General features: G+C 48.7%; 7 protein-coding genes and 1 non-coding gene across 19 annotated transcripts; 3 read left to right on the top strand and 5 right to left on the bottom strand.

Annotated features, from left to right (window-relative positions):
- On the top strand, positions 117,794-123,288 carry LOC106502442. 2 transcript variants are annotated; one of them, XM_018052676.1, is made up of 4 exons: positions 117,794-117,959; positions 118,188-118,307; positions 120,962-121,078; positions 122,568-123,288. In XM_018052676.1, the coding sequence occupies exons 1-4, from the start codon at positions 117,956-117,958 to the stop codon at positions 122,669-122,671; spliced, it is 345 nt and encodes a 114-aa protein (XP_017908165.1). In that variant the 5' UTR covers positions 117,794-117,955; the 3' UTR covers positions 122,672-123,288. The 2 variants fall into 2 exon arrangements, with proteins under 2 accessions (XP_017908165.1, XP_017908164.1); XM_018052675.1 differs by having other exon boundaries at positions 117,795-117,959; positions 118,185-118,307.
- Positions 134,526-162,907, bottom strand: TMEM268 (transmembrane protein 268). 5 transcript variants are annotated; one of them, XM_018052671.1, is made up of 11 exons: positions 162,800-162,907; positions 161,657-161,743; positions 159,658-159,843; positions 154,330-154,439; positions 152,015-152,122; positions 151,132-151,281; positions 147,547-147,657; positions 145,492-145,572; positions 144,426-144,611; positions 137,570-137,788; positions 134,526-137,461 (listed from the first exon to the last, which is right to left on the bottom strand). In XM_018052671.1, exons 3-10 carry the CDS (start codon positions 159,764-159,766, stop codon positions 137,609-137,611), a joined length of 1,035 nt encoding a protein of 344 aa, XP_017908160.1. In that variant the 5' UTR covers positions 159,767-159,843; positions 161,657-161,743; positions 162,800-162,907; the 3' UTR covers positions 134,526-137,461; positions 137,570-137,608. The 5 variants fall into 5 exon arrangements, with proteins under 5 accessions (XP_017908160.1, XP_017908162.1, XP_017908163.1 ...); XM_018052673.1 differs by having other exon boundaries at positions 134,526-137,042; XM_018052674.1 differs by having other exon boundaries at positions 134,526-136,932.
- Positions 171,663-180,754, bottom strand: ATP6V1G1 (ATPase H+ transporting V1 subunit G1). The gene is made up of 3 exons (XM_005684344.3): positions 180,539-180,754; positions 175,798-175,898; positions 171,663-172,469 (listed from the first exon to the last, which is right to left on the bottom strand). The coding sequence occupies exons 1-3, from the start codon at positions 180,618-180,620 to the stop codon at positions 172,296-172,298; spliced, it is 357 nt and encodes a 118-aa protein (XP_005684401.1). The 5' UTR covers positions 180,621-180,754; the 3' UTR covers positions 171,663-172,295.
- Positions 242,775-334,035, top strand: WHRN (whirlin). The gene is made up of 12 exons (XM_018052669.1): positions 242,775-244,263; positions 269,950-270,168; positions 277,895-278,020; positions 310,141-310,343; positions 311,438-311,474; positions 312,589-312,801; positions 313,822-314,031; positions 328,662-328,733; positions 329,939-330,476; positions 332,056-332,237; positions 332,765-332,887; positions 333,150-334,035. Exons 1-12 carry the CDS (start codon positions 243,646-243,648, stop codon positions 333,330-333,332), a joined length of 2,724 nt encoding a protein of 907 aa, XP_017908158.1. The 5' UTR covers positions 242,775-243,645; the 3' UTR covers positions 333,333-334,035.
- Positions 339,437-397,835, top strand: AKNA (AT-hook transcription factor). 3 transcript variants are annotated; one of them, XM_018052666.1, is made up of 24 exons: positions 339,438-339,490; positions 341,360-341,469; positions 345,281-345,540; positions 355,515-355,901; positions 359,287-360,353; positions 362,256-362,330; positions 368,464-368,620; positions 369,348-369,505; positions 372,022-372,081; positions 374,744-374,871; positions 375,328-375,535; positions 377,236-377,390; positions 377,490-377,669; positions 378,506-378,749; positions 380,189-380,295; positions 380,896-381,107; positions 382,586-382,748; positions 386,143-386,319; positions 386,949-387,064; positions 387,722-387,868; positions 390,357-390,452; positions 392,136-392,252; positions 392,515-392,707; positions 396,674-397,835. In XM_018052666.1, the coding sequence occupies exons 4-24, from the start codon at positions 355,628-355,630 to the stop codon at positions 396,933-396,935; spliced, it is 4,296 nt and encodes a 1,431-aa protein (XP_017908155.1). In that variant the 5' UTR covers positions 339,438-339,490; positions 341,360-341,469; positions 345,281-345,540; positions 355,515-355,627; the 3' UTR covers positions 396,936-397,835. The 3 variants fall into 3 exon arrangements, with proteins under 3 accessions (XP_017908156.1, XP_017908155.1, XP_017908154.1); XM_018052667.1 differs by lacking the exons at positions 341,360-341,469; positions 345,281-345,540 and having other exon boundaries at positions 339,437-339,490; XM_018052665.1 differs by lacking the exons at positions 339,438-339,490; positions 341,360-341,469; positions 345,281-345,540 and adding an exon at positions 349,365-349,512.
- Positions 399,990-403,382, bottom strand: AGP (alpha 1 acid glycoprotein). The gene is given in 6 exon segments (NM_001285630.1): positions 399,990-400,145; positions 401,282-401,385; positions 401,528-401,635; positions 402,404-402,474; positions 402,713-402,855; positions 403,242-403,382. Coding segments are annotated over 6 exon segments (609 nt in total). The 5' UTR covers positions 403,359-403,382; the 3' UTR covers positions 399,990-400,079.
- COL27A1 (collagen type XXVII alpha 1 chain) lies at positions 417,374-568,907 on the bottom strand. Of its 5 annotated transcripts, none has more exons than XM_018052662.1 (61): positions 568,837-568,907; positions 560,448-560,518; positions 553,899-555,616; positions 545,671-545,724; positions 541,494-541,547; positions 531,481-531,534; positions 529,920-529,973; positions 520,316-520,360; positions 519,622-519,675; positions 519,148-519,192; positions 515,925-515,978; positions 515,005-515,049; positions 506,203-506,256; positions 503,900-503,944; positions 494,632-494,685; positions 493,876-493,920; positions 490,558-490,611; positions 489,262-489,315; positions 488,379-488,432; positions 485,520-485,573; positions 485,317-485,370; positions 483,136-483,180; positions 481,720-481,773; positions 479,807-479,851; positions 474,466-474,519; positions 473,793-473,846; positions 473,503-473,556; positions 469,588-469,641; positions 464,142-464,195; positions 463,544-463,588; positions 463,416-463,460; positions 463,077-463,130; positions 461,928-461,981; positions 460,984-461,037; positions 459,524-459,577; positions 457,612-457,665; positions 453,530-453,637; positions 451,096-451,149; positions 450,876-450,983; positions 449,648-449,701; positions 448,650-448,703; positions 444,048-444,104; positions 443,826-443,879; positions 443,023-443,076; positions 442,685-442,738; positions 441,787-441,840; positions 441,597-441,704; positions 441,016-441,123; positions 439,788-439,895; positions 438,006-438,059; positions 437,455-437,517; positions 436,877-436,930; positions 436,699-436,734; positions 436,577-436,594; positions 436,335-436,370; positions 436,060-436,086; positions 432,771-432,836; positions 431,771-431,939; positions 430,369-430,478; positions 420,571-420,789; positions 417,374-419,374 (listed from the first exon to the last, which is right to left on the bottom strand). In XM_018052662.1, the coding sequence occupies exons 1-61, from the start codon at positions 568,890-568,892 to the stop codon at positions 419,228-419,230; spliced, it is 5,520 nt and encodes a 1,839-aa protein (XP_017908151.1). In that variant the 5' UTR covers positions 568,893-568,907; the 3' UTR covers positions 417,374-419,227. The 5 variants fall into 5 exon arrangements, 4 of the variants coding, with proteins under 4 accessions (XP_017908151.1, XP_017908150.1, XP_017908152.1 ...); XM_018052661.1 differs by lacking the exon at positions 568,837-568,907 and adding an exon at positions 567,069-567,585; XR_001918483.1 differs by lacking the exon at positions 568,837-568,907 and adding an exon at positions 567,069-567,585 and having other exon boundaries at positions 419,274-419,374; positions 436,585-436,594.
- On the bottom strand, positions 516,130-516,242 carry MIR455 (microRNA 455). Its single transcript, NR_129760.1, has one exon. It is a non-coding gene; the product is annotated as a microRNA 455 (primary transcript).

Genomic DNA, 575,952 nt, shown 5'->3' with positions numbered 1-575,952 from the left:
TACAGGAACCGCGATCAAAATGCATGAGGTCACTAGCATTTTGACCCTGGTTTAGATCTATTTGGCAGAACAAACTTGCTTAAGCTACTAAGCCTCTTGAACTGTTTGGCTAAGGTACAGTAGGACATGAAGCGGTGCACTGTCCCATTCTGAAAAGTGTCTGGTTCAGTTCAGTAACAGGGAGTGCCAGAGCCCTGGGCCCCATTTCAATCAAACCTACACCGCCCCAGGGGAAATGCCACCCCTGTGGTTGTTGGTAACCCCTCTGGATTGTAAAAGTTCAACTAGCTCACTGCATAGGGCATGTCTGTTGCCAAGTTTCTCTTGCCAGGTATCTTCCCAAGTCCTTTCCCAGTCGTATGTTCATGATTGTGACACTGGGGATTCATTCTTTAGGTCAGGACTGTTTAGGCGCCGCATCTTGCAAAACGCACGCGGAAGTCATTTTCCTCAAGAGTTCTCGCTCTCCCAGGACCCAGAGCCCCGGAAGGATTCTGACGTCTTTAGGAGAAATTTTTTAAAGGATGCACCACTATTCTGGATATTAAGAGCTATTACATCCTGTTGGCAGCTGGGCCTGGGAAGAATTCAGTGGACTATTAACCCCTGAATGCTTTTGCTCCAACAGTGAGAGAGTGAGGGTCAGAATAGTCACATCTATGCCCTGCCCCACTCTGACAACCATAGTTACAACTTTCCAAGCTCTGATACACATTTGCCCCCTGCCATCCCTTCTTCCATCATCCCACTTTAAGAAAAAAGTACCATACCAGCCCATTCGGAACATATTCAGGACCACACAATGAGCTAATGGCAGAACTAGAGCTGGGGTACTCACTTCCTGAGTCATAATCCTAGGCTCACCAGTTACCCTCTGCTCTTATTAAATAGTATTCCTCTTAATAAGTGGAGGAGAAATTAGAGGAAGACGTGAGAAATATCAAGTATCAATGGGGTGATGTAGAAAGGGGAAGAGATTTCTTTCTTATTTCTCTAGAAGAAAGAACTAAGGCTAAGAAGTTGAAGTTACAGGGTCACCATTTCTGCCTTGATATCCAAATGAACTTTCTATCCCTGAATAGAGTTCCCAGAGAGTGATTGTTCAGTCCCAGAACATATTCAAGTGAAGGACTCATCTTAAGGCTTTTGTAGAAACCATTCCTTCATTGAGGTGAGAAGAAGAATTGAGTCAAAGGATTTCTGAGGTCTTTTCCAAATCTTTGTGGCCATTTTTAAATTGATTTATGTGTGTTCTATTTGATTATTAATAACCTGGAAGGCCTTGCCAATGTTTCAGGGCTTCTAGCCTAGAAGTCAGAGAAGGTGATGGCACCCCACTCCACTACTCTTGCCTGGAAAATCCCATGGATGGAGGAGCCTGGTAGGCTGCAGTCCATGGGGTAATCAAGAGTCGGACACGACTGAGCGACTTCACTTTCACTTTTCACATTCATGCATTGGAGAAGGAAATGGCAACCCACTCCAGTGTTCTTGCCTGGAGAATCCCAGGGACGGGGGAGCCTGGTGGGCTGCCGTCTATGGGGTCACGCAGAGTCGGACACGACTGAAGTGATTTAGCAGCAGCAGCAGCAGCAGCAGCCTAGAAGTGGTTGCCATTTCCTTTCTCAGAGACTGTCCAACACAACTGACTCTGAGATTGTGACCAATAGAGCATGTCATGGAATTTTAGAGGACTGTAGAGTTTATTTGCTCCAAGTTATATCATTTTAAGGATGAAGGAACCCAGACTCAGAAAGGTGATGTGAATGGCCCGATGCCAGGCAGTAACAAGTAGCAGTGTGAGGCTAGAAGGCATATCTCCTGACACCCAGACTAGTAATCTTTCCATGTCATCCATGGCTCACTCACTTTCTTGCGCATCTGTTACATGACAGTGCTTACCTAGATGCTGAAGAGTCGAGACAACAAAGAATACGACAGGCGAGTCCCACTCTCGTGTCATATGAGTTCAGGTAGAGGGAGACCAACAATGTTGAGTAATTAAAGAAGCTGAACTTCATCAGATGACTTTATTTGTAAAGTCAGGAAATATGTAATCTCCCCCCTTTTGTTTCAGGGGTGAAAAGATTAAACAAATGTAGGTGTTTATTTGGTTTTAATGATAAGCCCCATGTGCTTTTATTGATTTTATGTTTTATGTTAAAACATCACAAACCCAAGGTAAACTGCATATTGTATGCTGTTGGATATGTTCTTAACTAATCCCATGTCTTCTGGCACTACTGTATGTATTCAATCACTGTGAATGATATGTTGTACATGTTAAAGTATTTAATGGATGTAACTTAATAAACTGGCATTGAAAGCCACAGAATTTTAATAATTAGACCAATTCTTTTGTCCATGTGTACATTTATTTTTCTTTCTAGATTAAGGTCCAAAGATAATCTCTTGAAGTTTTAAAATGCATCTAGTTCTCCATGTATTTGAATCCAAAATGGCAACTGATTTTTCACAGGTTATAACAAACCTTATGACAAATTGATTGTGAAGCCCAACAGATTGTACCACTCTGGTCAGATGGAGGAAAGGAACAGGAGCACAGAATATGATGAGTTCCTTTCATGAATTAGGGAATTCTGTAGTTAAGCGGCTTAAGCTCACACTAAACACCCCTAAAAAAGGAGAAAGAAGGGCCAGAGAAAGTCATATTAGTATTTGATAGAGCCAGAATTTGGACCCAGATCTTTGAAACCACACATTCTGTCACTCATGACAACAGCAATCAGCCAGAATTGAAGGGGTTAAACTCATTCATCTCTTTCCATTTCCAGAGCAGTATCTGGAGTCACCACTGATGCTCAGCCAATATTAGGTTGGACCATATTAAACTGCCATTTCTGTGGGTCAAAAAATGGTCACATTGAAATTTCATTTGTTTCCAGCTAGTGGTTATAGGTAAAATGAAACATGCATTGAGGGAGAAGACGATAAATTCTCCTCCAAAAACTCAGTCTCAAAAATTTCCCTCTCCCTGGTGGCTCAGATGGTCAAAGAATTTGCCTGCTTCATGGAAGACCTGGGTTCGATCCCTGGGTTGGGAAGATCCCCTGGAGGAGGGCATGGCAACCCACTCCAGTATTCTTGCCTGGAGAATCCCATGGACTCATGAGTCCATGAGGTCGCAAAGAGTTGGACACGACTGAGCAACTTTCACTTTCAACTGCTGGGAGTGATAAGAATAAACCATTTTTTATACTTGTGGAAAAAAATGAAATATTTGCCCTAAATGTATTAAAAGCCAAACATCCACAAAAGTCATAATACCAAAGTCTCCAGATGACAAATACTGGAGAACCAAATCCAGCTCCCCAAACATAATTTTTGTTCTCAGAAGGACTCTAATCCCTAGGAACTTCAGAACAAAGAGCAAAACTAACCAAGTGTTATATACTTTGACTGCCATCCCTGTTTACATTGCTTCTACCCACTCCCCCCATACACACCAAAATAATAATAACAATGATAATGACAATAATAATAATGCTTCAGGGTGGAATTGTAGAAAACACAGTGGATTAGAGTCAATGAACTTTGTTCCAGGCCCCGGTTTGTCAGCCGGCAAATTCTGCCACCTTGGGCAAACCATGTTATTTCTATGAATCTCAATGTCCTCCTGTGAGAATCATGAGTGAGCGCATGCTATGTCGCTTCAGTCGTGTCTGACTCTTTGCGATCCCATGTACTGTAACCCACCAGGCTCCTCTGTCCAGACAAGAGTACTGGAGTGGATTGCCATGCCCTCCTCCAGGGGATCTTCCCAACCCAGGGATCAAAGCCTGCAATGCACGGGGATTCTTTACTGTCTAAGCCACTAGGGAGGCCCGAGAATCGTGAATAGAGAAGGATCAAGTGAGCTAAAGCCCCTTCCATTTGTAATTTAGAAACAAGTCTCAATAATTCTATGCTCATAATGCTTGACTTTCAAGTGAGCTTCCCTTTTTCAGTGTATTGGGGGAGAGAAGAGGGTTTCTCCCAGAGAAAGCAAAATTCCCCATGTACCATATATTTCAAGTATGTTATACTTGGCAAATGGGGACTTTTCACTTGTCCAGGGAAGGAAATGGAAAGGTGGCTGGAACTGAGACATACACTCTAGGGTCAGTGAGTGGTGTGCCATCTTGACAGCACTCTTCCTGCCCCTCTGCTCCCCCCGCCGCCACCACCACCCACCCCCGGACTTTCCACTGGGTTTGGTAGCCCTTTCACCAGCTTGGGTTTCTAAGTTCACTTCCAGCCTAAGATTCTAGGTTCACAGCTAAACAAGCCAGAATTGTCATCATCCTCATAATACAGATGAGTAAAGTCAGGTCTTGCTTTTGAAGGGAAGTCCTACCCAGAGCCCTCTCCTCTCCAGGTTGTGCATTTACCCCAGGGGACCATGATGCACTATCATTAAAGCCTTTTCCAGGAAGTTCTGCCCCCAAGCAAAACTGCTTGACCAGCTCTATGTTTATCTCGTGCTTTTCAGGGCAAAAGATCTCAATTTTGACTATGCATTGGCAGAAGTGGGAGATGGGGCTAGATTAAAAAAAAAAAAAAAACCTGATGTGCAGGCAATATCACAGACTAATTACACCAGAATAATAGAAGGTGAGGTTTCCCAGGTGGTGCTAGCAGTAAAGAATCCACCTGCCAATGCAGGGGCCACAGGAGACATGGGTTCGATTCCTGGGTCTGGAAGATCCCCTAGAGGAGGAAATGGCAACCCATTCCAGTATTCTTGCTGGGATAATCCCATGAATAGAGGAGCCTGGAGGGCTACAGTCCATACAGTTGCAAAGAGTCGGACATGACTGAGCACACGCGCACACACACAACGGAAGACAATCAAACGTATTTTTTACTCCAAGGTAATTCCAACATGCAGCCAGAGTTGAAGCAGAAATTTCTTTTTATTGGAGTATAGTTGCTTTACAATGTTGTGTTGGTTTTTTTGCTATACAGAAAAGTGAATCAGTTATACATATACAAAACCCCCTCTTTTTTGGATTCCCTTCCCACTCAGGACACCACAGAGCACTGAGTAGAGTCCCCTGTGCCGCACAGTCGGTTCTCGTTAGTCATCTGTTTTATACGCAGTAGTGTATATATGTCCATCCCAATCTCCCAACTCATCCCACTCCCTTTTTCCCCCAGTTGGTATCTATATGCTTGTTCTTTACATCTGTGTCTCTATTTCTACTTTGCAATAGTGAACCAAAATTTTTGAAACACTGACATAGGAAGCAAAGAGCAGGGCCCTGAAGCTGGACGGACCTGTGTTGCACCACGCTCCAGCTATGAGACCTCAGACAGCTGAGTTAGTCTAGCTGAGCCTGGCTTTCCTCATTTGCAAAATGAGAAGGAGGGCAGTGCCTGTCTTAGGTGCCCTCATGAAGGTAATATGAGACTTTGCCCATCAAAGTGCATGGCCTCTTATCAGAGCTCAGTAAATGACAGCCGCCCTTCTGTCATAATACAGAAATTATGCTCTCTGTATTTCTTCTCTTCTGCATTTAAGGAAGAAAAACCAAGTTATAGAAATTATAATGAAATGGGGTAGAGTAAATGGTGAGCTACAGATTGGGTTATTCATTCTTTCAACTGACACTTAATAAGCACCCTCAATGTATCAGTCTCCTGTTGGGAGCTGTGAGTGAAATTGACATGGCTATTGAGTTCACCAACCTTCCAAGCTACTGAATTGAAATTATGAAGGGGGAACCATAAAGAAATAAAATAATGACAATACATCCTGATAAGTCATCACAGAAAGGAAACAAACAGGGTGTGAAGACAGAGAACCAAGAAGAGGGATCCAACCACAGAGGCTGATTCAGTGTGTTTGATTTAGTTGACATTTGGACTGATGACTATACAACACAATTACTGATTGATAGCAAGCATGACTCATCCAGCAAGTACTGCCAATTACTAGGACCTGCAGGGGCAAAGAATAAAATGACTGAGCACTGGCCAGCTGCCAGCTGTCCCTGAGCCAAAAGCAAATGGGTTGCACCTTGGACTCTTCTGGCATGGCTGGTCACAACCACCCCACCAATCCCTAGCACTCCATTCCATGCTTTCAGACGGGAAGCATTTCTCTTGCTCCATGGCATGGATCCAGAACCCTTCTTGGCCCTTCTTGCCATTAAAAAAAAAATATTTATCTACGTATTTGGCTGTGCTGGGTCTTCGCTGTGGCACATGGGATCTAGTTCCCTGAGCAGGGATGGAATCCAGGCCCCTAGTGTTGAGAGCGCAGAGTCTTCACCACTGGATCACCTGGGGAATTCCCAATTTTTTTTTTTAGGAATGATACCAACTGGAGTTTGCTTCCTGCACCAGGGACCTTTCCCTAGTGTCCTGGCACTAGGAAACACAATTTGAAACCATAAGAAAAAGTACTGGCATGTATTTCTCTCAAGAGTGCCATGAGGAGGAGAATCAGGTCCAGAGGACAATAACAATTTTCTAGAGAAGCAAACAGGCCTAGAGAGGAAACTGTCAGGCCCAATGGAGGCTGATCAACCTCAGTACACTGTTCCCAGCTCCTGTAGTGCCTCCCTAGAGGGTACGGCCCCTGGGCAAAAGGGCCAGAGATGTCCCACGCTGGAAGTCTACACAGCCAAATTAAACCCCTGTAAGTGCTTGTGGGTGTGATACAGACAGGAATACAGGAGTAAGGACCGATGCACTGGGACCTTCTCACGTCTCCAAGACCTCATCCGGTCTTTTCACCGTGAGCATCTTTGACATTGACATCTTTGCTGCAAGCATTTTTACCGTATAACTACTAACAGGTTGTAAGGCAATTTTGCCATAAAAGATAAAACAACAAAAAAGAGAGACTTTAAAAGGATATAATGACTTATTTACAAAACAGAAACAAACTCACAGACTTAAAGAACGTATGGTTACCAAGGGGAAGGGTCAGAGGTAGATTGGGAGTTAGGAATTGACACGAACACACTGCTGTATTTAAAAACAGATAGCCAACAAGGACTTACTGTATAGCAAAGGAAATGCTGCTCAGTACTCTGTAATAACCTAAATGGGAAAAGAACTTGAAAAAGAGCAGATGCATGTGTATGTATAACTGAATCACTCTGCTGTACACCTAAAACTCGGACAACACTGTTAATCAACAATGCTCCAATATAAAATTAAAAAAATTCAAATCTACAAAAGGACTTAATGGGGGGGGGGGTGCGAGGAATTAGGAGATTGAAGAGATTGACGCTTACACATTATGGGAGCATGCGACTCCCTGACAGGCCCCCTGCACTGGGAGCAGGGACTCAAGTCACTGGGCCAGCAGGGAAGACCCACATATACTCTATTGATACTTTGTATAAAATAGACAACTACTGAGAATCTGCTATACAGCACGGGGAGCTCTACTTAGTGCACTGTGGTGACCTGAATGGCAAGGAAGTCCAAAATGGAGAGGAGATGTATATATATACACACATATGTATATAGCTGATTTATTTTGCTGTATAGTACTTTGCCAACAAAGGTCCATCTAGTCAAGGCTATGGTTTTTCCAGTGGTCATTATGTATGTGACAGTTGGACTGTGAAGGAAGCTGAGGGCCGAAGAATTGATGCTTTTGAACTGTGGTGTTGGAGAAGACTCTTGAGAGTCCCTTGGACTGCAAGGAGATCCAACCAGTCCAACCTAAAGGAGATCAGCCCTGGGATTTCTTTGGAAGGAATGATGCTAAAGCTGAAACTCCAATACTTTGGCCACCTCATGGGAAGAGCTGACTCATTGGAAAAGACCCTGATGCTGGGAGGGACTGGGGACAGGAGGAGAAGGGGAGGACAGAGGATGAGATGGCTGGATGGCATCACCGACTCGATGGACGTGAGTCTGAGTGAACTCCGGGAGTTGGTGATGGACAGGGAGGCCTGGTGATTCATGGGGTCGCAAAGAGTCAGACACAGCTGAGACTGAACTGAACTGAACTGATAATAGAAACTAACCCAATATTGTAAAACATCTATATTCCAATAAAAAATTAATTTAAAAAAATTAAAAATTAAAATGTCAGAATGTGAAAATGAATGAATAAAAATCTTAAATGACATAAACATGAAAACATGAAAAATGAATACAAAATTAAAGACTTTATTGCAAACTATAAAATATTCAAATATGTTAAAAATTTCTGCAGACTCATGGCAATACTAGGCAAGGAACCAATTTTATTTTGTGGGTTATACCTAAACAGTTGTCTTCCAAGCCTTTGTTCGTGTATTATACATTTTTTGGCTTATTGACTCATCTCCTCATTCAGCGTCATATTTTTTCTTTTTGGCTAAAATTTCTTCCTTTGTTAAGAGAGATTTCCAAATACTGGGATGCATATTTGTAACTGAGCTCTGTATTGCCTGGTGAATGCCTATAGCTTATTCTTGGAGTATTGTCATATGTCTGTTGATAGACATTCCATGGGAAAGATGGGTTCAACACTGAGCCTTCAAACCCCTTGACCTGTTTCACTCCAATGTAGTGTGTTTCAAAACAAGAAACCAGTTCTTGGGGCAAACCTCCATGCTCTGTCAGCTTGATAAAGGCACCATTAACGAGGCTAACTCAGAAAAACACTCTTCATTCCAACCATTTGAAACCAACCTGTCAAACCAAACTGTCAGCCAGTTATTTGATCTTTCAGGGCAAAGCTGTCTTCCAATCAATTAGTTATGTAGCAAAAATATTTTTAGCAAAAATGCTGTGGCAAATATGTTTACAGCAAAGAACCTCCCAGCAAAAATACCCATAATCCCCAAAGACACTTCCCCTGTCCATATATTCATGAGCACTAGCACTTCAGAGGCACCACCATCTTCCACCAAGTGTCCAAAAGAAGAAGGAAGGAAGGAAAGAGCCGGGGAGGGAAAGGGTATCTACCATCAGTGAGAACCTCCCCTGAGGCAAGCATGACAGAGGTGATTTACCCTTGTTGATTCATTTAACGCTACCTAGAAGATAGGCATTCATATTCCCATTTTACACACGAAGAAACTGAGGCTTAGAGAGCTTAAGAAAACCGCCAATTGCTGCACATCTCATAAGCACTAGAACTCAGCTTTCAGAGCCCTTCTTTCTTCCAAGGTTTACATGTCTGACCTGATGCAATCTTCTAACCCAACTTCCTGCACAGTCACTCCCAGGAAATGGCTTAAACAGAAATTTGACAGTTCAGCATCAACTTGAAAGACTGTAGAGCAATCAATAGTCGTTCCAGAAGGACCAGGATAAACATTCAGATTACTCAGGAAGACAGAGAAGTAGCCTCTGATTGCATCAGAGAGATGCTCTAAGCAGTGCTCTGTGGCTTTGGTAAATGAAGAAGGAAGCTACAAAGATAGTGCTGAAAAACACTGGACATTTCCCTGTGCTTCCCCCATAGTCCCCCAAAGCGAATCCTGAAAGGTTAAAAGTGGTTTCATCACAAATGTGGCTGTCAGTTTCATAAAGCAGGGAAGAAAAAGTCATTCATGGGGAACTTAAGCCTTCTTTTTACAAAAATGAACCCTGGACCCCCCAATTCATAACCAGAGAGAGAAGAAAATGAACCCCCATACGATACAGCATAGAAAAGCAAGAGCAGGAGGCCAGAGACATGGGGTCCATACAGTAGGCCACCACAATCCCTTATCCAGGTCACTTAACAAAATTACTGTGCACTCCTTCAGCCAACACCAGCACCTGGCTCGAAACACTGCTCTAAGCTCTGAGAAAACAAAGGTTAGGAAGACAGTGGGCCCTCCACCTCTAGCCATGCAGAATCATGACTAAAAAGACCTCTTGTTGTAACAGCTGTAAAACTGGACCAAGTTTATAAAGCAACGACTTTTGGGGATTAGGCAACAGATAACATAGTTCTGTGATCTTGAGAGAAAGGAAATATGCGACATGAGCTCCCCGTTCATCTCAGCTTCCTGCCTGTGCAATTTTCAAATGGAGACAGGAAAGTGGTGCCCAAAGAGAAAGCAGCAGTCTTACAAGGAAAGGAAACAGACATCAGCTTTGGGGGCTGCTGAGGCAGCTAGAATTGGTGAGGAACGACACAAGAAAGAAGGAAGCTGTGCAGAGAAGCAGCAGAAATTTTTGCGTGAGTTCCTTTGGTTAAATATTAAACTGCAAATGCAGAAGCATCAGGAAACAGCTACAGGGAACTGACAAGCTGAATGGGGATTACAGAAGTCACATACTATTGGGATATCATGGAATTCTGACCAACTGGAGTGGACACAGATGACTGTAAGCCCAGGCATTCAGTTGAGATCCTAGAAAGACCACATTTAGGTAGACATTTGTCTCATCCTACCAAACCCTCTGCTTCCCTGGTGGCTCAGAGGTTAAAGCGTCTGCCTGGAATGCAGGAGACCCTAGTTCGATCCCTGGGTTGGGAAGATCCCCTGGAGAAGGAAATGGCAACCCACTCCAGTACTCTTGCCTGGAGAATCCCATGGAGGGAGGAGCCTGGTAGGCTACAGTCCATGGGGTCACAAAGAGTCGGACAGGACTGAGCAACTTCATTTTCACTTTCACCAAGCCCTTTGAACATGCCTTAACAGGATCAAAAGCTCCAAGAAAAAAACACACATGTGAACAACAACAACAACAAAAAAACTCAACATTTTTCAAAAGAAGACAACAAAAACCCTTGATTTCGGCGATTCGGCATCCGCAATACCCAGCACACAACAAAAATTACCAGCCATGGGAAAAAGGGAAAATGTGACCCACAGCCAGTAAGAAAAAGATCTCTGAAACATGCCAGAAATGGCAGAGCTGTTGGAATTAGGGGACAAGAACTTTTAAACAGATAGTATATACCTGGTCATAACTGTAAATGAAAAAATGGATATAACAAGTGAACATCTAGGAACTCTCAGTAAATGAAAGCTATAAAAAACAATCAAAAGAGAATTCTAGTAATGTAAAACACCACATCGTAAATTTTAAAATTTGGGGGGTGGGTTTAACAGTTTATGGACATTTCAGAGAAAAAAAGAACTGTTAACTTGAAGATAGGTCAATAGAAATTAATCAAATTAAGACATAAAGAGAAAAAATACTGAAAATATTAACTTGAGGGACAAAATCAGGTCCAATATATGTTTAATGAGAGTCCCAAAAAGAGAGAAGAAAACTAGTTGAAGCAGAAAATGTACATAAAGAAATAATAGCAAAAATTTTCCAAATTTGATGAAAAAGAACAACTCATGAACCCAAGAAACTCAAAACCACTGACAGGATACATTTTTTAAAAAGAAAGAAAGAACACCAAACAAAGGTTTATCACATTCAAATGAATGTAGAAAAGTCTTAAAGTAATCAGAGAAAAATACACATTACATTCAGGGAAACAATGAGAGGGATGACATCTAATTTCTCAACAGAAACAAGACAATGGAATAACATCTTTAAATTGCCAAAGGAAGAAAAGTACGTGTCAACACACAATTCTGTATTCAGTGAAGCTCTCCTTCAAAAATGAAGGCAAAATAGAGGTTAGATTGCAGCACGCCAAACAGGAGAGAACTGCAGTAGTCTAGGGCTGTCTACAAACGACGTGAATTACGGCTCTCAAGCCCTTGCATTAAAGTCTCAGGGAATGAAAGAGACGCTGATAGCTTTACTGACTCACCATCAGAAGGGCAATTTCTTCTAGTTGCTCACTCAGAAATAGCTTTTGACTACCAAAAATTTTTGAAAACTTTTCTATGGAAAAAGTTTCTCTCAGAACCTCAACAAAAGAGACAAAAAGGCACATTTCTCGGGGGACAGTGAATGAAGAGAGACCTCCAGCTTACAGCACGGAGAAACTCTGGATAGGGTTTTCAAGGAAACCATACAGTAAACACGATCAGAAAGCATTCTGTGAAGTATCTAGGATTCCCTTTGTAAAACACTCCAGAGAATCTCACTAGGGGAATTTTCCTATGACTGACAACATTATCAACAGAAAGGACCTGTGGGCTTGATACCATTGTAGGAGGCCAGTGCCCACAGTGTGGGAGACCTGGCTTTGATCCCTGGGTTGGGAAGATCCTCTGGAGGAGGCCATGGCAACCTACTCTAGTATTCTTGCCTGGAGAAGCCCCATGGCCAGAGGAGCCTGGTGGGCTATAGTCCATGGGGTCACGAAGATTTGGACACGACTGAAGCAACTAAGCACAGCAAGGCACAAGAATATTCCACAAAGAGTGTTAATTCTATTCCTCAGATGCATGAAAGCTTTGAAACATGTGAAAACATTGCAGCTTAAACTTGATCACCAAAAAGAAATTTTTTAAGCCACAATATATCTATACTTTTTCCTCTTTAATGGAGAATTCCATATACTGAATTTTAACCACATGTGATTTCTATTTTGGTAACCTTAAGAATTTGAATTTTTATCTAACCAAATAACTCCAATTGGTTGATAGTTATTTTAAAAAGAGATACATCGAGATCAGAGGGATATAATGGTTTGGAATTAAAGAAAACTTTAGCTTTAACAAAGCTTTGATGAAGACGGAGCCAAATGAGAAGAAGATTCAGAAAAGAGGAACTCCACATTTTCTTGACATTTGTAAACTTTTGGGTAGAGGACCAAAACATGAACACACACACACTACACACATACACTTATTTACACACACATACACTTATTTACACACACCTCTTCTTCTCCCTCATGGTTCAGTCAGTAAAGAATCCATCTGCAATGCAGGAAACCGGGGTTTGATCCCTCGATTGGGAAGATGCCCTGAAGAAGTGAATGTCTACACACTCCATTCTTGCCTGAAGAATCACATGGACGGAGGAGCCTGGTGGCTACAGTCTATAGGGTCACAAAGAGTCGAACACAACTGAGCGACTAACACTTTCACTTTCACACACACCTCTTGAGATGTGCACACAAATGTACCAGCATACAAGTCGGAACTAGAGAGGAAGAAAAGTATCTAATGAGCAATGTGAATGCTAATTGCAAATTAATAGTATTGGATATTTTAACAGCCAAGACTGTATCAAATGAGTAATTACATAATAGAACTATAAATTGCTTTTAATTTCCTTAAAACATTATCAATATTGTCATTATTTGGTGTACTACTCTTTCATTTCATCCTTATGAAAATAAAAATACTTAAAAGAGAATGATGAAGGCAAAATAAACCATCTAAAATATACAAAAATTAAGAGAATTTATCAGCAGTAGATCTGGACTGAAAGAAACACTAAAGGAATTTCTTAAGGTTCAAGGGAAATGGAACCACAGAAAACAAAGATCTATGCAAAGGAATGAAAACACCAGAAAAGGAAAATACAGGAAGGATTATAAAATAAGTTTTCCCATATTTGTTCTTCTTTTAAAGACAATTGGTCATTTAACATAAAGGTCATCAAGTGAAGACCAGCAGGCCAAATCTGGTAAAGCCCACAAAACAGAATGGCTTTTATATTTTTAGATGTTGCATGGTTGAAAATATATCAACAGAATAAAAACATTTCACAACGTGTGGCAAATTATCTGAAATTCAGATTTCAGCATCCATTAAAACACTGCATGGACTTGGGGCTGGTGTACGGTGATGACCCAGAGAGATGTTATGGGGAGGGAGGTGGGAGGGGGGGTTCATGTTTGGGAACGCATGTACACCCGTGGTGGATTCATGTCAATGTATGGCAAAACCAATACAGTATTTTAAAGTAAAATAAAGTAAAAATAAAAATTAAAAAATAAAAATAAAAAATAAAACACTGCATGGAACACAGCTCTGCTCATTTGCTTAGGGAGCATCCATGGCTCTGCTTTGCACAATAATGGCAGAGTGGACCAACAGAACAGTATTTATCACTCACATCGCCTCTCACATTCGTGTGGTAAACTGCAAACCTGTGATGCAGTTACAACTTAATAGCACTTCCAGTCTATCTGCAATGCAATTTTTTTAATATTAATAATGCAAATCTGTAATGTTAAAAAATAAAGAAAAGTGGACTTCCAATGTCTCACTTTAAGGCACAGTGGAGTGTGGATTATTTTTTTGTCAAATAGATGGCAATACAGTGTGCCTATTACACAATGGCACTATAACTGTATGGAAAGAAGACGATATATCTCAGCATTACTAGACTGACATTTGTCACGATATTCCCTATGCACAAGCTAGCAATACAAGAACTAGAAATTTAAAATAACAAATCTCCTCATAGAACAACCTCTTCACAGAAATGATGAATGGAAATGAAGCCACAATCTAAGTTCCAAGTGGCTCATTTGTTACACAAGCAGGGAAGATCATTCACCAGTAATGAGTTAATTAAATTATGTTTGCAGCAGCTAAAGAAACGTGTCCGGAGGAAATAAACTTGCTTAAGACTATTAACCTTTTGGCAAGAAGACTTGATTGAATTGTTGAGGACACTAGGAGCAACATCAATAGTCAATTAAAAAACAAGACAAATGATTTCAGCTATTCTCCTTGCTGCCTATGAGGTGACAGACGTTACAAATACTGCTCTGTTGTTGTCTATTCAAGAAGTCACTGCCAAGTTTGAAATGACTAAAGAACTGGCCTCTATGACTAGTTTTTGTGCAACAACTACCGGTAAGAATATTTTCAAAGAGATTGAGAAAACACTAGTTGGGATAATTTGAAGTGGAATCTGATAAGATGGGTTACAACTGATGGTGGTAAAAATGTGTGCAGAAAAGAAAATCTCTTACTCATACAAACTTACAAAGCTAATGAAAATGTGAGATGTTTGAGGTCAATGGTTTATTTATCAGTAGTTACTTGGCTATTTATCAGTAGTTACTTAAATCATCCAAGTATTATTAAACTACTAGTGTTACTGGTAGACTCCATTCACTTCCATATGAATGAAGTTTCATGTCAGTTTCATGAATTTTTGGTGAAAATAGAAGGGAATATTTTCACTTGCCCTACCACATAGTAGTTTGACGGCTTAGCAGTGGTAAACATTTATTGCAATTTCATGTCTGACTCTTTTTGACCCCATGGACTGCAGATCTCCAGGCTCCTCTGTCCATGGGGATTCTCCAGGCAAGAATACTGGAATGGGTTGCCATATCCTCCTCCAGGGAATCTTCTCAACCCAGTGACTGAACCAAGGTCTCCCAAATTGCAGGCAGTCTTTAGGATCTGAGCCACCAGTCCATGGGATCCCAAAAGAGTCAGACATGACTTAATGACTAAACAATAACAAACAAAACTACTGTTATCCAACATTTCAATGACTGGAAATTAGTTTTTGCTGAAGATTCAATCATGTTTCTTAGTGAATTCAACTTAAAATTACAAGACAGCATAGCTTGTATTTGTGGATCGTGTATTGCAACAAAGTCATCTGACAACAAGCAACAAAACCTGAGTCACAAATAATGTCAAGCTGCTTGGTGTACTACCCATGCATTCAAAACTTAAGAAGGAAAATCTCTATTTCACACAGATTTGCAGCTTACATATTTTTTCAGCTCAAAGTACAGTTCCAGCTGTGTTTCTCAAATCCCAACACAAGTGCAAACAAAATTTCCATTTTCAAAATCCATTAAAGTGGACAGTTGAGGAGATTCCCCCAAATGTCAACTGAAAGTAGTTAATAAGAAAGGCAATGCCATAGAACGTTCAAACTACCCTACAATTGTACTCATCTCACACGCTAGCAAAGTAGTGTTCAAAATTCTCCAATCCAGGCTTCAACAGTATGTGAACTGTGAATTTCCAGATGTTCAAGCTGGATTTAGAAAAAGCAGAGGAACCAGATCAAATTGCCAACATCCATTGGATCATCAAAAAAGCAAGATAGTTTCAGAAAAACATCTACTTCTGCTTTATTGACTATGCCAAAGCCCTTGACTGTGTGGATCACAACAAACTGTGGAAAATTCTTCAAGAGATGGGAATACCAGACCTCCTTCCCTGCCTCCTGAGAAATCTGTATGCAGGTCAAGAAGCAACAGCTAGAACTGGACATGGAACAACAAACTGGTTCCAAATTGGGAAAGGAGTACATCAAGGCTGTATATTATCACTCTGCTTATTTAACTTATATGCAGAGTACATCATGTGAAGTTCCTGGCTGGATGAAACACAAGCTGGAATCAAGACTGCCGGGAGAAATATCAATAACCTCAGATATGCAGATGACACCACCTTTATGGCAAAAAGCAAAGAACTAAAGAGCCTAATGATGAAAGTGAAAGAAGAGAGTGAAAAAGTTGGCTTAAAGCTCAACATTCAGAAAATTAAGGTCATGGCGTCTGGTCTCATCACTTCATGGCAAATAGATGGGGAAACAATGGAAACAGTGACACTTTATTTTGGGGGCATCCAAAATCACTGCAACTGGTAACTGTAGCCATGAAAGTAAAAGACACTTGTTCCTTGAAAGAAAAGCTTTGATCAACCTAGACAGCATATTACAAAGCAGAGACATTACTTTGCCAACAAAGGCCCATCTGGTCAAAGCTATGGTTTTTCCAGTAGTCACATATGGATGTGAGAGTTGGACTATAAAGAAAGATGACTGCCGAAGAATTGATGCTTTTGAACTGTGGAGCTGGAGAAGACTCTTGGGAGTCCCTTGGACTGCAAGCAGATCCAACCAGTCCATCCTAAGGGAAATCAGTCCTGAATATTCATTAGAAGGACTGATGCTGAAGCTGAAACTCCAGTACTTTGGCCATCTAATGTGAAGAACTGACTCATTGGAAAAGACCCTGATGTTGGGAAAGACTGAAGGCAGGAGGAGAAGGGGACGACAGAGGATGAAATGGTTGAATGGCATCATCAGCTCGATGGATATGAGTCTGAGTAAGCTCCAGGAGCTGGTGATGGACAGGGAAGCCTGGCGAGCTGCAGTCCATGGTGTCGCAGAGTCGGACATGACTGAGCAACTGAACTGAACTGAACTGAACTGAATCTGCATCGTACTGACATGCTAAAAGGGAAATATCAAGAGGAGAATCTAATAAAAATTTTAAATACCTTCCAAGTGATGAATATATTTACTTATAATCACGTGCCAGAAACCTGGTGTTAGTATTCCCTGTACCACCTATGAGATAAAACATTTTTCAGAATTAAAATAGATAAAATCTCTTTAGTGATCAGCACTCACAGATGAATATTTGCTGACAGAGAATACTGCCTTTGAACTTCAGTTAAGCAAAATGTTATCCCTCAAAGGAAAAGAATTCTATTCTTCTCATTAGTAGACCAGTATTACAAAAAACACTGTACTCAATATTTATAATTTTTTCAATTAAAAAATGTTTGAAATTTGTTTTCTTTCCTCTTACATGAGACCATAAATAATATCTGATTTTTCATGTTGGCCCACAGAGTCTAAAATATTTAGTATCTGGTCCTTTACCAAAAAAGAGCTTGCCAATTTCTGCTCTACACTGAAAACTAGTAAACAATGTTTAGAAAACTTGAATACCATAAAAAACAGAGAAATTTACCACTTCTTGGACCATAAAACTCAATATTGCTAACATGTCATTTCTCTCTGGGTTGATGGATAAATCTAATATAATCCCAATTAAAATCCCATGGGCTTTTTTATAGAAAGTGATAGATTGATTCTAATGCATACGGAATTACAAATGACTTAGAAAATTCAGTGCAATCCTGTGAAAGAAAATAGTTGGAGGATCTAGCCTGATTTCAAGACTTATGATAAAGTTAAGGTAATCAAGACAATGACACAAAGATAGATCAGTGGAATAGGGTCCAAAATATTCCTACATTTATACCTTCTATTGACTTTTATAAAGGGCCAAATATTCAAAGGGGAAAGGAAAGTGTTTTTGCAAATGATGCAGATGTGTATATGAAAAACAATAATACACACCAGCCACCATAAAAGTATTTGAAATGAGTCACAGACCTAAATATAAAAACTGAAAGTAAAGAAACATATCTTTCCAACCTTGAGGCAGGCAAGATCTATTAGACAGGACACAGGAAACACTAACCATAAAGAAAAAATATAAGTTAGACTTCAGAATATATGAAGAATTTCTACAACTCAATAAAAAAAAACCCAAAACGAAAATAGGCTAAATCGTGAACCATATATATCACCAAGGGTGTTATTTAAGTGACCAATAAGCACATGAAAAAAAGCTTGAGATCATTATCATTAGTATAAAACAAATAAAACCACAATGAGAAGCCAGAGCACACCCACTAGAATGGTTAAAATTAAAAACAGCGATAGTACCAAACAGTTTTTAACACTTAATAGCATCAAAACAAATGACCCACTTTAAAAACTTGGGCAGAAGACCTGAATAGACATCTCTCTAAAGAGGACATACATGTGGCCAATAGGTGCATGAAAAGATACTCAAATTCGCTAGCTATTAGAGAAAAGTCCAACTCTTTGCCACCCTATGGACTACACAATCCATGGAACTCTCCAGGCCAGAATACGGGAGTGAGTAAAGTGTTCCCTTCTCCAGGGGATCTTCCCAACCCAGGGATTGAACCCAGGTCTCCCACATTGCAGGCAGATTCTTTATCAGTTGAACCACCAGGGAAGCCCAAGAATACTGGAGTGGGTAGCCTATCCCTTCTCCAGTGGATCTTCTCAACCCAGGAATCAAACCGGGGTCTCCTGCATGGCAGGCAGATCCTTTCCCAGCTTAGCTACCAGGGAAGTCACAGCTATTAGAGAAATGCAAATCAAAATTACAATGAGATATCATCTCACACTGGTCAGAATGGCTATCATCAAAAAATCCACAAACAACAAATGCTGGAGAGAGTGTGGAGAGAAGGGAACCTTTCTTCACAGTTAGTGGGAATGTAATTGGTAGAGCCACTATGGAGAACAGGAGGAAGGTTCCTTAAAAAATTACAAATAGAGCTACCATATGACCCGGGAATCTCACTCCTGGGCACATAGCCAGAGGAAAATAGTGGCCTGAAAGGATCCATGCACCCCAATGTTCACTGCAGCACTGTTCAAGAGCCAAGACATAGAAACAACCTAAATGTCCACTGACGGAGGAGTGGATGAAGAAGATGTGGTGTATATATCGGAAAAGGCGACGGCACCCACTCCAGGGCTCTTGCCTGGAGAATCCCAGGGACGGAGGAGCCTGGTGGGCTGCCGTCCATGGGGTCACTAAGAGTCGGACATGACTTCACTTCCACTTTCACTTTTCACTTTCATGCATTGGAGAAGGAAATGGCAACCCACTCCAGTGTTCTTGCCTGGAGAATCAATGAAATACTACTCAGCCGCTAAAAAAAATGAAATAAGGCCATTTGCAGCAACATGGATGGACCCAGAGAGTGGCATACTGAGTGAAGTAAGTCAGACAGAGAAGGAGAAATAGCATATGACACCCCTTATATGTGGAATCTAAAAAGAAATGGTACAAATGATCTTACTTACAAAACAGAAAAAGACTCACAGACTTAGAAAACCAACTCATGGTTGCCAGGGTGGGCAGGGAGGTAGGGGGAGGGATAGTTAGTTAAGGGCTTTGGGAAAGTCACACACACATTGCTATAATTAAAATGGATAACCAACAAAACCTATTGTGTAGCACATGGAACTCTGCTCAGTGTTATGTGCCAGCCTGGATAGGAGGGGAGTTTGAGGGAGAATGGATGCATGTAAATGTATGGCTGAGTACCTTCACTGTTCACCTGAAACTATCACAACATTGTTAATCAGCTATTCCTCAATACAAAATGGTTTTGGCGTTAACAAAATGAAAAAAAAAAAAATCAGTGATAGTACCAAGTATTTTAGGGACTTTTCTGGAATGGTACTGATATATCTTGGTATGGATGTGGGTTACATAGCTGTATGTATTTGTTAGAACTCATGAAACGGCACACAAGTTCTGTGCATTTCACTGTATGTAAATTAGACTTCAATTTTTTTAAAAAAAGACCTTAACATTGTCCTAAACTGCTCAGCATCCTCCAAGTTCTCAGAGAATCTTATATATTACTATCACCTTTATATCAGAATTCTATTCCCTCGGGCTGAACACTATCTAACATTTTCACGCCCTTCTCGCATCTGTGCAAAATATGCAACAAGGAAAGTCAGAAATCTCTTGAGGGTGTCAGCTCACAAACGGCTTGAGTCAGCAGTTACGGGCCAGCTGGCAGTTCCGCTTTTTCCTCTTCTGGTACCATGAGCTCCTTTCTATCTTGTGCCATCTGCCATGTGGACTCAAGACTATCAAAGCAAGTTAATTTAAAGGTTTCCTACAAGAGTCAAGCAAGAATCCTGGAGAGACTGAGATAAGATGCCAGGTGTTTCTCTAGACAAAGGTACTATTTTGTGAAATCAGTATTAACCCCTCAGCTTCCGAAACAAAGTGACACCTCAGGAAGAATATTCATTATTGTTTCACTGTGTTGGCTCCCAGGCCTCCCTCAGTCTCATTCCAATTGCAGACACATAACACACACACACGTTAGTTCCCCATGCTTGCACACACATACAAACATATTTGCACACACAATTACACTTGCACATGTGTCACGTCAGTTCAGTTCAGTCGCTCAGTCGTGTCCGACTCTTTGCAACCCCATGAATCGCAGCACGCCAGGCCTCCCTGTCCATCACCAACTCCCAGAGTTCACCCAAACTTATGTCCATTGAGTCGGTGATGCCATCCAGCCATCTCATCCTCTGTCCTCCCCTTCTCCTCCTGCCCCCAATTCCTCTAAGCATCAGGGTCTTTTCCAATGAGTCAACTCTTCTCATGAGGTGGCCAAAGTACTGGAGTTTCAGCTTTAGCATCAGTCCTTCCAATGAACATCCAGGACTGATCTCCTTTAGGATGGACTGGTTGGATCTCCTTGCAGTCCAAGGGACTCTCAAGAGTCTTCTCCAACATCACAGTTCAAAAGCATCAATTCTTCAGTGCTCAGCTTTCTTCACAGTTCAACTCTCACATCCATACATGACCACTGGAAAGACCATAGCCTTGACTAGACGGATCTTTGTTGCCAAAGGTCTCTTCTTTTCAATATGTTATCTAGGTTGGATAAATTTCCTTCTAAGGAGTAAGCATCTTTTAATTTCATGGCTGCAGTCACCATCTGCAGTGATTTTGGAGCCCCCCAAAATAAAGTCTGACACTGTTTCCACTGTTTCCCCATTTATTTCCCATGAAGTGATGGGACCAGATGGTTCTGAATGTTGAGCTTTAAGCCAACTTTTTCACTCTCCTCTTTCACTTTCATCAAGAGGCTTTTTAGTTCCTCTTCACTTTCTGCCATAAGGGTGGTGTCATCTGCATATCTGAGGTGATTGATATTTCTCCCGGCAATCTTGATTCCAGCTTGTGTTTCTTCCAGTCCAGCGTTTCTCATGACATACTCTGCATAGAAGTTAAATAAGCAGGGTGACAATATACAGTCTTGACGTACTCCTTTTCCTATTTGGAACCAGTCTGTCGTTCCATGTCCAGTTCTAAGTGTTGCTTTCTGACCTGCATATAGGTTTCTTAAGAGGCAGGTTAGGTGGTCTGGTATTCCCATCTTTTTCAGAATTTTCCACAGTTTATTGTGATCCACAGAGTCAAAGGCTTTGGCATAATCAATAAAGCAGAAATAGATGTTTTTCTGGAACTCTCTTGCTTTTTCCATGATCCAGCAGATGTTGGCAATTTGATCTCTGGTTCCTCTGCCTTTTCTAAAACCAGCTTGGACATCAGGAAGTTCATGGTTCACGTATTGCTGAAGCCTGGCTTGGAGAATTTTGAGCATTACTTTACTACAGTGTGAGATGAGTGCAATTGTGTGGTAGTTTGAGCATTCTTTGGCATTGCCTTTTTTGGGATTGGAATGAAAACTGACCTTTTCCAGTCCTGTGGCCACTGCTGAGTTTTCCAAATTTGCTGGCATATTGAGTGTAGCACTTTCACAGCATCATCTTTTAGGATTTGAAATAGCTCAACTGGAATTCCATCACCTCCACTAGCTTTGTTCGTAGTGATGCTTCCTAAAGCCAACTTGACTTCACATTCCAGGATGTCTGGCTCTAGGTGAGTGATCACACCATCGTGATTATCTGGGCCGTGAAGATCTTTTCTGTAAAATTCTTCTGTGTATTCTTGCCACCTCTTCTTAGAAACTTCTGCTTCTGTTAGGTCCATACCATTTCTGTTCTTTATCAAGCCCATCTTTGCATGAAATGTTCCCTTGGTATCTCTAATTTTCTTGAAGAGATCTCTAGTCTTTCCCATTCTGTTGTTTTCCTCTATTTCTTTGCATTGATTGCTGAGGAAGGCTTTCTTAACTCTCCTTGCTATTCTTTGGAACTCTGCATTCAGTTGCTCATATCTTTCCTTTTCTCCTTTGCTTTTTGCTTCTCTTCATTTCACAGCTGTTTGTAAGGCTTCCCCAGACAGCCATTTTGCTTTTTTGCATTTCTTTTCCATGGGGATGGTCTTGATCCCTATCTCCTGTACAATGTCACAAACCTCAGTCCATAGTTCATCAGGCACATCTATCAGATCTAGTCCCTTAAATCTATTTCTCACTTCTACTGTATAATCATAAGGGATTTGATTTAGGTCATACCTGAATGGTCTAGTGGTTTTCCTCACTTTCTTCAATTTAAGTCTGAATTTGGCAATAAGGAGGTTCGTGATCTGAGCCACAGTCAGCTCCTGGTCTTGTTTTTGCTGACTGTATAGAGCTTCTCCATCTTCAGCTGCAAAGAATAGAATCAATCTGATTTTGGTGTTTACCATCTGGTGATGTCCATGTGTAGAGTCTTCTCTTGTGTTGTTGGAAGAGGGTGTTTGCTATGACCAGTGCATTTTCTTGGCAAAACTCTATTAGCCTTTGCCCTGCTTCAGTCCATACTCCAAGGCCAAATTTGCCTGTTACTCCAGGTGTTTCTTGACTTCCTACTTTTGCATTCCAGTCCCCTATAATGAAAAGGACATCTTTTTTGGGTATTAGTTCTAAAAGATCTTGTAGGGTCTTCATAGAACCGTTCAACTTCAGCTTCTTCAGTGTTACTGGTTGGGGCATAGGCTTGGATTACCGTGATATTGAATGGTTTGCCTTGGAAATGAACAGAGATCATTCTGTCGTTTTTGAGATTGCATCCAAGTACTGCATTTCAGACTCTTTTGTTGACCATGATGGCTACTCCATTTCTTCTAAGGGATTCCTTCCCACAGTAGCAGATATAATGGTCATCTGAGTTAAACTCACCCATTCCAGCACATGTGTACACACACACACACACACACACACACACACACACACACACACACACACACACAGACTTTGCTCTTCCTCATAGAAAAACTGTCCCCCACACCAGTGGCCTCACCAGTCTCTACATTTGGAGAGGGAGCAGAAAAGCCCCACCTTATGAATCTTGTTGAGGGTTCAAAGGATCCTACTGGGAGGTGCCAATCAAGGGAAGGAGTAGAACTGATTTGAAAGTTGGATCTCAGGATCACTATCCTAGGTTATATCAATTCTGATACAATAGCACTGAAGGTTAAAACGAAAGTGCACAGTCTTTCTTCCCAAAGTGCCCTTTGTACTCTGTCCCCAGAACATCTGGTCCCGCTGAGCCACTGCAAGCTCCCTCAAAAGCTCCTCAATAACTTCATGCCTTTGCACAAGGTGTTGCAAAGGTCTGGGAAGACTTTTCCCATCTTCAAACCTGTCTCCTCCCTCAGTCTCCTCTGGCTCACTCCTAACTCATTGTGTGGGACCCAGAGGAAATGTCTCATCTTCTAGGAAGCCTTTGCTGATTTCACAAGTGACAGCTGGGTCAGTCCTTCCCTCTTTGCTGCCTAGCACAGGGCTCAATACTCCTCCCATTGAAAAGGTTAAGAAAGTGGCCAAGAGTATTACAAAAGCTGAACATTTTATAGGATTTTGGGGTGAATACACTAATTCCCCTTAGCACTAATGAAGACAGCTCAGCCTTGGAAATGGAGTCTATGAGGTTTAGGACATGGAAATTCTAAAACCATACACCAATTAAAGATCCATTCAGATCAACTAAAAATAGAGAAAGAAGCTGTCTTCTATTTGATTATTGCTAAGGAATATATGAGATAGATAATGAATCCAATGGGGAAATCTCGGATCCTTCTATGGACAACAGTAGGGCTTCCCCAGCAGCTCAGTGGTAAAGAAATCACCTGCAGTGCAGGAGCCACACAAGACTTGGGCTCAATCCCTGGGTCAGAAAGATCCCCTAGAGGAGGAAATAGTAACCCACTCCAGTACCCTTGCCTGGAGAATCCCTTGGACAGAGGAGTCTGATGGGCTACAGTCCATAGCGTCACAGAGAGTTGGACATTACTGAAGTGACTCCGTATGCACACATGGACAAGAGTAAGGAACCATCCAGTCCTGTCTGATGGCCCATCTTTGCAACAATTCTCTTCTCACCTCAAAGCTCAGCCAAACATGTTCTGGCCACAAGACTTGGGACTTTATCTGCTTTCTTGCATGCCTCTTACAAGGTATAAATGTGATAAGGTACATAAAGTACTATCCCAGTACCTGAGATATAGCAGGTATTCAAACAAACAATGGTAGTGGTTTTAAGTTTCTGCTATCATTCCTGAATTTAACCATCCTGCTGCATTAATTGTAAGCGTCATTCCCATCCAAGCAGGAAGACATACCCTTAATAAACAATGATCTTAATTTCTCTATTGTAGGCACTTTCAGCAAAAGGGGAACCCAGCAGAGGAGCTGCCCAGCAGAAACATAAGGAAACACTCAATACTCCAGTCTTCAACAGTCTGATAAATCAGAATCCCTAAGATTGAGCCTGGATCAGTATTATTTCAAATCTTTCTATGTGATGAGATTCAGAATCTCTGACTAATTCTTCTGCAGGGGAATAAGTTGATGCAACAAGCAAATAACGAATGATCCCATTCTCATGCTTAAAATCTTCCAATGGCTATACTCACAGATATAGCTGACAAACTAGTGGCTATCTGTGGGGAGAAGGAAGGGGGAAGGGGAACATAGGGGTAGGTGATTAAGAGGTACAAACTATTAGGTATAAAGTAAGCTACAAAGATATATTGTGCCACACAGGAAATATAGTCACTATCTTATAATAACTGTAAGCGGAGTATAAATGGAGTATATAGAGAATCACTATATTGCAGACCGTAACTTACATAATATTGTACATCAACTATGTATTGAATGAACTTTGTTTGAATTTTAAAAAATCATATTTTTTTTATCAGCTGTGTCTCTCCATCCACACTAGCATGTAAGTTCCTTGAGAGTTGAGGCCCTGCCTATACTGTAAATGGTTACAGCCTAATGCATATAGAACACTGCCTGGCAAAGGTAAGTACTCAACAAACACTGGGTGAATGAACTGAATGTGGGCTTTCCCAGTGGCTCAGTGATAAAGAATCTGCCTAGAATGCAGAAGACACAGGTTCAATTCCTGCGTTGCTAAGATCCCCTGGAGGAGGGCATGGCAACTGACTCCAGTATTCTTGCTTGGAGAATCCAATGGCTTGAGGAGCCTGGTGGGCTATAGTCCATAGGTTAACAGAGTCGGACATGACTGAAGCACCTGAGCACGCACCATAAACTAAATGCGCTGGCCTCCTAAAAAGCACAGTCAAGTTAATCATCAAGTTCTTCCTGATGATATATTGCAAATTCCAGGAAAATTTCCCTCCTGAAATCCATTGGGGTATTTTAATAAGGGACTGGAAATCCTAATTACTCAGTTCATGCAATGCTTAGTGACTCTGCTTTCAACTTATTCGATTAGGAACCTTTTTTTCTCTTCACCCTGCTGATTTAATAACCTTACTTTCTGAGAATTTAGAATATAAAGGGGGAAAAAAGCACTTTGATAATTCTTTTTAGCCAAAACAGCTTGACTTAACCCTATGTATCCACATTTCTCATGGTTGTATTTATAGCGCAAGGTGATGAATTCCCTGCTCCTAGAGCTTGAAAGTAATAATTATATGCTGTGGGCCTCCGATCATCTCCAAGACATATTACATATGCATAGTGCATAATGCAGATTCAGCAGATTGCTGAAGCACAGCAATATGTGAGGCTGTGGTTTCAGCATATTAATAGCAGAGCCCCGTATTTAAATGAAATGTAAGATGCTCTGTAAACAAAGCAGTCAGTGGGCAAAATCCCAAGCTACCTTGGTTACTGCCCGCAAACACAAAATCAGCAAGTTTGATTGTGTGGGACTCTGCCAGTCATTCCACACCAAGTGAGCAGGTGTGATGCTGCTGGACCCTTGATGTGTGGGTCTCAGCCCACACTTCCTTTAAGAGCATGAGCTGAATGTAGCTCCTTCATTTAAAGGTATAGATAACGCACCGTCCATAGAATGTGTTCAGTAAGTGGACGACAGTGTTGCTCGACTAAAGGGACAGTAGTCCCTCTGGGGATAAAACTGGCTGTGCAGTACCTAATGAGAGTCACTTTCCAGAGCCGTGCCTTCTGAAGGGGTTTGCACAGGGTGACTTTAAAAATCTCACCCTCATTACAATGGGATTCTACCATACGACAGATAAAGCAGAGTTGCTCTGATTAAGTGACCTAGGAGAAATTCCAAGAGCCCCCCTTCCCTCAAGCAGCTCCCTCGGACTCTCTTTACCCCTCTAGAAACCAGCTCATCTCTCAAAGGCATGTAAGGAATGGTGCCTGGCCTGTGAGGCTGCCCAACACTGATGACTCAACAGGCCTGACCTGTGGTGAGAGCTCAATAAAGGTGTGCCAACCTGTTGAGGCAGGGCTGAGGGTGGATTTTGCAGGATATGTTGAGATAAAAAGAACAGGCATTTTTGATAGGTATACATATAGCTGATTCACTTTGTTGTACAGCAGAAACTAACACAACATTGTAAAGCAATTACACTCCAATAAAAAATTAAAAATAAATAAAATAAAAGAACAGGCATTTCCGTTGTAGGAATAATGGAAAAGTACAGAAACAGGGAGAAGACAGGGAGAAGAATCAGATATATAAGACAGAGAAGATGAGTTTACAGGGGAGAAAGAGTGGCACAGACCAGCAATGGTGGATAAGATTGGAGTGACAGGTGGCACTGAGCGCGGTTCCCCTTGATTTCAGGCTTTGTTGCGAGAGTTATGAGAGTCATGGATGATGTCAGGCAAGAATGATGCTTCTGGGAGATCCTCTTCTTCTAGAGTGCTCCTTGCCCTGGCAACTTACTGATGTTTTCCCGTTGTAACAGCATTTTATTTATCTCTGGCTCAAGGGGAGCAGAGACAAATGAGGACATGAAAAAGAACAGTTATTTTAGTGAATATTTATTGAGTATCTGCTATATGCTGGATATTAATGGAAGTACTAGAGACACCATAGTGAGCAGGTGGATAAAATCTGTGTTCTCTTGGAGATAATATTCTAGTGGAGATAAACAAAGTAACCTCTACAGGGAAAACTAAAATATGGTGATGGAATCAGGAGCAACAGGGTGGGCAGAAAGGAACCAACTAGGGTTGATCAAAGAAGAGACAGCTCCAGGCACAGAGCATAACTAGTGCAAAGGCTTTAAGTGGGATGAGCCTGAAGTGTTTCAAGGAACCAACAGAAAGACAAGTAATGGGTGGGGCATGGGCAGGGGGCAATACAGTGGGAGAAAAGGTCAAAGAGGAAGATAGGGACCAAGTCACGTAGTGCTCAGTATAAGGAGAAAGAGTTGGGCTTTGATCTATAAGCAGTTGGAATCCATTATAAGTAAGCAACGTAGTGATACAATCTGAGTTATATTTTCAAAGAGCAATCTGTCTGAAATTTAGAGACTAGGTTATCGAGATGCAAGAGTAGAAAAAAAAGAAAGACAATCAATTAGGAAATTCTCTGAATGATGTAAGACAAGAGAAAATGGGACCATAGTCTATACATGTAGATTCAAGAGGAGTAGTGGATTCTTTTGGATCACATTTTTCAAACAGGTTTCATATGACTGAACACTAGATTGGATGTAGGGGCTGAGGAAGAGAGAAGTCAAGGTTTAGCACCTAGCTTTCTGGGCTTTAATATCCGGGTGGCTGTTACCGCCTTTTACTAAAGTCAACAGACGGAGAGTTGACTCTCCGTGGGGAGAGATTCTCTATGGGGAGAGACCAGGGTTATACTTTGACGGTGTAAGTTTGAGGAAGTTTACTGACCAGCCAGGTAGAGTCAGCCGACAAGCAATGGGCAATATGAATCTACCGTCCCAGAGAGAAATCAACCTCTCTGTGTGTCTGAGAACCATCAGCACAGAGATATTTTTTAAGCCATGGGGCTTAAGGAGGTCACCTGGAGAGATGTGTATAGCTATAGATGGAGAAGAAGCCCAAGACCACTCTGAGACACACTAAGAGTTAGAGGACGAGTGAAAGAGAAGGTAAAGGAAACTCAGAGGTGTCAGCCAGTCAGGCAGGGGAAAATCCAGGAGAGTGAGAGGTCACGGAAGCCAAGAAGGGATACAGATCACACAAGGGAAGACCCAAGAAACGACCATGGATCGCACAGCATGAAGATCATCAGCACACCTGAAAAGCAATGCGTCCTTGTGGTGACGGGACTCTGTTTCAGCTACATGTCACCATGTAACAAATCATCAAGTACTTAGAATGTGGCTATTGTTCCTCATGATTCTGTGGTTTGGCAGGCAGTTCCTCTGTTCCACAGAGTATCAGGTGGTGAGCTGGGGTGATTACAGTCATCTGGAATCAGTCAGGCTGGAACATCCAGCATGAATGGAATTTAACGCTAACAGTCAGCTGGAAGCCCCACTTGGGCTATGGACCAAAGTGACTACGTGTGGCCTTTCCATGCCCTGGGCTTCTCACGGCATCTCAGTTCTGGGAAGGAGTGTCGCAAGAGGCATCAGCCCGTGAGACCCAACCAGGCAGAAACTGAAGGGATTCTGAACAGCTAGCTTCAGAAGTCCGGAAGCACTGCTTCTACCATGTCCTACTGATCAAAGTAAGCCCAGAATCAAGGGGAGGGGAAGCAGACTTCAGCTTTCAGTGAGAGGTTAGCAAGGAATCTGTGGCCATTGTTAATCTTCCACAGGACCATGACCTGATGGAAGTGAGTTGAGAGAATTTGAGGTAAGGAAGGGGTAAGAGAAACCCACAAACAAATCAAAACGGCACGCACTCAAGTTGACGAAATTGGCCAAAAATAAAAATAAAAGCAAGGCCTTCATTATGACGCTACTAGTAATTCTGATAAGCTTAACTTCCAATTTTACAAACCTATCAAACTAAGAAATATAAATCTAGGGATAAAACAGGGGCTTGCCAGATGGTGCTAGTGGTAAAGAACCTGCTTGCCAGAGCAGGAGATGTAAGAAACATAGGTTTGATCTCTGGGTTGGGAAGATCTCCTGGAGGAGGGCATGGCAACCCACTCCAGTCTTCTTGCCTGGAGAATCCCATGGACAGAGGAGCCTATAAGGCTACAGTCCACAGGGTCGCGAAGAGTCGGACACAACTGAAGCACATAACACACATGCATGCAGGGATGAAACAGCAAAAGTGCTAGAAGAAAACTGTGACAAAGTCATCATGAATATAAAGATGGGGACCTTCCTAGAAACTCTGATAACAGAAGGCCCAAAGTGAAAGACATTTTGATTAGATGAATATTTTAAATTTCTACTAGGATTTAAGAAATTGACCAAAAACTAAAAACTTACTAGTAAAATCACTATGTAACGAATTCTCACAAATCAAGAAAAAACCAAATGCCCAATAGATACAGGCAAAAGATTTACATAGGATATATAAAATGTGTGTGCTGCTGCTGCTGCTAAGTCGCTTCAGTCGTGTCCGACTCTGTGCGACCCCATAGACGGCAGCGCACCAGGCTCCCACGCCCCTGGGATTCTCCAGGCAAGAACACTGGAGTGGGTCGCCATTTCCTTCTCCAATGCATGAAAGTGAAAAGGGAAAGTGAAGTCGCTCAGTCGTGTCAGACTCTTCGCGACCCCATGGACTGCAGCCCACCAGGCTCCTCCATCCATGGGATTTTCCAGGCAAGAGTACTGGAGTGGGTGCCATCGCCTTCTTGTATATATATGGGCATGCGTATATATATATATACACACACACACACACACACAAAAGAAGAAAATAAAACAGTCAATAAACAGATTAATAAACAATTTCACTGGCAATCAAATAATGCAAAATAAAATGCTGGAATGGTATTTTCTGAAAATATCATCAATCAGTTCAGCTCAGCCGCTCAGTCATGTCCAACTCTTGGCAGCCCCACAGACTGCAGCACGCCAAGCTTCTCTGTTCATCACTACCTCTCAGAGCCTACTCAAACTCATATCCATTGCATTGGTGATGCCATTCAACCATCTCATCCTCTATTGTCCCATTCTCCTCTGCTTTCCATCTTTGCCAGCATCAGGGTCTTTTTAATGAGTGGCTTTTTCCCATCAGGTGGCCAAGTATTGTAGTTTCAGCTTCAGCATCAGTCCTTCCAATGAACATTCAGGACTGATTTCCTTTAGGATTGACTGGTTGGATCTCCTTCCAGTCCAAGGGACTCTCCAAGAGTCTAAGAATCTTCTCCAACTCCACAGTTCAAAAGCATCAATTCTTCAGTGCTCAGCTTTCTTTATAGTCCGGATCTCACACCCAGACAGGACTACTGGAAAAACCATAGCTTTGACTAGATGGACCTTTGTTGGTAAAGTAATGTCTCTGCTTTTTAACATGCTGGTTGTAATATGCTAGGTTGGTCATAGCTTTTCTTCCAAGGAGCAAGCATCTTTTAATTTCATGGCTGCAGTCACCATCTGCAGTGATTTTGTATCCAAAAAAATAAAAATCTGTCACTGTTTCCATTGTCTCCCCATCTATTTGCTGTCAAATGATGGGACAGGATGCCATGATCTTAGTTCTCTGAATGTTGAGTTTTAAAGCTAACTTTTTCACTCTCCTCTTTCACTTTCATCAAGAGGCTCTTTAGCTCTTCTTCATTTTCTGCCATAAGGGTGGTGTCATCTGTGTATCTGAGGTTATTGATATTTCTTCCTGCAATCTTGATTCCAGCTTGTGCTTCATCCAGCCTGGCATTTGGCATGATGTACTCTGCATATAAGTTAAATAAGCAGGGTGACAATATACAGCTTTGATGTACTCCTTTCCTGATTTGGAACCAGTCTATTGTTCCACGTCCAGTTCTAACTGTTGCTTCCTGACCTGCGTACAGATTTCTCAGGAGACGGGTCAGGTGGTCTGCTTTTACATGAATGCCAAATAGGCACAGTTCAGGGGGAACATCCACTTCTATACATTGCCAGAGAAAGTATGGAGGAAAATTTAGCAATACTTATCACAAATCCAGCTGCATGAGATGTACCGTTGCTCTACAAACACAGACTGTTCTTCCTTGTCATCAGAACTTTGCTAGACTTCTTCCATCTCTCTTGGTTTCCTTACTCCAGCACTCCTTGCAGGAAAATCCTGCAGGCTTTGGTGTGGTTGTTGGCAGATCATTTCACTTGCCCCATGATCTCTTCCGTTCCACATTATCGCACAGTATCCACTTTTCACCACTCCCGACAATTTGTTTTAAAAACAGAATGTTTTCATTACGTTTAAGTAGAGAATCATATGCAGAAATACAGCCAAGAAGTTTTTGTGTTTTATTTTTCACTTAAGTGGAGCCCAAACATCAAAGCAACTAACATAACCACATTGGCGCAAATGATTTTCAGTGCTTGATTTGGATACCCTGAGTATGTTGGCTATCTCCCATGTGGTATAGTGTTGATTGTTCTCAATTAATGTCTCGGTTTTATCCACTTAACTGGTCTACCCAACTGTGGAGCATCATTCAGGGAGAAATCTCCAGCATGAAACTTTGCAAACCACTTTTGACACATTCAGTCAGTCACAGAACCTTTTCCATACAGTATACAAATCTTTTTTTTTTTTTTTTTTTTTTTTTTCACATTTCAGTTGCGTTTTTACCTTTCTGGAAGTGATAAAGCATAAGATGAAAATGTTGCTCTTTTTCTTCCACATTCCATATTAAAGTGGCTACACAAAAATTCATCGGTTTTGTTAAGTTTTTTTAATTCACACTGATATGACAGCTGTCACAATACAATCGAACCAAATTGTTTCCAATGAAGTTGAAGACAACAGAGTGCTGCTAGAGCCATCATATGGAAAAACCGAACAAGCATTTTGGCCAAGCCAGTGTTTTTGACCCCATCTCATTAAAGCTCTCTTCCTTCTGCCCCAGCTCAGGTTGTGTCTGTGGTTTCAGCAGTGTGGGACAGAAGGAATTGGATACGGTACACACTCCATCCTTCTTCCTTTCCTGGTTGTCTTCCTCTGTCGGGGTGGGAAGGAGGGAGAAAGGAGTGGATGCTGTTCTCAGCCAGCTACTGGTGGAGAAAGCGGCTGCTCTTATCTTCATCGCTCATGCCTCTTTTCCCTTTCGTGAGCGAATCCATGGGGATCTTGAAAGGTGCAGGCGACCCTTCCTTTTGGTTGCTTGTTTCGCCGTCTGCCTCTGGAAGTGTTGGACTTTTCTCTCTCAGGGCCAGTTTTCAAATGCAGGCTCTCTTGTACAGGTGGTTTGTAGCTCTTGGTGGGGGCGGGCTGGTGCTCTGGGGACTGCCCTCTCCCCAGCCCCCTGGCTGGGAGGCCCCGTGGAGGCTGGACATCTTCCTCTTCCCTTGGAGGCCCCTCTCCCCTCAGTGGTCCCCTTAGAGGAATCAGCAGGAAGGCTTAAGCCACAGGCACCTTCAGAAGGTTCACTCCACCCAAGGGAGAATCCCCTATATCACAGTGGGAACACAGCTCACCCACACTTCCTCTCTCAGATCCACCAACTCTCACCTACCCCTTTCTCCACACCAGCCTGATCAGCCTTAGAGCACTAAGTTCCATACAGGTCCAGATGTTCCAAGATTACAGAAGTGAAATGAGCTGCCCTCTCAACTTTGAGATGAGGCAAAGGAACAGATGTTGGGGTTTCCCGGCGTTTTAGGAAGGAGAGGAAAGAGTCAAATGACCTCCCGCAAGGAAGGGTTAGAGGAACAAGAGCTGAGAGTACCCAGAAGCAGGACTTCCCTCCCATCATCTCCCGAGTCTCACGTCCCATCCCTGCACGTCTCACTGATGAAGGCCATCAGACTCCACCTGCACGTGGAGGCACACAGGAACTCCTTCACCGAGGACTAAACTTTCTCCAACAAGGTTTGCCTGGCAACTTCCAGCGGCATGAAAATATGCTGTTTCAGACCAACCTGCCTCATTCAGAAAAAGAAAACAGGTACCCGGCAATGTCAATATAGGGCGGTTAACACTGTACTTATTGTCCTTGTCTTGACTGGGGACTCTTTGAGAAAAGAGACTACATGTTGTTAAATGCATTTCAATTCACTCTAACAATTATCAGCTAAAAACTCTATGTACCCTAAATACACAGCTAGCCATGACCTCAAGGAGCTCATGCCCTAGTGTGGGAGAGAACAAGGAACCAGATGATTCAGGAAACGATGAAGGGAGCATCACAAGTAAGTTTCCCAGAAGGGACCACTAAACCGGTCCTCCCAGGCTGAATAAGAGTCAGCCTAGCAAACAGAGTTTCAAGTAGAGGAGGGAGCACAGCCAAAGGCCTGAGCTACCAAGCAGACTAACACATTGGGGAAACTGATGGGGGTTCAGTCTGACAAAGAGAAGAGCACTGGGGGTGACAGGCAGAGACCGAGGGGTGCAAGGAAAGCTGAGCCTGAAGACGCAGATGGAGCCAGGGATGAGAAGTATTTCGGGTCATGTCAATGACTGTGGACTTTCTCTAGGAGTCCTGAGGAGCCATGAATGGGCTTGAAACAGTGGAAGAACTTAATATGATTTCAAGCTTGGGAAGATTATGCTGGCTGCACTCAGGAGAAAGAATTGGTTAGGAGCAAGAGTGGAGTCAGGAAGATCTATTGGGAGGCTAGTGGCCTGGGCTAAAGTTTTATCAGAGAGACAGAGAGGAACATGAAGACCAGAGATATGAAGCAGGCTTTGTCAATTGAGAGAATGTAGTGATTGGAGGAGAACATGCAAGCATGATGTCCAGATTCTGGTTGAAGCAACTGATGCATAGGAGTGCTGCTTTTTTGACTACGCCAAAGCCTTTGACTATGTGGATCACAATAAACTGTGGAAAATTCTGAAGGAGATGGAAATACCAGACCACCTGACCTGCCTCTTGAGAAACCTATATGCAGGTCAGGAAGCAACAGTTAGAACTGGACAGTGGAACAACAGACTGTTTTCAAATAGGAAAAGGAGTACGTCAAAGCTGTATATTATCACCCTGCTTATTTAACTTCTATGCAGTGTACGTCATGGGAAACGCTGGGCTGGAAGAAGCACAAGCTGGAATCAAGATTGCCGGGAGAAATATCAATAACCTCAGATATGCAGATGACACCACCCTTATGGCAGAAAGTGAGAGGAACTAAAAAGCCTCTTGATGAAAGTGAAAGAGGAGAGTGAAAAAGTTGGCTTAAAGCTCAACATTCAGAAAACTAAGATCATGGCATCTGGTTCCATCACTTCATGGCAAACAGATGGGGAAACAGTGGAAATAGTGTCAGACTTTATTTTGGGGGACTTCAAAATCACGGCAGATGGTGATTACATCCATGAAATTAAAAGACGCTTACTCCTTGGAAGAAAAGTCATGACCAACCTAGATAGCATATTGAAAAGCAGAGATATTACTTTGCCAAAAAAGGTCCGTCTAGTCAAGGCTATGGTTTTTCCTGTGGTCATGTATGGATGTGAGAGTTGGACTGTGAAGAAGGCTGAGTGCCGAAGAATTGATGCTTTTGAACCATGGTGTTAGGGAAGACTCTTGAGAGTCCCTTGGAATGCAAGGAGATCCAACCAGTCCATCCTATAGGAGATCAGTCCTGGGTGTTCATTGGAAGGACTGATGCTGAAACTGAAACTCCAATACTTTGGCCACCTGATGAAAAGAGTTGACTCATTGGAAAAGACCCTGACGCTGTGAGGGCTTTGGGGGCAGCAGGAGAAGGGGACGACAGAGGATGAGATGGCTGGATGGCATCACTGACTCAATGGACATGAGTTTGAGTGAACTCTGGGAATTGGTGATGGACAGGGAGGCCTGGCGTGCTGTGATTCATGGGGTCACAAAGAGTCGGACACGACTGAGCGACTGAACTGAACTGAACTGAGTGTTACTCTCAAAGCTAGATGACCCCAGGGGTAAAACAGGTATGGCTCAGGGAATAACAAGGTGGTATATTTAATATTGTACATTATTTATATACCACTCAAAACAACCCTGTAAGATAGATAACACTCTTCCCATCTCATAAACGGAGACATTAACAAAAAGCCATAAAGTCAGGAAGAACTCCTCTTGGCTACAAGAGCCCCCAGGAACAAGGAATCCTCAACAGGCCAAATTGCCAAGACCAGCTGGAGGTTGATTATCATTCATATCACCCTGGAAGCTCGCACTTCTTGTTTAGGGGAACAAAGGAAGAAAATCCAAGAGAGATCACCCAGAGTCATTTCTGTCTATCTCAAATTCCCCACCAGACTGGGTTGGGGCCTGGACTTTCTTTAGCTCCACCACACCATTTGCCAGCCTTTTACCCACAGTTAAAACAGTCCCTGTACATAGGGAGGAAAATCAGGCAAAAGGTAGCACTTCCTCTTATGGGAGAATTGTCCCCACCTACTCCCTAGACTCACCTTGCACACCCATGGCTTCTTGGTCACTGCTGAAGTCTTAGTGTCATAGCAACATCCAGTCCCCTCGCTTCTTCTAGCAATCATGCCAAAAACAGCTAACATGCCATCACAACTGTTAAACCACTCTTCTCAGCCCAGAGCTGGGCTCAGGTCAATTCATGCTCTCTGACATCTGTAACTTCCAGAACTTTTGGAGTATGCAGGCCTCAACATTCTTCCTTTCTCAGCAAATGCAATCAACTGCCAGATCTGTATCAAACACCTACCATATGCTGGCCACCATGCCTGGAGCAATGGAAAGCTCAAGGATAAAGACGATTCATTAACAGCCAGGGCAGTTTTGTATACAGAACCCTAATTCAAGTCATAAATTCAAAAGAAGGGGAATCCAAACATTTTGAGCACCCACTATATGCCAGATACTATATGAGTGCTTTTCACATGGCATCTCACCAATCCTCACAGTAAGCCATAAAATAGAACTTATTTTCCATGTTGTACATACAGTGGGAGAAGAGACTCAGAGTGGCAAACACAGAGACCTTGAAGAAATTGATTTCTCTGCTTCCTGTTCATACATGTAGACTCCCTTTCCTGGACTCGCTTGCAGGTATGGTTGTAAGTATGAGTCCTAACTAGCAGAAGCCCTGGCCCACAAAAACCCTGTGTGAGTCTTCATTTTACCTCATCCGTATGTCTTGGCCAGAGGAATCCTGGAAGTCACAGGTTGAAGATGACATGTTAATAAATGATTTCTAGAATCACTGCATAGATAGAGTACTGTCTCATGGCACTTTGAGAAGTAAAATTCTACTATCAGAAGCCACGAAAGTTTAAGGTTTACCCATTATTGCAGCTAACCTTTGTTGATGGCTTAACACCACCAGAGTTTATTTCTGGTTCACACTACATGTCCAGTGTGGATCCCCAGGAGTTGGACATATATCACTTCTGGTCGTATTTCTTCAGTCAAAGAAAGTCAAATCACTACATTTAAACTCAAAGTTAGAGGAAATATAATTCTACCATATATCCAGAAAGCAAAGATCTGGAAATATCTGATAAACAATGCTCACAGCTACTTGAAAATAAAAGGTCTTGGATATCAAAACAGAGAAATATATGCTCATTTGGGAAATATTTTTATTAGAGGATTAAACATCTGAGTCTTTTAAGAAGCAGAAATTTTTATTTTTACCATATATGGGGCAGAAATATAGACCAAAACCCTGACGAGAGCTTTTGAAAAGGTAGTTTGTATATGGATATGTTTTGGGAATTTTAGGAATGTGGTGTCCCAGATGGTAAAGAATCTGCCTGCAATGCAGGAGATCTGGGTTTGATCCCTGGGTTGGGAAGATCCCCTGGAGAAGGGCATGGCAACCCACCCCAATACTCTTGCCTGGAGAATCCCATGGACAGAGGAGCCTGGTGGGCTACAGTCCATAGGGTCGCAGAGTTTGACATGACTAAGAGATGAAGCACAGCACATATACCCTTTTCATTTTTTTTACAAGAATTATATAATATTTAAGTCTTTGGTTCTGGACTCCAAAAAATTTACAATCTGTCCCCATGAAGTATGCCATATTGAAGAAGTCATCTGGCCCTATGTTAGCCTTTCTCATCTGTAAGAGGAAAATGATAGTAACAGGTATCTTATAAATTTTTGAGGTTAAATATGATTCTAGCACAAGATGCAGAGTTCCAAAGAACAGCAAGGAGAGATAAGAAAGCCTTCCTCAGCAATCAATGCAAAGAAATAAAGGAAAACAACAGAATGGGAAAGACTAGAGCTCTCCTTAAGAAAATTAGAGATACTAAGGGAACATTTCATGCAAAAATGGGCACAATAAAGGGCAGAGATGGTATGAACCTAACAGAAGCAGAAGGTATGAAGAAGAGGTGGCAAGAATACACAGAAGAACAGTACAAAAAAGAGCTTCATGACCCAGATAATCACGTTGGTGTGATCACTCACCTAGAGCCAGACATCCTGGAATGTGAAGTCAAGTGAGCCTTAGGAAGCATCACTACGAACAAAGCTAGTGGAGGTGATGGAATTCCAGTTGAGCTATTTCAAATCCTGAAAGATGATGCTGTGAAAGTTCTGCACTCAATATGCCAGCAAATTTGGAAAATTCAGCAGTGGGCACAGGACTGGAAAAGGTCAGTTTTCATTCCAATCCCAAAGAAGGGCAAAGGCAAAGAATGTTCAAACTACCACACAATTGCACTCATCTCACACACTAGCAGAATGATGCTCAAAATTCTCCAAGCCACGCTTCAGCAGTACGTGAACTGAGAACTTCCAGATGTTCAAGCTGGATTTAGAAAAGGCAGAGGAACCAGAGATCAAACTGCCAACAACCACTGGATCATGGAAAAAACAAGAGAACTGAAAAAAAAAAAACTGACCTCTGCTTTATTGATCACACTAAAGCCTCTGTGTAGAACACAACAAGCTGTGAAAAATTCTTCAGGAGATGGGAATACCAGATCAACCTACCTGCCTCCTGAGAGATCTGTATGCAGGTCAGGAAGCAACAGTTAGAACTGGACATGGAACAATGGACTGGTTCCAAGTTGGGAAAGGAGTAAGTCAAGGCTGTATATTGTCACCCTGCTAATTTAACTTATATGCAGAGTACATCATGCCAAATGCTGGGCTGGATGAAGCACAAGCTGGAATCAAGATTGTCGGGAGAAATATCAATAACCTCAGATACGTAGATGATACCACTCTTATGGCAGAAAGTGAAGAGGAACTAAAGACCCTCTGGATGAAAGTGAAAGAGAAGAGTGAAAAAAAAAAAGGCTTAAAACTCAACATTCAGAAAACTAAGATCGTAGCACCTGTCCAATCACTTCATGGCAAGTAGACGGGGAAACAATGGAAACAGTGACAGACTTTATTTTCTTGGACTCCAAAATCACTGCAGATGATGACTGCAGTTATGAAATTAAAAGACCCTGGCTCCTTGAAAGAAAAGCTATGACCAACCGAGACAGCATATTAAAAAGCAGAGACATTACTTTGCCGACAAAGGCCCATCTAGTCAAACCTATGGTTTTCCAGTAGTTATGTATGGATGTGAGAGTTGGACTATAAAGAAGGCTGAACACTGAAGAATTGATGCTTTTGAACTGTGGTGTTGGAGAAGACTCTTGAGAGTCCGTTGGACTGCAAGGAGATCCAACCAGTCAATCCTAAAGGAAATCAGTCCTGAATATTCATTGGAAGGACTGATGCTGAAGCTGAAACTCCAATAGTTTGGCCAGCTGATATGAAGAGCTGACTCACTGGAAAAGACCCTGATGCTGGGAAAGATTGAAGGCAGGAGGAGAAGGGGATGACAGAGGATGAGATGGTTGGATCACATCACTGACTCGATGGACATGAGTTTGAGCATGCCCGGGAGTTGGTGATGGACACGGAAGTCTGGTGTGCTGCAGTCCATGGGGTCGCAAAGAGTTGAACACCAACAAATGATTTAATACATGTAAAAGCCCTTAGTAAATTATTTTTAAAAATTATTAGTCACTGTTAAATACTCAAGCATTCACAAACATATATACATTCTTAATAGTGCTGTTTGTAATAGAAATTTTGAAAGTCTTTACTGCTCCATCAATGTAAAAATTATCACATGTGTGTGCAGAGAGCCAGAGCAGAAGAAAAAATACCAAACATTTATATTTTTTAAATAAAAAAAAATCATATACATTGATCTGGAAAGATATCCAAAATATACTGTGGAATTGTGTAAGTACAAAAGCAAGCTGCAAAACACAATGCATAGCTTGGTTTCAAGAGTTTGTATATATGTACAAATCGCAATCAGTATATCAAGTCATAATAAGTCCTATAAAATATATGTAAGATTATGTCATGGAGAGCAATTGGTTGGGAATGGGATGCTATTTTAAACTAGGTGATCAGAAAGGGTTTCTCTGATCTGAGCTGAGAATGATTAAAAAATTATTAATAAAAAGTAATCACACCCCAGCACCCAGATATTGGTATGTAATACTATTCTAGAATAAAACAACAACAACAACAAAAAAAAAAAACAGGACTCCTTGGAGGAATGACCAATTTTCCAATGGCAGAAAATAGGGAGGATGAACCTGCAGCATGATGTAGTGCCAAAAAGTAAGAAAATGCTCAAGAAACGAAAGAATGGAGGCATGTCCAAGGGATACAGTCAGTCAGTTCAGTCACTCAGTCGTGTCCAACTCTTTGTGACCCATGAACTGCAGCACACCAGGCCTGCTGTTGTCCATCACCAACTCCCCAAGTGCCTCCAAACCCATGTCCATTGAGTCAGTGATGCTATCCAACCATCTCATCCTCTGTCATTCCCCTTCTCCTCCTACCATCAATCTTTCCCAGCATCAGAGTCTTTTCAAATGAGTCGCATCAGGTGGCCAAAGTATTGGACTTTCAGCTTCAGCATCAGTCCTATCAATGAACACCCAGGACTGATCTCCTTTAGGATGGACTGGTTGGATCTCCTTGCAGTCCCAGGGACTCTCAAGAGTCTTCTCCAACACCACAGTTCAAAAGCATCAATTCTTCGGAACTCAGCTGACTAAAAGAGCTCCCAAGGTCAAAGCTGGAACATTTAGCTGCAAAATAGGAAAGTTAGTATTGGAGTCACCTCAAAATATAAGCTAATATATATGAGTCCATACTGATATGAATGAGTAAATAAACAAATGCAGGAAGATAGACAAATCTCCCATAGTAAGAAATTCCAGATGACCCACATGGATACTGTGCCCTCAAGGAAAGTGAAAGCGAAAAGTGAAAAGTGAAGTCGTGTCCAACTCTTTGCGACCCGGACAGCAGAGTATCAAAATGGGGGGAAATGCTTAACTTTATAGGAAGCAATCCAACAAGCATTATCTCAGCCAAGTGATCAAGCTTAGGGTCATCAGTGATAAGTCACACTGATAAAAGGTATCCTTGATATAATGAGAACAGCGTATCACCTCTACAGTTTTCCTCTCAAAATCTATAACTGCAGTCTAATTACAGAAAAACAGATAAATCCCAACTGAAGGAATAACTATGAAAAAAACCTGACCTCAGAACTATCTATGTCATCAAAACCGAGGAAAGTCAGAAACTGTCACAGGAGAGAGGAGCCTTAAAAAACAAAACCAAAAAGAAAAACCACGAAATGTAATGTGGTATCCTGAATGGGGTCCTTGAACAACAACAAAAAGTCCTTAGGGGAAAACAGAGGAATTCAAATTATAGAGGACTTTACTTAATATTGTTTCAATACTCTTTCATAGTTGCAATAAATGTACCATACTAAATCAGGAAAACTGTACTATCTTTGCAACTTCTCTGTTAATCTTAACAAAAGAGGTTATTTTTCAAATTGAATAGGAAAAGAGAGCAACTGTGATATATTCATGCAATTAAATACTATTCAACAATTAAAAGAAACAGATTAATAATAACTGTTATAACATAGCTGTATCTTAAGGATATTGTACTAAGTAAAGCAAGCAAAACACACCAAAATTACATACTGTATAATTCCATTTACAAGGGATTCTAGTATAGGCAAAAATAGCCTGTGGCAGTAGATGTGAAATCAGCGGTTATTTGGGGAATACCAGGCAGGCAAGAATTGACTAGGAGGAGACATGAGGAAATTTTCTGGGTTGATGGAAATGTTTGGTGTCTTGATGTATATTTATCAAAATGTCTTGAATGGGATACTTAAGGTCTGAATTTAAAATACATATTAAATATATACTATAAATAAGTTTTAAATATATATTGTAAATACATTATTTATATAATACATATTCTATAATACAGATTTTCTATATCTATCTATAATATAGATGTACAATAAAATATTTTAATTTATAAAATATTATACTATAAATTTAAAATATATAAAATATTTTAAATTTTAAAGTATACTAAATCAATTTTAAAATACATTACAATTTAAAATATATAAACATAAGTAAAATTTTAAAGTATATAAAACCAATTTTAACTATTAAATTGTGGAAGGCAGGAAAAAAGAAAGTGAGAGAGAGATGAAAAAAAAGGAGAGAGGTAAAAGATATTTTTGAAGCCTAGGACATTTGCATTATAAGAAAAATTAAAATTGTGTAAAAATTGTGTTTAATTCATTCATTTAGACAAAAATGTTTGTTTTTAACATTCCAGACACAAACATAACAAAAATGGGATCATATTGCTCATATTAGTTTGCAGTCATTTCCTAAATTAACCATATAGCTTCTAATTTTCCTTCAATAACACAGCACCTACTGGAATATAAACATTGTACAATACAATTTTATCATATAACCTTGTAGAGATATGTGGCAAAACCTGCTGGCTCCGTCGTTAGTGATATTTCAAGGGGCCCTTGGGCAGGAATAGTTTTAAAGAAATCAATGACTAGATAAATCCATGTCCACGTGGATACTTTCCTAAAACGGACTCGCTTGAGAATGCATCTTCAGTCAAGGCAAGGCTTTGGGCTTATCTTTTGGGTCCCCACTTTCCCTTTCAAAGTCACTCTTTTCTCTCTGTCAATAGAAAGACACAATTTTCATCCATCCTGAGTATGGTGATGATGATAATGGTGGTGGTGTTGATGATGCAGGTTGTCAAAAGAGAAAATTCTAAATGTTGGAGTCAACTTTGCAATAATCAATGGAGCTAATAAGTGCATAACAAACCCCTTTACAAGTCAAGTGGTTTCAAATTCTTGTTTTCAACAAAACTGAGAGTGAGTTGTCAACTGAGAGATGATTAAAAATAAGGTTTGATGGTAGACTGTAATTTTTCACATTCCCTCCAAAGAGTCCAGGGAATTGAGTAACATCGCTCTAAAATAATTCCCTCCATTTCCATTTATTTATGGAACAAGGCTTTTCAGTGCCTGAATCTATGAAAATAAAATCAGAAATACAATTGATGTTATGCTTATACTTCCTATCACTAATAGTCATACACAGATACAGAAATTAATTTTTTAAAAGCTTCATCCTTCTTGTTAAAAGATACATTTTTGTTTCATATTTGCCAAAATATATGCTATGCTTTTACTATTTTAATTAACTGTATAGCACCAATAGCTACAACGATAATTCAAAGAAACATTTTAATACTTAAATTAAAATTTCTATTTCTATATATGTTATTTATAGAGACACAATAAAGTAAAAAATCTTTAGAGGAAGTAGAACGAGAAAAGGAATGATAGAAAATCTCCAGCTGTTTAAAAACTTGTTTACTTTTTAGATGGAGGATGGTGGCTATCATTTTGCAATGGTATTTACATTCTGTTGGGCCTATCTTAATAGGTAACACAAGAGTTTTATTTTTTACAACAACATTTACAACAAGCCAGAAGTTTTATTCTTAATATTCCTATATGACTGTGATAAAAAATAAAAGCTAAAAATTTCAGGGACAATGTAGAACTGTACAAAGTAGTCTATAATTTTTCAAAATTCTTTTAAAGGATATGCGAGCAAAAATGTTTGAAGACCTTATGCCTGCCCAACACATATTCACTCATTCTTCCTTTTATTCCTTATACCAGAATTGCTGGCAATATGTCCAGCTGGAAATCCACCGTTCCAAGTCTCCTGGCAAATATGTATAGACAAGTGACTGAATGCCAGCTAATGACACACTAAACTTTGCCATTCCCTCTTTCCACATGAGGTGTGGATACAATGGCTGGAGCTCTAGCAGCCACTTTTGACCTTGCACTAAGAACTGCAGCATTGAAAGACAGAAGGAACCTGGGTTCCAGATGACCATCACTCCTCTTTACCAACACCAAACTCCCTACATCCAAGCTTCTTTTAGGGGAGAAAAATCCATACATGTCTAAGACACTATTATTTGGGGATTCCTGTTATAAACAGCCAAATACGGTCCTGCCTGGTAGAGGGGCTACAGCATGTTTCATATAATCAATCAATTATTAAACATTCAGATTTTTCAGATTTTTCTATTATAAACCATACTGTGATCCTTCTTAGATATATCTTCAGACACACACATAGTAATATTTCTAGCAGACAGTCTCAAAAAGTAAATTCTGGGTCAAAATGTCTTGATACACACTGCATTTTTTTCTTCACAAAGGTTAATTTACACCCACATCTTGTATGAGATGACAAGAACTCCGCATAACTTCATTATCATTGGATGGTCTTTTCTCTTAAATATTGCAATGTGATAGAGAAGAAAAAGTTTATGTGTACTGTTTGTTAATAAAGTTATGCTCTTTTCTAGTGGCATTTCTTAATGACATTCTTTCATTCTTTTTTTAAATTTAGAAACAGAGTTTAAACTATTTTGCTCCAAATTAAGTTGATGTTGGGTAACTAGAGGTAAGGCTGCCTTTGAGGTATCCATTTATACAAAGCTCCACGGCAACAGAGTAGTTGTCTGTCTTATACCGTGTTCTGTGCCTGACACATAGTAGGCACTCACTAAATAATCGCCGGATATACAAAAGCTGCCCTGTCACTCCGTGACTCTGAGCAGTTAATTTTCTGCTCTGGGCCTCAGTTTTCTGTTTAATAAACTAATGGGATTAGATTAGTTGGCGTCATGGTCTTTTCCAACAATTCTTTATTCGAAGAAAGTCACATCCAAGTAATGCCTACAGAGTGTCAAGTGGAAAATACTCCCTTCCTTCAGGGCTATTTATATTTGTTGGAAAGACCCAGAGGCACAAGGGGATAAAATAAATAGAAGCTAAGAATTTGCATTCTTTTTTGTTCCTCTTCCATGGTTCAGCTCAGTTCAGTTCAGTCGTTCAGTCGTGTCCGACTCTTTACAACCCCATGAATTACAGCAAACCAGGCCTCCCTGTCCATCACCAACTCCCAGAGTTCACTCAAACTCACGTCCATCGAGTCAGTGATGCCATCCAGCCATCTCATCCTCTGTCATCCCCTTCTCCTCCTGCCCCCAATCCCTTCCAGCATCAGAGTCTTTTCCAATGAGTCAACTCTTTGCATCAGGTGGCCAAAGTACTGGAGTTTCAGCTTCAGCATCATTCCTTCCAATGAACACCCAGGACTGATCTCCTTCAGAATGGACTGGTTGGATCTCCTTGCAATCCAAGGGACTCAAGAGTCTTCTCCAACACCACAGTTCAAAAGCATCAATTCTTCGGCGCTCAGCTTTCTTCACAGTCCAACTCTCACATCCATACATGACCACAGGAAAAACCATAGCCTTGACTAGACAGACTTTTGTTGGCAAAGTAACGTCTCTGCTTTTGAATATGCTATCTAGGTTGGTCATAACTTTCCTTCTACGGAGTAAGCGTCTTTTAATTTCATGGCTGCAATCACCATCTGCAGTGATTTTGGAGCCCCCAAAAATAAATTCCCTGGTGGCCCAGACAGTAAAGCGTCTGCCTACAATGCAGGATACCCGGGTTCAATCCCTGGGTCGGGAAGATCTCCTGGAGAAGGGAATGGTAACCCACTCCAGTATTCTTGCCTCCCCCCGCCAAAAAAAAGGGGGTTCAAAGAAATATTTATTAGGAGCAACCCCACGTCCAAGGAGCAGTGGATGCACAGGCACAGGAGGGCCAAGAGGAGCTACTCCACGATCAAGGTCAGGAGGGGCGGCGGTGAGGAGATACCCTAGTCCAAGGTAAGGAGCAGTGGCTGCACTTTGCTGGAGCAGCCATGAAGAGATACCCCACGTCCAAGGTAAGAGAAGCCCAAGTAGGATGGTAGGTGTTGTGAGAGGGCATCAGAGGGCAGACACACTGAAACCATACTCACAGAAAATTAGTCAATCTAATCACACAGACCACAGCCTTGTCTAACTCTTCCATGGTGGTAGAAAACAAAAGCATTACAAAGGCAGTAAGAAACATCAGGAATAGCCCTCTTCTCCTGAAATCCTCTCAGGACTGGGAGTAGACCCAAACTCCAGCCTAATCTCATTCTGCTGGAGTCCAGGCTTTAAGAAGCCTGGGTTTAATTGGGCAAGTACGAGTACATGAGAGGTAATGATCCAAGTCCCGCAGGACCAGTTGAGATAAGGTATATGCCCTGTACATAGAAGCAGCTCAGTCAGTGGTAATTCCCGCGGTGGTACCCAGTCCCAAACACCATAAGCGCCAAGCAGTGGTGGCAGTTGGTTTTTTCCTAGAAAAGCCCCCACAGTGGGACTGGTCAGGATTCTGGCTTCATACATTTCAGATTCCTGTTCTCGGCACTCCTGGAGAGTCTGAGAGTTTCCTAAAACCCTTTCAAAAATTCCTTTGCTACTTAAATGAGCCCGAGTAGATTCTGCCATCTACAACTTAGAACCAGGACCACGAGAGCTCCTGTTGGCTGCTAGTTTTAGTCTAAATCTCCAAAGTGAAAAGAGAAAGTGAGAGCCACTCAGTCGTGTCCGACTCTTTGTGACCCCATGGACTATTCAGTCCATGAAATTTTCTAGGTCAGAACACTGGAGTGGGTAGCCTTTCCCTTTTCCAGGGGATCTTCCGAACCCAGGGATCAAACCCGGGTCTCCCTCATTGCAGGCGGATCCTTTACCAGCGGAGCCGCCAGGGAAGCCCAAAATCTCCAAAGGAGAGCTTTATTGAAAAGAAGCTCTGGTCTACATGCTGTTCAGCTCCTATCCCAATTCTATCAAATACAGATTCAAACTCTGCCCTAGTCAATACCTGTGTAAATTGTCCTCTCATAAACCCGTTAGAAACAGAGGCAGTCTGTTGAAGCCCAGTGGAAGATGACCAAAGGAATGAGTGGGGATGAGGAGATGAGGTCCGAGGCCACCACTGGAAATCCACGTAGCCTGAGACCCATCGTTTCACTACTGTGAGCCTGGGTTCCCCAGCCTGCGAAATGGGAGGACAGCATCTGGCACAGGGAACTGATGTGAGATCAAAAGAGCAGTAGATATGAAGACCCCTTGTCAACTGTAGCTCTAAGGAACAACTTAAATAGTGTCCTTTCCCATCTATCTCCCACAAAAGGCAGGCAGGCACTGATCTTCGCGATCAGGTCTCTCAGACTGGGGGAGGGGGAGGCGGGGGTGGGAGGAGGGGCTGCAGGGCCAAAACATGGGTCATATCGCCCTCTGGTGGATTTAAATGGAAAGGGTATGGTTTTCAAATGGGCGACAAAGCTACAAAAACAGAACTCACCGAATCCTAAAATTCCAGAAGTGAAAGGGATCTTTGAGACCACTGAATCTAACAAGCCCATTTAAATATGGGACAATAATAAAATTCCGAGAGGAAAAATTACTTTCCTGAGGTCTTACCAAGAACAAAGCTCAGAGCCAGGGCCAGACCCCAGCCCCTAATGCACATTCAAAGCAAGAACATTCTCTCTGACAGAAACACAGAAACACTCAGTCGTCAGGGTCCGCATGACCTTGAACTCTCAGCACAGCTCAACGATGTTGTCAGCAAGTAGCACTTTAGTTGAACTCTGCCCAAGATTGGGTAATTTCCCCACCCAGTTTTATTGTCAAAAAGTTGTCACTTCTTTTTAAAACCTACCATGTCAATGTTTTGATTTCAATACAAACAGACCAAACTATAGCTATGGCAACTTCTTAGAAACTTAGAAAATATTCTCAAGCATGACTGGGTAATTCTAAGAGAAAAGAACAACAGAACGTCTAACTTCTCCAGGAACTACAGAAACCTTTTTTTTTTCCAGACCAATCTCTCCCACAGGTGGTTATCTATGAAGATAGAACAGTCCAAAGAAATTAAACACGAATTACCTTCACCTTAACACAACTGCCAGCCTAAGTCTGACTCATATAAGACCCGGCATTCTTCAGTTTAGTTCAGTTCAGTCACTCAGTCGTGTCCGACTCTTTGGGTCCCCATGAACCGCAGCACACCAGGCCTCCCTGTGTGTCACCAACTACCGGAGTTCACTCAAACCCATGTCCATCAAGTGGATGATACCATCCAGCCATCTCATCCTCTGTCGTCCCTTCTCCTCCTGCCCTCAATCTTTCCCAGCATCAGGGTCTTTTCCAGTCAGCTCTTCGCATTTGGTGGCCAAAGTATTGGACTTTCAGCTTCAGCATCAGTCCTTCCAATGAACACCCAGGACTGATCTCCTTTAGGATGGACTGGTTGGATCTCCTTGCAGTCCAAGGGACTCTCAAGAGTCTTCTCCAACATCACAGTTCAAAAGCATCAATTCTTCAGCACTCAGCTTTCTTTATAGTCCAACTCTCACATCCACACATGACCACTGGAAAAACCACAGTCAAGCCTTGACTAGACGGACCTTTGTTGACAAAGTAATGTCTCTGCTTTTTAATATGCTGTCTAGGTTGGTCGTAACTTTCCTTCCAAGAAGTAAGCGTCTTTTAATTTCATGGCTGCAATCACCATCTGCAGTGATTTTGGAGCCCAGAAAAATAAAGTCAGCCACTGTTTCCACTGTTTCCCCATCCATTTGCCATGTAATGATGGGACCGGATGCCATGATCTTAGTTTTCTGAAAGTTGAGCTCTAAAGCCAACTTTTTCACTCTTCTCTTTCACTTTCATCAAGAGGCCCTTTAGTTCTTCTTCACTTTCTGCCTTAACGTTGGTGTCATCTGCATATCTGACGTTATTGATATTTCTCCTGGCGTTCTAATGGTGCCCAATTAGCCATCTTAATAAATGCTAAAAAGATGCAGGTCGTGTTGGATCTTTGCCATGGAGAAGCATTCCATTGAAGGCAATTCTTAGAAGTCTCTCTCTTTGTTTTTTTAACCTCTAAATCCCTTTGGGATCTGAAGACTTTGTTGAGGACAGGGCTCAAATAAGCCCCCAGAGTTCTGTTCCCAGAGAGAGCAGGTGGGTCTTTGAATGACTCACCCACCCCTACCCTGCCCCCAGCAGTCTCATGGGTAGCAAGGGAGCTTGACCAGCAAGTCCTGTCAGTCTTTCAGGGTTAGGGAGAGAATCTAGTGGACTTCATCCCAGATCACACATTTTAATCCCCCACAATGCAATAGCCTGGGTATTCCTACCATGCCTAGACAGGGTCCTGAAGTTTAATCTGATTCAATCTTCTATTTTTACTCAGCAATAGCAATATCTGGTACTGAGTGTTTACAGTAATGCTGTTCTAAGAGGTTTACATGGCTTAACCCAGCTCCCACCAAAACTCTATACAGAAGGTGCTATTGATTATCCCCATTTTAGAGAAAGAAAAACTGCGACTCACAGAAGTTAACTCATCTGAGATCAAACAGCTAATAAGTGACAGTCAGAATTTGAAGCCAAATTCAAATCCACTTGATTTCATAGCCCATTCTTTTAAATCCAGCCCCACTTGGAAGATAATCTTTACCATCTCTTAGCTTACTCATAGCAGGGTGTGGACCTCAATCCAAAATTGAAGGTGAGAATCACAAAAGCTCTGTGTGAGTTTGAGCCCAGTCCTCCCAAAGGCGCCTCTAAACTGAATTTTCCAGCTCCTTTCCAGCATTTTCATCCTCACTCTGCTTCCTTCCAGCAGCACAGGTGTGTACCTGTGATCACAGTCAGATAGAAAGTGATACCACGTTGTAAGCACACTTAGTGTCTCCTCTTTCTGAAGGCAGTATGATATTTTTAGGAAAAATGGGAGTTTTGCAGTCAGACAGACCAGGATTTGAGACCCAACTCTGCCATCTCTACTACCTGCTTGTCCTTGGATATTTACAGTAATCTCCCCGTATCCATGGGGGGATGCCTGACACCACAGACAGAAACCTGTTTTCGGCTCAGGTCTTCCACCCACAAATTCAATGCCTTGTCAATCTTAACTAAGCACTCACCACACACTCTGGCTCTAACCCTTTGCAGTTTGAGGTGCAACAGCAAAACTAGCATGAGTCTCTGTTCCCTTCCTCTCAGTATCAGAGATGGGGGCTCTTCCCTTCCATGGATCTTAGCAGTGTCAGCATATGATTTCTTTTTTCCTTACTAAGCAAGGAACTTTCTCCTTTCACCTGTATGTAGCACCTCATCGCTTCTCTTTGGCAGATCCAAATGGCTGGCATTACTCCTCTTACACTTTGGGGCCATTATTAAGTAATATAAGGGTTCCTTGAAATAAGCATTATGACATCATTGACAGTCAATCTGATAGCCAAGAGGGCTACTAAGTGACTAATGGGTGGGAATGGAAAAGGTTGGACAAAAAGATGAATCACTTTCTGGGTGGATTTACCTCCTAGGTAGGTCAGGGCTGACAGCTCGAGTTTTTATCACATTACAGTTTAAAACTTATGAATTGTTTACTTCTGGAATTTTCCATTTAACATTCTTGGATCATGGTTGATCCATGGGTAATTGAAACGTCTGAAAGCAAAACTACAGATAAAGTGGGGACTACTGTATTCCCTCTGAGTCTCATTCTTCTCATCTTGGAAAATGTGAATAATAATATCAACATTATACTGCTGATTCGAGAATTAGTTCAAACCTATCTATAGTACCTAGCAGTGTCTGGCAGGTATATAGTAGGCTATATACAGTAATGCTGTTACCCAGTTGTTGTTCAGTTGCTCAGTTGTGTCCAACTTTCTGCAACCCCATGGACTGCAGCACGCCAGGCTTCCCTGTCCTTCACTAGCCCCCTGAATTTATTCAAATTCATGTCTATTGATTCGATCATGCCATCCAATCATTTCGTCTTTTGTTCCCCCCTTCTCTTCCTGCCCTCAATCTTTCCCAGCATCAGGGTCTTTTCCAATGAACTGGCTCTTCACATCAGGTAGCCAAAATTTTGGAGCTTCAGCATCAGTCTTTCCAGTGAATATTCAGGGTTAATTTTCTTTAGAATGGACTGGTTGGATCTCCTTGCACTCCAAGGGACTCTCAAGAGTCTTCTCCAACACCACAGTTCAAAAGCATCAATTCTTTGGCGCTCAGCCTTCTTTATGTTCCAACTCTCACACCCATACATGGCTACTGGAAAAACCACAGCTTTGACTATATGGACTTTTGTAGGCAAAGTGATGTCTCTGCTTTTTAATATGCTGTCTAGGTTGGTCATAGCTTTTCTTCCAAGGAGTGAGTGTCTTTTAATTTCTTGGCCTGCCCAATGTAGACACTTATTTTCTTCCTTTGCCAACCCCGGTAGCCATAGAGGTGGTGATGGACCTCAAGATAGGAGGGGACACACCCCAGGGGCAAGAGTCATTACACAATGAAATGTGCATGGGCTTTAGACTGATTCCCAATTCTTCCATTTTAGCCTTGATTTTGCTCAGTCTCATTTCCTTCGCTATAAACAGAGGCAATAAATCTTCATTATATATTATGTGTCCCTGGGATACTTACCATCCAGTCAGGAAACCAGGAAACAGACATAAAAACAAAAGGAAGATTGGAGCATCTCAAATAAAAATTTTAAAGGTGCTTCAATGACATAAGTTACTGAGCTAAATATTCTAAACTGCTTTTATCTATTTTAAGCAATGAGATATTTATCAGAAACACTAATAATACAGTAAAATATAAGCCCTCTGGATGTCCTAAAATTGGGGGGTTAGTTAAGATATCTAAATTACTTCAAACCAAAAAAATCCACTTTAATTTTAATCAAATAATGTAGGATTATTTTCAAGTATATTTTACATCACTACACATTCTTTACGGAGAAGGCAATGGCACCCCACTCCAGTACTCTTGCCTGGAAAATCCCATGGACAAAGGAGCCTGGTAGGCTGCAGTCCATGGGGTCGCGAAGAGTCAGGCACAACTGAAGCGACCTAGCAGCAGCAGCAGCACACATTCTTTAAGTTTTTCATATTGTAAAAGCATTCTACATACATACCTTTGCAATAAACATGGAGAGGCATGCACAAGAATGTTCAAAGTAACACTGTTTGTAACAGAAACTGTAAAGGATTCAAGTGTCTACCAAATGAGAAGGGTTAAATTTAACAGTTTTTATACAATAAAAATACTACATAGAAGAAAAAATGAAATTATAGCTATTAGCAACATGGATGAATCCTCAAAGCATAATATGGAATGAAAAATGGCCAACTCATGGAACAATATAGGGAACAATACATGTAAGCATAATGCCACCTTTATAAAACTCAAATCAAGCAACGCTAATGTTTAGGGATATATACAGAAGGAGTGAAACATATTTTTAAAAAAATTTTTTTTAGTTTTATAGTAGTGATTACTGCTGAGAGAAGGTTGACGGAATAGAATTAGGAATAAATGTATGGGTTAATCCAATATTTTTAAATTGGGTGGGGGTCACCCATTTGAATATGACACTTATTAATTTATAATTATAAATTACAATTCATAATTATATGTAACTAGGACTTCCCAGTGGCTCAGACAGTAAAGCATCTGGTTCCAGTGCAGGAGACCCGAGTTCAATCCCTGGGTCAGGAAGAAAACCCTGGAGAAGGAAATGGCAACCCACTCCAGTACTCTTGCCTGGAAAATCCCATGGATGGAGGAGCCTGGTAGGCTACAGTCCATGGGGTCGCAAAGAGTTGGACACGACTGAGCAACTTCACTTCATTCATATACAACTACATTTATATTTATAGATATATGCCTGTATATATAAAATTAGATATAATAACGTTATATAATAACACTTTTAAACCCATGGTATTCGATGTTGGACTAGGAATCTGATTCCTGTGCCCCTGATCCTGTATTGTTGACACTTTAGGAATTTTTTTTTCTTATGTCTATTCCATGAGTAGATTGTAAAACACAGTTACATCTTTAAAAAGATATCCACTGGCTAAGAGGAAGGCCATAAACTAAATTACAGGAAGAAAGCAATCCACAAAGGTGACTCTATCCATCCCTCAAAGGTCAAGTGACAGAGGGTGGAGAACCGAATGGCACTGGAGACCAGCGATGACAAATCAGTGCCCAGAAGGAGACTCTGAGTTAACACCTACGCCAGGGCTATCAAAACTAGTTTATCTCCACTGGCCACGACTGGACAGAATTGCATCCTCAAAGAGTTTAATGCACCCTCCTGTGCTATATGCAGATCAAAGAAAAGTCGTTGAATTCATTTGCCAAGCCTATAAGAAACTACTACAAATGCATCATAGACTGGGTAGCTTAAACGTAAATCTATTCTCTCACAATCCTGCAGACTAGGAGTCCAAGAGGAAGGTGCTGGCAGAGGTGTTTCTTCTGAGGCCTCACTGCATGGCTGAAGATTGGTATCTTTACCCTATTTCCATAGCCTTCCTCTGTATGTATGTGTTCTAATCTCCTCTTTTTATAAGGGAACCAGTCCTAATGGGATTAGGGTCCACTTCAATGACCTAAATTAGCTTTAATTACCTCTTTAAATATCCTATACACAAATATGGTCACATTCTGAAGTAGTGAGGATTAGGACTTAAATATACGAAGCTGGGGAGGACGCAATCCAGCCCGTAACAGTCACCAGAGGTTCTTTGGAAAACTGTTGCTGTTGTTCAGTCGCTAAGTCGCGTTCGACTCTCTACGACCCCTACACTGCAGCCCGCCAGACTTCCCTGTCTTTCACTATCTCCTGGAGTTTGTTCAAACTCATGTTGATGATGCCATCCAACCATTTCAACCTCTGTCGCCCCTTCTCCTGATGACGGGCTTCATTATATTTCAGATCAGGCCAGTGTTGTCCAGGAGTACTTTGCATAGTGATGAAAATGCTTTTTCTCTGTGCTGTCCAGAAAGGTAGATTTGTGTAGTTTGCTCCTGAACACTTGAAATGTGGTGAGTGTTACGGAGGAACTAAATATTCTATCTTGTTAACTTTCAGTTCAGTTCAGTTCAGTCGATCAGTCGTGTTCAACCCTTTGTGACCCCATGAATCGCGGCACACCAGGCCTCCCTGTCCATCACCATCTCCCGGAGTCCACCCAAACCCATGTCCATCGAGTCGGTGATGCCATCCAGCCATCTCATCCTCTGTCGTCCCCTTCTCCTCCTGTCCCCAGTCCCTCCCAGCATCAGAGTCTTTTCCAATGAGTCAACTCTTCGCATCAGGTGGCCAAAGTATTGGACTTTCAGCTTCAGCATCAGTCCTTCCAATGAACACCCAGGACTGATCTCCTTTAGGATGGACTGGTTGGATCTCCTTACAGTCCAAGGGACTCTCAAGAGTCTCCTCCAACACCACCGCTCAAAACCATCAATTCTTCAGTGCTCAGCTTTCTTCACAGTCCAACTCTCACATCCATACATGACAACTGGAAAAACCATAGCCTTGACTAGACGGACCTTTGTTGGCAAAGTAATGTCTCTGCTTTTGAATATGCTGTCTAGGTTGGTCATAACTTTCCTTCCAAGAAGTAAGCATCTTTTAATTTCATGGCTGCAATCACCATCTGCACTGTTAACTTTAATCAACATTAATTTTAATTTTATTTGTCATGTGTGGCTAGAGCTACCATTTTGTACCTTTTCAGAATTGGACCAAGCATGAGCGCAGGGGAGGCATACATCCGACAGGCTAGAAAAGATCAAAATATCAGATCATAGGGGCTTTTTAGAGACCATTTAGGCAACCCACCCACAGCCCAGAGACCTGTACCCCAGAGAGAAACAGCATTTGGTCCAGGGTCCTAGAGGAGCATGAGAATCCTTGTGGCAGATGTATCTGGTGTTCTCTCTTCTCTTCATTCAAACTCTCCTTTGACATCCTCAGAGCATTAGTTCCAGACGCTTGTTGTTTGTCCCCTTCCCAATATCTAGCAGCCCTCGGGGCATCCTGCAAAACACCAGCTCCTTCTCATCTGAAGATCTTTACACTTGCTACGGCTTCTACTTGAGGCTTAACCCCCCCAAATCTTTGTGCAATGACCTCCTTCTTGCCAACCAGGCCTCAAACCAAATGTCACCTTCCTTGAACACCCTGTCCAGATTAGCAGCCCCCTCAATCCTATTGCGGTTTTATTTCTATCATGATACTTCACTCCATATTATATCATCTTGTTTACTGATTTTTTTTTTGTTTATTGCCATTTCTTGCTCCCCACTCCCACCATACTCTTGGCTTCGTAAGATTAAGAACCCTGTCTGTCTTGCTCACTGCTTTTACCCCCAATTCTTAGACAAGGGATAGATTCTCAATAAATATCCCATGAAGGATGGACAATGGATGAACAGATGGATCTTTGTCCTCCTAAGAGAAGGCCCCTGCCATGCTTTAAGTCCTATGAAGCAATAAAGATCTCCATAACTATGCTGTCATCCTCTGCCCCCTAGAAATCCAGCCAACAGGATTGAGGAGACCATGTTGCACCCAGAACATCCAATAAGCCATTCACAGGGTAACAGATTATTTGTATAGAGCCCTGCCCTTTGCTCACTTGCACAGACTCATTCCAACTGACAGCATCTTCATGAAAGCTCCTCCTCTCTGGAGCACAGAGGGGGTGACCATGAATGGTTCAGAACCTAACAGTGTAGGGGGCACAGCTTGGTGCCAGGCCCAAGAACTATAAAACTGCTCTTTCCTACTGATAAAATATTTACACTCTGATAGTGTTCCCAAGGAAATAATCCCAAAGTGAGCAGGGCTTGGTGAAGAGAGACACTATACATGACAGTACACAGAATTAAAAACATCTCAAACACTCAGCAACAAGGAAACAGCCATGCAGTCCCTGTGGCACATCGTACAGGTGCACAATCCCTTACCCAAAGCCCTTACAGCCTGATATGTTTTGGAAATAAAATGGTTCCAATTTTAGAAAAGCTATAGATTGCTTCTACTCTATTGCATATCCCACCCAGCCAAGTACAGGGCAACCCACACTCAAACACACTAACACTGTAGCAAAACAGATGCATAGTCACCCTGAGTGGAATAAATGATGAATACAGAGAGCCTCAGATCAATTAAGGTGCAGTTAGGAAAAAGAATTTTCCCAGCAGAAGAATTTCTGGTTTATGGAGTATCGTAGATTTCTGAGAATACACAGAACTATACAAAAACAATCTTCATGACCCAGATAATCACGATAGTGTGATCACTCACCTAGAGCCAGACATCCAGGAATGTGAAGTCAAGTGGGCCTTAGGAAGCATCATTACAAACAAAGCTAGTGGAGGTGATGGAATTCCAGTGGAGCTATTTCAAATCCTGAAAGATGATGATGTGAAAGTGCTGCACTCAATATGCCAGCAGATTTGGAAAACTCAGCAGTGGCCACAGGACTGGAAAAGGTCAGTTTTCATTGCAATCCCAAAGAAAGGCATTGCCAAAGAATATTCAAACTACCACACAATTGCACTCATCTCACACACTAGCAAAGTAATGCTCAAAATTTTCCAAGCCAGGCTTCTACAGTATGTGAACCATGGACTTCCAGATGTTCAAGCTGGATTTAGAAAAGGCAGAGGAACCAGAGATCAAATTGCCAACATCCGCTGGATCATGGAAAAAGTAAGAGAGTTCCACAAAAACATCTACTTCTGCTTTGTTGATTATGTCAAAGCCTTTGACTGCGTGGATCACAACAAACTGTGGAAAATTCTGAAAGAGACGGGAATAACAGACCACCTGACCCGCCTCTTGAGAACTCTGTATGCAGGTCAAGAAGCAACGGTTAGAGCTGGACGTGGAACAACAGACTGGTTCCAAATCGGGAAAGGAGTATGTCAAGGCTGTATATTATCACCCTGCTTATTTAACTTCTATGCAGAGTACATCATGAGAAATGCTGGACTGAATGAAGCACAGCTGGAATCAAGATTGCAGGAAGAAATATCAATAACCTCAGATATGCAGATGACACCACCCTTATGGCAGAAGTGAAGAAGAACTAAAGAGCCTCTTGATGAAAGTGAAAAAGGAGAGTGAAAAAGTTAGCTTAAAACTCAAGATTGAGAAAACTAAGATCATGGCATCTAGTCCCATCACTTCATGGGAAATAGATGGGGAAACAGTGGAAACAGTGAGAGACTTTATTTTCGGGGATACAAAATCACTGCAGGTGGTGATTACAGCCATGAAATTAAAAGACGTTTGCTCCTTGGAAGAAAAGCTTTGATCAACCTAGACAGCATATTAAAAAGCAGAGACATTACTTTGCCAACAAAGGTCCATCTAGTCAAAGCTATGGTTTTCCAGTAGTCATGTATGGAAGTGAGAGTTGGATTATAAAGAAAGCTCAACACCAAAGAATTGATGCTTTTGAACTGTGGTGTTGGAGAAGACTCTTGAGAGTCCCTTCCTTGGGCTGCAAGGAGATCCACCCAGTCCATCCTAAAGGAAATCAGTCCTGAATATTCACTGGAAGGACTGATGTTGAAGCTGAAACTCCAATACTTTGGCCACCTGATGGGAAGAGCTGACTCACTGGAAAAGACCCTGAGGCTGGGAGGGATTGGGGGCAGAAGGAGAAGGGACAACAGAGAATGAGATGGTTGGATGGCGTCACTGACTCAATGGAAATGAGTTTGAGGAAATTCTGGGAGTTGGTGATGGACAGGGAAGCCTGGTGTGCTGCAGTCCATGGGGCCACAAAGAGTCTGACACAACTGAGAGACTGAACTGAACTGAACAGCAGTAGATGAAGAGTCCAGAGCACAGCAGAGGACGTGCACTACAAACCACGTGCCAAGAGTGTTAGCAGACCCCTGCTGAACATCAAAAAGATGTTCTCAACAGGGCCCATATTCTTTCTCAGAGGCTTTATCCCTCCTGAAGTAAGAACTCCAGGGCCTCCATTCATGAGGTCAGAAGCCCTGTTGGACATATCACTGACCTGTGATTTTTTTTCTGGTGCAGATGGAGCGGCCGGAAGCAAATGATGCTGAGAAAGTTGTTCTGATCTGGAATCTGGAAAACAGGAACATTCATCCTGGTTAGATTTGTCAAACCATCCTTTCAAAATGCATGGGCTTCCATGTATTTCTCTCAGCCTCCCCTTTTCTCAAGAAAGTGAAATTCCACAAGCTTATTTTCCCTGTTGCTGTAGTTTTCCTGTTTAACAAAATTTTAAGTGTACAACAGGTCTGTACAGCAGATCTCCAGAATTTATTCATCCTGTATAACTGAACTGCATACCACTGAATGCCATGTTTATTCCTTTCCCTGGCCCCTGGCAATCTCCTTTCTACTCTGTGCTTCAGTGATTGACTATTTTAGATACTTCATATAAGTGGAATCATGCAAAATGTAACCTTTGACTGACTAATTTCATTTAGTAAAGAATCCTCCACTCTCATTATTACATATGTCAGGATTTCTTTCTTTTTCAAGGATGAGTTATAGTCCTTTGTGTGTATATATCCCTCATTTCTTTCTTTTTTCATTCATAGATAAACACTAATTTTTTCCCATAGCCTGGTTAGTGAACAAAGCTGCAGTGAACATCAGAGTACAGATACTTCTTTGATGTCCTGATTTCAATTCATTTGGATATATAACAAGAAGTGTATTGGTAAATCATATGCTAGTTCTATTTTTAAAATTTTAAGGAACTTTCATACTGTTTCCCATAATGATTGCACCAGTATACATTCCCACCAACGCTGGACAAGAATTCCAACATTTCCATATTCTTGCCAACACTTATCCTTTGTTTTGGGCTTTCTTTTGATAAGTGTCTTCCTCACCGGTATGAAATGATATCTCATCGTGGTATTGATTTGCATTTCCCTAATGACTAGTGATTTTGAATATGTTTTCATACACCATTTGTTCATTTGTATGTCTTCTTTGGATAAATGTCTATTCAAGTCCTTTGTCCTTTTTTAAATTATGAGTATTTCTGGTCTTCTTGCTACTGAGTCAGAGGAGTTCTTGGGCTTCCCAGATGGTGCGGCTGGGAAAGAATCCACCTGCCAGTGCAGGAGATGTAAGAGACGTGGGTTTGGTCCCTGCGAAGGAAGATCCCCTGGAGTAGGAAATGGCAAACCAATCCAGTATTCTTGCCTGGAGGATCCCATGGACAGAGGAGCCTGGAGGGCTACAGTCTGTGGAGTCACAAAGAGTCAGATGCAACTAAAGCGACTTAGCATGCATGCAGAGGAGCTCCTTACATATTCTTGATATTGACCATTGTCAGATATAGGGTTTGCAAACACATTCTCTCGTTACCTAGGCTGCCTGTTTATTGCTTCCTCTGCAGAGGCTGTCTTGCCTGATACAATCCCTCTGTTTATTTTTGCTTCTGTGGCCTGTGCTTTTACTGTCACATTGAGGAAGGCATCGCCAAGACCAGAAATTGCCACGAAATCAAGAAACTTTTTCCTTATTTTCTGCTTTTAGGAGTGTCACAGTTTCAGATCTAAGACTTTGATTCATTTCGAGCTGATTTTTGTGCATGGTGTAAAATAAAGGTCTAATTTCCTCCTTTTGCATGCAGATATCCAGTTTTCCCAACAACATTTGTTGAAGAGCCTATCCTTTCTCCATTACGTATTCTTAGCACTCTTGTCAGTTAGTTCCATCGATCTATTTGTCTGTCTTTACACAAATCACTGACATACTGTGCTCATGGACCAGAAGACAACACTGTTAGTGTCCATTCTACCCAAAGCAAGGTATTTAAGGTCAGTATTCCTGCCAAGAAAATCCCAATGGCACATTTCACAGAAAAAGAAAAAACAATCCTAAAATTCATATGGTACCAAAAAAAAAAAAAAAAAAGACTCTGAATAGACAAAGCAACTGCCATTGGTAGGAAAAGTTATTTTAGAAACATACAATAGATAGTTGAGCTCAAGACTGACAAGTGAGGTGAAATCTCACCTTGAAATAGCTAAACAGGTTTTGGGATCTTAGACAAAACTTGTTGCCAAACTAGACCTCAGTTTCCTCATCTATGCAGTGAGCTTGTTGGATAATGTGACCTTGAAGGGAACTTCAGGAAAAGTCTGAGTAATGGAAACCCCAGTGGTATTATGTTTGCTGCTGGATATATGAGCTTAGCTAGGTTTTGTTGAAATTATAGTTAACTTTACTGCATAGGTGCTTCTGAAACAACAAGGATGATCACTTTATTTTATAGAGAAAAAGAACAGGACCCAGAGAGGTATTAAATCTTTTGGAGGAAAAACAAACTCCAACCATCTCTTGCCTTATCCCCAGAGATACTCTAAATTTGTTTGTTCAGCGACATAATTGGTAACATCTAAAATTAGCACCTTCGCTTCTTCCCTCTCCCTCTTCATCATCTCTGAGAGGTCCCACAGATTGGAGAATTGCTTGTAATGATGACGGAATAGCTCATTTAAAACATCACAAACTGAGAAAACAAGTGTACTGCCTTATCTTTGAATGGTTTGGGTGTGAAAGGAAAATTGTGTCTTCCACCAAAGAGGGGGAAAAAGCAATTATCTGAGATGAAAACCCTCAGCCCATCAGTATGCATCTGGAAGATGGAATTCATAGATCAGAGTCAAAGTTCCAGGTCTAGATGGAAAAAAATAATGTCCCTGCATCATTAATTTCAATAGAATCTAAAATAATGGAATGCAGCCAGGCAGAAATACAGTGAAATCTAATGTTCCCGTTCCCTAAGTCACCTGCTCTCAGAGTGCAGTGAGGCAAAAGACGCACTCGCATCGACAGCTGCCCAGAAACTGTTTTCAAAGCCTCTGGGCTTTTTTCTCTTTTGACCAAGATATATTTCAAACATTCAGAAAAATGCAGAGAACTACAAAATAATACTCAAATACTAACCCAACTTTCATAAAATTTGACATTTTGCCATATACACTTCCAGGGCATTTTAAGGCAATAAAATGTTACAGACACAATTGAGACCCTTCCCTCCCATCCTCCTTCAACCATCCCCAAGTTAATCACTGTCCCAATACTGGTATAGACAGTTCCATGCATATTTTTTGTACACACTACATGTGTGCTGTTTTGTATGTTTTGTCTTATTGTGATAAAACACTCACAGTAAAATTTACCGTTTTAATCATTTTTAAAGAGTAACCCCCAGTGCCACTTAGTATGACCCAGTGTTATACAACCATCACATTATCATATTTCAGGACATTTTCATCAGCCCATAAGGCACATTGTGGCTTTTAAGCAATCACTCTCTCCTCTTCCAGTCCCTAGCAAACATGAATCTCACTCATACCTCTACAGATTTGCCTATTCTGGACATTTCCTACAAATGGAATCATACAATGTACGATCTTTGGTCTTTTGAGTCTGGCTTCTCCCACTTAGCTTGATGTTTTCCATGGATCGGTACTTCATTCTTTTTATGGCCAAATAATATTCCATTTGTGGATATGCTGTAATTGTTTATCCACTCATCTACTGATGGGCATTTAGATTGCTTCTGCTTTTTGGCTATTACGAATAATGCTGCTCTGAATATTCATATGCTACTTATTGTGTGAACAACTGTTTTCAGTTCTCCTGGTAGACACCTAAGAGTGAAATTGCATATGGCAAGCCTATGTTTAACATTTTGACGAACCGCCTGTTTCCAAAACTCTACATGTTTTTACGTTGGTATCATCCCGCATCTACTTTTTTCATTCACTGTTACGTTTTGGAGAGTCTTCCAATTTAATATTTAGCTATGGTTCCTTTGCCAGTACTCTCTTGCTGGACATTTAGGCTGCTCCCAGTTACCCTACATAACACTGCCGTAAGGAAGTTTCAAAGGTTTCAGGCTATGGACCCACCTGCAGAGCAAAAGACCCTCACAGATGACTCATTGTATCTATTCTTAGTTGACAGCCCCCCAAGTCTTCCAAAGCCATGTTTCTGTGTTGTGAGCAGAGAATCAGGGTGAGCAAACTGAAGGGATGCATCAGAACATGCCCCCCAAATGACTGAAGCTCTCAGATCAGAGGGTGGTCAGCATATTATCAGTCCCAGTTATTGGCCGCCTTCCCTGGAAGCAGATTACCCTTCCCACTCATTGCCCTGTGGCCTGTAGTACATCCTTTGAGGAGGCTGGTACAGTTCCTGTCCCCTCCCCACCCCAGAAATCAGGCTTGGCCATGTGATTGGTGTGACCTGGGGGTGTGAGCAGTAATGATGTAAGTGACATAGGAGCAGGAGCTTTGGGAGCCATCCCCTGCCTCTTCCCCCGACCAGAACAATGGCATATCACAGATGAGGAAACTCACTTTCTTCATCTGCAAAATGGGGGTAAGGGCCCCACGATCTAGCAGAGGCAGCCACTTCTATGATTCTGCTTCTCTGTTGACGCACTCACATGGCCTCTGCCTATCACGCTTCCACAGGCAATTGTTTCCTGAAAAAGGGAGAACAGGAGCAGAGAGGAGAAACAGAAGCCCTCACCACCTGCTATGCAGGGAGCTTCCCAAACCCCATCAGTCCCATTTCTGTTATAGTTCAGGAAGCCAGCAAGGTGCATTCTGAGGACTCTCTGTCCTTCCCTGGGCCCCCAACCCTGCTCCTCTGCCAGACTCAGACTTCTGAGGAGACTGTAGTAGGGGTTCCCTGAAGCCTCCAGAGAAGGAGGCATGCTTTTGCCAGTCCCCTTGCCTGACAGAAAGGTCTTTCACTGAGTTGAAATCTGCTTCTTGGAAAATCCACCCTTGACCTTTACTTTTCCCCAGAGAACCCTTCACTTCTCTGGAAGAAAGCAAAGAACTTGGGATCACAAACTTGTATCTGCAACAGACCTCAAAAGCTTAAATGACCTAATTCTCTGTGCCATGTAACACGAAGATGATAATGCTGTTATCATTATTTTATTATTTCAGATCACGACTACTGGAAATTTACTATATACCAGACAACATTTTAAGCACTTGAAAGTAAAGTGAAACTTGCTCAGTTGTGTCTGACTCTTTGTGACCCCATGGGCTATATATAGTCCATGGGATTCTCCAGGCCAGAATACTGGAGTGAGTAGCCTTTCCCTTCTCCAGGGGATCTTCCCAACCTAGGGATCGAACCCAGGTCTCTCGCATTGCAGGAGGATTCTTTACCAGCTGAGCCACAAGGGAAAACCAGGAATACTAGAGTGGGTAGCCTATCCCCACCCAGGGATCGAACTGTGGTCTCCTGCATTGCAGTCAGATTCTTTACCAATTGAGCTATCAGGGAAGCCCTTAATTTAAGCACTTGATTAGAAATAATTCACTTAATCATCAAAAACAATACTATAAGATAGATGCTATTATCCCCCACTATACAGAGTAGGGGATTGAGGATCAGAGATGTTAAGTGACCAGCCCAAGGGCACACACCATGGATGTGACAGAAAGCAGGCAGGATACCAGTGTCCGTCTCTCCAAGTCATTAATGAGATTAACAAGGCTAATCTTTACCAACCAGCTTAACCTGGTGGCTCAGACAGTAAAGAGTCCACCTGCAATGTGGGAGACCTGGGTTCAGTCCCAGGTTGTAAAGATCCCCTGGAGAAGGAAATGGCAACCTACTCTAGTACTCTTGCCTGGAAAATCCCATGGTTGGAGGAGCCTGGCAGGCTACAGTCCATGGGGTTGCAAACAGTCAGACTTCACTTCACTTAATCAACCTTTACCAAGCCCCTATTGGGCTCAGCACTTGTGATATGCAGATTAATAGCCCCTCAGAGATATCCTGCCTTAATCCCTAGAACCTATGTGTATATATATCATCTTACCTGGCAAAAGGGACTTTGCAGATGTGCTTAAGTGAAGGACCTTGATATGGGAAGATTATCCTGGATGGTCTGGGTCTAAACTGTATCATCGGTCTAACCACACAGGCTCTTGAAGGCCAAGAATCTTTCCCAGATGAGGTCAGAAAGAGATGTGACCATGGAAGAAAAGGTTCTCAATAAATGGAATCTCCCCTCCCCCTTTATAATCTTTAGAGTTTTCTTTTTAATGCTTTGTCATCTCCACTGGCAGTCATTTCTTGGAAGCCTCACCAGCAGCCCAAGCTACAGAGATTCTAAAGTCATTGGTCTGGAGTGCAACCACGACACTGACATTTTTAAAACTGCTCCGGGATTCTAACTGGCAGCCAAGTTTGCAAACCCTAGGTCTGCAGCAGTATCATCCAAGACACAGACGGCTGACTTTCATTCCAATCCTGAATTCTCCGAAATCAGACACAGACAGGGCTTCCTCCAAAATACATTAATGAGCAAAAAGGCTTTGTGTGTGGCATTCTCTCTCTCCTCTCTCTCTCTCCCCCAAGTCTTGCACAGTACCTCTTAGAGTCAGCAATTCCCAAATTATTACAAGTAAGAAATTCATGGTGCCATGTTCCTATATGAACAAGAGCGTGCACTTTCACTGCTGCCTCTTCTACACGAGGCTCTTTACACTTGCCTTCCACAACTGTACCCCACTGCTGGCTCAAGGCACCCATGTTTCCATTTTCCAGACCAAAATACCTGGACTCAGAGCGACAAGCACAAGCATGCTGGAAGTCAGGTCTCAACCCCCAAACCTGACTTGTTCAGTCCACTGATGTCTCCTGAGCAAGTTCCTTACCTCTCTGAGACTCACTTTCTCTGTCAAACAGAGGCTGTTGGCAGTACCTCGAGGTTAGAAGGAAGCAAATGCCACCAAGAGCCTGCAAGTAAGTGGGACCAGCACTTGGCCCTGCTGCTCGACCCGAAGCCTAGCTCTTCACACGGGGGCTCTCCCCCCGATGGAGCCCAAGAGCAGCTCTACAGAGCAACAGAAAGAGGTGGACGGTGGTACTGGGTTGTCCTGCAGTCGGTTCCCAAACTTTACTGTGAGTCAGAATCCCCCAGAGGGCTTGTCAAAGCGTAGATTGCTGAGTCCACCCACAGGGTTTCTGATTCAACAGGTCCAGGGCGGAGCCAGAGAATCTGCATTTTTGACAACTGCTGGGTGATGGAACTGCTGGTTCTGTTCTGAAGGCCTTTTGAGGGTGTCGAGGAGGGAGTCAGTCAGCGCCTCTCACACACAAAATTCCTCCAACTCCTCCTTCAGCGCTCCTCTCTCTGCAGAGCTCTGTCCTTCGTGAACCTGTTCAGATCTCTGCCCTCTTTCCTACTCATTCTCATTTTGCTCAAATCCTAGAAGTGGAGAGTCACACTCCTGTCCCTTCGCCAGCCCCTCAAGTAGCGCAGCCTGGCCCGGGGGACTTCCGCCTTGCTCCTCTCCACTCCGCACGAGGAGCGGCACCAGCCAAGGGCGCTCCTTGTAACAGACAAGGGGCAAGCAGGGCCAGCCGTGTGGTTTTTATCGCTTTTGCCCTCACATATACCACCACTGCTAAGTCAGTTAAAAAGTGTGGTGCAAATATTGTGTCAGACACTCACTGTGGATCCAGCAGTGCACAGGAGGGCCTGCTTCTGTCCTTGATGAACTCACAGCACAGTGGGGCTGGGGAAGGTGCAGGGAGAGACCACTGCAAGGAAGGAGCAGTGGCAGGGGCCATTTCTATAATAGGATCTGTGGGAGCCCAGAAGCCAGAATCAAAGCAGGGTGGGCTTCTCAGGGGAGGTAGCATTTAAGCTGACACCCGAAGGATAAATAGGAGTTGATCAAAGAGGCAGGAGGAGAAGTTTCCAAGCAAAGAGAGATGCATGTACAAAGGCCCAGAAGCAAGAGAAAGAGACAGAATATTCATGTCACCAAATCCACCCATGAAGGAAGAGATGAGCCACCTGTGAGGATGAGAAGAATGTGTGTGTAAACAACTGGCTCTCCAAAGCACAAGGGAAGATGACCTGCCTTGTGCTGTCATCTGTCAACTGAGTCCTGTTTGGAAGACAGTAATACACAAAACAAGCTTCCCTGGTGGCTCAGTGGTAAAGAATCTGCCTATTAATGCAGGAGATTCTGGTTCAATCCCTGGGTTGGGAAGATCCCCTGGAGAAGGCAAACCACTCCAGCATTGTTGCCTGGGAAATCCCTTGGAGAGGGGAGCCTGGCAGTTGCAAAGAGTTGACATGACTTAGCAACTAAATAACAGTACACAAAATGGTATCCATCAATATGGACCACTGTCAATGAATGTGCGTCCTCTCCTCACCCCACCAGGAAGGGAAGCCTGTGGAGGCTTTAGACACACAGATATCCTGGTCCTCCCTGCAGCCCCAAGAGGGCCTTTGTGAGCACAACTTTCTATGCTTCCTGAATGAGGAGACCAAGGCTCCAGAAGGTCACACAATTTGTCCTGGGTCACACCCAGGCAAGTGAGGAGCTGAGGTTTGAATCTACACAGGCTGGCCCAAGTTGTTTTCACTTAGCCTCTATGCCTTACTGGCTCAAGAGAATAAAAAGCACAGGCACGATTTCTCCTTCTCACTTCAATTCCACCATCACCGAGAATGCTGACAAGCAAGGCCACAGGGAATGGAACACCGCCCCAGGCCCCCAGACCACACGGGGCTGCATCTGCACTGGGACCGATCCCTCGGCATCAGGTACATGTAAGTGCATCATTCTCCTGAGGTGGCTGGTGTCACTCTGAGTTCTGGTATGGGACAAAACTAGGTTCACATTCTACTTCCAGTCCCTACAAGCTGCATGCTCTCCTCTTCATAAACCTCCATGTCCCACCTATGAAGAGATACCACGCTCGCCCCAGGGGTATCTGCTGGGAGGAAGCAAGCAGGCTTATGTGCACCGAGCATGTGCCCAGCACAGAAGCAGAGCCCAGGCAAGGACACGGGGGAGGCTTTCATCCTCAGGGGTTGACTGACCCAGGGGTGTCTGAACTCACCGAGCTGAAGGCCGCCAGTCCCCACTATGGAGACATCACCAGGATAACCACCACTCTGTGGGCACCAGTCTGGTTATCAACTGGTCTCGCAAACAATTCCATGAGACCTGTTCCCATCTCATTCCTGCCTTATTCAGGCTCCTTATTTCAAATAATGCCGGTTAGAACATAGTAAGGTCAGGTGTTCATCAGAACTGCCATAACAAAGTACCAGAGACTGGTACTGGGTGAAACAGCAGAAACGTATTTCCTTACAGTTCCAGTAGCCGTAAAGCCAAGGTGAAGCTGTGGTAAGCTGGTTTTCCTGAGGCCTCTCTACTTGACTTACAGAGGGTCTTCTTCTCCATGTGTTCGTATTGTCTTCCCTCTGCATGCATTATTATGTAAATATGTGCAAATATTATGTGAATGTCATAATGTCCTCTTCTTTTAAAGATAGCAGTCATATGGAATTACAGCCCACCCTGATGACCTCATTTAAATTAATTATCTCTTAAAGACACTGTCTTTAAATACAGTCATAATCTGATGCACCAGGGCTTAGAACGTTAACACATGAGTTACATACGTGCATCTGGTACAGTGCTTAGCGTACAGGAAGCACTCAGTAAGTGGTGCCAAAGGTGAGGGCGATGACGGAGATGATGACACTCTCCTGACTGGGAACTGCTCCAACAGGATGACAAGCCATCAGTGCCCATTAGGAAGCCCCTCTGAGTTTGACTGGGACTGATCCTTCAGGATCAGGATCTGGGAAGACCTGGATTTGGGAAGCCATGCACCGAATGAATTTGCACATCCACTGACTTTGTATTCAGAGTCATGTGGCTTCACACCCTCATGATAACATTCACTAGCTGGAGACTCTGAGCAAACCCACTTAGTTGAGTCTCAACTTCTCTCACGCAACAAGGTAACAACTGCCAAGGGCCTGGCAGTGAGAGAGCCCCAGTGCATGCTCTTTCCTCCATCTGTGAGCAGGAAGACCAGTTTTGAGTGGCATTTGAGCTGTCTACCAGTGATGACTTTGGTCAAGCCACACCCAGGTGCTCAGATGCTTCAGCTCTTGCCTGGGAATGACCATCCCAATCCCAAGAGTTGTCATAAGGTGGGAATGAATCAAGGTAAATGAAAGTGCTTTGCTACCTGCAGAGCATCCTGTACAGGTGAGATGTCAGCCCCCTTTTGAGACACAAGTCTTCAAAGGTCTTTGTGAGAGGGTGCTCACACCCACACACCCGATTCCAAGAAAAACACAAGAGGTGGGGGCCGTGTGGTTTCATCCTTCATGACTCACAGAGGCCACTCCTGCTGGGTATTCAAATTCTGTGGCTAGAGGAGCTGTGCTTTTTGACTATTCACCCACACCCACTCCTCTCTTGTCCAGAGGGAGGGAGTGGAAGGCCAATGTGATTTGGAAATTTATCCCAAGGCTGTGAGATTCTTTGGGGAGGCAGGTGTTGGATGTAAATAAGGAAGTCAGGAGGGGGCATGAATTTTCTGGTCAGTAAAGGAGGAGACTGGTGCTGAAGCTGAAGCTCTTATACTCTGGCCACCTGATGCAAAGAGCTGACTCACTGGAAAAGACCCTGATGCTGGGAAAGATTGAAGGCAGGAGGAGAAGGGAATGACAGAGAATGAGACAGTTGGACGGCATCACCAACTCGATGGACATAAGTTTGAGCAAGCTCTGGGAGTTAGTAATGGACAGGGAAGCCTGGCGTACTACAGTCCATGGGGTCACAGAGAGTCAGACACGATTGAATGACTGAACTGAACTGAAAAGAGGAGAGGATGTTGACAGCAGGAAATCCAAGTAGAAAAATCCAGGAGATGGCAGGAGATACTAGGTTGGGGTCAGGAGATAAATAATAAAGAAAGATGTTACCTACAGCAAGGCTAGAATTGCAGATAGGAGAGGGGGGAGAAGAAGAAAGGAAACAGGAGGAAAGGAGGGGAAGGAGAGGGAGTAAAGGGCAAAGCCTCAGAGAATGCCAATATTTAGGATCTTAGGGAAAATAGGAGCTAAAGGATTAGACAGATAAAGCTGTCAGAGAGAAAGAAATCCACGCCAGGTTTGGGAGATGTCTTAGTCAGCACAGGTTGCCAGAACAAAAGACCATAGCCTGGGAGGCTTAAATGATAGAAGTTTATTTTCTCACAATTCTAGAATCTGGAAGTCTGGGATCAGGGTGCCAGCATGGTTGGGTTCTGCTGAGGACCTTCTCCCAGGCTTGAAGACAGACACCTTCTAGTTGTGTCCCCACAGAGTAAAGAAAGAGCGCTAGTTCTCTAGTATCTCTTCTTATAAGGGCACTAAACACATTGGAACAGGGCCCCACCCATGACTTCGTTTAACTTTAGGTACAGCCTTAAAGGTTCTATCTCCAGATGTAGTCACACTGGGTCTAGGGCTTCAGCATATGAATTTAGGAGGGAACCCCATTCAGTCTGGGCTTCCCAGGTAGCACTAGTAAAGAACCGCCTGCCAATGCAGGAGATGTAAGAGATGGGATTTTGATCCCTAGGTTGGGAAGATTCCCTGGAAGAGGAAATGACAACCTGATCCAGTATTCTTGCCTGGAGAATCCCAGGGACAGAGGAGCCTGGTGGGCTACAGTCCATAGGGTCACAAAGAGTCAGGGATGACTGAAGCAACTTAACATGTACCATTCAGTCTATTGTAAGAGAGCAGAGGGGACATGGAATAGGGAAGACAGCAGCCCAGCCAGGGGGGGTCCTGGCATCAAACCGGGCCTAGAAACCACACTACTAAGAGTCTTCACCTGGTAGCAAGAACCCTGTGTGCAGACCTGCCTGGGCCATACTGGAGGTGGACTGGACAAGCCCCTTTCCCTGTCTGGTCCCAGTTTCCCTGTGTTTACAGTACTGGAGGGGATGCTAGTCTCCTAGAAGGCTCTCAGTGCAAGGGGTGAATGCCCCTAGGGCTCAAAGAAGAGTCAGATACTCTTTAAACAGGCCCATTCAAGGTAAAAATAAGGGTTGGGGGATGATACAAAGGTCAGCGGCTTGAGACCCTCCCCTAAAAGCAAGGGACTCTTGACTCAGCCTACCTAGAAGCAACATTAGAAGTAGTTGCCTCCAGCAGACTTTGTGCTTGAAGAAAAGAAAGAGGGGGCTGCGTTTCTCCCACCCACCCAACTCCATCTCACTCTGAAACAAGAAGCGGAGTAGTGTTTAACTTCAGATTAAATTTGAGAACCATCATTTTTAAAAAGCTGACTCCTATTTATATGCATGTTTAGCTAAGAGACTGGCTGTTTCATGATGTGGCTCTGTGGGTCTCAGATTGTCATCCATCCAGCAGAGTCTGTCTTGGTGCCCACAACTATAGACTCAGGTTATGGAAGGGCTCCCTGCAATAGGAGAGAGAGGGTAGGAAGAGCTAAAGTTGGGAGAAGCATAAAGGGCAGGAGGAGCACAGAAGAGGGTTATATAATTGAGCCTGGATGTTGGCAGGGGAGAGGTCTGGGAGGCCTCATGGAGGACCTGATTTCTGAGCTGGGAACTGGAAGAGTTCTACAGGTGAAACAGGGGGCAGAGGGAGGGCAACATTCTAAGGAAAAAGCCTAGGAGTAAGATCAAAGAAAATACCTTTGAACCTGTTTCAAGTTCAGGAAGGAAAAAGGACAGGCCAACAGAGCCAGAACACGAAGAACCTAGAAGGCTGTGCTGAAGAGTGCACTCCTTCCTGAGGGCAATGGAGAGTCAGTAAGGAATCTAAGCAGGAGAGTGACAATCTGACTTGATTCGTTCTCTCTTTGTATTTTCTGAGGAAGTGGAATTGCACCTTGGATGCAGAAAATATGCTCATGGTATTCATCATCCACTTTCCCTCTTCTGTTTCCACCTTTGATTTGCTTTTTGTTGAGACAGTGGAATTTTACAGTTCAGTTTCCGCAAATCTGCAAGGCGCACATAAAATGAGGTTACAGCAGTTGTTTTATAGAACAGAATGAAGAGCAAAAATCACCTATCTCACTTTATAAAGCTACTATAACCCTGATACTGAAACCTGACAAGGATGGTGTCGTAAGATAAAGTATAAGACAAATTTCAGTATGGCCACAGAGTTTTTTAACTGTTATACAAAATGGTGTCAATTTTAACTCACCAAGCAATGTGTAAAATATATCATATTCAAGTATTACAAGAATATTCCTTCAGACAACCTGTTAATGTGCTATACTGGGAATGGACTGAAACGTGTTCCCCTAAAATGCATCATATAGTGAAGTCCTGACTCTCAGCATCTCATAATATGACTATATTTAAAGACAGAGTCTTCAAAGAGACAATTCAGTTAAAATGAGGTCATTAGGGTGGGCCCTAATCTAATAGGCTTCCCAGGTAGTTTGAACAGTAAAGAATCTGCCTCCAACGTGGGAAATCTGCATTTGAACTCTGGGTCAGGAAGATCCCCTGGAGGAGGAAGTGGCAACGCACTCATCAGTTCTTACCTGGAGAATCCCATGGACAGAGGAGCCTGGTGGGCTATAGTCTATGGGGTCACAAAAAGTTGGACATGCCTGAATGACCAACATTTTCACAATCCAATAGGACTGGTGTCTTTATACAATTTGGAGATCTGGACACAGATACAGAGGGAAGAGGCTATGAAGACACATGGATAAGAAGGCCATCTGTAAGCCAAAAAGAGAGGCCTCAGAAGAAACCAACCCTTAAACTGAAGAAAGCAGGGAAAACCACTAGACCATTCAGGTATGACCTAAATCAAATCCCTTACGATTACACAGTGGAAGTGACAAATAGATTCAAGGGATTAGATCTGATAGACAGAGTACCTGAAGAACTATGGACGAAAGTTCGTGACATTGTACATGAGGCGGTGATCAAAACCATCCCCAAGAAAAGAAATGCAAAAAGTCGAAATGGTTGTCCGAGGAAGCCTTACAAATAGCTGTGAAAAGAAGAGAAGTGAAAGGCAAAGGAGAAAAGGAAAGATATACCCATTTGAATGCAGAGTTCCAAAGATTAGCAAGGAGATATAAGAAAGCCTTCCTCAGTGATCAATGCAAAGAAACAGAGGGAAACAACAGAATGGGAAAGAATAGAGGTCTCTTCAAGAAAATTAGAGATACCAAGGGAATATTTCATGCAAAGATGGGCTTAATAAAGGTCAGAAAGCGGTATGGACCTAACAGAAGCAGGAAGTATTAAGAAGAGAAGTTAAGAATACACAGAAGAACTATGCAAAAAAGATCATGACACAGACAACCATGATGGTGTGATAATCAACCTAGAGTCAGACATCCTGGAATGCGAAGTCAAGTGGGCCTTCGGAAGCATCACTACGAACAAAGCTAGTGGAGGTGATAAAATTCCAGCTAAGCTATTTCAAGTACTGAAAGATGATGCTGTGAAAGTGCTGCACTCAATATGCCAACAGATTTGGAAAACTCAGCAGTGGCCACAGGACTGGAAATGGTCAGTTTTCATTGCAATCCCAAAGAAAGGCCATGCAAAGAATGTTCAAACTACTGAAAAACTGCAAGCATCTCACACACCAGCAAAGTAATGCTCAAAATTCTCTAAGCCAGGCTTCAACAGTATGTGAACCTGAACTTCCACATGTTCAAGCTGGATTTAGACAAGGCAGGGGGAACCAGAGATCAAATTGCCAACATCCGCAGGATCATGGAAAAAGCCATGGAGTTCCAGAAAAACATCTATTTCTGCTTTATTGACTATGCCAAAGCCTTTGACTGTGTGGATCACAATAAACTGTGGAAAATTCTGAAAGAGATGGGAATACCAGACCACCTGGCCTGCCTCTTGAGAAATCTGTATGCAAGTCAGGAAGCAATAGTTAGAACTGGACATGGAACAACGGACTGATTCCAAATTTGGAAAGGAGTACGTCAAGGTTAAATATTGTCACCCCGCATATCTAACTTATATGCAGAGTACATCATGCGAAATGCTGGGCTGGATGAAGCACAAGCTGGAATCAAGATATCTGGGAGAAATATCAATAACCTCAGATATGTAGATGACACCACCCTTATGGCAGAAAGCGAAGAAGAACTAAAGAGCCTCTTGATGAAAGTGAAAGAGGAGAGTGAAAATGTAGGTTTGAAACTCAACATTCAAAAAACAAGATCATGGCATTCAGTCCCATCACTTCATGGCAAATATATGGAGAAACAATGGAAACAGTGACAGACTTTATTTTCTTGGACTTCAAAATCACTGCAGATGGTGACTGCAGCCATGAAATTAAAAGATACTTGCTCCTTGGAAGAAAAGCTATGACAAACCGAGACAGCATATTAAAAAGCAGAGACATTACTTTGCCAACAAAGGTCCCTCTAGTCAAAGCTATGGTTTTTCCAGTAGTCATGTATGGACGTGAGGGTTAGACCATAAAGAAAGCTGAGTGCTGAAGAATTGATGCTTCTGAACTGTGGTGTTGGAGAAGGCTCTTGAGAGTTTCTTGGACTGAAAGCATATCAAACCAGTCAATCCTTAAAGAAATCAGTCCTGAATATCCATTGGAAGGACTGATCCTGAAGCTGAAAACTCCAATACTTGGGCTACCTGATGTGAATAATTGACTCACTGGAAAAGACCCTGATGCTGGGAAAGATTGAAGGCAGGAGGAGAAAGGGACAACAGAGAATGAGATGGTTGGATGGCATCACGGACTCGCGGACATGAGTTTGAGCAAGCTCCAGGAGTTGGTGATGGACAGGGAAGCCTGGCATGCTGCAGTCCATGGGGTCGCAAAGAGTCAGACATGACTGAGCAACTGAACTGAACTGAATTATACCTTTTTTAAAAATGTACAAATCATAAGTGTCATTCAAAGAATTTTCACCAAATAAACATATCTGTGTGAGCAGCACCATCCCAGAGGCCTCATGACCCCTTTAAAATCAATAGTCTTGTTACGGTCGAATTACACTGCCCCCGTACCCACCCCTGCAAAGGTGGCTCAGATGGTAAAGAATCTGCCTGCAATGTGGGAGACCTGGGTTCAATCCCTGGGTTGGGAAGATGGCTACCCACTCCAGTATTCTTACCTGAAGAATTCTATTGACAGAGGAGCCTGGCGGGCTACAGCCCATGGGATCACAAAGAGTCAGACACAACTGAGAGTCTAACATTTTCACTTTGCAAATTCATATGTTGAAGCCTTAATTTCCAATATTACTGTAGGGAATAGGACCTTTAAGAAGGTAATTAATGTTAAATGGGGTCAAAAAGTAGGGCCCTAGTCAAACAGGACTGGGGTCTCTGTAAGAAGAGGCAGAGGTGACTTCCCTGGTGGTCCCATTGTTAAGACTTTGAGCTTCCAATGCAGGGGGCACAGGTTTGATCCTTAGTCAGGGAAATAAAATCCCACATGTTGTGAGGTGCAGCCAAATAAAGAAGAAGAGCCAGAGATGCCAGGGAGGCATGACAATGAGAAAAAGACATGTAAGGATACAGCAAGAGGCAGCCACCTGCAAGCCAAGGAGAAAGGCCTCAGCAGAAACAAACCTGCCAATGCCTTGATCTTGGACTGCCAGCCTCCAGACCTGTAGGAAAATAAACTTCTGTGGTTTAGTCCACCCTGTCTGCGGTGTCTTATTATGGCAGCCTAAGAAGATTAATACAAACTTCTCTCCTAGTTTTATTACTTTTTTATTACCCACACTCGGTATATATCAAAGTCCTTAAAATAATTACCTACCAGGGCATGAGGAGGAAAGTAACAAAAAAGTGTCTGGCACAAAGTACATAATACTGAGCAAAACAAGACACAGAATGAAATTAACTAAACGTACAACACAGGTGCCAGAGCTCTGATCAAATCTATATGCACACGTGTTTTAATTTCATCTGAGTGGCACATGCAAAAACATTATTCAAAGCTGTGTGTCAGGCACGGTTCCAATTTATTTCATTTAATTCTTACAACTGTTTGAAATCTACCCTTGTTGCCATATATATACGCCATCTGTGGACTCTGATTAATGCGTAGGGCTTTATAGTGTGCCCACACTCTGTTTTACTTTCCTGTTCCCCCAGTGTACCCCAAGGACCTCCTGGTCACCTTGTTACCAAAAGCAATGCTGTGATGAACACATTTGAATATGTTCCCTGAGGGACCTGTGTAGAAACCTGGGATGCTCACTAGTAACAATGCTGAGTCCATCCGAGCTGATACATTATCTTGGCTAAATTCTGTCTGATGGCTCTCCAAAATCACTGCCTCGGTCTACACCCACACTAGTGGTGCGCAAGAGTCCCTAGATCCTCATATCCCTGTAAATGCTTGGCATTATCCAATTATTTGATCTTTTCCAGTGAGTGTAAAAGTTTACCATTGTATTAACTCTTATCTCCAATTATTAATGAATATACTCACAACCTTCTCTTGCTGTGGATTGCTTATTTGTACATATTGCCCAATATGCCAGCAAATCTATAAAACTCAGCAGTGGCCGCAGGACTAGAAAAGGTCAGTTTTCATTCCAATCCCAAAGAAATGCCAAAGAATGTTCAAATTACTATACGATCACACTCATTTCATAAGCTAGCAAGATTATGCTCAAAATCCTTCAAGCCAGGCTTAAGCAGTATGTGAATCAAGAACTCCCAGATGTGCAAGCTGGATTTAGAAAAGGCAAAGGAACCAGTGATCAAATTGGCAACATCCACTAGATCAAAGAAAAAGCGGGAATTCCAAAAAAACTATCTACTTCTGTTTCATTGACTACACTAAAGGCTATGACTGTGTGGATTATAACAAACTGTGGAAAATTCTTAAAGAGATGGGAGTACCAGACCACTTTATCTGCTTACTGAGAAACCTGTATGCAGGACAAGAAACAACAGTTAGTACTGGACATGAAACAATGAACTGGTTCAAAATTGGTAAAGAAGTACATCAAGGCTGTATATTGTCACTTATATGCCACTGTTTACTTAACATATATGCAGAGTACATCATGTGAAATGCTGGGCTGGATGAATCACAAGCTGGAATCAAGATTGCCAGGAGAAACAGCAAAAACTTCAGATATGCAGATGATACTACTTTAATGGAAGAAAGCTAAGAGGAACTAAAGAACCTCTGGATGAAGGTGAAAGAGAGTGAAAAGTTTGTCTTAAAATTCAACATTCAAAAAACTAACATCATGGCATTCGGTCCCATCACTTCATGTCAAATAGGTGAGGGGGGAATGGAAACTCTGACAGGTTTTATTTTCTTGGGCTCCAAAATCACTGTGGACAGTGACTGCAGCCATGAAATTAAAAGACGCTTGCTCCTTGGAAGAAAAGCTATGACAAACCTAGACAGCATATTCAAAAGCAGAGATAACACTTTACCAACAAAGGTCCATATAGTCAAAGCTATGGTTTTTCTAGTAGTCACATATGGATGTGAGAGTTGGACCATAGAGCTGAGTGCTGAAGAACTGATGCTTTTGAATTGTGGTGCTGGAGAAGACTCTTGAGAGTCCTTTGGACAGCAAGGAGATCAAACCAGTCAACCCTAAAGGATATCAACGCTGAATATTCATTGGAAAGATTAATGCTGAAGCTGAAGCTCCAATACTGTGACCACTTGATGTGAAGACTCACTTCACTGGAAAAGACCCTGATGCTGGGAAAGGTTGAGAGCAAGAGGATAAGGGGTGACAGAGGATAAGATGGTTAGGTGGCATCATTGACTCAATGGACATGAGTTTGAGCAAACTCAGGGAGATGGTGAAGGACAGAGAAGCCTGGCGTGCTGCAGTCCATGGGGTCACAGAGAGCTGGACACATCTTCGTGACTGAACAACAGCAGCAACATTTTGCCCAACTTTCCATTGGGCTCCCCATTTTTTCTTAAAATTTTATATAATGTCTTATATACTCCAGGTTTTAGATGCAGCATCTGTGTGTGACATCTGTCTATAGGAGTGTCTCAGTCCCAGCGCTGTTCGCATTTTGTCCTGAGAGTCCTTCACTGAGGCACTGGAGCACGCTTAGTAGCATCCCTGGCCTCTGTGCACTAGATGCCAGTAGTGCCTCCAGCTCTGTTGTGATATCAAAACCATCTCCAAGCATTGTCAGTGTCCTGGGATGGCGGGCAAAATCAACCCTAGCTGAGAACCACTGATCTATAAGTCATCTTCCCACTGGGTTATGACTATCTAATCCCATTGATTAAAAATCCAAAGTTTTGATTAAAAATAAATTAATTTTTCACATTAGACTTTGCATTTGGGGATCTTGTTTGAGAAGACTTCCTTATGCCTAGGTTTAAAGACATATTCCCTTACATTTTCTTCAATCTGTTTTATTGACATTTGAATCTTCAATTCATCTGGAGTCTACTTGTGTGCTCTGCGTAGGAATCCAGTTCTACCATGATATATATAATCAACCAGTTTTCAAAGGCATCTGCAAGTCTGTGAGATCTTCCCCATTGCTCTGTGGGCCGTATTTATCATGTATCAAGTTCCCATATACGTGCGCTTTGCTCCTGAGCTCTCCATCCTCTTCCATGGATCTACTGACTTTCCTTCTGTGGAAACCACATAGCTCTCTATTACTCTGACTTTTTAAAATACACTCCCAGAGATACTGCATTTTTTAAATTTTTTGACATGTACCACTGCTATATTTCCACTCCAGTGTTCTTGCCTGGAGAATCCCAGGGACAGGGGAGCCTGGTGGGCTGCCGTCTATGGGGTCACACAGAGTCGGACACGACTGAAGTGACTTAGCTTAGCAGCAACTGCTCTATTTATGTATGCATGTATTTTTGGCTGAGCTGGGTCTTTCCTTGTTGCATGCAGGCTTTCTCTAGTTGTGGGGGAGAAGGGGGACCCCGCCACTCTCTAGCTGGGCACGGGCTTCCCGCGGTGGTGGTTTCTCTTGTCGTGGAGCACCTGCTCTAGGCACACAGATTTCAGTAGTTGTGGCACAGGGATCTCAGTGGTTGTGGCGCACGGGCTTCATTGTTCCACAGCATGTGGAATCTTCCTGGACCAGGGATGGAACCCACGTCCCTTGCCCTGGCACGCAGATTCTTATCTGCTGTACCATCAGGGAAGTCCTACTACAACTTTTTTAAATATTTTAATATCTGGAAGACACGTCCCTCCTCTTTTTAAAAGTTGCCTTAGCTATTTGCAGACCTTTATATTTATTAATTTGAGAAAAAGTTTAAGTTTCTCAACATATATGGAATTTTAATTGCAACTGCATTTTTAAATGTTTAATTTGAAGTAGCTTCCATGTATACAATGTTATTTTATCACGAACCTGGAGTATCTCTCCATTTATTTAAAACTCTCTTTTATGCCCTTTAATTGAATTGAATTTTTTTCCATAGAGAACTCTTTTATTCCTTGATAAACTAATTCCTAGGAATCGCTTTTGTAGCTACTATGAGTGGCAGCATATTTTCTTGTATGTGTTTTATGGCTGGTGTTTGCTAGAGTGGAAACAAGCTGTCGGCTTTTAGTAGCTGGTCTTGTGTCTGACAGTCTTGCTGAATCCTCTTGTTAGTTTTATTCAGTTGGCTTTCTTTGTCAATGATCACAGCACTTGTGAATAATGAGCACTTTATCTTTTCCCTTCAATCTTCACACCTCTGTATTAGTTTGCTGGGGAATCTATAACAAAGTGCCATAGGCTGAAGAGCTTAAACAGCAGAAATTTATTTTCTCACAACTCCAGAGGCCAGCAGTCCAAAATCAGGCGTCAGGAGGGCTGGTTTCTCAGCTTGTCGACGGCCGTCTGCTCCCTGTTGTCACATGGTCTTATCTCTGTACCTGTGTCCCAGTTTCCTCTTTTTATAAGAACACCTGTCCTACTGGATTAGGGCCTGCTCTAATGGCCCCATTTTAACTTCATTATATTTTTAAAGACTTTTTCTCCAAATACAGTCACAATCCAAGGCCTGAATATAAATTTGGGGGGACACAACTTCTCATTTCTTATTCTTGGCATCAGCTGCAGGGAAAAACCAAGGTGCCCCCATAGTTCTCTGCATCACAGCCGAGTTGTACCAGGCAGGCACTGGGGGTCTGAGGCAATGAGTGGGAGAGAGGAAAGAGCAGAAGTCACATCTGTGTGGTGAGGCTTCGCATCCCCGTCTGCCTCTGGCTCATATTTCCTCCACATGCCAAGTCAGGATGTCCTCCCCGGAGCTTCTCACAGATTTAGACTAGTTCTTAAGTGCCTCCATGCTTCCCTCTCCTTCCACAGTGTCCCCAGAGTTCAGGTTGTGGTGGCAGGGGTTAGGATACAAGGGCCAGTGGGAGTGGTGTGAACCATCCAACCAGAAATCCCTGTGATCTGATCCGGCTTTAGAAAGATCTCTTTGGCTACTTTAAAAACTGAATTAGAAATGGGGAATCTCAGAGACTGAGAAACTAGATAAAGGGCTATTTCAATAAATGAGCTGTCAACTCCTAGACAGAAGTAGGGTGCTGGGAATGGAGATGGTATTGATAAGACTTGGTAATTCTTTACATGTAGGATAGAAGGCAAGAAAGAAGTCATGAATGAGTCCTAGGTTTCTGGCTTGGGCAACTGAATGGATGGTGGTAACTTACACTGTGTATCACAAGACAGTCTGGGGTCAGGGAAAGGACTCAAGGAGGACTCAAGGAGATTGACATGCCCACAGGACATTCAAACTGAGATGTTTAACACAGAGTTGGGGCTATAGGGCTCGTGGTCAGGAGAGAAATATGGACTGGATGGCCTTGGATGTCATTAGCCCATGAGCGGGAATTGAAGCCATTGGACTAAATGAGCAGGGGTGAACTTCCAGGGATGGTGTGAGGAGGGAAGAGAATAGAGGGTCAAAGACCTATCCTTGAGTATTACAAGTAAGGGCAGGTCTGAAGAAGAGATAGCAAGAGGCTGAAGAAAAAGCTGCCAGAGAAATATATGCTTTTGTCCCCCTTGGCAGTCAAGGAAAGAGCACGTGTTAAGAAATGTGGCCAGGTGAGAAATCAGGTCAGATGACCCCTAAAAGGTATTTAGGGGCATGAAAGTCATCAGTGACCTCTGCCCTCAATAGAGGAGGTTATCATTCTCATCATAGTGATAACAATAAAGGATCTTATTAACAATAATATCACTCTAGAACTATATGGCCTTTTTATACTTCTACAAGCAGTTTATATTCAACAACTTCCTTTTGTTTTAGGAAAACTGTGTCCCATAATATAATTTTTGAAGGAACTGGGGAAGATTTTCTAGAGAAGAAAAGACTAGGGATAGGGAAGGATGTTTGGACCACGAGCAGTCTTAGAATTCACAAAAGGCTGTCGAGAGCCTGCTCTGGGGAAGCCAGAACCAATTCACACATTTGCAAAGCCAGAGCTCTTCAACAACAGAATGTGCTGCTCCCAAGCTGGAGAGACCACAGCCCCCACCCTCACCGCACCCATTCCAGCCTCTCAAGCCCTCTCAAGTTTGTGGTCTTATTTTGCCCTCACAGCAGTTCTCTGCCAAGAGAAGTGAGTTTCCCTGTGCTTATAAATAGGGAGGCTGAGTTTCAGAGACGTTCAGTACAGTTCAGTTCAGTTGCTCAGTCGTGTCCGACTCTTTGCGACCCCATGAATCGCAGCACGCCAGGCCTCCCTGTCCATCACCAACTCCCGGAGTTCACTCAAACTCACATCCATCGAGTCAGTGATGCCATCCAGCCATCTCATCCTCTGTCGTTCCCTTCTCCTCCTGCCCCTAATCCCTCCCAACATCAGGGTCTTTTCCAATGAGCCAACTCTGCATGAGGTGGCCAAAGTATTGGAGTTTCAACTTTAGCATCAGTCCTTCCAAAGAACACCCAGGACTGATCTCCTTCAGAATGGACTGGTTGGATTTCCTTGCAGTCCAAGGGACTCTCAAGAGTCTTCTCCAACACCACAGTTCAAAAGCATCAATTCTTCATCGCTCAGCTTTCTTCACAGTCCAACTCTCACATCCACACATGACCACTGGAAAAACCACAGCCTTGACTAGATGGACCTTTGTTGGCAAAGTAATGTCTCTGCTTTTCAATATGCTATCTAGGTTAGCCATAACTTTCCTTCCAAGGAGTGTCTTTTAATTTCATGGCTGCAGTCACCATCTGCAGTGATTCTGGAGCCCCAAATAATAAAGTCTGACACTGTTTCTACTGTTTCCCCATCTATTTCCCATGAAGTGATGGAACCAGATGCCATGATCTTCATTTTCGGAATGTTGAGCTTTAAGCCAACTCTCCTCTTTCACTTTCATCAAGAGGCTTTTTAGTTCCTCTTCACTTTCTGCATAAGAGTGGTGCCATCTGCATATCTGAGGTTATTGATATTTCTCCCAGCAATCCTGATTCCAGCTTGTGCTTCTTCCATCCCAGCGTTTCTCATGATGTACTCTGCATGTAAGTTAAATAAGCAGGGTGACAATATACAGCCTTGATGTCTCCTTTTCCTATTTGGAATCAGTCTTTTGTTCCATGTCCAGTTCTACAGAGAGGTTAAGTGATATTAAAAAGATCACACAGCTAGAATGTGGATGGAGTGGGACCTACACCAGGTCCTCTCATTCCAAGAGCAGCATTCTGGCCATGCCAGACTTAAGTGGCCTCTCAACAGGGAAGCCCAGAGAAGAGTCAATGCCCTTGGGAAGGAGGAGGGCATGTCAGGGCTAGGGCCCCTACCAGATGAGGGTATTTCTAGCTGAGCAATCAGTGACTGTGATTTTCTGCATTGGATGGGATAATGCACTCTTGACAGATGAGAAACTAAAACACAGAGGCTAAGAGACTGATGTTTAAAACTGAAGATGTGTCTCCTGTTAATGCAGACCAACAAAAGGCTGTGGGCTCCCCATGGGGCGCAGGAAGTGCAGGAGATGGGTTTCCATCCTTGGGTCAGGAAGGTCCCCTGGAGGGAGAAATGGCAACCCACTCCGGTATTCTTGCCTGGGAAATCCCATAGATAGAGAAGCCTGGTAGGCTACAATCCATTGGATCACAAAGAGTCAGACACGACTGAGCACACACACATACATATGTACAAAAGGCTGTGCTTCTAGAGGCCTCAGCAGGAAAATTCCAACCTCAAAAGGTGACTATTGCCATGGTTACTGATCAGTTTATCTAGATCAGTGCTCTCAGTGAGGTCCTGGTGAGAGTCCTCGTCCCCATGGCTTGCTGCAGAAAACAGCCTTGTGCACAGAACTAGCAGTGGCCCAGGCTCACACTCCAGGTCTGGGCTCTTTGGTTCATACTCACCTGCTCAGCTCTTCTGCAGATGCTACCATATTGAGCATTAAGGACACCAAGGACTATGAGGAACAAGTTTTGAGCATTGACACCATCTAACTACCAAAAAGCAAGGGCAGATATAATGGTCATTTGAATTAAATTCACCCATTCCAGTCCATTTTATTTCACTGATTCCTAAAATGCTGATGTTCACTCTTGCCATCTCCTGTTTGACCACTTCTAATTTACCTTGATTCATGGACCTAACATTCCGGGTTCCTATGCAATATTGTTCTTTACAGCATCGGACTTTACTTCCATCACCAATCACATCCACAACTGGGCTGGCTTTGGCTCTGTCTCTTCATTCTGGAGTTGTTTCTTCACTCTTCTCCAGTAGCATATTGGGCACCTACCGACCTGTGGAGTTCATCTTTCAGTGTCGTATCTTTTTGCCTTTTCATACTGTTCACAGGGTTCTCAAGGCAAGAATACTGAAGTGGTTTGCCATTCCCTTCTCCAGTGGACCACGTCTTGTCAGAACTCTCCACCATGACCCATCCATCTTGGTGGCCCTAGACAGCACGGCTCATACTTTCACTGAGTTCGTGATGAGTGGACATGAGTTTGAGCAAGCTCCTGGAGTTGGTGCTGGACAGGGAAGCCTGGCATGCTGCAGTCCATGGGGTCACAGAGAGTTGGACACAACTGAGCGACTGAACTGAACTGAGGCAAAGGCAGCCAATGGACAGATTCAGCTCTTGAGAAGAGCTTATCCCTTAAGCTTAAGAAAGTCACTAAGATTCCTATCCATTTTGAGGGCTATCATAGGATCTCAAGGGGGTGATAGGGAACATTCTGTTAATTGTGGCAGGGAGAGCTCTGGTAATTAATTTGAAAGAAATTATAAAAACTCAGGTATCCATCAACAAGAGCATGAATAAAAAAGTTACAGTATGGCCACACAATGTAACACTGCTGCTGCTGCTAAGTCACTTCAGTCGTGTCCGACTCTGCGCGACCCCATAGACGGCAGCCCACCAGGCTCCCCCGTCCCTGGGATTCTCCAGGCAAGAGCATTGGCATGGGTTGCCATTTCCTTCTCCAATGCATGAAAGTGAAAAGTGAAAGTGAAGTCACTTAGTCGTATCCGACTCTTAGCGACCCCATGGACTGCAGCCTACCAGGCTCCTCTGTCCATAGGATTTTCCAGGCAAGAGTACTGGAGTGGGGTGCCATTGCCTTCTCCGACAGTGTAACACTATACAGCAGCAAAAACTGGATGAACAAGGGTATTCACCTGTAGGATGCTGGATGAAGAAAATACCTTGCAGAAAAAAGCACACGCACTATGATAAAATTCAGTGTAACTTGAAAGTCTGCAAAGCAATGCTACACATCACTTAGATACGCACACTGGTGCAGTAAAAGTATAGGAGAACTGATGGGGACTGAGAAAGACTTCATTCAGTTACCATTTGGGTGAAGAGATGGTGGGAATATGCAACAGGAAAGGTATACCCAGGTGGCGCTAGTGGTAAAGAATCCACCCACCAATGCAGGAGATACAAGAGAGGTGGGTTCAATCCCTGGGTTGGGAAGATCCCCTGGAGGAGGAAATTGGCAACCTGCTCCAGTATTCTTGCCTGGAGAATCCCATGGACAGAGAAGCCTAGTGGGCTTACAGTCCATGGGGTCCCAAAGAGTTGGATATGACCAAAGCAACTTAGCAAGGGTCTGCAAGGTATACCCAGGAGTTTCTACAGGATTGGAAATGTTTGTTTCTTAGGATAGGTAGAGTACACCCATCTTACAAGATTCTTTAGGGCTTTTTGCTTTTAAAATACATTTCCTAACAATTTCTTGTGACTGTGTTTATACTTAAAGCTGGTAACACAAATCATAACATTCATATGTTAATGAATCTGTCTCCTCTGCTGAGGCATGAGGTCACACCCTCTTGAAGCCAGAATCACTCAGCTAAGCTGCCCCCAAATTTTTGACCCACTAGGTTTGGGGGTAATTTTGTTACACACAAGTAGAAAACTATTATGAGGAATCACCGGGTATTCTCGAGCAAAGCAGTGACACTATGAAAGTGGTTATTTACCAGGCTATCGTGTAGCCTCCAAAGACCAAATAGCTAAATTTGCTATTTTGCAAAGCCCCAGGTGGTTAGCACAAACCCGGAAGAGCCTGCAGCCCAGAACTCGTGGGCGGGGTAGGCATCATGTTGGTACTTTCAGTACGGCCTCAGACCAATGTTAATCAACTCTGAACTTTTTCCAATCAAATCTACTTGCCTCAACAGTTCACCCCCTGAGGACAAAAAGTAGACCTTCAGACTTCTCTGCAAACCTCCGGAACTCAGCTAAACATACAGCAGGGGCAGCTGGTTTATGATGCTTCACAGGTGATGAGACAAAATATCCCCAACCTGGCCAGGAGATGCCGCGCAGCCCTATGGGACAGAGTGCTGAGAACGGAACCAGAGACTTCTGCCCTTGCAGCTCTCCTTGCAGCCTGGTAAGACACTATTCCAGGTTTCATGTCCTGTTCGCCATCCTAGACCCATGCTTCCAGTGAGCACAGAGGTGAGGGTGGGATAGTGATGGGCAAAAGGAAGGAAGCTCATGAAATAACTGTAAAGGGAAAAGCAAAAACATTTAGCTAAGCAAAGGGAACAATCTTTCTCTCTAGGCTGCAGTTCCCAAAGCTGATTCAAAAAGTAAACTCTGCAGCCAGGGCGTCTCCTTAAAACAAGCTCTTGCAATTGCCTAAGAATTGAGCTCTCAGTGAAAGGGAGAGGGCTGAGGTTGCTGACAGAAGTAGATATGGTCCCCTGGGCGGAAAATGTGTCATCATCCTGATGTGCTGTTAGGGGCTCAGCTTGTGACTTTGATTATGGCAGGAAGACTTTGTGCTGGGTTGGAAGTAGTCATCTCAAAGCTAAATTCCATTTCTTGGAGGTGGAGTAGAGAAAAATGATCAATTAGATTTGGGCAAAGTTCACATTACAAGAAGAAAAACATGATGTCCCCACAAAAACAGCAGCAAATGTAAAAAAAGTTTTGAGAGAGTTGTTTGGTTATAAGATTAAATAAAAGTTATTTAGCATAGATCAAAATTTTAAAAACAAAGGAGACAATTTTACATAGAAGCCAAAGGCCTCAGATTTGTCCCTTGGCAGCTTTCTAAGGGGGCTTCCCTGGTGGCTCAGATGGTAGAGTCCACCTGCAATGCCGGAGCCCTGGGTTCTGTCCCTGGGTTGGGAAGATATCCTGGAGGAGAGCATGGCAACCCACTCTAGTATTCTTGCCTGGAGAATCCCATGGACAGAGGAGCCTGGAGGGCTACAGTCCATGGGGTCACAAAGAGTCGGACACGACTGAGCGGCTAAGCACACACACAGCTTTCCAAGGATCTCTCTCACTTGCAGATGGAAAAGCTGCGGTCCAGATAAGGGAAGGCATGGAGCCAGGGTCACAAAAAGATTGTTGGCCAAGGTTAGAGCAGGACCCAGGAACCCAGGAAGTGGGCGACATTCATGAAATATTTGAGCCTTCCCAGTTCAGATGAGGAACAAACTTGAGCGTAAAGACCTGGGCATCTGTGAGCTACTAGTGCCATTAATCCTCCTGGGGACAGCCTCCCAGTCACTCAAATAGTTAGTAAGGGAACAAGGACTGGAAAACAGGAGCTCACTGACCCAGCAGAGCGCATACACAGGGGCAGCATCTGAGTCTCTGGGAATTGCCTTCTCTCGCTTAGGCCCATCATGGACTTCTCCAGAAGCTGGAACTGAAGACAAATGAGATTAGAAATATAGTAGACAGTGCTTCTTGAAAAAGAAGGGGTCCAGGACTGAATGAAAAGACAGACAAAGGCAGCAGGTAGACAGTCTTAATGCCAGAGAGACCTAGGTGTCAATCCCAGCTCAGCCCTTCTAGCCGTGTGATCTCAAATGAGTCACAGAACACCTCTCAGCCTGTTTCCTCCTCTGTAAAATGGGCATCATACACGCTTGCAGTGAACTCAAGATATCTAAGAGAGCCTTAATCAATGTTATGAACTCCTGAATCCTTAGCTAGACAAGAGACAGGTACAAAGTTCACCTGCCCAAGCTGACAAGACTTGCTGCTTTTAGACCAGTCTCTAAGCTGCCTTTGTACAGACTCGTTTCCTTCCAGGGAGGCCAGGACACACCTTGCTGGCTCACCACCAGACTTATGTTAAGGTCACTCGCCAGATGCACTCATGGGCTCTCCAAAGGGCCAGATAAAATCCCAGTGAGTTTTGGAGGTATCCTATAGTCTCCCTTCTGCCTCTTTTAAATCTTCTCTGGCCGTGCCAATGATGGCAGAGAAGACAGGTGGCAAGAGAGTGGTTCTGGAGTCAGGTGGAGCTGGATTCAAATCCTGCCTCTTCTTTTATTTGGCTGAGTAAACTTGAACAAATACTCACCTCTCTAAGTTTTGGTTTCCTCATTTGAAAAACTCCAATGATAATAAATATCTATTTTGTAGGATTGTCATGAATCAATGTAATGAATTTAATGAGGTAGTTAATTAGTTAATGATGAAATTAATAAAATAATGCAATGAATTTAATAAATGTAATAAATTTTAAAATACATATAATGTAAAAATATAATACTATGACATATATAGCAGAATACACTATAATTGTGATTGATTTAATAAATATTATAAATATCACAATCACATATCATTATAATCATCATATATCATGATAATGATATAATACTGTTATATATAGCATAATAATGTACTATAATATGCATAGTATATTATGGCATATTATAATCTATATAGTATAATAATATACTATAATATTATAGTATAAGATAAATAAATAAATTTAATAAATTAATGTGATAAATTTAATGAGGAAATGTAATTAAAGCATAATCAGCCAATATTTGGATAGCTCAGATGGTAAAGAATCCACCTACAATGCAGGAGACCCCAGATCAATTCCTAGGTGGGGAAGATCCCTTGGAGAAAGGATAGCTACCCAACCCAGTATCATTGGGCTTCCCTGGTGGCTCAGACAGTAAAGAATCCGCCTGTAATGTGGGAGCCCTGGGTTCGATCCCTGGGTTGGGAAGATCCCCTGGAGGAGGGCATGGCAACCCACTCCAGTATTCTTGCCTGGAGCATCCCGTGGGAAGAGGAGCCTGGCGGGCTACAGTCCATAGGGGACTGAGCAAGTAAGCACACGTGCACAGCCAGTATCGGCAGTGGTTGAACACACAGTGAAATCAGGGTAGGCTGCCTTGCCCAGAGGAGGTGGGCAGATATGGTAAGTCTTAGAAATTCTGCCTCTGCTGTGGAGTAGGTGTGTGATTCTAGGTAAGTCACTTAAGCTCCCTGCGCCTCTGCTTCCTCTCATGGACAACAGACATCATGCTTTCCAGAACTCAGAAGGTGTCTGTAAAATTCAACTGATTTATTGGAAATAAAAGTGGTTAGAAAACTCTGTAGCATGACTCCATAAAAGGATAATAATTATTCAGATATGACTGGATATCTGTAATTCTAAAATGTTTCCATCTCAAAATTATCCAGAATGCAAGCAGAAAAGAGAAGAATTAGTGGTAGGAGAGGTAAGATAAAAATCAAAGAATTTTGAAACTTCTAATGGCACAAAATTCATTCAAACATTGAAATTTCACCTTAACTGGTTTTCCATTGCTATTATTATTTTATTTGGGGATGAGATTTTTGGGTGTTTGTTTCCAGAGAACATTATTTTTCCTCTTTTCTTTAAAGTTACTAAAGAGTATAAATACTCCAACTGAGAGCTTTAATAAGGGCAATCATCCATGTGATCTGTCAGAAGCCAAAATAAAATTCTATGAGACAAAAAATAGGCCAGTCTAAAGCGATGTTGGCCATTCCCACGAATGGAACGAGGAATCCTCAGAGCTACTTAAAAGTGTCAATTCTAGAAGTTCCTGGTCTTTCCAGATATTGAAAAGTGGTTAAGAACAAGGAAATTGCTCACTCACACCTGGGACTGAATCCCAGTGCTGCAGCTTCAAAGGCACGTGACCCAGAGTCACCCTCTCCATAAACAGGGATAGTATAGTATCCCATGGCATTAGCAGTACATGTCCCAGAGGGTCGTTTTGAGGGTTAAATGGATAAACCATGTAAAGAGCTTACCCAAGTGCCTGGCACATAGTAAAGCTCCCCTTGAACCTTTGGGGCCTTGTACTTTCCCGCTTATAACCGTTTTTCCAGGTACCATCTCCTTTTGCCCTCTCAACAGCCCAAGGAGCTCTGTAGATTGGGATTCATTAGTGCCATCTTACTATTGAGAAACTGAGTCTCAGTGAAGTTAAGTGACTTGCACGCGATCTCCCTGGGGATGAACAGCAGTGAAGACTTGGGTTCCTTTGAAATCCTGCACTAACGTGTGGGTTTCCCAGACCTCAGAGAGAGAAAGGCTGAGGGTAGCAGTCCCTGTTACAAAGTCTGTACCAGAGTGGAATTCAAGACCTCAGGGCCTTGTGAGGCAATAAATGTGACTCAGTTCTCCCACCCTGACTCCTCCACCTCTGACCTTGCCCCCTGCATCCACACAGCTTGGTGCCAGAGCTGTCCAGCTGACCGCAGTTGGAGCTGCTGACATCTGTTACAGATGGGCAGGCCTGGCTGTGGCTAGAAAGCCAGAATGTTCTGCCCCACAGTTTCCAGTATCTGACGTGCACGCCTGCTGCTCACCTGCTGAGGGAAATCTCTCTTCATGCACCACGTCAGCAGGTTTCCCGTAAAGTCATCCTCTGGGGCTTCCAGCCCCAGCCCCTGATTAGTCATGCCCCTCCCATTTTCCTTTCTGATACGGAATGGAAAGACCCCAGAGATGACGGAAACCACTGTCATTAATTGAGCCCCACGAAATCTTGGACTTAACACATGTTGAATCACCTAGGCTACCAAGATCCTAGACATTCAGACCTTGAGTGCTGGAAAAATTCTCAGAGGCCATCTAATCCAGGGTAGGGTGAACTTTTCCTGTGAAGTGTCAAACAGCACATATGTTAGGCTTAGGAGGTCACATCCAATCTTTATTTTATAACAAGCTCCTGAGCTAAAAACAGTGTTTCCACTCTGAAATGGCAGAATTTGGCTTGAAGACCATGGTCCATGGATTGCTGACTCATCCAACCATCTAGTTTAAGTATATTTGTCCAAGGTTACTCAACCATCAGGACTGTCACTGATATTCAGATCTGATTTATGGGCCACTCTGCCTCCAAAATTAAGATTATTTTATTCAGGTTCTTAAAAAATCTCCATCTCTACTTCTTAACCAAAATGCTGGGCTAATTGTATTTTCAACATTCAATAATGAAGATGCTGTGGATGCGTGCAATAGAAGAACAAATGTTATTTAAAATCAAAACTAGCTGTGGTTGTTTCTGCCTTGCAAAGACAAGAGAAATTATTTCCATCGGCGTGAAGGTACATCTTTAGTCTGGCAGAGGTGGTAGGGAGAGGGAAAGGAATAGATGGACAATTTCAAAACCTTTTCCTGGTTCTCTTGCACTAGTGGGAAGGCAAGAGGCTGGGGGGAGGGAGGATAAAGAAGACTGCATTGCTTTGCAGCATTTTTTATTGTGCGAAGGGAGACCACCAGCCCCACCCCCACCCCACCACTAGGCCACGTGGCAAGTACTATCAGCCTAAACTGCTCTACTTAATAAAAGGAGGTGAATCAAATGGCCTAAGGGATGGTGCTCCTAATGATGAGTACATAGACGGGAAAAACAGGATAGCATGACAGTGTGATATACAAACCGACTGGTAAAACCAAGAATGCCCAATGTTAGTGCTAAGTGATTTGCATAAATAGGATCTAAGGTCCCTTCAAGTCCCTGGACTCTGCTAGAGTTGACTTTTATGAGCATCTGTATTGCTGTTTTTTGTGCAAATTGAAGAAGAGGTGCTAGGGAAAGTGGGGTAGACTTTGTGTACGTGGCAGCATACACAGAAGCAACCCAAGGACTTAGAACACATTAAGCAGAGACAGGATCTCAGAGGAGATGTAACCAGGAAAAAATAAGCCTGCCCAACATCCTCCCCCCTTCTTCTTGCTATCAGAAACTCCCTCTGGCAGCTGGGAAGCGCCCTGGACATTGTCAGGAAGACACTGACAGAAGTCTTGTGGGAATTCTGGAAAAGTTTTATTCTTGACAAAAAGGAAAAACGTGGTAGCACCATCATGTTCTGCCTTTCCCCTCTCCTAGACTGCAGGGAACATCCCACTGCTGTCCAATAGAACTTTCTGCATTGATGGAAATGTGCTGTACCTGTACTAGCCCAATGCAGTAGGCACTGACCACTTGAGATGTTGCTAGTATGACTGAGGAACTGCATTCTTTTTAAGTTTTATTAAATTTTAATTAATCTAAACTTAAATAGCCACACGTGGCTGGAGGCTACCTTATCAGACAGTTAAGACTAGAGAATCATAGGAGCTCTGACTCTGATGCTGAGCCATCTATCTCCAAGCTGCCCATTATTCTGGAGAAACTTCTAGTTTTTAAGTTACTGTAAATCGAGTTTTATGGTGCATGCATGCATGCTAAGATGCTTCAGTTGTGTCCAACTCTTTGCGACCCCATGGACTATAGCCCACCAGGCTCCTCTGACCCTGGGATTCTCTAGGCAAGAATACTGGAGTGGTTTGCCACGCCCTCCTCCAGGGGATCTTCCCAACACTAGGACGGAACCTGCACCTCTTCCAACTCCTGCATAGGCAGACGGGTTCTTTACCACTAACCACCTGACTAGGGCCAAAAGCATTCTAACTGATCCTCCCAGGGAGAGAAACTAGGACAGCCCCAGAGCCTCCACTGCCTAGGGGATAATATTCAAGCCATCAACCTTATCTTATTTGCATCTCAAAGAACAGTTAAGTAGCTAACAACAGGGTAGAGGAATAGCCCAAGCGGAAGCAAAGGGTGGACCAGAGTCCTCCCCTCCCTCACTCAGACGCCTCTTTGGTCAAAGACACAAAAGTCTAAGACAGCTAAGGCTCAGGAATGCTGGCAGCCTAGGGTCAAAATGAAGTATCAAGACAGTGGTCTGGGGCCTGCCATGTCCTGGCTTGGGTTTTTCCCTATCACACTCACCTTCAGCAAGTCACTTCCTCTCGCTGAAGTTCATGTCTTACATATATAAAGTGGGGAACAATCAAACTCTTCCAGCCTAGCTCAAGGAGCTATTCTAGGGCTCGGCTCAAAACGGATGGAAATAACATATAGTCAATAGGAAAGTGCTGGTAAGGAAATCTTGGAGAAAGTCATTCCTAGAAAGACTGGAGGCTTTAGAAGGTCCTGTCACCTGGTCTGAGAAGCACCTCACATCCAGATCTGGTCAGCTCTTCAGGCCCCGATTTCACCTCTAATGGCAGAGAGTTCCACCAACCTTGCTAAGGGCCTGATGCAGGGAGAGGGGTGGCCTGGAGCTTAGGGAGCCCAATTCTCATGAACAAACTTGGGGCAGGCACAAGACATGGATCCCTTGAGTGGCCAGCTCAATTGGTACCTGAAATGACTGCAGATCAGTACCCTCACAGCCTAACCTAGTCCTCATCTCTGCTCCAGGGGAAGTATTTCTATCACCCCCTAGTCATGACGGGTCAAATCCAAACACAGAAGTAGGTAGTAGGTTAGCAAGCCTTCTAGAGTAGCTTTGAAGTAGGGAGTCAGGAAGAATGGGTCCCTTTGCAGGAAATGCAAAAAGGAAAACTCAAGGGGCCAGAGTTTTATAGGAAATAGTTTGGACCAGAAAAACAGCCTCTAGCCTGGAAGTACAAAGGTTTATACACCTACACCTTCAACCCTTTACCCATCAACAATGCTAAACAGATTTGTGTTGCAGCTGCCATGTATTGTTAAAGGATAGTTTATTTAAAATTGGGTATAATCATGACCCTCATAGAAATATAAAATACATGTGTATCAGAGATTTTATTTAGGTCATTAATTAGCAAGGGAACCAGTAAGATGTTTAAAGAATCACATATACACAAACAATAAGAAGTTTTGAAATGAAACTACAAATAGATGCTCCAGTGGCTTATTCCACAGGGGTGTGCTAAAGCAGTTGGACTTCCACTGGAAAAAAAATCATTTGGGTATCTGTGACCATGAACCATTTGCATTGCTCTCAGTTATCTACAACTTACAGAGTTCTGCAGTAGCTTAGAGGCAATGAAACTCACAACAGCCCCATAGAAACACCTAGTTTTCCACTGGCGACATCCAGGAATCTTTTCAGTCCACTTCACAGCCATTCACCGTCTTCCCTACAACATCTGGGCAGGTACTTCTATTACCTTAAATACTAGATCCACACCTGTCTGTGGGACCACTCCTTGAAATGGATGCCAACAACCCGGGAAGTTATCCAGTCTGCTCTGGAGCTAAGGAGAACTGAGAGAAGTGCTGAGAGGGCATGGAATATAGCATTCTTGAGCTCAAAGAGGTCTAATGTCAAGGACTGTATTTTACAGAAGCATAAACGGAAACCTGGAGAGAAAAGGGCTTTTTCTAAAGACACAGAACAGAATGGAATAACAACTTATTCTTCTCCACAGCACACACTTTTTAAGGCAGAGAGGCTGAAAAAGGAGGTGCCAAGGGGCTACTTATTTCCCCATAGATATATGTTCTTTTCCTCCCTGAGTCACATCTGCAAAACAGGAGTAATAATACCTCCCTCCCTGTGCTGTGGGCTGTGAGGTTTACATAGGAAAAAATGCCTCATAGCCAGTGCTCCACGGAAACCGTTCTCCTCACTGTCCTGAGTGGTCCTGTGACTCCGGGACAGCCACAGGGTCACTCTGCTTTCACTCCCCCAGAGGGCGGCAACGAAACAAAGACCAATGCTTCTCCCCTGAAATCAGTCAGGAGCTTCTTTCTGGCCCAGATTCAATTAGAATGGAATGGTATCAGGCCACAGCCACGTTTCCAGTGCCGTGTTGGCCCCTTTATAACAAATTTTGAGGAAAATACAGCAAAGAGGAGGACGGTTCAAAAATAATTAAGTTGAGAATTCACCAGGAGGGCTCTGGGGCAGAGGCCAGAGGCTGGGGGTAGAGACGATCGGGCAGGAGTAGCAACAGGGGAGGCAGAGCCCCAGCGAACCGTGCCCTCAGCATAGAGAACCCGCAAACAGACACACTGAATTCGTTTCCCAGCAGGGCCGAGTCGGTGTGACCTTCAAACAGCCCGCAGGGCAGGGCTCTGCGCATCTCCTGGGTCCTGATATGACTGAGCATCCGTCACATAACCCTGCTGTGAGCAATTTGGTCTCAGTTCTCTGCCACATTCTCAATTTCGGGGCATCCCTGATTTCTCTCTGCAGAGAGACTCAGAAGAGGCCCAGGCTAGAAAGCGGTGGGGTTTTGTTTTGTTTTTTTCCAACATGCACACTCACTAGCATGGAACAAAGCCTTTCCCCTTCTCTGAAAGGAAAGTTTGCAAAAGCATCCAGGTCAGGCAGGAAGGGACCCTCAAAGCTTCTGGGACCCCATCCTCTGCCTTCTACCAGGTCAACTGAAAAAAGCCACTGCAGGGAGAATCCTGGCTCTTCCAGGACTGATCAAGTAGCCCCTTGGATGAAAGCCCTTCACGTTCCTCTAACACTTCGGAACTGACAGGTCACTTTCTTGTCCCAGTTATTGAAGAACATTTGACCCTACTTTACCAGATGAGAAAAATAGGATTGTGAAAGCCCAGATGAGTTGACTGGGGCCATGCAGCTGAGTCAGGACTAAAACCCACGACTTTCATCACAGGTATCAATGAGCAATGGGGAAACTGAGGTGAGAGCAGGGGAAACCATTTGCCTAAGGTCACACAAAAGGTCACCTGCAGGGCTGGGGCTAGAACCTGAGTCCCTCATAAATCAAAGCTCTTTTCATTCCACCTCTCTGCCTCTCTCTGTGGCAATCTCTCAGAACAAATGCTCTCTGGGGCATCATGGGCCTTTCCTTTTAGGGAAAGATGCCAAATCCTTTTCCTGCCAGGCAGACGTATAGGCAGTGAGCTCGTGGAGCTCTTTGTTACAAGACTGAGGGCGCCCATGAGCTCAGCAGGAGAGAGGACCTTTGTTTATCATGTCTGCATGAGTGCTGTAGGTAGACTGGTCACTTTCGATTTCCTATCTTTGTCTGAATTCTATTTTCACTGCCTTTTCTCCTACGTTGAGTAGCATTACTGTAGGCAGAATATGAAAGTGACAGAAACAGTCAAATCTAGAACCCTGAGAATGAAAATAAGACAAATGGACATAAACCTCATGAGAGCTGCCATCTTTACAAAAATTCAGATTTTTTTTTTTTTGAAAAGCCAAAGTTCATAGATCGAGTGTGGATTCAGTTGGAACTTGGTGCTACCAACCCAGGAGTACAGTGCGTAGAGATGCCATGTGGTGGGAAGCAGCTCACCTGAAAATCAGTACCTATACTTATCTACCTGCTTATCACTGTGGTTTTCAATGTGGAGCTCGTGTTTGAAACCACTGCTTGCTGTCTTATGGGAGAGACTGTAAAGGTTAGCATAATATGGGATCTCACTATAACCCATTTTAACTCCTCTGGGAAGTGAATGACTGTATCTTTCAACTGCTCCCCAGTGCCCCCCACTAAGTGTATTTAACATAAACCTCTGCAGTAGTCTGTCTATGCGCAGTCGCTCAGTTGTATCTGACTCTTCTGAACCCCAAGGACTGTACAGCATGCCACGCTCCTCTGCCCATGGAATTTTCCAGGCAAGAATACTATAGTAGACTGAATTACTATTCCCAGTTCTTTCCTGCCCTGTAATTATTATTCGGACTATATCTCCTTTTTGCCTTGTGAGTCGGCAATCTACTGAATTCTCTCTGAATAGAAGAGATAAAGTGTATATCCAAGCCCATCAACATTGGACTCAGCCATAAGACTTGTTTTAGCCAGTGGGACATGGGTGGAAGTGACAAAGTGCCAGTTCTGACAATGACTTTAAGAGGCATCACATGCTTCTGCTCACCTCTCCTGTACTCCTGCTATTTGCCATAATAAACGTTTTCCCCGAGTAGTTCCTCTCCCTTCAGTTCAGGCCTTAAAGTGCAGATACGTGAGGTTAAGTCTGACATGACCCTCATCCTAGAGCCAGGCTCTGCTGATCCAAGCTAAGCCCAGTAGAAACACATTTTCCTGACCAGAAAATCTGAGTAAGAAAGATACATGTTATCATAAATCACTGATATGAGGGTAAGTAGGTGGGATTAGTTGTTATGCAGCATTATCAAGCAAAAAAAAAAAAAAATTAATACAGACACAGAAACTTAGGCTATTCCATCCAAAGCAAAACCTCTAAGTTCAATCAGTATTTTCATATCATATAATAACAGGCAAACGGACAGCTTTTTTATTTATACATGCTGTAAATTGATAGTGTGACATCCAGTTTATACATCAGTGTCTTGGACCAGACGAACCCACTCTCAAAGCTAATCACTAGTCAGGAGGATTCAGGGGTTCGATTCAGGGCTAACAATCAGAGATATGAAGAAAGTATTCACACGAAAGAGGACCAAAAAAAAAAAAAATATGCAAAAGTCTGCTCAGTGCTGAGGCGTTAAAGACGATGGAGAGTTTGTGGAAGTATGTTTCCTTACTGCCACCCACCTTGTCCCAGGAGCATTTAAAACAGACGTTCTCAGATGTCAAGCAGGGGTCTGTGAAAGAGGCGAGGAAGTGCTCAAACCTCTTTTACAATAGCTGAGCCCTTTGTTTAAACACCAACTCACAGGTAGCCTCAGTTTATGAAATAGTTAAGAATGAAAGTGCTCTGTCTGAACCCTATGTAAGCAGTCAGGGTCATTTCTGCTCAGCTTTTCCTTAATTCCCTGGGGTGATCTCTACACAGATATCAATTTTGATGGCAGGGAAACAGATCAGAGAAGGGAAAATGACTCTACAGACTCCAATGAGAAAGCCATGGGATTTTAGGGTCTCTGAAGACTCACTCAAAACTCTAGGACCCTGGGTGCCTTCCAAGCCAATAGTCTGGAGGTGGTCATTTTCATCCTATTTGTAACAACACAAAATGTAAAAAAGTAGCTATGAATCTTGATACCAGAGGCTTGCTGAATTCTAGCCACTGTCAGCAAGGGAGGCGGTGACTGTTGCTGCTATCTAAAGAAGTAAGATTCCAGCTGCAAGGTTTTGACTCAAGGGATCAGCAAATAAATCTCAAGACCATCTCCTGTATTGCAGCCATCATTCTGCACACAGGCATCGTCATGCCACATGAATCAAAGTGGCAGGAGCAGAAGCCCTTCTAAGATCTATATGGCTTTTGACTGAGGGAAATGTGAGACGCCCCCGGGACCCCTTGCATCTCACAGCTGTCAGTGCCTGGTGCTGGTGCCTTCAATCTCCTGCTTATCCTGAATTCCTAACGAAGTGAAATCACACGCACCTTCTATATTTCAGCGCAAGCCAAGGAGGAAAGGGATAAAAAGGATTGAGACGGGCCCTGGATCTACTTAACAAACTTGTGGGGTTTAGGCTGAGTATGCTGAAGTAATGAGGAAATGAAATAGCTATTGTTTCTTGTTCTTCCAGGGCAACATTATATAACGTTGTTTGGACTCTTCTGAAAGCAGAGAAACATGTTTTGAATTTGTGCATCCGGGAGCCGGCAAGTCACCATTTAAAGGGACACAAGCTGTGTAGGGTGGAAGGACATGATCTTAGCGAATGTGAGAGAACCAACACGAAGACCCAGTTTCCTAGTGGCCCTCTGAAACTCACATAGGCAAATATCTTTCCCCTTCCAGGTCTCATGATGCCCTGGAATTTCAAGGTAGGGGAAGGATCAAAAAGAGGATGAGAAAGACCTGACTCAGGCCTCCAGAATTCAGCCCCTTACAAAGTGACCTTCTTTGCTGCTCTTGACACTGACCCTGAAAAGCCAGCAGGATCTGCAGTTGCCAAGGAATTGGAGCTAGTTTTCCTTTCATTTAAGCTGAATAAGCAAACAAAGCATTTATTTTGTGTTGAAGATGCAGGAAAATTGCCAGAATCACTTTCATTTCTAAAACAGAAGGAAAATGACCAAGTGAATTGCTCATCCTTCCACTGTCAAAACCGACTGAATTTTTTTTCCTCATCTTTGAGGAATACTCGGTTACATTTGCTACTAAATCTCTCACATCAACTGTTATGAAATTTAGAATTGTTATTGATTTCCACATTAGTAATGTTTAATTTTCATACCACCCAACACTTTATGATTTAATGTTTACCCTAGTCTCATTTTATGGCAATATAAATATTTAAGCATTTAAATATCTTAATATTTTGAATGTATTTGAAACAACAAATGAAAAAGGATCTTCAATATATGGGTTGGCCACAAAGAATGTTCAGGTTTTTCCAAAAATGTTACAGGAAAACCCGAACCAACCTTATGGCCAATTCAATATACAACAGAAAACTAAATTATCAAATTTATTAGCACTAGAGAATGTTCCTCTTCCTAAATAATATTATTTATAGGAACTCAAACAACCATGAAGACTGGGGAAAATGTATTCTTTGAAACTTCTTTTTTTTTTTAGCTTTTCATCTTTCTAACAAGAACTATAGTACTTAGAAGTTGCCCAAGAGAAGCTCATATTTATGGTGTTTTTCTCCTTGACTTGGCAGAGGCAGGACTGAAACTAAGGCCCCTTGCTTCCCAGTTCTCAGGCCACAACACAACAGTGTTCGTGTTATGAATTAGTTCTCTCTGAAAGTGCCTTGTCTCCAAAATAGACTCTTCCCAAGCACCGGGTGAAGCTTCTGAAGCCTTTCATAATTACTCAGAAGCAAAGATTTCCCAGCTCAGATGTAAGTCATAATATAAACACCCCTCAGCGTGGGTCTGTGCCAAAGGTCCAGACCCCGTGTGCCATGGGCAGTCCCCAAACCCAGAGCGGCTAACCCCCGAGACTTGAAAAACTGCCCCCTAGTGCCTCCCTTGCCCTTGTATTTTGGACTCAGTAAATAGAACGTCCTATCCCATCGGCCTTTTTTTCTCCCTCTCTCCACCTATCCCTCCATCCATCTAGTCATCCACCTGTAGTAGGCTGGATCCACTAAGGCCCTAGTTCTCGTTTCACTCTGTACCAGTGCTTTTGCCGTGGAACAGTCAAGCGTCTTCTCACTTTCTCTCCGGGTCCAGCCACGGGATTTGCTTTGGCCAATGGGACGTCAGTAGATATGACACAAGCAGAGGCGAGAAAAATTACCTGGATGTTCTACTCTTCATCTGCGGCCTCTTCGACTGGCACAGGCTAGCTAGCTAGGATATAACAGGCACGTGAAGCAGAGCCAAGTCACGCCAGTCGTCCCAGCCATGGCCACCCTAGATCATCCAGTAGCCAGCCAGTTCCGCCAGACGGGTGATCAGCTCCAGCCAAGTTCAGTAGAGGTGCCCAGGTGACCACCCCAGACACACGAGCAATACATAGACATTGTCATAAGATACCAAGGTTTTATGGTTGTTACTCAGCATTATTTTGGCAACAAATAACTGATGTAAGATCCAATAACATTTACCAGTGTCTTCTATGTCCTACACTGAATCCTGAATCACAAAGAAAATTCAGTCATGGTCCTCCCTCATAGGGATCCCATCTTCTGAAATAGATACACAGAATATCTCTTTCTTTGTGTAGGACAATCTTGCCTCACCATCCCCCTGAAGAACTCCCAAGACCTAACTTCTATCCTCTAACAACAAGAAAATTTATCTGGAGGCAAAATGAGGTAGTAGAGTATCAGTAAAGATTAGCTCCAGATGCAAATGAAATATTAGAAAACAATTCAGTCATATAAAAAGGCCAGGGATGGGCATTTCAGAGCTGGTATAGTGTTCAGTAAAGTTAGGCATCCAGGGTTCTGCTATCTAGATGTTCCCCCATGCTCAACACATGGCTTTCACCTCATCATCCAAGATAAGCTGCTCAAGCTCCAGCATCACTTCCACAGTACAACCAGTAAGGTGGAGGAAGAACAAAGTACTGTTTCCAGAAGACGTACAGGATTTGTTACTGGCCAGAACTTAGTTTCTTGACTACTTGACTAGTCTACTGCAAAGAAGACTGAAAAATAAATCTTTCTTCCAGAAAGTTATATGCTCAGCCACAAACTGGAGGTTCTGTTAACAAGGGGAAAGTAGCAGATGGAAATTGGAAAACAATTGGTAGTTTCTGCTACAAATTCAAACAGGTTTTGGATCAAACAGACCTAGTTTGATCCATAGTCCAGCCAGGAAGAGCTCAACTTATAAACTTGGGAAAATTCTTTCCTTCTTCAGGCCTTAGTGTTCCTGTCTATAGAATGAGGGCAAAGGAGAGAGTTGGTCTACATGGTCTCTTAACCTCTTTCTGCCTCTTCCCTTTCCTGAATCATAGACTGAAGGTTCTGAACAGCTTGGCCTGCCATCCTCAAGTTAGCCATCCATTTATAAATAGGTATATAAATATATTTAAATATATATAATTATATATATATTATATATATAAATATACCTATTTACAAACCTGGGTGACATTTCCTCTTGGGTCTGAAAGCATTTAGTGAGCAAAAGGACAAATGCCAAATATAAACCTGTGTTGGATAAAAAGGGAGATCTACCTGAGCGCTCTCATTGCTGCTTTCCAAGTTGCATAGAAGTGGCTTTCTCAGGAGCCTAGAAGCTTCTAAGTCTGACCTTAGCTATAACCCTCAGACACCTAGTAGTGGCCAGAGAACAAAGATCAATTTATACCACTCAACTCCTGCCCCATATCCAGGGCAAGGAAGCTATATGATCCAAAAGGATTTGAGACAGGAGCAGTCAGATATTCAAAAGCCAGCCAGGCAACATTTATGTGACTCTGTTTAGAGCGGGAAGAGAGAACAAACATATTTTAATTTACCGCCATCTAATGGTGATGGACAGGGAGGCCTGGCGTGCTGCAATTCATGGGGTCACACGACTGAGTGACTGAACTGAACTGATACGCACTTTATAAAGAGACAGTAAACCTTTGCTCAGAGTCTAATTTCTTCACATCTTTTAAAGCCTTACAATTCTGTGATGAAAGAAACTATCCACTTCCCTCTGGGTTAGGACAATATCATAAAGTTTTCAAATCTTAGAGTAAAAGCCTCTTCCATCTGACAGGTATAAGAACCTTCTTCCAAAATAAGCCTACTAATCTCTATATGCCTGGGGAGTTGGCAAACTGTCTTGAAATCGGTTGTAAGGCTAAGCGAAAAATCACCAAGGACAGAGTCTTAAGTTTATACCTTCCAAACTTTCTTTATAAGGAGCAACCTCTAATTTATCCAGGTGAAGAGACACCTGATGGAGTTCAGGTGGTCAGGTGTCAGAAATGGACGAGTTGCTCTATGTTGCACACGGATGTATTGTCACTTCCAATGGTGCAAATGTGCCCATCAGTAGACCAGAGAAAATACTGGAAGAAGGTATGTGGATACACCAGTAGACTGTCCAAATCCGCTGATTTAGAAAACCTGAATCTCTCTTTCTCAGTTCAATGTTTTTCTCCGTAAGACTTTGTTCTTTGCCTTGTAACATGCTTCTTTTCTATCCCCCTACCGCTTGACACTATACATTTTTTGATATCTCCTCTGTTTCTTTCAAGCATCAAGGCAACAATACACATAGTTTCTTGCGTGCATGCATGCTCAGTCGTGTCCAACTCTTTGCAACTCCATGAACTGCGGCCTTTCAGCTCCTCTGTCCATTGGATTTCCCAGGCAAGAATACTGGAGTGGGTTGCCAATTCCTCCTTCAGGGGATCTTTCTGACCTAGGGATCCAACCTATGTCTCCTGCAGCTCCTGCACTAGCAGATAGATTCTTCACCACTGAGCCACCTGCGAAGCCCCATATAGTTTCTTACTCAAATGCAATTAAAGTGTATTTATACACCATCCTCCATGTATAAATGGCACTCTGCTGGGATCTGTACTATAAAGAGACACAATAAACAACATTAATATTCAGAAGTTAAGGGGTTGGGAAAAAGTGAGGTCTCAAGCTTGCCTTTATCATTCAGTTAAGTTACTCCATCCTCATCTGGATCAGGTGCTTTGTGAGCACACTGGTGCTTTGTGAGCACAAAAGCTCAAGAAGATAGCACAGAGAAGTGGGTGGCCACATAAAGGCAGGCCGGTAAGACCCTGGGGAATGTACAGTATCCTTCCAAAATACACCACACAGCGCGGTTCAACAAGCACTTTTATCGAAGCTCATTCTTTTTGCCTTGGGCAAGGTGGGAATTGTGGGTCCCATTTCAGAGATGAGCAAATGAGACTCAAAGGTGAATGACTTGCCGTGAGTGGAAAGGCAGAAAGCTGAATCCACATAAGGGTAAGTAATCTTTCAGACCACGGACCTAGCAAATGACTTGGTACAACAGGAAAACACCCTTGAATGAATAGGGAAAGCCCACATTTTAACCCTGGATTAGACGCCATCCTATGCTGCCTATGGCTCCTTCTTTTCTAGACACTGTTTCAAAAGAGGAGGAAGGACAAAATTCAGCACTAAGAGGGAGTTCTCGAGAACTGGCCTACACTGTAGCACTATCCCGTGGACTGCGCTCAGGTAGGAGGGACATGTGTAGGAGTATGCATCGCCTCTTTGGAAGCCAGTCCTTTTCAGTCGCTGCCCAAGAAGTCCCAGAAGGAAGCCCTCAGGTTCTGCTCCACAGCAAATAGTGTCACTGTGAAGTTTCAGTGTAATAAAGAGATGATTCAGGCATTACTCAGAGAAACCGTAGCATTTCAAAGATGTACTCCTGGACCACAGCATGTACAGTGATGCGAGCTTCGTCTTCCTGCCACAGCCTTTGCATTTAGTGTCAGATCTGAGTAATAAGTGACACGTTAAATGACTGGTGACAATGTTTACCCTTCCTCCCTCCCCACCCCCACTGCACTCAGAAGTCAGCCAACATGACAAAATTTCAGTGCCAAAAACTTCACCGAGAACAGTGAAACTTTGAGCCTCTCCGTTTTCCCACAAGTCTCAAAGTGATACTGGAAATTTTTTTTCTTTGTCCCCAGTGTAATCGAAAAATATGTTTTTATTTAGAAGCAATACAAAAGTCAAGCCTATTTTTAGAATGTGAGATTACAGAGGAGGATTTTTCCAAAAGGTTCTGAAGTAACAATTATGTAAGAGCCACAAAAGGATTTTATTTGTGACCATCACCTTGGGGCTTTGAAGGAAGTCTAGCGGTTGAGATTCCTGGAAATTGAGAAGCCCAAATATTTTGAAAGAATAAGCCCAATTTTGGGCTCAAATAGTACGGGCAAGAGATGAGTTTACATCTAAAATGATGCGCTTCTACAAGCTGCTTAGAAAATAAACATAAATCCATTTCTTAATATTTATTATATAGGCCACAGACATCATGATGTACATCAAATCAGTATTTCCTAGACTCCATTTATTCACATATCATTGCTGGATCTGCCTATTATCCCTTTATATTTTTCCTTAAGCCATCTCAGTATTTTACACTAAAACAAATGTACCATAAGAGGATAAGTCAACATAAAAAGTTGAATAAAAACAAAATAATAAGCTGAGATTCTGGTATGATGCTGTCACCTGCAAAAACTCTGAGGGTGTCATTTTCTTTTTGTTATTAAAGGGAGATTGTCAACTTTCCGTAGGCATTACAGAGTGGGTAACATCTAGCTGAAACTCAAAATGAATCAAAGATCTACATGTAAGAGTTAAAACTATACAATTCTTAGAAGAAAATATGAGAGTAAATCCTTATGACCTTAGGTTAGGTAATTGATTAAATATGACATCAAAAACATAAAAAGAAGACATACAGATGGCTAACAAACACATGAAAAGATGCTCAACATCACTCATTATCAGAGAAATGCAAATCAAAACCACAATGAAGTACCATTTCACGCCAGTCAGAATGGCTGCTATAGAAAAGTCTACAAGCAATAAATGCTGGAGAGGGTGTAGAGAAAAGGGAACCCTCTTACACTGTTGGTGGGAATGCAAACCAGTACAGCCACTATGGAGAACAGTGTGGAGATTCCTTCAAAAACTGGAAATAGAACCACCGTATGACCCAGCAATCCCACTGCTGGGCATACACACCGAGGAAACCAGAATTGAAAGAGACACGTGTACCCCAATGTTCATCACAGCACTGTTTATAACAGCCAGGACATGGAAGCAACCTAGATGTCCATCAGCAGACGAATGGCTAAGAAAGTACATATACACAGTGGAGTACTCAGTTCAGTTCAGTCGCTCAGTCGTATCCAACTCTTTGAAACCCCATGAATCGCAGCATGCCAGGCCTAACTGTCCATCACCAACTCCCGGAGTTCACCCAGACTCACATCCATCAAGTCAGTGATACCATCCAGCCATCTCATCCTCTGTCGTCCTCTTCTCTTCCTGCCCCCAATCTCTCCCAGCATCAGAGTCTTTCCCAATGAGTCAACTCTTCACATGAGGTGGCCAAAGTACTGGAGTTTCAGCTTCAGCATCATTCCTTCCAAAGAAATCCCAGGGCTGATCTCCTTCAGAATGGACTGGTTGGATCTCCTTGCAGTCCAAGGGACTCTCAAGAGTCTTCTCCAACACCACAGTTCAAAAGCATCAATTCTTTTGTCGCTCAGCTTTCTTCACAGTCCAACACTCACATCCATACATGACTACTGGAAAAACCATAGCCTTGACTAGACGGACCTTTGTTGGCAAAGTAATATCTCTGCTTTTTAATATGCTGTCTAGGTGGGTCATAACCTATTACTCAGCCATTAAAACGAATACATTTGAATCAGTTCTAATGAGCTGGATGAAACTGGAGCCTATTATACAGAGTGAAGTAAGCCAGAAAGAAAAACACCAATACAGTATACTAACACATATATATGGAATTTAGAAAGATAGTAACGATAACTCTGTAAGAGAGAGAGCAAAAGAGACACAGATGTATAGAACAGTCTTTTGGACTCTGTGAGAGAGGGAGAGGGTGGGATGATTTGGGAGAATGGCATTGAAACATGTATAATATCATATATGAAATGAATCGCCAGCCCAGGTTCGATGCATGATACAGGATGCTCAGGGCTAGTGCACTGGGATGACGCAGAGGGATGGTACGGGGAGGGATGTGGGAGGGGGTTCAGGATGGGGAACATGTGTATACCCGTGGCGGATTCATGTTGATGTATGGCAAAACCAATACAATATGGTAAAATAATTAACCTTCAATTAAAATGAATAAATTTATATTTAAAAAACATAAGCAACAAAAGAAAAACTGGTTAAGTGAACTTTATCAAAATTTAAAACTTTTGTGCTTCAAAGGACACCATCGAGAATGTGAAAAGACAATCAAAAGAATGCAAGAAATATTTGCAAACCATATATCTGAGAATGGTCTAATATCCAGGAAATGTAAATAGCTCTTAAGATTCAACCATAAAAAGGCAATCCAATTTTTAAATGGGTAAAGGAGCTTAATAGACATATCTACAAACAAGATATACAAATGGCCAACACATACATGAAAAGATGCTCAATATCGTTAGTTATTAGGACACAAATCAAAACCACAATGAGATACTATTTATACTCACTAAGATGGTTAAAAAAAAAAGGACAATAACAAGTGTGTTCAGAATGTAAAGCAAATGAAATCTTCATACATTGCTAAGAGTAGCACCACTTTGGAAACAGTTTGGCTATTTCTGAAAGGTTAAAACTAATTTACTATATGACTCAGCAAATTCACTTCCAGGTACCCAAGAGAAAAGAAAACACATGTCCACACAAAAAATAACCTGCGTATATTCATGGCAATATTTTCCATAGAGCTAAAAACTGGAGACAACCAAAACGTCATCAATAGACGAGTAGATAAACAAATGTGGTATATCTTTACAATGGAATATTATTTGACAACACAAAGGAATGAGGAACTGATACATGTCACAACCCGGATGAACCTTAAAAAGATAAATCACATTATATGATTTAATTTATATGAAATCTCCAGAATAGGTAAATCTATAGAGGCAGAAAGCAGATTAGTGGTTACCAGGGGCTACAAAGTAGGAGGGATGGAGAGTGACTGCAAATGGGTATGGAGTTTCCTTTTGGGGTGATGCAAATATTGAAAATTAAACAATGTCACACAGTTCTCTGAACATACTGAAACTACTGACTTGTAATCACAGAAGTACAAATTTTGTAGCATGTGAATTATATCTCAATAAGCTATCACTTGGAAAACTGAATTTTAAAAATAATCCAATCATAAAGTGGGTAAAGAACATGAAGACATTTCACCAACGAGGATATGTGGGTGACCAAGAAGCATGTTAAAGATGTTCAACATTAGTAGCTATTAAGAAAATGAACATTAAAATCACAATGAGATACCAGGTCACACCTATTAGAATGGCTAAAATTAAAAAACAGTGAGTGGGGGGGAAAAAAAATACCTGGAGAAGAGGCGAGAAATATAAACTGACACAGTCTCTCTGGAAAACCATTTGGTCACCAGCAAAGCCCATTCACAATTCCCAAGAAATAAAAATAGAATCTGGGTAGCCACTTCCCTTTGACTTTTCACTTTCATGCACTGGAGAAGGAAATGGCAACCCACTCCAGTGTTCGTGCCTGGACAATCCAGGGACGGGGGAGCCTGGTGGGCTGCCGTCTGTGGGGTCGCACGGAGTCGGACACGACTGAAGCGACTTAGCAGCAGCAACAAAATAAAATCTAACCTTTTTTCCTTTTCCTTTGTGCTTCATGGAGCTTTCCTTTCTCACAAGCTACCACTGACAGAGGCCTCCACCTGGCACTTCACAGCAGAGCTCCTAGTGAGAAACCATCGCGGCACCCAACACTGCAGCTCGGCGCCGCGTGCAGAAGCACTGCACACGGCACTGCAATTCAAGATGGCGGCAGTGGGCCGTGCGCAGAGAGGCCGTGCGCAGAGAGGCCGTGCGCAGAGAGGCCGTGCGCAGAGAGGCCGTGCGCAGAGAGGCCGTGCGCAGAGAGGCCGTGCCTGGCACCGCGCTCTGGAGCCTGAGCAGTAAAGCTGTGCTGGACCCTCCCCCACAGATCAGCGATTCCCTACAAAGCAGCGCGTCCTGATGGCCTGTGAGGGCGGGGCGGGGCGGGGCACCCAGAGAGCCTGGACTCCCGAGCGGGAGCTGGCACCTCTGCTGTTGTTATTGCTGCTGTTGTTTATTTTTTGGCCACCATGGCATGCAGGATTTTACTTCCCTGATCGGGATGGGACCTGCACCCCCTGAAGTGGACGTGCAGGGATTCTTTGTTCAAGAATAAAACTTTCACAGACTTCCCTGGTGGCTCGGTGGCTAAAAGCCCACGCTTCTGCTGCAGGAGGCACCAGCACTCATTTGATCCCTGGTCAGGGAACTAAGATCCAACATACCATGCCTGAGGTGTGGTGGCAAGAGGGACCTTTCCTTTGCTTCTGAACTCAAGTCAGTCTCATTCTATTGGAGGCAAGAGGACCCTTGTTTGGGGACCAACTTGGGAAAGTTGGTAACAATTGGACACTTTTCTTGTAGAACTAAAAATGGATTTACCATACAATCCAGAAATTTTACTCTTGGGCTTTTACCCAACAGAAGTAAAAAACCTTATCTTCACCCAGAAACTAGTTTATGAATGTTGACAGTAGTTTCACTTGTAATGGCCAAGAACTAGAAGCCATTCAAATGTTTCTCAGTTGGTGACTGGCTAAACTGTGGCACATTCACACTGTGGATTATGAGTCAGCAATGAAAAGGAATAAACTATTGATACACGCTAAAACTTAGATGAATCTCAAGGAAATTATGCTGAGTGAAAAAAAAACTAACAAAGATACATGCATACTCTGTGTTTCCATTTGTGAAAACTCATGAAATGACATAATTCTAGAAATGGGGCACAGATCAGTTGTTTCCAGGAGTTAGAGATGGTGGAGAGGGAGCGTCGTGTCTATAAAGAGGAAGCACAAGGGAACTTGGTGGTTTTGGTAGTTACGTGAAGCTGTACGTGATAAAATTGCATGCAGGTGTACACATACGTACACGTATGAATATATACAAAACTGATGAACGTCAGCTGAGCTTAGTGGATTGCACCAATGTTAATTTCCCGGTTTTCATATCATTAGTAATACTAGATGTTAACATTAGGAAAGTCTGAGTAAAGGATTCATGGAAACTCTGCTCTTTTCTTTGCAACTTCCTGTGAATTTGTAATTATTTCAAAATAGTTAAGCTGCTCAGTCGTGTCCGACTCTTTGCGACCCCATGAATCGCAGCACGCCAGGCCTCCCTGTCCATCACCAACTCCCAGAGTTCACTCAGACTCACGTCCATCAAGTCAGTGATGCCATCCAGCCATCTCATCCTCTGTCATCCTCTTCTCCTCCTGCCCCCAATCCCTCCCAGAATCAGAGTCTTTTCAATGAGTCAACTCTTTGCATGAGGTGGCCAAAGTACTGGAGTTTCAGCTTTAGCATCATTCCTTCCAAAGAAATCCCAGGGCTGATTCTCCATCAGAATGGACTGGTTGGATCTCCTTGCAGTCCAAGGGACTCTCAAGAGTCTTCTCCAACACCACAGTTCAAAAGCATCAATTCTTCAGTGCTCAGCCTTCCTCACAGTCCAACTCTCACATAATAAAGTTGTTTTAAAACCTAAATTTATCCTTACCCAAAATATAGCCTTCCTGAATTCTGTAATTCTACATCCACAGCTGTGACACCATCAGCCCAGACTCAACCTTCACTCTCCATACCCAATAATAATAAAAACAGGCCACATTTATTGAATGCTTCTTCTCTACCAGGCACTACAGTTGGCTTTCCATATCCAAGGGTTTCACATCCACAGATTCAAGCAATCATAATAGAAAAAGAGGAAAAAAAATCTGAAAAGTTCCAAAAAGCGAAACTTGAATTTGGTTAGCAACTATTTACATGGCATTTACATTGTTTTAGGTATTACAAGTAATCTAGAAATGATTTAAAGTATACAGAAGGACATAGCTGCCTAGTCAAGGCTATGGTTTTTCCTGTGGTCATGTATGGATGTGAGAGTTGGACTGTGAAGAAGGCTGAGCACCGAAGAATTGATGCGTTTGAACTGTGGTGTTGGAGAAGACTCTTGAGGGTCCCTTGGACTGCAAGGAGATCCAACCAGTCCATTCTGAAGGAGATCAACCCTGGGATTTCTTTGGAAGGAATGATGCTAAAGCTGAAACTCCAGTACTTTGGCCACCTCATGCAAAGAGTTGACTCATTGAAAAGACTGATGCTGGGAGAGATTGGGGGCAGGAGGAGAAGGGGATGATCCAGGATGAGATGGCTGGATAGCATCACTGACTCGATGGACGTGAGTCTGAGTGAACTCCGGGAGATGGTGATGGACAGGGAGGCCTGGCGTGCTGCGATTCATGGGGTCGCAAAGAGTCGGACACGACTGAGCGACTGAACTGAACTGAACTGATACAGAAGGACGTGTTTAGATGGAGGAGCCTGGAAGGCTGCAGTCCATGGGGTCGCTGAAGGTCAGACATGACTGAGCGACTTCACTTTCACTTTTCATTTTCATGCATTGGAGAAGGAAACGGCAACCCACTCCACGGTTCTTGCCTGGAGAATCTCAGGGATGGGGGAGCCTGGTGGGCTGCCATCTATGGGGTCGCACAGAGTCGGACACGACTGAAGTGACTTAGCAGCAGCAGCAGCACACCATTTTATATAGGGACTTGAGCATCCTCAGATTTGGAACGCTTGCGTGTCCTGGAAACAATCCCCCCTCAGATTCAGAGGAACAACTATATACTTACAACATTCCATGCCTGGTCTAAGGTACTCCTCACATCAACACTCTTATAATTCCCATTTTCAAGGTAAAGGAACTGAGGATGAGGGGGTAGATGACCTTGGTCAAGGTCATACAGAAATTTACCATGGCAGGTTTCTTATGCAGGCAGCCCAACTCCAGAGCCCATACCCTCTGGAATCATCAGATTCAAAATCCACCCATTCATCTTAGGTCATTGCCTTAGTTCAAGAGTTCATTATTCTCTACCTGGACCAGGAAGTAGTACAGGAGCCTGCTGATTAGACTCCTACCTCAGATCCAAGAGGAAAGAAGCAACCATACCATATATTCTTGAATGATAAACCATCCCAAACAGAAGACAATCTCCCAATTTATCCGTGCAAAGGTTTTTTTTAAGTATTTTGGGCAACTCGAATATATAAACATTTAGTGCTATGGGTGAAAAAAACCACGCATTTATTTAACGTCGTATGGAAAAACCCAAATGAAATTTTTGCCCAACTCATTACAAGGATTCAATATAGGATGTGTGTGTACAATGGCATATAATATAAAGTCTATTAACTTGGAAATACTGCTATCCTCATTCTCCCATTTTCTGAAACGATTTCATTCAAATGCTTCTCACATATCTCTAACATTAGTATCCTTAAAATTTTCATAAAATTTTCATCTAACAGAGGTTTCCAGAGTATACTGTCTTCATTTCTAAGCTATTTTAAAAATAATCCTTTAACTCCATCAATAATACTGTCCTTGAAAAACTAAAAGATACATTTATACAAGCATCAACAAAAGTTAGGGTTTTTTTCAGATTTTATTTTATTTTTTTACTTTACAATATTGTATTGGTTTTGCCATACATCAACATGAATCTGCCACGGCTGTACACGTGTTCCCAATCCTTAACCCCCCCTCCTACCTCCCTCCCATACCATCTCTCTGGGTCATCCCAGTGCACCAGCCCCAAGCATCCTGTATCCTGCATCAAACCTAGACTGGCAATTCATTTCTTACATGATATTATACGTGTTTCAATGCCATTCTCCCAAATCATCCCAAAATTTGTTCAGTAGTTTCAGTGCTGGCTGCAACTTAAAAGTCATACTATATTATAAATCTCGAGGTTGGTAAGAGGCTACATTTTAATTGTTCTCAACAGGAAAAGGAAATAATTATGTGAAGTGATAAATGTGTTAGCTAACACTATCCTAGTAATCATATTGTGGTATATAAATATATAAAACCAACACTGTTGTACATCTCAAACTTGCTGCTGCTGCTGCTAAGTCACTTCAGTCATGTCCAACTCTGTGCGACCCCATAGATGGCAGCCCACCAGGCTCCCCGTCCCTGAGATTCTCCAGGCAAGAACACTGGAGTGGGTTGCCATTTCCTTCTCCAATGCATGAAAGTGAAAAGTGAAAATGAAGTCGCTCAGTCGTGTCCGACTCCCAGCGACCCCATGGACTGCAGCCCACCAGGCTCCTCCGTCCATGGGATTTTCCAGGCAAGAGTACTGGAGTGGGGTGCCATTGCCTTCTCCAACATCTCAAACTTATACAACCTTATATGTCAATTATATCTCAAATTTTAAAGGGTGGTGGGGAGAAGTTATCTGGGGAGTTTCCAAAATTCCCATTGCCCAGAAATAGTGATTTTATCGGCCTGTAAAGTGGGCACTGGGCGTGGCATTGTTCTTTTGGCCACTGTGCACAGCGGGTGAGATCTTAGTTCCCCGCTAGAGACTGAACCCACACCCCCTGCAATGAAAGCTCAGTGTCTTAACTACCTGATCACCAAGGAATTCCCAAGCTTGACATTTTTAAAACTTCTGCAGCCTTTGCAAGAATCAGCACTTACATGTATAATGAACAATCCCCACAATGTAATTTAGTAGTTCTCAAGTCTTGATTACATATGAGAATCACCTGGAAAGTTTTTTAAAAATACTTATGCCAGGGTCCACCCAGCTGCTCCATTCCCCCCACCCAACCAGGATTCTAATTTATCTGGAATTAAGCCCCAGAGTGCTTCTACATTTTAAAAATATCTCAGATGAATCTCACTTACAGCCAGAGTTGAGAACCCTCAACATTACGACTTAGGAGGATTTCTTTACAAATGAGGTTTAAAAGTCTGTTTCCCCCACCATCACATACTGTGGGTTAGAGCACCTCCCACTCCCACAGCAACCTCTAGCCACCCCTCCACCAGCACATCAAAAAATGGGCAGAATCTTTGCTCCTTTCTGTTCCTTTTGTTTCAGGTGGCTTCCAGAAGCATCAAAAGATAGCACTGAGTGAGAACATTTTAACCTAATTTGGCTTCCCCAAATAGAGCTTAGTTGTCCCAAATAAAGGAATTGAGAGTGCCCCCCAAAGGTGAGAGATTTTCTCAGGACTCAAATATAAAATATGCCTTTTCCTAGAAGATAGATTGGGAAGAGAATGCCATTTTATTTTTGCACCTATCATTAACAACAACCATTTCTTGAATGTTTACTATACCTAGGCACTGTGTTACATGTTTACCTGATCCCATTTAATCCTAAAACTATAATTTCCAATTAAATAATTATTATTATTATTATTGCCATTTTAAAACCGAGATGCACAGTGCATTCGCCTAAGGTTACCACCCGGCTGGGTGTGAGACAGAACCTGGACCCAGGCCTTCTGCATCCAGTTCTCTACTGCCCCCTTCTGCCCAGCCATCCTCAGGAAGCTTTCACAAGAGGCACCAAGACTTCCATCCCAAGTGCCCCAAAGGACAGCATGGCATTGTGGATGGAGGGAAGGACCACTAGAGAGAGGATCAGCAGACACCCTTCGCCCTCCCTGCACTGACCATCAGCCCAAACCCCTCTGTGCCCAACATTCCCTGGTTCCCAGGCTCTGTGACATCACAGACAGCTCCATCTCTGCTCTGCCAGCTGCAGGTGAGTGAGGCTCAAGAGTTAGATCTGAGAGCAGGACGGGTATTTTTTTCTCTATCTAAAGGGACATCATTTCCATCATGCCTGTTCACTTTGCTCCAGGAAGCAGAGGCCATCTCTCTTACCATAATCCCACTGCTTCTCTCTCTGGGTCCCAGACTGACCCCCCCTCCCCCATCCCAGGGCTCCTCCAGCTCCAGAAGTCTTCCTTATCACACAGAAGTGTGACCTCATCAATCTTTCCTGTTCTGGTCAAAGTGCTCCAGGGTCACTGGAGACCTGAAGTTCACAGCAGGGAGGGGCGAGGGTGGCAGGGTGGGTAACCTGAGGGCCCTTTTCTTTAGCTCCTGCTTCCACGTAGAGGAGGGCATTGGCAGTGCAAGAAACACCACCCAGCCCACCGAGCCAAATCAAGCCCACATTTTCATCAGCGTTTACACTTACTGAGCCTTTCCAATGTGCCAGACAGCTGTGCTAAGCACTTCCCATCACTATATAATCCTCAAAACCACATTCAAGGGTAGATACTATTATCATTCCCAGCTTACAGATATGAAAACAGAGGTTCAGGAGAGTTAAATTCTTTAAAATTTCCTAACTAATAAGTAGTGAGTCCTTAGGAATTATACCCCTAAATATGTGCTTGTAATTGCTACACTGCCCTCCCTAAGAGCCTCTCCGTTTCTGAAGAGGGTTCAAAAATTCAAAACTTTTAGTTACAAACACTTAGAGGAGAAAGTGGTTCTACCTGTCTCTTCAGTGAACTGCTGGGGAGTACAAACATGAGAATCTTCAGTGCTAGATTCAGATAAATTTATATTTGAAAATTTCTGCTGAGCTGCTACTACAGACAGATGCTCAAGACACTGGTTATGTATAAGCTGCTTTAGCAGAAGATATTTCCATTTTGTTCCATTCAATGTGTGGAACAAAATCTGAATTTAGTTACACAAGGGAGATCTACGCTTTTATGACAACATCTCTGAACAAAGCTAATGGCTGGTGTTTTAAGGGTTTGTGAAGCCGCTGAGTTTGTGGTCAGGTGGTACTTCAGAGGCAGCAGTCCCTGGGGATGGCAGACCATCAGCCATGAAGGTGTTAACTACTGTCTGTTACTTTCAGGAGAATGGTCATTGAGGTAAAAGTTCATTAACAGATTGAAGGGTTTAAACAGGTCCTGGTAATTATCTGTCACCAAGGTTACAGAGCAATTGGTCTTCACTCAAAAGTGTAGGAACGCCCCCTTTTGGCCCTCCCTAAACCAAAATTGCAGGAGATACTCTTGAGGATTGTACAGATCTTCACCACTGTTGCTGACTTTCCTTGAAGACACGGTTCCAGTTTTCCACTTACAGCGATCTGGTGTTCAGTCTGAGCATCAACCAGCCTGATGTCTTCTTGTTTCTATCCTTAAATTATCTGCAGAACCATATGTTGGGCCAGTTGCTGCATAGAAGTATTCAACTCTCTGGACAAGAGGCAATGGATGACTAAGACAATCCAAACCTGTGAGCTATGAATTTTCAACTGGTTGTTTGTGCCCCTAGGGTGTGAGCTGTTTTGTACTATGTCAGTGAACGTGAAGGAAAATGAGCACTTTGTGTTGTCCACAGCCTTTGGAGGGCTCACTGTCCTCAAAAGTCTAGGGTATAGATAACCCCATAAAGACGTTTTTTCCTTTCCAACACTGTGTAAGTCCACAGAGGTTACCGGGGAACTGGACACTTGGAAAGGTCCATGTAGGCATCAAAAAAAAAAAAATTAGTCACAGTTAGTATTGAAGACTCTGACGTTCCTACAAGAAATAAACCATGTCACCAGTCAAGCAGTATCATTGTCCACCTTCATCAACTTTCTTTGAAAGTTTAGAGGAAGAACAAGCAGGTGTTGAGTGCTAAAGCTCCTTAGAATGGCATCACTAGACAAGTCTGGACATTTGACCTTTGGCCATAATGGAACATGAGTTCTAATAGTCTTTCTGCTCAAAGTATATGCAAGTATCTTCATCCATAGGATCCATATTCTCTAAGAACAGAGGAAATTTTGGTCCTATTTTTATTTCAGAAACCAACTGTTTTATCTAGGAGGTCTTAAGTCATTTTGATTTCTAGTTAATATTTTAGGACTATTTGAAAATAACCTGGAGATCAAAGTTGACATTTCTCATTCCAATTTATTGTCTCTAAGTCCACATTTCAGGTCTAAGTCCTTTGCAAGAAGAGAAGAAAAGTCTCCCTTAAGCTGTTGGTTTACCCCAGAATATCCTGAAGTTTATTCCGTTTCCTGTTGATTCATCTTGCTTTCGTTTGCAATTCTCAATCTTTGTCCAATCTACCTTTCCCTTAAGAGAAAGGTTTTTATTTTTTTTTAATAGCTTCTGAAATAATTTTATGTGGTATATTTTCTGTTTCTACACTTCTCAAGCCCTTGATTCTTCTTGGAATTATGCATGTGTGCTAAGTTGCTTCAGTTGTGTCCAACTCTTTGTGACCTCATGAACTGTAGCCCACCAGGCTCCTCTGTCCATGGGAGTCTCCAGGCAAGAATACTGAAGTGGGTAGCCATTTCCTTCCTCAGGGGATTTTCCCAACCCATCAATCGAACCTGCATTTCTTACGTCTCCTGCAGTGGCAGGCGAGTTTTTTTTTACCACTAGTGGCACCTGGGGAGCCCCAGGAATTATGCATAGATGGGTTGTTTAAATCTTCTGATCTTTTCCATCCTGCTGCTTTTTAACATTTTCCCCCATGTTGCTGCTGCTGCTGCTAAGTCACTCAGTCGTGTCTGACTCTTAGCGACCCCATGGACTGCAGCCCACCAGGCTCCTCCGTCCCTGGGATTTTCCAGGCAAGAGTACTGGAGTGGGTCGCCAGTGCTTTCTCCCTCCCCCATGTTGAAGGTTAACAATTGAGTGAACTAATTGATACAAGTGTGATAATTCAGGGCAATAGTAACTGAATACAGAACCCTGAATTGGACTGCAACTTTCTGTTCTGAAATTTGGCATGATTCTAAATATTTCTCCTCAACTCAGCTCTCATCAGATTTTAAACTCAACCTCTATGGACCCACCTTCTTGTACAGGAGTTTTAGAGGAATATTGTGCAATGTTGACTGTTCATTTCTATAGAAATGCCCCATAAAGAAAGTTTATGTAGGCAGTTAGGGAAAGGAACAAGAAAAGTTTAAGTGGGTGATAAAGATAAACCTGGGCTCCCCTGATGGCTCAGACAGTAAAGAATCTGCCCAAACTGCAGAAGACCTGGGTTCGATCCCTGGGTCAGGAAGATCCCCTGGAGGAAGGCATGGCAACCCACTCGTCTTCTTGCCTGGAGAATTCCATGGACAGAGGAGCCTGGTAGGCAACGGTCCATGGGGTTGCAAAGAGTCGGACACTACTGAATGATTAACACGTGCATAAAGATAATGCTTTGTGGAGGAAGAGTGAGAGATGAAGTAAGTTTTAGGTTTGAGAAGGAATAAGATCTTTTTTATTTTTTCTGGGGTCAGAGTATATCAATCAAAGAAGCCTGCTATTGAATGTTTGAGTTTTTGTCTTCTCTCTTTTCTACTGTGCCTCTTGAATCTATTATTTTTGACACTGAAAGTTTGCCATTATGGACATTGTCATTTTAAGTCATCTAGCAAAATTTTTGTCATTAAGATAAACACATCAGAGTACACTGAATGAGAGTATATATACAAAGCAAGAGTTTTTCTGGAAAGGGCAGCAATTTCATATAGATGAGACCATGAGAAACAGGAAGGAATACACTGAGCTCTGCTTGCTCAGTCATGTCTGACTCTCTGCAACCCCACAGACTGTGGCCCGCCAGGCTCCTCTGTCCATGGGGATTTTCAAGGCAAGAATACTAGAGTCTATTGCCATGCCCTCCTCCAGGGGATCTTCCCAACCCAGGGATCGAACCCAGGTCTCTCCAATTGCAAGCGAATTCTTTGCCATCTAAGCCACCAGAGAAGCCCAAGAATATCGAAGTGGGTAGCCTATCCCTTTTTCAGGGGATCTTCCCAACCCAGGAATCAAACCAAGGTCTCCTGCATTGCAGGCAGATTCTTTTATCAGCTGAGCTACCAGGGAAGCCCAAAGAATACACTGCTGCTGCTAAGTCGCTTCAGTTGTGTCCAACTCTGTGCGACCCCATAGACTGAAGCCCATCAGGTTCCCATGTCCCTGAGATTCTCCAGGCAAGAACACTGGAGTGGGTTGCCATTGCCTTCTCCAATGCATGAAAGTGAAAAATGAAAGTGAAGTCCCTCAGTCGTGTCCAACTCTTCACGACCCCATGGACTGCAGCCCACCAGGCTCCTCCGCCCATGGGATTTTCCAGGCAAGCGTACTGGAGTGGGGTGCCATTGCCAGTTATACTTTGCATGGCGTCTTTAATTTCTTGGCCAAGGAGAACCTTAAAGAGTTCATATGACCTATGCCCTGGAAATCACTAACTCCAGAATACAGCCTGAGAAAAGTGACCACTCATAGACGCTTTAACTTCTGAGCCACCAGGGAAGCCCCTTTAACAAGACAGACATGTGCCTATGAAAGTTTGGAGACACCCAAGGCAAAACTTTAGCAATTCCCTTCCTACAAACTGACCACCAGTCTAACAGACCTCCAACCATTAGATCCCAGGGCTGCCTGGTGGGGCGGTGGGGGACAGGGAGGTGGGAGAGGGGGTGGCTGGCTAGACTTAAAGCCTTCATTACCTCCTATGAAGCACTGCCTTCTATACTCACATACATGAGGTAATCTAGAACAGAAAACACCCCCATGAAGCAAGAGTTTATACAAGCAGATGAAGAGAACTGAAACTACAGCAAGCAGCAGAAGAATCTGTGTTAAAGGCAAGTGCATTCGCTAAATGATGCATCTCCAAAATAAAAGAGCTGATTGCCTCATAATAACTTCCATTTCTTTATAAATCCTAAGAAAATAAATTCATTAAAGAGTCAGTGAAATATGTCACAGCTCAAATTATGAGAGAAAACTCGCTTGGCAATAGATCCAAAGGACTATCAGAGATTGAGGGTGCTGCTGCTGCTGCTAAGTCGCTTCAGTCATGTCCGACTCTGTGCAACCCCATAGACGGCAACCCACCAGGCTCCGCCATCCCTGAGATTCTCCAGGCAAGAACACCGGAGTCTACATGGGCCCAGAAAGTACCCTTCTTGGTCCTAGGATCCCACATAGTGGAGACATCTGTATGTGTTTCGTCTGCTGAGGGTATCTAGCCACAATATATAAAGGGTGCTATCAACATACTGAATAGCTTATGTGCAGGAAGTTAAAGATTTTTGTATTCATTATTAAGAAGTCAGTGGTGACTCATCTGGTAGAGAATCCGCCTGCACTGCAGGAGACCTGGCTTCGATCCCTGGATTAGGAAGATCCCCCGGGGAAGGGAAAGGCTACCCACTCCAGTATTCTGGCCTGGAGAATTCCTTGGACTGTATAGTCCATGGGGTTGCAAAGAGTCAGACCCAACTGAGCAACTTTCACTTTCACTTTCCTAATAGAAAGCAATTACCATAATTCAGGGTGGCTTGTTTGGTATCACAGTGGAGAAAGTGAGACAGAAATGCCTACGAATGAGACAGCTCATCTACTGAATTGAGTATTGTGAGGGACATCTAACCAATACCATGAGAAGAATTTTTTACAGGCGGATTTTACCACTGAAAGGTAAAGGAGAACAGGAAGCATTCAGAAACCTGGAAAAGTTGGTACATAATGAAAGAACTTTAAAACAAGGCCTTTTTCTGGACTGTCCAAACTAGGAAGATGCTTGAAGTGATCATGCAACCTAACTTCCTCTTATTACTGGCAAGGAGCCTGAGACAAAGAGAGAAGCAGGGACTTACTCAAAGCCACACAGCAGGTTGGTAAGAGTGTGCTTCATCACCACGTTCTCCTGCGACCCGGACCGACAGAATAGTTTCGTATCAATGAGCTACATGAAGGGAATGACCACTGACTAGGCACTTTGAGTACCCAGCGCCACAGAGGTCACTTTGTGTATGTTTAAACCTTGACATGTGCAAAGCAGGCACTGCAATTCCCATTTCCCACAGGATAAAAGTGAGGCTCTAGAAAGTTAAGGAACCCACACCTAGAAACAGAATAGAATACAGGTCTGCAAACACGTTTCTGTGCATATCTGCATGGCCCAGCATTTTGCTGCAGTGAGGTCCAACCTGGAGCATGAGCACTTTTCACCCACAGTCTTCTGTTTATTTAGGAAAAAGCCCTGCCCAAGGAACTGGGCTCAAAGATCAGCTGATTCAATAAGGCAGCCCTGCAAGCAAAGCTGAAAGAATAGAGGCTTCAACTCCTTTCCATGGGTAAGAAAATTTTGTATAAAATAGGGAAAATTACTTTAAGAGAACCACTATGCTCCCCACTGTAGCTCCATGGGGGAGCTACAGAAGATTTGGGAAAGGAGAGGGCTATTATACCTTGGGGGAGGCTGAGCCTATATGACCCCCCCATCACAGTGAATTTCCAACAGGGCATCTGGAATTCAGGCCCTGGAACCCAAGGGTCCCCATTCCTTTTCTTCATATTAGCAGCTCACCAAAACCTGGCCTCGAAGATCTTCTCTTTATGCTGCAAATGCTGTGAGAAACCCGATGCTGCAGATGACTCCAAGATCCCCAATCAAACCCAAGAGCTTCAGCTGTCAAAGCATGGTAGGTACCAGGCAAGAATGCCCTGCCCAGCCTCGGGAGACCTCATATTGCTCATCCCCCTCCTGCTGAGATGCCCTCAGATTTCCTTCAGCTTTTGAGTGAATAATGCCAACCTAAAATGAGGTGAAGACTGACCAGCTAAGTAACCAAACTGATAAACAATAGCGCTTAAAATCTTGATACTTACAGCGGGATGCTTGGACTAGCAACATCAGCATACCGGGGAGTTTGTTAGAACTGAATTTTTAGACCCTACTCCAGACCTGCCAAGTCAGAACCATTATTTTAATATGACCCCAGGGAAACCTGAATGTGTATCATAGTTTGAGAATCACTTGTCTAAAGACTATAAAGATAGTGCTTAAGAACCCTGCCTTAGGTATACCTATGACTGATTCATGTTGATGTTTGGCAGAAACCAACAGAATATTATAAAGCAATTATCCTTTAATTAAAAATAAATTTAATTTTTATAAAGTTTTTTATAACAGTTTTTTTTTAATAAACCAACAAAAAGAGCCCTGCCTTTGGGGCTGAGGCTAAATTCAATCAGCTCTGCTACAGAAATGGACAAGTCAATTACCCTCTCACTCTGAGCTTGTGTCCTTACCTGTAAAACAGGGATACTTATACTGTATTATTGCTTTTCAGAATCACTGGGAGGGTTAAAAGAGGGAATGTATAGAAGCAAAAAGCACAGGGCTTGCACAGAGTAGGAATTCAGCAAAAGTCAACAAATGGAGACTGTAAGTATAAGGTATTTGTCAGGAGAAGACAGACTCTGCTGCTACAACAAACATGCCTTTAAATCTCAATAGTTTACAAAACAAAAGTGTATTTCTTGCTCGTGCAAAGTCTGTTACATATTATTTTTCACCTTTAGCCAAGGGATATGGAACATATGGTTTCCAAGACTATCAGGTATAAGAGGGAAGAGAGAGAGAAGGCATCCTGCCCTTCAGTTTGTAATTATATCCTTCTTAATGATCCAGGACAAAAGATCATAGTGGAGAAGACTGGGGGTCAAAATCAGCAATTTCAGACCAAAAAAAATGCAGTATTGTCAAGATCAGGCAAAGCTAGGACTAACACACAGTTGAGTGGTGAGTGGTGGCATGGTCTTACTGGGAGACAAGGCAGTTCAATGGCAGGAAAAAAATTCTCATGGCATATTTTGCCAGAAATCCATACCTAGGAGCCTTCAAAACATTTCCCCTGGGAATACTGGATTGGCCAAAAACTTCATCCAAGGTTTTCCATGGATTTTATTCCATTGGATTTTGACGAACCAAATAATTTCATGATAAAAAAACAAGAATCTTAAAAGTGTCAGCTCCTTTTTCCAAGATGATAATAAATACTGAGCCCCTATTAGATGCAAGGCACTGTCTAGGCACAGGAACCCAGCTGTGCTCAGGTAAGTCCCTTACTGTTTCAGAACCTAAACAATAGTCATCTTATTTAACTCCCATAATAACTCTAAGAAGTGGATCTGATTATCCAGAATGAATGTGTTATTTTGCAGTTCTGAAAACAGAGGCAGAGAGAGGTGAAGCAATTTGTTCAAGGTAGGCAGCTAGAAAAGAACAGAGCTGTTTATTACAGAACACTGCTTGGTCTGTTGACAAGACTGTGTTACACTTCTAAGAATCTAGGAGTATATAAAAACAAAGTCTTATATACAATGTTCATCACAGTGGTGTTTATGGTAGAGACATTTGAAAATAGTCTAAACACCCAAAAATAGAATATTGGTTAAATAAATCCTGAATTATCCATAGAATATTATGCAACCATTCTTTTAAAGCTTAGTGATGTAAGAAAACAGCTTATGATACATAAAAGTAAAAGCATGCATAACATATAGGATGTGATGGACTATGTAAAAATTGTTGTTGCTCAGCCATTAAGTTGTGTCCAACTCTGCCACCCCACAAACTGCAGCACACCAGGCTTCCTGTCCTTCACCATCTCCTAGAGTTTGCTCAGACTCATGTCCATGTAGTCCGTGATGCCATCCAACCATCTCATCCCCTGTTGCCCTCCTCTCCTCCTGCCCTCAAGCTTTCCTAGCATCAGGGTCTTCTCCAATGAGTCAGCTCTTTGCATCAGGTGGCCAAAGTATTGGAGCGTCACCTTCAGCATCAGTCCTTCCAATGAATATTCAGGGCTTATGTCCTTTAGAATTGACTGGTTTGATCTCCTTGCGGTCCAAGGGACTCTCAAGAGTCTTCTCCAGGACCACAGTTCAAAAGCATCAGTTTTTCAGTGCTCAGCCTTCTTTATGGTCCAACTCCGTAAAAACATCCATAGGCAAACCCTGGAACTGTGATCATATCTGAATATAGTGGTGTTTGGGGCATTTTTTCCCTACTTCATATTCTTCAATATTTCCTAAGCTTTTGTATAATGTATATGAATTATACTTATAAATGGGGAAAAGTACTAACTTTATGCTTGTAAAGAAATACACATTTTGAATCCAGTACCTGCTTATAAGGGGGGAGAGCTTAGAAGACTAGAGATGCTGATTCAGGTACACCTCATTCCATAACCATCACCGCTGGTCCATGTGTGCGCTCATGGCAAAACACTTTGGCCTCCGTGACCTCCTCTGAGCACCCCACATGACCATGTGGAATTACCATTGCCAGGTGTGCAGAAGGATGAGCTCAACAGACAAAGCCTCAAGCACAGTGACGCAGCACCCTGCATGAGTCTGGGGAAAGCCACGCTCCCCTCAGAAAAGACAACTTCTTGTTTCAGCAGCAGTGAGTATGCTAAGTTCAAAACTGGGGCCCTAACGCTGACCAGGAACCTCTGGGGTAGGGAGCTTTGTCCTCATGTCCAAACCAGAGTCTGATACTGAGCTCAGTGGGATGACAGGAGCTGCAGGACTCCTCCCTTTAGGATGCTGTAGTCACATTCTAGAACACACTGGACAGAGCCCGGGGAAAGACCTGCCTGTATGATCCTCTGAGCTGGGAATTACATGAGGAGCAGGAGCCCCGAGAGGAAAGAATACATGTCCATACTTTCCTTCTAAGTCCCCATGGCATTGTCTTATATGTGTACAGTGTGTGAGTGTTCGCTTAATGTCTGCTTCAGCCTCCAGATGGTAAGTTCCAGGAGGGCAGGGCCTACATGAGTGTCATTCCTCCAAACTCAACCAGATACATGGCAGAGAAACACACCAAAAAATGCTTGTGCATTGAGAGTCTCCAGGTAGAGGAGGATGCCTCTGAGTCCTGGACTGTAGCCATATCCAGGAAGAAGAAACGTGGCTCCCTTGATGCACACAGACACTGTGCCCGGGAGACCTCACATAGCTCACAACCACCCCATCGGGCTGGCTGTTGAGAGGTAAAGGTCCTGCAGCCCAGTCACTTCAGAGGGATTTGCAACAGGGACTTCCCTGGCGGTCTAGTGGTTAAGACTCCGCATGTCCAATGCAGGGGGCACAGGTTTGATCCCTGGTCAGGAAACTAAGATCCCACATGCCACGCACATGCCACAGGGCACAGTCAAAACAACAATGAAAAGGCTACCAACCCCTTCTCAGAGTAATGGATTTATATGCATTTAATAAAATACATAGAATTATAAAGGACATCAATTACATATCAAGATTCCACATTTGAAACAAACAAAAAAATTCTCATAACAGCTAAACCCTCCTTGCAACCAAAATCTCAAAGTCCAATTTCTATAAAAAAAATCAGAGAGGTCCTGCTGTACTTGAATTGGGCATGAGTGTCTGGGTTCCCCACTAGCTCCCCTCCCCGAACAGGGCTCCATGGTGCATAGTTTAAAAACCCATCTCTGATTGTATAGAGGAGGCTTCAGTCCCGAGTGGGAAGGGGCTTTCCCAAAGCTCAGCAGCTACTGCTGCTGCTAAGTCGCTTCAGTCGTGTCCGACTCTGTCCGACCCCATAGACAGCAGCCCACCAGGTTCCGCCGTCCCTGGGATTCTCCAGGTAAGAACACTGGAGTGGGTAAGCTCAGCAGAGTGGTGGTAATGTCAGAACCAGGATGGGCCCAGTTCTATTTTCTAGGTCACTGCATTTCACAAGACAAACTGCTGTCACTGAATGCTCCGATAAGAGTACCAGCACGTCCCAGACGGGGGATGGGGGCGGCACATGACTCACAGACTATTCCAGAATCTGATACTGACCGGGGATAGTGGTGACCGAAACAGTCCATCCAGGCCCAAAGCAGGGGCTTCGCTCAGGGTTCTTCTTCCCTTCCTCCTTTCAGATGTAAATTTGCAAGCTTCCAAAAGAGGGTTTCACAAGAGAAGGCTCAGCCGCTACTCCCAGGATCGCTGGCCGTACCAACCATGCCTCATGGGGAGGCCCTGATCATTCTAGACGGCAGCCCCTTCGCAGGTCTTGGAGCCTGCGCAGCTGCGGAGAGTTTCCAGGAGTAAGAGGCCGGTGCACTGAGGCCATGAAGACTGATTCGGAAACTCCCTTCCAGGAGGAGAAGACGTCTGAGCCAACGCTGCGCCGCCAGCAAGAGTCACTTCAGACCCCAAAAAGCCACTTGGGAGGAGCTGCCTCCAATTAAAGTCTTTGGTGACGTCACAGGACTGTGTACCTCCTCTTTCCCCTCCCCCTTACCGGTACATTCAGTTTATAGAGGAGTTCATCCATGTTTGTTACATGTTGTGTGCCTTTATTTCTTACATCTAGATCCTTGTTCCGTTTCATAGTTTTCACTATATATATTAGGTATGGATCCATATCTTTTCGGACATTTATTTGAAAGACCATCTTTGGCCCAATCATTTGCGATAACTCCTTTATCCTCGTGTACAAAAATTCCATATGTATTTTGGTTTCTTTCTTAAATTTCTATTTTATTCCACTGTAAGTCAGTCTGGTACCACCTTGTCTTATTCCTCCATTTTTTAAAATTTATTTTTTAGTTGAAGGATAATTGCTTTACAGAATTGTGTTTCCTGTCAAACCTCAACATGAATCAGCCATTGGTAAACACATATCCCCTCCCTTTTGAACCTCCCTCCCATCTCCTTCCCCACATTCCTCCATTTTTTAAAAATATAAACATTAGTATCTATTTGTCAAGATCCATTAAAAAAATATTGATATTTTGGGGGCATTGTCTGGCAGTCCGGTGGTTAGGACTGTGCTTCCCAAGCAGGGGACACAAGTTTGATCTCCGGTTGGGGAACTAAGACCCCCACATGCTGTGCAGTGCAGCCAAAAAAAAAAGAAAAAAATTGATATTTTATTGTGACCGTACTAAATTTTAAAATTAACCTAGGAAAAAAATATAAATTAACATAGGGAGAACTGACACCTCTATAATTTTGACTCCTCCCATCCACATACAAATGGCTTTTCATTTGTTCAAACCTACTTTTGTGTTTCTCAGGGCTATTTTTCAATGTTCTTCATATAAATTTTGCAAATTTCTTGTTAAATTGGTTACTGCCGTGATAGCACAGAGGCCAAGACAGGAGGGGAAGCAGCAGCAGCATTGCCACCCCAGCAGAGAAGGAACTAAAATGGTACAACCCATTTGTAAAGCAATTTGAACCTTTAAAAATTCCACCTCTGATCACTTCATTTGCCAATTACTAGCGGCGTCACTTTAGCCAAGATACCTAATAAATTTTGTGCCTCAGTTTCTTCATCTGTAAAATGGGTACAGCAATGGCATCTACCTGTGGCACAGCAAACTATTAGCCAGTTCTTCACCTTTCTTAGCCAAGTCTTCTTGGGTGAAGTGTCCTTTCCTCCCCCTTGACTTTGAACTTCATCATATGACCTGCTTTAACCAATGGAAACCTAGTAGATGGGATACCAATAGAAGCTTAGAAATGTGTTTTCACAGTGGGGCTTGCTGTCTCGTGCCTCTAGAATCCCCCTGAGAAGAACATGCCCCAGCAACCTATTCCAAGGAAGGAGCTACATGAGGCAGAACTTCCCCAGCCAGCCTGATGAACATGGCAGACAACACTGCATCGTGAACCGAGGGAAGGACAACGGGAGAGAGGGTCAGTAAACCTCCTCCCCCTTCTTTAACTCTGTGGTCCAGTCAAACCCTTCTGTCCCCAACATTCCCTGGTTCTCAGGCTCTGTGACATCACAGACAGTCCCATCTCTGCTCTGCCAGCTTCAGGTGAGAGGGGCTCAAAGGTTGGACCTGAGAGCAGGAAGAGTACTTTTCTGTTTTAAAGGGACAACATTTCCGTCACTCCTAGGCACCTATCCACTTTGCTCCGGAAGCAGACGCCATTACTCTTCCCATGACCCCACTGTTTCTCTCTCTGGGTCCCAATCTCCCCACCTGTGTTGAATGACCCCTAAGGGCTCCTCCAGCTCTAGGAGCCTTCCTCTCTGACCTCACTGATCTTTCTCGTTCTGGTTGAAGTGCTATGGGGTCACGGGAGACCTGAAGTTCACAGCCCACTGAGGGCAAACCAAGGGCCCTTTTCTTTAGCTCCTGCTTCCATCTAGAGGCTGTCATTGGTAGTGAAAGGAACACCACACCCACCCCACCCCAGCCAGCATTTCCCCTGGGAAGAAGCCCATGCAGATAAACTCTAGGATGTGTGGGAATGCACCAAGGGCTCTGCAGAAGAATGAACAAGGAATTCCAGAGGAGGGGGGAGGGCCATTTAAAAGGGTAAATAATTCAGGTGACTTGGCCAGAAGACCTCACTAGAAAGATGACCTTTAAGCACAGCCTTGAAGGAGGGAGGGGTGAGCTTGTGGATCTCTAAGGAAGGGCGTTGCAGGCCAAAAGTGGAGCATGGAGCATGTGCAAACGCAGTCGTGGTGGGGTGCTGGGTGCAGCTGGATAAAGGAAGGATGGGAGGAGACCGCTGGGGTAGCAGTGAGACTGTGAATTTTTGAGTGAAGTCCCAGAGAAGGACTTCAGCCTTTCCTCTGCCTGACATGAGAAGCCAAGGAGCAGAGGGGTGACATGATCAGACTTACACTCTCAGCTGTGTTGACACGAATGGAGACTGGGCTGGAAGAGGCCAGGAGGCCATTGCAATAATCCAGGTGAGAGATGGAGCTGGCTGGGAGGGGTGGGGAGCCGGTGCTCATGGGTGAGGCCAGGAAATGAAGCCAGTGTGACGTTAGTGAAGACAGCCACCAAGATGGAAATTCCCAGAGTGGGGCTTTGGCCAGAGGGAAATTCCCAGAGGGAGCAAGGGCAGGAGATGACCAGGCATCTGGGAGGAAGAAAGGAGAAACTGGGACTGAGAAAAGGACTCTCAGCCTATGTCATCAGAGCCGGAGGGATCCTTGGAGAGAAAGTGCAGCCCAAGTGCCTCCTGTTACAGACGGGAGCCTGGACTCAGAGCTGCTGAGCAGGTGAGTGAGGGAAGCAAGAGCTGAAGGAGCAAGGCTGAGCTGTGTTTCCTATTCCAGAGGGACTGGAAAAAGAATGTGCACTGAGCCCGCATCTATACGCACCTGCCACCCCAGTGGTCACTGTGCCGAGTTACTCACTTACTCCTTTAAGGTGGGCACCACTCAACACTGGTATTTTCCAGGCAGGAAAGTGAGGCTCAAAGAGATTACAGAATCCACCCAAGAGCACAGACCTAGAAAGCAGAAGACAGATCTGACCCCTAAGCATGGGCTGGCCTGTGGGCGCTGCCACAAGTCCTGGCAGAGAAGGGACTGGCTTTCTCTGGCTGTAGTCTTCTATTCATTTAGGAAACAACCTAGTCCAGAGAACTGCGCCAGACTCTAAGATCTGATGATTTCAATAAGGCAACCCTAGGGTAAAGACTGGGCTTCCCAGGTGGCGCTAGTGGTAAAGAACTCGCCTGCCAATACAGGGGAAGCAGGAGCACAAGGGTTCCCTCCCTGGGTCAGGAAGATCCCCTGGAGGAGGGCATGGCAACCCACTCTAGTATTCTTGCCTGGAGAATCCCCATGGAGAGAGGAGCCTGGCGGGCTACAGGCCATGGGGTCTCAAAGAGTCGGACTCGACTGAAGCCGCTGAGCGCACACACACGTGGTAAAGACTGGCAGAGCAGAGGCAGTATTTCCCATGATTATGTGAATTTGGGGCAGAAGAGGGCCTGGATCTGCTGGAGCCACAGGAGGTTTGGGACAGAAGAGGGGCATGATATCTTGGGGGAAGCTAGTCCAGTATGACCCACTGCTTAAATAACAATGGGCTTCTGGGATTGAGGCCCAAAGCCAGACACCACAGTGCCCTTTCCTCTTCCCACCGCCCACCAAAGCATGGTGTCAAGGATCTTCTGTTGCTGCTGCCCCGATGAGGCGGCTTCCACCACAGGCAGCTGCCACAGTCAAAATGCCTGCCCACAGCGTCACCCACGGACCTTCGGTAGGTTCCACGCATGGGTGTTGTGGTACTTTGAAAAACACCGAATCATTTCTCTAGACTTCTGACTCCCCACCCAGCTTCTGCTCTGGGTCATTCCAGATTTCTTTCAAGCCTTTTGGGGGTATGGTAGGGGATTTTTTTTTTTACTCAAACATGTAACAGCACAGCTGAAAACTATGTCAGTTATTAAATAGACACTTACTCCTTGGAAGGAAAGTTATGACCAACCTAGACAGCATATTCAAAAGCAGAGACATTACTTTGCCAACAAAGGTCAGTCTAGTCAAGGTTATGGTTTTTCCAGCGGCCATGTATGGATGTGAGAGTTGGACTGTGAAGAAAGCTGAGCACTGAAGCATTGATGCTTTTGAACTGTGGTGTTGGAGAAGACTCTTGAGAGTCCCTTGGACTGCAAGGAGATCCAACCAGTCCATCCTAAAGAAGATCAGTCCTGGGTGTTCATTGGAAGGACTAATGTTAAGGCTGAAACTCCAGTACTTTGCCCACCTGATGAGAAGAGCTGACTCATTGGAAAAGACCCTGATGCTGGGAGGGAATGGGGGCAGGAGGAGAAGGGGACGACAGAGGATGAGATGGTTGGATGGTATCATCAACTCAATGGACATGGGTTTGGGTGGACTCCAGGAGCTGGTGATGGACAGGGAGGCCTGGCATGCTGCGGTTCATGGGGTTGCAAGGGTTTGGACACGACTGAGCGACTGAACTAAACTGAACTGATGACTGATTTAAGTCCTACACACCAGTCCGAGCTCACTCTCAGCTATTTACTGTGCATGTCTCTGAATCTCTCTCAGCTTCAGCATCTTCTCTGCAAAATGAGGATCATGACAATACACCACCTGCTTTTCAGGCTGTTAGGAAGATGAAATGAAGCAACATATATAAATGTCTAGACTACGGCCCCACCCAGGCACTCAATAGATGGTAACTGTGTATATGTCACAGTCAGGGCCAGACAGGCTGTGCTGAAGTGGCAAAGAAATTTTAAGATCTCAATTCCTTAACCCAGTTTGAGGTTATCTGTAGCTCAAGAAAGCAGAATATTTTTTTAAAATCACTAATAATATGCAAATATCCCAAGGAGGATATGACCAAGACCATTTATTCACACGTAACTCAAAGCCTTTACCCGGGATAAATATTTTCCTTCACTCTTTCAGATCTGAATGCAGACCCTCAAAGAAATAATATGTCAACGACATACCAACGTCATCATCAACGTCACTTCAACAATTTTGTGTTGAAGAAGTGTGTTCCTGGGAGACCCTGATTTGTATAGATGGCAGCCCCTCGCGTGCGTGTGAGGCTGCATGGTCACTAGAGTGTCTCCAGGAGGAAGAGGGTGGCAAACAGGGACCATGAAGACTGATTCAGAAACTCCTGGAGGAGGAGGCGATGTCTGAGCCATCCCTGTGCCACCAGCAAGAATCACCTCAGCTCCTGGAAAAACCACTAGGAGCCACCTCCAATTAAAGTCCTTAGTTGCATCGTAGGCCTGTGTTCTTCCTCTTTTTTTTTCCCCTCTCCCAGCCCTGCTTCTGAGATCTCCTTGAGTAGGGGACAATTAGAATCTGGCATCCCTGATTACAAAGTGAGGTTTGATAAATGTCCATCGACAGAGGAATGGATAAAGACGATGTGGTGCACATATATGCAAGGGAACATGACTCAGCCATTAAAAAGAACGAAACAATGCCATGTGCAGCAGCATGGATGGATCCAGAGACTGTCACACCGGGTGAAGTCAGACAGAGAAGGAGAAGTTGCATGTCATCCCTTAAATGTGGAATCTGAAGAGAAATTATACAAATGAACTTACTTACAAAACAGAGACTCACAGTCTCAGAGAACGAACTTATGGTTGCTGGGGCAGAGGAAGGATGAGGCTAAGGGATAGTTAGGGAGTTTGGGATGGACATGTACACATTGCTGTATTTTAAATGGATAACCATCAAAGACCTACTGTATATTATTTAAAAAAAAAAAAAACTAAGTAAAAAAGAAAACAACAAAGAAATGAGGCTTGATTCTAAAGCACTTTCAGTCACTCCTCACCCACCTGACGAAGGGCTTGGGAGAGGCTGGTCAGCGTAACGGGCAGCTCTAAAGAGACGTGGCAATAACTGTCTGGTGCTGGAAGGCACAATACTGCTCGCCTACACGGGACTTGATTTGGTGCTCCGGGCCCTGGTGAACAGCGGGGCAGGAAGTGCAAAGCTCTGTACGCAGCAGCCCCAGAGAGTGCAGTGCACAGCCCATGCACGTGTAGGGAGCTGTGCTGAAGCACAGGGCGTGCCAACAGGAGTCACACGCAAGAGACCCCAAGTGGCTCCAACTTTAGCCAGGGAGCCAGGCACGGAAGCACATCGCTTCACACAGCAGACAACGATTTGCAAACAATGACACTGGGGAATCTGGCAACCACCTTGGGGGTGTGGTGGAAGGCTTCCTGGTGCTTGAGTTTCCTGAAAGTCAAAAAGGAAAGAGGAGGGGGGAATGATATTCCAGAAGAGGGGAGCAAAATAGGCAAATTTGGGAAATAGAGACACAAGCTGATAGGAATATAAGGTAGTGAACTTCGTGTTTAGAAAGATGAAAGTGAAGATCTGAGCCAGGGCATGGGGGGAGGTGAGGGGAACAGAGCATTAAGAGAAAGTTAGACGCTGTCTGGAAGGTAATGGGGAGTCAAGACAGGTAATGTTTAGGCAATAGTTACATAGCCATATTTCTAGTTTTTGCAGTGTGAACATGGTGAGTTGCTAAGGCAACATTTACTCCTTGTGTCTGCCCCCAGCACAGAAGAATAAAGGAAGAGGATGTCTTACACCAGGATATCATAGGTTACAATTCATACCTACAACAGGTAGGTATCAAAAGGTCATCCTGGCTGCAATTTGAAGGATGTGCTATTTGAAAAGGAGTGTGAGCAATCCTGGTAATGTATAAATCTGGTATATTGCTTACTTTTCTAAGTACTTTATAAGTATCAACTCACTTAGCATAACAATCCAACAAGGACAGTACTGTTATTGCTCTGTTTTTACAAGTCAGGAAACTGAGATACAGTGCGTAAGTCTCTGAAAATTACACTAATAGTAAGTATCAGAGCTGAGATTTGAACCCAGGACTCCTGGTTCCAGATTCAGTACTCTTAACCAACCGGTTATGCTGCCCTTCACAATGATGGTAGAATGACAGTCAGTGGTTGCTTTTGGCTCCCAGCTGACTATTTGTTGCCTGCTCTTCAAACCTGGTACTGGGCCCTTTGAAATCTTTTCCCCTCGGCAGCTAGTGCAATGTCATGCTTTGTCGCTACAGGGTGCTATCTGTAGATAGTGGTAGACACGGGGCTCTCCTTCTGCTCTGGGGAGCTCCTCTTAAGAAGGCTCCTGTAGCAGCTTCTTGTGTATCTAGCTCTGGCAGTTCACATGGCTTCTCCCGCACCCAGATCCGGAAGCATGTGGTGGTGGTCAGTAGCACTTCGCAGCCAGCAGCTTCTCCCGTGCCTTCCCCCAGCAAATGGAGCAGTGCCTCCATCTCTCTGTGACAGCTAGAGATATCTAGCTATCTATCTAGCACCCTAGAGGGCATATTTCTAAAACATTCTGTCAACATGGCATCTCAGAGACTTCTCTGCATCCAGGGGGCCACAGCCATGTCATTTCCAAGATCCATACTTCAGCTGGGGATGGAGTGGGGACGGGAGGGGGTCTCTTCCTTGGGGGCTCTATCTAGCCCTTTGGTGGTGGCTATGCCTCAGATCTGCTATTTCTATATTCTTTATAGGAGATTACTTCTTATTAACGAATCCATTATTTCGACCTCCCTATTAAAGTTAGTAATTCTCTATATTAAATGCCTTATATTCAAATGACTGTGTGCTTTCTGTCTTCTGATTGGCCCCTGACTGATACATCCAAAAAGAGGCTGCCTAAGCAATCAGGACAGACAGTGACATAGGTATGCACTAGGTCAGCAGCTCTAGGATGGAGAAGAGAGTCCCAAGTTACAATATATATCTCAGGTAAAGCCATGCTCTAACTCAGAACTGTATAGGGAAGGAGATTCTGTACAATGAGGTTCTTGACTTCATTTGCAAGACACAGAACTGAGAAAAGGGTGGCAGTGAGGCCAAGTTGACCGCGCATGGGCGATCATGTCATCTTGGGCTATCTCAAGCTAGAGAAGCCTATGGGATATCTAAGTGGTCACATCCAGAAGAGCTTTAGAAATGCGTAGCAGGAAAAGGTAAAAGAACAATGGCGGGCAGGGAACCTCCAGAAAGCCCTAGGCTCCTCATGTCTTGGAACTGTTTCCTGCAACAGATACAGTGCGCGATCTGCACATAAAAGATGCTCCGTAAATGCCATCTCCTGCCTTGAGAAGCCACTTCACAGAACCTGTCAAATGGCTCCTGGCCTCAGGATGGTATCTTTCTCTAGAGGATTTTCAAATAATAAAAATAATAACGAAGCCACAGTTGGGCCTCACCTCTGAATATGGCAGACTCACTGGTATCAGACTAACCCTCCTGCTGAGAGTAGCTTAAAAGCCTATGATTTCTTTTTCCTTAAATCTGTCTGAATGTATCAGAGAGCTACCAAGGCAGTGAGGACTTGAGGGGCCAAGATCCTGGAGAGAAATGAAGTCCAGAGAGATGAAATGGACATCAAGGTCTTCTCACCTACTCCAGGCACTTGCCAATTCCTAAAAAGGGTCTAGAAGGCTGAAAAAGTGGGCGGAGCTTCCAGCGGAATCACAGCTTAGAGGCTGGGGGCTCACCCTGGAGGAAAAGGATTGGCTGTTAAAACCTTTTATAAAATAGGTTTCTAGTTAAAGTTCCTGAAGAGCGAGGACCTGAAAAACAATGCTAACCAGAAACAGACTAAATCTAACTAGGACTAAAACCCAGAGTCAAACTATTTCAACTTTACCTTTCTCAGAAGCAAAAATAAATCCTTTCTGAAGGAATATCCAGAGTCTTGTACATTTTTTCAATCCTTCATTTTTTTTAAGAGTCTAGCATTCAATGAAAAATTACTAGGCATACTAGAAGATCAGATCAACTGACCAAAAACAAAAGGAACATATTTACAGAAGAACCAGATATTGGAATGAGCAGATGTGGACTACTGAAGAAAAAAAAAATTAATTTTGAAAAAAAATATTGAAGAAAATAGATGATAGGATGGAAAATTATATCTGAGAACTGTAAACTATTTTAAAAATCAGTTAAAACCTATAGGACTGAATATTACAATAGCTGAAATTAAGAACTCAATTGAAAGGACTTCCCTGGTGGTCCAGTGGTTAAGACTCTTCATTTCCTGTGCAGGGGGCTGCAGGTTCAATCCCAGGTCTGGGAACTAAGATCCCCACATGCTGCATGATGTGGCCAAGAAAACAACAACAAAATCAAACAAACAAAAAGCAAAAGAGAGTAAAAGTAATGAGGCGAAGATAGGTCAGTAAAAAAAAATCATACTAAATCTCGAAGAACCAAAAGAACAGAAAGCACAAAGTCTTAGAGATACAGTGATAAGACTTTAACACACATATCCTTAGAGTCCCAGAAGGAGACAAGAAAAAAAAGGTAGAAGCTATGATGAAAAATACTATGTCCCAGATTTCAAGTTGTGCTCTGAACCCCAAGCAGGATAAATATAAAGAAATTTACATCTAGGCAGATCGAAATACAATTGCTGGAACCCAAAGCGGAGAGAAAACTGTAAGAACAGCACAGAGCTGACAAGTAGTGAAAGCCAACGACATCTTCCAAAGGTTGGGGGCAGAGGGAGCGGGGGGAGCTGTAGTACTCTGGAATTCCTGACTTCCCAAAAATTCCTTTCAAAAATGAAAACACAATAGAGACCTCTCAGCAAACCAAAACTCATTCTGTCACCAGAAGATCTGTACTGGAAGGAAAATACTAACGGTACTTTTAAATATAGTTAACACTATTCTACAGAACAATTCCAAAGGTAGTTTCTGGAGAAGGTGAGTGAACCTAGATTAATGTGTAGAAATGCAGGAAGGGACAAAGGGTAACAACAAAGTAACAAATGAAGAATAACAAGAAGTAAAGATATGGATAAACCTAATGAACACCGACTATATAAAACATTAACAATGATGTCTGTTGGGGTTTACCATACAGCAAGAATTGAAACTCATTATAGAGAGCATCACAGGCAGAAAAGGTGAGAGAGTTCTAAACTCTTTGGATTGTCCAGAAAGTGGCAGAAGGATTCTCTTATAACAGACTTGAGTGAGTCAAGAATGTATGTTGTAATTTAGGGTAACCACTAAGGGAAAAGAATGCATACCTCACAAGCTAATAATACACAAATCACAAAACCTTAATGCAAATGAAGGCAAAAGAGTACAGAAAAAAGGACACAGAAAGGGAGAACCAGTGGAAAGTAAATAGTAAGATGGACTATTTAAGCTCAAATCTATTTAACATATCAGGAAACACACTAGGCATATCATAGTAAATATTCTAGTTAAAAAACAAAGACTGAATATTTTTAATCCCATGTTTATAAGGGGCGTATCTTAAATATAGGGATAGAGAGAAATTGAGAGTAAAATTATGAAGAGATATACTATATAATCAGTAATCAAAAGAAAGCTAATGTATCAAAGTAGATTTTCAAGGCAAAAATCTAGTAGAGATAAGGAGGGACATTTCATAAAGATAAAAGGGTCAGATCAGGCAGTTTTAATGATTCTAAATGTGTATGCATGGAATAAGAACAAAATTTGTCAGAAGTGAATTAAAATACATGTTCACACAAAAACCTATACACAATCGCTCATAGCAGCATTATTCGTAATAGGCAAGAAGTAGGTTCATTACCCCAAATGATGAATGGATAGACAAAATGTGGTGTATAAAAGAATGGAATATTACTGAATCGTTAAAAAGGAGTAAAGTACTGATACATGCTACAATGTGGATGAATCTTGAAAATATTGTTTTGTGAAAAAACAGTCAGACCTAAAAAGCCACAAACTGTGTGATTCCCTTTATAGGAAACGTCCAGAACTGGAAAATCCATAGAGAGAAAAAGTAGATCAGTCATTGTCAAGTGCTGGGGAGAAGTCAAGGGGGTGACTGAATGGGTAGGGGGCTTTTTTTGGTGGGGAGAGAAGAGGTGATGAAAACATTCTAGAATTAATTAGTGGTAATGTTTGTGTAATTTTGTGAATATATGAAATACAACTGAATTTTATTCTTTAACATGGTGAATTTTATGGCATATTAATTACATCTCAATATTTTAAACTCTGGAATTAAAACAAGAAAACTTGTCAAAAGTAAAAGGAGAAAACATAAAATCTACAATCCTAGTTGGAAATTTTCCTCTCTTGATAGAACCAACCAACCAAATTCCGTAAGGATATAGATTTGAATAACGTTAGGGAAAATCTTACCAAATAGACACAGGTAGAAAACAGAATGTAGGAGCTAAAGAAAAGACAGCGTCGGATGACGGAGCCCTTACTACAGACCACACTGTGAACCAGCCTTGTGCTTTACACGCATCACCTCACTCATCTCCCTGTCATCACACACGCCCTTAACAGATGAGAAGGAACAGAGGGTGAGCATCTGGTCCAAAATCTCCCACCAGCTGTTCTTAAAACCCCGCCAGGCTTCTTCCGGTACTGAATTTCAGAGAGATCAGACTGGAATCTTTATTCACATAAGGACACCTCATGGTGCTGGGGTAACTGAGCTCTGATGCAGAATGAATAAACATGAACTGTTAAGGAACCACGTCATCCACATGAACATACCTGGGGCACCTACAGCAACAAGACATAGTGAGAGATAAAAAATAATCATGACAGCCACAATTTATTGAGATTTTACTCAAGTTTGCAACTCACAGTTGTAAGCACTTTACAGTATTTTTCCTATCATTTAATCTTCACAATCAGTTGCCAGGTAGGCACACTTATCCCCACTCTACCCTTGAGGACTGAGACCCAAGGATGGGAGGCACCTCCCCTTAAGTGTCAGTCCTTGGATTTGAATACATGCGGCTCTGGAATCCAAGGTATCCACTCCCACTTCACAACACAGCACCATCTTCACCGGCACCATACTTATCATTAACACAGAACCCCAAAACAGCCCACATGTTCTTTTATGGAATCTCATCTTCACAGCAACCTTGTTAAGGTCTAGGCAAGACAGAGATCACAGAACTTTCTAAAAGAAGAAATGAGACTTGAATGCAAAGAAACATATCTTGTGGGCATACCTGAATGGCCCATCTGCCCAGTGAGACCACCAGAAACTCTACAGAGAGGGAAAGGCAGGAAAGAACACATCAAGGGCCCTTTAAGGAGAAACTGCTGTTTTCTCAAATCACACACATTTTTATTCTCTGTTATTATATTTACCAGGGCTTTGTGGCTGGATGATAAACGTGGGCTTCTGCTGATCAGGCAGTGATCACTTTTATGAATAAATCTCATTAAGCAAAGCAGGCCACAGCATTGGCCAAAGAGAAATGCTTAAAGCAGCCATTTCTGAGAGCTGGTCTATGCTCATGCTTTCTCTTTTCTGGCCCAGAGAAAATGAACAGTCAGATTCATCTCTTACATGGTAAGTCAGCCCCATAATTACATTTCATGTTCACTAGAGTCATTTATAGAGTGAACTGACATTCAGAGAGGTTAACCTAGCCAAAGTCACACTGCTAAGCAGAAGTAGATCTGGGATGAGAATCCAGGTCTCCTGCAACCCCATCCAAATGATTATCAAGTCTGGGGCACCTTATCTGTGTGAAGCTATAAAACCTTTCTACATGTAGACAAGGGCATAACAGACAGAAAGGCCAAGGGCAGGAATGGAACAGAAAATGCTGGAACTTTCCGCATATTTGACTTTGAAAGGGCCAATTAAAAAAAAGGAAAAATCCAAGCTACCCTTTATACAGATGTGTAAACTGAGGACCAGCCAAAAATTACATAGCTAAAAGTGGCAGTTCAAGACCAGAACCCCAGTCTGTGCCAACCCTACTCATCATTCAACTGAGTACAGAGTGTTTTGCAAAAGCTACTATTGAGATGACAAGCACTTGACCCACAAGAATTTCTTTTCCTTAGCAGGTCTAGGTCATACACAAAAAGTATAAGTCTTTGTCCTTGAGGGGTTTATGGTCTAGCTAGAAAAACAGGCCTGTGCACAGGAAATCAGAATCAATAACAAAATGGCAGTAAAGGCAGCAGCTACATCAAGAACTCAAAGGAAATTCCCAGGGGCCCAGTGGTTAAGTCTGGAACTTTCACTGTAGAGGCCCAGGTTTAGTCCCTGGGCAGGGAACCATCCAGCATGCCATGTGACACAGCCTGAAGGCAAAATAATAATAGTAATTTTTTAAAGAGAGAGAGAGAGAGAATTTAAGGGAGGCAGAGTCAGGAATTCCCTGGAGACCCAGTGGTTAGGACCCAGTACTTTCACTGCCAAGGGCCTGGTTTCAAGCCCTGGTCAGGGACCTAAGATATGCAAGTCCTGTGGTGTGGCCAAAAAAACCAAGGTGAGCTGATTTGGATTAATAGATTAAAGAGGTAATTTTTAAAAATAAAAAAATAGAAGTGGCAGAGATGTTGGAAGGCTTCCTGAAGGAGGGGTAAGGGCAGCTAGGCTTTAAAACACGCAAGGAGGAGGGGCAATATGGGGGAGGGGACTAAGAGGTACAGACTCCCATGTATAAAATAAATAAGCTACAAAGATATACTGTACAACACAGGGAATACAGCCAATACTTTATAATAACTATAAATGGAGCATAGCCCTTAAAAATGAGGAATCACTACATTGTACACCTGAAACTTACATGGTACATCTTACAGCAACTATACCTCAATTTTAAACATCTTTTTTTAAAGAAAGCATGCATAGGAATCCAACAGACGCAAAAGAATAGCTACGTCAGTTCAGGAAACATTTTCAACCTATGAAGGATTTTTATGAGCGATGAAGCCAAAATTGCAGATGATGGCCAGGTCTTCGGCACGGGGGAGCCTTTAAATGCCAGGCTGGGGTCTTTAGATTTGGGCCCAGGGAACAATGGGTCTTCGTATTTTTTCAGAAGCAGAGCACCTGGAAGCCTCTGAGCTCTTCATGGAATTCCACGAGGGAGAGGTTTCGCTTCACTGCAGGACAGCGTTAGTGTGAGGGAACAGGACTGCCGTTCTCCTTCTGCAGTGAGACCACACCCACAGACACGTGTGCCTTGGAACAAAGTAAGTCCTCTGATCAGACAGGATCAGTCTCTTCCAAATCTTCTCATTAGGAGTTACATGCTGTTCGTCCCTTCCTTCTGTCTCCTGAAGGCCTGCGTGCTAGCAGACAAGCCCAAGTGACATAGTTTTTCACAAAATGTAGGGCAAGAACAACTTAAAAGTGGAGGACATTCTGAGAATTTACTTCTTTGCTTCAGATTGGGAAGGGGGCATCTTATAATTTAAGGGGCTCAAGGCAACGCCACCCAGAGCAGAGTCCTCCCTGAGTCTCCATCTGACACGAAGCGGGTGAGGACCGGAGCATCGCCTGAGAGCAAGCTTTGGGCCCACTTTCAGCCCCATCTGGTCATCTTCACATTTTCGGGGCTCACCAGACAATGAAAGGGATGGGCGAGGGGCCCCTTCCACTCATGCCAACGGTTCTAAGCAGCACAGAAAGTAGCTCAGAGTGGGACCATGGCTTCTGCAAAGGCCAGGGGTCAGCGTGGACTGTCAACAAGCCATTTTGGTGCAGGGTCCTGGAGTGAACACCAGATCCCCAGTGCTGACATGACTGACAGCCTCAAGGCACCCCAGAGCCTCGCTGTCAGCCACCCCGGGGCTCCAAGGCCTCCCTGTCCTCTCACCTTCAGTCCTGGAGGAAGAGGAGTACCTTCGTTCCAAGGTCACCTGGTCAGGAATGGGCAGCACCCCGTGCCCAGGATGTAGGCTTCTATGAGCTGGCAGGGGCATGGAATCCTTGGAGAGTCCATGTGTCGTGTCCCCAGTGCCTGGGGTAGCTGAGAGGTCACGAGGAGCCGGATGTAGTAGCCACCAAACACTGCCAGCAGCTGCTGGGCCATTTCCTGGAAGAGGCAAGGGGGCAGAGTGAGCGCCACAGAGAAGTGGCTAAAGACTGAGGAGAAGGCCAAGTGGTCCTTGGCTTTGACACTGGTCCAGCAGTGACACTCACTAAGAAGAACCTGGCCAGGCCCTCAGCCAGGGTTCTTGCAAGATGCCTGAATGGGTCCGAACTCCAGCTCTCAAGCTCTGTGGGGCTACTGCAGTCTCAATTTCCTCATCTCCAAGGTGGGTAACCTAACTGCTAATAGGCGATAATATGCACAGAAAAGCTTCCCTAGTGGCTCAGACGGTAAAGCATCTGCCTGCAATGTGGGAGACCTGGGTTCAATCCCTGGGTCGGGAAGATCCCCTGGAGAAGGAAATGGCAACCCATTCCATTACTCTTGCCTAGAAAATCCCATGGATGGAGGAGCCTGGCAGGCTATATAGTCCATGGGGTTGCAAAGAGTCGGACACGACTGAGCAGCTTCACTTTCACTTTCACGCACAAAAAAGCTAGGGAGCACTACAGAAATTACCATTAGCTTATAACAGCCAATTGCACACACACAGAGAGACACGCTGTCTCTTTCTCTCTCTTCTTCCAGTTTCAAGGGATTTTGTAAAGTACACGAGGTCAAGGCAATGCACCTGAAGAGAAGCACCAGTAAGCGGAGGCAGGGTTGGGAGAATATCCCTACGACGGCAGATTCTTCAATTTACACAGGGTAGTACCTGCTGTATTACTTCAAACTAGTACTCCTATATTAAAAGTGCTTATCAAGGCTACCAGATCACGCCTCTCTCCTCTATGCTGTGTGAGCCCCCTAGAGAAAATAAAGGATGCTCTGATCCAGGGAAAGTGGGGTTTAGGGCCTGACTCAGTTGGATATTTAGGGGCAAAAAAAAGCTGAGCCTAACAGCGTCAGGGGACCATCCCCGTCCCACTGGGAACCTGCCTTCACTTCCTGCCCTCATGCATGTGAAAGGAGCAGGTTTCTCTCCAAGAAACTACAATGCATCATTTCACCTTGGTCACGTATTTGTGCTGGTTTGCTGGCTGAGGCCAAAGGCCTGTTCAAGCAGAGGTGTGTGTACAAAGGATCTGACATAAGACAAACACAGTATGATTCCATTTAAAAGAGGCACATACAGCAACAAATTCAGGAAGGCCAGGTGGCTCCGTGCTAAAGAATCCACCTGCTGATGCAGGAGACCCAGGTTCAGTCCGAGTCAGGAAGATCCCCTGGAGCAGGAAATGACAGTCCACTCCAGTATTCTTGACTAGGAAATTCCATAGGCAGAGGAGCCTGGTGAGCTACTGTCCATGGGGTTGCAAAGCGTCAGATAAGACTGAGTGACCGAGCACGTGTGCGTGTGTGTGTCTGCTAGTTGCTCAGTCATGTCCGACCCTATGGACTGTAGCCCGTCAGGCTCCACTGTCCATGGAATTCTCCAGGCAAGAATACTGGAGTGGGTTGCCATGTCCTTCTCCAGGAGATCTTCCCCACCCAGGTACTGAACCCGGGTCTCCTGGTTGCAGACAGATTTTTTACCACTGAGCATGCACACAGAGCAATAAATTCATAGAGACAGAAAGTAGAATGGTGGCTCCCAGGGGCAGGGGAAGGTAAGAGAGTTGGTATTTTAATGGGTATGTGGTTTCAATGGTGAACAACGAAGATAAAAAGGTTTACGAGGAGGATGCTGTGATAGCTGCACAACAGTGTGAATGTAATTAGTTCTGTTCAGCTCAGCTCAGTTGTGCCCGACTCTGCGCGACCCCATGAATCGCAGCACGCCAGGCCTCCCTGTCCATCACCATCTCCAGGAGTTCATTCAGACTCACGTCCATTGAGTCCGTGATGCCATCCAGCCATCTCATCCTCGGTCGTCCCCTTCTCCTCCTGCCCCCAATCCCTCCCAGCATCAGAGTCTTTTCCAATGAGTCAACTCTTCACATGAGGTGTCCAAAGTACTGGAGTTTCAGCTTTAGCATCATTCCTTCCAAAGAAATTCCAGGGCTGATCTCCTTCAGAATGGACTGGTTGGATCTCCTTGCAGTCCAAGGGACTCTCAAGAGTCTTCTCCAACACCACAGTTCAAACGCATCAATTCTTCAGCGCTCAGCCTTCTTCACAGTCCAACTCTCACATCCATACATGACCACAGGAAAAACCATAGCCTTGACTAGACAGACCTTAGTCGGCAAAGTAATGTCTCTGCTTTTGAATATACTATCTAGGTTGGTCATAACTTTTCTTCCAAGGAGTAAGCGTCTTTTAATTTCATGGCTGCAGTCACCATCTGCAGTGATTTTGGAGCCCCCCAAAATAAAGACTGACACTGTTTCTACTGTTTCCCCATCTATTTCCCGTGAAATGATGGAACCAGATGCCATGATCTTCGTTTTCTGAATGTTGAGCTTTAAGCCAACCTTTTCACTCTCCTCTTTCACTTTCATCAAGAGGCTTTTGAGTTCCTCTTCACTTTCTGCCATAAGGGTGGTGTCATCTGCATATCTGAGGTGATTGATATTTCTCCCGGCAATCTTGATTCCAGCTTGTGTTTCTTCCAGTCCAGCGTTTCTCATGATGTACTCTGCATAGAAGTTAAATAAGCAGTGTAACAATATACAGCCTTGATGTACTCCTTTTCCTATTTGGAAACAGTCTGTTGTTCCATGTCCAGTTCTACCTGTTGCTTCCTGACCTGCATACAGATTTCTCAAGAGGCAGGTCAGGTGGTCTGGTATTTCCATTTCTTTCAGAATTTTCCACAGTTTATTGTGATCCACACAGTCAAAGGCTTTTGCATAGTCAATAAAGCAGAAATAGATGTTTTTCTGGAACTCTCTTGCTTTTTCCATGATCCAGAAGATGTTGGCAATTTGATCTCTGGTTCCTCTGCCTTTTCTAAAACCAGCTTGAACATCAGGGAGTTCACGGTTCACGTATTGCTGAAGTCTGGCTTAGAGAATTTTGAGCATTACTTTACTAGCATGTGAGATGAGTGCAATTGTGCGGTAGTTTGAGCATTCTTTGGCATTGCCTTTCTTTGGGATTGGAATGAAAACTGACCTTTTCCAGTCCTGTGGCCACTGCTGAGTTTTCCAAATTTGCTGGCATATTGAGTGCAGCACTTTCACAGCATCATCTCTTAGGATTTGAAATAACTCAACTGGAATTCCATCACCTCCACTAGCTTTGTTCGTAGTGATGCTTTCTAAGGCCCACTTGACTTCACATTCCAAGATGTCTGGCTCTAGATTAGTGATCACATCATCATGATTACCTGGGTCGTGAAGATCTTTTTTGTACAGTTCTTCCGTGTATTCTTGCCACCTCTTCTTAATATCTTCTGCTTCTGTTAGGTCCCTACCATTTCTGTCCTTTATCGAGCCCATCTTTGCATGAAATGTTCCCTTGGTATCTCTAATTTTCTTGAAGAGATCTCTAGTCTTTCCCATTCTGTTGTTTTCTTCTATTTCTTTGCATTGATCGCTGAAGAAGGCTTTCTTATCTCTTCTTGCTATTCTTTGGAACTCTGCATTCAGATACTTATATCTTTCCTTTTCTCCTTTGCTTTTCACCTCTCTTCTTTTCACAGCTATTTGTAAGGCTTCCCCAGACAGCCATTTTGCTTTTTTGCATTTCTTTTCCATGGGGATGGTCTTGATCCCTGTCTCCTGTACAATGTCACGAACCTCATGCCATAGTTCATCAGGCACTCTATCTATCAGATCTAGACCCTTAAATCTATTTCTCACTTCCACTGTATAATCATAAGGGATTTGATTTAGGTCATACCTGAATGGTCTAGTGGTTTTCCCTACTTTCTTCAATTTAAGTCTGAATTTGGCAATAAGGAGTTCATGATCTGAGCCACAGTCAGCTCCTGGTCTTGTTTTTGCTGACTGTATAGAGCTTCTCCATCTTTGGCTGCAAAGAATAGAATCAATCTGATTTCGGTGTTGACCATCTGGTGATGTCCATGTGTAGAGTCTTCTCTTGTGTTGTTGGAAGAGGGTGTTTGCTATGACCAGTGCATTTTCTTGGCAAAACTCTATTAGTCTTTGCCCTGCTTCATTCCGCATTCCAAGGCCAAATTTTCCTGTTACTCCAGGTGTTTCTTGACTTCCTACTTTTGCATTCCAGTCCCCTATAATGAAAAGGACATCTTTTTTGGGTGTTAGTTCTAAAAGATCTTGTAGGTCTTCATAAAACCGTTCAACTTCAGTTTCTTCAGCATTACTGGTTGGGGCACAGACTTGGATAACTGTGGTATTGAATGGTTTGCCTTGGAGATGAACAGAGATCATTCTGTCGTTTTTGAGATTGCATCCAAGTATGTACTTAAATGCCCTTGAATCATATACTTATAAAGAATTATGGTGGGAAATTTAATACTGGGTATATTTTATTGCGGTGGAAAAAAATTTAAGTAAAAAAAAAAGAATTGGAAAAACTGTGTTTACTGCATGCTCTTATTAACACATTTGGTCTCCAAAGTTCCATCCACCTGTCTGGGATTTCAGGGAAGATGCTCTAGCTCCTTACGTGCAGCACAGCTTAGGTGGTAGGACCCAATAGAACTTTGGAGCAGGAGGAAATGGAATTCAACAGAGATGCACATAAGATTTCAATATCCAACTGCAATTTAAGGGGATAGATTGATGACAGACTGGCTGATAAACAGATTTTAAAATGACCCAAATACTTATCAACATGCTCATGTTGAGGTAGGCTTACCATCTATCAACACCAACTACACATCCCATGGGACTACACAAAAAAACATACCAAGATACTTTTTAAATAGGGGGGTACCTAATAAGTATTTTTTATTTAAAATTTTATATTTATTTTCCTCTTTCAGAGATCTTTCACCTGCAGCCAGTCTGAAGGTAATGCAATAAGGTGTGGGCTACACCCAGGCTGTTTATGTCAGTACAGTTAAGGATCAAGAATAGGCTTTTGAATTAAAAGGGCCAAGTGGGAATATCAGCTCAGCCACCATGGGACAGACCGGGAACAAGTCACTTCACTTTGCTGAGCCATTTCCTCAGCAACAAAAGACAGAAAATCGAAACATCTCTCTGGTTGTGCTAGAGTGAGGACTTATTAAAGGAACTTATGGAAAGAAAGTCCAGTGTACAGTACTCAATAAATGCCATCAATATCACTATCATTATCATTATTCAAAAAACAGAAACTAGCTCTGTTGGATGTGTTTCCTTAGAGTTATCCTTTGTGCCAGAAAAATGCTGACAACATCAAATAGCCTACCACTTACTAATTCAGATTGAGCTTTGCACCCATTTACTTTAAAATTGATTAACATAAGCAAAGAAACTCAACAAGAAAATTTGCCTCCTGAAAATCATAGGCTGGTTTCCGCCCTGGATTCTGCCATATTCTCCCTTGTTATGTGACCTTGGGTAAGTCAGCTGACCCCTTGGAAGTTTATTTCACCCAACAGGAAAAAAAGGAAAATAACCCATATTTTAGAGGAAATGCTAAAGAATTTTATGCATGACAAAAATCTTTAAAAACGTAAGAGGTCATTATAACTATTTATCTGCCTTTCACACACACTGGGTTCCTTCTGAAATATGACAGTCTGGCCCAGGCTGAGACTTGGGCATTGATTGCATTTTCCCTCACTACATTGTAAGGGCAGCTACTTTAAAAACATGTGCACACGCACTGAGATTTGATATTCATGACAGGAAATTGTATTACTATTGGTTTGAATGAATTTGAAAAAAATCATTTAAAAGACCCATCATAGTTAATAGGCTATTTCACATAAACCCAGACATGCATGCACAAGAAAGAATGTGACCTTATATTTTCAGCTCTTTGAAGAGATTAATATATTTATCATTTTCTCTTATAATGGTCCTATTTGCAGGCTCCCCACTCCCCATCCATGCAAAAGGGAAAGTCTGGACTGGGCTAGACTTTTCATCTCCAAATCTATCGGCAAAAAACCAAAGGCAAGTGTTCTCCTGTATCACACCCTGCCGGAGATCACCCCTCGCTGCATGTTATCCAAACTGTCTGTCCTCATGATGAGAAGGGGGTTCCACAAGCTGCAAACCATATTAGCAGACTTCTGGTCTACCAGCTCTTAGCCATGCCAAACAAACAGCTTAGCTAGCAGGACCCAACAGAACTTTGGAGCAGGAGGAAATGGAATTCAACAGAGATGCACATAAGATTTCAATATCTAACTGCAATTTAAGGAGATAGATAAATTGATGATAGATTGGTTGATAAACAGATTTTAAAATGACCCAAATATTTATCAACATGCTCATGTTGAGGTAGGCTTACCATCCATCAACACACAACTACACATCCCATGGAACTATACAAAAAAATACCAAGATATTTTTTAAATGGAGAGGGGGTACCCAGTAGGTATTTTATATTTAAAAATTTATATTTATATTCCTCTAAGATATCTTTTAAACTGCTGCAGTGAGGAAAAAAAATATTAAAAAACTAGTAGGCTGGAAGAGGTGTATGGTCCTGACCAACTCAGTAAAGGCACGTCCCCAGGAATCTACAGTAGAACTTGAGAGCCAGGCACGGACTCTATGCAAACACTCGGTGAAGGAGGGCGGCCCTGACTGGCCCAGGTGCTTGTTACCTCCGGCTCAGCCTCAGGAACAAGCTGGCGAAGTTCAGTCTGCAGGAGCGGCTTCTCCGTGGAACCTGGACGGTCAGGCAGGAGAGGAGTTTCCTCCAGCAGGTTCTCCGGCCCCTCGTCGGCTGTGGGGCTCACCCCAGTCTCCATGACAACACACAGCTGGCTCAATCTGCTTCTCAGCAAGGACTGTGAAGGAAACAGAGAGGGGCTCTGTGGTGTCCTCAGCTGGGTGGATGTAGGAGGCCAGGTGGCTAGCTAAGCATCAGACCCACAGAGGATGGGTGGACTGTCTACAGATTCAGATGCCGACCTCAGGAGACCCTGGAGCTGAGCCACATTGGAGAGATCAGATAATTCCTGCAAAAATACAGTCAGAAGCACTTTTCCTTCCATGCTCTCATCTGTTCCTCAGAAAAGCCTGGGACATGGGAATCTTTACCCATATTTGCAGACGAGCAAACTTGAGCTCAAAGGCCTTCTCCTAAGCCACACAGGGATTAACTTCGCTGGGTCAGGGCTCAGCCACAATCCTGACTTCAAGACCAACTGTAGCACTTTCGGGGCCCAGGAAATGGGTCCCACGAAAGAAGCACAGAGCTCGAGGATGGGAGGGCTGGGCTCTGAATCCAGCATTTCCAGCTGGCTCTGGGCCTTCTCAGAGCCTCAGTTTCTGATTCTGTGTATGTGAAGCAAAATCTCCTTGTTCTTCCTCAAAACACTGAAGATTCTGAACAAGGGAAAGTCAACTAAATATACGATATTTTCCTCTGCCAGAATCTTTATCATTGTTGTTGTGATAAATGAAATCTATTGTTATTTATTACTATTATTATAATTAAAATAAATGTTTACTATAAGAAATGTGGCAAATGCAACTAGTTTAAAAGGAAGAGAAAAATGGCCATAACATCCTAGGCAAAAATAGCCATGATTCCACAGAGGTATTCTCCCTTCCAAGTAACTTTTTCCTTAGACATTTTTCCAACACCGAGATAATGCAATCTATACAGTTTAGCCTCCTGGTTTATTTTCTTCTTTTGGTTTTTGCTTAAGGTATCTTACTTACCTCTTGGCTCATCTTCATCTCTCGAATGTGATCGGACAAAAACTGCACACAGGTCTCCAGATCGAAATAGACAAACCAGAGCTGGGGAGAGAAGCAGTCGTGACTAGAGAGGACAGAGCCCGCCGGACCTCGAACTCTCCATCCCCAAGATGGGCCTCACCCCTGCCTCCTCCCCGCGGCCCGCCCTTCTGCAGATTACCAGATTCACCCTGGTCTCAGATGGGAGCCATTCTGCTGTCTCTCAGAGTTCCCCTACATGGCCGACCCCCTTTGGATAACTGGCAGACAAGTGGCTTTGTGTGCGAAATTCGGAAACTGTCAAACCCTGTCCCGAATGGCTGAAGTCCCATCTCTCTCAAGTCACTGAACATCCCAGGTAAACTCTGGACCATCCTGGACATCACATATCCACCTGGGATAAACACATGCATGTACCCCCTCTATCCTCAGTGGTTGGGATGCCCTTCTGTCTGGAATCTAACAATCAAACGAGTGAAACCCTTCAGAGCTCTCACCTCCACTGTCCGTGGCCAGGTCAGAGGTCATCAACCTGGGGGCTCTGGGGGCAGGAGCAGCTAAGAAGTCTGCCTGCCCCTCTCCATCACCTCCCCATCGCCATCACCTCCCCCTCGCCATCACTTCCCCCTCGCCATCACCTCCCCCTCGCCATCACCTCCCCTTCCACCTCGACCTCCACAGTCCCCCAGAAGCCGGGGTAAACTCAGCCAGGTGGAAATCCTCCATGTTCACACATCACAACCCGAGTTCTGCAAGAAACCACTGGCGCCTGGCCCACGCCCCTGGGCACAGACCCACTCCTCTGGATCCCGGGCCTCCCTCTTCCTGGTGAGACCCAAGGTCACATCTCTCCCACTACCTCACCCCCAAGGGAACACTTGGATTCCTTTTTTACTTTTTATCATGAACACAGAAGAAGAGCACAGGAAGTCATTAACTTCCAGTTACCCATCATCTTGGTTCAGTGATTATCTCTTCATGCTACTCTTATTTCATCTCCACCCCCACCCATTACTCACCCTGGACCCCTCCATACCCCACATCCCCCCTCAAAAAAAATCCAAGATATTATATCACCCTGTCTCAAGATGCTACTTTGCAACTGAAAGAACCTGGTTTTTTAAAAGATGTGTCCACTCCTTAGTCAGTCCAGCCAGCCAGCCATATATTCAACTAACACTTGCCAAGTCGCTCCTCTGTACCAAACGATAAAAGAGGATTTAGAGATAAATGAGGCTGAAAGGACCCCCAGATTCAAGAAGCTCCTGATCTACACTATCACACTTGACCTACCAGTATCAAGCTCACCCTTGGTGTCAAGCAAGATCCCTTTACATCCTACCCCAACTCGGGCGTGCTTCGTACACTCAGGATCTGCCTATGTCTGTTCTCTGCCATAGCCTCAGTACCTAGAACAGTGCCTGGCACATGCTGGGCTCTCGGTAAATATTTTGGGGATGTACAGGTCATGTGCCCAATGGGCTTCCTACCAAAGACACCTGTACCCCCACCCCGGGCTCCCACTGGGTGAGGTGCAGGTGTGACACTGACTGAGGAGATGCACCAACCCCACCGGCAGAGCCCAGCCGGGATCAGGAACCCTGAGCCTCATCCAGCCCGGCTGTGTCCCAGACGCACTGCGTGACCTCCTGGTCGCTTCAGATCTCACATTGCCCTGGAGCCAAGGAAACAACCAAGCCAGGGGCACACGGCCTTCAGGGTCTGACCTGCCTCTCCAGGGACCTCATCTGGACACTGAGGGCTGGAAACAGGGCAGGCCCCATCTCTCTGCTGAATAAATGGTGAAGGCGGAATGTAGCTTGGCTTCCTTCAAACTGTCCTTCCAGCCCTGCCTCGTGGAGGTTCTAGGCTGCTGCTGACCGCCCAGAGAGGAGTCTCCAGGAGGGGACACAGGAGCTGGGAGGAAGGAAGGGCTGCTGATGCCATCTCTGTTAGCAGACCCGGGCAGACACTGCACAGACCCGGGAAGCCCAGCCTCAAAGCTCCCACAGGAGGGGTCGCACGATGACGTGGTACCTGAATCACACTCTGGCAGCCTTCCACCGTGTCCGTCACCCCCAGCAGCACCCGGTGTCTCAGGAGGGCTCCATTGACAGCTGCCAGCCTGAGGTCTGTGTTGGTGTTGGCCTAGAAGACAAACGCCAGCCTCACGGCCTGAACTTCATGTTGTCGGGGCGCTCCTGGGCCTGGGTAATAACCACGCACTGTCCCAGCCTGAGACACCACGGGACAATCTTGGTCTTTAAGACACAGCCACTGTCTCCCCTATACAACAGACTGTGGGGTTGTTGGGACAATAAATTCAACAGTCTCCACAAGCCTGGGGTGAAGCCCAGCTCCGCTACTTCTGGGCAGTGTGGTCCTGGTCAACTGTGTCCCTTCTATGAATCTCGCTTTCTCCGGTTCTGAATAAGGGCAAAAAGTGTCCCCAGCCCTTAGGAAGGTGGTGAGATTGAATTGAGACTGTGTGTGTGAAGCACGTCACCCAGTGCCCAGGACACAGTCATACGCCACGGGTATCTGCAGGAGGAGGGGACTGAAGGCGCTCCTGCCTCTCCCAAGCAGGGGGAAGCCAAAGCAGTGTGTACAAATGCCACGGCTCTCAAGGACATTGTGTGATGCAGGTTGAACACAAACTGTAAGAGTGATGACACTCAGGGAGGGGGATCTGCACGGTCCTGAGTGACAAGGGATTTGGGAAGAAAGAAGTCCTTGAGCTGAGGCTCAAAGGAAGATGTAAGGAAGGCTGTGTGACCAGAGACCAGTTACTTAACCTCTCTGAGTTTTGGTTTCCCCACTAGTGAAGAGTTATGTAATACCAGGTAGGATGATGCACTCCCCTTGTGGCTCAGATGGTAAAGAATCAGCTTGCAACAGGGGAGACCCAGGTTCAATCCCTGGGTTGGGAAGATCCCCTGGAGAAGGGAATGGCAACTCATTCCAATATTCTTGCCTGGAGAATTCCATGGGCAGAGGAGCCTGGCGGGCTACAGTCCATTGTCTCACAAAGAGTTGGACACAACTGAGCAACTAACACACACACACACAAGTAGGATTACAAGCACGCTGCATGTTATTACATCATTTAGTTCTCCCGGCAATCCTATGAGGAGCTACAATTATCATCCCATTTTACAGATGAGAAAACTAAAGCCCCGAGAAGTTAAGCAATAAGTCACCCCAGGTTGTAGGGCTAGCAAATGGTAGGGGTATCCTGCCTCCTTGTCAGGCATAGATATCAGGCCCCAAATACAGGACACATAAAAAGTGCTCATTAAATGATGGACATATTAGAAAGTAAAGGATCCTGGAGGATCGAAAAACAGTGACGACAGAAGGGTCATTATGCATCTAGAGCCTCCATGCTGCACCTACGAGTGAAACACAGTTCTGTTCATCTCTCTGCCCTATGCCCAGCGTATCTGCTGGCCCTTGCTGAGCCTTCATAAATATCAGCTGAATAGGGAAGAAATGGAGGAAGGAGGCAGAAACCCACAACAGGCCTCCCCGAACTGCCTCCCTGAAGCACCTGCCAGGCGCCAGATATTTTTCTTGCCCCTGATAAAGCAGAACACTTAGCATTTTCCCGCTCCCCAAGAGAAGGTTCTTGTTGCAAAAGCAGCCAGTTCAATTTATTTTTTTATAGGCCAAACACAAGACCATAAAAGCATTAACGGAGCCCAACGGCAGCATTATTTTGTCAGCCTCATCTTGAAGCTCAACAAAGATCCTTTCAGAATGATTGAGCCATCAAGTTCCTATTCGTCCCTGTGAGCACAGGCGCTAAATGGAATTCATACCCCAAACCCTGACTACATTTCCTCACATCCCGCCCTCTCCTCCTGAGTCAGGCAAGAGTAGAGTGTTTACTAAAGGTCTCAAAGTCCACTTCTGTGTCAGGTGCTGGGGAGCTTCCTAAAGTAGCTAGGAGAACAGTGGAGGGGCTTCCCTGGTGATCCAGGGGTTCAGAACCCACCTGCCAATGCAGGGGACATGGGTTCAATCTCTGCTCCGGGAAGATCCCACATGCTGCAAGGCAACTAAACCTAGGATCACAACTACTGAGCCCACCCTCTAGAGCCCGTACTCTGCAACAAGAGAAGCCACCACAATGAGGACCTATGGGCTGCAACTAGAGAGCAGCCCCTGCTCGCTGCAGCTAGAGAAAGCCACGTGGAGCCATGAAGACCCAGCACAGCCAAACATAAACAAATAAATATTTTTTTAAAAAAGAAGAAAGAATGACGGTGGAGGTGTGGTAGGCAGAATAATGACCTCCCAAGGCTGCTTAAATCCTACCGCACAGAATCTGTGAATTTATGTTATATAACACAGAGGAATTAAGGTGGTAGATGGAATTAATGATGCTAATGAGTTAGCCTTAAAATAGGAAGACTGGCCCAGATGACCTAGACAGCCCAAAGACCCAGGGATCAAACCTGAGTCTCCTGCATTGCAGGCAAATTCTTTACCATCTGAGCCACCAGGGAAGCCCTAAAGTCATCACAAGGGGCCTTAAAAGTGGAAGAAGGAGGGAGAAGACTCAGAGTCAAGAATGTGAGAAGGACTCAGTCCACCACTGCTGGCCCTGAAGATGGAGGAAGGGGCCATGAGCCAAGAAACGCAGGAGGCCTCCAGAGCTAGAAAAGACAAGGAAACAGATTCCCCACTAGAGGTTCTAGAGAAGAGACAGCCCTGCCCTGTCAGAACTTTTAAACTACAGAACTGTAAAGCAAACCACTGTTTTAAGCCACTACATTTATGGTTATCTGGTACAGCCACAGAGCACCAGTGCACCTGGGTATTGGTCCAGAACAGGGCTTGGAATCTGAGCTCTTGGCTTTGAATTCCAGCTCTGCCATTTATTAGCAGCATGACCTTGGACTACTCCTCGGGCCTTTTGGAGCCTCAAGTACCTCACCTGTAACTTGAATGTAAAAGACTCTACCCAGAGATTTACTGGGGGGTTCTGTGAGCTAAGGTCTGTAAAGCATTTAACAGACGACCTACCCCATATGATGCACTCAACAGTAACAAAAGACTGATGCTGAAGAAGCAGAAGACAGTTAGCCAACCATACATTAAGCCAGGAGGTATCAATCTCCTTTGTGAATGAAGTCACAGGAATCAGAGGGTTCAAGCTTTGAACTCCCAACTCTGCCAGTCAGATTGGGATTGGCACAAGTTACCTAAACTCCCTGACCACCCACTCTTGGCCTCAGAGGTCGCTACTGAGATTAAATGACATGCAACTGTCAACTGAGGCTGGAGTCCACCCACGCACACGGCCATCGCAAGCACACAGGCAGGGGAGGTGCACGGCAGGGCTCAGTCGCCTCAAAGGGCCGTCCTTGCCACTCCCAGACTCTCTCAAAACACAGCCCACTTCCAAAAAACAACACTCAGGGATCAGAGGGAAAAACAGAAAGGACCTAATCACACGTGTGACTGGACTTCTTTGAGTCACTGGGCACATGGGCCAGGGCAAAGCTTCACAGCTGCGGAAATTCTCTGAAGCAGGTGGAAGAAGTCTGACTTGGGGTTCCCCTGCTGGTACAGCCCCTCTGGAGGGAGCATGGCTGGGGTCCCCGGAGGGCTCACCTTCCTCTGGTGTCTCTCAAAGATGAGCACGAGAGTCAGGGTGAGGCTTGTGGCAGCCAGGGTCACGAGCAGCACGCCTGCCCAGTGGTTCCCCAGGGCAAACATCTGGCTGGTGGAGTAGATGTTGGCCCACACCACCACGTAGAACACCTGTGAGAAGCCAGAGAAAGGGCATGGTCAGGGACACCTGTCCTTGGGCGCAGCAGCTCCACTCCCAGGGCTACCTTCTGGCCACTCCGGACACCCTCCTCGGATTTAGAGAGCTCACAGTGCCAGACAGAGACCAATGCGGGTGTGGGGGCCTGTGAGAACGAGCCCTTGTTCCTTGTTCATAAGCAGACGGAAGGGCAAGGGGTTAGAACAGGTATTCCAAATTCCTGCTTACTCTGATTTTAAATAAAACAGAAAAGGGCAGGGCTTGGGAGTGAGATGAATCTGAGTCAGAAGCCCATGTTGATCCTTTAAATGCTAAGTGGACGTGACATGTTATAGCACCTCTCTGAGCTTCAGTTTCTTTATCCATAAAATGGGGATAACAATACGTCCCTCATGTAGCTGTTATAAAGGTCAATAAAATAACCAAGTCCCAGAGAGCAGAAAGGTCTTCACAAGACCAAATGCTAAGACTGGGGCCTTGGGGGTGGGTCTGCAGATTCCTGGTCACCCAGCCTCTGTCCTTAGTAAACCTGCCGTCCACCCCTTACATGAGGAGCTGGTAACAACTCTCCCCCATAACCCCCCTGCTACACCAAACCCAAGGCCGTGGGTACTGCTCTCTCCCAGGCGGCCTGGCCACCAGCCCCTAAAGCTGTCACCAGCACCCACAGGCTGCAGGGCACGGCACTGAATTCAGCAGCATCTCAGGGGACCCCGCCCTCCTTACCACAGCGAAGGCCAGCCGCATGGGCCTCGAGTTGTAGATGATGTATCTCCTCACTTGGGGCTCTAAGAGGGCGCTCTCAGCCAGGCTCCTGTACTGGTCAGCTGGGACCTGTTTGGCCACCCAAGGGAAAGAGACTTGTCGCCCTCAGAGAACCACACCCCACTTCTTCCCACCAGCAAGCAATGCTGGGTCCAGTTCACGTGGCTATCATGTGGGAGGCGGGGGGAGTGCATCCTGGGCTGCCCGAGAAGGCAGAACAAGGCACACGGAGCCCCAAATGGCACCACAGGATCAGAGAAGGACGGGCCCTACTGGGGAGATGGGACAGCTCGAGACCCAGGGGGACGTCCAGGAGAGGGACCCCCATAACCCCAGGCTCAGCACCTCACAACAGCCCGAGGAGAGCCTAATGGTTAAGGGGCAGGCCCTGGAGTTGACCAGCCCTGGGTCCAAACCTTGGCCCTGCCCCTCATGCACTGCATGACCCAGAGCAAGTAAACCCACTTCTCTGAGCCTCACTTTCCTCCTCTGGAAAATGAGGGTAATAACTGTACACTTTATAGAGGTGGTGTGCATATTAAGATAATACATATAACACTTATATATATATCACACAGTGAGTGAAAGTCACTCAGTCATGTCCGACTCTGCGACCCCATGGATTTAGTTCATGGAACTCTCCAGGCCAGAATACTGGAGTGGGTAGCCTTTCCCTTCTCCAGGGGATCTTCCCAACCCAGGGATCAAACCCAGGACTCCCACATTGCAGGCGGACTCTTTACCAGCTGAGCCACAAGGGAAGCCCATATATTATACAGTAAATATATGTATAATATATATGTATACATATTATCTGGACATCCTTGGGAGTTTCTGTTCTCTTACTTGGGGCTTCCCTGGTGGCTCAGATGGTAAAGAATTTGCCTGCAATGCCGAAGACCTGGGTTCGATCTCTGGGTTGGGAAGATCCCCTGGAGGAGAGCATTGCAACCCACCCCAGTATCTTGCCTGGAAAATCCCCATGGACAGAGTAACCAGGTAGGCTTCAGTCGACGGGGTTGCAAAGAATCAGACACGACTGAGCGCCTAAGCACAGCACAGACCACACACAGAGTCGTTCTCTTACTTAGATGGATATCTGTATCTGACCATCTGCTTATACAAGCCCAGGGCCACTTCCAAAGTGAACACTTGATACACAAGCATTAGTATCAAACTACATCAACAACTATTAACACAGTCCAAGATACTGAAAACTCACATCTTTCTGCCCGAGCAAAACGCCCTAGAGCATAAAGGTCTTACGAGAACGGACTGCTTAAGAACACAGAATTTAATCATTAGAGACGATAGTTAGCAGCATGGTAGAACAATATGCAAACTGTTCACCAGTGAAGAAAACCCCATCTGAAGACAACTGTTTAAGGAAAATGTCCTTTTGTACAAAGGCTGAAAGGAAGCGTGGGAAGGAAAACCAGCTGTCACGCTGATGTGGGGTGAGTACTGTCAACTTGGAACATTTCCCCTTAATGGTGCTAAAAAAACCATAATACAATTCTGTGTTAAAGGAGTAAATTCTCAAGTCTTCAGGGTAAAATTAGCATTGTAGCTTCCTTATCCATAAATAATCCATCCCGGGCAGCGATGGTCAAGACCTCATCACTCTAAAGGATATGAGAAGAGTAAGAATCACACCTGTGGGAACTTACAAGCCACAATTTACTGAACACTTACTATGTGCCAGAGCCAGTGCATTGTGTCTTCTCATTTGCACAAAAACCCCAGTGTGTGACCCCAGGCATGGGGACCTAGTCACCTCTGTAGTAATCACTGAGCAGCTGTGATTAAGTGCCCAGCACGTGGCGGACACCGTCAAACACACATCTATTAAGCGAATTAATTGGCATATCAAGCACGGGGTAGGTGTTATAAAAAGATGTTGTGAATCACTGCTATGTTTAAAATGGATGACCAACAAGGACCTATTGTATCATACATGGAACTCTGCTCAATAACATGCGACAGCCTGGATGGGAGCGGAGTCTGGTGCGGGGGTGGGCGGGATAGATAAATGCTTGTGTCTGGCTGAGTCCCTTCACTGTTCACCTGAAACTATCACAACATTGTTAATTGACTATACCCCAATATAAGATAAAAAAATAAAAATAGAATTTAAAAAAAACAGTGAATGAACCAGTAAAAAAAAAAAAATGTTGTAAATAATGAGATGATAGAATAGATAAGACAGACAGATGGGTGGATTGATGGGTGGATGGGGGAAAAAGTAATAAGGATACAATACAGTCAGCACTCACCTGAATACCCCAGGTCTGCAGCTGCTCTTCAGCAGCTCCCAGGTCAAACGAGATGGGCGCACAGGTATTGTCGATCCGGAGCACCGTAAGGACCTGGCCACTGCGGAGCTCTGAAAGCACACAGACACTTCATCTGGCTAAGCAACAAGGACTAGGGGTGAACCCAGACCTTGACGGCATCACCTCCTCCAGCCTTGAGAACATTCGCATGGCAAGGAAGGACTTGCCATCCTCAAACCTTCCAATGAAGGCTGCAGGTAAAAGTAAGCGTCTAATAGGGCCCGAAATAGGAAGATTCCTAGGTTATCTGGGTGAAGTGGAAAGTGTTAGTTGCTCATTCATGTCCAACTTTTTGCAACCCCATAAGCTGTAGCCCACCAGGCTCCTCTGTCCATGAGATTCTCCCAGCAAGAATACTAGAGTGGGCAGCCATTCCCTTCTCCAGGGGAATTGTCCTAACCCAAGGATCAAACCCCAGGCTCCTGCAATGCAGGCAGATTCTTTACCTTCTGAGGCACCAGGGAAGCCCAGATAATCTGGGGAGGGGCCCACTGCAATCACAAGGATCATTAAAAGTGGAAGAGGGCGGCTGCAGAAGAGCCAGGAGGGCTGTGACTACGGAAGAAAAGTACAAAGAGATGGAACAACTCTGGCTTTAAAGCGGCAGAAGGCTTCAGGAGCCAAGGCATACGGGCAGCCTTTAGACGCTGGGAAAGGAAAGGAAACAGTCTCTCCTGGAGCTTCCTAACACAGCCCTGCTGATCTCATGATCTGAGCTCAGTGAGGCCAGTGTCAGACTCCTAACCTACATAACTGTAAGAGGATAACTGCATTTTCTAAGCCCCTGTTAGTGGTCACTGTTACAATAACCACAGAAAACCAACCCACTAACTTATTGGCAAGCCCTCCCCAGTGTATCAGCACTCGCTTGACATTTTAAAAGCATAAATTGCGTGAAAGTAGTACCTCAAAAAGCACATCAACTCAGGCTTATCACAACTTCTCACTCTTGCCCTGCAACGCTGCAGGGAAGCCAGACCAGGAGCCAGAGTGCGGCAGTCCCCTCAGGCCCCGGGAGGAATGGCAGCAGAAAGAAGCCACACCTACTTCCCTTCTGAGCAGGGAAACGCTGAAGGAAAGGACTGAACTCTTCTCTCACCATGAGGCCCCGGGAGCCACTGGTGAGCGGCCGGGGCAAAGCTGGAGCTAGCTGAGCCCTGAGATACTAGGATCCTAGAGTTTAGCGCTCGAGGATGGAAGCTGAATACTTCAGCACGTTTTCTGTAGCTGTCGCTCAGAAGAGGAGCAGGACTGAAGGGGTTAAACCACAAACATGTTATCCACTGGCACAGAGCCCAGCTCTGGGCAATACTGGAGTCTTAAATCTCCACCTTCCTGGGGATTCCTGCCCACCCCCTCAATCGCTCCTCCATCCCTCACCCAGTCCATCCCTGGGCCCTGCCAATTGGGCCCAACAAAATCTCTCCCAGCTCCATGCACCCCTCGGCATCTTGCCCACAACCCTCGCCCAGGCTCCTGTCCCTTCTCCCTGTACCCCTGTCTCCTAACTGGCTTCTCCAACTGCTCTTCCTCTCACAGTGCGTTCACACAGCAGCCAGGGCACAAATCAAATGGTGTGAATCCTCTGAGTAAAAGTATTCAATAGGGGCCTTCCCTGGTGGTCCAGTGAGTAAGCATCTGCCTGCCAATGCAGGGGTCTCGGGTTGGATCCCTGTGTGGAGCAAGCAAGCCCGTGCGCTGCGACTACTGAAGCCCACGTGCCCCAGGGCCCACACTCTGCAACAAGAGAAGACGCTGCAATGAGAAGCCCGCGCGCCGCAGCTAGAGTAGCCCCCATTCCCTCAACTAGGGAAAGCCCGCACACGGCAACAGACACCCAAGCTCAGCCAAAAATAAACAAACGAATAAATCTTTAAAAAAAATAGTAACTGTCAATAGCTTCCCAGTGCTCTGAAGAAAACCAACCTCGTGACCACACTCCCCCAGTCCTTAGAAGAACTAGCCTCCTGCCAAACTCAACTCGAAGGCTCAGCCTCATTCTGCATCCTGCCGCTGCAGCCTCCTTTGTTCCTTGGACAGGCAGTGTTCTCTCCCACCCCAGGGCCTTTGCATATGCCCTTCCCTCTCTCTCCCTAGAACACATCCCCCTGGCATCACTCCCTTAGATCCCAGTCATCATTTGTGTTCCAGTTCATTAAGCCCTTTCCCAGCGAGTCTTCTTTGATGCTCTAAACTCTCGCCAGGTCAAATCTGTCTGATAAACCTGCCCATCACTACCCTTCTCCTTTATGCTCACTGAAGATGAGTACATATGCACCCAGTTACTCAATCAGTCCACTGTCTCCATCTGAACAATATTACTCCCACATGGGTTTTACACATCACTGAATCCCCTTGAACTGGGTTCAGTGCCAGGTATACAGTAGGTACAAGATAAATGTATGAATGAAGTGGGGGAAGCACACGCTAGATGGTTTGGGGTTCAGTTTGTAAGTGAGCCTCTCACTAACAGAGAAACCTTGAAGAAGCAATCTACTTCCTGGCCATCCCCTTAGAAGATGATGATATCCACTGCAGAAGATTCTGCAAATAATTAAGACGATGAAAATGAAGCGTTTAGTGTAAAACGGGTGCTGAATAACTGGCTGCTATGGTTGTCATCATTTAAAAGTTTGTTGGAGCGCCTAAGTTACCATAAAGCCACACTGGTTTAGTTGTATCAGTTTTTATCTTCCCACACCTTGTTCCAGAAAGGATTTCGTAAAAATAAAATATGAAAAGGCAAAATTATAAAATTAGATTTTAAAATAAGTAAATGAGGGAAAACAGATAAAAAGAAGATGAGGGCTGAAATAAAAATGGAATAATAAAATAAAATATGAATAGTTTCCGGGGACTGAGCCCTTCTTATGCAGTAGCCACAGTCTCAGGGTCACAGTCTTGATTCCACTTAATCCTCTAAGAGCCCTGCGCTTAGTCACTGAGTCATAGCTGACTTTGCAACTCCATAGACTGTAGCCCACCAGGCTCCTCTGTCCAGGGGGATTCTTCAGGCAAGAATACTTGCCATGCCCTCCTCCAGGGGATCTTCCCAACCCAAGGATCAAACCTAGGTCTCTCATATTGCAGGCGGACTCTTTACCATCTGAGCCACCAGGGAAGCCCAAGAATACTGGAGTGGGTAGCCTATCCCTTCTCCAGGGGATCTTCCCAATCCAGGAATCGAACCAGGGTCTCCCGCAAGAGCCCTAGAAAGTGGAAAAAGATTACTATGGGAAAGGAAACAGGGCTTCTGAAAGGAGAACCAGCTTGGATGGTGCTACCAGGGGAAACGAAAGGAAGAAAGGGAAGTGAAAAGAAAGAGGAGCACAGGAAAGGCAGGCAGCTGTGCTGCAGGAGCCTCAGACCAGCCCTTCACCGCACAGCGCAGGGTGCAAAACCCACCCTGATCTGGATCTCGGGCTTGGAGACTGTGAACTGCTCCCCTAGCCTGGCTCTTTGCACTGTATGGACAGTGTTTGCCTGAGCAATGCAAAGACTTTTCTCAGTGATGGTATCTCTGTCTCCCTTTCAAGCCATGAATTCCTGGATTCTTGGCAATAATCTCTCTCATGTCTTTCTTAAAGTGAGAACTCTAAGTCCTCCACTTAAAAATCCTTGTTTTCACACTTAAGCTAAAAAAAGAATCTGAAAAGCTACCAAGAAACATGTGTGTGTACAAGTGTGTGTGTGTGCATGTGTATGTGTGTGTGTGCACATACAGAAAGCTATTTCCTATAAAGGGGCAAGAACTGGCTTGCCGAAAACCAGTGGGGCAATGTCTTCAAAGAGCTGAAGGCAAATTATTCCATTTTATTTCATTCTACTGGTATGCGTGTACGTGTGAATTGCTTTCCTAATAACAGCAGACATAAAAGGAACCCTTGTTTTTAAGTTTGAAATCACCTAAGAAACCAGCCACAATATAAAGTGCCATCTCCACTTGCCTATGCCCAGCCACTCATCCATTCATTCATTCATTCATTCATTCAAAATACTTATTGAGTTATGACCAACCTAGACAGCATATTAAAAAGCAGAGACATTACTTTGCCAACAAAGGTCTGTCTAGTCAAGGCTATGGTTTTTCCAGTGGTCATGTATGGATGTGAGAGTTGGACTGTAAAGAAAGCTGAGCACTGAAGAATTGATGCTTTTGAACTGTGGTGCTGGAGAAGACTCTTGAGAGTCCCTTGGATTGCAAGGAGATCCAACCAATCCATCCTAAAGGAGATCAGTCCTGGGTGTTCATTGGAGGGACTGATGTTGAAGCTGAAACTCCAATATTTTGGCCACCTGATGCGAACAGCTGACTCATTTGAAAAGACCCTGATGCTGGGAAAGATTGAGGGCAGGAGGAGAAGGGGAAAACAGAGGATGAGATGGCTGGATGGCATCACTGACACAGTAGACATGGGTCTGGGTAAACTCTGGGAGTTGGTGATGAACAGGGAGGCCTGGTGTGCTGCAGTTCATGGCATCGCAAAGAGTTGGACACGACTGAGTGACTAAACTGAACTGACTATGTGCCAAGCTGTGTGCTAGGTACTATAGACACAGGGATGAACAAAGCAATACAGAGCCCCTGCCCTCATGCAGCTTACATTTTACTTAGGAAGCTGGACATTCAACATGTTATTACATAGGGAATTAATTTAATTACAAACTGCTAAGTGCCATAGGGAGAAGCAGATATATCAGAGGGTCTGGCTTAGGCTGGGCCATCAGGGGAGGATTCCCCACGGAAGGGATATCTGAACTGAGCTCTGAAGGATGAAAGGAAATAAAGCAGGGGAAAGGAGACAGGGAAAGGGCATAACAGGTAAAAGGGACAGCAGGTGCAAAGGTCCTGGGGCAGAGCAGCATGGCCGGGGCAGCAGGAGCCTTTAAGGCAGGCCTTGCAAGCTGGTGAATGCTAGATCTTCATGCTTAGCCCAGTGGGAAACGCTGAAACAGAAATGGAAACAGAAAGGTTGTACGTTTTTAAAAACCTCTCTGAGACGCCACGAAGAGACAATGGAAGAGGCAAGGAGAAGTGCTAGGGAGCTATAGCATCCTAGCAGAGGGCAAGCTAAGGAATTCGGTGACAGACTAAGTAGCAATGACAGAAATGCCTGGAAACACATCCCCAAATGCCCACCCTTATCTCAGGCACTTTTGGGCCCTTCCACTCACCTCTCCTCAAGCATACTATCTGAGTCCAGCTCAGCATCCTAGGGGCAGGGGCAGGGGGGTAGAGGAGGAAGGAATTAAGGGTCATGACCCTACCTTGCCCCCAGCCAGGAGGGCTTCCGCCAGGCAAGGGACTCCAGCCAGCGGAGGAGGTGGGCAAGGGGCCAGCCGCCCTGCCAGGGTCCATCTGTGGTTCACACGCCATAGCAGCACCCCAAGACTCCTACTTCCCCTTCTCGGAGCCGCGGTTCATCCTGGAGCAGCCAGCTCAGCTTCGCCTGCCTTCAGAAAACAACATCACGAGAAAAAACTTCAGGCCTGGTCCTGGGCTGGCCAGCTTCCTCAGACTCCCAAGGCCAAAGCCAACACCAAGCTGAGGAAAGCCACCCAGAGTCTTTCCTCGGACTGTGGTCCCGTTGATCAAGCTAAGGAACGTTCTCAGAGGGAATGAATAGGAGGAGCCAGAACCCTCCAAGGCCTGGGCTGAGAACTTCCCTCTGGTCTTGGATTTTCTCCAGCGCAGACACATCCAGGAACCGCAGAGAACTCTCGAGCTGACCAGACCCCACTCTCAGGCATCTGGGATTTCCCTTCCTGACTGAGTAGAGGATAGGTCTGTTCATCACAGGGAGCCTTATTTATACAAAGCAACAAAATGTTATAAAAAGAAAAGAGCAAGGACTTCAGCACCAAAGGACCTAGAGGTGAACCTTCACTTGACCCGCACGTGCTCTGGGACATCCACTGTCAAGGTTCTTAGCTCCCCGAGCCTTGCTGACCTCACCTGCAAAATGGGTGCAGGGAGGTCAGCCCGGCATAGCTGCTGTGGGGCAACACAAAGAAATACAAGTGTGGCATCCAGTATCCTGCTCAGCATCAGGCCCATTTCCTCACAGCTTTTTCCCATTTCCCCGGAGACAGAACTGCAAGTCAAAGATGTGACGTGACCCACCCAAAGTGGGGTGGCTGGGAGCTGTGGGGACTGGAGATGAACCAGGCCATCCAGCTCCAGAATCCAAGCCCGTCATTCCCACATCTCTGAACCTCAAAACCCAGGTCTGGCTATGGCTGAGCCTCTTCCTTAAACTGCCTTAAAAAAGAGTGGGTGGAAGGAGACTGCATTTCACAAGTGTGATCTAGCAACACATTCGCGTTGGCATCTGAGCTGCCAAGCTGTGGGAGGGCAGGGACCATCTCCCCCAAGCCTGGCGCACAGTAGGCACTCCCAAACACTGCTGAATATCAGTCAATCATATCGCCCCTTACTTCCTTCCTCTTCCCTGGTACCCCCAAGAGGCATGAAAACAACAGCCCAAGGATGTCTACCGTGCACTTGGCGATAAATAAGGTTCTGCTCCATCTGATTGGGTCCTAGGCCTATGAAACAAAGAGAATCCTTGGATCTATGCTCCAGACCAGGAACCCAGGGACATCCTAGCTAGGAACCTGTTTCCCAGAAAGGCTATACTGGAGTCTCAGAAACATTTGTGGGGCCCAGGAGCCCCCTGTCCCTCCTCCAGGCAGAAGGGACCATCCACAAGCTGGAGCTGCCCAGACAGCCTTCCAGACAGCGTGGAAGGTTCATTAGCTGCAGAATCCCACAATTAGACAGTGTCTTTGGGAAGAAATCCCCATTACCCCAGTTGGCCCAATTAGCCTCCCATAAAGTCCCAACCAGGAGAAGTCACGCACCTGTAGGCTATTTAGTGTAATGGAGAAAAGCAACCTGCACAGTCCTGCCACTTCCCACGTGAATGACCTGGAGCAAGTGACTTGCACCGCCTCAGTTTCTTCACGTGTACATGGGAATAATGCAACCAGGTTGTTGTGAGGCTTAAAGAATTCAAACCTAAATCGCTTGAGAGCATCACAGGGCAAAACAGAACATACCAATCATTATTTTTACTCCATAGACACTCCCTAAGAATCTTCTAGTGCCAAGCCCTGTGCTTTCTAGACTATAAAGCCAGCAATAAAATCTCGAGTCCTTGTTCGGCCCTCTCTGATGGGTACCACCATCTGGTAGAAAAGACAAACTCAGAGAAAGAGAAACAGACAATGATCAGAGCAGGCAGGCAGAGGGAGCGAGCAGTACCTTGGATTGAAGGAAGACTTCTTCTGGAGGCTTCTCGGAGCACGGAAGGAAGCTCCTGCCTTGGCCAAGGTGGAGGGAGAGAAGGAACTGCCAAGTAGGGAGAGATACAAACCAGAGGGTAGGATGGGGGCCAATCAAGGCGGCCTCCACTCTCACCCTGTAGCCCCTCATCCAAACTGGAGGCTGCAGAGGGCAGGAGGGGTGTTGGCAAGACTGGCCAAGGGCAGGTGCTGACCCATCACCCATTAGCGTATTCTGAGCTGCCACCCCCCCTCCAGCCCTGCACTAGCCCTAAGGGGACAAGGAGGGGAAGGTCAGACACCAGGATGGAGGCAGGCAGGGAGTGAGCCCAGCCCTCAAGTTCCTCAAACTAACTGGCCATCCACTCCCCAGCTTCCTAACTCCCCTTGCTGATTCCATTTAACCAGACCTTTCAATTATCCATCTTTCTGAATTGGGTAGCAAACCTCTGCAAAAATCTCCGTTTCTGCAGACACTGAGTGCCCCGCATCCCCAGAAGAGCCCCATGAGCCTCCCTAAGTTGTGTGTGTGTGTGTGTGTGTGTGTGTGTGTGTGTGTGTGTGTGTCTGCTGGGGGACGGGGGAATCCTACAGTTTTCACAAGTCAAGTTTTGTTTTATTAAACTGGAAAGTCCCAACAAGGGGCCACGATGGAGGGTCTGTCACAGAAGTTTTGGGGTGGAAAAGCCTTCAGAGACAATGGCTCCAAGCTCTCCATTTTACACGTGAGAAAATTAAGACCCAGAAACGAAAGTGAACCATCCAAGGTCAAGGAGCCAGACTGGGGGTTGGAGCCACAGAGGAACCGAGCTCGCCCGGGCAGGGGATGTTCGGCCACCTCTGGCCTCTGGCCTTGGCCTGGGGCAGCTGAGTCTTGATTCAGGCTCTGCTGCCCCTGGGCCTTCCTCCACCCCCGAAATCAGCCCCTCGCCCCTCTCGCCCTCCCTCGGCCCCTCACACGCACAACGGGGGGAAATGGGGCCCAAACTCAGCCCTCGGCGCCCACACCAGGCCAGGACCGGGGCACCCAGGCGGCAGCGCGGCTGAAATCTGGACTCGCGGCCTCCCGCGCCCGCGCCCGCGCAGACACAGGGGCGCGCGCCCCGGGCCCGCGCACACTCACCCGTCCGCGCCACCGCCGCCGCCGGCCGCACCACCGGCCCCCGGGGACGCGGAAGGTCGTGGGCACCGCCGCCCCACCGCGCCGCAGCCTCCGGGCACCGCCGCCCGCGCCCCGCCTGCCGCCCGCGCCGCCCTCCCGAGTCCCGCCCCGGGCCGGGCCGGCCCCGCGCGGTCACCCCACCGGGAGGAGCCGCCCGCCGGGCTCGCCTCCGGGCCTAGAGGGAAGCCGGTTCGCGTCGGAGCCGAGCTGGGAGCTACCTTTCATCAGCCGGGCTCCCTCCCGGGACGCGGGGAAGCGCCTCCGCGCTCGCCGACCACGTGCGTTGCTTCTGGGGCTCTCGGGAAGGTGGGGTGGAGGGACCAGATCCCGGGCCGGGATGAGTTTCTGCCCAGCTCTGAGCCTCGCTCGGTCCCCGGATCCTGAGAGCAGCGGCTTGCCTCTGAGGTCCAGCCCGCGTCTGACAATCGTGGGACCCGATGGATGAAGCAATACTGAGAACCAGAAATTCCTCAGGGACTTGTTTTTTAATGAAAAATTACATGTGCATTGTATTAAGAGCATCGGTTTGGGGATCAGGCCTCCCTGAGCTCTCAGCCAAGTGTCTCCGATTTTTAGATCATCTTGAGTATAGAGTTTTCCCTCTCTGAGCCTTAGTTTTCTGTTAAAAACAAAAGCAAATTATACTGTTTCATGGAATTGTGTGAAACTTTAACGAGATAATCTGTGTGAAAAGTACATAACTGCAGGACCCATGACAGTGCCCACCACCCCCACCTCCATCACTCGGGATTTCAGGGAGTCTACAGTGAACAGCCGAAGAATTAATGCTTTTGATCTGTGGTGTTGGAGAAGACTTGAGAGTCCCTTGGACTGCAAGGAGATCCAACCAGTCTATCCTAAAGGAGATCAGTCCTGGGTGTTCTTTGGAAGGAATGATGCTAAAGCTGAAACTCCAGTACTTTGGCCACCTCATGTGAAGAGTTGACTCATTGGAAAAGACTCTGATGGTGGGAGGGATTGGGGGCAGGAGGAGAAGGGGACGACAGAGGATGAGATGGCTGGATGGCATCACCGACTCGATGGACATGAGTCTGAGTGAACTCCGGGAGTTGGTAATGGACAGGGAGGCCTAGCGTGCTGCAATTCATGGGGTCACAAAGAGTCAGACACGACTGAGCAACTGAACTGAACAATGAAAAATACCTCCTTCCCTGAGGTTTCTGTAGATAGCTTATGGACGGATGGGGTACACTGTGCGTTTATACAAGAGGGGATCTATTCTATTCTTGCTTTTTCTTTCAGCTGAGTTCCTTGGCATTCACCTCATTCCAGAACACTCCGCTCTGTCTGGTTTGTTTTTAAGGGGGTACATAAGACACTTCCATATTTTGTAGGTGTGTGTTAGTCACTCAGTCAGACTCTTTGTGACCCCATGTACTGTAGCCCACCAGGTTCTCTGTCTCTGAAATTCTCCAGACAAGAATACTGGAGTCGGTTGCCATTTCTTTCTCCAGAGAATCTTCCAGTCCCAGGGACTGAGCCAGCATCTCCTGTGCTGCAAGAGGTCTCCTGCATTGCAGGCAGATTTTCTACCAGCTGAGCCACCAGGGAAGCTCTGTTTTGTAGGAGTAGAGCTGTTTTTCCCTTGCCCCTCACCAGTGGTGGGCATGTAGGGGGTTCCCACTCTTCCTCACAGCCTTCCTCATGTGGTCATAGCCACCGTGCTATATACATGCCACAGCCTGCGTATCTACAAGTGGACTTGCTGAGTCAGTTGCAATTTTAATTTCAACAGATACTACGAAATTGCTAGGGGCTTCTCAGATCACCTCTCACATTCCCTGGAGAAAGAAATGGCACCCCACTCCAGTATTCTTGCCTGGAAAATCCCGTGGACAGAGGAGCCTGGTAGGCTATACTCCATGGGGTAGCAAAGAGTGGGACACGACTGAGTGACTTCAGTTTCTCAGATCTCAGGACCTAGTTGGCTTTAGGCTTTGCCGGAGGCAAAGGAGTGCCTGGGGACATGAGCAGTGACTGAGGAATGAAGCAGCCATGCTGCCCTCATTCACCAGGCAGGTGAGGATCCAGGAAGCAGGCTACTAAAAATGAAGTTCGTTGGTTTATTCATCAACGGATAGACATCAGGTGTGTGCTGAGTGGCACGCATTGTTCTGGGCACCACCGAGCAAGACATACAAGATCCAAGATGTTGATTTTGTGTAATTTCTTTAAGCACAATGTAGGGACATGAGAGCAAGAGTTACGGAATGCTGGAGCTTTCCTACCTGCTGATAAGATATTGAAAGGGAACCTTGGGTCGCCTGGTCACCGTCTAACTCACTCCTGCCACTCCAGCAAGGCCTGCCTTCTCCACGAAGCCAGATACCGTCCTCCTGCGCTTTCTGCCGGGCTGCCTTCACTCTGCAGTCTCACTGCTTGTTGTTCCAGCTTGAACTTCTATGTTGACCCATCATCTCCTTTGCTAGGGAGGCACAAAAGACGTGGCCCTTTGAAACTGCCTGACTAGGCTCCACCACTCACTGGCATGTGAACTTGCACGGGCCAGTTCCCCTCTCTGAGCTCCAATTCCCTCATTTATAAAAGAATATCTGCTAAATAGAGAGGTTTTAAGAATTAAATTAAATGGTGAGGTGCTTAGCAGGAAGTGCTCAGTAAAAGTGAACTGAATTTCTGGGCAGTTCTTTTGCATCTGCAAAACCATGGCACATGGCAAGGCCTGGCACTCCGGTGTGACGGAACAGGGCTCCGTGGAGAATGGAGAAAGATGAATGAAATCTGGTGCATGAATGCTTAATCATGTCCAACTCTTTGCAACCATGTGGACTATAGCCCGCCAGGCTCCTTTGTCCACAGGATTTTCCAGGCAAGAATACTGAGTGGGCTGCCATTTCCTCCTCCAGGGGATCTTCCTAACCCGGGGATCGAACCCATGACTCTTGTGTCTCCTGCATTGGCAGGCGGACCCTTTACCACTGAGCCACCTGGGAAGTCCAAAATCCAGTGAAATCCAGTGAAAGGTGACTAATAACCTCTGAAAACCCTAAGCCCCAAGAACACTGACCCATCTTTCAGTTCCTCCTACACCCGTGTTCTCTGTTTCGGTTCTCAATGGTTGCCATCTTTCTCCTTCTGGGAGAGATGCCTCAAACCTCATCCCCACTTCCTGGCCTGGTTACCTGACACATTCTCAGACCTCAGCCGAAAGGGCCCTTCTTCTAGGAGCCCTTTCCTGTCCTGAGCCCAGGCCAGTCCCCCGTTCTCGTAGTCACTCTTACTTAATCTGGCCACACCTAGCACACACTATGGTCATTGTTCAAGATCCCCTTTCCCAAAAAGAGAATCAACCTTTGGGGCACAGGGCTGTTTCTGCCGTGCTTAACAGCGGGCCCCCAGTAGGGTTACAGGTATCTGAACTGGTGAATGAATGGCTATGAATGAAATCATCAGGGCTTCAACTACAGATAAATCCAAATAACCACAAACCCCAGCCAAACCACCTTTACTCAGCACTTGCCCCACTCTGTTCCGTCATGTGGGTGAGAGTTACAGGCCCATGTCTGAAGGCCAGCTGCCAACTATCTGGCAGCTTTGGTGAAGCAAGAAGGAACTTCTTCTCAGCCTGGCAGAATTTCCGTGTGCGGCAGCAGACAGTACAGGAGAGCACCTCAGAGCCGTGGGAGAAGTAAAAAGGCAAAGACCAAAAATTAGATCTTGTTTTTGGGACTGGTCTGCCGGTTGTAGAGTCACTGACTTTCTCTTTTAGAAATGCACTGCTTGAAACATGGCCGTGGCCTGAACACACTGATCTATTTTATACAGCGATTCAGGCTGGACGTCAGACAGACTTGGGTTCAAGTCTTAGGTGTGGCCGCTCGTTAGAGCTCTCTGAAAAAAGTGTTTCCACAAGCAAGCCCCACAGGAAGTCCTATTGCTCCTGGCTCCACTTCATTGACTCTAGATCCTGGAGTCATGTCTCTCAGCTACAGGATATGCATGCGAGAGCTTGGGACCAAACACGCCAGCATCCCTGTCAGCAGTGTGCAGACAGTTAGACCAGTCATATGCTATCTGTCAGGAAACTGGGTCAAAACCAGAAGAGATACTTTGAATTTTCATCATAAGGCTGCCAGTCACCTACGGGGTCAGGGATCTGTCTCGACACCGTGGGTTAAAAGGCAAGTGCGCAGACAGGTACAAAGGGAACAAGGTGGGCCAGGGCCTGAAAAGGGAGGACTGGCATCTGGTTGGGAAGGGGAGGGGAGGGAAAGGCAACTGAAGGCGACCTGGCTTTTAACTAGAAATTTCAACTGTCCCATCTTCATAATTTTAAAAACCCTGTAAGACATGGTAGACAACCCAATCGTGATCTCAGAACCACCAGCCTAGTTTCTCTTCTATTCTTATCTTCAACAGCTGTCATCTGTTATTTAAAAAGAAAAAGGAATTGTCTGCCCCGACTCTCCAAGCCCATTCATCCCCATCTCCACAGACATGGCCTTGAATTCACACTTGACCCAGGAGCCAGTGTAATTTGACATTTCTTTAAGGCCAAAGAAGATAGATGTTGACATGATTCGGCAGCATTCTCTCCCTGAATTACTGACCAAATCTTTCAGTAAACAATGTGCTTCTCCTGCTCCTAAAGATCTGCCCACAAGATACCTCTTTTTATTGGGCTTCATCTTTCTGAGCTTCAGAGATAATGCCTTTTATTCCCCAGTTGAAGGTTTGTGGCAACTCTGTGTCGGGCAAGTCCGTTGGCACCACTGTTCCAATAGCATTTGCTCACTTCGTGTCTCTGTGTCACACTTTGCTGATTCTCATACGATTTCAAACTTTTTTGTTATTATATTTGTTACGGTGATCATCTCTGATGTTACTGTTGTTTTGGGGTGTTAAGAACCAGGCCCATATAAGATGGCAAAATTAATAAATGTGTGTCTTGATGGTTCCACTGAACAGGTGTTTCCTATTTCTGTCTCTTTCTTTGGACTTTTCTATTCCCCAAGACACAATATTGAAATTAGGCAGGTAAATAACCCTACAGTGGCCTCTTAAGTATTCACATGAAAGGAGGAGTTGCATGTCTATCATTTTAAGTCAAAACCCAGGAATGATTAAGATTAGTGAGGAAGATGTGTTGAAAGCCAAGAGAGCCCAAAAGGTAGGCCTCTTGTGCCAGTTTTCAAGTTGTGAATGCAAAGAAAAAGTTCTTAAAGAAAATGAAAAGTGCTATTTCAATGAACACATGAATTGATAAGAAAACAAAGCAGCCTTACTGCTAATTGGAGAATGTTGCTTTTTTTTTTTTTAATCAAAGCAGCCTTACTGCTAATTGGAGAATGTTGCTTTTTTTCTTTTTAATTGACTATGTGGCTTTCAGGATCTTAGTTCCCCGACCAGGGATCAAACTCAGGTCCCCCCTGCAGTGGAAGTGCAGAGTCCAAACCACTAAACCACCAGGGAATTCCCTGGAGAAAGTTGGGAGTGGTCTGGATAGAAGATCAGCCACATCCCCTTAAGCCAAAACCTAATCCAGAGCAAGGCCTTAACTCTATAATTCTGTGAAGGATGACAGAGGTGAGGAAGCTGCAGAAGAAAACTTTGAAGCTAGTGGAGATTGGTTCATGTGGTTTAAGGAAGGAAGCCATCTCCATGATATATGAATTGATGTAGAAGTTGTAGCCAATTATGTAGAAGATATGGCTAACGGGTGACGGTGGCTACACTAACCAGACACTCAGTGTGGACAGAACAGCCTTTTGCTGGAGGAAGATGCCACCTCGGACTTTCATAGCCAGAGAGGCCAGTGCCTGGCTTCAGATCTTCCAAAGGACGGCTTCTCTCTCATTAGGGGCTCATGCAGCTGGTGACCTGAAGTTGAAGCCAGTGTTCACTGACCATTCTAGAAATCCTAGGACCCCTAAGAACTGTGTTACATCTACTCAGCCTGTGCTCCGTAAGTGGACCGCAAAGTCTGGGCAACAGCACATTTGTTTACAACACGGTTTACTGAATATTTTAAACCCACTGTTCAGGCGTGCTACCCAAGAGGAAAAAGATGTCTTTCAAAATATTACCGCTCATTGATAATTCACATGGTCACTAGCTGGCATGGAGGAAGCTACTGTTAGTATTTGTAGCAGAGAGTGCACCAAATAACTACAGGTTGGTTATTTCTTAGCCTCCCTAGCAGGCTGGCTCCTGGGACTGACACGCATAAATGAGCTGAAAACAATTGTTCCATATTATTTCAGGACCAAAGCATAGAGCTGCCTGTTTGCCAACTTTTTCTTCCCTTGTCTCAGGGATCATGGAAACCATGTGCTAAAATGATAGAGCCACGAAGTGGAAGAAATCTCGATCACTGTGTCACCATATGGAGGACAGCTGCCTGGTCCCCCAACCTGTATCAGTTATAAAAAACAAATCTTTGTTGTATTAAGCCATGGAGACTTCAGAGAACATCCAATCCATACCATTAAGAGCTATTATTAGACTTATAATCTAGGATGAAAAGCAAATTTTAGAGAATTTTAGAAAATACTTGAGTGCCTCCAATGTCCCAGGAATCATGTGGTACATTCAGTAACTCTGCTGTCGTTGTTAAGTGGTTGTCAGCCGGGTGGTTTTGGCCCCCAGGGGACATCTGACAATGTCTGGAGGTATGTTTGGTCATTATACTGAATGGGTACTACAGGTCAAGGACACTGCTGAACACCCCAATAGTTAAGTGTACTAAAAGTAACTCTCCCACAGCCGAGATCTTCTGAGATAGTCGCTATTAACCACCAGCGTATAACCACCAGTCATACGCTCTGCGTATGGAAATACAGGCGTGTGTTTAGCTTTTCATGCTCAGTGAGAACCACACACTGTTCCGCATGTGTCTTGAGGTTCATTCTACATCAAAACCAACATATCTGCCTGTTTTTGAGGTTGAAAAACCTACTAGATGCTAATCTCTCAAGTCACACCTCCAAAGGGAAATTTATTTTTGGTCACACTTCACAGCTGGCACGCGGGACCTTAGTCCCCTGACCAGGAGTCAAAGCCACACCACCTGCATCAGAAGTGTGCGATCTTAACTGCTGGACCACCAAGGAAGTTCCCAAAGGGAAATTTTTGAAAATGTTACTCCTGGCCCCTCCCCCAGAGACCAGTTCCACTGCCTAGGAGGGGCCGCCGCACCATTTTTGCTGGGTACAGTCAAGGTTGACAACCAAGAGTGCCAGTCTCTTGGCCTCCAGACCCCTTGGGGCTCTCTCCACCCGGAACATGTCCAATCTCCCTCCTTCTGTCCCCTCACTCACAAGCATTTAAACCTGCCATCACCTTCCTCAAACCATCAGCCACTGGGCACCCCTTTCCTCTCTCCCTTTACAGTCAAGTATTTTTCTGCTCACTTTACATTCAGTTCTTCAGTCTCTTTAGGTTCCTGTCCCTCGGTTCACTCACCAAGCTCTGTTCGTGTCTGATCTTGTGAGCCTAAAATACATCCCTTTTGCTTGCTATGTTAGTGACATTCAGCTGGTTAACTGGAAGGTTAAAGAGTCAAAGCAGTCAGGTAAACACAACCCTACAGATTCAGAGTGAAGATACTGGTGGACACCAAGCTGAAGATACTGGGTCCTAACTAGTGAACACACGATGTTCTTCCTTGGTAGTTCTCCAGTTTGGGAAATCTGTATCTGCAGTTAGGTAGAGGCTTGGAGTTGCTCTCCTTAACCATACCAGGAGTAAAGCCCTAACAGATCCAGTACCGTTTGGGACACATTAGTTAGGGTGGAGACACTTTTCAGATGTCAAAGCAAAGCATCAAATAAGCAATCTGAGAATTCTGAGTTCAGAGGAGGTAAGTTGGAGATAAAAATTTGGGTCTTCAATACAGATATTAAAGCCATGATATGTAGATGGTCTCAACAAGGAAATGGATGTAGAGACATCCAAGAGCAAGACTTCAGGAAAAAGGGAGGAATCAGCAAGAGACTGGAAAGCAAGGCAGCACACTGCTGCAAAACGGAGGCAGAGAAAATGGCTCGAGAAGGACCGTGTCCCGTGACAATCGAGGTCAGGCAGGCAGAGGAGGGGGCCCAGTCTGGTCAGCACTGCTCACCTGACAAGCAGTCACTGGAATGCTTGAACACTGAAAAGTAGGAAAGCTCATGTAGAAAGTTCTTATGAGGAACTCTATAAAAAGGGACCAACGACTGGAGACGGAAGTGCCCAGAGAACCAACCATCCGGAGTAAACAAAAATAACACAGTTTTAAAAGGTCATCTAATTCTCCTGTAGTTTCAGGATGATGTTCTTTCAATTGTTTCCACCTACCAGAAATTATCTTGCCCATCAAAGACTATCAGCTTATAGTGGATTGGTGGTGGTGGTGTAGTCACTAAGTTGTGTCCGACTATTGTGACTGTAGCCCACCAAGCTCCTCTGTCCAGGGGATTCTCCAGGCAAGAATACTGGACTGGGTTGCCATTACCATCTCCATTACAGTGGGTTGGGGGCATTTAATTCTTGAGTGCTAGTGTGAAGTTACCTCAGGTTCCACACTAAGCATTTAGCCCACCTGTAAGGAAATATAAGGCTGCCCCAGGAAAGGGGGCTTTTAAGAAAAAGCAAACTTCAGACTTACTAGTTGATTGCTATTTTTCAAAACAGCTGCTGGATGAAATCACCAGTGATTTCCTTCCTGCTAAGGCGCATACCATGAATATTTTCTCAGTATGCACGCAACTGTGTGTGTGATACATGTACTAATCTAACTTCCTTAGTGAAATTCCGCAGAACATCTGGGTCAAAGCACATTTTGCATTATCAAAGAGGATGCAGCTGAGAGGAGGAAAACGCACGACAGTCTTTACTTTTAAATGATTAGCAGTACAGTATCAATACACAAGTAGTAACGTGTAACAAGTTGAATTCTACCATCTAGTAAGTGTGAATAAGAAACTAAGAGCAGCCCAACACTAGGACCCACTGTTCTAACCCTTAGTTGGAAAGGACTATTTTAAGGCTGGCTGCTGTTTCACATGGGTTACAAATAACTATTTACTACTTTTTCATAGATAAAGCCCCTGACCTTCAAGAAAGATTTTGGGAAAAAAATGTTTTAATCCCTTTCTTTCTTAAGAAAATTGGGTTTTAAAAAACTATCTAAGAAAGAAAAAGTCAGTGTTGATAATATGCTGCTTGAGTGAAAAGGCATAGAAAACAGACAACATATATCCATTAAATTTCTAAGAAATATGAGGTAAAAAGATACATATCTTTGGATAAGCTCCAAGCCTGTACAAAGAATCTACATTGGCGATTCTGCAAAAAGTGAAGGGACCTACTATATAATATACAGAAATAATTTAATGCCTTTTCATAAGATATAACTCAAGCCTTGCTAAATGAAGCCTCATGTTCCATGAAGGCATTCAAAACGCCAATCCACGGAATAGGCACTTTTCTTCTGCCTCTATCCATTTATGCGGTAGTTCTCATGGATTTCTGGACGGATGTCGCAGACAAAGGCCAAGAGGTTATCCAAGACTTCATCCCTGTTCTGCCGGAAGTAGGTCTGAAGGATGGTCATCTTCTCCTGTGTGTCCTTCTCTACTTCAGTGCTGCAGCTACCATGGGATCCCAGAGCCTGGATTCAGGGAATGACGACAGAGGGAACATCAGGATGAACATTTAATAAGCAGCTTTCTGACTTTTAATAAGCAGCTTTCTGACAACCCAGACAGCATACTAAAAAACAGAGATATTAATTTGCCAACAAAGGTCCATCTAGTCAAACCTATGGTTTTTCCAACAGTCACCTACAGACGGGAGAGTTGGACTATAAAGAAAGCTGAGCACCAAAGAATTGATGCTTTTGAACTGTGGTGTTGGAGAAGACTCTTGAGAGTCCCTTGGACTGCAAGGAGATCCAACCAGTCAATCCCAATGGAAAACAGTCCTGAATATTCGTTGGAAGGACTGATGCTGAAGCTGAAACTCCAATACTTTGGCCACTTGATGTGAAGAACTGACTCACTGGAAAAGACCCTGATGCTGGCAAAGACTGAAGGCGGGAGGGGAAGGGGACAACAGAGGATGAGACAGTTGGATGGCATCACCGACTCAATGGACGAGTTTGAGCAAGCTCTGGGAGTTGTTGACGGACAGAGAAGCCTGGCATGCTGCAGTTCATGGGGTCGTGAAGAGTCGGACACGACTGAGCGACTGAACTGACTGACTTCAGACTTTCGAAGAAACCCAGTTTCATCGTGAATATAAATAATCAGCAGCAGGAAATGTAACATTGTGACCAAAGAGCATGTGAGAAGTCAGCGTTCCCAGAAGTCAGCGTTCCCACGATTTCGATTTGTGGGAGCAGAAGCTGATACAGTCACTTGGGTGGCTGACTTTTCAACACTGAACAAAAGGTAAACAAACTGCACAGCATTTCCATTCCTGGGAAATTATCCCGGAGAGGGACACAGTCACATCTCTCTAGAGTCTAATGTGCAGCCTTAACCAGAGACTGGAATGAACCTGAAGACCCAACAACTGAGGCCTGGTGGTTAGTAGTATCTCCTAGTGCAGTTTTAAAAGGGAGAGATATGTGGTATTTAAAAAAACAAACAAACAAACAAACAAAAACCTCTTAAAAAGTAACACTCAGTTCAGTTCAGTCACTCAGTTGTGTCCAATTCTTTGCGACCCCATGAACCGCACCAAGTCAGGCCTCCCTGTCCATCACCAACTCCCGGAGTCCACCCAAATTCATGTCCATTGAGTCGGTGATGCCATCTCATCCTCTGTCGTCCCCTTCTCCTGCCCTCAATCTTTCCCAGCATCAGGGTCTTTTCCAGTGAGTCAGCTCTTCGCATCAGGTGGCCAAAGTACTGGAGTTTCAGCTTCAACATCAGTCCTTCCAATGAACACCCAGGACTGATCTCCTTTAGGATGGACTGGTTGGACCTCCCTGCAGTCCAAGGGACTCTCAAGAGTCTTCTGCAACACCACAGTTCAAAAGCATCAATTGTTCCAGTGCTCAGCTTTCTTTACAGTCCAACTCTCACATCCATACATTACTACTGGAAAAACCATAGCCTTGACTGGATGAACCTTTGTTGACAAAGTAATGTCTCTGCTTTTTAACACCAGGGAGATGCAATTTAGGAGGAATATACAGCTTTACTATGACTAGTTAATGTTTTAGCACTTCAGCAGTGGATTCACCAGTATTATGAACACATGCCATCTGTTCATTTAAATATAAACATTCTAGAAGAATACACAAGAAACTATTAACAGTGGTTATCTCTGAGGACTGCAGGTCTGGGTGAGAGGGGAACTATCCTCTCACTGTTGCTGTTTTATTGCTTGAAATGTTGGTGCACAGATGTCTTACCTCTTCAGTTTCTATTTATAATTTCACACAGAGTGATATATAAACTTTCATTTACTGTCTTCTCATTGTTAACTGTTGCAGCTACTTTATCGGAATGTGACCCATCAGGTTCTTAAGGCATCACTTTTTTTGTGCCTGACCCTTTCTAACACCTAAGCTGCTGTCACCTCATTACACATGTTAATAATTATATTCCTTCACTCAAAAAGGTTCAAGTGAACAGGCAGAGAGTCAAACCTAGGGCTCTTCATACTATCACTGTTCATACTGTAGGAATATCTTGGAGCATTTAATAATGCTTGGCTCAGCTGCTTACCCATATTTTAAAAGTCCATAATCCTTACTTGGGGTGGGGGGGAGCTGGAAAAATCCACTACCTCTATTCTATTCTAGAGTATGTCAACTATACGGCAAGCCCCAGAAGTCGCAAAAGTGAAGCAGTTACAATGGAATACTGCTAGAAAAACTCAGATCTCATGCATGAGACCATCTCTATAAGCAATGGCAGCATCAATGCAAAAATAGGACAAGATGGCCACCCCTATTTCTACACTGTCTTGTGGGCAGTCTGACAATTTACACCACCAATTCATGAGTAAGAGACCCAGACCCATTTTAAGTTTAAATAGCAGTCAGTGCCCAGTGCAAAGATGAACGAAACTTTGGCTACTTACTAAGAGAAAGGCATGACCCTTTAATCACTGGAGTTGGACCTGGGAGGGTGTGTACCTGGATCTAGCAGGCCACAATGTAGAACTTGAGAATGAAGCCCATATAGGCAGAGATGGAAGTAGCCCTGAAGGCATTATTTAAGCTCATAGATCAAAACGGAACTCAGTCTTTACCTGGGTTTCCAATCATGTAGGTTGACAAATCCCACTTTGATTAAACCAGCTTGAGCTGCTTTCTATTACCTGTATCCAGAAGTCCAAATGGAGGTTTTTTCCCCTCTATAAAGCCTCTTCCATCCTTTACCTTTTCCCGAATTTCCTCTGCTTCCTCTGTGCTTTCTGTGATCTGTTTTTGTACCATTATTATATACATCACGTGCATCGTGGTCTAGCCTCTACTGGTAAGTTACTATCTATACTAAACTAAAGCGGGGCTCCATGGAATTCATGTTTATGACCATTGCAGTCCTCTTCAGTTGTCTATTTGCGTGACTTGTGTTTTATTACTGAGTGTCCCTGACCACCAGACTGTAAGCTAAGGACCATGTCTATTTCTGTTCACAGCTGATCCTCTGCATCTGGCACACATTCACCGTTTAAAGATATTTAATATTATCTACATTTAATACATATTAAATCACATATATCTCCATAAAGTTATCTATATTTAATATCTAATTATATCTATTAAAATTTCATTATTTATCTAAGTGAAGACTAGAATTCAAATGTTAAAAACTTATCATCCTGAGGGATTCAGCCTAAGCATCCAATAACCCAGTTTTCAAATTTTTACCAGAATCAGAATCACTGAGCTATGCTGACTATTTTGGGAGCCTAAGGGGAAGGGGAGAGGAAGGAAGCCTCAGGAAACTAAGGCAATAATGAAAAGTCACTGGACCCACCGCAGCTTCCTTGGCCTTGAACTCCTTCTCCCTCTGCAGGCGGTACTGTTCGATTTCAGCCTGGGCTTCTTCTTTGGCCTGCTTCAGCCTCCGGTTCTTTCCTATTTTCAAAGGAAGTGGTTAAGAGACAAGCAGAAGAGGAAGCAGAGACTGAGATGGTAAATTCTAACCATAAACAGTGACAAAAGTTTGAAGATACAGTCTCAACAGACACGTGTAGGGAAGAGGGAGAAAGGGAATTGAGAGCTAACCAATAGTACAGGTTCCTACCTCCTGTACTTGACTAGACTGTACTTCACTGGGAAGTGACAAGATAAAAAGGACCACCTTCTATACTAACAGACTGTAAAAATTATGCAAAACACTTTGGAATGTGTCAGAATATTTTCTCAAGCTCAACTACTAAGAATCAACATAAAATGGGCGACATAAGCCATCTGGGGAATTCTCTCCCTGAGAGGTAAAACACTTAAGTATGCTGCTGATTATAATCGGAGCTCAGCTAGCTTACCGAGGTGGCTAATATGCTCCCAAAGGATGTCAACCTAAACTGTAACTAATTAAACAGATGATGTAATATTGGAAACTAATATCCATGCCTGTGCACAAGGAAATAAGGAAACTGGTTCTGACAAGGAATTCTTCTCAGATGTGGAGCACTGGACATAAGACTGTACAAGCATCTAAGTGAGGAAACACAGAAGCTCTGGTTTCTGGAAGAGCATAGTTTTTATGAAAATGGACCACCTCAAGATCAGTAAGTTTCTCTGTCCAAATTTCTCAGATACACAAATTGGGGGGTGGGGTGGGAGGTCCTAGGCAATCAATCTGAACACTTATTTAATTCAGAGTGAAAGACATTCTGCATCTTAAAAGCAAGCTGTTGGGAGGGCAGCCTAAGAGGGAGGGAATATATGTATACTTCTGGCTGACTCATGCTGTTGTACAGCAGAAACCAACACAACACTGTGAAACAATTATCCTCCAATTAAAATTTTAAAAATAATTAAAAAATAAAAGAAAACTTATAATTCATTGCATATCAACTGCCCAAATCCCACACAGTCCATGTAGATGAATGAAACTGAATTTAACCTTCCACCTCCTGATCTTGCCTGGGAAATCCCATGGACAGAGGGGCCTAGCAGGCTGCAGTCCGTGGGCTTGCAAAGAGTCAAACACCACTTGGAGACTAAACAACAATAGCAACAACTCCTGATTAACAACAGAATTTTGGACTGGTGATAACCCCAGGACATTAATACTAAAGGAGGCTAGTCTAAAACAACGAAACGGAGTATTTCCCTAGGTATGTATTTTCTCCAGTACTATTTACGGCCCACCACTTAGGGTCTGCTCCAGCAGACCTCTACCCCAGTACTCCACATGCCATCCTCCTCATCAGCTATACATTCAAGGCCAACAAAGCCAAGATTATTTCCCAAACCAACAAATTTTAACTTGGCCTGAATATTGCACAGTAGCCCCACATTTTCACAATACCACTTGCAATCACTCCCAGCTCCCATGGCTCCCCGAGTTGATTACTTAAGGCTAACCATTCTCTTGCTACTGTTGTTCAGGCACTCAGTTGCGTCTGACTCTTTGCAACTCCATGGACTGCAGCACACCAGTCCTTCACCATCTCCTGGAGTTTGCTCAAATTTGTGTTCATTGATTCAATGATGCCATCTACCATCTCATCCTCTGTCCTCTCCTTCTCCTCCTGCCTTCAAGCTTTCCTGGCATCAGGGTCTTTTCCAATGAGTCAGTTCTTCACATCAGGTGGCCCAAGTATTGGAGCTTCAGCATCAGTCTTTCCAATGAGTAACAGGGTTAATTTCCTCTACGATTGACTGGTTTGATCTTCATGCTGTCCAAGCAACTCTCAAGAGTCTTCTCCAGCACCACAGTTCAAAGGCATCAATTTTTCGGCATTCAGCCTTCTTTATGGTCCAACTCTCACATCCATACATGACTACTGGAAAAAACCACAGCTTTGACTACACAAAATAATCTCTGCTTTTTAATACACTGTCTAGGTTTGTCATTGCTTTTCTTCCAAGGAGCAAGTGTCTTTTAATTTCATGAAAGCAGTCACTGACCACAGTGATTCTGGAGCCCAGGAAAATAAAAGTCTGTCACTGTTTCCATCGTTTTCCCATCTATTTGCCACGAAGAGATGGATCTGGAATCCACGATCCTAGTTTTTTGAATGCTGAGTTTTAAGTGAGCTTTTTCACTCTCCTCTTTCACCTTCATCAAGAGGCTCTTTAATTCCTGTTCACTTTCTGCCATAAGGGTGGTGTCATCTGCATATCTGAGGTTATTGATATTTCTCCTGGCAATCTTGATTCCAGCGTGTGATTCATCCAGCCCAGCATTTCGCATGATGTACTCACATGTAATTTAAATAAGCAGGGTGACAATATACAGCCTCAATGTATCCCTTTCCCAATTTTGAACCAGTCTGTTGTCCCATGTCCAGTTCTAACTGTTGAAGATCCAGTTTTCCCTACAGCCAGTTCCTCCCATCAGGAAGCTTGCACAAGCCTCTTATCCTCATCCATCAGAGGGCAGACAGAATGAAAACCACAATCACAGAAAACCATTCTCTGCCTGTCAGCAAACATCTTCAAAATTCAATTCTGATTTGCTTCTCAGAAAACCAAAAAGTATTTGAGCAGGAAATAATTTCTTTTAAGTCCATTTGTTTGTTTGTTTTTGAGGGCCTTACATGTACAGGCCAGCATTGCTGTTTCACTCCAATGACACAATGATTTCATGAAAAATTGGGCTGGACCACTGTACTGCATCATGTACTGTCTCTTTCCAATTCCTAACTGGGCGTGTCAACCATGATTACAGATCAAGAAAGGCAATAACTTTTTCAAATTGTAGGTCTTAATAATTCTATTCCTAACTACTGCAAATCCTGAGATATATATTAGACATAAATTTAAATCCTTCAAAACAAATTCTTTCCATCATTATGTAACAGCTACCGGAGATATACAAGTCCCTGCACCAGGTCTGACAGGAAAAAGGAAGGTGTAAATCACAACCCCTACCTCCAAGGCACTCAATCATTTTTAACCATATGTCAAGTAACTGTTCCTGCACTTTCCCCAAATATTCTCACATTTCCCAACAGATACAACTTCTGTTGCTGATGATCCATCATAAGACACACTCTGAGAAGTCATTCCGGAAATACTCATCAAGAGTATGATGAGAATACTCCATGAGGAATACAGAACTTTCCAGTCACCAGAGCAAGAACAGAAAATTTCTTCATATCTCCAGCCCCCCTCAAAAAAAGCTATTTCAATAAAATACAAAGTGTCATATGACCCCTAATTGAGAAAGTACCAGAGCCAGGCTTGAGTACAAAGAGTGTAAATCTTATGATTGGAGGGGAAAAAAAAAAATCAAGAGAATACTGAAATTACCAGTTTTGGGTATTTTTACCCCAGCTATGTTGTGTCCCAGGGTATGGTCATATCATTTTTCTCTCGGTCCCAACTTTCCCATGGGTAAAATAGGAATAGAAACATCTATCTCGCCAGATGGGAAACTGAATAAATAAAGTTTAATTAAACACAGTTCCTGTTCTCCAGGAGCTTATCCTAGTAAGTGGGCCATATAAAGAAACAGGTTACTGCACTGTGAGGACAGAAACAGGCACTTGGGGAGGAGGTCTAACCTAGTCTGAGGGGTAAAGACCAAGTTAGGGCAAGTTTCCTGGAATAACTATTACCTAAATTTTAAGATCTGAAGGAAGACTATGTGTTTGAGAATAAGGGGAGTAAAGTAGGAAAACGCTTTTCCAGTCAGGAACCAACTGTGCAAAGGCTTGAAGGTGATATAAACCAACGTGTCTTTGAGCAATACCTAAGAGATTAGAGAAGACAGAGCCTGATTCAAAAGCACCTCCTACACCCTCTTAAGGAATTTAGGTTTTATTCTGCAGACACTAAAGGTCTGGTGACTACAGGAGGAAATCAGAGTGGCAACTGAGATATATGACTCTGACTACACTGAGAAGAATGAATTGGAGAGGAGGAAGTCTCCCACTCAACAATTAGATTCGATCCTCCTATTAAGTTCTTTAGTAACTTCTCATTTCTCAACTCTAGCCCTCCTCTCACCCGCAATTAATCTAACCAACAGCTGCTTCTTTCACTGGGGCTTTTAAAACTTCAATAAGAAACCACAAATGAACGTCCTACTGCGTTTGGCACGTATTAAGGAATTAACGAACTAGGCTGCTACGGGCATCTCAGAAAACTTGGCGTCCTGGACTAAGATGCTGGCTGCAGGGATGGAGACAAGTGAACAATAATGCCTTGCCGAGTGACTAAACATGGCGAATGAGGGAGGGTCTGAGACGTGGCGAAGAGGACCGTTTCCAGGCTGGGTAACAGGGTAAACGATGGAGACAATAACTTCCGTTTGGACAGTCCATTTTATTCGCCTCCCAGGCCCTAAGAAGGTCGTCCACCTATTACTGATTCCACACCCTATCTACTAGCCCACATCGCAGCTGTCAGGCGACCTACAAGACTTCCAGAGGCTCGGATCCGGAGAGCTGCGAGTCACACAAGCATCCCCGACTGTAACCATCCCCCTCCCCCGTCTGGTCCACAGTTTTTCGGTCCTAATTCACCTACCACCCCTCGCGGCCTAGCCGCAGTCCCTGGACTCGCGCCACGCTGGGCTGCCTCAATCCCAAACTCACGCTTGCGGGCCTCGGACACCTTCTCGGCGGCCCGTTTCTCCGCCTGGAGCAGCTGCTGGATGCCCTGCGACTGACTGGCCATGGCTATGGCGACGGCGCCAGCGGCGGCGACTCCGAGGCGGCAGACAGCGGCCTGCCTCAGCCAAATCGCCCCCTCGGGTCAGCTGATCCAGACGCGCACGATCTGCGCTTGCGCCTGTAGCCCCGCCCACCGTCACGTGACCTCCGTCACGCCGCGTCAGCTGACTTCGCTGCGGGCCTTGCGACTCGGGGCGGGGCAAGAGGCGGGGAGGAGGCGGGAGAGTGGAGGGGCTTGACTGGGCCTGCGCAGCATCTGTCTTCGCCGTCTTCCGGTCTCAAGAGCAAGCTTCGGCCTGGCAGTTGTCTGGTTCTGTCTTTGTGGTGGTTCTGTTACGTCGTTATTGCAGTAATCTCCCCCTTCCCTTTACAATAAACTTACATTGAGATCCAGAGAGGAAGGGCCAGGTCAAATCACTTTCTCTTATTCTGCACACTGCTCTACTCCGCCTTTCTGAAACTTTCCTTGGCCCTCAGAATGTATTAGGAAGCAGGTTAAACTTCTTACCCGGGATCTTGGGTTGGAATCTGATTTGGGATAGGGAGACTTGAGGGTCAAGTGTGCCACTAATCCGTGTGGTTTGAGGAGAGATGCGTTCCCTCTCTGAAGCTGAGTTCAGGAAAGGATTGGAGCGTTTTCTGTAAATATTTGATGAAGGCGTGCTGCAAACCTAGACCACGTTTGTACTGAGGCTACTGAGGAGAGCGAGACACAAGGTGCCTGGTGGAGTTTCCAGATGATGGACAAAAACAGAGTAGGTCAACTAAATAGAAAATTACAAAGTGTGGTAAAGTAATGAAGGAACAACATAGGTTGTTCTGAGAAGGAGTAAGGAGAGGGAGTTAATGAGGTGTCTGAAGATGCTTCCAAAGAAGTGACATTTAAAATGAGATCAGAAGAATGAGAAGCTAGCCAGGAAAGAAAAGTGGGGATGGTGCGGGTGGAGGGTGATTAAAGAAAAAGACCCACATATGTGGATTTGCAGGGAACAACAAAGACATCTCCCACCACAAATAGGGAGATAGGAAGCCAGGAGTTGAGTTTATGATATGACAGTGTCCTAAACGCTTGACAACTCCTTATGGTAAATTAGAAGTAGTGTTATTAGCCCCATTTTGTTATTGACCAACCTGCAGCTCAGGGAGGTTAAGTAAATCGCCCAAAGGCAAACCCCTGTTAACTGTCAGGTAGGGTGTTTGAGGGTTATCCCGGATGCCACTAACGGTAAAGAATCTGCCTGCCATTGCAGGAGCTGTAAGAGATGTGGGTTCGATTCTTGGGTGGAGAAGATCCCTTGCAGAAGGAAATGGTAACCCATTCCAGTATTCTTGCTGATAAAATCCCATGGAAAAAGTAATCTGGTGGGCTACAGTCTATGGGGTCTCAAAGACTCAGACATGACTGAGGACAAGGGTGTTTGAATCTACCAGGTCTACCAAGTGGAACATCTGACCCATTGTGCCCTTCTATGAGAATGTTATGGGCTGTAGGAAAGACCAGGTGATGCACCAAGAACGTAAGACTTATGTCAAAACTTTTAGATAAAAGCATCTCTCTACTTCAAAGGAGCTGAATTCCTACCTCATAACAGTTTCATGTGATAAATTTCAGTTCAGTCACTCAGTTGTGTTTGATTCTTTGAGACTCCATGGACTGCAGAACACCAGGCTTCCCTGTCCATCACCAACTCCCAGAGCCTACACAAACTCATGTCCATCAAGTCGATGATGCCATCAAACCATCTCATCCTCTGTCATCCCCTTCTCCTCCTGCCTTCAGTCTTTCCCAGCATCAGGGTCTTCTCCAATGAGTCAGTTCTTTGCATCAGGTGGCCAAAGTATTGGAGCTTCAGCTTCAGCATCAGTCCTTCCAATGAATATTCAGGACTGATGTCCTTTCAGTGCAGACGCTCAGTTGTATCCAACTCTTTGCAACCCAATGAATTGCAGCACGCCAGGCCTCCCTGTCCATCACCGACTCCCGGAGTTCAATCAGACTCACGTCCATTGAGTCAGTGATGCCATCCAGCCATCTCATCCTCTGTCGTCCCCTTCTCCTCCTGCCCCCAATCCCTCCCAGAATCAGAGTCTTTTCCAATCAGTCAACTCTTCGCATGAAGTGGCCAGAGTACTGGAGTTTCAGCTTTAGCATCATTCCTTCCAAAGAAATCCCAGGGCTGATCTTCAGAATGGACTGGTTGGATCTCCTTGCAGTCCAAGGGACTTTCAAGAGTCTTCTTCAACAGCACAGTTCAAAAGGATCAATTCTTCGGCGCTCAGCTTTCTTCACAGTCCAACTCTCACATCCATACATGACCACTGGAAAGGCCATAGCCTTGACTAGACAGACCTTTGTTCGCAAAGTAATGTCTCTGCTTTTCAATATGCTGTCTAGGTTGGTCATAGCTTTTCTTCCAAGGAGTAAGCGTCTTTTAATTTCATGGCTGCAGTCACCATCTCCAGTGATTTTGGAGCCCCGAAAAATAGAGTCTGACACTGTTTCCACTCTTTCCCCATCTATTTCCCATGAAGTGGTGGGACCAGATGCCATGATCTTCGTTTTCTGAATGTTGAGCTTTAAGCCAACTTTTTCACTCTCCTCTTTCACTTTCATCAAGAGGCTTTTTAGTTCCTCTTCACTTTCTGCCATAAGGGTGGTGTCATCTGCAGATCTGAGGTTATTGATATTTCTCCCAGCAATCTTGATTCCAGCTGTGTTTCTTCCAATCCAGTGTTTCTCATGATGTACTCTGCATAGAAGTTAAATAAGCAGGGTGACAATATACAGCCTTGATGTACTCCTTTTCCTATTTGGAACCAGTCTGTTGTTCCATGTCCAGTTCTAAGTGTTGCTTCCTGACCTGCATACAGATTTCGCAAGAGGCAGGTCAGGTGGTCTGGTATTCCCAACTCTTTCAGAATTTTCACAGTTCATTGTGGTCCACACAGGCAAAGGTGGACTGGTTTGATCTCCTTGCAGTCCAAGGAACTCTCAAGAGTCTTCTCCAACACCACAGTTCAAAAGCATCAGTTCTTCAGTGCTCAGCTTTCTTTATAGTCCAACTCTCACATCCATACATGACTACTGGAAAAAACATAGCTTTGACTAGGCATACCTTTGTTGGCAAAGTAATGTCTCTGCTTTTTAATATGCTGTCTAGGTTGGTCATAGCTTTTCTTCCAAGGAGCGAGCATCTTTTAATTTCATGACTGCAATCACCATCTGCAGTGATTTTGGAGCAGTGATAAGTTTAGAAGGGTAGAATTAAAAGAGCTGGAGTTATATATCAGTCAGTTCAGTCGCTCAGTCGTGTGTATATATATATATATATCTCCCAAACAATAATGCAGAAAGGTTCATGCACTCTAATGTTTATAGCAGCATTATTTACCATTGCCACATGTGGAAACAACCTAAATGCCCACCACCAGATAAATGGATAAAGAAGATGTCTTTTATGTATGCAAGGAAATACTACTCAGCCATAAAAAAGAATGAAATCTTGCTGTTGGCAGTAACTTGGGTGGACTTGGAAAGCATTGTGCTTTAGTGAAATAAATCATAGGGGAAAAGACAAATCTTGTATGGCATTGTATGTGGAATCTAGAATATACAACAAACTAGTAAAAATAACATAAGAGAAAGAAAAAGACTCTCAGATATATAGAAAAGACTGGGGGGCAAGGTAGGGGTAGGGAATGAAGAGGCACAAGCTACAATGTATAAAATAAATAATTATAAGGATATATTATACAACATAGGGAATATAGCTAATGCTTTATAATAACTATAAATCTAGTATAACCTTTAAAAATTGTTGAATCACTCTGTTGTATAACTGAAACATATAATATTATATATGAACTGTATCTCAATTAAAAATTAAAATAAATATAAATAAGAGATAATAGTAGCCCCAAAGTGGAAACGACTCCAGTGCCCATCATCTGATGAGTGGATAACAGAATATGTCATTTCTTGACAATGAGTATTGTTTGGTCATTAGAGGGAATGTGGTAATTGTACATGGTCTAGGATGAGTGGACCTTGGTAACCTCATGCTAAGTGATAGAAACGAGACACAAAATACCGCATATTGTAAGTTCCATTTATATGAAATGTTCAAATTAGTCAAATCTATTGAGATAGTGAGTAGTTTGTGGTGTGTTGCAGACACAGAAAATTTCCTCTAACCTTTCAAGTTCTTCTGAGAATTAAATTGACATGAGAGAAATTAACAGGAGAAAATCAAACAAAGCTTTATACACATAAAATAGAGAGATACAAAGAGACAGTAATTCACCAAAGTGTTTGAAATCTCACCGTAAACACTATCTTCAGCTGAAAACAATAGAGGATATTGCTGGTAGGGGTTTGGGGCTTTCAAGGAGGAAGGCAATTAACATAAGATGGAAGAGCAAATGTTTGGTGAATAAATGTTTGCTGGGCCATGCAGGGTCAATGGGACTTAGAGTGGACTCCAGTCTCTAAGAATCTCCCCATCACACTTAGCCCATATTCTTAGCAGACATCTCTGGGGATAGCTCTACTACCGTAAGAGGACTTCTGTCTAAATTCTTCAGGCAGTTAAGGGAAAGGTCAGCGTTTCCTCCTGTGTCTTTTTTGGGCCTTGACTATTTTCAGTTCAAAACAGTCTGCATGCTAAAGAGACATTTTGGGGTGGCAAGTTTTGCCTCCCTACATTACCACCCTTGAAGCCTCTTTTAAGAAGTTTCACAGTCCAGGACTTCACAGTCCAGTGGTTAAGGATCTGCGCTTCCACTGCAGGGAGCGCGGGTTCAGTCCCAGGTCTGGGAACTAAGACCCCACATGCCGTGTGGTGTGGCAAAAATAGAAAAGTTTCACAGTCCAGAAACTGAGTTGGTAGAGATGGTTCCATCTCACTAAGCCAGTTCCTATAGTCTTGACACTAGGTCAGTGCAGTTAAGTTCATTTCATGAGGCCGTGATGCAGGAGGGTAATCAAAGTTAGGTTTATAAAGTGTAAGCAATACATTTCTAGGGAGACAAAAGAAAAATAAAGATAAATGATTGAAGCAAATTATAAACCTATTGTCTTAGTCCTGAGAAATGCCAGTCAAGAAGACTTCTAGATGTCAGGGTCTAAGCATCTTTTGCAGTTTAAAATCTCTCTTATGACGTCATCAGCTGTTCTGGTAAACTGAGTGTCTCATGCAGTAACAGGCACGAAGGTCGTCTAAATATGAGCTGATGGATATGATTATAAGTTTATCACTTTTTGTTTGAAATATTTTTCTCCCTACCTAATCTCCTAGAATTTGGAAACTCTTGCTTGTTCCTTGGAAGAAAAGCTATGACCAACCTAGACAGCTTATTAAAAAGCAGAGACATTACTTTGCCAACAAAGGTCCATCTAGTCAAAGCTATGTTTTTTCCAGTAGTCATGTATGGATGTGAGAGTTGGACTATAAAGAAAGCTGAGCACTGAAGAACTGATGCTTTTGAACTGTAGTGTTGGAGAAAATTCTTGAGAGTCCCTTGGATTGCAAGGAGATCCAACCAGCCCATCCTAAAGGAGATCAGTCCTGAATATTCATTGGAAGGACTGATGCTGAAGCTGAAACTCCAATACTTTGGCCACCTGATGCGAAGAACTGACTCATTGGAAAAGACCCTGATGCTGGGAAAGGTTGAAGGCGGGAGGAGAAGGGGACAACAGAGGATGAGATGCTTTGATAGCATCATCGACTCGATGGATAAGAGTTTTAATAAACTCTGGGAGTTGTTGATGGACAGGAAAGCCTGGCATGCTGCAGTCCATGGGATCGCAAAGAGTCAAACACAACTGAATGACTGAACTGAACTGAGGGAATATTCTTATTTTCTGGTGATATTGTTACTTGCATAAATTCACTAAGAATCTGTTCTTAGAATACAATTACAAACATCGGTTATATTACCAGGGCTTTGCCTGGAATGTCATATTTGAGATAGACATGCATAGACTCATATATGATCAGACAGCTTAATGGAAAGAATCCCTTAATGTTCCTCTCAGCTTTTAATTGTCTTGTTAATAAACTTAATATTTTTTTGCTAGCATCTGTAAGACCCGTGAGAGAAAGCAAAGATATCAATCGGACTCCATCCAAGGCTTCCCAAACTGCTATTGTTGTTATGCTTAAAGTTAGCTGTTATATTGTATCAACCTTTCAATTTGATTTTTTTACAGGTACCAATGAGACAGCTTTTTATGGTGAGAGCTGTCTAAAAACCTTGCCAGTTTTTCAATTTAAAGGATCCATCTTCTGGGCATTGACAAGTCGTATCTTAAGAGCAACACAGTTAAGCTGCAAGAGGCATCTGCATAAGAGAAGGCAAAGGATGCTATCCTCACAAGGTCCAGAAAGGTCCAACAACAGTTTTAAAAGTGAAGACCTGTATTGCATCACTAATAAAGCAACAAAGGTTCAGATGACAGAGGCCCCTTAGGGGCTGGGGCCCCTTATGACAAACTTCCCTGAGAGATGGCACAGCTTGACAAAGGGACTGCTAGGAATCCCAGTCTATTTGACTGGCTGCCAAACACACACCAGTGTGTGTGCCTTCCAGATGGCAGAGACCAGAGAGAATCTTCCAACGGGTTTGCAAGCCAAGCTCTCAAAACACAGAGCAAGGCAAAAGGAAAACCTAATCAGACCAATGGGTTTCCTCCTTTTATAACAAAGAACACAAAAGACAGACACAAAGAGAAACAGGGATCATCTCTGAGAAGAAAAGAAGAAACAAGCCGAGAGCACCCCATCGAATTTCAAGAGTTGCTGAGTCCAAGGAACCCTACAAATATTTCTGCCTGATAACCTGATTTTAGAAAAGAGGAAAACTCTTGCCATTCTTGTTTCCAACAGATCCTAATGGCAGCGATCCAGGAGACTGACAGACTCGGTAAGGATTCTCACCTTCTGCTAGGTTTTGTCAGCTTTCCCAGGATCTCTTCACTGCAGCAGCTTTGGGGCGAATCGTGTCCAGTCGCTAAAGCTGCATCCCATCCTCACTGCCAACTGTTAAGGAGGAAGAAAATTTCCTCTCCCCTTCTAGATTCTTACGGCTGGTCTAAGAATGCAATTACCATGAGATAAATTAGCAGGAGAAAATCAAGCAAAACTTATAACATGTGTGCATGAAGAGACCCAGGAACACTAACTCACCAAAATAGCTGAAACTCTCACCTTGAATACCATCTTCAGCTGAAGCAAAAGACAATGTCGTGGGTAGAGGTTTGGGACTTCAAAGGGGGAGGAAGGCAATTGACACAGAGATAGAAAAGCAAACGTTTGGTAAAAAAAAAAAAAAAAGTGTTTGCTGGGCCATGAAGGGTCAGTGGGACACAGAGTGGACTCTGGTCTTTTAAGAATTTCTCCCGATACCTATCCCATATGCTTTGTAGGCCCTCTCTTTAGATTCTTCAAGCAGTTAGGAGGAAGGTCAAAATTTCTTCCTAAGTCTTTTAGGTCTTGATTATTTTCAGTTCAGAAGAATCTGCCTGCTAAAGAGACATTTTGGGGTGGCAAGTTTTGCTCCCCTACAGTGACTAACGGGGCTGGGAGAAGACAGAATTAAGAGTGCTGACTGCTGTGGGTTTTCTTTTGGGGATGATGGAAATGTTCTGAAATTAGGTGGGGTGGCGGTTGCACACTCTTGTGAATATACTTAAAACACCAAAGTGTTTATTTTAAAAGGGCAAATGGTACAGTATGTGAATTATGTCACAATAAAGTTGTTATGAAAAAAGATGGTAGATGTGAAAATTTATACAGTTTCTAGTCTATAGAAAGTGCCAGAAAAAACAGAAGCTGTTGTTTTTAGCTGGCTAGGGGTAATTGTTTGAATTACAAATCCGGTTCTCCACTTAACAAAAGCCTTCACATGGGGGTTTCTCAAACAGCCAGCTTCCTCAAAGCATCTAAATATCTACAAATTCCAGAATTTTTTTTTTCCCCTCACAGCATTTCAAAAGTTTATTGTGTAAAAAGAGAAACAGCAGACAATCTGTCTTCTGAAGTGTTCAGCCGGGTTTGGATTTTTCTGGTTATCTGAGTGGGTGTTTGTTGTCAGAACTTGGGTACCCTGAGGAGATGTCCCTCAGTAACGAGGAAATGAACAATTTCCCTCCAAAGGGAGGCTTCCAGTCTTGAGCCAGCAGGCCAAAGCAAAGATTAGCAAAGTCCTCTGAAGGGTACAGCGTGGGTCCCAGGCCTTGCTTCCCTGATGAGGGAATGTGATAGCCAGTCAAGGAGAAGAATGTGCCCGTTCTGAACTTGAGGAGGATTTACATCCTGCTTCTATGTGAAAGTTGTGTAAGTCTGAATTATGCCGAATTGGTTCACAATGCTTTTCAGGTCTACTCTATCCTTCTACTTCGCTGTACATTCATCCTATTAATTTCTGAGAGTCTGATATTGAAACTCCAACTAAAAATCTTAATTTAACTACATAAAACAAATTATTGTAAAATATAGTGGAACTATATGGACCTTTGTTCTATATTTCCCAAGTCTCCTGTAAATGTGTTGTCATACTTTCACAACTTAAAAAATAAAAACAAAAGTTTAAAAAGAAAAAAGAATGCGCCTGTTCTGAGTTGGGGCTGTTCAGACACAAGCCTGAAGCAAGGTGAAGGAATCATACCGAACTTTCCAGGCCCTGGGTCAACAATAACTAAGGGAAATAGGGTCCTTCAATGGTTGGTCTAAGGAAACTGACCAAGGTTCAAACTCCAGCCCTGTCATTTACTTGCTGGGTGACCATCAGTAAAATTATCAAACTTCTGTGAGCTCAGTTTGTTCATATGACATTAATAATAGTATAATAGGGTTATAATGAGGATTCAATTAGTTAATAAATATAATTAGTTTAGAAGGTACTCACTACTCATAAGAACGTAGCTATCTGTTCTGATAATACATGGAAACATGGAAGATACAGTTGTTTAATACTCTTTACATATTCTAGAAAAAGCTGGCTTAAAATTCAACATTCCAAAAAAACTGAGATCATGGCATCCAGAGCCATCACTTCATAGCAAATAGAAGGGGGAAAGTGAAAACAGTGACAGATTTTATTTTCTTGGGTTCCAAAATCACTGTAAATGATAACTGCAGTCACAAAATAAAATAAGCGTACTCCTTGGAAGAGAAGTTATGACAAACCTAGACAGCATATTAAAAAGCAGTGACATCACTTTACCAAGAAAGGTCCGTATAGTCAAAGCTATGGTTTTTCCAATAATCATGTAGAGATGTGAGAGTTGGACCATAAAGAAGGCTGAGTGCCAAATAATTGGTGCTTTTGAACTGTGGTGTTGGAAAAGACTCTTGAGAGTCCCTTGGACTACAAGGAGATCCAACCAGTCCATCCTAAAGGAAATCGTCCTGAATATTCATGGGAAGGACTGATGCTGAAGCTGAAACTCCAATACTTTGGCCACCTGATGCAAAGAACTGACTCATTGGAAAAGACCTTGATGCTAGGAAAGACTGAAGGCAGGAGGAGAAGGGGATGACAGAGGATGAGATGGTTGGATGGCATCATTAACTCAATGGACATGATTTGGAGCAAACTCAGGAAGATGATAAAGAGCAGGGAAGCCTGCCACGTTGCAGTCCATGGGTTCATAAAGAGTCAGACACGACTCAGTGACTGAACAACAGCAACATATTTAGAAGACATTCAAATGAAGGTAAGTAGTTTCAAACTGATTGTTAAACTTCTTGTAGTTGAGGATTTTTAACAAAGAAACCTGATCTGACTATCGAGGAGGTAAATAGCCTCCTTGAGGTGTCAGTGCTAGCCTGTGGTTGAAGGCAGGGGATGTTAAGAGCTTTGGAGGAAAAGGGCACAACTTGAGCCAGAAGAGCTCTACAGCAAGAGAGAGCATGGAATATTCCAGAAAGAGCAGCAAGGCTGGAGTGTCCGGGGTGGGGGTGTCGGGTAGCGGGTCTATAGTGAGGCCAGATAGGTGGGGCCTGGAGGCGTTAAGGGCTTGACCTTCATCTTAAAAGCTTTTCTTCCAAGGAGCAAGAGTCTTTTAATTTCATGGCTGCAGACACCATCTGCAGTGATTTGGATAAACACTTCCTAATCAGCTGGTTGAGACTTCTGATTGCAGAACAATTCCAACTCTACATCACACCACCTATGACTTACCTACTTCTTCCTATAAAAGTCTAAGGTAAAGCCACTCTGCCAAGGTGATCTTCCTGACCCAGAGATCGAACCTGTGTCACCTGTATTGCCAGGTGGATGCAAACTACTATATACAGAATGAATGAACAACAAGGTCCTACTGTACAGCATGGGCTTCCGTAGTGGCTCAGACAGTAAAGAATTCAACTGCAATGCAGGAGACCTGGGTTCAATCCCTGGGTCAGGAAGATCCCCTGGAGAAGGAAATGGCACCCCACTCCAGTATTCTTGCCTGGAGAATCCCATGGACAGAGGATACTGGCAGTCCATGGGGTCGCAAAGAGCCAGACACGAATGAGCAACTAACACACTGTAGAGCACAGAGAACTAGATTCAATATCCTGTGGTTAAACCATAATGGAAAGAATATAAAAATAGAATGCATATAGTATATAGCTGAGTCACTTGCTGTAACAGCAGAGATTGGCACAATAGTGTCAATTACGATAAAAATATATTATTGTCTCTGTTATCTTAGCCTCAGTTTTCCCTTCTGTAAAATGAAAACAACAGTGCTACCCTGCAGGAATTCGAGAGGAATGGGCTCATGCATGAAATGTTATGAAATCTGCTATTATTACAGATTATGTTGGAAAAACAGTTTGGTCTTCTCAAAGGAGTGGGAGGCATTGTCTATGAGAAGCATCTAAATGACACGCAGTGTCTGCCACCCTCTTTGTTCTCTTCTGAACCAGGTGTCCAGGGGCAGAGCCTTGCAGAAAGGTCACCATGCTTTTGCTTCTGTGTCCCTGCCACTCTGGTGTGGCAGAAGCTCTTGTTGTCCTTCCCAACTCCCTGGGGTCTTTTTTTTTTTTTTCTTAAATTTTTGGCCATACCCTATGGCTTGCGGGACCTTAGTTCCTCTACCAGGTATCAAAGTCACACCCCTGCATTGGAAGGTAAAAACTTAACCACTGGACTACCAGGGAAGTGCCCCTGTAGCCTTTTAATGGACTCCAGCACATTTCCAGCTGCCAGTATCTGCTTTTCTCAGCCTAAAGGCTTCCCCCACCCTCCAGAATTGAGGAAGGTTGTTCTTTCCAGGTACAGATCTAGCTGAAAATGACAGCGGCACTCCCCAAGGAGCAGCCCTCAACAGGTGACTCAGAGAGCTCGTGTATAAATACCTCTGTTCCCCCCGACTTCAGGTGAGGAAAACCTGAGGCGTATATTTTGTGCTGGGTTTTTCTCAGGGAATTAACTCTACTCTTTCCTGGTTTAATAACACGCCACCCTTTTCTTGGGTCACTTCTGTACTCTCCTACCACTCTGCCCTGCACCTTCGACATAAACTCTTGTGCTTAAGTGCATGCTTCAGGGTCTGTGTCCCAGAGAACCTGCACTCACCACCAGGCTCAACTGGTTAGACAAGGATTGAACCTTGATCTAAGACAGTCACCCTTGGAGGGCCAGAACTCCACTCTGCATAATTATGATTAAGTGAAGCAAGCTGATTCTTTTTCTCACGGAGCAGAGAAGAAAGAAACTAAAGTAGGAAAAAGGAGAACAGCAAAAATGGGCTGAATCCTGGCGCCCTCTCTGATGTGCTTCCTTGGGCATGTGTGAATGTCTGTGAGGTTTTGTTTGTTTATTTTTGGGTTTTTTTGCACCATGTGGCTTGCAGGATCTCAGTTCCCCGACCAGATATTGAACTGTAGTCCACGGCAGTGAAAGCCCAGAATCCTAACCAAAGGCCACCAGGAAACTTCCACCAGTGAGTGAACCTAAGCACAGTTTTAAAAAGTTCAATTTGCAGAGTCTTCAGGGCCAGATAGACTTGAGTTCAGACCAGGTCTGTGTGTTGTTGTTTAGCTGCCAAGTCGTGTCCAACTCTTTGTGACCCCGTGAATTGCAGCAGGCCAGGCTTCTCTGTCTCTCACCGTCTCCCAGAGTTTGCCCAAGTTCATGTCCAGTGAATCGGTGATGCCATCCAACCATCTGAGGTCTGTGTGGTCTTTAGCAAATATAGCTTGGGGCCTCTGAGTCTCCGTTTCCTCCATTCTAAATGGGAAAAGACAAGCCACCTCATAGGAATTTTAAGGATGAAATAAAGAAATATATGTTAGGCAACCTGGGACGTAGTTTGTGATCAGCAAACGTAGCTCCGTCCCATACCTGAGGTCGTCTACAGGTACTGGCATCAACAAATAGATGGTCACCATGGAGACCTAGACAAGCTCATAAATTTCCTCTAATGAAGCTGAGATATTTTCATTTTCCCTTGCTGTGCTAGTCTGTGTCTTGCATAGATTAAAAACTCCCAGAGGAGTCACATTTTAGAGTATGTGGTCTGACCATTTGTAATCCACATCATCTACGCTAATATGGGCAAAAATAAACAGGAAAAATCAAAAAGGTTCAATTCAATCTTCCCTGAGCCCTAAGGTGCCTCTCTATATTGGGCAGCTTAGGGACCAGCTTAGGGAACTGAAAGGGGAAGACTGAGAACAGCTGTTGGTTGATTTTGGGAGGTCAAGAGTAGCCTCCAGTCAGTTGGTGTAATTTCTCAAATTACAAGTAAGTAATTTGAGGTCTTACCAAGTAAGACCTCCTGCTTCACTGACTCTCACTCCACCTTCACTTTGGGTTTGTAATTCATTTTGATTCCTCCTGAGGACCTGATCTTACCAGGTCCTAAGCTAAGCATGAGAGTCTCAGATAACAATCTGGACCAGGATCTGCCCGGAGGAACTTAACCGTCAGCAACCTCCTTTTCCTTCTTTGTGAAATGAAGGCATTAGAGGAAGTGATTTTTAAAATCCCTTCTATGTTGAAATGGTATGCCTTTTCAGAATGTGAGGTTAACTCTAGGAGCAAACCCTGAGAAGAAAGGCTTTGCTTGGAGATAAAGATAAGGATGGGAGATGATTGAAATGTCATGAATTTTTGCAAATACTTCACAGTGTTACCAAAACATGAACCCAGCATCTTTCGTTCCATGGATCTAAAAGGATTATGATGTAACTGGGGACCTGCCATGTGGATAAGCTCTTGAGATTCAGGCTGTCTGGATCAGACATCTATAGTCACTTCTGCTTTAACACTTGTTTTGAAGATGGAATTTGTCAGAGAACCACTTGAGGATAATGCAAATTTTTATTTCATCCACAAGAAGCTTTAGGTGAAAGCAGAAAACTGCCACCTTCTGACCTAAATTCATAGTGAGAAATAAAAAACAAATTTGGACTGAAGCAAGGAGAGACTTCATTTGAACAGTTAATTGCAAGGAGAGGAAGGGGCAAGGCACAGCTGTAGTATGGAGAAACATCCACCATGAGGTCTGCAGTTTAGGCAAGACGTTTTCTTCAGTGTGTGTTAGTCACTCAGTTGTGTCCAACTCACTGTGACCCCTGGACTCCCGCCAGGCTCCTCTGTCCATGGGATTCTCCAGGCAAGAATACTAGAATGGGTTGCCATTTCCTTTTCCAGGGATCCAACCCAGGTCTCCTGCATTGCAGGCAGATTCTTTACCATCTGAGCCATCAGAGAAGCCCCTTTATGCAGCAAAGTAATCAAGGCCAGAAGGAACTGGCTGTGGAGAGAAGGATGAAACAGACAGAGTAACTTGGAGAATGTCAGCAGACTCTCAGGAGGTTGCTACGGAGGGCTGGATGCTGGTTCAGGTCCACGGTGGGCCAAGTTCAGGGGCCTCAGGGAAGGAGAGAGCCTTAAACCAAAGTTTGGCTGACAAGAATTCTGTTCTGATTGTTAAGTTGCTTGAATCATGTTCGACTCTTTGCAACCCTATGGAATGTAGCCCGCCAGGCTCCTCTGTCCATGGAATTCTCCAGGCAAGAATGCTGGAGTTGGTTGCCATTTCCTCCTCCAGGGGATCTTCCTGACCCAGAAATCTAACTTACTTCTCTTATGTCTCCTGCATTGGCAGGCGGGTTCTTTACCACTAGCACCACCTGGGAAGCCCTTTGTTCTGATTGGGACAAAACAATTCAGCTACTCCTTTACAAGGCCAGGAATGGGAATTTGGAGGGTCTGTGTATGGCTTTGTCTCGGGTTAATAAGGATGGTCATCCAGAACCTTATCTTATTTACGCAAGAAGAATGGCTTTAGACGTGTTTCCGGAACACAGAAAGGTAAGGGGGGTTCTTTAGCCATCGCTGTTTTCCAGGATGATAAGACTCCAGTTAAACTCAGCATTGTCACTAGACATATGCAAACGCGCACGCCCGCGCACACACACACAGACAGCCACGGCTTCCTCGGGTCTCTACATGCGTTACGAGGCACACCTACCCCCATCTGATTCATGACTATCTTATAGATTTCAGATAACCCTCTCCCACCACACCACACAACCCTCCCTGACTTCCACAAGCAAACTTCAGTTCTCTCAAGGAAAGATGCCACATTTATCGTGGTAGTTACGTGTTTCTTAGCTTCCCGGGTGGCTCAGGATGGAGGAGACTGGTGGGCTATAGTTCATGGGTTGCAAAGGGTCAGACATGACCTACTGCTGAACATACAGGTCTGTGTTTCTTAACCGTTTAATATGTTCAAGAATATGGCACCATCTTTATTAGGTTCCTACCTTAAAAAAAAAAAACGCGTCCCTGAAAATATTTTCCAGGGTTGTGCCCTTAGCCATTTCCCCCATTACAAGCCCTGTGGTTTCTAATTGCGTGGTTGACATAGCACAGTGATTCTCGGGAGCTCATAATATAATCATGTGATAGCAGAGCTGACTGTACTCTCTGTATTGCTGAGACAATGAGGAGCCTCTTTGGAGAGAAAGTACGTGAGCAATGGCCCAGCACCAGCCCAGGATCACCGGTCTCTGTGGCGTGTATTCTGCATGTCTGTGCTCCGTGTCTAGCACAGTGCGGCGTGTCCAGCACAGGGCTACCCAGCAGAGGCAGGAAGCAGGGCTTGGATCCAGAGCTTGCTCTGCCTGCCAAACACTCGTGGCTCTGTCTGCTCAGAGGGAGCTCCTGTACTTGCACAGGAAAGAGGAGGAGAGGAGTTTTAATTGCATTTGAAATTGGAGTGAGTTAATTAAATGAACAATATTGTGTCTTACACCCCAAAATGAGATTCTACTAATAATCTAAAAAGTCCTTCCAAAGTCTCCTAGAAAAAGACACTGTGTATTGAATACTCATAGCCCAAGGCCCTTGGCCAGGAGCTCTGATTGCCCCGGGCCCCACCCAGGCTGCTCTGAGGGCTCAAAGGATCCAACATGCCTGCACTTTCAGAGTCTGGTGTGCCATGCAGAGCTTTGACTCACAGTGAAGATACTGGGTTGGCTAAAATGTTCTTTTAGTTTTTGTCCATAGGCTGTTACAGAAAAGCCCAAATGAGCTTTTTGGCCAACCCAATAAAATGAAGAGTTCCAAAGAATAGCAAGAAGAGATAAGAAAGCCTTCCTTAGCAATCAATGCAAAGAAATAGAGGAAAACAACAGAATGGGAAAGACTAGAGATCTCTTCAAGAAAATTGGAGTTACCAAGGAAACATTTCATGCAAAGATGGGCTCAACAGAGGACAGAAATGGTATGGGCCTAACAGAAGCAGAAGATATTAAGAAGAGATGGCAAGAATACATAGAAGAACTGTACAAAAAAGATCTTCACAACCAAGATAATCACGATGGTGTGATCACTCACCTAGAGCCAGACATCTTGGAATGTGAAGTCAAGTGGGCCTTAGAAAGCATCACTACGAACAAAGCTAGTGGAGGTGATGGAATTCCAGTTGAGCTATTTCAAATCCTGAAAGATGATGCTGTGAAAGTGCTGCACTCAATATGCCAGCAAATTTGGAAAACTCAGCAGTGGCCACAGGACTGGAAAAGGTCAGTTTTCATTCCAATCCCAAAGAAAGGCAATGCCAAAGAATGCTCAATCTACCACACAATTGCACACATCTTACATGCTAGTAAAGTAATGCTCAAAATTCTCTAAGCCAGACTTCAGCAATATGTGAACCGTGAACTTCCAGATGTTCAAGCTGGTTTTAGAAAAGGCAGAGGAACCAGAGATTAAATTGCCAACATCTTCTGGATCATGGAAAAAGCAAGAGAGTTCCAGAAAAACATCTATTTCTGCTTTATTGACTATGCCAAAGCCTTTGACTGTGTGGATCACAATAAACTGTGGAAAATTCTGAAAGAGATGGGAATACCAGACCACCTGACCTGCCTCTTGAGAAACCTATATGCAGGTCAGGAAGCAACAGTTCGAACTGGACATGGAACAACAGACTGTTTCCAAATAGGAAATGGAGTATGTCAAGGCTGTATATTGTCACCCTGCTTATTTAACTTATATGCAGAGTACATCATAAGAAATGCTGGGCTGGAAGAAACACAAGCTGGAATCAAGATTGCCGGGAGAAATATCAATAACCTCAGATATGCAGATGCTGGTGCTCCTGCTGCTAAGTCACTTCAGTCGTGTCTGCCTCTGTGCGACCCCATAGACGGCAGCCCACTAGGCTCCTCTGTCCCTGGGATTCTCCAGGCAAGAATACTGGAGTGGGTTACCATTTCCTTCTCCAATGCATGAAAGTGAAAAGTGAAAGTGAAGTCGCTTAGCCTTGCTCGACTCTTAGCGACCCCATGGACTGTAGCCTATCTGACTCTTCTGTCCATGGGATTTTCCAGGCAAGAGTACTGGAGTGGGTTGCCATTGCCTTCTCCCTATGCAGATGACACCACCCTTATGGCAGAAAATGAAGAGGAACTAAAAAGCCTCTTCATGAAAGTGAGAGTGGAGAGTGAAAAAGTTGGCTTAAAGCTCAACATTCAGAAAACGAAGATCATGGCATCTGGTCCCATCATTTCACGGGAAATAGATGGGGAAAGAGTGGAAACAGTGTCAGACTTTATTTTTAGGGACTCCAAAATCACTGCAGATGGTGACTGCAGCCATGAAATTAAAAGACGCTTACTCCTTAGAAGGAAAGTTATGACCAACCTAGACAGCATATTGTAAAGCAGAGACATTACTTTGCCAACAAAGGTCTGTCTAGTCAAGACTATGGTTTTTCCTGTGGTCATGTATGGATGTGAGAGTTGGACTGTGAACAAAGCTGAGTGCCGAAGAATTGATGTTTTTGAACCATGGTGTTAGAGAAGACCCTTGAGAGTCCCTTGGTCTGCAAGAAGATCCAACCAGTCCATTCTTTTTAGAGATCAGTCCTGGGTGTTCTTTGGAAGGAATGATGCTAAAGCTGAAACTCCAGTACTTTGGTCACCTCATGCAAAGAGCTGACTCATTGGAAAAGACTCTGATGCTGGGAGGGATTGGGGGCAGGAGAAGGGGATGACAGAGGATGAGATGGCTGGATGGCATCACCGACTCGATGGACATGAGTTTGAGTGAACTCCGGGAGTTGGTGATGGACAGGGAGGCCTGGCGTGCTGTGATTCATGGTGTGGCAAAGAGTTGGACACGACTGAGCAACTGAACTGAACTGAACTGAATAAAATGAAAGGTTCTCACCAAAACGGTATAATGGGACCACTACTCAGTAGAAGCTTCCCCCTGATAGCTCAATGGATAAAGAATCCTCCTGCAAAGCAGGAGACACAGAAGACGTGGGTTTGATTCCTGAGTTGGGAAGATCCCCTGAAGGAGGAAAAGGCTACCCACTCCAGTGTTCTTGCCTGGAGAATTCGATGGATGGAGAAACATGGCAGACTACAGTCCAAAGGGTAGCAAAGAGTCGGAGATGACTGAGCAACTGAAGATCAAAACCAAAGCTCAATAGGAAAAGGGCAGGGGAAGAAGAGGTAGGTGCTAGCAGAAGCATCGACCGGAGAATGGAAGCTAGTTCTGTACTAAGGTAGCCACACATCCCAGTGTACCCAGGACAGTCTTGGTTAATGTGCCCCGTGCCCCCTTAATTTTCAAAAGGGACCTGCTCACCCTATTTATATTCTAAAAGTTGAGACTCCTTATAAATAGTTGGTTAAACAACCTGTGGTATAATAAAAATATGCATTTGGTCTCTGTTCCTGGTTCCTGACACCGTGATGCTAGGTTCTAAAACGCTTGGAATTTCCTAAGATATAGGAATGTCTTTTATTATTTGTAATGAGCTTATGAGTTTACGCTCATGAGGTTCCTCTTGGTGGGCCCTTAGATGACTTAGGATGGAGACTAGTTCTCAGAGGAACGAATCCTGTGACTACAGGATGGGAATTTTCAGTCTCACTTCATTTCAGGGGAAGAGAGAGGGGCTGCCGGTTGAGTTCAATCACCAATGGACAACGATTTATCAATCATGCCTATACAGTGAAACATCCATTAAAACCTGAAATAGGGGGGTTGGGGGATCTTCTCAGTTGGTGAACATATCTATGTGCTAAGAGAGTGGCTCATCCCATCTCCATGGGGAGAGAGGCAACTGCACTCTGGACTCTTCTCCTCTCTTATCCACCTTTTCATCTGGCACTAGTCATTTCAACCTCATCCAAAAAAAGAGAAAGGAGAAGCAATCCTTTTTGACTTGACCCAAAGCTGCCACCTGCTTCGAGTCTTCCTTAATCCGCTCTTTCACCTCCAACTAGAGTAGATCACTTCCTTCTCTGAGCCCTGGTGGTTGACCAGGTTCATACACCTACTGAAGACCCTGATTGTTCACTTGCATCAGGAATGTTTTCTGTTAAAACTCATCCAGTAGTACCTTAAATTAAGTACACACTTATTATCTCACTTCATAAGAAGACTCAGAGTCTGAGGATCCAGGTCTGAGGCCAGTCAGAGGTGCAATGAGATCCTTCAGGAGCCCAGTCTTTTCTTACCTTTTTGTTCCTCCTTCATAAACTGTTAGTTTTTTTTCTTCATTTTCACTCTTGTCATCTTGAAGTCACAAGATGGTCATAGCAATTAGGCAGAAATCCTCATACCAACCTCCCAAAGCAATTTTTAAAAATTCGATGTGTATTCTTTTAATGAAAATTAGTTGATTTACAATGTACAGAAATGTGGCTCAGTTTTATACACACACACACACACACACACACACACATCTCTTTGACCAGTACTGGGGCCAGGAATACTCACATAGAGGGATGGGGTTGCCAGGGCTGCCTAAGATAAGCCATGACTCTTCCTAGGGCTGGAAGAGGGATCTCTGCCCTTACAACATCCCAGGGGAAGGGATGGAGGGTGGAGAATGGAGAATAGCTTCTGGGCTTTGAAGCCAGCCAACTCTGACCATCTGTTTCCCCTTGACCATCACTTCCTCAGTGTCTCTGCATCTCCGATACCTGGGCCCTTCTTGCAAACACTGCAAGGGACAGCCCTCCTCTCCCCCAGTCCCAGGAATGCTCAAAGTCCCTCCAGGGAGCTGGAGAGCACTTGATTTGTGTTTTATGAATAAGTGACCAAAAAAAAGAAGAAAAGATTTGGTTTTATGAAGAGAAGGGAGGGAGAATTTGGAAGAAATGTGTTCCATAGACTTACTGAACATTAGAGTCTGTAGATAAGTAATTCTTTGCCAGAGTCCTTGACTGAGTGTCCGGGATTCCATGAATCCCTGAAACTCTAGGGAATGTTTGAATAAATATGTATATGAATCTTGGGTACGGAGTGTTCTGTGGTTTGTATTGCATCCTGAAAGTTCCTGAAACCCCCCAAAGGCTTAGAAGCTCCACCGCGAATGGCCTGAAACAACTCTTCAATTACCAGAGGGCAAACCAGAAGCTAGAGTCCTATGGTGAATTATAACCTAATCGATCAAGTGCCCAGGGCACTGGATTCCTAGGACTTATCCCTGGATGATCACCTTCTCCATCTGTTCTATTTTTAGGAAGCCAGAGCAAAGGTGTCATTATTCTACCTCCCAGCCAGCCTGGAATGTCTCCCCTGCTGACTCACTAACATCCTCCTCTGAACAATGGTCTGTGGGCTCCATCACTCATGCTTGCTGACACACTGGCCTGGAAAGAGCCACTTAGAAGTGGTTGTGTGGCTTTATGGAGTACTAGGGGTAGCAGCTTAAGAAAGGAGGAGGGATGGAGGTAGAGGGGCATATCCACCATACAGAGCCACCCCAGGCTGGAAGAGGAAAGGAAGGTTTACTTACAGATGCTGGTGAGATGCATGGTAAACTCCAAGCAGCTTCTGCAGAGCCCAAAGCGTGTTCTCAGGAGTGAGGAGCTGAGAGAAGCCCCTCTCCTCCCCTGCCTCAGTGGGCAGCTTCCTCTCACTTATGAGGATGGAGAAAAAGGCTGCTGAGTCTGCTCTGGAGGCTGAGTGTGCTAATCAGAGGATAGCATGTCTGTGTGCTCAGTTGCTCAGTGGTGTCCAGCTCTTTGCGACTCCATGGACTGTAAGCTGCCAGGTTCCTCTGTCCATGGGATTTTCCTGGCAAGAACACTGGAGTGGGTTGCCATTTCTTCCTCCAGGGCATCTTCCAGACCCAGGGATCGGACCCACATCTCCTTCATCTCCTGCACTGACAGGTGAATTCTTTAACCTCTGAAACACCTGGGAAGCCCAATCAGGGGATATCACCCCATCCATAATTCAGTGTGGGAAACCAGGCCCAGCAGAGCTTTCTATGCTCAGCTTCCCTGGTTTGTACCCTGGTTAATCCGTAGACTTGCTGTGTGATCTTGGGAAATTCAACTGGCCTTTCTGGTTCTTATTTGGAAGTTACAGGGTTGCACTATATCAATGGTCTCTACTATTGCTCCCAACAGCATTTGATCTCACTAAAGTTACTCTGGGAGGGTTCCCATGAGGGACCTTAAAGGCTGGAAGAAGAGGCACCCCAGAAAGGAAACAGATGGACCCTGGCCTCTGGACATCTCATACCTACGATTCTGCATCAAGGCTGCCCTTTAGAATCAGACACCCTGGTAAATATCAGGATAGCTCCCAGACCTACTGGCTCAGAATCTTGCAGGGAATGGGGACTGGAACAGGCAGTTTCAGAAAGCTCCCCAGGAATTTCTGAAGCAGCAGGTGCTGGAGATCCAAGATCTGAGCCAACCCATCATGTTGCTTAATATTTGTGTGTGTGTGTGTGTGTGTGTGTGTGTGTGTGTGTGTGTGTGCTTAGTCGCTCAGTTGTGTTGGACTCTTTGTGACCGTTTGGACTGCAGCCCATCAGACTCTTCAGTCCATGGTGTTTTTCGGGCAAGAATACTGGATTTCTTTATTATTGACTACACCAGTTCTTAGTTGCAGCATGTGGGATCTCCCATCTTTGTTCAGGCATGCAAATTCTTAGTTGTGGCATGTGGGATCCTAGTTTCCTGATCAGAGATCGAACCTGGGCCCTCTGCATTGGGACCATGGAGTCTTAGCCACTGGGCTACCAGGGAAGTCCCCCATTGCATTGCTAACTACTTCCTTCCCAGCTGCTGTACTGCCCATGTGGGAGACACCAATTTCAGGAGGCAGCCCCCATTTCAAAGGGAAAGAAAAAGCCTTCTGAAGCCAGGAATCTCTGAAAATAATAGGGTCCAGACCTCAGCGAATCTGAGGGCAGCGAATCTCAGGCAGCCAGCTGCTCAGCTGGGTGGGGCTGGGGGCATTCTGCTCACACACATCTGTTGCACTGCCAGTCTCCTCTGAGAAACATCACTTTCAGAGCCACGAGTCTACTAAGATCCTAAGTGGAAATGTCAGTATCATTCAGCTGGTGACAGACACAATACCAAGAACAGTGTACTTATCATCGCTGGAGAAAAACATTGAATGGGTTTTTGAATAACCACCAAATGGCTCACAGAGTGCATGGGAATTCATTATCAGACTTGGCCCCACTCCTCTCCGATGTGCCCTTGGCACCATTGGTTTCTGAAATTTGCATTCCTAGATGGAAGACGGGGATGTAGATAGCCGGTGGCTGAGATGGGGTAGGGAAGGGAAGCATTCAGACATGTGCCGGGTGGTGGTTGCCTAGGGAAAACACCGATAGTGGCTGGAATTCTTTAGTTACAATGACAGATTCTATGTGGTTTAAGAAAAAAAGGAAACTTATTACCATCTACGGAAGAGCCCAGAGTTATATCTGATTCAGTGTCATAAGGAACCTTTCTTTGGCTTCTGGTTCTGCTTTCATCTTATGGGGGCTTCAGTCCTGGCCAGATCTTCCCATTGTGGTAGCAGAGGTGGTCCCCAGTGGCTCCAGGCCACCAGCTTAGCCACAGCAGGGAAAGAATTCCTCTTTGTCTGAAAGCTGCAGCCAAAGTCTGAGGGTAGACTTTCATTGGCAGGGGTGTCATCTGGATTCCCAGAGCAGAGCAAAGCACAGCAGCCAGGCCTGGAGGCAAAAGGCAAGGTCAGCAACCCCCACCCCGCAAACCATGTGAACTGACAGGATGACAATGGCATTTAAGGGAAAACTAGGGTGCTGCTGTTGGAAGAAGGGGGACCAGATGCTGGGGAGGAACCCAGGAGCTCTTTCTGGTCGCCACGTGCACGCTTAATCCATTCAGTCCTGTCCGCACAGCAGAAATGAAAAGTGCTTGTCCTGCCTGTGTTGTACTCGCTTCTACCATAGGTTTTTCTAGGTGATTATTTCTTTACCTGCTCATATGCTTAAAGGGTACAGTTAAGATCCTTATCATCTGGACACTAGCATCTTAAAGCCTACTATATAGTAGGTGCTTAATAAATCTGAGTGGAATGATGTAACTAGCACAGAAGTGGGATTAGAGAATCCTGAGTTTGGGTCTTGATTTCTGTCCCTAACTTGTATGTTAAATGAGCAATGCCTTCTTCCCTCTGGGCCTCTTTCTAATATACTAGATGAGGGGTCTCCAAACTTTGTCCATTGAGGGCCAGACAGTAAATACTTTAGGCTTCTAGAGCCATGGGTCTCTGTCACAAATACTCAGCTCTGCAGCGGCAGCATGAAAGGAGACAGATAATCTGTGAACCAAGTGGGCATTGCTGTGTTTCAGTAACATTTTATACAAAAACAAGTGAGGCCACAAGGTAGCTAGAATAGTCAAATTCATAGAGTCAGAAACTACACTGATAGATGCCAGGGGCTGGGGTGGGGGGCGTGGACTGTGGGGGATGAGGAGTTAGTATTTAATGGGGACCGAGTTTCAGTTAAGGAAGATGAAGAATTCAGGAGATGGATGAAGGTGAGAGCTGCAGGACAATGTGAATGCATTTTGTACCACTGAACTGTACAGTTAACTACGGTTAAAACAGTGTGTCTTATATTATGTGATTTTTACCATAATAAAAAAAATTTTTTTTTTTAATGCACGATGGCCCAAATTTGGCAGTGTAGCCAGTGTTTGCCACTCCTCTAGTGGATGGCCATTCCCTTTATCTATTGCCGTGTGACAGGTCACTCTCAGAACTGTAGCAGCCTAAAACCACAGGAAGCAGTTATTTTGCTTGTGAATATGCAATTTAAGAGACCTGTCAAATTTGGCTTATCTCTGCTTCATCCAGGCAATGTCAGTGGGGGAAGCATAACTGAAATGGGATGATCTGCTTTCAAGATATTTCACTCACCTGGTGGGCAAGCTGGTGTTCACCATCAGCTGGGAACTCATCTGGGGCTGCCAGCAAGAGGCTTGATCCTTTTATCCCCCAGTTTTATTGACGTATAATTGACATAGAGCCTTGCATAAATTTAAGGTGTAGAGCATAATGGTTGACTGATAGATGTCCTATAGAGAAGGAAATGGCAACCCACTCCAGTATTCTTGCCTGGGAAATACCATGGACAGAGGAGCCTGGGGGACTACAGTCCATGGGGTCTCAAAGAGTCAGACATAGAGACTTAACAAAAAAACAACATAGATATCATGAAATGATTACTGCAATAAGATTAATTATTATAACATCTGTCATCTCATACAGATATCTTTTTTGAAAAAAGAAAAGAAGAGGAAAGAAAATGATGCGTCTTCATGTGGACTTTTGCACAGGGCTGCTTGTGCTTCCCCGCAGTATGGGAGGCAGCTGTGTTTTAAGAGCATGTATTCCAACAGATGAGAAGTGGAAACTGCCAGCGTCTCAAGGTCTGAGTCTAAAAATCGGGACAAGGCAACATCCACCCTCTGCTATTATTGGTCAAGCAGTCACAGAGCCCGCTCAGATCCAAGCAGAGGAGACAAAGTTTCCACCTCGCAATAGAAAATGTCAAAGAATTTGCAGCCACATACAGCCTATCGCAATGACCTCCAAGGGCTCTGCTAGTTCAGATGTCTCCTGGTTCAAAGACTCAACAGTCTGGCCTTGGATTCCAGGAGCAATTGTCTAATTCCTTAAACTGACCCTGTAAGAGAGCCTCAGGTAACCTGTACCTGAATCCCTCAGATCCCTCGACCTTTATAGTGTCCTACAATTTCTCCCTTTCTCCATGCCCACCACCACCGCATAGAGCAGCCTGAATGTCACAGTGGCCTCTGACCCAGTCTCTTGGCTCCCATTCTATCCACACATGCTTCCGAAGTCACCCTCCTAAACACCTCTCTGATGCTCCCTAGGCAAAACCATCAGTGACTGCCCGCTGCCAAGTTGGCTCCACTTTCTTTCTGACTTTGTTTTTGTTTTCTTTTTCTTTCTGACTTTGGAATACTTCTTTCAGGCTGAAAAGGAATGTCGTCTGTCTGAAATGTTTAATTATCTCTCCTATCTCTCTTACAATGAAATGTAACCAAGGCATTTAGGGCCAGCCTCCAAAAGCCCCTTGATGATTTTCCTAATTCTTAGACTCTCAGTTCAGTTCCGTTCAGTCGCTCAGTCGTGTCCGACTCTTTGTGACCCCATGGACTGCAGCACGCCAGGCCTCCCTGTCCATCACCAACTCCCAGAGTTTACTCAAAGTCAGGTCCATTGAGTCGGTGATGCCATCCAACCAGCTCATCCTCTGTCGTCCCCTTCTCTTCCCGCCTTCAATCTTTCCCAGCATCAGGGTCTTTTCAAATGACTCAGTTCTTAGCATCAGGTGGCTTAGACCCCAATTGTATGGCTTTTATTACCTGGTGGGAAGCTTAGATGTTCTCCTACCCGCTTTTCTTATCCCTGGACTATATACAGGGACCATAATTTTATTTTTTATTTTATTATTGGAGTTTTATTATTGCTTTACGATGTTGTGTTCATTTCTGCTGTGAACAAAGTGAATCAGCTGTGTGTATACATATACCCCTTCCCTCTTGACCTCCCTTCCTGCCCCCACATCCCACCCCTCTGGGTCATCGCAGAGCACGAAGCTGAGCTCCCTGTGGTATACAGCAGCTTCCCACTAGCTACTGACTTTGCACATGACAGTGTACATGGCAGTGCCACTCTCCCAGTTCATCCCAGCTGCCCTTTCCCACCCTGCGTGCACGTGTCAGTTCTCTATGTCCACGTCTCTGTTCCTGCCTTCAGGGGCCATAACTTATGGTCCCCCTATGGCTTGGTCTCTTGGCTTCCAAAAGAGTGCTTGGAAAGAGCCTGGTGAATGGAAACCAACAGAAATATGAACTTCTGCCGCCTCCTCACCCCTCTGTCTTGCTTCCACAGTATGAGCAATCCCAGGAACTAAGACTGCAACTTCCCTGGCTTAGGAGTCTTCCCCTTGGGTCTCTTGATTGTGATTCCAGGCTATTAGCAAAAGCAGCTAATCTTTCCAGGAAAGGCTTATGCATGTAAACAGGGTCCAACTTCAGCTTATCCCAGAGGAAATTGAGGAATTGCCCGCCGCATTAGAAATCAAGTTTCCTTCTTGACTTGGTTTGTTACCCCAGCTAACTGGATTTTTGCTTCTAGTCTGTGCCTTAACATTTATACATAACCCTGACCTGGTCCCTTCCCAGCCCAGAACGCTTCAGTGGCAATCACATTTAAGCTTCTCGTCCTGATGTCCAGGGAACTTCATAATCTGGCTCTTGCATACTTGTCCAGCTCCACTGCTGTCAAGTCTGTCTCCATAAACGAGCATTCCCGTATCCCATTGTGTCATGTCACTCTGAAGCACTTGAAATCTCTGAAAAGATCAGACCTCTTCAATGCCTTGGGCCCTTTGTCCGTGCTCTTTCCTCTTCCAGGAATGTCCTCTTCGCTGTATCTAATTGAGTCTCGGCTCTAATGTCACCACCTCCATGAAGCCTTCCCTCACTTCCTTCCTCCTCTCCCAACTGGGTTAGCATGCCCTTACACTGCTCCTGTGGACCTTAGTGCTTCTCTTGGCCACAGCAACCATTATACTGGGCTGATGGCACTTAAACAAAAATGTCTGTCCCCCTCTAGACTATGGTCTTTCAGAGGGCAGAGATTTGAGCTTTTTTTCTCTTATAATACCAATGCCTGACACAGAAAATGTTTATTGGATGGATAAATGGCTTGCTCATTACTTTGTAGACAATTTTGAAAAATAGAATAATAAATCTTAAAAGTCAAATAACACACTGGGGAAAAACAGTTGTTTTATATATGATAAATAGTTAATATATCTATATTACAAAGATCTTTTATGAACCAATAAGGAAAACTTAACCTCCAAAGAGCATGAGGCTAAAAACATGAACATAAAATAAACACAAATGGCCAATAAACATTTGGGGGAAAAAAGTCCAATAAAGCCTTACACATTAAGCACTATACCGTTTTCATGTTTCATATTGGTAAATGTGAAAAATGGCAATACTTGGTTTTAATGAGGTTGAAAGAAAAGGAAGACTCTCTTCCACTGCTGGCAGAATATTCCCAAGCTCTTTTTTTTTCTTTTTATGTGCCATGTGTTTAGTCATGTCTGACTCTTTGCAACCCCATGGACTGTAGCCTGCCATGCTCCTCTGTCCATGGAATTTTCCAGGCAAGAATATTAGAGTGGGTTAATAAAGTCTTCATTAAATTTGTTACAATATAGCTTCTGTTTTATGTTGTAGTTTTTTGGGCTTGGAGGCGTGTGGGGTCTTAGTTGCTTGCCCAGGGATCAAACCCATATCCCCTGCATTGGGAGGAGAAGTCTTCATCACTGAACAACCAGCGAAGTCCCTCCTGAGCTCGTATTTTGACAATATGTTCTAAAACTCTTCTAAATGTGCAGGCTCTGTAACCAACTATTCCAGTTCTAGAATTTTTATTCCAAGGAATTTAACAGTAATACACACACATCTTCACATAGAGCTCCCATTAGTTTCTCACGACTGTTTGATTGATCTCTCTACCTCTAAGAACAGACCAATACTACAGTCATGGGGCTGATAGTGTCTAACCACTAATTTAGGGACAAGAGCAGAAAAAATCCTCTAGTTGGGTAGTGGTTTGATTATTGGTTACTAGCCAGTGGGAAGCCTTTAGTAAGTTGCTGTAATAAGACTGATCAGGATTTATGCAGGGTCCACAAATTCATCACCTGCTGTTCTTGTTGAAAGACGTCCAATGATTACTTGAAAGATCAGTTTGGGAGGGGAATTCTGGGCTTGGCAACTGGAAAGGAAAGTATTTATTGAGCACCTTCTGTGTGCCAAGAAGTTACTTCTATGACCTCATTTTATCTCTTGATGGGTAGCCAGCATTATCTCTAGTTTACTCATGGAAAAAAAAAATACAGTGTAAGGAGGAAAATAACGATACGTACCAGGTATGCCCCACTCTAAAACCCATTGATTTTCCACTGGAGCATGGTAGATGAGCTCTTTATGACTTAGCACTCGAATGTGCCACTGGTTGTGTAAGCAAAGAAGACTAAACATACTCATTCTGGTTGTTCTTCATTAAACTGCATTGAGTGAAATATTGTACAACACCCACATTCAGTAGCCTCGGATCTTTTCTTGGGTACATAATAACAACCTATCATTCAAATGGAAGGAAAATAATCTGATTCTGAGCAGGGCAGAGTGGAACGGGCTCCTGAATGGATTCTCACTCAGGGCAATTTCCTTTCAGTGAGTACTCAATCAGGGTACCCAGACATGCTGGAATAATTGACTTGGAACAGAGTGCCCTGTCCTGGCAGCATGGAAGTTCCTCTGAAATGACCTTTTTTTTTTTACACATGCCATAAAATCAGCAGATAAAGGCTGATGCATTTGCATCACATCATAAGAAAAGAATGATTATCTTGATAATGCCTCTGTGCCTTCCCCAGAACCACATGTATTGGTGTCTCGGGCCTGGACTGGGCTCTATGAAACAGGTTGGGCAGCAGCAGGAAAGACCAAAAGCACATCAGACCACTTAGAAGTGACTCACTAGGTCTTGTTTGTTTTATTGTTGTTATTGTTTGGGGGAGATTGGTTCAGTTCTCAAACTTTAAAAAAATATATGTATTTTTAAAAATGTCTATTTACTTTATCTTTGATTGCACTGAGTCTTTGTTGCTGCACATGGACTTTTTCCTGGCTGTGGCTTCTCGTTGCAGTGGCTTCCCTTGCTGTGGAGCACAGGCTCTAGGGCGAAGGCTTCAGCAGTCGTGGCTCATGGGCTCAGTAATCTCAGCTCGCCGGCTCTGGAGCACTAGCTCAGTAGTTGTGGCACATGGCTTAGTTGCTCGGTAGCACATGGGATCTTTCCAAATCAGGGACTGAACCCATGTCCCCTGCATTGGCAGGCAGATTCTTATCCGCTGTACCACCAGGGAAGTCCTCCAGTTTTTTTTAGAAATTGGATTTGGTTTGTTAGAGGTTCAACAAACACATGCAATTCATTTGGTTTTTATTTGTTTAGATTTGTTTTTAAGTTCAAATACCTGCTTTGAAGGTAAGGTGAAATATAAAATTATACAGGGATATGAACACAGCAATATGGCCAAGGAGTATAACTTTGCTGCTAAGTCGCTTCAGTCGTGTCTGACTCCGTGCGACCCCACAGACAGCAGCCCACCAGGCTCCTCCATCCCTGGAATTTTCCCGGCAAGAACACTGGAGTGGGTTGCCATTTTCTTCTCCAAGTATAACTCTAACCATCCATAATAAAAATTAAATTGTACACTCATATCAGCTGCCTCATTTTATCCTCTTGTATTCTTGTCTATCATCATTCTACAGATGGGGATTTTATCGTAAAAAGTAGTTAACTGACTTGTGGTTTGTCCAATATCATATCCAGTGGTTCTCAGTCTTCTTGAGTGAGAAGATTCCTTTGAATACCAGAGTTTGGAGCAGGTCACTTGGCAGGACTTTAAGACATACTAAGATGAAGCGGTGGGGAGGATGTGGTCTTCCCAGGCGGTACTAATTTTAAAGAACACCCCTGCCAACGCAGGAGACATAAGAGACACGGGTTTGATCCCTGCATTGGGAAGATCCCCTGGAGGAGGGCATGGCAACCCACTCCAGTATTCTTGCTTGGCGAATCCCCATGGAGAGAGAAGCCTGGTGTGCTACGGTCCACAGTACTCGTCATCGCACGGAGTAGGACACGACTGCAGCGACTTAGCACGCACACACGCAAGATGAAGGGAGCAGTAATCGTGGTACAATGGCAGCCAGAGTCAGAGAACGTTTTAAAGCATCATTAAGGGAGGCAGGTACCATACTGTATGCTGAAAGGAATCATACCCACAGCTAGTCCCCTCACCAAGTAAACGTCTTTAGCGCTCTGACCCCACCCCTCATATATTCTAGTCCAACACAGTAGTCATTGTTTACACGTGACTACTGAGCATCTGAAATGTGGTCGTTCTGAACTGAGATGCACTGTCATTGTAAAATACACATATGATTTGACAATTTAGTATGAAAGAATGTAAAATATGTCAAAATTAATTTTTTCTATTGACTCCATGTTAAGATAACAATCTGGGTATATACATTGGGTAAAATGTATCATTAAAATTAATTTCATCTGTTTGTCTTAACGTCTTTTAATGTGGCCACTAGAAAAGATAAAATTATGTATGCAGTTAGCATTATCTTTCCATTGGACCAAGCTGCTCTGGAGACCAAGTTTCCTCACGTTCCAGAAAATGTACAGCACCACGTCAGAGCTGGCTTGATGTTGCTTCTTACTTTTTAACAGGACAGGGCAAGGAACATAGTTCCTGACAGTGATACCCGATTCAAGACAGATCCTGGTCAAGGGAAGTGGTCAGAATCTTTACCTGCCAAAGAGGTACGGCCATGAATCAATAGCATAGACCCAGGATATATCATCCCAACCTCTTTCCAGTTTGAAAATCATTCTTTACTTGATGAACTTCCCCCCGCTCCCTGATTTAGGGGAATTTGCATTGTTTCCAATTTTGCCCACAGAATGCAAGCTTAATTACACATTTTACATGACGACATTTGTAGTTCATAAAATTCAGATGTACATAAGATGTGTCCTTGGAGGGGTGAGGCTTGCCCTGCTCTGCCCTGCCTATCGTAACCACTCAACATTACATCCAACAGACAATACGCAATGGTATCTTTTCTTAGTTATTACAAATATTTTTAATGTAATGATTAAAGCTTCGCATTACACATGCAGAGACAGTCTGGTGTTGAGAAATGCTGAATTAGTCAGGAACAGGGAAGAGGATGGAAGACAGGCAGACATTTTTCTTTAACCCCTAATCTCATATATAAACAGTACTGGTGTTTTAAGTGTGAGCTTAGCACCCTTGTTATTCAGAGACCACCAGCTAAGGAGGGGACCTCAGAAGTTTTCGGGACTGGACCCACTCTGTGCAGGGGCTCCTTAGTGTAATTCTGGATAGGAGCCGTTCACTGGAAATCCCCACTTGGAACAGAAAGCTCTCTCCCATTCCAAGAGCTTCTCCGGTGACTTGGCAGGTAAAGAATCCGCCTTCCAATGCAGGAGACACAAGAGACACGGGTTTGGTCCTTGGATTGAGAAGATCCGCTTGAGAAGGAAACAGCAACCCACTCCAGCAGTCTTGCCTGGAAAATCTCCATGGACAGAGGAGCCTGGCGGGCAGTCCATGGGGCCACAAAGAGTCGGACACGACTGAGCGCACGAGCGGGCACAAACTGCAGGAACCAGGTGATTAGAGGTCTTCCTTTTACTGTTTTGTTTTGTTTCTTTTTGTTTTTAACACTGACTATATAAGTTGAAGCTTATACTGAAAAAAGTGGCCGGATGTTCACTCTGCCCTGACCTAAATAAGATCTAGGATTTAAAGCAAACTCCCTCCCATAACAAGGATGACTTTCAGGGCAAGCTTAGCTACTTACGTTTTTCTATGCCTTGTAACCAATTTTACCATCCGTTGCCTCATTTTAGGAAAAAAGAAAAGGGGAGTGAGAAAACAGAGCTTACTGAGCTGTTGTAAAGACACAAGAGAGGAGAAAGGATTCTCTTGATGCTAAGTGCTGCATACATGCTGGTCTATTTGTCTCGATTCAGAGTGCCTGTTTCTTTAAAACAGGCAGGGGCGGCTTTCCAAGTGCCCAGCAAGCTCTTGCTTTCACAAAGATGCATTGGCAATTACTCAGAGTCTGTTCTCTTCTAGGCATTTACAAATTGATTTGTTCCCATGTTTTCAGGTGGAGGAAGTAAGCAGCTGAGTAATGATCCACGGGTGAGGACTAGGAGTCCATGGGGGGGCTTTGTATCTGCAGGAAGAGGCATAGAGTGAGGAGGAGGCGACCCAGAGTCTCAGGAGAGCACAGAGGCTGTGTGTACGGTGTCTATAGACGTCAAACACCAGAAACAGAGGATGGGACCCAGAGAGCACTTGATTTGGACTAAAACAGACAGGGGGCTAACTTCCAGATCTGTCAGTTACCAGCTGTGTGACCCTGGAGAAGTCATATCACTTCTGAGTCTTACTCTCTCATCTATAAAATGGGAATAATATTATCTACCTTGAGGTATAAAGCAGTGTTTAAGTGTTTAGCATCTGGAGCCAGACTGCAATTCATCAGCCGTATGGCCTTTGTAAACCTGTTTTGTAAAATAGATTTATGAAGGCGTGATTGACATAAAATAAACTGCATATGTTCAAAGCATGCAATTTTACAAGTTTCAACACATGTGAACACGTGTGAAACCGTCACCACCACCAAGATAGTGAACATATCCTCCACCTCTGGACGTTCCCTCCTGCCCTACCCACCCTCCCAGTTGTCCTCATTCCCAGAAAACCACTGACCTGATTTCTGTCACAATAGATCGACGTGTATTTTCTCTGTTTCCTTTTGGATAGTTTCCACCGCTAATCTTTAAGTTCACTAATTCTGGGTCAGGTTTAATTGGTTTTTCTCCCTATTTTACTGCTTTTGCGTGTGTGCGTGCCAAGTCACTTCAGTCGTGTCCGACTCTTTGAGACCCTATCAAGAGACCCGACTCTTGAGACTGTAGCCCACCAGGCTCCACTGTCCATGGGATTCTCCAGGCAACAATACTGCAGTGGGTTGCCCTGCTCTCCTCCAGAGGATCCTCCCGACCCAGGGATCAAACTCCCGTTTCTTAGGTTTCCTGCATTTGCAGATAGGTTATTTACCACTACCTCCACCTGGGTAGCCCACCTAGTCACTTTTTATTGAATGCCAGACATTGTAAATTTTACCATGCTGTATACTGGACATTGTTTTATTAAACAAGCAAATTTGAATCGTGACCATTTTAATTTAATACGCTTGAAATCAGAAATGAAAAAATGCATAACTTTTAAACTTGGTACACATTTAGCCCATCCACTTAGCATTTTATCTGGCCAGGTCACAGTTACTTACTTCTAAAAAATATTTTGAGCTGTTTTTCTGAGATGTGGTTCAGTTACTTGGCAGCAGTTTCATGCTTTCGTGGCTTTACTCTGTATTTTATTAAGCATGACCAGAGAAATATTTAGTCTAGTGTTAATTTTCTTGGCTAATGAGGCAATCCCCCTTTTAGGCTTCTTGCTGATGCTTCACGTATTATGAGAGGTTTCCGCTCTGGCTGCTCCCAACGCCGTGTGCACACTCAGTAACATTCCCTCTAGTTCTTTCGGGTTACTCTTCCCTCGGGCTTGGGGATTTGCACACACACAGGCGTGTGTCAGTAAGTGGAATACTTGTGAGTGACCCTGTGCCAACAGCCAGAGCTCTCTCTTTGTTCAGCTCTCTTCCCTCTGGTACTCTGCCCTGCAAGCGCAAGCCACCTTGACTTTCTCAAACTCCCGGGTCTGCATCCTCAACTCAAGGAGCCTACTGGGCTTGACCCGACTCTCCCATCAGCACTGTAGACTGGGAACTTTCTCCAGGTAGAAAGCTGGAGGGTGGGTGAGACACTTCATTCGTTTCCCATCTCTCAGGGATCACTGTCCTTTGCTGAAAGTGAAAGTATTAGTTGCTCAGTTGTGTCTAACTCTGCGAGCCCATGGACTGTAGCCTGCCGTACTCCTCTGTCCATGGAATTTTCCAGGCAAGAACATTGGAGTGGAAAGCCATTCCCTTCTCCAGGGGGTCTTCCTGACCCAGGAATCAATCCAGAGCCTCCTGCACTGCAGGTGGATTCTTTACCGTCTGAGCCACCAGGGAGGCCCCTTTACTGAGAGTGTTGTTTGGTTTCTCAGTTATTCAAGGAGGAAAGTACATCTGATACCTGTTTCTCCAGTTTGGCCAGAAGCAGAAGCCAGGAAAATTTTTTAAAGCTCTCTAAGACTCCATTTCCTTACCTATAAAACGCAAATGAAAATAGTGGCGATGTCACAGAGCTTTGCAACATTTAATTGTTGCAACAATTAAATGCTTTAACACTTGAATCTAACACCTGGTAATTGCTCAATAAGTGGAAGTTAGCATTTTTGTTTTAATTGTTATTTCTGTCATACTATTATTGTTATTATTATCTATGGATGCGTTTCTGGGATCTGTAAACCTCCTGAATTTTCAGTTCCAAACACAGTCCCTGACACTTCCGAGGTATTAAATATTTGTAACTTTACTGCTCTATCCCAGACCTCTGCAGTAGATAGCTACTGAGCCTCCTACTTTGGAGCAGGCCAAGAATGACCTTTGAGATCTTTAACAGCCATCATTTCTATGCCTCAGAGATCTAATTGATATTCTCATGGAGCAAATTAGCATTTGCAGCAAACATATTTCACTCCAGATTTATTATGCCCCCTAAGTTAATGTAACAAGGGTATTCAGAAGAGCAAACCAGGGTTTAATTCATATGAGTCTGGAGGTCAGTCTCTGAGTTAGTGAGAGGAATTCAGGGCAGGAAAGAAAAAGCTTATTCTGATCCTTCCCAGGCTAGTCGTATGGGCAAATAAGATAGAGAACTCAGCTCTTTAAAAAAGGAGATGAGACTCTGTGCTCCTAATGCAGGGGGCCTGGGTTCAGTTCCTGATCAGAGAATTATATTCCACATTCTGCAATGAAGATGGAAGATCCCACATGCCACGACTAAGACCCAGCACAGCTAAATAAATATTTAAAACAAAGGAAAAAAAGAGAGAAACCTATTTGGGATATGCAGTGGAAATGAAGTAAATAGTGGCTCAGCTCCTCAATCTCCTTAATTTCCAGCTCCTAACCTTCAGACATCTTCCGTCAGTGTTGATGCGGGTGCTGTCAAATGCAATATTTATAACTCTTTATGGACCAGACATCTGCCTGCATCCTTCAGGAGGCCTGAGGAAAGCCAGTTTTGAGGCAAGACACAAATGTGTCACCTGAACAAGTAGGATGTATTCTATGACAGCCTCAGACAGCCCTCAGTTCAGTCTTCTGTAAGACTCTTCCCACCTGGTTCAGTCATCTGAATAGGGTCTGTTACCCACTGTCTCATCCTGCCCTAGTGGTACAGAGACTTATGCTTCAAGGGCTTATAATGCCCCACACAATTTCTTTAGAAGCAGGAGCCCTTGTCTTGCTTTATATTGTTTAAGAAAAGTCATTTTGTCATTAAGAACTAAAATTCTTATGCTCAAATCAGCAGTGACCACTAGTACAATGGTTTTGCATAATGGTATCTGCGGTTCGTTAATAAAAAGTCATTTTCCCTATTTTCATCTCTGAAAGCAAGATAATCAGAAACAGAATTTTCACAATTATCTGTGAAAAAGGGTTAAGTATGGTTCTGAGGGCTGTTTTAGGGTTGATGGGGTACAAAAGAATCCATGATATTCAGGGAGCATGTCTGTACTTAAACTTGGGCCATCACTGGGAACCTGCATTGATACGTTTACTCAACAGTTAGAAAGAAAAGGTCTAAGATAACCTCATAGTCTCAGATGGCTGTAGTTCAATAGGAATATAAAACAAGGATGAAAATTATTGAAACTCATTGTAGAAAATACTTCATGTTAAAAAGTTGGATGGCATAGTGGTTAAGATTTTGAACTTTAGAGTCAGACTTGTTTTGACCTTGACTGACTGTGTGTCTTTGGGCAAGTCATTTGATTATCTGAGCCATTTTATTCCTCATTTGTTTCCTGTTTTTTAAAATGGAGAGAGAGCAGTTGTGTGACTCAAACAAGGTAAGTAACGTACTTAGTACATCACTCCAAGTCAGCTATTACTATTCATTGTTGTTTTTTTTTTTCTTTCCAGTCCAGAGGAAAGGATCTTAGATGGTTCCCCATAAGCAGTAGCAGCTATTTGGTGGTTCCCTGGACCTGGGAGAGAGTAGAAGCTGTAGTATTCTACTTCTGCTCCCTGTTGGTGCAAGCTTTCAAAAAAACTCAAATATTTCTGCTCCCTGTTGGCCCAAGGTTTCAAAAAACCTCAAATATTTCTGCTCATCATTGGCCCAAGGGTTCAAAAAAAACTCAAATCATTTTAAAATATTTTAAGAATAATTTTATTTCCTTTATTTTTGGCTGCAGCAGGTCTTCGTTGCTGCACTGGGTCTTCGTCGCTACACGTGGGCTTTCATTGCACCGAGTGGGGGCTACTCTTTGCTCCAGTTTTTAGACTTCTCATCGTGGTGGCTTCTCTTGGTTGTGGAGCGCAGGCTCTAGGCACTCGGGCCTAGTTGCCCTGCGGCATGTGGACTCTTCCCAGGCCAGGGGTCGAACCTGTGTCCCCTGCATTGGCAGGCAGATTCTCATCCACTGAGCCACCAGGGAAGTCTTCCTCCACTGCTTTTCTTTAGTTTGTGTTCCTTGACAATCATATAAACCCCAGGAGTTTGAATTCCCACCCAAGATGCTAAGATTTTGCATTTCTGGACGATGCAGTTTGTCTCAGACAAAATATTCCCCTCTCTATGGTTGCAAACTTGTTTATAAGTGGCATCATCCTCTCAGGGATTGATGCCAAAAGCCTTGTTGACATCCTTGATAGTTCCTTTTCCTCCTTTCCTTTACCTGGCATCATCTGCCATTCTGCCCATCCCCTCCTTCTGATCTTGTACAGTCAAGTCTTATCTGCTGTTTCCTGAATTCAACACAGCCATGACCCCTTGCAGATCACTGTCAGCTTTCACCTGATGGGCTGCAGCAGAGCCGCTCCACATCCCCCCCTGCCCCCTGCTCCACCTCCATCCTGAGCCCCCTGCTTCTGCCTTGTCCACTGTCAACTCAATCTCTACTCTGCAGAGAGGATGATTGACATCCGGCTACAACCAGGTTCTGCCATGTTCTGGTCCAAGAGATGTAAGCAGAAGTCTATGGAGTGGCGTTTCTAGGGAAGCCGTGATTTTCTTGATTAAAAAGGGATGGCTTCAAGAGGTACACATCGCCTTTTTCTCTTCCCTGTTTTTGTCTGACACACAGATTGATGACTGGAGAAGGAGGAATCATCTTGATACCAGGGGGGTGAATGTTATAAATCAATTTAGTGAAGCAGGAAGCTATAAAAAGCCTGTTTTTCTTGATGACTTCCTGGAGCAGGAGTGGTAACCTAGGACTGTCAAACTCCAGACTTCCATTCCTACACAAGGAAGATAAATCTCTATTAGGTTAAGTAATTGAATCTTGGTTTCTGTTACTGAAGTTAGATTCAGTCTTAACTGATAGACTCTCCCATCAACTACAGAAGCAGTTGGTAAACTTCAGTAAGTGTCCAAACCAGTGGGGTTCTTGACACAAATTCACAGTGGGGACTTCGCCGCGATGGACTCTCTCCTAAGTAGATCTGCAGTGGGGCCTTGGGACCAGTATTATATAAAAGAACCCCAGAAGCTCCCAGGAGCTCCTATTATAGATATTCCATGTAAGAGAATTAGAGAAATAACAAATTCTAAAAATTACGATTGGTTAAGGTGAAAGGCGAAAGGTGAAGTCGCTCAGTCATGTCCGACTCTTTGCATCCCCGTGGACTGTAGCCTACCAGGCTCCTCCATCCATGGGATTCTCCAGGCAAGAATACTGGAGTGGGTTGCCATGTCCTTCTCCGTACGATTGGTTAAGGAAACACGCAAATTCTGAATTTATGAGGGATTTTGTGAGTTGGCCTCTGCCACTTCTCCAGTGCCATCTCTGGCCACTCACTACCTGTTGCTTACCATTCGGTGACTTGACTTGTGCTGTTTCCATTTCTATGAAGCTCTTCCCACCTTTCTGGACCTGGATCCTTCCCAGCCCCCAAGATGCAGCTCAGTTATGCTCTCACCCTGGAAACCCTTCCATGAACCCTCAGGCTGTGCTTGTTGTCAGTCATTGAGGAGCCCTTGAAAAGTTCTGGATGGAGATAAAGTTCTGGAAGACGGGGGCAGGGAAGGAGGAACAAAATGTATGTATGGGCAGATCTGCCCGCCCATCCGCTCCCACTTCTTTGGTTTGAACAGAGGTAGGAGGATGGGGAAGAAGATTTGGGAAGAATTTTTAAATTTTTTGGTTTTAGTTTCAGTTCTCTTTTTATGGGCTTCCCTGGTGGCTCAGATGGGAAAGAATCTGCCTGCAATGCAGGAGACCCGGGTTCAATCTCTGGGTTGGGAAGATCTCCTGGAGAAGGGAATGGCTACCCACTCCAGTACTCTTGCCTGGAGAATTCCATGGACAGAGGAGCCTGGCAGGCTATAGTCCATAGAGTCGCATAGAGTCGGACATGATTGAGCAACTAACCCTTTTACTTTCCTCCTTTTATAACAATTTCTAGAGTTTGGGATCTGAGGCCAGAGCTGAAAGTCCACCGCAGAACTTGACTAATTTTAGTGGGCTGTTTTCCCTTTTCACTTTTCATTTACATTTCAAGAGTTAGCACCAACACCAGGCGTAATAGAAACAATCAAACAGGCCCCATGGAAACCAGGAACATCTAATTAAATCTCTACATTTTCAGGTCTAGCTCTCAAGGGATGAAAATAACATTGTCTAGTTGGATATTTTATGGAGTTCATTCAGTCATTCAACCAAGCGTTTATTCATTTGTTCACTTCCCGGCTCTGCACTGGCAAGATTCTCTTGGTTACAAGTGAAAGAAACACAACTCAAGCTGTCTTCAGCCAGAGAAAAGGAATTCATTGGCTCACATACCTGGGAAGCCCAAGAGTTCACCTGGCTTCCCGCACTTATGTCCCCAAGTGTCTGTCTTCTTCCTCCTCTTTCTCTCCTTTCTTTTTCACCTTCTCCCACCTCTCATCTTCCCCTCCTTTAGCCAGGTCCTCTCCTTACAGCAAGTAAAAGAGGCTCCAGGAGCCGTAAGCAGACATCTTAGCAGCTTAGCAATCCGGGGAAGAGACTGTCTGTTGCTCACCCCAGCTGAAAAATCCCAAGGAAAACTCCGATGTGGTTCCTGTCACATGTGCTTGCCTAAAACCAATTTATGTAGCCGGAAGTTTGGAACAGTCTGATTAGTTTGGCCTGGGACACAGGGCCATGTTGGAGAGTAGGAGTGGTCAAGTTCAGCCCCATCTAACCTCGAGGAATGTGTACAGTATATTGAAGAGACATAGCAAACAGATCCTACCATTTAACCCTTCCATGCATCCATCCATCCATCTACCCTTCCATCCAGCTATCCATCATCTGTCCACTTTTCTATCTAACAAGCATTTAGTTAAGCTTTTTCTATGCTTGGCACTGTACAGGCACTCATGTATAGATCACCTATCATATAGCTAAAAGGCAGGATCAGGGCTTGGTCCGAACTAGGTACTGAATATGTGTTGGAGTGAATTAATAGACGACCCTCAGTCTTAAGTCTGGGTCAATAGAACAATGAGGATGTCCCTGACAAAAAGTGAGAGTGTGGATAGGAAAAGGGGTTCTAGAGTGAAGGGGCTGTGCTAGGCAGATGTCTTGAGTGTCTCATGTTGCCCCAGAGCTGTTGGTGCCACCACTGATCCCCTGGCAGCAAGATAGCCAGGTAAAGATGGGAATTATCTGCCGCTTAGCACTGCCAGCCTCACAGGCTGGGGACTCAGGCAATTATTCTGAGCCATCAGATGAATAAATATTTAGGAATGAGAGTCACCAGGGAGATGTGATGGGATTTAAACAGTGATGCTAGGCTGCTTTGGCGGGGCCTAGTAATGAGCAGGATGGAGAAATTGGGAGAACAAGAGGCCAGCATCCAGGACACTAATCAGCCAGTGACCGCATTCCTTGTTCCCTTCCTCTCCCTCAGGGGAATCTCCCAGGGAAAGGAAGGATACCCTAACCCGCTCTCTTTGGGGCTGTTATGTCCACAGCATTTGGATCATGTCACTGGGCCCTCTGTGCTTCCACCAGTGATGGGAAATGCCCTGATCTTTGCTGTAAAAATGTCCACCCCCCACCCCCATGCTTGCCACTCAGCTTTAAATAGACACTAGCTCCATGCAGTCCACACACTGAGTCAGGTAGGAGCTCAGAGGTGGTTGAAGGACAGGATTTTTATGAGCATTCTCAACTTATAGTGCATTCATTCATTTCCTCAACTGTTAATTCACTCATAAATGATCTCCTTCTTTCATTCATTCATTCATTCAACAAACATAGGCAAGCCATACGGTTAATTACCTGCCCAGATCCCTTCTTGCTGTTTCTGTGCCCATTCCCTCTCCTTAGCTGTGCGTTCTCTTCCAACAGCAAACATCTGTGGCTCTTTTGGGGAATTTGCATCCTGGAAACCCCCAGGGTGATTTTACCAATGACTGTGGAGTGCAGGATTCAGAAAGTCCCAGACTGCTGGCCTCTAATCAGGAAAAGTGAAAGCGGCTCAATCGCGACTATATGGATAGTCATGTCCACTATACAGTCCATGGAATTCTCCAGGTCAGAATACTGGAGTGGGTAGCCTTCCCCTTCTCCAGGGGATCTTCCCAACCCAGGGATCGAATCCAGATCTCCCACAGTGCAGGTGGATTCTTTACCAGCTGAGCCACAAGGGAAACCTCTAATCAGGAAAACAGGTGCAATTTACAGTCTAGGGTCCCCCAAAGGATCAGGCTGAAGCTGCCCTCTGAGGGATTTTGTCTGAAATTGCATTTGGGCCCAGAGGGCTGGGACTAGGGTGAAGCAAGTGAGGCAATGGGGTGCAAAATTTACGAGGACATTTATTCCCAGGTTCATGCACAAACCTCCGTGTGTTTTGCACCCTGGGGGCCTCACTCGGCTCCCCCAGCCCTGCAGCCTGCTTGCTGGCCTTCCTCCTCTTTCCTATCTCCTTCCCCTACTCTTTTACGGGGTTCTCCTGGCAGTTCTTCCAGAACTACCCATGTGCCCACAAATCTTCATCTCAAGGTCTGTTTATGGAAGATCTGATCGACGTCAACTGAGTAAGTGCCTCGTGTTGGAAACTGTCATGTGAACACAGAAAGGATTAAGACATATCCTCTACCTTTTAAGAGCTTACAGTCTGGTGGGACTACATAGGTCTGGGCCCTCTGTCTGCAAATAACCATGCTCCCTCTGGGTGTAGTTCGGGCAACAGAGCAGCTACCCAAGTGCTCAACTGACCCGCCCCAACTGCCTTGTTCCTCAAAACTGTCCAAGACTGCCACTTTGAGGAGAATCCACAACACATGGAAAATTAAGAGGAGTTTTAAAAATAATTGGCTTTGCAGACATTACTTTGCCGACAAAGGTATGTCTAGTCAATGCTACGATTTTCCCAGTAGTCACGTATGCATGTGAGAGTTGGACTATAAAGAAAGCTGAGCACCAAAGCATTGACGCTTTTGAACTGTGGTTTGGAGGAGACTCTTGAGAGTCCCTTGAACTGCAAGGAGATCCAACCTGTCCATCCTAAAGGAAATCAGTCCTGAATATTCATTGGAAGGACTGATGCTGAAGCTGAAACTCCAATACTTTGGCCACCTGATGTGAATAACTGACTCATTGGAAAAGACCCTGATGCTGGAAGTCTGAAGACAGGAGGAGAAGAGGGTGACAGAGAATGAGCTGGTTTGATGGCATCACCAACTTGATGGACATGAGTTTGAGCAAGCTCTGGGAGTTAGTGATGGACAGGGAGGCCTAGGGTGCTGCAGTTCATAGGGTCACGCAGAGATAGACTCGACTGAACAGCAGAACTGAACAGTTAATTGCGAAAGACATCCAGGGATTTGCATGCCGTAAAGACAAAGGGATTTGTTCTTAATTACCTTACAGTATTTGCATTTGAGGTTTAGTACAATCCCACCTGCAGGAAAGACATTTGTCCCTTGTCACCTTGGGGCCTCGCTGTAGGTGAGGTATGAGGCCAGGGTGCTCTGAAGCGTTCCGAAAAGAAATCATGGAGCCTATAAAGGGATTTTGCACTTGGAGTATGTCCCAGAGACCTGCTCCTGCAGCACACAGATGTGTTAAACAGATTCCCCCTAAATCCATGTCTACCTGGAACCTCAGAATGTGACTTTACATGGAAATAGTTCCTTTAAAAAAATGATTTATGGCTGCGCGGTTCTTCGTTGCTTTGTGTGGGCTTTCTTGAACTGCAGTGAGCAGTGGCTGCTCTTGGTTGCAATGTGCAAGCTCTTCGTTGCGGTGGCTTCTCTCATGGAGCAGGGGCTCCAGGCATGCAGGCTTCAGTAGTGGACATGTAGTCTGAGCAAGAAATACACACACACGTTTGTGCTGTGACCCAACAAGTTTCCTGAGGTTAGTGTTTTGGATGGGGCACAATCTAACTTATCTTGATTAATACAGAAGCCATTAAGTCTCATTGTCTTCCAGCTAGAACTATATCCAGAGGATTGTTGCACCGTGCTGGTGGTCAGAGAGCTGCACCCAGAGCAAGACACATCCCCTAGCTGCTTTACAAATACTCCAGAGTCTGGATAGATCTTTCTGTGTTTCACACTGGGTGAAAAAGAAAAACCTGTGATTTACATATTAATATTTTAATTGTATAAATAAAATAGTTTCATAGTTCTATAAAAACAGTTTTATAGATAGGAAAAAGACAAACCTCTTTGTAGAAAAACGACCTAAGGTATACATGAAAAAATGCTCAATTTTACCAGTAATTAAAAAACAGCAACCCAACACATAATTTTGTATGTGATGAAGGAGAAATAAATTAGATAAATTAGGATTAATATACATACACTACTATATATAAAATAGGTAACCAACAAGGACTTATTGTCTGGCACAGGGAACTATACTGAATATCTTAGAAAAGAGTCTGAGAGATTCATTTGTATGTGTGTACATGTATGTGTGTGTCTGTTTAATTGAATCCGTTTGCTGTACACTTGAAACAAATGCAGCATTGCAAATTCACTATACTTCAATAAAAAAAAAGAAATCATGTAAAATGAAAAACCAGAAGGTCTTAACCCCTAGTATTCAGAATGTGATCTTATTTGGAAATAAGGTCTTTGCAGTTGTAGGCAGTTAAGGTCACAATGGAGGAGGGAGGTTCCTAATCCAATATGATGGGTGTCCTTACAATAAGACGGCCATGTGAAGACAGAGACAGAGGGAGAAAGCCCTTTGATGAGGAGGGCAGAGACTGGAGTTAGGCAGTAAAGTCAAGGAACACCAGAGATTACCAGCAAATCAGCCGAAACTAGGAAAAGCAGGAAGGATTCCCCTGCAGTTTCCAGAAGGAGCATGGTCCTGCCAACACCTTGATTTTGGACATTAGCCTCCAGAACCAGAAGACAATAAGCTTCTGGTATTTTCAGTCACATGGTTTGTGGTAAGAACAACCCTAGGAAACTAAGAAAACCACTTTTCACTTTTCACACTGGAGGAGAGTAAGTTCCCCAGGGTTTAGTAGACTGTTCCCGAGGGGCGAGGAATAGGCACTCTTATGCACTGCTGATGGGAGACTGTGCTTGGACAGGTTTTTTGATGAATGAATTGGTAAAGTGTACCAATTTAACAGCCTTAAAATACACATATAACTTTTGATCCAGCAGGTATATTTCTACAAATTTATCTGGAGAACTAAGAAAATAAAAAGATGATTACAGCTACACTGATAATAGGGGAAGTTATAAAATAATCTATATGTACAAAATAAGTGATTTCTTAAATAAATCATAGTATATTCTATGCATTCATTAATATAAAATAATGCAATATAATATATTGCCCCAGAAAAGGATTTATAACATATTGTAGGAATGCTAGAGAAATTTAAATGATGAAGTACATATATAGGATGATACTGTTTTTTGTAGGGAAAGACATATATATTTACACATATACATGTGCAAAAAAAAATGTCTCCAGGGTTTAGTAAAGTACTTGGCAGTTAGTGGGCGTGCGTGCTAAGTCACCTCAGTTGTGTCTGACTCGGTATGACCCTATGGACTACAGCCTGCCAGCTTCCTCTGTCCACAGGATTCTCCAGGTGAGAATACTGGACTGGCTTACCCCTTCCTTCTCCAGGGGATCTTCCCAACCCAGGGATTGAACCCACATCTCTTACACGCCCTGCATTGGCAGGCGGGTTCTTTATCACTAGCGCCACCTGGGAAGCCCTTGGCCATTAGTAGATATCCAATAACCATTTACTGAATAAATTAATGAATCATGAATAAGAGTTATAAACTAAAAAAAAGAGTTATAAACTAAAATGTTGGCACTAGTTTTCTGTAGGTGGTGAAAATATGGGTGATCTTTTTTTTAAATGCGCTTTTATTGTTTTTAAATTATACCTATTTTCTCATTTTTACATAATAAGCATGTGTTACATCTATACTAAGAGAAAAAGAAAGAAAAAGAAACAAACCCTTGGGTGTCTATTTCCATTCTGCTATCAATTTATTTTTTAAAATCATAACTTCCCTCTTCCCTCACCCTGCCTCTGGCCCCAGCGAGAAGTGAGGGTTGGTTCGATGACCTCCACGCCCTTTCGGTGGTCGGGTGAAGGAGTCGGGTGAAGGAGTCGGGTGTGAAAGGCTCTGTAGAACAGGCAACAGGAATGCAACGGAACTGGGAACAGAAAGATCCCTCAGGAGCTCAGTGAAAGCACGTGGGTGAGGGAACTTCTGATTGTAAATCCTGCTGGGGCCTCAGAGACCACTACGAGGCACGTCAGAGCTGCCCAAACACTGTCAGCTTAACTGGGCCTGAAGTCACATGACACCTGAATCCTGGTTTGTAAAAAGCCAGCAGAGAAACCAAACAAACAAGAATAGCAAAAAGGAACTAAAAGTTTAACCAACAGAGGTTAGCTTCAGTTCAGTTCAGTTCAGTTCAGTCGCTCAGTCATGTCCGACTCTTTGCGACCCCATGAATCGCAGCACGCCAGGCCTCCCTGTCCATCACCAACTCCCGGAGTTCACTCAGACTCATGTGCCTCGAGTCGGTGATGCCATCCAGCCATCTCATCCTCTGTCATCACCTTCTCCTCCTGCCCCCAATCCCTCCCAGCATCAGAGTCTTTTCCAATGAGTCAACTCTTCGCATGAGGTGGCCAAAGTACTGGAGTTTCAGCTTGAGCATCATTCCTTCCAAAGAAATCCCAGGGCTGATCTCCTTCAGAATGGACTGGTTGGATCTCCTTGCAGTCCAAGGGACTCTCAAGAGTCTTCTCCAACACCACAGTTCAAAAGCGTCAATTCTTCGGCACTCAGCTTTCTTCACAGTCCAACTCTCACATCCATACGTGACCACAGGAAAAACCATAGCCTTGACTAGACCGACCTTAGTTGGCAAAGTAATGTCTCTGCTTTTGAATATGCTATCTAGGTTGGTCATAACTTTTCTTCCAAGGAGTAAGCATCTTTTAATTTCATGGCTGCAGTCACCATCTCCAGTGATTCTGGAGCCCAATAAAATAAAGTCTGACACTGTTTCCCCATCTATTTCCCATGAAGTGATGGGACCATATGCCATGATCTTCGTTTTCTGAATGTTGAGCTTAAGCCAACTTTTTCACTCTCCACTTTCACTTTCATCAAGAGGCTTTTTAGTTCCTCTTCACTTTCTGCCATAAGGGTGGTATCATCTGCATATCTGAGGTTATTGATATTTCTCCCGGCAATCTTGATTCCAGCTTGTGTTTCTTCCAGTCCAGTGTTTCTCATGATGTACTCTGCATAGAAGTTAAATAAGCAGGGTGACAATATACAGCCTTGACGTCCTCCTTTTCCTATTTGGAACCAGTCTGTTGTTCCATGTCCAGTTCTAACTGTTGCTTCCTGACCTGCATACAGATTTCTCAAGAGGCAGGTCAGGTGGTCTGGTATTCCCATCTCTTTTAGAAGAACCCAAAGACTGACTCCCGAGAGCTATAAATCTCTCTAAGGCTTACTGCAGCCACTATGGGGGAAAAAAAAAAAAAAACCTAGTAGTTCTTCAAATGGTTAAACATGGAGCTTCCATAACACCCAGGAGCTCTACTCCTAAAAGATAAAAGAAATGAAAATGTATATTCACACAAAACCCTGTACCTGAATGTTCCAAACAGCACCATTCATAATAGCCAAAAGGTGGAAACAATCCAAATGTACCTCAATGGATGCACGGATAAACAAAACGTAGTCTGTCCATACAATGGAAACTTGCTCTGTGATGACCTAGGGCAGTGGGATGGGGTGGGGGTGGGAGGGAGTTTCAAGAGAGGGGGATAGATGTATACTTAGGGCAGAAACCAACACAACCTTGTAAAGCAATTATCCTATAATTAAAAAATAAAGTAAATATATAAAATGAATAACCAACAAGGACCTACTGTATAATAGAACACAGGGAACTCTGCTCAATGTTATTTGGCAGCCTGGATAGGAGGGGTGTTTTGGGGAAAATGGATACAAGGATATATACGGCTGAGTCACTTTGCTGCCCTCCTGAAATTATCACGATATTGTTAATTGACTATACCCCACTATAAAACAAAAAGTTTTAAACAAAATTTTAAAAAGGAATGCAGTACTACTATATGCCGTCACATGGAGGAGCCCTGAAAACTTTGTGCTAAGTGAGAGAAGCCAGTCACAAAGTGCTACATATTGTTTGGTGGTATTTATATGAAATGTCTAGAATAAGCACATCTCTAGAGAAAGTAGATTGGTGGTTGCCTAGGGATCAGGGGGATAGTGGACCAGAAGGTCTGGGGACCAAAGGGTATGGAGTTTCTTTTTTAGGGTGGTTGGATATGTTCTAAAACTGATTGTGGTGATGTTTTCACAATTCTGGGACTATATTCTAAACTGTTGAATTGTTTAAATGGGTATATTGTATGGCACATGAATAATACTTTAATAAAGCTGTTGCTAAAGTAAGAAAGAAAAAGAATAAAACCTCTAAGGCTGCCTTTCCCCAAATTAGTTCAGTTCAGCTCAGTTGCTCAGTCATGTCCGATTTTTTGGGACCCCATGAGCTGCAGCATGCCAGGCCTCCCTGACCAACACCAACTCCCAGAGCCCACCCAAACTCATGTCCATTGAGTCAGTGATGCCATCCAACCATCTCATCCTCTGTTGTCCCCTTCTCCTCCTGCCCTCAATCTTTCCCAACATCAGGGTCTTTTCAAATGAGTCAGCTCTTCGCATCATGTAGCCAAAGTCCTGGAGTTTTGGCTTCAACATCAGTCCTTCCAATGAACACCCAGGACTGATCTCCTTTAGAATGAACTGGTTGGATCTCCTTGCAGTCCAACCAAGGGACTCTCAAGAGTCTTCCCCAAACTAGTTTATCAGTTTATCCTTTAGGCAAGTGTGATGGCAGCTCCCATTTCTTAAGGGCACCCCTATAACAGGCAAGCGTGTTGATCATGCATGGAGCTGGAGGGCAAGAGACATGTTGCCCAGTCACTCCTTTTGCCCCAGCCAACAGTCAGCAGGTATGTGAGCAAAGCCACCCTAGTTCTTCCAGCAGCCAATCCTGCTAATGACAGAGCCCAGCAGAGATCAGTTATGCTGAGCCAGACCAGAAGAACTGCCCAGCTGACCCACAGAGGTATGAGCTAAATAAATGCTGTCTAAGGGTAGTTTGTTATGCAGCAGAAACTGACACGCTTTTCATACAAAAGTTTGAGATCCTTCGGAGAATGTATCAAGCTGTGGAGCTGCTGGGTTACAGCTTGGGCATGTCTTCAAGCCTATTAGAAATTGCCAAGTAGTTTTCCACAGTAGTTGTGCCAATTTACACTCCCACCAGCCCTGTAGGTGGTACCTCTTGTACCATCCTCTTGTTAATACTCAGTAATGTCAGATATTTTGATTTTTGCCAATCTGATAGGTGTGAAATAATGTCTTATTGTTTTAATCTGCAATTTCCTGCTCACAAATGAGCTGTAACGTCTTCCCTGACATTTATTGGTTGGATGGGGTTTCTGCATTTTTCCACCTGCTATGGAAAAGATCCCCACTCATTCCTTAAGACACATGAAGTAAGGCTTCAATTCCGGAGTACCCTCTCCAACCAACTCTCTTCCACTCCCTTCTCCCTTAAGCTTCAGCTCAGGCACTCTCTCTAAGAAGCCTTTCCTGACTTCCAGCCCCTCCGTTGGATCAGGCCCTTCTGTGCCAGGCTCGGCTCCTTCTCTCTGAGCACCCACCTCACTGCAGTGTAACTACCTCTCCTCCTTCAGCAGAGGTCAGGGAACCAGGGAATCAGTGTTCTCTCCAGGACCTGCCCTCTCAGCTCAGCGCGGAGCCCTGGGTGGGCTCTGTCCCAAACAGCTCTCCATGGGGAGGACTCAAACAGGCAAATTTGAATGAACCTCACAAACCCTGAGACCATATCTTAACCTTTGTTTGTTGTCTTGATGGTTTAAAGAGGGGTTGCAAGTTCATCACCTCACTTTGACTTAGCAATACTAATATTGCTAAATAAATTAATTGTTATTATGTTTGTGGCATTTAATGAAGACTAGCTGTGTGAGGGGCACTGGGCTTAGCATATTACACTCATTATATGACTGAATTCTCAGAGACCACATAAAGAAGACAGGTACAATGTTTATCCCATTTTATAGGCCCAGAAAATGAGGCTCTCAGAGGTCGCTGAATCTGGATTTAATCCAAGGTCAGTCTGACTCTACAGCCTGTGTTTTGCTTAGTCATAGAGCCATATTGCATCATGAACCTGAGATCAAGACGCACAAAAAAGTTATCCCTGGAAACCTTCCATGAGTTTCCAAAGCTCACCGTTCATCATCCCCTCTCATCCCATTTAAGCTGAGGGAGGTGGGATTGATCATCCTTAGTTTACTCCCACTGTGAAAACTGAAGTGATTCAGTCACTTGCCCCTGGTTGCACGGTGAAGTGATGGGGAAGCTAGGACTCAAGATGGGCATCCCGGATCTGGATCTTCAGTGCTTGGGACCTGTCCACCACAACATCTTTGCAAAGGGTCCCAGTGAAGACCCAGATGAGGGTCCAGGCACCACAGCACTGGAATCACCCGGGAGCCTGTGAGAAGCTTAGAACGCCAGGTCCCATCTCGGATCTCCATCTGAGGTCTACATTGTAACAGGTGCCTGGGAGATTCCCGCGCGTGTGTGTGAGAAGCCCTGCCCAACCAGGCTGCTTGAATTTGAGTCCCTCCGCCACCCGTCTGAGGGAAGGACCCTGAGCAAGTCATCATACTCTTTCAACTTCGGAGGCCCATCCCTAAAACGGGGAGAGTCAAATACTGTAACACTTGAAACACGGCTACTTTAAACAATTGTGACTAACCACGGGCATCCGTCTCCCAGGCGTGCTGTAACAGACGACCGCAGTGACAGTGACAGACGAGTGGCTTAAGAGGACATCAATGTATTCTTTCCCAGGCTGGAGGCCAGAAGCCCCAGATCAAGCCGTTGACTGGGTGGGCTCCTGCTAAATGCTCTGAGAGAGGATCCATTCCATTCCGTCTCCCAGCTCTCGTGGCTGCTGGCGACCCGCGGTGTTCTTGGCTGCTGGCAGCTTACATTCAGCCTCTGCTTTAGTCCCCACTGGGCCTCCTTTTGTGTCCCTGTGTGTCAAGTCTCCCTCTTTTCTCTCTTATTAGGACACCAGTCATTGGATTTAGGGCTCACCTTCAGGTTGATCTCATCTCAGGATTTTTGGAGAAGGCAATGGCACCCCACTCCAGTACTCTTGCCTGGAAAATCTCATGGACAGAGGAGCCTGGTGGGCTACAGTCCATGGGGTCTCAAAGAGTCAGACACGACTGAATGACTTCCCTTTCACTTTTCACTTTCATGCATTGGAGAAGGAAATGGCAACCCACTCCAGTGTTCTTGCCTGGAGAATCCCAGGGACAGCAGAACCTGGTGGGCTGCCGTCTATGGGGTCGCACAGAGTCAGACACGACTGAAGCGACTTAGCAGCAACAGCAGGATCTTTAACTTTGTACGTTAGTCACTCAGTCATGTCTGACTCTCTGCAGCCCCAAGGACTGTAGCCCGCCAGGCACCTCTGTCCGTGGGATTTTCCAGGCAAGAGTATTGGAGTGGGTTGTCATCTCCTTCTCCAGGGAATCTTCCTGATCCAGGGCTTAAACTTGCGTCTTTTGTGTCTCCTGCTTTGGCAGGTGGATTCTTACACTGGAAAGTGAAAGTGAAGTCGCTTAGTTGTGTCCAACTCTTTGCAACCCCATGTATCAGGCTCCTTCGACCATGAGATTCTCCAGGCAAGAATGCTGGAGTGGGTTACCATTTCCTTCAAAGACCCTTATTCGTATTCTGAAGTTCTGGGTACACATAAATTTGTGGATGGGGGGGACACCATTCAACCCACCGCAACTTGTTATGTGTAGATGAATTGCCAAAATAGTCCCAGTTGTTCCCGTCCCTGGATCCGCGCCCCTTGTAACACAGACAGGCCTTGTGACTTGCTTTGCCACAGAATGTGGTAGACATGTGCTTCTGTTCTCTCCCTCTTGGACTGCTGTCTCCAACATAAGAGTCAGGTCAAGTTAGCTGACTGGAGGATGAGCAGTCCACATGGCGGAGAGAAGAGGCATCTTGGCTGAGGTCAGTACAGCCAGCCAGACCCTAGCTGACGGGCCAGCTGGCCAGGATGCGTATGCGAGCCTAGCCAAAAGCAGGCAAGCAGGCTGAGATCAGCAGAACCACTCAGCCAAGGCCCCATAAGTGTTTATTATTGCATGCCACTGAAACTCTGTGGCTGTTTGTTATGCAATATTATCGCGGCAATTGATAATAGTTACATGACATATAAATTTTACAAGTAAAACAGTATAACAGCAAGTTTCAGCCCAGTAGTTGTAATCTCAGTAGATGATTCAAACCTCCCTACTATGCAAATTTCAGGAGAACAAAGACTTTTTCTATTTTATTTTCCACCACATCCCCTCTTCTTAGAATAATGCGTGGTACTTAGCGTTTGTTACATGGATGGACAAAATCCAGGCTCTGTCTCTTGAAGGTTTAGATTCCTGGCCTCAGTTTTCTTGTCCTTAAACAGGGATAATGCAGAAAGATGGGAGAGCTGACTTGAGTTTTAAATGAAGAAAGCAACATAATGTACCGATACGGAGTAAGCTCCAAAGAGAAGGAAGTATTATTTGGAATGCAGGCGTGCATGTGTGTGCGCTCAGTTGCTCAGCTGTGTCTGACTCTTTGTGACTCCATGGACTGTGTCCCGCCAGGCTCCTCTGTCCATGGAATTCTCCAGGCAAGAATACTGGAGTGGGTTGCCATTTCCTACTCCAGGGGATGTTTCTGACCCAAGGATAGAACTCGAGTCTCCTTTGTCTCCTGCATTGGCAGGCAATGTCTTTACCACTGAGCCACCCAGGAAGCCCATTATTTGGAACAGGGAAGTCTTAATCTTTGGGGGTCACGGACCGCAGAATTAAGAGAAACAAAACATTAATACCCACACGCAGAAAAATATGTGCACAGTTCCAAGGATTTAACAGATGCACTGAAGCACCAGCCCGAGGTTAACAGCCCATAGTTTAGAAGTATTTATAAATTATTTGGCTTCCCTGGTGTCTCAGCTGGTAAAGAATCTGCCTGCAATGCGGAAGACCTGAGTTCCATCCCTGGGTTGGGAAGATCACCTGGAGAAGGGAAAGGCTACCCACTCCAGTATTCTGACCTGGAGAATTCCATGGACTGTATAGTCCATGGGGTCACAAAGAGTCAGACATGACTGAGTGACTTTCAGAAATTATCGGTTGTCTTTTTTATTATGTCCACTATCAGTTCAGTTCAGTCACTCAGTCATGTCTAACTCTTTGCGACGCCATGAACTGCAGCATGCCAGGTCTCCCTGTCCATCACCAACTCCTGGAGTCTACCCAAACCCATGTCCATCGAGTCGATGATGCCATCCAACCGTCTCATCCTCTGTCATCCCCTTCTCCTCCTGCCCTCAATCTTTCCCAGCATCAGGGTCTTTTCCAATGAGTCAGCTCTTTACATCAGGTGGCCAAAGTATTGCAGTTTCAGCTTCAACATCAGTCCTTCCAATGAACACCCAGGACTGATCTCCTTTAGGATGGACTGGTTGGATCTCCTTGCAGTCCAAGGGACTCTCAAGAGTCTTCTCCAACACCACACTTCAAAAGCATCAATTCTTCGGCACTCAGCTTTCTTCACAGTCCAACTCTCACATCCATATATGACTACTGGAAAAACCATAGCCTTGACTAGACGGACCTTTGTTGGCAAAGTACTGTCTCTGCTTTTTAATATGCTATCTAGGTTGGTCATAACTTTCCTTCCAAGGAGTACCTAATAAATACTCCATAAGGAGGTGCTGCTGAATGAGTTAGTTTTAAAAATTGATCAACTCTCCTGAAATTTTTTAGTCAATGACCATCTCAGCCCGTGAGAAGGTCTTCCAGGCCCATCACCTGTAAGGAATGAGGAATAACCTTGGCTTACTCTGACAAGCTAAAACAATAGCACAGAGCCTTCTCAATGAGACCAGCAGAGCCACCCCCAGCCACAGTCTCTCTAGGCTACTCTGCCCAACCTCCTTACAATTCAGTAAAAAACTCCTTCCCTCCAACTCCCAAATCAGGACAAAGTGATTCTGAGATGTAACTGCAATCTCCTGCTACACTGCCTTTTAATTAGGCATCAAAAAGCCCTGGAGATCATACTGCTCCCTTGTAATGGTGTGTTCCAGAAAATGACTGCCATCAAGTTAAATTAAAGAAAGGTTATTCAACTGATTCGTTAGGCATATCTCAGTGGTGGTGGGATAGCGTCAAGGACTGCCTGGCTGTTACCGTTATTTACAGAGTGAGGCATGAACACACATCCTTCTGAAAGATTATTGATGAGACTAATTCTCATGGAATAGTTAGGAGAGGCTGAGAAATCATGCCTGAAATTGGAAGATAAGGGTTTTCACCAATCAGAGGTAGAGGAAGAAGTAGCTAACATGAGTTAAGAATATACTCTTGTGTGCTGAAATGTGTACCCCCAAATTCATACACTGATGTCTTAACCCCAGGAGGTAACTAACGTAACTTCAGAACATGACTATATTTGGAGACAAGGTCATTGAAGAAGTGAATAAGTTAAGAGGGGATCTTTAGGGTAATCCTGAATCTAATATGCTTTGTGTCCTTGCAAGAAGAGGAAATCAACCTTGAATATTCATTGGAAGGACTGATGCTAAAGCTGAAGCTCCAATATTTTGGCCACCTGATGCGAAGTGCCGACTCACTGGAAAAGACGATGCTGATAAAGATTGAAGGCAAAAGGAGAAGAGGGTGGCAGAGGGTGAAACTGTTACGGTTAGATAGCATACCAACTCAATGGACACAAATCTGAGCAAACTCCGGGAGATAGCGAAGGACAGGGTAGCCTGGAGTGCTGCAGTTCATGAAGTCGCAAAGAATCTGACATGGCTTCGCAACTGAACAACAAGAAGAGGAAATCTGAATAGAGACACGCCGATAGACACAGAGGGACGACAATGTGAAGATACAGGGAGAAAATAGCTATCTACAAGCTACAGAGAGAGACCACAGAAGAAGCAACGCTGCTGACACCTTGATTTCAGACGTCTAACCTCTAAAATTGTAGGAAAAGAAAGTTCTGCTGTTTAAGCTGCTCAGCCTGTGGCATTCTGTTATGGCAGCCCCAGCAAACTAATACATGTGTCATACGGCAGATGAGTGCCTGACAAATATGATTACATTGAATCCTCATTGCATTCTTTACTACCTGCATTGAATGGACAAGGAAACAGACCAGAGAGGTTAGTCACTTGCTCAAGATCTTCTCAGCAGGCGAGTGGCAGAACCAGGATTTGAATCCAGCCCAGTCCGACTTTGCTGCCTGCCACCCACTGCTGCATAAAATTTTGAGATGGGGAGACAAGGCAGGCACTAGCCTGCATGAATTTTAAAAGTCCCTTCCAAGGTAAACAGTCTATGGTTTGGTGCGCAGACATATTTTTAGCCAGCTCCACTGTCTATCATACTCTTGAAAGAGTGCCACCTTCGCTGAGAATTCTTTATGAAATACAAGTGCTGCTATAAATCTTCGAGAGCTGTTGGAGAAGATATGGGATGCTCCTCTAGGAAGAATCAGAATCTGCACCTGCAAATTGATGGCTCTCTATTGCTTTCAGGATATTGTCAAAATCGCCGAACTTAGCCTTCCCTGTTTGTCATGATTCGCCTCTGCCCACCCTGTCTCCAGCCAAATCTCTGGCCACATGCTTGCTGAACCCAGCTATACAGAACTTCCTTGTCGTTTCCTGAACAATCTGCACTCTTTCCTATCTCCGTGTCTTTTCTCATGCTGTTCCTTCTTAGAGTGTCCTTCCCAGGATGCCTACCTGGTGACCCCTTACTCATTCTCCCAGTGTCGCCCGTCACATCTCCCCTCTTTCAGGAAGCCTTCTTGACTTCACCTGGAAGAATCAGGGCTTCTCCTCTGGGCACTTGCTACACTTTGCCTATTTTCTTTGTGACAGACACCTGCTAAGGTGACTCCCACAGTGAGTTACACCCTTTCACATTCCTCACCCCATCACTATGCTCGGAAACAGTGACTGGCTTCTAACCAACAATATACGGCGAAAGTGATAGGGAATCATTGCCTTGATTAGGTTACCTTTTACGACAAAGATAATGGTTTGGCAGTCCTAAGATCACCTGACACTGTAAAAGCCTCGATTTTAGTCTAGATTCTATCCTAGCCTTAGTGGACTAGAGACAGAGATTTCTCTGCTAGCTTTGCAGATGTCAGCTGCCCTAGTGGGCCACACGGCAAAGGAACTGTGACTGATATCTAGAATCAGAGCGCAATCCCCAGCCAACAGTTAGCAAAAAGGTGAGGCCTTTTCAGTTGCACGGTCACAAAAAATAAACTCTGTCATCAGCTGAGTGAGTTTGGAAGTGGCTCCTTCCCTAATCAAGCCTTCGAATGAGAACACAACCCTGACAACACCTTGGTTGCAGTCTTTCGAGATCCTGAGCAGAGGAACCAGCTAAACCAGACTCCTGATCCATGGAAACTGTGAGATAATAAATGTGCATTGTTTAAACTCCCAAGTTTGTTATAATTTGTTACATGTTGCTGATGCTAAGTCACTTCAGTCGTGTCTGACTCTGTGTGACGCCATAGACGGCAGCCCACCAGGCTCCTCTGTCCCTGAGATTCTCCAGGCAAGAACACTGGAGTGGGCTGCCATTTCCTTCTCCAGTGCATGCATGCATGCTAAGTCACTTCAGTCGAGCAATAGATAATAGCTAATACTCTATTATCACACATGGCCAGTGTTGTTCTTTATGTATTATTCGCAAGTAGATGGGAGCCATGAAAGCAAGGATTAGAGCTCAGCTCTTTCAGCCCTACACAGTGCTTGGCACATAGTAGGTACCTGATATATGTTTGTTGAATCAATGAATAAGTGTGATCTTTAAGGATCCACTTTATTTTTAAAACATCACTATAATTCTGGGATTTTGGAATTCCATGTACTGTTACCTTCATAGAAGGTCAATAAGAATATCAAATTTCCAAAAAAACAAAGAAGAATGCAGAGAGCAAGCATTCTTCTGTAACAGTTACAGATTCTCTGACACAATTTGCCAAGCAGTTGGGTGCACTGGGCCCTGTAAATGTAATAATGATGTCTGTCGAGTGTCTTTGAAGATGGTCAAAGTCAAAGGCAAAAATCACAGAACTTGCTGAAAGGCAGCTAAGACCATTAGCTGCTATTTGAAACCTGGAGGCAAGGTGACATTATGAGCCTCAAATCAGTCAGAGGAAGAGTCATCAGTCAGTCATGGAGACAGAATTCTAAACCTAAATCTGCTCAGATCCTCCAGAAAACTCTTCAAGTCTCCCCCTTGTCCTTGTCTTCCCCTCCCTTTCTCTTCTTCTGCCCTAGAAAGAAAAGCACAATTCTTAGAACTAGAAAAGCCTGCTGATCCCTGCCTACAAGCTCCTCATTGTGCAGATGGAAAGACTGAGGCACAGAGAGAACGGATTTGATCAACAAGGTACAGAGGGTCCTAAGAACAGTGTTCTGTTTCAGAATTCCCAGAAGACTGTGAAGTTAGAAACATAGGAAGCAAAAGGTTTCCTTGAGGAGCAGGGAGGAACTGAGGCAGTTAACCAGAAATTCAAAGCACCTAGCTTTTAAAAAACAAAAAGCTTTAGGAGATCAATATAGATAAGGCAAGCTAAGGAGTTACTTTCTGAAAGCAATTCTTATAGCAGCCCCAAACCGCCCTGGTCCCAGGCACCAAGCCATCTGCTTTACAAGCATTATCTCCACCAGCCTTCCAACTATTCCTTTTTTTCTTTTTAAGCTGTTTTTATGGCTCTTTCTTTATTTTTTAATAAATGAAGAAACTGAGGCTCCTAGAGGTGACGTGATTCCTCCAGGGTTGCATAAGCAGGAATAACTGAACTCAGTCTGTCTGCAGGACTGACCCTTCGCTGTAATGCCAACAGAAGGTACAGAGAAGGGGCTGCCAGCTGCGGAATCTGGTGGGGCCCTCATGCCAGGGCTCATCATGCTCCCCCTCCAGCCACCTAATAGTACATTTAGTGCACGAAACACAGCAGCTCTCGACTGTCTCCTCCAGGAGGGCAGGAACCATGGTGATCTTGTTCCTACTGGATCCCCCAGAACAGTTCCCTGGGAGAACAGAGGACGAGCTAAGAACAGTTGCTTGAATGATGAATGAATGGACAGAGTGAAGGCATGAACTGGATGCTCCAGTTAACACGAGATGTGTGCATAGCAAGGATGCTTTTGCTGGGGGCTCCTCCAGTCTGAACCAAGCTGATGTTTGGAGTGAGTGTCCCTGTGTTAACCAATATATAATCCTCTGATTAAAGAAGCTCTTCCAGACCTCATAGCAATCGGATTACACACAGCACTCCTGATGAGGTCACTTCCACCGTTCTGTCTCTTTCCAGCCGGCAGATCAGCTCCCTGCCGTTTATTATTGCCATCACAGTTCTCTGTTTCCCCAAAGCTGTGTGAGAAAAGTGAGTCTCAATTTCATCTGTCTTAATACATAGTACAGTGAGAGTAGGTAGTGGGCTAGCATGGTGGGTGGCTAACTGCACAGACCTTGGGGAAACCACTTCATAGCTCAGACACTCAGTTTTCCTCATCTGTTAAGTGGGGACAATAATATTATCCGTTTCACAGAATCCGTTGTGAGGATTGAAAGAAATGCTTGTAAAGGGCTTAACTCTCTGGAAGCACTCAGTAAACTTTCCTTTTAGTTACAAATGAGAAAGCCTGGGACAGACGGCTGTAGCTGCCACTGGGACTGTGGACAAGACAATGACCTTCTCTGACCTTAGTCATCCTATCTGTAACCAACGGCGGCAGAGGGAGAGAACTAAGGATGCATTCAACAGTAATTACTGAGCACCTCCCATGTGCTTGTCCTTTAGCTGAGCACTGCACACAGAGGTAAAGGAGTTTTGGTCCTATTCTTGAGAGCCTCCTGTGAGGTAAGAGCTTTAACCAAGATGTATGCCAAGCCTTGTGGGAGTGTCTATCATATGCCAGGCAGGGTGGAAAGTACTTTGCATACCTGAGTTCCATCGATATTCATTATAACACTGATGGCTGTGTCACTGACCCCATTTTACAGGAAAGGGCACCCAGGTGCAAAAGCCCTCCAATGACTTGCCCAAGGTCACACAGGTAACAAATATCAGAGATGAGCTTTGAACCTGGAGATCAGCTTTGTGCTCTAATGCCTTTCCAGCACAAGCATCACATGATTCTCTGTTACCATGAGACGGACTCTGGAGATTATATCCAGGCTAAGATAAAGACTTATATCTCTGTTCTTTTCCTGATGCTTTTGTTCTTTCTCTATTTCTCACCTCTCTCTTATCTCCTGGCACTTCCACCAACGTTGTCTGTATTATCTACCAGTCGCAGAGGTGAATGTGTCCCTTTTCTCTGCTGATTCCACACTCACTGCAGGGAAGAGACAGGCTGTGGTCTTGAAGCAGAACTCATAACTTGGGTTGCTACTCTCCTTTTTTTACGGATCCCAGAGCTGGGAGAGGCTCCCTAGGACACCCTGAACTGAATGGCTTTGAATATCCTCCTTCTGTGTCCAGGCTGAGAGCCCCGGGGGTCCCCCAAACCTCTCCATCTCCATCAGTCTGAATGATACTTTTTAAAAATATTTATTTCTTTATTTATGTTTGGCTGTATTGGGTCTTTGTTGCTTTGCACGGGCTTTCTCTAGATGCAGCAGGCAAGCAGGGGTTACTTTGCATCGTGGTGCCCAGAATTCTCATTGCATAGCTTCTCCTGTTGCAGAGCGCTGGCTCTAGAGTGCAGGCTCAGTAGTTGTGGCACAGAGGTTTAGTTGCTCCGGGGCGCGTGGAATCCTCCCGAACCAGAGATTGAACCCATGTCCCCTGCATTGGCAGGTGGATTCTTATCTGCTGCGCCACCAGGGAAGTCTTCTCAAGGATATCTTTTTATCAACTCCCCACTTATTCTCTCCACCACAAAACGTCAGCTTACCAACCAAGAATCATTATTACGTGCCTTATTTTTAACTTCTGACATTCCCAGCCCTACTTTCAAGAAGATGCGGTCTTTATGCCATTCCCATTGGGGGCCTTTTAGCATCTTTGAACCAGACAGGTGACAGGCTGCATGGCACAGTGATTGAGTAAGAACCCTAGAGCCAAATAGCCTGGGTTCAAATCCCAACTCTTTCATTAGCTACCTCTGTAACCTTGGGGATAGCTATGTCCCTATGTCTCAGTTTTCTGTCTGTTTTACAAGGATGATGGAGGTATGTTTTGTTTTTTACAGAATAATTGGGAGATTCAGTGAGTTACAATGTTTACAAGTGTTTAAAACAGTGTCTGGCACTCAATAAACATTTGCTCTATTTTTTATATGTCCCTTGGGAAATGCATCTCAAATGAAATTAATCTCTACTGACTTCTAAGGATATATTCCAGTAGATAAGAGGGAAGGGGGGGGGAGCGCCAAATGACTGTAAAATAGAAAAAGAATTTTAAAAATTGCTATTGAGAAGAGGAGAAACTGACAATGTCAGGCCTCCCTATGCACTGCGTCCTGTTTTCACTTACCGCACAGGATGTGGTATTTACAGCTGCCCTCAGGAGAGACAGGGAAGGGTTAGAAACTTCATTTTGCAATTGATCAGGGAAGCCATTTGCCATGGGTCACTCAACTAGCAAAGGGACATCATGAAGTGGAAATCACATTTTCTGCCCAATATTTAGGGTGCAATTGAATATGTTTTCTCTTGGTTAAAACAAACACATGAGAAATAAACAACCAAAAATTCAGTTCCACACAAACAACTTCTCAGTTGAAGACAGTTCAGCCTTCTTCCCTCTGCCTTTTCAACGACACCAGTGTGTCCGAGTTTCCAGGAACATCCCCAGGAGAAGGCCAGTGATTTGCCAGAGTTGGGGAATGACAGTGGACTATACAAAAAGGTGCTTTGGTGAAGACAGCCAAAGGACGCCTGCAGCGGATACCGGAAAATTTTATTTTCCTTCTGAAGAGGGCAGTATGCAACCAAGGCCAGGTCTGCTCAAGTACTCAGGATTTCCTTCCAGGTCTTCAAGGCCGGAGGCTGGGCAGCCCTCAGGAGCCCAGGCATCTTGGGTTTCCAAGAGCTTATTTTTGAACGACAAACACATCTTCAGACATGAAATAGGATTCTTGAGGTCTGAACACAGTTACACACTGCCTTGTATCCGAGAGTACACAGTGCAAACTGATACGAAGGAGGTTTTGCAAGATGGATGGAAGGAGACCCAGTGAGTTCTTTTTCCATGTCTTTGAACTTGTCTGCCCCCACCCCCAAATCAGCCTCTATGACGAAGCAACAGCCCAGCATCCCAGATGGGTTTCTGATGTTTGCAGAAGGTGTTGCTTTTCCTATTCAAACGTGTGTGCAACGGTAGTTTGTGCTGCCTAAAGCAAAATACCTTCTTGCAAATATCCTTTGCACTGAAATAAAATGTTGGGAATGGGGATCTTAGCTCCTGGGATGCATTTATCAAGCCAATCACAGTAATTATAATTAGAACACAAACTAAGTGAAAGCCTAGCATGAAATACATTTGCAGAGAACCTGAACTGCATACAATTAAGCCCTGCTTGGTGGCATTTTGAGGTTTGCCATTAATATATTTTAGGGATGAGCGACATTGATTTTTTAAAAAATATCTTTGGCTAGTTACATCAAAGCCTTCAGTGAGAAAGAAGAATGCACATCATGAACTGCTCTAACAGAGCTGTCAGATGGATGTCCAAGGTAGCTTAACTGGCTGTTTAAGACACCCTGTTCGGCTTCCCTGGTGGCTTGGTGGTAAAGAATCTGTCTGCCAGTGCAGGGGATATGGGTTCAATCCCTAGAGAAGATCCCACATGCCGCAGAGCAATTAAACCTGTGTGCCACAACTACTAAGTCAGAACTCTAGAACCCATGAGCGGAAACTACTGAAGACTGCACGCCGAGAGCCTGTGATCTGCAGCAAGAGAAACCACTGCACTGACAAGACTGCGCGCCGCAACTGGAGGGTACCCCTTGCCCTCCGCAGCCGAAGGAGGACTCGCGCAGCAGCAAAGACCCAGCGCAGCCAGACACAAAGAAACACAAAAATCTTTCAACAGACACCCTTGCACATACGGTCTCTGGGTGTTAATTTAATCGAGGCCTGTTCTAGGGAAATAAAGAAGAGAATTGGCAATTTGAAAGGAATAATGTATAAAGAAAGCTGAACGCCAAAGAATTGACACTTTTGAACTGTGGTGTTGGAGAAGACTCTTGAGAGTCCCTTGGACTGCAAGGAGATCCAACCAGTCCATCCTAAAAGAGATCAGTCCTGGGTGTTCATTGGAAGGACTGATGCTGAAACTCCAATACTTTGGACACCCGATGTGAACTGACTCATTGGAAAAGACCCTGATGCTGGGAAAGATTGAAGGCGAGAGGAGAAGGGGACAACAGAGGATGAGATTGTTGGGTGACATCACCAACTCGATGGACATGAGTTTGAGTAAGCTCTGGGCGTCGGTGATGGACAGGGAACCCTGGCATGCGGCAATCCATGGGGCTGCAAAGAGTCGGACATGACTGAGCGACTGAACTGAACTGAACTGAATATAGCTTCAGTTCCTAGCCTTGGTTTCGCAAATGCACTAAACCTACAGGGCTGAAAAATCCCTCCATGGTTCCCTGTGGTCCAGAAAAGAAAATCCGTTCCCTTCATTCAGGTGTCAGCTCTTTGACTGATTAAGTCCTGGCCATTTTCTCTTCCCCTAAACCTGGGCTCTCTCAGCCATTGCAACAACTTATCATTCTGATTTTTAACTTTATTTATTTATGTGGGCTTTCTCCCCTGCTAGACGATAACCTCCTTGAGGTAAAAGATTTCATCTTTTTAACTGGAGTCTCCAGCACTCAGCACAAGAGTCAGGACAGAATGAGTGCCCTTAGATTATATTTGAGGGAGGCGGTACCTTGGAGAATCTTCCCATTTGTCTTGGGATGGAAAGGAACAGAATAGTTTTTCCCCAAGACTCTTCAAACACATTTTTTAAAGTGTTTGAGATAATTGTAGATTCACACGCAGTTGTAAGGAATAATTCACAGACGTTGCATGTGCCCTTCCCCTAGTTTCCCCTAATGCTGACAAGATCACATCTCTGATCTTGACATTGATACAATCCACCAACCTTATTTGGAACTTTTAATATTTTGTATAAAACTTTAATATTTTGTATTTTAAACTTTTACACTTTTATATTTCATATGCCCATGTGTGTGTGTCGTGTCCACTTTATATTTGTGAAAACGTTTTTCCTACCTACTGAATATAGGGCAGGGGTCCAGTCTGATCTAGCCTTGCACTGGAGTTGGACCCCACAGATACCGAATATGCTTGAATAGACAGATCTCTTGCATACAGTAGGTGCTCAACAATCGTCCGTATAAACACATGAACTTGAATGTTAGTGCGTGCAAGAAGGGACCGCAAGGTTTTAAGGTAGAAAACTGAGCCTGAGGCATTAACATTTTAGGGGCAAGACGTTGGTTATTTTCCCCCCCTAGTTGTGAATTAGCTTACTGGCCAGTTGCTCCAAAGCGATCCCGATGAGCATGCCTCGATCGTGGAAGAGAACAGTTTTTGAGGTGCACTCCTCCCTCCTGGCCACCTGCTGGGGAAGTGGGGGTACCTCTCATCAACACTGGAGCTCCTCCCACCCCTAACCCCCACTTTCACCCCTTTCTTCCCTGGGGCTAGACTGTTTCACCCCGTCTCCAGGCAACCGCCAGGCGCGAGGCGGGACGTCATTTCCTGAAGTGCCCGCGCGGAGGTGGGGGGGGGTGGGTAGAGAGGGGGAGGGGCAAGGGGCGGGGCCTAGACTGGGCTGGCGACGGCGACAGCGACGGCTTCGGAACTCCCTGGAAGATCGGCCCCGGGCGGCTCAACAGTTCTCAAAGTCTGGGCTCGCGGCCGCGCGGCTCCGTCTGCGCGCGGGCGGTGCAGGGGCGCAGGGGTCCCCGGGCTGTTTGCATCCCGAGGCTGCCTTGGACATGCCTCGCACCCCCTGCCGGACGTCCGCGCGGCTCCACAGGCTGCGGTCCTGCAGACTCAGGGTCTAGAGCGCCCCCACCCCAATTTATGACTTCGGGGTCCCCCAGCCCGAGAGAAGCAGGCGTCGCGGCTGGGGGAGCCCCGGGTATGGTGTGACGGGGCGGTCGGCTTTGCTGCGCCCCTCCTCCCGGCTCTGGCCACTCGTGGTCTCTGTGCCCCTCAGAATGTAGCTGCTCTCTCCTCGTCCCCTCGGACTCCAGCCGCAGTCTCCGCGACCTCCGGGCTCCAGCCGCCAACTCCTTGTCCCTGGGGACCCCGCCGCCGTCTCCGCCCTGCCGGGACTCCAGCCGTTGTCTCCGCGTCCTCTGGACTCCAGTTTCGCGACCCCTTCGGTCTTCGCGCGCCCGGGAATCTAGCATTGGTCTCCGCGATCCTGCCCCAGGATTAAGGCACCGATTCCGTGCCCTCCAAACCTAGACTCCAGCCTTCTCCAGGTCTTCCCGGATCCAGCCCCTGTCTCGGCATCCCTCCGGCACCCCCCCCCCCCACCCCGCCATCCCCAGCTCCCAGACCCAGACTCCAGCCGCGATCTCCGCGCTCCCGGGATCCAGCTGTCGCGCCAGTGCCGGCGAGTGCGGCGGCTGTCCCACCGCGCGCCCCGATTCCGCCCGGGCCTCGGCGGGGAGATGAACGCGCAGCTGGACGGCCTGTCGGTGGGCTCGTCCTCCACCGGCTCGCTGGGCTCGGCGGCCGGGGCGGGCGGCGGCGGGGGCGCGGGGCTGCGACTGCTGTCTGCCAACGTGCGCCAGCTGCACCAGGCGCTGACCGCGCTGCTGAGCGAGGCGGAGCGGGAGCAGTTCACGCACTGCCTGAACGCCTACCACGCGCGCCGCAACGTCTTCGACCTGGTGCGCACCCTGCGCGTGCTGCTGGACAGCCCGGTCAAGCGGCGCCTGCTGCCGATGCTGCGGCTGGTCATCCCGCGCTCCGACCAGCTGCTCTTCGACCAGTATACGGCGGAGGGCCTCTACCTGCCCGCCACCACCCCCTACAGGCAACCCGTCTGGGGCGGCCCCGACGGCGCGGGGCCCGGGGAGGTGCGCCTGGTGAGCCTGCGGCGCGCCAAGGCCCACGAGGGCTTGGGCTTCAGCATCCGCGGGGGCTCGGAGCATGGCGTGGGCATCTATGTGTCGCTGGTGGAGCCGGGATCTCTGGCCGAGAAGGAGGGGCTGAGAGTCGGGGACCAGATTCTGCGTGTCAACGACAAATCCCTGGCCCGAGTGACCCACGCTGAAGCTGTCAAGGTAGGGCTCTGACTTGGGGTTGACTTCGGGGCAGAGTGGCGAAGCACCTCATATTAGTAGTAACTCCATGCTGTGTGTCCTTAGCCAAATCTCTTGACCTTTCTGGGCCCCGTTTTTCTTAAAAGTGTTTCCTTAAAACACGAACATCTAGGTTTTTTGAGCAAATAGATACCAGGCACTTGGGACATAGTGATGGGCGAAAAGACACGGACCCTGCCTTCATGGGGCATAAAGGCTAGTGTGCGGGAGACAGGCATTATCAAACGCTCCTGCAAAGGTGTGATTCCCACAAAGTGGGAAAAGGCTTCTTATGAGCATTAGAAGAGGGACTGTGTCTGCTTGGCATATGGTTAGTAATCAGTGGGCGAGCTCCCCTTCAGCTGTTGTTATTCTCATTATTCTGGAGGCTTTTGCTCCTGAAAGTTTTGTTCACTCCAGAGTAGTCCAAGGAGGCTGTGCTGATGACCCACAGAGGTCTGGCCTGACCTTGCTATTTATGGACCAGGCTGTGTATCCTGGGACAGGTCCCTCAGAACCTCTGGTTCTCCATTTGGACCATAAGTGTCCCTAACCTTGATGGGAAGGGGGTGTTTGCCTGAATGTCAAGAATAAATCTCCCACCCCCTTGAGAGTAGTTGTGCTTTTTGTGTCTGTTGAGAAAAATAACCTCATGACAACTAACTCTTAGGAATTTAACATGCCCTTTAAAGGAATGTATGCGTTTGCTAATCTCATGCCCAGGGCTATTGAAAATCAGTAAGAGATGGGACGGTATTTGGTTTATGTGTGGATTCAGCGATGCTTTGCAGGTGCATGCCTTGCGCGTGCGCACACACACACGCACACACACACGCCACCTCTGTGTCAAGAAGTGAAGAGTTTTGGGGAAAAGGAACAGTGACACAGTTTGCTTCTGCAAGGAAAATGCTTCCCAGGGGATTGGGCAGGCTTCTGACCCAGCTTCTCACCACCCATCCCTCACCCCAGCCTCTGGTCCCCTCCATGCAGGTGTTTGGACTCCAGCGGAGGGACCGCAGGCTGCTGGGAAGCACTCAGGCAGCAGAGGTCCCTGGGCTGTTTCCCGTGTCTGTTAGTGACCTGTGACCAAGTGCCTCTAGAGCTCATTTCCCGACTGTTCACCTGGGGCACAGCCATCCTCTGACCTTGGCTTCCCTCTGCTTCCTGACCTGTCTGCCCCTCAGGGAGGCCCCTGAGGATTTTAGAAACTTCCCTGCTGCTCCCAGAAAACAGGCTGACGAGTTCGCACTGCTTGGGGGTGCGGAGGATAAAGCTTCCTCTGGGTTTCCAGTCAAACATCCTCCTGTCTCCTCCTCACCCCTCAACAGTTCATCTCTTTCCATTATCTGACATTCCACGTATTTTAAAAAAAGAAATAGCCCGTTAGCCTTTGATCCTGAAAGGTCTGGAGTTCCCAGATGACAAATTTTTACTTGAAAGATATTTGATCCAAATGGTCATTTATAAACGTGGATTCAATTTTAGTGGCAATTTAAAAGGACTCGGGTAGCTTAATCGTCAGGAGGTGATAGACTTGGGAAAGGCCTCAGGAAACCTGGGCATTAAAAACACCAAGCGCCCCTTCAGTTCCCACCCCAGGCTCAGCCACGCCTCTGAGGCTGGAGACGCTCCAGAGTTTCCGTTCTGCCCTCCCCATCTGTCGATCGCGCCCTGCATCTTCTCCCCGAACCTCCCTCCACTACACCAAGGTGCTGCTGCCCCCGGGCACCAGGCCTTCGCTTGTGTGTTTATTCTTGTTGCCTCCAGAGTCAGACCTAAACTCACTGGGCACAGCTTTTGAAGCTCCAGAACTCTCCTTGCCGGAGGGAGGGCTTGATCGGAGCAGAACAGCCCTTGGACAGGTGGGAGCCAGTGGGAGCCAGGCAGTTCCTTGTCCCTGTCACTTTTCCTGCCCAGGCTGGGGGAACACCATCTTCTCGGGTGACCCGCTTCCTCCTGGCCAACGCCAGACGTGTGACCTGCCTGGAACACGCCCCTTTGGACCCTTCAGAAGCAACAGGCAAATGAGCAGCTCTGTGTCACCTTAACTCCAGGGACGAGAGGGGGACGGACTTTCCATGGGTGGAATTTAAAACGGAGGAGGCGGAACCTCATCTCCGAGGCCTCAGAGCCCTAGGCATGCAGGATGGGCGGGGGGTTTCAGGGACAGTTTAGAACACGTGCAGCTATTGACACATTTCTACAAAATTCAGGGTGCCGAGTCCCCTTGACTGAAAGTCCAAAGAGGCCCCAGCTTCTCCATTAGGTACAAACTGCCCTTAACCAGGATTTCTGCACTGCCAGCCTCTCTTTAAAAGCTATGGCGTAGGGATTTTTAACTTTGGGTTTTATTCAAATGGCATCAGTGTTTCTGCTTCTGTCCTTTTCCTGTTCCAGGATACCACGTTGCCTTTAGTAGGAGACATGTTTTCCTTTTTCCTCTTCAATTGTATTCATTTATTTCTTGCTTCCTCCCACAGTTTTATTGAAGTGTAACTAACTGGCAAGTAAAAACTGTATATATTTAAGGTGTGTTGCTGCATGCTAAGTTGCTTCTGTCGTGTCCGACTCTTTGCGACCCTATGGACTATAGCCTGCCCGGCTTCTCTGTCCATGGGATTCTCCAGGCAAGAATACTGAAGTGGGTTATTTAAGGTATACAATGGAATATGGGATATTTGACCTTTATATCGCAAAATGATGACCACAATTAAGCTAATTCACATATCCATCACTTTACATGTTATTTTATTTCTGTGGTAAGAACACTTAAGATGTAAACACTTAGAAAATCTTAAGAATACAGTTTAGAATTATTATTAATAAATATGGTCACCTTGCTGTGCATTAGATCCCTAGAAGCTACTCATAACTGGAAGTTTCTACCAATATCTCCCCTTTTCCACCAACCCTAAACCCTGGTAACCACCATCCTCCTCTCTGCTTTTGTGAGCTGAATGTTTTTATATTCCATTTATAATTGAAATCATACAATATTTTTCTGTGTCTGGCTTATTTTACTTAGTACAGTGTCCTCCAGGTTCATCTGTGTTGTCACAAATGGCAAGATTTCCTTTTTTAGTAGCTGAATAATATTCCATTGTATGTAAATATATGCCACTTTTACCTTCTCTGTTCCCTGTCAATAGACACTTGGCTATTGAGGCAATATGGCTTCAGTCTTAAAATCTTTATTTTTCTTCTCCAGGTAGAAAGGGGGAAAAGATCCTCTGAGCTTCTCAAAGGAGAGATTGCACGTGTGCAAGCGCGCACACACCTGTATGTGTGTGTGTGTGTGTCAAAAGAAAATTAAATTTTAGAAATCAGGTTACTTAATAGTTTATGAATCAGAGAGGGTCACCTCCTCTCAGTGAACAGAGGAGATTGAATATACAAAGGTTCTTCCACTTCTCTGTCTGACAAATCAAGTATCCATCGTTACAGCAAATTTAAGGAGGACTTTATCCTCTGTCTACTGAAGCTCCCAGCCCTCTCTTGAAGCCTATTTGCTAAATCAGCAGTGACAGGCGCAGATAAGGCAAGCCACTTACTATTTGCAATTATGTTGAAACGTTGGATTTTTGAAAAGTCTGTCTTGAACGAACAGGAGCCAAGCCAATACTAACAAAAAAGAAGACCTTTCAAAGATTTTCAGCCAAAAATGCTTGATAAATTGGCCAAGAAGTCCCCAGACCAAGGATGCTGTATTGGACTCTGGTGCACATTTGCTGTGTGACCTTGGGCCAGTCACAGACCCTCTCTGGGTCCCAGGTGGATGAGCCAGGGACTGCCCAAGTTCCCTTCCAGCTCAGACAATCTGTGATTTGCTTCATATGTACTACCCAGAAGGTATTTATATGTCTAATTCGGTGGGGGTTTCTGTGCTCTTTTGGAATTGCTTTTGTTTAAGGCAGAGTAAAGGAAGTTGGCTAAGGATTGGGAGACAAGAATCTTGGCACTCTTGGGTAGCCTGTTACGAAATCAAAAAACTGGTAGGTTACACACTGTGCTGATAGGAACTTGACCGCTCCCCTCAGCCCAGACACACTAGCCCTTGTGACTTTCCAGGGTACATGAGAAAGTGACAATAAGATTGTGGCACGCACAGCACCACCCTGGGAGTATTCAAGATCAAGTTCACTCGCCTGCTTGGCTTGCTTTCTGAGTCCCTGATTCATCGGGAAGTAGAAAGGGAGAGCTATCTATGTGTTACTGGGATGTGTGTATGAATGCCTGTATTTCATCTTGATAAAAATTAAACAGCTTCATTACAGTCTCTGAATTTCCACCCCCCACCACCGCTGGGTACATCCAAGGAGCATATTAGAATTTGAAATATTCCAGAAGTTTAAAGCAGGGGCTGGCCCTTTCATTTAATTTGAGTTATCACACCCTCCCTTCCTTTGCATAATAACCCAGGGAGAATCTGCCCATAATAATATGTTATTGTATTTGGTCCAGCACATTCTAAACGACACATTCGTCATTTTCACATTGTACACGGTTAGCTGAAGCCATGACAAATTATTACCGCTTCCAACTTGGTGTCTGAAACGCAGCTCCTCCTTCCCTATCTCATTCCTGTCTTTCAGTTTGGAAAACCCTGGCTGATGTGTTCATGGGGACACGCAGACTTCCCTTTGGCCCTGTATTCATTCTTGGGTCCTCTGAGTCGTGCCAGCCATAACATGTTGAAAGCTCGCTATTAATAAAACCTTTATTGAATAGATGTTTGCTTGCTGGATCCAGAGTGTGAGGCAGTACCTTGAGAGAGTCCATTTCTTTAATTTAACCTTGTGTATTTATTTGGCTCAAGTAGATCCTGAAGGTTTTAAAAAATGATTGTGCCTTTCAACTGGTTATTTACTGTTCAAATCAAAGAAATATTTTGCAAGGTAGAAGAGAACACCCTTTTTTTTTTTCAGAATTGTTATTTTTATAGTATACAATTCCTGCCTCCTGACTTAAGCCGGACAGGAAAGAGATATAGGAATCACTCCAGCGCTAGCTTCTTGTTTCTCTGTCACCCCACCCCCTCCCGACCAACGGCAATGTTTATTACCTGCCACAGATTCATCATGTGGATGGAACTGCAAAGATAAGTATGATCCTTTAACCCTCAACCAACTGGATTCTGTCCGTGTTGTTGCCTCCCACCTCCGCCTGCCTCCAGCCGCATGGCACACAGCCTGTATGCACCTGTCAAGTGCACGCAGCCCCTCGCCTGCCTGTCTGCTCGCGCTCACCGCACACATGCTCCCCCCGCCGTCCTTCAGAGGGCTTTGCACTGAAGCAGTCATCCATGGGGATTAGGCTCCAACTGGCTTTCCTGCAAGGTTCTTTGATGACCTGGAAGGACAGCGTCTGGTCTCCACCATTTAGGAACTCCAGACCAGAGGCTCTGCTGGGAAGAATGACATTTCATGGCTAGAGGTAGCTGGAGGCTGCAATACAGGTCTTTCAAAGCCAGTTCTTTTTCTCTGTTTCTTTAAAAACCCTCAACCAAGAATCTGATGTTAACGTAGAGCTCACAGCTCACGAGGACTTCTAATTGCGCTCCCCCAAGGTGGGGGTCACCTTTTGAAGATTCCTGGGCTGCAGACGTTGCCATTTTACTTTTCCAGCCGGGCGGATGGAAAGGGTGCAAGGAGCAGGAAACAGACTCTGCATTCCTCTCCCGTGCATTCCTGGCGTCACTGCAGGAGGCACCCCCACGGGGCCGGTGCACTTGTATTTTAGCCTTGAATCACCGGAACACTGTTGGGAAGAGAAGAGGCTTAGTGTGTGCCGCTGCTGTCTGCTTCACGCTTTCTCCCTCCCAGGGGAGGCAGGGAAGTCAGGAGGCTGGTGCTCAAGGAGGTAAAATTGACTAGCCTGGAGTCACCAATGGGATCAGGACTTCAGTGGCCCTTTTGCCTTACCTCCCTACCCTGGAACTCAGCCCTAGGGTTAAACAGCCATCCGTATAGAAGGCAGTGCCAGCCCCCTGCTGGAAGGCAGGCAAAAGGCACATTTTGTGCCTGACGTTCAGGGGTCTTTCAAAGGCTTCATTCGACCAAGTGGGGAGCCTGATGCTCACACAACCAGAGAAAGCAGCGTGTTTTAGTCCTGGCTTCAGGCACAGTCATTTGTCCACAGCTGCTCTGAACGGCGCTTACTGCACCCAGGCCACTGGCTGGTACTTGGAAATCAGAGATGAATGTATGCAGCCTGTGCCCCCAGGGAGTCATGAGGGAGACTTGGAACTACTCATGGACACAGGACACCAAGTGTTTTAAGAGCTGTGATACCGGCCTGCCTCTGCCTCCCTGTCACCCTCTCCAAAGGGATCTCCCGCTCCCACACTCCCCTGCATCCATCCTCATAACCGGCTTTACTTTCCTTCAGCACAGTTGTCACTACTAGAAGGACATTTTAGCTGTTTATCATCTGCCTTCCCCACTGTGAGTAAGCTCTGTGAGAAATGGGATCTGCATTGCTCACTCACATACCCCAATACCTCCACGGTGACTGGCGCACAGTAGGTGTTTTAATATGTAAATAAATATTCGCCGAATGAATGGAATGCTCTTACTACTAATGCCATGCTGGAGAGTTCAGGATGCCTTAGTTCTTGAGTGTAATAGCTTAAGGAAGTCTAGGGGTTGCAGCGTAGTGGGTGCTGAATAGAAAACTCAAGGAAAGCCATCGACTCTAGCGTGTCGTGTGCCAGGAAGTCGGCTGTGTGGCTGCGGGCAGGTCGTGTGACTCTCTGAACCTCAGCTTTGCAACTGTGAAATGGGCATAGCTACCACAAAAGAGCTGGACACACCTTAGCCACTAAACAACAGCAATCTCCCACCTGCCTCCTTCCCAGGGCTATAGGGATCAAATGACTGAACAAGTGTGAAAACATTGGTAAGTAGGAAACTGTTTCAGTGAAAAGTCTTAAAAAAAAGTGTAGTCTGACTGGGTGGGCAATACCTTTTCCCACCAAGTCTACCCTATGAGACCCCTTCGGTTATTTCATGTGTCACTGTGCTCTTAATTTTAAAATCACATTCCCCAAAGTGGGTTATTTCCCCAGCCTGACGGTGTGAGCTTCCAAAATAGAACCATTTATGCATTCTGAAGCAATCAATGAACCAATTTCGGGTGAGATGTATCTTCTGTATCTTCTGGTTTTTTGTTATTAAAAAAAAAGAGAGAGAAAGAAACACCATTCTGGCAGGTTTCAAGAAACCTCAGCATTTTACGTGAAGGGCAAGTTTCTCTTAATCACATGTGTGTTTCAAAGCTGCTTTATCTGAGAATGCATAATTTCTTTTTTTTTTTTCCCCTTCTTCTTTTCCAGTCCCAGCCCCTTTGCCTCCTTTCCCCTTTGAGAATTTGTGTTCCTGCTGCTAAATTGGCTGTGGCTTTGCTTCAGCTGGCAGCCAGTTTCATAGTTATTTTTTCTCTCTACCTGAGTTTTCATAATATCAGCATCCTCTCAAATGCAAAGCAAATACATCAGCCTCCCATAAACAGGTCCCAAGATGTCCTCTTTATAGGACTTAAAAGATGCAGGCTACAGGGAAGAAGAGAGTACCGTGACATCAAATGGTGTTTTCAAACACCCAGAAGTTGGGGCCTTAGAAGAGGTGATTCACAAATTAACAAGCCCCCATTGTTTAGTTGCTAATTTGTGTCTGACTTTTTTGTGACCCCATAGACTGTAGCCCCACCAGGCTCCTCTGTCTAAGGAATTCTCCAAGCAAGTATCCTGGAGTGAGTTGCCATTTCCTTCTCCAGGGGAGCTTCCGGGCCAGGGATGGAACCCACATCTTCTGCACTGGCGGACAGATTCTTTACCACTGAGCCAGCAGGGAAGCCCCTAGGCAATTCTTAACCACTCTGAAGTTTGGAAAGCCTGTCTTCTTTTGGATTCCATCCCTCCTCCCCTCCCCACCCCCACTTATCCACATAAAGATTTGATCAAAGACATGCATCCACCCTGTCCCCATCTTTAACCATTTCAGAGCACAATCCCAGATGCGCACGGTCAGCTGATAAATTGGAAAATCAAGGGAAAGGAGGTCTGTACCCAAGAGGCAGCTTTTGGAGATGGACCTGGGCTCATCTGAGAGTGTACTTGGCTGTGACCTTGGGCAGCTAACTCCCTTTGCCTCTCTGTGACTCAGACTCCCCCACCGGTGAGCTCGTTTCACTGTCCTCATGAACAGGTTACTGATGCTGTTGCACATCAGAAGTTTGCGAAATAAGGCCATGGAGGTCCCACTGCAAGAAGTGAAATGAAAAATGTTATTGGCTGAATTTGCTTGGCTTTGACAGTTTTTTGTTGTGCCTGTGTTTTTTTTTTTTTTTAAAAGCAAAAATATATTTGGCAGAAAATATTGGAACTTGAGGCTCTCATGTTCCATTATAACTGTTTGAATTGCAGGGTCATTTACTAAATGTAATCAATGTTCCCACGTAGACAGAGTTTCTTTAAAAATGTAATTGCTCCTATCTGGATGTCAGCATCTGCGTTTTCATGTTGCAGCAGTCATCAGGCCCAGGGGTTGAGTGGAATTGTATGTCTCGACTTCCCTTAAAAATGTGGGGAGGCAAGATAGATGCGTGGCCTAGAGGCCAGTGTGTGCAGCCCCCCTGGTCAGCTGCGTCCCCAACCTTGTTCCCCAGCATCCTTCCCTGATGGGCTCCCCAGGGGCCCTGATGAGGCGGTAGAGAAGATAGAGGTGTTTGCAGAACCCATTTAAGCAGTTAATACAGGTGAAAGTGGTAATTTGACAACATGGGCAGCCACTCTTAAAAGAAACAAACAAACAAAAAAAAACCCTCTGCAGTTTATTTGAACCACTTCTGAATGATGTTCTAGGCTTCACTAAGAGGTTTCTGATTAATAAGAGAATCCAGCTATCAGAAGCTTTGCTCAGAAGTCCCTGGGGATGGGTTTTCCTTCTTCCATTTCTGTCCTCCTGGCCCCAGATAGAGGGCATGGGGTCCTTTGGTGTGTCTGGACCCAGCATCATCTTTATCCTTTCCTTCTTCTCTCTTCTGCCTCCTTCCTCTTTCTTCTTGGGTTTCCCAGCCCTCTCCCAGATTTTTTCCCCCAACTCTCCTGATCCCTCTCCCCCTTCCAAGAATTCCTCCAAATCCTGAGATTTTTTAAGTCAACAGGGCATGTCAGAATGTTCAGGTCACCCACAAATTCCTTCCTCTTTCCCTCCAAATGTCTGTCTCTTCACCCATCTCCTACCTATGTCGTCTCTGAACAGGATCTCTTCCTCCCTTTCGTGTGTTTATTTTCACTTATTTTTTCAGCTCTTCTGTAGTATTAAGAGCAACTTGTATCTGCCCTGGAAGCTCTGACTTATCTCTCAGCCTCTGATGGCACCTCTCTGCTGTTGTTCATGTGCTCAGTCGTGTCCGACTCTTTGCGACCCCGCGGGCTGCAGCACGCCAGGCTTCCCTCTCCTTCACCATCTCCACGAGATTGCTCAGACTCATGTCCACCAAGTCGGTGATGCCATCCAACCATCTCACCCTGTCATCTCCTTCTCCTCCCGCCCTCAATCTTTCCCAGCCTCAAGGTCTTTTCCAATGAGTCGGCTCTTCGCATCAGGTGGCTTCAGCATCAGCCCTTCCAATGAATATTCAGGGTTGGTTTCCTTTAGGAGGGACTGATCTGATCGCCTTGCAGTCTCAGGAGTCTTCTCCAACACCGCAGTTCGAAACCTTCTCCATGATCCCTGTCGGGGATTGCGCCCTCCCGTGGCGAGTTACACCCTCCCGTCCTGACCTCTCTCCAGCAGGTCTCAGGCCGCTCCCCCCGACCCCTATCACCACTGCCAATGGCAGAGGCCTCCCTGCTGTCTGCCTGTCTGTCTCCCATCTTGCTCACCTACTCGCCAGTCCATTCCATGTCCAGGAGGCAGAGTGAACTTTAGAAACTTGGGTCTGATGCCACCGTGCTCTGCCTACGCCTCGCAGTGGAGCTGGGAACCTGTGGGGCAGAGGCTGAGCTCGTGACCCTGACATTCGGGCTGCTCATGATCTGATCCTTTTTTACCCACAGACAGTCCTTTTCCCCAGCTGTGCCAGAGTGTAGTCCACACTTGGTCAGACAAGCAGCAAGGCTCCGTTTCTCTCCACCCATGGTCCTACGGCCCCTGTGCCTCCCCATAGCAGACCTGCTGCCCACAGGCAGCTACTCCACCTACGGGAAACCTTCTCTTCTCCCCTCTGCTTCCTCCAGGTAGTGGCCTCCTTTTCTCTCATCATTACACAGAGTATGTATTTCCTAGCATTGCTCTGTGAACAATAATAACCTTTGTATATATAAAATTCATTGACCATCACGACAGCCTTATTAATACATACCACGTTTTTCACTTCCTTTTGCAAAACTGCCGCGAATTGTCACTTGCCTGTTGTCACCAAGATGGAAAGTGGCAGAGCCAGGATTTAAAGCCAGGTTTTGTCAACTTGAGGGACTGTGACCATCACCCCAACACCAGAGAGAGGGAGCATCCTACTGTGCTTGAATCTGGGCTCTGGAGTCAGACATTCTGGGTTCCAAGCTCAACTCGGCCACTTTGGACCTGTAGGGTCTTGAACAAACTTCTTAACCTTTCTGATTTTCAAACTTCTCTTCCATAAAATTGTGATGGAAAGAGTAGTCAAATGGCAGACAAGTTACTAAGCTTCTGTGTTCCTTCTCTGTTCAATTTCCTCCATATTGATGGCCTTACAGGTAATGTATTGAAGTACTGTGCATATCTTTTCATTCGAACACTGATTGATTACCCACTGTGTTAGGGTCTGTTTTCCTGCCAAAGGATCTACTTGGTATAAAATACGTAACACAAGATGCTTACAAGCTGGCAATACTGAGCACACTAATACCTATGGCCACATGGAGGGTCTTCTGTGTGGCTCCAGGAACTCTGCCGGGGCTTCGCATACTGACTTTTCACACAGCCCCCAGGGAGAGGAAACAAGAGTCTGGAATAGGAAGTGACTGGCCGCCTGCATACAGATGGGGGTTGGCAGGCCTAAGATTTGAACCCAGGTCTTTCTGCCTCCAAAGCATTGCTCACAGCCACTGCCCTCGACAGCTTCTATTAACAACTGAGAAGCGGGGTGCATGAGCCGTAGTGCTGGTCAGAGCTGGGTCAGTAAATGTGCATCTTTCCCCCAGTTTTTTCCACTCAGCAAGAAAAGCCACAAGGAGCCAGACAACCCCGGCCGTGGCCGCCCTACCCCTTCCCAGGAAGTCTCCATGCGCTTCCGTTTCTAGGCGGCAGATACGGAGGTGGCACGTCCACACTGCCACTGCTCCTTGTCCCCTCTCTTTTCCCTCTCACTATACCCTGGCCTTTGTCAGGATTTTATTTTGTGCCTTGTCTGGAAATTCCTTAAATAGATAACTGTGACCTCAACTCCACCCCCATTAAGATAAACCCGTAACTTATGAAATCATCTCACTGACTGGTGGAGGCTTGACTCTGTCTTGCTGTCTGCCCTCTGGACAGGATGAGGACAGAGTCTGCCGGGCCTTGTGTAGAAGACTGGGGGCTGTCAGCCCCATCGCAGACTGGGCAAATCAAAGGCCATTTTCTTTAGCTCATAGGAAACATGAGGAGCAGGGGAGTCTGTTTGAGCTTTTAAAATACCAACGTGTATGTGTGTGCACAAGTGTGTGTGTTTTAATGACTTAAGAGAGATAGGTTCCATTTAGAAAACTTAGAAACCCAGAAAAACACAAAGGAAGAAACCCCAAATCTTGATAATCCCCCCTTAAACCATCACTGTGGACAATTGATTCCTGTCTCTCCAGTCCCCTGTGTGTCTGTGTCTGTAAATTTGCCCTGGGAACCTCCTAGAAAACTGCCATTCTGAACATAGGCATGAAGCCTGCCTCTTTCACCAGACAATGTATCACAACTGTTTTTTCCCCCACTTTGATAAATATTTCTTCAAAATGATTTTTAATGCTTGCATAATATATCACAACAAAGAGAGACATGATTTATTTAACCGATTTCTTCTTGTTGGACTGTTTTTTTTTTTTAAGCATTATCTTTATTTCTGCTTTAAACATCCTTGTACATTAACATTGAAGCACATCTCTCATAATTCTCTGGACTGTCTTTCTAGAGGTGGCGTTGGCTCCAGGAATAGGCAGATTTTTCAGGCTTGGTAACTGTTGCCAGAGTGCTCCTGGGGAAGAGTTTGTTTTTTTACAGTCCCTGCTCCAACATTAGCCGTGGACTAATCTCATGATGCCTCATTTTTCCCCAGCCTTGCCAACACTGGATATCATATTCCTTTTCCATTTTTGCCAATCTGATAGACAAAATGTATCCTACTCTAATTTATATGATTTAAATAGTGAAGTTGCACCCCGTTGCATATTTAGTGTTTGAATAGCTGTATATACATATATAGGGGTTTCCAAAGTGGTTCAGTGGTAACGAATCTGCCTGCCAATGCAGGAGATGTGGGTTCCATCCTTGGGTCGGGAAGATCCCCTTGAGAAGGAAACAGCAACCCACTCCAGTATTCTTGCCTGAAAAATTTTGTGGACAGAGGAGCCTGGTGGGCTACAGTCTGTGGAGTCGCAAAGAGTCCAATGCGACTGAGCCACTGAACATGCACACACGTACATATAAGTGGCATATAGAATATACCATATATTAAATACATATATACATAGATAATTGCTGTTTGTTTAGTTGCTAAGTCTCGTTGAACTCTTTGTGACCCCATGGACTCTAGTCTGCCAGGCTCCTCTGTCCGTGGGATTTCCCAGGCAAGAATATTGGAGTAGTTTGCCATTTCCTCCTCCAAGGGAGTATTCCAGACCCAGAGATTGAACCTGCATCTCCTGTACTGGCAGGATTCTTGACCACTCCCCATCTCTGTATCCATTTGTACACTGAGAAAATGATATTGACAGAAACTAATTTTCCTGATGGATGGATGTGCCATGGACATTGATTCTGGACAACAAACAGTCCATTGCAAACCCATCGAGGTGCATCTCATGATTATATCTATGACTCCTAGAAACTTGTTAGTTCTTCCTTAAAGGAAAAAAAGAAAAGAATATAGAGACAAAATTTAAGAGAACATTTGTAAAGCAATTTACTTAAATTATAAGAGACTAAAAGCCAGGCTTAGTGGATAATTGAAGAATTGCATTAAAAAGGAATCAATATCTTTCTGGAATCTGCTCTGTCCTCATCTTATGAGATGTTTTGCACAGGGAGGGTCACTCTGTCACTATCTTCTTGTAGATTTCTCATGGCATTATCCCCAAGGACAGCACTTTTTTCCCTCTCTTTGATCCTCCATGTTTTTCCTTTTTGCCCAGCCTTGGCTCACTCAGACATTTAGGAGCAAAGACGCTGGAGAGCAGGGGCTTTGAAATGTCAGGTGCCCGTTCCAGCCTTTGGGATCCTGGCACTCTCAGCACTGGAGCAAAGATTTGCTTCTGTATCTTCACACTGGAGCCTTTGGAGAAGGTCAAACTTATAAAGAAAAGAGAAGGAGGGGGATGCACAGTTGATTTTGGAAAATCTACTTAGGTTCCAAGGCAAATCTAAACATCATTAAGAAAACTGCAAAGGGGGAAAGAAGATGGCAACTAGTGATCAGTTCTCTACCACCTCCCCTGGCCTGTATCTCTACGCAGTCACATTTTCCCAGTGGTTTAATTACCTTCCTCCTTTCATGTTTGCTTCCTACGTGTGTTGTCATGGTGCCTCCTGACCTTTATGTGGAGCTGCGTTTCTGGGAGGTAGTTTGGTTGGGCTCACACAGCTGCTCTGCAGTTCAGTTGATCTTCCCTGGGTGCAGCAGCTCAAGGTGGTGAAGTGGCCTCAAAGAGCCAGAACGGATGGGCCATGTCAGGGCTCATCTTGGTCTCGATCTAGGCCCCAGTGGGCATGCAGATGTTAGGTACATGACAATGAAGCTGCCCTTCTTGGAGACAGAGTGAATTCTTACCACACTGCCACCCGATTGATGTCGACATTCCGTAAGAATTTAGGCTGACGATGTTTGGACTTCTGCTTGTAAATGACGTGCATTCTTAGACCAAAGTCAGCAGCAGCAAAGGATTTCTGAGAAGTGGAGGGAGATAGAGAGGTAGAATGAGAAAGCCCAGTTACTGCCCAAGCATCTGTGAAAAGTGTCTCTGCTTCCAACTGCGTGTGGAGGAGATCTAATCGTCGAGATGGCCTTTAGCATTCATTAATCCGCTCGGCAGTTGTTTTACTGAGCACCTCCTATGTGACTGGTGTGATTGAACATCCTATTTATTTATTTTAAACTTTTTATTTTGTATTGGGGTATAGCCAGTTAACAACGTTGTGATGGTTTCAAGTGAACAGCGAAGGGACTCAGCCATACATATACATGTATCCATTCTCCTCCAAACTCCCTGTTTATTTATTTTTAAAAATCGAGAGAATCTATTATTTTCATGAAGGAATAATAGAAGATGAATTTCCAGGATTGAGATTGGGGATGCAAGAAGTAGAAGTGAACAAAGAAATGGTTAACACTTTCTTTTAACTCTTTGTATCCCATTTGTGTGCATGTGTGCACTCAGTCATGTCTGACTCTTTGAGACTCCATGGACTGTCGTCCGCCAGGCTCCTCTGTCCCGGGGATTTTCCAGGCAAGAATACTGGAGTGGGGTCCATTCCCTTCTCCAGGGGACCTTCCTGACCCAGGGATCGAAACTGCATCTCCTACATTGGCAGGAGGGTTCTTTACTGCTGAGCCACATGGGAAGCCATGTATCCCATTTACTTATTTGTTAATATATTTGTAATTAATATTATGTCCTATTTCAAAGATAACTGAGTGAATTAACTGGAAAGCATATCGTGAAAGAGGCAGAGAGATCAGAAACAATATTGGAAAGTGTACTGTGTGTGTGTATGTTAACACACATAGGCATGTGCAAGGTGTTGCCCTTATAGGATTGATATTACATATTCAAATGGAATTCAGAGCTTCCTAGTAACCAAAGCAAAAAGAGAAATTAATACATTCTTTCAGATTCTATAGAAAACTCACTGGTACCTCAGCAGAGGTAAAAATTCCTCATTGGCACTCAATTTCAAGAGGTCAATTTCAGGACGAAAGCAATTTTAGTTGCATTTTTCAGTGTGTCTCATTTTCCGTGGGATCACCCACAGTCTCCTATCTTTACATATTTACTGATACATCTTGTCACTGATACATTTGGTCACATCTATGACCTAACCAGAATCTGCTGTTTTCTCTGTTGTGAAAGATGTTGATAAAATAATCACTTATATGTAAGTTGAGTATGTTGAGGTAGGGCTTCCCCTGTGGCTCAGCATAAAGAATCTGCCTGCAGTACAGGAAAGGCAGGAGACTCGGGTTCAATCCCTGGGTCAGGAAGATCCCCTGGAGGAGGGCTTGGCACCCCACCCCAGTATTCTTGCCTGGAGAATCCCAGGGATGGGGGAGCCTGGTGGGCTGCCATCTGTGGGGTCGCACAGAGTCGGACACGACTGAAGTGACTTAGCAGCAGCAGCAGCAGTAGCAGCAGTGTTCGAACCCTGGGTCAGGAAGGTGCCCTGGAGAAGGAAATGGCAATTCACTCCAGTGTTCTTGCCTAGAGAATCCCATGGACGGAGGAGCCCAGCTACAGAATGTGAGGTCACAAAAGAGTTGGACACGACTTAGTGACTAAGCAGCCCCAGCAAAACAGGTGAGAACGGTGCAGCCTGGAGGGCTTAAGGAACTTGCCCGGAGTCCCGTAGCCAGGACGACGTGGTCCTCTGTCTGGGAATAGTTCTCTAGTGAGTACATCTATTACTTTAAAACTCTTGAGGGGTCTTCCCCCAAGCCACCTTTTAATTTTGGTGTTTTGCAATACAATACTTCATCTGTAGAAGAAATTGGAAGATAGAGCAAAGACTTGCATACACTAGGAGATTTCTGGATCCTGTGGAAGAAGGCATGTAGGAGGCTGGATCCCTGCACCAGAGTGAACTCTGCTTCGGGAAAAAATCACTGGAAAGCCCTCACTCAGTCCCATCCGCAGTGCCCATAGATGGCCGGGGGATGGGGATGGGTGGGGTGTGGCGGCGAATTCATGCCTCTTACAGACTCAGGTGTCATAGTGCTGCCCCCTGCAGGTAGTTAGAGGAACTACACAGAGAGGGAAAGGTTTGCATATGAAAAAACAGAGTCTCTGGGATTCCACTTTTCTTTGGTGTAGAAAATTGGATGCAAGTATAAATATGTTATCGCAGCATTGTTCGTGCTGGCAAAACTGAGAAGCAACATAAACTTCCAGCAATAGGGGAGCTGGAATTCAGTAGTGGTGCATCTCAGCCAGGGAATCCCGTGTATTATGGGAAGAGATGATCTTTTTAAGGAAAGATCCCCAAAATACGTTTTTTTAGCTGAAAAAAAGATGTCAAGGAGATGTTAAGCATGAGTCAACCTATTCAGACCTCAGACGACAATAGTTTTGTATGTGAACATCCACGTGTTTGTAAAATATACAGAACAAACCGAGAAGGACGGACACCAGAATGTAGCTGTGGTTGCCATGGATATTCGGGTTGCGACTTCTACTCTGGGTTCTCCATAGCAGTAACAACACCTAACCCTTCTGTACCTCTTACTTATCTTCCAGACACTAAACACTTTATGCATGTTAACGAATTTAATCCTCACCACTGCCCTGTGAGATAATACTACTATTATCCCATCTCATGCCTGGGAAACTGGGACACAGGCTGGCTAAGTAACTTGCCTGGGGTTGCCGTTGGTGAATAGCAGAGCCAGGAACGGAATCCCTGAAGTCTTGCTTCAGAGCTGTGGCTCGAAACCACTACCCCTTCTGCTTCTCTGAATTCCATGTGTGTCTGAGACACGTATGCTCACATGAGTGTGAACAAGCATGCGATGGTGATCCAGGGCACCTGGGCCCCAGGCCAGTGCACTGCTCGTTCTGTGGCCTCTTATAACAAATTCCTGGGGCTGCCTAGCGTCTTGAAAGCCCAGTGGATATCTTGAATGAGTGAGCAAATGAATGAAATGAATGAATGGGTAGTGAGTGGAGGAGAAGGAGCAGGGAGAGGGGATAGAGAAAACAGAATAACCAGTGTGCCTCAAGGAGCTTCTCCTGCAGTCTTAGAGACAGAATGTATGAAGGTGATTCAGAAGCTATAGTATAAATGGCAACAAAACCATACAAGTGTGCCAGCTGCTCTCGGAAAAGGGAGCTCAGTCACTGTCTAAGAGGGCTTCCTGGAGGTGGTGAGAAAGGGGCTGAGTGTCAAAGTCAGGGCTGATATGAGGAAGTATCGATCAAAAGAGAGGACGTTTCTGAAGAGGAGGAAAGTTAGGAGGGAGAGGCTCGAGTTGCTCCAGTGTTTGTGTCCACGCAGATGAGAGTTTTAGAGGTTGCTAGGGCTTCTGTTTAGAGAAGGAGCTGGCAGGCCCAGGAAAGGAATTCACATGCCTTTAGTACCAACTCTGTGCCGAGTACCAGATTGTTGTTCCTCAGTCGCTCAGTACTGTCCCACTCTTTGCAACCCAGTGGACTATAGCCTGCCAGGGTCCTCTGTCCAGGGGATTTCTCAGGCAAAAATAATGGAGTGGGTTGCCATTTCCTCCTCCAGGGGATCTTCCCAACCCAGGGATCGAACCCTTGTCTCCTGAATTGCCAGGCGGATTCTTTACTGCCGTGCCGCTATATGTACTGTATAGGTAGTTTATACTATCTTGATAATCTTAAAACAGTGGCATTTTGAATGCAGGCACAGGTACAGAGAGGTTAAGTCATTTGCTCTGTGTCACACAGTCAGTCAACAGCAGAGCCAGGATGGGAGCCCAGAGACTCTGAACCCAAAACGCAGCTAGGCAAGGTGGAATCAGGAAGAGCAGGCCAGCACGATCCTTCCTTCTCTTCCCCGTCAGTAACCTGGGTCTTAGACCAGCCCTCCCTCCTGAGTTTCTGTTCTGAGTGATCTGTTCCCCAGAAGAGAAGACCTTGCCCTGAAATAAGCTGGATGACTCACCATTATGTGTCCTCACTCAAGACTTTTCCAGAAGGCTTTCATACCTGTCTCTCCAGACAGTAGTCTAATGGTCTTGTGACCTTGTGCTTGCACTTTGGTGCATGGTTTTAAACACGGGAACATGTGTGCACCTGCTGTGTTAACACAACCCCTCCCCACCCCCCAGTCCCTTCATACTGTAACTACCTCCAGTCTATTTCTCAGTCTTCTGCTGAGCAGAGAATTCTGTCGCCTGGTCTGTGATTTTGGGGTGTTAGAGTCCGCTTTGAAGAGCTGAGTGAGGCAGATTTGCCTCCTGAGAGCATTAATCCAACTAGCCAGTTATTAAATATGAAGACATCCACATATAATTTACATCCCCTCAATCATAGCACGCTACCTGCGTCATCATCTGGTGATGGGTAATATCTCAGCCATGCCATCTGCCTGGGCAGATCGAGATTCCTCTGTGATGTGACCTGATGGCATGCTGGCAAACCCCCTGGTGGAGTTTCACCAGTAAACATGTGATAGCAAGCAGGGGAGCAGGGGGCTGTGATGACGGCTCTTGCTTACAGGGGACTCTCCCCAGATCTCATGGGATTTGTTTAGCCTTAGCTCAATGAATTCTTAGGTACGAGGCACTGTGCTAATGGGCTTCTTCTACCTAGAGAGTGGGGAAAGGAGATCTTCGTTTTCCAGGAGGAAAGCAGATGAACAGAGAAGGTTGGTCACTTGCGTGAAGTGGCACAGCTTATAAGCATTTGATTCAGGAAACTGGCTCATTCTGCAGGCTGCTGCAGCGGGAGGGGTGTGGTCGCCAGTCGCCAGCAGGCACTGGCACACTGCTTTTAGGCAGCTTTTGGATGTTGTCTACCACACATAGGCAGCTGCCCATGAAGAACAAAGACACATGGTTGCAGTCCCATTGGAGGCTGTCTCCCCAGCCGTCCGGTCCCTTTGAAGGTCCCCTGCTGCTGTGATAGTGCTGAGTTGGGGTGTATATCCTGCCACACCTGAGATGCTACATCTGCCCTTCTGGTGTTTTCTAAACCCTTTTGGTCCCTCCCAATTGATATGGAACCTCAGAGCCCCGAGGTTCAAGATCTGGTTCAAGGACCTGGTAGCAACCTCATTTCTCCTAAATATAGCAATGAACCAGAGGACATTCAAATTTAACTTGGGGCAGGGCCTTAGCAATCAGGGATTCCCTTCTGCTCACTGCTGCTGCTAAGTCACTTCGGTTGTGCCTGACTCTTTGCGATCGCATGGACTATAGCCCGCCCAGCCCTCTGTCCATGGGATTCTCCAGGTAAGAATACTGGAGTGGGTTGCCATGCCCTCCTCCAGGGGATCTCCTTACCCAGGGATGGAACCCGCGTCTCTTATGTCTCCTGCCTTGGCAGGTGGGTTCTTTACCACTAGCACCATCTAGGAACCCGCTCATTGCCAGCTGGCAAAACCGAGGCCAGCAAGAGAAGGGCACAGCCCTTGACCACCCAGCAGAACACAATGGAGATAGGCCTGAGTGTCTGTTTCACAACCAGAGTCCTTTCTAGTTTGCCTTGCTGTATAAGGCTGCTTGCTACTGAGGCTTGCCTGTGAGAGAAGCCACCAGTTCTGTGAAATGAATGGCCTGGGCACCTAAGCGGGAACGAGAACCACATTATCCTCCAGATGGCCTGAGCCTCAGGGGTCAAGGTGGCAATGGTGAGTGAGTGAGACAGGCAGGTGGAAGGGCTTTCAGGGCGAGAAAGCGCCAGCCAGCTCTCTTTAGGAATTAATCCTTCCATTCAGTCAGTTCATTTGCTCAGTTGTATCCCACCTCTTTGCGACCCCATGGACTGCAGCATGCCAGGCTTCCCTGTCCTTCACCAGCTCCCGGAGTTTGCTCAGACTCATGTCCATCAAGTCAGTGATGCCATCCAACCATCTCATCCCCTGTTGTCCCCTTCGCCTCCTGCCAGGGACACCTTTTAAAAATAAGCAAATTGTTGTTTCTAAAAAAAAAAGAGAGAGAGAGAGAGAGAGAGATAAGACAGCCAGGAAAAAGCAGAAACTGCACTCCTAGACCTTCCTCTCCTCCCCACCTTCCCTGCATGACACACACAGTTAAGTCAAGGCGCCATGGATGGAGCCCTCCTCACTGCATTCTAATGGCCCCGGCACCAGGACCGTGTTCCCAGAGCCTGTTTAGGTGTGGAAAGTGCTGTCTCAGGAATCCTGTTTTTCTGCAGTTTTGCCAGAAAAATAAGGCAGCAGTCTATGATGGTATTCAAGCTCTCCAAGACCCAGTGAAAGCCCGCATTTACCCCCTGCCCCTAAAGAGCCAATATCAGAGGTTCTGGAATGGTCCAGGCTGGAGTGGCCTTCAGATTTTCTGGTCCCACAGGCTGGTGATGGGGAGACTGAGGTGCACAGAGGAAGCCGCTTGCCCAGGGCTGGTTTCCTGTGTCCGGACTGTGCCTCTGTGTCCCTTCCCATCTCGAGTTGCCAGGGTCCCCTTCTACAGTGCGCTGGGGGCCGGTGGTGCATGGGAGACTCGGTGACCTGCCAGGACCTCTCCGGCGCCAGCCTTCCCTCTTGTTCTCATCAAAGGCATTAACCTCCTCTCCATTCTCAAGGTTGCTGCTCGCCTATTTATAGAACTGACCAAGAAAACGCCACTATTGCCAGTGATACAGAATACAAATTGTGCACTGGGCGTTGATTTTCATTCTTTCAGACACCTTCTTTTTTTTTTTTTTCCAACTCCTTGGATAATGCTTTTCTATACCTGGTTTGCCTTCTCAATGCGGAGTCACTACTGGGAGAGGGGAGTGGGCTCCGCCACATGCTGACGCCCCCACTGTGTGCAGAAGCCCACCCTCTAGGTGTTCCATTTTACCCACAGGATTCTGAGAGGTGGGCATTGTCCGTGTGCCCCCCACCGCCCCGCCCACCAACGTGTGCTGCTTTGAGAGCAGAAGCAGCCGGCCTCAGTGACCCTGGACTCACAAGTGTCAGAGGCGACTTAAATCCAGTTCTGTCCAAATCCACAAGGTCCCGTTCTTTCCACTTGCCTTCCCCTGTCCCAAATTCCAGCTCAGGCTTCCAGATCTGATGAGGAAGGTGGCTGCACGGTGATGCCTGTGGATGTTATGGTTCCTTCGGAGGCCAAAAATCTGCTTTCTCACCCAGCCAGGGCAAGCAGGTTTTTCTGAGGACCTACTCTGGGCCTGGGCTTCACTACTGGCTCCGCGGATAAAGAATCCACCTGCAACGCGGATGTTGCAGGAGATGCGAGTTCAATCCCTGGATCAGGAAGATCCCTTGAGGAGGACATGGCAACCCACTCCAATATTCTTGTCTGGAAAATCCCATGGACAGGGGAACCTGGGGGGCTACAGGTCAGAGTCACAAGGAGTCAGACACGGCTGAAGCGGCTTCACAGGCAGGCACACACTCTGGGCCCAGCAAAGCCTTGTCTCTCTTCAGGCCGCAGGTGCCCAGGTGCCCTGAAGATACGCTCACATTGCTCTCTCCAGGCCCGGCACACGGTAGGCTCTTGGCCAGCCCTTGTGGAATGAGTGAGGGCTCAGACTCACTGTCTGTCCCAGGGAGGAAGCAGAGAAGAGGCAAGCCCTTCGAAGCAATGTCAGAGCTGCAGCAGCGCCTTCATGGAGGAGGGAGCCAGGGGCAGGGCAGAGGGGTCAGGAAGACCCCTCAAAGGCCACAGCGGCTTCCGCGGATGCTGTGCGCTAAATTCCAGCGAAAGCTTGCTTGGTCTCAGACTTTCTCCATCCTGCGTCTTAAACTTCACAGAGATTTTATTTTCCCAATTGTTCTGTCAGGGGAGTCCCGGGGAATGGGAAAAGAACACTGTAAATCTTTCTTTGCTCATCTTCTCAGAAATCTTTTTTACAAGCAGGATTTTGGAGAGCTGCCATCTGCTCGTTATCCCTCTGCCCGGGGACTGGCATTTAACTGCGGGATCGAGGGGCCCTCCCAGCCCAACCTTCCTCCTCTGGAAGAGGTTCAGATGTCAGAGTGTCCAGGCCTGTGGTCCAGTGTCCTTGTCCGGAAACTCTACCCAAGCAGGGCTCTCCACTGCCTCTGAAAGCCCCGCCCTTGACCCCTTTAGTCCGTGGGAAGAACTGGGGGTCAGTACTACACAGCGCTCTGCAGGTTCAGAGAGTTAAGTGCTGCCCCCCTTTTATGCATATTGCTATTTTCTGATATTGAAAGCGCTACACCTTCCTTCTGGAACATTTGGAAGATATAGAAAAACAGGAAGAACAAAACAACCACCCATAATCCTGCCCCCCAGAGAGAAGGCCTGCTGGCATCTTGGCACATTATTACCCCTCGGTTTCAACTTCTTTCCCCTGTGTAATTTTTCTCTTAACATAACTGAGATCACACTGTGAGACAGGATTTATATCCTCTGACCCCACTTAACATTAAAATCTATCACATTAAGATGCTTTGTAATGATTGTAAAATCTATCACATTAAAATTCTTTGTAATGATTGTAAATGTGATTTTAATGGCAGTGTGAACTTACCCATGTGTAGGTACTATCACTGATATAAAATCCCCGGTTCTGGGGTGTGTTTGCTTGTTAATCCCAGTGCTGAATGACCACCTCCCAGAATAAAGGGCTTCATGTCAGTACAGGTGCATCATGGGAAAGCAGTATGGCTACTCCCAGGGGGCAGAGTTTGGGTTCACCTCTCCCTGTGGTCCTTCCATCCCCGGCCTAGAAAGTGTCAAGTCACGGTGGTATTTACACTCAACATTAGTTGCTGTGGGAAAGGAATCCCTTACTAGCTCTGTGGGCAGGTCATTTCTCCTCCTTTACATCTCACATGCTAGTAAAGTAATGCTCAAAATTCTCCAAGCCAGGCTTCAGCAATACGTGAATCGTGAACTCCCTGATGTTCAAGCTGGTTTTAGAAAAGGCAGAGGAACCAGAGATCAAATTGCCAACATCTGCTGGATCATCAAAAAAGCAAGAGACTTCCAGAAAAACATCTAGTTTTGCTTTATTGACTATGCCAAAGCCTTCAACTGTGTGGATCACAACAAACTGTGGAAAATTCTGAAAGAGATGGGAATACCAGACCACCTAACCTGCCTCCTGAGAAATCTGTATGCAGGTCAGAAAGCAACAGTTAGAACTGGACATGGAACAACAAACTGGTTCCAAATAGGAAAAGGAGTACATCAAGGCTGTATATTGTCACCCTGCTTATTTAACTTACATGCAGAGTACATCATGAGAAACACTGGACTGGAAGAAACACAAGCTGGAATCAAGATTGCCGGGAGAAATATCAATAATCTCAGATATGCTGATGACACCACCCTTATGGCAGAAAGTGAAGAGGAGCTAAAAAGCCTCTCGATGAAAGTGAAAGAGGAGAGCGAAAAAGTTGGCCTAAAGCTCAACATTCAGAAAATGAAGATCATGGCATCTGGTCCCATCACTTCATGGCAAATAGATGGGGAAACAGTGGAAACAGTGTCAGACTTTATTTTTTTGGGCTCCAAAATCACTGCAGATGGTGACTGCAGCCATGAAATTAAAAGATGCTTACTCCTTGGAAGAAAAGTTATGAGCAACCTAGATAGCATATTCAAAAGCAGAGACATTACTTTGCCGACTAAGGTCCATCTAGTCAAGGCTATGGTTTTTCCTGCGGTCATGTATGGATGTGAGAGTTGGACTGTGAAGAAGGCTGAGTGCAGAAGAATTGATGCTTTTGAACTATGGTGTTGGAGAAGACTCTTGAGAGTCCCTTGGACTGCAAGGAGATCCAACCGATCCATTCTGAAGGAGATCAACCCTGGGATTTCTTTGGAAGGAATGATGCTGAAGCTGAAGCTCCAGTACTTTGGCCACTTCATGCTAAGAGTTGACTCATTGGAAAAGACTCTGATGCTGGGAGGGATTGGGGGCAGGAGGAGAAGGGGACGACCGAGGATGAGATGGCTGGATGGCATCACAGGCTCGATGGATGTGAGTCTGAGTGAACTCCGGGAGTTGGTTATGGACAGGGAGGCCTGGCGTGCTGCGATTCATGGGGTTGCAAAGAGTCGGACATGACTGAGTGACTGAACTTACTTCAACTGAATCATGGAATCCCTCCTCACCAAGATTGGATTCCATAAGGATTTCAGGAGATAAAGCATATCAGGTACACAGCAGAATGTCTCATACATACAGGCCTTTTATCATTATTAAGCTACCATTATTGCTGTTGGTCAATCACTAAGTCATGTGTGACTCTTTGCAACTCCATGGACTGTAGCATGCCAGGCTTCCCTGTCCTTCACTTTCTCCCGGAGCTTGCTCAAACTCATGTCCGTTGTGTCGATGATGCCATCCAACCATCTCATCCCCTATTTCCCCTTCTCCTCTTGCCCTCAATCTTTCCCAGAATCAGGGTCTTTTCCAATGAGTCAGGTGGCCAAAGTATTGGAGCTTCAGCTTCAGCATCAGTCATAATGAACATTCAGGGTTGATTTCCTTTAGGGTTGACTGATTTGATCTCCTTGCTGTCCAAGGGACTCTCAAGAGTCTTCTTCAACACCACAGTTTGAAAGCATCAATTCTTCAGCGCTCAGCCTTCTTTATGGTTCAACTCTTACATCCATACATGACTACTGGAAAAACCATAACTCTGACTATATGCACCTTTGTTAGCAAAGTGATGTCTCTGCTTTTGAACACTCTGTCTAGGTTTGTCATAGCTTTTCTTCCAAGGAGCAAGTGTCTTTTAATTTTATGGCTGCAATTACCATCTGCAGTGATTTTGGAGCCCAAGAAAATAAAATCTGCCACTTTTTCCATTTTTTTCCCCTTCTCTTTGCCATGAAGTGATGGCCATTATTATCAGTACTTTTATCTCTTAACTCTCTATTGGGGTCGTCGAGGTCTTCCCCAGTTTCCGTAAGGGCTCGCGGGTTCAGCATATGGTTGTGCTAATGGCTAAGATTTGTTACAGCGAAAGGGTACCCAGCACAGCGAGCGTGGAGAACGGCACCCAGGGCTGAACGGCAGGAAGCCAGGCACGCGCTCCCGCACCCTCTCCCTACAGTCACGCGGGGTGGGCTTGATCCTGCCGGCACTGAGTCGCAACAACACGTGTGAAAGGTCTTCCAGGGATGCTCTTTAGAGACTCACACCAGGGGGCTTTGATGTGGGAGCTGGTCATGTAGGCACCTCTGCCTGTACCCACATTCCAGACCACTGCGTTGTTTGCACAAATAGTCCCGGCACGGTGAGCCTCCCATACCAAGTAAGGAATGGTGGGAACATTCAGATTCCATGTTCCCAGAGGTCAGCCCAGCAGGCCTTCGGAAGGACGCAGTTGTAGGCCTGCTCCTTTAACTCTTCAGCAAAGATTTGCTGAGAGGTCCTATTTCTTGTGTTTGGACCACTTCAAGGTGAGGGGTGGGGTGGGGAGGGACAGATGTCCTCATTTCCATAGGACAAAACTGAGGGCTGGGAAAGGGAAGAGATGTAGGGACTGGCTGCCTCCTCCGTGTGCAGGGTCCTAAGAGGAAGCAAGTTCTGAACAACCTCTCACGATCCCCTTTCCTGCTAACAGGTATCTCTCTCTCTCTCTCTAGGCTCTCAAGGGCTCCAAGAAGCTGGTGCTGTCGGTGTACTCAGCGGGGCGCATCCCCGGTGGCTACGTCACCAACCACATCTACACCTGGGTGGACCCCCAGGGCCGCAGCATCTCCCCACCTTCAGGCCTGCCCCCGCCCCACGGCAGCGCCCTGCGGCAGCATGAGGGTGACCGGAGGAGCACCCTGCGCCTCCTGCAAGGCGGGGATGAGAAAAAGGTGAGCCTTCTAGCCATGGCCTTGCAGGGCCTCCTGGAGATGGAGGGCTGGTGGGAATCGGGGTGGGGGAGCTGGCCACTGAGTTGCCATTCTCCTTGCCAAACCCAGAACAGGGAAACTTCTTAGAGCCTGGAAGAAAGGCCTTGGTTTTGTAGGGGCTCTGGTCTTCATCTCCCTCAATTCCCTTGTTGTTATTGTTCAGTTGCTCAGCTGTGTCCAACTCTTTGTGACTCCATGGACTGCAGCACGCCAGGTTTCCCCTGTCCTTCACCATCTCCCGAAGTTTGCTCAAATTCATGTCCACTGAGTCAGTGATGCCATCCACCATCTCATCCTCTGTTGTCCCCTTCTCCTCCTGCCTTCAGTCTTTCCCAGCATCAGGGTCTTTTCTAATGAGTCAGCTCTTCGCATCAAGTGGCCACAGTATTGGAGTTTCAGCTTCAGCATCAGTCCTTCCAATGTATATTCAGGGTTGATTTCCTTTAGGGTTGACTGGTTTGATCTCCTTGCAGTCCAAGGGACTCTCAAGAGTCCCACACCACAGTTGGAAAGCATCAGTTCTCCATGGCAGAGTAGAGGGGACCCTCTAGGCTTGGGGGGCTGCTCCGTTCTCCCTCTGCCGTCTTCTGTGATATTGCCCCCTATGGCTGAAGCCTAGTCTTCATGTAGCTCCGAGAGTGGACAGAAGAGGACGCTGGAAGTGGAAGAGAGGACACTCAGATGGTCTACACTAGCGATGGTTTAACTCCTCAGTGCCCCAGATCCAGGCGCGTGGCCACGTGCCACATGCAGCTGCCAGGACTCCAAGCCTCACAGGGCGCCTTTTGCAGTGTGGGTCTCGGGTTGTAAGGAATGGAAACTGGTCCTGGTCACCTTCCACAAAGTCAGAATTGGCTGGCAGTGTGTGGGCAGGCCGAGAACTGAAGCTGAGGCTCAGGATGCAGCCCCCAGGAAGAAAGGGGTCCCCGTGTTTTCCGTTCTCTGCATCCTTTCGCTGAAGATTCGTGTATTGGGGAGGGAGCACCTGATTGGCTGGCAGGAAGGTGCCTTTGATTGACAGAAACACCAGTACTGTGGCTGGTGGGGGATGGGTTGTAGCCCAAAGCACCATGGGATGCTATAACCCGAAGAAGAGGGCAAGGGCCTCAATGCCATCTACAGAACCTTCCTTCCCCAAGACCATGATTGTTTCTTTAATAAAATTGAGAAAGGACTGAGAGATGGTCCCCCGTGATTTTTAAGGTTAATTCGGGGTGCTGTTTGCATTGCACCCTTTCGTTGCCCCTGGGACCAAGGAAGTCCTTCCTGTAAGCAGCTCTCTGATGTTTGAAGACCTTGGCACAGCTTGGGGCTCTGAGCCAAGCGCCTTCCCTCTGGAGACTCTTTCTTAGCTCTCCTTTCCTGTCGATAAGACCATAACATTTATTTAATGTGTTTTGTGTTCTTTGCTCAAATATCAGTATGCTGGGTCCAGCAGAGGTGGCGGGGGTTTCCGCCAGCAGAGAGGCAGCGGGGTAGCCAGTTAGTGTGCACCACCAGCGCCTGCCTGGGCTTCTTCAAGGGGGCCAAGGCTGGTTGGCTGCAGAAAGGAGCTCGTGCCCGCCTCCCCGCCAGGCACTGTTGTTCTCTGTTGTCCATCACGAGAAAGCTTCACAGGCTGTGGCACTGAGTCATTTTCAAGGCCAGCCTTCCAGGGCTGGGCAGAGAACTTGTTGTATCTTTTTCTCAAGGCTTCGCTCTGGAGTGCATGATCTTAGGGCAGTAATTATGATCAGGGGAGAGCTCGCCATGTGCTGGCTTGTGCTTACAGCATCTTCCTGAATCCCTGTGGTTGCTCTATGGGGTAGGTATCGTTAGCAACATTTTGGAGATGCAGAATCCAAGACTCAGGTGCCTCGGCAACTAGGATCCATTGAGTGAGTCAGCCCATGCTTAGTGAGCACCTGTGGTATACCTGGTGCTGTCATGGGAGGTGGGAATGGAGAAATGGACAGGAGACAAGAAGCCCTGCCCTGGGGAAGCTACTGGTGAGTTTGGAGGTCATAGGAGGAATGAGACGATAGTCCAGAAATGGGCATATGTGAACAAGATAATTAAGATGGTGAGGCTTGATGGAAGGAAATAAAATCAGGAAGGGTGATGGAGAGAGATGGGGAGCGAGCCTCTGTTTCAGATGAGGTGGGCTGGGAGGGTCTCTCTGAGGAGGTGACTTCTGAGCTGAGACCGAGAGGAAGATGGAGCTGCTGTGTATCATTCTGAGCGCTGAAAATGCCAGGCGGCTAGGACAGCATGTGCAAAGGCCCTGAGGTGGGAGTAAATGTGGCATCTTCAAGGCTTAGAGAAAAGGACCCTGGCACTGGAATTGAATGGGTGGGAAGGTTGGGAGGATGTGAGGTGCCCTGTGCGTGTCTTGGAGTAACTTATATAGGAATGTAGAAGGCAGAAGGGCTTCCCAGGTGGCGCTAGAGGCCAGTGCAGGAGATGCAAGGGTCGTGGGTTTGATCCCTGTGTCAGGAAGATCCCCTGAAGGAGGAAATGGCAACCTACTCCAGTATTCTTATCGGGAGAAGAGGAGCCTGGCAGACTATAGTCCATAGGGTTGCAAAGAGTCGAACACAACTGAAGTGACTGAGCGTGCACGAACGCGTGTGTGCAGAAGGCAGAAGCTGAGACAGTCAGGCTCCAGTGGGAACACAGACAGTTCGGAAGGCAGGAAATGCCGTGACCCACACCGGAGAAGCTTCTGCATTGTCCCGTTCCTCTTCCTGCTGGTACAGTGTGGAGCCCCTGTCTTCCCGCTGAGGACAGGCATAGGGGAAATGTCTCCGGAGCCCTCACTTTTGGCTCCTTGGCCCGATTCTCTTCTCTCCAGCGGCCTGGTCCCATCCAGTATTCCAGATAGCCACCCCAGACTCTGGACTTCCCATGCCAAACTTCAAAAAGCCTAACCTCAACCCAAGTGGGGACACACCTCCTAGGCAAATAAGTTCTCAGGGCAACAGTGATAATGTCACTGGTAGTGACATTATCCTTGCAAGCCGCTCAACTGTCCACTGAAGCTAGTTCTGATTTTTCAGCCCTTGCTAGTAAGGCTCTTCTCTACACTGGAGTGTGAGAACCAGCCCAGAGGCTGCAGGAAGGAACAGAAGGGAAGAGCACAGGTAACTCCCGCGAGAATCAGGCCTGTCTGCTGTCAAATCACGGTCACATGCTCAGAGGTGAATGGGGGGGCAGAGTTGTTCATCATTCCAGCTTCCCATTCTGTGCTGACCCCTCGTCTCTATAGTACAGATGTAGTCTCTGTATGAAAACACCTAGGACAGATCTGTTGTGGGGGTTAGACGGGATCATGTTGGCATGACAGGAAGAGTAAGACACTGGATCCAGACTGCTTGGCTTCAAATCCTGACCCCACCACTTGCCAGCTGTGTGATCTTGGAGAAGTTACATAACCTCTCTGAGCCTTAACCTCCTCTTCTATAAAATGGAGACAATGGTAGGGCCTCCTCTCCCCACCACTGCTTCTGTGCTATGGTGCACTCACCGTGCCTGAATCAGGGCCTGGCACAGTGTACACGCTTCATTTCAGTTCAGTTCAGTCGTTCAGTCATACTCGACTCTTTGCGACCCCATGAACCGGAGCACGCCAGGCCTCCCTGTCCATCACCAACTCCCGGAGTCCACCCAAACTCATGATGCCATCCAACCACCTCATCCTCTGTTGCCCCCTTCTCCTCCTGCCCTCAATCTTTCCCAGCATCAGGGTCTTTTCAAATGAGTCAGCTCTTTGCATCAGGTAGCCAAAGTATTGGAGTTTCAGCTTCAACATCAGTCCTTCCAATGAACACCCAAGACTGATCTCCTTTAGGATGGACTGGTTGGATCTCCTTGCAGTCCAAGGGACTCTCAAGAGTCTTCTCCAACACCACAGTTCAAAAGCATCAATTCTTTGGTGCTCAGCTTTCTTTATAGTCCAACTCTCACATCCATACATGACCGCTGGAAAAACCATAGCCTTGACTAGTCAGAAGTATTAATTGCATGAGTGACTGTTTTAAAATGTAGGACTCAGATGTCCCCTACTGCCCACCCCTAACCAGGGTCACTGAGCCAGGGCCCCAATCTGGGCTAAGCAGGAAGATCCTCTGAAGCAGCAGCAGCTCTTCCCTCCCCCAAGCTCATGCCTTCAGCAACTGCAGAGACAAGGTGGGACCCGCCCCTTTGGTTCAGGCTGGGAACCATCTGGGTATGGAAGGAGAGGAGGGTTTGGAACTGGGTCTGAAGTCCGTATAAGGAAACAGTGCTCCTCCCGTGTTTCTCATTTACCATCACAGTCACAGTGCTCTGACACCAGATGTGTGCAGGTTTTTTGCACCAAGTAATTCTCTGAAACACCAGCTGGGTGTCTTATAATTTAACTCAATTCTGACACGCTCTTCCTGGAGACAGTGTCCAGTCACACAGGTTAAAGACTCAGTCGGACGGAACACCCCCCCCGCCCCCGCCACACTCCAGATGCCAGTGGCAAGTTTAGTTTGTCATCCGTGCATCTGACCAATTGGCATAACTCAGAGGCTTCCATGACCCTGTCTCAGCTTTGATTAATCTGCTAAAATGACTCATGGAACTCAGGTAGATAGTTTACTTACTGTTTACCAGTTTATCATAAAGGACATGATAAAGATGAACATCCAGACGGAAGGGATGCATAGGGCAGGGTATGTGGGAGGGTTTCAGAGCTTCCACGCCCCTTCTGGATGTACCACATTCCCCATACCTCCACCTGTTCATTGAGCCGGAAGCTCTCTGAACCCCATACAACTGGGATTTTTATGGAGCCTTCATCATATGGGCATGACCAGTTATTGACTCCATTTCCAGCGCTTCTTCCATCTCTGGAGAGTGGGGAAGATAGAGTTTCCAGCAGGTAGTTGAAGCAGATGGGGGTGGTATTGAAAATTCCAAGCTTCTGATCATGGCTGGGTCTTTCTGGTGACCAGACGCCTTCCAGGCCCCCGGTCAGAGTTGCCTTATGAGAACAAAAGATGCTCCTAGTGGTCTTATCACTTAGGAATCTACAAAGTTTCTGGAGCTTATTGCCAGAAAGGAGGACAAAGACAAAAAATATATATTTCGTAGTATAAATCACGGTATTACCCCTGGTTTCAGAACTCCCTGACTGTGTGACCTTGGATGAGTCACCTGACCTTGGGTGAGTCATTTAAGCTTCCCTAGCCATGATTTGGGGGTGATCACAGGAGCCACATGGGGCTGTTTCAAGAATCAATAAATCACGTGCACAGAGGATGGTGCCTGGGACACAGTAATTCATGGCAGCAACAACCATCATTTATCCATCACTGTCTACCTGCTAGGTATACCTTTCATATCTTTTTTTGGCTCCCAAATATTTATGGACGTCATCTCCCGGGGCTGTTCACATTGCTTCCTTGGGGTTCTAAGCAGGGAGCGGGGGCGGGAAGAAGGATGGCGGTGCCTGCCCCAGCTAGGCTGTGTGGCTCTCATTTCACTGATGGGGAAACCGAAGATCAGAAAAGCAATGGGCCTTGCCCCAGAGTTGCCCAGGAGTAAAGGGCAGAACCAGGATGTGAACTCAGTCCTCTGGGAGGCAATGCCGCGAGCTGGTTAAACGGCTGGGCTCTGCCAGCTGCCAGCTCTTTGACCTTGGCCAGGCCATTTCACCTCTCCAGCCTCAGTCTCCTTATCTGGAAACGGGATGATAAGAGAAACCGCAGAAGAGGAAAGAGAACTAAAGGAGGTAAGGTGTGTGAAGCGCTGAGTAGGGATTTAGGAAAGACGCAGCACATTCAGGAACCAACTGGCTTAGTGCGTTATCATTTTTATAGTCTTATTATTGGCCTGCATCGTCTCCTTTTCACTGTGCCAGGCTGCCGCTCACATAGTGAGCTCCCCTCCCCTTAGAGGAGTTCTGTTTCCTGCCAAGCGCGGGTGGGGTTGCCAGCAGGTGATTGAAGCAGACACCCTGCTGTGGGCAGGTCTGTTATTACAGTCCTGTGATGAAGACTCCGTCTTATTCCCATGTAAAGGATTTATGGGGAAGTGACTGGCAAGCCGCGGGGTTTGTTTTCATCTTTAGTATTCAAAGGGGGAATACAGCCATCCGTGTGCCCCTGGGTTCCTTTCTGCTCTCTCCCCCACAATCCTAGTGGTCAGTTTGGACTTGAGTCTGTCTTCTCCAGGACCTCCCCCTGACCAGTAGGGGACCGGCTATGTGACCTTGGGCAAGTTCCTTCCCCCCTGATCTCCAGAGCAGGGGATTGAAGAATGAAGGGAGGTAACAGATGTAAGGGACCCCTGATGGGTGCAGAGCCCCTGATAACTGTCATGTGAATGACTTTTCGGAAAGAGATAGCCAGTTGAAGCGCTTCCCGAACTGACTCCATGACATTCGCCCTCCGCCTCCTGTGAGGTCACACTGTGCTCTCTTTGGGTCCCTTACATGCCAATGGGTCTTAACTTATTTTGGGGTGTTTTCTGTCCTTTTGGGGGGTAGATTTTCAGCTGTTCTGCTTCTCCGGTGGCTCAAACAGTAAAGAATCTGCCTGCAATGCGGGAGACCTGGGTTCGATCCCTGGGTCAGGAAGATCCCCTAGAGAAGGGAATAGCAACCCCCTCCAGTATTCCTGCCTGGAGCATCCCATGGACAGCGGAGCCTGGCAGGGTACAGTCCATGGCGTTCCAAAGAGTCAGACATGACTGAGCAACTAGCACTTCCAACTGTTTGGCCACTTCTTTTTGTAAGTGGCCAAGCACACCAGTCTCCCTCTTGGATCCTGAGGCTTCTGCGACAGCCTCTTGCCAAACCCCCTCAGTCTCCCCCACCTCCCCCAGTGCTTCCTGCTCCAGCCACCATGCCTCCCTTCTCCGGTTCTTTGTGAAGGATGTCACTTCTCCAGGAAGCTCCCCTGCCATCCATCTCCAGGCAGGGCCATTGCTCCTTCTCTGCACCCACATGGCCCCCAGGTTGCCCCATCCGGCTCTGATCTGGTCTCTCTGCCCCTCAGGACTCGGCACCCTTGGGGCAGACCTGTGTCTGGGTCATCTCCACATCCCTGGCCTGGCACTGGGTCTGCACTTGGTGGGCACTCCCCGTGTTTGTGAAATGAAGGGCTGCTGAAGCGACACTGCCGTGGCCTGGAGGATGGGTGGCAGAGCAGGGTACCCCCAGGGAGGCAGGAGATCAGGCCCCTGGCAGGCGGGGCACCCTGGGGGTGGCCTGCCAGGTGGTGGGCCCCAGATCCTGGACTCAGCCTGGATCTTCAGATCAGAGGACAGGAGGTGGGGGAGCTCGGTGGAGGCCTTGGGCCTGACAGGCACTCCTTGACTGAAGGGTGTGAAGTCAAGGGCGGCCAGTGGGGGCCAAGAGAGGCCGTGGCCCCCGTGGTGTGAAGGAAACATGAAAACCTGGGGTGTGAATACCGGGGAGTCCCTAGAGGTCATTTCCTCAGGGCCTTCCCTTTACTTCACTTTGCCTGTGACCCAGGAAGGGAGGGGGGCTTCCCCGTGTCACTCAGTGAGTCGGGGGCAGAGCTGGGGCAGAAACCGGAATGTTCCAGGACACCTTGCAAGCCCGAGTAGGTGCGCCCTTCAGAGTACGGGAGGGGGCTCTTCAGGCCGCCGCCCCCGTGCCCAAAGTTCGCGGTGCCCTCCAGGCCCTCCGACGCTGTCTCCTCTCCCCCCGCAGGTGAACCTGGTGCTGGGGGACGGCCGGTCCCTGGGCCTCACCATCCGCGGGGGAGCGGAGTACGGCCTGGGCATTTACGTCACCGGCGTGGACCCGGGCTCCGAAGCAGAGAGCAGCGGGCTCAAGGTGAGAGACCCCTGACTCCAGGGAGAGGAGTGGGGCGCCGCGCTGCAGGCCTGGGAGAGAGGGAGGGAAGGTTCCTATGTGTGGAACTCTGGGCCGCTGATTGCAGTGTGACGTCCGGCAGAGCGGTCAGCATCCCGCCTCAAGGACCTGTCCCAGCCGGGAGCCCTCCCCTGGCTCCACGACTCTCCTTCACAGCTCACAGCTCAGGACACCTCACCCCCGTGCTCCCAGGCCCCGAGTTCTCCTAGTGATCCTCCCACAGGGCACCCTCCCACACACTGAGGGCAGCGGGCCAGCCTGAGCTCTTCGAGACTGCTGTTTTGCAAACACCGGTGACGGCCCTGACTTCAGGGTTTATTGTGGCACCTGGAGAGGGAAGAGGAGAGGCAGCTGTGGGCTGGGATGGGGTTGCATCGGGCAGCTTCAGGGCTGGCATTCAATCCAGGGCAACCAACAGTTAGCTCTCATCTTGAAGAGGGCCAGCTGCGTGCCCAGCATTCGTCCTTGATGTCACACATATCATCTCCCTGAACCATATCCTGCGCTGTGGGGTGGGATGTTCTTATCCATGTTGTCCAGTTGGGGAAACTGAGGCTGTAGAGGTTAAACAGACTTGTCCAAGGTCATGCAGCTGATGGCGTACAGAGCAGGGTTTGAGCCCAGCAGCCTTAGCTCCAAAGCCCACGGGCTTAACCGCTACACTGTATGCCCCGCTGGGGAGGGCCAGGAACTGCCCCTGGGCTTTGGGGGGTGGGGGGGTGGCGGGGGTGGGAGTGAGGAGGGGTGAGGGGGTGGGGGGGTGGTGAGGTGGAGACTGTGTTACACTGGACCCCAGACACAGATCCCTTAGATAAACAGCAGCATGCTTTGCAGCTAAATCCTGTGGCCAGGGGTGCTGTGGCGGCAGTGACCTTGAGTACGGGTGGCATTTGAGCCAAGTCCGGTGGACGAGATGCTGTGCGTGAAGGGGCTGCACTGCAGGGCTTTCTGGCTGAAGGAGCCATGTGGTTTGACCATGTGTGACCCGATGGGCGACTAGCCACGTGTGAGGCTGGGGAAGAAGGCAGGAGATGAGATTGTGTCTTCGTAACAAAGGGCCTGAGTGCTCCACTGACCCGGGGAAGCTGGTTCTCCATGTGGATAAGAAGGGTCACGGCGGGTCAGAGTGGGGGTCAGGAGATTGCCCCCACTCCCTCCACCGTGACGTGGCTCAAGGGGATTCTCTTAGGAAACAACACGATGAGACCAGCTCTGCGTCTGGAGTCCAGGCCCCAGCGTTGCTGCTTTTGTTGTCGTAGCCTGTGACCTTGGAGAATCCCTCCACCTCAATTTCCCTTCCCCTTCCCAGACAATGATAATATACAGCATCTCTTTCTCAGGAAAAAAAAGGAATGCACTCGATGGCATTAATGATAAAGGTTAAAATTATTGTGTGTCTGTGTTGTGGACTGAATGTGTTCCTCCCAAAATCATACCTTGAAACTCTAACTCCCAAAGTGATGATAGTAGAAGGTGAGGTCTTTGGAAGGTGATTAGGTTATAAAGGTGTAGCCCCATGGATGGATTTAGAGTAGCATTGACATATATGCTGCTGCTGCTAAGTCCCTTCAGTTGTGTCTGACTCTGTGCGACCCCATAGACGGCAGTCCACCAGGCTCCCCCGTCCCTGGGATTTTCCAGGCAAGAACACTGGAGTGGGTTGCCATTTCCTTTTCCAATGCAGGAAAGTGAAAAGTGAAAGTGAAGCCGCTCAGTCATGTCCGACTTTTAGCGACCCCCATGAACTGCAGCCTACCAGGCTTCTCCGTCTACGGGATTTTCCAGGCAAGAGTACTGGAGTGACGTGCCCTTGCCTTCTCCCATATATATGCTACCATACCTAAAAAGCAGAGACATTACTTTGCCGACAAAGGTCCATCTCATCAAAGCTATGGTTTTTTGAGTAGTCACGTATGGATGTGAGAGTTGGGCCATAAAGAAAGCTGAGCACAGAAGAATTGATGCTTTTGAACTGTGGTGTTGGAGAAGACTAAACTGAACCGATGTGTAAAACAGATAGCTAGTGGGAAGCTGCTGTATAGCACAGGAAACAGCTTGGTGCTTTGTGATGACCTAGAGGGGTGGGAAGCAGGTGCGTGGGAAGGAGGTTCAGAGGGAGGGATATATGTATACATATAGTTGATTCATGTTGTTGTACAACAAAACTAACACAACAGTAACAAAGCAGTTATTTGTTGCTGTTGTTCAGTAGCTAGCTAAGTCGTGTCTGACTCTTTGTGACCCCATGGACTGCAGCACGCCAGGCTTCCCTGTCCTTCACTATCTCCCGGAGCTTGCTCAAACTCATGCCCATTGAGTCAGTAATGCCCACCAACCATCTCATTCTCTGTCACCTCCTTCTCCTCCTGCCCTCAGTCTTTCCCAGCATCAGGGTCTTTTCCAATGAGTCAGCTCTTCACATCAGGTGGCCAAAGTATTGGAGCTTCAGCTTCAGCATCAGTCCTTCCAATGAATATTCAGGACTGATTTCCTTTAAAATTGACTGGTTTGATCTCCTTGCAGTCCAAGGGACTCTCAAGAGTCTTCTCTAGCACCACTGTTCGAAAGCATCAATTCTTCAGCACTCAGCCTTCTTTATGGTCCACTTCTCACATCCTTTACGTGACTACCATAGCTTTGATTAAACAGACTTTTGTCAACAAAGTGATGTCTTTGCTTCTGAATATGCCGTCTAGGTTTGTCATAGCTTTTCTTCCAAGGAGCAAGCATCTTTTAGTTTCATGGTTGCAGTTACCATCTCTGGGCCTTGGTTTCCCAGCCTGGGCCGTGAGCAGTTGAACAGTTGGGCAGGCAGATCTCTGGGACTATCTCTAGCCGGAGAGCACCAGCGGGTGCCCAGGCACAGGACCATGGTCTATTCTCCTTCACCTGCAGGCTCCGGTACCCACAGAGAGATGCCAAAGTAGGTGACCTGCTGGCAGATCCTTTGGCAGGCAGGAAGAAGTAGGCATTAGTGGAGGAAGTGGGGATCCCTGGCTGCCCCTCCTTCGCTTCCTTCCACGTGATCAGCGCATATATACTGAGGACTCCTGGATGCCAGACACTGTACTTGCCCTGTGGCTTCTGAGCTGGGAAAGATAGACACAGTCCCTGCCCTCCAAGAGCTTATTTTCTAGTGGGAAGACAAGGGGGAGGGGGAATAAGTTTCACGACTATGTATTTAATTGCAGTAAATACCAAGATGTGATAAATACCAAGATGGCAAAGCACATGGAACTCTGAGTGTCTGGGGGTAGATATCCAAGAAGACTTCCTGGAGAAAGAAACATTTTCGTGGAAATTTGAAAGGAAAAAGATGAATTATGTGAGGGAGAAAGGAGAATTTGGGGCAGAAAGGACACCTAACGCTGAGTCCCTGAAGCGGAAAGAGGTATTCTAGGATGCAAAGGAAGACGTGTTGGCTGAATGCAGAAAGCCAGGCGGGGAGAAGGTGCCAGACCATGCTGAGGAGGCAAATAGCCAGATCACACAGGTCATATAATGCACACAAGACTCTGCAGCCGTAAAAAGATGATGCTCGAGATCTTCAGTTATTACTATGGAAGGATGTCCGCGGTGTGTTATTTGATGGAAAACAGGCTGCCAAACCACGTGTCTATAGGATCTCATGCGTATTGTATACGTATGCAAAAACATACCCAGAGAACCATCTACAGCAGCACACACCAAGATGTCAATAGTGGTTATCCTGAGGTGATAAGATTATGGATGATTTTCATTTTATTCTTTACATCCTTATACAGTGTCGGAATGGAGCAAATGCTACTTTTATAATCATGGAAGCAGCAACAAGAAAATGATTTCCGTTTTGAAACAAGGCAGAAGAAAAATATCCCGTAGAAGTTTTTCAGTTACTTTAGTCTTCTTCTCAGTTGCAGGCAATCGGAAGTTTTATTTGCTCCTAAAATGCCTCCCTTCAGTGAAGGCCCTTCCATCCCCACTGTAGTAAAACATTTTATCAGTATATTCCCTGGCACTATTGGACTTCCCCTCCCAGGGCCCTCACATATGCTAACACCTGCCTACACTCACTCGAACATCCAGGACTGATTAATTCTGTTTTATTGCCAGTGCACTTTCCATGTAATTAAGCATATTGAAATGGAATAAAGGGGTTTGGCTGTGTGGGTGGTGGAGCCAAGAACAAACTTTATTTGTAAATAGGGCTCCTTGCCACCGTACAGAGCTTTCCTGGGGCAATAGCTCACCTGGGGCGATAGTGCCTGGCTTCCAGCCGCTCCCTTCATGCCTGAGGGGCCCTGTGAGTCCGGCGAACACTGCTGGGAGGAGAGCTCAGAGGAGGAGGCCCTGCACTTGCCAGCCTTCACCCAGGGAGTGGCCGCCTGGGACTTGGAACTGTCCCACCCTCCCAGCAGGGGTGATTCCTGCCTCGGCATTTACCTTAGGCCTCTCTTATGCCTTTACACCTGCCCCCAGCAAACCCCACCAGAGAAGGGACCATAAAACCTTGTTTGTTCCTTTAAGGACAGCCAGAGTTGACTGGCATTTAATAATAATAAAGCCATTTATTAACCAGTTATTATGAACCAGGCATTGTGCTAAACACTTTAGATACACGCTTATTTAATCCTCCCAGTAGCCCTTTGGTGGGCATTAATAGACGGCATTTAATAAGTGGACACTTCATAGATGCGTCGCTGAGGCTCAGAGAGGCGTAGTACCTTGCCTGGGCTCACACAGGGGTCCAGCCCTAGCCCTTCAGGCCCTCTAGAAGCCATGTGCTTTGTTCCACCACCTCCACAGGACCCTGCATTGGTCAACTATCAAAAGAATGCAGAAAGAGGAAACAAAGGCCATTTAGTCTTCTTATGAATCACTGAGCTTCTGAAGCCCTGGGTGCTTGTCCCTTATCCTGCCAGGCTCCATGGCCTTTACCCTTGAGGTCATCCCAGGGTGGAAGACCCATCTGGTTTCTGCCAACGGGAGCCAGGCTTCCATCCTGGCTGGGGTTTTGGGGGGGCAGAAACTCTGTTCCCATGAATGCTGCACTCTTGGGGTCACCACTGTGCTGCTTGTGGCCTTGGGGCTGGCCAGGGGGCACCTGCTGCTGATTGGGTGTCTCGGTGACGATGGGGACGGACCACTATTTGCAGCTCTGTCGCGTGTGCTGTGTGTCAGCTGGGTTGGGCTGACCTCTCTGTGGACTGGCTTTTACCAGGGTCTGTTCTGCTGACTTGTCCTCTCTGGCCTGAGCCTGGGATGGCATCCTTCATGGAGCACTCACCCAGGAGCTGGTGATCTCCACGTGTCAGCTCTGGCCCTCACTGCAGCCCTGTGAGATAGGAACTTAGAATCCTATCATAATTCGGGCTTATTTATAATAACTTCCCAGGTGGCTCATGGGTAAAGAACTCACCTGCCAATGCAGGAGACACAGGAGACCCGGGTTCGATCCCTGGGTCTGGAAGATCCCCTGGAGGAGGAAATGGCAACCCATTCCGGTGTTCTTGCTTGGAAAATTCCACAGACAGAGGAGGCTGGCAGGCTACAGTCCATGGGGTCACAGAGAGTCAGACGTGACTGAACGGCTGAGCACATAGACAGTAGTGACTGTCTCTCCTCTGAGATCCCAGCAGCGTGGAGCAGAGACTGCGTGTCCAGACAGTGCCTGGCACACGGTGGATGTCTTGAATGAAGGGGAGAGTGGCTACAGCTGAGGCAGGCCCCAAGCCAGGTCTTTTTGACTCCAAAGCTCCAGTCTTGACCACTGCTTCATGGTGCATCCTGGTCTGAACACAGCACAGCGCTGGACTTCTGTTGAGGAATGACTTCTGCAAAGAGGTGTTAGTAGTTTTTATAACCGCCTGGGATGGACCTGAGCAGTCAGACCCTTTCCTTTAGAGACACGTGCCTTCATGATGAAAAAGCTGAATAGCGCCATGGCCCATAGTGAGGTTTGCTCATCAAAGGTACTGATGGACATTCAGGACCACCTTCAGCTCTTCCCTGATGGAGGGTAGGTGGTGGCAGGAACCCATCTATATGCATAGATCTCAGCCTCCAAGCTTCCCATTTCCCACCTGGGGAGACTGAAGACCAGAGGGAGGGGAAGGACTGGCTGAGGATCATAGAGAAGGGGATTCAGGTGTCTGAGTCCCCAGCACAGAGCCCTGGACAGAGCCTCTTCATCATCAGGCAGCGTGACTTTGCCTGCTGACTCTGTCTCCGTGAGTCCCTGAAATAGTCCTGCTGGGAGAGAGTGAGCCTGGCATACTCTCCAAGGATGCATTCTGTGTATTCTCAGTGGGGAAAAAGGGTGTGGCTGCTACATAATACTTCTTTAGTAAAGATATTTCAAAAGTATTTTTACTTGTGATTATGACTGATTTTATAGCAGTCCTAATGAAGATGACAAAAATTACCTCTTAATATTTCTAACAATAAGAAAAAACCTTAGATAATAAGGGTGTGTTACAAGCAACTCTCTGCCTGTAAATTTTACAACTTAGATGAATGAACCAATCTCTTGAAAGATATAAATTGCTAACACTCAAGAAAGAAAAATAGATAACCTGAAAATTTTATATGTGTGTCAAAGAAATTGAATTTGTAGTTAAAAACCATCTGAAAAAGGAAAACTCAAGCCCAGATGCTTTCACTAATGATCTCTTGCAAATAGTTAAGGAAGAACTATTACGCAATCTCTCTCTGAAAATAAAAAGTGAGGGAATACTTCCCAACTCATTTTATGAAACCAGTATAACAGCAAGAACAAACACATTTCAGGAAAAGAAAACTACAGATCACTATTCTTCATGAACTTAGATATGAAAACCCCCAGCGAAATTTAACAACCCCAACAATCTATTAAAAATGTATATACCACGGCCAAATGAGTTTTATCCGAGGAACGCAAGGCTAGTTCGACATTTGAAAATCAATGTTACTGAGAAAAACCATATAATCAGAAAAGGCATTTAACAATATTCAGTATCCACCATGCCCCTGGAGGAGGGCATGGCAACCCACTCCAGTATTCTTGCCTGGAGAATCCCCATGGACAGAGGAGCCTGGCGGGCTACGGTCCATGAGACCACAAAGAGTCGGACACAACTGAGTGACTAAGCACAGCACAATATCCATTTATGATTTTTTTAAACTCTAATTAAATTAGGAGTCAAAAGGGACTTCCTTAACCTATTGAAGAGCATCTTCACAAAGCAATAGATAACATATTTAATGGTGAAAACTATATAGTTTCTTCTAAGATTGAAATAAGGCAAAAATATCATCCCTCACCACTCTTATTCAGTATCCTACTAGAAGCTGTAGTCAGTGCAATAAGTCTATAGAAAGAAAGAAAAGGCATACAAATCTGAAAAGAAGAAATAAAACTCTATTTACAGAGACTGCTCGTCTGCATAGAAAATTCCAAAGAATCTACAAAAAAACTCCGAGAAATAATGAGTTTAGCAAGATGGAGGGACACAAAGTTAGCATACACAATTCAGTTCAGTTCAGTTGCTTAGTCATGTCTGACTCTTTGTGACCCCATGAATCGCAGCACGCCAGGCCTCCCTGTCCATCACCAACTCCCGGAGTTCACTCAAACTCATGTTCATCGAGTCAGTGATGCCATCCAGCCATCTCATCCTCTGTTGTCCCCTTCTCCTCCTGCCCCCAATCCCTCCCAACATCAGAGTCTTTTCCAATGAGTCAACTCTCAGCATGAGGTGGCCAAAGTATTGGAGTTTCAGCTTCAACATCAGTCCTTCCAATGAACACCCAGGATTGATCTCCTTTAGGATGGACTGGTTGGACCTCCTCCTTGCAGTCCAAGGGACTCTCAAGAGTCTTCTCCAACACCACAAATCAGAAGCATCAATTCTTCAGCACTCAGCTTTCTTCACAGTCCAACTCTCACATCCATACACGACCACTGTAAAAACCATAGCCTTGACTAGATGGACCTTTGTTGGCAAAGTAATGTCTCTGCTTTTGAATATGCTATCTAGGTTGGTCATAACTTTCCTTCCAAGGAGTAAGCGTCTTTTAATTTCATGGCTGCAATCACCATCTGCAGTGATTTTGGAGCCCCCCAAAATAAAGTCTGACACTATTTCCACAAGTCATCTGCATTTCAATATGCTAACAATGAACAACTGAAATTTAGCATCAACTTAAAAAAACACAGTTTTGGGTACAAATAAATAATAAAATATGTACAGTTATTTGTATGCTGAAAACTCCGAAAAAAGACCTAAATAAATGGGTATATACTTTGTTCATGGATACAAAGACTCAGTATTATTACGATGCCAGGTCTCCCTAGTTTGATCTTGACTCAACGCAACCCCAATTCCAATCCCAGCAGGAATGTTTATAGATATTTACGCACTGACTGTAAATTTTGTACTGGAAAGGCAAAGAAACTAGAGGAGCTAAAATAATCCTGAAGCCGAAGAGCAGTTGGAGGACTTCGTACCCGATATCAAGACATACTGTGAAACTACAATAAGCAAGAAGGTGCGTGCTCGTGAAAGGACGGCCGTGTAGACCGGTGGACCGGAGCAGAGAGTTCAGAAATAAACCCCCCTCTGCATACTGAACCCATGACTGGCAAAAGTGAAAAGGTGATTCAGTGGAGAAAGGAAGGACGGTTCTTTCAACATGGTGCTGGAACAGCTGGACATTTACACGCCAACAAATGAGCCTCAACCTCAACCTCACACCTTCTATGAAAATGAACTCAAAATACATCATAGCCCTAGAGGTAAAATAAACCCTGCGCTGCTGCTACAGGAATACACAGGAGAAAATCTGTGGGGCCTCGCATTAGGCAAAGAGTTTTTAGATGAGACACCAAAAGCATGGCCCGTAAAAGAAAAAAAAATTGACAAAATGGGCTTTATGAAAGTTAAAAACGTTGCTCTGCCAAAGACACACTCTTAAGAGAATGAAAAGACACACCACAGACTTGGAGAAGTCAGTATTTTCTAATTACATTCCTGACAAAGGACTTGCATTGAGAATGTATAAAGAACTCTCAAAATGGGCAGAAGACCTGGGAAATGGTTTTGTATGGAAAACTGGTTGCATGTAGTGATGGACACATGAATCTGTGCACTTGTCAAAACCCACAGAACTGTACACAGAGTGATGTTGCTATATATAAAATTTTTAAAAACTCAACCTGGTTGTTGGAGGATAGATGGAGTGCAGACTGAGACCAATGAAGACAAATGAATCTAACTGTATTACAAACGATTCCTGTAGCCACCCTGAAAGGGGGTGGAGAAGGAGGAAGCTGACCGAAGTGATTTTGAGAAACATCGTTTCAACTGATACTATAAGGCAAAGACAAGAAGAACTGCCCTCAGACACTGTATTCCAGTTGGCAAATTTCTTTGCCTCGAAGGGGAATGGATTAGGAATTCTGAAACTACTTCATTTGTACAGGTTTAAAAAAAATTAGTACATTTTAGATAATGAGAGCCAGGTTGTTACTTTCAAAGAAAGTCACAAGGAAGGAAAGGGTCGCAAATAGAATAAACCCCGTGGTGCTGGACTTATTGGAGATGTCAATTCGGACTCATTCACAAAAAAAGAAAAAAAATCTGTGTATGTATATACACAGATAAATAGATGCAGAAACCAATACAGCTGTGTATGCATGCATGAGTTAATACATGTACGTATAATTCCTTACTCGATCCATTGATGGGGGACGTACCCAATAAAAATGGGTATAGCTAGTACTGAGATCTTAGTTTCTAAATACTATTCTCCAAATGAAACGAACCAAGGCTCTTTGTAGGAATCATTGATTCCAGGTCTAGGGTAGAGCACCCTGGGGTATCTTTTAGGACCGGAAAATAAAGATGTACTACCCAACCAATCAGTCAATCAGCCTACCATATGTGTACAGAGTCAGCCTGAAAGCACCCATGGCCAAAAGCGAAGTAAATATCCAGGGATCCATACTAACTTAATTACGTAAAGAACAGAATAAATCTAACAAGGCGGGAGAAGTGACAACTCCTGCTTAAAGACACATTGTCATGAAAAAGCATAGCAGGAATAAAGGAAGAGAAAATCACAGTTAGAGCATTCTATCACAGTGCTGTAGGCAAGGTGCACCAAAGGATGCTAAATAGCAGAAACAGGATGTTTTGCATGATTTCAAAGTACCTCTATCAATGTATTTTGTAATAATAAAGGGGGGAATTGTTAAGTTCACAGTGGAGATTCCTGGCAGATATCAAGTTGGCCAAGTGTAATAAGTATTGAGAAAAAAATCTTAACTTGTTTCTAATTGTAAATGTAACACTTGCTGGTTGTGAAGGAGTCCGATGATATGCAGGCAGACTCAGGTTTGCAGTGACCCTCCTTCCTCCCCTGCCCCTGCCAGCCCAGGATGTGACAACTGTCAGCAGCTGGCATGTCCTTCCAGACCCCTTTCTCCCTGACCTGTTGTGCACACAGTGACTTGGGGGCCCTTGTTCATTTTGTTCCTTTTATGATCCAACCACCAACTTTTTAGAAAAGTGCTTCCTTTCTCAGTTCAAAACCTTTCATCTCTGATTAATAAAATTTGGACTAAGTTGTTGCCACTTCAGAGTGTCATAGAAGGCCCTCCTCAAAAGTCGAAGCACAAAATGTAGCAAAAAAAAAAAAATGTGTCTTAGCCATCTTGTGATCATTTTTCACTACTGCGATTTAGTACCTATAGTGTTCTCCTGATGCGGCTAGAGAGAGACAAAATGAGGGAGAGATGACAGAATGCCTCCTGAGCGTGTCCATTTTCTCACCTTGACCGAAGTTTGGAGAGAGACTTGCCGGCTGAGTGGCAGGGAGGGTGGGCAGCCGTGTCCCTCCTCAGGCACCCCAGGGCCCTCGGAGTCTTTCCTGTGGTTAGAGCGCCGTGGGCATTCAGGAGGGCATCACATACTGGTGATCTGGGGGCCAGAATGAGGTGTGTGCGATGCAGAGCCTGGATCTGTGTCCCCTGTGTGCTCTGCATGGAACTCGTGTTGAATGGGGAGGGTGGGAGTGGGCTACAGAGGGCGGTGAAGACTCCTGGTGCCCCAAGTGATGAGCTGGCTGAGCATCGGTGACAGAAATGGTGACAGCGTGCATCCACTGAGTGATCATTCCAGGCTGGCACCCTGCTAAGTGCTTTTTTAGTTTCCACCTTAATGAATCCCTAAACAATTCTTGACATAGATGCTGTACCATTAATTGAAGATGAGCAAACTGAGGCTCAGAGAGGTCATTACTTGCTCAAGATCATACAGCAAGGAAGTGGTGAAACTGGGTGGGGATTGGCTCTAAGGCCTCCCCCGTTAACCACAAGATTCTAAACCCCTGAGCTTCTGTGATGGAGAAAAACAAGCAGCCTGACGATCCTTGGCGGCTGGGCCCTCAGTCTTCCCTGCTTCTGCTCGGTTCTCTACCATCAGCACAGTTGTGACACCTGCTGGGGGTTTCTGCACACTCTGCTTTTGAATTTGGAGCCTGGAGGATTCTCCTGGTGTTTCAGAATATGTTAAAGTAAAAGTGTGGTGAAAATAGCAGAAGGTACGGCAGTGTGAGGGTAGTAATGATAATGATAGGGGGAAATAACCATAGAAGGAAATAAGTTAGGGCAGAGGAGTCGTCTCCTATTTCTGATTGACAGTAATACTCATAGGAATCATGGGCATCCGGGGAATGCTCCCTCTGTGTCAACCAGGGTGCTCAGTGAAGGGTGCTCAGTGAAGGCTGCTCCTGCTCTGAGTCATTTCATTCTCCCAGCACCCTGTGAGGAGGGAGCAGAATCATCCTCATTTTGGGCACCCAAGACCCAAAGAGATTAAGCAATATGCCCAAGGTCACACAGCTAGGTAGGTGGAGGAGCTGGGGTTGAAGACCCAGGTGGCTCTGGAGCTTAGTCACAGAAATCCAGTTCTCATCACTTCCTCCCCTCACAACTCCTCCTCTGGCCAGCTCCAGTGGCTCTTACGAGACTTAAAAGTTCATCCCCTTGCAAAACGTTTCTCACACCTGGGCATCCTGAGCTTACTGCCCCCTGGAGGTGAGTCATTACTGTGTTTAGTTGCTCAGTTGTATCTGACTCTTTGCGACCCCATGGACTGCTGTCCGCCAGGCTCCTCTGTCCATTGGGTTTTCCAGGCAAGAATACTTGAGTGGGTTGCCATGCCCTCCTCCAGGGGATCTTCCCAACCCAGGGATTGAACCTAGGTCCCCTGCCTTGCAGGTGGATTCTTGACCAACTGAGCCTCCAGGGAAGCCCCGCATATATAAACCCAAAGCTGTATATGTGCTGTGAGTGCTCGTGTCCACATACTCCCAGTGATATTCCTGAAATCTGCATAATTGCCACAGCACGAAAGCCCTAGTAGTCACTGACCACTCCCAGCCCAGTCCTGTCTGGGAGCCGGGGCGGAGGGAGAGTGGGGAGGGGGGCGGCGAGAATCATCTCGTTCTGTCCTCATCTCAGCCCCACGCAGAGGTATTGCCTGTCATCATCCCCATTTTATGGATGAAGAGACTAAGGCTCAGTGAGTTTAAACAGCTTGCCCCAAAGTGTGTTCTTAGCTGGCAGAGAGTTGGCGCTTCAAATGCAGGGCTCTCCAAGGTCACATGTTCACCTCAGCTGCCAACTGGATGAATGTCTCCAATTGGTAACGTGGTCTTTAAAATTGTATGTTGAGAAAGGCTTTGTCCATATTTCTATGCCTCCACGTTCAGCGTTTTCTCCACTCCCAAGGGCAGCAGATAAGCTTTTGTGTGTGCCAGCGCCACTAATTTAGTGTGGTTGCAAAAGCGCTTGTGCTTGTGTGTTAGCAACTGGGCTGTGCCAGAGAGAGGACTTAGCTAAGGCTCTCGCAGTAGCATCTGCTGTGGGCGGAAGAGGGGCCCGGGGCCCGGATGATTGGGCATGTGCCACCCCCACGTGAGAGCACTGGCCCAGGTCAACTTTTAAGATGATCTAAATAAGAATTTATGACTAAAGCTGTCCTCCGGCAAGAAAGTATTATTTGGAGAAAGCTTATAACGATGGCTGCCGCTTCTCATACCCACTGTGCCAGGCCCTGTGAGCCATGGCAGGTGGTGTCACATGGTGGTTAAACGCACACATTTTGGAGTCAAAATTACCAGCTGTATCTGCACGGACTCAGTTTCCCCATCTGTAAAACTGGGAAAATAATACCTTCAGGAACTTGTGAGGATGTAGCCAGAGAATCTCTATAGAGACACTTAATACAGATAAATGTGCTGGCTTTTAAGAAAAGTCTGTCTGGTTTCAGTATAAGACTGTTTAATGTAAATAGCTTTGATTCTGTATATGGATGAGAAAATGAGAATCAGAAAGCGGAAGTGATTTGCCCCAGGTTGTATGTCCAGAAAGGGCCGGCCAAGGTCACGGGCCTGGCTCTCGATCTAATGCCCATCCATGGCGTTTCCACTGTGGGGCCTGTCTCCCGGGTGAAGGGGCAATCGGGTGTTGCCCTTCCAGGATGGCATAAGCTTAGGCAGTTCCTTCAGTTCCTCGCTGACCTGCCAGCCCTTGCCCGGCACGGAGCCTGCTTGCGAGGAATCATGGCAGAGCAGCCCCTGGTTGCTGGAGGTCTTGACAGTCCCCCGCTCTTTCAGCAAAGGGTGGGATCACACTTTCATGTCACTGCCGAGCTCCCCCTGAGAAGACTGGCTGTGGCTCCTTCCCAGAGCCCCTCGCTGGAGCAGGGCCTTCTGCGTCCCTGGGGGCTGCCCCTCCCTGGGGTGGAGTGGCCACCTCTCTCCCTGCCCAGGAGTCCATGAGCCATGAACTTCTGAACTGGCATCTTGCTTCCCTTCCAAGGACTGTGCGAGAGGAGCTGTGCTTTCCATAGATTCCAGGTTCTCTAAAAATAATTTTTTAAAAAATAATAATACCTGTGCCGCCACCACCTGTGCCCTGGGTCCTATATTGTCAGGACACAATGAGCTAGTGCTAGAAAGTCCAGTGCCCGGCACAGGAAAAGCCCTCCCCAAATGATAGCTCTGGTTGTGTGAGTGATCGTCAGTATCCACACCAGTGTGTGTGCTGGTGGACGAGACTGGTCCCTGACGGCATCTGAAACTCTCCGGTAGCTGGAACCTGCCCTGATGATGAACACCTTTCCGAGAAGCCAGAAGATGGTTTCTTTCCTGAGAATCCCAGCACAGGCTGGGCCCGGTTTAAGCGTCCCCCCACCCCACCCCTACTTGCCCCAACCCCTGCCGGCTGGACCACATTCTCAGGCCTTCCGTGGTTGTTCTCTTAGCCGAGTTTGTGAACTGGCCACTGAGTGGAGGTTCAGTGAATTGCAAGTGTTCAAGTTGCTTAGTCCTACTGCCTGACTTTTAAAAGGGGCCCCTGCCAGGGTAGTAATTGCTGCCAGGCAGGCTACTGCCAAAAAGAGTAACAGTTTCTACAGGGAGGCCACTTGGAGCAGGAGCCCAGCTGTCATTTACCCCGGTCACAGGAAAAGGTGATAGCATTCATTCAGGCTCCCACAGCCCTGTGAACCACGCTGTCCACAGGAGGGAGACGGTCAGCAAGGGCTGGCTTTCCTTCTCATCCTTCATCCCAAGTGGCCAAGGGAAGAGCCTGAGACGCTGGGTGGCCACTAACCAGCACAGGGGGTCAGCAGTTGCCCTCTGGCTCCACCTGTGGCCATGCCAAGCGAGGATGCATATTGAGGATGTGTGGGCTTCCCTGGTGACTCAGTGGTAAAGAATCTGCTGCCAAGCCAGGAGATGCAGGTTCGCTCCCTGGGTTGGGCAGATCCCCTGGAGAAGGAAACGGCAACCCACTCCAGTATTCTTGCCTGGGAAATCCTATGGACAGAGGAGCCTGGCAGGCTACGGTCCATGGGGTCACAAAGAGTCAGACATCACGACTTAGCAGCTAAACGACAGTCCAGGATGTGCATGGGTTGCTGGATCAAAGGTCAGCCTATTCTCCCTTTTTGCAGGGGAAACAGTGATCAATGAGCATTTCAGCAGCATTTCCCTGCTGTAGGATAGGACACACACTTTGAGAGAGGTCTGTAAACATGGCTGGGCAGTGCTTCTGGCACTTGACGGTGCATACGAATGGTCAGGGACCTTGTCAAGTGCAGATCACGATTCCGCAAGTGCTATTAATACCATTATTATGGCTGCGTAACAACTCCTGAACCGAGACGTATGTAATAGCCCCGGATTCTACTCTGCCTTGCTGTGGGTCCACTAAGTCAAGAAGTGGACCGGGCAAAGCAGGGCTGCTTGTCTCGGCTCCATGACCCTTCAGGCTGCAGCTGGAGCCGCTGGGAGGCTCATTTTGTCTCGTGTCTGGAGGCTGACATTGGCTGCTGACTGGGGCCATCTTCTCACAGAGCTAGCGCCAGGCTTCTTCTAAGCATGGCGGCTTAGAAGGGGCTTCTGAAGTCATGGGTCCCAGAGAGAGGCAGGTAGAGCTATATTCTTTTTATGACCCAGTCTCAGGAGGAAAGGGGGACAACAGAGGATGAGATGGTTGGGTGGCATTACTGACTCAATGGACATGAGTTTGAGCAAACTCTAGGAGATAGTGATGGACAGGGAAGCGTGGCATGCTGCAGTCCCTGGGGGTCACAAAGAGCCAGACACGACTTAACGATTGAACAACAACAGAAGGCAGGTTCAAGGGAGGGTGAATAGCTTACTTCCTGTTTTCATTTCCTAGGGCTGTGATAGCGAATGATTGTCAGCTTTAGTGGCTTCATCAGTGATAACTGAAAGTCGCTCAGTCGTGTCCGACTCTTTGTGTCCCCATGGACTACACAGTCCTTGGAATTCTCCAGGCCAGAATACTGGAGTGGGTAGCTTTTTCCTTCTCCAGGGGAATCTTCCCAGCCCAGGGTTCGAACCCAGGTCTCCCGCATTGCAGGCAGATTCTTTTCCAGCTGAGCCACAGGGAAGACCAAGAATACTGGAGTGGGTAGCGTATCCCTTCTCCAGCAGATCTTCCTGACCCAGGAACCGAATCGGGTTCTCCTGCATTGCAGGCGGATTCTTTACCAACTGAACTATGAGGGAAGCCCTGATCATTTAGTTGCTTAAAACAACTCAAATCAAGGTGTCGACAGGGTCATGCTTCTTCTGAAGGCTCTAGGGGCAAATCTCTCCTTGCCTGTGCCAGCTCCTGGCGTCCCTAGCATTCCCTGGCTTGTGGCAGCATTGCTCCAGTGTCTCCCTCCATCCTCACTTGGTCTTCTTCCCTACATGTCTCCATCTCTCTTCTCTTCTATGGATGCCAATGATCGGATTTAAGATTTGTAATAAGGGTTTTTGTCCTTGGTCCCAGATTTGAGGCTCAGAGAGGTTAAATGACTTGGCCAAGGTCACGCAGCCAGGAAGTGGTGGAGCCAGGACTTGAATCCAGACAGGGCTGGTTGAGAATCCTTGCAGTAACCACTGTACCACCCTGCCTGGGCTGGGACCTCTGAAGGGAGCCATCAGCCCAGGGGAGGAGGGTCAGTGTGGCTGCAGAGAGGAAGTCGCTCCCTAAGCTGGGCCTTCACTAGAGATTTGCTGCCCATGTGCGTGTGTGCCTGACCAGGAAGCAGGGACCAAAAGACAGGTGCTTTCGGCCCTGTGTAGTCTGGCTGGGGTGTTGGCTGTGGGCAGTTATACCAGGCATAGCAGCGAAGGAACAGAACTTCAGGGCGGGCCGAGCAGAAGCCAGAACACAGAGACTTGGGCTGGGGGCACAGGTCTGCAGAGGAGAACCTGGGGGCTGATCAAGAGGAGAGGCAGGGCGAGGGGGGCCTGGGGTGACAAAGGATGCCCTGGCTTTTCCCAGACCACACTGGTGGCTGACAGGCCTAGAGGGACACACAGTCCTTACACTGACTGCATTAACTCCAGAATCAAGGAGCTGTTTGCTGTCCAGGCAGACAGAGGGAGGCCAAAGCTTTCAGAGGCTGGCGAGTCCAGCGGCCTGGGTGGGACTGTGCACCAGGGCTGTTAACTCACACCGTTTGGGGGACTTTGTTTCTTTTCATTTTTTTCCAGCTATTAAAGTAATAGATTCAATCCATAATATACACTCAAAAGGACTCAGACATCCTACCTTCCAAAGACAACCTTTGTTAACATCGTTTTTTTTTTTACATATAATTCATGTATCATAAAAGTTGCCCTTTTAAAGTGCATAAATCAGTGAAGTATATTCATAAGATTGCACAACTGCCATCACCATCTAATTTCAAAACATGTCTTCACACTCCCCCCACTGGCCACATTCCTATACCCTTTAAACAGCCACTCCCCATTTCTGTCTCTATAGATTTGCCTGTTTGGGACACCTCATATCAGTGAATCGTAGACTATGAGGCCTTGGTGTCCGGCTCCTTTCACTCGGCACAATGTTGTAACATGTAGCAGTAAATTCCTCTTTATAGTGCAATATTCTGCTGTGTGGCTATACCATATTTTGTTTGTCCACTTGTGAGTTGATAGACGTGTGGGTCGTCTCCATCTGTTAGCACCTTGATGTAGCTTCTTTCATCCCCTCCTCTGTACACTTTTACACGATTGACATTATACAATATATACTATTTTGCATCCCACATTTTCACTTGTGTTTTTCCACGTAATTAAAAACTTCTCATAAGTGCAGTTTGTAAGAGCTGCATGATAATACTCCGTCTTCTGGCTGAATTATAATTTGCCTAACCATTCCCTTGAAGTCAGGCATTTAGTTGTTTCCAGTTGAAATAATGTTTTAAAAGGAGCATCAGTTGAGAAAAACCTCTGAGGATCCCTCCAGAAGAGCTTAAATCATCTCTCAGCCCATCAGTGCCAGCAAGCTGCTGAGCCCAGTGGAGGACAGGAATGACTTATCCTGAATTACTAAGAGACAAGGATTGGACTGGCTGGTATAAAAAACATTCTTCTCCAGGGTGGCACAGCAGATCTGCCAAAGGCCTAGGCCTGTTCTTCCCCAAGCCACCAAATGTCGAGGGAGATGTTAGCGTTATATCATGTCTCCCAGCAAATTTTTACATTTCTTTTTAGAATACTTTTTCGTTAGCCTCAACAATATAGTCTTCACATGCAATCCAGAAGGCACAGGAAATTCCTAAAGAGCTTGAAATTAAAATTGCTTGGAATTCACCACACAGAGGCAGCACCTGTGAACATTTTGGCATATTCCTTCCCAGTCTCTTTAACACACTGGAAGACTCGTGAGATGGGCAATTTCAAGATATCATCTAAAAACCTGAATTTGAAAGTAAAGCATGTTCACTGTAGAAAATGCCGGAAGATCCACACTAAGGGGAAAACTCAAGTGACATTTGTGGGTTTGTCCTCCCCGAGTGTTATGCTTACAGGTGGCGTGCTGTGGTTCTTTCTGGACAGCTGTGATTGCCGCCAGATTTGGGGCCACCCGTGTGGTAGGCAAAGGTCCATCTAGTCAAGGCTATAGTTTCTCCAGTGGTCATGTTTGGATGTGAGAGTTGGACTATAAAGAAGGCTGAGCATCGAAGAATTGATGCTTTTGAACTGTGGTGTTGGAGAAGACTCTTGAGAGTCCCTTGGACTGCAAGGAGATCAAATCAACCAATCCTAAAGGAAATCAGTTCTGAATATTCTTTGGAAGGACTGATGCTGAAGCTGAAGCTCCAATACTTTGGGTACCTGAGGCAAAGAGCCGACTCATTAGAAAAGACCCTGATGCTGAGAAAGATGGAAGGCAGGAGGAGAAGCGGGTGACAGAGGAAGAGATGGTTGGATGGTTTGACCGACATGAGTTTGAGCAAGCTCCAAGAAGTGGTGAAGGACAGGGAAGCCTGGCGTGCTGCAGTCCATGGAGTCACCAAGAGTCAGATACGACTGAGCGACTGAACAACGTATGGTAGGCAGGATAGTGAGTTCCAAAGAGGTCTACATCCTAATCCCCAGGACCTGTGAATATGTTAGGTTCCATAACAAAGGGGAGTTAAACTTACAGATGGAATTAAGGTTGCTAATCAGCTGACTTTGACATGGGGAGATTTCTAGATTATCCAGGGGGGGTTGGGGGGGCAGTGTAATCACAAGAGACCCTAAAAGTGGGGGAGAGAATCATGAGAGAACGAGAAAGATGGCTCTATGAGAAGGATTTGGACCGAAGATACTGGCATTTTGATTGATTTAATTTTACCTTTTGAGTAACAAAAACATCAAAACTTTACCAAAAAAGCATACTCAGAGTATTACCTCTCCCTCATATCCCTTCTGCCCACCCCCACCCCACCACTCCTTGCAAGACTAAATGAGCTAGTTTCTGACCTATTTCTGTTTCTTTTTTGAAGAATAAGCAAGGACATGTATACATTCTTTTGCCTTTCTTATAGAGAAGGCAGTGTGCAATAGATACTCTTTTTCACTTAATTTATAAAATTTTAGTATCCTGGGAATCACTACATGTCAGTGCGCAGAAGTCTTTGGCATTTTCTTGTACAGCTGCGTAGGACTCTGTTTCTGTGGCTGTGCTGTGCTTTAATCCACCCGCTGTCCTCTGAGCACTCAGGCTGCTTTCAGCATCTTCCAGTTGCAAACAATGATGCAGTGAGTGCCTGTGCGTATGTATTTTATCACTTTGGGAAGTGTATCTTCAGGGTAAATTTCTAGAAGTCAGATTTCTGTGTCAACAGGTAAATACATACATAGTTTGCTCAATATTGCAAAATCGCATTCACTGTAGAAGTGGACAGAAGCCTTGCTCCCTCCTGAGTTCCCAGCAGACATGTCCAAGCATGACCGACAGGCGCGGTCCAGTTGCTTATTGTTTCCAATCTGATAGGCGAGAAAGTGTATCTTGATGTAGCTTAACCTGTGATTTTCTTCTTATGAGTGAAACTGAACATCTTTTAGTAAGTTTATGGGCCATTTTATGTCTTTTTGTAACATAAAAATGGTTTTGTGGTCGTGTCTTTTATTATTCTTCTGTTGTCAAGATTTGGGATTTTTTTCCCCTAAACTTAAGAATTCTTTTTATATCAGGACTTGCTAGCCCTTTATCGGTGAAAAATATTACAAATGTTCTCTTTGATTGTCATTTTCTTTCAACACTGCTTACAGAGTATTTTTCCCCCTATGTCCAAGTTTTTGATTATCATTTAGTTTGGTTACCAATTCTTCCTTCTGTTGAATCTGAGTTCTCCTTAGAAAAATTCTTTTAATATAGAGCAGTTAGTTTATCCATTTTTTCTTTGAATACCTGTAAATACATTTTTTCTTTTTAAATCTCTGATCAATATGTTGGCCCTGAACCGAGTGTCCATCTGATTTATTCTTGTGTGCTGTGTATGACATGGATTCAATCTTACGTCTTTCCAAATGGCTACGTAGTTATCCTAACGCTGTGTATTACAAAGCACGTCTTTACCACAGTGATTTGTGATGGCTTCTCTATCATATACTGCACTTCTCTGTGTGTCCTTGGACTGACTTCTAGTCTGTTCCCCTGTATGTCCGTCTGTTTTCTGATGGATCGGTCCCCCATCGTTCATATAGAGGCTTTAGAACAGGATTTAGTATCTAGGACTTCTCCCTGCAGCAGTTCGATCTCAGGGTTTTCATAACTATTCTTGCAGTTTGATTTTAATTAAAAACTATTATTAAAAAGTTAATAGATTCATTTTAGAGTGATTTTAGGTTAATAAAAAAATCAGGCAGAAAATATAGAGTTCTCATATATCCCTTCTCCCTTCACCCTTTCCACACACAATTTCCTGTTATTATTAACATCTTTCATTAGTGTTCATAAATTGCATTTATTGCATTGATGAGCCACATAATTATGAACTAAAATCCATAGTTTATATTAGGTTTCACCATTGGTTTTGTACATTTTATGAGTTTGGACAAATGTATAATGAAATGTACCCACCATTACAGTATCATATGGGATAGTTTCATCCTCTGCATTCTGCCTGCTCATCCCTCCCTCCTTCACCAAACCCCTGGCAACCACTGATCTTTTTGCTGTCTCCATAGTTTCACCTCCTCCCGAATGTCATGCAGTTGGAATCATACAATATGTAGTCTTTTCCGATTGGCTTCCTCCACTTAGCAATATACACTGGGGGTTCCTCTATGTGCGATTTTAGTTTTCCACGTGGACCTTTGTGTCAGCTTATCTAACAAAAGCCGTTGGTGTTTTTAAGGGGATAATGGTAAATTTTCAAACGAGACAGAACTGACATCTTAATGATGCCGAATCCTTTCCAACAGCAGGGCATCTTTTTTTTCCTATTTGTTGAGTCATTTTGAATGTACAGTTTTCTTCACATATGTGTTGCACATTTCCTGTTAAGTTTCTCCCTAAATATTTTCTCTCTTCTGTCACCATTTTAAATGAGATTTCATCTCCTGATTGGCCACTCTGTGTGTGAAGGCTATGTTCTTGAACTTGAGAACTCGCTGATTCTTACAGGTCTGTGGAGCAGCCCAAAGCAGATGGGAGAGCTAGCCCAGGCCAGCTTTACCCTGATTTACCAGGAAGCCTCCGACTCCTAACATCTCTCCTCTTCCCATCATCCCAGTTTTCACTCTTCCAAAATGAAGAGCTGGATAGACGTGCACTATTCCCCAGAGTGAAACTCCAGCCAAAAGTAAATTGCGCCTTGTGTTTTTAATTCTTTGCCTTCCTTGTGATTGAAAAAATTGGACATTCTTTCCCCGCTGCAGGTACCCAGCCTCCCTACATAGTCTGGCCTTGTCAAACCAGACCTTTACATAAATGGAAAATGTCTCCTGCCCGTCTGCAGAAGCTGGAAGGGGCAAGGGGACTAGCTTGCCTGTCTGTTTATTTGCTTGTCCATTTATTTGATTGTTTATTCGCAAGTTCACTGATGCTGTCAGGCCTTGGAACAGTGCCTCCCGCGTGCCATGCAAGGGGAATACAGTACTCTGGTTCGGAGCTCAATGCTCACAGCGCAGCGTGGGCTCAAACCGCGATGAGGACTGTGGAGCTGCTATTGCAGAAAGTGCTTGGGCAGTGCTGGTTTCTGATGCCTTTGCGTCATCTGAGTTGAAATGTTGCACAGGCAAATATAAGTCTCAGGCTCAGCCTAGCAGTTGGACCGGGTTCAAATCCTGCTCTGGATTCAAATTCTGATGGGTGTCCCTGGGCAAGGGACTTCATCACTCTGAGTTTCATGGCCCTGGTTTAGAACAGGCTATACCCATGCATGCCTCAAGTGGTGCTTTCTAAGTGCAGAGTCAAATCGTACGAGGTAGCTGGCCTAAGCGAGGTGCTCAGGGGGTTTTGGTAGCTGTTCTTTCTCCTGAGTTTGACCTTTGTCATTGCTCTGATGTGTTTATCTGGAAGCCAGACTCTCCTGTGAGAAGGACTCAGGAGTGACTTCTCTGCCCTTGCTCTGACATGGACTCAGAGTGTGACCTTGGGCATGTCCTTTCCCCTCTCTGGGCCTCAGTTTTTCCATTAATGACCTGGGGTTAGAACAGCCCTTCCCTGAGGACTGCTCTTGTTCTGAAAGGGAAGACCAGGTGACGCAGTGGTAAAGAGTTCACTGCCAATGCAGGATACGGAAGGGTTGGAAAATCCCACGGCAGGCTGCAGACCATGAGGTCACAAAGAGCTGGACACAACTGAGCACAGCGCATTTTACATTTCATTTCGTGTCCTGAAAATAATAAGCAAGGACTGACAATGGATGCACCTAGTGAGAAGGAGGAACCACAAGGAGGTGAGGATGCACCATCTGCCAGTTCCATCCGTGGCGTCTCTGAGGGAGTTCTGACTTGTGAGAGCCCCAACCCTAACCCTGAACCCGAGAGGGTGTGTGCTGAGCTCACCCAAACCCAGCTCTTCCCCCCACCTTGGTTCCTCCAGGAACCTTCTGAGCATTTACCTTGATCTTTTTTATTAAATACAGACAAGGTTTACTGACTTCTGAACTGCTGGAAAAAGCTACTGGTGTCTCATTAAAACTGCATTGCTCACTTGTACCAAAAAAAAAAAAAGAAAACAAGCCCATTAAAGTTTCATACCTGATATGGAAGACCATTAAAGATTCATAATTGCAATAAAACTCTCCAGTGGAATTTGAATTTTCACTGCGGTGATAGTACAATCAGCAGAGTCCTCACTGGAAGCCGCAAAATCCATTTCAATAAAACCTTGAAAAGGTGGGGAAAAAGAGCCTGAAGTCAGCTTCCTTTCAGGCCCTGGCCCAACGAGGGCTGTGCGTGTCCGAAGAGGGAAGATTCCCACCCACCCAGCTCAGCACAGGGGTCAAGTTGTTGGCAGGTCTCTGCCCCAACTCCCTCTGATGCAGGAGCGTAGCCCCGCTGCCATCCTGCCCTGGGTTCTGTGGACTCATTTGTTCCCTTCACCAAGCATGAACAGAGCACAGACGGTAGGCATGGCAGGATGCCCCCGGGGCTGAGGATCATATCAGAGGTGGATGGGTAAGCTGGCTTTTCTTCAAGGAGGAGCCAGTACTGGTCAGAGCAGAGGCTTGGCAGGCTGGTAGAACATTGGCCAAATGCCAGCTCATCTCACTTCACTTCCTGACCTCAGTCTCCTCACCTGTAAGATGGGGATATGAAGTATGTGCCTCATGGGTGTGGTCAGTCCATGTGAGTGCTGAGATGGAGGGCAGGGCCAGGGAGGGGGCAGGTGGAAAGGCAGGTGGTGTGGCTTTAAGAGGCTCCGAGGAGGCAGAATCGCAAGATTTGGTTGGTGAGTGACCAAGGGGTCCCTTAAGGGTTAGCATGGTTTTCAAGAACGCAGCTAACATTTATTGAGCACTTACTGCATCCTGGACACTGTTACTTGCTCTATTCATTCCACGAATATTCACTGGGCACCTTGCACGTGCCAAGGGCTATTTTAGGTGCTGGGGCTACAGCGGAGAGTGCATGGACTCATTTTTAACCCTCAGACAATGAGGTAGACACTGATACTTAACCCGTTTTCCAGAGAAGGTAACTGAGTCACTGAGAGGGTAGGGAAATCACCCAAGGTCACACAGCTAGGAAGTGGCAGCTGGAATTAGACCCGGAGGACAAGACTCCTGAATCTGTGTTCAGTAACCGCACAGCAGATGGCATCTCATTTAGACAATGTAACACTCTAGTGAGTGGTGGTCTTATTCTTGTTTTGAGGGAAGAAAGGCTTTGAGATGTAACATTATTTTCCCCCGGTCTCTCAGGGAGTAAAAGGGAACTGTTTACCAAGGCTGGCTCACTCCCAAGCCTGACTTGAGCACTTTCTGCTGCTCCAAGAACTGCAGACCCAGGGGAAATGAATTCCTGCTTCCTGGTGGTTGGCTGGCCAAGTTCAGGGAAAATCAGTGTCCTGTCCTTGTTAAAGTCCCTTCCCACTCTCCACGGAGCGTCCTGAACCCGAGCCTGTCACTCGATGGGCTGTGGATGATGGAGGAGTCTTCGCTCTGCCTTAAAATGAAGGGCACTCCCGCGGTCCGCCCTCCGCTCCTCCGTCACTGGTGATGAATAGGACGCCCGTGGTGACAAATAAAATAAAGCCTCCTTTATTCGTTTATCCTTCCACGTCCTCCCCATCGGCGCCCGTCTGCAAGCTGAGCAATATTAGACACTCGATCACACTCTCCCTTCTCTAACGGGTCGTGTCCTGACAGCTCTGGGTGGGTGCTGTTTCCTTGGTTAATCAGCCTCAGGGTCTGGGCTTGGCTGTTGCCTCGCTCTGCGTCCCCTAGACAGGTCGCTGTGCTGCCTGTCCGGGCAGTCTCCCCATCTGTAGGGGACCCTGAAGGCCTGACAGTCACTCTCTGTCTTTACCTTTTGCCTTGATTACCACCCCACCCCTCCACCCCCCGGCCCCTGGCTGTCTAACTCAGAGCTGGCTTTCGTGGGAAGGAGAGGAACATTCCAATGACTGAACATATAGAACTCTTAGCTGGGATTTTTGTTGCCTGGGGTGGCAGTGTGGGGTTGGGCGGGGGGTTGGCTGGAAGGGTGGGCTTTAGGGGAAGCGCTAGGTGAAGACCTTTAAACACTCCACTTGTACTTCACATCGCACAAACCAAAGGAAAAGGGGAAACGAGTGAAAGTAAGCCTGGGAGAATAGGGAGGAGGGGTCTCTGCCATCCCTTCCCCACAAACATCTCCTGTGTGCCAGACACTGCGCGGGGATAAAAGTGCCTTGGGGTTGAGGGAGAATACAAGAGAGGCTGGGCCCAAATGCTGGCTCGCTGTTCACGTGACGGTGACCTTGAGCCAGCTGACATGTCGACCTGTCCCTGCCGTTTGGAAAGAAAGCAGATGAAAAGCTCTCGAAAGCCTCTCTCATGTCAGGCCCTATGCCAAGGGGTCCCACTTGCTTCTCAGTGACCTGCGGATTACAGGCAGTCTTGTGTGCCTTGTACAGAGCAGGAGAGAGACTCGGAGTGTCCTTGAGCTGGGCAGGGCCACACGGCCACTGAGTCCTGGCTGCCTGGCTTCAGGGCAACGGGTATCTTTCGGCTGCAGTGCGGGGACAAGACTGCAGAGCCTGCTGGCCTGGGGCTGCTGGGGTCAACAGGGAGATGCTGGATTTATTTGAAAGTGGCTGGTGAACTTTAAATGGCCTTTAACATGCAGATGCCTCTTCTGACACGGGCTCGCAGGCCTTGGGAAGCTTTCCAACAAGTAGAAGGAATGAGAGAGAGCTGGACACAGAAATGGGAGTCACTCAGACCAACTCAGATGCCAGGAAGGGCTGTCTGGAGACAGCCCCATCTAGAGTTTTGGTTTGGTGACCCAGATGGTAAAGAATCCACCTGCAATGTTGGAGACCTGGGTTCGATCCCTGGGTTCGGAAGATCTCCTGGAAGAGGGCAAGGCACCCCACTCCAGTATTCTGGCCTGGAGAATTTCATGGACTATTCTATGGGGTTGCAAAGAGTAAGACACGACTGAGTGACTTTCACTCACTGAAGAAAGATAGGAGAAGAGAGGAAGAGATGGGAAGGACAGGCTCATGTACCCCCGTTAAATCAGGGTTTTCAGAGAATGACTGGAGAAGGCAATGGCAACCCACTCCAGTACTCTAGCCTGGAAGATCCCATGGGCGGAGGAGCCTGGTGGGCTGCAGTCCATGGGGTCGCGAAGAGTCGGACATGACTGAGCGACTTCACTTTCACTTTTTTCACTTTTATGCACTGGAGAAGGAAATGGCAACCCACTCCAGTGTTCTTGCCTGGAGAATCCCAGGGACAGCGGAGCCTGGTGGGCTGCCACCTATGGGGTCGCACAGAGTTAGACACGACTGAAGCGACTTAGCAGCAGCAGCAGCAGAGAGTGACTCCTGCTTCACGTCTGTTCCCCGGTGGATCGCACATGATCCCCATGCTGACGCACAGACTGGGTAGGGATTTATTCAACAGGCATGTGATTAGCACAGCAAACCTTCGATTTGCCGGCTATTAATTCTTACAAGGAAGCTGGAGTACCTGTCCACTGGTGATTCACAGGACTGAACAAATGACAGGTGCCCGGCCCAGGGCAAGGGAAGGTAACTGAAGTTGGAAACCATAGCACTAAATCGGCCCACCCCCACCCCCACCAAGAAGCATTGCCTCCAGAGGAGACTGATACCTCCAACCCAGCGCTGCCAGTTTTAGCTAATAAAAACACATGCCACTATGTAAATCTGAGTTCCAGTTAAACAACGAATACTTGATTTAGTGTACTCAAGTCCCATGCAATATCTGGGATATTCCTCACTGTAAAGGGCCAGGTATCTGTTTGTGGAATTGAGTTGTTTGCCCCCGGGGCCTAGACCTGTAGGGAGGGGTTTGCTCACAAAGGATGCTCGCATATATCTGGTCTCTCTGATGTTACTTCCTTTAATTAAACTGCTGAGATGAAATAAAGTGTGTAGGAAAGATTAAAATTGATTCCCTTAGCTTAACAAAAGCCAGAGCTATTGAGAGGGATACTTAAGCAAACAGAGCACTTCAGCAGATGAAGAGTACAGCCTGGCTCCAGCTCAGAGCTGTGGGGAAGGGGGAGCTGGGGGTACAGCCTGGCTCCAGCTCAGAGCTGTGGGGAAGGGGGAGCTGGGGGTACAGCCTGGCTCCAGCTCAGAGCTGTGGGGAAGGGGGAGCTGGGGGTACAGCCTGGCTCCAGCTCAGAGCTGTGGGGAAGGGGGAGCTGGGGGTACAGCCTGGCTCCAGCTCAGAGCTGTGGGGAAGGGGGAGCTGGGGGTACAGCCTGGCTCCAGCTCAGAGCTGTGGGGAAGGGGGAGCTGGGGGTACAGCCTGGCTCCAGCTCAGAGCTGTGGGGAAGGGGGAGCTGGGGGTACAGCCTGGCTCAGTCAGGCTGGGGGGGGGAGCTGGGGGTACAGCCTGGCTCCAGCTCAGAGCTGTGGGGAAGGGGGAGCTGGGGGTACAGCCTGGCTCCAGCTCAGAGCTGTGGGGAAGGGGGAGCTGGGGGTACAGCCTGGCTCCAGCTCAGAGCTGTGGGGAAGGGGGAGCTGGGGGTACAGCCTGGCTCCAGCTCAGAGCTGTGGGGAAGGGGGAGCTGGGGGTACAGCCTGGCTCCAGCTCAGAGCTGTGGGGAAGGGGGAGCTGGGGGTACAGCCTGGCTCCAGCTCAGAGCTGTGGGGAAGGGGGAGCTGGGGGTACAGCCTGGCTCCAGCTCAGAGCTGTGGGGAAGGGGGAGCTGGGGGTACAGCCTGGCTCCAGCTCAGAGCTGTGGGGAAGGGGGAGCTGGGGGTACAGCCTGGCTCCAGCTCAGAGCTGTGGGGAAGGGGGAGCTGGGGGTACAGCCTGGCTCCAGCTCAGAGCTGTGGGGAAGGGGGAGCTGGGGGTACAGCCTGGCTCCAGCTCAGAGCTGTGGGGAAGGGGGAGCTGGGGGTACAGCCTGGCTCCAGCTCAGAGCTGTGGGGAAGGGGGAGCTGGGGGTACAGCCTGGCTCCAGCTCAGAGCTGTGGGGAAGGGGGAGCTGGGGGTACAGCCTGGCTCCAGCTCAGAGCTGTGGGGAAGGGGGAGCTGGGGGTACAGCCTGGCTCCAGCTCAGAGCTGTGGGGAAGGGGGAGCTGGGGGTACAGCCTGGCTCCAGCTCAGAGCTGTGGGGAAGGGGGAGCTGGGGGTACAGCCTGGCTCCAGCTCAGAGCTGTGGGGAAGGGGGAGCTGGGGGTACAGCCTGGCTCCAGCTCAGAGCTGTGGGGAAGGGGGAGCTGGGGGTACAGCCTGGCTCCAGCTCAGAGCTGTGGGGAAGGGGGAGCTGGGGGTACAGCCTGGCTCCAGCTCAGAGCTGTGGGGAAGGGGGAGCTGGGGGTACAGCCTGGCTCCAGCTCAGAGCTGTGGGGAAGGGGGAGCTGGGGGTACAGCCTGGCTCCAGCTCAGAGCTGTGGGGGAAGGGGGAGCTGGGGGTACAGCCTGGCTCCAGCTCAGAGCTGTGGGGAAGGGGGAGCTGGGGGTACAGCCTGGCTCCAGCTCAGAGCTGTGGGGAAGGGGGAGCTGGGGGTACAGCCTGGCTCCAGCTCAGAGCTGTGGGGAAGGGGGAGCTGGGGGTACAGCCTGGCTCCAGCTCAGAGCTGTGGGGAAGGGGGGAGCTGGGGGTACAGCCTGGCTCCAGCTCAGAGCTGTGGGGAAGGGGGAGCTGGGGGTACAGCCTGGCTCCAGCTCAGAGCTGTGGGGAAGGGGGAGCTGGGGGCAGAGGGGAGAGGTGCAGCCGCTACTCAGGGAAACGTGGGGACCCAGAACAGTGGGCTGGAGGGGGCTGGCATCGCAGTCCGCTGCCAGTAAGGCCCTAGTGCCTGCCTGCGAAGGTCCTCTTTAACACAGCTTTGCTTCTCAGCATCAGGGAACACCAGCTGGCAGAGAAGCACAGAGCGAAGAGGCAAAACCCACACCTCCTGTACATAAGCACTTATTGAGCACTTACTGTGTGCCGAGCCTCAAATCAGACATTGGGTCTTCCCTTAAGCTCTTTACAAGGAGACCAACTGAGGCTACCTAAGCTTCCCAGGCGGCGCTAGTGGTAAAGAACCCACCAGCAGGAGGTGTAAGAGGCACCAGTTCAATCCCTGGGTTGGGAAGATCCCCTGGAGTAGGAAATGGCAACCCACTGCAGTATTCTTGCCTAGAGAGTTCCATAGACAGAGGAGCCCGGCAGGCTACAGTCCATGGGGTTGCAAAGAGTCAGACACGACTGAAGTGACTTAGGACACACAAGTTCTCAGGGATTTTTCGACTGGGGAGCTCCAAGATATGGAAAGAGAGAAAATTGTGGGTATTGCTGCTGGCATTGAAAACCAACGCTGATGACCGATGACACTGATGACTATAGAAATTTGGAGGACTGGGCTAGGATTCCCTCTTTATGTGCAAGAAAACTAAGCGACGAAAGTTTAATGGGTTTTTGTCCCCTGTTCTTAGTAACAGTGGAAAATGTGCTCCTACATGTAATTTGGAAAGTAATTTCCTGAGAAAAATTTAAATAAGCCTCTAATAATAAGCTGGTATAACCCAAACTCCTCTCGAACCTGACCTACAGTTTTACTTTTTTCTCTGCCTTCATAGGAGGTAATAGATCTTCTGAGATTTTGCTATAGATTTATTCCCAAGAAGCAGGGCTGAAATAGTGTGAAATAAAACCCAAAACAATGAATTTTGAAACCAGGCCACTATTTGAAAGCTTTTTTTTTTTCCTCTCCTAAAGTAACAGAAAAATACCTTAATAAAATGAATGTGTTCTTTCAATTGATTAAAAAAAAAAAAGTTTATTGGGGGATTTGCTTGAGTTCATGTGGCATGAAAGTAGCAAAGCCAGAGTGTCTACCCAAGTCTGATGGTCTTTGAAACCTTTAACCATAGGGTTATGCCGCCTGCTGGGTTATAGGGGTCATTCAGGTTTTTAAGCCAGGAGGAATAAACAGTAACCCGGTGCCAGGTCTGGGGCCAGTTTAGAAGTTAATGCACGGAGGAGAATGCCAGCCCAGGACCCCAGGAGTGAGCAGGTGGGGGCGCAGGTTAGGGAACTGATGGAGAGGGAGGAAGGTGAGACTTCCTGGAGAGAGAGAGAGAGAGAGAGAGAGAGAGAGAGAGAGAGAGTGTGTGTGTGTGTGTGTGTGTGTGTGTGTTAGTTGCTCAGTCATGTCCGTCTCTTTGCAGTCCCATTAACTGTAGCTTGCCAAGATTCTCGGCCCATGAAATTCTCCAGGCAAGAATACTGGAGTGGGTTGCCACTGGGGATCTTCCCATCCCAGGGATCAAACCTGGGTCTCCGGTATTGAGGGGACAAAGGCAGAGCTGATGATGAGGGTGGATTTTCAGAGCTGTATGCTGCAGGCAGGGCTAGGGAGGAACAGCAGGATGGGGGCTTTGAGCACGCTGGATTTGAAGCCTAACAGCAGCCCAATAGCAGATAGCGTTAGGACCTTGGAGCCCGACTTGTGTTTCTACCCTGCTGTCCTCTTCACTAGTAACCACAAACTATTTCCTTAACCTGTCTGAGTCTCTGTCTTTTCTCTGGTCAGATGCAGAGCAAATGATCCCTACTTGGCCGAATGCGGAGGATATTAAATAGGGAAAGCTATGTAAAGGGGCAACCAAGGTACTTGGCATGCAGTCAGCATCCGGTCAGAAGTGGCTTGAAATCTGGGGCTTCAGGCTGGTGTCATGTGTTGGCCCCCCCTGAGCTGCAGCAGAAATGGTCCTGGAGCTAGGACTTGGGGGGACTGGTATCTGACTCTTCATTCATTGGATTAATTTTTATTGAATTCCCACTGTGTGCTGGGCCTTGGAGACCAGGTGCGGAGAAGCTGGCGGAAAAACCCACTCATCGCACAAGGTGGAGCCCGCTGAGCAGCATGTGAGCAGGAGAGGTCTGTCTGTCTTGGCTCCATGTCCCAGCCCAGAGCCTGGCACACAGGAAGTATGCAGGAAGTGTTGGATGGGGTCGTGGAGGCGAAGGGTCTTCTCTGAACACATCAACACTGGAGCAGAGGGGAGACAGAAAGACTGAATTTATAACCACTTTCTATTCTGGAAACTCCCCGGTTGCAGGTGAGGGGTTAAAGAAAAGACAGGAAATTGGGGACCAGGGTTTTGATTCTTAGGCTCATCACCATATCTTTTCTTCTCTCTTTTTTTTTTTTTCCCAAATGAGTGTTTGGCTCACCTTTTCCAAGTTCTGCTTTTAAAAATGCTGGAAAACACCCCTAGGGGTGACCATGTGCCATCAGCAGACTGGGATGCAGGGAAGAAGGAAGAGGGGCCAGAAATAATTGGTGTTATAGGGCTGCCCTTCAAGACCACGGTGGGCTGTGACCCTGGGTAGCCCCCTCCGGTCACCCATCAATTAATGTAAAAAAAGCACCAAACCCTCTGAGTTTGAAAGTGCCCCAGCTGACCCTGCAACAGCTTCCTGGACAACCCTTTCTGGTCTTGTCACATAGTTATGTTTATTGGAAGGCTAGTTTTTTCTTCTTCTATTTTTTCATCCTTTCATTAAAAAATATGTTCTTCCATTACCAAATAAAATCACCTTCTTGTCCTAAAAATCCAAGCAATATATTATTCCTTTATCAGTAGGCTAGTTTTCTCATTTACTGATTTCTCTTAAGTAAATTAAAATGATGTTTACACTAAGGCAATGTGAGAATGCATGTTTAAGGTAACAAACTTAATGGTGTAGAAGTGTAAAAGGAAAATTATGGGAACAGTACCTTCACATCTCATCTACCCCCAATTCCACCTGCATCCAGGCCTCTGAAATGGCTTTTGTTTTCTAGATAAGGAGACCCTTGGGAACTCCACCCCTCAAAGCCCTTGTTCGGTTGAGGGAGGTGGCCCTTTCTAGTGACAGGGTCATGGGATGAGGATCCAGATTGGATGGTTGGTTCTGCCATTGATTTGCTGTATGACCCTCAGGTATTCACATAACCTCTTTGAGTCTCTTGCTGTGTGACCCTCAAGCACCCACATAGCCTGTCTGAGCCTTGGTGACCTCTTTCCTAGGCTACCCAGGAGGAAAATTGCGATCTGGACTCTGAACCCCCTGGCATGAGTCAGTGTCCCGCAGACAGCCCAGGTGACTGTGTTGTGTTGTGGGCTTGGCAGGTTGGGGACCAGATTCTGGAGGTGAATGGGCGGAGCTTTCTCAACATCCTGCATGATGAGGCGGTCAGGCTGCTCAAGTCATCCCAGCATCTCATCCTGACCGTGAAGGACGTCGGGAGGCTGCCCCACGCCCGCACCACTGTGGACGAGACCAAGTGGATTGCCAGTTCCCGGATCGGAGACGCTGCCACCAACTGCGTGGGGTGCGGCCATGCTGCGCTCTCACTCTGAGCCCCAGGACCCCAGGGCCGTCCCTGAAAGCCAGTAACAGCCCCTTCCACCCCCGCACCATGCTCTGTGCCCGATCCGTGAGGACTGCCCCGGTTCCCTGAGCCTGAAGTCCCACCCCAGGGTCCCTCCTGTTTGTGGGGCCTGACCGGGGGTGCATCCCCTTTGCTCTTCTGGCCTCAGTTTTCCTTGGAAAGCTGGACCGTAGCAGCCAGTTCTCTCACTCTGTACTTGCCATTTAGCAAATCTCATAACTTCCTCTTTGGCCCATACTTGCTTTGTCTGAAAAGTGGGAATCCTAACTGCGGTCCCCATTCCAGATGTGTCGATGGGGATCCCATGAGAAACTTGTGTGAGAGGGTCTTGGGAGTCATAATGTGAGACAGTTGTCAGGTGGCTGCATAGCTGCTAATAATGTAAAGTGTCACATTTGGATTTCCATTTGAAATCTCAGACTGACTGGTGGCCCCAAGCCGAACACACCCAGGGCATCTCTTTCTCCCTTCCTTCATCCCCTCCTTCCTCTCTTCCTTTCACCTTCCCAGTACAGTAATTTTTAAAAATTAGTTACCAACATTTAAAAAGACATTGGGTTTCCCATGGGTGGGGGTGGGGTGGACACCTGGATTTCTGGCTGCTTCTTGAAAATCAGGGATTCTGGAAGCCTGAGACCACATTATTTTCCATGGAAACAGCCTGGAAGAGAGCTGCACCTGCAAGCTGTTTCTTAACATCTCCAGGTGCCCCGTCCTCACCCTCCCTGGGCTGGCCTGACCCCAAGACCACGTGGCACTTACTATTTAGTCTCTCCTCTGTGTGTCACCTGACTTGGCCCTATAGGGCATGAAACAACTCAGCAGACCACCTTGCCTGGTTTTAGAAGTGCCATCCACATGGTTGGTCAGGAGTTCAGAAACTGCCCATCTGTCCAGGGCCTGATACTCCCTTGAGAGGCCCCGGTGAGCACAGCCCATGGTTCTCCCAGTTTCATTCCTCTCCCTGCAAAGCAGCCATCCCCTGGCCCATGCCTGCTTGAACTGCTCAGACACGTGCTTGTCTTTCTTCGTAGGTTTCCCGGGGATCTCACAGCAGAAGGGACCAACAAGGTAGGCTGCTCTCTGTCTGCGGGTATCTTTGGCTTCTTCACTGGTGCTGAGTGGGGAGCTCTGGGCCCAGCAGGGTGGGCAGCCTGCCAACTGCCTGCGTAGCTTCCTTCCCACACTTGTGGGAAGATTCCAGGCCACCATGTTCCAGGCAGCACCCTGGATTCTGGAGTTAGCGGTACGAACAGCACAAATCACGTCCCCTCCCGGGTAGGGGTTACGCCCAGTGACGGAGAGGCACGTCAAAGCAAAGCAAGCTTGCCTGCGCATCTCACCATCAGAGGCGTTCAGTGCCTTCCAAGAGAGGTGCCGGCCCTAGGAGAGAGAAGGGCAGATGTTTAGGTGCGGGGAGGGCAGAGGGAGAGGGCGAAGGCTCTCCAAGTGGCAATGCAGTGTCTGGGCTGTAAGCTGAGCATGAAGTGGAGGTTAGTGAGATCAGAGTCTGGGCAGGAGCCGGAGGGGAGGATGCAGTCAGAGGGCACAGCACGTGCCAGGGCCCGGGGGCAGCGCCACGCACGACTTGTTGGTGGGATCATCAGATCCCATAGGACTTAGTGGGCTGGGGAAGAGGTTTGGCTGCTAAGCCAAAATGATGGGGTGCCACTGAAAGTCTTCACCAGGGAGGCAACATGAGATCTATGTTTTCATGAGGTCACCTCAGCAGCTCTGTATAGGCGACAGGGAGAGGCAGAGGGGACAAGCAGGGAGACCGGGTGGCCTCTTAGACACGGCTGATGGTGGTGGAGGCCAAGCTGGGAGGCGTGGTGTGCGTGCAAGTCTGAGCCACGTTTCAGAAATCACATTACTATTATCCCCAGTGTACCCAGAGAGAGACAGCAACCTAAACAGTAAAATGGGAACCATAACAATACTGCCTGACCCTGAATGGTCATGGGGCTCTGATGAGACAGCACGGGTAAAAGTGCCACGTGAGCCAGAAAAGCACTTTGCAGCTACACGCAGCCGAGACCCGGTGCCCTGAGAACGTCCGGGAACACCTGCGGCTTTACCCGTGGGCGGAGACCTCAGAGGGGCCCACCCCACCCGTCTGCAGGTAGCTGGCTCGGCTTCCAGAGCAGACCCGCACCCCCGGGGCCTCTGCCTCACTGTCTTTCAGCTGGGGTTTTACAAGGGGCCAGCAGGCTCCCAGGTGACCCTGAGTAGCCTGGGGAACCAGACGCGGGTGCTGCTGGAGGAGCAGGCGCGGCACCTGCTGACCGAGCAGGAGCGTGCCACCATGGCCTACTACCTGGAGGAGTACCGCGGCGGCAGCGTATCGGTGGAAGCCCTAGTCATGGCCCTGTTCGAGCTGCTCAACACCCACGCCAAGGTGACCCGCGCCTCCTCGGGCAAGGCGGGGCTGGAGGGGCCTGGCTTCAGCTCCCCGGGGGTTCTACATCCTTCCCTGCCTCCCTCTGAACCCCACTCCTTTACTGAGAACCCACAAAGAGTCAGACCCAGCCTGAAGCCTGGGCAGAGACTGGTAACCGAGACAGACCCCACCCCCAGCCCTCACCCCCGAACCCCTCAGACTCTCAAGGGAACAATCCACATGCCTTGTGTTTGGGGTCCCACTGTAGCAGCTTTTTATGCTGGGTGTGGATTTAGAATCGTCTGGATTGCTCTTAAAAAGCAATGCCCAGGCCACACCCCAGGCTGGATAACTCCGCATATTTCACAAGCCCCCAAGTGACCAAACCATGCTACCCTCTTTGAGAACGCTGCTCTAGTGGAGAAGCCTGTTTGAGATTCAAAAGCTGCACCAAGAAGAAGTGATTAAATCCACTGGGAGTGGTTACCTTTGGGAAGACTTAACAGAGGGAAGTCAGTTTGAAAAGAAGGAAGAGGAAGGGACAGGCAAGGGCTTCCTGTTCAGGGACTTGGAGCTGGACGTGAAGGGTGAGATGTTAGGGAAGAAGTGAGCAAGGAGCAGGGGTTGATGACGCTGGGCCCGGCATCTAGGGGTTTGGAATTTGTCCTAGGACAGTGGTGAGCCACGGAGGGTTAAGGAGGGGTGGGCAGTGGCCAAGTTTGCACGAAGGTTGTTTGGGGTAGCAGGGGTTTCCCAGGTGGTGATAGTGGTAAAAAACCCACCTGCCAATGCAGGAGACCCAGGAGATGTGGGTTCGATCCCTGGGTTGAGAAGATCCCCTGGAGAAGGGCATGGCAACCCACTCCAGTGTTCATGCCTGGAGAATCCCATGGACAGAGGAGCCTGGTGGGCCACAGTCCATTGAGTCGGACACGACTAAAGCGACTTAGCATGCACGCCTGCATTTGGGGTGGCAGAGGGCTGTCGCGCCTGCCGGTGGAGCTCCCTGCTGAATGCCCGGCTTGTCCTGGCCTCCAGTTCTCGCTCCTCTCTGAGGTGAGAGGCACCATCCCCCCCCAAGACCTGGACCGCTTCGACCATCTGGTGCTGAGACGGGAGATTGAGTCCATGAAGGCGCGGCAGCCCCCGGGTCCTGCAGCTGGGGACACCTACTCCACGGTCTCCTACAGCGACACGGGCTCGTCCACAGGCAGCCACGGCACCTCCACCACCGTCAGCTCGGCCAGGGTGAGCAGCCCCTGCCCCATACCTCACCTTACAGACAGCAAGGGAGTTAAGGCCCATCTGGGTTCGAATCCAGCCCTGGGAGTCTCTGCTGGGACGGGACTCCTGGCCAGCCCTGGGCCTTCCTTCTCAGAACCTCGGTTTCTTCACCTGTGAAAACCTCCTGATTGCTGTGTGCCAGGCACGGGCTCTCAGACACAATGGAACAAGATGAATTGACCCTGCCTCAGGGGCTCACAGGCTGTGGGATGGGATGCACGCGGGTGGGCTGGGGAAGAAAGGCGGAAAATGCAGGTAATGAGATAAATGGGCCTCCTTGGTAGCTCAGATGGTAAAGAATCTCCCTTCAATGTGTAAAACCCAGGTTCAATCCCCTGGAGAAGGGAATAGCAACCCACTCCAATATTCTTGCCTGGAGAGTTCCAAGGACAGAGTAGCCTGCTGGGCTGTAGTCCATGGGGTCAAAAAGAGTCGGACACGACTGAGCAACTAACATTTTTCTTAATGAGACAAAGAGAACCAGTAGCGGGAGGATCCCATGAGACATCACGCTGGTGGTCTCATTCACAATAATGGTCGTGGTGACCGGGATCTTCCCTGAGACACCCACTCCTGATTCTCTGGGGCCCTGGAACCCAGCCTGACTTTCTCCCAGACTCGCCAGCCCCCAGAAAGGCATCTGGGCCACCTCAGGGTGTGGCTGTACCCCCAGGATGCTCAGAGGCAGATGAACCCTGGGAGGCCTTGGGGAGGAAAGGGCAGCGGAAGTGCCTTATTATCCATCGCAGGACTCAGCCAGTTACCGAGACCGGTGCCGTGGGAAAAGTCGGAGCTGGAGGTCAGGAGGGCCGGCTCGGCTCCGTCCTCTGCTTCCCTGCCGGTCGGTCATTCAGCACCTCTCTCCTGTGGAAGGGGAGGAGGAGGTCTAGTTCTCTAACCACCGTTACTTCCGACACTGAACTGGGAGCTCTCACAGGGGGAATCTCCATTAGACAGTGTTGGTTGTCCTGTCGGAGGAGGAGGACATGCAATGATGGCCACCTGCAGATACAGGTGGTCAGCGGGCACAGGTGCGCTCATAGCCACCAGGAGACAGCCCCGCAGCATGCCCGCTTTGTGGGCTTCAGCTCCCAATGTAGCTTTTTTTTCCCCTTAAAGCTCTGGGGATCTGAGCTTCTGCGGAAACCTATTCCTCTACCTCCTGTCCCTACTGTCCTGAGTCACCTTCATCCCCCGAGTCCTCATCCTTCCTGGGGTGGCTAGGAAGCTGCTGCCCATTCCTCCAGGCTCTGGACACGGCCGCAGACCATTTCTGGGGCAGGGAGGAGGCTGTCCCCACCTGGGGCTGCGTGTCTGGCTCTGATGTGGCACACAGCACACACGGGTGACGAGCTGGCTTCAGGCTGCGGAGCCCTGGCCCGAGGGTTCATTTCTCTCTGCGTCCAGCTCCACTGAGATTGGCTTAAGCATGTCCACGTGGGGCTTCTGGAGCCACAAATCACTGCTCTAAAACTTAGGGGGTTGCATACTGCAATTCTGGGATGATCCCTTTAGAAGTGAGGATGAGAGATCCAGTGGGTGGGATTGGGTGTGTTCTAGCCTGGGAGGTAAGGGGCTTAGGTTTAAGCCCAGCTTCTCTGGGCCTTGGTCTCCCTGTGAGTAGAATGACCTGAGGTCCTTGGTGACTCTGGCCACAGCAGCCTGAGGCCCCGAGGGCAGGCCAGGCTGCAGGACTTGGAGGTGTATCCCCAGGAAGGGCTCAGGGCAGGGGTCCCAGCCCCAGCTCAGCGCCTGGGTCTCTCCTGTACCTGGAAGGCACTGTCCCTGACCATCTGAGGCCCCGCTATGGCAGTTGACCCTGCCTTGTCAAAGACACCTTCCCTCCAGATTGGAACACCCTGGGAAAGGCGCAGCTCTTAAAAGCTACAGGATGATTTTGAGCAGGAAGTTTGTAGGACAGATGGAAAGGGTCTCCCAGCTTCTGAAATGTGAATGACTATGAGTCTGAGTAAACTCTGGGAGTTGGTGATGGACAGGGAGGCCTGGCGTGCTGCAGTCCATGGGGTCACAGAGAGTCAGATACAATTGAGCAGCTGAACTGAACTGATGAGTCTGAGACCTCCTGGAGAGCACAGGTATGTCAAATCAGGACTGACCAAGGTCAGGATGAGCTCTGGGAGGCAGGTGCTAAGAGAGCCATGTGCAGGCAGGAGAGCGACGTGGAAAGGCACCTCCCTCCACGGCGCCTGGCTCTCCCTCCTTGCACTGGGGCAGCAATGCTCCTTTCCCCAGCTTGTTGGGAGAGTAAAGGACAAGCAACCTCCCAGACATGCTGCCCACACTCGGAGGGCAGAGGAAGCGTCTGTTCTTCCCCGTTTCCCAGCCTGGCCGGGGTAACCACCCTGTATCCAGGGCCTTGCAGACACTTGAGGTCTTCTGGAAAGCACAGGGCTGAGGTTCTGCCATTCCCCTTCCAAACGTCATCCTGCACTGGGCATCTTCCACACACACAGCCCTGGGCTCCTGTTCACAGGCGCTGAGGTTCTCTGCCAACATGGGGCCTGGGCTTCCCTGGAATCCGGGTCTTCTCTGATGGAGGCTTCCTAACAAGATACTCCTTCAGGCTCTGCCTTTCAACCACAGATGTGACCTTGGACAAGCCACTTCCCTTTGCTTAGCCTCAGTTTTCCCATCTGCCAAGTGGGAATAATGATCCTAGCTTCACCTGCTGGAGACTCCCAGGGTTGCCCCCAGGGGGCAGGCCATCTCCTGATGGCCCTTCTCAAGGACAGTGTTCTTTCTTGGTTTCCTTCTAGGAAGCAGTTAGAATGAAGCCATGCTGACTGTCCCTGTGGGGTCTTCCTCATCCCTCCTTTATTCCTGCCCAAAGCAGTCCACGTGAAGAGAAAAGAAGTTTGGGGAATTTTTGCTTGTTTTGCCGTGTGTGTATGAGTGTGAGTGTGAGTGTGTGTGAGTGTGTGTGTGAAGGGGGTTTGCTGTGCCCACTCCATCCCTTATGTTTATTTGATGTATTTTTCTTTTTGCCTTTTGCCCACCCTTCCTCCCCAGGAGCGGCTGCTGTGGCTTATAGACCTGATGGAGGTACCGTCCTTCTTGCCAAGTGGGGCTCTGGGAATCCTTTAGCTGGGGTGGAGGCAGGGGGCTGTGGCCCTTCCCTCACTCCTTTGTGCCAACACCCAGCCCAGCGGGGAGACCAGGTTCTTCTTGGTGTTCTCTGTCTCTCCTATTTGCCCGTCCATCAGGGCTTTCAGGCTCTGCAGTGGTTCAGATCCCAGCTCTGCCAGTTCCTTGCTGTGTGACCTCAGGAAATGATTGCACCTCCCTGAGCTCAATTTTATAAACGAGGATGACAGCTCTGTGCTCTGGAGCTGTCAGGAGACCTCTCAGCCTTTGCCTGTGCCACACAGTCTGTCTGGAATGTGTTTCCCACTTCATATGGCATGGCTGTCTCTTGTGTGTGCTTCAGCCCTTAGCTCGCATGCCTCTTCTTCCAAGCAGACAACCCTGATCCTCTCGAGGTGGGTGACTTTGAGTGTCTGGATCCTTCAGCCCCCAGGGCTTCCTGCTCTTATGGCTCCTGTGTCATTATATTTTAATAATATTTACCAGCCTGGTCAGTTACCCCCCTCAACCATGGGCTGCTTGAGGGCGCAACTGTGTCTGAAGCCACCATTGATTCCCTAGTGCTCTGCATAGAACCTGGTCCACATTAATAATTTGGGCCTTTCTTAATAATAATGGTAGCTGGCATATGTCAGGAGTCTCCATAGCACGGTGATAATGCTTTCCAAGTCTATCTTCTTTGGTCCTCTCGGTAACTAGATGTGGCAAGTACTGCCATGATTTCCATTTTACAGAGAAGAGGACTGAGGCTCAGGGAGAAGTGACTTGCTCAAGGTTGCTCAGCTAGCGAACGGTAGAGTGTGGATTCCAACTCAGGCCTGCTTACCTCTGAGCTGGTGCTGTTAACACTGCGCTCTGGTTGGGATTCTTCCCTGAAGGAGCTCAACCAGATCCTTGTTAAGCATCATCTGCCTATCAATCTATCGATCCATCTCTGTTTCTACTCTCTTCCTCCTTATCTCCCTTTTGTTCTGTTAACAAATTTTGATTGAGTGATTGCTCCAGGGTCTGCACAGTTGCAGTGCTGGGAATACAGTGGTGAGCAACACAGAAATCCTTTCCATTGTGGGATTTAGAGTGGAGCAGGAGTGACAGACTAAACCAGATAAAGAACTGAAACGCACAGCGTGCCAAGTGGTGAGAAGTGCTGAGGAGAGAATATGAAACAGGAAAGGGGCGTGGTCAGGAAGTGACACCTGAGTAGGACCTGAAAGAGGGAAGGAAGATGGTCCTGCCCACAGCTGGGGGAAGAGCATTTCTAGTAGAAGGAACAGCAAGTGCAAAGGCTTTGAGGTGGTACCCAGAGTGTCTGAGCAAAGTCCACGAAGCCAAACACTGGAGCAGTAAGTGAAGGGAAGGGCAGTGGCGGATTAGTGCTGCGGACTTGGAGTTTGTGTCTGAGTGTGATGGGAGCTGTTGGCAAGTTGGAACAGGGGCCGACGTGGTCTGACTGGTCTGCCTTAGTTGTACCTGGATGCCGCTGCTGGTGGAGAGTGGACGAGTGTGGGTTTGAACCAAAAACAGGTTCATTCCCAGGCAGGTGCTGGGGAGCTTGTGCAGCCCGAGTTGCTAAGAGATGTGATAACAGGCTCTACAGGGGCCAGCTCTTCCTGCTTCCTGGTCAACCGTGGCCTCAGTGTCTCTTGGGAACCCCCTCCCTCCAAACACACACAGCAGGTCTCAGGCTAGACGCCCCACGCTGCCTGCATGCGAAGCCACAGGACAGACACCTCCTCCTGGAAGCCCCTCTGTGTGGGAATGCAGGGCACCAGACCCATCCTGGAGGTAGGAGCCCACACCCTTCCTCTGCCCTGTCCCCACCATGCAGTGGCGCCCTTGGGAAAGCCCCTCACCCACCACCGGCCTGTCTTCCCATCTGTACAACCCAGGTAGGCTCCCAAAGCTCCTCCAACCCTGAGAGTCCTCTCTGTCGAGAGAGTCTAGAAAATATTCCAGGAGAGGCAGTACAAGGAATGGCTGCCCTGTGTTCCCACTGCTTCCCTGTTTTTGAACAAGGGTTGCATCATTCCTCCTAAGGAACCTCTTCCTGAGGGGTTGAAATGACATTCACTTATTCCCTGCTACGTGCCCAGCACTAGCCCACAAAACCACCATGTATGAGTGAGCTTTTGCTGCAGAGATGCTGAGTAACAAACAACCCCCATGATCTAGATGGACATCAACTCAAAACATTTCTTGCTCATGTACAAAAATTATTTCGCCCAGGAAACACACGCATTTTTCATGTCTCCGTTAAAATGCCCGCCCCGTTGCTTTAACCTCTGGCTGAGTGTTTTCTTTGGCACACAAGGAGAGCTGGTGGGGTCCACTGGCAGGGACCTCAGCTTTCTCCTGTCTGTGTCCCCAGTGCCAGCCCAGGGCCTGGGACAGGGTGGAGGCCAAGGAAATGCGAAGCAGGAACTGGAATGAAACCTCATTCCCTGGTCACTCAGGATCACCGTCTCCCTTTCCAGCCTCCTAAACAGTTACCTCCTCTGTCATAGGAAACTGTCCTCTGCTCTGGCGCTCAGACGGGCAGGGTGGCAGGCGGCTGGCTCTTGTGACCCAGATGCCCCAGACGGATGCCCCAGTTGGAGCCAGTTCCCATTTAGCCCAGAGTCCCTGGGTCGCACTGCACGGGTTATCCATCCCAGGTTCAACACGGCTCCTTCTGCAGCCGTTTTCCCTCAAACCAGACACAATCGATCAGAGGAAATCAGATGCAGCCTCCCGCTTCAACAAATTGTGTTTAGTTTCCATTTGTCTAATAGATAGTCAGCCCTGGGAGTTTTCTGCCGCCTCCAGACAGTATCATCACCCTCCCATAAAGATGTTGGCCAGGAGAGCTTTGTAAAAGAAGAAAGGGCTGCCTGACATTTCTTGAATTCCTCATCTGGTGCAAGGAGGCCTGAGGCAGAGGGGCTTAAATGAACAGGCTCTGGAATCTCACACACTAGGGTTGGCTCTCCCAACTGGTAGCCGCGTCACCTTGGGCAGGTGACTTAAGCTTTTGAAGCCTCAGCTCCTGCATCTGTACAATTGGCTGATAAGATCAGCCATCTGTGGGTTGCTGTGGAGATCAAGTGAGATCCAGGGTGTGGGATACTCAGAAGTTGGTTCTGTTGATACTCTAAAGGCCAGCAAGGACTTCCCTGGTGGTCCAGGGGCTAAGACGCCAAGCTTCCAATGCAGCAGACCTGGATTTGACTCCTGGTCAAGGAACTAGATCCCACATTGCTGCAACTAAGAGTTTGCGTGCTGCAAGTCAAGATCCCACATGCCTCAACTAAGACCCAGCTCAGCGAAAGAAAAGAAGGAAGGAAGGAAGGAAATTAGGGCTGGCAAAGGGCACTGCAGAGAACTGCAGAGGGAAAGGGGTTGAGAGGCCAAGGCCAACCTTGTGCCCACCAGGTAGATGTCATTGAGGTCGGGGTTCAGGGGAACTTGCCCTGCTGAGGGCCTTAACCAGAGCCTTCCTCCTCCTGGATTTGCCCTCCAGGCCCCTCATGTGTCTCAAAAGGGGCTCCCCATCTTGTCAAAGGATGCTTGGGCTGGGGTCACTGCCTCTAAAGGCCATTGCCGTCTCCCCTGCAATAAGGCGAGAAGGGGGTATGGGCGTGGCTGTCAGCACTTGGTAGCGCCAGCCTCTTCCCCTTGGCCTCCATGCCTTCCTGCTCAGCCGGGGCCAGAGGAGGATGGAGAAGCTCCAGCCTGTTTTGGATGCCTCCTGCTGCAGAGACCCCTGACTGTTAAAGCACCCCTTCCCAGAAAGAGGGAGCAAGTGATGAGAGGTTGACATCCCACCTACTGCAATCGGCCTCTGGTCCAACCTGGTTGGGTTAGGTCCTCTGCTAGGCAGACCCCTCCCTAGTGGAGGAGCAGGAAGGAGCCCATCTATGGAGCCCAGTCACTGTTGCTCCTTATTTATACGGTATCAACTTTAAAAATATTCACAGCCTAGAAGTTGAGAGTTGTGTTTTACTTGGTGGAGAGAACTGAGGACATAACATCTCAGAAAACTCAGGAGACTGCTCCAAAGAGGCAAGGGCCAGAGGAGCCAGGATATATAGGAGTTTTTGCAACAAAAATCAGGTAGTCAGACCCTCAAGAGATTACTGCTCGTTAAAGAAAACCAGGTATCTCAAGGAATTTGATGCTTTTCTGTATATGGGAAGATGCAAGAGTCTGGGCTCACTGAAACCATTCCTTGGCTATGCACCTCAGCTCTCTGGGGCCAGTATCCTGTATTTTCTCACCCGGAGTTCCCTCGGGGCCCACGGCTCTAATGTGGTGGCTTGGTGGCCGCCGCATCCTTTGTTTACTGCTACGGCAGCAATGTTTTCATTCACACAGACGTGCTGTCTATAGCCCCTCTCCAGGGAAGCTGCCCCGTGCACAGACAGGGACACGGTGAAGCTGGAATTAGTCTTTTCCCTTGAGTAGAACATCCCATTTCCTTCCGAGAGGCCTCAGCAATGCCCCTTACCTCCCCAGAACCGTAGATTCACCAGAGGATGTTAGTAACCCTCTGGGTGGGTGCAGCTTTGCCTGGGCCGGTGAGTGAAATAAGGACCCTTCCTCCAAGCCTGGGCATTGAGGTGCATCCTCCCCTCTGTGTGGGGACTGGGGGTGCTGGGAACTGCTTCCAGAAAACAAAACCAAGTCCATGGAGGTCAGAGCCTGCTGGAACGTGGCCAGCCCCTGCTCCCCTCGGAGCCTGCGTTTTTCCAGCTACCACCTAGGAGAGATAGACTAAACGCTGCTTTAGGACTGGTGGAGGGGGGTTCACCTTTTCTGTGCCATGGACCCCTCTGGCAGGCTGGCCAAGCCCTGGGGACCTTTCTCAGAGTAACAGTTTTAAATGTTTAAAAAGAAAACATGTAGAATGACAAAGGAAACATCATAAAATGCTGTTTTCAAAGATGGGAAGAAATATTGAAAGGTGTGGTTTTTTTCTTAGTATGCCCCATGACAAGGTCTGATGGCACGTCGGTAACAGCGGCAATTATGAGGCCGTGATGAGCATAAATGGGACTTTGCAGCATCTGCAGTGTGATATGAAAGAGCTGTGACAGTGTCCCAGGCACTGCTGATTCCACAAGGCTGTGTTGCCTCCCCTCATAATGGAAGGAGATGCTCCATTTCAGTTAGAGGTTAATGAAAATAAAGGATCCAGGGTATTCCTCCAAGCAAGTTCAGACTCCTTCCTGAAGCCCTGCTTTCCATTTCTGGGCCTGACCTGGAGACTCTGCTTCATGCCCTCTGTCCGCTGAATGACATCCTTTTCTTAAGAGCGTTGGGAGGGAGATGCAAAGGGGTAGAAGGAAGTCTGGGCTGTGCTGGGACGAGGGACACCCTCGTCTCGGGAGGACTTTGTGCACTGGCTTCCCTGGGCCCTTTCTGCTTCTGTGCTTCGGTGGCTGAACATGGTAGCAGCAGTGGGCCAGCTGCTCAAAGACCCCATGCCGGTCCCCATGGCCTCAGCCTGGTCGGTGAGCGCGGGCTCCCAGCCCTCTGTGAGTGTGGGGACCGGTCCTCTCCCTGCCCTGTCTCTGCCCTTCCCTCCAGCATCCAGACTTCCACCCAGGCCAGTGCTCAGAGAGGCTGGGGGCTGTTCGATCGATGGGTCTCCATCAGCACAGCCAGCGCCCGGGGTCCACCCCTCGATCCTTTTGGATCCCCAGACCTGTCCCCTTCACTGTCCCCTCCTCTGCCCCCCAAGAATGCCAGGACTCTCTGGCTCCGCTGGCTGCGGTCACTCCTGCCCCCACTGCCCACACTGTGGCTGGGCCGACAAGCTCCTCTTCTCCAGCTCCGGCAGGGCCACCGCCTCTGGCTTTTCCTCCTCTTCCTCCCTTTGGCCTCCTCTTCTTGGTCTTTTCTCCCCGTCTCCTCCCTTCTTTGTCCTCTCTGATGCTCACTCCCCCTTCTGTAGTTTGTCTCTCTCCCATGGCCCTCTTCCGCTCAGCAGCAACCCCCCCCCCCCCCGCGCCCCCCGCCCCCACCACCGCTGCAACCTTCCAGAAGCCGCTGGGACTCCCTGCCTCAATTTTCCAGAGACAGAGAGAGGAGGGCACTCCCAGCCTTGGGCCTCTGGTGCATTCGGCAGGGGTGGGGGGCAGAGGTGTTGGGGAGCCTGTTGTCCAGACTTCAGAGTAAAGAAGCCAGAGGAACAAAGAGCTGAAAATAGCACCTTTATGTAAGAGCCCTCCCCTTGTAAAGAGAGGGCGGGGTAGCGGAGCCCAGGGGAGAGAGGGGCTGAGTGAGGAGGGGAGAGAGAGGGGAGGAGGGGGTGGGGAGCAGAGAGCCTTCTTCTGCTGGGGGTGGTACCTGGGCCACCCAAGGCTTTTGGGGCCTCTGTTTCCAGAACCATGATCCCATCTGGCAGAGGCCAGCTCGGGTGATGGCCCCTCATGATTTCATTTCATTTTTGCCCCACAGTGCCCCCAAACCAGACCCTGGAATATCTAGAACCCTGATTGGGCCAACTCAGACAAAAAAATAAAAATAACGAGTTCTCTCTGAAAGGGAGATTTCCTGAACCGCCACAGATTTGAGGAGGAAGGGGGTGAGGGAGCCACCGCCGCAGGTCCTGAGGGCATCCCGGCTCTCGTGGGAAGTCCTCTGGATGACAGACTCAGACCTTAAATAGGGTTCAGCTTTCTGCTCTGTCCTTGCTGTGTGACCTTGGGCAAGTGGCCTTCCGTCTCTGGGCCTCAGTCACCTCAGCTGTAGAACTGATGAAAAAGAGTCCCACCGGGCAGGATTAATTGAGCTACCAGATCTAATCCCTCAGCTCGTCTCTGGCCTCCGTGGGTGCAGGAGGAGCCTCCCCCGACCACTGAGCAGCTGGGGCTGAGAGGGGGATGGGAAGAAGGCCAAGATGCTCCGGCTGGCTCCTGCGTGAGCTCTGACCTTGATCCTCTTCTCGAAGCCTGTCCCGGAAGCGTTTCTGCTGACGCATCCCCTGGGTTCTTAGCCTGCTGTCTGCAGCTATTTCAGACGCACAAGGAACATGGCTCGGGGACTTGGGGCTCCTGAGCGTCTGGATCCAGCAGATGGAGTCTGGCAAGGCTAGGCTCCAACCCGTCTGCCGTTTGCTCTACTTCAGGCCTTCCTCCCAGGGCTGGACGCCTGTCCACACTCCACCTTCACCCTCCCGCCCGTCCATCCCTGCCTTCCCTCTTGGCTCCAGGATGCCATTAATAACAGGGAGTGGCTGAGGTCAGGGGCCAGCGATGGCCTTGTTCTTTCTTGTTTCAGAGAGGGTCCTCCTCCTGGAGTCCCTTGGTTCTTACAGCATCTAATTCTGGGGTCCCGCTAAGGTTGCATGGGCTTTGGGGTCACCCTGATGTGGGTTAGAAACCTAATCTGCTGTAGAATAGTCCTGTTGCCTTGGACAAGTCACTGCTCTCTCTGAGCTTAAGTGTAAAAATTGTGAGCCGGGACAATCAGAGTGCCTACCTTACAGGGTCATAAGGAGAATCAGTGAGACCATGTAAATAAAATGCCCAGCAGGGGTCTAGCATGCAGCAAGGCCTGCCAGTTTGGAGTTCTCCCATGCCCTTTCTAAGAGAAAGTCACACCCGCCCTGTAGTGCTGGGCGAAGACGTGCTTGTGTTATCAGACTCCGGGTCCTTTCCTTGCTCCCTCCCTTTGGCCCTATCGCAACGCCAGCTTCCATCAGTGATTCCGAACAAGAGTTTGTGGGCAGCTCCTGTGTGCATGGCCCTCTGGTGGGTGTTGGGAACACAGGGACCTGCTCATCTTTTATCCCCATGAGCTTTCCTCATAAGTCAAGGCTGCCTGTTAAATGCTTGTTGATCAACTAAATGAATGTTCAAAGCTCCTGATACCAGAACAGGACAGAATCCCATATCTTTGGTCCAACCATGGACTGTCATCTAAGCCCCCAGGGTGTCTGCAGGCTGAGTTTTAGGGGCAGGCGGCAGTAGCTAGCTACATTTCAGGTGATGGAGGCCCCTCTCGTCCTTGCTATAGACACCTCCCAGGTCTCTGACCTCCTTGGGGCCTCCTGCTGAGGCCAAGGCAATGACTGCCCAGTCTTGGGAAGTCATTGCATGTAACCTGCCTGCCTTGCCATTCACCTTCACCCTAGATGGCTTGTTTGCCCAGGCGGACTGACTCCTGGGAGCACTGGACACATTACGGTTTTGGGGGAGGGGGTGTATCGGAGGACCACTGTTTCCTTCCATCGAAGTGTTCACCTAGGCCAGGGCACGTGCAGCCATTCAGTTCCTGGGGCAGATTTATAAGATCCCAGGGTTCTAGTGTGACAGCCACTTCCCTTCAGATACTGTGCCAGGCTCTGTTTGAGCACTTTTCAAGTGTTAATGCATCAACTCCATGAGGGAGGGACTGCTGTTTCCCCGCCTTACAGATGAGGACACTGAGGCACAGAGCAGTCCAGTGGGTTGTCCACCGTCACTCAGCTGTGAGTGGCAGAGCTGGGAGTGATCTCAGAGAAGCCAGAACTGGTGCCTCTGATCAAGGTGGGAAGGAGCAGCTCTCCCCTTCTCAAGGGTGCCCCCTGTCCTTGTATCACCAAGGCCGTCAAGAACACTTCCTGTGAAGTGGTATGTGAGAGATCAGAGTGGGGTGGGCAGGAGATGTCAGGATGTTTGCACAAGCTCAGGTTTGCTGGTAAAAGGCAGTTGACCTGGCCTGACACTGCCCCAGAGGCGTCACAAGACCAGATGAGGTGTCCTGGGTGAGAAAGGCTCATGCTTGGGAGGACAGAGCATCTTGTTGGCCGGTGGGTTCCCATGGTGCCTGCCCAGAATACTCAGGGCTTCAGGAGGCTTATTTGAGACAAGGATCAGCATGGAGTGACCTGGCAGCCTCTGCTCTGGGGGCATGGAGTCAGGGGGCTCCTCCCATCCCCCCACACCTTCACTCTCGTTATACCTTCACTTTCATTCAGACCATCACCGCTGCTCTCCACGACCTACGGTAGCAGCCTGGCTCGATTCTATGTCTACTCAGGCCTCCTCCCCATAACAGCCAGAGTCATTGATTAATTCATTCACCCATCAATTCATTCATGGATTAATTAGTTTGCTCAATAAATATTTATCAAGCAGTCTCTATCCTGAATACACTATCCTGAATACAGTAGGGACCAGGTGGTCACAAGTCCTGCCTCTGAGGAGTTTACCTAGTAGGAAGACATACAATGAGCAAATCAATAGTACCCCATCAGGTGGTGCTAAATCTTACACAGAAAAATGAAGCAGGGTCAAGGGTTAGACAGAGTTGTGAGGGTGGAGGGGGTGCTGTTTGAAACAGGGCTGGTCAAAGAAAGCCTCACCAAGGCCTAAAACAAGGGAGTGAACCAGGAGCACTAAGCAGGCAGAGCAGCAAGTGCGAAGGCCCTGAGGCAGGAACCGTCCCATCCTGCGGCAAGAGTGGCAAGAAAGGGCCCAGAATTCATTGCGCCCAGTGAATGCAGTTTGGAATTTCCTCCACTTAAGATGGAAAGAGCCTGGAGGGTTATGAGCTGGCCTGAGACGTCATCTGACTTGTGTTTCAAGATTACATCCTGGCTGCTGGTAAGGAACAGTGTGATCAGTGCAAAGGAGAAAAATAAAGCAGGGCAGGGGTGAAGGTTGTGATTTTAGGTGGGACAGGGAGGCCTGGCGTGCTGCGATTCATGGGGTCGCAAAGAGTCAGACATGACTGAGCGACTGAACTGAACTGAACTGAACTGTCGGAGTAGATCTTTTTGTGGAGGTGATATTTGAGTAAGGTCTTGAAGGAGGTGAACAAACAGAGCTCGCTTTGCGGATAGTTCTGGGGAAGAATGTTCCAGACAGAAGGAAGAGCCAGTATAAAAACCCTGACATGCCTGCACAGCTCTCGCGTGACTCGAAAGGAAGTGAGCAAAGGGGATCTTCTTCCAAGGCAGACCTGACTACATCTCCATGGCAACCCACTGTCCTCAGGCTTAGGTCTAAGCAGCTCTTGACTGCTGTAGAACCCCTGAAGATTCTCAAGCATCCTCTGTCCTCCCAGCTTTATGCACATCCCTCCCTCTGAAACACCCATCATTCTTTCCTTTGCCCAGCTTTAACCTGTGCTCCTTCCTCCAGGAAGACTTCCTAGATGACCCTTCCTTAGCTGCATTATCTAACTGTGTTTCCTCACCCTGTGCAGCCTCCTCCTGCCTTATTTGTGTTGACCCTGCTGTCTCGATGGCTTCCTAGGTGGGGCAATGGTAAAGAATCTGCCTGCCCGTGCAGGAGATACAAGAGACTCGAGTTTGATCCCCGAGTTGGGAAGATCCTCTGGAGGAGGACACAGCAGCCCACTCCAGTATTCTTGCCTGGAGAATCCTATGGACAGAGGAAACTGGCGAGTTACAGTCCCTGGGATCACAAAGAGTCGTGCACGATTGAGCAGCTGAGCACGCACACCATCTCTAAGCTACTGAAGGCAGGGGAGGTGTCTCGCTTCCTCTAAGTCCCCAGGCCCTCAGTCAGGAGCACTGAGACTGCTCAGTATTAATCCCTGAACTTGAGACTTGAGCTGGGTGATGGTCAGGGACGTTTGTTGCCATCCTGAGTCCTGCGGTGTGGAGAGAAGTGACTGCAGAGCCCTCAGGAGCCCCCTCAGGAGTTTAAAGAAGAGCTCTGCTCAACCTCCTGGTGTGGGGTGTCTAGCCATGGCCTTACGGCAGCTCAGTGTCACTTGAGGAAGCATTAGGCATCTGGTTAGTTAGGAAAAGAAGGAAGAAATGAGCATCTTTGCAAAATAAGCGCCACTGAAACCATAACCCTTCCCCCCTCCCCCAGGATACACCATTAAAACCCTTAAAATTAAAACAGAGACAGAAGGACTTCCCTGGTGGTCCAGTGGTTAAGAATCTTCCTTTCAGTGTAGGGGACACGGGTTCAATCGCTGTTTGGGGAACTAAAATGTTACATGCCTGCTAGGGAGCAACTAAGCCCGCCAGCCACAACTAGAAGGAAGCCTGGGCACAACAATGAAAGATCCCGCATGCGACAGCTAAGACCCAATGCAGCCAAAATAAACGAGTAACTGATTAATTAAAAAGAGCTAGAGACCTTCCCCATCCACCCCTCACTTGCCGTTTTCACACCTCCCTGGGGTTCTGTCAGGAATCGTGGAGAGAGAACCCTTGGGTTGAGAAGTTGAGCCTGTTGAGCATGGGCCGAGCTTCAGGGATTGCCAGTCAAGGCCAAAGCCACCCCGCAGCGTTTCTACGTAGTTCCGGGGAGGTCTGGAAAGTCTCCAAGAAATTGAACTGCTTGAAATTGATTTCAAAGTGAAAGGCAGGAAAATCGTCATTCGTTTTACCATATAAGTTCCCACGGAGTGGGGCTTGTCAGGAAACACAGAAGCCCCACGAAGGTGTCTTAGGGCCTGCAGAGTTCTGTGTCCTAGAGAGCAAAGTGGTTTTCCCCCTCAATGTGTATTTGCTCACGGGGCTTTCTTCTCTGTTCTAGAACACTCTGGACCTGGAGGAGACAGGGGAGGCTGTCCAGGGCAATGTGAACACCCTTTCAGACGTTTCCCTGGTGAGACCCCCCTCTGGGAAGACCCTGTCATTGTATTTTCCCCCTCCTGGGTCTCATTGTATTTTCAGGCCCCTGGGGGCTGGCTCCCTGGTGAGACCACAGGGAGGGGACTGAAGCCCTCAGCGAAGAGCTCTCAGCGAGTTTCAGGATTTTGAGGCAGGACTGTCAGGCTGTTTGACTGTTTGCTGAGTTGGTGTTACTTTTGATACGTTATCTAAACGTTATCATAGCAAGGACTGAAGCATGAAGTGTGTGATGAGAGCGCTTCTCAAGGAGGCCCTGTGACTGCGCTGGGAAAGCGGGTGAAACGTGATCTCACGCCCATGCGCACTCAGCAGCAGTCCGGAGAGTCTGCTTTCTGATCTGACTCACGTGGCTTTCGAATGGCCTGGGCGCTGAAGCCAGACTGCCAGGTCCAAATCCCACCCTGTGCCGCTGACTGTGTGACTTTGGGCAACTTTCTCAACTGCTCTGTGCCTCAGCTTCCCCATCTGTAAAATGGGGTGTAATAATAGTGTACCACCCCTAAGCCCGCAACAAGGGGCAAATCAGTTATTCTAAGTAAAACATCGGGAACAGAGCCATGCCAGTGCTGGATGCTGGCACAGGGAGGGGCACAGTGACGACAGAGTCTTCCTCTCACCATGCACCTGCTGGATCTCAGGCCCCTTGCTAGTGCAGCACACGCGCTACTGCTCACCTCCCCACGACTCTGCTGAGTAGGTCTTTCCTCCATGGCCCCGAGGTGCACTCAGAGAAGTGCTGTGCCCTGCCCAGGGCCACACAGCAGCCTGGCACACCTCTGTCCACCTTCTACCCATCAGTCCTGTCACATCTCCAGGCTCCAGGAGCCATGCTAATCCCCTAAAGAGAAAAGCCCGAGAGGCCTCTTCTGTTTTCATCTTTGCATCCCGCCTCTAATTAAGTCCCGTTCCCTGTGACAAGCCCTGGCCGATGCCAAGAACTTCAGTTCCTGAAGGTAACGATGCCATCCCCAGAGACAAGATCCCGATGCTTATCAGCTGCTCAGATGCTAGGAGAAGTTTTCCACTCGGGTGTTGCATTATTCAGAGCAGCGTGGCCAGGAGCTAATAGAGCAAGGACAGAATTCCAGCCGGGGTCCGGCGCACTGGGGCGCTCGGGTCTCCCCTCTAACGGCCGCAATGGGCTCTGACTCCTTCTATTCCTGTTGGGTCTTTTGGCAGGATGATGTCAAGTCCACCTCCAAGGGGCTGCCTAGCTATAAGCCGCCGCCTCCCCCTCCCCCTCTGACCCAAGGCCACGACCACCTCCTCATCCAGCCGAGGAAGCCAGGCAGAGAGGACCTCCAGCCGCCTTCCTCCGCGTCTTCCCACTCGGGCATCGTCTTCTCAGCTCCACGGAACAGGAGCCCGCCCGCGGGTACCGCTCCTGTGCCGGAGGCCCCCACAGCACAGGACTCGCCCTCCTCCCCCATCTACGCCTCCATCTCCCCGGCCAACCCCGGCTCCAAGAGGCCGCTGGACACCCACCTGGCCCTGGTCAACCAGCACCCCATTGGCCCCTTCCCGCGGGTCCAGTCACCCCCGCACCTGAAAAGCCCCCCCGCAGAGGCCACGTTGTCTGGCGGTGGCCTTTCCCCACCCTCCCCCTCCAGCCGCCCAGACCAGGCGGGCACGAACCAGCATTTTGTCCTGGTGGAGGTGCACCGCCCGGACAGCGAGCCAGACGTGAATGAAGTGAGGGCGCTGCCCCAAACACGCAGTGAGTATCGCAGGCCCCGGTGGGCTGGGCTCGGGGGCCGCTGCGTCACCTTAGGGGTGTCCCACTGGGGGATTGATCTGCTCATTGACACAGCTCAGGTGGGGCCAGGCGCTCTCCCAGTGGGAGGCCTTCGAACCCAGTCCTCCCCCATTAAAGGTCAGGGGAGCCGGGGAACAGGGCTCCGAGCCCGCCCGGAGGGGCTTTGGAGGCAGAGGCTGGAATGTGAGTCCCAGCTCTGCTGTCACTGGCTGTCTGACTGTGGGCGGGCTGCTGGGCTGTCCCATGGGGGCTGGAACAGTTCTGTAACTGTTGCTTCTGCCAGCTGGCTGTGAGGGTGGGATTCCTCCTCTAGGACCTGGTCACCCTGCACCGACCTACCAGTCTCCCCAAGAAGACGGAGCCTGTTCAGGGCAGGAGTGGCTTTGTGATCTCTGTCCCCCAGAGCTGGTGCCGAGGGACGGGTGGACATTGAAATTGTCACCTCTGGACCCCTGGAGGTCTCCTGGCTCGGGGCTGCAGGGTCAGAGTGCAGGGTCCACCTTCCAGACACCTGGGAGGCCAGCCCAGGGCTGTAGCCCCGGGGTTTTCAGAGGATGTCCAACTGGGGAGGTGGCAGGAAGGGAGAGCTGGTTTCCACCCTGTGAGCCTGAGCCCACCGCGAGGCCTGCGTCCTCTCCCTCCTGGTCATGAGTTGGGTCCGTTTTGTTGGATTCTGCTGCCATCTCGTGGCTAAGGTGACACATAGGACCACCGTGGCCAAGGAGGGTGGGTGGCCAGCTAGGTCAGGGGACATTTGCTGAGCGCCTGTGGTATGCCAGTAAGGGACGGACTAGGATGTGGAAGGCGGGGTGCCTGCATTCAGTAGCTCATTGAGGGAAGGCTGCTAAGGCAGAAGGTGGCGGGGGGGGCGGGGAGCCCAAGCTGTCATGTCAGATAGATGGCCCTGGACCTGGCACTGAGCCGCACACGCATGATGATAAAGCTGGCAGGTGTGCCACACTCTCCGTGAGCCAAGGACACTGTTCTTGGGAACGTGCCTGTGTTAGTAACCCACCCAGTTCTCTCAACAGCCCTGTGAGGCTGGTACTGTTATCACCCCCATTTTACAGACGAGAGAGACGGAGACGCAGTGATTGTGGAGCCAGGCAGGCTAGCATAAGCCTGTTCACCCCATATGTCCTGTCTGTTAGTGTTCATGATAATCCATGGGATAGGCATCATTGCTTAAAATTCCATTTTTATGTGAAATCTCCTAATTTGAATGTGTTGGTCCATCATTAAATATTGACAACACTAAGAGTTAAAACAAACAAAAAAACCCATATCTGTGGGCTGGATTTGCCTCCTGACTTTTTTTTTTTTTAACCATTTTGCCAGAGGCTGTCAAGGCAGACATCCTGGAATTGGCAGCCTTGGGGCCAGACCCCGTTGGAAGGGCAGGTCTCAATAGGTGGAGGGTGGCAGGAAGTCTCTGCCCAGGGAATCCCCCGCCCAGCCTTCTGACTTGCCCCTCAGCTCCTCCGGGAAGCCCTTACTGACCCCAGCTCTACACATCCCTCTCCTCCTGTCCCCACCGCAGCCGCCTCCACGCTCTCCCAGCTCTCAGATAGCGGGCAGACCCTGAGCGAGGACAGTGGTGTGGACGCTGGCGAGGCCGAGGCCAGCGCCCCTGGCCGAGGCAGACAGACGGCGCCCGCCAGGAGCAGGAGTGGCAAGGAGACACCTCGGAACGAGAGGCCCGCCGAGGGGGCCACCAAACCTGTAAGTGAGACGGGGGGGGGGGGGTGTGCAGAAGGCAGGCGAGGGGAAGTCTGGTTGGGGGTGAACAACAGGAAGTCCCGACCAGGGTTCAGCTTGGCAAGTGACCGCAAGGGAGGTGCTGAGCACCCCCGTCACTGGGCGGATGTGGGTGTCCGGAGAGACCTCTGTGTTCAGAGTCTGAAGGCCGCCGATCTGCCATTGATGCAGACAGGCCAGGTGCTGATGGTTGTTCTCACGGATCATTACGCTCCCTTCCAGCGTAGGGTGGAGGTGAGGCAATCAGGCCAGATTCAAGTCCTGAGGCCACCTCTAGCAGCCTTGGGGCAGCTGCTTACCATCCCGAGCCTCAGAATTAGACAGCTGGGCACACCAAGCGCTGTGCTCAGTGCTAGCACACAGCACGCTCCCAGCAAAGGGCTGGAGTCTGCGTCCTGCTGACCTAGGGGCCTGTCATAGCCAGGCCAGCCCCCAGGCCAGGCCCACCCCACAAGAAGGCCTGCCGCTACTTTCCTTTCTCATACCTGCAGCCCGGGCTCTTGGAGCCCACGTCCACCCTCATCCGCGTGAAGAAAAGTGCGGCCACCCTGGGCATTGCCATCGAGGGTGGTGCCAACACCCGCCAGCCTCTGCCTAGGATCGTCACAATTCAGGTACATCCCCAGGGACCTGCTTGACCATCTCTCCCTACCCCAAGGGTCCCTCTCTCAGCCTCCCCAGGGGTTTGCCATTCCCAGAGGCAACCCGGCACCCACAGGCAGCCCCAGGCTCATCACACTTGGCTCTCGCCGAGCCTCAGTTTTCCTCATCAGGGCCATGGACACACAGACTGTGGCTCCCTGGTTGGCAGTGGGGGGCAGTCCAGGCCAGCCCTGGGGTGTCCCAGGTTACACGTCCTGTGTCTCACTCCTGCAGCGAGGCGGCTCAGCCCACAACTGCGGGCAGCTCAAGGTGGGGCACGTGATCCTGGAAGTGAACGGGGTGACGCTTCGGGGCAAGGAGCACCGGGAGGCCGCGCGCATCATCGCGGAGGCCTTCAAGACCAAGGAGCGCGACTACATCGACTTTCTGGTCACCGAGTTCAATGTGCTGCTCTAGGGGCAGAGGCCGGAGGGCCTCCCATCGCTGCCCAGCCCCTAGCCCTGGTCCCTCCTCCCTCCTGGCACTATTGAGCTCCTTCGGGGGCTGGAGCTGCATGGCCAGGGTAGCAGGAAGACATCCCTCCCTCCATTCCATACTGGCCCTTTGGACCAGAACCGGGAGAAGAGAGCTGGGCGAGGCAAACAGAAGGTCAAGTCAGGGTATAATGCAATGCCTGGTATACAGTAGGCGCTCAATACAAGCGTGAAACCTCAGGAAGGGGAAAAAGAAAAGGGAAAGGTGGAGCACCTGTGTGAGCACCTGTGTCTTCACCTGAAGCCTCCCAGGGCCTGTAACTCTGGGTTGAGTGCTCCCTGGCCAGCTAGGACCTGGCCTATTCCCCGATGCCGGAGTCTTTGTCTGGAATGAAGTCACAGAATTCGTGGACACGGCCCCCAACCCGGGGGGCCTCTTGCGGGACCTTCAGTGCCACAAATAAGCATCGAGCACCCCCATTCACACCCCTGTTCCTCCTAGCTCCTCATCCTCCATGGTATTTATTATTTATTTCCATCCCACACCCCTGGGGATCACAAGACCCCAGCTTCCCACTGCACCCCCAGCCTATCCCAGAGGCCTTGCAGGTGACCAGTGGTGTCAGTGTATTTATATACAGAGCTTATGACTTTAATTTTTCAATAAAGAGATCTGAACAAGGTTAGGATCCAGCGTGCTATGTGGCCTGCCTGTGTGGCTGGGCTTGATGTGGAGAGAGGGTTGGGTGGGACAGATGGAGGCACCCAGGACATCACATCTTCCCTGGCCTCCCATGGCTCAACCTGGGTCACACAAAGCGTGTTGCAGGGGCACTGGAGCCACACTCATGTCTTGGAACACCTTCCCTGAAGGTTATAGATAACATCTTTAGATCAAAATGCACAGGTATATATAGGTTTTAATAATGCTGTACCCCTGAAACTTATATAAGAATATTTAAAATACTCAGGTATGTTATGAGACAGAATGCACAATGTGCATGAATGTTTGAAAACACAGAGAGGAGGCTTCCCTGGTGGTTCAGTGGTAAAGAATCTGCCCGCCAGTGCAGGAAGCAAGGGTTCGATCCCTGGTCTAGGAAGTTGGCACATGCCTCAGAGCAACTGAGCCTGTGAGCCACAGCTATCGAGCCTGTGCTCTAGAGCCCAGGAACCACAACTACAGAGCCCTTGCAGCCTACAGCCCGTGCTCCACAATAAGAGAAACCACCACAGTGAGAAGCCTGCGCACGGCCCGAAGGGTAGCCACCGCTGGCCGAAACTAGAGAAAAGCCTGAGCAGCAATGAAGACCCAGTGCGACGAAAACTAAATAAGTAAATAAAATTACAAACACGTGCGCGCGCACAGAGGTGGCCTATCTTAGGGCGGATCCCAGAAACTGGCTCTGAGACGAGGATGTGTGTGCAGGTGATTCATTGAAGCAGTGTGCAGGGAGGCTGGTAAAGCAGTGGGTGAATCAGAAGCGAAGGTGAGGAACACAAGCAGGAGGTGATTTCAGGCGGAGTCCTAGGAGGACAGCTGCAGCCTGATCCCACCGGGGACACTGGAGTGGAAGTTCCACTTAGAGTTGTCTCCGCTCAGGGCAAGCGGACAGGGCCTTCAAGTTGCCACTCTTTAGACAAGGTCTGGGGACAGGGAAGAGGCAGTGACTTCACAGTCGCTTCCTACCTGTGCACACGAGGCTGGTGCAGGAGCCAAGGGCAGTGGGTATTAGAAGCAAAAACACATGAAGAGGGCAGAGAGGAGAGGGCCCCACTACCAGCCCCAGTGCCCACTTCCTCCATCCCCAGGCTTTCTCTGCAGAAAGAAGAGTGAAAAGTCCTGCTTTGTCCAGCCATGTCCAGGGATCTTCTAGAAATGGGTTGGGGGCTGTTGATTCTACAGATTTTTACTGGATCTTGCTCTTAGCTGCTTGTGTCCCCTCCCCAGCTTAAGGAGTCCAGAGGCCAGAGCCCTGGCTTCCACTTGACCTCTGAAGCAGCCAGTATCCCCCCAAACCCCAGCCCTTCCCATGGGACTCTGTATGCCCCTCTCCAATCCTGGTACCCCTGCAAGGAATAACCCTCACCTGGCTGCAAGAGGGCTTTGTCAGGCCCCAGATCTCCTGGCATCAAATTCCACATCCTGTGTGGTCACGGGCAGGTGATTTCACCTTTCAGAACCTAAGTTCCCAGTCTATGGGTGTGGTAGGCTGAGTAACGGCTCCCAGAGTTACTCTGATTCCTGTTATGTGTAAATGTTACTTTCTGTGGCAAAGAGAGATGTGCTTATTTAGGGCATTTAAATGGGGAGCTTATCCTCGATCATCTAGGTGGGCCCCATGTAATCGCAACGGTCCGTGTAAGAGGGAGGCAGAGGGAGATTTGACATAGGAGAGGAGAAGGTGTGATGATGGAAGCAGAGGTTGCAGTGATGCAGTTCGAAGATGGAGGAGAGGACCATGAGCCCAGGAACACAGGTGGCCATTTAGAAACTGAAAAAAAGGCAAGGAAATGGATTCTCCCCAAGAGCCTGCCCAAGAAACCTGCCCTGCCGACACCCTGACTTCAGCGAGGTGAGACTGATTTTGGACTTATGACCTCTCTTTGGAAGAACAAGTTAGTGTCATTTTAGGGGTTTTTTTGTTTTGTTTTGTTTTGTTTTGTTTTTGGCCAAGCAGCATTGCATTCAGGATCTCACTTCACTGATCAAACCCACACCCCTTGCAGTGAAAGCATGGAGTCTCAACCACTGGATCTCCAGGGAAGACCTAGTGTTGTCTTCAACCATGAACTGGTGGTAATTTGTTACAACAGCCACAGGAAATAAATACAGTGGGGATACTGCTACTCGCTTCTGATGGAGGCTGGGATGCAGTGTGTGGGCTCAGAGTACCAGGCTCAGAGTCTGCCCCAGAGAGATGACTGCAGTCAGAATGATGGTGAAGATGGAGCCCTCTGACCTTATAAAGCACATCTTTTCTAGGCCCAAGTCCTTGTGGATCTGTTCTGAATCCAGAGGTTTTTGTCTGTTACCTACTTGCGGTATGAATTTCAGGCCAGCCAGTCCTGGGTATTCATTGGAAGGACTGATATTAAAGCTGAAACTCCAGTACTTTGGCCACCTCATGCAAAGAGTTGACTCATTGGAAAAGACTCTGATGCTGGGAAGGATTGGGGGCAGGAAGAGAAGGGGACAACAGAGGATGAGATGGCTGGATGGCATCACCAACTCGATAGACATGAGTTTGAATAAACTGCGGGAGTTGGTGATGGACAGGGTGGCCTGGCGTGCTGTGATTCATGGGGTTGCAAAGAGTCGGACACGACTGAGTGACTGAACTGAACTGAACTGATTGGCCTGCTCTACGAACTCCAGGACAGGTTGTGACTTCTTGTGTCTTGAACTAGCCATCTCCCCACTTAGTCCAACCCCAGGGGTCTGGGAACTCCTGACAACTGCTGCCTGCGATCCCAAATTTGTTCTCTGAAAAAGAACAAGAAAGAGTTTCTGGAACTGTTGGTTCCGAAATTCCTGGGTCTGACTCCGGGACTGTAGGCCATTGGTTGTGAGGGTTCCCCCTCCCAGGGGAATTTTAAGCTTAAAAACATACCTTTGTAAATGGGCTTAGAAAGGCCAAGTTACTTGCTCAAATTTGCATAGCTAGTAAGTGGTAGAGGAAAAATTTGGACCCACAGCTACCTGAGGTTCACCATGTGAAGCTCCAAGATAATAAGCAGATGTCCTATTGCCTTTGAAGGGACCCAAAACAGTGGGCTAAGGCAGCTTGGATATTGGCAGGGTGAGGAGCCAGAGGTCCATCTGGCCACATATGTGTCTATGGCCCTAATGTCTTTACTCATAGTGTCAGAGCTGAGGGAAGCAGGTAGGTACAGCTAGACACCTTCAGGATCTGCTGCTAGATGAAGGAGAAGGTAGCAAGAGGGCAAGTTTCTGGTTTGAGACTGGGCCTGCCCAAGCAAGTGCCAGGCTGGCCTTCAAACCACTTGGAGCCCTCTCTGCTTGGGAGAACGCAGGATGAGGGCTGGAGTAGCCCTCTGTGAGGATCCTAAGGACAGAGGGCAAGGCACACCTCAGGCAGTCCAGAGCTCAGAGCCTGACATTTGCACTCAAATTCTATTTCCACCACTTCCTGGCTGTGTGAGCTTGGGTAAGTCACTTAACTTCTCTGAGCCTCATATTTCTTCTTCTTTTTTTTCCATCGCCGTATTTGTTAATTTTTAAACGGAATGTTGTGTTAGTTTCAGGCATACAGCAAAGTGCTTCAGTTATGTAAATACACACACACACCCCATACATATATATATACCCTTTTTCAGATTCTTTCCATTATAGGTTATTACAAGATTTTGAATATAGTTTAGCAGGTCCTTGTTGTTTATCTATTTTATATACGGTAGTGTGAATCTGTTGTGCTTCCCAGGTTCCACCTGCCAATGCAGGAGACATAAGAGACGCAGGTTGGATCCCTGGGTTGGGAAGATCCCCTGGAGGAGGGTACAGCAACCCACTCCAGTATTCTTGCCTGGAAAATACCACGGACAGAGGAACCTGGTAGGCTATAGTTCATGGGGTCTCAAAGAGTCAGACACAACTGACGCAATTCAGCACTCACGCAGTGTGTGTCTGTTAACCCCAAACTCCTAATTTATCCCTCTCCTGCTTTCCCCTTTGGTAACTTTTGTTTTCAGTGTCCATGAGTCTATTTCTATTTTGTAAATAAGTTCTTTCTTTCATATTACATATATAATTGGTATTGTAATTTTCTCATCTTTAAATTGGGAGTATTTAAAGTCTAAAATAGCTCACAGTTTAAAATATTTAAACTGTGAGCTATTGTAAGTCAAGTCGCTCAGTCGTGTCCAATTCTTTGGGACCCCATGGATTGTAGCCCACCAGGCTCCTCCATCCATGGAATTTTCTAGGCAAATACTGGAGTGGGTTGCCACTTCCTTCTTCAGGGAAACTTCCCAACCTAGGGATCGAACCCCGGTCTCCCGCATTGCAGGCAGATGCTTTACCATCTGAACCACCAGGTAATAACTTGTGAGCTATTGTAAGGAGTAGCTATAATGTCTGTTCCTGGAACAGAGTAAACCTTCAGTGCATAGAAGCTGTTACTACGATTACCATTAGATATGTGTGTAGGGGGTCACCGAACCTGGGCGACTGGGAGGAGCTTTCCACCAAAAGGAAAGAGAACTGTGCTGTAACACAGCTGGATACCAGACCTTAGGCAGATCACTTCCTGTCTCGGGGCCTATTACACGCCCTTGCCCCTGTGAAATGTGATTGGTCGAGGAGCCCTTTAAATTATTGTCACTGATTTATTTTTTATAGGCCTGGTGCGATGTTTATTCATTTACTCCCTCAGCAACCCTGTGAGGTGAAAGTTAAGAATCCCGTTTACCTGAAGTTCAGTGGCAGCGAGCGGCAGAACTGGGGCGAGAGCCTAGGCCAGTTTGACACCTTACACTGTCATCCTTTCCGGTGCACTCTCACTGAACAATGGATTATTTCTGTCTCGTTCTCACTGCAGGACCTTAGGCAAGTTCCCATCTCTGCCCAGGCCTGCGTTTGCCTGCTTGTCTAAAAGATAAAGAGTAGAATACACTTGAGGGGTAGTGGTAATACCTACTTACCTTATAGGCAAGGATCAGACACTGGAAGAGTTTACAACCGTGCCTGACACATAAGGGCTCTAGAAAAGTTTATTATCGTTACTGTCGTGTTTATTATTCGCTTCCGCCATCAGAGTTCATGGATACTTCCTCACTGTGGTTCTGTGAAACCCTTTACAAACGTCTTAACTCCAGACGCCTCAGTCTCCCATCTGCGGCTGGGCGGGTTTCTGAAGAACACGCAATCTCCCAGATTTGAGATTTTCAGTCCTGGAGCCTGGAGCCTACGTCCAAACCTCTTGGGGCGGGACATAGACTGCCACCTCTCAGCAATTGGTGGAACATCCAGAAACCCCGCCTCCCGGGGCCGTGCCCGGGTCGTCATAGGCCGGTCTCGAGATTATGCAAAACATCGCCGCTCCGCCCCGCACCCGGATTGGAGGCCTTTGTTTGCCGCTCAACTCCAGGAAACCACCCGCGCGCCGCGGCAGCCGGCAGGTGAGACCCGGGGAGGGGCTCGCGGTGGGTCTAGGGCGGGTCCTGGACGCTTGCTGGGTCTCAGTTTCTCCATCCGGGGAATGGGGAGGAACAGTGGACAGCGTCGGTGGGCTCCGATCTACAGGGACAGCGCACCTTTCGGCCTCTCCCACGTGGAAACCCCTGCGCTCGAGAAGGAGACCGATCGCCGCTCCGGGAATGGGAGGGAGCTCTGGATGGGCTATGGGGTTCGAGTCCAAACTCCGCCGGCCTCGGTTCCACCCTCTGACAGTTTTCACCTCCGCGCAGTGGGGGCGTTGGCTTTTTCTCTCCCTCTCTCTTCAACTGGGGCTGGTCACAGGGCGGGGAGGGGTCCCGAGGGAATCTGGGGGTGGACCTTGGCTGGGTTTTTGGCTGTGTTTGGGTTGGAGGTGTGGCTCGTGTAGTTGTGGTTACCCGGGAGGTGGGACTTCTCTGTCTGTCCTGGGATTTGTGTGATATTCGCTCACCCGGCAACAACCTGCGCAGCCTGACAACCCCGAGCCGCGCGCCCTCCCCGGACAACTAACGCAAGTTTCTTTTCCTCTTTTTGGCAGGGGTAGGGAGGTAGAGCAAGGCCCAGCATGAGGGTGGACCACTGTGACAGTGGTGGGATCTGGAGCGGACTGCAGGCATAAGGCCAGCCTCTCTTGTTACGAAGATGGGGACACTGAGGCCCAAAGAGGAGCTGAGACTTGCCCAAGGGCGCGCAGCGGGGCAGACGCAGAGCTAGCTTCTCCCCTGTGTGATGGGTCTGGCACAAGCAGAGCCGGAGCCTTCTTACTGCGCCACCTTGGACAAGACTCATCCCTGCTCCTTTCCCTGGCTTTCTTGAAAGAAATGACATTTTGGAAAGTGTCTGCTTCAAAGTTAAGAAAGTTGGAAAGGAACATTGCTGATAATAAGACTGGGCTATTTTGGAGCTAAGAAAAGAAGCTGAGATAGGTTGCAGTGATAAGAGACAGTGTTCCTGTCCTCTAGAACGCAAGGAGAAGAAATGACTGAAAGTGAAGCATGAAGGACTGGGGTTAGACACACAGAGGGACTTCCAAAGAGACATTTCCAGGCACCTCCTTTGGAGTTGGTGGATTTTATTTTTTTGGCTGTTGGTTTCATTTTGTCAAGAAACAGAATTGCTACCTATCCATTTGAGGGGCCCTAAGTCTGGCTTACTTACCAATAGGGGATGGACCCTGTGGTCTTTGGAGGATTATTTATTCTCAGGGGTGGTCTCTGTTCTTCAGAAAGAGGGAGAAGATGCCCATGTGAGGCCTTTAGGCAAAGGCCCAAAGTCCAGAAGTTTGCATTTGAAACATGTGATTTGAGTTGTTTCTTGCAAGGGGGTTTCATCAGCTCCCATCAGTCCACAGAGTCCACCAGAAGTGCCAAGGTTTCCAGAGAGACTGGGAATGGTCCTGGCAATGTGGCTGGCATGCTGAGAGGGTATTTTGGAAAGTGGTGCACACCAAAGACATTTCAGTGTACCCCCATGAAGTAGGAAAGAAAGAGTTTTTTTTGTTTTTTTTTTTCCCAGCATCCGGCTGAGTCACCAGTTGAATTCTAGGCCTTTTTTGTGATTCCTCAGTCTGGGAGGGAGGTGGGACAGATCTAAAGACTGGGAGTTAGAAGACCTTGGATCGAATCCTCAGCCTGGCTTCAGTTCTGAGTGCCTTAGTTTCCCCCTCTGCAAAATGGGAATGGTGATGACATTTTAAGGCTCAAGTGAGGTGGCATCATAGAAAGTTTTGTTCAGGCTACATTCTAAGTTTGGCAATGGGGGACACTGAGGTCCACAGAAAGGAAGGCATAACAACAATAAGACCGTTAATAATATAGAATGCTATCTTCCAGCTGCTGTGCCAAAGGTTTTACTGCATCAGGTGAAGTCTGGGAAGGCAGGAGTTTTTTGCATCTTGTTCCCAGTCACCCTCTCCATGCCTAGTACAGAGCTCTACCACATGGTAGGTACCCTGTATACTGTTGTTGATCAACTAGTGTTCACATTGTTGCCATAAGATGAGTGTTATTGTTTTACATTTTACAAATGAGAAGTTCCAGATTCAGACAGGTTAAGTCACTCACCTGAGCTCACACAGCTCTTCTTTAGGGTTAGTCTGCTGTAATTTGGGGATGTTGCAGGGGTATGTCATCTGGTGAGAGCTGATTGTATGTATCTCTTCCCAGTGCTGTGTTCCGTGACATTGTGTTGGTAGCATGAAATTGACCACAGTAAGGGCATTTATATTATAGAAATTAGTAAAGGCCACAGTTCCGGGCTTTTTCTTTTCCTTTCTTTCTTTCCTTCCTTCTTTCTCTCTTGACTGAGCCATGGGGCATGTAGGATCTCAGTTCCCTGACCAGGAATCAAACTCAGGCCCCCTGAGGTGGAAGCATGGAGTCCTGGGCACTGGACTGCCAGGGGATTCCCAGCCCCCCCACCCCTCCTGCCCCACTGTTTTTAAAGAGAGCTGCATGTGAAGAGCATTGGGTAATGAAAGGCTGGCCTTTGCATGACAGCCAAAGTTGGCCAAGGCCTGCTCCCCACTACTCTTCCCCTGAAGTGTAGAATTTTGGAATGTAACTTTTATGAGATGAGGCTGCTAGTCTGTGATGTGAGTGGTGCAATGCAACAGCCCTCTGACTTGGGAACAGGTTGTTACAAGCCTGAATTCCAAGCCAAAATGTCTAGCCTTTAACCTGAAAGTGACAGCGGCCACCAATGGCCTTTAAGCAGAGAAAAGCTTGGTCAGAATGATGCTCTAAGAAGCTTTATCCAGCAGCATGTGCTGAAGAGATTGGAGGGTGAGCTGGGGGCAGGGCAGCTGGGAAGATGCTCTGGTTGATCAGGGGAGCCAGGAGAAAGCTAACAGGGTCCCTGGTTTTCTTTTTTAAAAAATTATATTTGTTTATTTTTACTTGATTGATGATTATTTTACAATATTGGTTTGATTTCTGCTATACACAACATGAATTAGCCATAGGGATACATATGTCCCCTCCTTCCTGAACCTTCCTCCCACCTCCCACCCTTTCCCGCCCCTCTAGGTTGTTACAGTTTGAGTTTCCTGAGTCATACGGCAGATTTCCATTAGCTATTTATTTTACATATTATGTGCATCCATGCTACTGTCTCCATTCATCTCACCCTTTTAACAGGGCCCCTGGTTTTCTGAGCGCATGTGCTAAGCCTGGCAAACACTATCCTGTAACTCCACTTCCCAAGCCATGCTTCCTTATAAGCAAGGCCCTGAGGACAGTGCTACCCTCCATCTGTAGATGAGGCTGTGGAATATAAGTTTGGAAACATATCTAGGGTCAGAACCACCAGATTTGGACCCAGGCCTCTCAGCCCCCACACTCTCACATTTTTAATTTCTTGGTCCCTCCTCTATTCCAGCCTGCAGTCCTATCTCAGTCTGATCTTCGTTGCCGAGTGTCGGCCAAACTCCAGCTAGACCGTAGGGAGAGACTGCCTGCCCCCAGAGGTGATCCTGGACCACCTCCCTAGATCCTCACCAGCATTCCTCACATCCTTCACTCCAAGCTGAGCCTCTTGTGGGCATCCAAAGCCAGACTTGGACGCCTAGCTGTGAATCTTCTTAGAGTCTTGGGACCACAGCCAAGGACCAAGGACCAAGGAGGGACCTCAGGGGTCAGGAGGCTACTTTCAGCCCCTCTGCCCTCAAATCAGGGATTCATTTGGAGGGTAACACTTTACTTGTGGGTGCAGATCCAACTCTGCTCCTATTGTGCTATGTGACTTTGGGCAAATTGTATAACCTCTCTGGGTCTTTCCTTGTCTGTCACGTTATGCCTGATTATGAAGTTCCAATGAGACGACACATGCCGTGTCCCGAGAGGTTTAGACTAAGGCTGAGGCTGGGATTGCTTCCTTTCCTTTTTGTGATCTTCACATAATCCTACATGTTGCATAATGGCTGTGTATTATTTATTCATGAGTAAGCCATGTGAAAAAGCGCAAGGTCAGAGTCTAAAAAGAGGAAGAGAGGAGATGTGGGATGGGGGTACCGAAGAATGTCAGAGCTGCGAAGGCCCTGGAAGAGCCCAGCCTTCCCAGCTTTCACAGGCAGGGAAACTGAGCAGGGTCAGGACCAAGGTCACATCAGAATGAAGACCTGCACAGCTGTGCAGCAGGGGCTTGTGTTTGTTTTGCTTTGTTTTTTTACCAAATAGTGAAAGTTCATTTTACTCTTACTTTTAAAATAGCTGTTATTTTTAGAAAATACACATAAGGAAAAAGAGTAAATTTGCCTTAGTTTTGTACCTAGTAATAGTTATTGTACACATTTTGGAGGAATTCTCTTTTTCTTTTCCTGTTTCCCTCCTTCCCTCCACTTCCTCCATATTTTACTGTGTTTTTCTTTAATGGGCTCAAATTAGATATTTATTATTTTCTAATTGGCTTATTCACTTAACATATGACAGTTTTTTGCATTACGTTATATTCTTCTACAATATGACTGTTCCTCGCTGCATAATAGCCCTTTGAGTGGAAATGCCATCATTTATCTTTTTTTTTTCCATACTTTATCTTTTTAATGATCCCTTGTTATTGGACACCGAGGTTGTTTCCCACCTTTCCACCTGCTGTAAGATTCAACTGCAAAGTGATCAAGATCGTAGTGTCTGGTTTCAGACAACTTGATTCAAACCCAGCTTCCTCTCCTGGGACATGGGCATAATAATTCCTGCCTCCTTGGGTTGGTATGAGGATTAAATAATGAGTTTCTAATCCATGGAAGGGCCTTTATGTAATAGGTGCACAATAGAATTTTCCTGTTAGCGATGTGTTCCCAGCACATGCACATTTTTTTGTTGTTGAACTCTTTCCATGGAAGATAAATTTGAGTGAGTGAGTGTGTGAGCATGAGTGTGTTTTCCTCAATATAAGCACACTCTCCTACATAACCTGTGTTTTCGTTGGCTGAGGAAGACCTTTCTTCTCCTCCTTAATGATTCAGGGTGAGGACACAGTTTCTAGCTGGGTCAATGATCCCCAGACCAGGTTTGGGGGCCACAAGGAGAAGAATCCCTGGGAGGTAGCAGCATTTCTCACCACTTGGTCAGAAGGGCTGGCTGCTGCCTTTTGTGAAAAGGACTCAGAGCTTGATCTGTGGCTAATATTAGGAGAGCCAGGCAAGTTAAACTCAGTCCTGCAGGGAGCAGGCCATAAAGCCATTTCATAGATATGTCCAAAGTCATTTATTCATGAGTTCTGTGCCACCTAGGTATTGGCCATGGCTTTAGGGTATGTAGTCTCATTGACCGAAGATCCTGTAAAGCCCCATTTTATAGATAAGGAATCTGGAATTCAGAGAAGTTAAGTGACTTGTCTAAGGCCACACAACTTCCAAGAGAGACCCTGGAGGCCTCTGATTATTCACAAAACCCATGTGCCCTGAACCCCTGCTCCTCACAGCCTCCCATCAGCTTAGTGTTTCTGCCTGTGTGGGCAAGTGGAATCAAAGAACCCAGGAGATTTCATGATAGAAGGCCACTGTGATAACCTCAGAGAGAATCCCATTAAGCCTCAAAGATCCAGAGCCAAGAGAGGGAAAAGCTTTTGTCCAGCATCACACAGGCTGAAACTGGGTCTCCGCTTCCCAAGCCATGCTTCCATCAGTTCTGGGTCCACTCCTGAAAGTCTCTCCTGCTTCCTCACCCCTGTGAATTTTAACGATAGGAGCAAATTCAGCAACCTGGGCAGGAAGCAGTGGGTGACCTCAGGGTGGGTTTTCCTTTCTTCCCCAGGGAAGGAGAGAGCTCAAGGAGGAACTGAGGATGAAATAACAGGCACAGTTTCCTTCAAGATGGCTGAGAAGCCTGCGGGTCTCCGGTACCCCATGGGCCTCGGGACATCATGTAAAGAAGCGGCTGTCCAGGGCTCATCATATCAGCCAGCAATGCCCGTCTGGATCCTGGGCCATGTCCTGCGCTGTGTCCTGGGAGGCATCGGAAGGCTTGAAGAAAGAGATTCACTTTCCAGCCTGATTAACGTGCCAGGCATTTAGGTGGGGCTTAAGAATGATTGTGGAGGCGGGGAGTAGGGAGTGTGAGTGAGGAATAGCCATCAGGACGTTAGAGCATTGTGACCCAGGGGCTGAGGGAACAAATAGCCAGGGCTCCTGGGCTCCTGTGGTGAGAACTGCAGGCAGCCCTCCAGGCGTGCTTCTGATGAAGGTGCTCAGCCCTGGCTGCTGCTGCTGCTAAGTTGCTGGCAGTAGGGGCCAAAGGTTTGTGTTTGCTCCTTTGCTTCTGACCCATCTCTGGGCCTCTGTTTTCCTGATGCATATGATGAAATCATATCCTTGTCCTGCCCATTTCCCAAGGTGTTTCTCAAGCATCTAATGCTATAAAGGATGAGAAAGCACTTTAGAAAACCAAAAGGCTTTGTGAGGAACCAGAGCCTCCTTATAAAATCAGAACATTCGCTGGTTATAAGCTCCCCTCCTGATTTTCTGGTGCCTGGATTATTAGTGATCTGCACAGTATATACAATGTGAGCACCAAGCATGGTTGTTAAGACTTGGGTCTTTGCGTGTCTGAATCTCCAGCGGCACTCACCAGCTTTGTGACTGTGGGCAAGTTGTTGTGGCTCTTGGGGCCTCTGTTTATCTGTAAACTGGGGATGTCACGTCAGCCTCACTGGGTGGCTGTGAGGGCCACAAACAAGGCTGGGACGACAGGCTAGATTCAGAAGATCAGCCAGCAGGTGTCCGCCGCACTTCTCCTGCGGGTCAGGGTCTGTGCTGGGCACTTGGATGCAGTGGTGCGCTTCACAGAGCTCCCAGCAGTCAGGCAGACCGCGCTCAGTCACGCCCGACTCTTCACGACTCTATGGACTGTAGCCTGCCAGGCTCCTCTGTCCGTGGGATTTTCCAGGCAAGAATACTGGAGTGGGTTGCCACTTCCTCCTCCAGAGGCTCTTCCTAACCCGGCGTCTCTTATGTCTCCTGCATTGGCAGGCAGATTCTTTACCACCATAGCCACCTGGGAAGCAGACCCAATATCTAATTCCAATTGGCAAGTCCGCAAAAAGGGCACAAGGTTCTGGGATCTGCAGGGTGACTGCAAGTCCCCAGGGAGAAGAAGTGGGGTTGAGTGAAGAGGGGGAGCACTGTACGTTTGTCCCAGGGACACCAAGGAGCCCGCCGTGTTCTCCAAGCATGCTGAGGACAGAGAGGCTGGAGTGCAGCCTAGCTGTGGAGTTTCATCTTCTTTCTCACAATAATGGGCAGCTTAGCACAATGTTTTCAGCAGAGAAGGGCTGTGTTTGGACACATCCGTTTTGCGAAGAGCTCTTGGTACAGTGTTTGGAAGGACCTGGAGAGATCCTTGGGCTTTCCAGGAGATGCTGTTGCAAGAGGCCACGTAGGGATGCAGAGACGGAATGGATTCCAGTGAGATTTAGGAAATAAAATCACTAGGAGTTGATGATGTATTGGTCATGGGGTGTAAGGGAGAAGGAAGTATCCAGCATGATGGTCGGTTCTGGCCTGCGCACTTGAGTCAAAGATGGGGGCCAAGCTGCGAACAGAAGGGTGGGTTCCAAAAGTGAGTGTTCGTTGCCATTCCCTTCTCCTGGGGATCTTCTCGACCCAGGAATCAAACCCAGGTCTCCCACATTGCAGGCAGATTCTCTACCATCTGAGTCACCAAGGAAGCCCAAGGCAGGTGCCAGGGTAACCATATAATGAATGAGCTCAGTTTGGTTAAGTAGGATTCGGCCTGTAGTGGGAGATGATTTGCTGGCAGAGGGCACCACTCAAGCAAAGGCAGGGAGAAGGGCTGGTAAGCCCGGGGTGTCAAGGAGATGGAACAGGGCACACAGGGGCTGTCTCCTTGAGGTTCGGCGCCTGCTTCTAAGTTAGAGGTGGGGGGTTATTCAGGGGCCACAGGGCGTGCCTGGAAGCAGCAGCCACCTGGCGTTTTGATGGCAGTGCTGTCTGAATTAATGGCCAGGGAGGGAGAGTGAGTGAGTGACGGGGGTGTCAGGGGAGCCCGCCCCTCATACAATGGCCCACATGGTCACCAGAACTGGCAGGGAGGAGCCTTATTAGGATTTGGCTCCGTTCCACCTTTGGCTGAGGCTGCGGGTAGACCCCGCCTCCCAGATGTGAGAAAAAGGCAGGGGAGGGGATGGGGTGATTACTGGGATGAGGGCACCCGGTTCTAGCTTTGCCGGATTCATTGGGAGTATTCATTCATTCCTTCTCGCGCGTGCTTGTTCCAAGCCCCGGGGCTCTGCACTTTGCAAATGTTACCTCACTGGATCTTGGCAGCAGTCCTGCAGAGCGGCTATTCTTCTTATCCCTGTTTTATAAATGAAGAAACTGAGGCTTGGACAGGTAAAGGCTCAAAGGTCACAGAGTTCTCAAGAGATGGGACTGGGACTTGAAGCCAGGTCCGAACTGTCTGTAGAATGCATTTTTCTGTCCTACCTGGGTAGTTTCCTGCTCACCAGCACTAATCGGAGGGCTTTTTGGGCAATACAGAGGCCACAGTGTCTTTTTCATTCTGTTTTCTGAATTAGAATCCCTGGATCCTGGGCAGGGCCAGGGCTGGGAGCCACAGACTGCAGGGGGTGGACACTGAGGCCACCCCTCTCCCCCTTGGCTCACTCTGCTCTGCACACACACTTCCTGTTCCTAGGGAAAGCCCCGCTGGTTCCCACCTTGCCCTCTGCACTCGCCCTTCCAGAATACTCTACCTTCAGCCCTTCTTGTGGCTTACTCCTGCCCAGCTTTTCCTTCTGGTCCCCTGTTTGAATGTCACCTTCTCACAAAGATCCTCCTGGCCATCCCCAAACTCTTTGCCCCAAGACATGACCTTCTGACCCACAGATTGGCTACCAGGACCACGCGTTCCAGTCACCTGGGACACTGTAAAATCACTGATGCCCAGAGACTGATGCTGTTACTCTGGGTGAACCTAGGCATCAGTGTTACTGAAAGCAGCCTGGGATATGCATCTTCATCTCATGTCACCCTCTCTGTCTCTCTCCTCGTTTGTTTCCTGTCTGTGCCTCATGGAGCCAGGGCTTGGCCTGTCTTGTGCCCTGCCAGTGAAATTCAGTTTGATCAGCAATCAGCCAGTTCTCTACCTCCATAATGCCTGGAAAATACCCCTCTCAATTACAGGCCCAGCTTGGGATGAGGACGGTAGGTGGGATGGCAGGAATCTTTGCAGCCTCCCTGAGGTGTTGGATCACATATTGGCAGATGGGCCAGAGTATCCCAGCTGGAGCCCAACCTGATCTCTGATTCTGATCTCAATGAACTTGGGCAAACGCTCGTGCCTGGGGTGTCCTTATCGGCACATGATGAGTTCATCCCACAGGCTGCAAAGGGCTGGAAGGGCGCCAAGCAAGCATCTGGCTTCCATTCCCATCTAATCCCAGCCCAGGCTCCCATTGTACAGATGGGCACTGTGCCCTAGTGAGAGGGCTTTGAGCAAGGTCGTGATCTGGAGAGTAGGGGCTGTAGAGAAAGCTCTTAGAAGGTGAGGCTGCTGGAGGCCTCCTTTCAGGCTCAGCATGCTGTGTGACCTTGGCCAACTCTCTGACCTTCTCTGGGCTTTTTTGTCCCCAGTGTGCACTCTGGTGGAGATGGTCCCAAGCTCTGACATTGGAAGTTTCTTCAAGTCCTTTCCTGAGTGGTGCCAACCCGCAGAGGGCCTGCAAGGGGTTAAGCTCCCTCTGTTCCCTCTTACTCTGCGCACAGACAAACCCCCTCCTTCTGAGAAACACTTGTAGGAAATCAGGCTGGGCGCTTCCTGCCGAGGCAAGGCGGCCTCAGCCACAGCAGGGGCGGGGAGAGGTGGGGAGCGATGCTTGTCTGTGAGCAGCGGCTGGGGCTGGCAGAGCAGCCTGGAGGCGGGCCAGGGTGCCGTGGAGACAGGGGGCTTCCCAGGTTTGGAACAAAGACCTCACATGCAGGTCCCCTGAGCCTGGGCCAGCAGGATGATGGTGGAGCCTGAGAGAGGTGAGGGAGCGGAGGAGGGCGGGGGGGTCAGAGGAGCCGCCTTCCCCTGGACGGGCCAGTCACAGGCTCTCTGGGACAGTCCAGGCATCTGGACCAGCCCAGCCAGGAAGTGGCAGCTGTGGCAGCCGTACTGCTTCCCTGCGGCTTTCGGGAGCCCAGGCCCCAGGGGCAGGGGTGGATTTGGGGGGCATTTCCTCAAGCCTCGGAACCCTGGATCCCAGCCTGAGCGCTGGTTCTGATCTTGGTGAACTGGGGCAAGCGCTGGTCCCTCTCTGTGCCTGGGGAGTTCTTTCTTGTCTGCACATGGCGAGTTCGTCCCATGGGCTGCTAAGGTGCTTCAGACATGATACATGGGTGGGGAGCAGCCAAGAGGCAGTGGGGGGTGGGGTCCCTTCTGCTGCACAAGGATAAGGAGAGAAGCCAGGGAGGGAGGGGCCCCCAGACCCAGCCCAGCCCTTCAGACTGCTGGAGCAAGAGTCCTCAGCAGCGAGGGGCATCTCTCCTCTTTCTCCTCGGCCTCTACTGCCGCTGGCGGGCAGGGGGCACATGCAGCGTGGAGAGGGGCTGGGGAACTCAGGGAACTAGTTTCTACACAGCTGGCAGGACCGCCCCTTGATAACAGCAGGTCTGTGCCCTGCCGGCTAGCCACGGAGGGCAGCTGAGTACGGGGCTGTGAGCTCAAAAGCCCTGCCTTTTCGGAGAGGCCCAGCCACTTGGTAAAGGTCGGAGGGGGCTCCTTCCCCTTCCTCTCACTGCCTCACCGAGCCTGACGGACTTGGTTTCAGAGTCCCAAGCCCTGGGTTTCGATCGCTGGCCACACTTCCGGGCTGCAAGTTCTTGTGAAAGCTGGCCACCTCCCTCCGGCTCAGTTTCTACATCTGGGAAATGTCAGGGACTGGGTGGGGGTGGTGGGGGGCTTCGGAGAGCTCTGGCTGGACAGTATGGGGCTTTGGAGGGCAGGGTTGGTGGGGGATCAGAGGTGGACTATGCGGCTGAAGTTGGCAGAGGAGAACCTGGGGACGGAGCCATGAAGGGAAGGATCTTCAGTTTTGGACTGAGGGGACAGAGAAGCCCCATGGGGGTGGGGGAGCCCCTCAGGAAGTGGCCAGACACCACAAGGGGCTCACAGACCCTCAGGAGAACCAGGCGAGAGGTGGCGTGACGGTAAGGAATGGTAGGAAAGGAAAGTGAAGTCACTCAGTCATGCCCGACTCTGCGACCCCATGGACTGTAGCCTACCAGGCTCCTCCATCTACGGGACTTTCCAGGCAAGAGTACTGGAGTGGGTTGCCATTGCCTTCTCTGGGGGATCTTCCCAACCCAGGGATCGAACCCAGGTCTCCTGAGTTGTAGACAGACGCTTTACCGTCTGAGCGGCAGGGAGGAGGCGCACCAAAGACGCAGGGAGTGGCTGGCGCTGCCTCCTGGGGCTAGCTCCCCCAGAGCTGGCAGGGCCCCCCAAAGACAGCCCAGCTCCTGAGGAGACTCGGTGCTCCTGGGGCTCTCTCGAGCTCAGCCTCCCAACCCCACCGCCCCCCCTCGGAATCCACCGTGCGCCCTCAGAAGGCCGACTAGAACCAGCCTGCCTTTGGCCCTCAGTCAGGGGCCCCTGCCGTAGCCCTCGCTCAACTTCTGTTCACCCTTTCAGACCTCTGCACCTCTGCCTGCACCGTCCCCTCTGCCTGTAACACCCTTCCTCATTCTTCTTCCTCCAAATCCTTTGTCTCTCAGGCCCAGCTTCAGGCTTCCTGCAACAATAGCCCTTCTGTGCCCCCCATCTGAAATTTTGGAACGCTTTTACTCATGTCTGTATTCCACGGGTATGGTGTAGCGCTTGGCACACAGTAGATCACAGGGTTGGTGTTTTTTTTTTTTGACTTTTGATGTGGACCATTTTTAAAGTCTATTGAATTTGTTACAATATTGCTTCTGTTTTGTTTTGTTTTTTTGGCCTCGAGCCACACGGGATCTTAGCTCCCCAATCAGGGTTCCAACCCACACCCTAGAAGGTGAAATAAACCCCAGCCACTGGACAGCCAGGGAAGTCCCAGGGTTTTTTTTTTTTTTTCTAAGTTAATTTGCACCCACTGGGCACTCAATATATATTAATATATTTGTTACTCTGAAGTAGGATCTCAGGGAGGAGGAGGGGGTTGAGAGTTGTGAGTCTGTGGTCTTCAGAAGCCAACAAGTCAACCAGGAAACTCAAAGTTCTCTTATCACAGCCCCTGCCCCTCAGACCACCCTCATAGGGTGCCACCTCCCGTGGTTGAAAGGCAGTTGGCGTTTTCTCCATCTTGGTGAGAAAACCAAAGCCCAGCTGTTCAAGGTGGAGCAGCTGCACCAAGCCCAGAAGCTTGTCTCTGGACCCCTGCCTGCTTCTCTTTCTTGGTTGTCTAGTGAACGACTGTCCTGGCCCAATGTGAAGTCCGCATGTGATTAGCACTCGTGTGTGTTTGTTGACTGACTGGCTAACTGACTGGTCCTGGAGCCTGTGGCTTGCGCAAAAGGTAGGGGTGTTGCTCACGAAAGGCTCACAGGTTTGGGGGCCTGGGGAACATGTGCAAAAGTCCAGCCAGTGACCGCAGCTGCCTCTGACAGGCGGTTACCCCTGGTCACAGTGAGATTTCTGCCATGACTGAGTCATCCCAGGAGACAGGATGTTCCTCTTTGTGCGCTCAGGGCCCCTGTGATTGGGCGGGCTGCTCTGTGGCACGGCTAGAAAAAAGCCTTTTAAAGCATCAGAAAACCCCACATGCCTCCCCCACCCCCCTTCTTGGCAGAAGTTTCAAAAAAGAGAAAAACAACGGCTTTTTGCACCTCCTACACCTGCCGTAGCAGCAGCGTCCAGAAGGCCTGCTGCTGCTGCTGCTGCTGCTGCTGCTAAGTCGCTCCAGTCGTTTCCCACTCTGTGTGACCCCGTAGATGGCAGCGCACCAGGCTCCTCTGTCTCTGGGATTCTCCAGGCAAGAATACTAGTCAAGGGCAAAGACTGAGCCTTACCCGAAGAGCTGTTTAAAATGCAGATTCCTGGGCCCTGTCCCAGGCCCTGGAATCCAGCTCTCTATGGGTCAACCTAGGGCTCTACATTCTTAGAGGTTTTTTTTTTTCCCCCCAAGAGTTTTTATTACTATTAGGCAAAACAAGTGAATTGTTTTTTTCTTTCTGTCTTTTATTTTTAATTGGAGTATAATTGCTCCACGTTGTTATGTTAGTTTCTGCTATACAGCAACGTGAATCTGCCTCTTGTACGATCGCTTAGTTCAGTTAGTTATCAGGAATTTCCAAGAGGGTTACCGGGCCCCCCAAGAGAGTATAAGGAGCAAGGATTAGAACTTCCTTTTCAAATATTTGTTTTCTATTAGATCTTTAAAAAATTCAATTATATATATATATTTTTAATGTGTTCATGTGAGAAGTCATGTGGATAATGTTATAAGAAATACATATGTATTAGGTATATGAGCAAATATGTTTTTAATGGTGAGTGTGTGATTTAAAGAAAAAAAATTGGCCCCTCACTGGGCCAAAGTCGATTGTTACCAATTGTTTTTTTAACTTTAATTGGAGGATAACTGCTTTACGATGCTGTGTCGGCTTCTGCCACACAACGACGTGAATCGGCGGTAAGCAGACCCAGGTCCCGTCCTTCCTGAACCTCCCTCCGCGGCCCAGCTCCGTCCCACCCCTCGAGGTTATCCCCGCGCGCCAGGCTGAGCTGCCTGTGCTTCACAGCAGCTCCCCACCGGCGGCCTCGTTCGTCTACAGCAATATACGCGTTTCAGTGCCGCTCTCTCAGTCCCGCCACCCTCTCCTTCCCCCACTGTGTCCACAGGTGACAGTTGCAATCTTGCTGTCACTAACCAGCCCGGTGGTCTCGGCCACGTCACTATTCCATGCTGAGGTCTAGTTTTCTCATTTGAAAACTAGTTTTCTTTTGACCTCCTTACCTGTTTGGGGTGAGAACAGATTGAGAACAGGCAGTAAAGCATCTTGTCTGGGCTGGCACAGAGAGGGTCCAACCTGTGTGGTGGGGATCACGCAGAGGCTTACAGGGTGGTCCGGGGGACACTCGAGGAGGAGGGAAGACAATTGGGCCAGGGGAAGAGGGTGAGGACCCCGAGACTAGAGAGGGAACAGTGTTATTCCCCGTTCCTACGCCAGCCCTTGAGTAGGCGGCAGCCTTTCTCGGGCTTCGCTGATCCCTGGGGGACTCTGTCTAGAAATTGTTGCTTGCTGGCTTTTCTCAAAGGTAAAAACCAGGGCTCTGACCAGGACCCGATCGCTCACGAGGCTGCAGGAACAAACACAGATAAATTTGTCCTGAGAGGCCTGGAGTTATCTCATTGTCCCCAGGGTATGGAGGGAAGAGCCAGGACCCGAATTGAAGGTGACGTCTCATGACAGCCTTGTCCTGACCTGTGCCTGGCTTCAGGCAAGGCCCCTTCACGCTCTGGGCCTCAGTTTCCCCATCTGCAGAGTAGGTGGGACCATGCCACTGCTCTGCCAGCCCTGTGTTTCCAGGACTCAGAGGGAGTGTTGGGGGTGTTGGCCACAGCAAGAGGGGAGAGGAGATGGGAGGGAAGAAGAGAAGAGGGAAAAGAAGAGAGGAGAGAAGGCAGGCGGTGAGGAGCCCTTCTCCAGCCATCCTTCCCTTGCCACGGCTCCCTCAGTAGCCAGGCTCTCCTTTCTGGTTCATTCTCCCCAAGTAGCAGGAGTGAAACTTGTAACCACACCTCTGGGTGCTCTCCCAAGTCAGGGATATGCTGCAAATTCCTGAACAGGACCCAAGAGGCCCCCCGGGTCTGGTCATCACGTCTCATGCCCACACTGTTCTCAGAGCCCCAGCCCCTGCCCACAAATAGCACAGCCATCAGGAAGCCATGTCCATGTGCCCCCTCCTGCCTCCAGGCCTTTGTACTTGATGGTCCTCTGCCTGGAATGCTCTTTTATTTTCCAACTGAGATGAAATTCACAACATGAATCTAACCACTTCCCAGTGAACAATTTAGCAACATTTAGTATATTTATAAAATTGTGCAACACCTGCTATCTAGTTCCAAAGCATTTTCATCACCCCAAAAGGACACCTATGTCTGCTAAGCAGTCACTCCCCTCTGCCCTCTGCCCCAGCTAAGAGCACTAGTCTCCTTTCTCTGTGGATTCATCTATTGTGGATATTCCCTATAGACAGAATCATACAGTTTGTGGCCTCTTGTGTTAGGCTTCTTTCACTGAGCATTTTGTTTTGGAGATTCATCCCTGTAGCGTGTGTGAGGGGTTCATTCCTTTTTGTGGTTGGATGATATGCCTCTGTGTGGATGGACCACAACTCGGTGGTCCATTCATCCATGGATGGACGTCTGGGTTGTTTCTACCTTTTGGCAGTTGCAAGCAGTGGTGCTAGGAAAGTGTGTGTACATGTATTCATTTGAGTACCTGTTTTCAATTATCTGGGGTACTGGAATGCTATTTTCACCATTCTTCTCACTCCCAGTCTTGATTCTTACCTGAGCGGGCTCAGGAAGTTTTCCAGAGGACACGCTCTCTACATGGGACCTATATCTTGACCTCCTGGGCCAGCTCTGGGCCCCTGGGATCCCTCCCTGGGCTTCCCCATCACTCTTACTTGGATTTGTAATTGCTGGGTGTTTGTCTGCTACCTCTGGACCCTCAGTTCTCACGTGAGCAGGGCCTGTGCCCCAGCGCCCACGTGGTCACAGCACACAGGGAACCCTGCCGTTTGCTGACCTCTGGGCTCCTTATCCTGTATCTCATGTCATTTTACAAAACTCTTTAGGGAAAGAAGAATTGTTACCCCAGTTTGACTCATGAAGGAATCCAAGGTGGAATGATCGGGCCAGGGTCATGCAGCTTCAAAGGGCTGGAGCCAGGACTGAACCAGGGCTTCTGATTGCAAAGTTCCTGCTGCTGATTCTTGCTCCTGAAGACAGGAGGGGGCTCGAGGACTCATGGTCTCCCTTTGATTGTGTCCCCGACAGGCCACAAGCAGGATGGCTGGTGCTGAGACGGGCCAGTGGGGACTCTGGTGCCCATAGGGGCAGCTCCACCTCCTGAAGATGAAGGGGCCCAGGTGAAACACAGGCCAGGCCCAATGGCCAGCTCTGGAACAGAGGTCCACTGGGTCGAGCCGGGCCTGGGGAAGGGGCCCCAGCGGCGGCGCTGGGCCTGGGCTGAAAAGGGAAAGGATGCTGATGAGAGTGGCACACGCAGCTCAGAAGAGGAGGGACCCTTCCCCACCGCGAGCAGCCCCGAGCTCCTGGAGGACTTCCGCCGGGCTCAGCAGTGCCTGCAGCCACTGACATGGGGCCCAGACTCACGGCCTGCTGGTTGCCAGGTTCCTGAATCTGGAGAGTCTGCAGAAGCGGGTGAGGCTGACTCCCCTACAATGCCACAATGGTACCCCAAACATCCCACCTTCTAGCAGGAGGGAGGTGGGAAGTGAGTGTGGAGTTCAGAAATTTTTTAAATTAAAATCTATGAAGTCTATGCTTAATGTTTTTTTAACTTTTAATTTTATACTAAACTATAGCTGATTAAAAATGTTGTGATGTCTTCAGGTGGACAGCAAAGAGATCAGTCATTCATATGCATGTATACTTTGTCCCCCAGACTTCCCTTCCATCCAGCTGCCACATAACATTGAGCAGAGTTCCCTGTGCTATATAGTAAGACATTGTTGATTATCCACTTTATGAAGCCTATAATTTAAATTTTTTTAAAGATTTAAATTATATAAACAATATTGTCCATTGCAGAAAAATCAGAAAATACAAACCAAAATAGAAAAAGACTGAAAATTACTCATTATCCAGATAGCTGCTCTTTTTCATATGTGTGAAAACATATATATATATGTGATATGAATATAGAACATTCTACAAGCTGTATTGTAGCTTGCTTTTTTGTAACTTAATAGACATGAGCGCTTTCCCAGCTTATCAAATATTCTTCCACAAATCATTTCTAATGTCTGCTTAGGAATTCCATGGTGTGGGCATTCTGTCATTTGTTGAGCCAATCCTCTTACTGCTGAGCATTGGGTAATTTCTAGTTTTTTGCTATTACAAATAATGCAGAGATATGGCATTAGACTATCTTTGCACACCTGATTTGATAATAACCTTGGTAATTTTAATTGCCTGGTTCAGGGGTTATGCCCATTTTTACAATTTTTTAAAATCCCAGTTAGCAACGAGAATGTTGGCTTCCCTTGTTGTCTAAACTAACCGTTCTCTTTGCATCAAAAACAACTGAGACTAAATTCCTATCTTGGCTCAGCAAGTCCTTTCTCCTCTCTGAAGCTTGATTTCCCCCATCTGTGAAATGGGAGTAATAATACCATTGAGCTTGATTACGTTGTGCCTACTGCTTTTGAATATGAATGAAACACCCCCGTCTTAGGATTCTGCAATCAGGTGGGCCCTCATGGATGTCAGAGAAGCCATCAGGCCAATAGCAGATCGTGCAGTGACCCCAGGTTCCTCAGGCCAGGACTGTGTAAAGTGGGGTTTGCCCACAGCTACCCACTCGGGAGCCATTTCTGAGCTCTCCTCAGGGAATGGCAAATGGGATCTCTCCCTGAGGTCACGTGGTTGCCCCCTGCTGTGATGTACCAGCTGCTGCCACGTCCTGTATCCTTACTCTGTCCCAGGCGCAGGGCTGGGCAGAGTGCAAACCGTGCCTCCTTCTTTACTCACCGCCCTCTGCCAGTAGGAGAGACTAGCCTCCAGATAAAGATTGCCACAGCGGTCAACTTCTTATTCATGGCGCCCTGTGAGGGATCAGAAAAGCCAGGAATGAATCCACGGCTGCCTGGTCCCAAAGTCCGACCTCTTCATTCCACCGCATGTTCCCCATCAGCAGAGAGTAACTTGCCTTCATAGCTGGGACCTTGCTTCTAAGTCCAGAACTGCTCTGAGCCACTGCATGAGCAAGTTACTTAACCTGCTGTAAACAAGAAAGGCTTGCTAAAGGAGATTTTAAGGAGTGGAAAGATATAGAAGTGCCAAGGCTAGAGGAAAGAGCACGGGGGAGCAAAGCATGACCTAAGGATTATGGCAAAGGTGCATCTGCCAGAGCAGAGGGTCTGTGCTTGGTGGTACCCAGACTGTATCTCCTGAAACTCTCGATCTGTGCCAGAGGCTGACATGGGGTCTAGGATAGAGTAAGTGCTCAAAAAGCATTGACTTCATGGATGATGGATAGATGGATGGATTGATGGATGTATGTATGGATGGGTGGGTGGATAGGCAGATAGGTGGATAAATAGATGGATGAGTGGATGATTGGGTGAGTGGTTGATAGGTGAGTGGGTAGTGGATATGTGAATGGATGGATGGATAGGTAGATGAGTGGGTAAATGGATGGGTAATGAATGGATAGGCAGGTGAGTGGATGATGGATGGATGAGTGGGTGGGTAGGTGGATGGATGGATCATTGGAAGGATGGATGGTTGGATCAATGGATGCTGCTACTGCTAAGTCGCTTCAGTCGTGTCTGACTCTGTGCGGCCCCATAGACGGCAGCCCACCAGGCTCCCCTATCCCTGGGACTCTCCAGGCAAGAACACTGGAGTGGGTTTTCATTTCCTTCTGGGATCAATGGATGAGTGGGTGACAAATGGATGAGCGGGAGGGTGGGTGAGTAGGATGGATGAATGAATATTTCTTGAGCACCTACTGTATAATAATCCCGACAACTATCCTTTTGGGGGGAGTTTTACATGCATTATTGTCTTTTATCCCTCCCTTCCTTCTTTCCTTCTTTCTATTCTGTCAACCAATATTGAGCAGTTCCTCTGCAAATACAATAGTAAATAAAAGCAGAGGGTATCTTCGTCCTCATGGAGCTTACAGTATAGTGGGGGAAGAAAATATTAATGAAACAATCACATAAATAAATAGAAAGCTGCCACTATAATAAGTATTTCCAAATAGAGGTATTCAGTCATGTGAAAGCCTGTAAAAGGGAGATTTTGGCCTAAGTTAGGAAGGTTAGAGAAGACTGCCTTGATGAGGTCAAGGTTGAGCTGATGTGTGAAGGACAAATAAGAGGTAACTAGGCAAAGAGAGGGTGAGAGGACCCCACCAGAGGGGTCAGCATGTATAGAGGCCCTGTGGCAGGAGAGGACGTGGCATGGCTAGACCAAGGAAAGACTGAGGGGGACCGTGGAAGGATCTGGAACAGGAGAGCTAATGGGGGATGGAGACAGGGACCTTCGGCCCATGTTAAAGGCTCAGCTCTGTCCTGGAAACAACAGGAAGATACTGGTGAATTGTCAGATGGAGGATGAGATGATTAAGTGGCTGCTACAGTGGTCCAGGCAAAAGAGGATATCAGCTTGGGCAAAGCTGATGGTTCTAGACTTTAGGGCAGTAGGTGAGTTTGACAGCACCCTAGGAGGTAACCAGGACAGGAGCAAGTGGCAGGTTGGATTGTGGGGTTTAGGGGAAGGGAAATAGCAAAGACACCTGCAGCTTTCTGCCTTGTGCAGTTGGATGGGGTGATGTCTCCATCTGCTGAGACAGGAAACACTAGAGGGACAACCAGATTTAAGGACTGAGGTTGGAGGACTTTGAGACCACCAGAGGAGGTAGTAGGTAAGTATTTGGCCATATGGGGGAATTTACTGGGCTTCTTGCCATCACCTCATATTAAGAAAATGAAAGCCCAGGGGTTGAGATGACCTAGGTAATGGGACTCAGTGAGTCCAGGTCTAGTGTATATAAAGCCATGATGTGTCTTTCCAGAGTCTGAAGAAGAGGATGAGGACAGCCCAGAAAGTTCCAACTTGCCTCTCAGCTGGCTCCCCCAGCAGGATCCTCAACCGGACATGACCAAAGAGGATCCAAGTGAGGTTCTGCAAGGCTCTGAGGTCCAGGAAGCTGGAGAGAGCTCCCCGAGGTTGGGGTATGAGACCTTTCTCAGCTCAGGGGGCCATGGGGGCACCAGCCCCACTGCTCTGGACTGGGGTCAGCCCGCAGGCTGCATGGCTTCTAGCAAACAAGCCAGTGGAGACAAACTTCCAGAACATTCTGAGGTCAACCCAACTGTTGACTTCAGCTCGCCCAGGTCCTGGAGCAGTGGGACTGTGAGCCTCAACCACCCCAGTGACAACCTGGATTTTACCTGGGAAGGAGGGACTGATGTCCCCCAGCCCACTGCCCTGGCAGAAACTTCACCCCAGAGTCCCAGCCACCACCTCCTCAACCCAAACGACAGAACTGAAGGAAGTGTTGCTCTGGCAACGCCCACGGAATTCCAGGGATCCTCAGCACCACCCGCCCAGAGCCTCCCGTGTCCTGCAGATAGATGGAGGAGAGAAACCAGCAGCCTCTCCTGCCCTCAGCCTGGAGACCAGTCCTGGAAGCAGACACGGATATCACCTAAGCCACTCCCTTCCCGATTCACAGGCTCCATCAGCCCTCCCAACCCCTCCCCTCGGCCAGCTCGGCAGGACAGGCCACCCCCCAGGCTGGGAGCCACTCTGGCTGGCCACTCGTCTTCTGATCCCCCCAAGTATGGCCGGGGGCGGCTGAACTACCCGCTCCCTGATTTCTCCAAGGTGGGACCCCGGGTGAAGTTCCCCAAAGATGAGAGCTACCGCCCCCCCAAGGCCAGGAGCCACAGCAGGCTGCCCAAGGGCCCTGCCAAGCCACTGATCTTCAAGTCTCCTGCCGAGATTGTCCGGGAGGTGCTGCTGAGCAGTGGAGACGTCTCTCCTGGAAAGAACCCACCTCCTACCCACCCCATCACCAGGGTGCCCCAAGAATTTCAGACACCCGAGCAAGCCACCAAGCTTGTCCATCAGCTCCAGGTAAGCCTGACTCACTTCCACCCCAAGGCACCTGCTGGTGTGGGTTGGAGGCTGGATAGGATGGGGGGGTTCTGGGGGATCTGGGGGGCCCATCCATGAGCCCCTTGCTTGTGATGGGAGTGTTGCACCCCCAGCGATGAAGATACTCCCAAGCCTGTTGTTAAAAAAAAAAAAGCAGTTTTTGCACTCATGCTATAAGGATAGGCTGTGTTTGTTTTCAAGTCCTGCTAAGAAAAATTCAAAACATACAAGAGAGAAAATAGCAGGATGAACCCCCATAGCCCGATCACACAGCCATATCTACCTTTTTCATCAATGGCCTCACCTCTTCTTCCTCACCCGCTACTCCTGGGGTATTTTGAAGCAAATTTCAGGCATCAAATCATTTAACCCTCAAATATTTCAGTGTGTATGTCTAACAATAAGGAATCTCTCTTAAAGATAACCATCGGCCGACCTAAAACCTAATGCCCATTCCTTCATATTAACCAATGTCCAGTCAGTATTCACATCTCCCGCTTTGTCTCATAAAGGGCTTGTTTATTTCAGTTTATTTGAATCAGCATCCAAACACAGCTCAGACAGGTATTGGTTGTTGTGCCTTCAAGTCTCTCACCATCACTTTCTGCCTTTTTTGCCTTTTTTTTTTTTGACGTGGATGGACCATTTTTAAAGTCTTTATTGGTTTTTTTTTTTTTTTTTTTGGCCGAGAGGTATGTGAGATCTTAACTTCCTAGCCAGCGGTCAAACCCAAATCCCCTGCATTTGAAGACAAAAAGTCTTAACCACTGGGCTGCCAGGGTAGTCCCTTCTTCGCATTTTCTGCCAAATCTCTCTCTTCTGTGTAATTTATGTTAAAGGAACCAGTTCTGTCCTGTGGAGTCTCCCACATTCTGGGGTTTTATGACACACCCTCTGATATCTTTTCATATGTCTCCTTGTCCTCTCTTTGTCCTGTGTTTTGCCCAGTTAGAACTAGAGGTGTTTCCAGGTTGTAGTCATTTGCTTATTGCCCACCGTCCCCATCGTAGTTCCATGTGGGTAGGGATTTTTGGCAAGAGCCCATCACAGGTGGTGCCTTCAGGAGGCGTAAACTGCCTGCTGGTCTCATTTGTGATGTTAATGACTATTGATGGTCATTACCTTGATCCAGGCTTTCACTGAGGCTGACAGAGTGGTAGTACCCTGCCTTTTTTTTTTTTTTGGCTGGAAATCTTCTATAAAATAAAACTTTCCTTCATCAACTATTTGGTTACCAAGGGCTCATTCACATGGGAAAGACAGGAGAAATGCTGGATTCTGTCCTTCTAATGACCAGTTTTCAGAACAATGTGTCAGTTCCCCGGCCTCCTTCAAAGGTGACCAGTGACATTTGTTTTTGCTTTTCCTCTGTAATGACTAGTTTTAAGAAGCACTTCGGTTTTGTTTATGGCAAGTTGTAACTCTGAGTACATGCAACTGTGATTTTCAAGTCTTCTATTTTCCTACCAATGGACCCTTGGATGGTTCATTCAATCAGCCATGCAAAAATATTTACTAAGCACATATTACTTAACTCCTGGGAGCAGAGGCATGGGGAAGACACACACAGGCAGAGAGTTCAGATAGATAGGCAAGTAGCTGAGATCCTCTGTGACCAGCTTATGCATCGCAGTGAGCCGGCCCTGAGGCCATCACCCCTGTCAGGGCTATAGACAGGTTGGTGGATGAGTGGTCCTGCAGCCTCCGACCCTCCAGAATTTGGCCATAGGGTCTGTATTGCGTGGGTCTGCTGAACTGCCACTACTGAGCCCTTTCCCTCCGAGGCACCCAGAGGCCCCCTTTGGGAAGTGGGTTCCCAGGGTGGGGGGAATCTCACAGTCAGAGGCCTGGTGCATGACCTCGTTGCCCCCTTTCCCGCAGGAAGACTACCACAAGCTCCTCACCAAGTACGCTGAGGCCGAGAACACCATCGACCAGCTGCGCCTCGGGGCCAAGGTACTGGGCCGGGTAGGGTGGAGGGGTGGAGGGGTGGAGGGGTGGAGGGGTGGAGGCGTGGGCCCAGCCCCCCAAAATGATGCTTTTCCCTAGCCACTGCCTCCTGCCTCCAGAGACCCGGGAGCTATGGGACGCGGTCCTTCCTTGTTCTACCATGGGGTCACTCTGTGACCCTGGGGAGGCAACCTGCCCTCTCCAGGCTGTTGATGAGCTCTGAGTCCTCGAATCCTAGAATCTGGGGTGCCCAGGAATTTCACCAGAAGCTCTCCTTCTAGATAAACTCTGGAATAAGACCACCTGGGTACGACTCCTCTCTCCATTACTGACTAGCTCTGTGACCTTAAGGAAGTTACTTGGACTCTCTGAGCCCCAAAGGAGTAGTGCAGAATTTCTGCTCAAACACTGGGGCTGATACTCCCCTTTGCCTTTCTCCTCCCCTGTCTTCTCACCCACAGCCTCTCCCCCCATTCTGAATGTCTAGTGCGGGAGAGGGGAGTGTGGAGGGGGAAACCTGCCCCCCACATCCTGCCCAGTCCTCACTCATCTAGGGGAGGCTGTGAATGCTGCACTTGGGACCTTCCCCTTTTCTGGGGTGAGGCAGGAAGTGGGACTTGTCGCAGTCCCTCCTGGCTTCCTGCTTCCGCCTACGGGCCTCTTGCCTCATCAAGCAGCAGTGGAGGAGGGGCGGGAGCTGGGGTGCAGAGATGCAGACCCTCCCTCTCACTTGCCTCCTCTCTCAGGGCCCCTACCCAGGCTGCCCCCATCCTGCTCCGAGACCCTCTCCCTGCCAAGGAGCTGCTTTCCACCATCTAGCAACTCTTCTTCCATGACGTGTTTCCAAGGCCGCCACGTTGAGAAAGTGGAGGGGCCCTGTTCTAGGAGCAAGACTTCCCCGCGTCCCCATATCCTCCTGACACAGGCAAATCCTTTCTATCCTGGCCTCCTTGGGCACAACTGTAAAAGGGGGTTAAACACACTTGCTCCTCGGAAGGAAAGCTATGTCCAACCTAGACAGCATATTCAATAGCAGAGATATCATTTTGCCCACAAAGGTCTGTATAGTCAAAGCTATGGTTTTTCCAGTAGTCATATGTGGATCTGAGAGTTGGACTATAAAGAAAGCTGAGTGCTGAAGAATTGATGCTTTTGAACTGTGGTGTTGGAAAAGACACTTGAGAGTCCCTTGGACTGCTCGGAGATCAAACTGGTCAATCCTAAAGGAAATCAACCCTGAATATTCATTGGAAGGACTGATGCTGAAGCTGAAGTTCCAATATTTTGGCCACCTGAGGCAAAGAGCCAACTCATTAGAAAAGACCCTGATGCTGAGAAAGATTGAAGGCAAAAGGAGAAGGGGGCAACAGAGGATAAAATGGTTAGATAGCATCCCTGACTCAATGGACATGAATTTGAGCAAACTCCGGAAGATAGAGGACAGGGGAGCCTGGAGTGCTGCAGTCCATGGGGTTTCAAAGAGTTGGACACAACTTAGGGACTGAACAACAGCAGGCCTCCTGGGAGCCATTGGACTGCCCCCTCCCCACCCCCATGTCTTAGGGCTTCTTTCAGCTCTCTGAGTCAGATTCAGGGGCAGAAGAGAGAGCTGGAGGACTGTTGAGAGGGCTTGATGAGACATTCCTTCTGGAGAAACCACACTGTCATAGGCTCCTAGAAGGTCCAAGGAGAAAGGATCTGGTCATCAGGTCCCCTGTCTCACAGACTGGAGAATCAGGACCCCAAAAGGGGCAGAGGTTGCCAAAGGTCAAGGTCAAGAGCAGAGGCTGAGAATATCTTCTCCCTCCCTCCCTCCTTTCCTACCTTCCTCCTTTACTCTTTAAAAGAAATGAGTCTGGGTTTTGGAAGTACTTTTCTAAAAATTAGATAATATTAATGGTATTAAAATGAAGGTGTTCATTGGGTGCCCTTATGTGCCAGGCACAGAGTGGGCATGAGCAGGGGGACTCAATGGGATCACAGCCATGTGCACCTCCTGGACATTTCCCCAGACCCAGTGGGGACTCACCATGTGGGGACGCCAGCCTGGCTGGTATCCTAGACCCAAGTGTGTGAAAAGGGAAGGTAGAAGAGGCCAGGAGTGGTATAGCATTAGCTCACCTGCTTTTGCTTTCTAGAAAAAGTGATTCTTTGGCTTGAGAATTCTTCTCAAGAGAAAGGTGAGTACAGGTCAGCTCGACTCTCCCGGAAGCAGAACAATCCTCTCCCTGCCTTGGGGAACAGTACAGGCAGGACTCACGTCCCAGCATGCTGAGAAGGACGTGGAGCCTGAGTGGGGAGGGGCCTCACTAGGTCCGCAGAGCTTGGGGAGCTGAGTTTCCAGCCAGGCCTCTGACTGTGTCCAGAGCTCTGTCCAAGCTCGGGAAACCTCAGGATGGCTTCTTGCTCAGAGCCTTTGCCAAGGAGGCCAGCTCACAGAGAAAAAAGTGTTACTGCCCCTGCAGGCTGAGCTGCTGCTAAGCTGCAGGCTGAGCTGCTGAGAGTCCCTTGGACTGCAACGAGATCCAACCAGTCCATCCTAAAGAAAATCAGTCCTGAATATTCATTGGAAGAACTGATGCTGAAGCTGAAACTCCAATACTTTGGCCACCTGATGCAAAGAACTGACTCATTTGAAAAGACCCTGATGCTGGGAAAGACTGAAGGCAGGAGGAGAAGGGGACGACAGAGGACGAGATGGTTGAATGGCATCACCAACTCAATGGACATGAGTTTGGGTAAACTCCGGAAGCTGGCGATGGACAGGGAGGTTTGGTGTGCTGCAGTCCATGGGGTTGCAAAGAATCAGACACCACTGAGTGACTGAATTGAACTGAACTGAGGTTGAGCTGGCTGGAATGACCTCCCAGCAGCCAGCTGAGCCACTCACTCTGCTCAGAGCCCCCAGGGGGAGGCCTGGACCCCAGGCCAGAGATGTGACCCTGGAGACCCAGGCCGGGCACAGCAGTCGAGGAGCAGCGACCGGTGGGGACCAGGGGAAGGAGACTGGCATTTGCTGAGCAGTAAAAAGCTGCCAGGCCCCAGGCTAAGCACACTGCCAGGGTCAACTCATTTGATCCTCTTCACAAGAGGAAACTGAGGCTCGGCCAGTTGGAGTGGTTTGTGCAACCTTTCCACAGCTGGCAAGAGATTAAAAGTGGGGGATTAAACTCTGCCTGATTCCAGAGTAGGCAGTGTTTTACGCCATGCCTGGGTGAGCTCCGCTCAGGCCCTGGCAAGGTATGTGGCAGAGGCATAGGGACAAGGCAGAATGAGGATGTTACAGTGTAAGAACAATAGCAATAAGCGATGCTTACTGACCACTGTCCTAAGTCATCTACCACTGAGGAAACTGAGGCTCAGAGGTTAAGGGATTCACCCAAGATCACTCGCCAAGCAGGTGCCAAAGCTGGGGTTTGAGCCCAGTGTTCTGGCTGCAAAGCCCACTGCAAGTCGACTGTCTTCTTAGGCTTACGAGTTTATGTATTTATTTTTTAAGTTTAACACAGCCAAACTAGATGGTCCTGGTTTCTGCCGCTGAGGTGGCTGACCAGGGAGCTCCAGGGCCTGGCCTGGGGGCACCACTGGATCTGGTCTCTGGTGGAGGCAGGGACATAGGGCTGATCAGGAGTCACTGCCCGGGGACCAGCTTAGGGTCAGAATTCAGAGGCATGTCCTGGCTCAGCCAGTAAAGAATCCACCTGCAATGCGGGAGACCTGGGTTCTATCCCTGGGTTGGGAAGATCCCCTGGAGAAGGAAAAGGCTACCCACTCCAGTATTCTGGCCTGGAGAATTCCATGGACTGTATAGTCCATGGGGTCGCAAAGAGTCGGACACGGACACGACTGAGCGAGTTTCTCTTCACTTCACTTCCTGCATTCGCTGCCCTGTGGCCACCTCCCTCCAGCTGCTGTCCCCCATCTCAGCTGTAGGAGGGTCTGGAGGGGTTGAGACCGGAAGTTACCCCAGAGGGAATCAGGGGGCATGACGCAAAAGAGTCTTTCCCAAACTGTGTGTCCTGCAAGCCACCTGGTGGAGGTGGGGATGCAAGGATGGGGGAGGGGCTGGGGGAGAGGGAGGGGTGGAGTGGGGAGAGGGGCTGGGGAGGTTTGTGTGTTCTGAGGGTTAGAGGAAATGTTTCCTATTCTCCCCACTCCCTGCCCCTTTCATAAAGCCCATTAGCATTTTAAAGGCTGTGTGAAACCCAGCTGTGCTGAGAATAGTTGGTTATTTAACCCACTGCTTCCCACCCTTGCTGGTCCATCCTTCTCTGCTTAATACCCTTGAGGGACCCAGTCCAGCCTCAGGGAGCACCATGGGATGCCCGGGTTTAAACAGAGTGGGGGTGGCCTGGGTTAGGTCCTGCCCATGTCATGAGACAGGTTGGGAGGGGCAGGCCTGAAGCAGCTCAGCGATTGCTTACACTCACCCCCAGCTCCCCGCTTCCCTGGGCCTCCACACAGGCCGTTGGTCCCTCTGCGGAAACAGAGGTGCTGAGAACTGCTTGCTCCTGTTGCTCCCCCAGGTTGGGTCTTTGTGGGGCAGCCAGGCCTGAGGCTAGGGGATGGGCAGGGTAGGGCAAGGGGGAGCATGCACCAGGGCCAGGCCTTCCCCAGATTTGGGTCACCTTGGGAGGAGAGGGGTGCTGGGAGACAAGTCCCCCCAGGCGGGCCTGAGCAGATGGCCAAGGGGATTATTAAAATCCAGCTTTGTTCTCATCAGAGGCTGGGCCTGAAAGAGGGGGGAGGCAGCAGGGGCCAAGCCATGGCTGGGCCATTGTCCCTCACTTTGGAGGAGATTTCTCTGCCACGGCCAGGACGTGAAGAGCAGCTTAAGCAGGGAGAGGCTGCCTGTCTGTAGGCCTGGGAGCCCACCCTGAACTGTCCACTCCTGACCTTAGGGGGGCAGAGGGTAGTAAGATCAGCTGCCTGATGTCGAGGACCAGGAGGGTACTGAGGCACCACAGGAAAGGAGCTTTTTTAGGGACCTGCCTCCATGAGGGCCACATAAATAATCATGGCAACGATGATGGTGGTAGTGGTGGTGATGATGGTGATGGTAGCAGTTATGCCACTGATGATGACAGATAGGAGGGTGATGGCTGCTATTCATGGAGCACTCACTTTGGGCACAGACAGGTTAGTCCAATCAGCTGCTCTAGGACTCGAAGCCAGTAGTAGAGCCTCGACGTGAACCCAGGCACTACAGAGCTCATCCACTAAGCCAGGGATCAGCGGACTTCCTGTTTAGAAGGCCAGATAGTGATTATTTTCAGCTCTGTGGTAATGATTCATTTCTGCCATTATAGCATGAAAGCAACCACAGGCAATACATAAGCAAGCACGTGTGGCTGTGCTCACTAAAGCCATGTTCGTTAAAACAAACCATAGCCTGCCAGGCTCTGCTTTAAACCACTATATGGCACTCAGGTCTTTAACCTCAGATGGTCTTCCGTGGCCATCTGCCTGACTCTCTACCTCTCTCCCGCATGCTGGACTGTTACCGTATGAAATCCATCCTCAAAGGATGGAGATCTGCTACAACTGAGCAACGATTCCTTCACTTGTTGGTTTATGCATTCATTGAAACAGCTAAAAATCAATGTAGCGGTAATTCTTAGAAACGTTTTTATTAATAAAAATAATAATGATCATATCATTGTAAAATGATTATACTTTACATCTGTTAAATGCTATATTGATTATAATATGATTAGATTATATTATAAATCATAACAAAATTAATAAGATTATTAATATGGAAAACCATAGACTCTGGAGTCAAAGCAGGGTTATAATCCCAGCCCAAGGGTTTTTCAGTTGGAGATTTTGAGTAAGTAACTCAGCCTCTCTGAGTCTCAGTTCCCCCTTCTGTAAAATAGGTCTGCAGTCCCTCCCTCTTAGGACTGCCAGAAAGACAGAAGGGAAGGATGCATAAGCCCTTGGCCCAGTGTTAGGCCCCCACCCATAGGTTCCCCTGAAAGGCAGTAGTTATTATCCATTTTTATTTATTTATATTTATTTATTTACATCCGTTATCCATCGTTATTGAGCACCTGAGTGATGGCATGAAGGGGATGCCTTCTGGGTGGTTTGCCCCACCCCGACTGGGCTCTGCCATGCCTCCCCTCCCCAACAGGTGAACCTGTACTCGGACCCGCCCCGGCCCAGCCACAGCATCCACGCGGGGACGATGCCCCAGGGGACCAAGGTCTTGTCCTTCACCATCCCACAGCCCCACTCTGTGAAGTGGTATGTGGGCCCTGCCGAGCGCCCGCAGGCCTCTGAGGCTTCAGGTGAGTCTGGGAGATGTGTCTGGAAGCTTCTCTGGGGTGACTGCTCCAGGGACACTTGGTCCACCCCAGGGTGGCCCTAGCTTCAGGCTGGGGAAGAGAGGGAGGGAAGTGAGGCCCTTCTCTGGGCCCTGTGACTTGAAGAGGTCAGATGGAGTTGTGGAAATGTCTGCTTTGAGCCAGAGCTGCATGGGTGAAGCCCAGGCTCTCTCTACTTAGCAGCTGGATGGTCTTGGACAATTTGTATGACAAAGCGTGTCATCACAGTAGAGCCCACATCAGGCTAGACCCTGCGCCAAGCCTTGCCATGCACGGCCTCAGTTAATCACATCAGCCTGCTGAGGGCCCCACTGGTGTTACCGCACTGACAGTTAAGGCGACCAAGGCTTGGCGAGGTGACGACATGAGGACGGTCACACCGCTCCAGAGGAGGGTCGGGAATTGAACCTCCATCCTTCTGAGTTGAAGCCCACACTATTCACTGGGAACCCAGAGGTCTGGCTTGGCCTCCAGCTGTGTGATCCAGGGCAAGTTTGCACCTTGTCCTTGCCTATAAATGGGGACAACACTGCCCAGGTCAATTCCTGGGGCCAGCAGAAAGGCGGGGAGACCGTGAGAAGGCTGAGCTGTCACTGGAGGATGCAGGTGGTGGCTTTGAAGTTGAGCACCAGTCTCTCAGCCCCAGGAAGGACTGTTCTTGGCCCCAACATGTAGTGACTGTGTATTCCAGGGTCACCATCAGCTGGAGGAGACCTGAGCCCCTCCTCACCCACCAGCATGCCCACCCTAGGGTGGCTTCAGGAGGACGCAGGGGGCATTGCCCAGGACCAGCCCTCAGCAAAGCGGGCCCAGGAGCTGGCTTCTCAGGCCAGCCGGTTCCTGACCAAGGTGAGTGGAACCCCAGCTTTGCCCATGGGAGACAGACTTCCCTTGGAGAAAGCAGAGCCTCTACCCGCTTGGGGGTGGGGCTGTGTGTGTGCCAGGCGCTCTCATCACTCCCCTGTAGGAGTTCACTTGGGACTTTCCTGCTGGTTTTAGAGGCCACAAAGCTCCAGCCTCCTCCTTGTCACCCAGTGCTAGGTTTAACTCCCTTTTTGGCTCTGTGTCTCATCAAACTCTGTCTAACTGCTTGGAAGTATCTCCTGGTTCACTCCTGGGGGAGACTTTCCACTTTTTCAGGATTCTGGAAGGGTTATGGAACCTTTACTTTCCCTTTTCCTCTTTGGATCACCCCACTTCTCCAGTTCTTTTCATCATGGAATCAATTCTCAGTTACTTCTCAAGAGGCCTTTTCATTTTCATCGAAATAACGATGAATTTGTTATTGTTTATAACTATACGCTTGGCCTTTTTCCAAAAGTACTTTAAAGCGGCTTAGAAAATACCCGCATTATAACCACATTCTGAAAACAGAAGCGAGGAAACTGGGGTAAAGGGGAAGTATGTGTAGGAAAAAAAATAAAATGAACTTAGGGAGAAGTGAATAAACAAAGACCCTGAACACTTTATCAGATTCACGTTTGGCTTTGAACTTCCTAGTAGTCAATGCAAAAAGGGAAACGCAATAGTTGTATCACCATGCCCATGAAACAAATTCTTTCAAAGAAACACTACCATTCTCTTTTCTTTCTTTCTTTCTTGGTAACAACTTTACTGAAATATAATTTACATGACATGCAGTTCAGTCATTTAAAGTTAATTCTTCGTGGCTTTCAGTATTTCATAGTTGTGCTGCCATCAACACGATCGATTCTAGAACATCTTCATCATCCACTAAGAAACTCCGTATCCATTAAGCAGTCACTTCCCATTCCCCTTCCCCCAGCCCCAGCCAGCTGCTCATCTGCCTTCTGTCTCTTTGAATGCATGCTAAGTCGCTTCAGGCGTGTCTGACTCTTTTCTAGCTTGCCAGGCTCTTCTCTCCATGGGATTCTCCAGGCAAGAACACTGGAGTGGGTTGCCATGCCCTTCTCCAGGAGATCGTCTCCTCTCAGGGATCAAACCCTTGTCTCCAGCATCTCCTGCGCTGGCAGACAGGTTCTTTACCAGGAGCACCATCTGGGCTTCCCTTCTGTCTCTTTGAGTTTACCTGTTTTGGACATTTCATATAAGTGGACTTGCGTACCATTTGTCCTTTTGTGTCTGGCTTCTTTCACTTAGCACAGTCTTTTCAAGGCTCACCCATGTTGTAGCAACATGAACTTTATTCCTCTCTATCCCTGCCATTCTGGGGAGACATTTCTCCTTGTCCTGTGTACTGTAAAGCATCTCAATACTTTTTTTACATTTGATTACATGTCCAAATAATATTTTAGGTTTATAAAATATCTTATTAAAATTATTTCCCCTATGTCTTTTCACATTTTTAGTATGGTGACTGGAACATTTTAAATTACATATGTAGCTTGCACTATGCTTCAGTTTTATATAAGTTATATAATGTAATTATATTAGGAAAAGTTGTATACTTTGGCACTGATCTAGAGCTTTCCTAGAAATCTACAAATTGTCTGTGCCTTTTTTCCCCTAATTAAAATGTTTTTGTAACTGTAATAGATACTCATGGTAAAGACCATCACACAGGGCAAAGAATACATTCAGGGAAATTTTCTTTCCCACTCTTGCCCTTCTGCTTTGTACCAAATGTTTAATGAACGCACATGTGTTTACAGAAATGGTCACATAAGTATATACACTATGTTGTACCTGGATTTTTTTTAATATCCCAAATTTGTATATTTCTGAGTAGGCAATAAATTCACTTTGTTCAAAGTTCAGAGAATACATATAGTAGAAAACCTTCCTCCTCTCCCTGTCCCCCGACACCATCCAGTTCTCTTCCCCAGAAGCAGTTAGTATTTTAGTTTCTTTCATCCTTCTAGAGGTAGTTTATAATATATAAGCAATTGTACTTGTATTTTTCCTTTTTTATTCTCTCTATATACTATAGCAGATGGTAGCGTACCACACACACTGTCCTGTACCTTGGTCTGATGCTGAAAGTAGTTCATGGTGGCATTTGTGTGTGAGAACACACACACGCACGTGCCTGCCTCCTCTGGACGGCTGCATACTATTCCACGGATAGGCATCCGGATTGTTTCCTGTCGCCTCACCCCCACCAGGATGCAGCTAATATCCTGCCTCACAGGTTTCAGGCACATGAGTGAAATAAAATCAAGTCCTGGAAGCTCCGCTTAGATTTTCCCCAAGGCTGCCATGGCCAGAGCCGGTGGTGGAGCCTGTTTCTGGCACCTGCCTCTCTGTGCTTGTCAGAAAACCCACGTCCCGAGGCGGGACCCAGCTCCCTATGCCAAAATGTGACTGTGGCTAAGTGTTGGAGTTGGCAGAACTCACCTGAGCCTGGATTAATGGAGCGTGTTTCTTTCCCCTCCAATGCCCAGGTGGAGTCCTTTATAGAGCTGATACACGCAGGACGGCTGACACCCCGGGACCAACTGAAGGTACTGTCCACTTCAGAGGATGCCGCGGAGCTGCTAGACAACTGCTCTGTGTCCCAAAGCACAGCCTCCAAAGCCTTGTTTGCTGCAAGACAGACCGGGGAATCCCAGACACCGTGTCTCCATTTTGAACAGACAGCCCCCGCTTAGCTTTCCATGATAATGATCGCTAGAGCACAATAGTCACCACTTACTATGCAGTGGTGGTAGTGTGCCAGGCTCTGTGGCAAGCCCTTGATGTACATTAATTCATTTTATCATCATAAAAACCTGATGAAGCAGTTACAGTCATCACCCCACATAACTGGAATGAACTGAAACCCAGAGAGGTGACTTGAAGACCACACAGCCCGTAGGCAGTACAGCCCAGACGGAGATCTGTCTGATTCCCAAGTCCAGGGTCGTAACCACTGCCCCGCCCACCTCCCCACTGATTATCCTACCTGTCGACAACCAGGAAAAGCTATTTTCTTTTTAAATTTTCTTTATTATAAAAGTGATTGCTAAAGCTTGAAAACTGGGGATGGGGAGCCGAAGAGACCCCCTAATCTAACCATTATTGGCTTATTTCCTTCTGGACTCCAGTATTTCTAGGTAACCATGGTCACTCGTGGAGAAGGCGATGGCACCCCACTCCAGTACTCTTGCCTGGAAAATCCCATGGAAAGAGGAGCCTGGTGGGCTGCAGTCCATGGGGTTGCTAAGAGTCGGACAAGACTGAGCGACTTCACTTTCACTTTTCACTTTCCTGCATTGGAGAAGGAAATGGCAACCCACTCCAGTGTTCTTGCCTGGAGAATCCCAGGGACAGGAGAGCCTAGTGGGCTGCCGTCTCTGGAGTCGCACAGAGTCGGACAGGACTGAAGCGACTTAGCAGCAGCAGCAGCATGATCACTCATAAAATTTAGATTTCTGCTGCATCAGACAGAGTCCTAGGAAGGAGCAGTTGAAGCTCTCAAAGCTGTGGGTGTAGGGATCAGTGAAGGAGCTGTTAGCAGGGTTAGCAGGGATGTGGGCGGCAGCCTCAGGGGGCCGGACAAGGGACAGGGAAGCCCAGGGACTCCCATCTGCCTGAAGCTGCTCTCTCCCAGGTCTCTCCCCTCCCACCCTCTGACCTCTAATAGATGCCTCCCCTAGAAAGACCCCAGGGGAAGCCAGCAGGTTGGGAGCCCAGCTGATGCTCAAGGCATAGAGCAGGGTAAGGAGAGGAGCTGAGGGGGAGGACTGGAAGGGGCAGATGCAACATCCTTGGTTTCACAGTTTTCACTGTTATGATATTAGCGGTTACTGTGTTGTTATCTGGGCTTCCCAGGTGGCACTAGTGGTAAAGAACCTGCCCATGCGGGAGAGGTAAGAGACGCGGGTCCATCCCTGGGTGGAGAAGATCCCCTGGAGGACGGCAGAGCAGCCCACTCCAGTATCCTTGCCTGGGCAGTCCCATGGACAGAGGAGACTGGCCTGTTACAGTCCACAGGGTTGCGAAGAGCTGGACACGGCTGAAGTGACTCCACAGGCATGCATGTTGCTGTATAGACGTTGCGCACATGCTCCAGTTACAAGATACGTCATGTGGATTGTATGATCCCATTGAGAAGATAGTCAAGGACCTTAAAAATCAAAATTATTCTTTTTCTTCCCCCCTCTTCTAATTCCTCCATATCCAGGGAAGTTGAGAGCTGTTGGAAGATCAAGCTAGATTGGGGATGAGCCTCTAGGTTGTCCTTGGCCGACCTCTGTCATTAGCATAGAATGACCGAGATGAGGATGATAAGAAGTCAGGGATAATGGTCCCACCTCCCATGGTTCTAGCCAAGAGTTAACCAGCATCACGTTTACTATGGGAGCCTCGTGCAATGGTTGGGACTATGAGCTCTGGAGCTCGAGGGCCTGGGTTCAAATCCTAACTCTACAACTTGCTCACTCACTGTGTGACCTTCACCAACTTAAGTAACCTCTCTGTGCCTCAGTTTCCTCCCATTTAGATGAAGATGATAAATTACCTCTCTCCTTAGGGTTATGCTGAAGATTAAATGAATAATGCAGCGTCCTTTAGACAAAGCCTCAGTGCTCCGTAAATGTCAGTTATCGTTATCAATAGTATGATGGTGATGATAATACATCTGTTGGGTGTATTATCCAACAGGATGTATTGGATTCAGGAGAAAAGTGACTAACATTCCAAAGCCCACAGTTTTGAGAATCAAGTATGAACTAAGGCCTCTCAAGAAGTAGGTCTTTATGGCGATACAGCGATAGTATATTTGACACCGTGACCATCATGGAACATCAGGGTTCTTACGGGTCTACCCAGGGAAGACTGGCACCCTCTGGGGCTCATGCCAAGGCTCTAAGCCATGCCTCTGTCCTACCAGTCTAAAGGCAGGGAGATCAACCAGGGCAAACAGGTTCCAGAGGCTACCAACCCCAGCCTTCCAGACACTAGGGAGCCCAGAGGTCGCCGCAGTCCAGGGTGAGTCCCACAGCCACCCCACGCACCCACGAGCAGCTCCTCCACTGTGTCTGCAAGGACGGAGCCCACAGGGCCCGGGCGCTCGAGTCTTACTGCAAGGACGGAGCCCACAGGGCCCGGGCGCTCGAGTCTTACTGCAAGGACAGAGCCCACAGGGCCTGGGCGCTCGAGTCTTACTGGCCTGTCCCGTTTCAGGTCTTCCAGCAGCTAGAGGCTGCCCACGCGGCCCTGGAGGAGGACTACCTGAAGGCCTGCAGGGAGCGGCACCTGTCCCAGCAGCTTGCCGGCTCCCAGGGGACACCCAGGAGATTTGATCCTGACAGGTACCTGCTGGGGAGGGAGGCCTGGGAGGACAGATGGGCCAGGCCCCAGGTCCCCACCCGGAGGGGCACGCTTCATCCTTAATTCACACGCTTGGGGAGCGGGGAGAAATCCCATCCCAATTAGCAGCGTGTCCAGATGGGGGATACTCGGAGGCTGAGATCTGTGTACTTTTAGACTCCCTGCCATGAGAAGTGCCCTTGGAGATAAGAGTGGAATCCCCTCACTGGAGAATGGGGAAACTGAGGCCAGAGGGGAAAGGGATTTACTCAAGGTCTTACACCCAGCTGGTGGCAGAAGGGAACTTGGGCTGAGCCTCCTTATTCCCAGTGGAGTCTACTTTTATCTTGTTTATTTATAATCTGAGTGATGATGTCAGATGGGCCCTCCAAGGGCATTTCTGGGGTCTCTGCTCTAAAACACAGCCTTCAAGACCCGCTATCGTTTCCTTGTTCCAGGGAGCTGGAGGCAGAGATATTCCAGCTGGGAATTCGCCTGGATGAGCTGAAGGACCTCATGGACCACAACGAGCAGGAGCCTGGGCAAGTCGGGTCAGACTTGGCTTTGGACAGCTCCCCAGCCACGCCCTCCCCCCACCAGCCAACAGACCCGCCCTCTCCTCTGGAACAAACCCGCACATCAGCCATCCAGGCCCTCGGCCCTGAGGTACCTCTTTACCCAACTGTAGTAGACTGTTCCTTCGTTCACTGGTTTCTCCATTAGTAGCTTCATGACATCTGAGAAATTTGTACCCTATGCTGACACTCAAGACGCATGGTGGGAATTCAGTAGAAAACAACCAGAATAACAGGTGGCCTCCACCCTCGTGGGCTCCCCCTGGTGGCTCAGATGGAAATGAGTCTGCCTGCAACTCAGGAGACCCGGGTTCAGTCCCTGGCTTGGGAGGATCCCCTGGAGCAAGGAACAGCTGCCCACCCCAGTATTCTTGCCTGGAGAATTCCACAGACAGAGGAGCCTGGCAGGCTGCAGTCCATGGGATAGCAAAGAGTCAGACACAAAGAGTTGGACTGAGCAACTAACACTTTCACCCTCATGGAATTTTCAGTAGAGTTAAACTTGTTACTTTAATTTTGGTCGGTGCTCTGAAGGAGAATGATGGAGTTCTACACCAAGTAGATAACAGGCTAACATATCTGAGTTCATTAAGGAGTCGGAAAAACTTTCCTTGAGGAAGTCATGTTTAAATGAAATCTGAAAAGGAGTAGGAATTACTAGGTGCAGAAGAGAATAAAAAAAAAAAATCTGGCAGAAAAAACAGCTTATGCAAAGGCCCTGTTGTTAGAGTATAGACAGTGAGGGGTCCATTGTCTAAGAGATGTGGCTGGAGAGGCAGGTAGGGGCCCTAGGAGTTAGGTATGTGGTCACATCAGGTGGATGGTTTTAAACTCTGCTGTTTTTTCAGCAGGGGATGATATAAGAGGGTTTGCAGGTTGGGATTCCCTGGTGGCTCAAATGGTAAAGAATGTGCCTGCAATGCAGGAGACTGTCTGCTCTGCGGGAGGTATAAGTTTGATCCCTGGGTCAGCAAGATCATCTGGAGAAGGGAATGGCTACCCATTCCAGTATTCTTGCCTGGAGAACCCCATGCACAGAGAAACCTGGCAGGCTACAGTCCATGGGATCGCAAAAAGTTGGACATGACTGAGAGACTAATACTTTCACCTTCAGAGCTGGGGAGGTGATGGGGCAGGTACAGAGGCATGCATGGACTTGAGAGAGGTTTAGAAGGTGCATTGGACTGGAGTTGGAGTGATGGTGAGAGGAGAGCGAAGGATGACCTCCAGGCTTCTAGCTTGTAGACTCAGGTGGATCTGGAGACTATTCAGAGATGGCTGCACTAGATAAGAACCATACACGGAAGGGGCTTTGTAGAATTGCCTCTAGCCCACGTCAGAGCCCTATGGCAGATGGCCATCTCTAGGGCATTATCTTGAGGGACTCCCCTGCTCCCGCAGTGAAGGTGTTTTGAGCGGCTACGTGTTCACACTGGAATGAAAATCTGGGTTCAAATCCTGGCACTGCCCCTTGCTGCTGTATGGCTTTAGGCAAATTGTTTGAGCCTTGAGCACCTGTCTGTAAAATGGGCTGTAATAGCCTGTGTACTGGTGGGATTGTTGCCAAGTGATACGTGTACAGTGCCTGGCACACAGCACACTCATGGCAGCTGGTTTTGGAGATCAGTGACCCAGCCCCTACTTTCGCACACAGGAAAAGAGTAACAGGCCAGTGAATCTAACCTCTTTCTTGCTCTTCAGCACCCAGAGTGAGCCTGGCATAAGGTAGGTCCTTAAAGAGTGGTCTTAGGTATCTGCTGAATCTCTGCCCCTCCTCCTTTCTGGCCCCAGCCCGACGCCACCAGCATTGGCCCCCACCTATTGCACATGAACTCGGATCTGAGCGCTCCCAGCAATGAGGCAGAGGACGGGCCGCTGGGCCTCCCGGCCCCGCTCAGGCACAAGGAGCTGCAGGCGGAGCAGGATTTCCACGGCCTCCTGGAGCGGTGAGTGCCCACGAGGCCCAAGGCCAGGGCGTCTGGCCCTGTGGTGGGATCTTGCTGGCCTTATGGGTTGAAGTCACGCTCCTCTGTGTTTTTCTGCAGGTACCTCAGTGTGAAGTCCCTTCCAGAAGCCCTGAGGATGGAGGAGGAGGAGGCAGAGGGCCAGGGCCGCACCCTGGGTTTTGACAGGCCAGCTCCAGCTCCAGGAAAAGCAGTGGCCCCGAGGCTCCCCACCAGGCAGCCCCCAGTGCAGGATGAGAGAAGTCACGGGGTCCCCCTCGAGTAGGTCACTGAGCTTTCCCCGCTGGTCCCACACCAGCTCAGAAACCACAAGAGTAGTGACTGTCCTAGGAGCTAGACAGCCCTTTACAGTTTAGAAACAGCTTTCCTGACCTGTAGCTCAGTGTCTCTACAAATCATGAAATGTACACCATTGACAGCACTTGAAATGATTTAGGGAGGTGTGGGATGAGAACTCTAGAAGGAAGGATGCAGCATTAAATAGCATCACTCTTATTCTCAGTCTCAGAGATTCCATGTACGACAAGGAGAAAGTCTCAGGGCTACAAAGTCTTCAGGGCCTCTCTTGATCGTCCTTTAAAAAGAGAGAAAGAGAGAAAGCCAGCAGGCCTCAGGCCAAGAGCCTTTACTAGGCAACAGGATTTATCTAGACTATGATAACACTGTTTTCATGTTCCTTGTATTTATTTGCAAAGTTCACTGCAGTCTGTAACACAAAATACTGGTCTTCTGTTTGCAATAGTGACATGGTCTTTTTGAGTAGATGGAAGTTGATGGAAATGGCTGGAATAGGAAAGAGGGAAGGCAAATTCCAAAAGCCTGGGAAAGGGTACTCTGGCACCTCTATTTCCGCACGGTTTCTGCCCCGGTGTATGGGGTGGGTTTTGTCAGCATCCTCATTTTACGGTTGAGATAAGTGTGGTTCAGAGAGGGGCAGTACCTTGCCCAGGGCCACACAGCAAGAGGGCGGCAGCACAGGGTGAGGATGCAGGGGTGCCTGACTCCAGAGCTTGTGTCCTGGATTGCATGGCTCCCAGGACAGAGCTGCCCAGCCCATGCCGGGGCTCAGGGGCACCATGCCTCTCCTTCCCTGCCAGGGAGACCGTGGAGCAGATGGCGTCTGTGAAGCCAGCAGATGTCTGTGCATCCGTGACCAGAGACGGGCACCTGCAGGGTCTGGGCAGAGCCGAGGAGGCCCCTCCCGGCCCCAGCAGGCCCCCCCATCCTCGGGGCCCCAAGTCTGCAGCATCCCACCAGAGCCTGGCCAGCCTCGAGGGAAGTGGCATCTCTGAGCGCCTCCCACCAAAGTCTCTGCACCAGGCCGGCGGGCCCCCGCTGGAGGTACGCGTGGGTGCAGGGCCTCTCCCTGCATCTCCTGGAGCCTCCTGCCTCCAGGCCTTTGCTCAGAATGCCTGCTGCTCCCACCTCTGCTGTGGCTCCCCGCACCTCCACCCCTCCACCTGGACCTCCTCTTTCTCCTCTGAGACCTGTAGCTCAGGGCCTGTATCTTTCTGAGCCTGCTTAGCACAGCTGAAGGTGGGGGTGGTGTCTTTGACTCCAAGTAGTTTGTGCCATGAGAACGGCACTTCTTGAACTACGACAGGAATCACAAATCACTGTGGAAATATGACTTATGAGATGGATCCTCCCCTAAAAAAACACATATGGGGATTTCCCAGGGGTTAAGACTTCGCCCTCCAATGCAGGGGGCGCAAGTTCGATCCCTGCTAGGGGAGCTAAGATCCTACATGCTTTGTAGTAAAAAAAATTAATAAAAAATAAAAGAGAAGCAATATTGTAAAATTCAATAAAGACCATATGGTCCACATCCAAAAATTAAAATAAACACATACATTTGCATGTGTACACACACGCGCGCGCGCGCGCACACACACACACACACACACACACATACCCCTATAGTCCTGATGAGCCCATGGTAAGGAATATGCACTTGACCATGAACTCATTGAGGGCAGACACCCGTGTCTCTCTGTTGGTGACCTTTGCCCCTGCGTTAGACGTGGTATGTTGGAGGTATAAGTGGTTGATCAGTTTGTTTTTCCCAATTCATGCTGCTGCTGCTAAGTTGCTTCAATCATGTCCCAACTCTTTGTGACCCCATAGATGGCAGCCCACCAGGCTCCCCTGTCCCTGGGATTCTCCAGGCAAGAACACTGGAGTGGGTTGCCATTTCCTTCTCCAATGCATGAAAGTGAAAAGTGAAAATGAAGTTGCTCAGTTGTGTCTGACTCTTAGCGACCCCATGTACCGCAGCCTACCAGGCTCCTCTGTCCATGGGATTTTCCAGGCAAGAGTACTGGAGTGGGGTGCCATTGCCTTCTCCGATCCCAATTCATGGGACCCGGGCATTTCTGCAATCAGGTAGAACACGGCATTCCAGGCCCACCCTGGAAGACGTGTGGATTCAAGAATCCCATTCTCACAGTGGGACTGCTTTCTCCTTCTCCCCTTTCTATTTCTCTGTTCAGGAAGTCTGTGACAGTCTCCCACCCAAGGGCCCTGGCTCCCACCCCTCAGGGACACGGGGCGTGCTCAGGGTCCTCTCGGGGCGTGGAGTCCCTGCTGTTGGCCTGGGGCTCATGCCAGGCCCTGAGCACCTCAGGACCCCGCACGCCCAGGGCCTGGCTGTTGGGAGCTGGGCCAGCCTCCCTGTCTGTGAGCCTCTGGAATGTGAGGCCCAGGCCAGCACAGGGGAAGGGTTTCCCAGTGTTCCCCGGGCACATTCCTCAGATTTAAAGGAACACTGTCTCTTTCAGGAGCCCTGGATGGCCTCCCCGGAGACAGACAGTGGCTTCGTGGGCTCAGAAACCAGCAGAGTGTCACCCCTCACTCAGACCCCAGAGCACCGGCTCTCCCAGATCAGGTAATGGGGACCCCATCAGTGTTCCCCACCTGGGGTTGGCTGAGAAACAAAGTGCCTGTGAGCTCAGAACACGGTCTGGGCATTCTCAGAGCCCCACACTTCATCCCCACTAAGGATGGGTTATTGCCTTCATGTTATGGATGGAGGGAAAGTGACTTGCCCAGGGTCACTCCGCCACGTATTGACAGACTGGGAATTTATTGAACAAATGGGTGATGAAACGGTGAATGAATAAGATGTGCCGGGAGGGTGTCGTGACAGAGCCGCTCACTCACAGGGTGAGTGACAGCCTCCAAAGCCGGAGGAAGGTCCCTGGGGCTACCCAGGGCTGCGTGGGAAGGGAAGATTACAAACTTCATTGCTGTGTATATTATCTAAAAACTAAGTTGAGCTTTATGACTGTGTATATGAGTAGGCAAGTGTACAGCTCTGCAGTTTATAAAGAAAATGTGTGTGTAGTGGAGACGCATCCTCAGAAATGCTATACTGCCAGGGCTGCCAAGTCCCAAAGGATAGGATGGTTTAATATGTGGAGGGGCTTGGAGGTTGTGGCCTCATTCTGTGTGATCTCAATGTGTCTCTCTCTCCATGGGCCCCCAGCACCCCAGGGATGTTAGTCCAGTCCTTCACTCTGCCTGTACCCCGAGATGCAGCCCCCCACCACCAGACCCGGGGTCTTCCCATCCCCAGAAGAACCTCTGAGCCCAGCAGACCCAGAAGCCGAGCCCAGAGGCCCCCGTCTGGCCAGGACAGTCCTCTCCAGCAGAGGGCGCCCAGCTTCTGCCTGGAGCGGGCACTGGCGTCTGAGATGGGTGAGTGGATGTATCTGGGTTGGCCAGAACCTGGGGGTGGCTGGATCGCATGGGGTAAAAAAGATCAAACCAATAAGAAAATCTGCATTACCCTTTAGGATGCAAAATATCATACAGGCTCATTATAGGAAAATTTGAAAAGGGAACAAAAAACAATAATTAGCTAAAAACCGTCATTGATGACATTTTAGTCTAGAACCTTTGAGCTGTTTTCTATGCCATTGTGTGTGTGTTTATTTGCAAATACTTGAAGTGGGATACTATACATGAATGTTTTATAATCTTTTTTCTATAAAACACTGTGTTATGAACACTTTCTGTGTCTATAAAGTCTGTGATTTCTTTTACTTTTTTTAAAAATGCATGTGACCTTTTTATTGAAATAAAACAAGCATACGGGAAGGAACAGAAACTGACGAATTTTCCCAAAGTGACCACAGACAGAAAAACTCCGCATGATCAGAGCCCCAGCCCCTCCAAGCCCCTCCTGACGCTCCCACCCTTCTCAAAGGCAACCACTCTTCTCAGATTAGCTTTGCCTCTTTTTGAGGTTCCCATTTAATTTTTTAAAATTAAACTTGAGTTAAAAGTTTAATTAAGTCACGTGCAGTTGTAAGAAATGACAATCACAGAGCCTACATGCCCTTCCCCTAGTTTTCCCCAACAATATCTTGCAAAACCGTAGAGCAATGTCACAACCAGACTAACACGGACTCGGTTAAGACGCAGAACATTTCCACCATCTCAGGGTCCCTCCTGTTGTCCTTTTATAAACACATCCAACCCCACCTTAACTCCTGGTGACCACCAATCTCTTCTCCATCACTGTAATTTTGTCATTTCAGAATGTCATAGAAATGAAATCGTATAATATGTAACCTTCCAGGATCAGCTTACTTTTCACTCAGCATGCTTTTCTGGAGATTCACATAGATTATTCCATAAATCAATAGTCTATTCCTTTTTATATTGCTGAGTAGTCTTCCCAGGGCGCACTGTTTTTAATGCACATGCTGGATGAGTGGTTTGTAACTCTGGTCACCCACCCCCGTCGAGAGCCTAAAGTTTTGAATGCTCTGAGGAACATGTGAGCAGGCAAAGCTGTGACTAATTTCAGAGGGAGGTGGAGGCTCCGAGGCTGGTCCTAGGGCAGCCTGGAGATGTGCAGAGTCAGGGTCTATGTGGAGAAGAAGGGAGCTCTTTGCAGGAGGAGAGCCTTGGAGACTTGGATCTGCTGCAAAAGTGGTGGATGGTAGGGGGAATCTAGTCATAAGGGCCTCCGCAGTTTTGCACCCCAAGCTCCCAGCAAAAACCACATCTTCTTCCTGTTTTGAGGGTCACTGGCCTCCACAGGAGCTTCATCTGTGACCTCAGCCGGGCCCCATCTCTTCATGCCCACCATACTTCCACCCAGACAAGTTCACACTTCAAGGGTCCTCTCTGTGTAAACTCACTTTGGTCTCCTTCTGCCTCCCTAGAGGTCCCTGGCTCAGAGTTTAAGGGGCAGAAGCGGATTCCTGAACCGATCCTCCCTAGGGCGACAATCAGCCCACCTCCCACCCCTGCCCCTGTGGCTGCCACTCCACCCCGTGAACCCGCAGAGATCACCTCCACCTTCTTCCTCACCAGGACGGGGCGCGAGTAAGTTGGTTGCTTGGGTGCTGAGGATTCAAGTGCATCAGAGAGACGGGAGGGTGATGCCCGAGGGAGGCAGGGGCTCTCTGGGGTCTCATCCAGTGGTGGCTGTGCTGGGACCCAGGCATCCTGCCTCCCAGTTGATCCTGTGGGTCCTCCTTGGTGTAGACGCCGAGGACACTTCTCTAGCCCGTAGGAAATGATCTAAAAGTCCACCTTGCTGGTGCTAGGACCCCTCTCCCTGCCTCCCCGCATCTCCCTTCCAAAATGGGCCTACACTTCCCGGGGTGTGTTTTCTGCAGTTTATGTGTGTATTATATGAACCAAAAAGAGAATGTTCTTTCAATTTTTTCTTTTTAATCCAAGTGCAGTTTTTCTACTAAGAAAGATTTTCCCTTGCTTCACTAGACAGGACAGGGAAAGGGGGCTAGTCCTCTTCCTGCTGTCCTGAGTGGCTTTGGCCCAGGAGTCAGTCACAGGCCTTTGTCAGGTTAGGGGGTTGGTTTCCAGGCCTGCGCTTAGCAAGTGCACTCCTGCCACGCCCTGTGACATCAGCAGAGGAACGAGAGGCTTGTTGTTGTTCCGTCACTAAGTCGTGTCCGAATCTTTGCGACCCCAAGGACTGCAGCCCGCCAGGCTTCCCTGTCCTCCATAGTCTCCCAGAGTTTGCTCAAACTCACGTCCATTGAGTCAGTGAGAGGCTTATTTACCTACAGTATGCCAGCCCCTGGGAATACAGTAGTGGACAAGACAGTCCTTGACCTCGTAAAGCTCACCATCCTGTAAGATGGACCAAGAAACAAGGTTCCACCCCCAGGGTGATAAGTACAGTGATAGCACAGGCCCGAGGGACAGTGGGAGCACAGAGAAGGGGCATCTAGCCCAGTCAGAGGCTTCAGGGAGGGCTTCCTGGAGGAAGTGGTATCTCAACTGAGACCAGAAGGCAGAGAGCTGAAAGAGTATCCCAGCAGAGGGAAGAGCATGTGCAAAGGCCTAGAGGCACCTAATGTTTATTATAGCCAGATCCTCAAGTATAAGGTGGGCCATTAAACAAAAAAAGCAGAGAGGAAGACAGGGAGACCTGGGGGAGAGCTTAGAGAACCTTTGACACAGCTGGTGAGAAGTTTGGATGATGTCTTTGCTCAGAGGAGGTGCTCACTGAATATTTATGAATGTGGAAAGTCTCATCAAAGGATAATGAGGGAGGCTTTAAGTAAGGAAGCTGCAGGGTTGGATTTACACTGTGGCAAGAATTCTCTGGCCACCGTGATGGTGGGTGTGGAGGCCAGGGACTGCTGAGAAGGCTACGACACCCCAGAGAGAGGTGTTGGGGCCGTCAGTGAGGGCAGGGAGTGTATTTGAAAGGGGGTAATTAGGCCTTGGGCCAACAGGATTTGGGAGTTGGTTAACTTTCAGGGTGCTCAGGGGAAAAGAAGGGTTCAGAATGACTCAGATTTCTGGCTTGTCAACCAGTTGGATACCGATGCAGAGATGGGAAACTTAGGAGGGGGAGTGAAATTGCAGGGAAAGATGACCTTTAGGTGCCAGCTGGTACTCAGTCACTGAAAGGTTAGGTCAGGAAGGCCAAGATCATGATGGAAACAAGCCGGAGAGGACAAGTGACACCCAAGGGCATGGTCCAAATTCCAGGCCCTCGCTCAGCGGCCTCTGACCTGGACAGGGAGCCAGAGCTGCCCTGGTCTTGCACCACTGCAGGACCGCGGTCCTGCCTTTCAGGGGTTAACGGGTGGCCAGAGTTCTCACTCTCCTGCAGCCGCCACCCTCATGGTTTGCCTTGGAAACCCCAACAAGCGTTTCCCTGGGAATTGCCAAGGGAACCAACTGCCCTTGGACGCCCAGAGTACCAGGGCATAGGCAGAGAGATGTCTCCACTCCCTCTGGGCACACCCATCTGAGAGCCGATGTCTGCCGCGTGTGGCGCCGGGAGCCACCCCACCGTGAGTCCAGGGACCACCAGGCAAGAACTAACCCTGAGGGGAGCCCTCACCCCGGAAGCTGGTCCAAACAGTAGCCAGAGAACCTGGAGGTGGAGGAATCAGCGTGGAGGAATGCCATGCCCAACCCGGACTCTAAAGCCCCGGGTGTAGGGGGTTTGTGTGCCGGGGTGTCTGGGTGGGATTGGCTGCCTCAATGCCAGTGATGCCCTCAGAAAAAGACCCTAGAGATTCAGGGACCGATCAAGGAGAAACACAAATAAGATTTACTCCTAAGATGCCAGGGGCTCATGAGGTTCCTTACCAATCACAGGTTGGGCTGTGTTTGGGGGCTTCCCTGAGATGACAGTCTGCTCACACCCAGTTGTCCTGGGTGTGACGATCTTGGCCTTCCTGACCTAACCTTTCAGTGACTGAGTGCCAGCTGGCACCTAAAGGTAACACCACGTGTCTCCTTGTCCCCTCTCCACACACACATCTTTCCTCTGCTCCCTCTTGGAGTCTGGAGGCCAGATCAGTGACAGTCCCTGAGCATCTATGAGGTGCGAGGCTCTAAGGCGTTGTGAGATGGGGAGGTCTGCTTGGCCGCCAGGCACTCGCCATCTGCTTCCGGAGACAGACAGACAAGCATTTTCTGCCTGGAGCGGAATGCTGGGCTTGAATAATTTAGGAAAGGTTTAGGGGAACCCTGTAGGGGAGGAGCTAAGCAAGGGCAGGAAGGAAGCAGGCCTGGACAGACAGTCAGGGTCTCTAGAGACAGACGTAGAGGAAGGGGAGGGCAGTCCAGGGCCTGAGGCAGATCCGAACTGAAAGTTTTGTTTTGCTCAGGCCGCACTGTGTGGCCTGTGGGATCTTAGGTCCCTGCCCAGGGGCTGAACCTCTGCCCCCTGCATTGGGGAGTGTGGAATCTTAACCAGTGGATTGCCAGGGAAGTCTCAGAATTGAAATTTTAAAGTGCAGCTTTAGCCAATGCCCTCTTTACTCCTCAGAGGATGAGACGGTTGGATGGCATCACTGACTCAGTGGACAGGAGTTTGAGCAAGCTCCAAGATGGTAGAGGACAGGGAAGCCTGGCGTGCTGCGGTCCATCGGGTCACAAAGAGCCGGACACAACTGAGTGACTCTCTCCACTCTGCATCTTCATCTCAATCTTGAAACTTCGTCGCTGGCATTTCAGAATAGCTACTCAGAGGGCCTGCATGCTAGGTTAGGTAAACCTCAAAGAAAGTTCTGCTTTGCTCACCAAATGTGCGGGGACGTGAACTCAGAGAGGTGTTTAGATATGCAGCGAGGAAAGCGGACACTCAAGGGAGTTCAAGATCTATTTCAAGATCCAGAGTTAGACCGTGTTTGCTGGAAAGGGACAGAGACCCGGCGCCCAGGGAGCGGCTGCTGCCTGTTCACTGTGCACCTGTCCTTTGTTCCCGTCTCCACCCCCACCCCAGCCAGGCCATCCGGGACCTGCAGGATGAGGTCTCCCGGCTCCGTCTGAGGCTGGAGGACAGCCTCCACCAGCACCCCCAGGGCCGCCCCACGCGCTCAGCGTCCGGCTGCGCCCGCCCCACCCGGGCCCGGAAGCGGTCAGGAGATTCCTCAGCCGCTTGGAGCTCCCATTACGGCAGGTAGGTGACCCCCACGTTCCTGCCCCTCTGCCTTGGTGGGAGCTGCAGAAGGCGGAGTTAGCTGGTCTCTGGCTGTCCCCTGGCATGTGGACTCGGGCACAGTCATCCCCCTCTCTCGCTTACTCATTCATTCAAGCTTAGATTTTTTTTTTTTTACCATGTCATATTTAATGCATAAAATAGACTGAACACATGTTTTGCTAATAAAGCATGATACAGTGAATGTCCCTGAACTCATACCCAAGTGAAGAGCTAGAACATTTGCAAGACCCTCACCCTCTCACCCACTCACTCCGCAGCTGTTCACTTGTGATGACTTATAGAATCATCTCTAACTTCTGAGTGTTCCTAGGTTAAGGTTTTCAAAGGACACTCTCTCATCACTTCTTCCAACTACACTTTGAAGTAATCGCACCTATATCCCCATTTGACAGATGAGGAAACTGAGGGTCAGAGAGGCTCAGCGCCATCTTCTGTGGGTCTGACTCCAGAGCCTTTGCTTTTGACTTTCATGTTCTCCTCTTTCCTTATGTTATAAGCATTTCTCTGGGTTGGTCTTCTCCCTGATCATCTTTAAAGGCTGCATAAAACTGCATCCAGTCACGTCATCGCTCTCTCTCTTTTGCTAGCAAATCCACGGAGAGGTCGTCTGGTGAGCCCGGGGGTGCAGAGCAAGCTGTTCCCACGGGAAGGCGGCGAGCCAGGTCCTCCTCGGTGCCTCGGGAGGAGCCTCGACTGTCCCTGAGTAAGTGACCACCTGCCAGGACTGATTTTTGGAGTCCACAGTCTGGGCAAGTTGGCTCAGGAGTCAGGGGCCACAGCAGCCGCCCTCGAGGAAACCCAGAGAAGGTTCTGGGGCGTCTTTGTTAGGCAGTCGTAGCGCTCTGAAATGCCGCGCGCTTCCAGTGGCAGCCGTGGCGTGCCGCGCACCGGCTCTGTGCTGCGGTTTCTGTAAGGGCTTCGAGCGTACGTGTCATCTTGCTTCATCTTCAGTGCGGGGTGGGTCGAATCATCCACCTTCTGCGGATCAGGGCGCCAAAGCCTGAAAGCACAGGGGACTTGCCTGGAGGAGCGTGGCTCTAAAGTCAGCGGCCCCATCACGTCCTCCCAGCTGTGTGGCCTTGCCAGCTTGTGTGCCTGCCCTGCGCAGTTCAGGGGCCAGCTAACAGTGCGGGGATCACAGTGTCCGCTCCTGGGGCTGCTGCGGGGGTGCGTGACAGGGAGCTTGCAAAGCGCTCAGTACAGGGTCAGGGTCCAGGTGTGGCTGCTGTGATTACTAAGGGGCTGGGGGAAGCGGGGGCTGTAGGCTTAAAATCCCAGAGCCTGGACTCGTGATCTGCCCAATCCCTTAGCTACGTGTCCCCCATCCTCTCCCCCTCTGATGCCCCTCTTTCCACCCCAGGTTCCGAATCTGAGCCAGCCTCCCCCAGGTTGTTTTCTGAGAGGGGCAGGACCACCGAGAACAGTCCACAGGCCGCTTGGGATGGAGCAAAAGGAGTGAGCAGCACCGGACGGCCTGACAGGGTCACCTTCCGAGGCCAATACACAGGTGAGCCAGGAGGGGGCGCTGGAGGTGCGCGGTCCCCAGGTGGTCGCTTCCATTTAGCCGGTGGGCCATTGAAATATTGTCATTTTCTATGAGTTCTGTGATAGAAAAACATCAGGGAGCGTTGTCTCTGTGAATCTGGGTGTGTTTGTCCATTGATTCACTGAGCAAACAGTTTCTGAGACCTCCGCTTTTTCGGGGCCTATGCTGGGTTCGGAGAAAGTCCACTCAGCTTGGTCAGTCATGAAGCGGGTTAGGAAGAGCTTTCTGCTTGCAGGGCCTGAGTAACAGTGAACACAGAATCACTTCCTTCCATTAAGGTTGTGATTCCCCAGGGCGCACCCAGCACATAGCTTGTGGTGACACGTAATAGGATTTCAAAGTGTGTTACATTAGATATAACCTAGCTTCCCAGGTGGCTCAGTGGTCAAGAATCTGTCTGCCAATTCAGGAGACATGGGAGATGTGGGTTTGATCCCTGGATTGGGAAGATCCCCTGGAGTTCAGTTCAGTTACTTCAGTCGCTCAGTTGTGTCTTACTCTTTGTGACCCCATGGACTGCAGCACACCAGGCCTCCCTGTCCATCACCAACTTCCGGAGTTTACTCAAACTCACGTCAATCGAGTCAGTGATGCCATCCAACCATCTCATCCTTTGTTGTCCCCTTCTCCTGCCTTCAATCTTTCCCAGCATTAGGATCTTTTCAAATGAGTTAGTTCTTCGCATCAGGTAGCCAAAGTATTAGAGTTTCAGCTTCAACATCAGTCCTTCCAATGAATATTCAGAACTGATTTCCTTTAGGATGGACTGTTTGGATCTCCTTGCTGTCCAAGGGACTCTCAAGAGTCTTCCAACACCACAGTTCAAAAGCATCAATTCTTCGGCGCTTAGCTTTCTTTATAGTCCAACTCTCACATCCATACATGACTACTGGAAAAACCACAGCTTTGACTAAATGGATCTTTGTTGGCAAAGTAACGTCTCTGCTTTTTAATATGCTGTCTAGGTTGGTCATAACTTTCCTTCCAAGGAGCAAGCGTCTTTTAATTTCATGGCCGCAGTCCCCATCTGCAGTGATTTTGGAGCCCCCCAAAATAGTCTGTCACTGTTTCCCCATCAATTTGCCATGAAGTGATGGGACCTATTCCCCTGGAGTAGGAAATGGCAATCCATTCCAGTGTTCTTGCCTGAAAAATCCCATGGACAGAGGAGCCTGAGGGGCTACAGTCCCTAGGGTCACAAAGAGTCGGACATGACAGAGCACGCCCACAGGTCAAATATTAAATATGGATACGGTTCCTACTGTCATGAATCTGACTGCACAGCAGAGAAGAGAGTAACAAATAAGCAATTATAGTAAGCATGCGAATTACAGTAAGCAAATTACAGCCTTGGCTCTCACCCATATATCGCTGGGAAGGAGGGCGGTTAACCTCAGATCCAGAAGGCTAAGCGATGCACACAAAGGAGGAAATGAGATACACATCTCCCAACGGAGCAAATAGACACCGAGGCTTAGAAGTGAAAACAACAGTGTGTCCAGGCGCCCCAGGGCAACACACACGGAGTACAAAGTGGAGACCCTGCACGGCAGAGGACAGAGAGAAAAACAATCAATCAGGCATCATCCCAAAGGTCTTATGTGAGACTCAGGGATGGATAAGGCAGGGAATAGTGGAGCTGAGTGCAGACCCAAGAGTCTGTCCGAGTTTTTGATAACCTTAGTGAAGTGAAGTCGCTCAGTCGTGTCCGACTCTTTGCGACCCCATGGACTGTAAGCTACCAAGCTCCTCTGTCCATGGGATTTTCCAGGCAATAGTGCTGGAGTGGATTGTCATTTCCTTCTCCAGGGGATCTTCCTGACCCAGGGATTGAACCTGGGTCTCCCGCATTGTAGACAGATGCTTTACCATCTGAGCCACCAGGGATAACCTTACGGACCTGACATCTGCTGAGTGCGGGGCAGAATACACGGATTCAGCCCCACTCAGTCCTCCAACAAGCCTGTGAAACCCACAGCATGACTCTCCCCATTTCCCAGCCACTTGGAGCACAGAGAAAGCACCACTGACTCTGTGCCCAGGCCATTCTAATCCTAACCAGCAGGTTGGGGTCTGGGGAGAACCACCATGTTCTGCCGTTGCTTATCCCATCTTTCTGCCTGCTTTCCAGGCCTGACTGAGCCTGGGTTTGTTGATTTTTTTCCGTATGTCAAGTACTAGGCAGTTGGTTCCAATAGGATCTGCAACGAAACAGGAGTCTGGAAAGAGCTTACAATAAACGGAGAGATAAATGTGTTTTATCTATATGTGTATACGTACACGCACACTTACGTATCTACATATTTATGCACACATTGTGTGTGCATGAGAAAAAGATTGAGAGGGAGACTGTTAAACCATCTGGAGGGAGAGGAAAGAGATTTGTATTCTAAATCATCTCCAGTTCTGCATCCATGCATAGCTGATACTGTTCTGGTTTCTTCCCCAGGCCAGGAGTACTATGTTCTGTCCCCCAAGACTGTCCCAAGAAGCAGTGTCCCGGTCTCCTGTCCCCACTGCCGACCCCCTAGGACAGAGGATCCAGGTAGGGGGTGGCACCTGGAGAAGCAGCCAGGACTGTAAGGCTGCAGCTTCTTGCCCTTGGCTGGGGGGCAGGGGTACAGTTGGGCAGGACATAGACCGCCCTGAGCCCAGTGGTGGGTCAAGGTGCAGACGGGAGCAGGACTTTTCTGGACTTCTCAGCTTTCCCAGAGTGCCCTGCCCCCACATCTATCTCTCCAGGTGCTTTGCCTGAAGCCAGTCTCCTTCACCTTGATGTGGAGAAACCATGAAAATGATTCCAGAAGTTCCTGATGCGGGGAGGGGTGTGAGCAGCAGGCAGGCTGGCAGCGATGATTATCTTGTCTCCCCTCTGTCTACCTTCCGCCCTTCCCACCCTCTCCCCCAAACCAAGGGTTTCGGGGAAGAGCAGTGGGAAGAGCAGTGGCCTGAGAACATGGACACCAGGTTCTAGTCCCGGTTCTGCCCCTGACATGCTGTGTGACATCAGACAAGTTCCTTAACTTCTCTGAGCCTTGGGCTCCACATCTATAATGAAAGGTCTGGAGATGGTCTCTGAGGCTCTTTCGAGCAATGACGATGATTATGATAGCACTGTCATTCATTAAGCCCTGACTTAGCAACATGATGAGGCTTTTACAAGCATTATCCTCACAACCCTGTGAAGTAGGTTTTGTCCATTTTACTACCATTCCTATGAGTGCAGACACTGAGGCTCAGAGAGGGCAAGAGACTTGCCGAAGGACACACAGCTCACAAGTGGTAGAGCCAGCTAGTTCAGTGGCTCGTTGGATTCAATCAGTTAATAAATGAAGACTCTGAGCAGAGGGCCTGGTTCATGAGATGCCTCTCACTGTCATGCTTGCCAACAACATTGTTGTTTGAACCCAGGTCTTTGTGACTCTAAAGCCCTGGCTCTTCACCGCTATATTTCTGTGCCTTTGCTAGAGTCCCAGCAGGCCTACTCACTCATTCATTATTCAGCATTTTCTTATACTGGGCTTTGGGCCTTGCCCCTGACAAACTCAGCTAAGCAGACAAAACTGAAGAGTCAGAACAGGGATGGGAGAGCACAGGTGGGGCTGGAGAGCCCATAACTCAGCCCAGGGAGTGGGAGGGCTTCCCAGAGGGAGTGATGCTGAGCTGAGGCCTGAGGAGAGACAGGTGGACCCTGGAATTTCCCCAGATGCGGTGCTGAGGATTTGCACTGGAAGAGAGCCAGAGTGCCCATACTCCTGCTCATTTAGGCTTCCACTGACCCGCCTAGTGCCCGGGGGGCCTTTGTGGCCCAGTCCCTCCTAGAGAATGGGCCTGTGTCACTGCGGAGAATGGCCATAGATACAGGGGCTGCAGACAGGAGAGCCAGGCTTGAGATCAGACAGAGGACCGCTGCTTCCTAGCTCTGAGACAGCAAATTATTCAACCTATTGGAGCCTTAGTTTCTCCATCTGTAAAATGGGCAAGTGATAATAATAGCTAGTCCAGTGGCTCACTGGATTCAATCAGTTAATAAATGAAGACTCTGAGCAGAGGGCCTGGCTCATGAGATGCCTCTCCCTGTCGTGGTCCATCAGTATTGTCGCCCAGTGGAGGCAGCTTGTCTCCTCTGCAGTGGTCCCTGAGAGGAGCTCAGTGCTGCAGGAGGCCTGTGGGGGGGCCTGGTGACTCAGACATCACCCTCTCCTGACCTCCCTGCCTCCTCTTCCAGGTGATGCTGTCAGCAGGGACCCCGTGGGACCGTCTCATAGTGAGACCTTGCGATGTCCCCTGTGTAGTCAAGTTGGGTCCCCCTCTGAGGGGGATGGCCCAGACTCAGCCACCTCTGGTAGGAATGATGCTCCATCTCTTCCCCCCTGCTCCCCTGGATTTGGGTTTGGGGCCCTGGGAGGGGGTTTACCCAGGGTGGCAGCTCGCCCAATCTGGGGTGGAGCAAACTGGATGAGAGCTGGCTTCCCAAAGCGAGGCACTCCCTGCGTGGCCGGCCCCTTGTCTAGCTCCAGCGGGGTTGGCGGGGCTGGGGAGCCCTCTGTTCTCTGCCAGATCTTCCCGGGTTGTGAGACTGTGTCTCTGCTGTCTCTCCGTGACAGCGCCAGAAAAGGCCACCACCAGGAGAAATTCACCTTCAACATCCAGCCCCAAGCAGAGGAGCAAGCGAGCAGGGTCGCCGCCCCGGCCGCCTCCTGGACTGTGGTATCTGGCTGCCGCGCCCTCGGCACCAGCCCCTCCTGCCTTTGCCTACATCTCCTCGGTTCCCATCCTGCCTTATCCGTCAGCCACTGTGTAAGAACCTTCCCTTCCAGCCCTCCTTGCCTGTTTGAATCGCTTAATAGCATCCAGCCCTGAGCTGGGTAGCTGAGAACTCAGCACTGAGTACTCCTGTGTTTCTCCCCAACACTTGTATAGTCACTCAACAGACCTTGAATGCTCTCTGGGTACCAGGGAGACTGCTTGACCCTGGGGACCTAACAGTGAAGGAGCCTGGCAGAGGGCCTTGCCCTCATGGGGACTTAGAACCGTAATCATCTCCCATTTCCTTGTGGGTCTTCTTAGCAAGCAACTAATGCCCTCACTTTAAAAAAACTAGACTTTATTTTTAGAACAGTTTTAGATTTATAGAGAAAAGGAACAGATAAGACGGAGAGTTCCCATATATACCCCAAGCACCGTTTCCTCTAATACTAACATCTTCCCTTGATGTGGTAACCCTCCCAGGGAGCGCAGTGGTAAAGAACCTGCCTACTAGTGCAGGATATGCAAGAGACTAGGGTCAATCCCCGGGTCAGAAACATCCCCTGGAGAAGGAAATGGAAACCCACTCCAGTATTCTCGCCTGGAAAATTCCATGGACAGAGGAGCTGGTGGGCTCTAGTCCACGGGGTTGCAAAGAGTCGGATACAACTGGGCAACTAACACACACACACCTTGATACGGTCCACGTGCAGTTCAGTTCAGTCGCTCAGCCGTGTCCGACTCTGCGACCCCATGAATCGCAGCACACCAGGCCTCCCTGTCCATCACCAACTCCCGGAGTTCACTCAGACTCACGTCCTCGAGTCAGTGATGCCATCCAGCCATCTCATCCTCTGTCATCCCCTTCTCCTCCTGCCCCCAATCCCTCCCAGCATCAGAGTCTTTTCCAATGAGTCAACTCTTCACATGAGGTGCCCAAAGTACTGGAGTTTCAGCTTTAGCATCATTCCTTCCAAAGAAATCCCAGGGCTGATCTCCTTCAGAATGGACTGGTTGGATCTCCTTGCAGTCAAGGGACTCTCAAGAGTCTTCTCCAACACCACAGTTCAAAAGCATCAATTCTTTGGCGCTCAGCCTTCTTCACAGTCCAACTCTCACATCCATACATGACCACTGGTAAAACCATAGCCTTGACTAGACAGACCTTAGTCGGCAAAGTAATGTCTCTGCTTTTGAATATTCTATCTAGGTTGGTCATAACTTTTCTTCCAAGGAGTAAGAGTCTTTTAATTTCATGGCTGCAATCACTATCTGCAGTTAGTGAACCATTATTAATACATGGTTATTAAATATAATCCACAGTTTATTTAGGCTTCTTTAGTTTTTTCCTGAAGTCCTTTTTCTCTTCCAGGATCCCCCACCCCAAGGTACCACGTATATTTAGTTGTTATATCTCCCAGGCTCCTTCTGGCTGAGACAGTTTCTCAGACTTTCCTTGTTCCCAGTGGTCTTGACAGTTCAGAGGCACACCAGTCCGGTCCATGGTAGGATGAGCAATTACTGTTTGCATGTTACATTTGGATGTAACATCAGTTAAGACAAAAGACACAGGAGTCAAGGTGAAAAAGGCTTAGGTTTTAGAATCAGAGCTGCGCTGGAATCCTGTCTGCCATTTATTATTGCTGCGGCCTTGGTAAAGCAAGGCTCCTCTCTGAGCCTCAGTTTCCCTCTCTGTTAAATGGGGTCAGAGTCTCGGTCACATACAGTTTGTATGAGGATTAGATGAGGCAGGTGGCAAGAGATGTTTGTGGGGTTTGTAGTGCATGCTGGCACATGCTCTTGGCTGAATAAATGGCAGCTGTGTCAACGCTGCTACCCTTCAATGTTGTTGCCAGTAAGAAGAAAAATGAGGGAAGGTGCTTTCAACAAGACAGGATTGTGCAGAGGATAAAAGCCCAGACCCTGGAATTAGGAGATTTGTCTTCTGCAGACTGTTGTCAGCTAGCTCTATACCAGTTTCCTTCACTGTAAAATAAGTGGGTCAGGGCGGCCAGTAACCACAGTGCTTCTAATACTACTGAAATTGGCACTGATGACGCTACATTTCTCCACCGGCCAGTCAAGCAGGACTGAATATGCTCAGTGGTTGCAGCTGGGAAAGCCTTAGAAAGCTGAGTGGGCCTGTGCTGCCACCTGCTGGCCAGCCGCCTTATAACCTCTGAACCAGAGGTTTTCTAGTTCGGCTTTCTAGTTTCTAGCAAATTTTTCGGTTTAGTGGGGTTTTCTGGTTGTTGTTTGTTCTGTTCTGTAGCATCTGCCCTATGGGGAATTCGGGGTAACTTTCAGGTCAGTCTGGCCATCAAATTATCAGAAGGCAGGGGTGTGTGGGAATCCAGTAGTTACACCAGCTCGTCTGTCCCTAAAGGAGAGAACTGGGATTCAAAGAAGCCCATTCATTCATTCGGTTCAGACGATATGTATCAGGATCTACTGGGAGCTAATTAGCTGTGGGTTTAAATCGGGTACTGCCCCAGCCCCCTGATTCTGGGAGAATCCTCAGTAGCTGTTATTTATAGGGCACCAGACATACAGAGCTTTTTACCTGAGTTTTCCTATTGGCTCTACCCTGGGAGGTAGCTAAGTGTGGCTGTTTTCTGGGGGAAATGGAGCCCTTGAAAGTGAAGTAGCTTGTTCATGGTTATGCGGGTGGCCAAGAGGAATGACCAGGATTTGGGGCAGCCTTCTGCATCCCTTAGCTTCTCTGAGCGTGACTTCACTCATCTGTAATATAAGCATAAAAGTACCTACGAAATAAACGAGATAGTGCTAGTAAAGCACTAATCTCAGAGCCTGGCCTGTGGGTACCAAGGATGAAGATTCCAGCCCAGGGCTAGGCACTGTGTTTAACTGTTTGAGCAACCGTCAAACTGCCTTCCAAACTCGCGGCGCCGTTTCACATTCCCCCCAGCAGTGTATGAGGGCTCCAGACTCTCACATCCTCTCACAAAACTCACTGCTATCTGTCTTTGTTTTTAGCCAACCCAGTGGGTGGGGAGTGTGTGAAGCAGCATCTCATGTAGTTTTGATTTGCATTTCCCTGATGGCTGATGATATTGAGCATCTTTTCACATGCTTGTTGGCCATCTGTTTATCTGGTTTGGAGAGACATCTGTTCAGATCGTAGCATAGCCCTTTTGTCACACTGCGCAATAATGCAAATGAGAAAGTGAAGGACCAGGAGTGAGACTGGAGTTTACCGCATGCCAAGCAACACACCAGCGAATGTCTCCAGCCAAGTCTTCCTAAACCCATTCTTGCTCCATGTAGGCGAAACGCTTCCTTGTCTCCATCTTTCACTTTGTCCCCCTCTACACACTGTATTCCACGTCACAGGTGCCAGTGCTTCTTGCCCAGCACTAGTTTCCTTGAACCCTAAACTTGGGCATCTTTGGATGAATACAGGAGTCACTTCTTGGGGAAATCTGTGCTTCATCTCGCGGCTCCTCTGCCCATTTCCCCCAGGACTTTTAAACAACACCCCACGTTCCCGCAGGACCGGGCTGGGAAGGATGCACTTCCACCTCCTGCTCTGGGTGAGAGGAGCCAGACCATCGCACTCCTGCAGAATCCTAATTATTATTGTCACACTTCTCTATCACTCCACACCTGACAAATAGGACTCCACGCATTACCTCTCTGGTGAAGGAGGCTTGCTCCAGAACCTGGGGTGGTCCTGGTCTCCCTGAGACCAGGCTTCCAGACGAGAAGCTCCTTGAAGGCAGCAGGCAGGGTTGTTCATTCACCATGGTAACTGCAGGCCCCAGCACTTAGTATAAGGTCAGTACGTATTTGTTCAATGAATGGGTAGGTGGCACTGGCCGCTTTCGAGCACTGTTCTGACTTCATCCCTCCAACACATCCCTTGGCAGGGGATATTTTTCCCATTTTGGAGGTGAAGAAGCCAAGACTCAGAATGTAGGGGCCAAGGGCCGAGCTGGGCCTGAGGCGCCCCAAGGCGTCCCCATGGTCAGGGAACTCACCCATCTCTCCCCGCAGGTACTACGCGCCGCCAGCACCTACCTCAGCACCCCCAGTCCGAGCAGCCGCCGAGTGGCCCCCCGCAGCCTGCTCCCAGCCGGCCCGGGGACCCCGGCACTCCATCCAGCTGGACCTGAAGGACCTGGAGGAGCTCAACAAGGCCCTGAGCCGGGCGGTCGAGGCTGCCGAGAGCGTCCGCTCCACCACCCAGCACATGAGCCGCTCGCTGTCTGCCGAGCTGCGCCAGGCCCGCGGCCTGCGGGGCTCCTGCCTCTTCTGATGCTCGAGGCTCAGGGACACGCGGCGGGCGGGGCTGGCGGGCGCCCCGCCCCAGGCCAGAGGGCGCCGAGCCACTCCCAGAGGCCCCGCAGACCCTCACGAGGAAGGCTCCCTCCGCCCCGGGCCCTGCCTTTCAGCCTCCGTGCGTCCAGAACGGAAGGAGTGGCAGTGGGTGACTCAAAGAAGTCATTTCCTAGCCCTGACGAGGTTGAGGCTGGGACTGAGGCCACCCTCTGCCCAGACGCCATCTCTGGGAGGCCCCTGGCCTGCACGCATCCATCTCCAGCTAATAATATGTATTTTATGTATGATGGACAGGTTTTTTTGTTTTTTGTTTTTCTTTAACTGAGGCATTTTTCTGACCTTGAATCCTTCTTAGGAGGCCAGATAAGAGGGGATGGAGCCAGGGTCTCTGGTGAAAATTTGTCCCCCACCTGTGACCAGCCACTCCAGAGTAGGCATCTCTGAGAAGGATGTGGCCAGGGACCTTCCTCCTGGTGACTGGTGGTCAGTCCGTGGGGTACTTTGAGGCCACTGGAATATCTTAGAAGCGCCCAGCCTCCCCGTGCTTTCCCACGGGCTTGCTGCGATGGAGACACCCCACAGGGGGCCCTGGAAAGCTGTCTACCACGGTCTCCCCTCAGTACCTCATGCCGAGACCCCTGGCTCTCCCCTGTGGAAATGGGACCCCTGTGGAACTGGGCCAATGGCCAGCTTCCTGCCAGCTCCTGGTGTGTGCCCCTGAGGCCAGGCCATCTGCTCCCCGACCCTGTAGCAGCTCAGACCTCAGCTTTTCTGGAATGTGTGTGCATCACTGATATTTGTATATTTGGGGCATTAAAAAAAAAATCTATTTTCGTTATGAGAGCAAATAAAGAAGAGTGAATATTAATCTTTAAAACTGTTTTATTTGTATTTTTTGGCCATGCCGCATGGCACATGGGATCTTAGTTCCCTGACCGGGGACTGAACCCACACTCCCTGTAGTGGCAGCGCGGGGTCCTAACACTGGCTCACCGTGGAAATCCCTAGATAGTAATCTCAAGAAGTGGAGGCCAGAGAACAACCCAAACATTCCCAAACCCACCCACATCTGTGGTGTATGTCATCCTTGTGGTTTCTAAGGTCACGTTAGGGGGCAAAAGACTCGGCGCTGGGTGGAGCCCTCCCCCGGAGGACAGGTTGGGCGCACATTTCCAGACTCAACCTGCCTGCCTCTTGGCGCCATCTGTTTCTCCAACTTTACCCGCTCAGAACCATGAAGCTTTCCACTGGAGGGGGCTGCGAGGAGAGGCTGTCTGGCCAAGCCTCTCTTGTGAGACATTGTGAGCAAATTGGTGTCTGGGTGAGCACGAGCCTGGGCTCTCTTTCCAGTGCTCCTTTTGAACTACAGCTGCTATTGACTGAGCGTCTCCTAGATGCCAATCCTTGAGCTAAGTGCGCCCCCATTTTATTGATGAGGAGACTGAGGTTCCGTCTACCGGAACTTGTGATGGTCTGTCTCCAAAGTCCATGTTCTTTGTAACTGTTTTATTCTCCCCAAACCTGCATGACATTTTCTCCCCGACTCCTGCTTCCTCTTCCCTTGGCCTTTTCTCCAGTCTTCCCCACCTCTCATCTCACTTGCTTCTCTAGAACCCATTTTGATTTCATTTTTCAACTGGTCCTTCTCAGGAGAGTTGACAATGGCATCTTGCTGAGATGAAGGATTTCTTATAGGTTCTGAGCCCTCCAGGCCCACACTCTCGTGGGACGTGGATGGGAAGGCAGACCCCAAGGTAGGGACCCAGGGCAGTGTCTCCAGCCTCAGTGCCCCAGGCACAGCATGGCTGCAGCTTTGGACAAAGGATACTTGAGTCTTGGGGGTGTGGCTCTTTGGAGGATGCAGGTATGTGAGCCTCAGGACTGGGTTTCAGGAGCGAGGGTTATGGTCCTCTCACTCCAGATGGCTTAGGACCTGTGTACACAGAATACTTGAATTATTCAGTCCAACTTCTCTGCCACCGGCACCATGCTGCTTCTCACGCGCCCATGTATTGCAGAGCCCTTGGGTCTGGAAGGAGAACGGCCTTCTTTTTTTTTAATGTTTATCTATTTATTTATTTATTTGGCTGCACCGGGGCCTTAGTTGCTACACGTGGGATCTTTGTTGCTGCATGTGGGATCAGTTTCCTGACCAGGGATTGAGCCCAGGCCCCCTGCATTGGGAGCATGGAGTCTTAGCTCCTGGACCACCAGGGAAGTTCCAGACACCAGCCTTCCTTGCTCAACTCCTGGCTTCAGACCCTCAGTCCTCTTTACACCTCGAAGTGGGTCTGCCTTGGACATGGCTCCACGGCGAGAGCTCCAATCACATATGTAAGTTGTCTGGATTTGAGAGACCCTCCTTACCCCTAGGTGTCCTTTCTTCCTTCTGGGTGACAGGCGGGCACTCTGGGGACACCTCAAGGAGACACACAGCCCCTCTGGCCTGGCCCCGAGTCCTCTGAGCCTCCTCTATCCGGCCCCTGCCCTGGCCCAGGCACCTGCCTCTTCCAGGATGCTCATGGAAGACTCCGAGCTGGTCTCCCTGCCTCCTGCCTTGCCCCTCCCAACTCACCTCCCCAGATGGCCAGGGTGACATCTATTAATAAAGTAAGGACCCTGGTGCTTGGCACCACACTCCTGAGTCTTCACCACCCTCTGTCTACCTGACCTCCTGCTCACGGTCCTCTGCCTCAATATTCCTTAAACAGATCTTTGGCTTCAGTGGGAACAGCAGGTGCTATCAAGCTCTAATCTTTCTAGAGTGGTTCAGGTGCCCCTTCCAGGTAGCCTTCCCAGACTTCCCCACTAGAAGGAAAACTTCACTGTGCTGGGCTCCCAAGGCACTCAGTGCATATAGCTGTCCATTCTGGCACATGTGCTGGGGACTACAGCAAGGGCTCTTCCAACCAGGGATTGACTCAGGGCAGCTGATCAGCCAGGGCTGACCTCAGTTGACTCAGGCGGGCACATGAATGAATGAATGAATGAATGAAAACGTAAAGGACAACCTGACTACACCAAAACACACTTTATTGATGCAGCCGAGGGAACTGAGTTACAAAGGGTGAGCAGGGGGCTGCGGGTGGGCCCTCACAGCCCCCACGATCCTGGCCCAGTACTAGGACCCTTCCGTCTCCTTCTTCCTTTCCTCCTCGTGCTGCTTCTGCAGCGGCCCACACGCATCCTAGTGGGAGAAGACAGCGCGTGGCCAGGGAAGGGTGGGCTGGGCTGGGCAGAAGGCAGGCCCGACTGAGCTCAGGAGACCGACGGGCCAGGCCTGGCAGCGGGCATGGAGCAGGGGTGAGGGGAGGGGTCGGCCAGAAAGAGACTTTGGGTCTTCGGAGGGGAATGAGCTCTGGACTGTGGCACCAGCCCACGCAGGGCTCCAGCTGGGTGACCTTGGGCAGGTTATTTCCTCTCTCCACATCTCAGCTTATTCACCACTGAAACAGAGGCTCAAACCCTCAACAACTGGCGTGTCTGAGCACTCATGCCCTGTCTGTCCTTCTGTTGATCTCCTGGATTCCTCGCACCATTTTGAAGATGATGAGAGGGAGGTTCAGGGCGGCCTGGGGCCTGTCCCCCCAGCCAGCAGATGGGGGAGGTAGGCTGCTGGCCGCAGGACCAAATCCGGTGCCTGTATTCATAAGCTCTTTTCCGAGGTTCCCGAAAATGGGGGGTGGTGATTTGTGCTACTGGTGGTCATGGGAAATGACCTTCAGTGGCAGGCAGATGGAGATGTTTTCATTTTAATAATCGTGAAAGTATTTCACGTATATCAAAAGAGGGTAGCCAGCTCACCAGCTCTGTGACTTCAGATATTGCACAGGACAAGACCAAGTAAAGCCTTTCATTTAACACAGATTTAAAGGAAAGCATTAAGAGGATACAGAAAATTCTGTTAGAGCAAAAATCAGGACAGCTGTCCTAGACTTGCGGTTGGGGTGACTCCAAAACCATAAGACCTATTGCCCATCACACAGGCATTAGAGGCCTGGGGTGCGGCAGGCAGTGGCTGTAAATGATCATCCCCTGGATGTGTCCCTTTTCCGTTTGCCACAACTTGGCTCTGCTCTTCCCCTCCTGTTAGGTTTTCCAGTTCCCTCCCCCACATACTCCAGGCATCCTCTGATTTCCCAGTGACTTTTCCCTCCTGGACACTCATCCATCCCCTGGGGGTCCTGCAGAGAAGCCGGTGCTTGATCAGGATGTCCTGTCTCACTGTGCAGCCTTGACTGACAGCTTCCTTCTCTAGGCCTCTGAGGCTGCCCAAGGTGGGACCACCCTCAGGGTGAGCACTACCCACCTCCTTGCACTCACCTTCTTCTCGTCGGTGTATATGATTTCTGATTCCTGGATGCCTATGCACTTGATAACATCTAGGAACTCTTTCTTCTGCTCCTGGGTCACCTCTGGCTTGTCAGCTGCAAGAGGGAGCAAGGGGCCAGGTGGGGATGCGGGAGGCCTGCGTGGGAGGCCAGGGAGGGCTGGGGCTCTGGGGATCTAGCCTGGGGAGTGGTGGTCCTGGGGTGAGGCTTGGGTGGAGTAGGGGTTTGGGACATCTACCATAGAAGGACACCCCCACATTCTTTGTGCCATTCCAGGAGGCAGCAAGCATGAAGGTCCTGAAGTGGTTGCTGAGCAGCAGGTCAGCAAAGTGTTCTCTGTCCGTCTCTGAAAAAGAGAAGACTCTGGTGAGACCACAGGAAACCACAACAGTTCCCATCTCATGGGCCAGGAACAGGGATGTGCCCAAGGCCACACAGCCAGTCCATGAAGGCCAGGGGTTCCCTGGGGCTGCTGGTCCCTCGCTCCTGCCGTGTGCCAGGCTCCGGACCGAGTGCCCGCCATGTGTACAGTCTTAGGAGCCTCACGTGGACCGTGGTTGTCAAGGCCTTTATCTCTCCATTTTACAGATGAGGAAACCAGACTCAGACAGGAGCCTCGGGGCTGCAAAGTGACATCTGTTCAATTCCACCGGCTCCTACTGGGTGCCATCTTTGCAATGTTAGTGGGACATGGGTGAAGCCACTGCCTGCCCCATACAGGCTCCCACCTTTAGCTCGCAGAAGATATGAAGTAATTGACTGAGATGTATGGCTGGAGCCAGCCTGAGGTTTAGATCCTAGTTCTAATTATAAGCTGTGTGACCTCGGGGAAACTCCTTGACATCTCTGTTTCTCTGTTTCCCCATCTGATCACTATGATGTCCTCCTAGGGCTGTTAGTGAGTATGAAGGGGATTAAATGTGAAACATTTTGAACAGTGCCTGGCACACAGCAAGAACTTGAAAATACTGGCAGTTATTACTGATTATTTGCTGTGTGCAGGTGCTAGGACCACAGAGATATAAGAAGTCCTCCAGGCCCCCTCCTTGAGGCTGGACAACCCACCATCTCCCCTCTCCACACAGCAGCCCTCCACCTGAAGGTTAGCTCTCACCAAATTTAGACAAGGTCCCATTCTGACGATAGACGTTTATGTAGCTGCAGTTGTAGACACACTTGTCCGCACTACAGCAGGATAGAAGCGGGGAGAAAAACAGTAAGATGGTCAAAGAGAAGTGCTCGATCACCTATCGCAGTCAACAAGTCAAATGACAATTAAAGTCAGTGTCCCCTTCCCTTCCCCCCGCAATTCCATCTATGGGAAGGCTGAGGCTGAGGCCAGGAGGAAAGTTGGACTTGCTCAAGGATTTTCTGCAGCTGGGAGTGAAAGCCAGAAGCTGGGGCTGGCAGTGTGGGCTCTCACATGGTCTGGTACTCTCTGACGATCAGCTTGTCCTCCGCGTGCCTGGGCTCAAAGTAAAAGAAAGCCGCCTGGATTGCTCTAGCCGACTCATTGTACTCAGCGTTTCGGAAAGCGGAGCCAATATAAAACCACTTGCCAGAGAGCTGGGGAGAAGCCAGGAATTGGTGATGGAGCCAAATCCTTGATAGTCAGCAGGGATGAGACTTAGCAGATCTCTGCCCCGTTTTTGCAAACAAGAAGACTGGGGCCCCAGATGAGGAGCGATCATACAAGAGCTCACTCAGGGAACTAGGTATCTCCTCAAATGCCCCCCAGCCCCTGGGCAGTCCCTCCCCACCTAGGACAGAGTTGTTCCCTGCTGAGGGACCTTGCAAGGAGACGTCTGAGTTTGGAAGCAGAGAAATGTCTCTGGAGGCTCGTCAGAATTTCAGCCCAGGCTCCAGGAGAGAAAACGGGGGTATCAGGAGGGCAAAGGAAAGCCCAGGGAGGGAAGCAGCTGCCCACCGTGCTCAGGGAGTCGGGCACTTACCCAGTCCATGGTGGCGTTGCTAATGGGTGCCGCTGTCATCAGGTTGGCGCACTCGGGGCTCTGGGCATCCAGCAGGGGAAGGAGGCTCAGGACAGCAAGAGCCCAAAGCAGTGCCATGCTGAGACCAGGAGACACCTGCAGCCAAGCAAGCTGGTGGCTGGAAGACGTCAGTGACTTTTAAAGGAGCTGTGGGCGGGTCCCTAGGACCCGGCTGTGACACAATTCAGCAAACTCTTGTGAAATGTCTTGCACAAATCCTTCCATCCTTCCTGCAAAGCCAGCTGTAGGTAAAGCTTGCAAGCCTGGGTCTAATTTGGGTCCCTAACCTGGAGGAGTTAATGTGTTTAGATAATGATTGAGGGGCCTGTAAACAAAGTCTCCTGTTTCCATTCAATTCCTGTTCTATTAAGCGCCAAGACTCAAAGGCCAGTCAGTCAGTTCAGTCACTCAGTCATGTCTGACTCTGCGACCCTATGGACTGCAGCACACCAGGCCTCCCTGTCCATCACCAACTCCTGGAGTTTACTCAAACTCATGTGCATTGAGTCGAGATGCCATCCAACCATCTCATCCTGTGTCATCCCCTTCTTCTGCCTTCAATCTTTCCCAGCATCAGGGTCTTTTCAAATGAGTCTTCGCATCTGGTGGCCAAAGTATTGGAGTTTCAGCTTCAGCATCATCCTTCCAGTGAACACCCAGGACTGATCTCCTTTAGGATGGACTGGTTGGATCTCCTTGCAGTCCAAGGGACTCTCAAGAGTCTTCTCCAACACCACAGTTCAAAAGCATCAATTCTTCGGCGCGCGGCTTTCTTTATAGTCCAACTCTCTTAAAGGACCCAGCTGTAAATCAAGTGCTGAAGGCAACTTAGAGAGTGCCCAGGAGAGTGTGGTGTATATGGGAATGAGTGGGGGAGGGATTTAGGGGTAGGAGGTGTGGGCAAACATGGGATCAATCTCAAATGAGTGTGGGGACAACTGTGAAACAAAGATCCAGAGAGGCCCCAACTCAATCCTGGAGGCAGGGACATTTCCAAAAGAAAGGGACCTCTAAGTTGAATATCTATTTCCAGTACTGAGTGAGTAAGTGAAAGTCGCTCAGCCGTACCTGACTTTTTTCAACTCCGTGGACTATACAGTCCATGGAATTCTCCAGGCCAGAATACTGGAGTGGGTAACCATTCCCTTCTCCTGGGGATCTTCCCAACCCACGGATCGAGCCCACGTCTCCTGCACTGCAGGCAGATTCTTTACCGTCTGAGCCATCAGGGAAGCAAATGTATTGGGTTGGCCAAAAAGTTCACTCGAGTTTTTCCATAAGATGTTACAAGAGATGAATGAATATTTTGGCCTATCCGATACTACTTAAACCGCCTCTCAACATCTAAAACAGGAAATGGTCCCTGTGTTTTCTCCACCCCCTGCTGGTTGAGCAGGGAGGCTTGCCTTTCTTTTTACCCATATGTTCCCAGTCCTGGAACAGTGCCCAGCAAGGAGCAGACACTCAGTATAAACCTTGGAATAAATAATTCCACTGTTCATTTGCATTTCTATGTGATGAAGTCAAATCTTTATTTGTATAAATAGATTCCAAAAATATTATTATGATAGGCTTACAATTTTGTATTCTTATTCATTTCATATATTTGAATAATTTTTCCTGTGTCAGTATAGTCAGCAGTTGTAATTTGAATGGATGAATAACCTTTCATTCACTTTCTGGATTCTAACTTCCCTAAACATGTCCTTTCTTTTTTTTTTTTTTTGTGGTTTCATTTGTTTATTATTTTTTAATTGGAGTATAGTTGCTTTACAATGTTGTGTTCTTTTCAGCTGTACAATGAATATATAATATAATTATATATAACATATATTATTTATATAATATATAGCATATATTATATACATTATGTATTATATGTATTATATATAATATATAATATTTATAATATATAATATTATATAATATAATTATTAATATATTATTTTTATTGGAGTATAGTTGCTTTACAATGTGTTTTTTTGGCTGTACAATGAACTGAATCAGCTTTATATATGCTGCTGTTGCTGCTAAGTCACTTCAGTCGTGTCCGACTCTGTGCGACCCCATAGACGGCAGTCCACCAGGCTCCCCCGTCCCTGGGATTCTCCAGGCAAGAACACTGGAGTGGGTTGCCATTTCCTTCCCCAATGCATGAAAGTGAAAAGTGAAAGGGAAGTCGCTCAGTCGTGTCCGACTCTTAGCGACCCCATGGACTGCAGCCCACCAGGCTCCTCCGTCCATGGGATTTTCCAGGCAAGAGTACTGGAGTGGGGTGCCATTGCCTTCTCCGTGTCCTTTCTTTATACCTAGAGCATTTTATTTATTTTTTTCCCAACTTCATTGAGATGCAATTGCCTATAATGTTTTAGATTGTAATTTTTCCTCTGAAGATATGTCAGAGACCATCTGAATTTCTTTCAAAAGAAAGAAAAGCATATGTCTTTAAAAATACAAGACTAGTGATATTTAAAAGCTTCCCCCAATAAATAAAAATAAATTACCCCAAGACAAACAACTCAGGTATCTGTCAAAAGGAAAATGGAAAAACAAACTGTTATTTTTATACAATGGAATAATACTTAGCAACAAAACAAGAATGAACTACAGATATATACAACAACGTAAATGAATTTCAAAAACAGGCTGAACGAAAGAAACCAGACTCAGGCTTCCCTGATGGTCCAGTGGTTGGGAGTCCACCTGCCAATTCAGGGAACATAGGTTCAATCCCTGGTCCAGGAAGATCCCACATGCAGTGGGACAAGTGAGCTCGTGTGCCGCAACTACAGAGCTCACGCTCTAGAGCTTGTGTTCTGCAATAGTGAGAAGCCCACGCACCACAGGGAAGAGTAGCCCCTGCTCACTGCAACTAGAGAAAGCCTGTGAATAGCAACGAAGACCCAGTGCAGCCCCCCTCAAAAGAAAGAAAGAGCTAGAATGAACAGCTCAGAGACTGGACTTCCCGGGTGGTCCAGTTGCTAAGACTCCATGCTCCTGACGAGGGGCCCGGGTTCCATCCCTGGTCAGGGAACTAGATCCTACATGCCTCAACTACGAGCTCACAGGCCACACAAAATCCCACATGCTGTAATTAAGATCCCAGCTGCTGCAACTAACACTTGGTGCAGTCTAATAAATAAACATTAAAAAAAAAAAAACCCAGCACACAGACTGTGTGAATCCACTTCTATGAAGTTCTAGAACAGTCAAAACTAATTATAATGGCAGAAATCAGATCAGTGGTTGCCTTGGCAATTTGCCCAGGGATGCGAGAGAACTTTTTGAAGTAGATGACCATGTTCTATATTTTCATTCTGGTGGTGATTACACACGTATTGATATGTACATTTGTGAAACTCTTTGAGCTGGAAATTGAAAATGTATGAATTTTATTGTATGCTGTGCATGCTAAGTTGCTTCAGTCGTGTTCGATTCTTTGTGACCCCATGGACATAGCCCACTGGGTTCCTCTGTCTATGCAATTCTCCAGGCAAGAATGCTGGAGTGGGTTGCCATGCCCTCCTCCAGGGCATCTTCCCCACCCAGGGATCGAACCTGCGTCTCCAGTGACTACTGCATTGCAGGGGGTTTCTTTTACCACAGAGCCACTGAGGAAACCCTTATTGTACGCCTAGTATACCTCAATTAAGTTGATTCAAATGTTAAAAAAACACTTCACCCCCAAAAGAGAGAAAGCAAAACCACGACAAATCAAAAAGCACTAACAGCCTTTAATGCTGCGCCGATAGGGCAGTGCGGAAACGAGTCTCTCCCCCGACGCCCTTGTCGGAACTAGAATTTCCCTTCTTTTTCTGTTTTTATCAGCTCAGTTAGTGTCTTGACCTTGCACTGCTCTACCTGGAGTCTTGCAAACACGATTGGAGCGCTTCAGGAGGGAACAGCGCAGGTAAGGGAGAGGGTGATGCAAGAAGGATCGAGACAGCCTGTGTGACTGGAGCCTGTGATGGGGTGAGCCAGATCTTCCCAGGTCCCCACATATCACACACACATGGCACACACACACACAAGTTCACGCAACAACACACAAGCACCTCTGTCACTTGGGATCTGCCGCCTGGTACTGGCACAGGGTGACCCATAACCCTAAATGCCTTTTGTCAGAGCCAACCATGTTCAGAGCCCAGGGGAACAAGTCTTCCCATCTTGTGCTCTCTCCTTGAAACACCATGTGCTCTTCCCAAACATCCCAAGGTTTTGAAGGTGATGCTACTGCTGACACGGGAGACAGCAGTAGGATTAGGACAGTCTATGTGGCTGGAGCATGCGATGGGTTCAGAGTGATGGAGGCTGATGCCTCCATCACTTCAGACCCACTTCCGAGTCCAGGGAAGATTTGAGTGGACTTAGAGGTAGTGAAACCTAGCAGGACCCTGCAAGGCCCTCCCAGGTAAAATAAAAACCCCTCCATTTCTTGGTGATAGAAAGAAAAAAGGGGGGTGTGGTAGGAAGGCTTATGTCTCCTAGACCTCTGAGTTCCAAAGAGCAGGCTCAAGCAGTTAATGATTAGGACAACAAGGACACAGGACTCCTAGTCCTCCAGAAGGGATGTAGATAACAATTTGATGTTTATCTTTGAGTTGTTTTGCAGAAACTAAGACCTGTACCCAGGTGGAGGATGGGGACGACATCCTGACCATGAGCACGCAGACACCAGACTAGTTGGAAGCAGAAAGCTGATGATGGAGATTTCTGAAACAACCGCCTGTTACCTCCCCACCAACCAATCAGAAGAAGATTCACAAGCTGATCACGCATCCTACACCTCTCTCCTTTTCACCCTTCCTGCCTCTAAAAACCCTGTGCCCCGGCCAGCTAACCAGATGGACTTGAGACAGGTCTAAGTCTCCATTTTCCGTGTTGGCACCTCAATTAGCTTTCTCTGCTCCAGACTGATGTCTCCATTTGACCTCCTTGTGTGTGGGGTGTATGAGCTTGGATCTGACTACAGAAAAAGACAGATTAATTAACTTTCTCATTCCTCCCTCTGTACATAAAGGCCATACTTGCTTACCACATTAGCCCTTGCCTCCCAATAGTAATGAGAAACCACTTTTTTTTTTTGCAACCTGTGGTTGGGGAGGCCCTCCTAAATTAGAACTAGGTAATATTTGCAACAGTTGCATGTGGTAGCCAAGAAATATTTTGCAAAGTGCAATCATTCATGTTCCTCTTAAATTCATGTATAGGTAGACATAACACAGGAATGATGCTAAAGCTGAAACTCCAGTACTTTGGCCACCTCATGTGAAGTGTTAACTCATTGGAAAAGACTCTGATGCTGGGAGGGGTTGGCGGCAGAAGGAAAAGGGGACGACAGAGGACGAGATGGCTGGATGGCATCACTGACTCGATGGACGTGAGTTTGAGTGAACTCCGGGAGATGGTGATGGACAGGGAGGCCTGGAGTGCTGCTGTTCATGGGGTTGCAAAGAGTCGGACATGACTGAGCGACTGATCTGATCTGAACACATGTTAGGCATGGATCTGATTCTTGGCATCAGCAGCTCGAGGTTGAATGCTAGCATGGTGAATGATTTATAGCTTTATAAACTTTTGAACAAACCTTAATCCATTGATTAAATTTCCCAAATGTTAATTTTAAAGAGTCAGCTTTATTTGAAAGCTTTTGATGTATGATGTTTAGTTATTTAGAACAGTGGTCTGTGGGCCTTCATTTGTTCGTGCACAGAAATGTGTGGGCGAAGGGTGAACAGGGAGGGCCAGTAAACGGCACGACGCAGCCTTTCTTTTGCCCAGAGCAATTCAGCTCTGGCCCAACCTGCATGCCTCCTGAAGCAGAACCGTAGACAGTGAGTGTGATATACAGAAAGTGCCCTGCGTACGAACCTGCAAGTTGTGAACGTGTGTTCCATCAGCATCGGGCGTGAAATTGCAGCTTGCCCTCCATCTCCTAAGATCCTTCAGCTCTGCCATCTCCCACCTCTTCTCACCCCTCCAGTCATAACTCTTGGCTGTTCACTCGACGCCAGCGCCTGTATGCCAGCTGCTATACTGTATTACTGTACTTTTCAAGGTACTGTGCTGTAAGATCAAAAATGTTTCCTTTATTTTTTGTTTGTTTTTTTTTATGTATTATTTGTGTGAAAAGTAATGTAAACCTACTACAGTGCAGTACTATACAGCCAGCTGTGTTAGTTGAGTACCTAGGCTCGCTTTGTTGGCCTTACGAATATACCAGACTTACAAAGGCACGCTCTGAACAGACCTCATTTGTATGTAGGGGACTGACTGTAATAAGAAACACATGCTTGAGCTCTACCTCCATTTCTGGTAACACAGGTCATAACAACTCCTGGGATCTCCAAAGTGATACTTGTCTTTTTGTAGACTAATGAGATGTCCCTTGGCTGGGGGCTCCTGGATACCCTCAGAATGGGGACCGACTTTGAGATTAGAGGGTTGAAAATTTCAGCTCCACCCCCTCATCTCTGAGAAGGGAATGGGTGCTGGAGACGGACTTGGTCACTAATGACGAACAATGATCTAATCAGCCATGCCCAGGTAAGGGTGCTTTCAGTGAAGTCGGAGTTGGGACATGTGGAGGTGCTGGGTAGGTGGCCGATCCAAAGAAGGCATGGAAGTCCTGTGCTCTTTCCCACATACCTTGCCCTGGGCATCACTGCTATCTGACTATTCCTGAATTGTATCCTTTTATACTAAACTGGTAATCTAGTAAGTAAATGATCTTCTGAATTCCGTGAGCTGTTCTAATAAATGGTCAAACCCAAAGAAGGGGTTATGGGAGTCTGTGATTTAGAGCTGGTGGGTTGGACGCACAGGGGACAACCTGCGCTTGTGATTGCCGTTGCAATGGGGACAGTCTTGTGGGTCTGAGCCCTTAACCTGCAGGATTTGATGCTCAGCCTGATTAGTGTTGAAACCAAGTCCCCCTAAATCCAAGTGTCCTTACTGAGTTTATGATGAATCTATCTATCCAAACTTTTATTTCCTTTCTTGTTCAACCCCTGTTTCCCTCATAATAGAGGGGTATCAAAGAAAAGGGGAGATTGAAACCGAGCAGGACCCTGCAAGGTCTTTGCACCTTTCTAAGCCTTTCCTTGAGTTCCAAAGAGCAGGCTTAAGCAGTCAATAAGTAGGACAATATAGACGCAGGATTCCTAGTCCCTCCGGAAGGGATTTAGATAGCAATTCGATGGTTATCTTTGAGTTGTTCTGCAGAAACTAAGACCTGTACCCCAGTGGAGGATGGGGACGACATGCTGACCACAAGCATGTAGACCCTAGACTAGTCGAAACCAGAAGGTTGATGATCAAGATTTCTGAAATATCCCCCTGTCACCCCACCACCACCAAGTCAGAAGAAGGTCCACGAACTGATCTCACATCCTAGGACGCTCTCCCCTAACACCTTCTTTTAAAACCCTTGCTGAACACCGTTGAGGAGTTCTAGTCTTTTGAGCATGAGTTGCCCGTTCCTCCCGCTTGGTGCCTGCAATAAATGCTGGACTTTGCTTCACCACAACCCAGCGTCAGTAGACTGGCTTTGCTGTGTATATGGCAAGTAGACCCAAGTTTGGTTCCATAACAGTATCAGAACGGAACTGAATTGTAGGATACCTAGTTGGTGCCTTGGGCTTCCCAAGTGTACAGTAGTAAAGAACCCACCTGCCAGTACAGGAAACTCAGGGGACATGGGTTCAATCCTTGGGTCAGGAAGATCTCCTGGAGAAGGACATGGCCACCCACCCAGTATTCTTGCCTGGAGAATCCCACGGACAGAGGAGCCTGGTGGGCTACAGCCCATGGGGTTGCAAAGAGTTGGACACGACTGAGTGACTAAGTACACACAGTTGGTGTCTGGAAAGTCAGAGAATTGCTTGGTGTGGGAGAAAATCCACATACTTTGTGGCCAGAAGTATGTGAGCAGAGGAGAGAAAAATGAAAGTTCCCCTTCCAGGGAGTAAGTGGAGTGCATCCCCTGGGAAGGGGTGAGTGGTCCTTACCCTTCTCACCCCCAGGCTGCACCCTGCGGCAGGCGGGGGTGTGTCTCACTCTCCTCCCAAGAGGCCATCCAAGTAGTTTCTCCAAGCACACCCACCACTCATCCTCACACAGTACAATTTTCTCCACCTTTTTATTAATACATTTCAAGGGTGGTTTGGAACCTCCATAAACTGAGGTCTTCAGCAGCCCTCCCCAGCCTGCCCTTTCATCTGTCCCTGGCACAATGTCAAGAGAAGTTTGGCAGGAAAGAGACAGAAAAGCAATCAGAGCAGGGTACGGTGCTGGTCAAGGAGCTGTCCTGGTTTTGTTGTTGTTCAATTGCTAAGTCATGTCTGACTCTTTGTGACCCCATGGACTGCAGCCTGCCAGGTTTTCCCAGCCCTCATTATCTCCCGGAGTTTGCCCAAGTTCATGTCCACTGAATCAGTGATGTCATACAGCCATCTCACCCTCTGTCGCCCATTTCTCCTTCTGCCTTCAATCTTTCCCAGCTTCAGGGTCTTTTCCAGTGAGTGAGTTGTTTGCATCAGGTGGCCAAACTACTGGAGCTTCAGCTTCAGCATCAGTCCTTCCAAAGAGTATTTGGGGTTGATCCTTTGAGATTGACTGGTTTGATCTTGCTGTCCAAGGGATTCTCAAGAGTCTTCTCCAGCACACAGTTTGAAAGCATCATTTCTTTGGCACTCAGCCTTCTTTATTGTCCAGCTCTCACATTCATACCTGACTACTGAGAAGACCACAGCCTTGACTATATGGACCTTTGTTGGCAAAGTGATGTCTTTGCTTTTAACACACTGTCTAGGCTTGTCGTAGCTTTCCTGAGAAGAAGCAACCATCTTCTAATTTCATGGCAGCAGTCACCAACCACAGTGATTTCAGAGCCCAGGAAGAGGAAATCTGCCACTGCTTCCAAGTTTTCCCCTTCTATGGGACCAGATGTCCTACTGCTTGCTTACTGTGTGACCTTGGGCAAGTTATCTAACTTCTCTTATCTCAATTTCCCTAGCTGTAAAGAGGGAATAATAGTAATGAATTCTACTCATTGGGTTGTTATGTGCATTCAATCTGTTCACATTTAGATGAACTAAATATTAGATGAAACAAACTTGCTTCTAAGGGTTCTCCTATTATAGTAATCATCACCATCTGTTTAATGAGAAGTGGGGTGGTGAGGAAGGAAAGACAGACTCCTGCATTATATAAATATTTCAGCTGACAGCAAGTTACATGCCCCTTCTCAAGAAACCAACATGCAAAAATATGTCTCTATCAGATTCACAAAATAGCTCCTCACCCCGCATTAGATACATGAGAAAAACGAGTGACCTGGGTCAGGAAGATGCCCTGGAGAAGAAACTGGCAATTCACGTCAGTATTCTTGCCTGGAAAATCCCATGGACAGAGGAGCCTGGAGGCTACAGTCCATGGGGTCGCAAAGAGCCGCACACAGCTTAGCAACTAACATACACACAGAGGCTTAAGGTGACATGGTGAAAAGGTGAGGCTTCAATAACCAGGGAAAGGCACCACTCTGAAATGATTCACTTCCTAAGAAAACCACTTTATATGTATTTCTGGCCATTTTATACAAGCCACGGCTGAGCTCTGTGTCTGACAACGAATACGTGATCTTCTGCACGAGCCACCACAAGAATACACCAGCAAAGCAAACAGTCTGAATTAAGAACTTTGTGTCTGGACTAACGAAATACTCCCAAAATATTTGCCTAAGTCCAGATCCTGTTTTGTTATCTTGTGCAACTTATGTAACCTCTTTGGACTTTAGTTCCCTCGTTGGAAGAGCCAGGGGAATAACGCGTGTCTCTGAGACGGTGCATGAGGTGAACACGGGTCACGTTCAACATGGCTCCTGGTTCACAGAAAGTGTGCAAGAAAGTGTAACCACTGTTATTTTGAAAGGTGTTATTAGGGGTTGAACCATATGAAATCTGTGGACTTTAGAGATTAAAAAAAAAGTTGACTATCATTCCATTTCACCTGGCTCATCCAACTATTGTATTAATAGAACAATCACCTGGTCTGTGGTTTGCAAGCAGGGACAGATATGTCACTCCCTTTTTGCTGGGGAAAAACGGGGGCCCAGAGAGAATGACTTGCCCAGGGCCACGTGACAGTCAGGAAGCTGAGACTGGAATCCACCTGCCAGCCTCCCCCCCTTCTCTCCCGTCCCTCTCTCACTTACCCAGCACCAGGTTGCTGGTCATTGTGAAATATGGCAGTCCTTGATTCGCTAGGGACAGAGTGAACGCAGGCCTGGGCCTTCCCCTGGGGCTGTCCTCCTTAGCTGTGTCGGGAAGAGCTGTCTTCTGTCCCTGCCACTTTCTACCTGCCCTTGCTGGGAACAAGCTGGCCCCGTTTCACTGGCTTTCCCGGTCAGGTCACAGAGGCCTCCTGGAAGGAAGCCTGTGCCGAAGGTGCTGAGCAGCGTAGCTTTAGCATAACCCCTCTTCTCTTTTCCCTCTGGCCCTTCTTCCTGCCTCTCTCACCTTTTGAGTCTTCACGGCTGATGACTCTCCGGAACACAGACTAGGTTGCACCCCTCTGACCTGTCCTCTCAGTTCGGTCAGTTGCCCCTGGACAGCTCCGCTTGAGTGCCCCATCACAGCACAGACTCCATCTGGCCAACGCAAACCCTGCTCTCCTGTACAAACCTGCGGCTTGTCCTATTCCCAACCCAATACCCCAGGCTTCCCCTGACCCTCCGGTACCACTTTGAATTACTTGTATGCAAGCGTGCTAAGTCGCTTCAGTTGTGTCTGACTCTCTGCGACCCTATGGACTGTAGCCCTCCAGACTCCTCTGTTCACGGGATTCTCCAGGCAAGAATACTGGAGTGGGTTGCCAAGCACTCCTCCAGGGGATCTTCCCGACCCTGGGATCGAACCTGTGTCTTTTATGTCTCCTGCATGGGCAAGCAGGTTCTTTACCACTAGTGCCACCTGGGACTCCTTGCTGCTCCCCAGATACGCAGTGCTTCTTTACTTGCAGGCCTTAACTGTTCCCTCTCCTCCCAATGCCTTTCCAATGTCTGACTAACCTCTATTCATTCTCTCTTAGGCTTAGCCTGTGATGATTCACTTTATGTCAATTTAACTGAATCATGGGGTACCTCTTTGTCAAACAGAGTGTATCTAGGATGTGAAAATCTCCAAGCCCCTCCAGACTGCAAATCCTGGGCTCCATGGATGGAAGTCTTAGAGTCACCGCAGGACAGTGACTCCAGGGGCTCACAGTCTGGGACAGATGCCAGGATGGGGAGGGTAGGGAAGACCCCGCTGTGGACTGATGACCTAGAACCTTACAGCTAGTCTTTAAAACATAAAATCCTGTATGTGAGCTCAACTTCTCATGATTTGTTCTGTCTTGTAAATAGAAGGGCAGAAATGTTCTGATTTCTCAAACATCCCAGGAAAGGAGGAACAAGCTAAAGAAAGTACTCTGAACTGAGTCAGGAGATATGGGTTTCAGGCCTGGCAGGTATAAGTATGACCCAAATACTGAATGGGACGTGTGTGTGTGCATGCGCGTGTGTGTGCTCAGTCACTTAGTTGTGTCTGACTCTTTGGGACCCCATGGACTGTAACCCATTAGGCTCCTCTGTTTATGGAATTTTCCAGGCAAGAGTACTGGAACAGGTTGCCATTTCCAACTCCAAGGGATCTTCCTGAGCCAGGGATTGAACTCTTATCTCTTGTGTCTCCTGCATTGGCAGGAGGATTCTTCACCACTACAGCCACCTGGGAAGTCCTGAATGGGACATACTTATGGTAAAAACATACTTACTGTTTATCTGAAATTCAAATGTATCTGTGTGTCCTGTATATTTATTCACTGACTCTAGCTAACTCTATCTGCCAGGTTCTCACTCGCTTCTTCCAAAGCAGGTGCTGCGAGGGCTTCTCTCAACAATCTCACAGGTAAGAATTGTTCACTTTGAAGCACTACTAGCAATCACCAAAAGATGGAAACAACCCACAGGTTATCAATGGATGAATGAATAAACAGAATTTGGTCTATCCGCACAAGGAAATACTATGCAGCTGTGAAAAAGAATGAAATCTTGATCCATGCTATAAGGATGAAACTTGAAAACATTATGGTGCATGAAAGCATTCATTCACAAAAGGTCAGATACCACTAAGATTCCATTTACACAAAATATCCATAGAGGTTTTCCAGGGGCATGGTTCAACAGTACGTGAGCCGTGAACTTCCAGATGTTCAAGCTGGATTTAGAAAAGGCAGAGGAACCAGACATCAAGTTGCCAACATCCGCTGGATCATCAAAAAGCAAGAGAGTTCCAGAAAAACATCTACTTCTGCTTTATTGACTATGCCAAAGCCTTTGACTGTGTGAATCACAATAAACTGTGGAAAATTCTGAAAGAGATGGGAATACCAGACCACCTGACCTGCCTCTTGAGAAACCTGTATGCAGGTCAAGATGCAACAGTTAGAACTGGATATGGAACAACAGATTGGTTCCAAATTAGGAAAGGAGTACAGCAAGGCTATATATTGTCACCCTGCTTGTTTAACTTATATGCAGAGTACATCATGAGAAATGCTGGGCTGGATGAAGCACAGGATGGAATCAAGACTGCCAGGAGAAATGTCAATAACCTCAGACATGCAGATGACACCACCCTTAGGGCAGAAAGCAACAAAGAACTAAAAAGCCTCTTGATGAAAGTGAAAGAGGAGAGTGAAAAAGTTGGCTTAAAACTCAACATTTAGAAAACTAAGATCATGGCATCTGGTCCCATCACTTCATGGAAAATAGATGGGGAAACAGTGGAAATAGTGAGAGACTTTATCTTGGGGGGCTCCAAAATCACTGCAGATGGTGACTGCAGCCATGAAATTAAAAAACGCTTGCTCCTTGGAAGAAAAGCTATGACCAACCTAGACAGCATATTAAAAAGCAGAGACATTACCGACAAAGGTCTGTCTAGTCAAAGTTATGGTTTTTCCAGTAGTCATGTATGGATGTAAGAGTTGGATTATAAAGAAAGCTGAGTGCCAAAGAATTGATGTTTTTGAACTGCAGTGTTGGAGAAGACTCTTGAGAGTCCCTTGGACTGCAAGGAGATCCAACCTGTCCATACTAAAGGAAATCAGTCCTGAATATTCATTGGGAAAACTGATGCTGAAACTGAAACTCCAATATTTTGGCCACCTGGTGCGAAGAACTGACTCATTTGCAAAGACCCTGATGCTGGGAAAGATTGAAGGCAGGAGAAGAAGGGGATGACAGAGGATGAGATGGTTAGATGGCATCACTGACTCAACGGACTTGAGTTTGGGTAAACTCGGGGAGTTGGTGATGGACAGGGAGGTCTGGCATGCTGTAGTCCATGGGGTCGCAAAGAGTCAGGCACGACTGAGCGACTGAACTGAACTTTCTTCATTGTGTTCTTGAGTTCCTTCTGCTGTTTCCTTGAGGTCTTTTTCTTCTCATACAGGCCATGTCTCTCAATGCTTTGTTTGGACTCGTTCTTCTTCACATAATCCAAGGAATCGTAAATCATGCCAAAGCCAAGAGAGACTCTCAAGAGCCTTCCCCAACACCATCGTCTGGCCACCACCAAAATGGGTTCTGAATTCAAACACAAAGATGACATCTGGTGTGGTCTTGTGTGTTTTGGCCAGTCTCCCACATTTTCTGTTTTAGGTACTGTTGTCTTTTCGGGGTGAAGCACGTCGATGACCATGCCTTTCCCCTGAAGCAGCCGGTTGCTCATGAACTTCCTGGTTCGGATAGTTACTGTGTTGTTCATGATGGCGGCTGATCCTCAAGCCCCTTTCTGCTCTTCCAAGGCACCAGGGTAATGGTACTGTTACAGCGGCCCTAAGACACCAGTGGGACCCTGCAGGACCCGACTCCCTCATTTTTAGGCCCTCTCACTCTAAGGCACCATATCTCTCCCTGTCCCTTCTCCTCTGGGGGAAGCTGCATAAACAGGGCACCCCACCACCCCTCCACACCTCCTCCAACCCTCAGCCATGCCAGAAACTTCCCTCCGGTCTCTTCAAAGAAGCACACAGCCACAGGAGCGTCATTCCATTGCCTCAGTTTTAAATATTTATTTAAAATCCAGAAGGGAGAAACAGAACCCACTTGGGTTTTAACACATTGACATGTGGACAGAGACGTGAACGAGGACAGCAGAGAAACCCAAGGACAAGACAGACGCCGGGACAGAGGCCAGGTGAAGACTGGCAGCCTGGAGACCGAGCGCTGAGATGAGGCCCGAGCTGCTACAAAAAACGCACTTCCGGGAGCAAGGGGGCGGTGGGCGGGGCAGGGAGACAGGAAGTGGGGGTAGGGGAGGGTGGGCCAGAGTGAGGTATTAAATAAGGAAAATCAAATCCAATTCCCAAAGAGACACAACTTTAGAAAGAAAAAAAGAGAGAGACACACAAACAGACTTTCACATGAAATTTCCCCTTCTATAAAAATAATTCCATAGTTAAAATGACCTCAAAAATCCAACCTGGATGCTGACTGGTTCACTGATACAGGACAATTCAGATTACCCTGGTGAGCCCTGCCATGCTGAACTCTGAGATTCCCACAAGCCTTTCTCCTGCGCCCACGTTTACACTTGGAGTTAGCAACAGTGGGTTTCTACAGAATTGAATGACAGTGAAAAAGCAAGAGTGATGACTGTTATCTTGGAAGGATAAACTCCAGAATGGAAGACCTTAGGAGATGGTCTGTGCCTTCATGAGATAGGTCCGTATTTACATTCCACCTCCAAGGCCAGTCCTGACCCAGTGCCATTCTCCTCACTGGTTTCTGCAAGGTCAAAACTCAAGGTCAGGACTCCCAAGTCTAGATCACGCCATCCAAGACAAGCTAACTTCCCTCCAAGACCAAGAAAGGCCAAAATAAGATCCTTCATGCTCAGGCCTCCCCCTGCCTTCAGAGGACAAGCATTTTAAAGCCCATAAGTTAAAAGGTAAATCTTTCCTACTTCTGTTTCTGGTTGTTTTTGTTTTTTTTTGCTTTGCCTTTTTTTTTTTTTTTAAACTTTTACCTTCTTTCCCCACCTCCTTAACAGATTACCTGATGAGCACAAGGGTGACACTAGGAAAATTTAAAAAATTCCCCGAACTGTGTCATTTGGAGGAGAGAGAAAAACGTGGATGATACCCCATATCTAAATGTTTCTTCAAAGTCTGTGGCAAAATGGTAGCACCTTCAGAATCTTAAATAGAGTTGTTTTGTTTTTTCCTTAAAAAAATCACATACACTACAAGACAATTGTGAGCACCAGCGATTTCACAGTGGGAGGTAGCAGACGTGGACACCCCCAGCCCCGAGGACCTCACCTCTCCTTCTCTGCATCCATCACTTCCCACCCCCTGGCTGCTCTCTCCCCTTCTCACCTCTTTCTCAGATGAAAAAAAAAAAAAGTAACGCACCTTCTTTATGTTTGTTTAAATAATATATATATACTTCTTTCTTTCCTTTTCTCCTTTTTTTCATGTCTCCTCTCTAATATTGCACATCAAAGCTCCCTCGCAGGGACCAGTTGACAAAATGCCCCCTTCTCTCAAGCTGGCTGGAAGGTGGGGCTCTTTGGGCAGGAAGCTGGGCAGGGATGGGGATGGCCGCAGAGCTGGGAGACAGGCCGTGGGGCTCAGGCGGGTTGCAGGCCCAGCTTGCTCTGGCTGGCTCTTTGGTTGGTGCTTGGGGCTGAGTTGGGATCAGCTGTTCCCAAGGACACCTCGTGTGTCCTGCTACCCTTCAGCCTCTTCCACTGGGCAGACAACAGCTGGGGTCTGCTCAAGGATCCTTCAGCAGGTGAGCTGCCTTTCCTGGGCCCACCTACCCCTAGGTACCCTCCCTTTGCCTCTTTCTCCTCTTCCCTCCTCCTCGAGGCCTAGAGGAGCCAGGAGGTCAGAGGTCAGAGGAAGCACGCAGGTCCAACTTCGAGGCGGTACTGCTTCCCTGATGAGGCAGGAGGGAGGTTGTCCACACCGACAATGGGCAGCTGCTGGGGGTCCTGGGTCCGGAAGGTGAAGAGTGTCTGATGCCAGCGGCCATCCTGGATCTGAGGGTGGAGGGAAAGGGGTACACACACATCCACCATGGTCCTCATTATGTATCACTTGCCTTTCCCCATCATCTTTCTTCTTCTTTTTAAAATATTTATTTTTTTGGCTGCACTGGGTTTTGTTTTTTTTTTTTTTGCTGTGCGAGGGCTTTCTCTAGTTGCAATGAGCAGGGGCTACTCTCTAGTTACACTGCACAGGCTTGTCATCGCCACGGCTTCTCCTGTTGCAGAACATAGGTTCTAGGGTGCCCAGGCCTCAGTACTTGTGGTACAAGGGCTCAGTTGCTCTGGGACATGTGGGACCTTCCCGGACCAGGAATCGAACCTGTGTCCCCTGCATTGGCAGGTGGATTCTTAACCACTGGACCACCAGGAACGTTCTCCCTTTCATCATCTTTCTTCACAATTTTTAATGTCCACATGGCATTTCACTGTCACAATGACCTGTTTGTGTCCATTTAGATTGCTTCCACTATTTTGATTCCTATACATAAAGCTGTCATAAATATCATTGTAGCTAGACTTGTGCATATTGTGACCTTAGAACAAATTCCAGAAATATCAATTTGCTGGATCAATGGATAGGTACCTTTGTAAGGCTCTGAATATATATTGGAGATATATATGTAGCTGCTGCCCTGAAAACCTCTACCAATTAATTTTTAATTTTTCCAAATAGCTTTGTGTGAGAGTGTTGGGTTTCCCCGCATCCTCAGTAACACTGCACATTACTGGTTTTGTTTAATATTGTGAGACTGGTTTTTTGGATGACTTTCTGTCTCCCTCTTCAATTACAACCCAGCCTGTTTTAAGCCTTGGAAAACAAGCAGGTTAAGAGAAAGAAATTAACCAGAGGGCAGGGGGCAGAGAGAAGAGTAGAAATATATCCTTCTATAAGTAGACTTGCAAATAAGTACCAATCTACCAGCCCAGACCTTCCCTTGAAAGTTTCCCAGGGAGGAAAGAGGATGAAAGCAATTTTATAAAACTGCTATAAAAAATTATTACACAAAGATAAAAATATATGCATACATATATATTATAGTATAAAATTATACTAATATATATTATAGTATAAATTATAGTATAGTATATGTTATACTAATATAGTATAGTATAAAATTGTTATATATAAGAACATGTTTTTACATTTATCTGTGCATGAGGGGCCTATGAAGGGCCCCAAGAGTTACCTTGCAGCCATCCATGGACACTTCTGGACTGAACTGACCCCCGGCCTCAAAGATCTGCCCGTTCCAGGCCCGGAAGCGCACAGCTTGCTTAGCTGGGGTCCGCCCGGTGCCCTCCTGCCACACGGTCATGTTAAGGCAGTGGATGGTGATCTGCTGTGTCACCTCAGAGCTTAGCAGGTGCAGGAAATTCATCTGGACCCGGCTGATGGCAAACTCCACCTGTGGAGGAGACACAGCGGTCAGGCAGGGTTGGACTTGGCTGTCCACCATTCTCCAAATTCCTCACTTTCCTCTGGAAGGTCCAGGCACAAGCCCTTTCCTGGGAAGCAATTCCCAGCCACGGTCCCAGAGGTGTTGCTCACTCGAAAGACAGAAATACTGAGGTGGGTGTTAGTCCCACAGCCAAGGAGTAAGGAAGGGAAAGAACCAGGTCTGCCTGACTCCAGCCAGAGCCTCGAGGGTCCTGATGTACTGTCTCCGGGGCTGAGCTGGGATACAGAGGCTCAGAGAGGGAGAGGATCTTGCCCAGGATCGAGAGGCTCTTAGAGGGCAAAGGAAATGAGAAGTGGCTTCACCACATTTCTAAGTCCCAAGCTCCAGGTAGGGTGGGGTGGATGCTGCTGGAAAAGACAGGCCTGAGAGCAAACGAAAGGGCAGGACTTGGGGCTTAAATGGACTGTAAGTCCTGACAGTTGGGTTTTCTCTTTTCTGACTTAAGCTTTGATTGCTAAGACATCCACTTCAAAGAGGCATCCACTTCAAAGGCAGACTACTTCCTATAAATACCCTGCCAGCCATGGGACTAGATAAAGAGCCAGGCCACCTCCAGTACTGAGGCCCCTTTGTTTTTGAGCTCTGGATTGATTTCAATAACCGACCACTTGGGCTACTTCTTTCTTCTCCCTCCATGCTTTAAATTCTAGCCCTTATATTTTAAATTCACCAATGAAGACTGAGCTTACGAAACCTTAGTGCACCCCCACCCCAATAAAAGCAGGACCCCAGGCCCATGCACCCTCTCTCTCTCTCTACCCGTGACCCCAGTGTGTGGCTCTAGATGGGCTGTGTAAATTCCAGGTCCTGTAAGTAATAAACCTTTACTTTTTCCAAAGTTTCCTGATAGTTATTGCTGAAGGTCATCTTGAAATCATAATAAGAACCATGAAGGCTGGTCCGACCATGACATGGTTATTGATAGATTGAGAGGGACATAACAATTGGCGTAGTAGGCGGGACTGCACAGTCTCCCTTGCTGTCCATGGCGAGGAGGCCCTTGACCTGCAGCTTGCTTACTAACCACCTAATTCAGGTGGGTGTTAGCATCTGGGAAAGGACTCTGTCTCACTGCGGTGTGCTTTCCCACGTTGCTGTGATTGTTGTTTAGTCACCAATCCGTGTCCGACTCTTCTGCAACCCCATGGACTATATATAGCCCACCAGGCTCCTCTGGCCATGGGATTTTCCAGGGAAGAATACTGGAATGGATTGCCATTTCCTTCTTCAGTGGCTCTTTCCGACCCAGGACTTGAACCCGCAGCTCCTGCTGCATCTTCCGATTGCAGGCAGACTCTTTACTGCCACTGGGGAAGATCCAACCCCAAAGGTCACTCCTGCCTTGATAATCCAACAGTCTTCCCAGAGCAGTGTGATCAAGGCCATAGGCTCTTACTAGCCACTGAGACCACTGATTATAAAGGCCTTGTTGCTCAGTGGTGTCTGACTCTGCGACCCCATGGACTGAAGCACACTAGGCTTCCCTGTCCTTCACCATCTCCTAAAGCCTGCTCAAACGCATGTCCACTGAGTCAGGGATGCCATCCAACCATTTCATCCTCTGTCATCCCCTTCTACTCCTGCCTTCAATCTTTTCCAGAATCAGGGTCTTTTCTAACGAGTCAGCTCTTCGCACCAAATAGTCAAAGTACTAGAGCTTCAGCTTCAGCATCAGTCCTTCCAATAAATATTCAGGGTTGATTTCCTTTAGGATTGACTGGTTTGATCTCCTCGCAGTCCAAGGCACTCTCAAGAGTCTTCTCCAGCACCACAAGACAAAAGCATCAATTCTTTGACACTCAGCTTTCTTTATGGTCCATTGAGGCTTTAATTGACAATCAATGTGTATAAAGGTCCTCTGGGTGGGTTAGATCCCTGGCTTGGAAAGATCGCCTGGAGAAGGAAATGGCAACCCACCCCTGTATTCTTGCCTGGGAAATCCCATGGACAGAGGAACCTGGCGGGCTACAGTCCACGGGGTGGAAAAAGAGTCGGACACGAGTTAGGAACTAAACAACAACAAAAGGTCCTCCATGCCTTGAGGGCAGAGTTAAGGACAGTGAATTGGATCACAAGGCTATGTCACTGCCCAAGGAGAGGTTCCGGGATAAAGGCATAAGAGAAATATTCCTGTACATGGGGAGGATAGGAGACCTCCACCTACGACCATGGAATTGGTGGTTGTGCCAGAAAAGTGAAATAGCCTTGCAACTGGAAGCCAGTGGCCCACCAGACGGAAGACGTAACAGAGATCTGCGGTCTCCACGGTCCAAGCTTCACTCATCGCTGTCATCCTTCATCCCTGACCCAGTGGGGTATTGTGGCTCCTATCCCTGGTGTGATGTTACTAAAAGAATTAATGGACAAATATAAACGTCCTAAACATCTGATGTCAGCATCTCCTAAGAACCCTGAGGGGGGTTCTTGATAAATGCAAAACCCCATGGAAGCATCCTGGGGGGCACACCATCATGCCAAGTCTCTGATATCACACTCCAGGGGCCTGAGGGCTTTTCCCAAAGACCCTGTTGCACACATCATGTGAGTGGACATAGACCTCAATCCCGAAGAGGTCTCTTGGAACACCCTGGGAAGGAAAGCGGCCAGCTGTGAAGACGGTTCACAGTGGTGCCATCCAAACTTTTCCTGTAATCCACTTTGGATTAAGATAATAGGAGAAAATCAAGAAGTAGAAACTGAGATGAAAAACTATACCTTAAATGAAATTCAAATTTTTCTTAAATATTTTATGCAGCAGGAAGGAAAGAAAGGAGCTAATTGGCTATTTGAGAGGGTTGATTTGTTTGTTATAGGCCCTCAATTGTTGTTATTCAAGGCTGCCAAAATGTATCAACTGGCCAATCTCTCTAAAGACCCTAAAATTCATACTTTTTCTTAAAGATCCATCTGGGCTATACTCTCATTTCCTCCAAGATCTTCAGCTCCCTGGGCTTTCCCTTGAACAAGGCAGAACTAACAAACACATCCTATAATGCATCCCTTAAGGGAAAAGCTGAAAAGGGTTATCTAGCCATCGTGGATAAGAAAGAGGGAACTGGGAAGACAAAGGACCCTAGACCACTGATGCTCCCCCAGGGCCCCTCCTCTCCTGGATGTTTATTCTTGGCGTGGTTGCATCCTTCCATCACAGTGATGGCTGCTAAGGCTCACAGTGAATGGAAAACATTAAGATGAGGCCCATCTCCTGCTGCACAAAATTGGCCTGATCTAGTGGGTTTACCGTTTCCACAGCTGTGGTTATCCAGATGACCCCCTCTTCATTTTCAACTCCAAAGAGGCCCCATTTGACCCAGGGAATTATTTTAATAAAGCACTACCCTAATTACAGGGCAGTCCTACAACATTTTACTGGAACTGCCAAAACCATACAAAAGGGACCAACACTCCTAGAAGAAAATTTACATTCTTTCTCTGTCCCTTGAAGATTAAATCTTTGAAATGGAAACACCCCAGGAGGTAACTAAAACTCTGCCTACAATTGCCTGAGGATGAAGAAAAAATAAAAATAAAACAACAGAGAAAGAGACCTTTCAAAATACAAACGGCTATAAAAGCTCTCTTACTCAAAATCTAGTGCTCAGCCTCCTTAAGAGATCTTAAGTCATCTCCACAAATATTGGTAGAAAGCATTAGCTGCTGAAGCACGTAACTTTAACTTGTTCTGTCTGCCAGACACAATTTGGAGCCAAATGTTATTTATAAAAAAGTGAGTTTTACATTGTACCTGATTCATGGCTAAAGTTTTGGAAAGGAAGCTATAGAGTCTCAGGGTCTGGGTGTTTTTGTAATCTCTGGATGAATATGTGATTTTTTTTCTGTCCCTGAATGGTATAGCCAAAGTTAATGTGTAAAAGAGCTCTGTTTAAGTGGCTTAAAAATAAGCACTTATGAATTAGTTACTCCAAACATTCAGAAATACAGAAACTAATCCAAATGTTTTTCAAGTTCACATGATCTGGGATAACCTTTGGTAAATAAAAGCTAGCCTAAATTTGTTTTAATTAAAATAGGTATGTCTTCAGAGTTAACAGCATTAAATATACTGCAGATAGACAACTTTTCCAGTGTTTACTAGCCAAATAAATCCATGTTATTTTTATTACAAAAAAATTAGCTTGGGATGATGGCTGACTTTGTCTACTGTCTAATGAAGATTTTATAGATAGTTTAATCATATTGTTAGAAGAGAGAAAAAGAATTTTTTTGTGTGGTCAAGTTGGCTAAAATTGGATTGTTAGAAGAGGCTTTTAAAAAAATAAACTAATATTAATAATGTTCTTATGTAATTTTCTTTCATTTGCTAAAAGGATACATTTTCTTGGAGTATTGATCTGCTCCTGTTAAAAGTATGAAAAGTTATTCTTTACTTTTTAAGTAATCTGGCTAGATAGCAAAGATTTTGTGTTTTATCAGAATAATCTCCTGAGTTTCATGTTGTCTTAATTGGATGTTTAATTACCTGGAAAACAGTCTTCTCAATAACAAAACAGCTAACTTTTGCTCACAACTATGGTGACTGCAGCCATGAAATTAAAAGATGCTTACTCCTTGGAAGAAAAGTTATGACCAACCTAGATAGCATATTCAAAAGCAGAGACATTACTTTGCTGACTAAGGTCTATCTAGTCAAGGCTATGGTTTTTCCAGTGGTCATGTATGGATGTGAGTGTTGGACTGTGAAGAAGGCTGAGCACCGAAGAACTGATGCTTTTGAACTGTGGTGTTGGAGAAGACTATTGAGAGTCCCTTGGACTGCAAGGAGATCCAACCAGTCCATTCTGAAGATCAGTCCTGGGATTTCTTTGGAAGGAATGATGCTAAAGCTGAAACTCCAGTACTTTGGCCACCTCATGCGAAGAGTTGACTCATTGGAAAAGACTCTGATGCTGGGAGGGGATTGGGGGCAGGAGGAGAAGGGAACGACAGAGGATGAGATGGCTGGATGGCATCACTGACTCGATGGATGTGAGTCTGAGTGAATTCCATGAGTTGGTGATGGGCAGGAAGGCCTGGTGTGCTTTGATTCATGGGGTCACAAAGAGTCGGACACGACTGAGCAACTGAACTGAACTGAACTGATGGAACCTTCTGTATTTGCTTTTAAAATCCTTTGTCACTTCAGCTAAGTAGATAATTCAGCATTTTTAAAAATACTGATCTGTGGTTCTTTATAATCAAGTGTTGAAAATCTTTGATATTTTTGACAAACTTCTCCAAGTCAAATTCTAAATGAAGTCTTTTTGATCTGGAAGTAACTTTGGGGTTTTCCAGAGGATCCTTGGAACATGTCAAAATATCCTTCTCTTTCCTAATAAAAAGAAAGACACTAAACTAAGTAGGCTTATTTGATATGTTAAGTCACATGGGAAATATTGTCGAGTAGGAAATAATGCTACGTCTTCTGTATGGATATCCTCAAATGGATATATTTTGTTAATACAATATTCAAGAAATCATATGAAATTCCTGAGATTCTGATATGTAATGTTATCCATCATAACTCCAGTTATCTTAAAATGTTGTGTGTCACAGAAATAACAAAATTTTCTCTGTCAACTTCATCATAGTGAACTCTTATCAGATCTTTAACCGTGGGCATAAAAAATGTCATTTCTTTTGTTATTTATACTTATTGCTTTACTCTGATGTCTTTGTGAAAGTGCTCCATCTTCAGGTTCATGGACAGGAGTCTGATAAGTACCGATTCTTGATAACTTTTAAATCATACCACTGAATGGGCAGGGATTTGCAGAACTCTAAGGAAAACCTGGATTTATGAAACTGCTAACAAAAATCAAGATCAGTGATCAATTGCATAGGACTGAATGAACTGATGAGGGTGATTATAATTTTTTATGACTTTTGTTTGGCAGTTATTAATCTTTGTTTCCACATTTAAGGAAAATTGTTCTCTAAAGCTTAACAGTGACTGACAGCAATTTGAGGAAGTACACCTTTGTGAACAAAGATGAAATAATTGCTGTTTCTCCCTACCTGATCCTTCTAGAATTCGCTCTATGAGTATTCTTATTCTCATGGCAGTATAGTTATTTGCATAAGCTCAGTAAGACTCTGTTCTTGTAACAGAACATGATTGGAAATACTGGCTATTAACAGGCTTTGACTGGATTGTCATATTTGAGAGAGATATATATATATGTGTGTATATATATATATATATATATATATATATAGACTCTGATATGACCAGATCGCTTAAGGAACTAAGGTTGACTTCATGGAGCCAATAAAGACCCTTGGAAAAATTGGTCTGTTACCTTGACTACAGGGTTCCCAGCCGTCTTATCAGGTGAGTAAGGAAGGCTCAGAGAAGGCAATGGCACCCCACTCCAGTACTGTTGCCTGGAAAATCCCATGGGCAGAGGAGCCTGGTAGGCTGCAGTCCATGGGGTCATGAAGAGTCGGACACGACTGAGCGACTTCACTTTCACTTTTCACTTTCATGCATTGGAGAAGGAAATGGCAACCCACTCCAGTGTTCTTGCCTGGAGAATCCCAGGGACAGGGGAGCCTGGTAGGCTGCCGTCTATGGGGTTGCACAGAGTCGGACACGACTGAAGTGACTTAGCAGCCGCAGCAGCAGCAAGGAAGGCTACTTCCTGGCAGGTACAGGAATCAGAAGATATTTTGGGCACTTTTTGAGAAGAGAGAAATTTACCCAAATTTACAGGTGTTCTAGGCAAAGTCTGATGGTTAGATCTTGGTTTCTTGCCCTGAAGAAGCTTCTAAAATTCTATCTGAGACTCCTTATGAAAGGTTTCAGCAAAGCAGCAAAGAGCTCATGTTGTCAATCACTTTTCTAGCTGCCCTTGTGTAAATAACCACATTTGTTGAAACTAGATTTAATTTGCAAACAAATTAGTCTTTCTATGGCTCTCTTTAATAGAAATGGGGATGACTGTACAGAGAAAAATTGTTTCAATAGAAATACGGTTTTTGTTTCCATACAGATGACACACGGTTGTGGACATTGGATTCTAGTTCTGTTAATTATCTGAGACCTTGTTTTCTACCTGTAAATTGGACAGGATGCTGAATTCTTCTTGGCTCCTCCAATATCTAGCTACAACTCTCCAAACTAATGTTTCCAGTTTTTCTCCCACCCTTCTGATTTCATTTTCTATTGAAAATGAAGATTGCACTCTTCCCAAAGCCATGCACTGGGCTAACACGATATAAACTGCAGAGAGCTCATCACAACTGTTCTTGTATGGACAATCTTCATGCCCGTTGCCATGTGGGCCACTCAGAAAGCTCACCAGGCACATTCAAACTGCAACCCACGGAAACCTATCAGACTGCCTCTGTCTGCCCTCACTCTATCTGAAGATGTTTGGAGCCCAACATCTAGAAATCTTCTTGACTAGCACCTTTAGAACTCAAAAACTGGGATTATAATCTTCTCCAATCATTGACTTTTCTTTTTTTTTTGTTTTGGCCACATCATGCCTCTTGTGGGATCTTAGTGTCTCAACCAGGGATTGAACCCAGGATCATGGCACTGAAAACGCCAGGTCCTAACCACTGGACTGCCAGGGAGTTCTTGACTTTTTTTGTTTCCATACAGATGACTCTTATTAAATACCCGATTACCTGTACTGTACCTTATTTGGGTATCACTGCCTCCTGAAATGAAATACTACTCTTTTACTGAATTGACCTATTCTCAGGACCAAGAGACTGGTTAGATGAGATACAAAACAATCTCCCTACTCAGGATGGATTCAGACTGACCTACTTACACACGATGTCCAAGATGTATAAATGGTTCACAATATTACACAAATCTTGGAACAGATTCTGGGGCCCCTCAGATCACTGACTTAGTTCCATTATGGGATCCTTCAAGTTTGGGACAATGGCTCCCAACTGAATTTCAGACTATTGCCTCTATAATAATTACAGGATTTTCTACTGTGATCCTGTTCAGATGTGCATTTTCTGGGTTTCAAGGCGCCTCACCCCTGACTTTTAACATGTCAGCTACCCAGGAGGTTAATGTCCTTACCACTGACTCTGACGCCTCACGTCACAGGGCCTCGCAGGGCAGATGGTAGTGTAAGCCCTGACAGTTGTGTTGTCTCCTTTTCTGTGATGCAAGTGCCTGAGCTAAGCTCTGATCGCTGAGAGCTTCAAAGGTTATCCCCAATAAACACCTCGCCAGCCGCACAGACTAACCCTGGAAGGGCTGGGCCACCTCCCAACACTGCAGCTCCTTTGTGTTAGAGCTCTGGTTGATTTCAACAACTATTTGGACCACTTATTTTTTCTCTTCTCTTGCTTTAAATTCCCACCCTTAGGTTTTAAATTCACCAGCACAGAGTGAACCTGTGAAATCCTAGCCTCCTCCTCCTCCAATACAAGGAGACGCACTGTCCCTTTCTCTCTCTACCAGAGACCTCACTGTGTGGTCCCAGGTATGCTGTAATCTCCAGGTCCTCTAAGTAATAACCTTTCTACATTTTTTTTTCCTGTTTCCGGGTGGTTATTGCTGGAGGGCATTTGGCAACCTTAATAAAAATCAGAGAGGCTGGTCCAGCCACAACACTGGTTATCATTAGGCTGAGACCAGCCTAGGACAGTGGTTCATTGTTCCTGATGGGGATAGCGACTCAGATGGGCACTTGCATTGCCAACCCAGTGCCAGCCTCACCCGTCTGCTAGGTGGGTTTGCCACAAAGCTGCTGACCCTCCGTGTCAGAGGGAAAAGGGCCTGTTGGACTGTGAGCTCTGCTTGTGGAGGCTGCCACATTTCCTGTTGAACCCAGCACCTGGCTCAGTGCCTGGCCCATGGTGGGGACCCAGCCAAGACTTGTTACCCAGCTGGCTGGGCTACGGATGTTCAGACTCTGGGTCTGCCATGGTCAGGACAAGGTACTTTCCGGAGCTTCCCCTGGGGGTGTCCAGAGTCCCACCTTTCCTGCAGCCAGAGAAGCCCTTTTCTCTGCAGTATGAATTGTCTCATATGGAAGACTTGCTGCAACTACAGACCCACCATCCAGCGAGGGGCTTCCTAGCCAGGGGCGTGGTTATGTCCCACCCACTGCTGCACACCGTGGTTTGTTGGACTTGCCCTGGGCCACCTAAAATTCTCAGCCCAGAGATCATCGCAGGTACATGGGCACCAAACATGAGCTACATATTTGCATATGCAACCCCAGGAACACATGCCCCAGGGGACCATCTCGCTGACTTGTTTTGTGCTTATGGTCATAGTTGTCCAAGCCAAGCCAGCTTGGTTAACTGCGTCTTAGACATTAGGCAAAGTTCTATTGGAACCATCAGCATCACCCAACACAAAAGGATTTGGAAACCAAAGGCAGAGATGAGGAACTGGGGTTCAGAAAGAGGAGATGACTTTCCTGAGGTCATGTAGCAAGATAGTTAAGGCTCAGTCACAAGCCTGGATGGACTGTGCTCCAGGGCAGGGGGCAAGGGGTGTAGAGAGGGCAAGCCAGTGAGCGCTGGGGAGCAGATGGGTACCTTGGAGGCCGTGATGGGCTTGAGACACGTCTGTCCACCATGTGTGAAGTTGCAGGAGACTTCAATGGTGTCGGACGAGCAGCCAAGGTTCGGATCCACCCAGTAGGTACCTATAGGTAACATGGGATGGGGGGTGGTGTATGTATGTGGGGAGGAACCCCAGGCTTGGTTCTATAGGTGAATCTGACACCTGGTCACCCGCTAAGTCCCAGCTGGACATGAAGTCAAGGAGGTGGAGCAGAAAAGGGATTCTGTGAGCCGTAGTGATGAAAGGAAACTCTCTGGGCAGAGCTCAGAGCTGGCAGAGTCTCCAGAGGGGCCACATGGGAAGTATCCCCCTGTTGCCACTGATAAGTATCATTTTCCAGAAAGGACAACAGGTTGAGAGAGGCTGAGCCACTTGCCCGAGGGATTTAGGGATTGTTTAATTGAAAGGTTTTGCTGCCAAGGCTCTGATCCTCCCAGAACTTGGTGGGAGTCAGGGCTTCTATCCCATCAACCAGGCAGCTCTGCTGGCACCTGGCTTCTCCTTTTGGGTTTCCAAGGAGCCAAAGGCCCCACAGCTGATAAAGTAGGACAGCCTTCTCATGCAGCAGAGAGAAGGGTGGCTCATCCAGCTCACAGAGCAGGTCAGAGGCAAAACAAACATTTGAACTCAGGTCTGTCTGCCTCTAAAACTGTGGTCCTTCCAAGGCACCACACAGCTCACACAGAGAGAGGAGAGTTGGATGAGGTGCGGGGGACAGAAACTGGGAATCCTGGCTCTCCGGGGGAGCTATGATGGGGGCTCTCCTGGCCCTGGGGCCTTTTTCTGCCAAAGCTCTTGGCCCATGCAGTGAAATGGTCACCCCCAGCTTGTGGATCTGGCTTGTGGGTTCAACCCTGGAAGGGTGGGACCCATCCTCTGTGTTTCCCACCATATCCCCATGCCCCAAGAGGCTCAATGCCTGGCACACTGTGGGGCTCTGTGACTGTTGAGTGAATAAATGACTGCCTCCCCAAGGACAGACACTCGGCCCAGTTGAGCGGAGAACTTAATGTCTAATTGCTCTGTCTTAGAGCTGTTAGGCTGCAGTCCATGGAGTCGCTAAGAGTTGGACACAACTGAGCAACTTCACTTTCACTTTTCACTTTCCAGCATTGGAGAAGGAAATAGCAACCCACTCCAGTGTTCTTGCCTGGAGAATCCCAGGGACAGGGGAGCCTGGTAGTCTGCCGTCTATGGGGTCGCACAGTCGGACACGACTGAAGCGACTTAGCAGCAGCAGCAACAGAGCTATTAACCATCTCTTTCAGCTCCTCCTGGAATTAACCATCTCTTTCAGCTCATCCCTGCCCCGCCCTGCCCCACACCTGGGGCTGGGAAGCCCTCTCTTGAGACAGACCCCACCGGCCCTCATACCATCCACCATCTTCTGCTCACAGTCCATGAGGTCCCGGCAGACCCGGGCGGGGTTCTCTTTGGTGCCCAGGGGCGTCTTAATGCTCTGGATGAGGTTGCTGAGGTAGTGTAAGGTTTTAAAGATCTCCCCTCCCTGGTCCAGCACCAGCCGGTCCGGATGGCTGTAACCCTGTTGTGAGAAAAGAGGGTGGCCGTCGGGCCCTTGAGATCCTTGTCCAGCTGGAGCTCTGAGCCTCCAATGCCCCAAGTTCTTGCCACTGAGGAGACATCTGAGCTTCCTGCAGGGGCTATGCTTGGGTCTCCCTCCACTTAACAAATAAAGAAACTGGGGGCCAGCGGTGGCCAGGGGCAGATCTATCCAGAGGGCCTGGGGCTTGAGAGATGTGGACAGTCAGCCTGGCTTCTGCTGCAGAACAGGAGGGTCCTGTGAGCAAGGAGTCAAGGAAGGGGTCCCAAATCCCTCAGGAAGGAGTTGGTGAAGGACTTACTTTCCACTCACTACCCCGTCCCCCACTCCCCAGAATGGAAGGAAAATAACAAGCTTTTTCCACCTGCCCTTCCCCTGGCTTGTGAGCCTGGAGAGAGCGCTCAGGACACAAATGGAAAAGTCTGACTATCTGAGCTGGGAGGTAGTGAGTTCCCCATCGTGGGGGGAAAGCAACTCAGCAAAGGACACTCTTGACAGGGCTTGACCAGAGGACACCCAGGGCCCTGTTCAGCCTGGTATCCTGGTGCTGAGATGACCACTGGCCAGGGTCTTAGCAGAGCCAGTGGACAAGTTTCCTGCCTCTGGTGGATTCTGGGACTGAACCAAGAAGCTGCTTCTGACACCTCTACCTGACTCAGGAGGAGAGCAAAAGGGCTCGGCCCTGCTCTGGGTCACTTGCTGGCTTTGAATTGCCCAGTGTGGGTCATGTGGAGGCCACTGACCACATGTGGGTCATCATTTCTGCACCCCCCCATGGAAGGGACCCCATGAGGGCAGGGCCCTGGGTGGTACCTCTGCTCTCAGTGCCCCACTTGTGTCCATCCACGTCTGGAAAGCTGCCCCAAGGTCATCTTGTTGCTGTGCAGAGAGAAGACAGGGTGTGCCTCCTGGTGCCCACCAAGCAGGAGCCCCAGGGTCTGAGCAAGGGCCCTCCCACTCCACCTTCCCCAGTGGGATCCTGGTCAATTGCATGCCTTCTGGGGAACTCTGTTCTTCCTCTCCTTGCAAACAGATGCTTCCACTGATTTCCTCCAGGCACTTCCATAGCGCTCAGTTGCCCCCAAGGTTGAGTCCAAACTCCTGGGAGTGGCCTGTGTGCTGTGTTCTCTGGCCCTGCCTCTCTTCTGTCCCCTACGGGTGCTCCGTGCACCAGACATACTATTGCACTTCTCAGTTCCTAAATGCCATGCTCTGTTTAGCCACCGTGCCTTTGCACGCGCTGCTCCCATTTGCCTGGTCCCTTCCTCCATCATTCCATCTACTATTCCAGTGGTTCTCAGCCAGGGGTGATGCTGCCCCCTAGAGGGCATCTGGCAATATCGCGAGACTTCAGGGGCTGTCCAACTGGAGCAGGCAGTGCTACTGGGATGCAGTGGGTGGAAGCTAGGCTGTGGCTAAACATCCTCTGATGCAGAGGACAATCACTCACAGCGAAGAATCGTCTGGTTCTAAATGTCCACAGCGCTGTGGGTGAGAAACCCTGCCCTGCACGCATCCTATAGACACCACCCTGCGATGGACTCTCTCCTGATGCCCCCAGGCTGGGAGTGGACCCCGCTTTCTACATTCCCGCAGCCCCGGGGTCTCCCCTTTGGTTCGCACTGTAAGTGTCTCACTTCCACTTGCACCTCCAATCCTGGCACTGGGCTTCCCAGAAGCATAGCTGCACGACCTCACCATGAATATAGAGAGGGGGGAGGATCCGACAGTGAGTAAAGCCCCAGGGTTGGGGTCTGGAGCTGGGACTCTGGCAGTCCTTCTCAAGTTGAGATCCCAAGCCTTGCAACTCACTAACTGTGCAATCTGGGCACGTGGCTTAAGCTCGGTTCTCTCATCCTGATAATAAAACTCAGAACTGTTGAGAGGAATAAATGATTTCAAGGTAAAGAATGCGCCCACAATGCAGGAAGACACAGGAGACTTGGGTTTGATCCCTGGATCGGGAAGATCCCCTGGAGACGGAAATGGTGACCCACTCCAGTATTCTCACCTGGAAAATCCCATGGACAGAGAAGCCTGGCAAGCTACAGTCCATGGGGTTGCAAACAGTCACAAGACTTAGTGACTAAACAGCAAAATACATGAAAAGCACTTCTTTTTTTTTTGGCCTCCCCACACAGCCTGAGGGGTCCTAGTTCCCTGATTAGGGCTCAGGGACTGAGCCCGAGCCCTCAACAGTGAAAGCATCGGGTCCTAACCACCAGACCACAAGGGAATTCCAGAAAAGTGCTACAAATGCTATATGGCATATAACAAGCACTGAATCTATTAGTTATTATTCAAAAAATCAAAATCCTCTCATTTTCTTGGTTTTTTTTTTTTTTTTTTTTTTTTTGAGAAGGAGAAGTCTTTTCCTAGATCTAATTTCCTCCTAGCTTGCCTTCTTCCTGAAGAAGGATGTAGAGGAAGAGGCCAGGGCTGTCATTCTAGTTTCGTGGATGAGACAGAGAGATGGACGGTGAGGACAGAGAGCAGGGATTCAAGCTGCTCGTGGCCAGGGGCTCCTTCTCCATGCAGTCCTTTCCCTTGGCCATTCCCTGGGACGTGGTCGGGGCCTGCTTCTAACAGTCAACTGGGACCATGGTCAAATGTGGACAGACTGCCAGAGGGCTTGTGAGCGGGGGATGGGTTTTCATTCAAGCCAGGGAGGAACACCGGGGCTCAACCTGCAACCTTGCCTGACCCTGTTTGGACTCAGAATCTGAGCTGGACGGACTCTGTCATGTGCTGATACATAGTAAGAAATCTATACTTGGTCTTCAATCCAGTTCCTGGCATAGAGCTCCGAAAACCCTTGGAATTTTCTGAAATAAGGTGTCTTTTGCTGTGTTCATGAGATGACTTTTGGAAAGCTCCTAAGTAACCCAAGGGGCGGGGGGGCTGGTGGTCTCTGGAACCAACCACGTGATCAGAGGGTTGCGACTTCCAGTTTCCAGTCCCACAGCCTCCAAGGAGAGGGGAGGGGCTAGAGGTTGACTCAATCGCCATCGCGATGACTCAATCGTGTCTGTGTAACGAAGCCCCCCTAAAATCCTAAAATGACTGGGTTCAGAGGGCTCCCCGGCTGAACAGGGAGAGATGCGGAGAGGACACGGAAGCTCACGGCCCGTCCCCACGCCTTGCTTGATGATGCAGAGCCTCCATCTGGCTGCCCCTCTGTGCGTGTGCTCAGCCACATCCGACTCTGCAGCTCTATGGAAGGCAGCCCACCAGGCTCCTCTGTTCATGGGATTCTCCAGGCAGAACACTGGGGTGGGCTGCCATTTCCTCCTTCAGGGGGAAAGTTCCCAACCCAGGGAACAAACCCGTATCTCTTCTGTCTCCTGCACTGCAGGTGGATTCTTTAACCGCTGAGCCACCAGGGAAGTCCAAAATGACACGTGTGAGTTACAGCCTTTTATAATAAGCCACTAATCTGGCACATAGAATGTGTCTCTGAGTTCTGTGAGCTGCCCTAGCACATTAGCAGATGCCGAGGAGAGCCTGGTGGGAGCTTTTGGTGTACAGCTAGTTGGTCAGAAGCACAAATGACACCTGGATTTGCCACTGGCATCGGAAGAGAGGCAGGGAAGGGGGTGAGGGATGGAGGTGTGGGGTTCCCGGGGGGGAGCCAGCAGCAATCTTGTAGGACTGAGCTGTCAACCTGTGGAATCTGATGCTGCTCCAAGTAGTGTCAGGACTGAATTAAATTCTAGGACACCTAGCTGGTGTCACCCAAATTGCTCACTGGTGTGGGACAGCTCCCTTTCCAAAACTCAGGGGTTGGAATCAGTACCAGAAGCTTAAAGATCTGTCAGTGGAATGGCACAGAGTGGACCAACAGGACCCCAGGTCGAGCGGAGGGAGGTCTTCCTGGATCCACTGTCTGGGGTACATTCTGGCTAATACTTGGGTTTCCTGCCCCTCAGTGGCCACGGCGCCTGGGTCTCAGGAGGAGGCCTCAGGGTTCAGGGTTCAGTATGGAGTGATGAAGGAGGGGCGTCGGCAGCCCCGGGCCAGGGAGGGGATCTGTTGTCATCCCTCCCCCACCACACCCCAGGCCTTACTCCAAGTAGACCAAAGAGAAAGTTCTCCAACTTACAAAGTGGATAGGGCTTCCTGGAGGACCCTGCAAAAGAAGAGGCTGGGTCTGTGTCTGATGGGGACTGCGTGCTGCAGTCCTGGGGGCTGTCGGGAGCTGGTAGGGGGTCTCAGGGTATGCGAGAACCCACCACCCTGGTCTCTGCCTGGCACCACCCGGGCTGAGCTGTATTATCCCGGAGGCCTGGCCTATGAAGTCAGTCTTATGAAGGCCGCCAACACAGCCTGGGGTCCCACCAGCTGCCCCACAGTTCAAGGGGAGCACACACTACCTACCGGTGGGCCGGGCTGCCCTCTGGGACCGGGAGGACCCTGGAGGAAGAGGAGAACAGTGAGGCCCCGCTCAAAGGCCTCTCATCCCCCGACCCAGCCCAGGCCTCCTCCTGAGACCCAGGCGCCGTGGCCACCTGCGTACAGACCGAGGTCCCAGGACATGACTGGTCACGGGCAGGAAAGCCCAGAGTGCCCGCCCCCTGGACTCCACCATCCCCCCAGCCCTCACACCCCAGCCCACTCACCCTCGGACCTTGCAATCCCTGGAGGGGGACAGAAGCGGGGAGACAGAGTTAGAGGAGCAGGCTTAGCTGTGCCGCCCCCCTGCTCCCCGCCCACCACACTGCGCACCGGCCCGTCTACTCACCAAGTCCCCGCGGCTGCCTTTGTCGCCCTTTGGACCCTGCAAGAAACCATGGCCCAGTGGGAGGGGGCTCAGAGGAGGAGCCCCACTGCCCGGATGGGGAAACTGAGGCTCAGACTGGCTCTAGGTCACACAGACAGTCTTGCCCCAGCAGTCTTTCTGGCTAGCCCCCTGCACATACCTGGCGTCCCGAAGGTCCCAGGATTCCTAGGGGCCCGATGATACCTTCCTTTCCCTAAAGGGGAGAGAAAGGCTTGTGTGTCCTTGTCCCAGTGCCTGGGGAACAGAGTCACTGGGACAGGAGGGTAGGAGGCAGCCTGAAGCCCCCCAGGAGGTGGAAGGGAGACCTCTCCAGGTGGGACCAGGCCGTGCGTCTGCTGAGCCCAAGCGATGTGAGTAGCGTTTGGCCGTTGGTGGGGGACGGGAGCAGATGAAAGCGGGAAAGACGGTTCCCAACTGGCAGGAACATCACGAGCAAAAGTGTGGAAGCAGGGTAGGGGGTGGGAGGGAGGTATGAGAGGGCGGGGACATATGTATGCTTATGGCCGATTCACGTCATACACAGAAACGAATACAACATTGTAAAGCAATTATCCTCCAGTTAAAAAATAAATGTTAAGAAAAGGTGTAGAAACAGGTGGGGAGACAGTGGGCAGAGAAGGCTCAAGACTGAAGGAACAGGAAGGGTGACGTCACCCAGCTGATGGCTGGCCAGCCCTGGGTGACTGACTGTGCTGGGACAGACCGGGGAGGACTCACCACTGAGCCAGGAGGCCCCCGAGGGCCCTGGATGCCTTTGAAACCAATGTCTCCTGGGGGGCCCTGCGGGAGGCGGAAAAGGGCTGCTCTGTCTGGGCGGCCGCTGGATGAGGGCTCCAGCAGCTCCACCACCCCTGGGGTCTGCCCAACCTTTGCCCTCCCAGTCAAGAGATGCCTTCCCTGAGAGGCTCCAGAAAGAGGAACAAATGTCCACAACTAGTAAGCAGCAGGCAGCATGCTGGCTCGGCGCTAAATGGTGTAGGTCTAATCTTCATTGTAACAACTCTTTGCTGCTACTGTGCCCATGTTATAGATAAGAAAACTGAGGCCTGGAGAGACCAAGTAACTTGCTCAGGCACAGAGCAGATAAACTGCGGAGCTGGGCTTAGAACCAAGGTCTGCTGGAACATGAGGCTAGGAGCCAAGGGTGTTCATGCTAGATTCTGGCCGTGTTCCAGCCCCCACTGCAAATGCCCCAAAAATATTTGTTGAATGAATAAGTGAACAAGCAGGTGGATGGACAGGACCCCAAGAGGAATAGAGAACTGAACCTTAGGTCCGAAGAGGCCAGCCATTCCTGGGAATCCCATCTCGCCAGAATCACCCTATGGGGAGAACAGGATGAGACAGGGCAAGTGAGGCCAAGACAAGGTGCCTGGCCAGTCTGGCAGGACCCCCGGGCCTCCCTCCTTGAAGGGATATCAGCCACTCCACCTCGAGGCGATCAAACGAGTGTGAATGGCTCACAAACACGATGCCCGACAGCAGTGGCGAGAAATGCCAATACAATGTTGAACAGAAGTGGTGTGAACAGGTATCTGACTTATTTCTGCTCTTGGGGAGAAATAATTTAATCATTCACTAGGAACTAGAATATTAACTATAGATTTTTCATGACTGTCCTTTATCAAGTTGAGGAAGTTTTTTCTATACCAAGTTTGTTGAGAATTTTTATCAGAAATGGAGTTGGAGTCTATCAATTGCTTTTCTTGCATCTACTGAAATGATTAATTGGATCTTCTATTTTAGTCTGGGGAAGATTGCGGGCAGGAGGAGAAGGGGACAAGAGAGGATGAGATGGTTGGATGGCATCACCGACTCAATGGACATGAGTTTGAGCAGACTCTGGGAGATGGTGATGGACAGGGAAGCCTGGTGTGCTGCAGTCCATGGGGTCGCAAAGAGTTAGACACGACTGAGTGACTGAACAACAAATTTTAGCTTGTTAATATGGTGAATTATATTGATTTATTTTCAGATGTTATACTATCCTTGCATTCCTGATCTTTTTGTTCCTGATTCACTTGATCTTCTTTTTTAAAAAAATACATTTCTTTATCTGACTGTGTTGGTTCTTACCTGCAGCATGTGGGATTCCATTTTATTTTTATTTGCAGCGTGCAGGATCTGTGGCTGTGGCATGTGAACTCTTGGTGTGCACATGGAATCTAGTTCTCTGACCAGGGATTGAACCCAGGCCCCCTGCACTGGGAGCATGGCGTCTTAGCCACTGGACCACCGGGGAAGCTTCAGATCTCACTTGATCTTGACATACTATTCTTGTAATGTGTTCTTTGACTGATTTTTCTAACACAGTATTGAGAACTTTTGTATCTATACTTCTGAGGTATATTGGTCCGTAGTTTTCTTTTCTTGTAATCTTTGTCTAGCATAGACATCAGGGTAATGCTAACCTCACGGCATGTGTTTGGAAGTATCCCTCCCCTTCAATTTTATGGACGAGTGTATGCAGAATTGGTATTTTTCTTCCATACACAAAGACTAGAATTTACCAGTGAAGTCATCTGAACTTTTGTGGGAAGTTTTCAAACTGTAGATGTAATTTCTCGAATAGATACAAGGCTGTGTGTGTGCTAAGTCGCTTCAGTTGTGTCTGACTCTTTGTGGCCCTATGGACTGAAGCCCTCCAGGCTCCTCTGTCCACAGGATTCTCTAGGCAAGAATACTGGAGTGGGTTGCCATGCCCTCCTCCAGGGGATCTTCCCGACCCAGGGGTTAAACCCATGTTTCTTACAGTCTCTTGCACGGGCACGTGGGTTCTTTACCACTAGCGCCACCTGGGAAATCCAGATTCAAGGTTACTTCAGGCTATTTAAGGTTCTGGTTGGGATGGCCTCTCCTCATTCTTAAGGGACCACTCATATCTCATTTCTCAGCTTTTTTCCATCCCCTCATCCCTGACTCAGGGGAGGCAGAGTGGTATCTCGTGCCCATGCAGAGTGTTGCTCTGTGCTTTTTGCAGTGCAGGAAGGTGGCTGGTGGGTCTGTGTGTGCATGTGTGTGAACATGTGTGTTCCCTGGGGCTCACTCACCGGCTGGCCTTTGGATCCAGGCTCCCCCTGGTTCCCAGGAAGCCCCATGCCGCCTTCTGTCCCTCGCTTGCCAGGGGGTCCCATCTGCCCAGGTAACCCACTTTCACCCTTAAAGAAACACACCAAGATGACCAGTCAAAGGGAGAAAACGGCTCTAGGAGATGGGGAGGGCAGCTGGAGAAACAGAACAGCGATTCCACCGGGTCAGTTAACATCTCTGGTTGCTGGGGCAACAGGTGTAGGCCTGGGGGTGGGGGAGGCTGCTCAAACTTCAGCCTCTTTGAGATGAAAGTCTTTTCTTGTTCTGGCATTCAAGAGCCCACTTCCTGACAACTCTCTCACACACCTCTCTTCACCGTTTCTTCCCAACAGGCCAGACAGTCCCTAGCTCCACTCATGCTTGCCTAGTCACCTCCCCTTCTTGCTTCATTTAAATCTTCCATGGGCCAAGGCCACCTTTCCCCTCTGCCCTCTGTCTTTAAAGAGGGTTACAACCTTTCTCCACCTAAACTTTGTGCTCAGAGAGGGTGAGAGCCCTTCCTCATTCATTCATCTCAATCTTCCCTTCAATGTCTAACCCTGGGCTCAGACAGCTTCATGACTGCCTCCCCCACCAATCAAGGAAACTTGCTTAAAAGATGCCTTGGAGGGTCCCAGCAGTTAGCAACAGTCATTGCTCCACAAAGGCCCACAAGAGGGCGCCCACGGACAACTCAACAAACAGTTGACACCCTCAAAGGCCTGGTAGGGGGCAGTATTATAGCTCCCGGGATTAACTATCCTTTAAGCCAGGAGAAGGCAATGGCACCCCACTCCAGTACTCTTGCCTGGAAAATCCCATGGACGGAGGAGCCTGGAAGGCTGCAGTCCATGGGGTTGCTAAGAGTCGGGCACGACTGAGTGACTTCACTTTCACTTTTCACTTTCATGCACTGGAGAAGGAAATGGCAACCCACTCCAGTGTTCTTGCCTGGAGAATCCCAGGGATGGGCGAGCCTGGTGGGCTGTCATCTATGGGGTCGCACAGAGTCGGACACGACTGAAGCGACTTAGCAGCAGCAGCAAGCCAGGTTCAAGCTTGGGGAGGGACCCCTGAGGAAGTAGACTCCCTTTTTCACACGGTCCCTGGGACATGGGTGCCCATGTCAGCACCGCAGTCAGGGTCACTGTGGTCAGTACCAAGGCGGAAAGGGTGGAGGGCAGATAAGAGTATTAAAAAGTGTCTGACCTTGAATCCTGGGGGCCCCTGTGCTCCAGGCAAGCCAGCCACACCTGGATCTCCTCTCTTCCCAGCAGGGCCCATGGGCCCAGGGTCCCCGTCATCTCCTTGCTCCCCCTGTGAAGAAAGAGGGCAAAGGAGGATTTTTCATGTTTCAGGAAACAGGCAGCCAAGGAGGCAGGGTGACTTCAAAATCCACCAGCGTGGGAGAAGCCTGGTGGGGGTCGAGGTCAGACTCGGGGATGGAGGCTGTGTGTGAGAATGGCTGGACCAGTGGGACTTGGTCCAAGACTTGAGGATTCGTGGCTGGGGAGATGAAGGATCTTTTAAAAACCAGAAGCTCTCTGCCCTGGACAGGGGTTGTCCCTTTGGGTGCTGGCATGGAGGAGAGACAGTGAGATAGGCCATCATCCAGGTACCACAGAATGAAGCCACTGGCCATGCAGGAAACTTCCAGATACGCTGGTTCTGCCCATCCAAGTTCCCAAACCTGCTCCTCCTGGCCCATGGCCTATGGCACCCCACATCCCACCACATGCACACCTCATCTCGAATGGAGACACCCTCTGTTAACCCCCAGTCCAGCTTACCTGCTGTCCTGCTTGACCGTCGCGGCCAGGAAACCCATCTGGTCCAGCAACACCCTCGGGGCCCTGTCTCCCCACCACGCCCCGAGGCCCTGGGAGCCCCTGCAGGCCCTGGGGGTAAACAAGAAGCTGGTGAGGGCCTTGGGGAGGGCAGGGGGTGGGGTGGGTGAGCGAAAAGCTGCGAGCCACTCACCTGGATCCCCCTCCGTCCTGGCGCCCCAGCCTTGCCCTGCTTTCCCTTTGGTCCCTGAAAAATCAAGGGGCACATGATGGACGCTTCCTGGAGGAGGCGCAGAACCCGAGGGGCTCCGGAAGGGAGATCCCTCTGTGGCTCGGCCCTGCCCCTCTACCTCGGCATCTGCATCTGCCAATGGGCCCAGGCACCCCCACCCGGAAGCCCAGGGTCAAGGCCAGCCTTGGGACCTGCCAGGTATGGTCCCTGACCCTGCTCTGGGCCCTGGCCCTTCACTGGGAGCCCTGTGGCAGAGGCTCCAGGCATTGGCAACTTCCTGGTGGGAGCTGAGCCCCATGGCTGGCAGGTCCGTGTGATCCCCAGGGATGTGGGTATCCCGGAAGGGTGAGGAGTGTGTGTGCAAGCAGAAGGAAGGAGTGTGTGTGTGCACCCCTGAGAGGAAGTTGAGGGCATTGAGACAGCCCTGGCCCAGCCTCAGTGGAGGCCAATCCAGGAGGCCTGGGTGAAGGCAGGAAATTCCCCCTCCACTGCCTCCGAATTCCTCCATGAGTGTCACGCTCCCTGTCTTCCTCTGCACACTCTCACTTCACTTCTCCCAGTTTTCTTTCTGCAGTGCATTGTGGTGGAAAGGGAGGCCGGCTTTGGATCTTGACCGGCTGGGGTTCAAATCCTGCTAGCTGACTGAACAGGTGGTCCCCCTCCCAGAGGCGCTATGATTGGGACTGGTCATCTCCTGTCCCTCAGGCTGAAGGAATCCTGGCCGGACCGCACCCTGCAGCGCCCCGTGATCCCCTCTCTTTCTCATCGTACCCCAGTGCTGCCTCCCATGTGCTATGTGCTTAGGCCGGTCTTTCCCTTCCCAGGGTCTACCTTCCCCGTGAGCATCCGGGCCTCTTACCTCTTCCCCTTTCGATCCTTTGGGGCCCGGCCGTCCCCGGGGTCCCGGATGCCCCTGCAAACCAAGGTGAGATGACGCAAGGCAGCCCCAGGATTCTCTCCCGGGGAGGGTGGCCAGTCTCCGCCTGGAGGGGGAGGGGTGGGGAGGGGTTTGGGGGTGCAGGCTCTGGGGGTGCCCCCAGGGTCAGGGCAGGAGAAACCAGAATGGGCTGTCCTAGGCCCTCCCACAGGGCGGGTCTCTTTAAGCTTTAAAGAGACCAGATCTTTAATTCCCCCACTGTTCCTCCACCAGCCCCCCTCTCAGGGCAGGAGGGGGATGGGACAGGAAGCACCACTCACGGGTTGGCCCTGCTGGCCTGGATTTCCACGGAGGCCTTGTACACCCTCCTGTCCCTGGAAGTCAAGCAGAGACAGGTGAAGGGGCTCATCCTGGAGGGAGTGGGGGCCAGGGCAACTTCTAGCCTGGAGGACCCCAAGGAAGCCCTTGTTCTTCCTAGCCATGGGTCACTGTCCCCCCAAGTCTCAGCTTATTCATCTGCAAAATGGGCGGTGGCACAGTTGGGAAAGAATCCACCAGCCGGTGTGGGAGACAGAAGACGCTTGGGTTCGATCCCTGGGTCGGGAAGATCCCCTGGAGGAGGAGATGGCAACTCACTCCAGTGTTCTCGCCTGGAGAATTCCATGGACAGAGGAGCCTTGGAGGGCTACAGTCCGTGGGGATTACAAAGAGTAGGACACAATTGACCATGAATAAAAGAAAGGACTCCCGCCATCAAGGATGAAGAGCCTGGGCGGGGATGGGGTGGGGGTGGGGGGTGGGGCTGGGTGCTCGTTCAGTGGGTCATCCTCATTGCTTCTGCTGGGAGCACTGGATACTGAGGGTCCTGGAGGGGAAGGGTCTCCCTCCCCCGCCCATCCTCTCCCTCCCTCAGGAAAGATCTCCCCTTTCAGTATGAATTGAGCCCTGAGCCCTTGGGGATGGTGGATGAGCCCTTGGGGATGCTTAAAACCTGGGCACTAGTGGTGGAAGGACGGGCCCGTTTCCTGGTGAAGGCTGTTCTAATTCCAGGTTGCATGAAACAGAGGCCAAGGAACGCCCTCTTACAATGCTTGCGATGCTTGCAGGAGCTCTGCATACTTACAGGGTATCCAGGGTCCCCTGGTTCGCCACGGTCTCCTCGATCACCCACGGGGCCCTAAATGAAAAGGACAGCAATAGAAGACCGCAGGGGGTGCCAGACCTGGGCCTCCCGGGCCACGCCCTCGGCGGAGCTCGCAGCAGCCTCCCCCCTGCTCCCCACACAGTTGGGGCTTGGGGCTCCGCCCTGGCAGCGGTCCAGAGGATGGATGGTGGGGGCCCTTACCCGATCTCCAGGTGGTCCGGGGGGCCCCTCAGCCTTGCCGTCCTCGCCCTGCTCCCCCTGTGGAGGCAAAACCAGCATTAAGACAAACTCCCTGCTCCTGGGGAATTCCAGACACTCCACACTGAAGCCAAAAGGGACTTCATCAGAGATGAAGAACTCAGTCTACTTAGGGTTACAGACAGAAAGACTGAGGCCAAGAGGGAAGGGAAGACATGGGGTCCAAGGCAGACCCAGGCATGGAAGCAGGAATTTGGAACACAGGACACTGTTCTTTACCCTAGGCTGGACTTCCCTGGGGGCTTCCCCAGTGGTTCAGACAGTAAAGAATCCACCTGCAATGCAGGAAACCCAGGTTCGACCCCTGGCTTGGGAAAATCCCTGCAAAAGGGAATGGCTACCCACTCCAGTATTCTTGCCTGGAGAATTCCATGGACAGAGGAGCCTGGCGGGCTACGGTCCACGCAGTTGCAAAGAGTCAGACACGACTAAGTGACTGTCAGTTTTATTTTCAGACTGGATACCCCGAGGCCGACACTCTCAAGCCGTCAGCCAAGGTAGACTTGGTTACACCCGGCTCTGTAGGGGACCAGCTGCCCAGGCCTTCAATAGGGCCCTTCCAGTCTCAGAGCTTTTTCTCAGCTGCGAAATGGGGGGTAGTGGGGCAGTGAAGGGGACAATGTTGATACCCATGGAAGGTGGTGGGGCTTCCATGAAGTGAGGCAGAATTCCCTGCACAGCGCTCAGCAGGCAGTGACAACAACTCCAACAGCTGGCAAGCGTGATCACCGACCGCCACAGCTGCACGCAGACGCTCGATGAATCCTCCCAGCGTTGTGTGTGTGCCAAGTCCCTTCAGTTGTGTAGAACACTTTGAACGCTATGAGCTGCAGCCCACCAGCCTCCCCTGTCTGTGGGATTCTCCAGGTAGGAATACTGGAGTAGGTTGCCATGCCTTCCTCCAGGGGATCTTTCCAGCTCAGGGATCAAACCCATGTTTCTTATGTCTCCTGTATTGGCAGGCAGGTGCTTTACCATTAGCGCCACCTGGGAAAGCTGAATTCTGCCAACAGCCTCACAAAATAGGTGATATTATTCTCCCAGTATCTTGAGAGTCCCTTGGACTGCAAGGAGATCCAACCAGTCCATTCTGAAGGAGATCAACCCTAGGATTTCTTTGGAAGAAATGATGCTAAAGCTGAAACTCTAGTACTTCTTGACTCATTGGAAAAGACTCTGATGCTGAGAGGGATTAGGGGCAGGAGGAGAAGGGGACGACAGAGGATGAGATGGCTGGATGGCATCACTGACTCGATGGACATGAGTCTGAGTGAACTCCGGGAGATGGTGATGGACAGGGAGGCCTGGCGTGCTGCAATTCATGGGGTCGCAGAGTCGGACACGACTGAGCGACTGAACTGAACTGAACTGATTCTCCCAGTTTACAGATGAGGACACTGAGGCACAAAGAGGTGGTGTGAGCTGCTTAGCCATTCAGCCCTCAACGGAAGAGCCCCTTTCTCCGACCCTTGCTGGGAGAAGGTGGGCGGAGGACCTGCTTTAGGATGAGCCTCCAACTCTTGATCGGAGCTCCAGGGAAGGCCCTGAGCCTCCCTAGGAGGCACTCAGCAGTCACCCACTTGCGGGTCTCGCTCATAAGACAGTTTCTCATCTGCAAAATGAGACTGTCATGTTTCATAGCGCTGCTCTGATGAGCCAGGAAGCAGAGGTATGGTAAGCTCTCAGCACACAGAGGAGAGGCTCTGCAAAAATTGTTGTTGATAATGATAACAGCTGGGAGGATGGGTGGCACGGGGGTGGTCAGAGAGCCTGGGGGAGGAACAGTTTAGAGCCGAGGTCCTTGGGCCATGGCAGGTCACCCCGGGCCCTGGTCCACCCGCAGGACGGGTGGCTGGAAGCCACATGCCAGCTACAAGGAAGGTGTAGGCAGAGCCTGAGGGCTCAGCATGATCTAGCCCCAGACAGCTAGTGTCATCTCCCATGGGGGGATATGCTGGGCAGGCGGCTCAAGCCAGGGTACCTCCAAGCCCCCTGGCTGCTGGCAGGGACTGAGGGGAGGTCTGAGAGGCAGGAGAGAGGGGACAGTCCCGGGGGCTGGAGCCTGTCCCAGGCTGGCGGCCGTACGCCTTGGCCTGCGGCCCCTGTGGCTCCTGTGGGCAGAGACCAAAGGCAGGAGAGTAGGCCTGAGGGCTAGAACCAGTTGTAGCCAGGAAGAGGGGGGTGGTGGCTGGCCCAAGAAGCAGGGATTCCCTCTCCTCCCTGACTACTCTCTATGGCTCCTTGTCCCAAGGCTCCGTCTTCCTGTGAAGGGAGAGAGCTGGACTGGGGGGCTTTACCTAGTGTTTACCTAGTGGGTTCTGTGTGCCAGGCACCTCGTGAGGCATGTTTCATAGAATCCATATAACACACCTATGCTGCTGTGACCATTGCTCCCATTTTACAGAGGAAGAAACTGAGACCCAGGGAAGGAAGGGTCTTAGCCAAGGTCACACAAGAATCAAAGCAATGACTGGGCCCAAAACTAGCTATACAGATATCCCCCTCTCCTACCCGCCACACATTGTAGCTGAAGTTTGGGGATGCATTTTTTACACCCCAAGACGAAGCCTCCCATCCCCCATTCTCCTTGTTCCCAGAGTCTTATCCCATCTCCCAGTCCCTCGGGCCGCTGCCTTTGAAGACAGACACACGCCCCAGAGGGAAGCCCCAAGCTGAACAACATACTGGTGCATCTAAGTGTCTTGTTTCCGACTGGAAAAGCAAGGCCTGGCATCAGCCAGTCTGAATCCTGGTCCTGCCATACCCGACACTGATCCTGAGCTAGTCCTGGAGTCTCACGGAGACTCTGTTTCTCCACCTGTCGAGTGGGACCCGGACACCTCCGTGCCAGCGTCATGGTGATGAGTGTGAAGAAATCCTGGAGCGGGAGGTCTGCTCTGGGGGTCTCCCCCAGGAGCCTGCTCTTCCTCCCTCCCTAGTGCCATCCCGCTGTGACCAGTGACTATTCATTCATGTGGTGGTGGTGGTGTTCAGTCACTCACTTGTGTCCAACCCTTTGTGGCCCATGGACTGCAGCACACCAGGCTTCCCTGTCCTTCACTATCTCCTGGAGTTTGCTCAAACTCATGTCCACTGAGTCAGTGATGCCATCCAACCATCTCATCTTCTGTCGTCCCCTTCTCCTCCTGTCTTCAATCTTTCCTAGCATCAGGTTGTCGTTTTTTTTTCCAATGAGTCGGCTAGCTCTTTAGGGTATCATTACACGGCCCCCAGCTCAGAGATGAGAACATACTAAATATTAAATCATTATAATAATGATTATAAATCCATAAACACCTGTTGGTTAGCAGATGAATGACTGAACACAAAATAATACCGTATAAGTCACAAAGTGCATCTGGCTGACATATATGTGATGTCCTGCTTAGCTTCACGTACCCAAGGTACCCACCCACTTCTCAGATGAGGCAGTCAAGGCGTGGGGAATGCTGGGGCCCCTCCCAAGGCCCCAGCAGACTCAGGGCAGATTTGGGTTAGGCTCTAGCTCTCGCAGGCACAGGGACTGCCTCTGGGACTGTGGACGGCCCAGAGTGAAGGCACCCTCTTGTTTCAGGCTTCGTGTTAACCCTTTCTGCACCAGCCCTGGTAGACCGTGAAGGCCGAGGAGGGACTCGGGGTCCTGTGTGAAGCTTGTGCGGCTTCCTGTGGGATGTGTCAGAGCCTGCGGCCCACTCTGATTGCAGAGCTGTTCTTCTCCAAGCAGGAGGAAGGGGCCAGCTGGATGGCAAGCTAGGCCAGAGTGATTCACTCAACAGCGGGATGTAGTTAGTGGGGAGCTGACTCGGCAAAAGAAAGGAGGCTTGAGGAGCTGGGAACAAGGAGACCATGGTGGGCGGTGGGGTGGGGTGGGGGGCGCCTGATAGGAGCCTGTTCCTGCTGAGCCATCAGGGGAAGAGGGAAGAAAGGAAGGAAGGGACTCCGCTAATGTAGGACCCAGAGACTTGGGTCCTGGGCCAGCTTGGTGCTGCCTTGGAATGTGACCCTCAGACCTGTGGGATCCACATCCCCACCTACACAGCGGGGAGGGGTGCGGCCATCAGCGAGGTTTCTTCTACCACTTCCTGCCTTCTGTTGAATCTGGAGCCAAGGGGTGGGGCCTGGACACACCTTCCCTCTGCCTGGGCGGTTCCTGGCCTTGAAATGCTGGTGCTTCTCACTCTCCATCCCAAGCCCTCCCCCGGCTCTCGCCAGGTGATCTCCCCCTTCACACAAATGACCGATGGCATCCTCACGTCACTGCTGTCCATTTCCCCTGCTCAGCCAGAAGCCCCAGAAAGGCAGCAGCTGTGTCCATTTTTGCTCCGGTGCCAGGCACCGAGACGACACCCAAGATACCTGTGCTAAATGTAGGTCTAATGAGTCCTGCCTGAAGGCCACAGCCAGGGTGGCCTCTGGGCTGGACAGGGTGTGAACAGGGGTGAGCCTGCCATGAACCCACGCTAACCCAGCTTCAGTGGCCCCAGGACTTGCTCCCAGTGGCCCCAGATATGAGAAAGCAGTTGCCACCCAGGACCAGACACCCACCTTTTCACCCTTTGGTCCAGGAGGTCCGAGGGGTCCCATGATGCCTTTGTGTCCCTGCAAGAGGTAAGACGGCAGGAGGTGAGAGCACGGGGGAGGGAGGAGTCGGGAGGAAAAGAGGATGAAGGACAAGAACTCAAAGATGGAGACACTCTGGGCTGAGCGATCAGGTCCTGGCTCTGTCCCAACTCGCTGTGTGACTCTGAGCAGGCTCAGTTCCTCTCTGAGCAATGGCCACCTGGACATGCCATGTTGGCCCCAGACACTCCCCTGAGGGGTGTTTGCTTGAGTGGCTGAAGCCTGTGGAGCAGACCTCGGTGCAGATCTCAGCAGAGCCCCTAGGTATGTCCTCCTGGGCAGAGGCAGGAGGCAAATGCTTGCCTCAGCAGGCTTTCCCAGGCCAGGGTGAGGCCTGAAGGTGCAGACCCCAACCTTGGGCTCCCAGCACCCACTCTCCAGCTCCCCTCTCCTTTGCCCTCTGCCTCTCCTCCTCTCCTTGCTGCTTCTCTTTCAGACACTGGATCCCACCGTCAAGCTTCAGGAGCTGTCGGGCCTTGCACACATATTCTTTTGGCTCCCCGAGCCTCAGTTTCCCTTTCTGAGCAAGCCACATGCCTCTCTGAGGCCTCAACTCCCAGATGTCTAACATGCGTTTGGCTTGGCCGCCTCCAAAGGGTGGGGGGGTTGCCAAATTAGGATGAAAAAACGGGCTCTGACCCACCACTTCCACAGAGAGCAAGTTCAGACACGAGGTGTGTGTGGCACCCACCACAGGAAAGAAGGACTGAGCGAGGCCAGGGATTCAGGGGAGGTCTCTGTCTGTTCACCCCAGCCCTGTCTGGCCCACTGGTGGTGTGTGGACCCAGGTGTTCCTGGGGACAAGGGAGACCATGAATCTGTGTGGCCCTCAGCTGGGAGGAGGTGGGGGCAGAGGCCGAGGCGACCTGAGTCCAGCCCTGCAGGGCAGAGTTCCAGAAAGTGGGGAGGTGAGAGCTCCTTACGTCGTAACCAGCCAGTCCCGGCTCTCCTTGGGCCCCCATCCGTCCTGGAGCACCCTGTGAGGGGAGAAGACCCCCGTTGGTACCCAGTGTGACTCTCACAGCAGGAACGTGGACACTGTCTCTCCCACAGGCTCCCGCCCAGTTCAGCCCAGCAGCCTGGCACGTCCACTCTGCTCAGAACCCGGTCCGGAGACCGAGGTGGAAAGCAAGCGGCACTCTGGAGCACTCCTCCTCCCCCAGCCCTTCCCTCTTCCAGCTCCAGTGGTTTAGAGAGCCAGTTGCTAAATTTTCCCCAATTTTGTGAGCCAATTATTAAACAAAACCATGATGAAAAGTTAAATTATATGAACTTACAGATAAATCAATTATATTAAAAACACAGATGATAAATATCCCAAACTCATCCCTTCCTAATTATTTTACTACATTTTGTTGTTATCTATGCTCATGAGGATATTTCTGTTGATTGAATCTGTGTGGCAGAAACACTGTTATTCCTGGGTAGCCAGTATCTGCAGGGGAACAGTTCCAGGACCCCCCGTGGATGTGAAACCCTGGGGATACAGACCGACTCTACCAGCTAACGGAGCTTTCTCACACATCCCCTCCAAGTCTGCATTCGGTGACATCATGCTGGTAGCTGGAAATCGGCTACCGTGGGAGCATTTACACCACGGCATCTTGCAAATACCACGAACCGGCGCAGCTGTTTATCGGCGCTCATCCGCAGCTCAGAGATGCCACGTCAGCCTTGCCTGCCCCCTTCCCTCGCTTCCTCTGGGGGTCTTCCTCCTGCCGCAGCGATCAAACCCTTAAGGGGCCCTTCCTTCAGGGCAGGCCAGCGACGGGCTGGACCACCTTCAGGGTTACCGGGGATCTGCAGTAGCTTCATCCCACCTACTCCGCCATGAATCTATTTCCGGTGGGAAAAGTCCCTGTCCAATAAAAATACCCCCACGGGTCTGGTCCCGTCCCTACACCCTGACAGCAGGACTTGACATTCAGGGGTTATAAAGGGCTTCCGAAGATCCAGACTCCCTCCAAATGGCAAGAAATTCTGCGCTGTATGTACTTTACAGGGGGAGGGGCGAGAGCTTCTGTAGGTCCCCAAAGGGATCCACGATTCCAAAGATCTGTCTGGAGGGCAGACACAAAGTGGGGCGGGCAGTGCTTTCCTCTCTGCCCTCGGCTCCATGACCCTCAGCCCAGCCACCCAGAGAGTGCTCACCGTTGGTCCCAGGCTGCCCCGGGACCCTTTAGGGCCTGGGGTGCCAGGGGGTCCGGGGTCTCCAGGGACGCCCATCTCACCCAGCTGACCTTGGTAGCCCTTGGCACCCTGCAGTGGGGGAGAGACAGGGTATCACCAGGTGTCCGCAGAGGGGAGGGGAGGGCGAGAGCTAGGGGGCGGGGGCATGGCTGATTCAGGTGGGAGGAGGAGGGGTCCCTACCTTGGCTCCCATCCGGCCCTTCTCGCCTTGCTTCCCTGGTTTTCCTTCAGGACCCTGAAAGGAAAAGAGGGGAAGAGAGAAAAAGATGAGCAATGAGAGGAAACTGAGGCAGACCCACAGATCTGCAGAGCACTCACTCTCGAGGCAGACTGCCTGGGCTCAGACTGATTCTGCACTCCATGCCCGTATGACCGTGAGCACTGGCACACTTCCTGCGATCTGCAGCTTTGCCAAGTAGGGGCAGAGGTGGTACTGGCCTCGCAGAGCTGACAGCCCTGGGCCTGACAATCTCAAGGCCCTTTGCTCCTCCAGTAATTAAATACAGCAGGGCCTCAGTCATGGGCCAGGTACTGTATCTGAACTGTGTATCATGTTTTGTGCAATTCTGGCCACAGGGCTGGGAGAAAGGGATTGTTCATCCCACGTTAGAGCTAAAGAAACAGTCTCGGGGAGACAGAGACCCCGCGGACACAGATCACCCAGCTAGGTAGAATGAAATGCGGATTCTTCCTTTCTGGGACACCCCTTTCCCTAAGCCAGTCCTGTCTGGGCAATTGTGAGTCATGATTACAGGAGCTGGTGGCATCTGCCAGTGGGCTGAGGTGACTGCAATGGCTGATTCCTCATCAGCAGGAGGAGTGAGTCAGGGACAAAGAATGCAGTCCAGGGCCAGGGAGACGGGAGTCCCCCCGGACAGGGCAGCCTGCTGGCCCCCTGTTCCGACAGGCCCAGCTCCAGCTGGGAGCACCCCAGTGGTGTGGGAAACCCTGAGTAAGGGCGAGAGCATCCAGTGGGCTGAGACTGCGGGGCCAGAATGAAGACATTTGCTGGGCCCCCATCCATATAGATATATTTCTGGAAAGGCCCTGATGGCTCATAAAATTCTATTTTTAAATCCTCCACTGTTTCCAGGCCACAGAGTGGGAGATTTCTGTTCTGCGGCCTCAATGCCAAAGACACTCAAATACAGGCCTCTCATCACCTCTGCTACCCAACACACACACAGCCTGGCCCCGGCGAACCTCCTTCCAGTCCCAGCGTATGAGAGCTGGCAGTGACCACAAAATATGGACAGAAACACTGCAACACCACCACTGACGCGATCCCCAGAGCCACGTCACACCCCTGCCTCGGCCACCAGCATCACCAACGCATCAGTCCCAGCACCTCATCAGCCCTGCCATCCTCACCACCACCATCATTATCACGACCACAGCTGCCATTATCAACCCCCCGTCACCATCACCATAACCACCATCCTCTTCACTAACATCAATACCATCCCCTCCATCATCACACACTAACACCATCATCACTACTACCACCAGCATCACCATCGTCACCACTCCTATAACCACTGCCGCACTAACAAACACCATCCTCATCACTATATCAAACCACCATCATCATTCTCACCACCACCACCAGCACCATCAGCACCATCACCACACTAACACCATCCTCATCACTATATCAAACCACCACCATCATCATTCTCACCACCACCATCAGCACCATCAGCACCATCAGCACCGCCACACTAACACCATCCTCATCACTACATCAAACCACCATCATTCTCACCACCACCATCAGCACCATCAGCACCATCAGCACCATCCCCATCGTCATCACCATCATCCTCACTATTGCCATCACCACTATCTTCATCACTATCATCACCATCCCCACCATCATGACTACATCATCACCACCACCAGCTTCAGTCACGTCCGCCTCCATACTCATAAAGATAATTTGCTACATTTCTAGTTCATTTTATAAAGTGCTTTCCTATCCAAAGTTTCATCAGTTCTTTAGATGAAAAATCCATGGCTCAGAGAGAGGCAGTTTGATGCGCCCAAAGTCACAGTGATAGTGGGTGCTCGAGCCAGAACTCGGCCTTTGGGGTCCGGGTCGAGTCTATTTCCACCACACGTTTCTGCCCATTCCACAGTCATGATGCTCAAAAGTTCACTAAGAAAGAGCTCCTGGAACACTGGAACTCAAAAACGATTTCAGTACACGTTCTTCCAAAGCCTTCATCATACCAGAGGGGTGACCCAGAGAGGGCAAGAACAAGAGAAAGGTCACGCAGCAAGTTGCTGATGGAGAACTGGACCAATGCCTCTCCTGCTAATTTCAGTGTGGCTGAATGTGGGGGTTGAGCAGGATGAGGTCAGCAGGGTCCAGGTTGTGTAGGGCACAGCAGACAGACCAAGGAGAGTGACGTTACTCCTGGGGGCACTAGGAAGGGACGGGAGGGACACAGTCAGGTTTGTGCTCTGCAAAGTGCTCCAGTGAAGGAAGGACAGAAGCACAGGACCCTTTGGTGGCTGCTGTCCAACGACCTCCCACCCAGCCACCAGAAGGCACGAGTGTATTATTCTGACCCAGGAGCCACAAATGCTGGCACACAGCTGTGCACACTCACCCGGACGCCAGTGATGCCAGGGGGGCCGGGGGGCCCGTCCTCGCCCTTCAGTCCCTCTTGGCCCTTCTCGCCACGTTCACCGTCAGGCCCGGGGTCACCCCTGTCCCCCTGGGGTGGAAAGACATGAGGAAGGAAGACAGAGAGAGAATAAATTAGTCACCAAGTCCATCAGAGGCGCCAAACCTCAGGGCTCCGTTGGGATGTCCAGAGCCGACCAGACCCTGGATTCCCCTGATGGCTCAGCCAAAAGGGTCAGCCTGGCACAGACAGCATGCAGTACATGACATTGTCCAGTGGCCCTGCCTAGGCCAAGAAGCGGGCCAATCAGAGGGAAGAGAGGACCTCGGCCACGCCCACCCCCTGGAGTTTACAGGAGAGGGACAGGCTGGAAGGATGAGATGCTTTCTCTCCAGCCCTGTAGACACATTGGGAGAACAAGAGCCTTAAAAGCTTAAGGAAATTTTTATAAAGGAAAAAATTCAGGCGATTCAGCCTCTTGGAACAAACTCTTTCCATGTTTCTGAGTTGTGTTTTCAACCCTTGTTTACACAAAACCATTTACAATAAGTAAAAAGTAATAGTTTCAATGGCTACATACCAGGTTCAGAGCGCTAAAACAACTGTTCCAAAGCAATGAAATTAGTTAGTAAATTTAGCTTTAAAGGCTTAATCCAATTGGACTGCATGTCTCCATCTATCGTATTTTTTAATGTCTTATTCCATTTACTGAGAGTAGGCGCTCCCTTTTCTGTCTGCTCCGCACAGCTCTCGTTCTCACTGGCTGCAGTACATTTCCTCTGTCGGGTGGGTGGCAGTGAATGCTTACACAGCACTTGTCATTTCAGGCCGTGTTCTAGCAGGCCGGGCTGTGCCAGGATGGGGCTGTTGCCCTCGGCCCCCGTGAGCAGAGCAGGTGCAAGGGCTGCAGTACAGGCAGATGCAGGGGGAGCAGGGCAGCAGGAGCCTGTGGCTAGTCTGCAGGTGGCTGAGCTGCGACTGGAGAGAGAAGTCCCTCGGGAATGGGTATGAAGCCACGGTGGGGAGGAAGGGGTGGGCGGAGGAGCAGGATTGGAGAGGCAGAGAGCATCTGTGCCAGTTCTGTTTTCTGGCGCCACACTTTATGAGGGACACTGATAGACTGGTGTGGGTCCAGCAGAAAGAGCAGGGTGCACCAGGGCAAGCAGCCGGAGCCTGAGAACCAGAACGCAGAGAGCAGTCTGCAGGCTGGCTGTGCCAGGGCCCTGGGCTCTGGGTGTAGGCAGCTGGGGCCCAGGATGGCTGGGGCAGTTTCTAGCTCTGGTCCGAGAGGATGCCCCGATGAGTGGGGGTAGGGAGCGATCCAAAGATGACACAGCTGAGGGAGGCAAGAGCCAAGCTGGGGTGTGGGCCAGTGCAGAACAGATCTCGGCTCCAGGAGAGGGTCGAGCAGCTGGGTCTCTGAGGTCCCTTCCCACTGAGATGCTCAGATTCCAAGCCCAGCCTGGCATGGAGACAAGGCTGGCCCTGACGATCCTCCTGTGGATGCTCTTGGCTCCAGGATTCCCCTTCTGGCCTGTTACCCTGGCCACCTGCTCTCCTCGCCCTCAGAGGCGGGCAGCCTGTTCCAGGTGGCTGGGCTGGCTTTCTGCGAGGGGCCCTAGCCTGGGCCCTGCAGGCGAATTGGCTCCAAGACCTACCCAGACCCCCAGAGCCTGGGTTCCCACACACCCAGCGGTGGATCCCATGCAGAAAGGGCTCCGGGGGTAAAGAACTAGGGTCCCAGAATCCAGGACATCTGTCAGTGCTCAGAAGAACCTTTACAAGTTGCCCAGCTCAACCCTCGATATTTACAGGTGCAGAAACTGAGGCCTAGAGAGAGGTAGAGACTTCCTAATGCCACACGTGAGCTCACAGCAGAGCACAGATAAGACCCTGGGTTCTGGTTCTTCTCACTCCAAGGATCTCTGCTCAGGGCACAATACCTCCTCCCCCGATACTGGATTCAGATCTCAACAGCTGTTGACTTGGGCAAGTTTCCTCATTTGCAAAACAAGCACCAAAGTGTTACTGTGGGGAGTGAAGGAGATAATCCATGTAAATAGCTTAGCATGGCATCTGGTGCCCAAGCGCTGGATAAACGTGCACTATTAGCAGGAATCCCTGTCATGGTTGCCACCATCAGTTGGTCATCAGCAAACTCAAAAGAGATAATCAGCATAAACGATAAAGCGCTGTGCATGTCTGAGAGGCTGTTTTCACCATGAAGGTGATGCTTGGACAAACGCCGTAAAGGAAATAGATTCTCTCCTGGATTCATGCAAGGCCCAGGAAGACACTGTGCATGTGTGCTAAGTTGCTTCGGCTGTGTCTGACTCTTTGCAACCCATGGACTATAGCCCGTCAGGCTCCTCTGTCCATGGGATTCTCCAAGCAAGAGTACTGGAGTGTGTAGCCATCCTCTTCTCCAGGGGATCTTCCCAACCCAGAAACTGAACAAGGGTCTCCTGCATTGCAGGCAGATTCTTTCCCATCTGAGCCACCAGGGAAGCTCAGACACCACACAGCTGCACAGCTACTCCAGCCCGAGGTAGAACTGGCTTTGGAGGGAGTGGAAGAGGAAGCAGTAGGGCCCAGGAGCCATCACCAGTGAGCAGGAATTGACTGTGAGGTGCCCAAACCTGGAAGATCCCCTCCCACCCCACCTCAGCAAAGATTCCAAGGAGATGAAAGGCGGCTGCCCAGAGGTGAAGGAGGCCCCCACACACCATTTCTTGCTTTCCTCATCTGTCACATGGAGGCGGTAATGAATCCAGCTTGGAGCGTTGCTGGGAGAATTAAATGGGTTAATTCATCTAAAGCTCTGAAGGCAGGTGACGCAAGTGTACTGAGTGTACAAAGCATTTTAGCTAGAATGCTCATCAGCATCATCATGATTCATGCAAGCACTTGTCAAAGAGTGTGGAGAGGCCATCAGTTGCTCTGGGTCTCTGGAGCCAGACCCTAGGATGGAGCAGGGCTGGAGGTGAGAGAAGGCAGACGGACGGCAGACAGGGGGCGCTCTCAACCTTGTGAGCAAAAGGCAAGCAGCTAGGGAGCCAGCCAGGGGCCTGTCACCTAGGCATCCTGGGGACAGGGCAATGCAGGCCCAGAGAAGGGGGTGCTTATCTGAGGTCATAGGAGAATCAGCGGTGACCGAGGGAATCCTGGGATGTGACACTTGGAAGCCTGGGCTGGGACAGGTCAGCCCTGGGAAAACCCACCTAACAACAGTTCAGGGCTAGGTCAGGGGTGGGGGCTGCAAAGTCAGAGAGCGATGCCCACCTGCCCTGGGGTTTGGGGCAGCCCTAGCAGCTTCTTAAGGCCCCAGCATCTGTGGCTGACAGATGAATCTCAGCAGCAGGGCTGAGATGGGCCCACATGCTTTGGTGCCAACGAGCCAGGGGTTTGAATTTTGGATTTTCACTCACAGCCATAGACTCTGGGTGCATACACCTCAGCCTGAGCCCCAGTCTCTTCACCTTTAGAATGGGGGCATGGTGCAGAGAGATAGCTGAGTCTTAGGTCTTGCCTGTACCAGTTACTAGCGTGTGTCCTTGGACAAGTTGCTTAACCTGAGTCTCAGTTTCCTCATCCAAAGACAGGGCTTACCCCACACCACTGATCTAAGTGATAAATACAAAAGGCTTAGTGTAGTCCCTGATAGTCTGTGACTAGTCCTCCAGAAATAGTGGCTATGAGTCATGGGTGGTGATTACTCTTCTGATCTTTTAAGATGTCTGGAAGATAACAGATATCAAAGCTGCTGGCCTGGTACCACCTTGAGCCAAGAGAAGCTGCAGTTTTGAGGAGAAAGACGGCAGTGAGGAGTAGAAGGTGGGGTTAGTCCCCAGTCCATGAGCAGGGTAGGGAGCGGGCGCTGGGCAGGGCTCACTCCTACACAGCCTGTGCTCCCTAGAAGCTGGAGGACTGATCTCACAGTTTATGAGAACACAGTGCTTCTGGGGGAATACCTGGGTATTGGATGGAAGAGGGCAGTGGGGCCAGAGGCAGAAGGCAGTTCCAGAATATTCCCTCTCCCCCAGACTGTGCACCAGGACACTTACCTTCAGCCCATCAGGCCCTGCAGGACCACTGTCACCCTCGAGGCCTGGCTCTCCCTGGAAAGGGTGGTGGGAAAGATGAGGAGACATTACTGGGGAGGGGGTTCCAGTGTGATTTTATTTCCTCCCCTGCACTAGAGCAAGACCCCATCCCCTGATCTCCTCTAGTAGTGCCCTAGAATGCCTGGCACAGCAAGTAAGCAGTGGAGCAGACCCCCAAGCCACAACCTGTTCTGTGTGCAGGGTGGGGGTGGGGCAAGGGTTACCCAGGAGAGAAAGTACTGGTCCTGTGTCCAGGTGGGCTGGTTGGACTGTGGTGGTAGTGAAGCCTACTGGTTGAACAGGCTTTGATGTCAGACCTTGATGCCCCCACTGGGCTTCCCATTCATGATGGTCTGGCTGTAAGCAACCTCCTTAGCCCCCATGGGTGTCTGTTTCCTCATCTGAAAATGGGCTGATACACTTCCTTTAAGGGTTCCTATGAGAGCCAGTATAAGTATCCCATAGATGGTAGCTGTTAGATATATTCTTCTGGGAATTTGGAGTGAGCCCTCAGAAAACACCTTGGTGGATCCCATTTTTCAGATGAGGAAAGTGAGGCCATTTCTCAGACTTTCTTGCCAGAAAAGTTTGAGAATGATACCAAGCCCCTGAATCCCCATCTGACCTTCAGCCAGGTTCCCTGCTTGCCTTTCTAGCTCCAGAGATGCTTCTGGATGTCTCAGGTCTCTAACAGGCTGTCAAACTAAGTTTGTGTCTCCCTCTGCTTGTTCATAGCTGTCAGCATCCGAGCTGAAAGGGGCCTCAGAAGTCATCAAATACAGGGATGGCACAGACGGGACAGGGGGGTCGATTCCATCCTTGTTGTGTCCATGGCAGGCATCACTAGTCAACCTACTAGCCATTCCTCTTGGGTCCATGGCAGACATCACTAATCCATCTACTAGAATGAGGCTTCATGAGGACAGGGCCTTCTGTTACTCACTGCTGTGAAGTGCCTGGCACACAGCGGGCATCAAGTGAGTGCACGTCATGCTCTTTCCTAGTGAGCCCAGGTGGAGCCTCAGGATCCTGCTTAACACGGCACTCCAAGAAACTATACTGCTCAATTTTCATTGACAGACAAGACTGCCATCTGAAGGCTTCAAGCTCCACACTCATCCTCTAGTGCCCTGAGGCCTTCTCCCCCTTAACTTTAGGCAGGGAGTAATAGGAGGCATTGGAAAAAGGGACAAATGAGAAACTGGATTGGGTGCTTGGTGCCTGCATTAACCAAGCCCTCCACACTAACTCTCCCTCACTCCTGGGCCCCACCTTCCCCATCCGTAAGGTGCTAGAGGATGCTTGCTCTCTATCCCTCATAGCACCCCAGAGTCCACATTTAGGCAGAGACCTTATAATTCAAGCACAAGACATAGACAGGTGGGTGCAGAGATGTCCCAAAGCTTCTCAAAGGAAGCCAAGCTCTGTGGGTTTATTTTGGTAAAAGGAAAGATAACCTTCTACGTAACTTTCCATGGAACAGGGTGATAATAGGTGTTGGTCAATAAAAACACTTGGAGGTCAAATAAGTTTGGAGATTCTGGATCCCCACAAAAAGAACCCCTAATTTCTTGGTTGCAGGCCTTCTCAGAGCCTTGAAAATGCTCCCGCTAACCTGTAAGAGGGAACACTGAGCATGCAGAATCTCAAACATTTTGACCACTGAATGCTTTTCTCTGCAGAGCACCTCTGCATTGCAGAAATGCTGGCCTGCCAGGAGGCAGGCTGGATGAGGCTGTAGAAATTCATGATCTGTTTGTACAGCTGAGGAAACTGAGGCTCAGGGAAGCTGAGTAAAGACCCTCCCTCCACCAAATACCAGGGGGGATAGGGAGGGGGACTTTCCAGGGAGAATCAATTTGCTTTGACTTACCCGCTGCCCAATGAGGCCCTGCTCCCCAGGGATGCCCAGAGGCCCAAGGTCACCCTAGGAGAAGCCAAACACAAGTCCATGGGTAGGAGGATAAGACCAGCCCCAGCTCTCACCCCACCTTCTTGTTCTCATCAGTTCTGATGTGGGGGAAGCACGGGTGGGGCCAAGGAAGTTCTTTCTTCTCCAGGACTAGAGAGAAATTGTGAAATGCCAACCAGAGCCCCTGTCCCCAGTAAGCCCTGGGCATGTTCAGGACCACCACTACCACACGATCACGGCTGAGCTCACACGTACACAGCCCTGTTTCAGTGCTTTTTTATTTCACACAGCTAATTGTCAGAACAGCCCTGCCAGGGAAGGGGTCTGCTTTTACAAATGAGGAGACAGCGACTACTGGTTAAGTAACCAGCCTGAGCTCATGAAGCTACTAAGTGACAGCTTTAGGATCCAAACCCAAGCAGTTAGTTTGGCTCCAGGGAGTATCAGATGCAGATATGGCAACTCTGAGGCTGATCACCTTTACCCACCCCCTGAGAGCCTGGAGAGAAACCCAAATGAGGAAGAGGCCCTAAATGAACCAGAGCAAATGTCCCTTGTGCACGCATGTGAGCTGAGTCACTCAGTCGTATCTGCCTCTTTACAATCCCATGGACTACAGCCTGCCAGGATCCTCTGTCCGTGGGATTCTCCAGGCAGGAATACTGGAGTGGGTTGCCATTTCCTCCTCCAGGGGATTTTCCCAACCCAGGGATCAAGCCTGCGTCTCCTGTGTCTACTGGCAGGCGGATTCTTCACCAGTGACTCACCTGGGAAGCCCTAAACGTCCCCCACCTCCTCCAAAAGACCCCCAGAAGGGTCTTTCTCATCTGGAGGTTTCCAAGCTACACTCTCTCCCTGCTGGTGTCTGCGGGCACAAGGAGGAGGCGGAGCTCTGAGTCCCCAGCCCGGCCCCAACCAGAACCATCCCATTTCTATCTGTTTTATACATGGGGTAGTTTCTTGCATTATTCCAGCAAACGATTCTGAAACTAAGTCAAGACTGAAGGTTCCAGGCCTCCTAGTCCTGCACAGGGAGCAGGTACTCTTCCAACAGCAGAGCGGCGATGGGGTCTCCCCAGAGCTCAGGGATCAATGGGCTCCTGTTTCCCCGCAGGTAATGAGGGGCACTGGTGTTGAAATGCAGATGCTATCGCGGGAGGCCAGGAGGTCTGGCCGGCCCGGCATGGGGCAGGTGCCAGAGAAAACACTGCCAGACGGGGGGTTGGGCAGCGACGGGGGCTCAAGGCCGGCTGGACCATCTGCTGTGGCCATGGCCAGGCCCTACTCCCCAGCCAGGAGCACAGAGAACCCATTATCCCAGGCACAAGAAAGGCTCGTTTCTCTTCCACGGAGAGGACGTGGCCGCCAGCTGGGAGTTGGTTTCAGCAAGTTATTTTTCTCTTCTTTCATCCCCCTCTTACCTTCATGCCAGCTTCCCCAGGAAGGCCCGGTTCTCCCACTGCACCTGGTGGTCCCTGCAAAAAAAAAAAAAAATGCCATCGGTCCATCCTAGAGCAAGAGCTGGTCCCTGGTTTCCCTGGTTGCCAAGGGAGGAGATAACTGAGGCAGGCTCAGAGAGGGCAAGGGACATGCCCGAGGTCACACACCCTGAGAGACCCAGAGCTGGGAGCAGGCTGCAGCCTTTGGGAGCTTAGAACTGGGACTAGGCAAGGGCTGGGGGGTGGTGGTTGGGCCCAGACTGCGGAGCCTTGGGGCTACCCAGAGGCTGCTGGAGCCTTCGCCCTCCCCACGAGTGTGGTTGACCACAGTAGGAGCCCTTGGCAAGTGTGGAGAGGAAAATTTCATGATTCACATAACAACAGGGGAGGGAGCCAACAGATGCTACATTCAGGGCTGAGGGATTCCAGCCCTTCCTTCTCTCTGCAGCCAGGCCAGGATGACAAGGGTGGGAGAGATCCCCGAGTTATCATCATTAGCATGGCCACAGCCCCTGCATAAAACCTAGGGCTCAGTTTTCTCCCCTGGAGAAGGCAGGGGTGCCTGAGACCCCTTTCAAGCTCCTTGCTGCAAGGCCTTAGGAGGACTGGTTCAGTAGTCACACCTCCGTGTCAGGGTGAAGTGCCAGCAGGGTCAGGATGAGGGGTATTGCTGCTCTCCAGGGTGCCGAAAAAGAGGCACTGCCAACCCCCATGAGGGTCCTGGCATGCCTGCATCCCACCCACTGCCCCTGGGCTGGGGAGCCCAACCCCACCCCCTCTGGCCTCACCGTGGATCTGCCTTCTCTGCCAGGCCACCTCCCCACCAGTGCCTGCAGGACACAGGACAGGGAGCCCCGAGAAGGGCCAGGAAGGGCTGCTTCCTCCCCAGCCAGACCATGGGGCGAACAAGGGCCTCCGGCACTCACCTTGGGTCCCATCTCTCCAGGAGGGCCAATTGGCCCCTGGGGTCCCTGAGGGCCCTGGAAGATAGACAGACACACAGACAGTCGGGAGAAGCCAGCCTGGGCCCTCTTTGGGGTCTGAGGCTTGGTAGTGCAGTCTGGAGGGACAGGTGAGGGAGAGGACCATGGAGCCCGGGACTCTGCGGGTCTCACCCCCACCCCCGCTTCACTGAGGACCCTGGTCCCAAGCTCCCTCCTCACCCGCATCCAGCATCACCCCCAGCCTGTCCACCGGCACCCTCTCCTAGGCATCTCCAAAGGGCGGCCTCCCCTGCTCAGAAGCCTCCAGGCTGGCTCCCGAGCCTCACTCACTCTGCCCTTGGCCTGGAATGCCGTTTCGCCCACCCATTGTTCCAAAGGGCATCTGCCCAAGCTTCTAGATGTGGGCTGCTCGATCTCCAGTCCTCCCCCTGTCCCCCGGATCCCTCCTCCCAAGCCCCAAGACGGCACTCTCTTCATCACCATCAGTACAGCCACAGCCTCTTCATGGGGCTCCTCAACATAGGGTATACCTCCCCTTCCAGGGAGATCTCCTAAAAGGTCCCCTGTTTCTGTCCCCTCAACAGCTTCCTGTTGCCTCTGGGACAAAGAACTTAACTCCATCCATGGCTCTGGGTGACTGGCCCCTGTGACCTCGGCCCACCTTCCCCAAGGTCCAGCTGTGGCCACACCAGCCATGCTGGACTCTGCAGGGCCCGGACAGCATGTCGGTTTATCCGCATCCTGCCCTCTCTCCTTCGCAGACCTGAAGGACGCTGTGCCCTCCACTTTGCACTGTGCTAAACACTCTCTACACGCTTCCTTATTTCATCCTCGCCACAGGATGACAAGTGAGGAACCATTATTCCCACCTTACTTGCAAGAAAACTGAGGCTGGAAGGCAAGGGAGGTAGACCCAATCTAGAGCCCTGAACTTTCCCAGCCAGGGTTCTCTCCCTGACCTATCCTCCCTCCCCGAGGCCTATCCATGGGGGTGGTAGAGCCTCACACCGCCCCTCTCTAACCCGACTCATCACAGGACAACACCACCCCCCACCATCTGGCAGGTGAGGATGCAGCTGAGACCAGCCTGCCAGGGGCAAAGATGCAAAGAGCGAGGGAATGGGCACTTACCGGTTCTCCTGGGAGGCCCTTGGCACCTGGGGGACCGGAAGGACCCGGGAGGCCCTGCAGGGACAAAGTAAGCTGACCTCACTCCCTCCCTGGCCTTCTCTGCCCTGCCTGGCCCCTAGGTCTCAGTCAAGCTGTCGTATTGAATAAGGGTCCTGCCACGTGACACATGGGAGCCTGAGTCCCAGAGGGGAACAGACAGGCTGGAGGGTCTTCAGGGCGGGAGTGGGCAGCTAGAACCTTAGGGATTTCCACAGCAGGATGAGAAAGGTGGCTAACGGGGCTATCTCCCCCCCGCCAAGTCCCACAGAGAGACTTTCACAAACCGGCGGTGCTACTTACAGGAAAGCCTCGTGTGCCCAAGTGCCCTCGCTCGCCAGCCACGCCCTGGAAGCACACGTTGGCTGTTAGAAGCACGTATCACAGAACAGGGAGCGGGGAGAGGGGCTGGCAGCTTCGGCCTCACATACCTGCTGCCCGGGCTGGCCCAGTCTGCCCTGTGGTCCTGGTGGGCCCTGCAGGAAGCCAAGCGTGAGGGGGGCAGTGGGTGCTGGGGAGGACTCTTCCCTGAAGGGACTCTTGCTTCCATGGGAGATAGAAAGAGCCCCGGGGGTCACCACATACACCCACCTCCCCAGCGTGCAGGTGGGCAAACTCAGGGGAGTGGATGGTCAGTGGCCAGGAGCTGTGGGTCGAGAACAACGGACCCCTGCGTCCCGATGGGGGCGGAAGCCGTCTCAGCAATCAGGGATTCTGGAAGGGCTTGGGGAATCAGGGGCCAGGCCTGATTCCGCCCCCCCTCTCTCATTCTTGTCTCCTCTGTCTCTCTCACTCACATGCTCTCTGTCTCTCTCAGTCCGATGGCTCATTCTCCCTTCCCTGCCCCCACGCTGGGGGCATGCCATCCCCAGGAAGGGTGGCCAGATGAGCTCTCAGGAGCATGACCTGCAGCCTCTCAGGGATGCCCTGCCGTCCCCAAGGGGCCTGTTACAGAGGAGGCGGCGAGCCTGGATTCCTGACCCAGCACCCTGGGTCAGGAGACAAGAGGAAGAGGGTGGGGGTCAGTACCTTCAGGCCCTTAGACCCCTGCTCCCCAGCTGGTCCGTCTGGTCCTCGGGGTCCCTGGAATAGGAAAAAGGGGCTTTCACAGTGGACAGCAGGGGTCTCCCTTGGGCTGGGAACCAGGAGGGCGGGGCTGCCCAGAGCCTTGAGTTCTTCCCTGCACAAGCAGGGGTTCCCTCCTCCTCTCTGCCTCCCACACACTCCCCACCCGCAGGTGGGTCAGCCAGAGCAACGTGCCTGCTAACACGGCTCTGCAGAGGGCTTGGCATAGGTGGACGCAGTCAGAGGCCCTACCATTCTGGAGTGGGCCTGGTGGTAAATTTAAATCCTGTTTAAAGAAACCTTGGAGGGGGAAGAGCGGGGGCAGGGAGTGGCGGTGGGGTGGAATCAGCCAGCCAACCCATTTCACAGATTTGGAAACTGAGGGCAGAGCCAAGAGACATGTGGCCATGTCCCGGCAGCCAGGTCTTCAGACTCTGTCCCCTGCTCTTCCCAGAGCACACGTGGGGTTGAAGCAGCTTGTGGACCACAGTCCTCGGGGGAACCTGACAGAGGACGCCCTGGGGAGGGTCTCCACATGGTCGGATGTGTGGAACTGCCCCCTCTCCAGCCAGATGAGCAGCTACTCTGGCCCAGTTCACATGAGGAGGGGCAGGCACAGGGCAGCTGTGGCTGGAGCCTTGGGCTCAAATCTGACCCTTCAGACAGGATGTCTGGTCTTTTGAGAACTGGGAGGCCCCTGGGGGCAGGCAGACTCTCTCCTTCCCCTTTACTGCACAGATGGGAACACTGAGGCCCTGCAAGGGAGGGAATTTGTTTACAGTCCCTTAGCATATAAGCAGCTGATATTTCCTGCAAGGTTCTATGGGCCTCCCTTAGGAACACAGATGAAGGTGCCCTGGGGTCCCCCATGGAGAACAGTGTAGTGTTCGTCCTATAGGGGCCAGAAAGGGTGTGTTGGAGGTTGGGAAGACAAGGAGGAGGAGGCTGTGAAGGAGGCTGGCCCACCCTAGTCTGGGGGTATGGAGACCAGCCACAAAAGGGGCCAGGGAGGCATCCCAGGGGAGGGGGTATGAGGGATGAGAAAACTGAGAAATCATTTAAATACTGGACAGGGATATTTTCAATTAATAATGGAGCCAGAAAAAGTTATCATTCCATTTATCAGCTACTTGGGGCTCCCCATGTTTCAACTCCACGTCGCAGCCTTAAATAGTGCTCACAGATGGAATCAACCTGGGCCAGGAGACCACGTGGCTGGGAGTCTTTGCTCCTGGTGCCTCAGGCCTCCGCCCAGAACCACCAGGGGTCCAGCACCAGGCACAGTGCTGCTTGGGAAATACTGTGTCTAGGGGAAATTAACAGCTCCTGACTGAGCCTCAGTTGTACCATCTCTGAAATGGGAATAAGAAATCGCTCCCTCAAGGCAGGAAGTAATACACACGGGCAGCTCAGCATCTGGCATATAGTTAAGTTCTCAGAAGATCTGATCTTGCCAAAAGCGGCTGCAGGCTCCCTAAGGGCAGGGGCGCACAGCAATGGCTGGCCTGGGCAATCTGGATTCAGGCCCCTCCTTAGTATAGGCAGCTTATATTAGGCTGAGAATGTTCATGGGTTCAAGATGAGGTTTGATTAGAGGGTGTGAGTGAAAGTTCTGGTGTTGCTGCTGGCTTGCTGTGTGACCCCAGGGAAGCCCCTTTCTCTGCACCTCACTCTCAGGTGGATATTGTCAGACCACCTGTTGGACTTAACACCCCTGATTCATAGACAGGACCTGGTAGAGATGGAGATAGATGGAGATGCGGGGCATCCCAGGTCCTGAGACTTGGGACAGAGGCTGAGCTGATGACAGGCCTCTGGGTCCTCCAGAGATGAGCCCCGACCTCTGTTTCTGCCTGAGCATAAACCTTCCTGGAAAGGGGCAGCTCTAGGAACACAGCGGAAGTCCAGAGGTGTTGATAGCTTGGCCTGAATCACATAGCACCCTCTTTACTCTGGAAATCAAAGTCTCTCTGTGAGAAAAGTTACGAGATCTATAATAATAATAATAGCATCAACAGCAGCAGCAATCATAATGAAAGCTATTTTCCTCATTTGACATATACAGAAATAGCCTGTGGCGGCCCTGATAATAGGTGGAGGAACCAGCATGTGACTCTAAGTCAGCTAGATGCCCATTTTTTTCCACCACTACCTGTCTCTATTTATCAGTGGGGGAGTGAGTTCCCTATCACAGGGGGTATGCAAGTCAGGGCCAGGGCACGGTGTCCCAGGAGACAATATCTAAAATCCCTCTTACCTGGGAGGCACTGCTATCCTCTGGGCGCACCTGGGGTTGGCTGGGGGAAATAGGACCAAGCTTTCTTGTCTGGGGAGAGGAGAAAGTAGAGGGGCCCCAGCCAACCCCCCCTCCCCAGTACCCCTGTGCAGGGAGAGGCGAGCCTAACACTGCTCTGGGCCTCTCTGCAGCTCATCCTATGTCCTGCGGCTGCCCCAAACCTGCCCCTTCCTTCCCCAGGGCAACACTGAACACGGGAGGCAGGTCCAGGTTTCAGAGCCACAAATCCGTTCCTCTGTAGCCACTCCCCAGGAACAGGTTTGCAGTCACAGCTGGGGCTGCCTCCCAGCCAGGCTGGGCTTCTAGCTTGGCGGGTAGGAGCCCCAGGGGACAGAAAATCCTGCCAATCACAGTTTTTGTGAATAAGGGATGAAAAGGGAGTGAACATGTGCCCAGCACTCGCTACGCACCACTGCCCTTCCAGGTGCTTACCATGGGCAGTGCTGGCAGAGGAAGTGTATCCCCACAGCCATCCAAAGAGGTCGGTTCTGCCGCTGACCCCTTTTATAGAGGAAAAGCTGGGGCTTCAGGGAGGGTAAGTCAGCTGCCCAAGGTCAGAGGGGAGGAGGAGCCGGGATTCAAAGCCAGATCTGCTGAGCTCTCAGCCCCGCTCACACGAGCAGAGCTCAGTGCAGGCTCTTGGGTCGCAGAATCCTCATGACTCTGTCAAAGTGGTTTTGGAGAGAGATAGCAGAGTCTCCCAAGTAAGAGGACTTTTAGACATTGTCTTCTGCAATATCCTGCCCCAGGCTCTCAGCTGATACTCCCTGAGACAGGGAGTTCATCCCCACACTGATAAACAGTGACCGGTTAGTAGTGGGAAAAAACTGGGCATTTGGCTGACTTGAGTTCCAATTCTGGCTCCTTACAACTTCCACCTAATGTCAGCCACTGAGCCTTACAGAGAAACTGAGGTGAGGGACTTTCCTCACCCCGAGGTGCCAATGCAGGGGGCCCAGGTTTGATTCCTGGTTGGGGAACTAGTTCCTACATGCCACAGCTAAAGATAATGCATGCCTCAGAAAAAGATCTGCATCTGGCAAAGAATGCTACACTAAGACCCGGTGCAGCCAAATAAATGGGGGGTGGGGGAAGAAGCTGGCCTGAGGTCCCCGAGCTGGTCACTGGAAAGCCTGAGGTGTGCCCCTATGTGACCCATGGACCCAGACCCTGATCAGCAGCTCTACCAAGAAGAGCTAAGGGTCTGAGGCCCCATGCTGGCCGTGAACTTGACCTCTTAGTGCTCATTCTTCCACAGGCAGGAGGGTAGGGGAGTCAGGGGGTGGGGGAGACAGGTGGTGGGTAGCGGGGCCCGCACGCGGGCAGAGAATAGGCAGGGCTTTGCAGGCATCCAAGCTCATTTCCCAGAGTGTATTTGGGAAAACTGAGGCCCAGAGGGCAGCAAGGGCTTGCCAGGGTCACAGGGCCAGCCAGGAGCTACACAGGGAGCTGGCCCAGATTTGAGCTCTTTAACTGGCTCAGCGGGCATGTCTCCAGTCCCCGCCTGCCCTGAGGGACCACGTTATCTATGAAGTGGCTAAACGTGGCCTGTCAGGCAGGGGACCAGGCATGGGGTCCCACAGGTTTTGCATTTCCACCAAGCCCAGCAGGGGGAGGGGGCTTGTGCTCCTGAAGTTCCCCTTCCAGCCCTGGAGATTCTGTGGTCGGGAACCTGGGTTTTCTCAAGGAGGAGATACCTTCTTCAAGTCACCACTGGGAAAGATGGTCACACGGCTGCGGGGAGCTCCGTGAGTTGACGGGGGCCTGAGCCTGTGCATCCGGCAGGTTGTGGGGGGCAGGGCAGCTCCCCCTCCCGCTAACCTGGCATCCTGGGGCAGGAGAGGATGTGCAGAGGGCCAAGGTGGAACCCGGCTGCCAACGGGCCTCAGCCACTGGCAAAGACCAGGATATGGCACAGGGAGGGGCCCTGTCGGGTCCAAGGAATGCCTCTAAATCTCACCTCTCGCAGGCTGACTGCTCAGACCATCTGGTTCAGGGGAAATTGTTCAACTACTTGAAATTCAGCCAGGGAGAGAAGAGCCGTCTCAGATGCCCTGAATAAGCCTGAATACAGGCCGGGCCGCCTGCTCCGCCCGTGCCATCCTGTTTCCTTTCACAAAGCTGCTGTCCTGGCACCTGAACATCCACTGGGGGGAGGAAACCACCCCATCAGCCCTCCCTGCCTCCAAAAGAGTCAGATTCCCTGGGTTCAAAACACAGTCCTGCCACTTTCTAGCTGTGCAACCTAAGGCAAGTCACTCAACCTCTCTGAGCCTTACTTTCCTTTTCGGTATGGTGAGAATTAAGACTAGCATCTATTCTTAATTATAGGGTCATGTTGATGATTAACTAGGTCAAGGCATGTGATAGTGTTCAGCACAGAGTAAGTATTAGTGATCACCTCTGGCTACCATGTTCAGGCCAGCCCTGTGTAAAACCTTCTGTGGCTCTCCACTACCCTTGAAGCATTGCCCATAGGTCTAGCTGTGGTGTTTGATGCCTTCTAATTCTTGGTTTCATTCCTCTCCCTGGCTCCTCTATTGAATGGGGATTCCTAAACATGCCACTCCAGCTCACCCCAGGGCTTCCTTTCTTTCTGGAACCTGGCATCCGTTCAAGCATCTGCCTCTGCTTGAAGTGTTCCCTGGTACCCTGGCCAGGTGAGATGCCTCCTCCAGGCTCCCAGGCTGCCATCAATGTGTTAATGACCCTTTACTGTCTATTTGGCCTTGATGGAGCCACAAAGCCAAGCAGGGGTCCTGCGGGTGCTATTCTCATGATATCTACAGTACCTCTAACAATGGCTGGCCCCTAGGAGGTGCCTAATTGCAGGCAAATGAATGCATGAACAAATACAAGAACAGACAAAGCACTGGTGCCACAGAGCCCCGATGTGCCTACTGGATGGCAAGGCCTGGTACTCAGAAATGGGCTGCGAAAGATGAGTGGGGTTCCCACACTGAGAGTCACACCCAGCAGGAGCCCCGAACCCTGGCTGATGCTCCGAAAGGCATAGATCTCAGGTCTGGGGTGGGCGGGGGAAGGATCAGGAGGGATCTCTCCAAGCAGGTGGCCCCTGCCAGCGTCTGCCCCCGGGGGCTGGCCCCCACTTACCCGGCGTCCCTTTGCTCCCCTCATGCCCGATGGGCCTCGAGATCCTGGAGGACCCTGTGGGAAGAGAAAGAGTCTGGAGAAGCCCCCTTTTCGGAAGCAAATATAACACGGAAGAATCTGCCTGCAATGCAGGAGACTTGGGTTCAATCCCTGGGTTGGGAAGATTCCCCTGGAGAAGGGAATGGCAACCTACTCTAGTATTCTTGCCTGGAGAATCCCATGAACAGAGGAGCCTGGCGGGCTACAGTCCATGGGGTCACAAAGAGTTGGACACAACTGAGAAATTAACACTGGGGGATAACACGGAAGGCCAGGCTTGCAACTTCAGACAGGCACTGCTCGGGAGTGGCCCCTCCTGAGCCCAGCAATTCCAGAAAGAAACACTAAGCACTTAGCCCAGTGGGAAGGAAGGTCTGTCGCACCCACCACCACCCCCGCCCCCACCAGAGAATCAGTCAAGGAGCTGCCATCTTGAGCAGGAGTCAGTGCCTGGGAACCCAGTAGCCAGGAGAAGGCCTCCTGGATGGATAAGCCACTTCCTTCTTTATCTCAAAATCAATAAGCAGAAGCTAGGAAGACATTCTTGACCAAAGCCTCCTCCAACGCCCACTTCACTCTTTCTCTCTCCATCAGTCAGAAGCATATGAAACAGTCCCAAGTCCTGTTTCCTACCCTGACCTGGAATACTACCTGAAAGCATCCAGAAGCCTTTGAAGAGGGCAGAAAGAGCCAGAAGGCAAGGGGCAAGAGGGGGCAGAGCCAGACCAGGGCCCTGCGGTGAGGGAGGGTGAACGGGAAGCAGGCATGGAGCGGGGAGGGGCGGAGGGGAGAGGCTGAGCAGAGGAGAGGGGGGTGGGGGAGGCATAAAGGAGGGAGCAGGGTCTGGCCCAGGGAGGAGGCCCGCGTTATCTCGTCTTGATGAAGGGATGACAAGAAGAGACAGGGAGGGAGGAAAAGAAAACACAGAGCTGGCCTTGTTCCTGGAATTCCTAGCACCTGGCCCAGAGCAGGCCGATGACAAGGATTTCGGGAAGGATTGGAGAAGACAGGATAGGAAGGGAGGGATGGAAGGTGAAGAGAGGAAGCAGGCCACCTCGCTGCCTGGTTCCTCCCCGCCCCCAGCCCCTCTGAGGTTCCAGGCCCAGCTACACATGCCAGGCTGTCAGGCTGCCTCTTCACCCCATGCAGGCCAAGGACCCCTCCAACAGCTGCAAGAGCCTCCCAGCTCAAGCAGTGATTCTTAGACTGGGTGTGCTCCCTTTCCAAGAAGAGGTGGCCTCATCCCCCACGCTGAATACCAGGGAGAGGCCCAGCTCAGTTTGGGGGCCTCAGGAAAAACTCTTCTTTCTGCTCTCTTTCCCAGGCCTTGAGGGGTGCAGACCCAACTGCTAAAGGGCCAAGGTGAGGGGCTGGATGCCAACCTGACCCCTTGTCAGCAGAGCAAGCAGGGTGTGGATCCAGGCTTGGCCCCATAAAAAGAGAGATCAGACTTCCGGATGATGAAGAACATGAAGACTGGGTGAGAAGCACAGACTATTTTATAGAGGGATCCCAGACTGCAGAAGGCATGCAATTGCGTCACTGGGAAATTTCAGGAGCCAAGTCTTAACTCAGAGGCAGTAGGGTGCTTAAAAGAGCAGACTGTTCCACACGAGAACTAGGTTCAAATCCTGACTCTGCCACTTACTAATTTTGTGACCTTTTGCAAGTGGCTTACACTCTCTGGGCCTCAGTTTCATCATCTATAAAATGGGTATAAGAGAGTTTTTGCCTCCTATAGTTGCTAGGAAGATGAAATGACTTGGAGGTCCTCAGTAAAAGGTTGCTGTCAGCTCTCTCAAACGGGGAAGAGGTCAGAAACTGGGGGACCCAGGGCCTGACGACTCTCCCTCCAAGTAATGGAGGTAGTAACCCTGGCTGACCTCAGTGAATGGTAGAACATGGATGTTACAGAGATTGGAAAAGTGAAAAATGCCAATCAGCTATGGACAGTATTATCAGAAATGTCAGTTTCATAATAATAGTCTTACTAATAATGGTAGAAATTATCATATCTAACAAACAGGGATAGTAATTACTATTGTTCCCATTCATTAAGCACTTGCTATACGCAGGTAGTTTGCTAAACATTACATCGTGCTTGGTATCATTTATGTCTCACAACAGTCTCATCATGAAGGTGGTAATATGCCGACTCACAGATGGGGAAACTGAGGCTCAGAGATGCTATAAATGTTGCCAACAATCGCACAGCTAACAAAGAGGGAGCCAGGATTTGACTCAAAGTGTCTAATTCTAAAGCTTTCTGGACTTCCATGCCATCATACTTCCTCAGGGGCACTGGGGGCAGCTGGGTGTCCAAAGAGACCCAAGTGTCCAGCCCCACACTGTAACAGAGGAAGATTAGTGGCAATCTTGGAATCTGAAGGCAGCAACTCACTGTCTGACCTCACTATGTCAGAGCCAACCCATTGAACAGATGGGAGCACTGAAGAAATGGGATGGGGAGGGGCCAGAGAGCCATGGAGGCGGGGAATGCAGAGGAGGCCTGCTGCTTCCTTCTATGCACTGGGCTGAAGGCCCTGCTGTTTTCTCATCTCCTTCTGGCCTTCTTTTTTGTCCCATCAATTCTTCTCAGACTTTCCTCCTCCCATTGGACAGATGGGCAGACTGAGGCTCAGGGAGGTCCAGACCCAGGGACACAGCTAGGATTTGATGATAGAGCCCCAGCATCCTTGCTCTCTGATTCGGCCTTGCCCTGAGCACCTCCCACACTCCTGACCTCCAAGCACACCATCTCCAGGAGCACCTGCTGGGCCCTGGTCCTCGGGCCCTCTGAGCACCGGGAAGGAAGGCAGGCCAGCAGCATTTGGGCTGGATGGGCTAGGACCCTCAGATGGATGCCTCAGTCTGCTAACCAGTCTCTCCAGCCCCAGGCCAGATTAACTTTTTCCCTCCTTCTCACAAACAGGGGGAAACTAAGCCATCAAGAGCCCAGAGCACTGGCTTTTGACCCTAGCTCTGCACTATGAGCTTTCCCCTCATCAGAAGGATTGTGGAGACTTTCCTGGTGGTCCAGTGGCTGCCAGTACAGGGGGCCTGGGTTCAATCCCTGGTCAGAAAACTAGATCCCACATGTCGCAACCAAGAGTGTGCACATGGCAACTAAAGATCCCACACGCTACAACTAAGACTTGGCAGGGCCAAATTAAAAAAAAAAAAAAAGGCTATAGAGGACTGGCAGGGCCACCTGCTGCCCGGAACCTCAATCTCTGGATGATGCTTAGTACCAGGCTTCCAGCCCCTGGACTAGCGCTCTGTATTCCTCCTCAGCACCCAGCACTGCCTCTGCCACCCCTCCCTGCCTTGGGATCCTCAACAACACCCCTGATACTTTAGTCGTCATGAGAAGCCCAGAACCCCTGCATCCTTGGACCCTCCGCCCATCTGTCCCAGCATTTCCCATCTTCTCCCCTGCTTTCTCCAAAGCAGTGGTCACTTATCTACCGCCTTCTCTTTCCCCACGCCAGAAGACGAGCTCCTAAAGGGCAAGGACAGCTTTCTGCCCTGTTGCTGGCACCTCCTGGAACGGACATGTGACACGGAATTTCCCGAGTGCATGAGGAGAGCAACGGCAGTGCTCACGGCCCTGACACTCCCTGCATGACTGTCCCTACGTGATGGACGTCAGCTGCCTGGTTTCATCTCACCTGTGTGCTCGCACGATCATGACCAAGATTATTTTATCTATTTTTTCAGATAAGCACAGTTCAGGCACACAAAAGTTCAACGATCTGCTCTGGCAATATAGTGGGAAGCTGGGATTTGACCCAGGTCTGCCTGGCATTGAGACCTAGACTCCACCGTGACGCAACAGTGAAGTCTGAGCTCAGCGAACACGAAGGCTTTGCTTACCGGAGGTCCAGGCTCTCCTGGGTTTCCCACCACACCTGGGGTTCCAGGATGGCCCTACCAAGAAAGAGATGAACAAGGAGGAATCAGTTCTGGAAGGTTCCTCTTCCATGTGTAGTCCTGCCTCGGCCAGCTCTGACCCAGCCCAGGGCTACATGGGCAGCAGCCAGGACCCCGGGAGGAAGGATCTGGTCATCGTGAAGGCCTGGGGTTCCCAGAGGCAGGCAGACGACAGCAGAGCTGTCACTGTAGCTGGGACAGGAGAGGGCAAGGGGATGCAGACTGCTCCTTACCATCGACCCCTTGGGTCCGGGCGCGCCTGGGGGTCCGATCATGCCCCGGTCACCCTGTGATGGAGACAGCAATTCAGGGAGGTCACGGCAGTGGGTGGCTCTGTGGGGACAGGTGCAGAGTGCCCTCCGGGGACTAGAGAGGGACAAAGACTTGTCCGAGGTCTATGGCCACATCACCCAGAGTCATCAGAAGCCAAGACGCCCAGCAAAGTGTGGCCATGGGCACTTAATGTGGTTCGAATTCCAGCTCTGCCACTTCCCATCTGGGTGACCTTGAGCAAGTCACCTCCCCCACTGGAGCCTTGGTTATCTGGTCTGTAAAACACACCTGCTGGCATTCATAAGGCAACTTAAAGAACTGGGATGCTTTTTTAAAAGGTAAATCTGCCTCCCCCTGTTGCCTGCCCCGTGCAGTGTCAGTTTACAGCTGTGAGCAGCCCAGACCACAGGGATAACTCTCATAGACATCTGGCTGCACTTGTGGGTATTGGCCAGAGGGCAGGGTAGTGCTGGGACAAGTGACAATGGTTCTTTGAGGGTCTGGAAGGCCAACAAAAGGAGGAAAGGCCAGGGAGAGAGGTCTGAAATCCCCAGGGCAACTGGCCCCTTCACCTTTTCAACATTTTGAAACACAAGCTCTATTTGCTTAGCTATTCCCTCCAATGTGACTTACCTTTTCTCCCATGATTCCTGGCTCCCCGACCAGACCAATGAATCCCAGAAGTCCCTAGAAGAAACATGTACAAAAGCAAGAGAAAGAAGGAAGCAATGTGAATTCAGGGATGCGCTGAGTTTCAAAGACAACTGGCCCAAATCTCTCTGGCATTGGAGCCGTCTCCTCGTGTCTCCCGCCCCGTGCCCGGTGATCCAGCTGGTGTGGGGCTGCCACCAAGGAGAGAGCTATCTCTGTGGGCACCGTCCTGACTTCCTTCACTCCACCAGATGGTTCTGATTTCAGAGCCAAGCTGTGGGGCCGCTGCCAGCATCCCTGGGAGCACCACACATTCTTTCCTCGCCAGAAGCTGGGAGGCGGCCACGTTTGGGGAGGGGATGGGATGGGGGAGTCGGCGGGGGAGCAGGGGCAAGGTCCTTAAGCGGTGCTGGGAAGAGTGGTGCTTGTGAGAAATCTGTCCCCATCTTTCGGGGTTCTGGGGTTGTTTCAAAGAGAGAAACAAACCTGCTGGCTGGAACAGAAACACCCTAACAGCCTCTGCCAAAAGACCTGATTGAAATCTGGGAAGTGGAGGCCCTTTTACTGTCTTGTGAAAGGCTTCCTCTCATTTCTGAAAGGGCACACACACACTGTAGTTCCTGTTGCTCTTTTTAACTTCACTGGGTGATAACTGGCCCCTGTGTTCCAAGGCTCTTCTAGGTGGCTGTAGGCTTTGCTCGCTGCCCTGCGCAGGCAACTTGCTCACGCTCAGCAAAGATGAAGGGCTTAGTTAGAGGAGGGAGTCAGACAATTGTCAGTCCAGACCCCACTCTCTTCAGGAAAATTCCAGCAGATGGAGGTCTAGTGTGGTACAAGGGTTGCAAAAGTTGTTTTCGAAGATCCCAGGTTTGCAGCCAAGAGTTTCTGGGAGAATTAGGGAAGACCGAGGGATGAGTGGATTGGTCCCATAAAATCTGCTCCCTGTCCCCAAAGCATATCCAGAAAAAAAATGAGACCTTAAAACCTGATCAGAAACAGATTGGAAGTTGTTCACTAGGCAGTGAAGCTGGCCAGGCAACTAGAGGGAAGAAAAGGCACCGGATTCCCAAGGGTCAGCTCTGCGGGGCTCAGTCTTAAAGTGTCAGTTCAGACCAGGACTGTATGCGTCCTGCAGCTGCAGCCTAGAATGCAATGCTGACTGTGTGGCCCCGAAGCCCATGCACCTGTCACTCCAACGCATGTGGCCATAAGCAGGGCACAGGTCTCACTGGTACTTCAACCCCATCACCATATGGCAGGGGGGCCTGGTTCCCTGGGTTCAGAGGCCCTTCAGGGTTGAAGTATGAGATGAGAGGGATGAGGTTCAAGGTATGAGATCACAGCTAATAAGTCAGAGAAAATGACCAAGTATTTGTCTTTTGCAACAACCTACTTTAAAAATTAAATTTATATTTAAAAAAATTAGATCATGTTCAAGGTGATAGGGGGTCCCCTAGTGACTCAGACAGTAAAGAATCCGCCTGCAATGCAGGAAACATGGGTTAGATCCCTGGGTCAAGATGATGCTCTGAAGAAGGGAATGGCAACCCACTCCAGTATTCTTGCCTGGAAAAGTCCATGGACAGAGGAGACTGGTGGGCTACAGTCCATGGGGCCGCAAAGAGTTGGACATAACTGAGCAACCACCACTTTAACCTACTTTCAAGGTGAAAGCAATAGTAATAACAACAGCTGTCACTTAGGGCCGAGCCCTATAACTGACACTTTATCTACGTCATCACCATTCAGCCTTTAGGTTTGTGGACCCTGGGGAAAGAGCAGAGCCTCTAAACCTCGTGTGCAGAGTGAGGGAACTTACAAGAAATGGTTTACCCTTCCTCCCGGGGTTGTTCTGAATATTGGTGATAATGCATGGCACATGTAGGCACTCTATAAATGGTACTTCCCTCCCATCCTATTCTAATTTATTTTAAAAGGCCACGGGGTTAAGACAGAGGCCTGAGCTCCCCACAAGGGAGCAGTCAGACGTTTAGAGGACACTGAGAAAAGGGAATAAAAACTGCTCTGTTAAAAAGCCCCGGCCTGACTGGCCCAGAGAAACAGAAATTTCATAGCTACTTTAAATTTATGAGTTGTTGGGTCCTGAAAGGCAGGCAGGTCATAAACTTCAAATAAAAAGCCCCCCACCCCTCCCACCAAAATCCTAATGAATAAGGGCCATACAGCAAGTGCCTCATTCCCTGCCCCCACCCCAGAACAGGCCCCCCTCCCCACCGGGGGCACTGTTCCAGAACATCCTGGCACCCTCTCCCACGGATGGAGCTGAGGCTGGTCCAGGGAAGCCTGCCCCTGAGGCCCAGGGCTTCCACCTGGCGGGGCTGGTGGAGCAGCAGCCCTGACATCTGTGGGCACAGCTGGCTCCTCTTGGCTGGCATGGGGCAGGGGGCGGTACTGTCACCTACAGCAGACACTGCATGGGTGAGATCCGAGTCCCCTGGGCTGGGGAGCAAGCCGGCCTGTCCTCACACAGCCTACAGATAAAGGCCTGTTGTCGACTATGGGAGTTTTTCTCCCTCCCTCCCTGCTCTCATGACCTTCTGCTGGGTGCTGGGGGATGCAGCTGGGAACCAGACAGTTGTGGATGCTCTGCTGGACTAGACATCTCAGGCTTAGGTGTTGAGATGCCTGGCTTCACCCTGGACAGAGCTTCTTAAAGGCAAGGCCCATGATTTGTAAATATCTTTGTGCACCCAGCACCTAGGACAGGGCCCAGCAGGCTGGCTGCACTCTGTTAAAAGAAACAGCAAGGACTCAGAAGGTCAAGGGTTTTTAGTGTCTTCAGGGCAGGTCATGGGAATCCAGCAGGCCTGAGTGTCAACCTGGGCTCTGACTGTGACAGCACTCCCTGGGAGGTCACGGTCTAAGTACTTAACTACTCAGAGCCTTGGCTTCCTCACTTGCAAAATGGGAATAGTAGTACATACTGTCATAGGATTGCTAGGGAACTGCTGGGGATGGTATGGAAAGTGTTTGGCACACAGCCTGGTCCCTAACAGGTGCCTGATAAATGTAGCAGATAAGGAGGTCCTTCTACTCTTCCCAGGGATCCTCTGATTCTGCCATGAACGGGAAAGGCCTGCTTCTTCCCATATGGAGAAGGGGCTGAGGGAACAGCAGGCTCGGCTCCAGGCCTGCCTCACAACTCAGAAAGGTCTCTGTCTTCCCTGCTCAGCTGACTGGGCAGCTAGCTGAGGTCTCTACTGAACAAGTGTGCCTGCGGTCGCCCCAGGCCAGGTTCCCACTCCTCCTGCCCATTCCTTGCTTACTTGGTCATCTAAGTTAAACCTCTGCGTGTGCGTGTGTGTCCCTGCTTAGTCACTCAGTCACGTCCGACTCTTTGTGACCCTTTGGACTGTAGCCCTCCAGGCTCGTCTGTCCATGGGATTCTCCAGGAATACTGGAGTGGGTTGCCATTTCCTCCTCCAGGGGATCTTTAACACCCAGGGACTGAACCCTCTTCTCCTGTTATCTCCTGTATGGCCGGTGGATTCTTTAGCCACTGAGCCATTCCCCTCCCTAAATCCCAGACTTGTTAGTGTGGTCGAGGAGGATCCAGGGGTTCTCAGTCTGGGCTCCCTTTAAGGCTCCACGGATGCATTTCAGGGGTCCATGAACTTGAGTGGAAAAACTACAACTGTCATTTTTGCCAGCCTCTAGTTGAAGCTGAGCACTTCCCTCAAACATGAGCTTAAGGCATGCAGGCAACATATCCACAGCACCGGTCACGGTCACAGATCTTTACATGTCACGTCACAGTCCTTGCTGCAGAGAGCTTCCAATGTATCAGTGAGGCTGGTCACCACTTCAAAATTGAGGTCATTATCGGACCTGCCATTAGATCTTGTTATTCAAGGCAAGAATAAAGAAGCGTATGTTTGAGGAGATCACAATGTAACATAATCTCACATTTGTATTTCAATATAATTCATTTCCTTTGTAGTCTTTTGTTTTGTATTTTGTGCATTTAAAGAAGTTCTCTATTCTAAGATGGTTAGATAGCATCACCAGTGGACTCAATGGACATGAATCTGATCAAACCCCGGTAGACAGTGAAGGACAGGGGAGCCTGGCATGCTGCAGTCCACGCAGTTGCAGAGTTGAACACAACTTACTGACTGAACAACAAATTCTGAGAAGGGGTCTATGAGCTTCTCCAGCCTGCCAAAGGGGTCTAAGGAACAAAATAAAAGGTTAGGACTCCAGGATAGAGGGATTTCAAAGGAAGCTTTGTACTCTGCCATCCTAGGATTCCAAGTATCTATTTCCCAAGGGCCCTACCATGAGCATAACTATGAAATTAAATTTGCTGAACGTATTGCCTTTTTTTTCCAATCAGGAAATACATCCAGGCCGCGGCAGCCCTTCCAAACTCCCGGGCTTCCCACAGAATGCGCTCGAATGACACTGGAAAGGTTTCAAAAATCCAGTCCTCCCCTGCTTTAATTCCTTTCTTCCCCCCAACAGATGTTGCAGGCCTGGTGAGGAAGCTCCTCGTGTGCGTGACTCTCAGCAGAGTCAAATTCTCAGCAGAGACAAATTCTTCTGGGTCCCCAGCATCATTCCCCTTCCAGCTCGAGGCAGCCCCTGGCTGGGTTCAGAGGATGGGGTCCTTCTTTAAAGGAGTGGATGAGACTGCTACCTTCTGACCTGACCTACAAGCCCAGAGCTTATGCTTCCAGGAGGCGCCGGGCTGCAGAGGAGGGCCTAAGGCTGGTCATCCACTCATCAGCCTCCAGTGCCAAGGGCCCTGGACCTCAACACTGAAGGTTATGTTTCTCCAACTTCCTTTTCAGTGATCACGTGCAACCTCCTCTCCGCTTCAGACCCTGGCCTGACTTCCAGCATAGCCAGAGCCACTGATGTGAGTTTTGTTTTCTTTATAATTTAGGGATGCCTGGACTGAGAGCCCCTGGCACGCGACTCTGCTTCTCTGCTCTTCCGGCCCTCCCGTTATATGGAGCATGGGTGGTGACTGTGAAAGGGCTCTTCCACTTTGCACATTCTGGGAACAAAGTCACGTAACGTCTTTTGGGCGAGTGCCCCCAGAACATCTGCAGAGTCAGGCTGTGGGGAAGAACCGTGGGGACTGAGATCCATGGCTTTCTCAGGCAGTGACCTCACCTCCCTAAGAGCCAGAGTTTGTCCATGTCAGTGAAGTGGGGTGATGAGCCGTTTAGGGTTAGATAACCCTAACCTGACCACTCCAGCTGGGGTTGGGGATGAATGAGCTCCATGTATGTGCTTCTCACAGCTAAGCCCTCAGTAGAGGGAGCCAGTAGGGTCTGAGACAGCGGTGACTCACCTGCTCGCCCACAGGCCCCGGCCGTCCAGCATCGCCTGGCTCGCCCTGCAGAGAAACAGAGGAGGGTCACTCGGGAATGGGTGGCAGGAGTCCAGGCCTCCCAGGAGACACCCAGGTCGACTGGCCTTAGTCCCCTCTAGTGGGGATGAACCAAGAAACTCAACTGCAGTCTGGCCTTGGAAACTCCAAACAAATGGTAGGGACAAGGGACGCTGGGACAAAACCTCCTCTGGCCCCAGGGATGATCCTAGTCATCATTCCCTTGGAGAGGCCCTGGGCAGGTTACCTGGCATGGGGTCTATATCTCATCTGGGACCCCCATCAACCCACGGCATTCAGTGGGAGATGGAAACTGAAGCTCACAGAGGTCACACAGCGAGCTGGAAGTAGGGCTAGAGCTGGAACTTGGGTCTGACGGATGGAGATCCTGTGCTGCAACAGGGTGAGCAGGGAGCTGGGGAATCAGGGCACTGGATTCTCAGAGCTCTGCCACCAGCTCACAAGTGACACGGAACAGTCTCGTTTCTTTCTCTGGGCTCGGCGTCCCCACTCATAAATAAGGAAAACAGAACTCATTTGCCTTCAAGCTCTCATGTGCACTGTGCTATGTCGCGTCCGTCATGTCCAACTGTGACCCCATGGACTGTAGCCCACCAGGCTCCTCTGTCCATGGGGTTCTCCAGGCAAGAATACTGAAGTGGGCTGCCATTTTCTCCTCCAGGGGATCTTCCCAAGGATCAAACCCTCGTCTCTTATGACTCCTGCACTGACAGGCGGGTTCTTTCCCACTAGCACCACCTAAGAAGTCCCCAAGCCCTCACACTGGGTGGCCTTTCAAGACCTTGCCTGTCAGCTTTACCCCAAGCTGGGGTGACTCCCACTCCTTCCGCAGCCATGGCCGCCCTGGCGAGTAGAGCCGTGGGATAAATCTGCCCAGGGCCCCATCACCACTCCCACCACAGAAACCCAGCTGGTATCTGAGGGAGAAAGGCCCAGGCCTCAGAGGGCAGGACGTGGGCTCGGACCGGCCAGGAGTTGGGCTCACAAATGGATGGCGTTCACAGTGATCCCGGCTCAAACCTTAGCCTCCCCTCCAAGTCTGCCCCCAGACCTCAGGCTTGAGACCCCCAGAGGAGCCAGACAGACACAGACTCAGAGGCCATTTCTCCTGAGAGGAGGGCACTTGGATGGCCTGGCCCCCCCTAGTTCCACCCTAACCCTCTGTGTGTTTGCCCAGCTGTCAACTCGGCCCAGCGATCCCTGCCCGGGATGGCCAGGGAAATCCAGCCTTCAAAGGGAATCCCTGCAAAGGCATTAAGCTGCCCATGTGTTGAGGAACATAATCTCCTACTGGGGCCAGTTCTTTTTCATTTTGATAACTTCCAAAAAACTGTTAATAAGTGAAATGCATATTTATGGGAGATGATGGGGAAAATACAGAAGCCCAGAGAGGGAAATGGAAATCTCTGATAATCCCACTACCCAGAGCTAACCCCCATCCACGTTCCAGCCTTTGCTCTGAGCCTTCAGGAACGCGGTTCAGCCAGCCCTGGCCACGGGCTCCTGCTGCACCATTCCACTGTGTGACCTGCTTCCCACGCGCCCACCGTCACCCCTGCAACACATGGGCATCTTCCCGTCTTGTCAACCCTCCCAGCACGCCATCTTTGGTGGCTGCGCTATGCCCCATGACTTGAACACTGGTCCCCTGGTAGACACTGAGATTCTGTCCACGTTTTCCTGTTACTCATACACACTTTGTGATAAACGGAGACCATCTCCTCTGCTTTTCACAACAGGTCAGGGATTCAGGGGTCATCCTAGGGCCTCATCGGTTGGCTCCCCCTCTCTCTTCTCCTCCCCAGGTGTTCCCTCCTCCCCCTTCCTGCCACGTCACTTCCAGGTCCCCTCACCTTCAAGCCATCTGGGCCAGGTCTTCCAGGAAACCCCTTCCTGCCAGGTTGACCCTGCAACAGGGAGGAGTGAGTGAGAGAAGCCAGGAGGGGAAGGGACACAGAGCCCCGAGGTCACCAGGCTGCCAGCTGTACTTGGGGAACCAGGGAGAGTGGTCAGCTGTGTGACCTTGGGAAGCCTCCCCTCCCAGGCTGGCTTGTTTATTAATGGGAATGATGAAAACTGCTTTCAAGGAGTGAGGAAAAGGAAGGGACTGGAACAGAAGATAAAGGACACAGGGGCATGGAGCGTTTATGCCAGTAGTTCTCAAACTGTTGTGCCGGGGTCCTCTGGGGGACCCTGAGACCCTTTCACAGGAAATTCACAGGGTCAAAACTATTTTCATAAGAATATTAAGATGTCATCTGCCCGTGTCACTCATTCTCATGAATGCAAGTGGAGTTTTCCAGAGAATACATGGCACGTGGTTTTATCCACAGATGGAACGCAGAGGCAGACTCGAGAATCCAGCTGACTCCTATTAAGCCAGACATTAAAGAGATTTGCAAAAAATGGTAAAACAATGCCACTCTTTTCGTTAGATGATTTTTGTTTTGGAAAATATAGCTTTGGGAGGAGAGGTAAAACTATTATTTTTGTTAACATGAAAAGAGTTGGTTGTTAATCTTGAATGAATTGTTTAAAGCATTTAAAATTTCTTGGTTTTAAGTACTCATGTCAATAGATGTAACCCATGTAAAGAAAAGCATTCAAGGTCCTCAATCATTTCCAAGGATATCAAAAGGTCCCAACACCAAAAATATCTACAAACTGCCAATTTATGCGATTGAGACTGCAGGTGGCTGGGCAGACACCTTTCTGGAAGACAACTTGAAGCAGTAGAGAGAAGTCAGATTCAGATTCCAGGGAGGGTATCCTGGCTTCCTGGCTGTGAGATTCTGGGATAAGTTTTTTACCTTTTTTTTTTTTTTTTTTTTTTTAATGGCTGTGACAGGTCTTAGTTGTGGCGTGCGGGCTTAGGTGCCCCTTGGCATCTTGGATTTCAGTTCCCTGACCAGGGATGGAACCCGTATACCCTCCATAAGAAGGTGGATTCTTAACCACCGGATCACCAGGAAGTTGCCTGGGCTATGCTCTTTGAGCCTGAGGGCCTTGAATGATACTAAGAAAGGCAGTGCCTTTCTCAAGGGAGAATCAAATGAATGAAAATGGACGCAATGCACCTGCACACAGTAGGTGCACAGCAGCTTCTTGCTTCTTGTCTCTCTCTTCTGGGGTCTGTCCTCACCCCCACCTTGGCAGGCCCAAGGCTCTCATAGACGACTTCTCTCCAGAGCACCACCCAGATGATGCCCGCCTGCATACAGCTGGCTCAGTACCAACAAATCCCACACCCCCAGGCCAGCAACACTCACCTCCAAGCCAGGAACCCCTGGTGGCCCCATGGGTCCCTCATCTCCCTAGGGTCAGGAGACATGAGAGAGGAGAAAAAGGAGAAAGTTAATTCAGTGGGAGTCTTGGAGAACTTGACCTGTCAGGAGGGCAAGAGGTGGGCACAGGAGAGCCCTCCCTAGATGAGAAATGGTACACCTGGGCCCCCTGCCTGGCCCCACCCAGGGCAGAGGCCTAGAGGCCAGACCACACGTGGGCTTCTGGGTGAATGGGGCTCCCCCTGTCACGTGAATGTGGTCAGTCTGGGTTGGCAGTAGTGCTGGACAGGAAAGCCAAACCCTATCATATGCTGTTTGAGCAGAGCCCCAGACTGCAGCTCAAAGATACAGGCTCTGTTCCGAGCTCTGCCGTTTACTCGGTGGCAGATGTTAGCTGCACCATGCCTCAGTTTCCCCATCTGTAAAATGGAGCGGGACAGAGAGTATCGTCTTAAACACTGATAAGTACCACTCTGCTTGACCCTCCAAATTGTATGTCATTGTTTTATAGTTAGGTTAATCATGTTCCCATGAGTTAGAGTTACTTGCTCAGTCGTGTCCAACTCTTGGCGACCCCATGGACTGTAGCTCGCCAGGCTCCTTCCTCTCTCCATGGGATTTCCCCAGCAAGAATACTTGAATGGGTTGCCATTTCCTTCTCCAGGGGATCTTCCCAACCCAGGGATCGAACCCAAGTCTCCTGAATTGCAGGCAGACTCTTAACTGTCTGAGCTACCAGGGAAGCCCCATTGCAAATGGGGACTTGCAAATGTAATTATCTTTTATTTTTTTGTCTGGCTATTGATTGTGAAAACTGATAAACATCTTTACTATTGTGATTATGTTTAAACAAACAAACAAACAAACCCACTGATGAGTAACCTGAGTTCCTGGAGGACAGCCATGATCTCTTATTCTTTTTTGACACCACGACCCCCAGCATCACTCAGGATGGGTGTGCCCAGGGTCTAGTGGGTGTGTGGTTTGGGAAGGCAGGGAGGAAGGCCTGAGAGGGGGTAACAAATGGAGGCGTGAATGAATGGACGAGTGGACAGATGAGTCAATGGAGATGTGAGTGAGTGGTAAGCATATTGAGAGTCTGCTTCAGTGATAATGTTGTAATGTGAGCGTCAACGGGAGCACAGGCTGGTGCCATCTTTCCCTCCCACCCTCCTGCCCACTTCCCACCCATGGAGATGCCTCAGGCCCTCCCGCAGGCTCAGGGAGCTTCCAGACTAGCCCCTCTGGCATGCCAGGCCTAACCAAGAGGCCCCCTCCAGAGCCCACTCCCCCCGCCCTAGCTTCCAGGAAAGCAGCCCCACGTGGCAGCTCACAGGGCCAGTACTGGGACCCCGCCAGACCCAGAACCAGCCCGAGAAGGGATCCATGTCAGCCAGATGCCTGCCTGTGGTCGCAGTGAGTCGGGGCCTCCTGCACCCTCCCCCCAGGGCTGCGTCATGGGAGCTCCGGGGCCTGAGCCAAGGTGTGCTGGGGAGGGCCTTGCACATGGGAAAAACCTGGGGCCAGCCCATGGGGTGGCCAACTGCCCTCCAGCTGGTGCTCCAACAGGCCCGAGGAAATCATCAATCCCCCTCACCACGAAAGAATCAGTAAGCAAATCTTCAGTCTGTCACTTACTAGCTGCATAAGTCACGTCATTCTCCCAGGAGGCCCCCGGCAGCCCCCAGGAGCCCAGAAGTTAAACAGCATGGGGTCCATGCCAGGAGCTTTGGGCTCAGTGGACTCGGGTTCGAACCCTGATGCTGCCTGCCACTAACCACAGGGAGCTGACATAGTCTATGCCCTTGAGAGTCAGGACCTCCCCTGAGCTGAGATGCCCTCCCTCCTACAGCAGCGCCCCAATAAACTCTGCTACTGTGAGAAGAAGCGGTGACAGTGGCTCCTAGAGAGCAAACCCCAGGGCAACGGCGTGGCCGTGATGGGAGTGACCTGCCAGCCAGGCCAGGACAGACGAGAACCCTGGGAGGGTCACAGGGAAGAGCTAAAAGGATGAGCTGGAGGGCGAGCCTGAGGTGGCCCTGGGCCCTGTGTCTCCTGACCAAGGGCCCCTGGAACTCAGCTAAGGTCTCCAGGACCCAGGGGAGAGCAAGCTAGCGGCTGGGGTGGGGGGCGGGGATGGGTGGAGGCAGGGTCAGACAGTCTCACCTCGGGCCCCAGCTGCCCACGGGGTCCTGGCAGGCCTCGAGCTCCAGGCTTACCCTGGTGAGAGGGAACAGACAGCGGGCTCAGAGGTGGCACCTCCGTCTCCACCACGGGCGGGGGAGACTCCCGCTGGCTTGGAATCAGGCCTGTGGTTTGCATAGAGCGGTCAGCCTCATCAGCTGGAGCTCTCCTGGGCAGGGACTCACCTTCACGCCTTCTGGGCCGTTGTCCCCGGGGGGGCCAATGTCTCCAGGGAATCCCTGAAAGGAAGCAGAGAGCTGGGGTCACCCAGGGGGACTACGTAGGGAAATGTGAAGACCATAGGTCTTGGAGGGGGACCGACCTGGGTCTCCATCTCATCCTGCAGGGGAGATGACCCTGGGTAGGTCAGTTATCATGGTTCTAAAACAAAGAATCAGCCCCTACACTTCATAGAGGTGCTGAGAAAATGAGGCAGGACAGTTCAGGAAGATCCTGGCGTAGGAACTAGCACATGCAAGGTCATCTAATCCAGACCTTCCCAAGTCTTAGGCCTGGGGCAGCCAGGGCTTCACAGCTAGCCGTCTTCTACTATGAGGAGGGCCATCCTTTATTGTGGGGGTCCTGTATATTCTGGGTTTGCTGTGACTTTGAAAGGCTAGAAAAGCACAGATCTATAAGTATGAGCAACTATCGGAAGTAGAAATCCCCAAGGTAACCTTGGACTCTGCCCCACACCACCATTGAAAGTTCACTGCTCCCAAGCCATTCCTACGGATGACTGCAGTGGAAGCTTCTTTGGGACATGGAGCAGAATCTCTTTCCTCCCCCCGCAGAAAGGACCAGACTTCTCTGTCCCTTCAACTGCCCCTAGTCAGGGGCCCCAGGGCCCTCAGTCTGGCTGCCTCCAACTGCTAGCTTTCATTGTTGGTGATCACTAGGATATCCGTGAACTGACCAGCAGAGTCAGTGTAAGAACATCCCCTCCCTTGTTTTAGGTATAATATCTCTGTTAAATCAGCCTAGAACCCCATTTGCTTTCAGGGCAGACCCACTACTCCCTCAGTTGCCTGCCAACCAGAAACCAAAGCCTTTGAATATGAGTCCCTACAGCCAGGATGCTCCCCGACTTCACCTTAGTAAGTGGCTTTATTTTCTTCCTCTTTTGAGGTTTTGGTAACTCTCGTTAGATTCCAGCTCCACCATCCTCTCACCCTTCTCACTAGCGAAGGCAAGTCTGGTCTTGAATTTGGAGTTAACACAGGAAGCCAAAGACCCACATCTTTTTCTTCAAATCGAGAGGCTCAAAGTCCCATTTTGCCACCGATTCACTGTGCGACCCCAGGCAGGTGTCTAAGCCTGTCTGGGCCCTGGCTTCTGCATCTCCAAAATGCTAACTATAAAAATCACCAAACAAGGCTGTTCTGAGGCTTGAAGAGAATAAGGTGAGTGCACCGCTGAGTTCGGTATTTGGCATCTGGTAAGCACTCAATAAAAAAATCTACAAGCCAAAGGGTTTTGGGTCCCGGGAAAACAAAGCTGCTTGGGGTGGGCCTGTCTCCAGGGAGAATTTGAAGGAGGCCAGGACGCTGATCAAATTCTGGTATCACACAAATCAGACCCACTAATGAATGAAAGAGCTGATTCACTCCAGGGCTAGGGAGTAGAAGCTGCACCCATGGTCTCAGAAAGGTGACAAAGACCCCGGAAGGTGCTGACAGGCTCATCGGCTTCTGTCTTCAGCTAAGCAGAACCATCTTCTGGATGCTGAGTCCGCCAATCCAAATAGAACCCAAAGATGGGGGAGGCAGACCCCAGAGCTGTCCAGGGACCCGAGAGGGAGCCAAAGGGCAAAATGAACTTCTTTGCTACAAGTAGCAGGGCGACCCTGAGGAGGCCACCCCCACCCTGCTCAGTCACTCAGCCCCTCCTCTGCAAAGGGTGGTTGTGACTGTCTCCCTCGCTGGTCGTGATGGCCGTTCAGCCAGCTACCATCCCGAAGATACGACGCAGCCTCCTGGCACGAGGCAGGGCTTAATAAAACGAGGGAGCCGGCTTTCCACCCGCACTGGCCAGACTGCTGGGAAACCCGGCCTCTCAGAGAAGTCTTTTTCCACAGTGACCAGGGGAAGGAATCAGGGCCATGGAAGAGAGGCCAAGTCCATTTGTCTAAAGATAGGACTGTGTCAAGGCCAAAGTCAACACAGTGGAAAGCAGGACTTGTGGCTTTTAGGAAACACTCCCTCATCCATCCGGGCGATACCAGGAGTGATCTTTGGAAGGATGGACCAGACTTCTGTCTCCAAGACCTCAGGGATGTGCAAGACGCCAGGCCAGGGAGGTGTGACATAGGGGTGGGGTGGGGACTAGGGCTGACCTAGACCCCCTAAGATAGACGGCAGTCCCCCAGCACTGCTTACCCTGTTCTCCAGAGCTGGTCCCCGTACTGAGGGCGAGGCATTGGGCGGGGGAGCGGGAAGAGGAGTTCAATCAGCTGCCCAGCTGCCTCGCTCTTTTGTACAGAAATACCAGTGATGGACATTTAACATACCTGTGCTCATTATCACATGTGTCAGAAACTCGGGTTCTACTGACTCAGCTGTAGTAACCATGTTAATTGCTTAATCTGTCTGTCGTGACATCTTCTCCATTCAAACACCAGAATCTTACTCTTGTTTCTTGCTCCCTGTACCTGTGAGCTCTGAGCCCTGCACCTCTCCAGGATGGCTGTATGTAGCTGGAAAAGTTCCAGGGCTCAGAGGGGTAGAGAATGCGGGCAGCTCCCGTGAAGGGTCCAGGCAGCACAGCTCAGAGGGTTTTCCTGATGCTTCTTTCTGGAAACTGTAAAGGCAGCCATGGAGCTGGGAAGGGAGTCTGAAGCCAGCTGCTGCCCCACTGCCTTTGTGAGCCCCCAGCGAAGCCAGGAAACCGAGGAAGAAAAGGAAAGATTGATACTCTAGGAATTTCTAATCCCGTCTTTCAATTGCTGTGTGACCTCAGGCAAGTCTCTCCCTGTCTCTGAGCCTTGGTTTCCCAAGGACAACATGCAGTAACAGTCAGACACAGAGAAATAGGGCATTAAATACCTCAGGTCCGGGGTGCCCAGGAAACCCAATGGATCCTTTGTCTCCAACTTTGCCCTGTGGAAGAGAAGAGATTAGAGGGGAGGCAGGGGTAAGCGAGGGCCCACCTTTCCTGGATCCCTTGTATTACGCCCCAACCTGGGGATGGTTGGAAAAATCAGGAGAACATGAGTGAAATCTGCCCAGACAACTACAAGAAGTTACTGTTCAAGCCCTAACTCCTACTCTTCCTGGGCAAGTCACTTCACCTTTGAACTTTACTTTCCCCATCTGAGAAATGGGAACAATAACAATTCTCTGACTCCTGGGGTTGTGGACAGTCTTTTAAAGAGACACAGCACAGGAAGGATCTGATGCATGTGTGACTGCATGCTAAGTTGCTTCAGTCACATCCAACTCTTCGCGACCCTATGGACTGTAGCCCACCAGGCTCCTCTGTCCATGGGATTCTCCAGGCAAGAATACTGGAGTGGGTTGCCATGCCCTCCTCCAGGGGATCTTCTCGACCCGGGGATCGAACCCATGTCTCTTTAAGTCTCCTGCACTGGCAGGAGGGTTCTTTACCACCAGCACCTATGGGAACATTCAATAAATAAATGACATCCACTGCTATTGTTGATAACATTACTATTATTTACAAGACACTGGGAGCCCTGATTCTCACCAGAGCTCTGCCAATGCCTGATGCCTGGGTATGCTGCTGCCCCTCTGGGCCTCAGTGCCCTCATCTGTAAAAGGGGCGAATCTCCATTTCTACTCTGCTTTACTTGCCTCCCAGTGCTGCTGCGGGAGGAAACGAGGTCCTGGATGTGAAGGCATCTCTGGCCACATTCCATGACCATTTGGACACCATGAGCCTGAGGCTCTAGAAGCAGAAGGTACTCACCACAGGCCCTGGCTTCCCCCGTGCGCCGGGGAACCCTGGCAAGCCCTGGCTCCCCTGAAAAAGATGCAGAGTGAACTGGGGTTAGCAACGCCCAGAAATGGCCAGATGGACAGCTGCTTGGTCACCCTGCCGGCCCGAGGCCTGGGCAACACCCGCTTTTTGGGGGAGGATGAGCCCTCTGCTTGCAAGCTCCAGCTTGGCAGCCCTGTAGGCTGGGACCCAGGGATGCAAGGGTGAAACGGCAGCTCCTGTCCTCACAAGGTCATCTGGGACCCCGGGACCCCAGGGCCACCGAGCAGGCACTGCTGCTGTGCCTGTGATGCCTGGGGAAATCTGGAGACTGGGGCCCAGCTGCAGAGGCAGCCAGGCCTGCGTGGCTCACAACCCGGAGACATCGAGGCTGGGTCAGGACAGGCCAGCCAGGAGGGAGGGGAGAGGAAGAGGGAGAGCTGGCCAACATCTGGGCCTCGTTGACTGGCTGGGAGAACTCCAGATGTGGCCACATGGTGCCGGACACAGGCGAAGAGGAGCTGGCCTGGCAGGCAGCCTGGGATCCTCCGTCATCCTGGCCAGCCACTCACTCAGACGTATCTTTTTAAGTGTTCACCGTCCTGCGCAGGACCCTGGCCTGAGACCCTCTGGGCCAGCCAGGGGCCCTATTCTGGGGAACCTGCTGTCTGGCCATGGGCACAGCACCAGTCCCCATGAGCCAGGGAAGAGACGTGCTGCTGCAGGTGAGGGGCACTCAGAAAGGGGCACAGCAATTTCCTGAGCAGGTAGAGAACACGGCATCCATGTGGAGCTTTGGGGTGGGGCTGGGCCGTGCCCAGATGGGGCGGAGGGTGTGCCCAGCGAGGCGGCTGCGTGTGCCCACTTGGTGCAGTGAGGAGGTCAGTGGGACTGGGGCTCAGGGCTGGAAGGGTGAGGGGCAGGAATGTCAGAGGGGCCTGCACGCTGGCGGCCCAGGTGCAGGGGCCAGGAGCTGGGACTCCACTCTGGGGCAGTGAGGAGCCGTGGATGAGCACGGAGTAGAGCTGGGCCCTCGGCACACTTTTGTGCCAGTGAGGAAGACAGGCTGGGAGGGATGTGGCTGGGGCCTGGGAATACGTCAGGAGGCCGCTGTGAAGTCCAGAGAAGGGACAACAACGAGAGGGTGGATAGAAGATGGAGGAGACAGGATGGTGGGGAAGGATGCCACCTTCCAGGTGGGTCCCGGCCCATGTCAGCCCTTGGGAAAGAAGCCAGCGCCACAGAAGAGCAGGGCGGGGGGGCAGGAGGTGAATGTGCAGGAGTTACCTTGTCTCCTTGGAATCCGGCATCTCCTGACACACCTGGAACCCCTTGTTCACCCTAAATACACACCAGCAAAGAAGGTTACGATGGAAACCATGGTGAGTTCTGGAAGCCTCCCCCACATCCAGACCCAGTGGCGAGGTACAGCTTTGCCGAGGCCGTTCCCCATGTCGATCCACCCAGCAGCAGCCTTGTTAGAGAAAAGGGCAGCCCCCAGCCCCAGAGGAGCCTGGGTTGGGAAGGTGGGCCCCCTCCGGGGACAGAGCCAGCTTAGCTGCAGGTCTGCCTGGGGTTGCTCAGGTGGCTGAACACTCCACTAACAGAAGCTAAGCAGCCCTATGTTGCCTGGCCTTGGCGGGAGATCAGACACTCGTGGGTCAAAGGAACCATGTCTCCATCCTCCAACCTCTTCATCATCAACTGACGTCACATGGAAGAGCGTGCAGCTTGGACGGCGTCCCCGTATCGCCGTGGGTTCAGAGCGCTTGCACTTGTTGCTCGATATTTTTCACTGTCAGGTTGTGAGTTGTCACATCTTCCTTCTGTGGGAGTTTCTGTGCCAGCGATCGGCTTCGGTCTACATCTAATTAACTGCTTTGAATCAGCTATAGCATGAGAAACCAGAAAGCTTGGCTCATTAAGACTACGTGTCAACAGCAAGTAAACTGGTCTCGAGTTAAGTCTGGGTGTTTCCCTTTTCAGATGACACATTGCATGGAGTTGGTCACACTGATTCTGGCTGTCAGAGGTCTCTCCTGCCCCCTCCCTGTACTCAACCACATCCTGGCAAATGAGCTGTCACAGAACCAGATTGGGAGGTTTCTCCTTGGAGCTGGAACTGTCTCACACAGCTCTCATCCTTTCCAGCTTTCCATGTTGGTACGTTGGCCCCAGGACTCAGAAAACATTCACAGCCCTGGCAGCAGTTGGATGGATGGGGAGAAAAACCCAAGAAGAATGGAGAATCTTAGAGAACTCATGTCGTGCAGCTAAGGCCATGATCCAACAGAACTTCCTCGGGAGAACAAAAGCCAGAATTTTTTTTTTTTTAATAAAAAATAAAAGTGCGTGTGTGTGTGTGTGTGTTTTTTTTAACTTACTTTGGTTTTTCCAATTTGGAAAATCTTATACAATATCCCAGAGTTTTAGGAACTTAGGAACATTTTTTTTTTTAATGTCCAAAGAAGGAGTAAGATGGTTTTTAAAAAAATGGTTCAAAGGCCCCTAAAAAATCAGGACAAGGGATCTGGAGAAAGCTGGGCCTGGAGCAGAAGCCTGGGTTCCAGAATGTATCTCCATGGGGGGAGAGGGAGCCAGGTGGTGGCAAACAGGACTGAGGCCAGGCTGGTTCATGACAATCTGGGATTCTAGGCAGGATGACCGCGGAACATGAGGGGTGGCTCTGTCATCCCAGGGTGGGGCCAGAAGGTGGAGTGGAGTGAGGAGGGGCTGATAAGAACACTGCTCCCCCAAATATTATGACCCTATTCTAGCCAAAGAAGCAGAAAAGAGATTTCTTTTTCTTTTCTTTTCTTTTTAACTCTAAAGACTTATTTGATTTTGCTGAGATCTGTGAGCAGGAAAATAATTTCCGGCTTTTACATCTCTCGATGTCCCAGGCAGCACCAGTCAGCAAGCCAGCCGAATTCTATGTAACACGTTTATTTCCATGTTCCTGAAGAAACAGTGAGCTGGAGGCCAGCTCTGCAAAGGGCCTATAAAAAGCTCCCTGCCTACACTCCTATTTCCACCCCCCCTCCGCTTCCTTTCACCTTGTCCATGACTTCAACATTTCCAGAGTGCTGATGACTCAAACCACGGGGTAAACAGGTAGCTATGGGGAAGCCCCCGCCTCCAACAGAAAGCCCCTATGTCTCCAGAGGGCATGCTGTGGAAGAGGGGGCTTAGCAACCAGCAGGGCAGAGCCAGAGGGCAAAGCTGAGTGGGGAGGGGTGGGGGCGGTGGAGGGAGGGGCAGCTGGAGGGTTGGGCGTGAGGGAGGAGACGGGGGAGGTGGAGACAGACACAGACTGGGGTGAGCACCGCCCGGCTGGGCACCAGGGGTGGGAGTGGGCAGGGCAACCCGGGATGCTCATTTCAGCCCAGCAGCTCTAGTTTTTCTAAGAGTCCAGGCTCTGGGCTGGCTCCTACAGATCACTGAGTTTCCTTTGAAGAACCTCTTCTCTTTGGGTCTGTTTCTCCAGTTGTGACATGTAGGCACTGGAGGAGGTGACCTCTAACGACCTCATCGACTCTGCCCTTCTGACCTGTCCTGCTTCAGGGTGGAGGTCTCTGCTGGCAGGCGCTGGGGTTCAAATCCTGATGATATGTACCAGCTGTGCGTGCTCAGCAAGCTTCCCATCTCGTAGAGGGGTGGAGGATGGGCGAGCTAAGCCCTGGAGAACACTTAGAGGGGGACCAGTGTTGGTCTCTGCTCCTGTTCCTCGAACTTAGGAGGAGCAGGGTCATCTGAAGACAGGTGCAGGGAGCACGGCCCCGGAGCAGGTGAGCGGCTCTTATCTGCTCAGGCTTATGGAAACTTGGATGCTGCCCCAAAGCTCTCCCACGCTCCCTCTGTGGGGCCTGGCTTGTCATGAGGCTGCAAGGGAGGGCAGGAAGAAGGCCACAGAGCCGAGCACTTCTCTTCACTTGGATGCTGCAGGGCCCAGGCCAGGTGCTGCCCCTCTCTGGGCCCCGGGGTCCCACCGACCCAACTCCAGCTCTGGTTTGGCCCAGGGCTGGCTCAGCAGTGGAACTGTGGCAGACACATGGCAAGGGTGCCACCCCGCGCCCACCCCCGGCACAGCTGGGAGGAACGCCGGTCAGGGGCTCAGGTCCGCCCTGGCTTTTCTGTTGCACTTTCAGACCCTGGGATTGGGCTCCCAATTCCAGTCTTGACAGTGGATGTGGATTTGTTTCCTCCTATGCCATCACCCCTGCCCTGGGGCCCATCATCTCAGCTCCACTTCTCCTATCTCTCCATCCCCACCCTCTGCATCCTGTGGCTTTGACCTCAAAGCCTGGACGCTAGCCTCAGCTTTGCTCCCCAAATTCGGAGACCTGCCTTAACTCACCCCTAACCCAAGTTTCAACAGCCTCAGCCCCCTACTCTGTCTGCCAAGATCTGCATGCTTCCAGAACCGTCTGCCTGAATCCCACCCAGAGTTACAGGGAAGAAGTTGGGGAGCACAGATTTAGGGAGGGCCAGAGAGGAGGCAGAAGTGCAGGGGAGTGGACCTGGCGAGAAATCAGCAGCAGCGCCCAGGCGGAGGGAATTCGCATGCAGATGAAACACAGTGCAATAAGGGAGTATTCAGATCACCTTATCACCTTTCAGTCCGGGTTCCCCCACGTTTCCCATCAGTCCCTGCAAGACAGAGGCCGGGGCTCAGCTGTGACGGAGGGTAAAAGCCCCAGAAGTCAGGATCCCTGGCGTAAACCCATTGGCTTGCTGCAAGACCCTGTGCTGAATGCTCCAGCCCAGGGCTCAGTTTTCTCATCTGTAAAAGGAGGCAATGAGCCCCGGCCCAGTGGGCGATGGTGTGGCACGTAGGACCATAAGAAAGGATGGCTGATTTGTGAATCACAGAGCTCTGGACACATCCAGGGGAGAAGGGCGCTAATGGGGGAAACGGCCTTCATGAGCTGTGTCACACGCTTGTTAGCCAAATGGAATCGTCCCTGGAACGTGGCCCTGGCAGCGTAAGCCCACCTTTCGCCTGCACACCCATCCCACTCAGGAATGTCCTGAGCTCACTGGCTTGCTGTTATAGTTTCTGTCCCCCTAGTGATGTTCTGCACTGGACTTTCAGTGCCCTGAGGTCCAGAACCATGTCTGACTCATGCTCAGCTGGGGGACTGCTGTCCAATAAAGATGTCTGGCATAAATGACATGCACACGATGTTTGGCTCTCAGGACTGAGAAGCATTGAGCCCCTGATCTGCCACGTTCCACCCCAGCACCCCTCTGAGTACACTCCCCCAACATTGTGTCAGGGTACCCTTCTTTCTAAGCTGAAATGAGTCAGGGGGTGCCTGGCTGGGATGAGACTCAGAGTAAAGAAAGGTTTCTGTTTACCTTCATGCCCTTGGGTCCTGGGTAGCCAATCGGACCCAATGTTCCCATGTCGCCCTGGGAAGAGAAAGAGAAGGCAGCAATAAGAGGTTGGCCTGGGAAGAATTCCAAGGATGCAAACCCCCTCCGTATCCCTGGGTTGATCTTGTAATTAGGCGTGTTCGCCTCCACCGAAATACTGGAGTTAACTTCACAGAGGTCCTCTCCCAAGCTCATGCCTTGATTGGTGCCCCTCCCTCTATCTCTTTTCACCTCACGCTGGATTCTTCATATCCCCTACTAGCTTAAGGCAGGGGTTCCCAAGCTCCAGGATTTAATGCCTGATGATCCAAGGTGGAGCTGATACAATAATAATAGGGATAAAGTGCACAATAAATGTAATGTGCTTGAATCATCCCGAAACCATCCTGCCTCCCCGGTCCATGGAAAAATTCTTCCAGGAAGCCCAGACCCTGGTGCCGGAGAGGTTGGGGACTGCTGAGCTAAGGGATTCAGGGCATTTCATTGGGCTTCTGCGGTCCTCAGCCTCCTGATCTATAAAATGCAGAAGATGAACCCTCCCCTCCGACAGCTGCTGAAAAGGCAAAATAAGCACACACAGAGGCTTCAACTCCTCTAGCTCAGTGAGGGGCAGGAATTTCTGCTTCCAGAGGCTGGGCCCTCTTCTTGGGACAGGAGCAAGGAAGGAGTGGGGCTGTCAGTCACAGACACCAGAGTTGCAAACGGACCCCGTAGGACACTAAGATCAGTGGGTAAATCCTGGACCACAGGTTGGAGACCCAGCATCACATCAGATCAGCCTGTTCAAGGTGGGAGCAGGGCATGGAGTTCATTCACCCCGGAGAGTCACATTCACTGAGGGCTGGGGAAAGGCTGGGAGGCGGTCAGCACATATCAAGGCCAGACCACTCGGTCCCATCTCTCCTTCGAGGCTCACTCACTCATTGTGAGATTTCAGAACTGAACCTCTCCATGCCTCAGGTTCCTCATCTCCAATAGGGACTAATACTCTGTACCTCCTGGAGTTTGGAGAAGCAGTTGACTTACATGGATAAAGTACTTGGCACAGTCTGGAGGCATTTTTGGCAGTTATAACTGAAGAGGTACTACTGGCATCTCATGGGTGGAGGCCCCACAACAAAGGGTTATCTGGCTTGGGGGACTTCCCTGGTGGTCCAGTGGCTAAGACTGGGTGCTTCCAATACAGGGGGCCCAGGTTTGATCCCTGGTCAGGGAACTAGATCTCACATACCACGACTAAGTGTTCACAGGCTGCAACTAAGCCCCAGCACAGCCAAGTCGATAAATGAGTATTAAAAAACAATAAAGTCATGACCAACCTAGACAGCATATTAAAAAGCAGAGACATTATTTTGCCAACAAAGGTCCGTCTAGTCAAGGCTATGGTTTTTCCAGTGGTCATGTATGGATGTGAGACTTGGACTATAAAGAAAGCTGAGCACTGAAGAAGGGATACTTTTGAACTGTGGTGTTGGAGAAGACTCTTGAGAGTCCCTTGGACTGCAAGGAGATCCAACCAGTCCATCCTAAAGGAGATCAATCCTGGGAAGGATTGGTTCATTGGAAGGACTGATGCTGAAGCTGAAACTCCAATACTTTGGCCACGTAATGCAAGTACTGACTCATTTGAAAAGACCCTGATGCTGGGAAAGATTGAAGGCAGGAGGAGAAGGGGACGACAGAGGATGAGATGGTTGGATGGCATCACCGACTCAATGGACATGAGTTTGGGTGAACTCTAGGAGTTGGTGATGGACAGGGAGGCCTGGCGTGCTTCAGTCCATGGGGTCGCAAAGTCGGACACAACTGAGCGACTGAACTGAACTGAACTGAAAAACCAATAATTATTTGGCTCAAATGTCAATAGTGTTGAGGCGAGAAACCCTGGTCTAGAGTGAGGGGGTGCACCCTCTTTCCCTGCAGGTTCCTCACTTCCTGCCCTGCCCTACCACTACAGCCCTCAGCCACAGCCATCAAATTAAGCCTTCGCCCAGAGAGAGGGAGCCCCTGAAGTACTCTCTTCACTCCCTTTTCCATCCTCTGTGACTGAAGTGCGTGTCTGGCTGCTGTGTGAGCTCCACCAGTGTGCTTGACCTCTCTGGGCCTCGGTTTCCCATTCTCTGAGTCAGGCTCCATGGAAGCCCCTGGAAAGCACTCCGAAGCACTAAAGGAATGCAGCCTGTCCCAGGTGGCCAGGCTCAAGAACCGGCTCCTGTGGGAGCTGCCTGGAGCTGGCTCGGAGGGAGGCTGGCAGAGAATGGGACATCACGTTCCTGCCGACTCCTGTGGAAGGAAGGGCAGCGATGGAGGGAAACACGCAGAGCTCAGAGACCGCAGCTGGCCTGGCTGAGGCAATGCTGAGTCTCACCGCGCCCCCCGCCACCACCCTCCTGAACCCACCTGACTGGGTGAAACCAAACCTTCTCTCTGAGCCTTTGCCAAGGAGTTCTGCTTTCAGTTCCCATCAAGTAATCTTAAGAAAGGGAGCGCTCAGTTAGGGTGATCACAGCAACACAGATGATACTCGGGAAGGCTCCACGCTGTGCACTTCATACGCCTCAGCTCCGTCACTGCTCCAGACCGCCCTTCACGGTCTGCCTGATCTCCCCGTTTTACAGATGAGGAAACTGAGGCTCTGAGAGGTGAGGGCTTGAGCAAGTCACAGAACTCAGCAGAGCTGGGATTCACATTGGGTAGTCTGTCCCCAGAGTTTCTAAGCAATTCTGAAGTAATCTTGGGAGAGAAGAAGCCAGGATTGCAGGCCGGACAGAGGCTGGAGGGAAGGACAGCCAGCTCCTCAGTTAGGTCCAGTTCAGTCGCTCAGTCGTGTCCAACTCTTTGCGACCCCATGAACCGCAGCACGCCAGGCCTCCCTGTCCATCACCAACTCCTGGAGTTTACTAAAACTCATGTCCATTGAGTTGGTGATGTCATCCAACCATCTCATCCTCTGTCATCCCCTTCTCCCCCTGCCTTCAATCTTTCCCAGCATCAGGGTCTTTTCCAATGAGTCAGTCCTTCACATCAGGTGGCCAAAGCTCAGAGAAGAGTATTTCAGCTCTTTGGACGCTTTGTCTGGTCCCTCCCCGGCTGCACCGCCCCCACCCTGCTTTTCCTGGAGGAAGGGAACAAAGGGTGGCCACCCAGAGTTCCCCGCGGTGGTGCACGCACAGACAAGGTCCTCTGAGGCAGAGGTTCTGATGGGGGCCAGGGTCTTGAACAGAGTGGACCAGCCAGCAGCTCTGGGAACATACGCTCCCTCTTCCCCAGTCCAGACCCGATGGCAGCTTGTTGCGTGGAGGCTGCATTCAGTACAAGCCTGACCGACGCATGTAGGCACCCCACATGCACGCACCACCCTTCTCCAAAGGGGTCTGTGTCTGGTTGGGGGCCAGGGCCAGTGCGGGCTTCCCCTCCAAGAACCCATGGAAAAGGGGCTCTGACTGCAAGGCACATGGGAAGCAGGTGGCTGCTTGCTGAGGACAGGTCTTCTTCATGTGGGCAGGACCCCATGTTGGACTAGAAAAGCATTTGGGGGAGAAGAGAGAAAATCTCAGGCCTGCATCCCGCTCCCCCCCTACTCCGGTATAGCCCACAGATACCAGCCTGCTTTGTGCTCAGCACTCGTGGGCAGCTTGGCCAAGTGACACACAAAGTCGGGTCCCACAAGAAAGCAACAGTGAGTCACGCCCATAATCTGGAACCTGTTTCCCCGTCTGCCAGACCTCCCAGATCCTGCTCAACACACTTCACCCCTCACTTCACAGACTCCCACCAAGAATGCAACCAACCAGCCACATCCGCGACCACTGAAAGAGCTCCTGAGTGCCAGACGCCACACCAGACAGTTTCCAGCCTCATCAAATCTGTTCAGATGCTCCCTGACTGCTCACAGTTGTCCCATGTGGTCAGCACCATTGTTAGTGCCATGTCACAGATGAGAAAACTGAGGCTCAGAGTGAGGTGAAGCAAGTTCCCCAAGACCAAGCAACAGGCAGGGGACACAGGCAGGACCAGAACAGGTCTGTGTGTCGGTCGGGTCCTGCAGTCCATGTTCACAGGCCTGGGACTGACTCGGCTTACTCCAATGAAGGACCCAACGATGCCTTTCCTTATTGCTCTCATTCATGAGTGACAAGGCGTGAGGGCAGGCTTGAGATTCAAAAGCAGGTGAGAGTCCTACTCCCCTGCCCAAAAGGTCAGCAGGCGTCCAGGCTGGGGCTTGCCAGGAACCCCTGAAAGAACACCTGGGGGGCTCCCAGTGCCCACCCTCATGGGTGCGCGCAGAGCCTCCCTCCCTGTTGTTGCTCTGCTGCTGGGCATCCCTGGCCACTGCTTCCTGCACCGAGTGCTCCGCCCTGAGCTCACACTGTTCATTGCCCTCAGCACGAGCTTCACGTCCCTGACCCCACAGGCCATCATGTCCGAGCCTGACGAGACTTTAACTCATGGCCTATTCTACACCAATGACAAATGACATGAGTGCCTATGTGGCCACTGCCTGCCCGGTGCCCTAGAGGAAGCGCTCACTAAAAGGGGCTAAATCAGTGGGTGAAAAGGAAGCCCACTCACTCCTTTCTAAACCCCTCCAGGGAAAAACCTTCCCTGGAACTGCCTTTTGAAGGCAACAAGGCCTCCTTGAAACTCCAGTAGGAGGTCAGGTGCCTGGGGATGGGGACCCAGGTGACCAGCCCTGGCTCCTGTATGGTCTTCATAAGCACCGTCTCTCACACAGAAGAGCCCCTGGCACAGTCCAGTTCACATTCTCCTAAACCTGCTGTCTCCATTCACCCCTGAAGTCATGCGGAGCTGGAGGGGTGGTGCAGTGGCGAAGGGGGTGAGCTGTGAAACAGACAGCTTCAAGGCTGTGTGACCTTGGGCAGGTGCGTCAGCCTCTCTGAGCCTGTTTCCTTAACTGTACAATGGTAATCCCACTTTTCGCTCAGAGGGTTTCTGTGATAATTAAATACCTAGCACAGGGCCCGGCACATGAGGGTTTGGTAGATGTCAGCTAGCGGGGTTCCTGACCTTGTTTCATAGACAAAGAACAAAGTCAGGGGATCATTTGGTGACAGGACATGGTGGGCTTGTCCACTGTATCCCACATGCTGGGATTCGGCCAGATCACATATTCTTTGGGTCTCATTAAATGGAAAAGGCAAGATTCCCTTTGTGTCACTCTGAATACAAAAGACAGAAATCTTTGTTGAGCAGACTCTGGAATCAGGCACACTTTGCTTGAGGGCCAGCCAAAGGGATTCAATTACTCAAAGGGGGCTGCTTCAAGACTGACTCACCTCCGAGACTGCAGGGGGCCACCCAGTGGCTTTTGGGATCAGGGTGGCACAGGTCTGAGTGGCAAGCCCCACACTGGTGACCTCGGGCTCCAGCCTTCCCACCGGGGTGACCAGGCTGCTGTCTGCCTGCCTCATGCATCTCGAGGCCCCCAGCCTAATGCGTGTCAAGCACACACAGAAGCTCTGCAAATGTTCATCTGTCCTCTCTCACCCTTCCTCCCCTGCAAGGACCCAGGGCACAGGGGACATTTCAGTTTCGGTCTGCATGCAAACTGCTGCAGCTGCCTAGACCGAAGGCACTGAATAAATGTGGATCTCCACGCACATGATTGTCAGGACATGGAATTCCCATTTGCTCAGCTAGAAACCCACATCCTCTGGAAACTGTAGGTGACTCACAATCCCTCTTCCCTTTAGCTCCTGGTTAGAAAATTCCTTTTCCTCTCCAACTCTTTGGGGAGGCAATTTTTTTTTCCCCAGACACAGAAGCTGCTGTCCCCAAAAATCCAGGTCAGGAGTGGGTGCCTTGGGTGGGACAGCGTACTGGCTTGGAGGCTGATGGTGACTTGGTGGGTGCAGGTCTAGACCCACCCTCCCTGCCAGGCACAAGGGGAAAGGAATGTCACCTTGGCACCAGAGGGAGTTTAAAAACAGGAGAAGCAGGACTGAAAGTGGCCAAAGAAAGACATGAGGCCAGGTGGGGAGGACGGAGGGTGGGGTGGACTCAGTTCTTTGGAAAGGAGCAACATGAAGATCGCAGGGCCTGAGAAATGCAGGGACACCCAGGGCTTAGCCCCAGCTCAGGCCCCTTAGGAAAGAGTGGGAAGAGAAGTGCCCTGAGCTAAGAGGCACGGCCTCTGATCATGCCTCCATCTTCTCTTGCCTTGGGTGTGACCTTGACCTAGGGCCTCACTTTTCCCATCTGTCCAGTGGGATTTTCCTAAGACAAACTGAGCACAAGGTTGCCAGATTGAGTGAATAAAAATACAGGATGCCTGGTTAAAATGTGCATGTCGGATAAACAATCAAACAAAGGAATGACATTATAGTGTAAATGTGTTTTAAATAATGTATCTGAAATTCAAATTTCACTGGGCCTCTTCTATTTTATCTGGCAGCCCTGACTGTGGAGAGCAAAGGGGAGTATCGGTGGGAAGAGCTTTTAAAGAGTCAGGAAGGCCAAGGGCTGTAATGGCATAGTCTTTAGAATCCGCGTGCGTTCGGCCAAGCAATACTCTCGCCCCTCTCAGGCTCCAACCCATGGACGCCAACAATGACAAATAGGACCGTGTGCCAAGAATGACAGCCAAGATATGTAAACATCCCTGCAGAAAAGCTTTGGGGACGGGGATCACATAGCCTGAAGAAGCAGCCTTAGGAAGAACAGATGCAACCATCTTTACGTCTTGAACAGCCTCTCCCAGGGACGGGGAGATGAGCTGGACTCAAAATACAGGAAAACCCTGCACAACAAGAGCTCTGTGAAAGCGGATGGACTTTCAAGGGAGGCAGCTTCCAACACCAGGGTGTTCAACTTGGAGTTTAATGACCAAAATCCTCCAGAAGGGAGTCCTGCTGAGCTTCGAGAAGGCTGGCCCAGAAGACTTCTGAGATCCTCATAAAGTCAGGTTCCCTAATACTCATTGCAGAAATTTCTTTTTCCAAAGCATTCAGGTCAGTGCCTTGTGCCAAAGAAGGTGCTCCACAAAGGACATCAGGGATGACAAATGTATGACTCACGTGTTGACACTTCCCAATCCCGAGCCAAGGCAGACATCACCAATCAATCGCAGCACTATCTCCCGATGATTTCCAATGTGACTTTGAAATCTTTCTCAATGCAGCATTCTAAATGGCTGCTGTTCTGTGCTGTGGTTAGTGGCTCAGTTGTGTCCGACTCTTTGTGACCCTATGGACTGCAGCCCGCCAGGCTCCTCCGTCCATGGAATTCTCCAGGCAAGAATACTGCAGTGGGTTGCCATTCCCTTCTCCAAGGGATCTTCCCAACCCAGGGGTTGACTCTGGCTTTCCTGCATTGCAGGCAGATTCTTTACTGGCTGAGCCACCAGGGAAGCCCTGGTGTGTGTATAAAACACTACTACTACTACTGAATCACTACTTATTACCATCACTACTTTACTATTTATTAACAAGTAGTAGCGATAAAATCATTATCATGATTATCACTAAATTTATTATTATTATTACTAGTGCTTCTTGAGTGCTTACTACGTACTTCTTGCTGGTGTTCAGTTGCTAAGTTGTGTCTTTGTGAGCCCATGGACAGCAGCACGCCAGGCTTCCCTGACCTTCACCATCTCCAGGACTTTCCTCAAACTCAAGTCCACTGAGTCAGTGATGCCATCCAACTATCTCATCCTCTGTCGTCCCCTTCTCCGCCTGCCTTCAATCTTTCCCACCATCAATACTAGGCAATTTATATGTACTAGTTTCCCTGAATCCTCATAGCACTCTCTCAAGTTAGGTGCTGATATTATTCCCATTTTAAAGATGAATAAATTGAGGCACAGGAGGCTTAGAAAATGTGCTCAGAATTGCAATTAAAAGAGTGATAGAGCTAGGATTTGAACCCACGTAACCTGGTTCTAGACTGGTCTGGGTATATATGTGGTCCTAACAAGAGTGAGCATAAACATCCCATCTGACAGAGTGGATCCTTGAGGAAGTGAGCCTGTAACTGAAGACCACGGAGCCCAGAGGAAGTGAGGCCAGGATCTGTACACAGGTTGATCAGACCTCCACTCCTCACCCTGCCCTGGTTCGGCTCTCACCTACCTGAGCAGGAGCACATTGCCCATGGGAGCCTCTGGGCCTTCTTCCCGGGACTAGTCTTCCCTGAACAATGGGGGTCCCCAATTCTCCAGGGCCTTCACCAGCCTCCTTCTCAATAGAATGTGTCTGTACAGTGGCTGGAGTATCCAAAGCTGGCAGCCCATTTGTCAAACCAGGCAACAGTCTCCTTGTATGAGCTCCTGAGACTCAAACCCCACAAGATATGTCCCAAAGAACAGAAGAGAGGGCCATCAGACGCTCAAGGAAGCTCCTAGACTTATTTCCTAGTCTCAGGCCTGTCACTGGCCCTCGGGCCTGGGCCCAAGGTCAGGGCTCACCCTCTGGAGGTCTATCAGGGAGCCCCGGTTTTGGTTAATAGCATCATTCCACAAAGCTACCCCAACCTGGATGGAGTCAGAAGTCAGATTGCTTCCCACCTCCCTGGTACAGGCCTCTTTCAGTCCCGGGCACATCAAGAGATAGTAACAAGAAATAACATTTTAAAATAAAAGCAATATTTTCCACTAACTGCAAATTTACTGAGTGCTAGACCTTGTACAAAAGATAGTACAAAAATGCCTCGTTTAATCCTCATAGCCCTCCCAAACAGGAGTCTACCATCATACCCATTTTACAGATGAAGAACTAAAGCTCAGGGAGGGTAAGTGACTTGATCCAGGTCACACAGCCTGGCTATGGCAGAACTGGGACTTGACCTCAGGTCATCTGGCTCCAAAGTCAGTGTTCTGAAAAGGATGGAGAAGACTGGCCAGGGTGGTCCAGAGCCTCAGCTCCTCTGCTAGTCACTTCCTTTCTCTGGACCTGAAGCACCTCATCTGTCTGATGGGCACGCTACCACCTGCCTAGACCTTGCTGCAGAGCAACAGACAGGCAGAAGGTGTCAAAGCACATGGCCATCTCATGCTCCAAACCCTTCCTCATTTGAGGAATGAAGAAAGGGGCTCAGAGAAGGTTGGTGATCCACCTGAGGCCACACAGCATGGCTTTCCTCCCTTAGTCCCCTGCCCCGACTGCCCTGTCCTGCTCTCGCAGCTCCTCCAGGGGTCTGATGAGAGAGGAGCCTTTTCAGCAGGACTTGAGGCTCATTCCCCACACTCTCCCTTCTGGCCATTCTCCTCCCCAGGCATCTGTGTACTTACAATGAGGCCGGGGACTCCTGGGGGCCCTGGCAGGCCCAGTTCTCCCTGCAAAGAAAGAGAGACCAAGGTGGTTACTTGCTCTGTGTCTCTCCAGGCCACCCCCTCCACCCCCTCCTCCATGTGGGCCCCTGGTAGAATCATTTGGAGCTGAACATTTTTTGTTCCTGACTCTCCTGAGCCTGGCCTGGAGTTTGGATGAGAACTTCCTCCTTTGTCATCAGCTTTCCACATCTGTAAAGTGGGGAGATTGGATTTCTAATCCAGTACCTTCCAGTGGCAGGTGTGAGAATGGGCAGAATCCTGACTGTAACAATAAAGATGGGCAGGATGCCTGGCCCAGAAGATCTCATTTCATCCTCACCTTACAGATGGCAAAACTTAGGCTCCAAGGTCAGGCAACTGTCCCAAGGTCAAGGATGAGAAAATAACAGGGGGTGAGGACACCAAGCTGAGACCTACCTGGCCAGCCTCCCTCCATTTCTCACTAGAAGATACTGGGGCCCTTGAGAGAACCCCCAAACCCCCCAGCAGAAAGAGGCTCTCAGGTTCCACCTCCCAGGGCCTCCGAGAGGCTGGGGAGCTCTGGCCTGCGAGTCAGGAGATACAGCCATGTATGGGCAAGTTTGTTTTCCAGATCTCTAAAAATGGACCTTCAATTGCCTGCACCAGAAAAGACAGGTAGAGGGGATTGGATCAAATTAAAAATGCAAGAGTGGGAATAAAAATAGGCTCTAGAAATGGTGATTATGAATCACCAACATCCTCCGGGGGGTTGTCTTCCTTCATCTGTGCAGTCAGCTGGGACATCATTACTACAGCCACTGAGAAGAGGAAGAGGAGGTGAGGAGTAGCCTTGGCTTTAACGCGAAGGATCTGAAACTCGGGAAAGGAAGGGACTTGTTCAAGGCCACTGGATTACGCAGCAGAGCAGGGACCAGTCATCAGGTCCTCCTCCTACTCCTCTGGACCATAAGTACAGAGTCATCCCTGTCCCTCTCCAAGGACACTTCCAGGATGAGGTCACCTATTATACTAATAGTGGTTAATCCGGTGACTGGTATGCTGAAGGAAAGACTCTGGTTTCCCACTTCTGACCCCTTGCCAGTGCTCTTTCCTCCACCTGGAATGCTCCCCTACCATCTCTTTCCTCATCCCAATTCCAATGCCATCTTCCCCAGGAGTCGTCTCTGCTTCATTATCCCGTCTCCATAGCATCCTGTGTCTCACTTCAACTCGTGCAATGGACCAGGGAGACAGCCATGAGCTCCTCCAGGGCAGGAACAGGCCCCAACATTACCCACTCTTTCCAACCCCTCCATCCAGTGAAAACCCAGTGCCTCCCTGCCCTCTCTCACTGCATTCTCACAACACCTCTCTGAGACTGGAGGATCTACCATTGGATCCCTGTCATTTACAGATGAGGAAACTGAGATCCAGACAGGGCAACTGATTTGTCCAAGCTTCCAAGCCTGGCAAGGGGTGCAGAAGGATCCGAACTCAGACCCACCTGGCTCTGAGGCCAGGGCTTCAGGTCCTCAGGGAGTCCGGGAGTCAGCCCCAAGCTGGGTGAGGCTCAAGGAGCATTTGTGGAATTAAAACAAGCACATATCAGGTGCTGACTATGGCTCTAGCAGCCACCTCTGCTAAGGGCACGGCTGGGTACAGCTGCGCAGACGGGAAGCCCCAGGACAGATGGGGGCACACGGCAGATGTGCCAAAGAGCCCTGGACATGATGTGCACTTCCAGGCAGAGAGCCTGCTTTCCCACCACTGGAGCTGGAGCCTCGGACGGGAAGGGAGAGGCGGGCTCAGCTCCCCAGGGCAGGCTGACCTGGCTCCCTGACGAGCCTCGATTATTTACAAACTCTATAAACATGCCTATGCTGGAGATTGCTTTAGAACTCAGCTCTTCCCTCCATACAGGGCCTGCAAACCATCTGCTCCCCCAGGCCGCTGCCGTCCCATAAACATTTCTGGGACTTTGTAAGATGGTAGTGGCCCTGGATTCCCCAGCAGGAAGTGACCCACGAACATTCCTGACTCCTTGAGGATGGGACATAGCCTAGGGCTTTGGGACCTGGGGCTCAGTGGGCTGGAGGGCTCTCCTGAAGTTGGGTGGCGTGGTTCGAAGGCCATCCATAGTAGACAGAAGCCAGGAATTCAGGAAAATCATGCAGTTCACCCAGGAGAACCCAGCTCATGTGTGACCTGGCTGGGTGACCTAAAAGCTTAGGGTCCTAAAACCTGCTGTGTGCTTGTCCCTAATCTCTTTCCTGTGCCCAAAAAAGATGTGAAATACTTACAGGGTTTCCATCCAGTCCCGGAGGGCCTCTTTCCCCAAAGTCTCCAGGAAACCCCTGAGGGCATGAGAGAGAGCAAACATCTGCAGATTAGTGTGTATACCTGTGGGTGGCTTGGATCCAAACCCCCAGGGGACACAGGACACGTCCATGCAGTCTTACTCACTGGTTCCAGGATCTGTGCAGGCTCGGGAGTCCTGAGTCACCTTGGGCCCTCAACGAACATCCTCCCCCGCCAGCCCCCAATAAAGAACTTCCCAAGGACTGGCTACTGTACAGAAGCCCATGGCCAGGGAGCCCTCTTTTCATGTTCTCTGAGTGTCAGAAAAGAGTTCCCTGGCACGTAAAGGCCAGCCCCCAAGCTGAGACTTGCCTGGTGGCTCTGTCAGTACAGAATCCACCTATAATGCAGGAGACCCGAGTTTGATATCTGGGTCGGGAAGATCCCCTGGAGAAGGAAACGGTCAGCCGCTCTAGTATTCTTGCCTGGAAATTCCACGGACAGAGGAGCCTGGCGGACTGCAGACCATGGAGTCGCACACGACTTAGCAACTGAACTACCACCAGACTGAGACCTGGTCCTGATGGAGCAGGGGGGCAGGAAGGTCTAGGCCTCCACCAGTCACTGACTTGCTGAGAATTTTGAGTCATGCCTTCCCCCATGAGCTTCAGTTTCCCCACTGGTCCAAGCAGGAGAGGCTTCAGAAGCCCTTTCCCAGCCCTGAACTTCTGCAATTTCTGTGACATGCTCTTTAAAAGCTACCCTGTGGAATCATGATCTTCATTTTACAGATGAAGAAAGTGAGGCTCTGAAAGGGCAGGTGTCAAGGTCACAGAGTCACACGGATAGGGAATATGGGCACCACGGCCACAGGTGAGTTTCGGCAGCCAAGAAAAACCAGGCCGCCCGGCGCAGGCAGGTCTGGCCCTCTCGCCCCTGCCCTGACCCCTTCTCCAAGCTCTCTGGGGAGACAGGCAGCTGGAAAAACATCAGCTGTGGAGAAGCTTCTCGGAGCCGAGGAGGAGGGGACAGCTCCATTCTACTTCAAAAGGAAAAGAAAGTCCCTGAGCTTGGAATTCAGGGAAACCTGTTCTCCTCTCCTTGAATTCAAATCACTGTTTTTCCAGGGAAATTTAATAAAAAAACAAAGCACATGTTTCTCTGACCAAGAGGAGGCCTGAGCTGTTCAAACAGTCAAGATTCTTCACGGAGGATAATTTATTTCTGGTTTCTGAAGCCACTGGGGGAATCCAGAAAGTAGATTAAACTAAAAAGACCAAAGATAAAAACAAACCCCAAGCCAATTACAAAGTCTAAACTGGCTGAGCAACAGCCCTAGAAGCGCGTGTGCATCTAGGCCTTCGTCTTGCCCTGCCCAGAATACTATTCCCCTCAAATCCCTCCTCTGCCAGGAAACCCTAGTGGACCAGAAGGGAAGGCGTTGATATGGACCCTGTAGGAGGCACAGCTTCATTCTGACACCCAAAGGAGGGAACGGGGACACATTAAAGAGACCTGGGCCAAGCCAGTGACTTTGCATGCAGAACTTGACGTGCCTTTGACATTTGCCCTTGAGGGGAAGGTTATTGGTCCCATTTAACAGATGGGGAAATTGAGGCTCAGAGAGAGAAATGTCACCTCACCAAAGACAAGAAGCAAGTCTGTGGCAGAGCTGAGCCCAGGTCCCACCTCTCTCAACTCTGCCATGTTTGTATGAGCTGAGTATGGGCACATCCTGGCATGCAGAAGCTGCTTGAATGTGTGCCGGACTGATTTTAGAGAGTGGTAAAGGTAGGCGTGTGTGTGTGTGTGTGTGTGTGTGTGTGTGCACATGAGCATGCCCCTCCAGATCGAGTTTTCATGGGGCTACATCTGACCCTATATAAGATGCTTCTTCCCACATCCTTAGGGTCCCCCGTGGCAAATTCCAATCCAGCCCCACTTTGCCATGCTATAAGGCAGACAGCTCTCTCACCTCCTGGGGCAGGAGATATCAGCTGGGCTAGTAGTGGGCAGCGGAGGCTCCTGAAGGCATTTGAGCCACCACCGCTGACCTTGGAGGATGCGGCTGGGGGCTTGGCAAGACAGAGGACAATCCCTCAGGCGAGAAGGTGGGATGCTGTCTAGCCGGACACCTGGCTGACTTCACAAGGCAGGGTTTGGGGAGTCCATGCTGTGCTCTCCAGAACCAGGGTCTGGAGACAGCCTGGAGACTTAGCTGGGCTCACCCCCGGGTGGGCTGTGTGACTACAGGCAGACCCTCACTTGACCCACTGTCCTCTCAGGCTGAGGGTGTGCTCTCTGAGAACGCTTCAGCTTGGCCCATCCCTTAGACAAAGCCTGGAAGGGAGGCGCAGGAATGCCCCTGGGACCCCGCCACCAGCCCCATCACCTCAGGAAGATAAGACAGTGAGGCAGCACTCCACAGGCACCAATCCTGGCTGAGATGCCCAGCACGCTCACATGCAGAAGCCACCGACAGGTCTAAACCCATGGGTCTGCAGCCAGGGCCACGCTAGGCTGGCTCAGGGACTCCTCTCAGACCCAGGGCCCAGGCCAGCTTCCCCCGTGAGGCTTTAGAGCCAAAGCAACCGGATGCCAACCCTCCACCACCCGCGGGCCTCTCTGAGCCTCGGTTTTCTCTGCTGTGCAATTGGGGTCCTGAGAGTTTGAGCCAAGATGCTGGATGGAGGGCGAGTCCCTGCCAGCACGTGGAGGCAGCAGTGATGCGAGGGCACCTCTCTGAGGCTTAAGCCAAGACTAGACCATCAGAATCAATGGTCGAAAACCTAAAGAGAGGCACTTATGCGGACAAAATGCAGCCTGAGGAGAGCCAGGGGCTGATGATGGCGTGGTGACAGCAATAACAGAAGCAGCACCGTGATAGAGGACCTATTATTGGCCCCATTTTCGAGATGAGGAAACTGAGGTCCAAAGATATTAGGGAACTTGTCTGAAGTCACACAGCTATGGAATAGCAGAACTGGGATCTGAACTCAAGCAGTCTGACTCCAGAGCCCATTCTCTTGGCTGTGAATCAACAGTGAGTACACAGAACGGGCTGGAGCAAGCCTGTGGCCTCTCAAGGGCACATGAGAGCCCTGGACTAACACATAAGAGGGAATGGCATTGCCAAGACTCAGGACTGGTTCTGGTTATCCGTTGTGCTCAGAGGCCTCAATACCCAGCCCTGTATCCACCTTTTCTTGCTTTCTTCAGAGCCAAGCAGATGACCTAGAAATATAGGGTAATTAAGAACACAATAACCCAAAAAAGGGCTTCCCTGGTGGCTCAGACAGTAACGAATCTGCCTGCAATGTGGGAGACCTGGGTTTGATCCCTGGGTTGGGAAGATCCCCTGGAGGAGGGCATGGCAGCCCACTCCAGTATTCTTGCCTGGAGAATCCCATGGACAGAGAAGCCCAGCCTACAGACCATGGGGTCCAAAGAGTTGGACACGACTGAGTGACTAGGCGGAAAAAAGATAGGGCTTTAAAAGAGCTGGAACTGGCATCCAGATCTGCGACTGGAATAATCATAGATGGTCTAAGATGGAAAGACCCTAGCTGTTCTTAGCTTTCAGAACCTCATTCGTCAGTGGGGAAACTGAGGCCCAGAACCTGCCCAAGGCCCCCTCACCTCACTAGCTTGCCGCACTCCTCCACTGCTGAGCAACACATCCCAGTTCCTACACTTGCCCAGGGCCCTGATGCTTGATCCAAGGGGTCCCAGAGAGGTGGCGGTGGAGCGGAACACACACCACCACCTCCACCCTGCTTGCTTCTCCCTGTCTGGCTGTGCCCGCCCGTGCACAGCACATACTAACAGCCCGGCCGATGGCGGGACCTTCCTCCGCAGGCCCGAGCTCCCGGGTACAGCAAGCTGGCCCGAGGCCCAAGGAATGAGCTCGGCGCCCTGCCGGGCCCCAGCCACGTGGTCTCCCCACTTCCCCAGGTCAGGCCCCCCTGGGGAACTGAATGCCTCATACTTTGGGCAGAACAAGGCCCAGGAGGAGACAGAACCAGGATCAAGGGCGAGACTCCACATTCTCTCTTGTCTACGGCAATTCAGAGGAACAGACGCCTAAACAGGGACAGTTCTCATAACCACATCTGTGGCAGGATGCCAGGGGCTGAGGAGGCCTCCGAGGGCCATCTTTTCCACCCCCTCCCTCCAGCCAGTGTCTACACTGACGGCCTGCTCCAGAAGGTGAGACGTCGGGGAGGGGATGCCTGCAGTCTCCAGGATCAGAAGTCCTGCTACATCTTGAAGACTCAGCTCTCTGGCCTGCTAGATGGTCAGTCCTGCCCCACCCACCTGACAACTCACCTGCCCAGCTTTCCCTGTGCTAAGGAAGAAGTGAGATATTTGCAATCCAGCCTCTGGTAACATTAGGCCTTAGCCTCCGGTAAATTCTAAAATGCCATCACACACTGGTTAGGTGCTAACAATGGAATTCATGATAACCTCAAGGAAAAGCCTGCAGAAGAAACTTGGAGCCCTCTTTACAGGGTTTACATTCGCTAAAGTCGAGAAGTTCCTGCACAGGTTTGACAACAGCCTGTATTCTTTTCCAGAAGATATGTGCCCTCCGAGTGCTCCAACAGGGAAAGACTCCTTAATATCCCAGCACCTTTTTCTCACGACACTGAGCATGTCTTCACCCTACCTTCTGATATCTACCCGGGAATCCACACACAAGGAGTCACCGCGGGGAGGAAGAAGGAGAGAGGCAGGGAGAGTTCTCAGCAGGATTAGAGGGTTGCTAACAGCCCTGGGGACAGTTCCAGTTCCAGTTTTGGAACCTAGGGATCATACCCCCAGCTCACAGCAACACCACCGCTTAGAACCTTCATCTGTTTTGTCCTCAGTTTCTCCATTTGGAAACCACTTTGCTCCCTGCTGCCCTCAGGCTGAGAAAGAGCTTGAAGCCAAAACTGAACTATGTGAGAAGCCCTGTCCTGCCCCAGACAGGCATGTGGCCTTGGACGAGTCCCAGCTGTCCCTAAGCCACACACGGAGGGAACCGGAGCCAAGGCTGGACCTTTCCAGCTCTAAGCTTTAGGGTCTGCCTGCCTGACTCGCTACACAAGACCAGCCCTGGCAGGTTTGGCCAGAAGCCACGAGAGAAGCTGTGAGCAGGGGCTGGTCTTGCCAGGCATTCCAGCGGGCTTGACAGTGAAGCCAGAGTGCAGGACAAGAGGATTCACTGTGGCATCTTCCTAGGCCCCATGAGAGACTGCAAAGTGTGGCTCCGTCCCCAGCTGTGTCACTGCATCATGCGCCTAACAGCCCAGGAGAAAGCTCTTCAACTCCAGCCAAGCTTGTAACATCTCATATCTGGATCCCTCCTTGGGAAACCACAACACAGGCGATGTGAGATGAGAGATGTGGAGTAAGTTTTCTCTTGGAGGCTGAAGATGGGAACATAGAGAGGAGAGGGGTGACGGGGAGAGCACCCTGCCTGAGCACGCAAGGGTCCTGGGTTCAAGTCCCAGTTCTGCCACCACTGTGCTGTGTGACCTTGGGCGAGTCTACTGGCCTCTCTGAGCTATGTCTACTCGTGCATCTGACCAAGAGGCGGGGCCAGCTCATCACTAGGGTTCCTGCAGCTCTGATGTGCTCTGACCTCTGCTGTGTTTCACAGCTCCCATCCGCAGAAGACTCCCACTCAGCCTCCTGATGCTGAGCAGGCTGTATGCATGGGCCTGAGATTTTGCTTGCTGGAGAGAAACAGACCACAGCAAAATCATTGCCAGCCCTGCCAGAAATGAGGCCAGCTGCGATCTGGCATGAAGGGATTCAGCTCATTCTCCTGACATTTCCTCTTGGTAATAAGTGCCTAGAAATCGTCTGGCCCAAAGCTTTTGACCAGAAGAAAACCCATTCACAGAAGGAGCCCCCAACCCCCATCAGACAGATCAGGGGCTTAGGAGCACGTAACAGGGGGATGGCCCTAAAGACCAGGCGAGGAGTGTGTGGGCCAAGGGTGCAGCAGACGGGGAGGCCAGGCAAAGGCAAAGGACTCCGGGATATAATAAAGTCTGTTCCACACATATTAAATCACTCCAAGGCAGACCCTGCCCAAGTGCTGGCCAAGATGACTGGACCGGGGTCAAGCAGACGTTCACGGCCCTCTGGGGTATTGCGTGGCCATAGGACTCCTTGGTGGAATGGGGGTGGTTCCTTGCACCCATGCCTGACACCCCAGTGCCAGGGGACACGCATTATGGAGGGCAGGGTGGAATCTGAGGGAGTTAAAGGCACAAAAACATGGAGTGAAGAGACAGAAATGAGTTGTCTGTTACGGGGGTTGAAGTGTGGCAAGGCCTCAGAGGGTCTCTGGGTACGTGGCTTTGAAGCCTCGGATTCCCTGCCTGGAAAACAGATAATCAACCTTACCTCAGTGAGTCAGTATGAGAACCACATGTAGTGTTCAAATGCCACGCAGGTAGCAGGGCCTCCAGGAGTGTGTGCTCGGTTATGTAGTCATGCCTGACTCTTTGCGACCCCATAGACTGTAGCCCACCAGGCTCCCCTGTCCATGGAATTTTCCAGGCAAGAATACTGGAGTGAGCGGCCATTTCCAAGTCCAGGGGCTCTCCTGACCCAGGGATTGAACCCGCGTCTCCTGAGTCTCCTGCCTTGGCAGGTGATTTCCAGGGCTGCATTGAGTCATTCTGCCTGAGCCAACTGCTCCCACTCTGTGACTGAGACTTTGGAAAACAGACCCAGAGAGCTAAAGCCATTGGCTTAAATTCACACAGCCCAGAGGAATCCTCAGTCACCCACAAAACCACAAATAGAAACAATTACTGCTACTATCTATTGAGTTTTTACTATGTGACAAGCACAATGACCCCATGAGCTAGAAGCTATTATCCCCATTTTTCAGATGAGAAAACTGCAGTTCAGACCCAGTAGTACTCTTGCCCCAGGGCCTTTGCACCTGCTCTTCCCTCAACCTGGAATGCTCTTCCCCATAGCAGCCACAAAATTAAAAGATGTTCGCTCCATGGAAGAAAAGCTACGACAAAGCTAGAGAGCATATTAAAAAGCAGAGACATTACTTTGCAGACAAAGATCCATGTAGTCAAAGCTATGGTTTTTCCAGTAGTCATGTATGGATGTGAAAGAAACCTGAGTGACGAAGAATTGACGTTTTTGAACTGTGGTGTTGGGAAAGACTCTTGAGAGTCCCTTGAACAGCAAAGAGATCCCACCAGTCCATCCTAAAGGAAATCAACCCTGAATAGTCACTGGAAGGACTGATGCTGAAGCTGAAGCTTCAATACTTGGCTACATGATGTGAAGAGCCAACTCATTGGAAAAGACCCTGGTGCCGGGAAAGACTGAGGGCAGGAGAAGAAGGACAGAGGATGAGATGGTTGGATGGCATCACCAACTCAATGGACATGGGTTTGAGCAAACTCAGGGAGATGGTGAAGGACAGGGAAGCCTGATGTGCTGCAGTCCATGTGGTCGCAAGGAGTTCGACAAGACTGAGTGACTGAACAACAACAATTAGCCCTCAGGCACAAAGGAACTGTCAGCCGCAGAATGGTCTAGGTCTGAGGGTGAGGTACCCCTTCTGTCAGTTCCATGAGGTCAGGACCTGGATGTCTCTCTTCTCTGAACCCCACCCCCCGACTTGGCCCCCAGAGGGCCCAGATCCCTATACTACAACAGGTAAGGTGTCATGAACACGCATGTCAACCACAGAATCACAGTCAACCCCCTTTCTGGCCACCCTTGAGTGTTCTTGGCTCCCTTGCAGCTGCCTCTCACCTTCTAACTCCCCCACTATCCCTTCTCCATCAACCACAAAGGAAGGCCCAGACCCAGAGATGAAGATGGTTCCAAGCCCAGGAGTTAACCTGTGGGGCAGCAGCAGAGAGCCTTAAGCCACCAGCAGGGGCCAGGCCTGAAAGAAAGATGCTTCAGTTACAATCCTGGGTCTCCTTCGACCTGACAATGGGACCCTGGACGTATCACCCTGATTCTCAGAGCCTCAGTTTCCCCTTGTGAAAAATGAGATCGTTGGAATGAATGACTTTCCCCCAAGCTGAAGATTCTAGGAATCCACTTCCGCAGCATTATTGCCAACTAGTGAACTTGAGCCAACAGTGAGATTAGAGGCCCTGGACAAGGACCGAGTTAGTATCCTGGCTCTGTTGTGAAACTCAGGACAAGTTACTTGAGCTTTCTGGGCCTTGGATTTTTCTTCCTGCCCCATAGATGCCCAAACAAAGGGAGAAATAATTTCCTTCTACAATGGACAATCAGGGTCAGAGCTGGTGAACTGGGGTTCCTGCTGAGCCCGTCTTGTGGTCACGTCTCCAGTGGGCCTGCCCGACACCCCAGGGCTCTCTGGCCTTGCGTGTGTAGCAGTGAAACAGGTGACGCTGGGACAACACAGAGGCTGACTATTCTCAGACACAGGAGCACAGACACCCGGTCTAGACAAGGCCCCCAGCATGGACACTCACGACCCAGACAACAGAAGCCCCCCGACACAGAAGCGCCTTGCAGGACAACTGCTGGACGCGCTGAGAAGCGCATCCCAGAAGGGCCCAGAGTCCTCAGGAGCCTCCAGCCCCAGCTTCGCAGCAGCCACTCAAGTGTTCTGGCAGCAGCCCCCGAGGCCCAGACAGCCCCGCATGCCTGCCCACACACTCAAAGCAGAGCAGGGCGGAGCAGAGAGAAGCGAAGAATGCCCAGGCCATGGGTGGACGGGGCCACATGGCCAGCGGGAGGTCAGGTTCACCCATAGAATCTGCGTAATAGACACGGAAAATCTTTACCGGCCTACCCATCTTGCCCCTCTTGCCAGGAACGCCAGGCAGACCCTGTAGAAGGAAACGGGGAAGAGATCAGGACAGGATTCCAGCAGGAGACTAACAGCGTTGCTCCAACCAGCCTCGCCTCCACCCACAAGAGGAAGTCACAGTAAGCCTGGCATCCAGTCCACAAAGACAACAGGCGCCGGTGATATGCATGTTGGATGGATGGTCCTTAAATGCAGGTCCTCAGAGTGGGGGCCTGCAAGGACCTGAGCTGGCAGATTCCTAAGGAAAGCACCCAGGACTCTGGTATTCAGCGATAATAAATGCTCCCGCTGTTTCCCTGCGATTCTCTTTCACCAGCTTATTGATGAGATTACAGTTGAGTCTCCAAATGTGGGCTCAGGTGGAGAGGGGACAGAGCCAGTCCAGAGGCAGGTGGGGCACACCACCGCTGTCCAGGAAACTCCAGCAGCCCCGGACACATACACAAACGAGCGTGGTGTGTTCAGGAAAGCTTCACATAACTCGTGCCTGGTGGGATCTGGTCCATGGGCCATATTGATTGGAAATTTGAAATAAGCCCATTTCTCATTTGCTGAAAGCCCTTCAGGAGCTCTTCATGCTCTCGGAATAGTCCCTCTCCTGACCTCAGTTCCTGGGGGCCGTATAGCTGTGCCCAGGGGCCCCCTCCAGTCCGTCTCCCATCCACATTCCTGCCTTGCACTCAGAGCTTTGTGCTGTGAAACTCGCCAAGTAAGCTTCCGTCCCTGACTTTGCACATGCTCTTCTCTGTGTCTGGAAGGCATCTGCCTCGACTTCACCCTCAGTGGATGCCTGTTCAACTCAGAGGCACCTCCTCCAGGAGGGATTCTAGAACTTTTCCAGCCCATGGCAGAGGAAGTGGGTGGGTGAGGGATAAACAGAGAAGGCATACTCACTCGCTCTCCATCGGACCCTGGCAGGCCGAAGAGCCCCGGGAGCCCAATGTAGCCCTAGGAAAAGAGCAGAGGGGAGGTCAGAAGTGCTGGCTGGTGGGGTGCGGCTTGCCCGTCCTGGCCCAGCCCGGCCCAGACCCCCCTCGCTGCGCTCTGGCGCCTGGCTCCTCTTCCTCGCTGGCGGCGGCGGCGGCTCCAGTGGTTCCACGATGACATAGGCCTTGAGGCAAGTGTATATGCCCATGGACTGCATGGTGCTGGCTTCCACGATGTAGTCCAAAGGCACATACCCTCACGCCAGGGAAGGGCGCGGGCACTCGCAGGGGAAGGCCCGCCCCATGCCGAGGGCTCCTGGACCTGCTGGAAGGAAGCTCTCCGCCGGGTTAGATGCTGGGGTGGCACCAAGCCCTACCCACCCTCCCAGGGAGGCTGGCGGGCACTCGCGGCTCCTGCAATGCCTCTTTCTAGGCCTCCAAGGCTGTGCACGTGGGGCTCGCATCACCCTAGACCGCCTGAGGGTGGCCGGCAATGACAGGCGCTACCACCCCGGTGTGCTGGCATCCTGCCAAGCACATGTGCTGCTGAGTTCAGCCCTCCCCAGGACCCTGCAGATGGCCCATTCTCCTCCTCACCGAAAAAGACGACCCAGGCTCTGGAGAGAAAGCAGCACAGCGAGTCGGGGTGGAGTCTGGATCGTCTGCCCTCCAGCCTCTCTCCATGCCATGCCCTCCACCAGGCATGCCCTTCCCACCCCCATGACTGCAGAACCAATGCTTTCAAGCCCAGCTCGGAGGTTCTCTGGCTAGCATCCCTGATACCTCCAACCAGAAGCAACCTCCTCCCTTCTCTCTGGCCCCCTATTTATACCCCCTGCATGCGTGCTAAGAATACTAGAGTGGGTTATCGTTTCCTCCTCCTGGAAATCTTCCCAACCCAGGGACTGAACCTGCATCTCTCGTGACTCCTGCATTGCATGTGGATTCTTAGCCACTGAGCCACCAAGAAAGCCCCTATCTGTGCCCCACTTAATAGATTCACCACTTTCTCTTCTGTATCTTCATTCTCTTTCTCCATGTTTCATGGCCTCATTAGCCAGGGAACTTCTCCAGAGCAGGAACCTAGCCCAGGGTTCCTATCATATCTGTACTCTCTAGATGTTTGTGAGATGACTTCACTGATTAAATGGACACGAGTTTGAGCAAACACAGGGAGATGTTGAAGGACACAGAAGGCTGGCGTGCTATAGTCCCTGGGGTCACAGAGTCGGACACGACTGGGCAACGGAACAACATAAGCTAACATTTACTGAGCACAAAGTATGTGCCAGACCCACTTCTCCGGGCTCTGCAGGCATTTAAGGCGTCTACTGTACCCTCTCCACACCCTCAGGAAGTAGGCATTATTAGTCAGCCTCCTATAGAGGTGAGGTCATTTAGGCCCAGAGAGGCTAAGTGACTTGCCCAGGGTCACACATAGCAGAATGTGGTATTTGAATTGAGGTCATCTGACTCCCAGGGCCAGGGCCCCTCTAACCACTTCGCTACACTGCCTCCCATAAACAAGCAACCAGTGCAGGCTCACAAGCATTTCTCCGTCCCTAGAAGAGGTCACAAGGCCCCTTTTTCAGCATCATCTTAACAAATGATGTTTACTGATCGTCCCTAGCAGGGCTTATATCCCAGATTTGCAGTGATGGGCTCAGAGAGGTCCAGAGATGTGCCCAAGCTCCCACAGCTGGTTAATGGCAGGGTAGGTCTCCAAACCAGCTGCCCTGACCCCAAGTCTGTGCTCTGCCTACTTCATAAACATAAGGCCGGTGATGGCAGGATTGGGCGGGCAGCCTGAGCGGCCCTGGCTCACCCAGGCTGCTCAGGGCCCTGTGGCCCTGAAAATGGGTGTGCCAGGGTCAGACCAGCAATCCCCTGCACGCGTGGCCTCTAGATGCCACAGCAAGGCAAAGGGCAAGCAGCCCCAGATGTCATTAGCCTGCCTTGCTCCTCTGGTCCTCCTGGTAGATCAGAGACCTGGGGCTAAACCAGGAAGCCCTTCTCCCTTGGTTCAGGAGGCCCTTCTGGGGCCAGAGTTCGCGGGAACAGCTGGATAAAGGGAAGGAGGAGGGGCCCAGCTCCTAGGACAGGAGCCTCCTCAGCCCCTGTCTATCACTGCCCCGCCCCCATCACCATCATCATCATCACTGACATCATCAACACCTCCTGGGGAACTTTCCCACCTCCCAGCCGCTCTCCTAAGATCCGCCCGTCAGGTCCAGGGATTCAGGCTGAGACTGCAGCCATAAATAACTTTGGCTCAGGCTCGAAGGACACGTCATACCTGACCTGACCTGGCCTGACCGAGGACTCTGTGACCCACTTGCTGAGCATTCTTTAAGAGGCAGGCAGCCCAGCCCTCCAAATACCTGGGTCCTCAATCCCAGCCCCACCTTAGGCAAGCTGTGGGAACTGGGGCCCCATCATGAGCCCAGTTTCCTAGTATACAGAAGACAGGATTCCACTAGATTGCTTCTTAGTCTTCTAAACTCCATTTTACCCCCATTCAATTCACCCAGAACTTTCTCCATTGCCCCACAACCCACCTGGGAGCCCACCTCAGCAGTATTTACTTCCAAATTCCTAGCATCCCCCTAACCATGCCAGGGGTAGTAATGGACATCCCTCCCACGGGAAAGATGGGCAAATAGCCTGCTGGCTACTCAGGGTTTGTTTCAGGGGCCTTGAAGGAGGGGCAGAGGAGATGCTCCATTAGCCTCCAGGCCTGGCCAACATTCACTCATTGGTCAGGACTGCCCTCCCTAAAGGGTGATACCCCAGCCCTCAGCTAGGTGCAAGAGTGAGGCTTCAGAGGACTCCAGGGACAGACAAAGTGGCCCCAGCTTTGGTTCCCTACTAATTGGACTTGCTGGGGGGCACAGCAAGCAAATGTGTGATTATAGCAGATGGACTGCGGCTGAGGCTCCAGCCGACCTGTGCTGCCCAGCTGCCTGGCCGTGGAGACCAAGCTGACTCCAGGGTTCCCCGCCATGTAACCATCCTCTGTCCCTCTGCTTTTGGAGCACTCAGGTGGGAAGACCGAGGCCCCAGCTCTCCCAGAAGACCCTGGGTGGACACTGCAGGCTTTATAGCCCCGATCGCCCACCAGGCCCGCTGGAGGGACAGGAAATGCCCACCCGGGGCCCCCAGGCAGGCGGCACTTGCCAAGTCGCACTTACCCGGCTGCCTTTGGGCCCAGGGTCTCCTACAGGTCCAGGCAGCCCCTGAAACACAAAAGACAGAAGGGCAAGGGCATATGGAGACGTCCTAGCTGCTGCCCACAACCCAGGCCAAGGCCTGTCTCCTTTGGCTTCAGCTGTCCCTCTGTATGATAGGAGTGGGGTTACACTCCAGGGCTTCAAACAGAGCCCCCAGCTACCCCAGGGCCCCAAGCAGGCGGCTGGGAGAGCTTCTGGAGCCATGCCCTCACACCCCAGAACTACTCTTTCTTCTGTTTCCTCCTGAGTATCCTTGCTCTGCTGCCTTCAGAGAAGGCTCCTCAGCACAGACACCTGAACAGCCCTTTCTTTCCAGGCCCACCTGGCAGGTATAGCTCCTGGGCCCCTAGCCCACCGCCTCCCTCTGCCTGGGGGCACCCGTGGCCAGCTCCACACCACCACGGCCACAGAGCTTCCAGAAGCCATATACTGCACCTGCCTGCCAGGGTAACCTTTGGCCCCTGGGCTACCCTCGGGTCCTGGCTGCCCCTGCAAAGGAACAAGAGAAACGTAAGGAAAGGGGAGACCCTGCCCAGCTCCAGGTCTGGAGGGCGGTGGGGGACTGGGGTTTACAATGGACAAAGAGAAGGGCAGGAATGTGAGACGAAAGGGGAGGAAGGGGAGGCCATCGGCCTGCTGGGCGCCCCTGCTAACCCACCCTCTTCTCCCAGCCCACCCTTTTGAGAAACTGGTCTGACCAGCTTGGAGGGACAAAACCCCCTGTCCTTGCAGCCCAGGAATAAAGCACTGAGGGGGCCTGGCTGGGCTCTCCCACGCTGGCAGCGGCTGATGTTTGACTTGGGCTGGGGCAGCCAAAATTCCTGCAAACCCCGTGGCGGCGTGTATAATATCCCCTAACATCGCCCGGAACAGGCCAGCTATTCATGGCGTTAACCGGAGTCCAGCAGCTCATGCCAGCACTGGGCCGGCGTGGACTCCAGCCCTTTCAGGCAGATGTGGCTGGGGGAGAGGTGGGGTCTGGTGGGGGCCCCAGAGGGATGGGAGGCAGAGCCTCCTGGCTCTGGAGCTTACTCGTGGAACCGGGCAGGGTGGGGTGGAGGCCAAGGACAGGCAGTGGGGCTGGAGCAAGGGAGGGCGAGGAGGGCGGGGCTGAGGCTGCAGCCCTCACCTGTTCTCCGGGGTGCCCCGTAGGTCCAGGATAACCCTTCTGTCCCTGCAGAGGGAAAGAAACCACTTGAGCCTAGGAAGACACGTCTGGGTCCAGGGATCGCAGAGGCCCGGCCTTCCCACCTGCCTCTGCAGCACTGCAGGCGCTGTGGCAGGGATGTATGCTAGCACATGTCTGAGAACTGCTCCCCGAGTGGAGATATCAGCCATCCTGCTGTTTCCTCCCCGTCACCAATGGTTCTTAGACCAGAAGACAGCCAGGATCGATCCCTCCTTGGGCAGGGCTTATAAGCTGAATTAGGATACAGGAACTGGGAGAGACTGATGCTGTTATCACCACCCTTCTTTCCAAACCCAGAGAGAAGGTAAGAATGTCCGAAGCAGGGCTGGAGGGATGTCTGAGTGATGGGCGGACTGATGAGGACCTTAAAGTCTGGGCTGTGCTCACCCACCATACAATGCTGGGATTTTTCTGTCAGAACCCTCTCATTAACCCCCTATCAGAAAAGATCTCACACATATTGACCAACTGTGTGACCCCTGAATAGCTACCCCTCTTCTTCCCAGTGATTCCAGCCACTATTCCAGGGGAAAAGAGGCCACTAGATTGACTGAGAAAGACTCTGGTGACATTTCAGTATCAACCATGTGCCCTGTCCCCATGGTCTAATTCCCATGGTCCAAGGCCAGGTCTCCAGGTCAAGAGAATCAAAATGAGCGTGTGCCTTCAGGTGGCACTGGAGACAGCCACTTGGACCATTTCATGAGTGTAAGGAACTCTTTGCAGGGAAACCCCAGACTTCAAACTTCCCTAAGCTTTGAGCTGTTATGAAACAAGACGGAGCAGCGGCTTCTGTTTCAGACAGTATGGTGGAGACGGGGTGATCTCCATTAGATCCCCCGGCTCACAGGAGCCCTGTGCTGGGTCCAGACCATCTCTGACTTACTGTGCAACCCTGGAGGGGTTACTGCCCTTCTCTGGATGTCAAATAAGGGAGTTAGAACGCCGAGTACCCTTCATTTCTGGTGTTCCAGAACTTAGGAGTTCTAGGGATCCCCCAGCGTGTTAGTCATAGCTCAGTCGTGTCTGAGGGATCTTCCCAAACCAGGGATCGAACTCGGGTCTCCTGCATTGCAGGTAGAAGCCCTAGGGATACCCCAGTTTGGTGATTAACAAGACCCTAGACTACACACACACACACACACACACACACACACACACACACGCACGCGATGCCTGTGAACCCCTCTACCCACTGTTGTTTATATCACCTCCATCCTGCAGAGGAGAAAATCGAGTCTTGAAGAACGGAAGTCACTTTTCCAGAGCCCATTACTAAGGAGCAGCAGCTCAAGCTCACCACTGGGTCCTTCTGACACCAGAGGCCACACGGAGAGCCTTGCAGCCCCCTGGGCATGTACAGTTCATGCACCTCCACAAACACCCACAGGCACACACGTTTGGCACCCCCTAAGACCCCCAGAAAGCGGCACTCTTTAATTATAAACAGCATCGCTCTGATCCAAGAGGTTTGGGGAGTTTACGAGCATTCCTTCTGCACCTACTCACGCCTCGAGACTGCTCAGCGTTGTGATTGCATCTCAGACCTGGGGCCCATGAGGTTGATGCAACATGGCTGGGTGAGATTCCTCCAGCATGCCATTCTTCCCCAGTGGGCAAACTGACACAGAGGCCACAGTCAGCAGCCAGCGTGCAGAGTGGTTAAGATCGCTTGTTTCAGATTAATCTGGATCCCTATCCTGCTTCCCTACTGGCTGGAGGACCTGGGGCCACCTCTCTGAGCCCTGGTTTCATCTTGCAAAATGGGGTTCTCAGGGGTTGGCATTATAGACTGTATGATATAATGTGTGAAGACTTAGCACCACATTGCATTCAAGGGCCCCATAAGGACTAGCTGCTGTTAGTAGCATGATCTTTATATTTCATTCATTCATTCAACAAACATTTGCTGCACTTTCATGCTCCAGCCCCATTCTAGGCATTGGGTGAACAAGAAGACAAGATCCTTTGCCTTAACGGAATTTACAGTCTAATTAAATAGATATAAAAACAAATAAATATAAAACGTAATGTCTCAAGGATTTGCTCACATGGGGGCAGAGTCTCAGTCTTGCAAGATGAAAAGGTTCTGGAGATCGATTGAGCAACAATGTGAACGTGCCCGATGCCGCTGGACTACACACACGAACACGGCTCAGATGGGAAAATGCACGTGATGTGTTTCTGCATCATCACCGAAAATGAAATTCTAAGAAAGGGATAATGTGTGGCAGCGACTAGTGCTATGGAGAAAAGTGAGCAGAGTCGGAGGACAGAGCAGGGCCATGATGGGCAGGGTGGTGACCGTGGCAGGCAGGGGAGCTGGACACAGGCTGGCTCTCTGGGGAAAGGCTTTCCAGGCAGAGGGAACAATAGGGGCAGAAACCCTGAGGGAGAATGCTCTCAAGCAAGAATGAGCCCCGTGGGACTGGAGCAGAATGAGTGAGGGGTGAGGGGCAGAGTGACGAGGTGGTCAGAGAGGAAGCAGGAAGCCAGAGCATGCCAGGTGGAAAGATGGCAGGAAAGCACAGGAGGGTTTTAAGCAGGGATGTGTCACGGACAGGATGCATGACCATCATCCTTTCTCCACTTGAAGCTGGCAGATGAGGAAAAACAAGCGAAGCCTTTTCCCATGAAAAGCTGAGTGGAGCCTCGAGCTCTAAGCTGTGTGACTCAGCCCAGGAATAATAAACTCAGCCTGTGTAATAATGGAGCAAGAATCCCAAGAGAAGCGAGAGAGGGGTCCAGGGAGCCCTGAGCGCCACGTGCTCCTTTGGCTTCCTTGCAGCCACAAAGAAGCTAGAAACCAACGCTTTGGCAGACTTGTCAGTGAAATCCCAGAAGTAAATCTTCTTCAAGTAAATCTTCTACTCAGGATGCAGTGAAAAGGAAGTGAATGACCATCGGGGACATGGACGGTGACTCACTCTACACCTGGCCCCTCACTAAGGCCTAGACACATCATCTCATCAACAACCTGCTACCATCCCTGAAAGGCAGGGATTACCACACCCACTTGCCAGATGAGGAAACTGATGAAGCTTTGTGAGGTAAAGAGGCCACAGAGCAGGCTGCGAAGTCCTAAGTCCTAACTGTTAAGACCCAAGCTCACCTGGAAGAGTCACAGGGTCACCAAGGGAAAGACCCTCTTACAGACTCACCTCCCCAGGTCTGAGCTTGTGGATCACTGTAGCATCATGAACTCACTGAGTTGGAAGGGACCTAAGCCATCAGTTTCACAGCCTCCTTCATTGGATACAATGAGAAACCAAGGCTCAGACATGTAACGGGACTCGCCAAAGGCTAGTTAGCAAGTTACGGCCAACCCCAGACCATTCCCCACGACGCCAGACCCCTCGGGCTGGGCTTTGTCCAGAAGGCCACAGTTCCTAGGTCTTTCCCAAACCATGGGCCCGGAAGGGCCTTGAACACTGCCACGAACCCGTGTTTCTCTTAGCGGACTGGGAGCAGCTGAGACTGAACACAGCCAAGACATGGGGTTGGGGTGGGGGTGGGGGTTCCTATGCTCCCTGGAAAGCACCTTAACGGTGTTTACCAAGCTGGGGACAGTCAAATAGCTTCAAATGACAGGGCCCCAGGTCTTGTAAGAATCTAAACCATTACCTTCTCCAGGGCCCCAGCAATTACAGGGCGGGCGCTGACCGCAAGGTGGACCCACGGGCAGTGATTTCCCCACGGGTGATGGCTGCCTGACTGGGACGAGGGGAGAGCAGAGGCTTCAGGGGAGTTCCAGGGACCACAGAAATCTGCAAGGGGCCTCTGGCTGCTCGGCAGGCGGGTCTCCACAGGACCCGTGTTTATAATAGAACTTGGGCTATATTTTGGTTTGGGAGCCAGATTAATCATTGCTTACAATGCACAAGTAAAAACCAGACATCACCTCACTGTTACTGCAGACAGTCTCCCCGTTGGCTGGGATGCTATTTGGGCTTTGGGCAGAGAGGGGAGGGGGGTCCTGCCCCTGCCTGGGGGTCCTGAGAACCAGCCTAGACCTCTCAGCGGATCCCCTCTCGCACGCTGAGCTTGAAGGCTACACCTCAGCCTGCACGAGGCTCCAGCTTCTCTTGCAGTAGAATAAAGCTCACCAGACCCACTCAGCATTCCATGAGGCTTCCCGCTAAACTTCTCTACCACCCTGGCAGCCCCCAGGCCACACTGGGCAGCCAGCAGGACGGACAGCCCCTGAACAGAAGGTCAGGAGGAAGAAACATCTGCCAAGAGGTGGAGTGAGCCACGACATCATGTCTGCCAAGTTCCTGCTCCTCTCTGCACCTCAGTTTCCCTAGCTGACCTCTCAAAGCATCCTGTTGGCCCCAAAACGATAGGATTCTATGGGATTCTGCAATGTGATGTGTGGCTTGTCCGAAAGCACGGTCCATCCCAGTACAGTCAGGCATCTGATGCTGAACTCTGCTCAGCGGGTACCTGAGAGAGGTCAGAGCAGGAAGGTAGAGCTTCTGTACAGATCCTTCATTCATCTGCCTACTCCTTCATTCAACGGTTTGCTGAACCCCACCAACGTGGCAGACTCTATCTTAGCACTAAGAATACACAGGTGAACAAAGCAAACTTGCTCTCTACCTTCTAGAACAGGCTATGGGCTTTAAACACATACGAAGCAGAACAAAATAGCGCTGACTGCTAGGAGAGTACAGACACCCAAGCAGAGGAGGTGGTTTTGTAAGCTGAGGCTTGAAGGAGGAGCCTCGCTGGAGAGCAGAGGGTCAGTGGAGTTCAGAAACGGAGCCGGAGGGACTTCCCTGGTGGTCTAGTGGCTAAGACTCTGTGCCCCCAAAGCAGGGGGCTGGGATTCTATCCTGGGTTGGAGAACTAGATCCCACATGCCGCAACAAAAGATCCCACATGCCACAATGATGTGACCAGTAGAGCCATTTAAAATAAATAATTCTTTTAAATAAATCAATGTTCTTTAAAGAAAAAAAAAAACAAACAAACAGAGTGGGTATGGGTCCCAGAAGATCAGAACAGCTCAGCAACAGGGGGAATCCAAGGAGGTTCTCAGCAGGGGGTGCTGCATGGAACTGGGGGTACTGCTTGGAACTGGAGGTGCTACATGGAACTGGGGGTGCTAAGTCCAGATAGAACTGGCAGTTCTGCAGAAAGGCAGGAGATTGCTTTAAGGTTTGTCAATCACACACACCCCAAAAAACATCCCCAGATGACCCCCTCTGCCTGCCCATTTTACTACAGACTCTCAGACAGTGGCCAACGCAGAAGGCATAGGGAGGGCTTATGGGCAGGGTGAGGGTGGCAGGAGGGAGTCAAGAGGAAGTTTCAAGTTGGGTACCAACTTTATTCCATCAGTGATGTCTACCTGGGGCAATGTGTTAAGATAGAGTCTGAATTAGGCTTGGCAAGAAAGAGCAACTAGTTATGTCTGCCATGGGCAGAGGAGGCAGGGAGGTGTGGGGTGAAAGAACAGATGTCTGTGTCCAGCACTGTGCTGAGCTCCACATGAGGAACAAAGAAGAGGTCCTCCTCTGTGAACTTGGTCTAGTCTGACAACTATGCCAAGAATATCAGTGAGTTGCCTGCTAGCCAGAAAATGCAGAGTCCCAAAGAGGCTGAGGAAATGCGCTGGTGTGAGAGAAGGGAGATAGGAATTCTGCCTGGAGGTGCTGGGCAGATACTCTTGGACAAGATGGCATGTGAGGGTAAATCGAGAGACTGATACATGAAGACGAGTAGGGAGGAGACAGCCTGCCAGGGGAGAGCCCAGCATAAGCAAACACAGGGAGGCAGGAAGGCCCAGGGCACATGGGCTGAACGCTTCAAGGGTTTCCATACAGCAGAATTCCTTGGTCTTGGCACCACTGACACCCCAGGCTGGATCAGCCTTCGCTGTGGGTGGGGTGTGTGTGCCATGCATCACAAGATCTGTAACAGCATCTCCGGCGTCTACTCATTCAAAGCGAGAAGCACCCCCTCCCAGGGGCTAATGACCAAAAATGCCTCCACTGTGAATTGTTCCCTGGGGGCAGTTGAGAAGTGCTGCTCTATAGGAGAGAAGACAGAGGGATTAGACTAGGGACCGCACTGGATTCTGCCCTCCCAAGGAGCAAACAGGGCTCTGGAAGCCTTCTGGGCTAGAGGAGGGTGTGTGTGTGTGTGTGTTTGTTTGTGTGTATGTGTGTGTGTGAGTCCCTAGTCATGTCCGACTCTTTGTGACCCCATGGACTGTAACCCGCCAGGCTCCTCTGTCCATGGGATTCCCCAGGCAAGAATACTGGAGTGAGTAGCCATTTCCTTCTCCAAGGGATCTTCCCAAACCAGGAATCAAACCCAGGTCTCCTGCATTGCAAACAGATTCTTTACCATCTGAGCCACAAGGGAGGGCAGTTAACTGGTAACTAAGCAAGATGACTGATGGGACCAAGCGGGCAAGACCTTCTTCAGTGCTGCTTCTTCAAGATCATTCGTTCATTCATGCTGGGTGCTGAGGACATAGCATCTTATTTAACCCTGCGAAACACTGCACAAAGCAGCTGAGGCCATTTGCCCAAGCTCACAGAGCAGGAGGGGACAGAGCTGCCCTTGGGAATCAGTTCAGCAGAGTCCCTCGGCTAGCATCGCAGGCAGATGTGGAGAAGGGAGCCTTATTGAAGGTGGGGAGGCTGTTATGTAAGAAACTATTTCCATCAGCATTGTAGAGAGGGAAAGGGCCTGCAGGTTATAAGACCTGAGTTCAAATCCTAGCTCTGCCATTTAGTGACCCTGGCAGCTGTGTCCACTAACCCAGTGGCTCTCGGCCTTGGCTGCACTTGACGATCTGGTGCTCTAGTCCACTCAGACCAGCTGAACTGGAACCCCCGTGGAGGTGGAGGACAAACTCCCCCACTGGTTCTCACACACAGAGGGGCTGGGAACCAGGGCTGTAGACGTCACTCTCCGAAAGCCCCCAGTGATCTCACTGGCATTTAACACCCGTGTCAGCAAAGGGCCAGGTACATAGGTACATCTTTGTGCAATGACTGGAAGAGTGAATGAATGAATGAGACCTATTTGGGCCTTAGTTTTCTCAGCTGTAAAATGGGCATAATACTGCTTAACTGCTGGAGGCTATTATGAGGAAGTGATGTGATGAGGAACAGCAAGCCTTTCTGTCACACTAGTCAATATGAGAAGCTCCCAACTCAAAGTCCCTTTCTCCTGCCCACTTTTCTCCATGGCCTTTTTCATCTTCTAACACATCTCGTATTTTCACCATTTTTATTGCCTCCTTCCTCCCACAAGACTGCAAACTCTGAGGATCAGGGATTTTTGTCTCTTTTTTCAGCTCAGAGGCCTGCACACCTCCTGACACGCAATAGACAACCAATCCATCCTGCTGAAGAAATGAATGAATAGGGCTACTGGTGTCACTATGAGGTGACACCAAAATTCAGCGTGCTGATGAGCAAAGGGCACGCTGACCTCGCCTCTCAGCCACTGACGTTCTTTCTCGCTCAAGGCTCCCCACATGAGAGGATGCAGGAAACCATCCAGCAGGACCAGCGCAATATGGCTACCACTGTTACCAAAAGATGCCTGCGGGAGGAGAGACTACGGACAAACAGGGGCGGTTCCAGGTGAGCTTGCCCACCCCACTGTCTGCCTTCCTGACCCCCACCACTGGTCAGGGGTCCCTGCCTTGAGACCCGAGCACCCCCATGATCTGCCCACCACCCACTGTGATTAGGTGACATTGGCCTGCCAGACTAGACTCCTCTGTGTTTGCTTCGACTGGAGCCAGAGGGGCTTGGTGGAAATGGCTTTGCCAAATCGTTTTCCTACCACACAGAGACTCTTCCTTAATTTAGAAAAGATGTCTCTCCCTGCTCAGGTGAGCTGGTTCCCCTGGGCTGGGGATTCTGGGCCTCCCTGGACATCTGCTAAGAGCAGGAAGGCTAGAACCCCTGGCAGGAGCCAGTCCAGTCTGGTTTTCCATCTCCCGCCTGCTCTGCTAGATTCCTACTCCTGTGCCAAGCGAGACCACCACTGGCTGCTTTATGAGCCAGGACTGGAAGAAGACTTTTCCACTCACACTTCATCCATCAGAAAGCGCTGGAGCCCAGAGAGGAAGTGAGCGGGGAGAGGGAGTCCCTCTGTGTTCTCTGAGCCAAAAAGACCATGTTTCCCCAGCTCACAGACAGCCACGCACTCCTGCTGGGTCTGGCTTCTTCAGATCTGCAGAGGACCTGTTCTGGCCGAGGAGGCTGGAGGAGAAGGGGTCTGGGGGGCAGTGATGTTCCACGCCCACCTGCGCCAGGAGACCCTCAGAGCATGGACAGGATGGAACCAGGAGATGCCAGGACTGCCCAAATGGGAACCAGATGGCCAAGGCAGAGGGCAGCTGTGGCTACAGCTGGGAGCCAGCATGGATGTTCAAGCCGCGGCCCTCGGCTGATCTATGGACTGAAAACCCATCAGCAATGGGGGGTTTTCCTGCAAAAACAGCAACTGACCCTGACCCTGCACTGTCCTCCCTGTTTCCTGAACACCTACTACACACAGGCCCTGAACGAGGCTCTGTAGGAAGAGCGACAAACCATTTTTGCATGTCCTGGTTGGTGAGGCTGGTCTGGGGGCTGAAAAGAACGCAGTCTAGATGGACTATGGGTCTTTGAGCAGAGTAGAGGCTCTAGACCCAAAAGCTGGAGTTCTAGAAGGGCTTCCTGGAGGGGGCACAAGTAGAGCTGAGTCTGAAGGATGGGACACCCTAGCTGCGAAGCTGGAGAGGAATTCAGGGGCACAGCCAGCCAGAGACCCACCACCTAGGAAAATGGCAGCTCTTCCCCCAAAGAGGTAACACCCCCTGCCTGACTGATGCAGTGCTGGGATGGGGGTGGATGAGAACAGCTCAGAATGCACAGAGAACTCTGCCTCTATAGAGATTTCCCTGAAGTATATGGGAGTGATGATATTAGACCCAGAGAGGTTACTGACTTGCCCCAGGTCACATAGCGAGCAAATGGTGGAGCAGGGAGTAGAGTCCAGATGCAGCTGACCCCAGAGCCCACTCTCTCAACTTCCAGGCTCCAGACCTTGCTGGTGGTTTATAGTCCCCGGGAGATCAGGGACAGGGGACAGGGTAGGTCATGGTCACTCCAGGTAGAAGAAGGCTGAGGCTCAGGGAGGGGATGTGCAGGTCCCAGGCCACTCAGCTCATGGAAGGTGGAGCCGAACCTATGGGGGCTCCTGGCTCTGACAATATTCCTTCCACCACCGAGAGCACCCTCAGGACCTCCCTGGAGCAGCTGGGCTGCAAAAGGAAGGACAGCAAACCAGGGTCACTTCTTGTCACATCTCACTAACCATGGTGGGGGGGCCTGCTCCAAGCCCAGGTGCTCCACGCCCCCAGGTAAGCACAGACCCTCAGAAACCTCTCTCCCTTCTGGCCACCAGCCCACTGCTAAGGATCTGGGCCAGGGCTGGGGAGAGGCAGTACACAGCACTCCTGCCTGAAGACCCCGCTTGCTAGGAAACCCACTGGACAAAGCGAAGCATCAGCACCAAGGTGTACCTTTCGTCCAAGGGGTCCTGGATTCCCAGTGAGCCCGGGCAAGCCCATGTCGCCCTGAAAAAACACAGAAAACGGGGTGAGATGGGGGAACAGGAGCAGACACTCATTGAAAGTTCGGCCTACCATGGCCAGTGGTTTGCGAATAGGATTCATGGAGGCGTAAAGGCCTCAGAGGAGACTCAGGTCCTCTGCGCAGGGTGAGGGCAGCTGAACAGGCAGGGGACCCAGCCCCTCCCCACTTAATTCAGTCGCTCCATTTGATCTGTTTTCTATGTTGGACTTCGGCAGAAGGAACCATCTGGGGAATGGGTTACACCACCAAAACTATGTTTGCAAACCACTGCCCTGGAGAACACGCAACCTGTTTCAATTGGCAATCCCTCTCCTGCATTCCTGACCCCCTCCCTCTTGCCCGTGCTGGGCATGGTGGCCACCCAGTAGGGGGCATTTCTGCCACCACCATGAGACCCAGGAGCAGACAACGCAGGAGCAGGAGAGAAGCCTGGGACCCTGGAGGTCATCCAGCCTGGGTACAAAGTCTGGTCTGCACCTGACCAGTTGCGGGGCCTCCAGCCGCCCACCTCTAGGGCCTCTGTTTCCTCCCAGGCAAGCTAGGCCCAGCTGCCTGGGCTATAAGCTTACGAGGATCCAGTGGGGGTGCATGTGGATGTATATACACAGTGAAAAAACTTCTCCTGAAGATGTGAAGGAATGAGCCACCTGTGTCTCGGAGAAATCAATAGAAGCCGCTACCTCTAAGTCTCCATGCACCAGAGGCTGGGCTGAGAAGCAGGGTTCTTCCAGTCAGGAGGGCTTTGGGGTTGTGTCCAGAAGGAAACCAGACTCAAGGACTCCTTCCAGAGGATGGATGTCTGGGACATTGGGTGATCTTGGAGTTCTGGGTTCCCCTGCTCTGGCCTGACCTCCACTCCCTCCAGGCCCCTTGCTTAACTTACAGGGTGGATGCTTCAGGGGCAATGAAGTCCTTGGGCCTAACTCTTCTCTCTTCCATGGGAGAAGTTTTATTCTCAGCCCTTCAGAGTCAGGCAGCCCTGTCTCTCCAGCCCACTCCCTTCCATGTCCTGAGAAGTTTTATTCTCAGCCCTTCAGGGTCAGGCAGCCCTGCCTCTCCAGCCCATTCCCTTCCACAGACCTGTGTGTCGAACTAACCAACTCAGAGGGGTCTTTGAATGTCTGCTGGAAGCTTCCTGGGCATGTGCTACCAAGAAGCTTCTGGATGCCGAGGGCCACCTAGCAGGCCCTGCAAAAAACCCACTCAGAGCATCAGGCCAAAGGACAGTCACCAAAGGAATGTCCACAGGCCACATTTTTTTTGTCGGTTTTATTGGCTGCACATGGGAAGAAGGCAGCAGGGATGGCTTTGGGTTTGGTGCAGGGAGAGCTCAAGGGTTTCAAAGAGAACAGACCACGTCCTTTTCTACATCCTGCTTCCGGCCTTTTGTTACACAGAGGCCTCCGTCAGGAGGTTCGTGCCAGCACAGCGGTTTCCCTACCATCCACTCCTCCGCTTCCCTGAGAGCTGAGGTCCCTGGAAACCTACCTTTGCCCCATCGTGGGCCTTTCCTGGTGAGAGCCCGGGGTCCCCTTTCTGTCCCTGAAACAGAAACAATTCCACTTTGGCCGCCACGTCTTCTAAAGAGGGTATCTCCCCACCAACTCCGCTCATATCCCTGTCTTCTGCTTAAATGCCCTCGCCTTGCACCCCACTCACATTCCTCCACGGGGTCCTCTTCAATCCCATCACTCCCCTGTTCCAGCAACCCTCCATAGCTACCCACCACCCTACTGACAAAGTCTGAACTCCCCCTTGGGTGTCCCAAGTCTTCCATCATCTGGTCCCACCCACCCTATTCAGAACTCGCTCTCCTCCTACCAGCCCAGCCCAAAGATGGGGCCCCTCTGCCCCATCCCCAGACCACGATTCTTCTTTCCCCAGGACCTGCACATTCCTGCTGCTGGGTCCTTGTGCAGGTAGTCACACCCAAGTAGAAAACCACTCCCCCGCAGTCATCATTCGCCAAACCAGAAACATTCCCAAGATGCAGCTTGACTGCATCCTCCCCCACCAACCTGTAGATCCCTGGGCCCACTGCACGGGTGATTTGCTCCCCGAGGGCTCTCAGAGACCTTCTAAGAGACATATCCTGAAGTTAGGCTTGATTCTTTCTGCTTTCCTAGCCCCTGATGCTCACCTCACCGTCTCAAATCACCTAGAGCCAGTGCACTAACAGCCACTTAATCTATGTATAGCCCTTCACAGTTTGCAACATTCCTCAACCCACCAGGTTGCCAGAATAGCCAGATGAAGAGGACAAAGGAAGTGCTATTACCCCATAACACAATTCAGGGAAACTGAGGCCTGGAGAAGGAAAAGGACAGCCCAGGAACCCAAGCTGAGGCACTGGCAGAGCTAAGACTAGGACCCTGAATTTGTGATTCCCAGAACAGAGACCTGGGGCCCAACAAGTTAGAACAGGCAGGGAACAGCAGAGAAACTGACAAGTAGTATGTCCCCAGTCAGACCGGCATTCCTAGTCCCAAGCACAAGGGAGCATTCCCCATCACAAGGATCCTGGCTTCTAAGAGCACGTGCTCAGGGAAGGACCTACCAGCTGTGTCTCTTACAGCTAAAGAGGGCTCTGGGCCGTGGCCCAACCTGATTAAATTACTCAGGAGACAGTCCTTTGAGAAGTCAGTCTTCTGATCTCTGTCCCTTAGCCTCACTCCCCAGCTCCCTCCCCAGTCTGGGTCCTGAGTCAGAAGTCCTAGGTTAAGCCACAGACTCACAGTAGGGTCTCAAGCAAGTGACTTCACTTCTCTGAGCTTGTTTCCTCACCTTTAAAATGCGGGCTGCACAGCACATACACACACATACATACACTGAGGCATGTGCACAAAGACACATGGGTGCATGTTCACACACACACACACACACACAGAGGGGTACAGGGACACATGGCCGCCTGGCATCCAGGTTTCTTGGCAAGGAGCCAGTGAGATGATGGCTGTGACACGCAGGGAGGGTGGTTTGGCCAACTTTAATTAGTTCCCATTTGATTCTTTTCTGTGTCAGGACCCAGATCTTCCAAATCCTGACTCAGTCACTCTGCATGAGAAATCACTGCATTCCAAACCGGGACAAGCCTTAAGAGAGTGAGGGCGCCCTTTCACTGCCCACCCACCACGTACCCAACACTGTGCCAGGCCCACTCAACGCAGCACCTTGCCAGCCCTCTTACACCCACACGTGGCAACACAGGACCAAGCCCCAGATTCAGAGGGGCTGAGTCATAGCCCAGGGTGGCATGCAGGTAAGAGGCCATGTCTCACTAGGTCTCACTAGGTCCTGGGTCTATCTGACTCCAGAGCCCTCACTTACAAATGGGAAGCCTTGATGCCTCTTCCACATGCCCTCCAGCTGCCCCAGGCTGCAGGCCAGTCCCTCCTTGCTAGAACCCCAACTCTCTGTCCACCTAGGTCCATCCAGGTCACTGCTGCAGGCCTCACCTCTAGGATCAACAGCCTCATGCTGCAACAGCCCCTTGTTGACACTCTCCCAGCCTCGGCGTTCACAAGCCCAGCTCCAATGCCTTTTATGTCCATGTGCAAGGCCAGGCCCAGGGCCACCCAGGATTCCAATGGCCAAAAAAGGATAGCAGCTTCTACCCACCCCGCCCTTGCCCACCTCGCTCTGCAGCCTATAGAGGAGCGGGGCTTAAAATGCTCTCATGGGTGGGCCTTCGTGCATCCTGTTCTGTCATCTTACAAGGGGGGAAACTGAGACGCGAAGGGATGCCAGACTGGTCCCTTTGCCCAGAGGCCATACCCGGGGGCATTTTAGTTTCTATGGACTGCTCTCTGTACTCTCAGCAGCCAGCACCGTGTTTGGGACTTATTCCCTGCCTGAGTACAACAAAAGAACACTGAAATTTACTGAACATCTACACACCCTACAGTGTACATTGGGAATACCACGGTGGGGATCAGGACACAAGTCGTGCCTGCGGGGACCTCTCGGGGGAGAAACCAGAGACTGGTAATGCTGGTCTGCTCTAGCATTTTCCAGTGCTCTTCTAAGTCTTCAACGCGTAAATCTAAAGGGAACCATGATCACTATCCCCATTTCACAGATGAGGAAACTGAGGCACAGAGAGGGTAAATAATTTGTCCAAGATCCTATAATTCATAAATGGGATTCTGATTCAGGAAGTCTGCTTCCAGAGCCCAAGATCTTTACATTTCAATACACGGCAGATGAACAACTATGATCAGTGATATGTGGAGTACCGGAGGAAGCCCGGAGAACTTGACCCAGACTGAGAGCCAATCAGCCAAGCTAAGGCTGGAGGAAGACAAGAAGGGAGGCAGATGCAGTGTGGGCTCCAGGGATGCTCAAGGCACCCTTGCTCAGCTGAAGGTGTGACTTCTGGGATACAGAAAGTTATCCATCTTCCCAGCCAGACTCCTGCAAGTTCTCCAGTAAGAGATATAAGGAATAATTAAGTCTAATTAATTGTTTATACCTCGGTGAGGTTGAGGACCTGGGTGCCAGACCCAGCTCTCCAGCCAATGAGCCTGTGTGACCTTGGACAAGTCCCTTTCCCTCTGTATGGAACAGCAGACTCTAGTTAACAGAGCCTTGAGGAGCTAGAAGATGGTTAGGAAGGTATATACGAAAGCAGAAATGCTACTAATAGAGCGAGAATGGAAACCATGAGCTTCTTTCTTGCAGGTGAAGTTGGGAAGTGGAAAGAACAGAAGGCTTTGGTTACATGAGGCCTCACGAGGGGCTGAGACAAAGAAGGAGCAAACCATGAGGGATAGGAAAATTCTGGGCCAGAAATCCCCTGTGCAAGTCATCTTCTGCAAGACACATGATCCCAAGTACGTAGTACAGGGCCCGGCCCAGAGGAGACATCAGAAAAATATTTCCCAAGTGAGAAAATAAATCGGTGGAGTCTCAAGAGACAACTCTAGGGCTAGGACTGGGCCACATCCGGCCCCAGCTCTGGAAGGTCCTCTGAAGCCTCACTAGGTCTCTCACCATCAGTGCTACTATTTCACGTGTTTGTAAGTTCTGGCCACGGCAATAAGGCAGGAAAAACAAATAAGACTACTAACCTTTGAGGGAAAGGAGGCAAAAATATGTCCTTTTTTGCAAACACTATGAGTGCCTGTCTAGAAATTCAGGAGAACTGAGTAAAATACTGTTAGAACAAATAAAATAATTCAGCAAAGGGCATGGCTGTAAAATAAACACCAAAAGTACAAATATACAAAGTCGATAGTTCTTTTTCAATAGCTGAAAGCCAGCTAGAAAATATAATGGGGAAAATATTCCATTCATAACAGCAACAAAAATGTGAAATTTCTAAGAACAAACTTAGTAAGAAATGTGCCAGGTTTAGGCAATAAAAACTATAGAGGTTTATTATGAGACATTTAAAAAAAACTCAACCAAATGGGAAGATATGCCATGGTTTTAGATGGAAAAAGTTAATATTTTAAAGATGGTAATTCTTCACAAATAAACACATTTAATACAATTCCAAGAAAAAGCCCAAGAGAGGTTTTTTTTTTAAGGAAATTATTAAGATGGGCATAAAATTCATCTGACAGATTAAATAGCCAGAACATTATAAGAGGAGGAGGGAGACACACAGAATAAGATAATAACTGTCATAAAATCGTATTTTACTAGCCTAAAAATATACAAGCATAGCAATGAAACATATTTGAACGGCCTAAAATAGACCCTGGTCTATCATATCATAGTGGAGGAAAAGTCATTTAATAAATGATCAACTACTGCAGGGAAAATAAAGCTATACCCATACCTACTCCCATGAAGATTAATTCCAGATGGTTTAAAATTTTGAGTACAAATGATATTATAAAATGGAATGTTAGTGAATACTTCTCTGGTCTTAGTATGGGAAAGAAATGTCTAAGTACAAAAGTAAAGAATCATACATTTTACATATGGTAGTATTAGTCGCTCAGTCGGGTCCGACTCTTTGTGACCCCATGGACTGTAGCCCACCAGGCTCTTCTGTCCATGGAATTCTCTAGGCAAGAATAGTGGAGTAGGTTGCTATTCCCTTCTCCAAAGATCTTCCCGACCCAGGGATCAAACCCCAGTCCACCTCAGTTCAGGCAGATTCTTTACCTGAGCCACCAGGGAAGCTTCTACTTATGGTAGAGCTCTCTCCAAATTAGGGCTTTCCTGAAGGCTCAGGTTCTGACATATTGTCAGTTCCTAATAAATGTCAGTTATTGTTGGTTCAAAAAAAAAATAGGTAACACTCTCATTTGTGAAAATCATCATGAATACTCTCAATAGGCAAACAATAAACTCAAAAATAATTTGTAAGATAGATGAAGCCTTAATAAGCCTTCATATATAAACACAAATGATGTTTACAAATCAATAACAAAAGACAACATACCAACCCCTAAAATAAACAAAATCATAAATGGTGAAATGCAATAGAAAGCAAATGTAAGAAAATTATTCATAGATGATCAGTGCAGTGTATTGGAAGCAATAATGAATTATCTTTTTCAAATATCCTCTTCTAATGCTAGCAGTGGCATAGATTGGTTCAGTCTTTCTACAAGGCAATTGTTAATAAAGTAACAGCTAAACACTATATGGCACTGATGTACAGGCATATTTTAAATTATTCATATATATGTAGTATGCATATATATATGTATATACATGTGTGTGTATATATATTACATATATGTGACATATATACATATACATATATAGCTTAATCTACAGAGCTAAAGAGCTATGGAGCTAATGGATTTACGGCTAAAACTTTGTGCTTTGGAGTCAGACAGCAGAAGATTCAAATCTTGTCCCTGATACTTATCAGAGATAGGCTAGTTACTTAGATATTTTTGACCTTAGTTTTCCCATCTGCAAAGTGGGGGTAATAATATCCACCCTGCAAAATATGTTGGGTCCTTGGCCAGTTCTTGACACACAGGATGTTTAAAATGCAGTCAGTGCCTATCAATGGACAGGGCCACAGCAGGAGGCCTGCTTTCTTCTTGATACTTTCTAGACTTTTCCACCGGAGAAGACAATGGCAACCCACTCCAATACTCTTACCTGGGGAATCCCATGGATGGAGGAGCCTGGTAGGCTACAGTCCATGGGGTCGCTAAGAGTCAGACACGACTGAGCGACTTCACTTTCACTTTTCACTTTCATGCATTAGAGAAGGAAATGGCAACCCACTCCAGAGTTCTTGCCTGGAGAATCCCAGGGACAGAGGAACCTGTTGGGCTGCCGTCTATGGGGTCGCCCAGAGTCGGACACAACTGACGTGACTTAGCAGCAGCAGCAGACTTTTACACATTTTCCTTAAAGAGTATGTCCTACTTCAGTCACTGGAGAAAGGGAAAGGGGAGGCTGGGGTCTGATGCCTTGGATCACTAAGCATGGCCCCTTTTGCCCGCCTGTCCTTCTCAGATGCCCAAGGGCTCACAGTAATCCTGAGTAATTCACTGCAAACCAAGCAGGCCAGAGGAGGGAAGGGGCAGCCAGCTGCCAGGGAGAAAGGGGCCAGGTGCCTCATCGCCCAGCACAGGCACAGCTGGAGCCCTGTCCACCTCAGACCCAGAGCTTCTCACCTGACCTGGGCCCTGCATCCCATCTGATTTCACCTGGCACAGATCAGCATCCACAGGGGCAGCTCCAGGCCTCCTCGCTGGCCACCCTTCAACTTGATGGCCACGGACCTGGCTTCTGCAACTGCCTGAGTGGCCTTTGCTAAATGATACACCTGACTGTGTCCCATCTGCTGAAAACCTCACACCTTCCCACTGCTCTTTGTATGAAGTCTAAAAGTCTTAGCACACCCAGCAGGCCTGCTGCCCTCCCTGACCTCCTCTCATCCCCTTGGCCTGGTGGCCTGCTGCCCTTCAGACTTGATTCAGCCTTCCCACCTTCCAGGAAGGCAGGCCTTACCTCCCAGACCAGATCTTGCCATTCTGTGGGGACTGAGCACCGAGTGCCTCTCACGTGGAGCCCTTTGCATGGTATGGTCAGCTGGCTTCCACGAGAGCAGGGACTGTCCTTGTCTGTGCCCCTTGTAGGCTGGGCACCTTGCACCAGCTGATAGCTGGCCACCTGCCACAGGCTAGCACAGCTCTTAACTCAGTTATACCTCATGACAACCAGGGATGCCGGGAGGACAGCTACTATTGTTATCCCATTTTCCAGCTGAGCAAACTAAGGCATGCGAAATTCAGATAATTTGCTCAGAGTCACAGAACTAGAAGCTATTACTAACAGACCTGGAATGTGAACTTCCACCATCTGGCTCCAGAGTCTGTGCTCTTAACCACTGCGCTTTCCTGCACGACAACTGCGGTTGCTGGACACATAACTCAACACTTGGCCTCCAAGGTCAGCTAATACCATCCACCCAGGGTTCTGGCTTCTCTGCTTCAGTCTCAAAGTCCTTAATCTTGACTGTGAGAACTGACAAACCCTCTTCTTGATGGGTTTGAATGTGGAATGTATGGGTACATGGTACATAGGGAAAGCCCTGGCTCTGGAGGGGGCAGAATGGACTGAAGCGTGGCTCTGGCCTGAACCATCTGTAAAGCCCTGTTAAGTGTCTTCCAGCCAGCAAACCCAAGGACCTGAAATTCAGCCCCACCACTGCTGGTCACTGCAAGTGACCCCATCAAGTCATGGGCCCGTTGGGTCTCTGCTCCCCTGACCTCAAGAGGGATGAAGTTCCTTACCTTTGCTCTGTCTCCCCTTCTTGATTCCTCACTCCACCAGTCTCTCCCATCCTTAGTCTGGCAGGGGGATCTTTAACCCACAAGGCCATAAGCTCCCAAGAGCTCAATAAATACGGTACAGGAGTGACCCCACTGTGACCCATCCAGATGATGGGCGGGCTCCCTGCCACTAGGCAAGCCCTGCCTGTTGGGCTGATTTTTCCATCGACAGCATATAGTAAGTGCTCGATAAATGTTTGTCCATAGAAGGGAAATGAACGGATGGGTGGCCCCAGAGGCAGCTCTAGAAGTCAACACTTCAGAAAAGGAAGAGCCAGCACTGGGCCTGGAGGGACCTAGCCCTAGAGTCCCACCAGGTCAACACCCAGACCCAGAAAGGATCTGGTAAACAGCAAGGACCCTCTCCCCAGAATCACACCCATTCCTGCAGATCCACTACATTCTCTTCCAATCTCAGGAATTCTGTCCCAGAAGAGCCTTTCTTTAACCCCATCCTGGCCAAACCACAGATGAACAGCAGCCCAGGGCCAAAGTCCAGCAGCCTGGGGCCTTCAGTCCAACCGAACTGCCCCGATCCACTTGGGCTCACCTCATAGACTCCCAGTCAAGCATCCAGGAAAAGGGCGTGACTTTTCCCCAGGGCATTTTAATGCAAATTCTACTGGGAGAAAGCTCCCATTCCAGTATATTTTCTGGAACCCACTCCCTTATTTGTTTATACAGAAGCAAGCTGGAAACCTGTCCATGAGGCCCTGAGTCACAGGTTCCGGCTCTGTATAGCCGCGGGAGGGCTCATCTGCCAGGTCTGAGCCTCCCTCACCACACTCGGAACAGCTCCTCAAAATGGCAGGAAAAGCGGCTGCTAGGTTCTCCTCCTGTTTCCCTACATCTGCTGGCAGGATGAGAGGTGGGCTGCAGGCCAGACTGGGGCCGGTGTGGACAGGGGAGAAGCTGATGGAGCATCTGCTACCGTAGGAGCAGGGGGTCAAGTCTGGGAGTGGTGGGGAGGCGGGGAAGGACCAGACAGTCCCAGAGCAGGCCAAGAAAGGCGTGTTTTTGAGCAAGCCTGGCAATCAAAACAGTGGCTAATCCTTAGCATCTTGATCTATCCAGGCCTGGGAGACCAGAAGCCTCTGCAAAGCAGAAGTTTCCCAAGGAGAATTCAGACCCTCTGCCTGACTCATGGGGGCAGGTCTCACTGCCCTTTCCTAGGCAGGGTCTTAATCATCTGCCTGAGTCTCAGTTTGCCCATCTGCAAATGGGTACAGTAACCCCACCATCTCATTAAATCTTTGTGGAGATCAAATGAGGCCACGTGAAGCGCATGCAGTGTCTAGCACAGAGTAAGGGTTCAATATACAGTGCTTGGCATGATCAGTGTTTGCCTTGTTAAAACCCAGAGCACCTTCAGGCAGCTGCTGGCCCAAGGCCTCTGGGCTCACTTTCCAAGAAAGGACCCCAGCTCAGTCCTGGCTGAAGTCACATACCCACAGAGGCGGAGGCGAGAGCACCATACTGTCACACATCCAGGGCTACCTGTGTACATTTTTCCCCAAAAGAGCTCCAGGAGTCAGAACTAGCTTATGGAGGATGCTCAGCTGACAATCACAGCATGAGCTGGGGCCAGTCGGCTAATTGTTTTCCGCAAGCTGCAGGACCTTTGTAATGGGTTAGCAAAGGACCCTGAGCCCGGGCCAACCAAAGCCCAGGGATGCTCTTCACCTGGTTACCCCACAGCTGACAGCCGGGCAGACCCTCTGCCTTTCCCAACCTGCCCCGTGCTCTTCTCGGCACAATTGCTGTGCTCTTGGCTCCCCTGACCCCTCCTCCTATTTCTCCAGCCATCACTTGAGGCTACTCCTTATAACCTTAATATTCCTGGCCCCGTACTCATCCTGGGGCTTCTCACTCCACGTGTCACCCTGGACAGCTCTGTTCTCTCCTGGCACCCCAGAGCTGGAGCCCCCCAGTCATCAGAGCACCAGTCATCTGCGTTTCTGGTCTCATCTGCAGTCCAGAGGTGGCGTCTCTGTGCTGGCCACCCCCCAGGGCTCCATCTCCAGCTCAGAGTTCCCCTGAGTTTCAGGATGTCCACGAATCATCTCTGCCTGGCTGGGCTACAGATTCCCAAATGTAACATTCCTTCCTCTGGTTCCCTGGTTTGGCCACTGGAGCTGAAGAGAGAATCCCTGTCTCTCTCCTCTTGTCTATCACCGAGTCCTCTCTATCTCACCTCTATATCGCCAAGGCACCCATTCCCTTCCTCCCGCACCCCACACTGGCCTGTATCACCTTAGGTCTCCCTGCCTCTACTCTGGTCCCCAGCCCCCCAGCCTGCCTTCCACACGGCATCCAGGGATTTTTCTCAAACGTGATCTTTCCACATCCCTCCCCAGCTCAAAACTTGACCTGCGTCCCCAGGGTGTGTCCTATGACCCAGTAACATGCTGAGGCTGGATCTCCACGGCCCTCCCCGTTTAGCAGCAGATGACTTTCTTCCCACCTGCTTTGAAGACCCTGGGTTCCAGATGCCCTTCTTCCCCCAGCCTCTCCCCACCAGTTGCTAAACTCCAAACTCCTCGCTGCGTCTCCAGCCCAGTACGGGGCCTTGCACCTGGGAGGCCTTCAGGGAGTGCTGGTCGCCTAGACATGGATTCTTCATGGAGACTCTGAGGCCTTCCTGCCAGGAGCCTCTAAGAAAGGAAGCTTCCCCCAGTATGAGGCCCAAACCCCAGCTTCCAACCCGTGGCTCTATCTCCAGACCCCATGGCATATACTCACTTTGGCTCCAGGGGGGCCAGGGAGGCCTGGATTTCCATAAGGCCCAGGAGGACCCTGAAAGGGAAAAGAGAAAAAGAGATGAGGGGAAAAGAGGAGCATCCCACTGCCTAAAGCAAGGCCTGGCACTTCTGCCCTCCCGCTGGGTCTTCTCCACTAGCAGAGTCTCAGCAGTCTGGCCACGGAGCTGCTTGCAGAAAGGCTCTCTTGATGCCTGGCCCTGTGCTCAGCTCTTTCTGTGCATCACCTCATTTTATCTTTTTAACCCACAAGATAGGTGCTACCATGATTCCCATTTTCAAGATGAGGAAGCTGCCATCCATAGAGTTTTACAACTTTCCCAGGTCACCTGGCTGCTAAGGGACAAACCTCAGATGTGCAGCTTCCAAGCACAAGCCCTTGAATTGGATCACCTCTCCATACTCTCTGCACCTGGCCCCACCAGCCCCTCCCACACCTGCTTCCTTCGACTCAGAGCACACTCAGCTATTGGCTGCCCTGCCCACGCCTGGTACTTCCTCCTCACATCGCCTATGCCATGCTGCTCCATCATCTGGAATGCTTTCCCATCCATCCCCTCCAGATGAAACCCAACCCATCCTTCAAGACCTGGCTTTAATGCCACTTTTTCCAGGGAACCTTCTGGGACTCCTCCTGCTTAAGGGAAACTCTCCACCCTTCAGACTCCAACTAGACTCTGCACGAGCCTCTGGAGCTGCACATGCAGTCAAGGGAGCACTCGGCTTCCTCCGAACAAGGGCGTGTCTCTTCCACGGCCACCACGGTAGTCAGAGCTCTCTCCCTTAGATTTCTACATGTTCTGAGCTTACAGAGTCCCTCAGGGACCATGAAACAGCTGGGAAGACTAAACCCAGAGAGTCAAAGGGTCTTCGCCAAGGTCACACAGCAGAGCGGTGGCCAAACAAGGGCTGGAACCCAGTTTGTTGGCTTCAAGTCCAAGGCTTATTCGTGGCACTAGATTTTCCCAGGCCATATTTGAACGTCCCTTATAACAGCTGGGGCCTTATGTCCACTTTCTCTGCACAGGCCCTGGGCTAGCATCCTGCAGCCCAGTAATATAAACAGAGTCCTGAAAGTCAACTACTTTCTGAGAGTCTTTGTCCAATAGGAATAATCTGAGGCACTAAGGGTGGAGACAGGCATCTCAAGGGGTGCCCCCTACCACAACAGCCTCCAGACACACTGCCCTCATCCGTGGCCCCTCTTGACTTATCTGGCTGTGTATGAATTCGCTTCCTTCCTCTCGCTTCAAGGCCAACTTCCCAGCTGCAGCCCATCACACTCTGCCCGAGGCACCTCCCTCTTCCTTCATGCCTGAGCTGGGACCCTCCCCTTCCCCGTCCATGTCAAGGAGGAGCCGAGTTCAGAAGCTCACTCAGCCTAGGGGATTTATAACGGTGTCACGGGTAACCTCCAAAATAATCAGCCCTGCAGCCCCTTCCCGATATTTCACCAAATGCTGTATCCTGGCAACTAGATGCAACCTGGTCCCAGCTCTGAGTCTCCCCTCTCCCCAGGCTCGGTCTCCTCATCAGTTCCGTGAATGATGGGAAACTCATGGTCTCTAAGGGATCTGGAAGACCTCAGAGCTTCACCCCAGTCTGGGCTCCTGGGATCTAAGCTCAGAGCTCAACCTAAATTTGGAAAAGGTTAGATGAAGGATGTTTGAGGAGGGGACCCTCATATCCAGTACCCTAGAAACAGATGAGGGATGTGGTAGACAAGGTCAGGAAGGACTACTTCTCCCCAGCCATGCCCCCAGCTGCCCAAAGATGGAGGGCTAGAGCACCCGGCTACCCCTCAGGGAGGTGGGGGCTTCCTGCTTTCCCGCCCCCACCTTCATTCCCCTCTCCAGCCATTGCCTTGCAGAGAAACGAACTGCATAGTTGACTGGGAGCCAAGCAGACCGCTTCTACAAACCCTGCAGCCCAGAAAGCTGAGTGGAGGGAGGCCGAGGGATTCCCCTGGTTGGGCCGAGGGAATACGCAGAGGTGGAGAGGGCCAAGCCACGGAGCCTTTGGCAACCTCAGGTAAGGCCCCGCCCCCTCCCCGAGCCCCAGAGCCACCACCACCTGTACAGAGGAACTGGGATAGCTTAGTCCCAGCATTGTATTATCTTTGGAATTTTATGATCTATGGAATTTCCCATCTAGAAACAGGGTGATGGGCTCCAGGGAGCAGGGGGAGTCCTCCAAGAGCCTGAGAGGGATATCAGGAGAGTCATTCCCTCACTTGTAGAACTTCAGAGTTGAACGGAATCTTGGCTGGAAATGCCTTACCAGGATCCCATGTTTTATAAATGCAGAAACTGGGCCCCACAATAGGGAAAGGACTTGCCTAAGGTCACACAGCTTCTTGGGGGGAAATACTCTTTTTTCCTTTTGTATTGGGGTATAGCCAATTAACAAACAATGTTGTGACAGTTACCAGTGAATAGTAAAGGAACTCAACCATACATGTACATCCATCCATTCTCTCATGGGAAATGTTGACTCCTAGACTAGACCTAGACATCAGCAACCATTTGCCCAGCATATTCTGATGCAAGAGACTTTGCTAGGCATCAGGTAAGAAAAAACAGTCAATAGGACCTGTCTCTGGCCCAGAGGGGCTCAGCTAAGTAGAAGGGAAAACCAGCCCAACAGGTAGTTTAAGGTCTTGGGCTCTGCAGTCAGACTGTCCAGGTTCAGTCTGCGCTCTGGCGTTTACTCCACGCTTGTCCTTAGTAACTGCATCTTTCTGCGCCTCACTTTCCTCACCTGCAAAATGGGGATAATGCCGGAACTTATTTATCAGGAAGGCTAGAAAGCTGGGAGGGGATCCTGCATATGCCACTCAGGTGACAGGGTTCAGTGTTCAGTGTGAGCTTTCTACCGAGGAATCCGTGCAGTTAACTGCCACAGGAGCTCCAAGAAGAAGGCGATCATCAGAAAAGGAGGGAGCATTTGATCTGAGGCACGGATGGAGGAGGAGTTTGCAAAGGAGGACATGCCGGGTCAGGAGGACAATCCTGCAGAAGCTAGGGGCTCAGGAGGAGTTTAGAGACCCAGGCAGATTGCCAGCACCTGGGATGCTAGGTCCTGGGGCCTCGTCCTGGTCCCAGGCAACAAGGTCCCTTGGCCAGCAGTGTCCATGATATCTCTGCGGTCCCCAGCTCTGGGCAAGTGCTCCATGGAGACTCCAAAGCCAGGAGGAAATGCCTCTTCAGACAGCAGATTCCAGAGTCCTGGGTCCAGGGAGCGCAGGGCCAGGTCTGGAGGGAACGAGGGCTCGAGTAATTGCATAACCAGAGCCATCCGCTGGGCTCAGAGCTAAAAATATGCCCCAGGCAGCTATCTCTGCCAGGGCCTCGCCAGACACCCAGCGTGGGAAAGGCTGATTCAGCCTGGGCACAGATGCCAGGCGCCGTGGGTCTGAGCCCCCTTGGGAAAAGGAGAGATTTCTCTCCAAGAGGACCCTCAAGAGTCCCCATATCATATGGTTAGGAGCTGGGTTCCAGTCCTGGCTCTTCCATTTCTTAGTTATTCGGTTTTCTCATCCCTAAATGAGAGTGATCATACTGGCCCATGCGGGCCCTAGGAGAGGGGATCAAATAAGGCAGCGATAAGTGACATGCCAGGCACAACAGACCAGAGCTATTAATATTTTCCACTCTGAGGTTCGGGCTAGCTCCTATCAGCCACCAAAGCCCTGCCAAGACATCCTCCAGACTCTGGTTGAACCTCTCAGCATGGGGAGCTCACCCCATCCCTGGCATGGCCCATTTGGTTGCCTCTGTCAGCATCCTTACCCCAGGTTGGCCCAGCAGAGATGGGAAGATGGCTGCAAGGGTCATGCTCTTCCAAGTCAGCTTTTTTCCCAGCCAAACACCAAAGCCCATCAGCTAAGGGGATGTGATCTGCAGAAACCCCTACTCTACTCCAGGCTGCCCAGGATAATACCCACAATGGACAGCTGAGACCCTGAAAGAGGTTCTCATTTTCCTGTGCCTCATCTGGACACCCCGTGACCCCTAAAAGCCCCACGTCCAGTCCAATGGACAAAGTAGAAAAGGGATGCCAGACAGCATGAGGACACTCAGCAAAGCTGGGACTCCAGGGACAATGAGATACAGGACACAGAGCCAACCAGAACTCAAGCACAGCATGTGATCACTTACCCGAGGACCCCGGGCGCCAGGGGGTCCAGGAAGCCCAGGCAGTCCAGGGGGACCCTGAATAAAAAGCAAGAAGATAGCATCAGTACCACATGGCAGAATAGAATGGGATCAGGTAGTCATTCAACAAACTTGTACAGAGTTCTGGGCATGAAGACCTCATAGCTGAGAAGAGAGGTCCCTTGAGGTCCTAGCCAGAGGAACTCTGCTCTTTGCGGCTTTCTGGTCTTTGCAGCTGTTGTTTCTTGGTCTCTGAGGCTCTCATCTTTCATTACATAGCTAATTCAGGGTATCACCTCCTCCAGGAAGCCTTCTTTGATCCCTCCCCCAAGTTGGGCCAAGTCCGCTCTTTCCCTCTGCTTTAAATGCCACTGTATTTTATTTGGGGAACTGTCTGCTTAGAAGCCCGCTCTCCCACTAGACCATGGTCTCCTCAAAGGAATTAATGGGATATGAGTCATCTCTCTCTCCCCAAGCCTCAGCCAAATGTTTGAGAAACTGAAACAGCAAAAGACCTCAGAGTTCAGCCAAGTGCTCTGCAGAGCCTGAGCAGAGAAGGGACCTGTCCAAGGTCACACCAGCATCTCTGAGTCACACACAGAGAGTCAGTGTCATAAAAAGGTGTACGCAAAGGCTTTCAAGTTCAACTCCCAGCGCTGCCATCTACCAGCTGGGTTTGGCCAGGTTCCTTAACCAGCCTGTGCCTATAAAATCGGGCAATAATACCCTTCTCATCGGATTATTGTGAAGATGAAATGAAATGGCAAACATATAACACAGGCCTAGTATGCGACTGTCACTCAAACGTCCCACCTAGTCCAGGGGACATAGCCGGGTTCAGCCTTCATCATCATCCTCCGAGAACTTGCATCACCTCCTTCACTTGCCTCCCCACCTCCACCCTCTGCCCTCTCCAGTCTTCCTCCACACAGCCAGTTTCACCTTCCCAAGGCACCTCCTGGCTCAACAACACTTGGTGGCCCCCCATTTCCCCCATAAGACAGGCCTAATCTTGCCACGTGACATTCAGGGAGCACCTGCGTGTTCTCAGTTCTCTTCCCTCCCATAGGAAGTGAGGCACCCATGCAGACTTGCTGAGCCGCAGGCTGACCTTTATTCAAATCCTTGTCTTGCTATTTACTAGCTAGACTTGGCACAGGGCCTTCAGCCTGAGTCTCCGCGGCTGTCCTGCCCCACGGCTACTGTCCTGCCTACATCAGAGGAGTAAAGGAGGATTAACTAAGTGCCTGATGTAAAGAACTGAACACAGAGCTTTCAAAGGAAGCCAGGCTTTCGAGGATGTGTGAGGCCTGGGGAATTCATTTGTTTCAAATAACCATCAATGAGATTCCAGGTCTCCTGCCCAGAGTTAGAATCGGTGTTGAAAACCCAGTACGATTTGGCTGGTAATTAATCCAGATCTCACACTGGGCAGCCTCGGCTCACAGTTATGGTCTGTGAACACCACGTGCTTGCTCGTCCGTGAAAAAAAAAATCAGAAGAGCAAGCCAGACAGGCAGATATGGGGACCAAGGCTCCTGGGTCACTGGAAACAGACTGAGCTGGAGCGAGGGGGGCTGCTGCGTGACCTCAGGCAAGTCCTGGGCACCTCAAGCCTCCAAGTATCTCTGGCCAAACTGGCAGCCGGCAGCGTTCCTTCCATCCAGAGCCTAGGGGTTGGGTAGACAGTTTGTAGTCTTCTATCTACCACTGCAGGTTTGAGAATCAAGGCCAGCCTACTCTCTGTTTCTCCCTGAGGAGCAGTAGAAAGCAGTTTAAGACAGGGCCCTGGGTCCACACTGGGCACCCCCACCTACTAGCTGTGTGGCTTTGGCCGAATTCTTTCCAGTTTCCAAGGCTTCACTCCTTCACTGTAAAATGAGGCTGCAAGAGCACCTCGCTGACAGATAATCTATAAAAAGTGCTAATCCTGGTGCCTGGCACAGTTCATGCCCAGAAAGTTAGTGCTGTTTCTGTTAAGCAAGCTGCTGGAAATTCCCCAGCTCAAAATGTCAAGCCACCTTCCTCAGCATCTGTTTTGGGGGAGAGCAAAAGATTTCCTTCCTAGAAGGTCCTTCTTCAGCCCTCCTCCGGCCCTCCTCTTCCAAATGACCCAGAATCAAAGGAAAATGCCGGGGGCTAAGGCCAAACATTCCCATAGGTATCATTCTAATGACCAAGCCCTTTTCACAGCTAAGAAACCAAAGAGAAGCTCAGAGAGGCAGAGTGATTTACTCTAGGCCACACAGCTCATAGAAGCTGGGTTTGACTTATTCTCCTATCCTGGGGAGCATCCACACAGTCTTGGCCAGGTGTGTTGTGACTAGGTGTGCAAACCTGGGCAAGTCCCCTCTCCTCTGTAGGCATCTGTGAAATGAACATCCCAGAACCTCCCTAACACTGGGCATCTCCTGAATTTCGGGGTGGTGATGATTGCCTCTTCTAGGTTATTTGGCGGGAGAGAAAAGGTGAGATCATACCCAGCTCCCACAGAAGGTGGCCAAGGCCCAGCGGGGTGAAGGCTGGGGTAGGGCTCCACTGAGGGACAGTCTCTGTGGGGTATAGCTCCCTGGTGGACCCTGGGAGGGCCACTACTGCAGAGGCCTGGACACACCCTCTTGGCATGTTTCCTGCCCTAGAAACGGGGGCATCCAGCCTGGAGTCTGACCTCATCCCCAACATCTGCAGAGCAGACTCTAAGTGCCAGTCAGGACCCATGGCCCAGCCTGGTGACGTCAGTTACAGCCGCACTCCTTGACATGGCAGCCCAGCTGCCCAGCCACGTTCCCAGGTCCGAACCCCCCACACTCAGTGAGGCTGGATGCCCCCTGCCCCTCTTGCTTGATCCGAGACCCTGCCTGCTCCCCATGCAGTGGAAAAATGCTGCCATTTCTTTCCAAGGTCTGAAGCCTGAGCGAGTGACTCTGGGATGATTCACGAGGCCGGGGTGGGATTTTTCCACTCCACGCTGCAAACAACGGGGCCTCTGAGAGGGCCTGGAGCTGAGGAGGAGATGCGGGGGCCGCAGGCCTGTCTGGGGGAGGTGGGCGAGGCCTGGACTCGGGGCTCACGCAAACAGAGCCATGGACACAACCAAACAGCCGCTCCGGGCTTTCCCCAAGGGTCCTGGCCCCCAGCAGCCAGGCCTCGGGGAACCCCAGCCCACGGAACAAGTCCACCCTTGTGTCCAGCTACAATAGCCCGCCTGCCAAGCCTTGCAGAAGGAAGGAAATCCTGGCTGGCCTGGCCCCTGGCAGCAAGCAAGAAGAGGTTTCGCAGGCCTGGGACCTGGGAAACCCAAGACCAGTCCTGACCGTGCTGCTAACATCTGGGTGAACCTGAGCAATGACCTTTCATTCTCAGGGCTCTGCTCGGTGCCTGTAGCCAGGTGGGGGGAGGCAGGGGATTGCTAACTATCTGAGCTCAAGATTATTCCCAAGGTTAGCCCACAGGGCACTGAGCTCTCCCCAGTCTCTGTCCTAGGGAAGGGCCTACTGGAACAGGGCTTTTCAGTGAGGCCTTGAGCAAACTGCTTCATCTCCCTGTGCCTCCTGGCCTCAGTTTGCCCCGTTGTAAAATGGGAATACAATAGCTTTTTTTTGTTTGTTTTTTCCCCAACATAACGTGTCTGTGTGCCGGGTATTCTCCATTCGCTCTCCAAATCCATTCTGTGTCCTGGGAAGCCCCCATCCACAGGCCGCACCCCCAGGCTTCTGGCTGAGTCTTGTCACTGGGAGGGCCCAGCAGGAAACTGCAGAGTAGAAAGAGAGGGTGGGTGGGGTATTTCTCTCCCTTCTCCCTCTTTGCTGTGTTTGGTTCCAGCTCCTGTTGGAGACCCCAGTTCGTGTTTTAACTCACTGGCTTGTGGTGATACCTTCCCCTCCTCTTGCACCTTCAGGTGGGACCCCATGTGCTTCTCCAGCCTGTTGATTCCCTTGACGGTGCCCGCGCCTCTGTAAACAGTCGCTTCCTTAAATTCCCCTCAGTTACGCTGTTCCCTGCCTGGGCCACAGGATACAGCATGCAAACTGCTCCACACAGAGCCTGGCACGCAGCAGGAGCTCAAAAAAGGACATGCCAAGGACAAAGCAAACACTTTCTCTATTTTTCTGCGTTCTAGACGATGCCAGCATAAGGGGGAAACGACTCAAGATCTAGTTCTGATTCCTAACCGCCAGCAGCGTAAACGCCCTCTTTGCCAGAAGCTCTTGGTTCTCTCAGGGTGACCATGCCCTTGCCTCAGCCATCAGCACATCCATAACCAGCCACAACTATCCAGATTCTAATGTTGGAGGCAGACAACCCACACAGCCCTGGAAAAGTAGGTGGTACCATACCGTCTTTTTACAGAGGTAAAAACTAAGATTCAGAGAGGTCAAGTGACTTGCCAAAGGTCACACAGCACCTAGCGCCCAGAAGGCACTCATTCAACATCTGTTGAAAGAAGGAAAAGATGGCTGGATAAGGAAATGGTTCAAACTCAGGTCATCCCAAATTCTGTGCGCTTCTGCACTCCTTGCGCCTTCTTACCCACTGGCAGCAGAGATCTGTGTAACTTCAAAGAGCCTGGCCTGCATGTCAGGACACCCTGTTTTTCATAAGGATCAAATTCCTTCATTCATCTCCTAGATAGTCATGGAGTATCTGCTGCAGGCCAGGCACTCAGCTGGGTCTCCCTGAGGTGACGCTTGGAAAAAGTGCAAGGGCGTGCAAATGCCAGCGGCCTGAGCGTGAATAAATAAGGCCTTGACTCGCCTCCTCCTGGGCGTGGGGCTTCTGTGCAGCTTCTGTGCAGCCTCTGTGAACCGCAGCCTCCCCGCCCCTACTGACCTGGGGCCAAGCTCAGCTTTTCCATGCTCCCCCCCGCTCCCGGGGCTCCCACAGAGCTCCCTCCCAAAGTGGCTACAACTCCTGGCCAGCCTGGGCCCACAGCTGTGTCTCAGCCTCTGCCAGTCTGTCCCGTGCCCCTTGAGATCCATGCAGAACAGGTCAGATACAGTCTTGAAAACCCTCTCAGGGGCTTCCCTAGTGGCTCAGTGGTAAAGAATCCTGCCTGCTGATGCAGGAGACACAGGTTTGATCCCTGGTCCCAGAAGATCCCACACGCGGTGGAGCAACTAAGTCCGTGTCCCACACCTGCTGAGACTGTGCTCTAGAGCCCAAGAGTCGCAACCACTGAGCCCACAAGCTGTGACTACTGAAGCCCGCGTACCCTAGAGCCCATGCTCCGCAACGAGGGAAGCCACGGCAATAAGCCCGAGCAGCACTGAAAGCCCAGCGCAGCCAAACATAAATGCATAGAAATTATGTTTTCAAAAAAGGAAACAAAATCTTCTCAGGCTCCGAAAGGACCTGCAGTGAATTATAAGAAGGGAATTCTCCCAAAGCCGGTCACAGAGGACAGACAGCCTCAGGGAGAGGAAAGACGTTATCACCCAACAAATCTAGAACTCCCAGGTGGCCCTGGAGATCCCTCAACTTGCTTCCTCACAGGAGGTGGGAGCTATTATCGTCTTCCATTCTGCAGAAACTGAAGCTTAGCGTGAGTCAGGGCTGCAGAGCTAGGAAGGAGTGGAGTCAGGATTTAAACCCAGATTGGTGTGTGCCCAGACTGGAGACAATTAAATCTCATGCCCGGGCACTGCAGCTTCCGCTCTGCTGGGGTTACATCCCAAACGTATGTATATGAGGATTCTGGGTGGGGACAAGGGGGAAGAGAAGGAACACTGGTCAGAATCAGTTTTTGTCGCTGTTTCTCAAAGACACCACTTCGATTAATCCTTTCTGCTATCTGGTGAAATATAAATGACCAGCTTGCCACAGCAGACTGGACAAAGCTTCTAGAAGCCTCTTGGTTCCTCCTAGAGTAAGATTAGGTTCTGAGCTGGGGGGCGGGCAGGATGAGGGACGTCAGGCAGGATGGCACCCAGACAGACTGATGTCTTTCCTCTTGCCCTCTCCTGTTCTGGGCTGGAGAAGCAGGAAGAGCCTTGGTCCCCACAGAAAATGCATCCCAACTCCTCCTTCAAGATCATTCCAGGTGCCCTTGGCCAAGTCTTTTGTCTCCCTGGCCCTGGTCCCCTCCTTCATAGAGCAGGGGTCAGGGCACACATCCTACCCTCTGGACCAGTTTCTACAAGGTCCTAAAGGAAGATGCTGCATGTGTGAAAATAACTCATGAATGTGCTAGGTATAGAAACAGAAGATGTTCTAGCCACTGAACACTTCACTTCAGATCAAGGACAGGGCCTCCCTCTCTCAAGCCCCTGGCCTCTAAGCCCTGAGTCCTAGCATCTCAGAGTGGACACTTAAGGGGTAGATTGGAACGCGCTGATCTTGTGGTCTGGAGCCGGAGCATAAACTTCAGCTCGGCCTCCAACGTGCTGTGTGGCTTCTGAGTGAATCCCGGCCCTTTCTGGACCCAGTCTCTAGGCTCCCCACCTGCACAATGGCAAGGGTGAATTGAATGATCCCTAAGCACCCATCCACTGAACAGGTCAACTCCAGCACCTTCTTTGATCAGGGTGGGAGGAGTTCCAGACCAGTTCTGGCAAGAGGCCTCACCTCCTGCTGACCTGCATCACTGAACTCCGGGAGAAGAGTCCACAGCTCAGGCAGCCGGAAGGCCCGAGGCAGAGTCTACACCCTGGGAACCTGCTCCTGCTCCAGCTCTGCAGGCTGGTCCACGGCCTCTCTCACTCTACATCACACACAGCCCTGGGGGACAGGGTTGGCGAACTCCACTCGGCAGGGTGGAGACCCTACACTTCACCCTCCTCTGTCAGAGGGGGCCAATTCACCCCCTTTCAACCTCACAGCCAGCGAGGCTGGCAGCCCCACAGCTTGGGAGGCTCAGCTTGGGAGGCTGAGCTGTCACAGGCCAAAGGTAGCTGGCGCCTGAGTAGGATTGGGTAGCCTGGAGCGGGGAGAAGCCTGCTTCCCTCAGCTCCCCGCACCCTACCCTGCCAATTTCAGAATGCGGGACCTGAACAGAATGTTGACATAATTGCAAAGCAATGCATACAGTTTCCATAAGTTCTACAATACGGTTATAATAAAAACGGGCTCTCAGTCCCCTTGGAGACAGACTGAATAAATATTATTCCTCATGATTATTAAAACTCATTAAATGTGTTTGTAAGGCCTGGGAATTCCCAGCATCTACCAGTGCCTCCACATTGCGGGGAGCCTAACCCCAAGCCCAGGGCCTGGTGGGAGACTCGGCCCCGGGAAGGAGGAACCCACGCGGTGGTCATCTTCAAGGCAGGAGAACAGAGCGGAGGCCCGAGCTTTCTGGAAACTCCATCTCATCAGTCGCCCCCACCGGAGGAATTGGCCTCCAGCTGCAGAAAGGTCGTTGCCCCTGGAGACAATCCCAGGCACGCTGGAGGCATCAACCCCAAGACGCTGTCCTGCATGCAGAATGTTCTTTCTCTTTCCCTGATTGTTTGCGCTCACCCTGACCCTTCTTACCCCAAACTCCTCTACCAGGGTCCACAAATCAAACGTCTTACAAGAGCCGAGCAGGTAAGAGAAACGAGATGAAAGGACTGTGTTGGAAGACCAATCAAGAGATGTGTGGATGAGTACAGACAAGAGCGGGCTTGTCCTGTCCAAGGAAGCAGCCACAACCCAGCCACAGCCCGTGGGCCACTGCCTCTCTCCCTTCTTCCAAGAAAAGCTGGTCACCCTATTATAAGAAATCTCTAACATTCAAAAACTATTAATCACTTATTAAATATTTTTAAACAATGTTGCATGTGCCAAACAAAACATATTCAGGACTACCCATGGATAACCTTCGCCTGAAACTTGCGGACAAGCCAGGAGGCTGGAGGAGCTCTGGTCCAGGAGTCAGAGAGCTGGCCTTTGGGGACTGCGGGACCAGGGGCCAGTCAGTGCGTGGTTTTTCTTCACCCACTCAACCTTTACAGTTATGTTAGCGAACAGTCACCTGGGGCTTGGGCCAACCAAAGCCCAGAGCTGCTCTTACCTGGACGGGGCCACCAGACCCAAGATCATCCCAGAGGACCACAGATCTGAGGCAGGATGTACAATAATGAATATGGGAGAGATGGAGGCATGGGGGGGCCCGGGTTCAAGTCAAGGCTCTGCCCATAACCAGCTCTTCGGTCTAGCTTCTCTTCCTCTGCCCTGATCAAGGGCAACCGCCCAGCCGCCCCTATCAGCCACTCAAGCTCCAAGCAGAACACACACCCACCAACTCTTACCGGCAAACCACAGTCTCCCTTGGGTCCCGGAGGTCCCATCAGCAGCAGGAAAGGTGTGGGTCCCACCAGGTGGAAGAACGAATAGCCAGTACTGATGGGTTGAGGGCTGGAGGACAGGAATCGCGCTGGGGCCAGGGCTGGGGCCAGGGTGGTCTGCTGCCTGGCCCGGGGCTGTCTGGGGTTGGACCCCCTTGTCGGATCGTTCAGCGGGACATCCCGGGCTGCCTTCCCGGATCTGAGCGGGACGGGCTTCCGGGGTCTGGCTTTCTTTGTGGCTTCTGATCCAGTGGGTTTCTTGCTTCCAGTGGAGGCTGAACCAGGAGCAAAGGTGGGAGGCATTGCTGTGGCCCTTGGCCGAGCGGTCCTGGGAGGGCTAGGACTGGGGACAGGTGACGGGGGCAGGACTGTGGCTGGGGGAGGTCTGTGTGTGCTGGTGCGGGCAGGAGCCGGCACACTGGCATGACTACTCATCTTGGCCTCAGCCTGGACCACTGGGGGCAGAGGCCTTTTAGAGGAGGCAGCAGCTGGAGGTAGGGGCCGGGCTCTGGGTGGCAGGAGTCTGGGCATGCCGGGGTTCCTCTGGATCGGCTTCACTGTGGGACGGGAGACTTTGGCAGGAATGGGCTGGGAAGTAGGTAGCACCGGCTTCTTGGTGGGTGGGGCTGGCTTTGTGAAGGCAGGCGGAGCTGTCTTCTGGGTGGGGCGGGGGCTTCTGACGGGGGCAATTGAAGGAGAAAGGGCTGAAGGTGTGGCGGGGTGCCTTTTGGAGGTCTTGGTGGCTGTGTTCTTCTGCAGTGGCTGGACAGGTCTAGGGGAGCTGGTGGGAGAGACTGGGGACACGGGAGGAGGCCCTTCACTGGCTGATAGCTTGGCTGGGGGCAGGGGGGTCCAGGCTGGATGGGATGCGATGGGCTGGGGCGGGCGTGTGGTGCTAGTCCTCATGGGCCTGATGGGCACGGCAGGCCCCACAGTCACCCCAGGCCCCCTGCCTGCCGGCCGTGACTCCAGGGCCGGCGTGGCAGTGGTCAGATTCTCCAGGCCCAACCGGGCGAGGTCGGTCTGGAAGACGAGGGGTGTGCCAGAGTCTCGGGGGAAGAAGGGTCCCAGCTGGGGCCGGTAGGTGTCAGCCTGTCCACACTGCTTTCTCAGGTGGGTACAGTAATTGTGAGCGACCTGCGCCACGGGGTAGATACTGAACTGGCACAGGGCCCCCTCGAACTGGACTGCATGCGGGCTCATCTTCCCAAAGAGGAACAAGCCATCAGGGTCGAGCGCTGGGTCCCTGTGGAAAGGCAGCGAGACGGGCACCCGGCGCTGCCCACAGGCTGTCACCAGGGTGACCGTGCGGCCGTGGAGCTCCAGGGCCAGGTGGTGCCAGCGCCCGTCGTGGACATCGAGGTCGAAGGCCACAGAACGCCGGGGCCCCAGGTGGACCACAGTCTTGCCGGGGAGGAACTGCAGGCCCAGCTGCAGCTTGCGCTTCCGGCTGCGGACGGCGAAGAGGAAGGCATGGTTCACCCGGTGGGAGCAGAGGCTGAGCACCAGCGCCAGCTCCGTGCCCAGGGCGGTGGGGACGACGGCGGCCGTGGGAGCCTGGAGCCGGGCCCGCTGAGTGAAGATGAAGCCCGTCTGGAAGGGGATGACCCCTGGGGGTGGGGGGCTCCGGCCGCCCGCCGCCTTTGTCCAGCTGAGGCCCAGCCGCTGGAGGACGTCCACATCTGGAGAGGGAGGGCAGGAGGGGAGAGAGGGCACGATCAGGGCCTGCTTCCGGCCACAGCGACAGTGAGGACAGCCCACCCACTGCTGCTTGCCGCCCCTCGGCTGTGACTGACAGAGCAGAGCTGGAACCCGCCCCTTGCTGGGCTGTGTGATCCTGTGTATATACAGACCGTCCATCACGTCCAATGCAGTTACAGCCCCATACAACAAATGTCACACCCTAAGTCAAAGATGCACTTAATATACCTACCCTAGTGAGCATCACAGTTTAGCCTGCTACTACTGCTGCTGCTAAGTTACTTCAGTCGTGTCCGACTCTATGTGACCCCATAGACGGCAGCCCACCAGGCTCCCTCGTCCCTGAGATTCTCCAGGCAAGAACACTGGAGTGGGTTGCCATTTCCTTCTCCAATGCATGAAAGTGAAAGGTGAAAGTGAAGTCGCTCAGTCGTGTCCAACCCTTAGCGACCCCATGGACTGCAGCCCACCAGGCTCCTCTGTCCATGGGATTTTCCAGGCAAGAATACTGGAGTGGGGTGCCATTGCCTTCTCCACAGTTTAGCCTAGCCTACCTTAAACTCAGAACACTTACCGTTAGGCTAAATCATCTCACACAAAGCCTGAAAGTGAAAGTTGCCTAGTCATATCCAACTCTTTGTGACCCCATGGACTATACAGTCCATGGAATTCTCCAGGCCAGAATATTGGAGCGGGTAGACCTTCCCTTCTCCAGAAGATATTCCCAACCCAGGGATGGAGCCCAGGTCTCCCGCTTTGGGCAAATTCTCTACCAGCTGAGCCACAAGGGAAGCCCAAGAATACTGGAGCGGGTAGCCTATGCCTTCTCCAGAAGATCTTCCCAACCTAGGAATCGAACCTGGGTGAACTGCAGGTGAATTCTTTACCAACTGAGCTATCAGGGAAGCCCCCATACAAAGCCTATTTTACAACAAAGTGCTGAATATCTCATATAATATATTGAGGCTATACTAAAAACAGGGCTTCTCTGGTGGCTCAGATGGTAAAGAATCTGCCTACAGTGCAGAAGACCCAGGTTTGACCCCTGGATCAGGAAGATCCCCTGGAGAAGGGAATGGCAACCCACTCCAGTATTCTTGCCTGGAGAATCCCATGGACAGAAGAGCCTGGCGGGCTATAGTCCATGTGGTCGCAAAGAGTTGGACGTGACTGAGCAACTATCTCACACACACATACTAAAACTGAGACACAGAACGATCGTGCTGGTTCAGAACGGTTTAAGTGTATGGGTTGTTTCCCTCTGTGATCCTATGGTCAACTGGGAGCTGTGGCTGCTGCTGCCTGGTGTACAAGAGACAATCATACTGCATATCGCTAGCCCAGGAGAAGACCAAAAAGATCAAAGTCAAACACCCCAAGTACAGTTTCACTTTTGCACCATCATTAAGTCAAAAAATCATAAACTGAATCATTATAAGTTAAGGGCCACCTGTGAGCGGCTAAAAACACAGACACTGAAGCCAAACTTCCTGAGTTCAAATCCTAGCTCCACCACTTACTAGGGTTGTGACTTCAGTGCCTCAGTTTTCCCGTCTTTTAGATGGGATAACAGTAGTACCAAAACTCAGAAGGACGTGGTGAAGATTAAATGAGCTAATGCACTTGGGGGGAAAAAGAGGCCTGGCACAAAATAAGCATGTTTGAAGGATAGCTATTGATATGAAAAATAATGATAATCACCAAATGCTAGAGCTAACAGTATTAGAGACTGCCCAATGTGGCGTGTTGGATGGAGGAGCCTGGTAGGCTGCAGTCCATGGGGTCGCAGAGTCGGACACGACTGAAGCGACTTAGTAGCAGTAGCAGCAATGTGGCGTGTTTCCCCCTTTCTCTGCCTCAAAAGCCATCTCCTCCGGGAAGCAGTCCCATAAGTGAGGGACCAACAGGAATGTTCATGGCACCAGAGCTCGGTAAGGATGTCCAGGGGACTGGACTAGTTCCACCATCTTCAGGAACCCTAGTCTGCTAGAGCAGACCGGGGGAGCCGCTGTCTACACAGAAGGCAGAGGACATTTCCAGTGACCCCCCCTCTTCCCCGTGTGGCTTTGGAGAGAGCAGAGGAAGTAATCAAGGCATTCTTGTAACCTCTGTCCTCTGGCAAAGGGTTTGGACAACTGACCGTGGTCTGGCCAGGTCACATCCGCCTGGTAATTACACTGGCAAGAGCTTGCCAGAGCAAAAAGAGGGTTTCCAGGGTGTTTATGGAAAGGTTTCCTGACCTTGCCTCTCATCGGGTCATTCAACCTCCTTCAGTCAGCTGAGCTGCCAGCACCTGTAGACGCCTGCTCGGCAGCCCCATCTCAGCAGGAAAGGACAGACTCCATCTGGAACTGGGCTCTGGGAAAGGCCCATAGACCCCCTCCCCTGAGCTGAGTATCCTGACCCCTAAATGTGGAATGCTCTCTCCCTCATCACCTAGAGTAAAGGGCGTGTGCTGGGCTGAATGCAGCCAGCTCTTCATAGACCCTAGGCTGACTGCTGTGAGATGGATGGACAGAGAGATAAATGGGCTGGGAGAAACTCAGAACCTGGGCGCTGGCAGCATGGCAGCATAATGGCTCCATAGCAGGCTTTGCAAACAGAAGGCTGGACTTTAGAGCCGGACAAGACCACCTGTAGGTCTGGACTCTGAGCCTCCATTCCTCCGCTGTAAGATGAGGCTACAAAGAGTGCTGACATCATCAGGGCCCTGGGAGATGATAAGGTGGTCTTCCTCTTGATCCTCACCCACCCCTGCACTCTGTGCTTCTGATTAAGTTTCTTCCCGCACTGCCCTCCCCCGCCCAGCCCATCTCCCATCGCCAAGCCAGTCTCCCTGCCTGTAAGACAAGGGGAACCAGACCTGGAGGTGGTCAGAGTCCTAAGAATGTTCCAAACACTGTAGCTACAGGCTGCTGTTTCAGGCTTGAAGGCTCTTATTCCTCTCTAGGACCCAAGGGCCTTTACTTCCCTTCAAATTCCTCCTTTCTCCCACCTCTGTCTGTCCCCAGGTCCTAAGCTAAAACAAGCCACCATTTAAGGATTCTCTGAGTAGCAGCATCTTTTATACACTTAATCACAGAAAGCCGCTTACTATCACAAAACACTTCTCACTATAAACAACTTAAAAGGGAGGAGCTTCTCAGAAGGGCAGAAAGCCACCTCTCCTCTCTCCGCGCCCCACCTCACCTGGGACCGAAAAGCTCCCAGCCCTGCAGACCTCTCTCTCTGCACCCTACCACTTATAGCCCCTTGAGCTGCCCCTGGGAAGATGACAACTGGCCAGGCCCAGGGGCACCAAGGAGGCTCCCTTTATCACCCTCTCCAGGTGGGCTCTAAAGCTGCCACCAGGCAGTCCCCAGGCCTCCCCCACACTCGCTGCAGTTCAGGGGCCAAGTCCTCCCAACTCAGCCACCTGGAGCTGGCAGAGGTGGTCACCACTAAGCCTCCAGGAACCTTTGATCACTGCGGGCTCCACGGAGACACAGAAGGACCACTCTTGCCCCAACTTCACAGGTAAATATATAATCAACAATAAGAGGAAGAACTAATGTTTATTGAGCATTTACTATGTACCAAGTGCTTTACAAGCATTAACTCTTGACTCTCTCCATCATCTATGAAGCAAGTACTGTCTGTCATCCCCCCTCTTTCGGATAAGAGGGTGAGAAAGCTGAGCCATATATAGTGTTGGGTTGGCCAAAGGTTCATTTGGGCCCCCATAATGAATGAACTTTTTGGCCAACCCAATAACTTGCCCAGGGTCACACAGCTTATTATAATCAGAGGCACAGCTGGGCTTGAAACCCAGGCTGCTTGGCCCCAGGCCCTTCCTTCATCACTGTGCCTTCCTGCGCTGGAGCCCCTTGACTGCTTGAAGGCAGGCTAGAGACGCAAGCAGGAAGGATCCCATCAGAGGAGAGGAGCTGGGGGACCTGGGAATGAATTCAGCCCAACGCCGAGATGGAGGGACCCGGCCAGCTGGCCACAGCAAGATCCCTTTATTATATAAACCTGGCTTCACTGCCCCAGCCTCTCTGCCCCCTACCCCCCTTCCCAGTGCCTGACTCAGGACTCTGGACAGCTGTTCACCTACTTTGTGGGGGAAATAGCAAGCTTGGAAAATATGACATTTGCGGCAGAAGTCTCTTCCGGGCACATCCCTCCCCTCCCAGGGGCCCAATCCCTGCCAGCAGCCAGGTCAGGCCACAGGGGCTCTGGGAGTGCCCGGGTGCCTGTCCCAGCACACGGGCCGGGCGTGGAGGAGGGGGAGGGGCTGCTATTTTAAGAGGCATTGTGGCTGCTTGACAAACAGATGTGGGAGAGGTTTCAGTTTCCATGGGTAGCTATGTAGCCAGTCCCCCCGGCCCCCCGCCGTCCGGGGCCCCCTGGACAGATCCTCAGGGACAGCAGGGAAAAGCAGCATCTCACGGGAAGGGGAGTGCAGATCACAGGAGTAGGCCAGGATGCTGGAGTCCTTCATGCCTCTTGTCAGCCCTTCTTGGGGTACCCATCAGACAAAGGGGGACAACTGAGGCTTACTGACCTAGTGTAACTTACATTCTGCCTTGGAGAGGAACAAAAGCATCGCCTCTCTACATTTCTGCACTGAGCGCTTCCTACCCTCACAAAACATCAAACGGGATGCTTTCAAGGCTGGAGCGAATTCGTTAATGATTGGCTCCACTCTACTGATGAGAAAATCGAGGTACTGAGTTCCCCATTAGGGGCACCAATGTCTCCTACCCCTGCGTTCCCAGATCCCTTCCGTCCTGCTTTGTCTCCCCGCGGACAAAGAGAAGAGACAGTTACCTTCAGGAGCTCCTTGGGTGGAGGCCAGGTGACAGGCGAGCGAGACTAAGATCCAGGTGAAGAGAAACCCCCTAGAGACCAGGAGACACAAGCAGATGCGGCATCAGCTTCCACCCCTCACATCCAGATCCGGCCGGGGAGTTGGGAGGGAATCCTCCAGCCCCAGTCCCACCCCGGTCCTGCCCAGGGGAGGTGGGAGGTGAGGTGCAGACTCTAGGACTCCATTGGACCAGCCCATACTCCTGGGGTCCAGGCACAGCCTTCTGAAAAAGGAACTGCTTACATAGTACAAATACAATCTCGCTTTTTACAGATCAGTGAATCAAGGTCACAGGCAGGAAGCCCTGCCCTGGAGACTCGGGGTCCAGATCAAAATCTGCCACTGATGCCCTGGGCCACAAAAGACCAGCCCCTGCCCCTCCCTGTCTCTGGACCTCAGTCTCCCCATCTGCATTATGGCCTCAGGATCTTGAGACCCAATAGGCAGCAGAGCCAGGGAGGAAAGGTCAGCAGGAAGACCAGAGGGGTCTGCTTAAATGACAGGTATCTTCAAAGGGCAGGAAAGAGAAGAACTCAGTCTCCAGACTCAGGGCCAGGGGTGGGAGACGACCGTTTAGCCAGGACCACTGCACATTAAGGAAGCTGCCTACTAGCTTCATGCTCACAGAAAATGGAAGAGGGAGGAGAGAAGAGGAGATGATGGGGAGTCAGGCCCCCCCGACCCAGGTGCAAACCTGGCCCCATTGCATACCAGCTGTATGACCCTGGATGAGTCCCTCAGCCTCCCTGAGCCTGTCTCCTTCTCTGCAATTCAGCTGACGTTCCCTATCTTGTAAGCCAGGCGTGAGGATTAAATGAGCTCATGCATGTCAAGGGCTCGGACTGCTGCCAGCCACAGAAGTGTTTCTCAGACCAACCCTGCTGCCCTTGCAAGCTGGGTCCCAGAAGGGTTAATGCTCTGCTCAGGGGCTCCTGCCAAGATGGGCAGAGGCAGTGATCTGATTTCACCTTCCTGTGGGAGCAGCCACTGGTGACACCCGAAGCCACTGGGGCATCTGATCCCCAGGCAGGCAAAGGGGAGGGCGGCACGTGGCCAGAGCCGGCCAGCCAGGAGGCAGGCAGAAAGAACCCCGCCAGGCGGGTGGTGAGGGCAAAGGCTGGGACACGCTGGCCCAGGATCCATTTCCAAGAGGAAGGCTAGGATGATGTGCTTCTGGGGAATTGTGTAATCCAGGAAACCCATCTGCCAGAGTAGATGTCGGGAGCCCCAGGTTCTTCCTAGCTCCCTGGAGGCCTTGGAAAACAAGCTCACACTCTGTGATTTAATAGCAAATCCTCCAATTTAATTGTAATTAGCATCAATGGTAATCCTGACCTAGACAATGTGGAAGGCACTGGTGGTTACCTACCCATAGCCTCCCCCCTCTTCTTGCTTGTTCAGGAACTTCAAAGGAAATTGGATGACTCTGGGTAGATCTAAGTCCATCTTGGGAATTTGCCATGCCAGTGACTGGTTTAGGCCTGCATATATGACGCAAATGTGGCCAATGAGATGTCAGGAATGTCTGTCAGGACCTCGAAGAAAGCATTTCAAAGGAACACAGTAAGGGCTTTCTTCTAGCCTTTGAATGCTGTTGAGTGAAGACTTGCTGCTGCAGCCGTTTTGTGAACATGAGGTAACAAGCCACGTGAACATGTGAGAATGCCAGAAAGGAAAAACGGTGGGTGTCTGATGACACTTGAGATGCTAAACTGGCCAATCCTATGACGGCTTTTCCTTTGGACCTCTTGACATAGGAGGTAATGAGTCCCTTACTGCTTAAGCCATGTTCAGTTGGGAATTACATGCAGCTAGCTGAAACAGCACTCAGACGCTGATGGCGGTGCCTTGAAAGCCTTCAGCTTCTGGGCCTCAGCACAAGCTGGTCTCAAGGGCTCTGGACTCCACTCTTTTGCCTGATCAGCTCCCACTCGTGGGTTAGAGTCTAGCCAGGATGTCATTTCCCACAGTCTGCTGCATGTACCTCCCCAGGTATCCCATGTGTGTCTGTCTATCTTCCTGTCTCATTTTCCAACTCAAGTCCCTGAAGGGCAGGGCCCACGTCTGTCTTGGATTCCCAGCACCTGGCAGGCATGTAGTAAATGTTCAGTGTATTTTTACAGAAGAAATGAATGTCATCTGGAACTATAGGACTCTGGACTTTAAAAAGTTTCTTCTCAAAGACTTCCTGCCACTAGGCCCACCCCACCTCTGACTTTTTCCAAGGATGCTCCTGGATAACCCTTTCTCCCTTCCTTCTCTTCTCCAATCTGCTGCCACTGCTGTGAGAATGCTTTTTACGTGGGACCTGTCCTCCCTGCCTCCAGCTTACCATCAGCAATAACAAAAGGTCAGTGCCTAGCTGTCCTGAGTTGGGGAGATGGGTAGAGGCTGACCCTCCTGGCATGACCTGCCTACTTGGAGTAAATGGTAGCCCCATCAGCTATGACAAGCAATAAGAGGTAGCTCTTTTTGATTTGACAAAAACTTAGCCTTAGGGAGGGCAGGTACTTTCTCAAGGTCACCGTGGGCAGACTCTGGGGACTAGGTACTTTTTCCCATACCCACCAGGTAGCTACTCCAGGAAACTGGCCAGATCTACTGAGGAAGAGCCATCTCCTACATCCTAGTCTTGGTAGTTCCAAAGCACAACCGCATATCAAAGGCTCTGAGAAGTTCTGCAATAAAGAAATCAACTGCCCTTTCTGTTGATCAGCAGTCCCTGAAACTAGAGGACCAGGGAACTCATTTCTCCTGAGAAGACCTCCTCAGAAGACAGTGCTCCTGGCTCTGCAGGGTTCCTGCAACCTCACTAGTTTCTCTTTCATTTCCTTTCTGTCTCCTCTTCTCTCAGCCTTTTCCAGGCACCAGCCCTCACTCCTTGAGTCTCTCCCTGTGTCGTCACATCCACCCTTCTTAGGATGCTCCCCAAGCTGATAAAGACAGGTCAGGTGGAGAAGAGAGGGTATAAGAACCACGCACATCCTTCTTGGTCAATTTCTCCTGCTGGAGTTATGCCAAGGTGACTACCCTGTAGAGAATAAAAGGATAAATTCAGAGGCAATAGTTGTAATCCCAGGAGAAAGAAGACTCCCAGGAGAGATGGGATCAGACTACCCCCTTCAATTAAGCTTCCTAACACCATGGTTTCTCACTCGAGAATTTCAGCCCTGAAAGAGCTATTTAAAAAAATATTTGTCTCCCTTTCATTCACCTCAACAAATGCAACTGACCCTCTCAGACCTGGATTCCTTGTGCACTTGACCCAGAAACTGCCAAAGTATAGCAAGGGAGTGTAGAGTGCGAATAAAGTGGGCTTTCCTGGTGGCTCAGCTGGTAGAGAATCCGCCTGCAATGTGGCAGACCTGGGTTCGATCCCTGGGTTGGGAAGATCCCCTAGAGAAGGGAACAGCTACCCATTCCAGGATTCTGGCCTGGAGAGTTCCATGGACTATATAGTCCGTGGGGTTGTGACGAGTCGGACACGACTGTGCGACTTCCACTTCACTTCATAGAGTGGGAGAAGGTCCTCTGAGATCATTTCGAGGTCAGATTCTAGTCTCATCCCCTTTGTAGAGATGGGCCACTGGAGCCCAGAGAGGGGAAGCAACTTGCCCAAAGCCACACAGCATGCCAGTGACCCACATCATCTGATTCTACTACTTAGCAGACCATTTTCGCTTGACTCATCCCAAGAAGAAATCAAAGACTTACAGGGACTTCCTACTTGCCAGAGACCAGAGTCCCAGCCTTCACCAACCGGAACAGAGATGCAGCCTAGGGAGCCAACAGCCATCTAAGTAAGCTCCAGGCCTGGAAAGTTGGCTCCCAGAGGGAGGCCCTGCCGATTCTTTTGCTCCCGTTCCAATCCTATTTAGGCTACTGCTAATAACGTTTAGTGCCTGCGCTGGCTCAGAGCTTTGTTCTTCCAGACTTCTGTTTTCACCGCTGACTCGTGGGCCTTGGCTCAGTGAAGCCAGGGCTCCAGAATGTCGGGAAGACCAGGGCACAGGGGCCAGAGACAGCAGAAGGCGGCCGGAACGGAAGCCATGAGTTCGGGAGCCTGACCTTGGAGACACAGCCTGGCCACCAAGCCCTCCAAAAAGGGAACCCAGGTGTTCCTCTCTCCTGCAAAAAAGCCCTCTGCCAGTACACCCAAAGCGGTTACTCCTGGAGCACGAGGCTGCCAGAACCTGCAGCTGGCTTGCATGGTTTCTTCCTCCATCCTTGCTACCCAAGAACACAGGGGAACTTCAGGGACTGATACCAGTCTGAACATCCACTGAGTGCTCAAGCTAAGACCCGGGGCATAGAAACATGAGGCCAAGTGGACCCATGGTCTCTGGGCTTGGCTCTGCGCCCATGGAGTGAGCTGGGAAGGATGCTGGCCAAAGGACCACAGAAAAGAGAAGAGGGGTGGACCTGTCCCACCTGCCTCCATGGGTTGGCCAGGCCCTATGTGCCCAGACAGCCACGCCCAGGCCTTCTTCGCACCTTACACCTCTTCTATGGGAACACAGACAGGTCATCTGTCTGGACAGGATGCAGCCCAGAATTTTCCAGCTGACTCACACATCCATTCAAGATGAAGTGAATAATGATACAAATAGCAGCTGCCGTTTATTGAGCACTTACTATATGCCAGGCCCTGCTCTAAAAGCCTTTTACAAGCACAGCCCCACTAATCCTCACCAAACCCTGCTTGCTGGAAATGAAGATGCCTGTTTGGGGGCAAGAAAAAGGAGAAGCAGAAAGGCAAGGCGCCCGCCCCAGCTTGCAGAACAGAGGCAGGGATTCACACGGCCTGACTGCCATGCTCTCCCGGCTCATGGGTGTGAGTTTATGTTTTGCTTCCGTTTCCACCATCAACTGAAATGGCATTTCGTGGGTCGGGCAGGTTTTGGGGTATCAAGAGGGTCCCTGAAACACAGAGAGGGAGGAAGAGAATATGCCAATAAAGTAACAGGTAGAGTGTGCTCAGAGAGGGACAGACAGGGGGTTACATGTGGAGGGCAGGGTCCCCACCAATGCAACACCAGGGTTGCTGATGGCTACCAGATTGAGCCTGGGGGGTGGGGGGGTGGGGTACAGTAGGCTTATGGAAGCATAAGGAAGGGGGGGAGTGCTCTGAGGACAGGGAGGATGGAGAAGCAAAGAGAAGCCAGGGATGCTCCATAACAGTGTCCTGGAACCTGATCTGGAAGGTGCAGAAGAGCAAAGCTAGGAGACCCGAGGGCGTAGCATCTGGGGCGCTGCACCAGCAAGGGAGGCAGAGGCTGGGCCTCAGAGCCACGTGACTGCCCACTTGCCTAAAGCTTGGGCCCCACTGTGGGGTGCTCTCCTGGCACCGCTTTTCTACCCAACCGCTGGCATCTGCCCTGGCACAGGGTCTTCTGGAGAAAATGAGTCAGCAGTGCGCTTACTGGTGGTGGTGGTGGTAATGGGGGGTGTGTGTGTGTATGTGTGTGTGCATGCATTGCGGTGGGAGGGGGGGAGTGTGGGAGAATCTCAGCCAGCCAGCTTTTTCCAAGACATGGGAAAGAAAGGGGGCGGCATCGCCCCCCTGATCCCAGCGCAGAGGGGGCAGGACCCGGTGAGGCAGGGCGGAGCTGCAACCCAGACTAGCCTCTTGGGAACAGTCCCTGCTCCTGGGGGCAGGATGGGCAGGGAGCAAGTTCTCTGCTTCTCCAGGCAGGCGGTGAGCATGAAGCCCAGTCCGCGGGGCCGGAGGGGCTGCTCCCCGCCTGCTCACTCCCACACACACCCACGCACATGCTCCTGCACACGCCCACTCTTTACAACTCCTACTCCGCAGGGTGGCAACCAGATTCCCTGGCCCTCAGGGGCCCGCGGGGGCTCACATCTGTGCCAAGAGGGGTTCGAATTAGTCATCTCCCCGGGCCCTTTCTGCCCTGACATGCTGGTTCTCACTTTTTCTAACACACATGACGGGAAAGCAACAGCAACTCAGGACCACCCCCACTCCCACCGCCCCCCTCCCGCCCCTCCCCTAGCAAGGAAGCGCCGAGACACACAGACCCAAACAGACTGACACACACGCGGCGATTTCCAGAAACAGGGGACGTGCAAAGACACACAGACACCGAGACAGAAGCAGGAGTCTTGGAAATCTGCAGACGGTTTCCCAAGAACAGACAGAAACCGAGACTTACAGGCTGAGGACCTGTGGACACCCAACTGGAACACGGAGACCCCTCCTCCCCCAAGCATCCAAAGAGCCCCCTCCTCTCCCCCGCCCACCGCTCCAGGCGCCACCCCCAGCCCTCAATCTCTACCCCGGGGCGGGCTCTGCAGCGACCCTCCCCAGCTCAGCCCCCGCCCCAACGCGATCCGGCCGCCGCGCCAGGCGGGGCAGGGCGGGCAGCGCTCGGCTCGCCAACCCTCTCCGGGCCGGGGGCGCTGCCCGCGTTAACCCTTGGCGGCCAGCCCTGCAGGGGCGCAGGAAGGGGCAGGAAGCTGACGTTCCGCTGGAAGCGTCCCGCGCGGCGGGGAACCCCAGCCTGCCCCGGGGCTGGAGCCGCCAGAAGCTGGGGAGGGGGCGTCCCCGAGCCCGTACTCACCCCCCTTGCGCCGCCGCCGCCGCCGCTGTGCCTCGGGTCCCCCGCGCCGATCCCGCTCCCATGGCGGGCCCCTACTTCATGCTCCCGAGCCCGGGGGGCAAGTGTGGGCGCGCCCCATGGGGCCGCCAGCCCCCCGCCCCGCCGCGCCAGGCCGGCTCAGAGCGCGCGGCCCCCGCGCCCCCAGCGCAGTCCGGCTCCCAGGGGCGCCCGAGCAAGCAGGCAGGGCGGCCGGAGCTCCGCGGGCGCCCGCGCCAGGCCCATGGTCCCAGGAGTCCCGGCGCCGCGCTCGCCCCTGCCTCGCTCTTTTCTGCTTCCACCGAAAAGGAAGAAGAAGCAGAAGAAGAAAAAAAAAAAGATGATCAAACTTTTGGAGGCGGGCTGCTGGCGGTCCCCGGAGACAGAGCAAGGCCGGGCGAGGGCGCGCGGAGGGCGGTAGAAGCTGCCTCCCCGCCGGCCTGGGGGAGGAGAGGAAAAGGAAGGATTTGGGGGAAATGAAGGCGATTTAAAGTCTCGGCCCGCGGTGGCTCTCCACCTTCTCTCCTCCCCGCGCCGGGCCGCCCTCTGCTGCCCCCTGCTGCCCCCTGCCGGACACAGCCGGGGACACAGCCTCCGCGCGCCCACGACTGTCCCGCGGGGACACCCCACCCCCAGCCCCCTTGTAAAGATGGGGAAACTGAGATTCACAGAAAGGAGAGGGTCGGCCAAGACTGTACAGCAGGATGTTCGCAGTTCGGAGATTCGGGACCTCTTTGTGAGACTGGGAGTCCCTGAGTTGGGGGCAGATAGAGAAGGTAAGGGGACATACTACTGCTGAAAGGAACCCGAGGTCCCAAGGAGTTCCAGGGATAAATCTGGGACCAGCCCTGATTCTCATAAAAACAGCAACCAGTGTCCCACCACACACACACACACACACACACACACACACACACACACACACACACACACACACACCCCTATTTTCGTCTCAGATTCACAGCATCCTGGAGAACGGACTTTCCTGGGCACGTAGTGGGTGGGTTTCTTAAATGCTGGTCACCTCTCTCCCCAATTTTCCCTGGTGGCTCAGACCATAAAGTGTCTGCCTGCAAAGCAGGAGATCTCTCTCTCCTCTGTACGAGGTAAGAAACGCGAGTTTAACCTACCTCCCCACCTCAGCGTAGACCAAGGTCTCACTCAGACCACCCCGCACCCCCCGCCGCCGGAGCGCAGAAATGCACGCCTTGAAGACGCCACAAGCACCTGGCGAATTCGCACACTCCCAGGTCCAGTCCGAACCCTGGCATTAGAAGCCCCTCCGCCTCCACCTCCAACGGCTTTTCACATTCCCACACATTTCTACACTTGCTCCAAGTTCAGACACACACTCACTCACATGCAAGCGCAGCCACGCACTCCTTCTGGGCTCACACGAACCCACCCTGGGGTGTCTGGAATCGAGCGCACACCCAGACTCCACACACGCAGATGCATGCACATTAGTGCTTACATGCGCGTAAATGCACACTAGCCTAGTCAGATCCTCCCAACGTACACAGCCGCGTGCATACTTCTCATACATACCTTCACGTGCGCACACACCCAACGTTGCCCAAGTGCACACACAGTCGCGCTCTACCCCCAGCTGCACAGAGCTTTCCGCTAGTGCCCATTGCACGCGGAGGGCACACACTCGCTCCTCGCACGTGCACCCCCTCCCCACTCGCGCGTATCTTTACGCACACACACACCCGTATCCCTAGCGCTCCAGGAACCCCGGGGCACTTACTGGATCCCTAGGTGCGAGGCTGGACGGTCGGTCCTTCCTCGGGCGCCTAACGGCATTTGTATTCATGGGTCCCCGCAGCCCCGGGAGCGGGCGCGGGGGCGGGGGTGCGGGGTCCCCTTCCCTAAACTGGGCGCGGGCGCTCGGAGCGCAGCGGCACCGGGAGGGGCATGGGCGCGCTGGGCTGCGCCACCCGCCGGGTCCGCCTGCGCTCGAACTTCAGCCGCTCTGCGTCCTCGGACTCCAGCACGGGCTCCGGGTGCGGGGGGCGGTTCATAGGTGCAGGGGCCGCGGCGCCCGCCGGGCCTTTTGAAGTCTCCGCTGGGGGCGGGGAGGGGGCACTGAAGGCAGCCTTTTAAACCGTGGCTGCACGCGGGCTCGGTCGAGCAAGGTGTCTGGTTTCAGCAACTTTAGGAAAAGTCCCAAGCCGAAGGAGGGGAGGGTGGTGGGGGGAGGAGGGAGCGTAAGGCGAGCCAAGCAAGTTAGAAAAAGCAGCAGCAAGGCTGTGTGAGGCTTCCTGCAGGGGGCAGAGCACCCGAGGCTGCCAGGAGGGAGGCTCAGCTTGGTACTGCGGTACCGCAGGCGGCTGGATGGCACGTGGACCCACCCTCGCATGGCCACGTTGAACTTGAGTTCTTAACCTCCACCTGGCCGAGCCCCAGGCGTGCAGAAACACCCCCCAAATCTGCACAAACTGTACCTGTTTGTGCGTTCTTCTGGGGGAAAGGGGCCACCGGTTCTTGGGTTTTCAGAAGTCCAGGACTCCTGAAGACTGAGAACTCCTAGACCAATCATCCTTGATGTGTTTTGAGCTGCCTCCTTTAAGCTGGCCTTTATTTACATTTTTTGCTGTTTTGTTCATCGTGGATTTTTTGACGTGTATGTATGACATTTTTAAAATATTGCATTAAAATGTTATGTACCTTGAGTTTTTTTTTTTTTTAGCCACTAAGTCGTGTCCGATTCTTGCTACCCTTTAGGCACCCCCCTCCCCTTAGATATAAAATTTCATTACTAAGGGTTTGGGGCGTCCCTTAGTATTTTCTTTTCTTATTAATTTTTATTGGAGTATAGTTGCTTTACATGTTGTGTTAGCTTCTGTGGTACAGCAGTGCATCAGCTATATGTATGCAAATACCCCTCCTTTGGGGACTTTCTTTCCGCTAGTATCTTGCAGCTCACATGCCTGCCCTGAGCCTGGTGCAGCACTGTTCTAAATGCCACCACTTATGAAAGGCCTGTTATCTCTGTTTTTCAGATGAGAAAATGGAGATTCTGAATAACTTTCAGAAGGTTAAATAACTTTCCTGAGATCACTAAGCTGTTCAGTGATGGAGGTGGGATTGGAACCTGGGTTGTCTGATTCCTGTCTTCGCAGCTGAGCATGATAATTCAAATGTTAGCCTTTAAAGGATTCTGAGCAGATCTTTGCCAACCTCTCCAGCTTCATATTCTGCCTGGTGAGCACCCTCTTTCTGGTGCCTGGACCCAGGCTCTGGACAAGCTGGCCCGTTTCAAAGTCTTGTCCATGCTGTCTCTTCCCAGGTTCTTCTCTCCCCTAAACCCTCTTTCTGCATGTTCACACACTCTCTGTCCTTTTAGGTGAAGCTCAAAGCTCTGCCCTGCACCCATATTTTAAAAAATTATTTTATTTGTTTATTTTGCTGTGCTCGGTCTTCTTTGCCGCACAGGCTTTTTCTCTAGTTGTGGCAAGCGGGGCTACTCTCTACCTGCGGCGGCTTTCCGGTGAGATGGCGTCTCTTGTTGCTGAGCACGAGCTGTAGGGCACATGGGCTTCAGTAGCTGGGGCTCCAGAGCACAGGCTCAGTAGTTGCCCCCAGACTTAGTCGCCCTGTGGCACGTGGGATCTTCCTGGATCAGGGATCGAACCCGTGTCTCCTGCACCTGTGTCTCCAATGAGCCACCAGGGAAGCCACCCCCTCCAGCCCATATTGTAGTGCACATCACGTGGTATTGTCATGCTTAGATCTAACCCCATACCCAGCATAAAGCCTAGAATAAAAAAGATGCTCAAACCATTAATAATTTAAATGAATTTCTTTAACTGCTACAACTCCTCCAATGTGCTAACCCCTGTTCAAAGTTGGGGGAAGAGGGTCTGCCACTATGGAGTGAAGACAAAGAAATGTGTACCTGCTCCTGCTTCCCGGGCACGCACACATTTGTATTGTGGTCAGCACCTTGGGGCTGCGAAAGGAGTCTGTATGGGAGACATCAGGTGCTGCCATGTCATAGGGAACCCCCTGAACTCACATAAATATAACACAAGAAGAATGTGGTAGATACCATCAGAGAGATACAGATGAATTGAATTGTCAAGCCGACTGAGGGATAGAGAGAAACCAAGGAAGACTCCCAGGAGGAGGTAGGCGTTGGCTCCCAAGTGTCTGTTGGATAAACCTACAGCCATGGGGGATGACAACTCCAGTGGAAGAGTCACAAAAGGGCCAAGGGGGTGGGAGCAGATTTCAGGCAGAAGGACTGAGGGGAGCCCAAGAGGAGAAACCACCCAGTTTTCCCCATGGCGCCATGTGGGTGATGATGTGCAACTTACCGGCCAGAAGGACATTTCCAGGCAAGAGCATGTATTTTCTCCAAGGTCAGACAGCAGGTCAGTGGCTCAGTTCCAATGTTTTTCCAAATTTTATTCCCAAATCTGAGTGTGACGTGGTGAGCCCTAGGGAGCCTTGCTTCCTTGAGGGAAGCCCCAAAGACCCATGGGAAACCTCCCCCGAAGCCCATAAAGATTGATGGCATCCCCTTTGAGCTTCACTATCCTCATCTGTAAAGTGGGTACATTGAATGTGATCCTCATCGTGGCCCCTTGAGCTTGAGAGAGGGAGATCGTTGCTCACCAATCAGTCCAGTGCAGTAAATAATTATTGAGGCCCCTGTGTTCTCCGGGGCTGGAAGGGAAGTGAGGCTCATGGCCTTCCATGAGCTCATGGCCAGTTGCAAGGAGGAGGCACAGACACCGATTAGACCTCTACAGAGAAGACCTCATTTCCTGCCTCAGCTGCTCCTTCACACCTGGTCTTTCTGCCAAGTAGGCTCCTGGCACAACGCCAGGGACTGGGCACAAACAGTCTTGATGAAAGTTGGGTCCGTAGACACTGAGCCATCACCCACCCTGCAAAAGGGGTGAAGCACTCACAGGCCAGCCAAAAGGGGGCCGTCTCTGTGGGGCAGAAGGCGATCAGCCTGGGAACTGAGCGGACACTCCCTGCAGGCCCAAGGAGATGAGGGACGAGGCAGAAGGCTAGGAATTCCCAGCCTGGTGAGAACACTTTGAGGCACATGGTTTACTTCCTGCCCAAGCAGAGCAGCCGTGGACCCATTGCTCTGACAGAAACTGTTGATCTTGAGAGAAACTGTTGATCTCAGTAGCTCAATGACGGACACTTAGTCAGGGCTCAATAAGTGTTTGGCTAAATTGCTATATGAAGTCTACCTGCAGAAAGAGGGTTGCACACCACCCTGCTATCAACCTCCACCGATTCATCCACCAGGCCTTTCCAGAGGACCCATCATGTACCAGGGGTGCTTCCTCTCTCCAGAGTTTGCTGGAAGAGGTGAGCAAGGAGACAGACAGACAGACAGCACCAGTCAGGAAGTCCTGCCTCAACTCATACTGATTTCACTGGTGCCACAGAGCTGGGAGGAGAACTTGGATGCCACGTATTAGCCCCCAATCTTCCGATGCCCGGCTCTGCTGGGCATACTGTGATGAGCCTTTCTTTCGTATCTGGCTCACTCTGCACGTCCCAGAGGACTTGTACAGACAGTGCATGTCTCATGATAGAGTCGTTCATCCCCTGGTCGCTCAGCCAATTGGGAGACGCTGCCGTGCATCAGATCCTGAGCTGGGTCGTAGTGAATACACGCTGTGGTCCCTGCTGTAAGCAGCTGCCATGCTGAGTTTCTAACACTAGCATGAAGCACGGTGCCTGGCACATGCGAAGAACTCCGTAGATGCTGAGTGAAATGATGGAAGGAAGAAAAGGAGGGAGGGAGGAAAGGAGAAAGGGAGAGAGGAAGAAAGGAGGAAAGGAAGGATGGGAGGGGAAAAGGGAAGAAGAGGGAGGGAAGGAAGGAGGGAAGGAGGGGGAAGGAAGGGAGGGAGGCCGGAAGGATGAGAGGGAGAGAGGAGGATGCTTCCTCCAAGTGCATCAGGTCCTGAGCTGGGCACTGGTCACAGGTGAATACAAGCTGGGGTCCCTGCTGTGAGCAGCTGCCGCAGGAGGAAGGGAAGGAGGAAGGGAGAGAGGGAGGGAATGAGAGAGGGGGAAGGAAGGCAGATATGCATACATGAGAGTCAAGTCTGCCAGACTAGGCCTAGGCAGCTCCTTCCCACCCGCTGCCTCTCTATAGCAGGATCCTCCCATGTATTCGTTAGGCACCTGCCACGCAGCAGGGCCCGATTTCAGGGGCTGCAGGTACACCAGTCTTCCTCTGTCCTGCTCCTGGCTGTATGCTCAGCACCCAGGACAAAGCATTTCAGTAAAGTAAACTGAAATTGAACTCCAAGCTGGAGAATGAGGCAGTCTCCAAGAGGGTCCCTTCCCTCTATCCACTCCAGACAATGCCAGTCTAGTTCTGCTTCCCAGGGGAGGAGGCTGGAGTTAGCACCGGCTCTCATCACTGCCTGCCTATCTCCCAAGGCTTGGGTTCTGCCTGCCTGGGGGACCACGTCACTCTGGCCCATTGGCTGCCAAGACCCCAGAAATAATCATTCCACTAAGAGGAATGAGCTATGAAGCCAGAGAAGTTCCTGGGCCACTCTCCAGGACAGAGCATATCCTCTGGGCACGTGATCGCATTGTCTGGGCATCCCAGACCATCACCCTGGGGCCTTTTCCCCACTCCCCAGTCTGGTTTTATTTCCTCAGGGCTGGGCCAAGTGGCAGACAATTGGGAGACATCCAAAGATTGTTTTTCAGAGGATTGATATTGACCCAAGTGTGGAGACCTTCCCCAAAAGAAATTCATCCCTGAAAGAGCCTCTAGTGCCTCTGAACCCAATTTCCTCATATTACAGGTGGGGAAACTGAGGCTCAGAGTGTATGATGCTCAAGGTCACGCAGAGTCAATGGTGGGGCTGGGGTGAGAAGCCAGGCCTCCCATGTTGATGTCTAACAGTCAAACCTGTCTCCTCATCCTAATCAATCCCTTCAGCCAGCAGTGGAAGAATTAGACCCATTTTCCAGATGTGGCAGTTGTGGCAGATTAAGTTCTCCGGACTCTCTCTGGTCATCCGTCTGGAACCATTGGCTGTTCAGCACAGGGATCAGGAGTTCTGGGCCACATCTGCCACCAAGAGTGGGGACCAAGCAGTGGATGAGCTCCGAGACTTCTCAGGCCTTCACCTCCGTCATCACTTCTGCTGGAGTGTCCTTCTTCACGGGATCCGCCCTCAGATTTCCCACCGCTGTACCCCACCCTCCCCCCTCCCACTCTTTCACATCAGGGTGTATATTTATCTCATGCACCTACTCAACTGGACCTCCTGACAACATGGTTGTGCCTGTCTTCACAGACTCCCCAGGACCCACGCAGTGGTAGCCCTCAGTTGGACCTTGGGTGAACAAGGAAGGAAGGGAGGGAGAGAAAGTTGAGGGAAGGAGGGAGTAAGGGAAAGAGCAAGGCAGAGCTGGGGGCTGGTGGACCATTATCCTAGGCCGTTCTCAAGATGGGGCAGACCCCGTTGGTTCATTTCTGCTAACAGAATTCCATCTTCGCCCTGCCCTCTTCTAAGAAGCCTCATTCTTCAGTGAAGACTGTGTCCCTCTCAAGCCATAAGGGTTGACTTCTGCTTAGACTAAGACCACCATGGTGGTCTCCTTCTCTTGGCAAGTGAGTGGCCTGGGTGTAGACATAAGCCACAAACCAGCCACTGAGATGTGAGAGGAGTTCTGAGAAATGTCCCTCGCTTTTATAAATGCTTGCTTTTATAAATAGACATGGACCAGCGACATACCCCTTTCTTCACTTTGAACATTGTTGAGTGAGGATATGTTACTTGGAGAGGTTGCAGCCATCTTGCCACAATGAGGTGATAAGTCCTAGGTCCGTGGCCCACAGACTGAGGATGGCAGAGAGGAAAGGCAGAAAGGAACCAAGTCCTTCAGGACATGACTGAGATGATGAATCAGGCACACACGACTGGACTGCCCTTTCTCAAAGCAGTAGCGCCCTCATTTCAAAACCGCTTTAGGGAGGGTTTTCTCTTGCTACCAGCTGAAAGCATTCTAGCTGATGTAGCAGGGGAATAGGAGCTTTGGTCCATACCACACAGATCAGGGGATTGCAATGATGGCAACGACAATAATAGTCCCTCTCCCAGATAGCCAAGAACAACTTCATTGCCAGTATCTCAAGTTTCCCCATAACAATCCCCATAAAACAGCACAGATGGCTGCATCTCTGGTTTAGAGATGAAGAACCAAATCCCAAAAGGGCAGGGTCTTGCCCAAGTTCACCAGCAGTGAGGTACAGAAATGGGGCTAGAGCTGAGGTCCCAAAGGCTCACTATAACACCAGGATCTGTGTGTGTGTTGAGGTTTGGGGGCGGTATCTTCCTAGCCCAAAGAGTAATCAGTCAGAGCCTGGGGAGGGGACACCCAGGTGAGTTTCAAAAAGTTGAAAATGCATCCAGTCCACAGTTCCACAACTTTTCAGCAAACTCCTAAGTGGCAGACCTGTTGTCAAAGACACTGAAGAAACAGCTGTGTTAGGGAGTAGTCACCCCTCCTCCACCAGCCGAAATCCGTACTCTAGGATCTTGGCCGCCTCGTCGCCCCTTGCCATGGGATGTGATACATTCCTGCTTGTGGGTAGTTCCAGGAAAAGTTGGCCAGTGCAAGTGCCTTTGGATGCTTCTCCTTGTCATAAAGTCAAGACAGAGGAAGCACACTCACACACACACACACACACACACACACACCCCACTCTGCTTTTCCACCCAAGAACCAGCAAAGAGCTCTTCAGATGCATCTCCAAGTATGATCAGGCCAGAGTCCCTTTACAATGATCATTGAGAACAGCAGCTCCAAAATCAGCTAAAGCCTGACTCAACCCCTGAAATCACTCTGAAAGGAA

This window comes from Capra hircus, chromosome 8 (genome assembly GCF_001704415.2).
Source record: "Capra hircus breed San Clemente chromosome 8, ASM170441v1, whole genome shotgun sequence".
NCBI classification, from domain to species: Eukaryota; Metazoa; Chordata; class Mammalia; order Artiodactyla; family Bovidae; genus Capra; species Capra hircus.
This window is presented reverse-complemented; position numbering and strand designations above follow the sequence as displayed.

Excerpts from the sequence above, each read along its gene's own strand:
- WHRN (XM_018052669.1), top strand. The coding sequence starts at position 243,646 with ATGAACGCGCAGCTGGACGGCCTGTCGGTGGGCTCGTCCTCCACCGGC. Across the intron at positions 270,169-277,894 it reads AAGGCGGGGATGAGAAAAAG|GTGAACCTGGTGCTGGGGGA; the intron begins GTGAGCCTTCTA and ends CTCCCCCCGCAG. Across the intron at positions 328,734-329,938 it reads CCCTTTCAGACGTTTCCCTG|GATGATGTCAAGTCCACCTC; the intron begins GTGAGACCCCCC and ends GTCTTTTGGCAG.
- AKNA (XM_018052667.1), top strand. The coding sequence starts at position 355,628 with ATGGCCAGCTCTGGAACAGAGGTCCACTGGGTCGAGCCGGGCCTGGGG. Across the intron at positions 375,536-377,235 it reads TCCAGGCCCTCGGCCCTGAG|CCCGACGCCACCAGCATTGG; the intron begins GTACCTCTTTAC and ends TTCTGGCCCCAG. Across the intron at positions 387,065-387,721 it reads GGAGCCTCGACTGTCCCTGA|GTTCCGAATCTGAGCCAGCC; the intron begins GTAAGTGACCAC and ends TTTCCACCCCAG.
- ATP6V1G1 (XM_005684344.3), bottom strand. The coding sequence starts at position 180,620 with ATGGCCAGTCAGTCGCAGGGCATCCAGCAGCTGCTCCAGGCGGAGAAA. Across the intron at positions 175,899-180,538 it reads GGTGTCCGAGGCCCGCAAGC|GAAAGAACCGGAGGCTGAAG; the intron begins GTGAGTTTGGGA and ends CTTTGAAAATAG. Across the intron at positions 172,470-175,797 it reads TCAAGGCCAAGGAAGCTGCG|GCTCTGGGATCCCATGGTAG; the intron begins GTGGGTCCAGTG and ends CCCTGAATCCAG.
- COL27A1 (XM_018052661.1), bottom strand. The coding sequence starts at position 567,130 with ATGGGAGCGGGATCGGCGCGGGGGACCCGAGGCACAGCGGCGGCGGCG. Across the intron at positions 529,974-531,480 it reads AGGCCCACGATGGGGCAAAG|GGCGACATGGGCTTGCCCGG; the intron begins GTAGGTTTCCAG and ends GTGTTTTTTCAG. Across the intron at positions 488,433-489,261 it reads GGGGGAAGCCAGGGCCTGTG|GGCAAAGTTGGAGACAAAGG; the intron begins GTGAGTACCTTC and ends TCTCTTCCACAG.
- LOC106502442 (XM_018052675.1), top strand. Across the intron at positions 118,308-120,961 it reads GCTTCAGCTGTCAAAGCATG|GTGTGCAGAAGGATGAGCTC; the intron begins GTAGGTACCAGG and ends TACCATTGCCAG. Across the intron at positions 121,079-122,567 it reads AACTTCTTGTTTCAGCAGCA|ATGTAAATTTGCAAGCTTCC; the intron begins GTGAGTATGCTA and ends TCCTCCTTTCAG.
- TMEM268 (XM_018052670.1), bottom strand. The coding sequence starts at position 159,766 with ATGGCGTGTGAACCACAGATGGACCCTGGCAGGGCGGCTGGCCCCTTG. Across the intron at positions 154,440-159,657 it reads CCCTCCTGGCTGGGGGCAAG|AGCTCCGCAGTGGCCAGGTC; the intron begins GTAGGGTCATGA and ends GTGTGCTTTCAG. Across the intron at positions 144,612-145,491 it reads AGATGAAGATGAGCCAAGAG|TCCTTGCTGAGAAGCAGATT; the intron begins GTAAGTAAGATA and ends TTTCCTTCACAG.